Consider the following 576716-nt stretch of genomic DNA (forward strand, 5'->3'; position numbering starts at 1 on the left):
CCAGCTCCACCATTTAAGTCAAGAAAATGAAACATTCATGTGCTGTAGCTAGATATTGTCGCTGTAGCCACACAACCCATGCCTGGCGAAGGCTGAAGATGCACAACTGAATTTATATGCTGGCTGTAAAGCCTGCGTTTAAGGGACACACATTCTAACCAATCAGACTAAATAAATCAGCAGGCCCAGGTTTTATCACCGCAGATAACCCTCATTAATCCAGCAAGTTTATTCCTGAAGACAAAGGACAAAATGAATTGCTTCATTGGCGTTGCCTGAGCAGCATGCTAATGCGGGGAGGTGGAAGGCATGAATTATTCATGCCCTTGCAGCCTGAGCAGGCAGATCCTGGCTTTTCCTGTTACCATTGCAACAAGTGGCAGCTGGCCCAACAGCGCTCGGGCTATTCTGCATCCCAGGAGAGCACGGAAATGCCTTCTGGAGAGGGAAAACCTCCGTGCCCCCGCTGCACCCAAAGCAGCCGGGTGGATTTTCAGGTTAAGCCTTATGCAAAATGGACTCGGGAAGCGCAATCTTTTGTAACTCGGATGTTCTTGACCATAAACTACTCCTCTTGGAAGAAAACGGGTTGGTTTGGTAAGTTTTGTGCAACTTTTGACGTGTTCTGAACCTGCTGTAAGCTCTTTTCAGTTTACAGTAACTCTAATGCGCAGTCTTTTACCAGGCTTGCTAAAAATAGGCTGCTTTCTTTTTGCTTTTAAAATGACTTAAAGAAGCTTAAAAACGCATGCGATATCTTTATTTTTAACACTAGAAAATAATGCAAATAGTGTCTACAGAATTAACACTAAAGTTATGATGAAACCTTCTTAAATTGTCTGAAGTTTTCAAATCCTTGCAGCACATTGCTAAACCAAAAGACATTTATGATTCCAGTCTGTTTTCCTGCAATCAAAACTGAGACTAATGTAATTCAGTTTCAAACTGGAGAACCTGAAAGAGGGTGTGTTATGTTTCATGAGGGATGTTGGTTCCTTGTAAGTGTGATTTGTGGCATTGCTCTTTATTCAGGTATTTGTGATTGGGTTGGGAACAGGAACATGTCCTGCATGACATTCTTACCATGTATTAAGTATTCTGTTATATCAAAAAGAGTTGAAAAGCATTAGTAACTTATCCAGTTTTTCTGAGGATAAGAAGGAGATAGAGTCTGTATGTGAAGCACACAGCAGCGATGAGCTAAGGCTAAACTTACTGCTTCCGTATAATGTGAAAAGCATCAAAATGCTTTGCCTTTATTCATTATAGCTACCTGTACCATTTGTTTCAGCTGTTTGTCTGTGTTATTTTCCAGTAGTGATACTATTGGCATTGCCAGAGAACTCGCAGGTATTTGGCACAGTTAAAGATTGATATAAACAATCAGCTCCCCAGAGCAGAGGCCATGAATAGGAGAGTGAATAGGAAATGAATCCTCAATCAGTTTTGATTGTGGATAACAAGCTCTCCCCCTTTTTGTTTGTTTCGTTTTAATTACACAGTCCGGATTCTGCTGCTTCGACTTTGGTTTCTTTGTTTTGATCATAAAAGTGTTTTACTGGAAATCCAAAAGACAGCCAGATTTTGAAGGGATAAAAGTACAGCACAACGATATCTAGTGCTAACAGTAATTAAATGTCCTATGTTTGAAGACAGGAAACAAGAGGTAAAAATAGGGATATGTAAATAACAGGAGATATGCAAACAATGGATGTAATCCTGCACTCCTTAATCATGGGAGTAATCCTTATTCATGTAAGTAATCCCAGTGGTTTCAATAGACTCGCATCAGTAGGTGCTATAGCATAAGGCCCATATTTTTCAAGGAGATAACAGTGTCTGTCTTGCCTGGGATGTTTTTTGTAATGTGATTTTAGCAACACAGTTTTTAGTGATGTGTTTGAATGCATTAGTGATAATATTAAATTAGACTTTACCAAATGTCTATTCTGCTTCTAAAAGTATAAAAGAGGAAAATGGAAAGATGCATTAGAAGAGTACAAACCCCACGTATTTCATTAGAGATGTGCTTTGAAGCAGTATAGCTCTGCTCACCCTGTTGCTTGTGTCTGTAGATTACTTTTTGGTACACGATGTATATAAACCTTCCTCCTTTTAGGATAGGATGCCACTTGAGCAAAAAATTGTTCTGACACCTTACGTCACATAAAGTATATTTGGGTCTCCATAACAGTGATGTTGATAAATATTGTTCATTTCTCTGATTTAAATACATGGGGGTTGTGGTAATTTCCTGTGAATGTTTTTTATTGCTGCCATGGTCTCTGATCTTGCCAAATAATGCCTGCAGTTCTGCGTTGGGAATGAAAACTATATAAATGTTGTGGCTGTGTTACCTTCCTCATCAGCCCAGCTTGGTGCTTCTGAGCTTTCCCCTCCAAGACCATAGAGTGCTGCCCTGTAATCCAGGATGGGGCTTGAGAGCACCTGTGTGCCCTTCTCCAGGCACTGCATCTGTTAATGAGGGAAAACTAATTACTTAAAAGCTTTCGGTGTGATGGGGTTGATAAATAGTCATGATGGTGCTCTGCAAGCCATCAACCTGGGTTCGTGCTGGATGCCAGCAGTGGTGTATGAGTGTTACCCTGTAACCACTGCAGTCGTTGCTGTAGTAAGATGGTTCCTCTGTGGAAATATTCTCTTGTGCACCCTGAAGGGGACAAAATAGCAATAAAGTAAATAATGCCATAGATGATGGTTCCAGAGGGTGTAGGGAACTTACACTTAGGTGAAGTTGGTATTAAATACCTGTTGGCTTTTTGTTGGTTGCATTGAGATACTGAGAATGAATCAATTGTTCTTAATTAGCTTCATTACATGGCGAAGATTTTTGTGTTTTGTATTTGGAAATGACCTAGGCTATATTATTAGTGTCTATTTGCACAGAGATATCATATAAAAGCTCTTTAATACTGAGGCTACATGGCTCTTGAGGAAACTAGAGTGCTGGGGGCAACAAAATGACCAGTGCCAAGAGGCTGGAAAGGCAGACTGGCAATTGCTGCCATGGGAGGGATTGGGGTGGCCTTTGGCAGCAGTATGTCTTTCTGCTTACTCCATGCATGTTCCCAGCAGGAGTATTCAGTCTCCTCCAGGTAAATCCCTTTCTCCCCTGCCCATGGGGTCAGTTCCTAGTCCTTGAAGAACCCCAAAAGCATTGGTTGCACATTAACTTGAACTTTATACCAGCGGTTTTGAGGGTATTTTTTCTTATGTTCGCTCTCCTTTGTTGAATTACACCAAATAAGTCACATATAGCCCTATTTGTTTGAAGATCTCCTCCTGGCAGTGGGCAGAGGTCAGGGGTTTGGTTTAATTCTTACTACCTTATGTGACTTTCAGAGGTGGCTCTTCATGTAAATTTATTGAGAAATCTTTAAAACTTGGCCAAAAAATAGTGCTTTAGAATGATTCAGCTCATTTTGTATTAAAAACTGTGTGTGTGGTGATTTGGAGCAGTCTGGATTTCTCTTTGTGCATACGAATCGCGTACAGTAAGAGGTGTTTTCAGTAATCACTGCCATGTCATTCTCATGTCTCCCTATATTAGAGGATGCCCACGTCTCCTAATTTCCCACCCAAGGCAGGGGGATGCATAGTCTCCACTATTCCCCCAGGTTAGAAGCTCAGTGAAAGTCAAGGTATGGGTGTACATGCTGTGAGCAATGGTAAGAGCAGATTCTTTACAGTTTGGCAGCGTTCCCTCCTTTGTGTGAGATGTATTTTGCTGATCTTTGGAATTGGTGACATAAAGGCAGTGCATTGTGGCTGCTCTGCCTAACTGTAGACATTGCTGCAGATGACAAACTGCTGCATTACTGTGGAAGTGCACTGAGGTTTCCTATTTTAGGCTTCCATTGCAAAGCTTGTATAAACAGTGGTTATGCGAGGCTGAGATATTTGAAATGATACCAACCTGCAGTTCTAAGCCGAAGTAGTATCACAGAATCCCAGCCTGGTTTGTGTTGGAAAGGACCTTAAAGCTCCTCCAGCTCCAACCCCTGCCACGGGCAGGGACCCCTTCCACTGGAGCAGCTTGCTCCAAGCCCCTGTGTCCAACCTGGCCTTGAACACTGCCAGGGATGGGGCAGCCACAGCTTCTCTGGGCACCCTGGGCCAGCGCCTCAGCACCCTCATAATAAACAATTTCTTCCTTATATCTAATCTAAATCTACCCTTTTTCAGTTTAAAATCTTTTTTTTTTTGAAACAAAAAGCCCCATTCTTTTTATAGAAAATAAAAAGCAAGTTTTAAAGTTCAAGTACAGGAAATATTCTCACTGCTGTTTTGTTGAGGAGCCAGTGGCAGATCAAGCAGAAAGACTGGAAAAGCCAGTGTGAAGCCTTCACAGTGCACTGCTTGAGCAAGCTCCGGGAGGGTGGCCCTGGATAAGCTGAGCACTGCCTGAACATCAGGCACTGACTTCACTGGTCCCCCAGGTCAAAGCCACATAGCAAACTTCAGCTAACACAGTGTGATGTGGTCAATGCCCATGGAGGAGAGCCTGGAGCAGATGTGTCCCGTGGTCCAGCATGTCCTTGTGATGGGACTTGCCACATTTGTTGTGTGTAGGATCTTGGGGACAGCACTGACACGTGAGTGACCAGGTAAGAGTCTCCACCAGAAGGGAACCACAAGATATTGTGGATGACTTAGTCTGGTGCTTATCCTTAGCAAAAGATGAAACCAAAAAAACTACCTTAATTATATGCTTATTAGCATCACCTTGCCTATGAAGGCTAGGCTGAGAGAGCTGGGCTGGGTCAGCCTGGAGAAGAGAAGGCTCCTGAAGGGGAGACCTGAGAGCAGCTCCAGTGCCTAAAGGGGCTGCAGGAAACCTGGAGAGGGGCTTGGGACAAGGGCCTGTAGGGACAGGCCAAGGGGAATGGCTTGAACCTGCCCGAGGGGAGACTGAGATGAGCTCTTAGGCAGAAGCTCTTCCCTGTGAGGGTGCTGAGGCGCTGGCCCAGGGTGCCCAGAGAAGCTGTGGCTGCCCCATCCCTGGCAGTGTTCAAGGCCAGGTTGGACACAGGGGCTTGGAGCAAGCTGCTCCAGTGGAAGGTGTCCCTGCCAGTGGCAGGGGTTGGAGCTGGATGAGCTTTAAGGGCCCTTCCAACACTAAACCAGGCTGGGATTCTAAGATTCCAAGTGGAAAAGGTGAGCTGGTATGAATATACATATGAAGTATGACAATGGTACTGATAAAAGTGCAGCACAGATAAACTTAAAATAATATTTTTTTACTTGTTCTCTATTACTTCCACTGCTGTAAATCCTGTTCTGTGTCTGGGAGCAGCCTGGCCTGGAAGAGCAGCAGTCCTTACCCTCTCTATGGTCCTCCAACCCCAAGCCGATATCTTGCCAGTGCAGGTTTCATGAGCATTCCTCCCTCATGCAACATTGCTCTTGTTTCTGTATCTCTCCAGAAAGGCAGAGGTGAGCAAAGTCACACTCAATCATATGTGTGTGGTCACAGGCCCAAACTTGTCTCAGATTTCCATCAGTGATGTGCAACATGCGTTAATCATGTGCCTGTGATGGTGCAACACATCAGTCACACACCTAAAAATCCACCAGGAGCAACTGGAAACATTCCTTATAAGCCATGCAGAACTACATATGTTGAGCATATGGTGATGACTGCTACCTATTTTGAACATGCATAATCTTCCCTTCACTCCCTGCAAAGTACTCCCAGCTCTTGCTAAGTGTTGCATACTAGCTGTTGATGGTGTGTTACCACTAATAATTAGGGTCCTGAATGAGGCTGTAACACAAAGAACTAAAAATGTCTTTTTTACCTTTATGGAAAACTTTCCTGATGATTAAAGACCATCAGTGCAGGCCTTTTAAGGGACAGAGGACATAATGGTGCAGAATATACAATAAACAGTGACTAATTTAGCTATTAACAGTTATTGTGGCCATCCTTTGGAAGATAAAGAATGGAGTCAAGAGAATATAGATACAGTTTCCTTCATATCTGCAGTATAGCCCAGGGAAAACCTGGAAAAACTAAGTGTTTTAAAAAGCAGAAGATCATAGAATCATAGAATCAATTAGGTTGGAAAAGAACTTCAAGATCACCAAGTCAAACCTTTACCCCAGCACTACTAAATCATCTCACTAAGGGCCTTATGATGATGGAGCAGAAGGTAACTAACTGCAGACCTCATAGATGGTGTAGACAACTCTGGGACCGTGTTTCAAATCTATCTGTTTGAATTTCACTGCTTTCAGCTATTTTCATACTTATCTGGACTTCTAGCATCTCTTAGAGCTGCATACACGTAAGATAAAGTTGGGAGGTTGAGTACAGAACAACCAGGCAGGTTGGGGAGATACCTTGCGTGACTTGGCTCACAAGTCCCTGCCAAGAAGCAAAACCAAGGCAGAACCTTGCAAGGTCCTAATAGGGCTAATGAAGGCTATTTTAGAAGTTAATTAACTATTTATTTATTTCAATAATATCAGGCTTTAACAGGCAAATTCTTACAGAAACAGGGTTCCATTTGCCTTTGTAGTCAGCTTTTGTTTACAGGTCACCTTTAGGCTACATTAAACTGAAAACAATGTTTAATCAACTACTGTGTGCTGGCTGAAATGTCATTCAACCATCTTTATGCTCATATGGCTGAGTGGATGAAAATGAGACACCCATTAAGTTGAAGGCAGGTACTCACCCTCATTAATAACGTTGTGCAGCACTGCAAAAGGAGAAGGGCAGTATGCAGTGAGGTGCTGTGCTAACTTACAGATAACAGCACAAAACTTCCCAGTGCCCTTTTAAAAAGGAATGGAAGCAAAGTGATTTCATTCTCACTTTCTACATCTGGAACTGGATGGGGGCAATACAATGTGTATTGTCACACTGAGTATGATATGCAATAGAGTGCAATGTGAAGGTATCTGTCATAGAATCCTTTTTGTATAGAATAAAGTGGTTGGATGGAGATACAGAATTTAACGGCAGAAAAGCTGTATCCCAGAATGGACATAGATTGAGGGTTGCCATGGTTTCTTTTATAACAATCTTCCAGCCATAGCAATGACTCTTGCAAATAACACTGTATGGGGGTATATAGAAACATACCACACATGCAGCACCAGCCTGTGTGTAAGGACCAAGCACACCAGCGAGCATTCAGCACTTGGTGGGTGCTGAACATCACTTCAGCCATTCCCCGTCCTCTCATAAAGTTAAGTTGTCATAATGCAAACTGAGAACTGTCCTGTGTTAAACATCCTTTGCTTGGTGAAAATGTGTTTGCACACCTAAATCACCTAAACTCTTCCTGTTGTATCCTCCTCATTTTGTCATCTCATAGTTTTGCATCTCTCAATGCTGAATTTTTTAGGGCAAACGCTGTTTTCTTTGGGTTTTTTCTATTTTTTCCTTCCTTTGCCAGCGCATTGCCTTGAACAGCTCATGACCTAGTTCTGTCTTTTAATTGCTGCTGCAATATGAATTTCAATTCCAGCTGGAGTCCAGATGCATTCAGGATATGCAGCACGCGTCAGGGCCAGGGCCATTGATCTTACAGGCCAGTGATTCCAGGCCCTTAACCTTTCTGAAAAAACTCTTAAACCATCACCATACATTTCATTGTTGTCTGGTGATGGGAAATAGAGATAATAACAGTTAATCTAAATGCTAATGTGTATTTGTCTCTCACAGCTTAGTTTGTTTTACTGTTCTTTAAGCTTCGGCTAAAAATATTAATGGAGATACATGTGAGCCTTGTGCCCGCATCCTCCAGTGACCAAGTGAACCTGGCTACAGGTACTGACAAATTCTCTGCTTATAGAACTTAAGACTTTTTTCTTATTTTCATGTCCATTTTATGGATATTGGTGGCAGAAGATGAGTGGGTCAACAAGAACTGTAGGTATCATGCATTGGGTGGAGATTAGAACTTGATGAACAAGGTATTAGACTTAGCATATTCCAAAAGAGTATACTTTTTGGAGCAATGTAAGCTTTTTTCACCAAAAAAAGTCTTTCTTTACTTCTCTGCACTTTAGAATAAATACTGGCTAATATATATATATATTGGCTACAGGAAACCTGGAGAGGGGCTTTGGACAATGTGTCCTCATTCCAAGGGGAATGGCTTGAACCTGCCCGAGGGGAGACTGAGATGAGCTCTTAGGCAGAAGCTCTTCCCTGTGAGGGTGCTGAGGCGCTGGCCCAGGGTGCCCAGAGAAGCTGTGGCTGCCCCATCCCTGGCAGTGCTCAAGGCCAGGTTGGACACAGGGGCTTGGAGCAAGCTGCTCCAGTGGAAGGTGTCCCTGCCCGTGGCAGGGGTTTGAGCTGGATGAGATTTAAAGTCCCTTCCAACACAAACCAGGCTGGGATTCTATGATTCTCTATTTCCTGCTTTTTGAGCATCTCACTGATTTACACTATCAGTTGACATTCAACTGGTTTGCATAGCTAAGAGTTCCCTCTTTTGCTCCACAGAAATGTGTATTGGAGGCAAGTTATCAATATGCCTTCTAATGACTGCTGCAGAAAGAGCTTTATTTTAATCATTCTATGATTGCAATTTGTGAGACACTGGAATCCTTTGGGAGGGGAAAAAAGGCATATATAAAAACATCAGCTGTTTTAGGTTAGTTTAGCTCTTCATGCTGGGATACACTAGTTTTCAATCAGAATAGAAGTTTGGTTGTTCATATTAAGAAGACTGCAAGATGGGTTTCCACATAAGCATGTCTTATCCAAAACAGATTCAAACAAGGCATGTGTGAGCAGAGTTTTTGTTTGCATTATACCAGTTGATGTACAAAGCAGAGAAGAAGCTGATAATACTCTGGAGAGCCAGAGGAAGAGCAGAAGGCTGTTGACGTGGTTTAGTGTGAGGTGTCCCTGCCCATATCAGGGGGGTTGGAACTAGGTGATCTTAGGTCCTTTCCAATCCTAACTATTCTATGATTCTATGACACAGCCTCACACAAGCACTGGAAATGTGTCTAGGAGCAGCAACCCAAGGAAGGACAACACATGGGCACATTTGAGTTGAGTGCTTGTAAAAATGCTGGTAAGTTGGACTTGGGAGCAAAGCAGCTTCCTGGGCTGTGGCTCCAACTGGCTCCTCCATCAGCAGCCAAGGCATCATTGGGAAGGTCCATGGAGGAGGATCCTTGTCTTCATCGTTACAGTATCCTCTTTGCTGAGAGCTACTTGCCAGACTCTGGTGCTTGGTAGTCACTCTGCCAAGCAAAGATTCATGAGCACAGCTGCATTAAGTTGCTATGACAGTGATAGATTACAGCTAAGATGTATATTGCAACTTGTTCTCACAATAGACATAACATTACTGCTTTCTATCACTGATATTTGATGTATAATGCAACTATATCTAATTACTGAAGTAAAATGCATTTTCTGTCAAAGGTACAGTGAGCAGGAGGGAAAATCACCTTGGAGAAATGAATCATAGCAGGATGACTAAAACCAATCAGATAGTACAGTCTGAGGAACAGGAATTCAGTGCGTTAATCCTAAAGACCACCAAAAATCTGTGGAGCTGAGATTTCAGAATACAAACCAGCAATTCAGCTGCAAAATAAATCTCTTTAGAAGGAAACTGTCATGATATCATTTGCAAACATTTTAGAACTGCAAATTAATCTAAAGGTTATGAGTAAGATAGCAGAAAGTCATTTCTGTGCCCAAAGAAGTGTTTTTATCCTTGGGAAAAAGACCTGTTCCTTACCCAAAAAGCTGAAGTCTTTGCCTTAAAGGCAAAATTCAGCCATGGCCCAGGGAGTCATCCGTAACGCAACCATGTTTATATCATTTCCTTGATACCCAAATTCACAACATGAGATCCTTCAGTAAGGTTTCATCTTCTTTTTGCATGCTGTGTGGAGGCAGGAGAACAAGCTTCTTGGCCAGCAAATCTGCATTGGTCTCGACTTATCTTTGTGTGTTTGATGGCAATTTCTAAGCTGCAGTGCTGCCCAGAGCCAAACTCTCCTCCCTCAGCAGCATGCAGAGCCTTCCTCCAGCAGCTCAGCTATTAGCAACAGCTTTCATGTGCTTCTCCTGTGGGAAGTGTGGGCTGACTTGGTTATTGTACATGGGAGGAGGATGCAAGAAGGCGAGCCAAGCACCACTGCAGGTCTCTTTTCTCTTGCAGGTGGAAAGATAAAAGGGCTTGTAAATGGGTCTCTGAGCCCTGTTCTGTAAAACCTTTTCTTGCTTGAGGCTCATGGGGGACTGTGAGAGGGCCCCCTCTTGCTCAGATTCTGCTGCTTTCACCCTTGGGGCTGGCATAGGGTGTGATGGGACAAGACCACAGCTCCTGCAGTGCCTGCCTGGGGCAAGCTGGTGACTCCAAAACTGAATAGTTAACAGCAAACCTTTCCTTGAACAATGGGACTGCACAGGGAATGCTTGCAGGAAGCTTCCAAAGAAAGGGCTCAATGCATGGATAGGCTTCTGTCAAAGGGAAGCTTCTTGCAGGAGCTCACCCAGCTTGGGGAGCAAAAGGTTTAGAAAGAGCCAGGGAGGAGGAACCTGATGAGTAACTCGGTGAGCTGCAAGGGAACGTGTGTTTGACATGCTGGAAAATGAAGTCCTGCTCTGGGTTTGCGAGAAGCAACAAAGGGAAGAGTGAGCAAGGGGAGTTTCTTCCCATGGTGGGATTGCCTTTGCAGCCCTTCCAAGCCGATAGATAACCACGGCAGGTTACTGTGTAATGACTTGGTCTTCATCATCTGTGCTCATTTACTGTCTGGATCTTCAGTCAGCTGCTCTGCTTCTTACATTCCCCGTTATTCCTTTTGATGTTTTTAATCTCCCCCTTCATGCTCCTCAGGTAGCACCTGAGTTTTAGCTTGAATTCAAACCAGCAATACTATTTCCAGAGACAATTCATTTCTTTAATTTGTTGTTGTTCTGGTGCCTGACACTTCCTGCTCGTGCGGAGCTTTCCCTGGACTCGAGAGTCTCTCTGCAGTATGTGGATCTTGAACACAGTTTATTTTAATCAGGGCTCCCAGAATCTGGTGACACTTCAGGCCAATTTCTACAGTGAATCCGAATGCATTCAGCACAAAACCATGTGCAGCCAGTGATCAGGAGTAATTGCCAACAATTTCACACCCACAGAATCCTTGCTTGACTCTTAACATTCCTGGAGCCCCATCTTTCCCAGCACTGTTTCCAGCAAGAATCTCACAGTTGCTAGGGGATGGAATTTTTCATGCACTTACACATGAAATATTTTTAGCATGAAGTGGAGAATTTCCCATTTAATTTTCTGGTTGATATTTGCTGTATTAAAGCAGAAGGACCAAAACACAGCGAGAAGCAATCTCTAGAGGTGCGGGGGCCAGGTTTGATGCAGGTACTATCCAGGCATTTAAAATGTTACTTAAATCCAAGTCTGCTGAATTTAACTGGAGCTCTGACAATTACAGGCTGTCACAGGAGACTTCCACTTCTCCTCCTGACTCAATTACCAAGTCTCATGCCTCTCATAATATTACTATTGCTGTAAATAAAGTCAAGTTCGTTCTCCTTTTTCTTTACAAAGGAAAAAGGAAGTGGCTTCCTTCTGTCACCCAGAACTGAAATAAACCCAAGCTTCAGATGAAATCTTGGTTGAGTTTGGATTCAATGGTTTTTCAGTGAAGATGTGGTTATTAATGCACTGGATTTAAAAGATAAAGCCACTCATATTTATTGCCTAACCCAAATTCTCACTATAAGAGCACCTAGTACATAAAAGCTGAAAATAATAGGTACACCTATACAACTTGGGTCCCCTTAAAATTTTAGAGACAAGAACTGTGAGTAGACACAGTACTTTAGCATGCCACTAGATTGTCTTTAGTGCTACTGTATTTTCCATAATGCATTCTGTTCCTTATGCAGCCTAATACTTGTTTTCCTCGTTGCCTATTCTTGCATGCTGAAAAGATGTTTACATTAAGCTGTTCGTGACTCTTGGTTTTCTTCCTAAGTGATTAGTTGATTGCAGCTCAATAATGTTTGAGTAGCTCAAATTATTTCCTGCACTTCATGTTTGTAGCGCTCTGAGACTGTCTATATACAACTTCTGAATTGTGTCCAATTCTAAGGCTCATTAAGTGTGCATGTGTCAGGCTCCGCTTCCCATGTAAGTGTTTTTCTTCTCTTGCTGCTCTCCCATTCCTACTGGGGTTACGCAGCCTGACTGCAAGATGGTATCAGCAGAGGATCACCCCTGGAAAGTGCTCTCCTGTTGAAATGAAGTTCCTCTAAAGCTGGGATTCCCAAACTGAAGTGTGCACCGTAGTGCTACTAGAATATTGGATTGCTCCCAAATGCCTTTGTAGAAGTAGTACTCAACTAAGCTGCGTGAGATAAATGCCTCTATACAGGCAGTACCTCAAAAAATACTCATATCTTGTAGAGGTCCTTGCTGTACCCCTATGACTCTACCCCTCTTCCAGCTATGGTGAGCTCCCTCTCCGAAACACCTCCTTAGCTGCAAGACATCCAGGCTGATGCGTGAAGAGGTGGGTTTGGGTTTGACTTCTGGATGTTAAAGGTGGCATTGAGGATTGAGGTAGGTGAGAAGTGGTGGGAAGGTTGGGAGATGGGCAATGTTTTGGGGACCTAGGTAGGTGTGTAAGGATTTGATATGGTTTAATAGAGTGAGAAGCAATTGATGTATGTCTTGAACTTGTGCACACATGCCTCTCTGGTACACAACATGTATCTTTAATCAGTTCAACACAATGTTTAGAAACAGGTGATAATAGAATGGAAACCCCATGGAAGAGATGCAGTTTAGCAAACAAGGGTGTATTCTGTTCACAGAGCTTAGTGCCACCTATGTTGGATATACAGAAGCAAAAGAGAATGGGCTGAAGCATCTGGTTCTTATTTTTTTATGCACTTTATTAAGGTACATTTGGAGTGCAAAATGAATGAGCAGTCCCTGGAGCAAATAATTCCTTTTAGGAGCGGATTCCCTCCCCCATTCCTTTATGTGTTTCCTTTTATCCGATGAACCCTCTATTGTTTTACCTGTCCCACCGTTCAGCCTGTTCAATGGGTTTGTTCTGGGAACTGGGAAAACATACTTCTGAATCTCAGGTTTAGAGTCCATCTACTGTTTCTTTAGTCCTTTAATGACATTTAGTTATAAGTAGAGAAACTAGCTGAGGCACCTGATGTGAAGGAGTGGGCTTGAGCTGTGTATCTGAGCATGTAGGAAGAATGTGGGAGTTGAGATATGTCCTGCACATTGGCCCATCACCAGGTTTGAGCACTGTTTTCTCTGCCTCCCCAATTTGGATCATCAGCCCTCTTGATATTCTTCTCTCTAAAGTGTGAATTTCTGCTTTCGATGAGCACACCCCTGACCTGAAGCTGGAACGTGGCCTCTGTCATAGTCCCTCTCCTTGGCCGTGCAGTGAAACACAGGCTTGGAGAAGCCAGAGCAGGGCTGTAAATTTGGAGAAAGTCTTCAGCACAACACCTTGGATGGGAAACTGAGGGATGGTGGTACCTTCAAGAGGCCAAAGAGATGTTCAGAGCGATGGAGCATCTGTCCATGGAGCCAGGCTGAGAGAGCTGGGCTGGGTCAGCCTGGACAAGAGAAGGCTCCTGAAGGGGAGACCTGAGAGCAGCTCCAGTGCCTAAAGGGGCTGCAGGAAACCTGGAGAGGGGCTTGGGACAAGGGCCTGTAGGGACAGGCCAAGGGGAATGGCTTGAACCTGCCAGAGGGGAGACTGAGATGAGCTCTTAGGCAGAAGCTCTTCCCTGTGAGGGTGCTGAGGCGCTGGCCCAGGGTGCCCAGAGAAGCTGTGGCTGCCCCATCCCTGGCAGTGTTCAAGGCCAGGTTGGACACAGGGGCTTGGAGCAAGCTGCTCCAGTGGAAGGTGTCCCTGCCCGTGACAAGAGTTGGAGCTTGGTGAGCTTTAAGGTCCCTTCAACCCAAACCAGGCTGGGATCTTATGAACTGCTACATGAAAAGGAAGCTTCTCCGCAACCCATGTCTCTGCACAGACATCCAACCTCTGCTGTGCACCACCATGGACTGAAGATCCACATGCCAAAATACACGAAAACCCACAAAAAGTCAACAGAAAGAAAATGTTTTATTTGTGTAGAGATTTCAACCAGAATGCTGCTGCCTCCAGGTAGGTGCTGCTGGAGAGAGATGAAGTCTCTGTCTTTGGGCAAATAGGGCTGTCACTGATGCTTTGTATAAAGAGGGGTCATTAACTCCACAGTGCTGTTTCTGAAGATGAAAAGTCTTTTTTTCACAGTGCAGGAGTTTTTACTGTGCCCTGGCTAAAGATTACCTGAGATGTTATAAATTGATTATAAATTGAGATGTTTCACTAACTGGTTTCTTGGTTCATTAGCCAAATTGTGAGTGCGAGGGAAATGGGAAAAGCTCAGGATGCATTTCTCTTGCAATCCTTAATTTAAATGGTGAATAATAACTTTAGGTTGAACTAAACTGGGATGTGATTTGCAGTGATGGAGTTACTTTTTTACTTTGGGATCATCTGCCACCTTTAAAGCTTTGTGGGAAAATGATCCTCAGCTCTGCCTCATTCTGACAGGTGTGCCACCAAGTAAGAAAGCATAATCGTTATAGTATAATGCAATAATCACAAGTTTTAGACAGAAACACTTTGTGTTCTGTATCTACTCCTTATCTATTGCTTTAAGTAGCGAGATGACAGGATAAAGAGCAAATATCTTTAAATGTCAACTTTACTGCAGTGCATGCTGTGGATTTGGCTTTACTTCCATTATAGCCATGTAACTAACAAAAATATGATGATTCCCTCGTTTACTGTCTCTGATGCAACGCACTCGGCTTAAAATCAAAGCTTAACTCTGAGCAGCTAAAGCAACTGAATTCCTGTAATTCATCAAATAAACAGTGTAGAATTTAATCTGCTTTGTGAAATTTCTGCCATTGATTGTTACGGCATGGCTGTGGCACAGGAGGTCATTTGTGAGCACTGAATTGCTGGTTGTGTGACGGAAAAAAAAGAAGGCTAAAAGAAAGGTTAAATTAAAGAAGCTGCTAGGAGCTGTTTTTGTGAGATGAACGCATATTACCTAAATTAATGATAGCAAACCTCCAATTAGCTGGATGTTGATGCAGAATTACAGCTTTATAAGGTAAATACATGTTTTCTCAAGCTGAAGGGCTGGGTAAGTAAATGTTTAGACTGCAAGTGTAATAGAGCTCCAGGTAGATGGATATTTTCTGTATATTGGGGCACGGTGACCTCACTGCTGTTGCTGACAAATCTTTACCATAAATTTCTCATTGTTTCCTAGCAGCAATTCAAACTCTGAAGCTTAGGGTTCTCTAGGGTATCCTCCCATAACATGGGATGGGCAAAAGCCTTGAATGTGCTGCTTTGTGTTTCAATAAACAGCTTAGCTTTTATTTTAGAGCAGAGATTTCTCCCTCAGCCCAGTGCATGCTGTTCTGGCACAAACAAGTTTGACGTGGAACCTCTCAACTTGTTTCTTTTCTGTTAATTTATTGAATTCCTCTGTAATATACATCAAAGAGAACAGCAGCTATGAGCTCCCCTTTGTTGTGGTTTTTGCAATTTATATGTACTAAAATAATAGCATAATGGTGTTATTTGAACAATTTACTTCTCGGAAAGGGTAGAATTCTCAAGCAGATTGTCTTTGTGAAAGGTGAGTTAATCTCCTGCATGGCATCTCACAGTAAAACACTGCAGTTGCTCACATTCATAAATACTTCCAGTTTACCATTTAGCTGTGTATAGGAGTTATTCTCACTATGGCTTTGAATGTCATCAAAGAAAACCCTCCTAACAAACAAAATCCCACCCCAAAACCCAACAAAAAACCCACTCCAAAGCCACCTGTGCATTTTTTCTTAAGATCTTATTTTCCTAAATATTTCTAAAGCGTGACCAGCAGGTCGAAGGAGGTGATCCTGCCCCTCTGCTCTGCTCTCGTGAGACCTCACTTGGAGCATTGTGTGCAGTTCTGGTGTCCTCAACATCAAAAGGACATGGAACTGTTGGAACAAGTCCAGAGGAGGCCACGAGGATGATCAGGGGCTGGAGCACCTCCTGTATGGAGACAGGCTGAGAAAGTTGGGGCTGTTCAGCCTGGAGAAGAGAAGCTGCGTGGAGACCTCAGAGCAGCTTCCAGTGTCTGAAGGGGGCCTACAAGGATGCTGGGGAGGGACTCTTCATCAGGGACTGTAGTGACAGGACAAGGGGTGACGGGTTCAAACTGAAACAGGGGAAGTTTAGATTGGATCTAAGGAAGAAATTCTTTACTGAGAGGGTGGTGAGGCACTGGAATGGGTTGCCCAGGGAGGTTGTGAATGCTCCATCCCTGGCAGTGTTCAAGGCCAGGTTGGATGAGGCCTTGGGTGGCATGGTTTAGTGTGGGGTGTCCCTGCCCATGGCAGGGGGGTTGGAACTGGATGATCTTAAGGTCCTTTCCAACCCTGACTATTCTGTGATTCTATGACCACAATATCTTTTATAGAGGCCCTGTGATAGGAATATAGTGGCAACACTGGTTCAGAACAAAGATCAAGTTGCCTTAGGATTAATGTACATTTCAGATTAGAGGAAGCTCTTCCCTGTGAGGGTGCTGAGGTGCTGGCCCAGGGTGCCCAGAGAAGCTGTGGCTGCCCCATCCCTGGCAGTGTTCAAGGCCAGGTTGGACACAGGGGCTTGGAGCAAGCTGCTCTATTGGAAGGTGTCGCTGCTCGTGGCAGGAGTTGGAACCGGATGAGCTTTAAGGTCCCTTCAACCCTTCAATGGAATCATTCTAGGATTCTATGATCATTATCCTGATTTTGGTCATTTAGGTTCACAATTTAATTACATATTATGCAGAACAATATACCTCCTAAGATGTGTGTATCTACCTGGTAGTTTCATGTCTCCCCATACCTCTTCCTATGCGTCTTATGAAAGCTGTTTATGAACTTTTCTTGCCTATCTTCACAATATTACTTCTATTTTTACTTTTGCTGACAAGTCCCAACTTATTTAGTGTAAGTATTTTTCTAGGCCATTCAGGGAAAATGTCAGTTCTTAGTGTACTTCTGCTGTTTTAGAATGGAAATTGAGTTTAAGGGGAGTTTTGAAGTTCTGCTGTGTGTGTTTTGAGGTCTTTACCTAGTTTACTGTATATTTTCCTTGGTTCTCACTCTGCTCCTTTGTCAGCCTGGTCTTCTGTCATTTCTACGCAATTTATACTGGGGTTTCATTCATAGTGTGGAACGTTTTATCTTAATCCCATCATATGTCTGAGATGCCCGTGATCCCAATATCCTGTTTTAGAAAATAATCAGGTATCCTGGTTTATTCATTTTTACACTCTGGGTTACTCAGCACTTCTGTGCTATGCATTCTTATTCAAACTTACACAGTTAGCATTGCTTCAGTTGCTATTTTTATGCTCCATGTATAAATGCAATCTTCCTTGTCTTAGCTGTTCTTTGCTCTTAGCTTTTTTTTTTCACCGAGACACCCCTTCTCCACTTTCTCTGAAGACAAAGAGGCTTTACAGCCACCTTTCCTTCAGCTTTTAGTTTGAAAACGAGCCCAACAAACCAAATATACTAACAAAAAGCCCTAAGAAAACTCTCCCGGCTCTTAAAGCCTTAACAGTGCTGTTCCATTGTGCTGTTCTGTTCTGGTGTAGATTCTGCTTTCTCTGCAGGCATCCTCCTTAGACCCTACTAAAGCTCTCCCCTTCCCTCTGTTGGATGTTCCCCGCAGGGACTCTGTTAGGGTGGGACTGTATTTTCTGGGAGGGTTGTTCTTTTATTCCCCTGTGTCCACCTCTGTCTTTCCCAGTTTGTCTGACTATCTGAGGAAAGGGAAGTGGAAAGCTGAGCGGTGCTTCCAACACACGTCATCAAAGCCAAATACATGTTCTCAACCCGGATCACCGGCTGAGCACCAGCCCACCTTTTCTTTAATTCATTCTTCCCTTGCTTTGATCCCCGCTACTGTTTATTTTACATTTCTAGCAAGCTCCACGAGACATTTAGCAAAGGCTTTGGATATAAGATGAATTCCAAAATCCATAGCTTTTCCTCATATTGTATTTTCAAACTGAAATCCTCTCAAAAGGTCACTCAAAGGCTTGAAATACTTGAGCATTTAGGTTGTTGTTGATTTTTCTCGTGATGATTGACTAGCATCAAGCTCATCATGTTCTTCTACTAAAAACAGGGTTAGTTTTCTTTTCTTGTAAAGAAAGACCCCACTGAGCTTCTTCCATATAGCTGCTGGTGGAACTGCATTATGCACAGAGGATGTATGTGTCAGACCAAGTAGTGTAGACCCTACTGCATTAGAGAAGAGAAGTGTGTGTGAGCTGTAGCTAAAGGAAAACACTGCTCCAGTTAGAAATGCTTACAATGGCTGGTTCCTTTTCACAGAGCATAGAGGCAGCCTTTGAGTTCCAGTAGCTCTATATATCCTCAGTGGGATGCCATGGGGACATCTTTATTGTTGGTAGCTAGTTTGTATGAGGCTCTTTTTGTGAAGTGAATGGTCTTGGTCATCATGTTAATAACATGTTTGTAGTTGTTGTACAGTTGATTACGAATGTGTTGTATGGGATAATGTATTTAAGGAGGAGGCTTGGTTTGATATCCTTTCACCAAGTCTGGCTCAGATTAAGGTTATTGAGCTCAGAGTTCTATAGGCAATGCCAAACAGTGTGTAATTTCACAGACATTTTATGGTAGATTAAAACTGAATTGTCTCAGGAATGGCTAAAGATGGCTCTTTTATAAAAGAAATGAATTAAAAATATCCCTCCCCCCCCCGCCCCATATGTGCAAGGACAGATACAGAACAAAGATACTGAGATTTTTGGTTAGATGGCAACTTCTTTCAGCCTTGACCTGTCTACTTATGAGTTAGATGCCACTTTACTTAGTCTTCTTTAAGCAGCAAGAATGAGTGTGTAAACCTACATGTGTCATCTCAGCACTCTTTTCTCTCTGAGATCACTATATCACTGTTGCTCCACTTCTAGTTCATGGCCTTAAAATGCTTTTCCATTTAGCGTCCAGGCTTTAATGATCCAGCTCTGCATTGACAAAACGCAGAGTATTGAGTTATGGGAGAAAAATGTTAATATCATACAGTGAGGGGCTTTTCTTTCCCTTCTCCTTGGGAGAAGATAGATCATGTAAATGAGGCAATCATTGCTGAGAAACTAACTTAAGGTTTTTCATTTCTCCAGCACAAAGTGCCAAGTCTTTTTAAGAAAATGGAAGATGGTGAATACGTTATGGAACTCAGTAGTAAAAACACAATAGCTCTTTGTATCCTTCTCTGAAAAACTCCAAGTCTGTTTTTGTGTAATGAGTGAAAAAGTAAATGGTATATTATTTCTGCAAGAAAATTAGCTTTTATTTACTCAAGGCAATCAGTGTTTATTATAACTTATGCATTTGGAGAAACAGATTTAAGAAACCATGCTCCCTTGGATTTAGGTGTGTTTCGTTTTCTCCACATTTAAGTAAAAGCTTATCCTTAACAAAATAACTATTAAATAGTCTTTAATTCTTATTAAATGTTCTTCAGTTCTGTATAATCCTGCATCATCTTCTGTTTGGCAGCTGCACAGCAACTGTTTGCTCAGTCTTTTGATTAATTCTCTTACTGTTCCAGAGTGTAATATACCTAGTTTGTTTAGAGAAAGGGAATACGTTTCATGTTTAAAAATCCCTTTTACTGCAGTTACTGCATCTTTGCAGATCTAATTAGGTCTTAGTCCCTTCCAAATCATGTAAGTCAAAGGTCCCATCTTACTTGTCCCTAAGGCATCATTACAAAAAGTCCCCAGATGGAGTCTAGTTTCTAACTGATGACTTTACCATAAAAGGGCTAATTACTTCTAATCTTACACATTGATGAGACTGTATTTTATGTCTCTGAGCCATTGAAACTATAACTGCCAAATTATCCTCTACTGTAATATGTGGGTTATTTCCCCATTAAATAGACTGGCTTCACAAATGACAATCCCATCCTGCCAGGCTCTTGCATTTTAAACCATAATTGTTTCTGGCACACGGGTCCATCCAACGAGCCCTTGTTAATCCACATTATGATCTTGGATAAGCTGCTAGTGCCTGGCTGATTTAAGCCAGGGTGAGCAAAGCTGGGGAACCAGGATCCCAAGTCCGATGCTGCTGTATGGTGCTGTAGCCACTGCCTGGGTTTCATTTAGCCTTGCCTTGAACAGCCAGCTTTTTCTTTTTATAAGCAATAACCTCATTCAGCTCTTTAAAAGAAATGACTCAACACTTTCACCTTTGGAGAAGGAAAAAACCCTGTATCTAGAAGTCTATAATGCATGAAGGTTTTGGAAGCCTAATCTAGTATAAGCTGCCTTCAGTCAGCTCTCCTAAGCACTGAGGAAGAGAAATGAATATCTAACAAGCAGCAAATAACTACAATTGCAACTCTGATATCATGGCTATATGTGATAGAGGTCAGTAACATAAAGTTGTTCATTTCTTCATACAAAGCAGTGGCTGTTATCGTAACTTGCTGTAGGCAAAGGTATTGGAAACTCCTCATTCAAGGGAATATTGTATTTTATTACAGCATCACTTCCCACCATATAGGCTTTCTTCCCTGCTTCTTTCTGTTAGTTTGGATCCAGCTTGATGGAGCTAACTTTGGGATTGGCTCCCCAAAGAAGTTGACTCCAGGAATCCATGTATGAAGGTTTAATAATTTGGGTTCAGTGTATTCCAGATCTGAACCCAGCTTTGCCAGTGAGTAATCACTAACTGGAAGCTTTGGTAGAAAAGCAAGGGTTTGGAAGAATACATTTTGGGAAGCAAATAGTACCTTGTTGATTCAGCTCTTACTTTTTAAAGGCAAGAGAGAAAATTGGCAGTGCTTTCTGGGGGGAAAAAAAGCAAAACCAAACCACCCAAACCCAAGACAACAGCAAAACCCCAAATCCCTGACCTTAAAATTCGTGGGAAAATGGCAGTGTTATCACTATGGCTACCACAGCCAGAAACACCAACGTACACACAAGCTTGTGCTTGGTTTCAGTACTTTATTTATTAATAAAAAAGGCAACACCCACCACCTAATTGTAGCTTAATAAACTTTCCTTAAATGCTTATTTAATTATTTATTAATTATTTATTTATATATGAATCTGCATTGATAAGATCTATCAGCATTAATATTCTGGTCAAGGTGTTAATCTCAGTATTGCTCTAAGTAGTGTAGTGATTCTTCAGGGTAAAAAGATGGCCTTAAATCAATAGACTGATATTCCAAAAGGATGCATTCAGTTTAAGGTATGAGAAACATTTTTTGCCTTTTAGTTAAAATAACATGAATGACTTGCTGAAATTTTTGGTTCTTTTCTTTTAATACATCTTTGGTGACTTCAATCCCACTGAGCGTCCAAACAGTATCCTGACTTATTAGCTTATTTTATTTTGGTTTTTATATTTTAAGGTTTATGTTTAATTTAATTTTATTTAATTTTTTTTATTTCATTTTATTTATTTATTTTATTTTGCTTCATATGATTTATTTTAGTTTTTATGTATTTTATTTTTAATATTATTTTGTATTTTTATTTTACCTTAATTATTTATGTATATTGTTTATCTATTTTTTATTTTAATTTTTATTTTATTTTTGCTTTCTTTTTATGTTATTATTTTTTAAAGGCACTTTCCTGAAAGCCAGTTTTTGAATCCATTTAAAGAAGCCAAAACCTGTAGCCCAAATGAGTGTAAGGTTCAGCATGCTTTTGTCCCTGCCTTGCAGGTATCGCTGTAGTGTGTTTCTGTGTGTAGCGTCAGTACATACTTTCGTGTAGTGATTAGCAGAATATTAAGTAACGTACAAAAGAATAGCTCTAAGTTTGCTTATTCTTTCTTAGCATTATTTGACCTTAGTCTTTGGAGTGATTAAAGCAGCTCATGAATCTTGTGCTAATCTTCTAAAGTTGGCTTCAGTTGGGTTTTAATTTACAGTAAATACTTCTGTTGCTGGGCCTTTTAGTCCCAACTGTTGAATAATGCAGTACTCTGTAGGTTCAATACTTGTGTATACACATCAGTCTATCCTTCTCACTAGCCAAATTGTATGTATATGTCCCAGGAAACAAAATACAGGATCTCTAAGCTCTAACAGGAGAATAGATGTCCATGGTTTAAGATAAAATGTTACTGGCTTGTGATCCTTGTGGTGGGGCAGATGTTGGAGTGCTCTCAGCATTTATACATACCCCAGCAAAGGCCAAGCTCTTCTCCATTTTGCCTTTGGACACCAAAGTCACTCAGGCAACTTTAATGAGTGGATGCTAAAAAACATCCAAACAAATCAAAAAGCAAACAGCAAAGCAGCCCAAAACCCATCCCATCTTAAAAACCTTTGGAAGTTAACCAAAGTAACTTCAAGTAATCCGATAAATTTATCTACAAATCAATATATCATGTAATCAATAAAGACATTGTTCCCTGTGAGGGTGCTGAGGCGCTGGCCCAGGGTGCCCAGAGAAGCTGTGGCTGCCCCATCCCTGGCAGTGTTCAAGGCCAGGTTGGACACAGGGGCTTGGAGCAAGCTGCTCCAGTGGAAGGGGTCCCTGCCCGTGGCAGGGGTTGGAGCTGGAGGAGCTTTAAGGTCCCTTCCAACACAAACCAGGCTGGGATTCTGTGGTCTACCTGAGCCTATCAGTCCGAGAAAATCAGGGTATGAAAGAAGGTGTAGCTGTACTGTGAGAAAGGGGGAAGGAGGGCACATGCTATTCATAGGGGAAGTGAAATTGTTATTTCTGGAAGGAGGGACAGCATAGTTGGTGGAAACGAAGTACTTCACTGGCTTCCTGCAGCTACCTGCTGTGGTTTTGTGGCTGGGAATTTAGCCAGGGCACCTTCCTAAAACAGGGAAGCATGGGACCAGCAGTAGAGTGATAAGGAAGTGTGTACCCACAGTGTTAGTTACCTGAGGTTACCCCAGCAGTATGGGTGTGTGATGAAAAAGGGTGGAAGCTGTATTTCACAAGGATTCAGAAGCCAGGTAGAACTAGGTATTGTGTTGTGCCAATACGCATATTAACTAAGTCAGTTGATGTGACTGGCAGCAGCTCACTGGCAGAGTGTTTGTGCAAGTCCATTGCAAGGAGGTCAGGTTAATAATTACAAGCTATTCCACAAAATGCCAACTGTTTCCATGGAATTTTTCTTCGGTGCTTTAGCTTGGGTTAGAGAGGGTGTGTGTGTGGGGAGAATTATGTTGCATCATGAGAGAGATCAGCTGAGAGTCACCCTAAAAGAGAGAGTGGAGACCTCAAAATAGAGCTTGCACAAGTGCCATAGCAATGTAGATAGGCTATAGAGTTTTACATCTAAACTATAGTTCCACCTGAAACTTTCCTAAAGGAGAATTCCACTTGCGCTTGTCCTTTGCCAAAGCATCCAGGCTTGCACTATCTCTCTGCACAAGAATGAATCTCCCCCCTTCCAATGTCAAGCTCCTTGCTCTTGCCTTCAGACAGATCATCACTTGGTCACGTCCCACTCGAGCATCGCAGTCTCCAGTATGGGGTTATGAGCTCTTAGAAAATTCCTTGTTAAGCTCAAAATGCTTGGTAATGTCCTTTAAGTCATTCTGCAGCTTCTAGCTGGGGATTTAATGGTAGTTAATGTTAGTGAGAGTATCGATGATTACCCAAGAGGTTCTTGAAAGCGCATTCAGCAGCCTGTCTCCTGTAGCTGGTGGACCTGAAGAGACCTTCGGGATCAGTTCTCATCCCAAGGCACCCAGAAAAAAGACTGAAATGGAGAAGGGCCAGAATTCAGCTGGGGGAGCTGTGCTGGATGAGGAGTGCAGCTAAATTATTTAATGCACTATGTGTTGGCTCTGGATCAGAGATTGTCGAACAGAACAACTGTAGAATGAACAAAGTAGTGGTGGTAATCATCCGTAACAACTTAATTTTGCCTTTGATAGATAGGTACTTCAGCATTTTGTTATACTAAGCTGTTCAGCTATTACTTCACACTGCATTATTCCAGGTATTCTGTAGAGTAAAATCTGACTTTTCGGTGCTGTGTCTATCAGAGTAGACATATTTAAGAAGGCTACTCCAGTAATGATTTGCTATGGGACTTTAAACAGGGCTATGATTATGTCTAAGGTATGGCAATCCTGGGCTCAGGCAGTTACAGCACCATTAGGTTGGCCTCCAGCACTTTTCTTTAAGCCTCTCCATTGCCATAATCTCAGCATTAGTTTTCCATCTTGCTTTTAGAGAATGAAAACAAAAAGGTGAAATTGAAAATACAGACCAACAAGAAAAAGGTAATTTCATGAGCAGCAGAGCTAAGGAAGCCCATGGGCTGGTACCCTGAGACCTATTGTTCCTCCCTCCTCCTCGCATCTCCTTCTCCATCCCCTCTTCTATCTGCCCCCCGTGCCTCTTCACTGCTCCCAAGGACATGGAGCAGGACCTGCCATGAACGATGCACTATGGATGTCCTGAACACGTCAAACAGGGGAGACCCAGTGAACTTCCCCCTGTGGCAGGCTCTCATTTCTGCAAAGGCATTGATTTTTGCTGTAAGCTTGTCAGAGGTCTGCTATCGACCCTGCTGTCATGTTGCTTGAAATAGCCCACAGGCTCAAAAACCCCAGCTTGGACAAACAGAAAGATAGGGCATAAATCAAATCCTTCCTGGAAATCATGCTAAAAATTAGGTGCAAGTAGACAGCTCAGTGCAAGAGGGTTGTGGGCTGGTTTTTCAATGGTTTTTCGTTAATTGTTCCACATGCAGTAAATAATAATTAGGAAAAAAATCTGGACTTCTAAGCCACAGGGACAACTTCCCTGCGGGCATAGCTGTGTCATGTTATCCAGCATACTCATGCCCAAGAGAACGTGACCCTTTGTGTCTGACCCTAAATCAGTCTTGGTGACCTCATCACTGAAATGTGTAGGTATGTGAATGACTTTGTTCATAGAAGTAGCTCCTTAGGGGACAACTATTGTAAAAATAACTATTCACATATTGAAATAGTTTTCAGATTGGTCTTGCATCCAAATGTGTTGCGGGGGGTTGTGTATATTTAATGAATACAACACCGTAGAGCAAGGGATTCTTGCAGCAAGTAAAGGAAAATGTGCTTTCTTATTCATCTGTTGCAGCTCTGATGTTGCCAAATGGAATAATTTGGGATCAGAGATTTGAGTTTTGCAAAACGAATGGAATACACAAGCAGTAATGAGTTGTGGGTTGTTGCTAGGCAGCAGGATATTGCATCTCAGAGAAGCAGCCACGGGTGCTTGGTCCAGTGGGACCGACAGCTCCCAGCCCTGCTCCCCCTCATTCATGTGATATCCACAGCCAAAAGAGAGCTTGAGAACTGTAAATTTCACTCCTTGCCCACTAAAAGAAGCTGAAAGTTAAGGTTTTGAGGACTTTAACATTTAATCATCAACTCCAAGCTTCTCTGCACCCTTCATTTCTGAACTCAAAGCCTGAATGATTAAAAAAAAGCAATTACCAATTATCTTCTGTTGAATCTGGTGATAAACCCAAAATCCACCATGCCCTGTTTTATGCTCGTATTACTCCATTTTCATTTTAATCTCTAGCATGATCTGTCTTTCTCAACCTGTTGCAGTGGAATTCAAAAGGACTAATTCCAAGATCAAACAAATCACAGCCGCGTGGTAAAAGCATGCTATGAATAGAGATTTGTTTTTCAATTTCCCTTCAAAAGGCAAACTTGGGTAATATTTCACCAAGCAAAAGGTTTTACATGATAGAAATAATTGTGAAGTTCACCTGTGTGAAGAGTTGTTAGATTTGAGTCAAGGCAAGTCAATGGCAATTGAAATTAGTGGGAGATGTGTAGTAGTCTTAAATTATGCAAAATAAAACTGTTTACTTTGTGATCAAAGTAGTGACTTTGAAACTTAACATTTTAGGCTTCATGTTCATTTAAATCTTAGTTATTGTGTTTTTATCCTGTGAACACTGATGTTTTTCTCTTGGTTTTAGCCTACTTTATCCACTGTTATCAAATAGTTTCTGTTGCCTGTAATCACAGCATTAAAGTGTCGTTCCAGAAAGAAATAATATCCCAAGTATTACACAGAAATGAGTGCTCTTATTGTTCAAAAGTAACATGGAAAGTCCATATTAAATCTGGCATGCCTGGTGCTACGCTGAGTTTAGTTCCGTTGTACAAATCGCTCAGTGTCAAATTTGGCTCATGTGAACATCCTGTGTCTTTGTTTTGGAAACAGAATTGGGCTCATATAGATGTGTGTTGGAATCACTACTTTAATGTCTTAACAAAAGCATCTGTACCTGCAGCATGCATCATTTTCTGAAGCCACCACTGTATTAAGAGTATTAAAAGGGAAGAAAAAAGAATCAATAAAGCAAATATCATTGCTAAGCAAAAGCATTGTGAAAAATCCCTGCAGCAGCATATATACTGAGTCATAAAATGCATGTGTAACAGACAGAGCACCTCTTGTCCTTTCTACAGTTTCATGTCTTAAAGTTATGCTCTTACAGAAGCAGATAAATGTAAGAAATACTGAACTGCTGAGAACATACAATTACCTCTAGCTCTTATGCATAAGCAGCTTTAGGCAAATGTGGATGTTTTGTAATTACTGCCAGTTCTGAGTAACATGGGTGGAATTTTTATCTACAGAACCCATTTGTACCATCAAATTCTCTGTAAGTTGTGACCTTTACATGAATACACGTAATCACACTAAAATAACTCTTCATAAATATACTTTCTGGCTGCAGAACTGCTTTTCCTTTGTTTGCTTATGCATAGTATTTGTCATGTTTACAGTCACTGAAGAATTTTCTGGCTATCTGAAACATTCTAGTACTTTCAGAAACATACATAGTCTCTAAAATGTGAATGTCTTAATAATATGCTGTGAAAGGGCTCTGAGAGTGGTGGAGGACCCTTTCCAATAGCTCTTCTGTATGAATTGTTTCTGTTAGTTGCATCTTTATTCTTGAGAGTACATTAGCTGCTCAGTGCACAATAAGCCAAGTAATGGTACAATAGAATGAATCATAGAATCCTGGAATGGTTTGTGTTGGAAGGGACCTTAAAGCTCATCCAGCTCCAACCCCTGCCACGGGCAGGGACACCTTCCACTGGAGCAGCTTGCTCCGAGCCCCTGTGTCCAACCTGGCCTTGAACACTGCCAGGGATGGGGCAGCCACAGCTTCTCTGGGCACCCTGTGCCAGCGCCTCAGCACCCTCAGAGTCAGAATAGGTAATAATGAATCTTAGTGCAAGGATCTGAACCAGGAATAGTATTCAGAATGCATTAAAATTAGAAAGAAGTGGGACCTGAAAAAATTAAATGTGGCTTTGACTCTCCTCCTTTCTTTGTCTCTGTCTCCTGTCTGCCTCCTCCTTTGTATAAACTTCTGGCACATCGAGTGTTCATATTTAAATGTTTTATTCATCTAACCCAAAAGTCAATGCTACATATTTCTTACATAAAACAGCCTCCAACAACTGCCTCGCTCTTGGTTTGTATCTCCCGGAATACTGGTGAAGTACATGGGCACTACTGCATTGTTTTTGGCAGTGCGAAGAGATGGGTGGAAGCCATCCCACCAAAGTGGGGAGAACCATGGAGATTCATGAGCACCATTCTTTGCTCATTGGCATTGGGGCACTTGATGGCTTGCTCCTTATTTTCAGTTCTTCCTCTCGCTACCATGGGAATAGGAACCTGTGACACTTATGGAATCTCTTCTATTTCTGCAATGAAGTTACTGAAGAAAAAATATGAAAGAGAATGTTTTGACTATTTAACACCATTATCCCTCATGATCCACCCTAATTCTCCATACCTTACAGATATCCTCTCTAATACCTGGGTTTTGAGCTCCCCGTTTTATAAAGATATCAGCAGAGCTCCAACAGGCAACTCCAGTGACAGACCACGTTATTTAGAATGAAGAAATCAAACCTATGTCAGTTAAATCTTCCTGTGTGCTCCCATTTGAGTCCTTGGCCTGAGTTATGTCCACAGAGTTGGGCTTTGGCAGGTTCGGTGAGTTAGTGCTTCTAGGGACTGAGATTTGTTAGTATAAGCTTGTGCTGCCTAGAGAAACATAGGAATGTGTTCCCCCCACACCAGTGAAAACGTAAAAATAGGGAAGAAATAGAAATAACCCTGGGAGGAGGGAGAGAAATTGGAAAAGGAGCAAGTGAAGAATCTACTTAATTTTGTCTCTGTGTGATGGATATGCTGGGGGTGATTTCCCACTTTATTAAGTGAAGATAAAGAATAATAGCAATGCATAATGGAAACACTATATTTTCTGTTCTGCATGGGTTTCAAGATATAATTCCTGTGCTCTTTTTAGCCTGCTGATGAGCAACTTGCTTCTAATGGCATGGATAATGAGAGATTTATGACTTCTGGCTTTTTGATAGCAGACCAGAACTCATTTGTCCGTTCCATGGCGGATCCTGTAATCATCCCTGCAGGCAGCCAGCTACAGCTTCAAGGTGTGCAAGCAGGGCAAGATAATTCAGTTAACAAATCTCATGATGCTACTTGTAATAGAAGAAAATCCATCCTGACATCTTAAAAAAACATTTTTCCATTTTGTTTACATAAGGAAGCCTGTTCAGACTAAAATGATTTCAGGCTGTTTCGCTTACTCTCATTTGAAAACCTTCCCAGCAAGGCTGCCTTAAAACACTATTATCTTCATGCAACTGTGTTCAAGTACTTCCTTTTGTGGCAAAGCACTTGTTTGCCTTGGTTTAGCTTTTATTCACGACAAGAAAGCTTTCAAGTAAATAGTTGTCAGCTGCTTTCTTCTCCTCTAAACCTGTATTGTTGTTTGACCCCCATTGTAAGTAAGTGTATTGCGCAGGACTGAAGTACCCTGAATTTGTCATCCCCTCTTATAACAATCTTCCAGCACCTAAAGGGGGCTGACAAGAGATCGGAAGAGGGGGTTTGGACAAGGGGTGGAGGGACAGGCCAAGGGGAATGGCTTTAACCTGCCCGAGGGGAGACTGAGATGAGCTCTTAGGCAGAAGCTCTTCCCTGTGAGGGTGCTGAGGCGCTGGCACAGGGTGCCCAGAGAAGCTGTGGCTGCCCCATCCCTGGCAGTGTTCAAGGCCAGGTTGGACACAGGGGCTTGGAGCAACCTGCTCTAGTGGAAGGTGTCCCTGCCCGTGGCAGGGGCTGGGACTGGGTGGGCTTTAAGGTCTCTTCCAACCCAAACCAGTCTGGGATTCTATGATGGTTAAGTACAGTATGGTTTCTAGCTGTGTTTGAGTTATCAGGATGGCATTGTGTGCTCCTCATGTATCTCTAGTGGAAACTGCTGTTTGGTCTTACATGAAGGTTGATGTCGACTCCTGAAGGGATGATAATCAGGTCTATTTTTATGACACTGTGGGAGAGTAAATTCAACATGTGGCTGTGGGGCTGCCTTCATGCCTGTGCCCCATCTTCACTGGGATATTGGCTCTGGATTATCGTCAATACAACACCTCATCTTTACTTGAATTTAACATCATTTCTGGAGGCTCAGGATAACGTCTTTGAAGGATGTCAAGACTGTGCCAGTGCCAAGGCTTTCTGGAGATGCATCACTTTCTCCACTAATAAGTAAACACAACATTCACCAGTAGATTTCCTTTAAATCAATTTAATATCAGCAGGAACTTCAGTATAAGGTGGGATTTTCAGTATTTGTCTGTCTTTACTTTTGGTACCAGGCATGTGACCTTTAGCTTCATTGCTCAGTTTTACTTTAGATGACAATAGTCTCTGCAATTTTATGATATTCTTTCTTTATGACACATCAAGAAGATCAGAAGATGTGGATTTGGTTCTGCTGTTCGTTCTGACTTGGCTTTCATCTTAGATGTGTCTGTAATGTCCGGATGGCTTTTCTGGATGACTCACTTCAGATCTGAGGATGTGAATGATGATCTCTCCCAGCCCTTACTGAGAGGCAGTGTGGTGAATCTGTAATGATGACACTCTCATCCTAAAGGCTTCCTCAGGTATTTGGATGTAAAAAGTCACAAGATAATTTAAACAAAGCTAATGCTTTAAACAGGATAAAGTATAAATTAGTTCCTCCAAGCTGATTTTAATGACGTGGTTTACCTGCTGGTAACTTACAGTAGGAATAATGCATAGAAGGAGAAAAGGGTTTAAAAATAAGTTTTCATTGATGCCAAAGACATTGGATTAGCTGAGTGATTGCTCTGATACCTGACCCTGCAGCCAAGACATTGATGTCCTTTAGCTCCCTGGTGCCAAGTGGGGAAGTAGAGTACTGTTGGGTATTCAACAGTGCTGACCTGTGGGCTGTAGGGACCCTGGCTGCCATGGACACTGCGGGACCCAAATCGCCTCACAGGTCTCTTAGGTGGTGGTGTAAGAATCAACAGGAAAGACAGTATTTTTGGTGAAATGGAGAAGTTTCATACCAGTGTATTTATTCTGTGATGCTCTTTTGTGGTGGTGTGAGGGAAGCGCTGGAAGTTCTTGGAGCCTCCAGAGCAGTTCATTTTGAGATGATACTGATGGGTCAGAGAGGATGGCAGACCTGATCAGTCCAGGCTTGGAGTGGGTTGGAGGAGATCAGAAGTGTTGACCTGTATTTGAAATTTGTCAGCAAATGAATATGCAACTTTCATGACAAAAACTGGAGAAGAGGCCAAGGCCGGTGGTCTAAAGTAGTTCCAGCTCTGCCTTGTCACTGTGGGTGTCATCAAACAACCCGCCCGAGGGTGGCAGCCTGTATATGTCTAACAAAGACCTGAAACTACTCTGCTCTTGTGAGACCTCACTTGCAGCACTTTTACAGTTCTGGTGTCCCCAACATAAGAAGTACATGGAACTGTTGGAACAAGTCCAGAGGAGGCCACGAGGATGATCAGGGACTGGAGCACCTCCCGTATGGAGACAGGCTGAGAAAGTTGGGGCTGTTCAGCCTGGAGAAGAGAAGCTGCGTGGAGACCTCAGAGCAGCTTCCAGTGTCTGAAGGGGGCTACAAGGATGCTGGGGATGGACTCTTCATCAGGGACTGTAGTGACAGGACAAGGGGTAACGGGTTCAAACTGAAACAGGGGAAGTTTAGATTGGATCTAAGGAAGAAATTCTTTAGTGTGAGGGTGGTGAGGCACTGGAATGGGTTGCCCAGGGAGGTTGTGAATGCTCCATCCCTGGCGGTGTTCAAGGCCAGGTTGGACACAGGGGCTTGGAGCAAGCTGCTCCAGTGGAAGGTGTCCCTGCCCGTGGCAGGGGTTGGAGCTGGAGGAGCTTTAAGGTCCCTTCCAACCCAAACCAGTCTGGGATTTTGTGAAAATAGCATTATTCATGGACCATTTTAATGTGTCTCAAGTTCTGTGCAAAACCCCAGCTGGCTACAAACTGGTCTGTCCTATGCATGCCAAATAGTTGCGGTACACTATTTTTCACCAACACCCTCACCTTTGTAATCTATCTGTGTTTTAGCAAGCTGATTTACAAGTACATCTTTTCTGAATCATTATCTGAGTCGGCTGCCAGTTGGCCTGAGGCAGACATCCAGGCACTCGAGACTGGGAGAATCAATTCCAGCTGCACTCTGTAATTAGGAAAACCCTGGTCTGTAGCTGGATGTCCAGATGCTTTGCCAAGGAGCGTATCATTTGGTTCAACAAACAGGATTTGTGAGGAAAAAACTAAAGAGTGAAGACGTAATAGGACAAAGTTCATATGCCAGCAATTGCTCCTCTATTCTTCCTCCCATCTCCTCTTTGTTAAGTTGGAGAGGTGGGTCACTGTGGGAAGTGAAGGTCACGGGAGGTTAAACAAATCCTTGGGATTTCAACTTGGATAGAAATAAGTTTCTCATACTCCCCACAGGGATGGAAAGTACTCGAAACGCCATTTCTTTCATGCTTTTGCACAGAGCAAAACTGAATTTTGCATTTTGTTGTGTAACAGGAGTTACTGCGCGATGTGCTTTGTCAGCAATGAGAAACTCTTTGTCTGACACACCTCAGCTAAACCTTTATGCTCCTTGAAGTATCTTCATTTCAAACACAGGTTCAAGGTCTTTTTAAAGGTTTGTTGGTTGTTCTGTTGACATGAATTAACAAATGCGAAGCTTCCAAGAATAAATTTAATAATACCAGGAAAAATACTGGAGCTTTTGCCGCCAATGCCATTTAATCTATCTCAGCAACTAGATTAAATGACTTGCCAAAAGTCTGAGTGTTTTCCAGCAGTAGGATTCCTGTAGTAATATGAGAATGCCTTTACACAGGGTATGGTACAAAATGCAACACACAACTCCACTCTGGATTATTTAACAAATAAGAAAAACATTTCCTCCTCTTCTTCCTCCAACCTCACTTCTTCCTATCCCTCCTGCTCTGGAAACATTACTTTTTAAAGTTATACAGGGAAGAATTAACCAATCCATTCCCATTCTATGGGAAATTGGAAGGTCTTACCTATAGATTATTGCTAACCACAGGAGTTTACTTTGATAAGAACAACTTACATATTATATGTAATTTATGGTGTGGACTTTGACAACTTGTTCTTGTTTGACCCTGTAGCACTCAGTCTTTCTCTTGTGCTGAAAACACATTGAATGATATTCGTGAAAGGCCATCTGGCAAAACATGGCTGTCTGGGTCTGATTCATCTCCAGCTAGCCTTTTAGATTTCCTTGTGCACTGGTTGACATTCACAAGTTGATGTTCTCCTCTTGTAGCTTTCCAGCTCAATCTGAGGCAGCTGTGGTTTTCTTACTGTAAAGTATTCAAGGAAAATGTTGATAATTTAGTGGAAGTTGTCACTTTAATTATGTACTTTTTTTTTTACCAAACTTTTGGATTTTTTTAGGTCTTGCCTTAACTCTGTCTAAGAATTTCTTTTTTATCCTTCTCTACATGTTATTCCCTATTTAGTTGGTTTAAAAAGCAAGACAGCATATGTAACAGTCCTTAATCAGGAAGGTATTCACATGTAATTCACTAGAGCAGTGGTATATTGAAAATAACCTTCTCATAAGGCCCACTCAGCAGTTGCCCTTATTCCACTTCTGGTGGGTGCAGGTGGATTTTGTCCTTCACTGAAAGCACAGCACCTCCTCCTCACTGCATACCACATCAGGGTTAAGAGCATGCTCCAAAGGCATCTCACCCGTGTTCTGTGCTAGCAGTTACCAAGATCCAGTGCCAGATCAGGTTCATTGAATTTTCACTGCTTGCAACCACAGTTCATTTCTTTGCTAATAAAAATGTGTAGTGGGCCCTCTGCTCCAGCTATTTTCTTGGTTCTCTTTTTCCCAATGCTGTGACTAATAAGTCCAGCTGTTTTCTCTGTTTCTCAGGACTTTTCTGTTGCTCAATGACAAAAGGAAACCTCTTTTTTGTTTCATACCAGCTATGAATATATACACAGGGGCATTGACATCTTGGAGCTGTGCCACTAAAATATACTTTAGTATGCTTTATTAAAGCCGAATGTTCATCAAGCATCTTGTTAGTGTTTTGTGGTTGCTGTTCTGCAGTAGGACTCAAGGAGAGATCTCAGTGGGGAATAGACCTGATACCTTCCTCCTCCTCCACTTCTACTCCTTAGCTGCACCCAAGGAGATGAAGCCTGCTACGGTGGATATGCTTTAATGAACACTTCTTAAAGTGGAGCTGATTTATATTCCTTTGTTAATATAAGGTTACATGTAAAGTGAAATTCTGCTTAGCAAAAGATTAACTTCTGTGACAGGCTGTCTGAGTGAAAGAAAAGTTGTACAGAAGGTCTTACCAGTGGTGTGACTTGTTGCTATAAAGCAACAGCGAGTAACGTCAAGAGATTTCAGTCCAAATAGAGAATTTTTGACAATTAATTTTGGATGCTTAGTACAAAATAGAAAGTAATGTAATTTCTGGCAAAACTGTTGACAGCAGATGTAATGCTTTGCTACAATAGCCCAGACTTCGTGTTATGTGGAAATTAGCTCTGAGTAAAAAGCTGCAGACAAGCTAAAGCTCAAAGAACACAAAAGATGACAAAACCAGAGACTGGTCATAGAATCCCAGACTAGTTTGGGTTGGAAGGGAACTTAAAGATCATCCAGTTCCAATTCCCTGCCACAGGCAGGAACACCTTCCACTAGAACAGCTTGCTCCAAGTCCCATCCAATGTTATAGATATCACCGAACTAGAAAAGTTATGATGCAATAGAATTTGTGAATATGATGTATAATTAATTACTGTAGTTTCTTAAATGTGAAGGTGGCTTAGTTCAAATGAAATTAAACTTGTAAGCGTCCAGCCCATTAATGTGCTCATTTGTGCTACTAGTTCTTCAGACTACAGAAAAGTGACATTTGTTGAAATCTCCGTTTCTCATCTTCCCCAATGCTTCCACACTCATGCCTGAACCCATGGAAATCAAAAGCAGAGATATTCAAGCTCTGGATCAGCCCTGAATGCATTGTGAGATTGCCCATGGATCCTTCTCAGCAGCAGAATCCCAAGGGTGTTTCAGGTCCCTCTCTTGGGACGTAGGAGAAATAGGATCCCTCCGATAACCGCATCCCAGGACAATCAGATCATTTACAGTAGCTCTTTCCCTCCCTCTTGCACTCAGTTTAAACCCACATTTTTCTAACTCATCTCCTCCAGGACACTGAAAATAATCTTATTTCCTCTGCGTTTTCTCCCCAGGAGGGACACAAAAGCAATGGAGCACTGATGGTCAGAGGACATGCACAGGCCTTCGGCGACAGAGTGCTGCAGAGAGCAAATCAAGCTCTACCAAGGTAAAATAAATACATTATGTTTAGATAGCAGTCAGCAGAATGCATTCAGGTTTCAAAAACAATCACTGATTGCTGAGCAGTGTGTTTGGACATGGGCTTGTTTAGCTAGGCTTAGCTTAGGCAGCAGAAAAGCTAAATAAAATGAGGGCTGAATGTCATGATTCTGTGTGCTCTTGGTGAGGGGTGAAAGAAATTTCACAGGGGCTCTTTTTGGAGGAAAGCTGTTAAAAATGTCCCAGGAGAATAAATCAAGTAGTATCCAAATATCAGTACCTTCTGTCTCAGATAAAGCCTGAGGTTTTCCATTCACCACAATTACTTTGTGTAAGTGCCTATTTTTTATACAAGTTGCAGTGAAGCTTGAAAGCTCCCAGCAAGTATAGGATTAGCTGGTCAAACCCTAAAGATCCATTTCTATGCCAGAGACTGGAAAGAGGCAATAACACATATACTAAAGCAGAGAAAGGAAAAGTAAATAATTTTAAATACTGGTGCATTAGTTTGAGGCTAATCAGGAGCATTTTTTACATGCCTTTGGACTCTTGCAGGATGTCTCCATCTGTGCAGCCCTTTACAAAATAAGTAAATGTCAAATTAACTACAGAAGCATGAGAGATGCTTCCAAAATAAAGTATTTCAAGGAACATTCTTCTTTGGTGCCCTGTAGAAATCTTGGGGAAGTTAAAAGTCTTGGAAGGCATGCAAAGGTCTTAAACCTGTAGGTAGAAGTAAATGTGGTGCTGAAAAATATGAGGCAAATGTTGTTACGAACCATGAAAGAAAGAAAGAAGGAAGAAAATACTTTCCCTGGGGCTGTGAAATTATTGAATTGTCAAAAGCACAGGCAGCTGGTTTAAACAGCTGATAAAATTTACTTGGCATTTCACCTCATTAATAAACTCTTGATCTACCTTTGCCCCTTTGGGTTCCCAAATCATCGTTCCCAAGTTACAAAGGAGCCCATTTTCTGTGCTGTTTCCATGCATGCAGTACAGGAGCACAGGAATGGTTTTCCCCATGGGCTTTGGTGCAGTGTTCCACCTCTGGCACCTAGGAGGTCACAATCCTGTCACTCACAGAGTCTTTGAAGAAGAAGAAGAACATTATGTTTTGTGAAACACTTGCAAAGTGCTGGAGTTGATTATCAGATGATAGACACCCAGGCATGACCGAGATGAATTCATAACAAATAGGAGCAGCACAGCTAGCAAAAAGCACCTAAACCTCAAATGAACTTGGATGAGCTTTCATTATGAAGCTAATCCTCAGATTTTGCATGCCAATTCAATGGGGTTTTTTTTCTATTAGGATCAAGAGATCTAGGAGCACAGGGCAGGAGCAATCAAATCAGCCAATTTACAGCAGCAGTGAGATTAGGGTAGATGCTTTATTGCATGTGACTTTTGTGACCAGTGTAGATAATAATAGCAAGAGATTTTAAACTCAGGTTTCCTCTTTGTCTGATAGCTTTAATATAAGAGCATCTCCTTTGTCACGTTGAGTGAAATAACATGCATTCTATCAAGATAAATGCATACTGTCATGGTTGGAAAAATGAATCCAGGCCAGTGTCAATCAATCTTGGACACGTGTGGATTTACATCATTGATAGGTGCCACCAGGTAATCATAAGCAAGAGGGAACTAATGAACTAAAATAGTATCTGGAGCCCTTGGAGGTAACTATTTCACTTATAGGTAGTGTTTATGAAGAAGTTTTTCCATGCTTGTAACTGGTGAGGTTGTAGAGCGGTGGTGTCCCTAGTGCCTATATGTCCTCTGCACCATCTGATGGCACACATGGACCTTCAGGCTAATAAGCCATGATATATTTAAATGCATTTTAAATGCCAGCAGATGATCATGAAAGAGCAGTTGAGACCCTGAAGTTAGCAATTGCCTTTGACATGTCCACTTTTAAACAAATAGAGCAGTCACAAATCCTAACTGCGATGATGGGTTAAATATTGAAAACAATAGTATAGAATACACATTTCGCATGTTAATTTCTTTTATACCAGACTAATAAGGTTTTCATTGAATTCTTCCAGACAATTCAGAGCTGATTTCAAGAGTGTGTGGTTTTAAATGACAAAAAGTTAGTATGAATAGAAAGTCAACAAGAAATCTCGACCGCAACTGTCTGGTGTGATAGATGGTAGATGAGAAACTGTTACATACATTATGATAAATTATGTTGATAATTTGAATCTTTTCATTTGCAGGAATCTCTGTCATCGCAAAATGCAACAATCTCACCAATAGTCATTTCACAGATGATTGATGAGAATAAATCAAAAGAAAACTGGACCATTTTGCCTATGCTGTCCACGGGCCCCCAGCCCAGTGCTTATCACACGACGCAGGCTTTCGCTAAACATGGTGCAGTCAACATTAACAGAGCATTTATGGTGCTTCCCAGCAGAATAGAAATTCAGGCATCTTTGGGTAACACCACGTCTCTGTTGGAATCTCCCCTCACAGAGAAACAGCAGTGTCCAAACCAGCAGAAAGGGTTTGCCTCCATAACTATTACAGCCAGGCGTGTTGCTGCAGGCTTCAGTGACCCAGCACATGGATCTGGGGCAGTACAAGAGCCCAATGCCCTTTCCCCCACCTCAAGCAAAGTCCCTGCAGAGTCCCTCCATTGCTGGCCTCCACATGGACACACAAAGCAACATTCCTCTCCATTAAAGACTTCTGAGTCGTGCTCACAAGTCAGTAAAGAGCCACCAAAGCAGCTTTTTGGCTCTGGGAACAAGAACTGTGTGGGTCTTCAAAGCAGTGATGGGAGACAGAAAGTACCACCTTCATTCATCTCATGTGTCCACCTTCAGGTTTCTCAGTGGTGTCCAAATACCATCTATTATTTAGACAAGTCGCTCAATGTGTGCATTGACCAACCTCAAATTAAATGCCAAAAAATTCATAGATCAGCGTTATCCCTCAATATAAATTGCAGTGTGTCTAGATTAACAGCAGATGGAGTAGATGGCATAGCTAATGGAAAGCCAATTGAGGAGATATTTCAAACGAAGCTCCTAGGAGAAAACAAAACTCCACTCAGATCAAACTTGAGTGCAGACTTAACAGAATACAATGTAATTAATAAAGAGAAAACAAATGGAGGCTATTTGGGTAGTAAATACCCTGTACAAAGTGCCTTTGTCTCTGAACTTCCAGCATTTGTGGATACACCCAGAGGACCTAATAACGTAGTAACAGCAAAGGAAGATGATGGTAAGCAGTCTGACAGCTATCACACTACATTTTCTCTCCAGCTTCCTAATTCAAGTGGTGAAGCAGGTAAGTAATTCCATAAACCTCAGTCTGGTGGAGCAGAAGTTCAGGCTGGAACAGACCCACCACGGTGGTTGTATGTGAGCAGATAACAGTAATCCTCTACTGCTGCAAAGGCACAGTGAGTCAGAGCACAAGCCAGAGGTTTTCAGTTCCAGGACAACCACGAATATATTTGCCATGCTAGTGATGTGATGCAGGCTGCTCATCAGATGATACAGAAAGCTCTGCCTGTGTTTCCTGCATTAAACCTCTATTTTTAACCATTTATAGCTATATTTTTTCTCTTTGCAGCACACAAGTGCTTAGTCCCTGAAAATAATTAGGTCTTTCTTCGTATAAAAGCTGAATTTCAATGTGTGAGATTAAGAAAGAGATGGCTGCACTGAGCTTCATTTTGTGCTCCTTGCAATTAAAAACGATCTTGGTTTCTGCTTTTATTTAGAAGGCTGTTGTAATAAGCCCAGGCTTTTATAATGAATGGCTCCAGGTAAATGGCTTGCAAATCTTTAACACCTTCGTTTCAGGCATCTCCAAGCATTTTGCAAACATAAAATTCTCTTTGCAACACTGCTTCTCAGGGAAGGGAAAGATACCATGGGGATTGCTTCATGCCCAGAGTGGTACGGCTTCTGCTGCACTGGGCTGTAGCAGCTCTTTCAAAGGGCACTTGGGTAACCACAGCTGAGTTTATTGACTCTCCGGGAAGGGAGTGTGGATGGGAAGAATGTCAATGAGTGAGTCTGGTCTCTTAGCAAGAGCACTAAGGTTAAAACTTAACTCCCATGTATCCCATGATCTAGAGCTAAGCTTAATTGCAATTGCCTTGTTCTCATATGGCCTTTTTGATGTAAGGGTCAGCACATGAACATAAGCTATTTTCTCAGATTCATTTATACCTTCACCTTCCCAGTGTGTAAATGGAAAAAGAGAAAGGTGAGAAACTACATGCTGTCTTATGGGCTGGACAAGGTACAAAACCTGGGCTGCACCATCCCTTTGCACTTTACTGTTAATGCTGCGCTCTGTGCTAGAGATCAATGGGACTGCTCTTGCAGCTACCAAGGTGCAGACAGTGAGAAGGCGCTGCTTTGTTCTGAGGCTTTCTTTAAGAAATTATCTGCAGAGACAGGATTTTCCACTGAGAAACCAGCAGTGTCAGTAATTCCAGGGTCAGGCACTTAAATCAAAACTGCATGGATCTGCAGGGTGAAGAAAGCCTGAGATAAAATAAGTGTGATCCAGGTTTTCTGCTGCTGAAGGGGAGATGGTGCAGTGAGGAGCAGGAGAGAGAAGACGTTAACCAGTGCTAAAGAGCTGAGGGGAGAAATATGAAGGGGCACGGGTTGGTGAGGACCTTCCACTGACTGACACACACAAAATTAAGCGTTTCAGCTTTGGACTTCATCATGATTTCAAGTAACAATGTCCTGCTGAAGTTTCCCTAGGGAGTACTGCGTATTCAAGGCTTTGTTCAACACTCTCTAAGTTCTTTCTGCGATAAACCACAGAAACAAGGATTAGAATAATATTGAACCTTCCTTTGCGGTGGCCGTGAAAGAATCACTTTTACCAGAAGTAATTAGAAAGTGAAATAAGACAGTGCTCACAGTGGCACAGTTTTACTGAAAGAGGAAATAAGTGAGATAACCAGCTGAGAAATACTGGGGTCTGAAAAAATCACTTCCACCTTTTGTGTACACAAGAATACAGGTGTAAGTAAACATGGGAAGCGTTACCTTTTTAACTGCTTCCACCTTTTGTGTAAGCAATAATGTAGAATGTAAAGGCCTATATTTCTCTCCATCAGACCCTTTGTAATATATAAGAAGGTATTTATCAGCTTACTACAACTTTCCTGTGTGACATTTGTATGAACAGCCAGAATAATGCTTCAAAACAACAGCCTGTCTCAGCAGGAACCCCAAAGTAATGGGCTTTTGCATTGCTGTCACTCATGAAATGTGACAAATCATAAGAAAACTAGTTAAATATAAATATAGGAGACATCCATACTGCTCTTTAAAATGAAAGGCAGTTGGTATTAATTTAACGTGGGAGAAAATGATAAATGGAGTTCTATTTAGCTCCAAAAATGGGGGAGGTGAGGGAGAGAAGTGATCTCTTAGGTCCAATATTCCACTCTGGTGCGAATCTGGCACTGTCCTACAGCCTGTGTGTTTTTTTCTTGGACTAGTTTTAAATATCTAAAGATAGCTATAATGGGACACTGTGGCCTCCCTTTTGGATGTGGCACTTCTGTGTATACAGCTCAAAATTATAATGCCTGTGTTGCAAGATGCAGTTTTACCAACACAGCGAAATAACTACCCCATCAGCAAAGTCCTTTATACCATTAGAGATTCTCAATTGTTACAGGTATTTTTTCCTCCATTGTTTACCGGTTCAAATCCATTCACCTCGAGCTTTGGTTTGCTCTATCTTCATGCAATTAAATGTTTGTGAAATTAAATGTTTAAAAAGAAGGACTAGTGAGGAAGAGGCAGTGAACAACTTCTGACATGGTGTTAATAGTTTATGATAGCTATCTTACAGCTGAAGGAACCACAGAGAGCGTTTTGTCTGTCCCATTTCTGATGACCCAGAAAGTTTGAGTTTCTATTAGTTTGCAGCTGTAGGCAATAGCCTCCTGCCAGCAGAAATACAAGTGGTAATAACATCACCATGGTAGAAAAGTAAAAAGTTACTTTCAAGGCTAGACTTTTCTGTGTGAAGTCTGTAAATGTAGTTTCCAGGATGTATAGGCTGCCTTATTAGGATCTGAAGTGGAATGAGCACCCAAATACCTGTCTGCTTTACAGATACTGGGGCCAGGTTTGTGGTTTCATAGGGCCAATTGAGTCATGGCCTCTTTGAAGTGTCTTTTTTCTATTTTTTCATGTGATTTCACTAAAGTAATCATGTCTCTACTTAGAGTGTTACTTGCACTGTTCCATGGCCAAATCTTGAGACTAGGCTTTGCATGGACCTGGATAACCTGATCGAAGGTCCTGCTGTCACTAAGAGGTTGGTCCACATAATTTCCAGAGGTATGTATTTCCACAGTGTACCACATATGAAAGGATATTTTAGGAATATTAATGGCATGTAAATCCTGGGCTACGTTCATGGATGGTTGTTATAGTTATCCAAATCTCTCAGACTTGGCTTTCAAAGCCTTGTTTCATGCTACGGCATCCAAAGGATGGAATATGATTTTGTGATTTCACCATTATGGACTGTATCTTCTACAGGCTGCAATGGTTTGGGTGCTTTACTTCCATTATCTGGCAAGAATTAGGACTGTAAGTGCTGGAAAGTTTACTTTGCGTGTGAAGTCAGACTTGAACTGCAGGAGGACATAGTTGTAGGACCTACTGGCATTTTGTTGCAGTGAGTGACTAGCATTTAAATCCCTTGGACAGCTTAAGGAATGTGTGCCATTAATGTGAAATTGCCCACAGAGAGCCAAACAACCCACCTCAGAGATATGACCAAGGGTAAGCCTGGGACAAGCTCCATGAGGTCCTTTTCATGGGTGACTGATGTGCATCACACTACCTTCGGTCATGGCTTTTAACAAGCTGTCAGAACTTGCTAACGCTGCTTTTAAGTGAATGCTGCAATTTCCTTTACTGTCTGTAGCTGATGTCTCATAAATACAAGGTAAGTTAAAAATGAAAAGGTTAGTCTTCTTTCTGCTGAAGACAGTAACATATTTTATCTTAATTTCTCACCTGCCTTTTAATGAATATATTCCACATTAATATCTAGTTTCCTATCCATCTTTTACAATCTGTTACCTACTGGGCTTTATGCTGAATTATTAAAAAGGGGCAAAGAGAAGAAAATGGAACAACTTTCAATTCATTTTGACCTTTTGATTAAACAATATCATCACTTTGCTGTGAAAAATTATAAATGCCAACACCTAAATGTATCCGTTTAAGCTTAGATAATCGTAAAAGTCTTGATGCCTGAGTGCCTTCAGAAACCTCAGCTATCTTGTAAACTGAAATAACTTCTGCTAATGCTTCATCTTTTATAACATCTACACTTTTGGGTTGCTCTTTTTTTTGTTGTCATGCCCAAAACTGCTGTGCTGAGTTATTAAGGATGAACAGCTGAGGTGGAAAGAAATGTAACTCCAGTTTGGATGGTAGGTGCTGTGCTGGCTCCTGCAGCCCTATGTTGAGATACAGAGGACGTGGAGGATGCACAAGGCGGGCAGAGGGAGATGACAAAAGGTATTTTGCTAATCACACTCCTATGTAAACAACTCACCAGTATGGAAGTCAGGATTGTGAGGTATGCGTGAGTTAGCAGTGGAAGATGAATGTGACACAATGGTGATGATTACGACTGTAGGCACTAGGAACCAGCCCCAGCCCCAGGTGTCTGGGGAAGGAGCTGCACTGCTGACATCTATTCTCTTGCAGAATTCAGGAATGAACTTTCAAGAAGGGGAAGACCACATTTAAACCCGTGAACAAGACAGATCAGAGAGCTGGTATTGTCTTTGCTTATACTTTTTTCCCAGAGAGAGCAGTCGGTGATTTGAAAACGTAATTTACTTAATTAAAACAGCCCAAGACAGTGAACGGAGAAAACTGAGATGGGGTCTGGCCTTGTAGGGTTCTGAATGGCCCCAAATGATTACAGGCTCTCTTTCCTTCTTAACAAGAGTTTTATTATCAAGTGTTGAAGCCACCAGCATGATTTCTAAGGGGTAAAGCTAGACTTTCATTTGTTTCAAGAGCTATTTTAATTTTTTATGTAGTGTGTGTATATATATATACAAAAACTTGTACTGCAGTAAAATCAGAACAGCTGGTGCTGTGGGATTTCAATATGCTGCTACCTGCAATGGAAAAAAAAATGATTTTGTTTTAAATACACATTGAAAAGCTCCTGGTATGCGAGCCATTTGTATAGCAAGAAAATATTTGTAGGTTACCTTTAAACTAATATACTCATGGTTATCAGGACAGGCTAATGTAGGCAATCTTGAGACTGAAGATTACTATTACACTATTAATAGTGTTTGCTTTCAATTATTAAGCAGTATTTGAAATGTTGTGATGAATACATGTGGCCTATCTGGTGTTCTCACCTCCTATTCTGCTCATGGGAAAGTCGCCATGCAATAACCCAGAGTACAAGATTAGTGTGCGTGTTGGGGGGGGAAATATATATATATACACACACACATATACATGAACAAGATATAATTAGATGAAAGCTGTTCCTTACAATATGGAACTTATTGTATAGAAACTTGAGTAGCTACAGCTGACGCTAATTGACTCTGCAGCCTGAGAATGTGCACAGCATCACACAGTAGTGATGGTGAAGACAGGAGAAATGTGAAATATGGCACAGAAGATTTTACTTCAGCTTGCACCTGCCAAACACAAGAAGCCAAATCTTCAGCTGGTGTCAACCAATAGGAATATCTTCCTTCAGAGGAGTGACACTGATTTACATCAGCTAAGAATCTGGCCAGGGACGTTACTGACTTGGCATTATGGCCATAGCAGCTGGTGCTGACTTGTTAAGAACAAAGGACCACATGCCAAAAAGCCCATTAAAAGGAGCTCCTTTGATGTTTCACTTCATCTGGTTTAAATTTAAAATGGAGGAGGCTGTCAGTTTTCCTTAGTCTAGACATTTTGTGTCGTTGGGTCTGTGTTACACTGCAGGGTGACCTTTATGTACCATATCAGATGCTGAAAAACTGAGGACTCATTCTTTATGGATGTTGAAAACTCAGGGAGGAATTGGCAGCCCTCTGTTACAAGTGACCCTGAAAGGCTGTCCAGCTTTTAAACAGACCCAAGCCTGTGTGATGGGTAATAGGAGTTGCCTTTTCTTACCTAGGAGCTTTTTCAATTAATTATTAGAAGAAAGGGGATGCCTCCTCTTCTCTGGAAGGCCCTTTCATGTTTATGGAGTACCAAGCTCTTGAGCTTTGCTCTTTGTTTCAAGCGCCTGATGCCAGTTCCCCCATAATCTGGTGTGATGAAGGCAGGGGTGATGATGCTCATTGGGTGCAAGAGAAGAAACAATGGATCAGTGTGGAGAGGTATTTTTTCTTACCTCTTTTGTTTAGAAAACTGTGGGACCCAGAGGATTGATGTGGCTTTCTGTCCCTTGATATGGATGCATAGATACTATTGGTGGTCATAGGCAACAGATATAAGCAAGAGGGATAAATGACGCTGAAGGCTGTGTAAGCCTCTAAGCTGATTTTCAATGACAACACTGGTGATACAATGGCACTGTGATGTTATGGAGTTAGCTGTTCTTTAACAATTTCTCTGCTGTTTTGGGCAACAAGCAGCCATGGATGGTTGGGAGGGATGGTTATTTTGCTCTTGGTTTTGTTTTGTTCTTTCATGGAGGTTTTTGTTTGTTTGTTTTTGCTTGTTTAAGGGCATATAGTTTGAAGTTGAAGGATCTCCTCACCTTCAGGAATCTGCCTTTTACAGATTAAAGGCTCAGTTTTATACCAGGGGACATAGCAATGAACTTGTTAGAAATTGTTTCCCTAGGAGACAGAAGGAGGTTTTCCCTGTTCATGATGTTATGGACAACATTTTTATGAGTGAAACTCATAAATTTGAATTATTTTCCCAAAGAGGATCATATTGTCTGTTGAAGATCAAAATCAGAGTTCAGCTCTCCCTGTTTTGCTATGTGAAATTTAAGGGGTTTATTTTTCTACTGTTTTTCATCTTGTTCAGGGTGAACACTTCTATCCTGAGCTGTCAGACCTGGTAAAAATGTGAGACAATTTGAAGTGAAAGACTCTGGAGGGGGCAAGTCACTCGTTAGCACTCAGGGCAAGCAGTGGACAACTGAATACGAGAATCATTAACGATTAAGAGAAAGAGATGGGCTGTGTGGCTTCAGTGACTGCATTATGCCACTGGAGGAAAGAGCCTCATTTTCCCCTTATTCACACTTGGTTTAAAGTAGGAGCAACAGTTCTACAGTCTGAGTACTTGGCTCAGTCTTGCTGCGGTAAATTATCAGAGAGAACTGAACAAGTAGGTGTCTTGGACATGATGAGAATACCAAGTGGTTGATACCTTTCTTACCCTGCAAATCACTATTTAAATGTTCTGAATCATCCCGAACTTTTTATTTTTTTTAAAGCCACACTGCATCAGATTGCTCTTTGAGTCACTGCAATAGTGCCTGGTAGCTTCTAGCATGACATCCTTGAAATGCAGCCATGGGTGTCTGAGATTTTTAGTAAGTGAATGTTACAAAGAATGTCTCGAAAGTGAAGCTGCAAATTGCAAAGTATTTTCAATAATCACTTCCATGGTTCATAACAATACAAACAGAGATCCCCTCAGTCTAAGGACCAGTTATCTGGAAGTGTTGGGTTTGTTAAAGACACAGCTTTGGTGTCACATGGCCAAAAAGGCATGACAACAAAACCAACGATGACTTGAGGCATGAGTCTAAAACCTAAGATTGATTATCTCCAATGAGAAAATAATTATAGAATCATGGAATGGTTTGGGTTGGAAGGGACCTTAAAGCTCATCCAGTTTCCATCCCCTGCCATGGGCAGGGACACCTTCCACTAGAGCAGCTTGCTCCAAGCCCCTGTGTCCAACCTGGCCTTGAACACTGCCAGGGATAGGGCATTCACAATTACTAGGTGCTTGACCAGCCTCCAAATTATGAAAGATTTTTTTCCTTTCATTTTTTCCTTTCATCCTGTCCCAGCACATAGGAAGAGAAGGGGGAAAATGTTAGCAAAACATCCCCAAATGCTCTTGTCAACCAGCTGGAGATGGGGAACTGACTGGTGCAAAGTAGTCGAATCATGTCATGTGGGTGGATTACTTCCTGACCACTGAAATATTCTGTGGCAATAACACACTCTCATGATTCAGAGTGTAAGATGATCTCCTGCAGGTGCCAGGCAGGATCGTTTCCTTTTTGCTGGTGCAGTTATTGCAGATTACACCCTTGCTCCACCAAAGCTCTCCGCGCTCAGTCAGAGCCAGTGCATCACATCCCGTCCCGAGCAGCACGTTGCTACCCAATAGCTCCTAGAAATTATTTACCACCAAGAGAGAAGATTGGTCAATTATTTGCAAAGTGTTTTGAGACAATGAATTGGCAGCCACCACAGAGAAACTTAGTGTGAGGTGCTGTTGATTAGCTGCCTTATGGGATCGTTTGCTCTGAAGCCAAGTGTTGGACTACACTAATTTTGCTAAAAGCCTTCTGTAAACAAGCTGTTTCTTGATATCAAAAGGCTTTTCCTACTTCGGGCTGATTATATGTTGAAGATTAATAGCTCTTAGGTACACTTGATAAACTTTCTCTTTTCAATGATTACAACTTTCTACAGTCAAATATTAGCTTGTGCAAAGAGAAAGCATCTTCCTTCTGAGAACTGTGTCCACAGCTGTCAATGGCATTTAAAAAACCAAAAAGAACGAGCCAGAAATAGCACAACCTTTTTTGTTAGAGATAACTTTTTAATCTAAACTTTTAGCTTGAGTTGTTATTGATATAGCTGAGAGAATGAAGCCTTACCGCCATCAGGCAGAGCTGTTTGAAGAAGCGTTAGTATAGGTACCATGACATGTTCATCAGGAGAAAGAGCCTGGCTGATGGTCTCAGTTCAAGCTTGCAGAATTGCCTTGGCTTTGTGCCTTGAGAAATAGAATGGAGCAAATGGACAAACTGGGAATGGAGCTGAAGGTCATGTCCCAGTCTTGTGACACAGGACCCAGCCCCAGGTTTTTATTGAAAGGTAAATTCAAGACTTCTTTAAGCATTACATTTTGAATAGGGAGCATGGGCAGAGCTGCGTTACTGTCAGGAATTTTTGCAATTGGAATGGCTTCCATGGATGCTAATGCTGAAGAGCAGCTGACACTGCCTCTTGCAAAGAGCCATTTGACAAGCATCAGAAGGCAGTTAGGGACATAGGTCTTGTTGCTGGTCAGCAGAAAGGTTGGTAAAAACATCTGAGTTTTGTAGCACTCCTTGCTAGCTGCAGCTTGTGCACTGATTAAAAGTGATGCCTTCTCCTCGGAATGATCTGAACAATAAATTATCCATCCTATCTTCCATCCCTTGACAAACACTGAAATAACTAATAATATTGTCATTGTCCTCTATGCTCCCATTATTCTGTGTTACCAGGCTGTTGAGGTGATGCGATATGTTTACTTATATCTAAGATCATGTGGCTTAGCTGTGGTAATACTTGGTTCATTATAGGGATTGAGTCATCAGTCTTTGTCATTAGGAGTCTTGGTTTTGGGTTACAGATCGCTGCTTGAGGCTTGTGTGGGCTCTGTACAGCCTACATATCCCTGAGCCTAAATCTTGAAGAAGATACAGAAGGTACAGCTTGTATAGGCTAAGAAAGTTGGGGCTGTTCAGCCTGGAGAAGAGAAGCTATGTGGAGACCTCAGAGCAGCTTCCAGTGTCTGAAGGGGGCTACAAGGATGCTGGGGAGGGACTCTTCATCAGGGAGTGGAGCAATAGGACCAAGGGGTGATGGGTTAAAACTGAAAGAGGGGAGACTGAGATGAGCTCTCAGGCAGAAGCTCTTCCCTGTGAGGGTGCTGAGGCGCTGGCCCAGGGTGCCCAGAGAAGCTGTGGCTGCCCCATCCCTGGCAGTGTTCAAGGCCAGGTTGGACACAGGGGCTTGGAGCAAGCTGCTCCAGTGGAAGGGGTCCCTGCCCGTGGCAGGGGTTAGAACTGGATGAGCTTTAAGGTCTCTTCCCACTCAGACCAGTCTGGGATCCTCTGATTCTAAGGTAGAAGTTGCTTACATTTAAAGGACGTTAATTGCTGCTCCTCTCTGCTTGGGGCATAAGCAGCATCAGCTCTCAGCACGGAGGTCTGGAAGAGCTCAGCAGCCCAGACATAGGGCTTTTATTAAATGAAATTAAAAAAAATACCCTGCAGGTGGTCTATAATGTAAAACCTACCTACAGTGGTGATGTCTGATCCCATTAATGACACACAGTGAATCAACACTGTGTGTCTCCTTCCTTGGCCCCCTCTTGTCAAGCTTGCTTGGTGGTCGGGGAGGATTTGTGTTGCTGCTCATGTTAAAATGAGCTTGGGCCAATTTCAAAGCAGCGCTTTGTTATGAAGCATCAAAAGTCCACACTGAAACACTGGGAAGAAGGTTATGTGAAAGTCTGAAAAGCTGCATTATCCTGTTGTAAAGTGAAAAGAGAAGGAAAAAGCAGTAACAATGCAAAACGGTATGTTAGCCTGAATTGTGCGTCTTTCAAGGAAAGGCAAGTTTAACCTGCTGTAATGCAGGGTCACTTCCTGTTAGCAAAACCCCCTGAAGGGAGAGGGATGAACATGTAAAAAGATACTTTACAGTAAAACAATATAGTTATTTTACTCAGAGATCAAGGATTCGTTTAAAAAAAGAGCTTTTGAAAACCTACCCTTGGTTTTACAGAATAGTTTTAACTCCTCCAATATCATATGGTTTTCAGTAAGTCATTATTGAAAACTCAGACTTGTCATCCTTTTTCTTGCATGGGGCAAAAATGACTTTTCTCCAAACATAATTAAGGTTTTGCTCCTTGACTTTTTCTCCTATAAGCAGCTGAACTTTTACAACTAGGATCTGCATTCACTGAATTTTATTAATGGAATCATTCTGCTTTCTGTTTCTTTGAGTTTGGTTCTCCTGTATCTCCCAAAGCATTATACTTGCATGTCTTTGTTCATTAGTTTTAAAGTCTTTCTTCAGCTGGGATAATAGTAAAAACATACATTGCTAGTCATCCAGTTGCAATTCTAACTAATCTCAGAAGGGCATATATATTTCAAGTTTGGTGCGTGGGGATTTAGATATACGATTCCAGGTAGGATTAATGAGAGTAACAGTCCTAATTCCCCACACAGTATATTAAAAATGATCTCAAATGTACAGAGTGAAACTCTGTGATCCTACCTTTAAGTACCTTTGCCTTTTTTTCCCTATACATCATTTTCATCTGCATTCCTTAGTTAAGGTGATTGACAGCTGCTTTGAGGATGAGGGAGTTGATCTTTGGTGCCCATGTATGCTTTGCTTTGCTGTGTTTTCCTGGGAACTGGCTGTGCCTGGGTGTACCTTTTGAATGGAAAGGTTAATTCTAGAGGGAGTTAGAGCAAAGAATTCAGCAAATTGGCTCTGTTATTATTCTGATTGCCTCCGATGTTAGACAAGAACAAGGTGCACCTTTTCTTACTGCCTTAATTAACTACCAAAAAAAAAAGCCCCACCGTACTGTGAATCTAATAAGGATTAAGGTTTAATTTTAATATTAGTACAAGATCCAAAGCAGACACGTTTCATGCAGAAAGGATGTGGAGTTCTTATACCTGAATTGCATAAGGAATCTTGCTTTTTAACATTCCTTCTCAGGCAACCTTTTGTTGGCCTAAAATGTTAAGCAGTAGCCATTACATTTCCCTAATTTTAGACATCTTGTTCATGCCTTTCTTTACTTTCTCTTCTAATTCACTTCTTTATAGGGATTCCCCATACCTAATGGGCAGAATGCCACTGGTGGCATTTCTTTCACCAGGGAAGAGATGCAATACAAATGGGGTGCAGTAGAGAAAGGAAGGCTGTCTCCATTTGCCCGAAATGTAAGAAAATTCCTTGGGCTTAATTCTCAGTTCCTGAAGGCTCCTGTACTTACACTTGGAAGCCAATATCCACAAATCGCTAGTTTGGTAGTTAGGAGTAAATGGATTTCTTTTGTGCAGAATCATGTTCTAAGGTATCAAGAGATGTGACTTATAGACAAGTCTTTCACTCACTCTGGTCTCCACTGTTTTATTCTGCTATCTTGCAGCCCATTTTCACCACCCTCACGACTGATTCTGCAGTTTTGGATACTAATGCCCAGCAGCAAATAGCCTCTCCTGGGGACACCACAGTGATTGAACAATTCCACAATCTTGGTGAAGAAGTCATTTGGCTTCGCAACACACACATTTGTTGCACAGACTGTTTCTTGATATGAAGTCAAATTATCTCCTACTGTGATGTCGCCTTGGAAGAGCAGAAACTGTTTTCTCCTTTCCACCTTCTTTTCTTCCCCTCTCTGATTTCTGCTGGCCAGTAAACTATTTTAATTTAAAAGATGATTTAAAGGGATAATCTGTTTTCCATTCCATTTCTTTCTGTGGTTTAGCTCTCCTCTTTTTTTTGCCTCCTCTATCCTTCTAGTATCTTGGCTGACTTTATGAAAAGACTTCCTCCTCTGCTGCTCTGCAGTTACTTAATGCTACCTGCTGTTTTTTTCATCTTCTCCTACCGTGCTGCTTGTTTCTACCTCCTCCCACTAGGACTCTTTGATGCCCATGACCCCATTAATCTGTCCCAGTGGGCTTTTTCCCCTCTATATGTCATAAAATATTTGTAGAAACCAGTGTATAACTGCAGGTATGGGTTTGGTCAGGGATTGGAGGAGGAAATCACTGTAAATGCATGAGCTCCAACTGAGTGTATGAGCAGAACCAAGTCTATCCAGTTTGTTGAGAGTATTTGCATCAAAACTGTTTTCATCTGGGGAGAGAGCTAAGTTTTGACAAAAGATAAGGCAAATATTTGCAATGTGTGAAAAGCAAGGAGAAAAATCAATTATACCAGAGAGCAGAGGGTGTGATTGGATGCTAGCCTAGAATTTGGGAGCTCTGTGTGCACTTCTTTGCTTTGACCAGATTTTCTGTATGGCTGTGAAATTGCTTAGGATAGGGTTTATCTCAATGAATTTAATTAGAAAAGTGTTGGGGGTCTGTTTATGTCTATGCTGATCTTCATCCATCATAAGAGGATTCCCTGAGAAGTTGGCTCCTTCTCCCTGTATGGGAAGTTACAGAAAGGAACTTAAGATGTTAAAAGCTTTCTGATCTGCACGGTAAGGGAAAAATACTAGATGTTGCACCTTAATTGCCTCAGAAATACAGAAACATGAACCATTTAGGTCACTAAGGTGTGTAGGAGATCATCATTTTGTGTCAAGGAATATTTCTCATCTACTGTGAGTGGATTAAGGATTGAGAAAGTGAATCAAAAGCTTCCTGCCCAGCACTGCAGGATCTAATTTTACTTAGTGACTAGGAGATAAGTAAGTGTCTATCATGACTTTGAAGGTCCCTTCCAACCCAAACTGTTCTATGATTTAATGATGTGCCATCTCACTCTTTCTCATGGATTGAGAAACAGAGGAAAACACTTCTAACCTTCCTTTGCCTCAATGCCTAATGCCCTCAACTAGGAAATGGGAAAGAAGTGTTCGGAGAGGTGCAGCTGCTGAAAATGAGTCAGCAAAGAAAAGGGTTATATTGCCACTTTAACAGAAACATTTGTCATGAAACACCAGTCATTCATTAAAGGTCTTATATCCACAATATAGAACACGGCAGTCCCTGTCTAGTTTGAGTTAATGGTTACTTCTCCCTTCAAAACTCTGCTTAAAATGCCCCTTCCTTGAAAACTGGACACTTCTTTGTATTTATTTGACTGCGTTTTCAGTATTCCAGGGTTATCCTGGCGGTAGCGGTGGTCAGGCTGAGCCATCTTTCAAGGTGTGTACAGCACAGAGCTTCCCCAGCTAGCTCTGTTGCTTTTGACATGGCAGGGTCCTGCAGTTGTAGGTGCTGTGCAACATCCTTCTCACCAAAAATATTTTAGGAAAAAGCATGTTTTGTACAAATCAGACCCTTTTCTGCTGGTTCCTACTACGGCTTTGCACAGAGGTAGAACAGGGCACTAGAAATGCTCAAGGCAAGAGATGTTTCTGAGGAAGCCACTCAATTACAAAGAGGTTAAAACCCTGATCCTGAAACTACCTGAACCTGTTTTCATCACAGCCACCACTGAATCTGTAACTATCGTTTTGACCAGATTTAACCAATCTAAAATGTTTCTTTCAAGTGAATAAGAGACAAGACAAGACACATAGGATGCCTTTTTGTCAGAGGTATCTTGACTCCTTCCATGCTGCCCATCACAGTGTGTTTATAGTATTTAAAATGGCAGTTTATCCTCTTATTTCTTTTGTTGCAGTACAGCTGCATGGCAGGCATGGTAATATTTCTATCACACCTTTCAGATTATACCACTGAAAGCAGTTTTGCAGGAAATAGAATTACGAGGACTAGAGTGCTGAAAGAAAAATGTTCTCATGTTATAGAATTTGGGTGGTTTTCCCTCTTTTTCACAGGAACACGAATGTTGTTGGGAAGCAAGAAGAACCAATGCACCACAGGCGGGAGCAGCGCAACACACTCTGGCTCTCTTCCAGATACAGCATCCAGAAAGGCAGTTGCTGTTGCTAGTGATGGCTCACTGGGAAAGAGATATTCCTCCAAAGGCACCTCCAGATCCAAAGAGATCCAAGCACAGGGCATCCTGAAACCGAAAATCTCTGTCTCCAGAAGCTTGTGCAATATAACAGCTTCATCAAGAACCCCCCTGGAAGAAAATGTTCCTAGGGAAAACCAGCTCCTAAAAAGTAAGGTACAAATCCTACTGTGGTTGTCAGGAATATGGTTTCAATAATAAGATGAGATCAGACTCAAAGAAAAAAAAAGTGAAATAATGGAAATTCAGTCCATTTTAGTCCAGCTTTAAGTGCTGAGCATGAGTCATCTGGTGAGAGATCAATCAGCTAATCTGACTGTATACATTGCTATGGTTAATAGAAAACAAGATTAAAATGAGAACGATAGGCTTACTTTGTAAGTGGATTCAAGACAATCTTGAAAAACCATTAGAATTGCAGAGTCAGGCAGTCCCAGCTCAACCAAAAACACCAGGAATGAGCTGATTTTCACAGCCTTGTTCAGATACCTTTCACTTCTGCAGTCTTTCTCATTTTTGACACAACAGCCTGAGCTATGATCATCAACAAGGCTTCAGCATGTAAAATGTAATTTCTTGTAGTTCAGCACCAGTTGGGATGTTTTACTTCCAACATTTATTCATAGAGCTAAAATGGGGATGACATGAGCAGCTGTATTTATGCATAAGGTATTTTTGCAGGAGACAGCTGAGATATCCTGTTAGATTAGTTTGGCTTTAGTATTAATAGGTTTGTAAGAAATTTACCCCAAGATTACCTTAAAAATGCTTTTCTTCTTAGAGTTTTTTTTCTTACAGGATTTTTCTAGGCAGATAGGCAAAACTTCTTCGTTATTGACTATAAAGCTACTGAATATGACTTATTTAAATGAGAGAAGCCTATGTTCTGATTTCAGTGCTTGGAGATAAATCATGCCATTTCCCTAACTGGAAATGACTTAGTTTTACAACAGCCAAGCATCCACTGAGATCTATCAAAGATAAAGTTAATCAGCACCTCTGTAAACCTGGCTTATCAAGGAGTTTAATTTCATGTTCACAGGCTTCAATGGTTTTTTCTTTCCCCCAAAATGTTAACAAGAACAGTATTAGGGAGGAAATACAGTTCAGGCTTTTATAAGGCAAAAATACCCAACACAGATCATTTTAATATGTTTTTTAAGTACAATATAATATGTACAATATGTCATAAAGAGGAAAATATTTTAAGTTTATTGTAACCAAAAATTGAAATAAAACAGTAATGGGCTTTATTCCCAGATATTTAGTTCTAGAAATCAAATTATTTGGCAAGGAAGAAGTGCTCCAGTATGACTTTTCAAAAGAGTTCAGATGGAGCTCTTCTGAAGTTCCTTTGTTAGTCTGGATTATTCTGTCCTGTATATGAGTGGCTTGTCAGCTCTGATTTTTGCCTCTTTTGGTCCTAATTTGTGAGGGTATCGGTCACAGAGCATTAAAGTATAATTACAGCTGTAGAAAATAGTCTCTCTTTTTTCTCAATGTGAATTGACAGCTTTTATAATAATATGCTATAATGCACATTAACCTTTTGTTTATTATTTGTTTCATGGCATCTTTCCACTGGCTAATGTATATATAGAAATGATAGGAAGCAAACCGTATTATCAACAAAGATCAAAATGAGAGTACTGTTTATGAAAGTCTCATTATAGTCAAAAAGAAATGATATGTGCTTAAGGTCAATAACAATATGTTATTTCCTACAGTACGTGTAATAAATCAAAATGAACTCAAACTATAAGTCGCAACATGATGTCCTTTGCTTTCCATGATGCAACTGTGTCACAGAAGCATCTTGCTTTTGGGAAGCAAATACCAGCAAATGGAGCTAAACACTCGAATGGTTTAATTGTGCTTCGATGCAATGTCTGGCTTAATGTGAAAGATACACTGGGTGTCACAGGGCAGTGAGCAGCACCTATGATTAGATTAGATCTATTCTGCTTAATGAGGCTTATTAATAATACCTCTGTATTCTTATTTCAGATATTGCCCTCTATGTCTAATGAGGTGGAGAAACCAATAAAAAATTAACCATGCACTCTTAATGAACTTTTAAATCTCTCCAAGGCGATTATGAATTCCGTGGTTCAAGTGACAAACTGAAGGAGCGTGAGGAGGAGGACGAGCAGGAGGGAGCCAGCAGAGTAGTGCTATCCACGGCTCACTCACCAGATGCTACTCATAAGCAAAGTGATGCGCTCACCCGGCCAGAAACCGGCTCCCAGCCTGAGGAACATCCACCAGCCCCGCGGACACTGCGGGTAAGCATCCATTCATTGTTCTTAATATGGGGATTGGTTTTGTAATTATTATTTCTCCTTTTTCTTGTTTGTTATTTTTATTTTATGGATGTTGTTTATTTCCTGGGACATGGCTGAGAGAAGAATCATAGAATCATAGAACAGTTAGGGTTGGAAAGGACCTTAAGATCATCCAGTTCCAACCCCCCTGCCATGGGCAGGGACACCTTACACTAAATCATGGCACCCAAGGCTCTGTCCAACCTGGCCTTGAACATCTCCAGGGATGGAGCATTCACAATTTTCTTGGGCTACCCATTCCAGTGCCTCACCGCACTCACAGGGAAGAACTTCCTCCTTATATCTAACTTAAATCTCCCCTGTTTCAGTTTGAACCCATCACTCGTTGTCCTATCACTACAGTCCCTAACGAAGAGATCCTCTCCAGCATCCTTGTAGCACCCTTCAGATACTGGCAAGCTACTATGGGGTCTCTACGCAGCCTTCTCTTCTCCAGGCTGAACAGCCCCAACTTTCTCAGCCTCTCTTCATACAGGAGGTGCTCCAGCCCCTGATCATCCTTGTGGCCTCTTCTGGGCTTGTTCCATCTGCTCCATGTCCTTCTTATGTTGAGAATGCCAAGATTTCCTTGGTTGTCTGGTTGTAAAAGCTTCCCGTTCCAAGCCCCAGCTGCCATTGCTGCAGAGGAGCATGTTAAAAATTCAGAGATTTACAAATTTTCCAAAGACACTTTTGAAATTGTACCTCAAAACTGCCAATTTCTACGAGCAGCCACCATAGGTGTGGATAGGACCCTGGGCTGATACCAAGCCCCAGACGTGCTTTCCTGTCTCCTCCTCTGGCACATGTTAAAGACCAATCTCCACTCGTCTCTTCTGTCCTAAGACATTCCTAAATGTTGAAGCAGCCTTTGACTGGAAAGCATTTTCCTTCTGGCTCATCTGTGAATAGATCTGCATGACAATCTAAATAAACTGGAAAGCTTGTGAACTGTCATTGACAAGCTGCTTTGGCGATAGGGTGAGACAAGGAAATAGGCAAAACATCAAGAACTTGGATTTGGATAACTTATAAAATATGTAACTCAAAACATATAAACATAGAGCAATATGACATATTACATATAAAAATATATAAGTCTAAAATATGTAATTCAAATATGTGTTCTGGAAATTGGGGGTTTTTCAAAGGTTCTCCTTTGTCTGATGTGGTAATGTCACACCAAGGCAGCTTTCTGACTGTGAAAGGAAGTAAAGACAGATGGAAAGGCAGTTTGCTAACTTTTGTACAGATGAGCGATCACTTTCATTGATAATCTCTGACTGAATCCAGTTAGATGCATATCACTTTTTTCCTTCCTTTTGATTCTTTTAAATGAAGCAGTTTCCCTGTTTCATAGACGTGGTAATCTTAAAGGTCTTTTCCAACCTAATTGATTCTCTGTAGGAAGCACTAGAAATCCACAAGCCTCAGTTCATCTGTCGTTCACGAGAAAGGCTGAAGAGGCTTGAAGAAATGGTCCAGCTGAGGAAAGCCCAGCAGGGCGAAGCTCCTGCAACCAACCAAGGAACGCCTCTTCGCAAGTCTGCCCCAACATCCACTTCGAGCCGAAGAAAGCAATTCACTGTTCCTCACCCTCTCAGTGGTAAGTTGAATCGTGACCAGCAACTGGTCTGTAGCTGTCTTTGAAATCTTGCCACATTTATAGTGTTTCCATATTAATTTTGTGACACGTTCCTGTTTCACCCCGCCAATTCTCCAGCATCTGTCCTAATACTCAAAGCATAAAGTTTCCGAAGCACAGAGATGGGGCAATGGGAATAAGATGTTTTCTGTGGCCCTGGAAGGAGACCACCTTGGCGACTTTCTGCCATTGTCACATGCAGCTGTGCTCAGCATGATGCAAGTTGCTGCTAGTTGTAGAGGTGATAGCAATAAATAGCATTTCACACCTCTCACACCTTACAGAAGGAATAGTTGTAGGGAGAGAAGTGACAGGTAAAGGGATAGGTGGGATTTGGGAGTAGGATTCCCAATCCAGTCTTTCATAGCAGCTTCAGATGTGGACTTGCCTCTTGACTCACGGAACACTCAGCAGCGAGCTATCTGTGAAGGAGCGCTGGTCTGCTCAGAGCCGCGTGCAAGGCTGCTAAATCAATGCATCTAAACTGTCTGATTTCCTCATTCAGATTGATTGTGTCAGGTTATTACCTTAGTGGTAAAATTACTTAATATCCAGTGAGTCAAACAGTGCTCTCTGAGAAGCTCCCTCCCAGCTCCCAATAGCACCTCTGCAAATATTATCAAGACATAGGATGTTAAATAAATTACTTTTGGTTTTCTTTCCTTTTTTTTTTCTTTTTTCTTTAATTTTAATTGCCATCTGGCTGTTACTTAATTCAGTTGACTAAAGGAAAAAAATTGATTAGATTGATTGCCATTGCTCTTTACGCTTAGGTTTTAAATCTGTGGCTGTTTGAAGCCATGTTGTTCCTCTGAAAAGTAAATCAATTGAAAACACTAAATGAGATGGGCCACCTGGAACAAGCAGGGAAGAAAATCTTTGATATCTTCAACACTGGGAAACACCTACTTCTTTTTGCTTACTGGGGAATGAGATTGGGTGCAGGAAAGCTGGGTCTAGTCCCCATCTTGGGCTCTTCTCCTGCTTTGCATTGCGGAGTACCAATTGCTTTCGCTACAGCTGTGCTGTTTGTTGTGGTATGACAGAGACCACCTTTCATCAGATAGGAAATGGGTTTTTATAGTAAGAACTAAATAAACAGAAGTAAAAAAGCACAAAACACAAGTTGCATTTTAAAGGCTCGCTAAAATCCATTCCCCACTTCCATTATCCAGGTTAATTTACTTGGGTTGAGATCTATCAGAGCCACACTGCCCTGCAGTGCTGCGGCTCTGCACCAGCACCAGGAAGCTCTCCCAGCAGTGGCACAGGCCAGGAGTTAGTCAGATATCTTAGAAGAAGCAGCAAATATATCCCCTTCTGGCTGGCTCCAACAGTCCCTCAAACCATTCTCCAAATACATTATGAAACAAAAAAAAAAAGGTTGAACCTGTTTCTCCTGAAATTATAATTAAAGATTAATCTTTATGCTTGCTTAATGAGCAATAAAAGCATAATATTGAAATATATTAATTAATTATTCAAGTAAATTACTATTTCACTTTTTCAGCGGCTAGTCATTAGAGAGAAATTTGTCTAAAGAGAATCTTTAGTTTGTGTAACTCATCTGCCCTCATGTAATTTTCTGTTTGTGAGATCTTCATATTTTTCTAATGACAGAAGCGTCACTTTAAGCATAACTGTGATTAATATTGGAAACCCTAGACCCTGATAAAGCACAACTGCGTAGGCTGTAGTTCAGAGGGCTGTGTAGGAGTGTACCGAACGTATTTAATTTGCTCTGAGTCCTGACAGTTGGTATTTTAGGGCTTCTCCTGGTGGATGCTATTGTGCAGAAGGATTAGTATCATTAATGAGGCCCAGAGTGGAGGGTCTTGGTTTCCTATCCTCGCTCCCAAGTTTTTCTATCTGCAATTCTGATTGCAGAAGAGACACAGGCTTCTCTCCCATGCTCACCAAGGATGTGTGTGTTCTTCTGATGTCTCTGCTGATTACATCCCCATTCCACCAGGGTCGCAGCCTCTCCTTCCCTTCCTTTGTTGTCATCATTATTCTGTATTCTCTGGAAAGGCCATTTTAACATGTAAAATGTGCTTTTACAGCAATGAAGGTCTTTGTGTCATGTATTAGAAAACAAAAGGAAAATAGAAGGAAAATGCAGCTGTAGGGGTGCAAGAACAGTTCCATTTACTGAAGTGTGACTTGGACGTATAATCCCGGTGATTTAAGGATACCATTTCATATTACAACCTGAAGCAAGGCAGACTGTGGGCACAAGCAGCAGTGTCACTGCCTGCTCTGTCTCTGCATGTGGCCCATCCATGCCCCCATATTTCAGCTGGATCAGTGAGCTGACATAACAGGAGCTGATTTTTGGTTATTTTTAATTATTTTTTCTTAGCTTTTTAGTTATTATTAATTAGGTTTCCCTCTTTGAGGTTCAGATCAAATGACTGGTCCAGCTTATCAAACAGTGGTGTGATCAGATGAGTTGGCGCAGCGGAGGCAGGAGGGAAGGTGGAAGATGGTGAGGGAAGAGAGCAGCATCGCCTCCCTAGGCAACAGCCTTCCATTTTTATGGGTGTAATGAGACCATATCCTTCCCATAGAGAGCTCTCAGCCTGCTCATGTACAGCACCTATGCACGGATGACACTGAAAGCTGCCTGCTAGCCAAAGCTGGCTGAGCAAAGGACGCATGGCAGGGTTCATCCCTGATTCTTTATTTCAAAGCCAGTTCTTCAAGTGGTAAAGAGCCTGGGGTTTATGCAGGGGTCAAACTGGCCAGAAGAGGAAAAATATCATCCTACAGTGTGTCTATATGTCATGGAGTCCTGGAATGGTTTGTGTTGGAAGGGACCTTAAAGCTCATCGAGCTCCAACCCCTGCCACGGGCAGGGACACCTTCCACTGGAGCAGCTTGCTGCAAGTCCCTGTGTCCAACCTGGCCTTGAACACTGCCAGGGATGGGGCAGCCACAGCTTCTCTGGGCACCCTGGGCCAGCGCCTCAGCACCCTCACAGGGAAGAGCTTCTGCCTAAGAGCTCATCTCAGTCTCCCCTCTGGCAGGTTCAAGCCATTCCCCTTGGCCTGTCCCTACAGGCCCTTGTCCAAAGCCCCTCTCCAGGTTTCTTGTTGGCCCCTTTGGGTACTGTCCAAACACAGTAAGTCCTGAATGCCACCTCCATCTCTGGCTGTACCTGGTTGAATCAGTTGTGGTCCAGAAATGGATGACTGTGACACCAAAGCTGGGAACAGAGGCTGTAGCTGAGGCTCAATGTTGTGTTTATTGCAACCGTTATTTTCCAAGGTACAGTCCAGTTGTCCTGGGTGCTCTGGGCAAAGACCTGCCCTATGTCCTCCTTATGGTCCCACGTACATTCCTGTAGTCATCTGGAAGCTTATGCTTCTTGCAGCCACGTATAAAGACCAAAAGAGTTACTAGACCTCAGTCATCATTAGAAGTCAAGGGAACAGGGCAGTTCTGTAGACACAAGACAGTTGTTTTGCCACATCCCCATAGCCACTGGCATTTTATTTGGTGGTTCTTCTGTTTTCCTTGTTAGTCTTAAGAAATCTCTCCCAGCCATAGACTGCCCTCAGGTTTTTTGGTCTCAGGAAGCAGGCAGCTTTTCCACAGCAACACACATTGAAGCAACGCTTGAAATTAAGAACCCAAGAGAGTAAAACGATGACCTGGAAACTTGCTTAAGTATACAGCGTTGTACTGATGGCACCTCTAGGCTTCAGGGTGTGATCTTGTGGTTACCTTTTTCAGCCTGATGGTTTCCTACTTTCTTGTTTTTCCTCTTTCCTGATGTCTTTGGGATTTGTATAGGTAGAGGGCTGAGGCTCCCAGGTTCATAGGGCTCATTGCCAGGATGCCCTCATACACTTTCAGTCTTTTTCCTAAGAGAAATTTGTCTGATGAGTTTAACTTCCACTGACCCCAACACAGTGACCCCAGGGATGGATTATAAGCACTTTTGTGGCTGGGCAGAAGCAGCATGTGTCTGTGCAGCCCCGAGGTGATCACAGAGTGGGTTGCTGCAGCACACTTGCTGCAAGCACTGGCAATAACATTAGGTATTCAGTTTAGTTTTCCACTACCCAAGGCCATTCCCTGCCCATTCCCCACATGCACATCCATGCCCATGGGGGAAGGCAGCACAGGAGAGGTGGGATTGTCCCCTTGGACAATCTGCTGTTGTGGCAGATGTAAATTGGGATTAAACCACAGCCTGAGGTGTTTCCCTCTGCACTGGACAAGTTTGCAGCAATTATCTCTCTGAATTAAGCTTGTTATGTGCTTCTGGACTCAAAGCTTTTATTTCAATAAAATGGTTTTCACCCAGAAATAAGAACATTGATCTTCAGAGATTTTTCTCCATCTGAGATTATTCCGTCAGACTAAAGTGTCTTTACTGAGAACACGAAATGATTAGCTAGGATGGTTTTCCAGTGTTTTGACAGTGTTGTTACAACTTTAGTTTCTTGAAGGGAGCAAGAAATAATTGGCATTCAGCATCATTCCCATATAAATACCAACATCTGTGCAGTTCCCTTTTACCTTCTCATCCAAAACCCCCCAAGTTGTTTTAATTGTAAGCCATGGGCAGGATTTTACGAAGCCCTGAAAGGAATCTTAACAAAATGAAAGTGTTGCTCCTGCAGAAGGTTTTAGCGTCACAAGAGCACTTTGAAGGCAGAGAACCTGCGACTCTCACACTCGCTTTTGTGCTGTGTAATGTGTGCTGCTGCATTAGGAGAGTGCTAATTAGTCCAAGATAGACTACTCGGCTGCTGACTATGTCGAACAAATTAGAGATCCCACTGTGACGAACTGAATAGAAACAATGTCCAAATAACTGGATTTAAATCTCCAAAACCGTAATGTAATTACTTCAGTGACAGGACTACCAGCTGTTTATAGGCCTTTAAATCTGCATAATGAACAGCCTTGTGATCTTAGTGTACGCAAGCACTTTGAGGGCTTTAAAGGAAATTTCTCAGGCACATATGGTTTTTCATACCTTCCATTTTCCTTCTCTTCGAGAGGGTGGTGGTTCATTGGAAATGGCAATGTAAGTTGAACATTACCGTTCAACCCCTGCCATGGTGCCTGCTGTGTTTTCTCTGGATTTGTTTCCAAATCCTGTATCTTTAGTACTGTTTTGGAATCAGGTTTATACCTCCTCAGTAGTGCTTCTAAACCTCTCCAAAAAGCTTTATTGTAACTGCAAAAAGCCTGGGGGGTGAGGATTGCTGTTTGTTTGCTGCTGTTTTCAAGGAGTTGGTTTCTTAAGAAGCTCTAAGCCAGGGAGGTTTTTATTTGGGCTGTGGAGAGAGTAGGAGATGGCAATCACAGGATTTACAATAAGCGCACAGCCAGCAAATCCTGCAGTTGCTATTGTGCATCCTTGTGGTCTTCAGATGCCGTTGGTGGCTGAGGAGATGTCTGCAGCCACCAGCACATCTCTAATATGTGTGACTTTGGTTGTGCCATTTCTCAGGTTCCTTTTCCCCATCACTCACAGCTAGCAGTAGTGCCCCCGACCCTGTTGGCACCAAGTTTCTTGGTCAAGGCTGATAGCTCTGAATAAAGACCAAGCTGCAGCAAGGTAATCGAATTAGGAAGAGGAATGACCTATTTTTATGATATTATTCTTCATCACATTTATTAGAGCAGTGGCTATGAGTCAGCACAGCAGCACATTGCAGGTCACAGGCACTGGGTGACACGGTCCCTTGGGAGCCCGATGCTCAGACTTATTGTGATGACAGGGGAAGAAGTGATGGAGTGAATGGGGTGACAGCATGTCATTTCCATGCCCTCATCCTCATGAAGGGGGGAGATAGCCAGCCTCTGTGCAAGGAAGGTGGCAATAAATTGGAAAATCTTCAAATCTGAAGAGCTTTCTGCATGACGATGGCAGCATTGAAATTATGTGCCCTGTAATGGATGACTCACAATGTTCAGTCAGTTTGCCGGGGGATAATTTCATTGGAGTCTTGAAGTAGCCAAATAGGAAACTGAATTTCTGGTGATGGACATTTTAATCCAGGAGTAAAAAGTCTGATTTCACCTGTGATTAGAAATTGTAGCATAAGAAGTCAGGATTAAGAAGCTGGCGCAAATTTTACCAAGGATTAAATTAAGACTTCATAAATTTACAAGATCTGTCATACCTTCTTTAATAATTGTTATTTTCTGAAAGTATTTTGTGCTTTTCAAAGCTACATACTCTAATCAAACAAAAATTATTTAGAAAAGCCAGGTAACATGTTAAATTAATTCTTTTGCTGAATGAAATCCATGAACGTTCAGGTATCATTCGGACAGAGTGGACCAAAATCTCCTGCATGATGCCTCAAATTAGTATGAAAATAGGCTTGTTTTTTCTTTCATTCTTCAAAACAGCTTTTTCAGACATGCGAGTGATGTTTTCCATTGTTGAGACTGAAACATTAAGGAGGACCAGAAGTCTCAATAGGACAGACCTGAGCAGCTGGAAAGCCCATAAACCATCTTCTTCTCTTGGGTGAAGGACCCCTTTTGAGCTTCAGCATTTCTTTGAGATGAGCAGGAAGTCCAAATCTTCGCCATCAGACCTTTAACTAATGGATTATTGCACTTCTTAGAATCATAGAACAGTTAGGGTTGGAAAGGACCTTAAGATCATCCAGTTCCAACCCCACTGCCATGGGCAGGGACACCTCACACTAAACCATGGCACCCAAGGCTCTGTCCAACTTGGCCTTGAACACCACCAGGGATGGAGCATTCACAACTTCCTTGAGCAACCCATAATACCAAAACCTCATCTCTTGACTGCAGCTGAAGTAATTCATTGCATGAAGTCATAGACATACAATGTGTGAAAGTTTGGGCAGCACCCCTGGGTGTAGACACTACTTTATATTCCCTGGCTGAATTCCCAGTCCAGTGCTATGGGGATGCTAAGCTGAATGCCACCTTGACATTTATCTTAGCTTCAAGGCCAATTTATTTTTTAAGGGACTGTTGATTTTAAAAAGCAATGTTTAAAATAATATTTTATATCATAGAACTTCTTTGAGTGAATGGGCTTTTGGTGAATTATTTTTCAGTTCAGTAAAAAAGCAGTTTAATAAGGAACCGCCACTATCAGTCCTTTGCTTTTCAGGGACTGACGACACATCCTCAAAGGTACATTTTAGCTCCTAATAAACACTTATAATTTGCATTTATCTTAGGAGAACACGTTATGTATATTCTGACTGGCAGAGTTTAGCCTTTGACAAATTTTGCCACTCTTTTTTAAGAGTTTCTATGATTTATTGGTAAATAGGAAGTCAGGGGATGGTTCCAACACAATCATTTTATCTGTTCTCTGTCTAAACATTTGCTAACTTCCTGAGCAGGAAAGTTACTCATCCTGTCTGAGGTGCCGTTTAGCATTAGTTAACATATATTACAATGATGACCCATTTACCTTCATTTGCAAGTTGCTGAAGTAGCTTCTTTCTCCCGCTATGGAGATGTGTTGCACACACTGTTGGTGTAGACACCAGAATCCCAGTAGTTTCACAAGGTTTGAATAAAACACCAGTGAAGTGTTTCATGCCTATCTGTCAATACCTCTTTTAACTGCAGGGCATCGCTGAAAATGCTGAATGTCTGCTTTGAAATCCCATCTTTTCTAGCCTTCAGAATAGTTTTCTCCAAAAGTAGTAGAAAGCTATGAAACTTGATAAGGAACTTTGATAAAATGCAATTTAGAGTACTATCAACCTGGGGAATTGTCCGCCTTGCAGCCCACTTTGATCCTTCCTTGGTAGGGAAGAATGTTAATTCAGGTCTTTGTGATGTGTTTGGCAGGTTATTATAGCTCTGAACATGTGCTGCTCTTCCACTTTGAGGTACACTCTTCTAATATTGAATATTGTCATATTGAATACACTTCCTAATATTGAATATTATTTAAATGAATGTATGATTTTTTTTCTCGTTTATACCTGGTTTTATTTATTTTTCAGTACATTTCATAGAATCACAGAACAGTTAGGGTTTGAAAGGGCCTTAAGATCATCCAGTTCCAACTCCCTGCCATGGGCAGGGACACCTCACACTAAACCATGGCACCCAAGGCTCTGTCCAACCTGGCCTTGAACACCGCCAGGGATGGAGCATTCACAGCTTCCTTGGGCAACCCATTCCAGTGCCTCACCACCCTCTCAGTAAAGAACTTCTTCCTTATAAAATATATATATATATTACATTAATATATAATATATATATTATGTTTTTGAATTCTAATCCTAAACCCCATTGAGGATTAGCCTTACTTCTGCTTGATGCTGGCATAGGTTTTTTTTTTCTCATACATCACAACCTGAGAGTGAGCTAAGCAATACTATATGGATGTTTAGCCATAAGCATTAACCTTTTGACTCCAAGCTGCTTCACAAAGGGTACTTTTGGAACCACTGTAGAGTTCTATTTTTCTTAGAAGATTTTCCCCAGAGTTTCTTTCTAATCCTTCCCTTCAAAGCCACCTGCACTGCCACGTACCTTGTTCCAAGCAGAATCGCCAGGGTTTGATGGCCTTCAAGACCATTTCTGTGCCATCAGGAGAGGAATATTCTGCAATTAGAGCCTTATGCTCAAGTACCAATTTTAGATTGGATCTAAGGAAGAAATTCTTTAGTGTGAGGGTGGTGAGGCACTGGAATGGGTTGCCCAGGGAGGTTGTGAATGCTCCATCCCTGGCGGTGTTCAAAGCCAGGTTGGACAGAGCCTTGGGTGCCAGGGTTTAGTGTGAGGTGTCCCTGGCAGGGGTTGGAAGTGGATGATCTTAAGGTCCTTTCTAACCCTAACTATTCTATGACTCTATTGTATGATTCACCAACACAGCTTTCGGCTTCTGTGGTGCCTCCCAGCACTCACAGACAGAGGCCAGTCTTAGTGACTCACAGGAAAAATAGAGATGAGCTTGTCGTGCTGTTTACAAGATAGGTCACTGGTCTGCAGATCCCTGCCTGGGTTTTTATCCCTTGCATGTTCTGGTGGCTACACACAGAGGTCTGGAAGTGTTAATGTATCATTAACAGCTTCTATTTAGGAAAAAAACCAGGGGGGAATCCATAAAACAATTCATTTTGTACCAGAAATCCTATGCCTGAAAACTCCCTGAATAAAAATTCATCATGTTCCTATGCACTGAAAGCAGACATCACTCCCAGTGCATAGGAAATAATACAAAACCCAGGTTCTGTGCTGGCCAGTCCTGCTGTTGGGTAGTATTGCATCTCAGGAGAGATCTGCCTTGACTTACTGTGTGAGGGCTTGGTGCAGGTAACGCAGCTTCCTTCTGGGGTGTTATTTCCAATGCCTTTGGCTGCTTTTCTGTGCCCGAGTACAGGGGAACACATAGAACTGGTTGTTTTATGAGGGATCTCGTACTGAGGACCACATAGACGAAAAAAGATGCCTGGATTTGCTGTGCAGTATGAAGTCCCTCCTGCTTTTGTTTTAGCACTGCAGAGAACCCATAGGGATGGCTCTGTATAATTTCAGACTTATCCCATACCAGTTTCCAGGTTAGAGGTACATGCCTTGTGGGAAGGGATGCATCCTGCAATCCTGAGCTGTCAGAATGAGGTTTTCAACCTCAAGCAGCAAGGGGCTATGCTGAGACTTCTCTGAACTGCACTGGGATCCACACTGGTCTCAGCAAATCAATGGGCCTAATCCTTCACCAGGACCAGCTGGGTCACGGGCAATCTGCTCCCTTAAGTTTCAGACTGATTCAGGCAATAACATCCAAGTGTTTATTGCTTTCAAGTTAATCAACATGTAAATGAACATAAACCCACTAACAAACAAAAGACAAATTATGTTTTCCTAGCAAATTGGGCATGTTGCTTATGTGGACTGAAGATTTAATAAGCACAATTAAGTGTAGGCAACTGCTGAGTGGAGGATAGTTAGTCCTCAGGCAGAGGCTTCCACCCCTTCTCAGTCTGTGTTCAGAATAGGAACTGCTGCAAAGCTCCCATTTATTTCTACCTCGAGATACAATAGTGATCTTAAAGGACACGTAGTGTTTTCCTGAGCAAGGCAGTAATCTGAGTATGACTTTGCCTCTGGGTGTAGCCCTGTAAGCTGCTCGGGGCTGTTTGGTTGCTGAAACATCTCCCATAAAGATCGTTGAAACATCTTGTGTGTTAAACAGCAGGGGAAGAAACCTAGTGGGGAAGGAGCCTTTTTGGAGTAGTAGTCACTGGGTCTGCTCAGGGGCAGTTCTGGAATGAATTATTCTCTGTATTTACTTCTCTGACTGATTATTGTATTTTGCCTCTTGAGTGAGATGGCAGCAAGATGCCGATGCGGTGCCTGCTGTGATATGTACTATGTCTTGCAAAATGGAAGTGCTTAAAATTTGCATGTATATTTATCATATGTCCTGCAAAGATACTGGCAAATACCTTAAATATTCAGATTCCTGTGACTGCAGAAGGCATTATACCCCTAAGGTCAGCACCCCAGAGAAACCACATGGATGTGGTTGGGTGTAGAGAATGCTCTGGTCATCCTTGTGTTCAGAAACCAGAGTGTAAAACCAGTTCACTGACATAGAATCATAGAATGGTTTGGGTTGGAAAGGACCTTAAGATCATCCAGTTCCAACCCCCCTGCCATGGGCAGGGACACCTCACACTAAACCATGGCACCCAAGGCCTCATCCAACCTGGCCTTGAACACTGCCAAGGATGGAGCATTCACAACCTCCCTGGGCAACCCATTCCAGTGCCTCACCACCCTCACAGTAAAGAATTTCTTCCTTAGATCCAATCTAAACTTCCCCTGTTTCAGTTTGAACCCGTTACCCCTTGTCCTGTCACTACAGTCCCTGATGAAGAGTCCCTCCCCAGCATCCTTGTAGGCCCACTTCATCTGTACATCAGAATTTTCTTTCATCATCCTGGTGCACATCTAAACAACAAAGATGTGCAGGCAGCCTCCTCTCCCTACTAAACATGGTTAAACAGAATTGTCTTCATCAGGAACCAGTTCTGATTATGTATTTACTGCCTTCCCACCTTGTACAAACACTATTCCTCCCCATTCAGAAACCATTTTTGCAAGGAAGGTGTTAAAATTACCTATTCTGACACTCACCGGCTTCTAAGATCCGTAATTATTTTCCTCTATCCAGGGAAATACTGATTGGAATTATCTCAGATATCTTCGTATTTGATCAGGAAAAAGCAATATGATTTTCCTCCTCCTAAAGCTCAGCATAATTATTCACAGCCCTGCAAAACAGGTGTAAATTGAATCAGAAATAATCACACCAGGCCAGGTTCCCAACACATATTAGAATCATAGAAACAAGTAGGTTGGAAAAGAACTTTAAGATCCTCAAGTGCAACCGCTAGCAGAGGGTATGGCCACTGTGCACATGAGAACGTGGGCGAAGTAGATTACTTGATAGAGCAGAAATCATTGCTGGCTCTTGATCTGAATAAAGGGCTCACACAGCTGTATGTGACAGTCACAATCCTGCTATGGAGGTGGTTGCTACTGGTTTTATCCATCATTCCCTTTCTGCAGAGCAGCTTCAGGAGCCAATCCAGCTCCAGATAAAGTTGTTAAATATGTTCCCATTGTCCTGTAGAGATTTGGATATCCAGCCTTAAGCCGTCAAAAGCTTAACCAGAGACAGCATAATATCATGACTATATAAAGTGTGACATATAAAATTTCAGTAAACACAGATTTCTTCAATGTTAACTTTATTTTCCCTCTAGATAACCTCTTCAAACCAAAGGAAAGATTCATTCCTGAGAAGGAGATGCATATGAGATCTAAAAGGTACAAATCACTTCGGTCTTGAGTTCACTGCTAATCACTGCCATCTCACACCTAAGGCAGTGTATCTCCATGTCCTATTCATACACTGGGGGGTTGGTCTGTCACATTGCTTGCTGTGCTTTTGTGCAATTCCCATGGTTTTCTTCAACTGTATCAGTTTGATAGATTTGGGGCATCTCTGCCCTTTTCTAGTAATTTCAGACAGCATGGGGTCCCCATGATGTGAAAACTAAGTCATAGAATCATAGAATAGTTAGGGTTGGAAAGGTACTTAAGATCATCTAGTTCAAAGCCCCTCTTAGAATCATAGAACCATAGAATGGTTTGGGTTGGAAGGGATCTTGGAGATCATCCAGTTCCATCTCATGTTGGACATTCAAAAATGAAAGCAGTACAGTCACTTTGGTAGGGTTTTTATTTACCATGATTATGTCACAGAGAATGGAAGTCCAGCAAACTATTAAGAATGTGTTGCCTGGTTTAACTGCATTGTATTTCATGCCATCATTAACAGCAAGGAAAGCTGCAAATGGTTTCCATGCAGAATTCATCCTGGTTTTAAAAGTGCTCAAGATCTGTCCCATTTCTCTTCTCCAAAATACAATCTCCAGCCAACACGGGCTGCTTCAAGAACTCACTATTGCAAAATATCATGAGTTAAAATCAGAACTAAACAGGCTTTTTATGCATGCAGAGAACAGGTCCGACTTTCTTTTCAGACTCCTAGGAATTTTATCATTGATTTCAATGGATAATATCAGACCAGAAGTCACCTTTTTGAAGGCAACTTATGCTATTTATAGGATGGACAGATTATGTTCTCCTTGATGAAGAGTTCCTAATGACAGCAAAAAATGTTAACAGTCTACAGTCATATAGTGATGGTTTTCTTATATTTTAGAAAAGTAAGTCAAAAAAATTGTTTGCCATTAATTTTGTGACCTAAATACAAAAAAGTGTACAGGCCAGATTCTGGTTTGAATTATGTTGCTATAAATTGAAACCAACTCCACTGAGCTCATTAGAAGCTGGTAAAGGATGTTGCTGTTGCATTGAGATAACTTGATCCCATCTCTTTCATTTTTAGTCCAGAATTAGAAGTGGGTTTTAACAAGTCAACTTTTATATAAAAATATTATTATTAATAATTTACAATTTAAAATATTTTATAAATCTAATTCAAGTATTTGGAGATGCTCATTAATGAGAAGTATTGCACTGAAAGCAAAAGTTTCCCATAGGTAAAGCAAATGATTTGTGACTCCCAGTCCTGACATGTGGAGTTAACTTTCTAAATTCATTGCAGGATATATGACAATTTACCTGAAGTGAAAAAGAAACAAGAAGAAAAACAGAAACGGATCATCATCCAGAGTAACAAACTGCGTGTTGAGAACTTTAAAAAGGTGAGGATTTACTGGAATGCTAAGTTTTGTAACCCTTCTTTGTGGATGACTTTCTGTCAAAGAACGGCCACGTACCCAGATCAGCAAGTGCCTACGTGGAGTTCGACATGAACCAAGGGACAACTAAAGGTGAAGGAGGATGGGAGTGAGGCACTGGGAGTGAGAATCCCAGCAAGATAAGAAGGAGCTGGAATTTACTGAGTTGCTAAATTGGGGACTGTTGGCAAACTTTGAAGGTCAGGTTCTTACACCTGTGCTTAATCAATTATATGTTAGTTGTTAAGGGCCTCAAAGATACGTATCCAATCACAATGGGCCAAGTTAGTGTAAACAACTTTAAGAAATAGTATATAAAGAGTTAGTTTTCTATAATAATTGGCTTTGTCTGATCACATTGATCTCTGACTGAGTCCTTTCCACGACACTTCTTTACCTGGGAATGGGGTCCATAGAGGCAGCACCTTCCTGGGGATCCTGTGTTAATCATGTGCACACCCTGAGAGCTTTGTGTTTTTAAACCTCGTCCTTGGGTTTAGGTACTTCTTTAAACTGGAATTAACAGCTGAACCTTGTGTTGGAATAAGCATCCTAAACTCTGGGGTTTTTTAGAAATGAGTAATTAGTTAGTTGTGGTAGCAAACTGCATTAGCAAAGGTAACCCCAGCGCAGCTCTGAGGCATTCCCAGATAATCCTGCTCCATGTTGCACACAAGTATCAGTTTTCTCTTGTTTCAGTTCTCTGTTCATCTAATGACACCTTTCATGTCCAACAAGGAAAAACCGTTCGGTGTTTGGGGGTCTATTCATTAGTTTTAAGCAATGTAGGCAGCATATTTGAAGTCTAAGCATATTAAAGCCACCTCACCTACAGTATCAGTTATATCCACCTCATGTATTTTAACAAGATCTTAAGGTTGTTTTGCATTGTTTTTTCCCTAGCAATTACTGGACCAGCTCCTTCAAAGAAACACGGAGTGACAAAGGATTCTCTTGCCCATCATCCTAATTAGATCTTGAATGCCTTTGACTGCCATAAAATTCACTATTATCTCAATTACCTGGAGGTGTTGTTCTTATCTTTGGCTCTTTATATGAAGAAAGAACATTTATATTTCAATTGAAATTTTAAGGCAACTTTCAGGTAATCAAAACCAGTCTAAAAGGGACGTAGCTGTTTCAGAGCATCACCTTTTGGTCGGTTTGCCCAGAGGAAATAATGCAAATCATTTTAAATGCAAATACTGAATGACAGTGGTATTATTTATCTTAATCTTTTAAAAAGGATGCCTCTCTGTAGCCATAGACCTGGGTTTATAAGATCTGGACAATGTATTTTGCTGAAATATACTATTAATTGATTTCCTGTGAGTTAAATCCTTGAAGTAAAGAAAAATGAAAAGCATTATTTGTTATGCTTAGAAACAAGCTGGAATAGCATTCTCTCATAATCATAGAAGCAGCAGTTTCACATTAATACTTAACATACCAAAAGGGACCAATATTTTAGCTCTCTGGAGAACTCTATTCCTGTTTATGTAGTGAATCTACATAGCAAGCTTACCTGTTAAAGAGCAATACTTTAAAATTTGATTATAACAGGGTTTTGTGTTTTTCATTGTAATATATATTTTACTCCACTTCTACGATCACTAAGTATTTATAGAAATGGCATATTAAGAAGTGGTGCCAAGAAGTATGTTTGCATCAAAACTGCAGAACTAAAACCATCTGTAATGTTTCCTCCAAAAATATTTAAATCTTTATTTGTACATTTTGGAAGCAAAAACAACCAGCTTACAAACCAACGGAGTTTATTTATGGAATAAAAGATGAACATAACATTGATCCAATTGCTACGTTTTTATTTGGTACTCTTAAATATAACACAATTATTGAAACTGCTTGAGAAGCCTTTGCATGCCACAAATCCTATGGTAAAAAATATTGCCCATAAAAAACATAGCAACTGTTAACCTCTGTTGCACAAACACTCAACTGAGTGTGTTTGAATGAGGCTGGAATTTGGCCTTTGAGATCTAAGCTTTATTTTTCTAATCTAGCTCGAGATGTAAGGTCAGGTTTTTTGGAAGAAGGATGTTTGTGAGCTGGGCTTTGACCACAGCGATAGCCTCCAGCTGCGTGACCTGAGCTGGACATGGAGAACTTAGTTATATCTTGTGTTCTGACTGCTTCTGTTAGATTACTTTGTCTCTTTGTGTTTCAACTTCCTAGTTGATAAAGTAGGATTAATGATGTTAATTTTAGCTCACAGAGAAGATGTATTGAGCAAATACATTGCATTCCAGATAGATAGGTCTAAAACCTCATCAATTAGTTCAATACATTTCAAGAGGACATCTAAGGTAAGGTAATGCTCGCTGTGAGGAAGAAATTGGCATGGTTCTTCCCCGGAAAGAAGTCTTTTTAAGCAAGTAATACTGTATTGGAAACTGAAGTCAAGGCTGGAAGACAACGGCTCTGAGTAGAATTTGTACAAGGGACTGCAAGTAGGGGCATCCACCAAGCTTTTCATCTCAGCTGCTTGGTAGAGCTGCTCTCCTGTGGGTTCACTGATCCCCCTTGCTGCTCTCCAGGAAAAACATGTGGCCTGCCTTAAACAGGAGAGCCTTTCTCTGGTGGACTGCTGGATCTCCACCAGAGTGATAAATTACAGCCATAAACGCACCCACACACGGTATCCTAGACTAAATCTGAAGGATTATCTTTCAAGCTTTGGTCTGGTTATAGCTCACTACAACTAGAGACATTTCCTACAGAAGTCAGTGCCAAAATCTCCTTTGATTTCAGTAGGAACTTAACATTTCTTCCCTTTGGTTTCTTAGTCTCTATTTTCTTGACTTCAGAGAAATGCAGCTTTGGTTCATCAAGTTTGTACCCTTAAGGAGCATTATTTCCTGTACACATCCATACAGAAACACTATATACATTTCAGCCTGCTTTACTGTGTATACTTAAGCCTGCTTGTAATCTTACCCTAGAGCTACAGCGAGAGGTTTTGGAATGGAGACAAGGTGTTTGATATTCAGTATCTGTGGAGCACATAGCATGATGCTCATTGTCAGGGATGTCTCCTCATGTGGGACTGACCCCTAGTGCCACCAGGAGAAGAGAACCCCAAAGCTTTTCCCTCTTTTCCCAGTTCTCTGGCAGAGTGGAAGAGCCAGAGTCTTCCTCATTAGAAGTGAAAGAGTATTCTATGTTGAAATTGGACATTAGTCCTGCAGGATGCTCAGGACCTGAAGGGAGACAGCTTAATCTAACTGTCATCATCTATCCCTCCCACATGTCCATAGAATTTTATATGTACATAAATATATATGCATATTTGACATTCTTCTTACTGTCTGGGTGGGGATATCAAAGACAGGAGCTGATCCCCCCTTGAAATCACAACACCCAGGTCCTCCTGATAATACGAACCACGTGAGCAACAGAAATGGATGGCAGAGGCTTGATGTGATATGGTTCAGTCAGGTTTCTGTTCCTTGGCACCTGCATTGTCGTGCTGACCAAGGCAAGACACTTCTCAGCTCATCCAGTTTCCTCTTTTTTCTGCTGGCCATCCTTGGAGACAGGGTACCACGCCAGTCTGCTGCATCCTCATCTCCACTGGTTCATAAGGTACTCGAGCTTCTCAAGGACTTAAAGCCTATGCAGTATTCACAAAATCCTTTGGGTTTGTAAAAAGGTTGTTTCCAGATGTTTTTATTTTATCTAAATGTAATTTTCAAAATCTGTAGGACAAATACATGGCAATTTGAGGTGGAAATTCTCTTGTATAAATAAGCTTGGGAGTAAACCTAGTGAGCAAAATGCATGATGCAAATCACTGTCTGGGAATGTTTCATATGATTTGAAACCTTTGCTTCAGAAAACCATAAATGATCTCTTGCAAACCTAATTTCTCTTTCTGGGCCTTAGAAAAGAAGGTATCTGGTAATGTATCCAGCAAACAATTCTGACATTCATTTCAGCTCTACAATCTAGTCATTGTAATAGGAAATAGACTGTACCGGAAAATGCTGTTTCAGAAAAAAATGAGCCCTATGCAAGTAGGCATCAAGTTAATGAAGTTTAGAGTTAAGAAAAAAATAGACATAATTCCACTTTGGAGTTGCAGGCATTTCAATGTAAAGCGTACGTTTGCCACTTCATAGTACTCGACGCAGAAAACTCTCAACCTAAACTGGAGGTCACCCACACTTGTCAAACGTTGTGGTTTTTCTTCTTGTTGGATGCTGTTAGAGTTTAGGTTCTCTGGTTGTCAGCCTATACCCTGTGTCTTCAGCAGGGACACATTTTCCTGCTGGTACAGCTCTACAAGGATTAACATCTCTGGTAACATGCGTTGCCATTTGTTCCCCATATCCCTCACTGGGACACCTCTTTCACACCATGGATGTTTATGCGCCCACAGAACAGTATTTATTAATGAATGTTGGTTGAGGTGAGATGCTGAGATGGTTTGGGGGTGTTACAGCACAGAGCCTGCATAGGCTTGCCAACAAATTGACTTGGTGTTCTCCTTCCAAACAGAAAGCCTCTCAGTAGAGCTGACATTTTGCATTATCCAAAATGGAGCCCGCATGGGGAATGCAGTGGTTTAGGTGTGCAAGACGTGGTGTTTGTTTGCTTGCTGGCATCATTAATTTCATCTGACAGAAATACCTCATTAAGGATTGAAAGTCATTGCAACGTAAAGCGCTGAGGGTTACAGCATTCAGGGGATTTATTTTAAACCCAAATATTTTCCTGTGTATGTGTATGCGAGTCATTAGTTACTTCTTCGAGTTTACTCAGCTGCTCAGATAGATGAGGAGACTGTCTGGGTAAGGCTTTTTAGGAGTTTTGTTGTTGAGGATCTGGGATTGGTCATGTTAGTGCAATGCTTTCTGTGAGAGAGCTGATTTGCAAGGAAAACAACACAAAAAGCAGGGATAAAGTCCCTGGCAGCTCTCTTCTAGGAAACCATTCCCCAGTACAGCCATTCCAGTAAGAACTCCATGGCTAAAACCACCCAGCTCGCCTTGTCTGCAGAGATATTTGCCTCTTTGGCTTCAGGGACAAAAATGCCTGTGTGCCTTGATGGGTGGGTAATTGTCTGTCCAAGAGCGCTGACTGGCCACTTGTTCACTGACAGAGCACACAGCGCATAGGGTTGTCCCACAAGGTCATATTTCATTAAGGGCTATGACTTAAGCCTGTGTAGTTTATTGCTCAGTCTGCTTCGCACTGAGCTGGGTTACAGCCGGCTGGATGCCTGTGAGATGCCCTCACTGCGCTCCCCTGCTGTCCTGGCCGCAGGTCAGCACCAGGCAATGGGGGTTTGCAAAGTGCCAACCCAGGCTGAAACCGTTCCCAAGCTGATGTCTTCTGCATAAAAGGTGTCTACAAAGTGGCACGAAGTAAATGCAAGGACACCTAGGCATAAAGATTGATTGGGGTAAAAGAAGATACTGAAAATCTGGCCAATAACTGTAGGTAGAGAAGCTTGATGTGTGTAGGAAAATATTTATTAAGCTTTTATTTAAATATGACATCAGAATTGCAAAAGTCCTTGCCCAAAATCCTTCTTCAGGGAGAGGAACATGTGTTGGCTGTTGAGTGATGCACAAAGTCTGCCCATATCAATGATGTATTGGGCTCTTGAAGCGAAATTTGTCTCTCAACTGAACTACCTGGAGATGTTTTGGGAGGTTGTGACTGCAATGTCTGTTTAGCTATGACAAAACTGTTGAAAGAAGCATGTAAGTTGTCCTCGCCCATGGCAACGGGTTGGAACTGGGTGATCTTTAATATTCCTTCCAACACAAACCATTCCAGGACTCTATGATTCTATGATTTCCATACTGAAGATAAAAAGCATCCTCTTTTTAAAGTCAGGCATCTCACTTTTCATAGTTCTCCTTGGTTCCATACCAAAGCTGTAGAAGGCAGGATTACTTAATATCCACTTTAGATGACCCACAGAATAAGGTAATGAGGTGTATCATCTCCCTGTCAGCTGCAGAGTGATTAAAGAAAAGGCGGAAAAGGGAGAAGAAATGGCACAAGTGTGCTCATGATGCACACAACTATATAAAATTAGTAAATAGGCAAAGTGCAATGAAGTGCTTGAGGTTCGTGTTGCATAGATGGGAAGATGTAAAAGAGCCCCTAATTGCAGAATTATTTTTGGTTTTTAGAATTTGGTCACAGTAATGGGTTTTTACACTCCATGTTTTAAATACTTTTATCTCCTACAGTATCTTACAATGGCTAGACTTTACTTGATATGCAATATAGGAAGCTCCTTATGCTTATACGTATTACATGTAGGCTGTTCTGTGGTTCTAGACTTACTGTAGGTCTGCAATTTGCTTGAGAAATTGCCAGTAGAAGATGGCAAAGATCTGTTTGAAACCATTTTAGCTTCATTTCCTCGCTAGGGCCATCTGTTAATACACCATCTAATGGCTTTTGCAGCTCTTGCAGCTATTCTTGAAGAATGCGGAGACTTCCATTTTTATTTCATGTTTCTGTGCTTTTTTGGAACTTTTTGTTGCTTGAACTAAGCGGGGACTTTGCATCCCCTTCTGGGGTCATAGGGGGAAAGTTAATAAAGAACATGACCAAAGAGTGGCAATGAGAATGGTGTCCAGTCTGACCTGGGACTAATTTTCCTGTTACCTGATAATGGTGTCTGAAAGAAAGGTCCCTCAGCAATCACTGTGATGAGCTGTAATAAGTAATTGTGTCACTGCAGAATGAGGCAGGGAGTCTTGCATCCATCTCTGGGGCCCCAACACAGAAGGGACATGGAGCTGTTGGAGTGAGTCCAGAGGAGGCCATGGAGATGCTGCGAGGGCTGAAGCAGCTCTGCTCTGGAGCCAGGCTGAGAGAGCTGGGCTGGGGCAGCCTGGAGAAGAGAAGGCTCCTGAAGGGGAGACCTGAGAGCAGCTCCAGTGCCTAAAGGGGCTACAGGAAACCTGGAGAGGGGCTTGGGACAAGGGCCTGTAGGGACAGGCCAAGGGGAATGGCTTTAACCTGCCCGAGGGGAGACTGAGATGAGCTCTTAGGCAGAAGCTCTTCCCTGTGAGGGTGCTGAGGAGGCGCTGGCCCAGGGTGCCCAGAGAAGCTGTGGCTGCCCCATCCCTGGCAGTGTTCAAGGCCAGGTTGGACACAGGGGCTTGGAGCAAGCTGCTCCAGTGGAAGGTGTCCCTGCCCGTGGCAGGGGTTGGAGCTGGATGAGCTTTAAGGTCCCTTCCAACACAAATCAGGCTGGGATTCTATGTCTTTTGAATAATCCCCAATGACAGTGTTGTGGTCTTCACCAGCCTTGCAGTGATGTCAAGAGCAGGGAATTAGCAGTGCATTCTATATTGCTGATTTATAGAGAAATAAACCAGTGCTCGAATATTATATCCACTTTCATTCTTCGTGACTAATGTTGTTACAATGAATACCAGAGGAATTAGTAATGAATACCCACTTACTGTAAAGTGTTGCCAAATATATACTTAACTTGTAATGCTACTGGGAGCACATATATAATTTTTGTGTTTGTTGTTATGTAAAAATATAACTTTGGTCTAAATTTAATTATGTAATGTCATAAGTTAAATTGCATGAAAGATATATAATTATGGGCTGCCTGTTCAATCTAATACTATTAGCTGATGTTAAAGACCCAACATTTTACTTCTGTTTGTTTTCATTTCGAGAGGTTTCACTTGCTGGGTTTGTGACCCAAAGCAAATGTAAGTTTTTGCAATAGAATCTATCACAAGAGTCATAGAATCACAGAATAGTTAGAGTTGGAAAGGACCTTAAGATCATCCAGTTCCAACCCCCTGCCATGGGCAGGGACACCTCACACTAAACCATGGCACCCAAGGCCTCATCCAACCCGGCCTTGAACACCGCCAGGGATGGAGCATTCACAACCTCCCTGGGCAACCCATTCCAGTGCCTCAGCACCCTCTCAGTAAAGAATTTCTTCCTTAGATCCAATCTAAACTTCCCCTGTTTCAGTTTGAACCCGTTACCCCTTGTCCTGTCACTACAGTCCCTGATGAAGAGTCCCTCCCCAGCATCCTTGTAGGCCCCTTCAGATACTGGAAGCTGCTCTGAGGTCTCCACGCAGCTTCTCTTCTCCAGGCTGAACAGCCCCAACTTTCTCAGCCTGTCTCCATACAGGAGGTGCTCCAGCTCCTGAGCACCCTCATGGCCTCCTCTGGACTTGTTCCAACAGAAGCCTGTATTAAAAGCAGCTCTGTTTCACTCTTCCTTTCATGAATAATATGAGATTAAGACCTAATTGATTTTGCTCTCCTATGATGTATGCCACAGGCCTTTTTAATGATTTATTTCCAATTTCCCAATAGAGATAGTTCTTTTTCTTTAAGAACACCCTCAAAAATACGCTGTCCCCATAATACACTGTCCCAGCGCTTATGATGATGGATGTTGCATTGTTCTGTGGTTTACAGAGGGCTAGACAGGAATATTAAAAATATATGACTTCATAGTTTTTAGTCTGAGCTGAAAACTGTCCTCTGCTGAGGCATGTAAAAATCTGTGGCTTCTTTTCTTCCCTTTGTTTTCAGGGAGGCAGTGAAATTTGGAGCAGCAGATCAAAGGGCTTGTTCTCAGTGTCTGGTCTGAAGTAAAAAGAGGGCGACATTCAATGGGTTATTAGTTGTTGTATTTCAAGGGATTTTAGCACAGGAGACCTTCCTGCCATGCCCTCAGGAATGTCCTGTCTGATAGAAGGATTCCGCTGGAGAATCATCACTTTTCAGAATGAGTATTGAAGTCAGTAGCAAAGCTTAAAATGATGTTTCTTCCACTGTGGAAAAATAAGGATCTATTCAGGTGGTCTGAAAACTAAGCAGCTATTCAGGCCCTCAGGGAGAGGATACAGATGTCCAGAGCACAGGCCCAAATGACTCTGATTTGGATGTTTCAGGATTTCACTGTGGCAGGCTGTTACGCAGGAGAACCTTGGTCCTTCTTCCTACACAGCAGAATTCCCTTCTCATTATGGTAAATCGTGGTTGATGAACAGCAGAGCACCAAATGGGGAGAGACCAGCACCTTTTTATTTATTTCTTTATTTAGCAGAGTATTAATCCCTGTCAGACAGCATTAAACAAGCTGGTGTGCCACAATCCTCGGTGTGCACTGCAAGGGAGAGAGGGCATCATCAGTTACTGCAATAAGTAAGAAAATGACAGTGCCAGATTGAAATGAGGAGATTTAGGGGTGTGCATGCATATTGAAGAAGATTGTTTATCTATTTATTTATTATTTATGAGGACAAGTATTTAGTTTTGTGTTACTGAAACTGAAGAAGAGCATTTGATCACAACTCTTTGCGTGCGGCCATCCAGCCAGTTCTGTATCCACCGAGTGGTCCACCCATCAAATTGATGTCTCTCCAATTTAGAGACAAGGATGTCATGTGGGACAGTGTCGAACGCTTTGCACAAGCCCAGGTAGATAACATCAACTGCTCTGCCCCTGTCCATCAGTTCTGTAGCCCCATCATAGAAGGCCACCAAATCGGTCAGGCAGGATTTCCCCTTAGTGAAGCCATGCTGGCTGTCACCAACCACCTCCTTGTTTTTCATGTGCCTTAGCATGCCTTCCAGGAGAATCTGCTCCAAGAGTTTGCCAGGCACAGAGGTGAGACTGACTGGTCTGTAATTCCCCGGGTCATCCATTTTTCCTTTCTTAAAAATGAGGGTTATATTTCCCTTTAGTTGGTGTATTTTTCCTCTTCTGCAAGGAAGGCTGCAAAAGGAAAATATCAATGGCCCAGTTGGTGAGGGGTGAAGCCAGGACCTGAGCCTTCAATCCCTGAGGATACCGAGGCTGTTGGGTCAGGGTGCTGGGCACAACAGGAGGGTACCCAAGGTGGGCATGGTGCCGTAAGGGAGGCTCAGCTGCAGGGTGGGAGCACAGGAGGCCCAGCTGCCGGTGGCGGCTGTGCTCGTGGAGAGCCCTGTGTTTGCATGACCGAGGGTTTATGCTACAGGAAAAGAATGTAACCCGGGACTGTGTGAGGTTTGGGTCTTTTTGTGTTTTAACTGCCCAGGAATTTAGGGGGTTGCTGCTGTTGTTGTGAAGTTCCTGTACCCTTGGAGCGGTGGGTTTCTTTGTTTGCTCTTCCTTGAGCTCCTCTTGGCTTTTTCACCCTTGGCCTTGTTACAGCAGCCTGCAACAGTCTCTGTAGTTTCCCTATAAAGTAGTATATACAGCTTAATCAGCATTAAAGCTGAGCTTACTCCCCTGCTTTGTTAGAGGAAAGGAGTTGTTTTCCAAAAGGATGCTTCAGTGCAGGGGTAGGACGAGCTGGGCAGAGTAGGCAGGGTAGGAAAGTGATGAGCATGCACAGCTCTCCATCAGCCCTGCCATCCTTCTTCCAGGTAGAAATGATGCTAGCGGACAATGTTCTCCAAACACAGCTTAGTGGAAGGGACTGGCTCCCTCAGATTGTGTCTCTGACAGACTAAAACTACTGCATCTCTTTCATAAATGTATAAATAACTTCAGAGTGGATGTGTCAATTTTACTTGAATATAATGTTAGAACACTTTATCATTCAAAGTAGGGGTTGGTATCTAGAAACATTTCATTTTTGGGGTTCTGTGATCCATGATGAAAGTAATTCAGTATTATATCCTGTTGATATGCAGGGTCTGGCTGCTGCAAGGTGTTGGCTGGTTTTCTCCATGCTTGCTCTCTCAGCTGTACTGGCAAGTTCAAAGCTTCAAGGCAGAAATGTGAGATGAATTCAATATTATGATGCCTTTAGGACAGGAGGAGAAAAAGGTCATAAACAAAGCATGGAGCTACAAGGTGAGTGGAAGGGAAGGTAGTAAATGCCAGGTTGGACTGGGCTTGGAGTTACTCTAGTGGAAGGTGTCCCTGCCCATGGCAGGGGTTGGAACTGGATGAGCTTTAAGGTCCCTTCCAACCCAAACCATTCCAGGATTCTATGATTCTGTGTTTATTGACAACAGACAGTTAAGTCTGCTAACCTTGCATTGCATTTCATGGGCTTAACCACTCGGTTGAGCCTCACTCTGCTCAGCAAAGCATGCTGGAGTGCACACTTACTAAAGATAAGGAAGGTGGAAACTTGACCTGGAAATCTATAGAATGCAACATCTCTCACGTATGTGCAGTAGACAATATTTACAGCCAGTGTTTTATTTCAGTGCGCAGACCTGATGGATGCTGCTCTTAGGAGCTCGCTATCTTGGTTTGAATGTTGTGACAGAGGGCTATAGCAAAGCTCGGCAGCTAAAGGTCATGCCGTATCTATGCCTGTTAATTATAGCGGACTGTAATCTACCAGTGCAGCCACAGCTCAGCCGGATCCTGATTTTGCAGAGAGTTAATGAAGTGAGGGAGGGCTGGAGACACAAAGTCTCAGCAGCTGGCTGGGGGACAGCAGATTTCAAAGGGAAAAGCTTCTTTGTTTTGTTTTGTTTACTCTAAGAGGCAAAAACTTCAGCCTGGAGGCCCCAAACCCGTAGATCCCCGTAGCTAAGCCCAGACAAGGCTTCGTGCGTTTTGGCACACATGGGAATAAAAGGACTTGGATTTCTGGATAATGCTCAATGTATAATTACAGTGAGGTTTCCTGGATATCCAAAAGGATATCATGGCTTATCTGGGAAGATGTGAGAGCTGAGGTGGTTTCCCTGACCAGAACCTCTTATCTTGGAATAGTTCAGCTATCTGAGGTGGTTTATCTTGCTCTTCATTTAACTCAGACTGTAATGAGAAATGCAGTTCCTGCTCTGGAAGAGAAGTGTAGCAGACATAACTTTTTTTTTTTTCCTTTATCCTTTTTATCTTTTTTCTTTTTTCATTTTTCTTTTTTTTCCTTTTATTTTCCTCTTTCCCGTTTTTCCTTTTTCCTTTTTATCTTTTTTCCTTTTTTTTCCTTCCCCACTTCCCCTTTTTTTCTCTTTCTTTTACTTTCCCTTTCTTTTCTTTTCTCCTTTTTCTTATACACCATACCCTATAATGTACCATAATCCATCTAACAAGTGCCATACACCTTGTTATGGCACCTTGCACCTAATGCCACAAAAGCACCACGATATCAGCCTGAGGTTTTCAATTTAATATATATCCTCTCTACCCCCTTTCTATTTTTTCATGTTGTCTTCATCAGTCACTAATTCCTTCTCAAAACTCCTTTAACCAAAGGGAAACTAATGGAGGTTGATGTTTCCCTCAGCGCATCCTCTTCCTTTCCAGTATCTGCACTAAGCCGTATGTTATGCTTGTTTCCAGGTAAGTTATTCCACTCTGCTCTCTTCCGTACTGCTCTCTTCTGAACTGACATTTTCAGTGCCATGTGAACTAAAGCTCCTGCATGAATTACTAATTCAATAACCAGAGTCCAAGCCAACTGCCTGTATTGTCATACAGTTAAATATTAACTGTTAAAAACCCCGGGTGCTCTTTACATCCAATCGTTTTCGCATGTAAATGCAACCTGAAGGTTAAGCGCCTTCAGCTTGACCTATTCAAGTGACACGGTGACACAAGTCAAAGGCAAGTGTAGGAGTTGGAGAGAAAAGGATGCGGCAGCTATAGCCCTGCTCCATGAATGACAAGAGGTAAGGATTAATGCAGGACGCATTCCTGAGCATTTCCAATTCTCACAGTGCCCAGCTGAAAGAGGCTGTTAAATGTTTCCAAACCACTTCAAGGGGAAGCAGGGGCCATGCAGTTGAAAGACATGCCTGCAGACGGGACCTGATAAGATCGCAGAGATCCTTGTCACTTCATTCCCTGCTTTTCCCTCTAGCCACAGGTGACCCAGAGCTGCAGGGTGAGACATTTCAGGCACACATCTCAAAGCAGAGAGATGCTACAGCAGTGGGATCCGTCCTTTTCAGTTTGTAGGTGGTGGCTGGCTTGCTTTTCCTGCAGAGCAGGGGCTGAGGCACAAAGCTGAGTGCAAACCAAGCTACCAGCATATGCCGGCCTCCGTCTATAGCAGTAGAGAAGAAAGGGCAATGTGTTAGGTTTACCTCTCCCAAGAAGATTAAAGAGCAAAGTGACTGTTCAGCTGTCTATATGCTGTTGGCATTGCAGGATAGCCCTAAACTAAAGTGGAGTGCATGCTTTGGAAAGAAAACCTGCATTGAAGTAAAGGAAAACTGTAAAGTAAAGAAGATAAGGAGGACAAGAAAATGTGTGTGTGTGTGGGGATCATAACGAAGCAGTAGCAAAAGATAGGAAGGTAAAGAAAACCCCAGCAGCAGTGAGACACCTCCACATAACACCACAACAACCCCCTCATTCCTGTTCCCGTGACAATGCTAAAGAACAAAGCAGGGAAGGATGGATGGAGAGCCAGTGCCCGCGGGAATAACCTGGAGAATCGGGACTGTGCCCCCCTTTGAAGCAGCCACACAACCTGGATGCAATTTTCATTTCCTGCAGGGAAACGCGGCCTTGTTCTTTCTGAAGTGGATAAACCAAGCCTCGTAAAACTAATTGTGGGAGGTGGTTTGACACGAGGAACTGAAAGTCAAGGTTTGGACTCTCTCATGCTCAGAGCAGCGAGGCAGGGGCGCTTCAGATTAACTTCCCTTTTCCTTGGGGTGCTTTCTTTCCAAAGGCTTTTGAATCTGCGGTGATTGTACTGTTGTTCTGCAGAGCCAGAGGTAACTAATTCCTACCTGGATGTCGTTAATAGCGTATTTGGGGCTGCTTTGTGATAAACTATCAATTTATCAACTTCAAGCCCATAAAACTAGCGTGGTAAAATGCAAGTGTTCCCCTTTGGTTAAGTTCAGGGGGAGGAGGAGGAACTGATAATATCTACTTCATTCATGCTAGTGAATGACCAAGATATAATTGGCTCCACATTCATAAAAGTACTACCATTTAAGTGAAAAGCCATGTGGGATTACCAAAACTCTATTTAGAAGTCTTTAGTTCCCTCTGACTTTTTTTAATGGGGAAAATACCTTCAAAGTATAAAGATGTCTGTATGGCTCTTATGGTGGCTTTCCACATGCGAATCTTATAATTTTAGCATTATTAACCAATGTGCTGTGTATACTCGTCATGAGGCAGTAGATAGAGTTCATTAGTTTATATTTTAAGGGAGGAAATGTTGCTGACTAGAGCTGTTAGTATTGATAACGATGGGAAAATTCAGCATTTGGGTATTTAAGGCCGAATGCTGCCGAAGTGAGACTTGCAGGGTAAATGTAGGTGGAATATAAGACTCAGAGCAACTGGAGGTGAGTCCATGGGTCTAGTTTTGGGAGGAGGGGTAAGGGGAGAAAATGGCCTTTTTAACTGTGAAGAAAAGCAGCCATTAAGAGGCCTTTTTGCAAATGCTCCCAGATCCCAGCTTTTTCCCAGGGTTATTTCTGCTGAGATGACCTGACATTATCGCTGTTATACTGGGGATGTGACTGTCCGCTGGGGTGGTTTGAAGGGGCTATGGTGCAGGGCTCCAGCTTGGGAACTGCAGCTTCTTGTACCCATTGAGTTTCTGCTGATTCATTTATCCTCTGAGCTGAGGAAATGCATAGTCTGGTTCACTGTGGATAGTTCCCACCTCTGCTCCAGAACTGGACCAAATCATAGAATCACAGAATCCCAGACTGGTTTGTATTGGAAGGGACCTTAAAGCTCATCCAGTTCCAACCCCTGCCACGGGCAGGGACCCCTTCCACTGGAGCAGCTTGCTCCAAGCCCCTGTGTCCAACCTGGCTTTGAACACTGCCAGGGATGGGGCAGCCACAGCTTCTCTGGGCACCCTGTGCCAGCGCCTCAGCACCTTCCAACATTCGTTTTTTAAGTGGGATTGCATGGGTACTGTGCATGCTGACGTACAGACACATCTGAGGCCAGTTTTGCCAACTGTCTCATGGAAAACATGGGGCCAATCCACAGAATGAAGCATTGCTATCCAAACAGTGAGATTTGGGAAGAATCTTAATGAATTAAAATAAAACTGCCCAACAAAAGCCTGTGAGGATTTACAGGATTAGGTTCTTTCTTTCTACTCCTCAGCAGCATTCTGTACAACATGTGGGCACTGTGTGTGTTTTGGTGGTACTTTAAGGAATATATAATCCACATTTGGTTATTCTCCCAGACTGTCAGTAGTAATAAGTTGAATGAGGAAGACTTTAAAAAATGCATCTGGCAACTGTGGCTGTGTTGCACTTGGTATTATTATTTTCTTTTAAAAACCCACAATAAAAGTCAGAGACACCAGAAACAACTCCAAAATACGGCAGTGTTCAAGGCCAGGTTGGAGCAAGCTGCTCTAGTGGAAGGTGTCCTTGCCCGTGGCAGGGGGTTGGAACTGGATGAGCTTTAAGGTCCCTTCCAACCCAAACCAGTCTGCAATTGTATGATTCTAAACCCGATAAATACCCCCTGAGCTCTAACACACACAGATAACTTTCCAAAGGAAGCACCAGGGCTGACTGTGCTATAGTACCCTTGGCAGAGAAGCGGGGATGCTGTGAGCACCCCGGAGCCCCAAGGGAGCAGCGCTGTGCTCGGCGCTGCCCGTGCGGCGGGCGGGCGGTAGGACCCCGCGGAGGGGCGGTTGGGGCTCATTTGTTCCATGGCGAGGAGCGCAGGACGGGCTGCAGCGGTCAGCAAGGCTTTTCTTGCCAAAATAGCACAAACCAACCCCAAACTAACCCCCAAACCTCTTTAAAAAGAAAAAAAAAAACCCTTCAACTCTTCCTTTCTTTTTTTTTTTTTTTCCTCCTTCCTAAGAAAGCAGAGCCCAGCTCATCAGCAGGAGGGGTTTTGGAGTTAACTGCATGCAGGAAATCTCTCACATCCTGAGTCCCAGCTCGCTCCTCTCTGTAACTGTATATTATGGGGCTGCTCTCCAGCCCCAGCTGATGAAAGTTTGTCTCCCTCAGCCTGGGCTAAGATGTCAAAGCGCCTCCGCGCCCAGCGCTTCCCCCCCCCGGCGCGGGTGTCCGCGTTGCTGCTCAGCCTCGGCTGCCTTCTTCCAGCATCCCCCGCCGCTCAAGGTAAGCTCACCACGCAGCCCCACCGATTTCCCCTCACACACTTCCTCACCCGACGCTCCATTTTTAAGGGGACAAGCACCGCAGCGAGGATCCAGCCGCGCTGCCTGCCCTGGTTTTGAGCACCCCTCCGCGCTTCCCCCCCTTTCCTGGCCTTCGCCACGCTGCGCTCCGCGCTCCCCGGGACGCGTAAGTCCCGCTGCTCTGCGCGGCGCTTGGACTTCCAAGCCTTTCCATGGAAAACTCCGCTTTGAAGCCCCTACATCCAGCCCCCCCCCCCCCCCGAAATCGACCCTGCATCCCCCCGGGTGGGCAGAATGGTCCGGGGAACCCCCGGTGTGCTGATGTCGTGGGGATCCACAGTGTGTGTAGAGATGCGCTGCAGAGCCCTAGTGACTCCCGGTGCGCGTGTTCTTGGGGGTCCTTGCGGACCCCCAGTGTGAGGGGGTGCTGGGGACACCCGGTTTAGGGGATGCGCTGTCGGGTCCCCAAGACTCCTTGTGTAGCGAGTGCCCTGCAAGGTCCCGGGCAGTCCCGATGTGTTTGGGAGCCCTGCTGCGTCCTGGGACCCCCGCTGGGTCCTGGGACCCCCAGTGTGGCGGGTGTGTGCTGGGGACCCCCTGTATGGAGCGTGCCCCGTGGGGTCCTTGCAGACCCCCAGTGTATGAGAGGGTCCCCTGAACCCCTTGTATGGGAGTGCCCTGCAAAGTCCCGGGGACCCCCAGTGTGTGTATGGGTGCGCTGCGGGATCCCCAGGACCCCTCGGTATGGGGGATGCCCTGTGGGTTCCCGGGACCCCCCGGTGTGTGTGTGGGTCCCCATCCCATGGAGCAGTTTTTTCCCGGAGGGTCCCCATCAAACAGCCCCCCGCGGGTTGGGGCTGAATTGGAGAGGATTTTCAGAGCTCAGACGTGTTTCCAGCCGGGAAGGATTGCCTGGAAAAGCCAACTGCTGATGGTAAAAGCGTCCTCGCTGGGTAGAAGTTTGCTGGCTGCTGTGCTCATTCAGACGCAGCACAAGGCAGTGATCGGTGCAGTCAGTCTTAAAGATGTTTTGCAGCGCTGGCTCTGTGCTATCCGTGCTACAGATGGGGAATCAGCCTGGAAAAGTGACTTGTCTCTTTGTATGGCAAGTCTGGGGCTTATTCTGGAATCACTGGAGGGCCCGGGCCCTGTCCTCTTCATTAAGCAGCAGCTGACAATGCATATTTTATGAGAGGGGAAGGGAGATTCTCTTGTATAAATGCATGTAACAGCGCTGAGGAGTGCCTGTGTCCCCATGTGTTACTACAGACTCCTGTCTTGGGGCTTTCTTTTCGTTGTAATTTTAAACTTGGCAAACGTTTGCTTGTCTCCAGATTTATTCACGGCAACTTTCACAGGGACTTTGGCTCAGGATTTGCTGAGGGAAAGACAGATACTTCAGCACATTGAAGTCCTAGGGCAGACAGAGAGAGTTATTGCATTTAGTGAAGCACGTAGGACTTATGTGAATGAAGTAACAGGAGTTGAAGCTTTGCTTTGCTTTTGTGAGAGGTCTTAATTTCTCTTTGTCAACATTTGCATTTGCACCAAATCAGTGCTGGGCATGCAGGCTGCAGAAATTCTCAGGTAGATGAGGACAAATAGATCCCCTGCTTCCTAGTGGCTGTTCCCTTTGCATAGACGGAGTTTGGATTGAAGCAGGATGTGTCCATGCTCAGAGCATCAATGGCTGGACTGGATCTTGAAGCTCTTCCAACCTAGTTGATTCTATGATGCTGGGGCCAGTGGGCCCCTCTGTGTTTTGGAGGTAAGCTGGGACAAAGCGTGAACTTGACTACATTTCCACAAGAGTTTGAGTTTAGATGCCTCAAGCATTCACATATGACAGAAATGAACAGGAATATACCTTGAAGGATTTGTACCTGCAATAAAATAAGAGGGCAAATGGTAGGTGACTTAGATCTAACATACAGATGAGAGACAATAGTAGGTAGGGGTGGAAATCCTGTTACTCGTGTTTGGGGATTCCCTAAGAGCCAAGCTGAAGCTCTAAGGTTACATTCGCAGTGATGAACTAAGCTCCCTATAAAGGTTATGTTAGCTGCTCATCCTTATGGTGCCTGTCTTTAGATGTCTAAGCTTGAGCAACAGCAGTGCTTGCTGACCCTCGCAGCTCAGCTGGGTTTTGGGTTTGCTTTGCTGCATCTTCCCCACTCCTTTCCATAACATGTCTCATTTACACCTGCAGCCAGTGTGCTCGGCGAGCATCCTCTCCTTTCATTCCATGTTTTTTCTCTATGGAAGTAGAGAACAGCTTTAGCTTTGCCAGAGCGTGTGCTGCTTTCTTGGTCACAGAGGTGCTGAAAGTTCCAGCCGCGTGCTTTCAGACCCGGTGAGGCTGCCTGGTGATGAAAAGTCCTCGTCGTGCCTGGCACACATCTCCAGAAGCTTTGCAACCTCTGCCTCAGCTGGCTCTGGTGCTGCGCCTGCTCCGGGCCCGGTGTGAGGGATGTGAGGAGCTGCCAGGATATCCTAATTTTTACATAAACCCGTGCTTAGTGATTAAGGACGGAGGTTGAAGTTATGATACGACACGGCAAGAGACGTGCAGAATGTGGGACTGCCCCGGGACCAGCTCTGCTATTAAACAGACATTATCAGGTCATGAGTTAGACAACTTAAAAGTAGCTTTGCCACCCACTTGTAGCATGAGTTTCTTTTCCAGTTCTTATGGTTTTACAATTGCCCTTCTGGTTTTCAGTACTGCCAGCTCTTGGGTGCTGGCCAAAGGTCCTCATGGATAAAAAGGCAAGCTAATTGAAGTACCGGCCTTAATAAAGCAAAATTAGCTTTGCTATCCCTGTGGCGGATGATATATAGGAGGGTAAGATCTCATCTTACAGACTCAGTAGCCTTAAAATCTACATTTATATAAGCCTTTTGCAGAGTCAAAGCTTTCCTGTATGTGTGTATAGGTAAACTCCAAAGGAGTGTGTGTGGGGAAGCTCAAATCTCTTTTAGGCATTAGGTGTTAGCTGGAGGGAAAATGAAAATCCCAAAAGTGCAGTCCGAAATTCTTGACCTTCAATTAAAATAACTTTTCTGACAGCTTTTATGTTCATTACTGATGGCAGCTGCCTTGGAAATAAATGACAGAAGAAGAAAACTTCCCTTGTCTCTCCCTTTAAACCCGATGTCTCCAGCACAGTCTGCGTTTCAGAGCTCACTTTCAAATCCGGTCTTCTCTCAGTGTCCCGGTGTTTGTGGCAGATATTTATGGTCTGTGTATAATCACCTTCTTGTCCGACGATTATCCCTATCGGGTCCCCTGCAGACAGCCTGGCATGAGCTCTCACTGCCCATGGGGCTCCGCAGATCCATGCCAAAATACACCAGCTGAGGATATTATGCCCACTCTTCAAATCATGTTCGCATCGTTAACTCTCCTGCTCGCTGGGGAGCTGCCGTGTTATTCACTGGTGTTTTGGAAACATCTCCATCCAGCCCTAAAGAGCATCCTTGAACTAATGATTGACAGGCTACGTTTTGGGTGGCTTTTCATCCTGCTCACAGCGTGGAGCCTGCCCCAGTGGCACTTGTCTAATGACACGTGAGTGAGTGCAGCAGGTCAGAGCTGTGTTTATCTGTTACTTCCACTGAGGCTGTCAGCTGCTGCTGATGCTATTGATCATGGAATTCTGTTTTTAAAAGGCTGAATTCATGTAAAAGGCTTATTTGGTCCTCCAGCAGCCTGGTTCAGACCTCACATATCCTAATCCTGACAGATTTATCACTGCAGTTGCTGTGTTTCTAACATATCTCACATTGCCAGTGCAAATTGTCTGAGGAATCCAGCTGGGCTTTGCTTTGTTAGTATTCATGTGCATCCTTTTGGGCATACCTGTTTGAGCTGTAGTATTGCATGTGAATGATGAGCAGCAAGCTCCATTTGCCAGGCAAGCAGCAGGATACAGCAAGCAGAGCAGCCTGAATGTGTGGCCAAGGTGCTTTAGCATCCCAGCTTCTGCTGAAGATGCCACCAAGCCTCCTGTCCCAGAACCTGGCTTAGAGACTGCATGTTTGAGGGCTGATGAGGTGGGGTTTCGCTTGACTTTTGCTGTGAGACTTGTTGTAAACAGAGAATTGGCATTGCCAGGGTGTTTGTAATTAGGTCTGAAATACAGCTACATTTATGCATGTAGATATAGGTAGATTTAAACGAGCTCTCAGGCAGAAGCTCTTCCCTGTGAGGGTGCTGAGGCGCTGGCACAGGGTGCCCAGAGAAGCTGTGGCTGCCCCATCCCTGGCAGTGTTCAAGGCCAGGTTGGACACAGGGGCTTGGCGCAAGCTGCTCTAGTGGAAGGTGTCCCTGCCCGTGGCAGGGGTTGGAGCTGGAGGAGCTTTAAGGTCCCTTCCAACCCAAACCATTCCAGGATCTATGATAACGTCCAGGCTCTGCTACACCAGCAGGCTCTCCCCAGCTCTGTATCTTACACAGCATCCAATCCCTCTTGGGATGCCAGGCCCTTCATGTTATTCATATTGGAAGGATTTTTCATTTAATGCCCTTTTCTGATGGCATTTTTCCTCTGCACGTTCTTGTGTTTTACTCCATGCCACCTCAGATTTTGCTCATGCACATTGTACTTTCATTTCAAGTAGCTTTTCAGATTATTCCTAGGACAAAAGCACATCATCTCCAAAATGTTATAGTACTAAAGACCTAAATCACATCTGCAGAGGCTTCTCTTAGGTTCTGCTGAGTCTGCAGGGTAAGTCTATGACAAGCTAAGCCCTGTTAGAGTGTTGTAGTTGATTCTTGACAGGACAGTGCAATCCAAAAGGACAATACTGTTTGTTTCTTGCTAACACAAGGCAAATTGCTTCAATTATGTTAAATGTTTATCTTTATGATAAGAGGATCACACTAACTTAGAAGAGATAGTTTCTTATGAGATCCCTGCTCCAGGATGTTAACCCTTCTCTTTTTTAGTATCACATATGAATTTGAGACTATGTTGATATTGAGTGTGACTTGGTTATCAGTGCTTCAGAAAGTGATTTGATGAACTGCATCATCTAATCAGAAATGCTGACTCCTTTGTTAAATCACTTCATGTTGTTTCATTATTGTTTTACACACCCTATAAAAGAGTTTGCTGACTTGGAGCTAGGATGAGAAATACTTGGTTAAATCAGGGGTGGAGGATTATCCATTCACAAGGTCAACACGATGAAACCATTGATTAGATGAACACATGCTTTCTTGTCCCAAAAGTATGATCTAATAAGGCAAGAAGTGAAAGGTTTCATGGCCTTTTAGCCATGCTGGATAATACACAGCAAGGCATAAAAACGGCGTGCAGAGTTTGGCACAAAAGAGTCTTTAACTAGTTTATTTTGAGATACTCTTTAAGAGGAACTGTGTCAGTCCCTGTAAATTTAGTCTAATAGGATGTGTCATATGAATTAAGTGAAAAACCTTCTGACAATGGTGAAAGCGTGCTGTTTTCTTGCTTCTGTTTAATGTGTTCTAATTCTGAGAACAGCTGATTGAGCAAGAGGAGTAAACCTCTTGAAAAACATATTGGAATATAAACCTCCCTGAAACCTGGTGTTTATGGGGTTTTACTTTGATATAGTCATATAAATACGGTAAAAAACTTAATCTGGCCTTTGCAATGCTACATTTATTAAGGTGAGCATAGGGGCCTGACAGTGCATGGAGCTGAGCATCACCAGTATCTTTATTCAGCAGCACTGCCTGTATGCAGTGATGGTAGTGTGATGAAGATCCTGTGTTACTTCAACAATGAGAAGATGTAGGGAGGAGAACTCTTTAGTCCAGATTATTTGAGTCTTTATTCCCTTTCTGCTATTGAGAACACTGGAGTGACAGAGCTGTAGCTGAGAATGAAATGTGGCCTCTGCACCTGATAGGGAAGGATCCAGCGTCTCGCTTCTGATCCCTGCTCCTTTTTGAATTGGAGGTAATAAAACTGTATTCAGGTTAAAAACCACTCTTGCGTTTTGGCACAGATTTTAAAGTGTGAGGTAAGCATTCCAAGTGAAATAGTGTTTATTTCTTCATCTATTGCTTCTTCAGTGAGGAAACTGCACCCCACTGAAGAGACATTTTTGGTAAACTCTTGCTGTTAAGGGGAAAGTGCAGGGTTGTCGTAGAAGAGATCTTCATGCTTTAAAAAGAAGCAGCTTGTCTATTTATTTTGTGTCGGGTGTGCTCCTTGTCTCATCCTCAGCTGGGATAACCTTTCTCACCTCTATGGATCTGTCTCCTTTGTACAGCCTGGTGCTGATGTTCTGTGCTGTTCACTTGAAACCTGCTTGACAGGATCAGAGGATGTGTAGGCTAGATGAGCAAAGCTGTGCTGGTGACCGGGGAACATATCCAGCCCTGAGGAAACAATAAAAGTAAATGTTCATTACTTCTGTAGCTCATCTCCTGAAGAAGCCTGTGAAGTTCTGAACCGATCCGGTGCTTATGGTGACATCTGTTGTAAGGTTGCACACATAAACCTCTGCTCTGCTTCAAGAACATTAAGTAATTCTTAAGTTCCCCATTCATTCATGTTTCAAAAAACAGGGAGACAGACTTCAGAGACAGCTTATGTTCATATAGACTCAGGTGATTTTTGCCTTTCTGCTGTGGTGTAAGGCAAGTAGCAGGTACTCCCCATACAGGCAGCGACGCAGGATGGATATTAACTCCCCAGCCCAGTAGCATATTTGCTAGGTTTGGGAAAGAGCTACAGATCATTTCCATGCACATTTACCTAAATTAATGCTGCAATTCATTTCACCTGGATTTGAGAATGTCTGAATGAATGATGTGTGTGCATGGGATGAGCACAACTCCAGCTCCCACTCAGTAGTTTTTTTTCACTGATGATCATATACAGGAAGGAACACCTCCCAGTACAGGCTATACTAAAGACTCCTTGTACTCAGTGAGGGAGGCAAGTAAATAATTGGAGAAAAGGATTGTGCTGTACTTTGAAGAGAGGAAATTGTAAGTTGGGGAGTAATTTGCAACTTCATTTAATGGAAATCAACCTTTCTTGAGGTTTTGAGGGGGGAGGGTAATGCTGGGTCTGGATTTTTGTGTAATTGTCATAGAATGATTTAGGTTTGAAGGGATCATCCAGTTCCAACCCCTGCCACAAACAGGGACACCTTCCACTGGAGCAGCTTGCTCCAAGCCCCTGTGTCCAACCTGGCCTTGAACACTGCCAGGGATGGGGCAGCCACAGCTTCTCTGGGCACCCAGCGCCTCAGCATCCTCACAGGGAAGAGCTTCTGCCTAAGATCTCAGCTCAATCTCCCCTTTGTCAGATTAAAACCATTCCCCTCGTTCTATCACTACATGCTCTTGTCAAAAGCTTCAGTAGTGCCTATGCTGCGATGATGTTGGTTGGGTTGATGCGGAGTTAAGATGGGACATCCTTCACTATGGCATCCTGGAAATACCTGAGGGAAAGGCATTGTGCAACCCTCTGTTTTTCACCTGGTTTTAATCCTGTCCTGCTTGTTTTCACACTTTAGAAAGTCTGGGCTAATTTATGTGGTGTCCATCAGGACTTGGAACAGAAGCAAGCTTAAGACAGGATTTATAGCAAGAGGACATAGGTTCTCCTAAGCCGTTATGCCACTTATTTTTCAAAGCTGCTTTGGTTTGAACCTTGCATTTACAACTTGCCCTCTTCTATGAACTCCCAGCGCTGAGCTCTTCCACGGGGGGAACCTGGAATCCATACCCATTACCTTGTGTGTCGAAATGCCCTCTGGTTCAATGCTTCACTGCTTTAGTTCTGTCATATTTTGAAATGTTCTCTTCGAGGGAAAAAAAGGCAACTCTTTGGGCTGCTCCTGAATAGTAATTCTTCAGTCAAGCATAACAACATCACAAATGAGGCTGGGCAGCTGTTTCCCAAATACAGTATATGTATATATTCTATACACGTTATCAAGCTTGGTTTTCACTGTTTGAAATGTTCTGCAGCATCCCTGCCCCCTCCTGCAGTCAATGGCAAATGTTGTTCTCAAAACTCCACTTGTCACATTTTGTTCTCGAGAACAGGGAGGATATTGAGATATACTGGCTTCTTTCCTTGAGTGCATTTCAATATGTATTCTGTATAATGAAAGCCCAAATCCTTCTCACATTACTTATGCTTTAATCACACTGTGCTCTCCCAAGATTGCTTTAATCGCATTTGCATCAGCAGGAGTAACTCTGTATGATGAGCAATATTTCATCTGCAAACAGAGGAGACAGATCTTGGGCATGGGAAGAGGAAGGAACTGGCTGTCCTGGATTTGTTACAGTGCAGCTCTCTAGCAAGGAATGGTGTAGCATCCTGATTTGAGAAACTGATATTCAGGAATTAGAAGGAACAAAAGCTATTTTTACAGTATTCTTGAGGACCTGTCAAGTGTGATAGTTTCCTTTTAATTTTCTAGTAAATGGCTTTTTGGCATGTCTTAACTCCCGAGAAGCGCAATGCTGCCTGCTGCAGCAGACATCATCTTGTACTTCAGCCATGACACTACCCTATATGAGAACTGAAAAGTTATATAGATATTACACCAATATATAAACCATGTGTGTTAGAAAGACAAGTTCAGTTTTGAAATATTTGACTTAGCTATGCTTTTCACTTTCAATCTGTGCCAAACATGTGCTTGAATGACTGATGGAGTCATATGGTTCCCTGAATAAAGCACTTTATTGTGTGCAGACTTAGAGCCTTCCAACAGTTGTATTACAGAAGCTTGAAGATTAAGATGATCCAACTGCTTAGGGGGTATGTTCCACAATGAACATTTTATTTTCCTTCTTTCTCCCTCTCTCTGCCTTTTTCGCCTTAATATGTGTCATTAGTTTATTCAGCTGGTCACGCAGTGACACTGGCTGCAGAGCCTTTGGTGGAGAAGAACAGCGAGTTACCTTCAAATTGAAGCTTTCACTCCCATGTCCATAGTAAAATGTAGAACACATGACTTTTTCCATGGAGTTTATGGGATTTTGAGGGGGAGGGATTCAAGGGCTGCTGCTCCCTTTCTCAGATTATTTCATCAGCAGAATTAGATTCAGGAAGGGAATAGCTCATACAAGACCAAGTGATGACAGGAGATAGCACTTACAGTTATAAAACTGAAATATTAAAAAGCATGGGTTTAATGCTGTTTATTTAAAGGGGATCAGTGTGCCTCGAACTCCTATTTCTCATCTGAGTGGTCAGTGCTCGTGAAGCTTCTTAGTGTGAAAGATGAAGTAGGCATCCTGCAAAGTCACACATGGATCAGTTCAAAGTTGACAGCCCTGTCAAGCTGGAGAGGGGACATTTTTCCATTAGAAGCAGCAAGAACACAAAATTAACCTCAGAAATGCATGGAGCTGTCTTGCTGCTGCCTGTCCTCAGGCTCATCAAAGACCTTTGCTGACTTTTTGTGTTTTAAAACTGTTGTACATGAGTAGTAATTTTGCAACGTGAAGGGAAAGACACGATTTGAGCTCAAGAAGACCCATGGAATGAGTTGCTTTCTATATGTTACTTATGCTTAAATGCCTGAGGTCTTGGGTTTGGGACTAGGGGGAGGAATGAGAAAACAAGTAAAACTTTGTTTTTAGTTAGGTGGCTTGCCTTCTTCTCTAATAATTATTTTCCAGGCAGGCCATGAAAGGAGTGATTTTACTGGATTTTTTTAGTGGAGAGAATCAATGTACTGCTTAGATGTGCATGGCTTAGTTGGAAAAATAATTTACGGTTTTGAACTCATAAAACCTTTACTGCGAGAGATAAGAGTTTTATTTAATGCACAGCCGCAGTCTTGCCCAGACTTTTGTGGTTACACACAGCTGAAGGCAGACTCTGTTCTGTGCTGTCTTATTTAAAGCTGTGGAAGGGCTGTTAGTGGGATAACGGGAAGTACCTTATCTGTGTGGTGGGGTTCCTGATTTTTGTCCTTTCTCTGGAGAACGTGTCTGTGTTTTCAGCTGGTGGTTAGAGCAACATTTAAGATGAATGGTTGTCTGACTTTAAGGCAAGAGGTTGCGTGTGTGATCCTGTGCAAGTTACTGGGCTTGCTTTATCATAGAATCATAGAATGGTTTGGTTGGAAGGGACCTTTAAGATATCAAGCTCCAGCCCCCCTTTCTTTAACCATTGTGTACTGGAAATATTGTACTGGTTTATTTTGCAGCATTTTCATGTTTATCATATTATCATAATTTATATTTGGTTATATTAACAAGTGACAATTCGTTATTTTTCCTGTCTCAGTCAGAATGAGTTCTATTCTATAAAGTGTTTTCAGCAAGATTTGTGCCTGGATAGTGTTTAGCTTGGGTAATGTTTTGGCTTTTGCTGGAAGATGGAGTGAAAGAGAGGACTGGAAGCACACATCCTCACTTCTTGGCCAGATACTTGGATAGCTGACACTTCTTTATTCTCTCGGCATGACACAGTCTCAGTCCTAATGTTCACAATTTCCATTTAAAGCAACTTGATTTTTAATTTTAAATTGATGCACGAGAGCTGGATGTGATCCTCTTTGCTTAGAAGTTGTGCATTGCAATCCTATCCAACTTTATACTCTTGCCACCTGTAAATATATCAGCACCAGCAAGATAAATACCAAGAGGTGTATAAGGCTAAAGGACTATCATGGGTCCTGTCGTCTTCAGTTAGTAGATTATGCAAAATAATTCCTTTTGTTCCCCTCAGTCTTTCCACTTCCCTGCTCACCTTGGCAGCCTTTCCAATTCACCAGCTCCAGGCTGAATTAATCCTTCGTGAATGCAGGTGAGGAGAAATGCCCATAGGATTACAAAAGTGCTTCTATTGCTGAATCTCAAGAGTGACTTCAACATCTGAACTGGGAACACCTCTTTTTATGCAGCTTTCCTGGGCTGTCTTTGCTTCATGTGATATCAGTGTTATACTGAACAACATACATGGGTCTTTCTGTTGTCATTTGCCTTTGAAGACTTACCACTTTGAGCAGAAAACTTAATAGTCCTCAGGGGTACAAACCTGCATTCTGTACTGCTTGGTTTCATCCCTTTGCTCCAGCCTGCAAGTTATTGGGTTCTTCTGTAATATTCCTGTCCTCTGTGCAGACATTGTCTTCAAACCTTTGAGCATTGGATTGCAGAAGGACACTTGTACACATTGAGTGAAAGCTGCTGATACAAATACTAATACTGATCGTAATATTGACTTTTGGTGGAAACCTTCCTTTACCTGGTTGGCTAGCGATGTACTTGGTGGGTAGTCTCTACTCCTTACCCAGTACCATCCCCTTCTTATATTTCCTAAGCTCACTCCCATATTGAAGGGCAAATGCTTGGTCCTCCTCTCTGTGTGCAAGTAAGTTTGATAACTTAGGTTAAGAAGTTCTCTTTTGAGTCTGGAGATGTTAAAATAACCATCCTAAATAAGACATGGGAGAAAAGCAACTGATCAGAGGCATAAACCTCCTTCCCATCTGATGGGTGCCCCACTGGCAGTGGTGGCTCTGCTGGGATTCCTGCCCAGCTTGCTGGGGCTGGTGGCTCAGAGCTGACCCAAGGTGTCCTGGGCTATAGGGAAAGCCATCTGGCAACAGAGCCTATGGGGATGCCTCAGTGCCCTGCCACAAAACTGATTGCCAATGGTCCAGTGAGTGCTGGATGCAGCCATGAGTATAGCCTGTTCTTCACAGCTGGAAATGACCCATCCAAACAATAGATCCCACTGAGTGCGAATTAAGCTGAGGAAAGCGAGGAAGGAAATGGATAGAGTACAGGTATTTACATCCCTTACATCCCTTTTGTCTTCCACAGCATTGCCAAAGCACTGCGATACAGAGCAGTGCTGTTAGCTGTTTTCAGTTTGCAGAAAGATTACTCTTGTCTATTATTCCTTTCTATCCTTAGATTATTCCTGTGCATTGTTGTTTTGTGACAGAGGAAAAAGTAGATAGGCTGTGACTTACAGTTCTGAGCCCATGTCTAATATGAAAGGTAACACGAGGATAATATAATTTAATTTAATTTAGCTTTTTCTTTATTGTCCTGCTTTTGTTCTTTTCATAACTTGGCAGTAACTGCAGTGGATGAGACGATGGGTGTCTGGGTGCAGTGTGCTGGGAAGAAGGCTGTGGTCTGGATGGGTAATGGGCATCTCACAGCATCGCAGGGGTAGGCTTTAGTGTAAGAGCCCCTGGGTGCCTCAGGACCCTGACAAGATCAAGTCAACATGCATGGGATAAGATGTGCAGAAGGAATCACCATCGCTGGAAGTGTTCAAAACCATGCAGACGAGGCCCTTATTGACATGGTGTAACGTCACTAAGGTCTTGGGCAGTGCTGGGGAACAGTTGGACTTGATGATGTTAAAAGTCTATTCCAACCCGGCTGATTCTGTGATTCTATGGTGGGACTCCCAGAACATGCATGTCCACAACGGGAAGGATGCCCAGCCTCATGCATTGGCTTTATTATAAATCTGTGTGTTAGTAGATGGATGGTATTTATAAACCATTCCTAGTCAGACTCCTCTCTGTGTGGCATGCCAGGCGAACGCGGAGCAAACCCAGCACTACCAGGATGGCAGGGGTGTACAGTTTGGGGGAGACATTTTCTCTTCTTCCTTCCACTTCATCCCATTTTATCCAAACCCAATCAGTACTGAGAACATTCACCTTTTTATTTATCATAAGGACAAATAAATTGTACTGCCTGACTAAAAGCTTATTAATTTTATGTAAAGACAAACGTGAACTATGTCTGGGCTTCTTCAGGAAGCAGCAGCCATTAAACAAAGATGTCACATTGCAGGCTTAGGGTTTATTTTGCGCAGAGCTCGGAGAACTGAAATACAAAGCAAAAAGATGAAAACTGCTCTGAACTTCTCTGCCAAGGTTGTATGATACTGTGCAAAGAAGGAAAGTTGTAGAAGTACAGGGCAGATGAAGAATATTTAAGCCACACAAAAGCCACCGACAGATAACATCGACTCATCTCACGAGTTGTACAAAGCATCTTTTATATTGCTGGAAAAAAGAAGAATAAGGTATGCTGCATCAGCCTGTGGGCTGCTTGTGGATCAAAAGCGTTACCTTCAGTGCAGGCTGAAAATAGAAAACAGATAGACACAACTGCGAAGTTTTTCATGTGAAAAAGTGGGAGACGAGCTTGCGTCAGGAAGAACGGGACAGAATTGCACTGAAATGGGAAATAAGTAGGTGAGTAAGTAGGTGCATGTGACACAAGAGATAGGAAACCTGGCTCTAATAAAAGTTTTTGGTGATACAGATGGCCTGATTTTCATCCCCTCTCATGACACGTTATCAACATTTCAATTCTCTGATTTCAATTATTACACTATTTATACTGCTGTAACACCAAGAGTCCCTATAGAGAAGAGGCCTCATTACTAATGTCACGCAAACAAATCTAATGGTTCCAGCTTCAAAGAAATCATAATGAAAATGGGTAAAGGAGATGAAGAGTGGCAGAGAGGAAATACCAGCATGTCTGTGTGCATGAAGGACGGCAGTGCTGGGAGCTCACGGGATGTGATCAAGGTGATGGAAACCCTTCATTAGTGCAGATGTCCAGTCCTGTCCCATCGCGCTCCTTTCCTGGTGCCCCTCAGATTCTCTTTGGGAGGGGTGGGCTTATGCTTGGAGGTGGGTGGCCTGACACCAGCAGAAGAGAACTGGGAATGTGTTTTGCTCAGCCATTGTACAAGAGACTGGGTGAAATATCCATCACTGGGATAAATTCCTTGGTGTTTTGGGTTTTTTCCCTCTTCTTATGTATTTTGCATGGGTTTTTTTTCTCCTGACTTCCTCTTCCCAAGTCTCTTACGTCTGTGTCCTGTTATCCAGTCAGGCCCTTCAGATGCTGTCATCTTTCCCATCCCACATGGAGATGTGTGGGTCACTCTTCCTTGGCTGTGATCCCTTATTTTCTGCAATGTGTTCTTGGAAGCTTTGCAGTCAGGCTGCAGAATCCTATTTAAAAGATTTACCTTTTTATTTTCCTCTTACTTTTAAATTTAAAGATTGATCTAGAGTTTATCTGTCAGTAATGGTGTTTTCTTCATTTTGAAGTCTTTCAGAAATATGCATACGATGTAAATATAATAACCTTAAATCAGAAAACCACTGTTATTTGGTTTACAAAAGTAACTGTAACGTGCATGTATCACACTGAGGACAAGCAAGTGCACAACGTTAAGCATGTGCCTGAGTGCTTATCAGAATGAAGCCCTGTGACTGGGCTGCGGAGCTTTCTCTGCCCTCTGCAGAAAGCTGTGATTTCTATCAATCACACCCAATCATTTAAATAAAAACATTCAGATAAGCAGCAAAATATTTGGCCGAAGGAAAGCAACTAGACAGAATTTGATCTTGTGTTTTATAAATGCTACAGCTTCAGAAGACTTTGCAAGCCCTCAAGCTTGTCTGGTTTGTTTCCTCCCAATAAATTATCTTTTCCAATAAAGATATAACTGCTGCCTATAAACCTGTCTTGATGTCTGTCTCCAGACTATCAACACTTCTGTACAATATGCATTTTCAGTGTGCAGATAAATAAGCATGTGTGTAAGATTAAATTTGCTCATTGCAACCATACTTTGTTATGCACCACAGGCATTACTTTGCCCTGATGGAATAGGAATAAGAGGGGTGAAATTGAACCTCACTTTGTGTAGATATTGCTCTCTTTTCCCATGATATTTTTACAGCAGTTGCACTTTCTTGACCATGCCATGTAATGAGGGAATCACACACAGAATCCTGGGATGGTTTGGGTTGAAGGGCCCTTAAAGCTCATCCAGCTCCAACCCCTGCCACGGGCAGGGACACCTTCCACTAGAGCAGCTTGCTCCAAGCCCTGTCCAACCTGGCCTTGAACACTGCCAGGGATGGAGCTTCTCTGGATAAACTCTGCTAGGGCCTCACCACCCTCATAATGAATAATGCTCATGAATGCTGATCCCTTCCCCTCTCCTTTTTCTTCTGTTTTGGGAAATGTTGTGATATTAATGCTTTGCAGAATTAATAAGAAAGGCAACTTGCACACGTAGGAATACCAGGAAGACTTTGATGCTTCTTCCTATTCAGCTGCAGTTCCATGGTAAGGCTTCGTGGAAGTGATGTAGACAGTGCATTTGTGGGAAAAAAAGGATGCTCATTGGGTTAGATCTCACAAAACTTTCAGAATGCAAATCCTACAAAGTAATAGAAGAGTCTGAGTAATTTAATTCATAGAGTTCAGACTGCTTTAGTGAGCCAAGAAAAAAAAAAGATCAGGGCTAGAGCCAAGCTTTTCTCATTTCTCTGAGATATGCTTCATAAATTTCTGTTCTGTGCAGGCAGCTTCATGCCTGGTAATCAGAATAAAGAGGTTCTGTCTAGACCCTTGTAGACAGATGAGATGGTATCTCATACTCCTCCACTGGGGCAAACCCAATTGTGTGTATCCTTTGAGTATCTCCCCCAAGCCGGGAGGCCTCCTATAATGCTAGGGTGAAATCGGTGAGCTCAGCTCCCTCCTTGAAATGCCTGTACACCAATGCGTGCAGCATGGGAAATAAGCAGGAGGAGTTGGAGACCTGTGTTAAGTCAGGAGATTATGATCTGGTGGCAATTACAGAGACGTGGTGGGACAGCTCACATGACTGGAATATAGGCATGGAGGGCTATGTCCTTTTCAGGAAAGACAGGCCAGCCAGGCGGGGTGGTGGGGTTGCTCTTTATGTGCGAGAGCAGCTACAATGTACTGAGCTCTGTCCAGGAACAGGGGATGAGCGAGTTGAGAGTCTGTGGGTGAGAATTAAGGGGCAGGCTGGCAGGGGCGATACTGTTGTGGGTGTCTGTTACAGGCCACCAGATCAGGGTGAGGAAGTTGATGAGGCCTTCTACAAGCAGCTGAGAGCGGCCTCACAGTCACAGGACGTGGTCGTCGTGGGGGATTTTAACTTCCCTGATGTTTGCTGGAAGGACTACTCAGCAACCCAGCCACAGTCCAGGAGGTTCCTCCAGTGTATGGATGATAACTTCCTCATGCAAATGGTGGATGAGCCAACCAGGAGAGGAGCGCTGCTGGATCTCATCCTCACTAACAAGGAGGGTCTGGTCGAAGCAGTAAAGGTTGAGGGCTGCCTTGGTTGCAGCGACCACGAGATGGTGGAATTCAGGATCTTGTGTGGTAGGACCAGTACAATAGCAAGTAGAATTGCAACCCTGGACTTCAGCAGGGCAAACTTTGGCCTTTTCAAGCAATTGCTAGGGGAAGTCCCATGGGCAAGGCTGCTTGAAGGTAAAGGGGCCCAAGATAGTTGGTTGGCATTCAAGAATTGCTTATTCCAAGCTCAAGAGCTGAGCATCCCGACACGTAGGAAGTCAAGGAAGAGGGCCAGGAGACCTGCGTGGCTGAATAAGGAACTGCTGGGTATGCTCAAGTGGAAGAGCAGAGTTTATAGGTCATGGAAGGAGGGGCTGGCCACTCGGGAGGAATATAAGGCTGCTGCTAGAAGATGTAGGAAGGCAGCTAGGATGGCTAAGGCCTCCTTAGAATTAAATCTGGCCAGAGGGGTCAAGGACAACAGAAAGAGCTTTTTCAAATACATAGCTGATAAAACTAATACCAGAGGCAAGGTTGGCCCACTGGTGAATGGGATGGGTGCCCTGGTGACAGAAGATACAGAGATGGCAGAGTTATTGAATGCCTTCTTTGTGTCAGTCTACTCTGCCGGAGGCAGTCCTGAAGAACCCTGTACTCCTGAGACCTCAGATGAAGTCAGGTCACTGGAGCGGTTTGCCTTAGTCCATGAGGAATGGGTTAGGGACCAGTTGAGCAATCTGGACATCCATAAATCCATGGGTCCAGAGGGGATGCACCCGCGGGTGTTGAGGGAACTGGCGGAAGTCATTGCTAGACCACTCTCCATCATCTTTACCAAGTCTTGGGAAACGGGAGAGGTGCCTGAGGACTGGAGGAAAGCAAATGTCACTCCAGTCTTCAAAAAGGGCAAGAAGGAGGACCCGGGTAACTATAGACCGGTCAGCCTCACCTCCATCCCTGGGAAAGTGATGGAACACCTTATCCTTGATGCCATCTTAAGGCATGTCAAGGATAAGAGGGTTATGAGGGGCAGTCAACATGGCTTTACCAAGGGGAAGTCATGCTTGACCAACCTCCTAGCCTTTTATGAGGAAATAACATTGTGGATGGATGATGGCAGAGCGGTGGATGTGGTCTACCTTGACTTCAGCAAAGCATTTGACACAGTCTCCCACAGCATCCTCATAGCTAAATTGAGGAAGTGTGGCCTGGATGATCAGGTAGTGAGATGGACTGCGAACTGGCTGAAGGACAGAAGCCAGAGAGTTGTAGTCTATGGGGCGGAGTCCAGTTGGAGGCCTGTATCTAGTGGAGTGCCTCAAGGGTCAGTATTGGGACCAGTATTATTTAATATATTCATCAATGATTTAGATGAGGGAATTGAGTGTACTGTCAGCAAGTTTGCTGATGACACTAAGCTGGGAGGAGTGGCTGACACGCCAGAAGGCTGTGCTGCCATCCAGCGGGACCTGGACAGGCTGGAGAGTTGGGCAGGGAGAAACTTGATGAAATATAACAAGGGAAAGTGTAGAGTCCTGCATCTGGGCAGGAACAACCCCAGGTTCCAGTATAGGTTGGGGAACGACCTGTTAGAGAGTAGTGTAGGGGAGAGGGACCTGGGGGTCCTAGTGGACAGCAGGATGACCATGAGCCAACACTGTGCCCTTGTGGCCAGGAAGGCCAATGGCATCCTGGGGTGTATTAGAAGGGGGGTGGTCAGTAGGTCGAGAGAGGTCCTCCTTCCCCTCTACTCGGCCCTGGTGAGACCGCATCTGGAATATTGTGTCCAGTTCTGGGCCCCTCAGTTCAAGAAGGACAGGGACCTGCTGGAGAGAGTCCAGCGCAGGGCGACAAAGATGATTAAGGGAGTGGAGCATCTCCCTTATGAGGAAAGGCTGAGGGAGCTGGGTCTCTATAGTTTGGAAAAGAGGAGACTGCGGGGGGACCTTATTAGTGTATATAAATATATAAAGGGGGAGTGTCATGAGGATGGAGCCAGGCTCTTCTCAATGGCAAACTATGATAAGACAAGGGGTAATGGGTATAAACTGGAACACAAGAGGTTCCACTTAAACTTGAGAAGAAACTTCTTCTCAGTGAGGGTGACACTGGAACAGGCTGCCCAGGGAGGTTGTGGAGTCTCCTTCTTTGGAGACATTCAAAACCCGCCTGGACACATTCCTGTGTAACCTTATCTAGGTGTTCCTGCTCTGGCAGGGGGATTGGACTAGATGATCTCTTGAGGTCCCTTCCAATCTCTAACATACTGTGATACTGTGATACTGTGAAGGGCTGACACTGTGTCCTGCCAGATCCCTGTCGCTTGGGCTTGGGCTGTGCTGAGGGTTGGGTTCTCTACAGGAAAACCCATATAACAAGCAACTTTCCTCTTCCCAGTATACTTCATCATTTTATCTTGGCCCTTTTTTGGTATTTTAGGGAAAGTGTCGTATTTTTACAAGCATGCTGGTATATACTGAACTTGCTTTTCATTTATTGGCTTAATCATAATGACTGCATAGATGGTTTTAACTGTAACAATGACTAAATTAGGGTCATTCTGCTCAAAACATAGCTCTGGATCCTCAGAGTGTTAGGTACCAGAGGGTAAGTGAGGTTGGTGGGATGGCAAGTACTGAGTACTGCGCTGTGTGGGCAGGTTGACTTCACAACAGTTCTTTCACTCCAATATCTAGTTCAGGCCTGAGCTGCTAAAACACCACCCCACCACCTTCCCTCTTCACCTCCCAGCCCAAACGCAATGGGAGGAAGGGAGAAGAAATGTAAGACTGGCTGTCCTCTATCTTAATGGAAGATGGACTCACATTTAAGGCCCCTGCAAAGACTCAGGTCTTATCCTCAGGGAGTCCAAGTGCAGCAGAAGGCTTGGTGTGGAGGTAGGTCAAGCTTGTGTCAAACCCCACTGGTGTTTTAACTGTCCCACAGCACCTGGAAGCCATCTTTTGTCTTCTCTTTAAGATTTATTCTCAATCCCTTTTTTAGCTCTTGTCCCATGACACTGTTTCTAGGACTTTCCTTTGACGGGCACAATACCATTCGTATATTTAGTGAGAGGAAAAACACTTGATAAATGTTGCATGCAAATGGCTTTTTGACATTGTGGTATGAATTGAAGTCATCTGACTGTGTAGGAGTAGAGCATTAATTCAGAGAGAGTTTATATTCTTCTCCAGACTTTTTCCCCTCTCAATGCACTAATGACAATGCACTAATAACAATGCACTAATGACAATGTGCATCCGTGATGTTACAGGGCTGTCGGTACTTTGTGACCTCCTTGCATGTCCACGCTGAGGCTGCTAAGTAAATATTCAGTCCTTTGTTGTATACAGTTCAGGCTAGTTAAAATGGAGTACAGCCATACACTTCTGTGTTTAGCAGAGTAAGATGGTGCATTAACAAGTGTTTGGGGTTTCATCAAATACCAAAGGCTACACATGGTAAATCTGCTGTGTGTCATAAACCTGGAGCCATTCAGGAATGGGTTGTCACATCCAAGCTGTAACTCCAGCTTGTGAAGTGTGAGGACCAGCTGACCCCATCACAGGAATGGGAAGGACCTGAGGGAAAATTGGGGTCTCTGTCTGTCCTTAGGGAGCCCGTGTCAAGCAACTGCAGGGTTTGTTCATCCCAGGATGTTTAAGGCTCTGGTGACACTCGCAAGGGCACTGTCCCTCTTCCTACCACCACTTCCGCTTTGAATCTGATCCAGTGTGACTGTATCTTGGAAGAAGGATGAGGCGAAGAGGGATTGGGGAGTGGAATGATCAAGGCTAATTTCTTACCTTAATTAGGGAAACATAGTCCTGATAAAATCTTATCTCTTAAATCCCTGCTTACACTCTTAATGATGACACTGAAAAGACAGACAACCTCTGTTCCTTCCTGCTGTCATCTTCAGTGGAGAAAATGAATCCAAACTCTAGAGTGATTTTTAATGTAACACTTGAAACAGTGGTGCCTATACCTCTTCAAATGTTTTTAGTTAAGTCTTGGACCCCAATTCCTTATCTTTGCATCCTGGTATCTCTGCTCCTTACTTGCAGTCTCTATCTTCTGCTGCTATGGAAGTGCACATCTAATGAACCTCAACACTTTTCTTCCAGAATCCCAGCTGTCTTGGAAATACGTGTAGGTTTGGACATTGAGAATATGACCCCACAATGTCTTAATGCTCAGTTGTTTTCCTGAAGTATTTCCTTTTGAAATATGCTGCCAGGTCCCTTAAATGACAATGTTCATGTTGTCAGATGCTGTTCCCAACTAATATGAAGTGCTTCTCCCTGTCCTTAGGTGAGAATGTGGACAGCAAATTGGAACCCTCCAGACAGCAGATGCCAAAGGACCAGTCAAAAGATTACGAGATAACAATTCCCTTCCTTTTGAATGGAGAACAGTGGAGACCAGTAAATGGCATTTATTCAAAGGTTAGTCTTCATTTTGCCTGTTATTTTCTTCTAAGGTATATAACAATTGGAAGGCTTTAGGGGAAACTAAACACACTTACTTCATCATACTGGTTGTAAGAGTGGTTTTTGTAGAGTCTGGTGTCTAAAACTGTTACTTACTTGATTGAAGAAATTGGTTGAAATTAATACCCTTTTACTGTAAAGTGGCATTCTTATTCCTGATGGCAGAAATGGAAGCTTCAAGTGAAACAATTCATCTAACGAGGTTAACACACATTGCTTGAGATTGTATCATACAACAGCAAAATAACCCCAAAACTGAGGGATGGGCAAATATAACAAATGCATTTGTTTCACTAAATGCATTCTGACAGCAAGAAATCTAAGGAAAAGTGTAAATAATGTTGCTCTGTTGGCTGCAGCCTCAGGCATTACCTGGAGCCCCTCATGGGAAATGACCCTCAAATGCCATCCTGTGTATTGCAGGGGGGATCCGGAGTAAGTATCCCTTGAAATCAAGGAATCACAGAATGGTTTGGGTTGGAAAAGACCTTGAAGATCACCTTGTTCCAACGCCCTGCCTTCCCTCATGCTCTGCTTTCTCTCTGCCTAACAAGGGGATAATCTGTCACTGCCTCTGACTAAGCAGAGGTTGTTAACTCCTCCTGACAGGCCCTGATAAGCGTTCCTCCTTTTTTCCCCTCAGTCATTGGCAGATAATGCGGGTAGCTGCTTTTAAGAGAGAAGAGCTGTTTTCTGTCTCCTTGGTCTCCTGCTTGAAGAATGAAGACAGGTTTCTGTTGTTTAGTATCACCAAAGACGTCATGGGAATCTCTTATCCAACCTTTCTGACTCAGGTCCAGTTTCATTCCAGCTTTTTTATGTTGTTCTGTTAATTGTCAGAATGAGGAGAATAAAGATACATTTTCAAATAGGTCAAAAAGAAGAGGGGGGGATCAAAACCATCAAACACAAGCAACGCAGCCCGTTAGAAACAGCTTTCTTTACCACACTGGGAAAGTGTTTCATGGAGAAATCCTACTTGACTATTGCCACTGCTTGCGGGATGTGGTTTTGGATCGCTTTGCTGATTGACAGAAGTAGGTGTGAAAAGAGATTCCAAAACAAGGGAACTGACTTTTAAAGAACCTTATCTGGATTAAAATTTTGCTTCCTTTTACTTTTTCCCTTCCTAAATTGGGAAAGAAGGGCCAGTCCTAGTTCTGAATATCTGCAGTGATGAAAGGGATATCATTGTGGGTGTAGAATGGCTTATCCTAGAGAGATAACACAGATGGCTTGGTCCTAGATGGATGTGCAACACTATTTTTAGATAATTTAATTAGAAACAGGCATTCTCCATATAGAGCTCTTTTAGCTACTACTCACTGGAGCTTTCTGAAAGAGTTACAACAGAGTATCTTCGTGTGAGTAATGATAATGTGATTTATATCATTAATTTGTTTCCCAGAATTACTTTCAGTTTAAGATGAACATTAGAAAAGATTTGTGGTTTGGTAAAAGGTGCTGTCTCAGCACTTTTTTTCTTTGAATACTTCTTTTCCATGGAAACTGTTATAAATTAAACACACAAAAGTGCAGATCAGGCTGTGAGAAGAACAACAGCGTTAAAGCGGTAGAGGAGAAGAGTAATGAATAGCTTGTCACACAAATATTGATCAAAAGCACAAAAGTTAAATACTGTTGTAGTTGATGGTTAAATAGGACCTATTGTTCTTCCACTCATTTCAAAGTGTTCCTTTTTATTTCAATTTTATATGAAGTAAAAAAATAAAGTATGCAGTGCTGTGTACTTGTAACCAGGGAATGGTATTTCAATAGACTGTATAGTAAAATAAATAATGTGGTGGCTATAAAAATGCCAAAGTATTAAAGTTATTTGTGTTTAGATAATTGCCTTGCAATGATAGCCCCATTCTCCAGTCCTTTGATTGTAAATATTCCGGCTTAACAATTAGTCTCAGAACCCCCGCTCATCATGTAGTGCTGCATACTCTTGCTTTCCCATCTTGAAGATAAAACTCTCCTTTTATTTACTCCAGGAGCCGCTGCAATACCTATTGAAATATCTCATTTGGAGTCTGTCAGGAATTATTATTAAGCTAACGACTTCCTCTTTGAGGACCTTCTATGCAGTACACTGTGCAGAACACGAACGAGAAAGCTGAACCTATTCTCACTGTCTATTTACACCAACACACAGACCTGTTTACTGGCAGCAAGAAAATCACATTTGCTGAGAAGAAAATAATATGAAAGTTACTTGGCTATAACTTGGTTTAGCTTTAGTGCAGTTAGGGTGTACTCTTTCAAGGGCATCTAATGATTTAGGTACTTTGCAAGAATGGCACTTCAAATTAGTGGCAGGAAAAATCCAATTTTAAAATCAGACATGTAATTAAATTATATTTAAAGAATTTGGCTTCCCTAAGTATAAATGCAATGGTTTATATCTAGAGAGAACCTCTCTTTTACTGGGCAGATCAATTTTTGCCCCGCCCTAAGTCAAAGCTTTAAGTAGACCAAGGCTGGGATTTCATTGCGGTAGTATTATTACAGAAATGCTTTTGCTTCTTTCGTGTTTTAAAAGGGGCATATTCTCATGCAAACACTTTATATAGTGAAGCACACTTAAAAAAGAATATAAAGAGAAGTTAACATGTATAAATTACTATGAGTTACTATGAAGTCCATGTTTTTGCAACTGTATGATGCTGTTCGTCTAGTTAGTTTTGTTGAATTCAAAAGGTTTAGATCATTTTCAGGTTCACTTTAATAGTGCCCAGTTACATTCTTGTATTAACTGGATATAATATTCAGTTGCTAATCCTGACCATGCTGCTAAAATTAGTGGTTACTATTTTGAGGATCCAGTTGTTGCTAGTCAGGGCTACTGATGAGTAACTGTATTTGTGGGCGGGTGATGGTGAAATCAGGATCGTGAAGTGCACAACATTGCTCTCTGCTTTCAAACTGTAGATGCCCATACTCGGTGCGGATGTGATTTCCGTCTTCACTGAAATGCAGTGTGCATTACAGAATGTGCTGATAGGTCATTATACATTGTAGATCCAGCTCTCTTTCCACTCCATCCTCATTTGTTCATCCTTTTGCATTCCATGTTGATGTTTTTTTTTCTAGTACTTGGTTTCAACCCAAGAGGGTTGGGTTCTGTTTTGCTTAAATTTTTCTAAGGTTTGAAGAAAATTGTTTCATTTTTATATTATTCAAGTGCAAGAAAATTGCTCTTTTCCCTGCATGTTTCCAGTTGAATATTTTTCTTCAGACTTGGCTGGAGACGTGCAAATCAAGCCAAGTTTGATGAGAGTTGGGTAAGTGAAGTTTGAGTACACAGAACACTTTAGGGAAGATTTTTCGAAGACCATCTGTTTGGCTTCAGCTTTTATCCTCACACCCTGTTCGAGACGTACACTGGTTAATGTGTGCCAGATCCTGCATCGCAGGAGCTGTCGGTCAGGTAACATTGGTTGCGTTAAACCAGAGCCTGAAGCATGTGTCTTCTCTTGGAGAGACAAGCCCCAGGCAGGAAGCATTTCACATGGGCATTAAGGGTTTCTTGGCTCCATTTCTATGTTTAAAAGGTCATAACTGTTGGGAAACACTGCCTGCCAGAAACCATCCAGGGCAGACATATGATAGATGTAATGCTGGGAGGGATCCCAGTGTGGCATTGCACTGAGCTGACATTCATTCTCCCGAAGTGACACACTCCATTAACGAAGTTGGCTTTGGATCCAGGGTTTAGTCCAGATCTTAAAATGCATTAAGTTTCTGGGAAATGAAAAGCATTTTGTGCATATATGATATGATCAATTATGCAAGTAAACATGAGAGTCCTCAGGTTGTGGCATCTGGCACTCAGGTATGGGGCTTTTCTCTACTCTTGGCTGTGCAAGATCTATAAATGCCATTGTTGGCGCCTGGAAAGACTTGGATATAATCATGAAGCTGATCAGGTGCTTTGGAAGATTTAATCTTCTGTGGTTTCTAAAAGCACACAAGAAAGTTAGGTGCAACTTCTCCTTACTGGGTGATGCTTTGTATCTTTTGATGCTTATGCACATACTTTTGTAATTCTGATCTCTGTATCCATTTGAGTGCAATATTAAACTGCTCCATATGTAGATGTACACTCCATCAGGCTGTGATTGCTGTGTGTAAAGACAAACTTTAATGTAGCTGAACAGAGGCAGGTATTGAAGGACCTGAAGCCAGCCAACACATGGAGTTGAGTGTGGTTTCTTCACTAAGAATGTGGTGAGGCATTAGGATGGGGTGCCCAGAGAAGCTGTGGCTGCCCCATCCCTGGCAGCGTTCAAGGTCCGGTCAGACACAGGGGCTTGGAGCAAGCTGCTCCAGTGGAAGGTGTCCCTGCCCATGGCAGGGGTTGGAACTGGATGAGCTTTAAGGTCCCTTCCCAAACCATTCTGTGATTCTGTGGTTTCTGAAGCACTGCATGAGGAGCTGAAAAGCCCTGAAATACTTTAGATTGCTTTGTGTTTGCAAGTTGCCAGTCCAGGTTGCTTTCAAATGATGTGAACAATTTGGGTTTTTAACATTACATTTGGGTGATGTTTAGAGGAAAAAGCAAATTTCGCTGTATAACTTCTTAAAAATAATTAACTATGAGAAAGCAGATGCACACAATACACCTGTCAATGGATTAGAATCATAGAATCTATTAAGATAGAATCATAAATCTATTAAGGGATATAAATCTATTAAGGGATTAGACCCTTAATGCACTGGAATCACAGTGAATCTCACTTGGCCCTTTGAAAGTATTGCCGCTGCCTCTGTGTATAAAAAGTATATTGGAAAAGCAATCTCTCCCTGATATTCAGAGATTTGGACCTCTTGTTCAGCAGTGAATGATGGATGGCTTTCCACACACCAGATTTTGGATCTGTTGCTGTTGGGGTTAGAAACAAGCAGAGGAAAACAAAGATGCTCATGGTGGGCAGGGAGGATGGGAGGACCTGCAGAGGGTTCCCTGATGAAGAACAGCTATGACTGCAACACCAATGACTTTTAAATCCAAATAAATCAGAAATCTGTTTTTCCTTGGAGGAGGGGGCAATGGATTCAGAGAACATTAAAACTGCTTCACCTAATTTAAGCTTCCAAGGCCAGATTCTGAGCTATTGTTAGTTATTTTCCTTCCTTTGGCCAGGCTGGTATAAATCAGGTTTGCAAACTGAAATCTTAAAGAAGTGTTTTCAAAAGAGGAGTAAAGAAAGATGAGACAGATTTCCTTTTCTTGTAGCAATACTCTTCTTTCTTGGTGTGATGCTCTACTTTGAATATAAACTCTAGCAATGAAATGCAAAGATAAAGATGAAGGCTAGATATAAATATATCCTTAGGCCATATTTCTTCTGTTTTTTAAATGTATGCTTGTCACAACTCAGAAGATTCTGCATGTAAGTGGCAGAAGATTACCATTTTTTACTGCTTAGCATGCACTGCATCTCATTGAGCTTGCAAAGAAGTTATGGATGATGTTCATAAACAAACATCAGACTCTTGATTATCTGGATGTCATTCTGGACAATGATTACTTGAATCTCAATGTGAAATTCACTGCTCTCCATAAGGGTATCATGTGCTCTGACAGTTGTTGGTTATCCTTAAGGTTTTCTGGATTTATCAAATCCAGATATAACACTGATTCTTTTCCCCCTTTTTGCATATCTTTTTTCATTCCCTCATTGTAAGGCCCTAATTCAACACCTCCTGAAATAGGGATTTTTGCCATTGAAACAAAGAATCACTGGAGGGAACAAGAAATAACTTTAAATTTATTAAAAGGTCACAGGACTAATGCTAGAGAATCAAGAACATATTCAAAGCTGGCGGGCAGGGATGAGCGTTACCCATCTGATCTGACCTTTATGCTCTCGCACTGCTGTATTTCTCTTGCAAACTGACAGAACAGGCACAGTCTATCATAGCTCAGTCTATCATCAGGAGTTATGGTGTGCACACCAGCTTCGGTATCGTTATGAAGTTATTGGTGCACCCATTAGAAAGACCCTAATTGAACAAGATCTCATTGTTGCTTCACATTTCCCCCTCCTTTCTGTACCTTTTGATGCTCTTGTGTAACTCTAATGCTGGGTTTGATGCATGGAGTACAGCTGAGAGGACTGCTATGTCAGATAATTAATGTAGTGCTCCGTGTTTTCAAGAGCAAACCCATTCAAGTTTATTTCATAACTGGCATAGCCTTCGTGCAAGTGATAATTGTTTATATTCCCTTCAACAGAGCCTCCTGCTGTTCTTTTTCATTTGAAATAATTACCAAAGTTTAGACTTCCAGACAATTGTATTAAGGGGAATCATACAGTGCTGCTTAAACAAGTCTTTGAAGGCTGAGAGGACAGCTTTCATAGCTCTTTTACATAGCTGTTTTACATATCTTAAGAGAGAGAGAAGCATAAACAGAATTTATAGGCCTCTCCGTATTTTTATGACTCATGAGTATCAAGTGGAAGACGCAGAGCTGTGCATGCTGCTGAGGCTGTGTCATCAGCTGGGAATGTAGCGTGGCACTGACAGCCTCAGCGGAGTGAGAAACTGCACTGATCCTTGATAGAATTCTCTGGGATATCAGCTCGTTGGCCTTTCTTTAGTGACCTGAAGTCATTAATTTCATAGCCTAGTGAACAATCTGTTAGTTCTTGTGCTTTTTCTTATACCTATACTCCTGCCTCGTAGGGCTATGGCGAAGGCTGATCAGTTCAAATATCCTCTGCTATTTAGTACCTCTTCCACAATTGTTTAATTCAGAAGTAGCATAATTTTGCATGGAAGCTCTTAGGAAAGGGAGTGTGTCACCTCCTCCGGTACCCAGTTGGATTTCTGTGACTATGCTAGTAGGGCTAGGTGAACAAAAGCAGCTTAAAGCCATCCCTCTCACCTTACCTTTTGCAAGAGGAAGGTCTTCATAGAGCAAAACATATTCCCTCCTTCCCATCCAGCCCTGTACCCGTATTTAGGCAACTGATCAACCCAATAATTGCACCTATTGAATGGTTTAGAGATGTCAGTATGTATCCTGGTTCTAGGGACTTGCTGGATCTCACATAGCAGCTACAGGCTTGAGAAATTCCTGGAGCTTGGACCACCAATAAAAACTTTGTATTGGTGATTGAGTAGGGGAAATTCTTTTCTCTGTCTGCACTGAATCAGTGCCCTAGTTTCAACTAGATACACTAGTATTCATTTCCTGCCTGAAACACTTGGGCATACTGGGAAGTGTTAAGCAATTGGGATTCATCCCAGAAAATGGTCCATTTCATTTTTTGCTTAAGTGATCCAGTGTGTTAAGTTTGTAAGGTTTTGTGCTATAGTTTATGCACAGTATAAATAGCAGATATTATTGAGGGAGATTGCTATACCAATAAACAGAAAACGTAGAGTTTTATATTAACCATCCACCAGACACACCCCCCCCCTCCCTTCCCTTCCCCTTAACGTCTTGGAGCCCTCAATAGGGTGAAAGTCCCTTTCAAGAGCTTGTATCACGCTGAGCTGTTGGAAGGAATTTTGTCATACTTGGCCAGTAAAGATCACCAGTGATATAATAGTCCTGGGCGAGCTCTGTCTCCCCGTACCACCCGGCTTCCCTCTGCCAACAATTGTATATGATGGGACTCTGCAGAAGTGCTTTGTTGCATTTGCTGCCTGTGACCCACCAGCTATGAGGTAGTGTCTCAGATTTGAGCTGGAGGAACCCGTTCCTACGTTCCTCTGTAAGGTGATGTTCTTTAACATGAGCTTTCAGACTGGTATTTAGTTAAAAAAAACCCCAAACAAACAGATCATCCTTTCCATAATAAAATGGAAAAACACATTCTGATCTTAATGATGCAGTTAATGCAAGCAACACTTTAACGTGGTATTAAAATCTAAAACGAAGTTCTTGCAATTATGCAGCTGTGTGCTGGGTTTGTAAAGTGCTTGTACCGAGGCATATTCATATTGAATTAATTTAGCTTATACTTGGCTATTTCATGTCTCTTGCAACAGATCTTGCGAGCTTAAGGTATGAATTTCAGCGTTGGATTAAAATAATACTTTGCTTTCCAGCTAGGAACATGTGACCATTTTTTTACAGGCAAAAGGAGAATCTCCCTTGTTCTTATGCTTGATTCTTACCGTGATTGCCCTGAGACAAACTGAACACAATGCAATTCCTACTGCGGGCTCTCTCCCACCATGTGCTCTTGATGTATGGAGTGTTCAGCTCCTGCAAGGGGTTGTTTGAGGGCTTGCAGGTGACGAGCATGGAAACGAAGAGCTGCTGATATATGCTGTGATGAAGACCCTTATCTCAAGAAGCCAAAGTAAATTGAATTGCATTCAGTTGCAATTTTATGTTTTATACCTCAAATAGACCTCACTTACAAGGTGTATTTTAGGGCTGAAGAGGTAAATGTAGCTGGTCGATCCACTGAGTGCTATTGTTAATGAGCCCGATGCCTTTGTTGTTGAGTTATGATTCTATTTCGATATGATTTACTCAAACCCCAGCTGATTTACATCCTCCCAAGGAATATTTCTCATTTCTCAGAATGGGAATGAGAAATCATAGAGGTTATATATGCAGCATAAAGCTTGATAAGAAAAAAATAATTAGGATTGATCATAAGCCCTTAGAAAATGCAGTGGTAATATCTTGACGGTAAAAGGATTTCAGTGTTGCTATTTTTCTAGATACACAAGGACTGCCAAAAGACCTGCCACTTGATTTGAAAAGCTTGTGCAGATGATGTAAAGATGATCTGTATCATTTTGATATCATAGCAGAAAGTTTGTTTTCTGTTTCTATCGTGAGGAGATTGTGTCTTCCTTTTGAGCACTGTCTTTTCTCAAGGGCACAGTTTTCAAGTAGAATTGAGCTCCTGAAGCTTAATTTAACAAAACTACTGCAATTTATGACATTGTAGACATGGTGGAGGGGTGAAGCTTGGTGAAACAGGAGGCAAAATGCATTTGGCAGTAATTTGTGTGATGCACTTTCATTTTTATCATGCACATGCATGGTGGGGTGCTGCCAGAGTGCAGGTGTTTTACTGGGCTTGATCTCATCCCTGTCCTGCAAGGAAGTGCATGTGACATTTCTGGTCAGTGTAAGGATAAATCTGTTTGTACTGGAAGGGACCTTTAAGCTCCTTCAATTCCAACCCCTGCCACAGGCAGGGACACCTTCCACTGGAGCAGCTTGCTCCAAGCCCCTGTGTCCAACCTGGCCTTGAACACTGCCAGGGATGGGGCAGCCACAGCTTCTCTGGGCACCCTGGGCCAGCGCCTCAGCACCCTCACAGGGAAGAGCTTCTGCCTAAGAGCTCATCTCAGTCTCCCCTCTGGCAGGTTCAAGCCATTCCCCTTGGCCTGTCCCTACAGGCCCTTGTCCCAAGCCCCTCTCCAGGTTTCCTGCAGCCCCTTTAGGCACTGGAGCTGCTCTCAGATCTCCCCTTCAGGAGCCTTCTCTTCTCCAGGCTGCCCCAGCCCAGCTCTCTCAGCCTGGCTCCAGAGCAGAGCTGCTCCAGCCCTCGCAGCATCTCCATGGCCTCCTCTGCCCTCGCTCCAACAGCTCCATGTCCCTCTTGTGCTGCTGCCCCAGAGCTGGATCAGGGCTGCAGGGGGGGTCTCCCCAGAGCACAGCAGAGGGGCAGGATCCCCTCCCTGAGCTGCTGCTCACGCTCTGGGGGTGCAGCCCAGCACACGGGGGGGTTCTGGGCTCAAGCACTCACTGAAGCCGGGTCATGGGGAGCTTCTCATCAACCAAGAACCCAAGTCCTCTCCTCAAGGCTGCTCCATCCCATCTCTGCGCAGCCTGTGTTTGTGCTGGGGATTGCCACAGCTCTGACTTATCATTGACTTTTCATCCTCTGTTCCAGGTTCTAAGATGCTAATATGTTGTTTCCTCTGAAGTTTGAATCACTGTCAGGAAATGAAGTGCTCCGAGGTCCTGCCCTCATTCCTTTGCCCTTACTGTGTCTCCTGCCTTAGGATCAGCTTTATTGTGCTTCTGCTGAATGAACTTCTTCCCCCTTCCTCTTCTGGCCATCTCCTTCCACCAGGAGCTACTGGGTGGTTTCTTGGCAGGGTTCATCTCCTTGCTTTCTCCTTCATTTCCGCTGACCACATCCTTTGAGGAGCTTTTTAAGCTCTCCAGCACAAAACCAGTCTTTTGGGGATGAACCTGCCAGACCCTTCCCAGGCAGTTGTCACTGTCTGGAGTGATTTGCTTCCTGGTGTAGCAGCATTTTACATTGCGCGTTTGAAGTGAAGCCTATGGATAATTTTACCATTCAGAATAGTATTTGCGACCTGAGGCCACTGAAATGGGCACAGGAGCAAGCGTTTTCACTCCAAGCTGCTGCCTAGCTAGGGGAAGATCAGCTCTTCATAGAGATGCCTCGTTTTTGCCCGCTGGTGGATGCTGTTTTCTGGCACACTTCATTTGTATGAGTGCTGGCGATGGCAGGCTCCTTCGGGCAGCAATCTTGGATGAAATCCTACCCTGGTGTCTCTCAGAGGACATAATTTACTTTAGTTTCACCCATTCCATCATCTTCCCCTAGATGTTTAACATTAGGTACATCTTGTACTGAAACGCTGCTGAAGGAGGGTCTGCTGCAACTCCTGGCAAGTGATGATGAGACAAAAGCTCTTAGATGTGTTAATCTAAACAGCCATGGTATCCCTGCCCCAAAAAGGACCGTTTCCTTGGCAGGTCCTGAATCTGCCTTTTTCAAAGGAGAGGAGAGTTTCTGGAAGTGAATCTGTAGCGGAAAAAGCCAATAAGAGGAACTGTGTAACTTTGTCCTCAGAGCAACTTCTAGCATATTACTGTTTTAACAGTGCGCACTCCCTCCTGCCCACGCTGACATGTCAGGGTGGGTTTTTCAGCAGCACAAGACAAAGCGGGATCTCTAAATCGAGTATCTCCAACAGAAACCGCCTTTCTCTTGGTTTCAACAGACAGAAACATTGTTCAAACCAGACTTTTTTTGGCATTTACTGGCATTACTAAGAAAGAGTTGGCAAGGAAAGCTGGCAGAAGGAGATGAGTTGGATAAGCTTTAAAGATTTCTTTTTTTTTCCCTATAAAATGAATATCCAGAAGCTGTGTAAATGTATTCTTTCAGTTGAAAAAGTGCATAGAAAGACAGCATATACACATTTTTTGACTGAAATAACATCTAAGCTGGCTGTGCCCTCTGAATTCTTTTCCCTCAATTAAAAAGATGGCAGGGGGGCGGAAAAAGGAGAAAACAAAACAACACCTCAGGAAATCCCTATAATATTTATTCGGGAACAGACCAGCCTGTTACAATCATTAGTTTGCAAAGGTATTTCTGTTATAGTCAGAGGGCAAAGTGGATTTTAACCTTTTAATGCCAGGAGACGTTGTCTTTGTTAGCAAAGCAGCTATTGAGAAACGTTGAGGCATGTAAATTACTGTGAATAAGTGAGTGGCAGTTGTGAAAAACAAAACCAAGCCCCAAAAGTGCACCCTGGAGAGAGGAGTTTAAATCAATGTAAATGCCCACAATTCAACCTAAAGCACTGTATTTCATACTTTATTGAGTTTCTATTTATTATTTTAGCATTTCTGGTTGTAAAAGGCATCAATTGCAACAAAAAAAAGATATTTCAAAACATTGACCTTCTTTTTTCATTGCAAGTTTAGTGCGGAATTGCTTACTGCCATGGTATGTAGATTACAAAGGAAGAAAGGGAATAGGGCTGGACTGATTTAAACTGTGATCTGTGGGAGCCCTCCAGACCAAAGTGGTTGTTTCCCAGGATCCCCATAGGAGGGAGAGAGGAAAGGAAACCACTGCTCTACAGAGACCAAGCATCAAGAGCCTGGGAACACTGCAAGTTTCAGAGGGCAAATATAAGATATGGATAGAAACAGTTTGGTTTGGGGTTTTCTTTTTAAGATGGAAACCTAAATTGTTTGCTTTGTGTAGTCAAACATCTCCCCTTTTATTGTTTTACCCTTTTCCACCTATAAAATGGGAATAAAGTTTAATCCGAGCCATGGGGCATCAATTTGATTTTGGTGATGGCCTTTTCAGATGAGAAGTGTTATTTGTATTTGTGCTCTTGCTGTGCAGCTTTTAGGGAGGAAGGATTTGGTGCTCTAGGGGGAAGAGGGATGTCGTGTCCTTGCGGATAAGTCACGCATGTGTTGTCAGAACAAGGGAACAAGGATTTCCAAGATTCTTGTTCTCAAAGAATTAAGGAGGAGGAGGAGTGTTTGCAATGCTGTGGACAAGGATTTCCACTGTTCCAGTCTTGGAGGCAACATAAGAGCAGCTTGTAAGTGCTATGAAGAACACGATTTGAGATTTTTATAGCATATGATGAGCCATATAAATCAGTCCAAGTTTAGTGTGATCACCTTTCTGTGAGGGTGATTAACGTTAGCATGAGAACACTGCATTTTAAGCAACATTTTGAGACATAATAGTTTATTATGTGGTTTTCTTCTGTTGCATTTTTCTGCTCTCAAATAAGTAAGAAATACAAAAGAAAGTAATCATTGAGCATCCAATTCGTTTTAAAATTGAATTGATTAGTTTTAACACTCTTCCTTACACCTTTTATTAACTAATGTAAAAAGAAATCTCTATGTGTGGAGTTGAAATCAACTTTAATTGCAGCCTTCACAGAATTAGTATTTAGCAATTTCTCCGAATCTCTGAGTTTGAGATGGAGAGAATGGAGATTCCTGAGGACTCCCCACTTCATTGCTGAATTTCCCAGTAGGTGTATCTGTATCTATATTGATATAGTAGGCATATCAATATCTATAGTGCTATTCATTCATTCATTCACTCTTCACTCATTCATTCTGTATATATACATGCATACAGCTACTCTGTTTCCAACTTTGTCTCAGGATGCAGCTCTTAAATCATGGTTTGAAAATGTTTTGCAACCATATGTAAGGAAAAAAAGTGGCTGAATAAGGTTATAACAAAATTGTGCATCAAAATCAAGTCATCAAATCCAGTAGCTGGGAGGGAAGATACATACCATTGAGTGAAATTCCGATCAGTACTTCCGATGTGTTGCTAGGAAGGAATTACATTTAGAAGCAGAGAGATTATCAGCGTGTCCTTGTAACATACTTGTCAATGTCATAAACTTCATATATACTAGGTAGGGATATACATAGATAAAGCTGTTCTAGTTTTAGAGCAAGGCACTGGAAAAAACAGAAACATATTGTGTAAGAAATAAAACCATTGTTCAGACACCGAAAGTGTGGATAGTATCTGTGTCATCATTAAAGAACTTAAAAATTGAATAGATTCAGCTGCTACAGGCATTTTCACTGATGTATGTGAAATAAGTGTCTTGTGGGGCTCCCCCACTATTCTGTGTTAGAGCTGAACAATATTTCCTATAATATTAATAGTTTGGGGTGCTTGTTTTGCACAGAAATATCAACCAATTCTTACCAGCCTTTGTGACTACACAATTTAGATGAAGAGTCCAGCCTCTGCTTGAAGTCTTCAAAGGCAATGCTGGCTTCTTTTTCAAGCAAAACCTTCATCTTCCTCAGTGAAAGATGAATCAATATATCCCTGTTCAAACACAAGGCTGTATCTCACCAAGGTATATCACTTAAGCCATCACAATCAAGCCAAATGGTTTGGTAATACTTCTTTTCTGCAACCACTGTGCCATTTTACATTCTTATGTGCTATATTTCCGTATCATATGCATGTATTTTCTTGTCATAGCGGTTGGAGCTTTAAAAGTTCCTCAAAAACAGTAAAGAAATTACTTCTATGATCTGTTCTTTAGGTGTGCAGTCTGGAAGCTGACGGTCTACCGTGAGCTAGTGAGAAATTGATTCAGCATAAAATGAAGTCATAATGCAATTTGGTGCTGTCTTTACCTATCCCACAAAATCATTTCCTCTGCATCTGTCACAATGTGCAAATTTGCTTCTTCAATTTTAGGGAGCTGTTTTCTTGTTTCTTGCAATGTCACCGCCACAGCTTTGATGTATGGAATGAAAATAACTTGTCCCGTGTATTTAGCCTAAGGTAAGGTTTGTCTGTGCAAGGTGGATTTTGATCTGTGGGGTTTGATTTGCAAACTAGAATTTGATTTAGATGGGGACACACACACAGAGTTGATGTACCTTCTTTATCAAATGTATCATGAAATTTAGGCTTCTTTAAAAGCAATCTCTATGCAAAAGCAAATAACTGTTGTCTGAGGGATTAATGCAGCATCCCTCAGCTGAGGTGGTTCAGAGTCAGTTGCTCAGGAATCCCTCAGAGGACGAGCACACACATGGTATCTGTGCTCTTCCTAATTCTTTCTCCAAGTGTAAGCAATGTATTCAGTCCTGAATGTTATTTTCTTGCACATCTCGATGAGTGTCCATCTAAGCTCTTCTCTGAAACTCTTCAGTCTTTTGCTGAGCAGGACTTCTCATTTAAGCTTTGTGATACAGCTCTAAAAGTCTCCTTCCCTCATCATCTCAGGAAGTGAGCACAGTAGGAGGAACCCCTGCAGAGCCCTTCTCTATTTATATGTTGATGAGCATGGATGAAAAGTTCCAGAAAGACTATGTATACTTTTAAATGTGCTAGAAGATGCTGGCTTGCTCCTATGCTTCCAAGTCCTGCTCTAAACATAGTGTTCGCTGACACTGCGATACCACAGAGGGGTACCCATATCTGACAAACGCTTGCTATTTATAGAGACAATAATGAACCTTTCCAGAAGCCTTCCTCTATGCATTCTGCTACCTCATATGACTCAGAAGTACAAAAACCAGAAGCGTGGTGAATAATGTCATGTTTTAACAGGCAAAGTTTCACAAACTCATGTTGTTGAATTTAATTTAAATATACATCATGGTGCAGCATTGAGATTTGGGGGGATTTTTGCTGTTGGCTTGGGGTTTTTTTTAAGGGCTGTACAGGAGTCATAATTTAGAAGTTTAGGTGCATGTCTCTTTCTGTCTGGTTTCAGCTGGGACAGAGTTAATATTCATCCTAGTAGCTGGTGCGGTGCTGTGCTTGGCTTTAGTTTGAGAATAATGCTGATAAGACACTGATGTTTTAGTTGGTGCTCAATAGTGCTGACCCTGATAAAGCTCTTTTCAGTCTCATGCTCAGTAGAGGAGGGGCACAAGAAGCCACGAGGGAGCAGAAACAGGACACCTGACCCAAATTAGCCAAAGGCATATTCCACACCATAAACCATCATGCGTAGTATATAAACTGGGGGGAGTTATCTGGGAGGGACCCATTGCTGGTCAGGTTGGGCTGGGTATCAGCGGGTAGCAGCTACTGTATTAGGCATCACTTGTGTTTATTGGATTTTATTCCTCTCTGTTTCCTATTATTACTACTATAATTATTATTATATTTTAATTTTCATTATTAAACTGTTCATGTCTCAACCCATGGGTTTTACCTTTTTCTACCTCTCCCCCTCATCCACTGTGGGGAAAGGGAAAATCAGTGTGTGGTTGCACGGCACATTGCTTTTGGTAGGGGTTAAACCACCATAACCTCAATGCAACATTGGACATCTTGCTTTCTAGAAAAGAAAAGGAGGGGAAAAAGCAGCACTGAATGGCTCCAGAGCATCAGTGGGGTGCAAACCTGTTCATTTATAACCTAATGGTTGGAGTATAGCTGTGAGTATAGATGAGAAGCTGTGGGTCAGACCACTGAGGTGTTGAATCTCAAAGGAGACTGCATCCCTGGAGACTGTGTTTCACACCAGATCCTCATTGAATAATTACTGGGAAGGAGAACAGCCATTAAAACAAATGAGAGAGATAAGTCACCTGGGGAGAATATAGTAGGGTGTGTTTGGAGGTCTGAAGCTACAGTCCCCAGTGACGATAAAGAACCAGGGGAGGAAGAGGTATGATAAATCTTCCAGTAGGTAAATGGCTGCAGGGAAGTAAGAGGGAGTAATTAGTTTCTGTGTCACTTAGATATGCTCCTTGTCAAGCAGGGACAAGAAGAATGGCCTTACCAGGCAGAAGTAGGAGCTCAGTAATGAAGATAATGAGAAAAGGATGTATTTACATGCATAAAGTGAAGGGAAGCTTTGAAGTCTCTGGGTGCATTTGATTTTCTGAAAAAAACAGAGAAACAGATGCTAATGAGAGAGAGATAACTGATCCAGACATGGAGCAGGAGCCTCTGAGGCCTTATACACTGCTTTTTCTATGATTTGATGTGAAGTGGAGACTATTCTTTTGGTTCTATGAAACTTGCTTTGCAAGTATTTGCCATCTCTGCATTTCAAAGAATAAGATTTGTTTTCTGAGTTTTTAACTACCTAAAACTTCATAGGGAACACTGTTGTTTCTTTACCAGGATGAAGACTTTGCTGCCCCATAGCTTTTCTTTCTCTTCTAATTATTAGCTTTACAAAACTTAGAACCAGACTCTAAATAAAACATAGGCAACTAAAGCACTAACTATAATCCTATCTCAACGGGGCAAAGAGAAAATGTCCTAGAAAAGTTGAGCCTTCTCTTTGTTCTTTTAAGTTTTAATAATTCAAGGATGGACACTGAAATCACAAAGGTGGATCCGGATGCAATGGAGGTTGGGGTATTTATAACCTGAAGAGTTTTGGTGTAGGGAGGAAGTAGTTACGGCTCTGAAAGGACTTATGAAGTGCTGTGCTGCAGAGTTCCCATGTAATCATGGACAAATCGATCAGCTTCTCTGTGCTGTAGTTGCTCATCTGTAAATTGAGATAGTGGAGGCTGACAAGAAACCTGGAGAGGGGCTTTGGACAAGGGCCTGTAGGGACAGGACAGGGGGAATGGTTTGAACCTGCCCGAGGGGAGGCTGAGATGAGCTCTTAGGCAGAAGCTCTTCCCTGTGAGGGTGCTGAGGCGCTGGCCCAGGGTGCCCAGAGAAGCTGTGGCTGCCCCATCCCTGGCAGTGTTCAAGGCCAGGTTGGACACAGGGGCTTGGAGCAAGCTGCTCCAGTGGAAGGTGTCCCTGCCCGTGGCAGGGGTTGGAGCTGGAGGAGCTTTAAGGTCTCTTCCAACACAAACCAGGCTGGGATTCTATGATCTCTGCCTCAGAGGCACTTGGTTACAGCAGCAATAGAGGCTTTATGACCACGCATGATAGTTTAGCAAATGGCAGCAGCCAGCCAGAGGAAATCCTTTCTTTGAGGAGTTTTGGAGGTTCAAGAAGTGATGTATGAGCCATTCTGTTGAGATAGGTCTTGAAAAAATAGGTGTCCATGTGAACTGCTGACTGTGTCCTGTAGTAGCACTTTTCTTATTGCCTCTTTCCAGAGTATATGCTATAAAATATTATAAGCAAAGCTTGCAGGGAGAGATTAATCTTTGAGAGCTGGGTGCAGTCTCTTTTGTATATGTTTCTGGATTTTATGGAGAACTTGTTACACAGAAATAATCAGGCTTCACCAGAGGCCCTTCAGTGACTTTCTGGGAGTATAATGCCATAAGCAACGTTTGGGTGGCAGCAGTGGACTCGTATCTGTGTCATCTGTTACTCTGAGAGGCATCAAAGCTTCAAAAGGTTTTCAGGAAGGGGGAAGGGAAGAGAGGGTTTAACTGCAGTGGATCATAAATAGACCAAATCTGAGATGACAATTCCAACTGTTCACTATAAGCACAAAGTAATTCAAAACACATCCTGGGACACTGGGGTTGTAAAGTCCTGGTGGATCACATGGGCTGTGTTGCAGAGCTGTCTTCTTTTTAATTACCAGTGAACAGAGACATGGTGATGAGTTTGGGGTTGTTGGGGGGGGGGGATGTTTTGAAGGATCGTCTGAAGGATAACATGTTCAGTCCAGAGCTGGTTGTGAGGGGTTTTTTCTTTCCCTTCCAGTATCTTTCCTGCAGTTTTGTGTCAGTAGCTGTGAAGGAAGTTGATGGGATGCAGATCATGGCGTGTTTGGGGCAGATAATGCTGTGGTTGGCCTATTGTTAGACACTGTCAGGTGCTCAACAGATTTTTTCACTCAGTGCCCCTCACTAATACATCTCTTGTGGTTACTAACTCTTCCTGATGCTAAGAAGGAAAATAGGATTTTCCTGCTTTCCTTTTATCTTTCCCTTTTTTTTTCCTCCTACAAAGGATAGTTGGTTTGTAGTTCTAGGACTAAAAGGAAGGATCCTCTGTGTCCGAAAGTGAGAATTTTCCCTCAGAAGACAATAAATCTCCAAAGCTGATGGAAATTCAGCAGCATATGGCACACAATCCGTCTAGTGCAAATACCTAAATGCTCTGAGTATCATAGCCCATCACTGGGGACGCTGTTGTGTTTAAATTTCCATTGGGGTTTAATCCTGGGAGGGAGTTGAGGGATAAATCTCTGCAAATAAATTAAGAAACAGAAAGTTTCAGACCCTCACCAACATTTAAATCAATGTGTTGTCAGAGTTTTATTGTGTTTGAGCAAACAGACTGGCTCAGATGATCTTTATTATTGTTTCTTACCTGTGCTAATTCACTGGCTTCTGGTCTTGGGGAAGGCAAGCAAAAGCAGAGCAGGAATCATATATATAATTGAGTGATAAAAAGAGGGGGAAACATTCTAAATACATACTTGCATGAATTGTTAGCATAGAGGCAATGAAAAGCTGTCCAGAAAGACAGGTAGACAGTCTTCTCCCATGGTGGGATGCTTTGGTAGGCAGGGTTTTGCACAGGCAGATCTTGAAAAGAGGTCCAGTCGCATAAAGAGCAATTAAAATAGAGTTTGCAGCATATAACTCTACTTGCTCCTCATCTTTTAGCTGCTGGAGCGACTCCTGCTTTCTTCCATTATTCCAGAGCTACTGTCAAGTCCATTTTCCCACAGTCCCTATGGGTATTTGACTGCAGCATCCACTGGCTGACCCAAAAATACTGTGGCTCGTTCTGTCCTGCTGCCTTGGTCCGTGAGACTGAGGTTGGGTAATTGAAGCGTTTTACAAGCTTCCTGCAGAATTCCCTTTTTTAGTGTTCTCTAACCTTGTGCATTCTGTTCAGCAACAAAACAAGAGTATTTTTGTTCATTTACGCTGCTTGGTGGAGCAGCTGAAGGTGACAGCGGACTTTTCTTTATACTCCTATCGCATGTTGCAAATGCCTTTGAGATGCTTCTCTCTGCGTTATCTCAAAATGCTGTGCTATATTGATTTTTGGGGTTGGTTTTTTTTTTCCTCCAAGGGGCTGAAAATTTCAGCACTAACCCTGAAGCCAAGTGAAATAATTGATTATCTGTTTTTACCTCCTCCTCAATTATTTACCTCATGCCCTTCAATGGAGAAAGGGTGTGCTATTTCTAGATGACTTAGTGCAAAGCAGATCTTTGCTGAGCTTAAATATCAATTTATATAACCTCCCTACAGAATTATTTTTTACAGCCACAATTTTATCTAATATGTCATGAGAGATCTTGTTCGAGAAATATCGTTTTACTCTTATTGAACCTATGGGTAATAAGAAAAGGAACAGATTTTCTCTATGCTCAGCAATTGAAAATCCTTAAGCAAATTATCTAGAGGAGCAATTAGATGCATATTGGCCTTCTGTAATCTCGTTAAGTGGCCTTGGGAATGTATTTGATAAATAAAAGATACATTTTGTTTACAGGTTTTTGCATCTATGTTAATGGCAATGGCATTTTCATCTGTGTTTTGTCTTTGCCTTTGTGGCAAGAAATATGCTGATCATTAATACTTTAAATCTGTGGGTATCATTCAGAATACAACATATGTTTTTTGTTCTAGGGATTGCTGTCTTAGATAAGCTTTCTGCACTCCTTTGTGTCATTTATTTTCTAAGAGAATGTAAATGTATAGATGTGATGTCTGTCAGGAAAGTCTAATTAAGCAGAAGGATGTGAGATGCTGCCCACAGGTTTGCAGTATCATTTGCTTTAGTAGGAAATCTTCAGCTCTCTCTTTCTCTTAGGGCACATTCCAGGATGCAAAAATGATTCATGTGTCTTGGAAGTTCAGTTTTGGAAAGTCTGCAAGTTATCTAGGGTAGCCCAAGACTGGGGGGAAACTGCCCCTTCCATTAGTTTCAGGAATATTAATATCTTCAGAAGATCATCAGAGAGAAATTAGTTTGAAAGAGTGGAAATTAAATACTGACTCCTCACTTCTGGTTTGCGTTCAAGTCTTTGCGATGCAAAAGGGAACTTGAATCCAGAAGCATATCTGTGATTGCAATAACAAATTAGCAAAGAAGATTTAATCTGAGCCACATAATATGAAAAGATGTTTAGAGAGAACAAAGTCTGAGCTCAGAGATCTTGGCACAGACCTGATGCAGTGGAGCGGTGTGATTGGAGGGGAGCGGGAGAGATCTGAAAGTGAAGAACAGCCTGTGAATTAAGCCAAATAATTCAGTGATTAAAGCATTAATCCAGCCAACCCTCCAAGTTCATTCAGAGAAGCAAAACATATATCATTGCTTCTCTGGAGATTGTTGCAATGTCAAGGATTCAGTTTAGCCAGGACATTTAGACCTACCCTTGCATTAAAATAAAGTCCTTAAATTTCTCATTGTCTGAAGCTGATTGTATCTTTTTGCCTTTCAATAAGCTTCATTTAGTTGCAATTGCTCTGGCTTCAGAATCTTGAAATCAAATGAATTAATGAAAATGGAAAATCAGAACTCTTTCCTAATTAAGAACGAAGCTTTTCAAGGAATATGAAAGGATCTAATTTAGAGGAAGATGTTTGGAGAGCATGAAATGTGGCTTAAAGGAGATACATGTGCATTTAATATAACTTACTGAGCCCAGCCAGATTTGTATTGACGGGAAACAAAAAGCATCTGAAATGGTCCTTTTGTGATAGAATAATTTATGGGTTTTCTTGAAGCATTCTGAGTTGACTTTCAGTTCAGTGAAATGGGTGGCCATCTAGGCTTGCTTCCCAGTGGACACTACTGTATTTTCTGTTGTTTCTTTCCGTGCTGGTTAGCTGAACCATGGAAATATTGGGAGGCGGCTGGCTTCTGTTTTTGGTTTTGCTCTGAAATGGTTTTGTAGCCTTTCTAGATGGACCTAGAGGAACCTCCATCCTGGATCTGTCACAGTTGCAAGACGCTTTGGGGATGCAGGTGACACTGAAGGGATGTGAAAAGCAGGCAGGTGGCTCAGATAATGTCTGCAATGGGCACAGTGCATAATGGACTTAATTTGCTATTGGTCCTGGATCACAGTTCTCTTGATCTGCTGCTTCCCCAGCCTACACAAATACATGGTGCATACAGTCCCTGTGCACTATACACAGAGCTCATCTGCTTGTGACCCCCTCATTGTGCCAGACAACTCCCACTGTGGAGATACAACCTGGAGGACGTGCTATTTCTTATCATTGGCAATTTAGAAGTAATTATCATCATAAGTCTTCTCCCCTACAGTGCACAGCACGTTGTGGGCTCCCCACAACTGTATGCTGCAGTAATATAGTGCATAGACAGAGAGGTGTTTCTGAAGAGGGTCAGGTTTGCTGTTCAGCTCTGTTAAAACACAGTGGATGAGTGGGTGGTAAAATGCAGAGCTTTTAGATGGGAATGCTCACTGAAAGTAAGGCAGGACAAAAGAGTAAGGTGCACAAAGCATAATGACAGTGGGTATCTAATTGAAGTACAGTCTTTGACACAGTCCGTGCTTGACCTTGAGTTTTTGAGTACATTGGAAGAATATGATGGTGTAACCAAACTTCTGGTAAAAGGAGGTCACAGTCCCCACCGTCCTTACAAAGAGGAGGAACTTTCCTTTCAAAGCTATGCCTAGTTGTAAACCCAGATGGGATCTAACTAAACTTACATGGGACAGTCCTCAAAGAAGTTCATGTACATTTTAAATTGGCAGATATCAACAGCTGTTCATTCACATTATAATTACCCAGATTGCAAAGGACCATCTGCAACAAGTTCTGTTCAATAACTAAGACTACCCAACCGCACTGCAATTGCTTCCGAGCTGCCAGCTCTATTAAGTTTTGTTTTGTAACAATTTACTACAGAACAGACATGTTTGTTTTCTTTGCACAGCCTTCCACGAAGCATTGTTTAAGCAGCACATAATCTATTCCAACAATGAGGTACTTTTTTGCTCCCATCTGTTTGATAGCAAAATGAACAGTTGTGATTCATACGTGCAGTGTAAATACTGTATAATGACTACGGGTTTACTTTGAGCAAATTCCAGGTTATTTCGTTCCTGCGCCAGGTTTTAGTCCGTTCTTGAGTGAGGGAAAAATTACTGGTGTTGGGGCTGAACTTTTCAGGTGTTATTCATCCCTCTAACAGTGACCATCAGTATCTAGAGGTGGTAGTAAAAGGCTGCCATGAGCAGACCTGACAGTGCAACAGGTACAAGGATGAGCTGCCACGTGCTTCTTGCATCTCAAAGGCTGTGTGGTTTCTGGTTGCTTTTTCTGTCTATAAAGTCATGTGGACACTTCCTCAGGGATTACAGGGTTGTGAGGACTTCTATTTTTACATTTTGGGGTAATACAATAAGGAAAAACAATATAGGGGATGATTTATTTTTTTAACCAGACTCTTTTGGGTTTTGTTTTTTATTATTCAAAAGGCCTTTATATTTGCAGGTCTTTCAAAAAGCTAAAACCAGCACTGGTGCAATCAACTTCCTGCCCAACCTCTCTGGTGAGATCCCAGTGTGTCAGAGGACAGGCAGGGCATGGTCTTTCCAGATGTTTTGGGAATGGGTTGTGATAGCAAACTACACACCCTTCCATCAGGCTCAGATTAAAAAGAACCATTGCTATTGACCTGCTTCCAAGAGGAGGGCCTACCCTTTGTACTGATGCTCTGAGTGGAAAGTCCTGTACTCCACAAAGCTGGGTCAGTATCTGAATGACAAAATATGGTGACCTTAGACAGCTTTGTGGAGGTAGTCCTTCAAAGTCAAGGTGGGTAGCGCCTTGAACAGGGGTCTGTTTTGGATACATCCCAATAAATCATAGACTCCTGGAATGTGTTGGGTTGGAAGGGACCTTAAAGCTCATCCAGTCCCAACCCCTGCCACGGGCAGGGACACCTTCCACTGGAGCAGCTTGCTCCAAGCCCCTGTGTCCAACCTGGCCTTGAACACTGCCAGGGATGGGGCAGCCACAGCTTCTCTGGGCACCCTGTGCCAGCGCCTCAGCACCCTCACAGGGAAGAGCCTCTGCCTAAGAGCTCATCTCAGTCTCCCCTCGGGCAGGTTAAAGCCATTCCCCTTGGCCTGTCCCTACAGGCCCTTGTCCAAAGCCCCTCTCCAGGTTTCCTGCAGCCCCTTTAGGCACTGGAGCTGCTCTAAGGTCTCTCCTTCAGGAGCCTTCTCTTCTCCAGGCTGGCCCAGCCCAGCTCTCTCAGCCCGGCTCCAGAGCAGAGCTGCTCCAGCCCTTGGAGCATCTCAAACGAGAGCTGGATAAAAGCATGTGTATTTTTCATTATTTTTATTAGTTGTTCTTAATACAGAATTGAGTTCACAGTTTGGTGCAGTCATTTCCATTCAGTCAAAACCATATGTTGCTGCATTTTCCTTTCTTCCTTCCTTTTGTGATTCATGAGTCTAACGAGTCACCCTCTCCCAGATGCAGAGCAGACTCCTTGCAGGTCATCAGGCACGCAGAGAAGTGTAATAAATACACACTGAATGCTGGTTTATGTTGGTTTGCATCCATCCTGCTGCAAAGATACAGGAAGGGCTTCAATACCTTGCATTAGCTGGTTTGTGTTACAGCATGCATCTTTCTCCCAAACCACATCCTGAAACGGAAGATAGCAGAGCTTGCTCCCAACTGGCCTTTTCAGTGTTGGCAACACCCGTCCCCTTTCTCATAACTCATTCCTGTTTGTTCTCTGAATTTGTTTTTAGGGATCTTTTGAGAGATTTTTGTTTCAAAGGGTGTCCTGGAAAGAGTGTATTGATTTTTGACCTGTTTTTAACCAATATAGTTCAGCAGATAATTGAATAGTTGCTTGAAAACCCAAAGCTGCCCAATTTGCACTGCTGAGATTTAATTAAAAAGAAAGGAAAAGCACATTTACTTTTCTGTTTTTAATGTATAAAGTTGTGAACTTTCTGTTCGTCCTTGTTCAGCTAGCCAAACGCACATAAATATGTTTTAGTGCAGCTTCAGTGCCTGATAATGAAAGTAGGGTGTTAATGTTGAATTCAGTTTCCATGTCCGAATTTTTGCTGGCACCAGATAAATTCATAGCATAACAACTCGTCCTCAGAAGATGCAATTTTCTTTAAAAGCATCAGACTTCTCTTGGATTTGCTCCTGAAATATTTGATCCATAATGCTATGACATTTTGAACATGGGAATCGGGAATACCTCGCAAAAAGGATGCAGCTAAATTGTAAGCATGCTTTCCCTTTCCCAGAGTAGTCATTAGCTTTTTATTTCTGCATGGAAACCAGGAAACTGTGTGCTAGAGCTGTGTAGTTTTATTGATTTTGGTCTGGCACAATTAACTTCTCAGTTTCCTCTTTCTTGAGTGTTATTTGCTTGGATTTTTAACTCTGGGTAGGGATGCTGGGACAACGATAAGGAGTAAGGAACTGTTAATTTAAACAGGCTTTTGATTCGCAGGAGCTTCAGGAGATGTTGCCAGATAACAGCTCCGATGGCCAGAGCCTGGGACTGCCAGTGCTATAGAGGCAGCCCAAGTGTTTGGGGTGTTTCTTTTAATTTTAGTTGAAATTCTTTTTTAACTTATGAAGTCTGGTAAATTTTGGTTATTCCCAAGGGTGTCCTGTTGCTCCTATTTTATGGATGTTGCTCCATGATAGGGTTTCCTATTCCTGCAAGAGAAGGGGCAGAATTGCTGCTGCTGTTACCCCGTCACTGCTTTAGGAGCTCATGTGTGATGGTTTCTGCTGTGTCGTGTGATGGGTAACAGGTTACAAATAGCTGGCTGGCAGGAAGCAGGAAAAGAAGAAGATGGAAAAGCCTGGCTACCTCCAAGCAGTAGATTGATTTACTATACAAGGAGGAAAGAAAAAGAAGAAAAAAAAATTCAAATTAGAACTTATGCCTTCCAGATAGAAGAATCCTGCATCTATTTGTACAGTCAGAAGGAGGGAGTATGATCGCTCTGTTTCTCAAAGAATCCCTTTATTTGAAAGTTAGGAACAAACTTGGAAGTTCTTTGGTTTCTTACATTATTGGAGTGGCTGAGCCAATTTGTTAAGGGGCTGTGATTCTTTGCTATGCCATTAGAAAAAAAACCAAGTGCAAAACACCTTGTTCTCTTTGTTGCTACTCATTATATACAGCCACAGGGATACTTGCTTGTCATTTGACAGTAAGGAAAGCACAGCTGAATTCACTGCCCTCAGGAGCTTGAAAAACAGTATGAATTAAATGTTTATACTTTTCATGTCTGCATGAAACATCACTTGGGTTTGGAGGTGTTTGCACGAAACAGAGCCTCTTGGGTTTGCTTCTAAACTAAAGCCAAAAGAAAAGGAAGAAATATGTATTGATTTAAAAGCAATGCATGCCATTTATAATAGTTGTTGCTGATTGTAATTGTCTTAAATATATGTACTTTGTAGATAGCTTATATTTGTTGGATTGAATTCAAGTTGTCATGGTGAGATTCCCTAGGTGGCTTTATTTCTTATAGATTTCCCAGGTTTTCCCTCTGTCTATTAGAGATACTAGAGGAGTAATATCAGCCCAAAGATCTGATTCTTGTAAATATACCTTTTAGCTTGTGGAGGCCCTAACACAGAACATCAGCATGTGAGAAATACGGAGGGGGGTAAAGGTATTTCCTATAAATAGCAGAAAACAACAGAGAATTTATCTCTATTCTTGCTTACGCAATTTCTAATTCCTGATGTTAGCTCTTCGGAGACAAGAAAAAGCATCTAGATTTATGTGCAATGTAGCTATCTGATACACCTCAGAAGTCCTTCATTTCCAGATTTATGCTTCAAAGATAACATAAACTTATGACCCTCACTTTCTTTGTGTTGTATTTTCTGTTTTCAAGAGCATAGAGGAGCAAGTAAATGAGGTCTAATCCTTACAGTACCTGTTGGTGCTTTTTGCAGAGTTTAAGACTCTGTATTAAAAAAATACTCCCAGATTATCCCCTGATAGAGTACTTTGGCTATCACATCATGAAGACTGGTTTGATGTGTGTTAATGCTGGGGGAAACCAGGTAACCTGAAAGGCGCCAGTCTTCGTTGGTTGTCTTTGGCCAGTTGTGAGTAGGTAATTTCCGCATGAAGGGGCTATGTGATTTAATTCCATTCTAAATACATGCTGATGGTTCAGAAACGTATTCTGGTTTCTCCACATTAAGATGTCTCTTCACTGTTCCTCTTGCTGTTTTCATAAACAAACATTGATTTGCTTCTGCATCCAACTGTCTTGTATAACACTGTGTTAAGCTACCATCCACGACCAGATACATAGCTGAGTCAGGCTGGTTTTGCAGTAGCCGGTCAAAATAGATGACGCTCATCTCTTGCATCTCTATTCTTTATGCATCCTATGGGAAAACTGTGCTTTGTTGCTGTGGTCTGATACAGCGATGACAAGCTTTGTGCAAGGCTGGAGTGGTTTCCAACATCTCCTGTGTTTGTCACTGACGATGTGATTTCCTTTACTTTAAACTAAAGCCCAGGCAGCTATTAAATGTGACAGCTATGAGGTTTTGCTGCAGTTGTCTTTTTACTCCATGTTCAATGTCAGGAGCTTTGTTGCATACAATTTATTGGAGTCCTTAGTTCTCCTTATAATTACCTTTTTTCCTTACCATCTTGCCAATTTTGACTCATTTCAAGCTAGGAATGTCCTAGCACTGACCAGTTTGGACAGTTCATGTAAACTGGTGCCTGGCATGTGACAGGCACTTTGCGGCTGTAGGTCAAATTGTCTGCCCAAGCAAAGTTGACCCTATTGCAAGGCTGGCTTGAGCGAAGTTAATAGCAGCTCTGGAGGGACTGGAAACCTCTTTGTTGGATTAGATAAACCTGCCTATTTCAGTCTACCGTGCTAAGATATAAAACTTTGAAACCAGAGAAGCAAAGTCATCCTTTTTGGTTTTATTTCTTGTGCTGATCCTTACTCTTGAGTACTGGATTAGGACATCTGATACAGCAGAAAATGCATTTCTCTTTCCAAATGAATTAATGCTGCGGTTTTGAGTTTATTTACACCCTTTCCTTTGTCTCTAGATATTTCATTTTCTTTCTATTATGTAATTGCTAGAACGTATTTTAATTTAAAGTTGTATGTGCTAGTCTAACCCATGTATCTTAATCCAAGAAAATCCTTTCTCTTTTAGAGAGAAAGTTGCAAAGATACATGGATTAGGACTGTCAACTCCATCAGTTTTCTATCTCTTCAAATCTAATAAGAAATGACTTGAATATTCTATCCCAATCTCAACAGTGAGTATCAAGGGAAAAGCTCACAGCACTGCAGTGCTATCACAGTGCGTGCCAGCTCCACAGCCAAAAGGAAAAGATGATCCAGCAACGATGAAGAGTTTTTCCTAGATTACTGTGCAGGAAAGTATGCTCAGTGACAACTTCTTTGTATTCAAACTCCAGAATGGGCATCCCACCAAGGTGCACAAATCTACTCCACATGGGAAGCTACTAGTATTTCAGGCATAAAAACTGGTCTTGTGGTTGGGTTTTTTTTAGGCTATCTTACCATTATGACTATAAAGTAGACACTGAAAGTATGAGAAGTTCAAAATCTAATACAGAAAAATTTGCGTTCATGGTGTTGTGATAATACATGAGAGCTCAAAGAGAAAAGTGTTATTTGCTACTATTTAGCCACTGCTCTTGTATTGCCTTGATGCCTTTACCAGAAGGAAGGTGCCTATTTGCTCACTTCTGTGTTTAGGAAGCATGCCTTTAAAACAGTTTACACAGACGTAGACAGGAGAATGAAACCTCTTGCCATGTTCTCTTTGCAGACATAAGTTGGAGGAAACAGATAGACAGCGTAAATGAAGCCCAGAAAGAGTTGAGGTATAAGAGGTTAGTTCAGTGGGAGGGTTTTGCGGTTTCCACAATGAAATTCAGTTGTCTCAGCCAAGACACAGGTTCGTGGTAGAACCAGGTTCCCAACTAGATCTCCAGGTTCACAGGGGAGTCCTCTAGCCATCCTTTTTTTTCTCTTTGCATATGAAGGCCTGGAGATCAATGTCAGTTAAAAGGGAAAAAAACTAGAATCTTAGAATAGTTTGGGTTGGAAGGGACCTTAAAGCTCATCCAGTTCCAACCCCCTGCAACAGGCAGAGATACCTTCCACTAGCTGGTTGTCTTTTAATTGTAATTTTAATTTAATTTTAAATTAGTTTAATTAAACATAAAATAGTACTTTAAAAACCATGTCCTAGCTAAACTAATTTTTACTAGTGCATAGTAATTTTAATTCCACTGTAAGGAAGCAAGAGAACTTCTCTGACCCAGAAACAGCTACATTCTCAGCAGCTTCACATTGTTCAAATAGTGCTTTATTCATTGTCTTTATCTGCTTTATCAGACAGAATTCTTGCTTGTCCTTAACTTACTGTTTCACTAATTTCCTTCAGAATACGAAGTTTCACTTAATATGCCAATTCAAACCAACATCCCTCAGCAAGCAAACGAACAAGGAACAAGTTAATGGGTAAAAAGCTTTTCCTTTTCTGGTGATATCATTTGATGTAGATTTCGTAAGTAAATCCCCTAATTAAGAGGGGAATGTTAAGGAAGGTACTACTTCAATCATCCTCAAGTCAATTCTGTCTCTTAGGACATGAGGGAACAGTTTGTGTGTGTTGATGAGAACTTCTCTTACGCCACAAAAAACACTGCCAAAAAGAAAGCAGCAAATTGTAGTTTAAGCATGGAAAGAACTAGAAAGCATAAATCTGTGGAGAAAAGATAGAACCATATGAAATGATTCATTATGTTTTAAATAATGCCCTTCTCACAAGGTTCACTTTACATTCACATTTGATAATTTTAAAGGGATCATGTGGGAATAAGCCATGGCATCAGCATGGAAATTATTTTCTGCAGTTCTGAAGAAAGGCTTATAATGAGTGGTTCTTTCTGAAGCTGAGCAGAACAGTTTGTGCCCTCACAATATGCTTTCTCTATTATTCTGGATAGAAAATACAAAGCAGCAACCTCGTATCTGTATTCATAGTTTTGATAATATTGATTGTAAGGGGAGAGTGTTCTGGTGCTGCATGAGATTCCAAATGAGCTTTGAAGGTCTTGTAGCAGAACCGTGCAAATACTTTTGATGAAGACTCTACCACCACTGCAACAAAACTAAAGTAAAAGATCTGAGTTCATTTCACAAGTGTGTACATTAAAAAAGGAAGAAAAAAACCCCCAAAATCAAACCTAAAATGCTCTCTGAATGATATTTATTTTTCTTCCACATTAGAAATGTATCATGTTAAGTGCTTATGTGCTTCCAATCACCATACCACCTGTAATTTTTACTGTATTTATGCTTATGGCTGCCAGTCAGAATAAGAAAAAGTATCGTTTCATCTCTTCCCAGATGGCAAACAAGGAAATGAGCCATTTGTTTGAAAGGAAAATCTATGGTAAAGCAAGAATCTGAACCTGGGTCTCATGCAAAGCAGTCCAGCATCCTAACAGGACGTTACTGTGCCCCATATTAAGAAGTTGCAGCTTCAGGAATTCTCTGGGGGATGTTTTTGTCTTGTAGCAGTCTGTTTTATTCTGCAGCTGCTTTTTTAACGTTACAACTTATTGACATCAGTTGCCTGTCAAATAAGTACTGCTGTGAACTCATGAATAAACACAGTTATCATTTACATATTAACAGAGGCCCTTTAGCTGAAAAGAATCCATTAGCGCTACGGCAATATCTTAATTATTTACTGTGTTCTATTGTAATTAATTGTATTTTAGTCTCTCAAAACTCTATAGTATGTGTATCTTATGAGGTTTGGAACCAGTGCACTAATATTACAGTGGTAATCAACACTGCTTCTAAATATTCATGCCAATAAATAACTCCCATGTGTTCACCAAATGCCAAGGATAGTCTGAAGCATTTATTTGCCATTCTGGTGGGATCTAGTTTCTGCAGAGTGCACATAGATGCAGAATTTCCATAGTGCTGCTGTTGTGCATGGGGAGAGGGAAAATATCTTTTAATTTGCACAAGCAGTGGGGCAGGACACTTAGAAGAAGGCAATAGTACTTCAGTCACAATCTGTGCTTAATCATATCTGAGAGCATTGGGGAGCTGTCAGCCCTTTTTCTCCATTATAACAAAATCACTATTTTGTTTAGTCTACGACAGCCCTCTCATAAGTTCACTTTTTAATAAATATCTCCAATTTTCCGTATCATTTAAAACCCATTGCATTGCATGGGTGGGGTGCTCCGACTGTCACGCAGCCGGGGCTCCAGTAAGGCACCGCTGTAGCAACCGCATATTCAGACACATTTCTCAATAAATCAGTTAAATGCTATAACCCTGAAATGATCCTGCTTCAGATCTGCAATTGGCTGACATAAATCTTGAGGAAAACGCATTGCGTGTGCAGAGGAACAACTGAGCTACTGTTGGAATTTCAAAACAAGGAAATAGTGTCTCGCAATCCAGTAAGTTTGTTTAATGAAATGTAAGTTAAGTGTAAACAGTCTTAAAAATATATGAGTTCAGCCTTTTGGAGTAAGGGTAACTTGTATATTGTAAACTGTGCTTTCTTGTTTGAAGCAGAGTTTTAAAAGCCTGTGTAGGTGCACTGCTCCTTTCTGCAAACAAGTGCTGGAGCCTCCACTCCCTTCTGCCTCTGAGGGCGAGTGGATCACAGAATCACAGAATGCGTTGGAAGGGACCTTAAAGCTCATCCAGCTCCAACCCCTGCCACGGGCAGGGACACCTTCCACTAGAGCAGCTTGCTCCAAGCCCCTGTGTTCAACCTGGCCTTGAACACTGCCAGGACCCCAGACCTTTCTGATGCTCTTCCACAGCTTCCAAAAACTTAGTGGATTTACCTGTGGATGCTTGAGATGAAAAAGAACTTGTTCTATAATCAGGGGAACAGCAATATGAAGATCACATGCAGTCATGATGGTGCTGAAAATGCAATCCAGATGTCCTGATCCTTGCTCCATGCTGTCGTGCAACTGGGATTTCTGTGTGCTTTGCTATTGATGTCTTGTTTAGAAAATTCTCTTAAATACTTCTACACGTGCAAACGCTTTGCCTGTTGTTCTCATGGAGATAGTTGATCATACTGTTGACCTTATTTCTAATTCCTCCAACGCCAATTCTTTTATTTTAAGCTAAAACTTAATCATACCTTATGAAAAAATTAAAATATGTATTAAAATATTTAGCTGTTTATAGGGAATAGTTCAGCGTACTTGTACTTTATGTTTACTTTTTATGATGGTCTTAGTTCTACATGCAAATATTTAGCATGCTCAGCCTTAAGAGAAAAAGCATTTCTGCTGCTGCCACCCTGCTAACTGTGATCACAGTACTGCAAGTCTGCCCTTGATGCAGGAGGGCTTAGTTTTGAACATGGATAAACTGAAAATAGTCATGAAAAGCCCAGACCTGAGTACCTCATTTAATATAAATTGGAGAGGAAGATTGAGAATCAATAAGATGTTATATTTGTGTTTAATGTAGCTTTGCTGAAAGTGGTGGCTAAAGAGCCATGACACCACAAAAACTTCTCTTTTTATCTGCTTGCTCCTGGCCTGATCCTGCAATGACAACGTGTACCCAGCATTCTGGGTGCAAGAGGATGGGCTCTGGGTTTGGCCTCAAGCAACTCTGTTTTCCTTTTTCAGAATCACCCAGCAGTGCTGCAGTTTGTAATACAAGCCGAAAGCAAACATCTAGTCATCAATCTGGAGAGGAATGAGTAAGTACCCTTGTTGCATGTTCACTTTGTACTGGAGGTTCTCAGAGAAGGGTTGTAATTCTAAAATTGATGGTTTGAAAGTAACCTGGGGGCAAGCTTGTTGCTCATGGAACAGAGCCCTAACAGTGAGTTCTGTTCCAGTGAGTATTTGCACTCTGCTTATAGGGCAAGAATCTCTATGGTCGTCTGCATTTATGTGGGACTGAAAATGGGCATGTTGCCTCTTGGTGTTTCTTGTTGATCGTTATTTTTATTTGATTTGGATTTGTTCTCCTTTACTTTGGTAGGTCCTTTTATTTACAGTAATGTAGAAAATCCTACAGTCTTTGGAACTTTTTCTTGGAGGACTTATCCCTCCTCGTACTGCCTTTGACTATGGTTGCCTCCGTATGTGGCCATTGATGTCTGTTCAGGAAAGACAAGTCAAGCATTTGGGCTTAACCTCCTTTTAAACAGGAGCTCTCTGGGTTTGTTGTCAAGTGGATGGTTATGGGATGATTGTGCTGTTCACAGGACCCATAACCAAAGCTGAGCCTGAACCAGCTGTGGGCTATAGCTATTGCGTCTTCTTCCATGTGCTCTTCACAACTCCCACTCATGTCCATCAGCTTTCAGAGGGGAATACCAGGGGCTGATGTAGAGATGGTCCCACAGGCAGAAACCCTGCAGAGTTTTTACAGAGGGGTACAGAACCATACAGAAATGAAGTCACTTCTCTGGAAGTGCATGACAAATGGAACCAAAGTCATCAAAGTCTTAGTCTGCCTTCTCAAACTGCTTTTCCTCTAAGAGCATCTCAAGAATATATTGTGGGAACTCAGACCAGGACAAGTATGTGGTGCTTGTCAAAGGAAAAGCAAAGATCAACTCAGAGAAAGCTTTATGAATGTCAGCCAGGATCCTTGTGTTCTGTAGGTTTCCCTGCTGTGAAATCAAAGCAGCAGAGAGATTTTTTTACTGTAATAGAGAGACCATAGACGTAAGTGCTGCAGCTTTATAAGTTAACAGGAAGGAATGTGCACGTGAAAGCAAATGTCCAAGGGAGGCCGAGTACATGCTGCCTCAGGCCAGTGATGGACAACTTCAATGGAATTCTATGGGGCACCTCTTTAGGCCTCTGTAATAAAACAACACAGAATTCTTTTTATTTCCAGTTATTTGGATGAACCCCAACGTTACCCAGCTGTGATAAAGTCCAGTTCACTTTATTATTCATCATCAGGCCCAAATCTTGCGCTTTCTTTACATTATTTTTAATGCTCCTTTGTTGTTCATTTCCTATTCTTGGAGGGTGTATAGATCCCCCATGCATAGGTTGCTTTGTTTCAGTAATGACAGGGGTATTCAATTCCTTCAGTAAACAGGGATTTAACTTTATATTCTCTTAATCTTTGTCAATGGGTGTGTCTTCCTTCAGGAATGGGAAGTATGCAGCAATTGAGGAAACTATTTACATTCCATGTCAGCAATTAAAAGAACATAAAACTGCTAATACAGGCTGTGCTGAACATACCCAGCTCTCTTGTACCTGTAATAAAGTCAGATTTAGAAAACAGTAAGATGCAATCTCCACCTTTTTTAGAAGTAGGACATGGAAGTACAATAAATTAACTCTATGAACATCTGTCTGACTAACCAGATTTGGAGATCATAGAATCATAGAATAATTAGGGTTGGAAAGGGCCTTAAGATCATCCAGTTCCAACTCTCATGCCAAGGGCAGGGACACCTCACACTAAACCATGGCACCCAAGGCTCTGTCCAACCTGGCCTTGAACACTGCCAGGGATGGAGCATTCACAGCCTCCCTGGGCAACCCATTCCAGTGCCTCACCACCCTCACACTAAAGAATTTCTTCCTTAGGTCCAATCTAAACTTCCCCTGTTTCAGTTTGAACCCGTTACCCCTTATCCTATCACTACAGTTCCCAATGAAGAGTCCTTCCCCAGCATCCTCATAGAAAGGATGTTGAGATAAATGCGATATTTATCAGTTATTATTTTCTAGTTTACCTATCTCTGTGTCAGGGTGTCCACCTCAAGATTTGCATTCTGGAAGAGCTGTGTATGGTGTTAACAACATGAGGTTCCTCATGTTAGCAGGAGCTTCTAGGTAATAGGAGTAAAAAAGAATGCCCAGGTGAGAGGAGAGGATGCGTTTCTGCAGAGCAGAGGATGGGGAATAACAGTGAGTGGCAGCAGGATAGATTGGGTCTAAGGTCCAATCTCCAGTGGTGGACTTGAGAGGTATGAAAAGGCCATCACATACCTGGAAAAAGGATCAGTCCTTCCACGCCACAGCTCCTAGTGAGGACTGTATGTGCATATTACAAGCAGAGTGAGTATGTACGTATTACAAGCAGATGTACATACAGACCCCGTCTCCAGCCTGCTCCATCTTCCTGATGTTGGCAAGAAACATGCAACTCAAATATCTTGAAAGCATCGATGCTGAGCATTGGAGTAACCATTAAATCGGCAGAAGTGCTAAACACAAGCATCTTTTCTTGAGTAGTAAGTGACAACACATATGAAGGCCTGATAAGTGTGTTGTTATTTTACTGTAATTTCACGTAAACCATGTTATTCCTTGGAGAATGATGGGGGTGGAGGTAGATAGGACCCCTAAAACACATAATTTCTGCATTGGGTCATGCATAAAAAAACTGGATGTGATTTTCCATGGTTAGTAGAAACAGCTGCTTTGAGTAGTCTTGACATTAAACTCCATTTCTTGAAAACCTTAGAGATTTTCCAAACCTTGAGTTATATTTCGAAACATGATTCAGATGCATTAGGCAGCCCCAAGTGGGGACTGATGTGTTAAACCATCTGTTATCTATGGAAATATTTAATGTCAGTTTGGTGTTTTCTGATATTTAGACTCAGCAAGATGTGTTCACATGTACTGGGCAAGATATGGTAAGTTAGCTCTGGAAGAGTTGCTGGTACCTAACTTCACAGCTTAGGGTTTAAATTCTTTTCTATGGTTTCCAGCTGTTAGGATTACTTTTGTGTATATTCATTAAATGCTCTAGTGATTAATTTTCAGGCGTTGCACATTTGTAATTGCAAAACCAAAGTTATTTGCCGTGAACTCAATTTGTCAATTGTAGAAAGCCTGCCAGGGAGCTTCTGTTGCAAGTACATTTCTTACTATGATTTAGGTGCAAAATATGATTGCACTCTCAAGAACCTTACACTCTGTAGTACCTTAAATGTTTTAGAAACACTTGTCACATGGAGAGCTTTCCAGAACCAGCAAATCATCCATCAGCTGCAGAATAAACCACTCTTCGAAGCAGCTGACTGTACTGGTGTGTGTTGCATCAATACAACTGATCCGCTTCTGTTGTGCAAGGGACGTTAATGTAGGCATGTAGAAATGACTTAAAGTTGATTGCAGCATGTGGGTCTTGCAGGAAAGTAGGCTTACTATGGTGTAAATGACAGAAAACCCTTGCAAGATTACATCTGAGTTGGAGAGCGGAACAGTATGTGACTACTGGCCATTTTTCTGCAACTGGAAGCATTTTACAGTCTGTCAGAAATAGGTCTGTGTACAGCAAAGTCCTGAAGTGTTCAGTTAACTTTAAACATATGAGTAATCCAGGTAAAGCCAGTGGAATGGGTTTCAAAGTTAATTTCATGCTTAACTGGTTTGCTGACAAAGGTTATAATTATGAATGTCAAAGAAATATAACTTTGAACAGACGTTAAGGAGCTTTTGCTGTGCTGACTCCTGTTTATACCGGAGCCTGTGGCACATAGGGATGAAAAGAGGAGATAAGTTGAGAGCAGGTGAAGGCAAGTATGGAGGTAGGATGGCTTCACCCTAAGGACATTGGCATTGACAGCATCTCAGGTGTGTCCTGAACAGTTCCTTTTGGTGGGACTTTGCTGACCAGCTTTGCAAAGGGAGCCATGAGGGTGCCATCAGAGTGGTTGTGGCTGGCCTGCCATTGGTCTAGGGCAACATGGAAACGGAATGGACAATCTCAAGTATTTTAGAGAACTAGAGTTCAGTGTTCATTTCCCCATTACTTTTTGCTCCTTTTTGTCAGGTTTATAACACAACCTTTAACAAAGCAATATAAAAAGTGGAATATATGAGATTAGGTCACTGCCTTTTATTCCCTTAGTAAAAATTCTTCTATTTTAGCAGGAGGCAAAATCCACTGCAGGCCATACATGGTGTAAGTCTCCATCTTATCCTTTAAATCTCCTAGTATCCCAGAGATCTCCAGAAGTTCAGAGCATCTCCGACTGTGCCCCTTGCATGGTTACTACTTCTGCGTGGAGACCCAGTACCAGGGATATATTGGGATGTTATGGTTGGGTATTGAAGGTCTCTTTGCAAGCTTAACTCCAGGACAGGGGAGTTTCCAGCTGCATTCCCTTGGCCTGAAAAGCAAGCAGTAAGTGTCTTCATGCATAGTGTTAATGTGCCCTGTTCCAATGAGGGTTTGGTGTTCAGAAATCTTTTGTATTCTTTCTTGGTTAAAAGAAAAGAAGTAGCAGTTCCTTCTTCTTTGCTGCCTGACCTTCCTGAATAGGAGCACTGATTGGTGTGCAAGTGACATTCTAGCTGGATTAATTCAGTGGGGAAACAACCCATTGCTAGTGCCAAAGAAAATAGCTGACAAAATTTGGTAATGAATTGACATGCTTATATACAATCAATGGTTTGAAATACAGCTCAAGGAAACAAATCTAAGCACACAAATACCAGATAGAGGAACAGGACCTGTCAGAATATGTTTGCTATTATAATTGTGTGCTGTAACTTAGCCAAAAAGCTGTGACCCCAGACTGCTTTATCTGTGGATGCTGGAGCTGGCAGCTGTACTGCAGCGTTTCAGCATGAGCTGACAGTTGGGATTTCACTTTAACTGAAGTAAAAGTTCCACTTTAATGGAAGTAGCACTTTTTCCCTTCTGTAATAGCAACAGTCAAATGGTCTAAACCACACTGAAATGTGAAGATTCGGCAACCACAGCTGCAGTAATGTGGTATTAACCCATGGCTCTAAGAGTACTGGTATTTGCTATAGTTTTGTGGTATAAGGATGGCAAATTTAGTGTGGGCATTGAGGTACCAAGATTTGTTCTATAATTGAGTATTAGCATAGGATGGTATTAGCAATGGTAACTGAGCTTGTGCGGTTGGGGCTACGTTTCGCTGTGTCATTTTGGAGCTATGTGTTACAGTGAAAGAGATCAGCTCCACCAGGATAGAAGTTGCTGCTTTCTTGATCTGTTTTCCTCTCCTTATGTAAATGGAAAATGAAAAAGAAAAGAGCAATGAGAGGAGACGTATACATGCTGGTATAATATGCTGGAAGTGGAGAGGATAAAAACACTGGAATTTGCATTCTGGAGACCTTCTTGTGGCTGAATGTCATAATCTTTAATTTGGTCAAGCTTCTTCTCTTCCCATGCCTATAAAACAGTAATACAACGGGGCTGTGCCAGCTCCCCTGGGGAGACGAGAGGACTGTGTCCTATTCTTCAGTATGAGGGTGCTGAGGCACTGGCACAGGGTGCCCAGAGAAGCTGTGGCTGCCCCATCCCTGGCAGTGTTCAAGGCCAGGTTGGACACAGGGGCTTGGAGTAACCTGCTTTAGTGGAAGGTGTCCCTGCCCGTGTACTGCTGAACTACAGACTTCATTCCTATATGCAAAACAAATTAGTCTGATGGGTAGGACAGGTGCTGTTTTCTCTGCACAAATGTTTTGTTGAGAATAGTAGTTTCCAGAGTTGCATCAGTTGACAGCTTTGAACCAAGTGAACACAAGGTTTTGCTTGTTCAGTGTCTGTCAGTCAAAGCAACCCTCAAGCTGTATCTTCCGACTAAATATATAACAATAATGGAGAAAGAAATACACTTGCTGATGCAACAAATAAAGAAGAGCCTGCTTTAGATTTAGCTCCCTACATAATATCCTACAGCAGAAGGATGTTCTATTTGCAGGACTGTATTTAATCTCCCTTTGTACTGCAGGATGCGAGGTTTCCAGCATTTCAGTGCTCAGCAGAGGTCGGGGAGGAGGGCTGGCTGTCAGAAGCCAATGGGAATCTGTGTTCCCCTCTCCTGCAGGCAGGCTGGGATCAGCGCGATCGCAGTGATGCTGAACACACAGGCAACACGTAATCATCTAGGACGGTCAAATGAATAATTAGGGGAAAGACAGGAGAGAAAAGCAACTTTCTGGAAAGCTCAGAATCTCCCACTGGTAGCCATGTGCCAGCCCAAGTGGTGTAGCAGTGTTACATGGAAGGGGAAGTACTGAACTTGGCCTCTCATTATCCCATGCCCCATCATTACCTGGGGTGTCTGGTCTTCTTTTCACAAGACATGTAGAGGTGCCCAAAGCCAAACCCAAGGGGATTCTCCTGCTTTCAAGAAACATTTGTGGGTATTGCTTTCTGACCTCAGAAACACCAGGAGGGCTGTAAATGAGTTTTCAAGTCAAAATTGAAGCTGAACCTGCTTTTAATGGATTTTCTATTAGATATTTTCCCTTTGATGCTCAGTCCCAGGAGTCCAGCGTCTTTGAATAAGAGCAGATAGGTGACAGTGCATCCAGCATCTCTAGAATTAATATTTCTCCATCTAGTGCCATTTTGCTGGCACACAGTCGGTTCCTTGGATCTCAGGACCTCCTGAAGGCTTTGCAGGAAGAAGGACATTGCTGCCTTCATGAAATTCTATAGGGAAAGATGTCAGCCATTTAATTTGCTTACAGTGTTCACTGGTTCATGTGTTTATTTTTAGAGGGTTAGTAAATACCGAGTACACTGCAGTACAGTTCCTCAGATGAATTCTCCGTTATTTTATGTTGCACGTGGAAATGGAGTATTCCAAAGGAACAATTCAGTTCTGCTCATAATCCTTGTCTGGGAACCTGATCAGCAGCATCCCCGCCAGGCATGGGGGCTGGGCACAACACGTGCATCCCCAAAGCACAGTTACACATCTGTGAGGAGGAAGTCCATCTTATTGTTTTCCTAAAACACATGTATTTTAATACAGGGGACTATCTATATGTGAGATTGCTGCTGCTATTGGCAGCTATATGTATCGTGGCCCATTCAGGTAATCCATCCCTTCTCTGAGCTTGCATTCCTAGGACTGTGGCTGGGTGGTGGATGTAACAGAAGGGAGATAACAGCGGGAGGAGTATGACCGTGTACAGTCAACATATTTCCATGTCAGTACATACTGGAATAAATCACAACAGTGAAAAACTAAAAAGAAGATGCAAGTATTTGAGGTTCTTTTTAACCTTCTATTTTGTTGTAATACTTAAGATTCATATCCTCAAGCTTTTCTGCTCTGTTATAATTTAAAAGGAAAAAAACCCCAAACGCAACCTCTAGTAATATTGTCACAGTCATGGTTAAATCCTAAGGTTTGGCAGCTTTGCCATGCTGTGGTCATGGAGTTTAGATACATGAAGGTCCAAGGAGACTTTCTTGCCTTCCCCCCACACTCTGCCTCAAGTGATTTGTACTTCGAGGTGCTAGGGCACGGTTTGCTATTCCTGCAGCCTTAAAAGAACAAACGTTTATGTAGAACTGAGTGCAGGAATTTTTTGAAGGGGCTGAAGAGAAATCAGTCATCCTGTTCTTGTGGAGAGCTCATACCTTAGTTTCCTTTAAAAATCTCAGTCGGGAATTGAGAGCAGAGACTTTCACATAAATTCTGCTCTAACTTGGCTCTTTCCCCCTTTTTTCTTTCTTCCTTCTTTCTTTTGTTCTTTTCCTTTTCTCTTTTTTGCTCTTTTTTTGCCCTTTTCCAAAACTCCTTTGAGAGCGATTTCCAGGTGTATATAAATTTCCATAGACAAAGTAGGGCAGCCTTGAGCACTTCAAGCTTTTCTGTTCTGCTTTTCCTTTCTGTTCAGGGGTGCAGGTAAAAAGGCCAATGTGCACAGACCCCTCTCTGAAAATATTGTAGTCCTGTCTCACAAAACACAGGGAAAGAGGAGGAAGAAATGGGCACCCTGGGTCGACGGGAGGAGACTGTGATTCCTGGATATTTCTTTGGGCACGAACCGATTCAACATTACTGATGTAACGGCTTCTCCTACATTTTTTGAGAGAGGCGTATATGACTCAGGCAGCAGGCATGTCTGCAGAGCTGCTTTGCTGCAACAGCTGTTTCTCTGCATCTACTTAAGGAAGGTTTTCCTCTTTTAAACGAAAGGAAAAGGAAAAGGTAGAAAAAGAGTAAGAAAAAAGGAATTAAGAAAGAAAGAGAGAAAAAGCCAGACGCAAGGTACTTAAGGACAAGAATCTCCTCTATAGGGCTGCATTCAGAGGAGAAGCAGATACTTTGCTGGACGCTAAATGTGAGACTCTTTCCAGCAAATGTCAGTTCCTTTCCAAGTGACAGAGCAGTTTCTCAGGGCTGCAGAGGATGGCAGAAAGCACTGCTGAAGGAATAAATACCCGCTTGCAAAGCACAAGAGGTGCTCGCGCTGCCTCCAGCTCTGCAAGCCCCAGGCCAGGTTCATTCAGTTCCCCTCCACCAGTTGCCCAGCTGGGAAATAGGGTTCATCTTGTTTATTTATTTCATTTCCCTCAAGCAGAGCCTTGAGGATTAATTTGTTCACATTTTGAAGATGAAAAGCAGCATATGAGCACTAAGTATTGCAATATCGGCCAAGAGAGATGATTCAAAAAGCAGAGTCTATATGAAGAGGCTGAGTGTGGAGGAAATACATATATGGAAACATAAGCTTGGCAACAGGGCACCCTTTTTTTTTCCTCCCTCTTTGATGTCTGGCCTCAGTAATCCAGACAGATTCCTTCAAGAAATTGGTCCAATTTATTTCTGTGCTTTCATCTTCCTACCTGCTACTTGTTCATTTGAAGTAGCTATGAAAAAAGATGGAGTACCTGGCTGTGTGTAGAAGTATGCTTTTTGTATGAATAAGGTAATTTGAGTCCACTGTAATACTCCCCCTAAATGTGACTGTTCTTGGCAATTTATGCTTCCTGAGTCCTCTCAGGATGAGAGCAGAGCTTTGCCTGTTCCTTCATGTGACCCACATATTTGCACTTTCTCAGTGTTGTTCAGTCCAGTAAAAGCACACTGTCCTCTTCCTATCTGATGCTCTTTTCTAGCCCTAAAGAAAAAAAAAAAAGAGTTATATTCAGTTACAGCTCAAGTTATGGTGCAGTCTCAATGCAGTCTCTATCACATTCCATATTTTATCTGACTAGCATTCTGGTGTCCGTGTTTTGCTGGTGCTTATGGGTAGAAAGATCCTATCTTATTGCAAGTTTTCTTTAAAGGGAATGAGAGGAAGTATTCTATCTCCTATGCTCTGATCAAAATAAGTAAACTTTTGGCTTCAGAAAAGTTGCATATGACATTTAGAAATCAAGTAAAGCAAGTCTCCTAGTCAGACTTAATCAGAAATACATATATTCAGCTCACTGTGACTTCAGGGAAATGGTTCCCCATTTACATGAGAAAAGGATTTGATAGATATGAGTGTTAGTTTTATTCTGGATACTAGAAAAAAAGGGAAAAAAATGAATGGGTATTAGGAAATGGAAGTAGAGCAATTTTTGCAACTTAGTCTTGCTACATCTCTGAAGACCATGGAAATAGTAGTTTTCTTTACATTGCATACAGCCTCATATATAGCCTAGAATTTTTGCCTGCTTCCCTTAGTGACTTGTACTGATGCATTTTACAGGTCCTCCCTTTTCTCCCCAGCACTGGTCCTTGCTTGCACTTTGTGCTCTCCATCCCTTCCCCTTCCAAGTGATAGGTAAAGCAAACTCCACGTTCTCCCTGCTACCCCCCAGAATCATTTATTCTTGTTATAATTTAATACTAAGTCAGTGAATGCCTTATCAGTTTTGAAGCAGCGGTCTGGATAATTCCAAGCAGATGTCTCTTTTTCTTTAATCACAACATCAGTTATTTCTTGGTCAGTCTTGATTAGCTGATTCTTACATAATGAGAAAGTATAGCTAATGGCCACTTATATGTGGGTTGAACATGCTGAAAAGCACAGCTTAGCCCCTTGAGAACAAGAGGCTGATGAGCCAGTAAAACTCAAGCTAAATGGAATGAGTCTTCATTATGAGTCATTAGAAAAGATGACGCTTTGGCTAACAGATGAAATATCTTTGATGAAGACCAGTTGTAAAAGCACAGCTTAATGCTTAATAAATGTATTGGGGTGACTCATAAATTCAACGTAGACATTTGTTTCTTTGCAGTACGTGTCAAGTCCAGTGCAACACCATTTCCTGCATTAGATGTGTCCCCTGGCTGTGTATAGGCTTTAAAAAAGACACTTGTGCAATCACTGCATGAAGGACGACTGTATGATAACTTGGCAGAGAATTCAAAATGAAAATAAGAGTGCTCAGACCCACTGCATTTGGCTAGAAAAATAGGCAAATCTCTCCCATTACAGACTAGCTAGTGCCTGTAAGGTGTATCATAATTTGATTAGAATTGAAACTAATCTAGTTGGAGATGGGATTGGGTTGGTGGAAGCTACAATAGTTTAATTTGTTCCACGGACCCACTGTAGCTTATGGAGTTTTAGTTGGACAAATAAAAATGTAATTTATGAGGCAGCAGGGATTTTGAATGCGACACAAAAAATGAAAAATAGAATATATGTCTTATCCCTACATAAACAGTGAAAACCCCCCAAATATAAAGTAGAGAATGTTATATTATTAGCTGAGCGATAGTGTTGAGGTAGCATAAAACCCAGCAATGGCTACAACAGAAATGCTTCTGAAACAAAAGAATTTGGCTAAGAGAGAAGGAAATGTGGTAGAAAGATGTCTTGGTTTTGTTAAAGAAGTGTGTAGCTATTAGTGTCTTCTGAAGATAAAGCAATCAGAAGCGAGCAGCTACTCTGCACTTTCGGTTGCATTTGGGTTGCAGAGTAGTATGATCTTTGTTCATAGAGGAACTGCATAATCTTTAAAAGACTTCAGCACTTTGTTTTGTGGATATGAATTAATGTCTTAATGTGGATGGCAAATTAATGTCTTTCCAGACTATTGTGGGAATAATGTTCACGAAGGGCATCATGCATTTGACTTTCTTTGAACTCAGGATTTAATGATCTTAGAAAAAAAAGAGACAAAAAAACCAGTTCTGTCCAGATATTTTTATTTATTAGCACCAGTTTGATCTTTTTAATTTCAGGGGCAAAAGAATAATGGATTTTGATACAAGTTTAGAGGAGTATCCTTCAAACTAACAAGTGATGGTTCCTTGAGACATGTCACAAATGCTGCAATGTAAAGATGAGTTTATCTTGACAAAGTTTGCCCAAGCTGTTCTGCAAAAAACAGGCATTTTCCCTCAGCTTAGCAATTCCTGGCAGAAAAATACTCATCAGTGTCTAGACAACATCAAAGGGACTGCTTTATTTTTTGTTTTCCAGGGGGTGAATTCATTTGTTTCATTTCCACACCTCCTAATAATTTAATTCAGATCAATGGTGCTGTACCAAAGACTTTCAGCCCTTCTTGCTGCAGTGAGACTGATATTAGTATTGCAAGGACTTAAATCCTTGTAATAATAGTAAGAGATACACTTACATCTTAAGTTTTCTGCCAGGGCTTGTGCTGCCAGTGCATTGTCTTCTCCTTCCCACCCCAGGATGTGCCCCAAGGACAGCATCACTGCCCCACCAGTGAGCCCCAAGGTGTCGGGATCCAGCAGTGACTCACTGGGAGCAGAAGAGCCAGAAGCAAATATATACTTTTAATAAGTAATGAATTCACATGGTAGGAAAGGGCAGGGTAGAGAATGAATTGTTTAACAGATTAATGTGAATGTCTTCTATATTTTATAAACCTCTGAAGTCCCTGGTGTGCTGAGCCAGGTTTTGTTTATGTACATGGAAACATGAAATCTTTTCCAGTCCCTGTGCAAATAACACAGAATTGGACTTCATTACATTGGCTAATTTAACAAGTCCTAGGAGGCTTTTTGCTACTCGGCGATAGAGGAGGAGCCACAAACCCCAGAACTGCTGCACCAGCACAATCTCTTTGAGTGAAATAATCTTCCTTGCTTTCTAAGCTCTCCATGAAGGTTTTGCCTTGAGGCCTGAGTTTGCCATGAACAAAGGTTTGGGGTGAAACCCAAGTTTCCTCTGGGGCTACCTGAGCTGCTGAGCTACAAGCAAGAGCCCCAGTGGCAAAGTCCAGCCCAAGCGCCTGCGCAGCCTACTGTAATACTAGTTTCTCAACACATAGTTGGAAGTACCCAATTTTGGTGAAGCTGTGAGTTTTAATGAAGGGCTTAAAGATATTTTCTTTGTAATGAAAAGAATTCAGGCTCTAAACCCAGGAATTTGTTTCTGTCTCATAACTGGTAGACAATCATGTGGTGCTAAGAAGCAAGGCATTTTAAACTGCTGATATTATTGCTGCTATGCTCATTAAATAGAACTAATGCAAGCGCTGCATAAATATTTTAATAGCTTTTTACAGTATTTCTTTAGAAAATGTTTAAAGAGCCACCTAATGTCAGCCAGGGATACTTCCTATGTAAACCCTTGTTAATTCTCTTTTAATGGCTTTATTAACATTATTTAATTGAATATTGATACATTTAGCAGCCCTTTAAGCATCCTATTTTATTGAAGTTTTACACTCACATATTGATGAGTTGCACGGTGCAAGAGTACTTATTAATTGCATCTTTGTTTAATTCTATTTGAACTAGTTCAACATGAAAGATGAAATGTAGGTACAGGAGAGCTCTCTATTTTATCAACTTTATGTATTTTATATGCATAGTTTGTACCACTTAATTTAGGTTCATTTTGATTCCCAGTATGCCCAGTTAAGACGATCGCACTCTCAGAGCTGGTGGGGGGCATCTAAATATTTTACTCTGTGAAATGTTCTGTCTTTTCTCTCTTCTGTTATGAATAATTTACTGTTGGTACAGCTTTGGAAATGAATCATGTTCTGCAAAAGCATATATATATATTACTGGAGAAAGTAAGTATTACAGTGATATTAGCTTTCTCCTTGGAAACTGTCCTTAGAATATTAGAAGTCTGCAAAGAGGTGGATGCCTTGTCTTGTGTAACTTGGCTTAACAGCCAGTAGCTTTTCTTGTATACTTCTACAAGAAGCACTGGCAATCCCATACATATTTAATCATAACAGGGTTGCTCTTCTCATTTCAAATGTTCTTCTTTTACTTCTTTATATCCATTATTTTTACAAAGTTCAAGCAGGGAGAAAATCACTTTAAGAGCAAAAGGACGGTGGAAGATCATGTAGTGTGCTCAAATGGCTTTTGCCATTGCTGGATTTTGGGGTAGGCTTTCTGCATTGGGGTGAATTATGTAGGCTTTCCTAACATTTACCCACCTATTAAGACAATTGGAGGTGTAGCAGTTTTATTAAGTTAATTTTTTCATGGTTAGTTTCATTCACACAGCAGCTGAACCCATAACACCCCTCGTGCTTGAGTAGTCTTACCAGGTAGGTTTTGAATGGTCTGCCAATGTCTAAGAGTTAAAACAGAGCAGGATGTGGCCTTACCTATTTTCAGGTCAGCGGGAAAACAAAAGCTCTCATTTTTGGCAGTAGAAGTGAAAGGAGAAATTCCTAGTTTTGTTAACTTTCCTTTATAGCTCCCATTAAAAACAAGCTATGGATTTTCCACACAGGTAAGCTATGGGGAGAGCATTCACCCAGCAGCACAAAACGTATTGCAAGAGACACAGATCCTGAGATCTGAGACAGGGCCTCGAGCAAGCTGCTCTAGTGGAAGGTGTCCCTGCCCATGGCAGGGGGTTGAAACTGGATGAGCTTTAAGGTCTTTTCCAACCCAAACTATTCTATGATTCTGTGATTTTTTTCATGCTTCCTGAAGGCAGGTGATAACTGAAATCTGCCCGAACTGCAGATCCCTCAAGGTTCCAGAATTTTGCATCCCTGTTTATTTTTTGAGACATAGAATCATAGAATAGTTTGGGTTGGAAAGGACCTTAAGATCATCCAGTTCCAACCCCCCTGCCATGGGCAGGAACACCTCACACTAAACCATGGCACCCAAGGCCTCATCCAACCTGGCCTTGAACACTGCCAGGGATGGAGCATTCACAGCTTCCCTGGGCAACCCATTCCAGTGCCTCACCACCCTCACACTAAAGAATTTCTTCCTTAGATCCAATCTAAACTTCCCCTGTTTCAGTTTTAACCCATCACTCTTTGTCTTATGACTCCAGTCCCTAATGAAGAGTCCCTCCCCAGCATCCTTGTAGGCCCCCTTCAGATACTGGAAGCTGCTCTGAGGTCTCCACGCAGCTTCTCTTCTCCAGGCTGAACAGCCCCAACTTTCTCAGCCTGTCTCCATATGGGAGGTGCAGTGTAGTTTGGTGCTCGCAGTCTACAACCTAAGGCCTTCCTTACCTTAGAAATTGAATGAATTTTAAGCGTCAGCCAGATGCAATTTTCTCTTCTTTACTTTATCTAAAGGGATCACTACTGCTTGTGACAGTTGCCTTGAGCAGTACTCTGACACGCTGGAGGATTGTAAAACACGATGTAGTGCTTGTGCATTATTAGAAACGTTTGAGGAAGAATGCAAGAAAAGACTTAAGCATAGGTGACACACAAGTCAGAGTACCAGTTTTTAAGCAAATTTGTAAGATGGGAATGTGGGATATTGGCAGTTTCTGTAGCTGTGATTATAACTTCATATCAACAGCAAAATGAAACCACTGCCACCGAGGATGAGGCTCTTGGCTGACACTCACTTCTCAGAAATGCCATCCTTGGCTCACATGTGAAATGTTGGATTCACAGTGCTGTGGCACAGGGGAAAAGTGTCCTGAGGGTGAAAGAAACAATTTAAATGTCAGTGTTCGAGTACTAAAGTGTTTGGGTATTTTCGCTTTGGGGAGTGTAAATCAGATAAGGAGTAACTGAACAGAAATGCATCACCATTTGGATATAAATCCATAATCCACTTTAGACATGGGCTGGATCAGAATCCAGTTAACCCTTCTAGAGCTCTGCGCTGTTAGCAGAAATATATTTGATGTAAGTTGACTGATAAAGAATATGAGACACAGAGCAGAAACTCAGTAAATGAGACTGTCATGTCCTTTGTTTAACAGTTTAGGGGCAAATGTAGAGAAACAGTGTGGTGAAGTAGTGGCAAAAAAGGCTGAGTAAGCAACTGGACGTAGACAGAGATCAAAATAGGTGTGGGCAATTTGTTTGTAGAAGAAGGAGTAAGACTTTCACAATCATTGATGATTCAGGAGAAAAGGGGAGAAATGGAGACCCCTTTGGTAAAGATTTAGAACTGAAGTTTAAAGAGGGCAGTAGGAGAAAACCCCTTGATACTATTGAGGTGATAAAAGGGGATGGGGGAAAAAAGACCACATGAAAGAGAGCTGAAGTTAGTAGAGTGGTTGTGACTTACAGTCTGAAAGATCTGGGGCAGTGCTGACACTATAAGTGTAAAGGACCTGGGGGAATTCAGTCAGTCTGATGGGTTTGTTGGTGTCTCGAGATCACAGAGTTAGCTCACCTAGCTTCCACACAGGCACGAAATCATGCAGCGAGGTGGTTCCCAATAAGGAATGAGAGGAAACTGTGACTGCAACCTGTTTTACATAACACAACATATATGCCATATAGTGCTCTGCTCTGCGTGCTGCTTCTAGCTGTTTGCAGCAGGCTAAGGAGCACTGGAGAGGCAGATGTGTGTTTTGTGTAGGTGAGGGCAGATAAAAGAGGCTCAGGTAAGCTGTGTGCATAGGAATCTTCTATGGAAAGCCTTTCTTGTGCAGCAAAGTTATGCATTAATGGAAATGGAGTTGCTGTGGTGAGCCCTAGAAGTCAGGAGATCACGTATGCACCTAGCTGGACTGCTGAATCTTGCTTTGGTTTTCACTCCTGGAGGGATTCTGAGAGCAGAATTTATTAGAAGGGATTATTGCAATCCAGAGATAAGGCAAAATTAAGATAATACCTCAGCCCAAGCCAAGGGTGTCAAGGATGTGATTGACAGTGCAACTACTGATAGAACCAAAATACACAAATCACTTTAACCCTGGAAGTTGCACACCAGGTATAAGTTCAACTGCCCTGCTGGTTTTGGAAGAGTATGTTGGGAAACTCTCTTTTCCCTTAGGAAATTATGTCAGGAACGAAGTATAAGGAAACCAACATGACGTGATAATCCCTGACTCCAACTTGTACAGGAAGAATAGGTTAGGGCAAGAGGGCACATTACTCATTTGGGGTCATCTTAATTTGTAAAGCTGTAAGATTGTCAAGCATGAGCAATTCCTGTGTGCTCTTCATATCAGTATTTTCAGTTGCATATGTAAAAGATGTTTTCAAAGAGCTAGAAAGGAACACAAGAGGCAGCCATAGCAGAGAAAAACTTGTCACAGGTTTGATTCTTTGCGTCACAAAATTTATGTTAAAAAGAAAACTACTGGAAAATATGCCATAGCAGAGAAGTAAAATGAAACCTAATAACTAAGTGACCTGAAAATATGCTGATTCCATAAAAATGTGTAATTTTTAATTTTCTCTGGGATCTTAAAGAAACAATTTTATAGATACCAGAATTGGCTGACTGATTTTTTATTGTTGAAGCTTATACAGAAGAGGAAGCAACTCTGTTTTCTATAGGGAAATAGAAAACCTTATATTTAGAAGGGATGCAAACATAGGATTCAGAAGCACAGGATTGTCTTAAACAGAGCACAGACACAAGTCTTTGTGTCCATTAGCAAATGAACAAGGACTTGGCAATGGTATTGAATTGAACTCAAATTAGGAGCCTTCAGGCTTAGAAAGAGATTTAGGATGTGATTTAAGTATTAAAATAGCCCAGTTTGGAGCTTGGATGTATTTGTGCTTTGTATCAGCTGCGTTCATTTGGTTCAGAGGAGAATGGAAACTCGACTCAAACACGCTTGGAGAAGAGCTAATGTACTATTCAGATATTTTAGCAAAAGTCATTTCTAATTTATTTCTGTGTATTACTAATGTCATTCCATGAATCATTGCAAAAGATATGGAGATGGGAATAAGGGAAAAAAAAGTTAAATTGAAAAGTCCTAGTATTTTTCATACCTTGTCAGTTATGACATTTAATCTTAATTGTGTCTGAATTTGACTGATTCTCCAATTGCCTGAGTTTAGCAAGACTTATGGCGTTGCTAGGACACAGCTACTTCATGTGATACATCTATCATCAATGAAAGAGAAATATTTGTAAAGAGTGAGTCTTATATTTACACTCACACGTATATTTTGAGCAGTGGTGTCCTAAATGCAGAAGGACAATAACACCCTTATTCTGAAATAAAGGCATCAAATAATGGCTAAGAAATGTTTCATTTCTTAATCTCACCATGGATAAATAGGAATGAGGAGCATGCTCTACCCTTGTTCTTATTTTCTGTGATTTCTCAGTCATGGTTTATCATTTTCATGTTCTCAGTAGTGAATTTGATTTATTCTGTTCTTATTCTGTTGCATGGGAAAGGTATCCCAGTAGCATTCATTTCTGCCACTTGATTTCTTTCCTCGTTTTGAAAATGAATCATTCATTTAAGTCACAAAAACTCTGAAGGTTCCATGTTCCCTTGCAGGGTATCTCTGAATTTCTTTCTTTATTATTGTCATGGCATAGGGGAATTCACTGCATGTGTTTGTATTGACCCTGAACCATACATGTAGCATTTCTACTCTATAGTACAGGTATTAATTATATAGTGGTGACTTCCAAGGCCAACTTTTGCAACATATTTATGGAAAGGGTTGAGACTGTGATTTTTTCAGTGGGCTTGCATGAGCAACAGTGCATTCATTTTTGACTTTCTTACCTATGAAAGACCACAAGAAAATGTGTGTAATGATGTAGAATAAGACCTCTGAGGTTCTGGTTGTGTTTGATTCATGTCCCTAATGCCCACAGAAGTTCTGCAGGGGCTTGGATGTAGGATTGCTCCCTATAACTGTTAATTGGTATGACCTATTTATATCTGTGACCCAACTGTTACAGCATGTCACAGCTCTGGATGCATTTTTGGAACCAATACCTTGCCCTTGGTGACCAGACAGGTTCTTTTTTAAATCCTGCAAGACAAGTAGCATGGAAATGGACTCATTAAAACTCATCTGTTAGTTAGGAACCCAAATTATGGCCATGTTTAGGTCCCAGTATTGCAGCCTGGCTACATGAACTAGCTCAGACACATTTATTACTAACTGTTCTATGATTCTATGATTATCACTACACTTAGTAAAAACATAGGGATGGCAACATGAATACAGGAGTGGAGCTGGGAAATCCTTTGGCTTCCTTCTTTTCTGTCCTGAAAACAGGCATTTCTGGAAAGAAGTCTTTAGAACCTAATTGTTCTCCTGAGGAAATACTTTGAAGGGAAAAAATTAGCCATTCAGTAAGGAAGGAGAAGTAGATAGTGTCATTAGTATAACAAAAATGTGATAGCTGGACTAAACCGCCAGCTTAACAAATGAATCACAGTGCAGAGTATGCGGCTCCAAAATAATAATGAATTTGAACTGAGTATAGCATACGTTTTTAGCTAGGAAATACAAGAGCTATTTAGATCATGTTAAAACATTTAATTTCCTGACTTGATAGAGAATTGTATTTCAGAACCGCTAAAACTTTTTCTTGATATTAGCTTTTTTGTCAGAACTTAGTGTTTCAGCATAGCAACACAGTGCAAGGCCAAGGCCATTGTAATGTGTGATGAGAACAGTTAGGATGTCATTCATCTTCAGAGTTCATGAAAAACTGGAAGAAGTTTGAAATTCATGATAGCAGAAGACAATGGCTATTTTACTGGGGCCATTTAGGACTGTCATTTGCATGAAATTAAAGATGGTGCCTTATAAATTTATGTATGAAGTTCTGACAATCCACCTCATTTTAGAGACAAGGATTTAAAGCGTGATACTGGAATAACATTTGGTAGATATATTGCTAGATCAAAGTCTGTTGATATTAAAATGAAAAATCAGTTTTCTTTATCTTTTACAAGGGACTTTTTTTATCATCCTGGAGCAGTAATCAGAGGTTCAGCAGGATTTTAGCACGCAGGGAAAGGAAGAACACTCTTTTAGCACTCTGCTGCTTGATGTGTTTAAAAGGTTTCTCCAAATGAACACTTTTGAGGTGAGAATTCAGTGCAGGGGGAAAAAGCTCAATGTAGCAAAAGAATAGATAGACATTTCATGATGTACAGAGAAGCTCTCGTGCTTTGAGGGTGGAGTAGCATGTAGGACCGTAATACAAATTCACATGCCATGAAAAAATGTAAGCAGTAATGTTGTATGCCAGAAAAGAAGAAATGGATTATGTTCTACTAATAAAATATGCTCATGTTATCACCCTTGGCTCGCATTACTGTTTTAGCTTGGGTTTTGTATTAATTATTGAAAATAGAGGATTTGTGCTCCCCAGAAAAGTGCTTCATTATTACAAATGCAGCTGACATCTTGCAGCTGCCAGCACCCTTTTTTTAACAAATTCCATCTTCTTACTTTTTCTGTGTTTTAATGTATGCATCAGCTTGCCAAAATGACACTATATTAGAGCATTAGACAGCATGGCAGGGGCAGACAGAGAAAATAGCATAAGTCAGGCATAGCTGAAAAATAAGAGTGAAGTAGCTGTTGGATGAGATCTGTCATTGACATAAAATCAATGATCCTACACTAATGTATCTGATTTGTGTTGACTTACAGTAGCTGGTGATCTCATACAACAGGTAGCAGAAAAAGCATATTAGAGTAGATATAATGAGCTAGTGTTCATCGTCAGCTTAATGATTAATTGATATAATGTTCATTTTAGGTTAATAAATTTATAATCATGATTTCCAAAGAAGTCCATAATATCATTCATGGTCTGTAGCCATCATAGGCAATGTCATTCTGACTGAGATCTCTCAGTAGGGTGGCTTTGTATCCTGATGTGGTCAATAAAATGTGCTCTAGACAACTAGACTCACTCATATAGCAATTAGAACAATAATAAGTCATAAGATGTTTACACAATGGAACTATCTCTATAGTTACAGAATGTAACTATAATGACTGATTTCCAGAACATCTGGATGGATCTGGATAACAATATGCAACTGCAATTTATCTAGATACAAATGTAACTTATCTGGAAGCCAATGCACTTAATTGATGTTTGCTATTATATCTGGATGTTCATCTGCAGAAGTATTGTTTGAACATAATGCTGCATTTATAGTATTTTTAAATATCTATTTTGATAGTAACATAGGATTTCCTCTATAATATGGAGGGTGATGAGCAAGTACAAATGTCTCCAGATAATTTGGCTGTCTGTGTGTTTTCAGCTAGCAAATCTGCTGCAGGTAGAAGGCTATAAGATAGTGTCAATACCTTTGATCTCTTCTGCTGGCCTCCGGTGGCACAGCAGAGTTCCATGACTTCTGGGCTTCTTTTCTGAAGGCTTTTGTTTTATTATGAGATTCTTGGACTTTCTCAGCCTGAGGTGGATAGAGCTGATGTTATATGCGTCTTTCCAAGGTAAACATTTATTACTAGGTGATTCTTTCTAGTCCTATGTTTCTGTGAGTCTCTTGCAAACTATTATGTCTTTTTATCAAGCAACAGCATAATTTAGTCATTTGAGGATGGAAATGTAAAGTTTGGGGACTTAGAACATTGGGTGAACTTTTGCGGCTTATTGAATTTGAATGATATCTAAGCATATAAATGTTAGGCTCCCTGAAGGCAAAGATAGAATCCATTTTTGATGTGTAACGAGGAGCTGTGATGGGCTGAAAAGAAAATATTACTTTACCAGGTACAAATTATCCATAAGTGGTGCTACAAAAACACTGTCAATATTAACGTTTTGTTTTTTTCTGGGGGTCTTGAACTTAACTTTTCAAAATACCATTTTAGACCTCAATTTGTATTGCAAGGAAACATGCACACGAGATTTGATTAATATTCCATTGTGAATCAGTGCTAATGATGTTAACATAGGAAGATAAGTCAGAATAAACATGCAATGATTTTTGTGTTTGCGCTCATGTCCGTGCAAGTCTTGTGTAGTGCAGTGACTGATTTCTTCAGGGAAAAAATATCTTTGACCATAGTGCTGGATCAGTTCCCTGCAATCTGTCTAAGTCAAGCTCTCAATATAATTTTCAAGCATTTTTCTTTGAAGAAAACATTTGACCTAGTAAATCATCATATTTCACTGTCACGATTATCATTCCCTTGAGAATTAGCTATGTTTATCCAGTTTCAGATGTTCTGTTGTGCTGTTCCTCACTGGTAGGAAGTTGATGCTTTGGAAATGTAACTGTGGCAGGGGATTGTGTGACCTTGAAGACAAATGTGCAGTTTATGTCTACCTGTTCATTCTCTAGAGGCCTCTTGGGGTTGGTCAAGTAGATGAATTGTCCTTAGTGCAGGACCATCCCCTTCCAGGGGAAAGAGTGGGGAATGCAACCTATGCGTTTCATGATGTGTAGTAAATCAGAGCCTTGCAGGGTGTGCTGGTCCTTCTCTATGCTGTAATTAGAAGTGTGTAATTAGAGCCAGGCACTGAGATTTATGGCATAACCAAAAGGCCATGGGGATCTGCGTGTCACTGCCTGTCAGTGATGTGATGAACCAGGCCAGAATGGAAAACTTCCATGAAGGCTTTGGAAATGAGGGTCTGATCTCCATGACAGTTTTGTTATGGCTTAGGGAGATTCAGCAATTGCATGTGGTTGCCAATCTAAAGTGGTTTGGATTCCAGTGTTTTAATTTGTTCCTTTAGCTGACAAGTTTGTATAACATAGCTGTAGCTGAACTCTCGAGCAGGCAAAAAGGCATAGCGTGAAAAAGGCTTGGAGGAAGCCCCAGCTGTTTAGCAACCAGTCCGGATCATCAGCTGTGAATCCTTTCATTTGCCTACAGAGGAAATAATATCAGATTAATAAATGAAGCATTCAGGGTCTGAGCAGGGAGGTATGCAGGCTCGAATAACACACATTCGAGGCAAAGTCAAACTCCGACTGTAAATGGAGCTAAGAAACCCTCTGAGTCTGAACAGAAGAGGCTGTGTTCTAACCTGATTTGGTCAGGGAATTAAGAATTGATCCTTTTAGGGACTGACACTGAATTGTTGACACTCATATGTGTCCTCTAGAAGGTTTTACATCTACGTGAGCCTTGTTACACTGCACTCTGAAATGTCTTAATCGAAACCCCTATTAATGTTGAGCTATTTGGAGTTTTTTAAGAAAAGTTGTTGCGGTGAGATGATCTGAAAGACCGGGATAACAGCAAAGATGCTTTTGATATTCATTTGCAAGTGGCACAATTTTACTCTTATACTGTAAAGGACTTTTCTACAGATCACACAAAACCCCAGCTAAAGCAGTAAAACTGACTGCCCAGTTTTGGTCGTGGAGATTCAGAGTTATTCCTCTTTCTCTGGGGATCACAAGGAATCAGTGACAGAATATAAAGGCTGTGCATGAGATTTTCCAGTACTGACCTACTTCTTCTCTCATTAAAATCACTTTGAGTTCTACCATTGACTTTTCAGGCAGAGTCAGGCCAATATTGTGTGCTAATGAAATTGCTTTCCAAGAAGCTTCTCCAGTAGTTGTGTCCAACCGTTCCAAGCCATGGGTCACAATATGATTTCAAAAGGACTGAGGAGCCCAGCAGCGGTGTGAAACATATTTCCTGGCCCCGGGTGGCTTAAATTTGCATCTTGTAGGCTGTGGCAGGAGGGAGAAACCACACAGAGGGCCCTTTGCTGAGGAATCTGCTTGTCCCTTTGCCTTTGTGGCCTTCCTCTTCAGGTCTGGTGGAGCAAAGCATCATGTGGAGGAGCCTGGCAGGAGTATAGAGGGAGGCTGCTCCTCTGCAATTACCCCTAAATGCTATACAGGGCTTGCACAAGGCGGTTAGTCTCAGACAATTCCTTGCTTTATGATTTCTATTGTGTGAGATTTAAACGTTTAGGATGACTTATTTTGGTTTACCTGTTAATTCTTTTGTTTTGCCCCATAGTTCAGTGTTTCACTCTCAACAGCAGAGGCAGCTCTGCCAGAGGAACACAGACATAATGAAAAAGGATTTTCTTTGGGCTCAATGTATGTCTTTAAGGAGTTTCACCTGGGTCAGGTTTTTCCTCAAGTATCTAGAGGAAATGCTGAATAAGCGTAACAGCCTAAATGGATGGAAGCCCAATTTTCCTAATATTAAGGGTAAAATCAGGGCCAGGGATTTGGTTTTGGTCTAAATGAACTCCAGGATTTAGAGCTGAAACCAAAAGAAAAACAGAATTTTAAACTGTATGCTTTAAAGTTAATGAATACTTACACTGTCTGGAACGTTACACAGGAAATAAAAACTATGAGGTTTTTTGCTTTATATTTTGGGGGGATTTGGGTTTTTTTCTTGCACTATTTAGCAGCCAGGTCTATAAAAGGAAGCTGGGTGCATTCAGATAATTTGGGGTGATAAACTGTTTTATTCTAAAGGAAAAACAAAGATTATCTATCAAAAATGTTTGAGATGAGCCTGTGGAAGCCTGAGAAAGCAGCAGCAGCATGCCCTCCAGTGACAGGAGCTGCTACAGCAGCATGAGTGACAGGCTCCGGCAAGCTCTCTGGGGACTTCTCTACACAGGGAAGCTGGGAATGCTAGGATGAATTAATCAAACATATAAAGTTAACACAAACTAAGTGTATAGATATCTACATTCCACTCTCACCACCCTCCCTTCAGCAGATGCTTTCGTTCAAATGTGAAATGCCCTTAATTTGCTGTAATCTTCGTACCCTTGGACATTCATAGAATTGTTTTTGGCTTGTAGACTAAAATATACCAGGAAAAGAATGCAGTTTCCACATACAGAAGTAGCTGTCAGTTGTAATAATTTCATATACTTTGATGGATGGTCTTGCAGGAACAAGCAGCTTTGTGCTATGCGCTACACAGACTTTGATTTTGCAACTGGATTCCAGAAGGAAACCCGTTGGTTTGGGGCAGGGAGCTGTAACTGAGTGTGTTCATTTCCCTGGAATTACTTCAAGGAGACCCTGAAAGAAAATAGGCTGGGTTGCAAGAGAGGAGAAAGAACCTGGCATTTCTACCGTCCTCAGGCAAAACACTTGTGTTGGGTGGAAACCAAAAAGACCATTGAGGATGGAGGGGTCTGTGCTAAGATGCACAATGTTTGGTGGTCACTTTAGCCCTTCCAACATGACATTTGTTGATAGGGCATGAGTGTTTCTTGCATGATTTAGTTGTTCTTTTCAGCACTGAGTCTGTGTTGTCAACTTGACTGATTTTACGATGAGCATCATTATAATTGTGTTTTCATTTAGGTTTTCAGCACTTGTGTGCCCTAAGGGTATCACCAAAAAACAGGCAGTCAAAAGGTAAAGAAAGGTGTGTTTCTGTATAAATATAATGACTTCAAAACTGAATCTTGTTCTTCTGCATAGAGGGGCTATAACCACAGAGCTGACAGGTCAGAGGTGGCAATTCTTTTTGCACCCTCTTTTATTGTTGGAACTGTGGGTATTGATGCAAGGCTCCCCTGCTCTCCCTTTCTCTTTTTCTCATGGCATACAGCTGTATGCAGAGAGAGAAAACCCAGGAGAAATGGGAAATCAAGAAAGGAGCATGAAATCAAGAAAGCATGACAAAAGGCAGTGGTTTTTAAGAGAGCTGTATTTTGTTGATCGGGGTGATGTGGGCAGAGATTTATGGGGTTGCTTGAGAAGAAGCTGAATTGTCTTGTCATCTCGCACTGCTGAATAATCATATTGCACACCAGGTCTGCCTGCAACATATGAAGAGGGAAATCCTTTCTCTCCAGTGAAGTGAACTGATCATATGTGGAACAGCTGTAATTGAATTAGATCCTGATCTAATAAAATATTATTAGTAGTGACAGTACCTTACACTGTCATGGCAGCCCTTTGGAGCAGCACACAAAGTAGTTGCCAGGTGGGAATCACCAGCTTTTAAACTACTATTTCCTGCCTTTTTCCTGAGCTGCTTTTTCAGAAAGGGAAAAATACAAAGACTTTTCAGCCTACACAGACAAAAGCAGATACCTTTTGCACAAAGGGAGATATTTTGATAATAAATGGACCTTGAAAAGATCACTGTAATGCATCAACTTCTTAACTAATATTTTTAGTGCTTCAGACTGCAACAGTTTGCACGTTGTTTTCATACCTTTGTGTAATTTTGAAGAGAACTAGTTGGTTTACAGAGTAGAAGTTGTTGGGTTGCAATAGCCATGTCATTGAAGAGAAGATGCAGATGCACAAAACCACCTTGGGTTCCCACATGGTTGCAACAACAGAGTTCCCTTCACTTAAACACTTGTTAAAAAGTTAAATAATTTGACTTTAAAGTATGTTGTAGAATGTGCAGGTTCTCTTTGATATCTGGAATTGGTTTGCTTTATAATGGGAGTCTTCTATGACACAGAAATTAAGCTCAGAGATATCGAGTGAAAGCTCTTTAGGACTCTTTGTTTTGGTTTAGCACCATGGAGAAAATCATTTCACATGTAGCCCAGGTTCTTTTGATTTTGTTTTCAAAGGAATAATTAGTAGTAATAGACTAACACAAATTCTGTTAGAGCAGAAAACAAGTCAGTATTTTGCTGTTTTCCAGTCAATGGTATCATTACCATGGTTCAAGCCTATGCCTTGTGCAAATCCTGAATATGTGAATAATGTTGGTTTCAGTGCTACTTTCCACACACTCGTGTACAAGCATCTGATTAGAGAAAGCATGCCTAATATGACAAAAAAAACCTATGTGCAGTCTTCCACAACTGTGTTGATCAATTTTTGGGTTACTCTTAAGCTGTGTGTGAGGGTGTGGAAGTGGAGGCACTTGCATAGACCTGTAATAGAAATGGGTCTAAAATCTTACAGCTTTCTTGTCGGTGAACACATTTTGTTCAGGAAAAGGAATTCCACTGCGGTGGCAGTTCAGAAGCAAACCCCTTCATTTCTGTATCTGCTTTAATTTGATTCAGCCCCAGTACAGTTTTTCTCATTTTATTGCCAAAAAATAGGCAACTTTTAAAAAAGGATGCTAAAAGGAAAGCATAAAACTGTGAATAAAAATGTACCAGACATGATAGAGCTAGTAATTCCTGATTAGAAATCACTGCTACAGTTGTTCCTGCTGTAGATCAAATTTACAGCTGTAGGAAGGTGTTACATTTAGAACAGTCTCATTTGGGAATCATTATCAAACTTTGAATGCACTTTAGGGTTTTTCCTTTTGGGGTCTTTTTACCTTATTGACAATCATCATGTTGAACCAGTTCTTATTTCTGTATTTCCTGTTTACTTCTTGTTTAGTTATTAGGGCTGCAGGCTTTTAAAAGCAGATTTATTCATTACAGGAGAGGCCCACGCATAATATAGAATTCATGCTGTTTATCAAAGCCTGAAAAATAATTATGGAATTTGTGCATGAAGGAATAGAATTTACATATGTCAGTGGGATGATGTTGTTGTTTATCCACCAGAAAAAAACCTATTTAAGGACAAAAAAGTGTAGTGTTTTGCAGGACTCGCTTAGCAGAAGCCTCCTAACTTTGTATGAATACTTATGTGGATTAAACTACCAGCCTTGCCCTTCTCCAAAAGAAAGACAGAAAGACAACAAACTAAAATAAGAGCCTTTCGTGATTTTTTTCAGTGGTTTTGAGGTATTTAGTCTCCTTCTGGCTTCAGACTTACACAGGGGAAGCTCAGGTTAGATATAAGGAAGAAGTTCTTTACTGTGAAGGTGGTGAGGCGCTGACACAGGGTGCCCAGAGAAGTGCTAAATCCTCCATCCCTGACAGTGTTCAAAGCCAGGTTGGATGGAGCCTTGGGTGTTATGGTTAATGTGTGGTGTTCCTGCCCATGGCAGGGGTTGCGACTCGGTGATCTTAAGGTCCTTTCCAACCCAAACCGTTCTGTGATTCTATTATTCTGACCTGTCACATAATTAGAGACCTTTTCCAAGCAGTTTGTTCTAGTGAAGGTGCAGCTCAGTCAGTTTGTGACTGTGCTGAGCAGCTAGTCTGAGTATATTTTGTCAATCTTCAAGAGAAATTACTGGTTTGGGGTACAGGAAAAATGGAAATGCATTTGTTAGACTTCACTGAGCTTTCAGTGGAGGTTTTCGTTGTGAAGGTTGAACTACAGCTTTAATTTTATTGTCTCCATGAATCTGTCTACTGAAAGTTGCCATTTGAAGCCAAGTCATTTTTACTCGGTTACAATTGGGCCCTGCTCTATTTATATTTGTAAATATTTCAGAAACCCAGGGTGTTTCCAATTACTTAAGTCACAAATTACACAGCATGAAGCTTCAGACCGAATCCTCCTCTCCCCTCAAAGCCCCAAGCATTCCTGAACAATAAAGACAACGCAACCCCAGCCCATGTCTAGCCTTACGTGGGTGTTGGAGACATTGTTCTTCCTTTGTAAATAAGAATTTCAGTAGTGTTCATTCAGTAGGAAAAAGTAGAAACAGTGTCATGTATCCAAATGAAGCCCCTTCCCCTGCAAAGCATCACCTGAACACTTTCCATCTGAATTAAATCTTTGTAGGCTTTGCTCATGATAGACATCATCCCAAATATATCCCTAAAGGCACGCAAATAAAACACCCAAACCTCTCCCATCAAATATTGTCACCAGCAAGGGGCCTGAAAACTTCAATCCAAATGTTTTCATTTCTTTAAGACAAAATATATAGGCACAGTCTTGTAGTTGCACAACAGCTAAACTAAAACGAATGCAAAATGGTATTTTATGACTTATGTAACCTCCGGCTGTTTTAACTGAATATATGCTAGTTTATGCAATAGCAATTTGGAATGCTATAAAAATAATTACTTTTAAAATCTATACTGCACATATGCAGACGGTTAACAAACTCTGGCTCACTCACCAGATGAAAACGATATTGGGAAAATCCATGCTTTAGAGATAGTGCCATTCCATTAGAAATGTGCAAAGTATGCAAAAACATTACATCTATATTGTTTTCCAGAACAGACTGTATCTTAATGCCAGATGTTTTATTCTTTGCATATCTAGTTATAACTTAACAATTACTGTTCTTTGAGTTTGTCCAGATGAGGAAAGGAAAATGTGTATTTTAGATGCACTAACTATATGCTTGTCTGGTAGAGACAGAGGACGTTTTACCTAGTTAATCTATCTACCAACTTTCTCCTGGTTATTCATGTTGCCCATATGACATAACTCATTTTGTTTCATCCATGCTTGGGTTTAAAGCATGGTATAAGTAACACTGCAAAAACATAGCTCTTGGGCCAGTTAGGACTTCCAAGTCCACTGGAATAAATGGGAGTTTCCGTTGCCTGGAATGGCTTAGGCACTGCTTAGCTGGGTGAACCTCTCCTGCTGGCCTCACTACTCTTATTGATTTGTCTTGTAGCCTTTGTCTGAATGAAAGTTCATCAGTGATACAAAACACCGTTTAAAAATTTCCATGATTTTATAGGTCCAAACTAAGTTTTTACTGAACTGAATTTCGTAACATCTTAAATTAGTCATTTAGGCTGCACTTTTAGGGAAGATTGATATCAATGTATTCCACAAAACTATCCTTTATAGACCTCCAAAAATCCTTCCCTTTCCATGGGATCCTTGCCAAGGGGGGCAATACCATTTCACTCTACCCATGAGTAGCATCATGTGTATCAGATATTTACAGCTATCCCAAGTCACATTTTCCAGTGAAATCAAGATTCTTAAAGTCATTTGTTCAGTGAAGTCTGAATCACAAAGAGTAAATTTCCCAGTTTTCTTATTGTAAGGTAGCTTTTCCCAAAGTTTCTAAAGCACATGCATGTTCTGTAGTATACAAAGGGATTTTTATCTTGAATTAAATCAATTTCAGCTTTTATCTTTTATCCTTATTACTGAGTTGCTTAATTAGTAATTTCTGAGTGCAACCATAATAAATGTCACAGATATTATAGGAGAGTCATCACCATTCTGCACGTTAATAAAATTATACCATTTTGTTAGTTTTCCAAGTGTTCCTGTTAAGCACCAAATGCTCTTGACAGTGTTTTGCCCACAGTACTTCATAGTCAAAGGAAGTCTGTCTTTAAATAAGTATGGACTGCAATTGTAGGAGTCTTCTCAACTGCAATGCATATTCTGCATAAGTATGCATTAGGATGAGAATCTCAAATACAGTTTAACAAGCATGTGACAATAAATTAAGGAAATACGTTTTGATATGTGAGCAAAATTGGTTTCCACAAAAATACTCATCTCCTCCTAGTCACAGCTGTGACTTTTGAATATGTATTAAGCTCTGCAAGGATAGCTAAGCTAGGAATTTGGCAGTAATAGTATCTTCATAAATATACATGATATGTGAAAAAATAGTTTACAGAATTGAAAGTGAACATTGGAAAGGGGGAGCATACATACCTGGAGATAAAAATTGCAATTCATTGTCAGCATATGAAGCCTTTGCTTTTAACTTATAAATGTTATCGTGTCATTAGATTTTCTCATATATACTGCATTACTTATAATTGAATAGCATATTAACAACAGAATGGTTGTTTAAAGGAAGAGAAAGAACCTTCTACCCAGGCAGTTTGGGTTTTAGTATCTTCTCTCCAACAGAAACAACTCATCTAACATTCAAAGCGAGATCTTGGCTTTTTCTCTCAACTCACTTTACCTCAACAAACCAGATGGCAACTGTCTCGCTGAAAGAGCCAGTGAAAACAGTGTCTGCATCTGCCCACCCTCATGGTTTTCTTGCCAACAAAGGGGAAACTATTAAATTCAGGGTCTTCTATTAAACACTTGCAGCTACATTTCTAGTTTTTCCCATTTTGCATTCTGACACTTCATTGGGCCAAGTACGACAGATTTTACTTATTCTGATGTAGAGCAGGGAATGAAGTGTATTATTAACAACATGTTTCATGTGACATCTTCCAACAATAAGCAAATGTGCCTTTGACCGGTATTTGATATTTTCTTTTAAATTAGAGATCTGTTCATTTCCAAGGGGCTCATCTGTGATTTGAAGGCAGAGTTATTTTGTAAATAGATGCTTAATATATATACTTCCTGAAGCCTTCCATGGCACAGATATGAGCTTGATTTACCAATTTGCAACATTCAAGCTTTGCGATTTATGGTAGCCAGAAAACAGCTGAGATTATTTCTTAGGGGTTTTGTTACTTATGTCAGCACTGAGAACTTTTGGAATTAGCCTCATGCATTGCCTTCAGATTTCTGGGGTTTTTTTCTGCTAGTAAGAAACAGGAAGGATGGAGCATATGGAAACTGTTTTCCTATTTCTTCCTGTGACATCTATTTGGCATTAATATTGTCACATTAAGAATTTGATTATGGGCTGATGAAATGAAAAGCAAGGTAATAAATCATGTTTTCAATGAGTTTATGTACAAAGACTAGGTGTGTTTTAAGGGAAACGTTAAATTAAGACAAAACTAACAACGGTACAAGTTTCTGGTCCATGCTATGGTTAAGGGGAGATCTTTAGAAAGGAAGGATGTTGGAAGAGGGAGGGTAATGTATCAAGAAAGTAAATTAAACTATTGAGTCAGATTGTGTTTAGTAAGAGCCAGAGCTTGCACATTACTTATTTCGTACCACACGTACAGATATTTCCTTTAACTCCTTTCAATTTAACTTGCTCCGCAGTGATTTTTGCTGCAAGAGGCACATACTGCAACATGGATCAGTGGTTTTAAAATATTCCTCAAACCAGATAAGAAATACATTGTCAAAATAAGCACACTTGAAAGTCACAAGTGAACTACGAGTAACAGTGTTGCTTTCAAGGACCTATTCCTGAAAGCACCACCACTACTTTCAGTAAAGGATGGGTGAGAGGGAGAAGAGGGAAATAAGATGCTTTTGATGTTTTTAGATTACACTTGAGGTGGAAAATAGATGTGATCTGTTCAAAGAATCAGGGTGGGTTTTGTTCACATAAATTGTAGCTGTTCTACATACTTAACCTTGAAAAACTTCTGTCAAAGAAATACCATTTTGTTAAAGCATCAAGTCTCATGTTGTGCAATATCTCATTATGCTGGAATACCTTGCATTCCCAGGCAGCCAGCTGGCCCTCTGAACACCATTATCTGCTACTTGTCCATTTGAAAAGCAGTGTCCAGTTTGTTTATCCAGGAAAAAATATGGTATTTGGAGAATTCACATTAACTCTGAACAAAGTCCTCACTGGAAATTAATACATGGACAAAGTGGCCAACTGTGTTTTCAGACCACAGCATAATTTAAAGAAATATATTTGCATTTAAAAATCCCAACCAAACCAAACCAACCCCCAGGTTTTCCTGATGTATGTTTAAACATGCATCACAACAACTGGATTGATGTGTAGCAATTATAAGCAACATTTATAAGTGGTTGAGAAGGATTCCGTTAAATTCAAAGAGGAAGAATGTCCTCCTCATTTATGAAGCCCTAAGAGCTGTTGAGCTGCCTGTCTCTCTTCTTAGCTGTATGGTCAGAAGAAGGACCACAGAGATGCTCTAAGGGCTGGAGCAGCTCTGCTCTGGAGCCAGGCTGAGAGAGCTGGGCTGGGGCAGCCTGGAGAAGAGAAGGCTCCTGAAGGGGAGACCTGAGAGCAGCTCCAGTGCCTAAAGGGGCTGCAGGAAACCTGGAGAGGGGCTTGGGACAAGGCCTGTAGGGACAGGCCAAGGGGAATGGCTTGAACCTGCCAGAGGGGAGACTGAGATGAGCTCTTAGGCAGAAGCTCTTCCCTGTGAGGGTGCTGAGGCGCTGGCACAGGGTGCCCAGAGAAGCTGTGGCTGCCCCATCCCTGGCAGTGTTCAAGGCCAGGTTGGACACAGGGGCTTGGAGCAAGCTGCTCCAGTGGAAGGGGTCCCTGCCCGTGGCAGGGGTTGGAACTGGATGAGCTTTAAGCTCCCTTCCAACACAAACCAGGCTGGGATTTGATGATTCTTAAAGGTCCTGTAATTACAACTTGAACTGCTCATCAAATTGTCTCAATTTGCTGCTACTTGGGGACACTTTTCCTGATTCTCTCAATTTTGAGTCATTCTTTCACTTGGCCATTTTCTGTCGTGTTCAGAGCTTGGATGACTGATGTTGTTATGTATTCTTACACAGGCACTGCTTTCTGAGACGCTTCCTTCTTCTTTCTCAGTACTCTGTGGCTATATATCTGGCATTCATACTTGCTTAAGAATATCAAACCCACCACTGATGTGGAGATGTTTCTAGTGGATCAATATCTTTGTGTTTTGTTGCACTAATAGAGATCTTCCTTGAAGCAGCCCAATTAACAGCGTAGTCCTTTCTTTCTCATCAGATGAATTCCTTCCAAGTTTGAGTGGCTGCACATTTTATGTTTACTTCAAAGCTGTTGATCGCAGTGCAGAATAACACAGTGTCTGCTACAAGAGCCTGTGGAATTCCTCCAGGAACTGGATAAGAGCATTCTGCACTGACACTAGTTTTTTGACTTTTCTTGCTTCACTAATCCCTGTTTCATTTAGTGTGTCTTGTACATGGATCTTCAGCCAGTACACTGCACAGTGCTAGGTCAAATGCTTTACAACAATTTAAGCCATGTAATCATCTTTATAAAACCAAACATGTAATCATATCAATAAATGAAATCACGTTTGCTTGACATGACCTATTTTCCTCCAGCAATGCTGGCTTAGATTCAGTTACAAAACTTCCCTTTGCTTATAATTGTTTTATAAGTCTCAGCCTTTTAAAAATGCTAGTTCAGTGGCTTTTGTCCTGAATCCAGGTTAAGCTCTTACATTCTTGATAGAGAAAGCTGCACAAAGTGTAAACACTGCAGGCTAAATGTTATGATATAACTCCATAAAGTGGGGCAGGCTAGCTGGAAGTCACTCTCAGTTTGGTGTCTTCTGCAGCTATCTGATAAAGAGGGAAGAAAGGAAGGGCAATCAGAGCTTTGAAATAAGCCTTGATATAAAAACAAAGCACATAAAAACTTCTGTGATGCTGCGTTAAGAAATGCTCTTAAATTAATGAAGTTTGGGATATTAAACATAATGGATTTAATATAGCCCCATACCAGTTTCCCTTGCTTGTTGAGTTAGGCTCATGAACATGCTTGTTTTGATTTGCAATACAATTGTATTATCATCATTATTATTTACCTGTAGGTTTCAGCCTGCTAAATGCCTCACTAGCTCAGCATAGGGTTTTAGGGTGTACTCAGCAGATGGTCAAAGTCTGAGCCTTTTGATATCAGTGACAGAACTTCCATCAGGTATTCCCTTTTAAAATCTCAGTTTCCTAATATGTGAAGCAAATGGATGCCATTCAGGTAGGCACAATAGTGAATATGTGAGTGGAAAAAAGGCTGGAGAATAGGCAAGGAGAGTAAAATGCTAAAGTTATGAGACAGAGAGTACAATGGGAAGCTGAAGAGGTGTCTTCAGTGAGATGCAGCTAAGACGATAAGATCACAGAGTCTCCAAGTGCAAGAACTGCCAAAGTCACTTTCTATAGCATCACTGCAAATATAGAGCTGGAGAAATAACCATTAAAAATACCAGAATCCAGGTTTGGCTGCTTTGTATTGCCTTTGTATTACACATTACAAACCCCTCAAAAGCTTTGTCCTCCTGAAAAAAGGTATGACTTTAAACATGTATTAGAAGGATAGGAAAGGTGAGTTATAATTTTAATCCTTTTTAGCTGGTAATGCTGAGCTTCTCTCCAGGTTCTCCTTCACCCAACTAACTGATGTTAAAATTAATAGTTTGGGGATTATTTCTTTGAAAAATAAACGACTGCAAGATTCTTTTTTGAATACTTTATGTAAGAATAATTTTATACTTGAAAGAAGTTGTAATTGTTATCTACCTGTAACTCATCACGTGAATCTGAGCTTTGCCTTTTGGTGAAACGAGACAGAAGTACTAGATAAGAGTGTGAATGTAATAATAACCTTTTTAGATGAGTGCCTGGAAACTTCTGTAACTAAGTGAAAAATAGAGGCCATTAGGCCACATGCTGCCAGCTTTTCATCTGTGCTCGCGCTGTTTCTCCCTGTTTCCTACTGGCTAAATACCTTTTTTAAAAGGTAATGTATACTAGGCATTTTAATAGAATATCATAGCTATTGGAGGCACTCTAAAACTGCTAAAACATGAATACCTGACAGCAGAAGGCTGCAACATACACAGTTTGAAGTCTAACAAGATTATAGTAGAATTTTATTGGAAGTGTAAAGGTAGAGGTATTGATGCAATTCTAAAATGAATTAACAATAGGGAATTATATATTTTAGATACAGACAGTAGTAAATTGCTTCTGTGGGATACAATCATTAGTTAATCTATAATTACATTCATTATGGTGGATTATTATTCAGGAGTAGTTTTTGCTTTCCCATTTCTTCTGGATCTTCTCTCACATGATAATACAATTCTGTTCTCTTCCTGAATTCGTATCAGTTGAACATGTAATGGTCATCAAGTCTTTCTCTGCTGCAGAAGTGATAATGTGTTTTGTGTGGATAATTAATAGTAACCAGGTTAACCACTTGGCTAGAATTTTCCATCATGAGAACAGTATTGGATGTTGTGTAGTCAGCTCTAATTTGTCTATGGCTGTAGCCAAGATACATGTATAAATTCAAGTGTTCCTTCCCTCCTATGGCTGGACCACTTTACTATCATACCCATGATGCTGCTGCTTGCACCAGCCCATTGCCTAGTGCAGTTGTATAACCCTCAAACTATATATGCCACCTAGCACCAGACTCCACAGGGCTATGGGATATAAATGGTGAAGATCTACAATTACTGCTGTCTAGTCTTGAAGTACTGGAGCACGACAGCATAACTGTATTTCACAGATGAGGAAGCTAAGGAGTTGGACAAATGAAAAGCATTTTTGAAGGTGCTTCAGTACGGAGGAGTTGGGAGTACACCCAAGGGGTTCTCATTGCTCATTTTTCTCTTTTGTGTCACTCATTACTGACTACTCTCAAGTATTATTTCAGATGTTTCTCTTTTAGTTGAATGAAAGTATCAGATGTTCTTTTTTTCCCCTTCTTCATCACATTAAGGGTGCTTCAATGTGTGTTTCAGCGATGGTAGGTAGTTATTCTTGTAAAGGATAGAAAAGTTAAGTCTGTCCTAGCTCTTCCCAGTGTAACCAAACCTCAACTGGGGACTGAATTATGAGTTATGCTTCAAGACATACCCTTCAATTTCCTTAGCAGTCTTCCAGTAAAACAGCAAAACTCATTCACCTTCACATTGTGAGATACAATCATGGTGCAATTCCATAAATGAAAGTCTGCCAGAACCTCTTTATGCTTTAACCCTTTGACTTACTTCATTTTATAATGACGGATCAATACCGTCACAAAAGCCTTTACCTAGGATGAATGCCCTCGCAGTCTATAGCAGTTAGATGGCCTTTCTTGCCACTCTCATTTTCTTTCCTTTCTCATGTTTGCTTTGAAAATCCTGTCCTGTTAACAGCTGATGTTTTAAATCCATTTATAGTGACTCAGCACTTTACAAACCCACACAGATATCTACCCCTGTGCCTCAGTGTGATTGAAGATGGAGATATTAACATTAGAGTGCAAAGTGATAAGAAACAGTGAAATAGCTGCATGTTTGATAAGTCATAGCAGTTGGCTTAAACTGCTCATGAACATTTTGGAGGCCCCATAGAAAAGATGCTTGTATTTTGGAAACTCTAACCACTGGCACCTCAGAGTACCATTTGGACCACTTATGTAGGATAATGATCCTCCCTTGCACTGTACTGCAATTTCTATTGCTATTCTGCACTGCTTGGCTTAAGATGCTGGAGGGCCTGAATATTATGGGGATCACTGATGCTGCAGACTGCTGTGTTAGGCAGCACCTGATGTTGGCTAGGAGAAGACAGGTGAGGAGTTGCAGAAGCAACCATCAGTTTCCTTGTGCAATCTCCAGACACTCTTAAATTGCTATAAATAAACTTGGAAGATTGTAAACTGTGCTTTATCTCTGAGGCATCTGCAGTGTCTTTCATTTGCTCTACCTGCACTGAAATTTATGCAGTGAATTTTACTGGATTTCATTCTGCTTGGAGTGTAGAAGTTGCTGATATCAGAACTGTAAATATCATGATGATATCATGATTCAAGGGGACTCTTTTCTATAGTTATCCCTTCTTTTATTCTAATGAAGATTTTTGTAGTGTTTTCCAAGCTTGTATGGTAGTTGATATGTGAGGCAGATGACTATGAATACCAAGGGGAAGCAGGATCTGGCCTTGACTCCTGTGCAGCATAAAGACCATTGATGGCAGGGACACCTTCCACTAGAGCAGCTTGCTCCAAGCCCCTGTGTCCAACCTGGCCTTGAACACTGCCAGGGATGGGGCAGCCACAGCTTCTCTGGGCACCCTGGGCCAGCGCCTCAGCACCCTCACAGGGAAGAGCTTCTGCCTAAGAGCTCATCTCAGTCTCCCCTCTGATATCTTAAAGCCATTGCCCATTGACCTATCACTACATGCCATTGTAATAATAGGACAGAGTGGCACTTGTGTTACTCTGTTCTCTTGATGTTTGACTTGCTTTCATGCTCAGAGGAGCCAGCATTTTTCTGTCTGCTCCTGGATAAGAGCCACTGCAGTCCAAATTGTGCTCTCACGTCTAACAGGTACCCTGAGCGCTGCTCTGTTGTTGCTCTTTGTGTCTTACTGTGATTCCTTTGCTTGTTAAATTGGCCACATTTAAGAGTTATACTCCTGTCTGAATGTTTCAACAGTTACTGTGCACAAAGGAGATGAAGGACAATTCATTTTTCTTCCTGTTTGCTGCATGTTGGCTTTTTAGATATAGAAACGTCTTGGCAGAAATTGCCACGAACCAACCTAGACTTCTACGCTGTCAAATCCCAGTTAAGACCTGAACACTTGAGTGCTGCTTCTCTTCCGAAAGGCCTGGTTACTTCACATTTACTTTTATCAAGCAGTTTCAGAAAACCCCACTTAAGAATGCTTCAGCCATGTGCTTAAAGACTTCTCTGAAGAGAGCTGGAAGTAAGCATGTGGTCTTACTTAAATGGGTGCTGAAATCTCCGCTGGACCCTAGCCATAATTCTGCAGTTTCCTATTTAGTTTTGGTAGGCTTTACCCATTGAGAAGAGGAGGAGATGTTTTTCAAAACAGGAAAATGAAATTGTACCCCCCCATACACACATAATTGGCAGGCAAATCAAGGGAGAAAAATAGAAAACTTGAAAATACTCTTCACCGCAATTTGAATTGACTAGACTTCATTTTCATGGCAGCAGTTCACTGTTTGGATACTTGATGCATGTCTACCTCTGCACTGACAAAATCCATCTCTCCTTTGCTCTATCCTGTATGTTTCTGGATGTCTGCCTTAGACTGAATGCTGTCTTGCTGGCTTACTCCTTCCTTATTCTACCTACAGATAAACCATATTTCCTGCAATGATTGAAGTGAAATACTCTGATGAAGTCAGCTTGGGTTTTGACTCTAACAGACAGGTTTTTATCTTGTGTGTCAGAAAGCGACTGTATGACCTGTAGCATCATCTACACCAACCAAGTGTGAAATCAGCTGTGCTGAGCAGCTCGTGTATTTTAATGAGGAAATAATTTCTCTGTGGAAGCAAGGTGTTCATGCTATGGCACAGCTGCTTTTTTTAACATAAAAGAGGATTTGTCAGATTTCTCTCCTTCACTGCTACCCAGAGCTGATACCTTACAATAAACACACAGTAGCTTCAAAGCCGTGCTACAGCAAGAGTCAGGTCTTTATGAAAGAACAGGATACCTAAACTGGTGTTTGCACAGGGGAAGTGAGGGCTGAATGGTCCAATGAGAGTTGCATCTGTGAATGCAGGCTGACTTGTGATATGTTTGTTACATCTGGCAGACTGTTCTGTATTTGCAGCCCTTAGAATGAGAGTTTCCCTTCCTTCCCCATCTTGGATGTCTTTCTGTAGGCATGTTTAAATCTATACCAGTGGAAATGCATTGTTTCCTTGAGGATTTCTCTCTAAACTGTTATGTTCTTCACGTCTGTCATTCCAGAAGCAGACAATTACTTAGAAGTAGCAAAGCTTAAAATAAGCATTCCAAATTTTGCTGGTGGGTAAGAGCCTGCAGGTACTTGCTTGGTCTGGACTGCAGGACACATCTCTGTTACCTTGGCACTGATGCCGTAAGCAAAAGATTTTCTTCCTTTTGCTGGGAAGTTTTCCATAGCAATTCAGCATGCAAGTGCTGTGATTTAGCAATTTTACATGAATTTGCCTTTCAGATTAATCTTTGACATCTTGAATTTGGTAGTTCTGATATACTGATACAGAGTGAATTAGTTCTACTATTGCACTGACTGCAGCTGAGAAAATCGACTTCTGCCTTTGAGAGACCATACGAGGAATATTCTGGGAAGTAATTTGAACTGATATTGTTGGGAGGGTAATATTGCTTGACATATCTGCTATGACAGCTGAAGATATACTGAAGCATGAAATAGAAAAGGAAAAGGCAGTTGTTAGGCCAATGACAAGATGAAACCATACTACTTATGACAGCTGTTGGCAGCATGATATCAGGGTCCTCGAGCTTTCTACTGATTTGGAGTATTTGAAACTTCAAGATCATATTCATGATGTGTTTCTAGAGATCTTGTTAGGCGTAATGCTCCCTGACAGCAGCCAACTGTAATTGGCAATGGGGATTCTTCAAATACAAACAAGCATACAAAACATCGACAGATTCTTGCTGATCCTTGCGTTGGCCATTGCTTTCCTACTGGAACCATTTGAACTTCCTGCTTCAAAACCATCAAATAAAATTTTATAGAATAGAATAGAATAGAATAGAATAGAATAGTTAGGGTTGGAAAGGACCTTAAGATCATCCAGTTCCAACCCCCTGCCATGGGCAGGGACACCTCACACTAAACCATGGCACCCAAGGCCTCATCCAACCTGGCCTTGAACACCGCCAGGGATGGAGCATTCACAACCTCCCTGGGCAACCCATTCCAGTGCCTCACCACCCTCTCAGTAAAGAATTTCTTCCTTAGATCCAATCTAAACTTCCCCTGTTTCAGTTTGAACCCGTTACCCCTTATCCTGTCACTACAGTCTCTGGTGAAGAGTCCCTCCCCAGCAATACAAATGAAATAAAGCTCAGTGAGATGCAGAGAGGTATTTTGGGAAGGGGGGAAGCTTTGCCTTCTGTTTGTTGAGGTGTAGAGTCACAAGCCAAGATAATATGTTTAGAAAAGCTTCCAAGTAAGCAATATCTAAAACCCTGTTGTTACCAGCAGACTGTCCAGTGACGGTGAGGTTTCACCTCACTGGAAACTGATGTCCTCTCCAGACACACTCCTGGCTATTTTTCCGCCATCTAGGCTTTCCAGGTATTTTTGCTAAGGGTCTGCTACCTTTCCAACTTTTAACCATCAGGAAGCTGAGACAAGCCAAACAGTCTCCGGTCAGGTCTTGTTAAAATTTAAAATGCCTTTTTGGCAGCGCTCACTCTATCTTGGCGGATTTGGGTCTCTGCAGTTGCAGTTGCTTTCCTGTTTCAGTGACACTGTACTTTGAGACTCTCATCCATCAGAAAGTATAAGAAGGTTTCCTCTTAGGAGAGCAGATTTCTGGAATTCCAGTGTTGTGATGGGGTTGTTTTTTTTCTCCTTTCATAAGCTATAATCACTGTCTTGCACTGAGTTCCAAACTCAGCTTCCGTTGTTTGCTGCCTGATTTTGAAGGGCTTTTGCATTCTATTATTTGCATTATGTTTTTCATTGTTGTTCTATCTCTTTCTGCTGATCTGAATCCCCACAGCTCAGTCGGAAATAATGAGATTCTGCTGATTTTCACTAATAATGAAATGTTGCTCCCTGTGCACTTTCTAGATGTGTCCAAAATATGCCTCTGAAACCAAGCATGGACATTCGTCAGTTAATGCGCATTTTAGCAGTAAAGATTTCTATCAGACCAAGGTGAAGACATGAACTGCTGCATTGAGTCTTCCAAGGCAAAATTCCTCATGCTCAAACAAGCCAGTATCTTGGGTTGTAGACCAAAGCTCATCCCTCTTGGTGTGTTAAGATACAGAAAACAGCATGTTGCAGAAGGTCCTGTAAATTGCAAGCCATTGCACTTTCTGAAGTACAGCTGGAATAGTCATCCTCTCTGGAGCATGACAAATTGGAGCAGATCAAGGGGAAACCCAGGAACAAGCAGTTTGGCCTTAAAAGGCAGAATCAAGTAGAGGTATTTAATTAGTGGCATCTAAAAATGTTAAGTCTATGCTACTTTACCTAAAACCCATGGTGGGTACATGTGGTTTGTTACTGAAAAGAAGGGCTTGACTCCTAAGTGGAAAATTAGGACAAAATGTGAATGCAATGAAGATAGTTTTTTTAAGACAAAACACCACTTTCCATAAAAAATAATCAGGCGGTGGGGAAGAAAAGCATTTAGAGCTGTACAAGGATGCCCCAAAGTATTACTGACACCTGGAAAATGCCTACAAATCTTAAGGGAAAATGCTACATACTTCTTTGGGGGTTGTTGCTTTGATTTTCCTAGGTGTTTATCTTTATTTCTGCTTTTCTTTTGTTCCTTTTATTGCGTTAGTTAGCTGTCTGAGATGCTGGACTAACATCCCTGGGACTGATGAGCTTTGCATGCAGAACGTGTAAACCAGTTTTACTGCTTACCCCTTACCGCCATGCCCACTTCATTTACCTCAATTCTGCTCTGCCTCCTGTCTCCTAATTGCAAGAGAATAGTTGGGAATTCTTATAGGATCTCCTTCCTGCCAGACTGATAACAAAAGAGAGAGTTGGCAGGATTGAGGGGGGAAAAGGGAATGGTGCTAAATGGAGTCTGTTGTGCTATGATATCACTGTCTAATCTCAGACCAGCTCATTTTTTGCAATCTACACATCAGCCATCAGTTGCTAAGAACCTTTCCATTATTTTGGACAAGGATCTAATTAAAACCAGAGGTCTGGAGGGGAAAAGTTCAGTATCCTATTGTGCGTTACCCAAATTGTTGAATTCCCCGCTATTTTGTTAGTAGCTTGTGTCTTCTGTTTCCTCACCTAACTGAGCTGGGTTAGAGCTTTTTTTGTGTGGTATTATCTGGATCTCCCTGACAACCTGGCATCTCTTGTGTAACGGGTGCTTTCTCTTTAACCTTTGATGACAGCGCTGTTATAGGCTTGTCCGGCTTTGGGCAGCAGACAGACACAGGTCTGTGCACCTTCAGTGTGGGCTGCATTGTTTGGCATGGTACTGATAAAATTGTATCTCCTTCTTTTTGCTATGAAAGCATTGTAACCAATTCTTGTAGTGCAGCGCAATGTAACATCTCTCATCAAGTAAAATAGCCTCAGCATTTCCTTGCTAGGATTGACCTAATGGCAGAACACAGCTTGAATAAAATGAATACCCTTTATTTTAGGTAGGAAAATGAACAATACGATATAAAATATGTAATTTTTGGACATTATTTAAAGAGTATAAATCAATGATGTGCAAGAAAGCAAACGGGGGTTTGTGTCTGGAATGCAGTGGGCAGTTATACATCCAGTCTCTTGTAGTGTTCCAACAATTCTCTGAAGAACTCTTTTGGAGGGACTTACTCTAAGGCTTTTGTTGGTTTAGTTCTCTGTTGTTAAAAACAATTTCCTGCCTTAGCTGATACTATTCAACACTAAAACGTGGAGGAGCATGGTCTGGTTTGAGAATAACTCATATAAAATAAAGATAGTTTTGTGTGGTTTGGAAATAACCAGGAGAAAAAGCAACAAAAAAATTATATCCTTTCCTGTAATTAACCTTTCTTTTGATATTCCGGATGTGAAGGCTGCAAAATTTTCCTTTTGGATACTGACTTCCATTAACATCTGTCTCCACATTCCCTGCGTTTAGGCTTCTCCAGTTTGCAACGTGCTGTTCTGGGCAGAGGTTTATTGTACTACCAGTACAACCCAGTCCAAGGCTCTGCCTTCCCTTCCTGCTGTCAGGAGGAGGTGATTTTAAGGGATAGCATAATATTATAGGATAATGTAGTCTCATCTTTTCCATGCCAGAGCCTAGTTTCAAGCCTGTTAGCAAAACTTTTACCCTTATGAATTCCTCAGTGATGAGTGCTGTTCCTTTGACTGATATGCACAGGCAGGGGAACATTTCTACATCACTGCCCAAACTTTCTATAACATACTTAAATAATTTACATAAAAGCCAAATCTGCATGTGAAATATTCCCGTGAGTCAAGGGTTTATTTGCTGCGAATCCATTCTGCGAGTGGGAGGAAACCTGAACTGTCTTGGATGAAATGGCTTTTATAAAATATGGATCAATTTCCTAATATTTGTGTCAGGTTCTACTCATTAAATTTTTTTCCCTCTTTCTTACCTCAGTCTGAAAGTACCTCACCAACCCCTTGCTAGCAGTGCTTCCCATGGATCTTAATACTAAATCATTAGAGTTTCTTCTGTGCCTGTATCATTAAATAGGCTCTCTCTGATTTACCAGAATGTGGATTATAATAGGGGCATTAAAAAGGCATGTATCTGTAATTGCTTTTTAATGCCATTGCTATTTATGGGTAACTTTAGTTTCAAAGTAACCTGGAAAGTCATGTAAAAACATAAAGCATTTGATGATAAAGCTGTGCCAAGGAAAATTCATCATACATGATGGTACTTCATTGAAATACTGTTAAGGATCCTTATGCAAGTCAAACTCAGTGTTGTACTAGTTATTGCAAACTCATAGGTAAAAAACTCATATAGATGTTTTCTATGAGCATTATTAACAATTATTGTAGCAGCTCCAGGTATGACAGACATAGTCTGATAGTAGAAAAAAAGATTTAAACTGATGTTAATCCAGGGCTGTGTGAAAATGCATGTCCTGCATTCATACAGCAATCCAGCTTTTTAGATGTGAATGATGTAGCTCCCAGTGCAGAGGAAGCTGAGTTTACTCAGAACCCTCCTAATGGTTTTTACATCATTCCACATATATCAATATATCACTAAAATCTCAGCTCAGGTAGGATTGCTTTCCAGAACCCTATCGAATGGGTACTCGATTTGTCTCTTCACTCTGGGCATCTCCTAAGACAGTAACACCTACACAAAATGAAGCAATGTCTCCGCTGATGAGTGCAGTAGTAGCATATATGTGCTTTATTTAAGTGTGCAGTGTAAGATGATGTGGCATCAGGTGCATATATTTCATATAGGCAACATGTAAGTGTGACAAACATTTTCTAAAGATATTTTATGTGTCCAACCTCACCAAGTCCCTTAGAGAAGACTGATTTTCAGAGGATGGCTACCCAAGTGTCTGAAGCTGCGTATCTATCCGAAATAACCATTCATTTATAAGAATATTTTATGTAAGTGCAAATGTATATAGGGCCCCAAAGTGTACATGTGTGTGAATACATATCATTTCTGCATGTTTGACTTATGTCTATATATATGGTGTGTATATAATCCTGTGGAGCTTCATTTTCTAGCAAAGGAGTTTACATTAATTCCTAAAACCCTAAGCAACCACAGAGCTGCTTTGCAGTGTTAGAGGGGGAAACATTACAATGAAAATGAAGCATACTTTTAATTATCTGTAGTCATTCAGATGAAATCTATAATGAGCTTGATAAATGCTGATGCTCCAGGCATCAATTTTTCAGATGACACTAGAACCAAAAATATCTGGAAAGGCATTGTTAGCTTAGACTGCACAATAGTTTTGAGGTCTTGGTTAGTAGGAATAATTAAAATGACTTATGTAAGATAAGTGTCATATCTCTGTCAGCAACTAAATGTTAAATGTTATTATAAACTAATTACTTCCTTGAATTGAAAAGAAAACTGTGATTTTGTGTCTTAACTGCTAAAAGACAGTGTCTGATCCTGCTCTCACCCAAGCTCTTTACCAGTGTATTTTCAGTGCAATGAGATGCCCTCGAAGCGGGTGAGAAGCAAGTCTGCACCCCTGGGCCAGCCAAAAACCTTTCTGTAGCAAGAAGTCAGAATCTGTTTCTGAAATTAATCAATTGCTAAATAAGTAAAAGCAGAAGCGGTCGATGCTGTGGAGTTTTTCTTTGTGTTTCTGACTGCAGGCTTGTTGATGGAGTGGGGAGGAAAGATCCTTATGCCTCAGCCTTGCTGCTTCATTTCCTTCCCATGTCCTTCTACTGCAGCTCTGCCATGCTTGCAGCCTGCAGTGAGCCAGCTCACCTAGCTAAAGCCACAGGCATTGATTTGATGGTTTCCTGCAGACTTTTGCTATTGAGTTAATGTGTTTAATTGGTTCATAAAGGCTTCTGACACATGGCAGAGTCAAGGAATTAAATGCAAATGCAGTGGAAATGTGCAGCAGAGAGAGGTGAAGAAAAAACCCCCCCAAAAAAGAAGCTAAAAACCTAATTTACCCTTACCACAGTGCCCGGATTTTGCTGGCCATTCCTTCTTTCCTGCCTGAAAAACATGAACATGGAACCTGACCTGACAAACAGGGATGGTGATTTGTGTTATCTCCATTGGAGGTCCCACTGAAGTCATGAGTTGGTCACAACCAGCCTCATATATCATTTTGTGGTAGCCACAGGTTGGAGATTTAAGACAAGCACCAATGTGCTTGTGTTGCTTTTTGGTGTACTTGCTTACTAAGTGTCTCCTGTTTAGCAGTGTAATAATAAACATAAGCATGTAAGAGGTGATGAAAGGAGAGGTGTGGAGGGATAATGTCAAGAAAAGGAGAAGGAATCAAAAGATGAAGAAAAATCACTAAGGTAAAATGCAGGCAATGTAGGGAAGTAATTAATGGGTAAGAAAGAGGAAAAGAAGGAGAATATTTCAAACCCCATCTTTGCTCTCAGATGCTCTCCCTATAAACTCACTTCATGCCTCAGGCCCATGTTTTTCTTCTGCAAACACCTGAATCACCTCATCCTAATTCCAAGTCTTGTGTTGAAGCAGAATTAGTTGGAAATGAGCCATCATCCTCTGTGAGTATAGCCTAACGTTGCTTGAAAAATCACTCCAGGCTTTCCCAAGTCACTTGAAGTGCCATATGCCAGCAGCAGATGCAGAGTTTGGGATGTGCTGTCCTTTTGCAGGAGGTGAGACTGTTGGTACAGGGCAGGAGCAGCCCAGCATCTTTGAGCCTGAACAGTGGAGGATGTGCTCATTTTAGAAGTGGATTAGAAAACATGCAGGTAAATCTTTGTGCAAGAAATGATGTTTCTGGTAAAGCCAGAGAGTGACTGTATTTTTATTGGATCAGAACAGTGTTAGCAGGAGTCTGTGATCTCATGCAGCTTTGCTTGCTCAGGTGAGAATAAACCCTTACACACTTGAAAACTGCACAAACATTCATAGTCAGCCTCCAAACAAAAGCATACAGGGTACTGAGACAGTCAGTATCTTACTGGCTGGTTTTCTGTCCCATTAAAATTGTCCTAGGAATGGAAATCACAGCCTTATCCACAGGAACAAGCTTCAGAGCACACCATGCTGTAATAGCTGCCATTAGCTTTAGTGCACTGCCTGAAATCTGCAGCTGCAGTCTTGTTGTGTTACCAAATTAATTGATCTTCATGGAAGTCACTGCTTTAATTGGAAAGGAAGAGAATGAGAACACCCTTGTGAGCTCTTGTTTAATCTCAGTCTCCACTCCACATTTGTCCCTGGCTCATAAAGGATTTGGAGGCAGAGCAGGAGCAGGGGAAATGTAGCATGCTTGTCATCACGTTGAGTTATTATAGTATTGACCACTTGGAGACAGAATATAGGGCTAGGTGGACCTTTGGTCTGACAATCTGTAGCAAATCTTATGGCTTTTGCACCTAGTTAGTTTTAAATGAGGATGCATACCAGGTTGGTAGGCTTGATAATTAAACACAGATTTTGGACATAAATATTCTTCCATATCTCTGCTGTCTTTATCCAGAGTTTTAAAAGGTTAGTGAGAAGGACAGAGAGACACAGGGCAAAATGAAGGCATATCTGTAAAAGTCAGCAGTGTTCTGCAAGTGAAATGGAAGTATGGCCTGCTTAAAGCAAATGTCTCCTTATTGTGGCAAGGGGAAAAGTGAGTTTAATAAAACAAACCCACTATTTTATGTTTCAGCAAACTGGCAGAAATGGCAAGACAGCTTCATTTAAATGAAAATGCAAATACAAACCTACAGGCGCACACTCAAAAGCAAGAATAAGATACGGAGAGGATGTGATGGTTAGTTAGAGTCTAGGAATAAACCTAAGCTCAGTGACTTCGTTAATATAATAGCTTGGCTTTCTGAAAGCACTGCAGATGCTCGCGTATAACCCTCAGTAATCCACTGCACTATTCCCATGTTGTTAGTTAGATTTTAATAAGTTCTGATTTTTCATTGGAATTACTTACATTTGTCTGTGTATAAGTTTTTCCTGTTCTGACTAGTTTCCTTGGATGTTTTCAATAGAATTCTGTGCTAGCCTGAAAGCATTCAAATGAAAGTACACTCAGAGAGTTTGCCCAATCTCATCTGTTCACGTACTTCGCTATGAATGGCACATTTAATTGCATGAAGCATTTCAAATAGAATTTGACAGCTTCACAACCCAGTATCTCTTAATAAAAATATGCCATTCTAGAGGTGTTACAGGGACTATAAAGAATTTCTTTTACAAAAGGTAGTACTGTGATGTTAAAAAATAATGCATTAAAATATTATGTCTGTCACTTATGATACATGTACCTTTTAGCTTCTGAAACATCTCAATGTTTTCTAGTGAATCTTTTGAGCCATGGTTTTACAGTACTGTGTTGCCTGCACCTGTAACTCTTAATGCTGTATTCTTCATGCAAGATCAAAATGTTTAAGAAAGCCTCTAGATTATCTTGAACAAGTTTTAGTGGAAGCATAATAATAGGAAGTGTGCATTTCATCTGAAACCACAGTATTGTCATCTGAGGAGCAGATCGATGGAAGGGAAGCCAGGTTGTTTCAGAGCTGTGTTAGTCTTCAGTCTAGCCAAAGCCAATTCAGAACACTTTAGTTGTGTAAATCTGTCCGGGTTCAGCCTGCAGCATAGCGCGCACATTGCTTTTGATCTTTGCCATAGATACTTCAGAGGTGTTGTAGTAGTAGTTCAGTAGTTACTCCCAACATAATGCTTTAACTTTTGGCATGTTGCTTCAGGGTTTCACAGTCACCTCCATTATTTTAAGTTAAAACTATTTGATGTAGCTCATGCAGTAAAGTGTCTCTAGAGCAGTCAGTCTGCACAGTTTGCCTAAATGTATGGAATCGTATTTTTTCCATCAAAAATCAGTTAGCCAATAAGCACTGCCATCTCTCCATAGCTGACAGTGATTTGTGGCTGGTGTTATTCTGGAGCCTGTACTAAAGGTGTTTTTTTTCATGACATACTGCAATGCTGAACCAATAACATGATTTCTATTATTCTACTACACAGGGAACCTCAAGGAGGTAATATAAAATATTCCTCACAAGGAGCTCTCCTAGGACAGTTCTGTGAGAGAGATGGTGAAAACTGTCAAATGCTGCTCTGCTATATTGGAGTTGGCTGGTGGAAAAAAAGTCAGAACATCTTTGAGGTTAAGATGGGTAGGATGCAGTTCACAGAATGATAGAATCCCAGCCTGGTTTGTGTTGGAAGGCACCTTAAAGCTCATCCAGTCCCAACCCCTGCCACGGGCAGGGACACCTTCCACTGGAGCAGCTTGCTCCAAGCCCCTGTGTCCAACCTGGCCTTGAACACTGCCAGGGATGGGGCAGCCACAGCTTCTCTGGGCACCCTGTGCCAGCGCCTCAGCACCCTCACAGGGAAGAGCTTCTGCCTAAGAGCTCATCTCAGTCCCCCCTCTGGCAGGTTAAAGCCATTCCCACTAGGTCTGCCCTTATGTACCATTGTCAGAAGTTCTGACTTAGGTTTTCAGTGTGTGCAAGATGAGCAGTTTTAGTCAAAGCTCACAGAAGTGGTGCCATTCCCTCTCCTGATGAAGAAGTTCTGCTATGTTTCCAAGCTGTCTTGTGAACACAGAGCAAACCTTGCTAGTACTCCTTTCATTCCCACCACACATCCCATGTGAGTTGCTTCTCCCTTTAATGACCATCTGAGGTGCAGGAAACCTAAGGATGTCCCATTATCAGTGACTACCCTGAGGGGCTTGACCAAGCTTAAGCCATTTCAGAGAGAGAATTTGTTTTTACCCATTTGCTTTGTTGGATGAGTTGTTTATCATTGTCCAACATACTATCACTGCAACACTGGTTAGCACTAGCCTCTTTGTTAATGTTTTGGAATTAGAATGATAAAATAAATGATACAGCTTTGGCAAATAAATGTTTGCTATAAACATTACAATAAGTGATGGAAGCAGGGTGTGCACTGAGAGCCTGGTAACAGCATGGGAGGCCACTGACTGGCTTAATTTAATTTCTATCCTTTTCTATTGATGTTTGGGGAGGTGAGGTTTAGGGTTTGTTTTCCAGGCAGCCACAAAACAAGAAAGCTCTCAATCATGCAGTGACTGCCAGCCAAGGAGGTGGTTTTCTCTCTTAGTTGTTTAGATTTGTTTGCTTAGGCTGTTTCTTTAGTTTTCTCTATGCTGCAACCAGATGTAGTGACTAGTTCCAAAGGCAGGATGCTTGTAGGCTTCAAAAGCTGTGCTTACCTGTCTTGTCTTCCTACTCCCAGCACACCAGAGAGGAGCTATTAATAGAGAACCTATGTTCCACCACATTGTCCGGGGGTAGCTCAAAGCATGGCTTTAGCTTTGACATCATAGCGTGTGTTCATGAAAAGTTACTGTCTTTGTGACGGATATTGTTCCACTCATGCAGGGATGGGAGTAGGATTTCTGTATGGACTCCGGTAGACACAGGATTATATAAATTCCAGCAACAAACAAACTGGGTAGAAGTACAGAGACGCCTATTTCAAATGTACTGTATGATCTACTCAAATTGTCTATCGACAGACAATGTGAAACAGGCCAAAGGCTACTACCGTAAAGTCAATATTGAAACTTCAGATGCTTGGTTGATTTCCTTGCTATTATAGTTTTATTTTGCTCCCCTCTTTCCCTCAGAATTGTTGTGCTAATTAAGTTCTGTGAGTTTCCATCTCTCAGGTTCTTTAATTATGACATTGCAGTCCCTCTATGGCAGCACACTAGAGTGTGGCAGATAGGATATTATGAAGTGAAGACATTCAATGGGAAAATGTCCAAAAGCATTTCTCATCACTTAAGATAATTAAACAAGGGGAAAGAATGGGGCCTGGTTATAAAAAATATGTGGTGGTTTTCTGAGCAGGATGATGTTAGGTGCCTATGCATGGGAAAGTCATTACCCATGTTTCACTCGTTCCTTCTATTGTAATGAGAAAGAAGAATTGAAAAACACCTCTGTGAATATCACCTTTGTGGGTATCATGAGGTACTTGCACTGAGATCACCACTGCAGAGCAGCAGGCTTAACAGACTTGTTTATTCCTCTGGATATACCTGTGGAGAAATACAGCAATTGAAGAAATAGCAACTAATTCCAGTGTAAAGGTCAGAATGACCTGGCTTGGGATGCTTAAGAATTAATGGAGTACGATGAGAGAGGAGGCAGAGGTTTAGATGATGTTTTTTATCTCTGCTTATATGCCATCTTGTTTCACTCTCTTCACCTCCCCCATTTGTAGGCAAGGTTTGAAATGCATAGCCAGAGGGGTTTTAATAAGAATTTGTATAATAGAGTGAGGCAGTACTTGGATGGGGGAGAAAATGGGCACTTTATAATGTGGAAGCACAAGAAAGAGTAACAAGCATCAGTAAAGGTCAGATATCTGTCTGAGCTGCTGGGAAAGAGAAGCACCAAGGTCAGATTTCAGTCAGCTTTGCACTACCAGTGGCTTATTATGATCAATGCTCCCACAGAGCAGGTACAACAGCTGACTGTTATCATTTAAGAAGTCATAGGAATATTTAATGTTCTTCCTTAAAACACCAGTTCTTAAAGGAGTGTATCCGGACTGCGTTCTTAATCAACAGCAAAGGAAAGCAGAAAAACAAACTTAAGAGCATGAAAAGTTTATGTTCCTCTCAAAAGCTCAACAGGTTCCCAGCACCTTCTGTCTATCATAAAAAGCATCCCGGTGAACCTCCTAATCAAAGAGTGCATTGCTGGGATGCTTTACTCCAGAATAGAGATGTCCATGTGTGACCACATTTGAAACAAGATTCAAGGTGAAGTTTAGGGGCTGCATTTCCAAACCATTCCACAGGATAAAAAGTTGGAGAAACAAAGATCAGATCATACATCTCAGTGCTGTGAGTCTTGCAGTGTATATGGAGGGTACCCAAGATTCATTCCTGGGCAAGTTAGACCTCAGAATCAAATAGCTGACAAAGCACACGCTCAGATTTGAGGCTGCTTTACACCTCCAGGAGATTCAAAAGGAAACACAGCGCTGCTTTTAGAAAATTGATGAAGGTGTTTCTATTTCAGACATGGGATTTTAGCTTAGTGTCCATTACTGACTTCAGTTTATCCCATCTCAAAGTCTTAGTTAATGCTTGATGGCAGCAGCAGATCACGCCATATCCCTGGTATTGGTGGGTGGGTTTGGGTGCCTGCTCATGAGAAGAGGCCCAGGTCCCTTCTTGCTCACTCATAGCACTAACAATCAGACAGTGCTAGTAGAAGCAGAGATTTATTATTGTAAAATCTAGGGTCTATGTTGGTGGCCCTGCTTCCTGCTGAAGCAAAGGTCAAGTTTTGCGCTCCATGTCAAGCCAGAGCAATGCGTAGTCCTTCTGAGATGGGTAGCAGTGAGTCACACACCACCCAGGATGTTGAAGAAACATGTACCAGATCATCCAGACATCATATTGTTTGGTTTTAAAGCAGTGCTGTTGAGTCTCAGTTGCTGGGTGTCACTTCAGATTCACAGAGCAGCTTAGAGAAACTCGTAGATTAGTTTTGATAAATAACAATGCTGGTGTCTTCCCCCTTGTATTTGTGTTGCAGCAGGATGACCTGGAACAGGGAAGGTAAGCAAAGGAGTTTCATGCTGAAAGACATAGAAAAACAAGCCTGGGTGCTCTTAGATATTTGCTCCTTAAGCTTTTGTCTACCGGTTTCTCCTGTGTCACCAAGGAAAACCCTGGTGTCTGCTCCTGCTGTGGTGAGGCTTAGATTATTCCTGAGCAGCACTAACATGAAAAGTACACAGTTCTTGTTGGGTTTTTTTTGTAGCCTGATATTCTATACATGGCACATTAAAGCAGAATTTGATAATAAAGTGCACGTAGCTGGATGATAGATATACCAAGAAAGAAAAGCATTTTATTCCAGCTAGGACAAACTAGAAAAGGCTGAGTGTCAGGAAATGCATCGTGACAGTAACATCTGCCGGATGCAAAGTAATCTCCCTCTGAGAGTGGTGGGATTAGCATTGCTTCTGACATTTGAAGCTCGAGAAGACAGGCCTAATTTGATCTACAGTGTAGCTGGCTTCCAGGGAGGTCATCTGTATGATCCACTAGATCTTTTTCCATCTCTAACCTGTGTGACTCTGTCTTTCTGACTCTCCCCAGGTGATGAAATATCATTATAACCTTTTGAAATAATCTAGTGCTGCTTGGAGAGCAGGGACTGATTTTCTCATTTGCAAGTGAGAGGCAATGTGTGAAATCGCCATTCCTGTCACTGGATGGATTGAGTAAAAAGTTCGTTGTGTTTAAAGCAGGACATTTTCCCCCTCCCCAAACAAACTGCCTGAGACACATTGCAGCGGGCTGGGAAGGTGAGGATTACAGGTTTAAATCACGTTCACCATATTCCCTGAGGCTTAGGTTAGTGGAAGCTGTTTGACACCTGAAAATGGCTCAATAAATCTGACAGGTAAGCTTCCTACTGATTTACAAAGGATGAGGAAGTCTGCCACAGATCAGGGGGGATAAAGCTTGTCCTCTGGGCCATCAGTGCTTCTACTTGTTACTTTGACTCTAGGAAATGTAAAAGAATCCTCGGTGCTGGCACACAGTGACTAAGTACATAAGTAATTTAACTCCAGAATTGCATCTTTGGAGAATAAATGAGAAAGTTGTGGTGTTGCCTCAACTGATTTTCTTTAATCATAACCAGCAGTTGATGCAGTTCTTGATAACGTCGGCTTCCGTCTGTTCAAGGAGTGCAAAAACCTGATAATCATCTGGTACTGCTGAGCATTGTAGCTGACAACATCTGAAACTCCAGACATGGTGATGAATTGCACTATGATATATTAAGGTTATTTTGATCCCTGCTCTTCCAGAATTACATTGATCCAATTAGGTTAAGTAGCTTGCCATCTAAATTAATTTACTTTCCTCTATTAATCTTGTTTACGGTGGGTCAAAACCACAAATGTAAATCAATCTATTACATTGCATATCTTTGTGGGGTGGGGAGGGCTGTTATTAAATTACCTAATAGATACATATGTTGAATTCCTTGTTTGGGATGTTAAACGTTATTGCCATAATTAGAAAGCGGAGTGCAATTTGGTTGCTTGTTACACTTAGTTTTCATAACCTTTCAAGTAATGCCTTTGCACGACTTGCTGTCCCTGGACGCTAGCGCTGTGTGCTTGCATGGCTGTCCAGCTTTTAAGATATTAGACATGCTGAAAGTGGAGCTAACAGCTTCTTTCTCTGCCAGAGACTGTTGGACTGCCTGGCAACACGTCTTGTAGAGGTCCCCAGCCTCTACAGTGTGGAGAAAACCTTTCCTCTGGCTTGCTCCCAAACTAGCCCTAGCATTGTACATGGCAGGAAAACAGATGTCTCAGTTACTAAACTGAAGGAGTGTTAATGCAGACTCCTGAAAAGCTTTTTTCTTGCAAAGGTGGCACATGAAATTTCCATTATTTGAAATCCTACTCTGGCTTCTACATCGGGGCATCCTTTGTTTTTCTTAGGTTACTCGAACAGTGGGACTCCATCACATTGGTTCTCTTACCAATCTTTTACTACTCACCCTGAGAATTCTTACATTCAGCTGGTATTTTCATCAGGGTAGATAGCAAAATTCATCCTGATAGGGACACCGATGACAGCTACACCTGGAATATGTTTACCTGCAATTTGTTTACCTGCCCTAGAGGATTAATTCAAGTCAAACAACCTAGGTAATGTGGCAGGTCAGATTGCTGATCACAGCGCTCTCTTCTGGTATCAAAATCCACGAATCTATGAAACGTTTTCTGAATCTGTGCCTGAGGGTAGAATGAACAGAAGCAGAAAGGTCACCTTTATCATCACTGCTGTCAAACACTTTGGAAATAGCAGAGCACAAGGCAAGTATATTGCTTAATCACTTTGACCTTATGCTACATCTGTTCCCCTATCCCTTGCCTGTATTTTGTCCCATGACATAAAAAATCACTCCTATATGAAATCCCCTTTCCAGAAAGTGCAGAGCAGAACTCTGTTGGCTTTGAAAAGGATGGGATCTTGCCTTTTACAAAGGCAATTAATGCCTGCTAAGCACAGAACTTAGCAGTGTTGCTATATAAATAATAATGATAATTAAGAAAGCCGTTGCTCTTTGTGATAATGGGACCATAGGAAACATGGATACAGCACGCATTGTTTCAGGCAGGCCTTTGTAGAGGTTGCAGGCACAAGAGGTGAGACAAGTGTTGGTGTCAAGTGTGTCTCATGTCAACACGGGGTGGTTTAAGGTGTCCCTGTGGAGCTGGTTGGTGAAAATATATGGAGTATCTAAATCAACACTAGATGTTTGTTTGGCAACCACATCCCACTCTAGGTGTGGTGGTTGAGATTCAGGGCAGCTCCTGTACAAGCCACCAAACGCTGCAGTGTTTGAACATTCAGTATCTATTAATATGCTTTCATTTCCCACAAGCTGAAAAATGTAAAGTGAGAATATTCTTTATGTTGGGGCTTTGCTATCTTAATCTTTTGATGTTGAAGCTTCCTTCTTGATGTGATCTTGTTTCATTTGTTATTTTTTTTCTTCTCTCTTAAGATAGAGGCTTTTAAAGATGGGCTTTCTTTCTAATAACTCTTTGTTCAGTTTCTAGCACAACCAGGTCCTGGCTGTGACTGAGCCATTGGATATTAATGTGGTGCAAGTAAATCAGTAATGAAAATTAAATATTCAGGTTCAAGTTTTAATGTTTATATAAATTGCAAGAAATGTACAAAGACTCTGTACTACTTCCCACTAGTATATATGCAAGAGTGCAGCATTAAGCAGCTTTAAATAAAAGAAAGAGCCTGATTTGTTCAAATGAACGTCCCAAGGGTGAAACGCCTCTTTAAAGTGGAACAGAAAGAACACGGTGAAATGCTGTGCCAAAGATTTTCAATAGTCCAAACTCACCAGTTTTCTGAATATGATGGTGGCATTTATCTATGGTTTCCTCTGTATTGTGCTTCTGCATTTCACTAGAGTGTTTGTCAAAACTCAAGCACATTTGTGTTGAGCGTGGCTTAAGACCTATGTTAGGAGTAAATGTGAATATGCATTCTTCCTTCTGGCCTTGTTAAAAATGTTCTTTAGTTGAAAACTAGATCAATAGCAAGACTTTTATATATATATATATATATATATATATATATATAAAAGGCAGATGATGCTTTCCTTATCCCATGGGGTTTCTGCAGGAATGGTTTTTTCATAGTTGTCACACACATGCCCCTCTCTGGAGAGTTCTAGAAAATGGCAATTGCATTGTATCATTGCCAAAAGCAGGAGGGGAAGAAGGAAGAGTATGAGAGCAGAGTGTCTCATCACAGACATGGCCTTTTACTGTCTCCTGATGCATGATTTCAAGTTGTTCGATTTCCATTTGTGAATATCCTTTTCAGATTGTCAGAATAAATCCCGTTCTCTAACTTCTATATGCTCTTGTAGTGTTTTAGCTTGAGTTTGTTCCGTTTACTAAGAGCTAAACTAGTCACATGCTGATGAATACAGCACATTATATAGTAAACTAAGTAACAGAGAGAATATTTTACTTTTCCACAAGCCATCATTATTTAACAATGCTCCAAATGTCAGATTTAATGTAAAATATATTGAAAATGATGTGGAAGATTCAATACTGAAAAGTGCAGTCCTCATACAGAAGAGAAAGCAGTCTGGAAAGTTGTAGTCACAGTTAATGAAGGAAGTGTTCATGTACTGCAACGTCAGTATTTGGAGTTATATCTTTCCTTATTTCGCTCACAGCCAGTAAGTCATTGTATCTTTAATGCTTGGCTTTGATCGCTATCTTAAACGGAACCACTAAAGGACAAAGTCAAGGTGATGTGGCCTTAATATTACATGTGTTCTATTTTTTTCCAGGGGCCTGTTAGCCAGCAGCTTCTCAGAAACCCATTATTTGAAAGACGGCACTGACGTGGTCCTCGTACGCAATTACACGGTAAGGTTGGTGTTTCACGGGTGGATGATGCTTCATTGTTAAACCCCAAGGTTCTCCCTGCCAGGATCTGAGCTGTGGGATGAAACAGCTCCATGTGTGATCTTTTCTTATCGTTGCCTTCAGTACCTTTTTGACTGCTGTGATCCTACACATGAATTTCTAGAGGAAGACTTTAAAGGCAAGCTGTGGGGTTTTAACCAGGTGACTTTTAAAAGCCATAAGATTTATTCAGCTGCTTGGAAATATACCCATTAAAACTTTAGAATAAATGCAGACATTGCGGATCAGTTATGGAAGAAAGTCGTGGTTCAGTCAGGAAGAAAGCCCAAATATCTCATTTCCATGGTGCAGAAGCTCAGATCAGACGTTTGGAAGGCTTGGGTGTCTTTCTGCATTCAGGAGTTTGGGAGAGGGGTCTTGTTGTTTGGGTATACTTTTCAAACCAGACCATAAGACTGTTATGGATATACATGATAAATATATATGTATACATGTAAGTAGGTAAGTATGTATGTGTATATTTATGAGTATGCATATATATAAAAAGATGGGTAACATGGTCCCTGTTAAAATCAGTAGTTAAAAACTGCTTTTTATAAATAGAAACAGTTTAAAGCAGTAATTTTTTTTCCTCTGACAGTACAAATGCCTTAATTAGAAACAATGCAGCAAGTGATTTTAATTACAAAGTTTATCTTTTCTCTGCCTAAGTACAATAAAGTATTGGTTACGTTACGTTATTTATTTACTGATACTGTCAGAAGAGGCATTGTGCTTTGTGTTCCCATCCATAACAGGCTTTGCTGGTGTCAGTGAAAGGCATTATTTCTATGCATAACATCTTACTCCTGAAAAAGCATCTTCATTATAGCTCCAAGTAAAGCAATCATTTTGAAAGCTTTCAGTATTTTCTTTCTCGCTGGATGCTCATATCTTCTTCCAAATCCGTTTAGTAGTAAATAGTCATTTGTTTTAGAAACTGGAAGGCTGTATAGACTCCTAAAGGAAATAAATGAAAGAAATGAAGCACCCAAGTCTTTGACATATTAACCTATGTTAATATGAATATGTGTACAGCTAATGGTAGCTAGGCTTTCCCTTACTAAAAAATATCTGTTTTCACAATGGCAGTAAGTCACGATTAATACTGACAGTGCATTTTGCTGCCTATAAGGTAATTTTTTTGAGAGAGATCACTGAATTCATTTTTCATTAAATGCTGCAATATGGTTTCGAAAAGATAAGTCCCTGTGATTTTGTTTCTATATCTCTTCTTCACTGAGGATGTCAATATAGTCTGTAGTTGTAACCAAATCCAATTTCCTATTGGAAAGTTGCTTAGTCAAATTCTGCTTGGAGGTCGAACCAAGTCAGGTTTGTGGAGCTGCCATTTAGGGAGTTTCTAGCACATGAATCAGTGTCTACATTATTTTTCTGGTTTATAGCACTTGAAAAATCTGCAGTTGTCAAAGCTGGTGTTTATTAAATGATCTCAAGTAAGGGCAGAGTTCTGCTTTAAGTCTGACAAATCAGCCGTGGCAATTAATTGTTTTTAGGGGGTCATCCATTTTACTACTGCTTTACAGGAATAACAGAGCTTTGATAGGAGACGGGAAAAAAAAGAAATCCTGCAGTTCAGTGGAGTTACTGAGCTAGAAATCAATTTTCTACCAGTCCAATTGCAGGCCATGGTCTGATAAGTTTACATTTTCGGTATTGAACTTGGGCATCATATAGCAGGTGGGTCTGAGAGAAACTGTGAAATGGGCCACAACAGGGAGCTCAAAGTTAATAAAATGACAAGTTGTGTGGAGAGGGAAAGAAATCAGGCCCTTTGCCATAATTCACTCTTTGATAAAGAGAGCTAGACTGCAGCAGCAGGCTGCGTGGGACGAGATGTCAGCTTGCCCTCCCCGTTCCACTCACTACTGTGCTTAACAGTGGTGATACTAAACCCCAAAGAGTGCCTTCTTAAGAGCTCTGCCTTGTGCTTGAAGTGATGAGAATAAACCTACTTTATATTTGGTTTTAGCTTGTTTCACGATCACCATATAAGGGTCAGTGCTGAGGTGGTGGGCATTGTTTTTTCTCCTCTCTTATCAACTTGATGCACGTAATTGATACTCTTAAATTAAAGAGAAATAGTATACATTGAAATATACATTGAAAACTTTCATGACCCTGGCAATTGTGACTGAAGCAATCTTCTCCCCAAAATTCAGTCTATGACTTCTGCCCTTTTATTGTCACTTTATCCTTTCTAATGAGTTACTCAGTCTTTATGAGTCCTGATGATAAGAATACCCAAGACTAAAAGCCTACTATCCTGTTTCCATTGTTTCTTTCACTGAGAAAAGCTATTGAGATTTAGAAAGTCTGACATTACTGTTCTATGTTCAGTTGCTCATGTTGGAAATACAAATGCTCTAAGCCTAAGCAGTTATTTTTCATAGTTATAACCTTATTTGCAGAAAATTCATATCTGAGTTATTGCATCTCGCCCAGCATTTTCATGGCTATTGCTTTCTTTACAATATCAAGGTGGTCTTTAGAAGTTTGCTGTGTGTGAGGCTTTGTAAGTGAAAGGCATGCCCCCAAACTGAAAAGGTTAATTAATGCAGATAGGTGGATGTGGATGAACCCAGTAATAAAAAGGCACAGTGAGATGACTGTCAGGTTGAAGCATGAGTGATAACTTTCTTTTGCACTAATAAGATAGGAACCTTTTACAACAGTGTTTTCAGTTTCCAGGTGGCATTCACAGGAGTCATGAGAAAAGAAAGGCTGGACATTGACACAATCACGGCTTTCCAGCCAGCCACGTAATTGGGAATGTAATATAACCTTTAGTCAACACTAAAATTAACCTTGATTCCAGACAGATATGTGTGTGTGCTAAGAAAGTACCTCTGTTGTGGGTGCCTTTTGCAAGCAGTGGATTATTAAGGAAATACAATAACCTAGCCACAAAATGAAATTGGATTGTTGCCTCTCAAAATAGAAGACCTTCTTATACTTGGTTGTCCTTAATAACGTGCAGCCACTAGGTTGGGTAATTCAATAAAAGGTTTCCTTTCCAACTTCTTTCCGTCCCCCTTCATTTGCTCTGTGATTTTTTTCAACCTATAGGGCTGGGATTGGCCTTTTTGTACTTCTCTTTATGCATAGCTGCCTCCTATAGGCATACACAGATGCAAATGCCCTTAAATAAAAATATGTGTCTCTATAGAAAGTAGCAATGTGTCAGCCAATTTGTTAATCTGATTAATTTCATAAAATATACCATATTATAGCTTTAAACAAAATAACACAGAAAACGGTGGTCAGATGGGCAATTTAAACACCATTGACCCTCTTAAAAACATAACCCAAGAACAAATATTACAAAACAAAAAACTCCCCTGACCCTTTGGGGTTTAAAAACCGCCCAAGGTGTCCATTTAGGAACAGTCTGGAATCTTTAGTAGAGTGACTTATTAGTGAATATTATGATTTAGTGGGACAGGAAAGGTGCTGTCAGTGTTTCTGAATGCTGTAGCCTGAAAATGATAATCCCTTTTCAAGTAAGGGGGGTAAAACCAGTAAGGAAACTAGAGAGCAAAGGGTGTTCCTGACTACTGAAATGCTTTCTCTTTTCCACAATCAGGGTCACTGCTACTACCACGGCCATGTACGAGGGTACCCGGACTCCTCAGTCAGTCTCAGTACCTGCTCTGGACTCAGGTAAGCCAATACTTCAGTAATACTTGAGCTCCTTAAGAAATCATCCTTGTACCCACTGAGGTTTTGGTTTGCTTTTTAATGAATATATCAATATCGACTTTCCAATTACCCATTTTTCAGACATCCATTTTTCAACTGATGGTGCAATCTCTGTGAAAACATTTTCCCTCTAGTTACTCTGAAAACAGATAGCAGTTAGGGTGTTTTCCATGATGTCCCTTCTCTCTTGCTGCCCATCATTCTCTATGCCCCTTTATAGCAGTGTGATGCTTGGCACATTTTGGAGCTGGCAGTGCCCAGTACCCCTCCAGCCCCCTTGTCCTCAAAGCTGTGTCACCAGTGATGGCAGGACTCCTTTGCAGCTGTGAACTCATGCATGTTCCAGCAGCCTCAGCAGTAAGGGAGATTGCTTTAAAAATATGGCTGTGGAGCTCCATAAACGGCATTTGTGGCAGATATGATGCTCAGCATTAGGATTTTAGCTACTTGTTAACACAAGTGTAACAGATTTGTATTGCTGAAACCCAAACCTCTTCTGAGCTTGAGGAAGGAACAGGCTGACAACATTTTAAATGCACAATGGACACAGTTCAGGAAACAATTATCTTCCTTACTTGGACAATCAGAGACTGGTATTTACTCACAGAGCTGTTCCAAATCACAGTAATTAACTGTAAATTGGCTCTAGTGTTCTCCCTGGAAAACCCAGTTTTCCTGTCAGATTTCCAGCTGTCTCAACCTTTTCTGGAGTTAATTTCTCTACAAGCAGCACGAGTAGCTGGAATCTTTTTCCCTTGATTTTGCATTTTGTGCAATAGTGGTGTTATCAAGGCTTTAATAACAGAACTGCGGGATTGACAGCAGCAGAGAGAGCAAAGAGTTTGTTACCAAGCCCCTTATCCCTGTTCAAGGGACTCATTTGCTGTAGCAATTCCTACGTGGAGAAAGGCATTATGGCATCTTCCACAGGTTTACTGTAATTAACCCCTCGCATGGACCATGGCAGTCTGCGTTCACTAGTCATGCTCTCAGTCTGTAAAAACATAATGTGGTGCTCCCAGTATTTTAATTACAAGTACTGCATTGCTGCAAGCTTCATAGGGAATAGTTGCACCGTGTAGGAGAGGGTCTGCACTGACGTCTTGTTCCAGAGCTACCTAAGAAATTACAAACTCTCAAGAGAAATCACTCTTCTCCACATTAAAAGCATTTTCTTCCTTCTCTAATGTGCTGTTATTAACATTGTTGAGCTCTCAGAGTTGTTTCCCAGTTTTAGATAGTCAGGTATGTCAAGGCAACATATGCTGGCAGTGACATTTTGGTCTCATCTGGCACTATTGCAGAGAAATCCCCAAAGTGCGAGCTGAGAGTATTAAGTTCCTTCCCCATAGGAAAAATATAGCAGCATCTTTTTCAGACCAAAGTTTCATAAGTTTCCCTGGTAACGCATGCTTTACTCTAGCAAGAGAACAACTGAGGACGTATCTCAGTATCAGTGCCTTTAGCTGCTGTATTCTCTGCTGAGGTGTGCGAAGAGAGTGTTCATGAGTGAGACCAGTTAATGATAAGGGTGCCTGCTGACTTACTCCACAAAACGCAGTTGGCAGTCTGACGGCAAATAGCAATAACTTCCAATCACTACCTGTGCTTGGTCCAAGCCAGTGATGTCTATTTGAAAGCCATCATAATGCACTGTCAGCAGCTTGAACCATCCAGGCTTTCTCCTTAAAACTGGTTAGGAATCAAAGGTCAGGTGGTGTGAAATCCCAAGGAGCTACTCTGAAGTTCTGAGAGCATTAAGCACCTTCCAGAATCAGGCCCACAGGTCACTGTATACCTCTGCCACCAAAACATTACTGTGGCAATGCATCCCTTCAGAATTTGGGTGGAAAGATCTAATTGAAGATGTCCCTGCTCATTGCAGGAGGATTGGAATAGATGGCCTTTAAAGGTCCCTTCCAAACCAAACCATTCTATGATTCTATGATTTACTAGATGTGATCCAGTCTGAAATAATATGAGGAGAAACAGGACAGTGCAAAACTACTTCATGGCTTATTTGCTGACAATTTTACCAGTGTTACAGCTAGTTATGGATAGGGTAGGGCAGGGGAGGGTAGGGTAGGATAGGATAGGATAGGATAGGACGATGTACTTGCCCACCAACTTGATGGAGTGGGGACTCTTGTTTTCCCATGGCATGACAAAGACTGCAGGGACATAGAGACATAAGCCATCATGTGGTCATGGAGCCACATGGTGCAATCCCTGGAGCAGTGGTTTCACTTGCAGCAGACGGTGGAAAGAAAGACTGGTCTCATTCTCAGGGTCTGTTCCTGGCTTTGTGACTGTTTCTAAGTGAATTGGACAAATCTCTCTGTCTCAGTTTCTCCATCTGTGAAATGCATTTAATGCTTCTTACCTACCTCACACAGCTGTTGCATGGAGCTGAAGTTTAAGTGCCTGAAAAACATCTAAGGAAAGGAAGTGCAAGCTGTTAGCTCACTGAGATCTCAGAGCACTAATATCCTCCCACTCGTACAGACAAGCACCTTGGGCATTGTTCCAGGTGTGGATAGGTAGGGACTGTGTCTTTTCCCCCAGATTAGGAGAGTTCATTAAAAGACGTGAAACTAGTCATAAAGAATAGGTTCCACATTTGGTATGCTCTGAAGCCTGAGTGCTCAGCAGTAGTCAAAGAGGCAAAAAGGATCATCGGAATTACTGAGACAGAAATAGAGGATAAAACAAAAAAAAAACTTCATTGCCACTTTATAAACCCATAGTGTGCTCACATCTTGAATTCAGTTCTGGTTTTCCCTTCCCCACCTCCAAAAAGGAAGCATTATATCCAGAAAAAGGCACAGAGAAGGGCAAAACTTATGATCAAAGGTATGGAACAGCTTTTATCCAAGGAGAGAAAATAGACTCGGATTTGTCACTTTTGAAAGGAGATGACGGAGAAAAGGGATTATGATGAGATGAGGTTGAATGTCTTGCTGAAGAGGGGGCAATTGCTGACATTTTTCATAACCCCAAAATAAGGAGACATCAAATGAAATTATAGAGCAAAGGGAAAGTACTTTTTTATTCACCACCTAATGAGGCTGTGGAGCTCCCTGTCATCGGTGGGTGTCAATGTAAAACGTATCTGTAGATTCAAGAAAGACGAGACAATTTGGGGAGACAAGCAGGAGGGGGCCTCTCCGGGGCTGTCAAACCCAAAGATGGCCCTGATGCTCAAGCTGTCAGAGCTGGAGGTACCAATTCTGCTATGCTGCTTATGGTTTGTGTCCTGCTCCCAAGTATCTGCTTTTGGCCAGGGCTAGAGGCAAGGTGCTGAGCTGGAGCAACCTTGCTCTGACCTACTGCAATCATCAGGTTCTTACTTACAGTTCAGCCACACGGTTGATCATTTGAGAGGTGTTGTTAGCTAGTAAATACAACATGATTACTCTCTGATAAGCTACAAGAAGAATCAAGGGTTAAATCTGCAAACTAACACTGTCTAGGTTTGACTAGCTGTTTTTCAGGCAAGTAGAGGGGGTGAGATATAAAGATAAATGAGTAGACTCATCTCTCTTATACACACTCACTTATTCCAGCTATGTCACATCCTCTCAGACATAACATTCAAATGCCTCTCTTCATGTAGGATTGAAATGGCATAAATAGTTGGATTGACTCTGATAGCTGCCTAAAATGCAGGTTAGAGGAGACTATAATCACGCCATAATCTGTATCCTGCTGCTCCTCCAGGGGAGGAAGAGCTGAATGGCGGAGAGGAGACAGTAAATGCTGAATGCACGAAATGGGAACAATGGGTAATCAGGATTTCCGGCACTTCCATCTGGATAAGAAAGCCAATTAGACTGTCAAAGCCTGTGGGAAGGTGAAGGTACGATAAAGTCAAGTCGTTTCCTTCCTGTCCTCAGGAAACACCCTTCTGTTTGTCTAGCGCAGAGGCTCTTCAAGTCCTTAGCAAATAATTTTGGCCTGCAGCCACCAGACACATCTTCTGTGATGAATTTGTGTAGACTCGAATGATTTTTGCCCTGTTACTTTCTCTGAAAGTGCGGAACCTAGTAAATACACACACAAAAAAGCAGCCTGAAGAAGGGCACAATCTCTATGGTCCGGGGGCTGGCAGAGGATGCTGACATGACGATGTTCAGCTACAGTGATGCCTCTGGTGGGTGAAGTTTCTCTCAGAAATGCCTTGTTAGTCTAAGGATAGAAATCCCACAGGAAGCCTTTTGAAAACACCAAAATGCCCTTGAAAGTCCTAAGAATCCCTTAGAGTTACCCAATTTCTGGACAATAAACCCATTGACACATACAGAATGTATTCCATCGTTGTCCAGCCCCATCAGTGACTGAAAGGTGTTGTGTCCACAGAGAAAGTGACGGGGATAAGGCCCCAGAACTGATCAGACAATTGTTTTTAATGGGATTACATGGTCGTGCTACATGAGGCCGCCAACATTAGAACCATCCATTTTCCACATGGTCTGGCTGAACTCACTGTGTCCCAGACACAGTCAGCTGAAGAGGGGGGTTAAATATGACACTCCAGACATCAACTATTTAAAAAAGGAATGGAAGTAGGAAACCAGTGAGAAAAAACCCTTAAATTCCTCATGTTCCTCAAGCATGATTTCCCCACAGAAAGGGAGATTGCATTCAAAAATGAGGTTAGGAGAAAATCTCAGCTGAGGAAAGCTCTGGTTTGGATGTGTGCTTTTCCCCCATACTTTCTGAAGAGCTTTTGGTTCATATAAACGTCTCACATGGTTTGTAAGTTATCTGACCGTGAAACTACTGGAGGTTTTTGAGCTCTACATACAAAGCATTCAGCTTCTTGGATTTCATAGCTTCTGTGTTTGAGTGCTAAACAGCTCCTGGATCATGATCCCCTCTGTGATCTGAGATGAACAGCATGTCCATTCTTTGACAGTTGTGTGCACACTGTTCCTAGGTGCACAGTAATCCCCTGAGCATCACTGTTGCTGCTAGGACATGCTTGACAGATGATGTGTACCCAGCTGCTTAAGCCTGCCCTTTCTCCATTAAGTCTGTGTCTGACAGCACTTAATTTAAGAGCAAAACCCCAAACCCTAGAAACTAAAACTAAATATCTTTTTATATTGTGTAGCTTGAAAAAGCATCCTATGAGCCCTAACATGATGCGCAGCTTTAAATCAAGCTGCCTTTTATTGTTATGCCCTTTGTTGCACAGTGGTAGAAAATGTGCTCACTAAATTGGCACTGATGCCAATGTCTCTTTCCTCCTTCATTTTTCTCTGCTTTCCTTGGTCTGCCTTGTCATCCTCCCAGTTGAGTTTGCATGTGACGCTTTCTCTAATAACACAATTACTGCTTCTTGCAATCCAAATGCTGGACATGAAATTGCCTTATCGCTTTCAATTCAAGTAACTCCCTGCTTAAATTCCAGGCATCAAAGTTGCAGACCAGTATGCATTGACTCTGGACAAATCTGCCTTGCACCAAGAAATGATTCAGTGTGTGCTACAGTAGTCTCTGGGTATGACTGTATTTTAGACACTGTGCTATAGAATGTATTTTCAGCTTAATGAAAGGCACTGGCTGGAATAAAACCTATCGGACTAATGATGTGTTCGCGTGGGAACACCTCTACCAACTACTGCTTTAACCTCCCTTTGAGATGTTGCACTTTGATGATTTGGGTCAGACTTGTTATTTTAATGGAATCCTGATGTGCAGTATAGTAGGATAAAGGTATTACTCGGGTCTTGTGTGATGGTCCATCAATAGATAATTATTGTCTGTGGTTACTAAAATTTACCCCATTTTAAAGGTGGGGAACTGATGCAGAAAGAGGTGAATTTCTTGTCCAAGGCTGTAGTGGAAACAAGAGTGCTTCTGTCTCTGGAGTCCAAGCCCCATTCTCTGTATTTCCCATTTTTATAAAGTGAAAGAATGACCAAACCAGTTGGAAAATATCCAAAGATCACCCAGACCATTACAAAAACAGTCAGTACATCATCTTTTTCACTTATTCCAATAGTATTCAACTGCAACTATTAACACATACTAAAAGTGAAGTTTTCAATCATGACTACATTTTTCTTCTCCTTTTGTTTGTTTCCTTACTTACTTTCCTGGGAATTTGTTATACAAAGTCCTAGGAATGGAGAATGTATAAGAAAAATAAATTAAAATGGCCTTGTACTTTACAGATCACTTTCTGATATCATGCATGTTGAGAAACACTGTAGTGAGTAACTACAGTACCTCCATCGTGAGCATCACAAGAGCAGCTCCTCAGGGCCACAAGGCTCCAATTCTGGTATCTATTCACTACATCCATTGTAATCAGTGATACAGCTGTGGGACCAGATCCTTTACTTTTGGAGCTGTAGCATTAATTATGAAATGAAGGTCCTATAGGATTTTAGGTGGCACATGAGCATTGCAGTTATTCACAGTATCTGCGGGCAAAGGCAGACTTAATGCGAATATGTGGTGTGTAAGGATGACAGCCCTCTATAGTCAATTGATTTCTTACAAACTGAAAACATCTAGAATCCTCTTCCAGTGGTAATAGAGCTTTTTATTATTATTGTTTAGCAATGAGTATAACTTTGAGCTTCATTAAAACCAAATGTTTAATTGCATTCATGGATATCAGATTTATTGATTTACTTAACTTTCCCTATATAGTACAGCAGAATAATATATAACAGTTTCATATGATGCTGTCCTAGCCAAGTTTTACTTCAGCATCACAATTTCTCAGACAAGTATGTGGTGATGGTTTATGTTGGCTGGGCCTTTGCTTCTGCTGACAAGCTGGAAAAGAAAAATCCCATTTATATTTTGAGATTTCCTAAAGCCTGTTGATTTATGGAATATGACTGGCCTTGCATGAGGCTTTGTTTTGGGCTTTCTTTTTAAGAGAAAACAGTATCGCATTTGATTTTATTGACTATTTGAGTAGTGGGATTATTCCATCAAATTGTATTTCCTTAATTGAGAGACTCTTGGCACGTTCCATAGCAATTAATAACAAATTAATTATTTAAGTTATATTTTAATTTCTTTTTCATTGAGATGGGGAGTTCTCCCATCACAGGCCATCTCAGGTGCACATTCCCCATGTGTCTATGTGGCATGTAATGGCATACGGTGGGCAAATACCAATGAGTTGTTCATGTTTGGAGCTGATAGCAGCAATGTGGATGTGGTTTATTTGCTGCTGACCACCAGACATGGGCAGGAGTCAAACCCTGTTGAGAGGTAGAGTAAAATATTGGTTCAGACTCAAGACCACACTGCTTCCAGTTGGCTTAGAGCCTCTGAAGTGATGTCTGGACATGCTGTATGGTATAGATTTTTTTGTTCTTCCCTCTTAGTGATGAAAGGGAGAGTGCGATAGTTCTAGATAGGGTTTGATTTGTCCTTCATCTTCACTGCCCAGCTCATTTGCAAGATCTTCCTGACTTCCCAGCATCAGTATAGTTTGTGACTGGGGAAAAATACGTGTGTCATGAATTAGGTATGCGGCGACCAAAAAATGTATGCTTTGTATTACATTTTTCCCAAATATTTATAAGCTTGGGAATTCTGGTAGTCTTTTGCCTGGTAGAGGTAACAGTAGAAATCCAATGGATTTTAGTAAAAGCTGGCCTTAAAGAACAGACGCTTCTCAAGTAGTTGCAGAGTTGCTGAAATCACTTTGGGGTTCCTTGTATAATTTTTGGCTGGGGAGCTGTAGTTTAGTATGCTGTCTATTTCCCACATTGGAAAACATTGGTTTATTTAACATTAATGCTTCTGAAAAATGGAAGATTTGTGCCATCTTGTTCTTTGGAGAACATACGCTGGTTCAGGAGTGTGGAGAACCATGTTCAAAAGGAAGACACAGAGGTGGTGTAGGAGTAACAGAGGGTTCTTTGAAACACCTGAAAAAAGGGGAAGGAAAAATAAGTTGTGGATTTATTTGATTTACATCAAATTCTTAGTACGGAATGACTGGTAGGTATCTCTCATCTAATCCTGTCACACCAACGTAAGAAAGAAACCATAGTTTCTAATGAGTCACATTTTTAAGGTGCTGTGCTTGGCACTGATTGATGGTGGGGAAAATGCAATTGCAGGAAAAGAAAATGAGTCAAAAACAGAGAGCTGGCCAAGAAAATTCATATTTGATGTTCATTATCTTATTAGAGATGGTCACAAGCCAAGAGCTGATAGCCTGGAGGCAACACTCAAAGGCTAAGTGTGCATTAAAGGAAAAGTGTATTTTCCTTTATGCCGAATGTGCAGATTTTTTTGTACCTTGGGATTCCTTCATATGCAAAGGTGGAACTGTTCTTATAGGCTTATGCTGGATGGGAGTCTCAGCGCAAGTTGTATTGGCTGCCCTGGCTCTGGTGTGCTCAAGAGAAAACAAAATTAATTACTCTGGTATCTGATCATTTGTCAAAGTAACAATAAAGAAATGAGAGAGCTTTACCCAGTAAAAGGATATTACTAAGTCTCTCCCTTTCTAATGTAAATTATTTAACTCTATTTTTTTAAGTTAATGTTCTAAGCAGGATAAAGTTTAACATGAACAATAAAACCCCTCATGGATTTATGTTGTCAGCAGAGGGAGATGGTCAGGCTGGCCCATTTCAAGCTAATGACTAATGGACTTCTGCCTCCATTGCTGGTTCCAGCTGCCTCCCAAGTTAAATGATTAATTGCACAAGGGAAAGACAACAATCTTTATTTGATTGTGCTGATTACAGAGTTGCTGATTATTGGAGTAAAGGGAATGCGTTGTCCTGTTTTCCTAAATTCTTCAAGGAATAAGGCAAATTGGAAGTAGAACTGTAGGGTGTAAGGTCACTCAAATCATGCGGTGACCTGCTTGGAGGTCTCTCATATGTCATGCATGCTATAGCGTATCCTGGCTGTAGCTATAAGGATTACTGTGATAAATCAGTACTGCTTTTCCAACTGTGGTCCATAATACACAGCATGCCTGTGCGATGGGTAAATAATATATCTTACTTGATTTGCCAGGGGTACTGAGGAAGCTACAAATGAATTATCAGACCCTGATTCTTGGTTCTCGTCAGTAAAGCAGGCTCTTGCAAATGCTGTTGCACAGCCTTTAATATCATGGGGTTCCAGTCTTTTTACTCTCAGACATCTAGCTGTTCTAGCTAACAGGAAAATGGTCATCTCTTGGCTTGGCTGAATTGATGCTAATGATGTTTTATAGCAAAACTGTGCAGTCAGCTTCAAATGAAAATATCAGTTAACTGCTTAGAAGGCTGAAGACTGGAGTTTCTTCATTGCACCTTGCTAAGAATAGAAACAGCTAGGGCAGACTTTTCCTAATAATTTGACTTTTTATTTTTAAATCAGTCTTTATAGTGTCATTAACTTGCTTCTGGGTCCTTCCTCTCTCTCCTTTTTTATCTTTCTTTATCTTTCTGCAGAAGAATTGTATAGAAACACATATCAGTCTTACAATAGTTGCAGTGTCTCCCCTTTGTTGCAGAACAGATAGAAATAAAAAGAGCAGACACTTCCTGTACACCAAAAAGACACACTAATAAAAGACAGCCAGTCTCGGGCTGAAAACGATTGCTGTTTAATAGCATATATAGGCAGTATAGAGCAATTCAGAGGAGGAATTGAGGAAGAATGCCTTGGTCAATTAAAGGTTTCATGGAATTCCAGGTAAGTAGATTGTAATTATTGCTGCTGAACCTTTGCCAGTGCTTAGGGATTAATCTCTTCATAAATTAAAGACAGGGAAGAAATTTGTAGCACAGTGCACTATTCAGTGTAGCATCTAATTGCTAAATGCTTACAACACCCCGTAAGCAAATGGTTATCCCTGGGTTAGAAAGAGAAATGGGTTTTAAAGGATGACTTTCCCTGGTTACACAGTTATCCAACAAAACCTGATATGCAGCTCAATATAGGAATTATCCAGGCCCCTCCTGTGTGGTTGGCAATGTGTGCTCAGGATGCAAGTGAGCCACAGAATATGAAATTGCTTTCTCTTACAGGATTTTCTATCTGATCCCTGTCTGTAAACCTGCTTCATTCCTTATTATGCTGTGCCAGTCCTGCTGTAGAGAAGAGCAGTGTTCCCACTCTGTGGTCTTATAGTTGCAGTTATAATTACTAATTGCAGCGGTATTGTTGGAGATCATCCTACTTTATGCCGTGTAGTACCAGAAATCCTATTCCAGCATGCCTAGACCATGGACACCCAAACCACACTGCCTGTGTTTCCTGTGCTGAGCTGAAAGAGCAGCCTTATTCCAGCAGCTTCCTCAGCATGAGGAATTGGGAAGACATTCAACCTTTTGTAAACTTTGTTTTACTGTAGCAGGTCAAAACAACGGGCAGGACCCAGCACAAGAACCCAAGCAGGGCTTTTATTAGATGAATTGATGTATTAGATGTGTCTGGAGTATACATGGCGAGTGTTTTTTGATTAGGAGGCAGCACATAAAACCCAGAATTGGTTACGTGCCCTAGGTTCTTCCTCATGTCTCTTGGAGCATGGTGTATCTCTTCCTAATTCCCTCTTTCCCCCTCTTTCCTTTTTGCATACTGTAGCTCAAAGCAGTGCAACTGGAGTGCTGTCATTAATGGAAAATCTTTGAGCTCCTCAAAGAGCAGGTGTTATTGCTGTAAAAATTATTATTTTTGGTAGCAAAATGAATTAAACAGGAACCCACTGGTTAATATATCTGAGCTTCGTTCTGCTGCACCACAGTGCAACATTTAATAATCCCTTTCACTACTGCAATGCCTCTTTCGTCTGGCAGAATTGATGCTTGCATCAGCGTTTGGTTTAAAAGGTATAATGCACACTGCAGATCATAATGAATACTTTCCCTCTGTACCTTTCCTTACAAAAGCATTTCACCATGCTTTCATTCATTACTGTTTGCCATGGGTCCTCAGAAGCACACACATCGTGACTCCACTCAGCGGTGGCAATGCATCACTGTGAGAATGGAAAACACATAAAACACCAATATAATTTTGCTCTACACAACAGCACTTGAGAAGCAGCAAATTTTCTTTGAGCCTCTGCTTCTTTTAAAGTATAGTGTGCTGCAATGACAAATATACAGCTTTGATGTTTCCTGCTCCCCTCGACCATGAGGTTGTAAATCAACATTTTGCTTTTTCAGACTCCATCGTTATTAAAACTTGTTATAACTTTGTTGTAGACAAACTACGTAAACTCTTGAAAACCATGCATCTTCCTCTGTTCTGTTCTGTAACAGGGGAATTATTGTATTTGAAAACAAAAGCTACATTCTGGAGCCATTGGAAGGTGCTATAAGTGAACACAAGATCTACCGAGCAGAGAATTTGAATATAGCCCCAGGATCTTGTGGCCACCAGCTGGACATCCCTGCCATGGGAGCTGATGACAATGACACATCGCACCATTCTCAAGCTGGCAGGGTAGGTGGATGATGCGCTTTTTATGCTTCTAGTTTGCTGAGCACATCACTGGTAGCATTTCCATTTTACTGCCTGTCATAACTCTCTGTTACAAAGAGTCCCTACTGAGCAAAACATTAAACCACATAGTCAGCTTCTGTTGACATCATGTGCTAAAATGCATGCTTAAAATTAAGCATGTACTTACATGATTTGCTAAAGTTTTATTCCTTTTTCTTGATCCTGTGTGTATAGCTTACTTTTTACTTTCCTTTTGGTAATGAGATGGCACAGAAAAGTCTATGGTTTCATATTATGGTAATATATTTTGGTTCATGTATGATTATAGTTGGAATTTAAGACCCTATAAAGACACTGAGCAATGTCTGGAAATGTTCTTACCCACCAAGGTGGAAGAGAACATGAGAGCTGTGATGCTTTGCTAATATTAGATTTTGAACCTTTACATTCTAGTAGGAAAGTATCTTATGCAGACAAAACAAATTCTCACTGTATTACTTTACAGATATATTAATGTAGGGGTTTTTTATATAGGAAGAAATGCACTTAATGTGAAATGCATCTAGCTAATGGAAATTGTAGAAAATTAAATGAGGACAAGAAAATACTGTACTAAGTTCATCTGCGTATTGGATTGTAGGAAAGACTGGTTTAGGTGTTCAGAAGTTATACAATGGTACAAATCTGAGCTCAGCATTTAATGGATGTCAGATTATTGGTTTTATATTTATGTGTCCTTTTCATCAGGTTAATTGTTAAGGAAAGCAACCTACATGGCTAAATCCCTTGTTATTATTTATGTGGTGGAATTAAGTTATTTTATGTTCTGAGAATATTAAATATTACATCTAATACCTTAGCCTCTGAATATACCATTTTATGGGCTACGTGTATTTCTAAAATTGTGTTTAGATTGAAAGCAATGGAAAAATACTTTTCACAACTACATTGAAGTTTTCCTCAAATCCTTGTGACTTGACTGAATTTCACTGAAGCAATCAACGTAACACCAGGAAACTAAATACATACAACTAGCTTGATGCGATCAATGCAATTTTACTATAACCCTTACAGTTCTCACATTTTGTTGATGGCTTCAACTATGTGCCAGAATTCACCTTAAATATCTAAATAATATTTTTGTTGTGCTTCGGTGGACATAATTATAAAACCTGTCACCAGACACATCATATGGAGAGGTACAATATATACAATCAGTATGTTGGATACACTTCTAATGTATAAAACTTAAAAGTTGTCAAATGTAATGTGTGGAGTGAGTTTTCACATTTCAGTGTTGTCATCAGCTAAGTAGATCGTCAGGACATACTGAATAAAGATGACCTGCAAAGTATGGAGACATAAGGCTGCTTCAAATTATACTGGGTGACAGAAGTAAGCAGAAATATAGTCTCAGGTTCAGGGCATGATGAAAACTTTTGGTTTCTTGACAGGTCTGGGAGGAGCTTTTTGTTTGACTTGGTTTTTTTCCTGGCCCTTCACTCAACTGCCTACACACTAAGCTCTGATTGAGCAGAGCTGAAATGCGGGTCAATATCTCACAAAGTTAGACTAGCCTTTGGGTTACATTTAAATATAGATAAACGGTGGGACAAACAGTGGACTCAGCTTCCCAGATCCAAACATGAGATTTAATAGAGCAAGTCAGGTAATGTAGCGGATGTGCGCAGACACGTTTCGCCCCATTGAAGCTGGGTCTCTATAGATACTGGGTCATTTCATAACTCAGTGGACCCTCAAACTGCAGCAGTTTTTTCCAGTTGAGCTCCATTGAGATAGGATCTTACAGAAAGCAAGCCTGATGTGTAAGGTAGCCTCTACAACGTGGCATTTTCCCTAGCCACAAGAAGAAACCATTTTGGTGATGCTGGTGGACTACAGATCAAGCTGGTGAGCCATATGGGGCAAGTGGATCATAGAGAAAGAGAGGCTGAAACATTGCAGTGTGAATCTAAGCCATACCAATTCCCAATGTGCCTGTAAAAGCATTATTTGTTGTCCCTGGCCAGATTTAATTCTATCAGGACTTTAGCTTTCCTTAGCTGTATTATTGACTCTTCATTTTAATTCTGAAGGATTAACTTAGGCAATGGACTGTGCATTGATGCAGTTGGCCGCAGAAAGCAAGCTGAAAGAAGTCATAATTAGATATATATTTTAAATAAATATTGTACCCAAGGAATGCACATAGCCTTTGGGCAAATCACAGGAATAGATTTGTTGTGCAAGTCAGTCATGAGAGGCTTACATGATCATACCCTGCTAGCCAATTTCTGTGAGGCTAACTCTCTCCAGTCCAAAGAGTTTTATTCTTTGAATTTAAACTCACTGATAGAACAGAGCTTTTCTTATATCTTTGTACATGAAAATCCATTTCTCATCTGGAAGAAGATTAGAGGCACTTTAGGTGTACACCTCTGATTAGGACCACATAATATATTTCAGGTTATTTTAGACTTGTAGTGTCTGAGAGATCAGTTCCATCACAAAACAACGCTCACATGGCCATTTGCCTTATGTGGCATCTCATGTCTGACGTATTTTGCAGGGAGCTCTGTCAGAGCATTGTAGGTTCTGCTGAAGTTTTCTGAGACATGGCAGGCCCCTTTGTATTGCATCTGCTGCTGTTCCAGGAGCTGCAGGAGGGGGCATGCAGACTCTTGGTGTCCTGGTTCCCAGCCAGCATATCACCAAGCACTGCTGATGACCTGTGTGGCAGACAGGGCATGGGCATATGCACCAAGTCTGTGCACACATCATGACCCAATGGTGCTGACAGTTGTCTTCAGTAGAGCACAAGGTGGTGACAGAGAACCCCAATGCCAGGGGAAGCTGTAAGAATATCTACCTGAGCTCATCTGCCAGGCACTGTAATAAATGTAATCCCATGAAGTGTTTGTATTACTGATGTTTAGTTCATTAATTATAGCTTTTATCGCTTTCTCAGTTCATAAATACCATCCAAATAGAACTTAATTGTTTTCCAGTTACTGTAGTTTGAGAGCTGTGTGACAATATTAAAAATGAGTTTGAAAGTCAGAGTTACTAAAGGTTACATCTGTCGCTTTCCTCTAAACACAATGCTTATTGCAAAACATCTAAAATCATTAATCAGCAGATAATAAAGAGAAACACATTGGTAATATGAAGAGAACTTTGTGAAAGTTGGCTGGAAGGTGGCGTCCAGCACTGACTTAGATTAGGGGATCACAGAGTTTGCCTTGGAACAGTTTGCTTTGGAAAGCTTTAGTCATGTTTTAGCTTATAGAGCATTAGTTTACTTCAAGCCCTCATGGTCACTAGTAGGTCATACATCTGCTTAAGCTCCTTAAGTTCTGGCACCAAGATCAGATATACTGCTGAGACCTCTTTTCCAGAAACAAGGGAGGAATGATAGATACTCAGCTGCTGTAAATCACAGAACTTTTACAGGCATTAATAGGTCACTTAAATTTAGGGTAGCAGAGGAACTGTGCTATGATTAGTACTATTACGAAACTATTTCATTTTCCTCAGTGATCTTTTTGCCGCTAAGCATTATCACTCTTTTAGACCTGCATTTAGAACTGCAAGCTGTTTCATATAAATACACAGATACAAAATGAAGTGTATGCCTTCCATTTTTAGATTATTAGCTTGCTTCCTCAGACACTAACAGTTCATTCCTTTCTTTTCCTGCAGTTTCTGTTCTTGGCTTTTTCTTCCTCCATACTTTATCAGCTGACCACTTGATCTCTTCTCTGCTTCACTCAATATCCCTTTATCTCATTTTTCTTAGTAGCCACTTGGTCTACTGTGTGAACTGTTTGCTAAAAGTGATCTTATCGTTTCTTTCAATGTGCCTTGAATATGGCAAAGGTCCTTCTGCTAGAGATGATTTGCTCCAGCAAGGAAGGATAACTCAAACATTTCAACCGCAGACAGTTGAAAGGTTGAGAGACTCTACCACTTTCCTGCTTGCTGTAATATAATCTTGGGGTTGGGGGTTGTAAGTACCATGTAGACTCTATGTGTTGTAGCAGATAAAAGGAAAACTTCCATGAGGACAAGGAACACAATAACAATTCGTACACAGTGAAGTCTGAGATGTTGTGTATCTCCTATTGCAAGCTGATTCCAAAGGTCACTTACTGCAAAAACAAAATACTCTTTTCATATTTTTTTGGCAGTACAAGAGGGAGACTCTGAAGACAACAAAGTACGTGGAGCTTGTTATTGTGGCAGATAATCGTGAGGTAAGAAACTTAAAGTCAGGGGAAACATGGGTCGCTCAGTTCGGCTGCCATGGTATTGCCACTAATGTGCTTCAGACAGCAACATGATGGTTTTCAAAAGGAAAGCTCCTTCCTTAATTAGGGCTAAGCAATGGAAGGCACTACCAAAATAGGATAATACTGGTAGTTAATTGTAGAATTTTTTGCAATGCCTCATAAGGAATTTGACTCTTGAATAAGTGGGATATCTGGCAGTAGCTGAAGAAGAGGCAAATAAGAATTTACCGCTCAAGATCTCCTTGAACTAGTTAAGTCTTTATTGCCATTGCCTCTGCCCTTGGCAGGACTGACACTGTTTGGAAGACCCGGTAGGATCCTGCACTTGCTTTTATAGATGTATTTTACCATCACATCATTTACTTTCCTGATGGTTTGCAAAGACAGCTTCAAAGCGAGTAACCAGAACTGGCTGTAGGAATGTTCCAATGAGTTGAATGGCAGCCAAAGATGTAAATCCCCATTTGAGTTATTTCCCTACTTATATTGTTTTTCGGTCTTCTTGAACACAGCTAGCTAGGGAATTATAATCACTCTACAACAACAGCCAAAACAGCCAAAGAAGAGCCTTTTCTTCTCCACAAAACATCAGTCCCTGAAAGAACCCTATGTCAGACTTAAGAGATTTTAAAATCTCCTACTGAGAACCAAATTGCCATCCCATACCCTGTGTTTATTCTGAGGCAGACCATGGTCCCATGAAGCCAACAGGAGTCTGCCACTGTGTAATTCCCAAACTTCACTGACAATGCTGGCAGAGTAAGGTGGCTGTCGAGGGGGAAAATGTGACATTTGTGCTGCTAGTACATTGACCCTTTACTTTCCAAGTTTCAGAGACAAGGCAAGGATGTGGAAAAAATTAAGCAGAGGCTGATAGAAATTGCGAACTATGTTGATAAGGTAAGAACACGAGCTTGATTTCACTTCTCCCAAACTTGCCACACTTTCTGAAGAATGTTGCTGTGAAACCTCTGTTTCTTCTACTAATAGGTTAAGAAAGCTCTCATGCTCAGATCAGCAGCTTTCACTCTTTGCTACATCTCCTTGTCCACCTACCTTTATAATGAGTTAACTATGCTGCTCTCCTAATACTCCAGTATTTCAGAGCAATGCTTCTCTCCAACCAGTGAAAGAAAAAGAGCAAACTGAAATCTTTTCTATATTGAAACCCTTCAATATATTGAACTGTGAGCTTTGCTCTGTACATATATATGCGGGGTATATATATCTGTGGAAGCACTACTAAGGAGATGTAGAATTTAGCTCTAGGATTCTATTTACCTGGGAAAACAGTGAGATAATCGCATATGGAACAGCCCATAGGAAAAAGATTATTATGAGGAGGAATTTGGGTAACAAAGTCCTTTGCAGCAGCAAGAGATAGAGCAATTGTAAGGCCAACAAAGGGTCTGTGATGACACAGACTGTAAGATATGTAGCCCAAACATCACGGCAGAATTAAAAATATATAGTGCTTAAGTAAGCAGAAGTTGATGGCTGAGTAAGAGCAATAAGAAAGAGACATATAGTGGATGGTTTTGGATTTGAAGTAATTTCTTGACAATAAACAAGAAACCCTAAGGGTCCTCTACAGTGTTTTTTGAACAAATTAAAGTTTATTTTTGCTGTGCTGTACGGCCAGAAAAAATTAGGTGTCCAGCAGTGAAATTATAACCGAGGGAGCCTTAATTTAGCTGAGAACTTATCAAGTGATGCTTCAAGGGCAATAACTCGAGAAGAAGCATTCTTGATTAAAAACAAGCTGCTGAAGACACCTCCACCTCTTCTGTAATTGTCTTGCTGACTTATTACTGGAGGACAGGTGTTTATATGTTACCTGCTCAAAATTAATTTTGCATATTATAATATATTTGTGTTTCATGCTTAATTTATGCTCAGCAAATGCCAGAGTTATCCAAATGACTGTAAATGCATATAAACAAGACAGATATCTAGTACATGCTTTTTTCCGGCTGTCAGACAAATCTATTGATCAGTTCTTGAATCCTTCTTCATATTAGTCTCACATTAGAATTGTTAGCTCTGCTCCATTGCTAATGCTGCTGTGACTCCCCTATTGTAGCAACTGTGGCATTTACCAGTGGGATAATACTGTATGTAGCCCACTCTGCTAAAATCACTTGTTTTTGTGTGCAAGACTGGATGACTTTAGCTAATTTTCAGCTATGGGTTTGAACCACAACTGTAGTACTGCAGCAGAGCTGCCTCTACCTCTTGAATTGCACTGGTGCTAGTGACGGAGGACAGCTATGGAAAGAGTCATCTGTCATAGCAAGTTTGTTCAGAATTGAAGGTCATCTGAAAGTAGATGCATCTTGAAAGAAGATACCAGACTTGGGAGGCATGTAGAGAGGTAGTGTGACTCTGGATCTCTTTGAATGCCTTATGGGTATTTAGTCAGGTCAGAACTGTTTTCTGAAAGCTGTGGAATTATTTTGTCTGAGTCAGTCCTATCAGACTGCAAAAGAGACTGTTTAATCTTGTACAAGAAAGGTTCATATGCACGTTATGCTTCTGTTGAAATACTCTAATCCAATGTGGCCTAAAATATGCTTTAGAGACATGTTTATATTTTTCTTTTCTCATTAGTTCTATAGGCCACTAAATATTCGAGTAGCCCTGGTTGGAGTGGAAGTATGGAATGACATGGATAAGTGCTCTATTTCTCAAGATCCTTTCACCAGCCTCCATGAGTTCCTGGACTGGAGAAAGCTAAAACTACTACCTCGTAAACCCCATGACAATGCACAGCTGATAAGGTAGACTTCACACTGCCTTTAAAGCCAGCCGGGATTTCAGTGATTTAGGAATAACTGTAGTGAATTCTTCCCCTGTTGCTAAGCTGTTGGGAGGAACATCTGTGCTCCTGAGGGTTTGTTGTTCCCCTCTGCAAATATCAAGCATTAAAGTGCTTTGCAGAGAGCTTCAGCAGATGTTTCAGATAAATTTCCTTCCACACCTCTGCAATAGCCCTGTTACATAGCCCTTCCTGAATACAACTCATGTAGAAGAGTAGATGTGTAATAAGCTCCCAAATACTTAGGGTATGAATATACAAGCAGTTTAAGCTCATGTCAGTCCAAACTGTTACTGGAAAAGGCAGTCCTGCCTTCATCCCAAATGCTGAGCTAAGGGGGCACTATGTAAAACCTGTTACTTAGTAGGAAGACCTCAGTAAACTTTAAAACACAGTCTAAATTGGACAATTCGTTTGCATTTGTGACTTACAAAATGAAATCATACCCACCATTTACCCTGCTGTTTCCTCAATTGTTTCAATTGTTGTTTCAAGTAATTGAATTAAAACATGCTCAAAGTAAAAGCACTGTTAAAATAGTGATAGAAACATCTCTTTCTTGAATCAGGTATCAGTTTGCTCAATTAACTATTCTTTATATTATGCAGATAATTGATGACTTAGTAATTAAAAGAAGCTCTTTACTCATTACATAGGTATTTCTACATTAGCTGTTTAAGAACAGAGTCCTTCCAAACTGTCCCTCGTGAGATATTTGATTATTGTATTATATTCTAGGCTGTATATTATAGCAAGCAGCATATAAACTTTATACTGCATTAAAATAACCCTTCTTTGAGCTAGAGGCATGATTTTCATGTTTCTATTTCTGTTCCCAACTTCAGTCATGAAAAAAAAAAGGAAAGAGGGGTCCTGCTACAGCAGTAAGCGCAAAGGATGGTGATCAAATGGATCTTTCTCATAGCAGGGATGCTGTCATTGTCAGTTTGGCAAGTCGGCATGACTGATCTGTGCTTTTCATTGTTTTAAACCTGTAAACATCTGGAGCTGCCACATTTGAAATGGGATCTTTGAGACTGGCAGAAATACAGGGCTGAAAATACTAGGGAAGTATCTTGGAATTGAATGGTGAACGCTGTGATTCTTCCTCTCCTTTCCTGCCCTCCTGCAGTGGTGTATACTTCCAAGGGACTACCATTGGCATGGCACCCATAATGAGCATGTGCACTGCAGAGCAGTCTGGAGGGGTCGTCATGGTAAGTAGTAAAAGCACAGGGCTTGAAACTGGCCCAACTGGTGCGACACGTTCTCAAGTTTTATAGTACTATATTGTGTAGCAGAACGTCAGCCCCATTTGCCTCATTTTCAATCTCATTACCAGTATCTACATTCAGATTGCTTGTAAATGATAGTTTCCATAGTGAAAAAAATCAAAATATTGCATTAAAATGCAGCCTGATCTCTTTGCAGGAATCCTCTACTCTTAATTATCATTAAATCAGGTGCCGAGGTGCTGTGAAGGATGAGAACCGCAAGATGTATTTGTTATGCACTTGGGTATACCATGTTACAGGCAACATCTATCCCGAATCTTTTATTATATTGATTTTGTCCTATATTTACAAAGTCTCCTGTGCAAGTCCTTATTTTTCATCTTTGCAGTATAGTGGGTTTACATTGCCAGACAACAAGAATAAACAATGGCAGCATTTATTCTACCTGAGTCTCTCTCAAAGAGTGTTACTACTAATGCTGTTGTTAGATGCTGAGCATGATGAACATAAAAGCAAATATTTTGGCCAACTTTTGGAAGTAATTATTTTATAATTTTTTTTGTCTAATTTTGAACAGTGCTTTATGCTAAGGAGGGGAAGGAATTTGCATTAACTAAGATCTGCAATAGAGGTACTTTAAATTAGATATGGCCTCTGAGAGCTTGCAGGCCACTAACAGGCTCAGTTGGTGACCTCAGAGCTCAACTCCAGCGCAGAAAAGGCAGGGAGCCCTCAAAAACTCTTAGGTAGTCTCTGAGTTCAGCCTGCATGTGTTGAAAACCTTTGTTTCCTACAGCTTTGTTGAGACTTCCAGCACCTCAGGTGATGTGGTAGCTCTCTCCAGCGCTGCTGGACACCTCAGCTTCAGATCTCCACATGAATGAGTTAGGAGTTTACTGACAAGTGACAATTCAAATAGCAGGATAATTCCAGAGACAGTCCCTTTGAAGCTCCTGCTTTTCCTTCCTTCTTAACTCGAGTCCAAGTTGAGCTTGGTGCACAATGCATGGCCCCTTTGTGGTCTCGGACAAGCAGGCAAGCAGCCAAGCTGGGGTGATGTATCCATACATGGTAGATGTATACACTCCAGATGGGGACAATTCACAAGGTGAACAGGGAAGCTGAGGTGTAGGAGAGCTGGAAAGAGCAATTAGATCACAGAATTTGGAGAAAGCCATGCCAAAATAATAGATAAGATAAAGACTTCAGCCTCCTGGTAGCTTTAGGAGGTGAGTCTCTAATTGGTGTTTATAACAGCTTTTCATTGGGTACCTGGGTGATTGGTACAAAAGGAAAAGGAGGAAAAGAGGAAGAAAAAGCTGTAGGAGTCTCGCAGTGCACTTTCAAATCTTGACAAAGACATATATGAGGCAGGCAGCTCCGTTTTATCCATGTCATCTTCAGGCCAGTAGTCCCTGTTTTGGCTTTATCTGCAGACAGAGATGGCCATAACGACAACCTTTTTGTCCTTCTAATTTTTAGCATAAGCTTTAAAATACTCTGCAGGGTGTTTTACTGCAAAGTCAGTGCTCTTCACTCTGGTAACTGTCATTTTGCACAGAAACAAGAAAAAACAGTTCACTCCAGTAACAAAAAAACCCCAAGAATCAGCATTTCTTTAAAGTGCTCTCAAGGCTCTGCCAGAGGAGACATTGATCTGGATGTCCAGGAGAAACCCAGTGTCAGTGTACGACTCATGGGCCAGGCTGCAGCTTCAGTTATGCAGGGGAACATGATGTTTCCCAGAGATCTCACCTCAGTGAACTGAATCTTTTGAGGTGCAAGTTAGTTCAAGGCTTGTACAGCAAAACTAGGAACTTTGCCAGTTATTTAAGCCTCAAAAAGGGGCCAAATCCAAACCAAGCAAATACTCATCCCCAAAACCCATATGGGCAGCTGCCCTTTCCCCCCGCCCCAAGTCAATAAAGGCTAATTCAGGGGTATATAAAGAAGGGTTTTCTATATACCAGTATGCACAAAAGAAAGCTCTAAATTTGGAAGATACAAACATGAAAGAATAACCTGGAGGCTATAGTGCTCAAATGTCTCAACACAGCGCAACTAAATCTTTGGTCATCCTTATAACTCAGTCACCGTCTTGCCCGTCTCACCCTGAGCACTCAATGCCAAAAAGCTTGCGCACACTGAAAGAGACAATGAACAGATTGCATGACAACTAGCATTTGAATACAAAACCTGCAGTCATCCTTGTAGGATCTGATTTTCCTGATTGATTTTGCAGTGGGTCAGCTCTATTATATAACCTAAATTCCTCTAGTCATGCCTCCCTGAGAGCCTGCCCCTCTCTACTGTTCTGTAGGGCTGAATTCTCTCAGTGGTAGGTGATATCCTGTCTCCCACTGATTTTAAGAGAAACTCAAAGCAGGGAGAGCAGTATCTGAGTATGAGAAGCTTTGGTGTATCAGGAGCATTCTAGCTTAAATTAACTGTGATGGTTCCGATGTGTTGTAGAAAGGCCAAACAGAAGCTGACATTAAAGCAAGTCTTTGACACATGATTCAGTCTTTATTCTTCTTTTTAAAAGGCTACTCACTAAATTCATGGATTGAAAAGTAAAATGTTGCTGTAATGTAGTATCGCCACTCAAGGGAAGTTAGGCTAAATGAGAAGTGTGGAACTGTGGCACTTATATTTTGCTTAAATGAAATAAAAGTATGGGTTAAGAAACTTGTTCTTGCCTGCATGGGAAGCACCAGGATTGGGGCATTTGCCTGTTCTAGCTGTAGGTGATAGTATTTTATTATTTACAATTTGATCTGAATCTCAGTGGAACGGAGCAGAGTTCAGCTGAAAGCAGCTGCATATTTTGTGCAACAGCTTATAATGGCTTAACAGTAGATGGTTGCTTATTCAGTGGTTGTGAAACTGTTTGGTAATGGCTTTTACTGCTCAAGTTAACTTTAAAAGACCCTGGTGGGATAAATCAAAGTCATATTGCTATTCATTTCTTCAGTCCTTGCGATACTTAAATGGTCTCAGTATCAAATGGGACATGTCACTGTTTGTTTTGATAATCTTCATTTATGCTGTCTTCAAATAACCTCTTTTGCTGAGACATCACATTCCTTGCTTTAAAAACCCTCTCTAGAAACTGATAAAATTGCATTCCAAGGGGATCTGAGCAAGTAATGAGAACCGCATGGGCTGCAATAATTGTTTGCCTAGTCAAGACCCAAATTACATTTCAGAGCATTTATGGCTCTAGTTTTGGAGTGGACTGTGTGAATTCTTGGTTTTATTTTTAATTGCCATCTTTAGGGGTGTTCAGATATAGACATTCTCTATTCAGTTAGTAGAAGAGATACTGGCAAAGTAAAGAACTGAGCTCAGTTTGTTGAGTCTAGGTAGCCCAGTGTTTAGAGGAGTTTCTGTCTTGACCACATACCCCTAACTTCAAGGCATCACTCCAATGTGTCACTGGTAAATTATACGGAATTATTTCATTGTTTTCTCTATCTTCGGTCCTGGATTTGTTTCCAGTTGAATGAGAGGTTGTGCTCTCAATTTCATCGAATTCTCTAAATATTTCATCAATTACTATGAGTACAAACATACCGTATACCAATCTGTATGTGACTGGTATCTATATAAGACATCTCCATAGGCAATCATTGTGTGGAACTAAGTATTTCCTTGATTATTACAGCTTATTTTGCTGCACAGATTTACTCTTGTTTCTTTTACTAGGACAGGTTGTACAGCTTCTTTCAGCAAACAGACATTTTAGAATATAACTGCAAACAAACTGCCTGTCACAAGATTTGTATATTAAGAGTTTAAAATTCAGGTAAAGCTAAAAAGAGATCATTTCTTAAAGGACAAAATTCTTTTGAGTTTATTTTCCAGTGCAGAAGGAGTAGTTCTTCGTTTCAGTATGGCTGCCTTCTCTTTTTGATTTTGTTTTCTGTTTAGAAAATGATTTATTAAAGATATTAGCACAAACAGATGAAAGAAAAAGCTCTTAAATCTACCCCAAGTCATGTCTTAAGGGCTTCATTAATATATAGCTAATGTTTTAGACAATTTTACCTTTCACTTCTTTTTAGTCTGAAAGTTGGTTTAGATGATACTAGAAGAGTTATTTAAACTGAATATATTCATATATGCTTTTAGAGCAGGCAGTGGTACATAGTCATTCCATTTACTGACTGATAAATAGTGGATCATGCATTTATATTACATGTTTCTGCCTTTAGGGAAAGCTTTCCTATGAGTACAGTGGATTTTTTTCCCCCTTAAGGAAAATGATCAACGTGGAAAGGTCTCTTACTTGTGGTTAAGCCAAAACATCAGCCTGTAATGAGATCATGCAGTCAATTTCTCAGAAATAATTGTCCCAAAAATCAGCATTTCAACGAGGATTAATGTTAATATTTCAATTTGACACTTGGAGAATTTAGAATATTCATAGCTGTTAATAAAATACCATCAAAGATTTTGACTTGCTTTGTCTTTTCCTTGTAAAAAGGAGGTTTCCAAAGGTACTCGTTTTTTCTTACAAGGCTTGTGAAGTTTTGGACTTTCTGATATTAAAGAAAGGGTCTGAAGAATAATAAAGAGACCGAGTGAAATCTCTTGCTGCACTGACATGAAGGATCTTCTCACTTCTCATCACACTAATCCTTGCCCATAAATGATCACCCTTTCCACCACTCCACAGCCGGGTGACTGTTTTCTGCTACTGCCTTGTCTTGGGAGTTTGGGATATTTATTGAACAGGAGAATTTTAAGCCCTAAATAAAAAGATGGGCCAGATGTTCAAAGCTGCTCAATGGTCTCAAGTGTTTTAACGCAGACAAGGCCCTCAGTGATGTGATTTAGTGGTGGACTTGGTAGTCCTGGGGTAATGGTTGGACTTGGTGATCTTAAAGGTCTTTACCAACCTAGTTGATTCTATGATTCTGTGTGCTGGGGAATCTGGGTGGCCAGGACAGATAGGCAGTCCTGAAATTCCCACTCTGCACCTGGTATATGTGGATGAATTTTAAACTGGGTCTATTTAACAGCAGTGCAACTACAGCTGCTGAGTTGATAAAACATTCAAAGTATAAGAAATAGGACTTTAGAGGGGGAATGTGCGTTCTGAAGTGTTTTCACATGTGGATTTGACTAGTTCTTTTGGTGTTTTTAAGGATCACTCAGAAAACCCTCTAGGTGCAGCCGTCACACTGGCTCATGAACTGGGACACAACTTTGGGATGAACCATGATACATTGGAGAGGGGTTGTAACTGCAAAGCATCTACGGATAAAGGGGGTTGCATCATGAACCCCTCTACTGGGTAAGTGCGAGGGTAAACACTGGGAAGTCACAGTTGGAGTGGGAAATGTTTACTTTCATTTTGTGTTTCGGGAACATTTTAATGGTAAGGACTAAAAAGCCTTTTCAATGCCTGTCAAATCTTCTCGCAGTTATCCCCCTTGAGGTGAAACAATTAAACTTGTTATCACAGCACAGCATGTACCATTGTACCTTTCTATTTCTATGTTAGCAGCGTGAGAGGCAAAAATGCTGTAAGCAACTGGTTAATTACAAACAAGAAAAGTTCCACAGAACTGCATTGCAAGTATTGAATGAGAATTTCACCTTCTCTCATCTTGCCAACTGAGTATCAGTCATAATAGGAAGCCTCATCCAAAGCCAAGACTAAGATAAATAGGAAATAAAGTAATGCAGGAAATGCATTATTAGACTCTCTGTAAAGAATTTGTCTTGTGCAGAGAAGGTTTTTAGTTTTGCACAAACTTTTGCATTTCACCCCTTCTTATAATTATGTAGCAGTTTTAGACTGAGCAAATTAAATCTGTAAGGTCAGTGGGGTTAAGGCTGTTCGGTGGCCAGAGGGAGATCTTCCAAGAAAAGATATAAGACACCATGGAAAATAAAGCCAGTGAGCTCATGGTCATCTCCCTGGGTCCGTGCAGAACCATTACTGATGATAAAGGCTCTATGCCAACGGAGAAGCGCAGTGGTTTTGTGGACAGAAAAAGTACAGGCACCAGGGTAACTAGTTGCAGCTTGCTGCTCTGTGTTGTAAAGTGCTGGTAGAAACTGAATGATATACGAATGAATGAGTTCTCCATGTTCATATTCAGACAAGAATGGATAGGATTAAACTGAAGTAGGAGACAGTAGGTTCACCAAAGCTTTGTGATGGGAAGTGATGTGCTGGGCTGGACTGCCCGCAGAAATGTTACTGCCTGTGACTGGAAGCTGGGAAGAGCCAGTGGGACAAATATCTGTCAGCAGTGTCCTGTAGGTACAGCTGGATTTGTCTTAGGGCAAGAGGATGATCTGGATGATCTTGTGATGTCTCTTCCAGCTCCAGCATTCTCTGCATGTGCTTAAATTTCATCTGTTGCTTAAAAATCTCTTTTGGGAATCGTGATCAGCTCAACCTCTGCCTTCTGCGAGACAGCATGTTTCTGGGAAAGGAGAACAGCAATGTGGGAGAGGCCAGGGAGTGTTGGGCAGGATTTCTCCCTGCTGGTCAGCCTAACAGCAGCCTTGGCGTTTCTTCAAAGGCATGCTGTCACCCTCCTTCAAGGCAGAAAAAGGGATTCTGGCCAGAGGCCAAGCACAGCAAGTTAAGAGACAAACAAAAGAGAGTTGTGTGTGTGTGGAGGAGAATGAGAGTGACTTCTGCACTGTGGAAAAGAGAATTAACTGGGCTCTTCTGAAACAATCGGTAGTAAATATCCATATGGAATTGCTTTCTACAGCACATCAGGGCTTGGATGCACACTGAAAACCAGCTGAAATTGGAAGCAGAGCTTTGAGGTGAGGTGGTGTAAGAGCTGATAAGGAGTGGGCAGGCAGGTTTAGGCTCTGAGCTCCAGACAGATGAGACAGCTTTAGCCATCTCAGCTGAGTTACTGGTTGGGCATCCAGTTACTGCACTTCAGGAAATAAGTAGAGAAGATGCTCTTAGGACAGAAATGTCTAGACACTTCCAGAACTCAACTTGTGAGGATGTCTGTAATGTGGGATTAGACAGCTCTTCCCTGCTTCTGCCTCCTGCACCAGAGTCCCTTGGGTGTATCTGAAACTTCTTCTGCGCTGGATGTGCCAGTCATAGAATCATCATTGAATCCTAGAATGGTTTGGGTTGAAAGGGACCTTACAGATCAAAGTTGTAGCAGCTCAGCATGTTCCTCAGATACGACTCCAAGCAGCTCAGCTCACTTCATGTTGAGGTTTCTGTAGCGTCTTACAACTTAAAAGCTGTGCTTCCTTCAGCAACCCCAGCACCCCATAGGTAGAATAGTTTGGGGAGGGGGCCATCAGGTACATTTCAGCTTTGGAATCATAGAATCATAGAATAGTCAGGGTTGGAAAGGACCTTAAGATCATCCAGTTCCAACCCCCCTGCCATAGGCAGGGACACATCACACTAAACCATGGCACCCAAGGCTCTGTCCAACCTGGCCTTGAACACTGCCAGGGATGGAGCATTCACAACTTCCCTGGGCAACCCATTCCAGTGCCTCAGCACCCTCTCAGTAAAGAATTTCTTCCTTATAAAACTTGTGCCTGAGGAGGAGTTGTGGCATTCCCAGGACTGAGTTTGCTGGTTTGTTTGCACTGATTATTGACTTATAAATGGAAATTTTAACATCAGGTTCCTAGCCCCGGGCTTTACCTTCATACTGTGCTGTCGATCTACAACAAGTATTCTGGGAGAATTCTTTATGCCTGAAGCCAAACTGCATTTTACCAATTAAAAATTAATACTTTGAATATTTACCCAACAGCTGACCAATAGCAGTATTCCTCAGAGCACCACTAGTCAAGGAACTGAAGAGATTTTGGCTCTGGAAGTGCATGTCTGTTAAGGAAAGGCCAAGTGAATATTCCCTACCTGAAATGTACTCTTGCAATAGCAAAATGCACAGACATTTAGAGAGACAGCCTGCTCTTTCAGTGTATTCATTGGCACTCACTCTGTGCACTGCTAATTTCTGTTGGTTTAAGGTAAATTTAACAAGTGCAAGGAAGCAAAATCTTTTGACTGTAGCTGGTGCAAAAAGTCCAAGCCCCTGAAAAGTCCTTATCTGACATCTAATAGGAAATATCTAGGTTATAGCAGAAAGGCCTCTGTAAATGTAACTTTGGAGTCATTCGTGTGGTTGTGCAGCAAAAAGGAATGTTTTAAGGCTTTTTACTTGAAAGTGATTTCATTAATTATTGCCATTTCTTTCAGTTCTTATGTTTCATTCTTTGAAGAGGGCTTAGAAATTACTTCTTGGTAGAAAGAATCTCCAGGGATCAGTGTGGAATTTAAACTCTGTTGGTTCTATCCTTTAATTAGCTTCTTATAGGTTTTACTCTCAAAAGATGCCAGCAAGATGTATACCGCTTGTGTGTGAGCTGCAAATGCCCTAAAGATCCTCTACATTGGGAAAAGATATTTTCTAGAGCATAGAATTAAGCATATAAAACCCCCAAAATTGTGGCACTCCAGGCTTTTTAGAGATTCAAATATCTGCTATGGAAATCACATAAATTTCCCTGTAGAAGTTTGGGGATTTGCTATAAAAATAGGATCAATAAGGAAATATTTAATGCTAACACATTGTTTCCTTTTTATATCCATATGTTTTAATGATATTCCTCCAGTTCTTTCCGGTTGTTTTGACCATAGACTGCTCCAAGTGAAAAAGAAGGATATAAGGAGTCTTAAAGAGACTTGCAAATCTTTTTACTGAGATCACAGTATCCGACAACTAAGGGAGGAGGCTGAGCCAGTGAGGCCATTTCCGTATTCCACTTGTTTTCCAAGTATCACCCTAAAAGTTTCCACTCTTGGGAGTGAAAATACCCTTCCTGACAGCTAGATAAACACTGAAGAGTTCTGGTGAAACCCAAGGCTTTAGTCTAGATTTATGCCACTGCAATTAAAGCAGAATTTAGCACCAACTGCAGAGCAAAATTATGCCCATTAGCAGCGCTTGTTTGTTTAGTCACTTTGGAAATGCACTTCCTGTGTGCTCCTTTGTCAGAACTGAGCACAGGCATCTCAATGGGGGCTCGAAATTGGGTGAGTTTCCCCAAAGTAGTTGAAAGCTGAGGAGTTCATAGAGGCTTGAAATTTCTTGCCAGCCTTAAGGGAAGCAAAATCTTTGCAGTCAGTCTTTTCCTCTTTCTAAACCCAAGGGTTTATACTTCCCCTCACCCACAAGTGCGTGTCCTTGCCAATAGCATGCTTTTCTAGTTTATATATAGATGACTTACACAACTAGCTTGTCATCAGGGAAGCTGAGCATCCTGGAAACATGTTCTTCCTTCCCTCTTACAGAGAGTACTCCTTGATGCCTTTCCATCCAACACACACACACTAGTTTAGGTGTTAATGAGGGATCAGGAATCCACTCAAGTTTTACCATTCAGAAGCTGATCCTGATGTCGTTTCCATCCCTTTGCTGAGTCCCATGACTTGCTATAACGAAAGCTTCTTTCATAGAAGCGTGTTGCACTAACCAGGCTCCTTTCTTGTTGCTGAATCATCCTGGCTAACTGAGATGCCAGGCAGGCTCCTAGGATGGACCTGTTTGTTTTTACTCTCTTTGCACTTCCATAGACAGAAGCAGGTTTTTCACCATGAGAATGGAAAAGAGGATGACGAAAAGAGGGCTGCTTTGTAGTGTCTCCTCCATTCTCCTTTGCACCTGGCTGTGGGAATGGTTTCTCCAGGTCTATCCTATTGTCATCCATGTATTGTGAGAGGTAATACATTTTGTTGACCTGGAAAGGTGCATGCTTTAACCATAGCCTAAAAGCTGTCTTTACAGCTATGAATCACAGGGGGCTTTTACACACTGCTTCAGCAGACCCTACTTGCCCCATTGCACTGAAACTACACATGGAAAAGGCAACCAGCTTGGAGTTTGACCAGGATTTTTTCTGTTCCAATAGTTCCAATGCATATGCTGGTTTGCATCCCAGTGGTGGCACAAAGCTTAGAGACAGAAAGCTAGTTGGTGCCATGCAGTAATATAAACAAGGAAGCAGCATCTCTGGCAGTGTTCAAGGCCAGGTTGGACAGGGCTTGGAGGAACCTGCTCTAGTGGAAGGTGCCCCTACTCATGGCAGTGGGTTGGAACTGGATGATCTTAAGGTCCTTTCCAACCCAAACCAGTCTGGGGTTCTATCATTTATGACTTCATATGTTACAGGGACATGAGACTTGGAATGTGACTCTTTGACTTCATGATGGAGGAAATGCCTGTGTTTTGCCCATGCTGCAGAACACTCTGGGGCTCTGCTCCAACCAGGGGGCTAGGTTTTGTGTAGTGATCATAAGTGAAGAAAAAGGAGACATGGAGTTGAAATCAGTTCTTTAATCTCTCCGTTATTGATCATCACTTTGGAGGATTTTTGCCTCTCTGTGGAAAATAAGAGCTAATATTGAGTAATTGCCTTTCAGTACATAGTTTCACTTTAATTACTGAGAGGCAGGGTATGGGGGAAACAAACAATTAGGAACAAAGAAAGAGCATGTAATAAAAATCTTACCTAGAAAAATACTGGTTCATTTACTGTTAAAATTTGGAGAAGACTTTTTAACCAATCCAAAACCCACTCACTGTTGGCAGTATGTTTTTAAGTGAAATTAAAACCTTTGTGTTAGAATTAGCCAATGGGAAGCTACATATTTGTGAATGAGAATGAGGGAAAAGCACTATCTGTTAAGGATCAGCTGAGTGACAGTCACAGATTAAACTGATGGACTTGATCTAAGTACTGCTGAGGAGAAATGGGGAAGCACTAAAGATGGGAAGGACCATCAGGTGGGCTTCTTGTAGGTACCATTGAAAAAGAGCATTGGTACATACTACATTTGAATTCACTCTAGGAATAACTAGGTATTTGGCACTGAACACTGAGTACATTAGTTACAATTAAGGCTAAATGAAATATTTAAGTAGAACCATAGCCTTTTTTCCTGTGTAATAGTACCAGATCTATGAGTAGCTGAAATGTGACGCTCAGCAAGACCATGAATTGCACAGAGACATCATAAATGTGAACATTCCCCTTTGCCCCATTGCTGATGAGCTGGTCCTTGGGTTCGTTACACGAGTGGCCCACACATCCAAGGATATGCTAGGAAACATTTGGTCTTTGTTGCATGTTACAGGCCAATTCCCAACTGTTTTGAAAGTGTAATGCAGTGTGATATGGGAGAAGAAGCTGTCCTTGAAAGGCAACTTTCCCATAAGGGAGAAGCAGTTACATTTGATGCTTCCCTTTCATGCATTAACTTCAGTGGCCAGGGGGAGGTGCATTACACTTAAGCTTGGGCCACTCAGAGCATCAGTTTCTGCTGGCAAACAGAAATTGTTTGACAGCCCCCTGTGCTAGCAAGCATATTATCAGAGACATCTAAAATAGCTACTCATTTGCTTTCTCCTCTTCTCTCGTCCCCGGTTAATGCTTGTTTCACATTATTGAAGGTCTTACTTTGTTTCACTTCCTGATTTTCCTAGTGTAAACTCTCTGATTTAAACTCTTCAGTACTCTAAGGTTTCTTCAGTGTTCATACTCAGTGTAAGGGCAGGGTTAGCAGAAGGTTTAGCACTCGCATGCAGCTGCTGTTTCAGGAGTCCAACAATCAGTATGCTCCCTCTTCCCCAAGCTGCTGGGATATAAGGGTGCTTCTGGAAACACTCCCCAGAGCTACTGAGGTGTCACAACTTGGGTTAGGTATTTGTTGTCTCTGTTCAAGTTAAATGGTAGGCCACAGGCATGTGAATTATAGAATCTGGATACAGGATGCCTGTCCAAAAGCCACCTGGTATTTGTCATTATGACATTGCACCCACACCATGAAATATGGCCTTGGTCAGAGAAATTGGCCTGTGGGTTGAAACCCCAACCTGACTTGTTCTTGTGCTGCATTTTACTTAGTGGTGAACTGGAGTAGCGTTTTGTGGGGCTACATGGTAATCCAGATGATGAAAATTATCCAAGTTAAAACAAGGCTTGTGGGTGCAGAAAGTATACTGATGAGGATTATTTGGTGATCTGCCTGGCAGTTCAGGTTTACAGTTACTCAGATGTAACTGGGATGACTGTGAGCAGCCGGATTGGATCAGGGTGAGGAGATGCTCAGCAGCATCTTCTTCTGCCTTCACCACCAAAATCAGTGTCTGGGGGAACAGCACCCTATCATTAATGTGTGTTATACAGATGATGTCTTTTGATGGTACTGAAGGTCTTTTCTTCCCTCATATATCACCCATTACTGCTAATGGGATTTAGGACTACACATCAAAAGAAGGCTAGCAACAGTAATGCTGATTTTGTAATGCATAAGTATACATTTGCGTGATAGATGGGTGGCTGATGTCTCCTGGAGAACTGTTTTGCTCAATAAGCTTGGTTCTCAAAGGCTTTTGAGGGGAGCTGTGTTATTTTGTCATCTGCTTTTGTTTGATTTTGGGTTTAAAAACAACAAAATATAATCAAGTTCATTATAAACATGTAGTTAAATAAGTAAAACATAGTTAAAATCTATCAAGGACGAGGTAGGAAATCACTAACCACATGTGTCATTTATTGTATTAAGTATTAGTTTCAATCACATTTCTCCTTGAAAAGTGATCTCAAGGAAGCAGGATATAAGGTCACCTTGATTTTGGTTATTCAGATTCTGAACTGAAATGTACAGAACCAGGCTATGAAAACATACACCATACAGAGGTTTCCAGCACACTAGCTTCAGGAGGCAGCCAGGTATGCCATGAAAACAGCACCTCGGCTTTGGTACCAAAACAACTTGAAGTGAAAAACAATTATTCCAACACTTCACAAAAAAACCCATAATAATTTTAAAAGCTGAAAAAAAAAGTTAAAAATAATATAAAAAGCTAGAAACGGGGCACAGATCAGAAATACAGTGTGGGAAAGGACCTTTGAATTTACTCACTGGCTCTCTTTCCTTCTTTCTAGACATCCCACAGCATCCTGTAGCTGCAGAGCTGTTAAACATTAGCTAATCAACCCATTATTAGTTAGCACAGTATCTCCTGACCCCTCTCCGTTTGTTTGCAGCTGTGCAGACCTCACTTTGCATTTTTTGGTCTGGCAGCTTAGAGCCATTAAAGTGTGGAGTCAGCAGAACTCTCTGGAATTACCTCTGTTACAGTTTGAAGAAAATGAAATTATCTCTAAGATGTAAACAGTTTCTAATTAAACTCTGAAGCCATTTATGTTTCCCGACGAGCCTGAGCTGAGCTCTGCACAAAGACAGGCTCCTTTGTTGCCTTTCCCTTTTTTTAATAAAGCTGATATACTGATGTAATAAATTACTTGTGACAGAGCAAGGGCTGTTGTGCCAGCAGTGCGACTGCTGCTTAAAAACCTTAAGCAACATATCCCTATGCCCTAGTAATTTAGCACATTGCATTCTGGTCCTTCCTTTCGTAGGAAACAGCCTTGAGATTGCAGAACAGATTTATGTCAGTCTTTCCCTCAACTCCAAGTAGCCCCACGTCTGCAGTGCATTTGGCATTCCTTTTTGTTAATAATTTCCATACATCGCAGACACATTTAATTGTTGTGGTAAATGAGATCTGCATTGAAGAATTGGTGGTGTTGGTTGAAATACATTGCACGTTTCCCAGCCTTTTGGAGGAGTGGGTCACTGTTAATAATTAGCACACGGAGAACAGGGCGGGCCTTTAAAAGAATAGATATTGCTTTTTGTTTGAATTTAGCCTTTCACATTTCAGTAGATGTGCTGTTAGAAGTGCAAAAGTTTGGCTTTTCTGGTGTATTCCAGAGGAGAAGCTGTACAGATTTACAGTATGCATTTTCTGTAAGTGAAGCTGACAAGGGGAGAGGTTACTTCTCAAATGAAAACACATTTTATTTCGGGTGTGATTATTTATAGCAGATACTTTAGGACAAGTCGTGGTTTCTACTATGTGATGTATCCAGAATGGGTACAGTTCTACTGACTGGGATGCTGGTATGTGAGAGCTCAGCTGCGTTTTGTCTTGTCGGTATAATATCCATCGAAAATATAGCTCTGTAAGGGGTATTTTTCTCCTGCACTACTGCTATTACCATGACCCATAAGAACAAATCATATAAGGACATTTCCCTCTATCTTAGCTTTCCGTTTCATCAAAAAACCTTTTCAAATTGCAGGGATAAATCTAGTGCAGTGCCTGGAGAATTAAGCACACAATGTCCAGTTTTAATTGGTGTTAATGAATTCCAAATTCCCAGAGTATAAATGGAAACATACCTTAAAGGGCATATCCTTACAGTCACATGAATGCTCCTTTTTGAACATGTGTTGTATGCCCTGAAGCACTTTAAGGAATTGATGTTGACTTGGAAGGCTGAATCACTGTAATTAAATGATGCCTACAGCTGCATTTGCCACAGTTGTCATGGGAATCACAGAGTCTTTTGTGCCTGGGATAGATGTGCAAAATGTTTAAAATTCAGAGAGGGAAGATGTCCATTTTACCCCAGCAATTGCTTCCTGCAAAGTCATTCTTTTTCTTTTCGAATGTCAAAGCCTATTACAAAGTCCCAGACACATTTACTGTGGGATTCTTGTGGCAGAAATACAGGTAGGCTCCATTACAGCATTGAAAACTGAATGGCACAGCTTCAGTGGTGAGATTAAGGTAAGCAACCACCTCTTTTAGTGTAAAGGCACTGAAAATAAAGAGGTGAAATAACTTTTGTGTCCTAGGAAGCCTTTGTGGCTGCTTCTAACATAGCATGGAAGTTGCGTTTATCTTTGTCAGTGATGTTCTCCTGGCAGGTGACCAATACTGCATGTGAAACCCAGGCTGCCTCCAAGTTGGTAGGAAAGCTCTCATGGACTTCAATAAGGTCAAGATTCCATCAGGATACCTATGGATTCCTTTATATTTCTCAGAAGACTTTCACTCCTGTGAATGAAAAAGAAAAGGGAAGCTAGAAAGTGATTCATTGTCATTTTTGTGTTTATGAACGTTGTTTGAAAGGATTCCACTTCCATTTGTCTGAGGTGATATAGGTGATATGGAATAAACTCTTTTACTTCTCAGTGCTTATCTTGTAGCAGAAGGCGGCAAGGAGGAAATGCTGGGGGGGAATGCAGTCTGATTTCTGGCACTGTTCTGCCTCTTTTATCTTTCCTTTGGATCTTCTAAAGAAGAAAATAAAAACTGAGCCATGCTGCTTGCAAGTTAGATACTCCTGTCTCAAGCCCTGATTTATGAGGAGACCAGGTAGGACAGATGTTGAGTGAAATCAGCACAAGCCTGTGCCCCAGGAATATGTTATTTCCAGCTTTCGCAGGGCTCAGATGCTTTTCTCTAGCACCCACATTTCACTGACTGCCATTTCCACACCCTTCATTCTCTTACGGCTTGTCTTACTGCTTTCCCCAATGGGCAACTTCTTCACATGCTTTGGCCAGAGGGCCAAATCTCTTCTCCCTGGCCTGGGTTCTTCCCAGTCGGGTTTAGTCCTCCTTGGAGTCCTCTTCCTTTAACTTGCTGTTGTTTGATCTGCTCACCTGACGTTCAGGCTCATCCATCTGCTGAGGCCAAGTACCCAGAGCATAACAGGTCTTTTAAATCAAGCTGGTCACACTGATCACACTGCCTGGAAGGAATAACTGTGTGTGCTTCTTCCTTTCCTTAGGGTGCAGTATAACATGAGTTGTGTTTAGGATTACACGCAGCACTTTGAAGGGGGAAATGTCCATACATAAATACCATAGGTTGATTTTTCTGCATTACAATTTGGGTTTGAAATTCTCTTTTGTTTGGTCTGCTTCTGTTTCTGAAAACTTATTTTGCTCTTCTCCCTCACCCAAACACGTTCTCCATAAAATGATCCTCTCAAAACTGACTTCCCAGTTTATTTTTCTCCCAATCTGCTCCTGACCCATTTTAAAAAAAAGAATTTCATGGTTTTTCAAGGGAGAAAACCAGAATGTAACTGCCTAAACTGATTGTAAAATCATGTGAAGTGCCATCATAATGTAGCACTGCCTGAGCATTTCAAGCCAGGTCAAAAAGTGCCTTTTATCTAAACAGAAATCAGAAGGAAGCTGATCTTCAGCAAGGTATTTTGAACAAGAGGATGGACCATTTGTCCTTATTTGTTTGTGAGTGCTGAGGGTGTTGTGTTTGTGTGACAAATTTAAACACAGGCCATTCTGGTTGTGCTTCTTATCCACAGTTTCCTTCGTTGCTGGAAGGCACTGTGAGCCTGCTGCCCTGCTTTTCTTTAGTCTGGGACCAAACCTGACCTGGCCTTTTCATCCCTCCCTCTGCTATGCGGTGCTTTTTCACTTTTACTGTAGTCAGCATTGGATTAACCTCAAATTCTAAGTAGTAGATTGTGAAACTTGAACTCTCAGCAATCCAGCAAATTTTTATTAATGAGGTAGTGGTCTAAAAGGAAACAGAGCAAAAGATGAGCCAGAGGCAAATTCAAACTGATTATAGCTACTTCCCTTGGCTGTCTGGTTTCCAACAGGAAGAACAGTTGTCTGAGTTCAATTCCCATAGAGCTTTTGCAATGCAGATAGCTCCAGCATAGTCAGAATCCTGTCAGCATTGATAAATTGGTTCAGTATTGCTTCACCCCCAGAACACGGAAAGGAAAGTCACAAAAGGCCTCTCAACAAGAAAAAACTTCTCTGACTGTACATTTGTCAAAGTAGAAGTAACTGCTAATAATGTTTTATTTGGCAATTTTGTGACTGCAGAAATATCAAGCCATGACCGTGGATGCCGTATAAAGCCATTAAGTGTTGTTCCTTTGCAGAAAGTATTTTTTTCTGCCCTCAAGTCCCACATTCACTATTATAAATCTGCCTTTTTGAATATTTCAGGTAGTTAAATCTTCACCTTCAGTGTAATAGGAGAGGTCAAATCTCAGCTGGAGCTATGACAATCCGATCTAGACACCTGAAGCCAGATTACTTGAATGCATTCTGGGAGCCTGCACCACCCCAGGGTGATATTAAAATGAACCTAAAGCATTTGTGTGTGAAGTTTAATCATTTACTTGGAAAGATTTTCTTTTCAGTAACCCTGGAAATTTCATTGTAGCACAACAAGCCATTGCCACTGCACATCAATTAAATTAACCACTAGTGTGGTATATCCATGGTTATTTATTGGATGTGTAAAATCTGCCATGTAGTGAACATGACAAAAGCTGTAGGAGAAATCTAGGCTTGCTTTTAAATCACTGACCACGAACTCAGACAGCAAGAGCTTTGATGTCACGTAGAACTACATGTCCCGATTCCGTGCTCTACTTTATTGGTGCTCTAGGGATTAAAACTATAAAAAAGGAGCAAGAGAGTGAAAAATAGGCTAGAAAATAAGTATGAGTTGTGAGACATCTACTGCCTTTGGAAGCAAACTTCCCATTTCAATACTTTACATATATATATATATGTAACCACTCTGCATTTTTAGCTAAATCCTTCTAATACTGCAGGAAAAGGTGTGCCACATCAGTTCTGGGACTGGTACCTTGTACAAAGCTCTATCGTGCTGTTTACAAGGGCCTCCACATCTTCCAGGAAGGTTCCAAAGGAACCTCCAGTTTACCCCTTCCTCCCACTTGTCCTGGATGTTTGCCATTTGCAAAAGCTTGGGGTGGGAGACAACCTGCATATTACCTTCAGGGTCTCCCTTTATTGTGCTTGTGGGATCTACTTTAAAACTGCATTTGTGTCTTTCCCCCTCAGAAGTGCTTATAAAGGAAGACATTGATTCAATGAGAGATTAGAAAGCCTTTCCATATTATGGCACTCGCCTGATTAATTGGTATTGAAGCATGAGGTGTATGAAGTAATGTGTAATGACAGAACTTGATACACGAAGGGGGCTGTAGTATTTGAACACCTATTTCAATATCAAAAGAAACTGGATTTTGCCTCCTGCTTAATACCTAATTCTGTGAGGTTCTTTATGCTTACTCATTCATTAACATACATGCTGTGCAGAATAGCTAAAGTGTCAAAAAATGTCATCTCATAGCAAATTCAGTTTTATTCTAGCAGGCTCATATGTCTTAGGAGACCATAAGAAGCTGTTTTCAGGAGATGGAGAGCAGTAATAATGTCTAGAAGGTTAAATCCAAGGGGGATGCTTTTCAGTGGGAAAGAATTATGTCAGTTAGATCAGGAATTAGAGGAGGCTGGAGAATTGTCATAGTTCCTTGAAATCAACACCTCACTGGGCCTAGAACCATTCATGTCGCTTGAGCTTCCCCCTTCTGGAGGTTTATTCTTGTGTTACTCTCTTTACTGCTGACTTTTTTCCATGGAAAATTCACTTATACCTGAATTAATGAAAGCAACCCGATCTCTATTTTTTAAGTTACAAACCCCCTACATTTAGGGTCCTGTGTAAGACCTGGCGTGTGCCACAGAAACCTACACACTTGCGCACAAGTCATTCTGTAGAGTCTGACCAAGTGGGAGCTCAAACTTACATCTTCTGCCTCAAGTAAAAGGATCTGAGTTGCTCTCCTTGTCTAAGGTTGTGAGCCAGTGTGCAGCCAAGAATCAAGAATTATGGGTACTAAGGAGAGTAAGTATTGCTATTTGTGAATCTCCAAGGGTCCTAGGGTCAAGACAGACACAAATAGATGCTGTGATGTTCAGTTCAGACAAGGTGTCACGGAAAGTGTTGGAAATTCAGGCGCTTGACTAGTGAAATTACTGACTCAGAGGCCTGGGACTCAGCACTCCTCTTGCCTTTGAGCACCTTCATGCTCCTAAAAAGCAGCTTATACCTTAGCTATTTCTAGATATAGCCTTTCAGGCTTGTTTTTTCACACATTCTTGGGAAAAGTCCATTCCCAGTTTTCTGCACCTTTGGAAATGAGGTAGTCAACAATTGTTTCAATAAGTGAGCTCCAGAAAAACAAAATGCCCTTTTGAAATTAATATAATCTCCAATTATCATATTACCTCAGGGAGGAAGGCCTGGTGGTACTTAATAGAGCTCTTTGGGGCTGTTGTGCATTTTAATTGAGTGAATAATTGTAGAACACTTCAGGGCCTTTTGGTAAAAAGCTCTGTATAAACATTACCATAATGCTGAATAATCAGGTTGCAACATGAACTGGAATAAATGAACCCTATAAATAGATATATAATTTATATGTACATATAATACATGTGAGTATATATACCAATGTTTTAGAGAGAACAGGCAGTTATTTTATAAGGGTCCTACAGTTCTTGAATAAGGAAAAACACTGAGATTGGATAGTGATAATCATAACAACAAAAATGTTAGTTTTCAAGATACTGTGAACTTGCAGTTTATCCTCCTGTGCAGTGCATAGAGAATTGCCAGAAGCATTGAGGTGTTACAGCTTCACCGAAGCTTCTTGAGAAGCAGCAAAATATGTTAGTTTATGGTGGAGGAACAGGGAGGAGATAGATCCAAGGTACTAAACGTTTAGGTGGCTGAGGATGTAGATAGACATGGTTTGGTGGAACTAAGGGAGTTTCACTTCAGATGGCTTTCCCAAGGTATAGCTGCAATGCAGTGGTAGGGTTTGGAATAGAGCAAAGATCTCCTGTCAGTGTGCCTCCAGGCATTTTCCAGATGGAGCAATGGGAAAGGCAGTGATGGGGATCATGGCACACCAGTCTCGGTGGTGGTATTGGTGCTAGGTCTGTAGCTGATCTGTATCACCTTGCATGAATCAGTCGCCACTCTTTCTCCTGGATGCCTTCACTGTCTGATCTCTTAAGACCATAATTTTCTGGGGCAGTGACTGTTTCTGTGCTTGTACTTTCTTGTTATTCAGCCCATTAGGAAGGGGAGTGCCTCTGAAATGGAAATGATGGAGATGAACTTTCATAGTTCATACAAAAAAAAAAAAGCCTATGCTGGGTAACTCAGTGCTATCACAAAGAATTCTCTGTTCTGAAAAGGGACTTGACACAGTGATGATGCCACTTCACTTAGTTAATGAAAGGAGCCATCTAATACAGGCTAAATGCAAAACTGCTGAAAGGAAACTGGCATTTGAATGGCTTGAGTACTTGAAATATAAATGGATGGGACAAGACCAGACTCTCTTTCTAAAAGAATCAATTACCAGGCGTCCTCTTACTACTGTGAAGCTCTCATTTGCAGGAGCAGTCAAAGCTAGTTTTGCTGGGAACTGAGATATGTGGTGCTTGAGATTAAGCACATCTTTATGCACTAAGGAGACACTGAGGAATGCTGTGGATTCAAGAGGGGTAGGAAGAATCTGAAATTGTTTTCCTTGCCGTAAACCCACTGAAGAGACTGATGTAGTGCTGGGCGCAATCTGAGTTCTGTAGAGTTGTACTAGCAGCCAGGATGGTTTGACAAAATGATCCATTTAGTATTAAATCTACAGATTCAAAGAGCGTAGAAAACGTGTTGGCTACTCAGCATCCTACAAGAGGAATTAGGTTGGGCTGAAGTTTCTCTTCCCAACTGCCTAAAAATAAGTGTCTGTGAAAAAAAATATCTTGAGTGAAGGATAATGGAATGTACTGATTGCTAGTGAATGTTTTTACCTCTGGAATGTTCTCCAAAGGCCTATATGAGCTGGTAGCTGAGGGTTTTTCCAATAGGATAAGTGCCTGAGCTACCACAGAAAGCACAAATATTCCTGTTAGCATGTTACTGGAATCTTGGAGGTGGGTCAAGACTGACTTTACTGTGGAGACCCCATTACCTTTTTCCACCCAAAGGCAGTCCTTCCAGGTGAAGGTCTGAAGCCTCTGAACAGAGTAGCGCGAGAAAGCTGCCTGTATTTGTTTAGAGGGTGAGTTTCCTTCACATGACCATTGCTTCATCATTTTGCACAAGCTCCAGATTCACCGAAACATTGTGCCTAATGCTACTAACATCTGATATCTAAAGCTTCCCTTCCCATCTGCCAAGGATGTCACGCTTCTGATGAAACGGCTTTAAAATTGCAAAGACAGCCAAAATGTAACCCAAAATCAAAATGATCAAATGCGGTGGCTGTTACATGGGATTATTCTTTGTCAAAAAAGATGAAGAATGGTTGTGTGTCAGAATGTCACAGTATTAAACCTCAATTATGCTTCCAATGAAATACCAACTGGAATCAACTGATGTGGGATCTTCTCTTGCATGGTGTGGTTACCCTTCAGTTGCTCTGTTTCCACTAGTTGTGTTCATTTCTGGTTTTATTTGGGGCTTACTTAGTAAAGAAAGAGCATTTTCAGAAAATGCCATTGAATAACATGTGCTGCACTGATGTCAGCTGAGGAAATCAGCGTCAGGAGCAGGAAGAGCCAGAAGATGAATGGATTTCTTAGTTCAAAATAGGAAACAGCTTGAAGTTCCTCTGGGGGGAAACAGAAACCTCATTCATTAACAATGACATTATTTCACCTCTGGTACAGAGTAAGGAGTCTGTTCTGCCGGTAAGGGACAGACACATCTCACATTCATGCAAATGACCCTGAGCATTCACGGATGCAAAGGAACACCCTAAAATATTGACAGTTTTCACTGGTGAGCTATTCTTATGATCCGTGTGTGGCTGAGACATACGGCACAGGAAAAAATGCTTTATGTGTGCTCCTGAATTGATTTCAGTCTGTGTATGGTACGTGTGTCTCCCTGTCTCATCTCAGTGCATATCAAAGTATCTGTGTCACTGAAGTGAAAGGTCTTGCCTGGATGATGCGGTATTCGTTTATTCATACTTTGATATGAGGATCATGTCTGAACAAGCAGTCACATACTTTGTGCAGGGTTTATCAGTCAGGTATCTCTGTGTTTCTTGCTTTTTCCCGGTGTTGGACAGTAGCGAGCATCCATCCACTTGTTCATAGCCACATACACAAAATTTTTTGGGCTGGGTTTTTTCCAACCTGAATAAGAGCAGGACAACAGTTTGTGGTGTCCACTTAAGAACATCTCCAACTACTCAATATAAAATGGTCAGTAGAAGGTTTCCAAATTGCCTTTGTTTCCTGTTCCATTACTCCAAGTACCTTCCCTGCTTTCCCCTGGGGCCCAGAGCTGCAGTTAGCAGCCTGACTCCTAGCTCATGCCATTCTGAAATGTCTTTATTTATCTTAGACTCTCTCATTTTGCCTGAACATTGATATTTTCCAGAAATCAGCTTTGTAAGTGGAAATGCCTATTAACTTTCTGAGGTCATATGTCAGTGAATCACAAAACTGTTTAGTTTAACTAGACAAGCCCTACAGTGATACACGAAAATTATTCTCTTCAGAGTCATGTTTATGTTCTTTTCCGATGAGCTGGCTGCTTTGTTGCAAAGTAATCTGTAAGAGGTAATTTTGAATAGCCCCTTTCTGTAAGGTATCCATAACCTTTCTAGAAGATCCTAATTAACCCCCCCTTATGTCAGCACAGGAAGCTCTGTTGCGTTTGTGATGGTCAAACGTTTCTTTTTCTTTAATAGAAGTGATCTGTTTCTGATACCTACAGGCATCCTCATTCACAAAACAAGCTTTTCAGTTCAGGATATTAAAAACAACAGTAGATTAATCGAAGTCTGAAGTTCAGCAGTGCAGAACTTCCATCTATTATCTTGCTTGTCTGTAAAGCTTATGCCCTAATGACACGAGTGATACAAAGCATTCATACAAAGCATTCAGTGAATAAAGTCCAGTCATTATCAGGTTGGCTCCCTGTGCTGCTATTATGTTGAATTACTGCCGGACCATGGAGCAGCAGTGACCAAGGTACTGAGATTTAGGGGAGATGCTGTTTTACGATCTGTATCACTTGGTTGTGATGCAGATTCATCATAACCATGTGCACATCTCAGTGCAGAGAGGGTTTAGGACAGGAGACTGATGGCCAGATCCAGGTCACTTTATGTCATATAAGGAGTCAGTCTGAAAACATCCATTAGTAAAAATGGAATGAAGTCCTCCAACAAGGCCAGGTTGGATGGGGTTTGGAGCAACCTGCTCTAGTTATCATAGAATCATAGGATAGTTAGGGTTCCCTGCCCGTGGCAGGGGTTGGAACTGGATGAGCTTTAAGGTCCCTTCCAACCCAAACTATTTCGAGATTCTTTGAACAGAAAACCACAGATTATCTGGTGATATTCGTATTATATCAGATCATTTTGCTAACATTGCCCATGTATTTTTCAAAACAAATCAAAGCCACTCTGTGCCTGCAGAGTAGGGCCAAATCCTTCTCTCAAAATATGAATTTAAAAATGGGCGTTTTCATTTGTGTCTTTACAGTCATCCTGATTTAAAATAAGAACTGTATTTGCTTTAGTCATGTAGTTCCCAAGCTCAACTTTGATGAATTGCAGAAGCAGGCCCTTATCAAGTAACATGGTGGTTTTTCTCTTCCTTTTTTTCCTGAAAAGAGCGGGATTTTGCCATACTGCAGGGCAAGATGAATTAATTTGCCACTTGAGGCTGAATTTTCCAAGGATTAGGATGTTCTGCAGTCCTGCAAATGCAGGCATCCTCCTTGCAAGCCCAACATTTCTTTAGGCTCATGATCAAAATTAGCATTACAGCTACTTATGCAAAAGAAGGAGAAGGAATTCCAAATGTGAACACTTCCAATCCTTAACAGCAGCTACAAATTTAAGTGAAAAAAGATGGAAATTCCCTTACTCATAGTCAGAAATTATTATAAAGGTCTTTGGCTCAATTTTACAGCAAATTGTTATATCTCCATTCTATGTTGAAGGGTTAAAAAAATCAACACAAGCTTCTTGTTATTGCACAGATGTGCTAAAAGGTCACCAGAGTGACAGGAGAGAGATGTTTTCATCTGATAATACTACCTTTCTTTTTATCTTTGTGTACTTTTCTTCTAGCTATCCATTTCCCATGGTATTCAGTAGCTGCAGTAGAAAGGACCTGGAAAACAGCCTGGAAAAAGGAGTGGGAATGTGCCTGTTTAACTTGCCTGAAGTCAAGGAGTCCTTTGGTGGACAGAAGTGTGGGAATGGCTATGTGGAAGATGGAGAGGAGTGCGACTGCGGGGAGCCTGATGTAAGACACCACCTGAGAATTCCTGCTCACCTCCTGTCTGCAGGTTTTTAACAGTAAAGAACTGGTTTGGCATGTTTAGCACTATTTGGTGTGAAACAAAACTCTCCCTTTTCTGCTTCTGTCTTATCAGCTTAAACCTCAAAGTTCTCAGAAATGCAGGGATTTTCTGCTTGGCTTGCATCTGAGTTGCTAAAGTTCAGGCAGGGCTTTAGTTAATAATGTGCTCGATTCTCCACTGGAGAACAAACTCTCATGGCTTCTCTAACAGACCATCCATTGCTAACTGTCATGTTACTGGCAACAGAAATTCTTCTAAGTAATGGCTAAGAAGCAAAACTCAAGATAAATTTCATAGAATCATGAAATGGTTTGGTTTAGAAAATGCCTTAAAGCTCATCCAGTTCCAACCCGCTGCCACAGGCAGGGACACCTTCCACTGGACCAGGTTGCTCAAAGCCCCATCCAAGATACAATTGAAGGTTTGTTTCCACATGTGAGAAGCCACTCTTATATTAATATAAATACTTGTATACAACTTACTATTAGCTAAGTGGTTTTTTCCTTGCAGACAGCTTCAGTTTTTAGGTCCAAGACCTTTCCCTCCTTCACTATGAGGTTTTTCTTCGCTGTTAGCCAATAACCTTACTAACAGAAAGAATATTTACCACCTCCCCAGAAGGTTGCTACTACTTCAGAGTTTGTTCCATTTAGTTTAGTGAATGTGTCAGAAGACCACTCAGATCAGGAGGTGATAGGAAAACCTGGAAGGGGGGTCAATATCTGAGCTGACATCCTTATCCCTTTGGCATCCCATACTTATTTGTTATATTGAACTTCACTCAGTTGGCCTGAATTAAATATATCAGTAGATGAGGATTTGTTTCCTGTGATAAATATGGTTCTGCAGGCAAAATAGATCAGGGCAGTTAAAACAGCGAGATATTGCTGTATCCTTACTATGCAGAGTATTGGATTTACACAAGCCATAAGGATTTCCTGACAGTTCACTCATTCTTCAGGGTAACAAGGTTCAAGGAAGCAGGCTTATCTTGTTTAAAGTCAATAGAGTGTAAGCAGCTTGCAAATGTCTTTCTAACCTAGTTATCTTTCTCTTTTTCATTTTTGAATGCTAGTGATACCTTTTCAAGTCAAAGCCACTTAACATCAGCAAGCACTGACTTGTTTTGCCTCTTCTTTCTATGTTTTTTCTTTTTACTTATATTGGAAAACTGCAGCTTGGGCCCAATAAAAATTAATATGGAATTTACTGCAATATTCTGAGTGGTACCAGAAACCCCACAAGATTCGTTAATAATTCAATGCCCAGTCATTTATACCAGCTGAGTTTTGTCAGTAGTGTTGCAGTATTTGATGGCATAGAAAGCTGTACAGTAAGGCATGCTAGCGGTATTTTATCAGTGATCAGAATTAAATACCTTGTATCAGAACAGAAGAATTGACAATATTTTCTCCTCAAAAATGGTATCAAGTCCCATGGTGTCACTGGGATGAGAATATCACATACAGGAAAGGAAGAGAGACATGGAAGGGTCTATAAGTGAATCTCTGGCTCCATGGTACAGTCAAGGGAGCTTTGCTGCTCATTTAAATGGAGGAGATCTCTGCATGTGAACTTTCTTCTGTTGATGATATTTAGTTTGAATTCATCATCCAGGTGGGGATAAAACACTGGACAGGCAGAGTTGAAGAGAACAGAAAAGAGGGCAGAAGTGAGGTGTTTGGATGCAGCTATGCACAACTAACTCATTAGTAACATCAGTGAGGGCTGTCATGGTAGAGTGACCAGAAACAATGCCAGGCCATGAAAAAACAAAGCTAGGGTGCTGAGCAGAGCCATAAAGGAGTGACAGTTTGCAGGGTTATCTTCAGAGCCAGAAACAGCAAGAGGACAGCTGTCTGTGATCCTGTGGAGCAAGACCATGGCAAGTTGAAGAGAACATCTTCTGAGAGTATGAGGAGATAAAGGCCAAGTTAGACATGGCTTGGAGCAAGTGTCCCTGCAGGTGTCCCTGCCCATGGTAGGGGGTTAGAACTGAATGAGCTTTAGGGTCCCTTCCAACCCAAACCATTCTAGGACTCTGTGAAATATCAGTCTGAATATGTAGATGTAAGTGGTTGATAGAGGTATTTCTCCTTTAAGTAAAATTTTAGCTTTGTGTTAAGGTCTGTGCTCGTTATCAGTAGGACAGCAATGGATTTATAAGGGTAGAGGGTCATGAGTGTAGTACACATCCCACCCTTCAGTCGACTTGGGAAATGCTAATGCAGTAGGGACTGTGTGACCACCTATATCCACACTATGGTCTCATATTCATCAACCACTGGTTGTCATCTTGAGTATAACAATGGTGGCATGCCCACCACCAGACCAAGAGTGTAAGACCCAATCCAGGATGATATCAGCAATTGAGATCCACCTTCATTTTAGATCATATTGCCAAAAACGTCTGATGTGCTACAGTGTCTGTGAAAGGAGGGTTAATGGAAAGATAGAAGAAAGAGAACAGTTCCTTGGTCCCTGAGAAGTAAAAGGTGACAGATGTGGCTAATCTTATAACGGGCTGCAAGGGGGACCAGAAAAGTACAAATTGGTAAATCAGAAGTCAGACAAATTACTTCCAAATGTAATTAAGAGCTGGTGTCTGAACAGCTGTGACATGCCAGGAATGAGTCAATACAGCTTTTGTGCCAGGAAATCTTGTCTTACAATCCTAGCACAGTGCTCTGAAGGACTTAACAAGTGGATGGGTAGGACTGACACTGTTAGTGCAGCCTGTTAGGAGTTCAGAGAGGCTTCAGACCAAAGCCTCTTTAGGAGACTCAGCAGCTGTACAATGAGAGAATATGGCAAGTGCAAAAAACGGTTAAAAGGCAGGAAATACAATTGGGTATAATGCATCCATTTCACGCAGTGGAAGCTTTGCTGGGATGTATCCATGAGATGTGTCGTGGGGAGTACACAATTCAGCATATTCATAAACAGCCTGGAAAGAAGAATAGTCTTGAATTTGCTGATGATATTAGTTAGGATGGTAGAGACAAGAGCTGGCTGTGAAGAACTGCAGCAGAACCTTCTGAGACAGCTGGACTGGGCATTAAGATGACAAATGGAATTCAGTGTGGGGGGATGCACATTCCAAACATCACATATAAGATGATGGACTCTGAGCTGACTCTGACCATAGAGGAACAAGACTTCATATTGCAATAAATAGTCTCATGAAAATGTCAACTCACTGCTCAAGAGTGGTCTAAAAGGTAAATAGGCTGTTAGAAATTACTAAGAAAGAAATAGGAAAACAAAACAAAGCACCAGTAGGCCTCTATAAATCTGCACCGCGCTGAGTCTGAAACTGCATGTGCAGCTTTTTCCTACCCCTCCCTGAACTCAGGAAGGATAAAGCAGAATGAAAAAGGCTGAAAGGAAAGCAATAAGGTGGTTGAAAGTTTTGGAGGGGCTCTGGGTTGAAAAGGAAGAAAATGAAGGAAAACACAATAGAAGCTGATAGAATCGTGAGTGAAATGGAAAGTGTGAGAAAGGAGAGATTGTCCCCAACAAGAACTGTGCACGTGAAGGTAGAAAATGGCAGGTTTGAAACAAGCAGAAGGAGCTGCTCCCCAGAGTGTGTGCCAGTTCCTTTCCACTGAATGTTGCAGTTGCTAAAAGTGCCCGTGGAGCCAAGGAAAGCCAAACTAGAAAAGTATCATGTATGTGCATTCACATTCTTGTTCTTCAGCATCTTCTGCTGGCTGCTTTTGGGGACGCAAGGCTGGAAGGGCTATAGGCTGACTCAATGTGGTCTGTCTTGTGTTCTGAGAAAAAAGGGGGTGAAAACAAGGTGTACCTGGCATCATGTAGGTGATGCTGGTATTGTCATTGTGTTAGTATGTTTGAGATGCTCTGATGAGCCCAGGAGACCTGCACTAAGAAACCCACTCCCATTATTGCTGTGGTCATCAATAATAACTAATAGCAATAAGCTACAACACTTTCGGGTGGCAGCCTCCAGCCTGGAAAAGCCTTGTGAGCCTTTTGTTTGCTTTCCTGTTTATATTAAAACCATTCCTGACAATTTAATAGCCCAGGCACAAAAACCTTTTACCAAGCTCATTCCCTACAATGGGTAATAAGTGAGTGAGCTATTGGAAACTTCAGAGGCTGCAGTAACATCATTCAAAGAGCTGTTGTCTTTATCCCAGTCCGCCTGCGGAATGCCGATTGCTTTCCTAGGCTGGCTGGTATATGGCTAGATGATGGGGTGTAGAGGCTGACTGTATCAGAAGTACATTAGTCGGACTGACATTGCTTTCCTCCACTCTCAGATTGCTATTGAGGTGAATTCATAAACTGTGCTTCTGTGCAGAGGAGCGTTGCTTCTTAAACACAGCAGCTGCAAAGAAACACTTGCGTAGCCTGCTGCCTTCCAGCATGATCCAAAATAGGTGCAGGAAGTTGTTCCACTGCCTCAGAGCAGAGCAGTGAGCTTGTGTATTCAGGCAGATGTTATCTAAGAACACAGTGAAATGCTAAGAATTGTTTTGCTCTTTATTTGTGAGTGCAGTGGTAGCCTTCTCATCTAGTGGGAAAGCTTTGCAAAAGCCAATAAAGTAACAAGAGGGTGTGAACATCATTCTAACCCACTTATTTCTCCTGTGTTCCCTATATTGTTAGTGATCCCTTGTTAAGTCAAACTGACTTAACACAGCTGAAGAGCAATTTTATCTGCTGCTATTTTTGTTAGGGAGAGATGAGATTCCAGCACAGCTGATGTAACTTGTGGCTTGTGAGCATAATCTTGGAAAAACAAATCCATTATTTTCTTACTAGCTCTTTCTACTGAGAAAAAGGTTTGCAGAAGCCCACACATGCCACCATCTAATCTGTATGTGTGAAACTGGGATGTATCGGTGAGCAAGAGTGCAATCCATACCCATTTTATTTCTCAAAGCTCTGTTACTGACGTACCCTGATAAGAGATTACGTGTCATCATCTCTCTTTGTGGCAGCTACAAGTCCCCACGCAATACAGAAGTCTGGTGAGCAACTATCACAAAACAGAGAGCTGTAGTCATGATGCTCAGTAACTGCAACACAGGTCCTGAATCCTCACTGGAGGCAATGGAATCATTCCACTGATTTTTGTGGAAATAAGACACCATACCACTGTATCAGGATTGGTATCAGCATACTTGAGTTGCTTGTGGTACTTGGGATTAGATCCATAGCTAGAATAAACCAGCCTTCCTCAATGGCTGCTCTGGTTTTACTACAAGTGTTGTGCTTGTTGAAGCTAAGGACAGACAAGACTGTTTGGATCAAGCTATAGACTTTCATGCATAATTCATTATTCTATGCCTTGCTTTTCTTGGCAGAGCTATAGGCAGCCTCTTGATTTACAGCTCATTGTGACTCAAAGTTGTCTGCTCTAAATTTATCCTCCATCTAGGAATGTACAAACCGGTGCTGTAATGCAACTACCTGCACTTTGAAACCAGCAGCAGTGTGTGCACATGGACTTTGCTGTGAAGACTGCCAGGTGAACCAGCGGAAAGCTTTCTTATCTATATGGGGCGGGTAGAATTCCATGATCTTCCCAACTTCAGAGCAGTAAGCAAGGATGGAGAGCAATCAAATTGGTATCATTAAGCATTAAGACACTCGCATTTCTTGTAGGCAATTAAAACACTTCTCAAGTTGTAACAGTTACGGAAAGAGCAGATCAACAGACACTTGTAATGGTGTCTGTGCTGTTTGTAGCCACCTGTTCATGCAAAATCTCTCCTTTTCCATGAACTTTTGTATGCTTTGATTTCTTGTCATGCTTTTTATGTTGTGCTCTGGTGAGCAGTCAGTAAATGCTGGCTACTTTTTAGGAGAGGACTCTTAAAATATTAATTCTATCAACAGCGTATGTATTTTTAATGGCAGATCATCAGCTCTCATGGACTCCTAACTTACTATAAATCTAACTTGCTGCAGGCGTTTACCTTCTTGAATTCTCAGCCCATCTCTTGTATATGGGCTAATAAAGCATTCAGCTTGTTTCCATTGTGTTGGTGGCAACCATCTGCCTAAAAGCTCAGTAGCAGCAAGCTATCAAAACAGCCAGCAAATGCTTTTTAGCAAAATCAATCTTTATGTCTTTTTGCCTTTTAACCAAAGGCGATGTGGTGATGCAGTTAAAATTCAGTGCTGCTCCCAGAGCACACCCATCTTTTGTGGTTGTTGTTGATCAGTGAATGTTCAGATTGGCACGTTCCACCATTGCCTACTGGTTGCCTTCAGCTCTGAAATGATGTAGTTATCCAGGGGAATCAGGACAGGACAGGAACAGTTGCATGGACTAGTTGTATAATTAAGTTGAAGATGATCTTGATGCCCATGACAGAGTGATTTTTCCATGAGAAAATATACCTCCATCCCAGGAAGCTGAATCCAGAGTCAAGTGGGCTGGTATCCTTGTGAGCCATAACATAAGATGCAATGTTACGTGATCAGCTGGCTGCCCTGGTCACTGCAGCATTGTTACAGCCATTGAAAATGTTTCTGCTCTGACTTTTCTGGTCTTTTTTTGCTATAGAGCATCCTTTGCACTACAGCCCAAAATGTTTCTGTGCCCAGCTGTGATTGAAGGAGGCATGCTGAAAACTTTGGTTCCTATTTGAAAATGAACAAAACCCTGGGTTTACTTTCTAACCCAAGCCATATGAGCCATGTTTGCAGCTCTAACTTCTGTTCAGCCCTCCTTCCAGCCAAACCCTTCACAACACGTGCCAAATAAATGTATTTAAACAGCTGCATAACCCTTACACTGTCCTCTGTGGTCAGTTGGTGCAGAGGCAGTGGAAAAAGCTGTTTATGTGATGCATGGGTTATACCACTGCATAACTCTCATTGATTGGAAGTACAGCAGTTAAAGTTGTTCTTTGTTTTGCAGTTAAAACCAGCAGGGATTTCTTGCAGAGAGTCAAGTAATTCCTGTGACCTGCCAGAGTTCTGCACAGGAGCCAGCCCTCACTGCCCAGCTAACGTGTACCTGCATGATGGGCATGCGTGCCAAAGGGTGGATGGCTACTGCTACAATGGTATATGCCAGACCCATGAGCAGCAGTGCATCACGCTCTGGGGCCAAGGTGAGTCTGACAGCCAGGAGATTTGTTTATGAGATAGACTTGGGGGCAAAAAAACCTTGTGATTTGGAGGAGTTTTATACAGTACCAATCTGCATCTATTCTTCTCTGAAAGGCAGAACTAAATAATGAGGAAATCATTTTGCAATTCATTTTATCCTTGATTTGCAGTCATGTTCATTTCTTGCAGCAGGAGGTGGAGAGCAACAACAACCAGGTTCATTCTGCAGCACTGCAGCAAATGGCAAGGCGAACTCAGACAAATCATTTAACTTTGACTTTGATATGGCCTTATGTCATCTTGCAAAGTGCTGGATGATCTTGACAGGTTGAAACCACATCGCTTTTCTGACTTGTGTGTAAGCTTCCTTCTGCGCTCTAAATTGCTCATCTGCAAAACATGCATGTCTGTCTACATCCCAAAATAGAGTTGAGTATTTGATATTAACATAAAATTGTTGGATCATTGAGTATATTTTATTGATTGGTGTTACCTGCAAACCTGTCTTCTGACCAGCGTATGCAAACTATACACTAAGGAAAAAAGAGATTTTATTCTCCATGGTAATTTACTTTCTTTTCGCAAAACTCTGATAGCATGAGGGTTTGGGTTAGCCTAAATGGATGACATCCCAGGAAATCCGTTCACCTTTCCTGTGGCCCTCCCACTGAAATAGAATCATAGGATCATAGAATGGTTAAGGTTGGAAAGGACTTTAAGATCATCTAGCAATGCAAGTATTAATTCTGCATTTTGTTATCACATCCTGCACCACTGAGGATAAGTCATCTTTCATCTCACTTACCCCATTCTCAAATGGGAAAACCACTTTTACACCTCTCCAGAGGAGGAGCATTATTTAGAGATAGATAGATATTATTTAGATAATATCTAGATATTATTAGATATTTAGATAATATCTAGATAAATAATATTTAGATAGATAGATATTATTTAGAGATAGAGATAGATATTTAGTTCTTTTAAACTAGCTTTTTCAGCTCCCTTAGCCTCTTTCAAGTCAGTATCTCTCTGCCTTTAACTTTGTGCCGAAACATATGGATCAATATGCTGACACACAGATGCTCCCCTTGGTCAAAACCCTCATCAGAAGTCTATTGAAGAATTTATGTTTTATTTAAAAAATCATTAAAACATGTCAAGAACTAATGCCACTGATGCAGATAACAGGTTAGCTTGGTCGTGTGGGTCTAAGAAGCTGTTAGAAGAGTTCCAGTTCAAAATCAAACTCCTCATGTGGAACGAAACATGCATCTGACACACTCCTCTGAATCCCTGTTGCATCGTAGAGGTAATATGAGCTCATACAGGCATGCACAATTACAGCCTCCAGTCAGTTATACTGGGATTTCTAATCCCCTGGAGACAGAGACATTTTTTCTTGTATAAAGCAAAAATTTCCTTACGAACCAGTTTCCCATGCCATGGAAAGATGCTCAGTCAGGCTGTTAATGATTTCAGATGCTGAGATAAATTCAGCTAAAGGTCAGGGAGCTGGATTGCTGCAACTCCCTTGCCAGGTCTGTTTGCTAATGCAGCAAGTCCTCTAAACCCCCTGGGCTCCCCTAATTCTTTCTTGTCTTCTTTCTTGGGACTATTCACCATGGGCACTCATGTGTGTGGAGTCTCCAGTGGCTGAGGCTACAGAGGTCCGCTTATGAGAAAGATGATTTTGTTAAGAACAGAGTTCAAAACCACTTTAACTGGAATACGCTTATTTGTCTTGGGAATACCCAAAGATGAAGATTTTGAAAGGGAGGATGGGACATTACCAAACCTGAACTGAAAGACTTCATTTTTATCTGATTTTTGGAAACATAAATAGGAAATAATGACAGTAAAGTAAACCCACAAACAGTGTAGCAGATAGGATTCAAGCAAAAACCAAGGCCTCTATTCTGGATTTAAAGACTATGGATGTTAATATCCGCTGTTTGATCACACTTCATCTGGCTGGAGTATGAGTAGATGTGGGATGGAATGGGAACAATGCTAGTTGGGCCATGCAGTTGGAAAAATATCATGGTAGAGGTATAAGATCTTTCTTAGAATCATAGAATCATAGAATAGTTAGGGTTGGAAAGGACCTGAAGATCATCCAGTTTCAACCTCCTGCAGGGAACACCTCACGCTAAACCATGGCACCCAAGGCTCTGTCCAACCTGGCTTTGAACACTGCCAGGGATGGAGCATTCACAGCTTCCTTGGTGTCATGGTTTAAGCCCAGCCGGCAACAAGAACCACACAGCCGTTTGCTCACCCCACTCCCTCCTTCCTCCACTCACTCCCAGAGGGATGGGGAGGAGAATCAAAAGAATGTAACTCCCACGGGTTGAGATAAGAGCAGCCCAGTAACTAAGGTATAACACAAACCACTGCTGCTACACCAATAATAATAATGATAAGGGAAATAAGAAGGGAAGAGAATACAACCGCTCACCACCTGCCTACCGATACCCAGCCTCACCGAGCAGTGATCTAACCCTTCCTGGTAACTGCCTCCAGTTTATATACTGGACATGACGTGCTGTGGTATGGAATACCTCTTTGGCTAGTTTGGGTCAGGTGTCCTGTCTCCGCTTCCTCGTGGCTTCCCCTCCTCCCTGGCAGAGCATGAGACTCACAAAGTCCTTGGTCAGACTAAACATTACTGAGCAGCAACTAAAAACATCGGTGTTATCAGCGCTGTTCCCAGGCTGAAAGTCAAAACCACAGCACTGCGCCAGCTACTAAGGAGGAGAAAAATGACTGCAACTGCTGAACCCAGGACACTTGGGCAACCCATTCCAGTGCCTCACCACCCTCACAGTAACGAACTTCTTCCTTATATCCAATCTAAACTTCCCCTGTTTAAGCTTTAACCCATTATCCCTTGTCCTATCCTATCTTTCTAGCTTTGCTTGCAGAAGAAAGAGGGACTTGACACCTGAAGATATTGTCCCTGGACTTCCTATCAAAAAGATACATTTCAACCTTTTACATGTTGTTGTAATTGATTAGAATTGTTGTTAACAACGTGTGTGTGGAGTGAAGAAATGTGGGTTTTTTTAAAAAAAAAAAAATTATATTTAAAGAAAAACCAGATCACAGTCATTTACATTAATTCCTTTTTTCTTCTTTCCAGTTGGAGAAAGCCATGCAGAACAAAATACAATAACTTCTCTTAAAATAATATTCAGTATATTAAATTCCTTATCAATATCTTCTTTTGTATATCTTCCTTTATTCATCAGCCTACCGATGTCCAGTCGCCCAATGATAAACATCAATCTTCATATTTTTAAATCTAGTTAAAGAGAAATGATGAGCACTGTCAGAGCTTGTTTACTTTAGGATAAGCAATAGGAGCCTGCTTCCAGAAAGAAGTACTTGCATTTCCTGAAGGGTTTTTTTGTTACTTTCAAGAGATAAATTCAAATCAAATAGGGGAATATGTTTTGTTATTCCCTAACTGCAATAGCATGGAAAGCTTTGTGTGAAAGAAGGGAGGAGCACCTGGGGACCATCTCCAAAAATACCACAAATTCTTCTTAAAGACCACTTTCATTCAAGTCTGCTCCCAGAACTCACAAATTTCTCTCTCTCTTATCTTAATTCGTACCCTTAAAGAGCAACATGCATGAATTGCTTGTGACTTTCTTTGTTTCATATTCAGAAATACAAAATTGCACTGATCTGACCTATTGATAATAGTTGTACTATAATCAGTGCACATTTATGTAATGTCTGGGACTCCATTGGCATTTTCTGGGAGCAACTAGATACACAGATAAAGTCACTTAAGAGAGAGAAATTATTGATTACCAAAGAATAGAAGATTCTCATCTTTAGACTCATGTCATTTTCTGCATTGACAAGAAAATGACTCTTGAGGGAAGGAAAGGAGATGACTGTCAGTGCGTTTCCCTGTATTTCCCCAAGAAGATATAAACCAATGACTTTGAGTAGCCATTGATGGCCATCAACATCATAATTAGAACATACTTATATTTGTTGCACAGATATGGCCATTTGTTTAAGCAGCAATGATCTTAATTTTAATGTCAATACTTGTTACAAAGGTCTGTCACTGAGGTAGGAGCTTTGCAGTTTTTACCAGGTACAGCCCTATAGGCAAAATACATGATCTTTCCCTCTAAGTTAGCTGACCAAGCCATTGCTAACTGGTTTTTGCAAAAACACTGATTTGTCTGTGAAGATTTTAAATCAGTAAAATCAAAGTATTCTGATCATCACATATTTATGGCCAGATCTTTTCTTCTGGAGATGTGAAAGACATTCGTATCCTCAGAGACAGTCAGAGCTAGCATAATCCTTAAATGCAAAATATAACAGCTCAACCCCATCTCGGTCTTACACACACTTAACAACAGGGATCACCTGGATGAAGAGAGAGGCCATGGGGAGCTTAGGGAAAGGTTGCTTTGCACCATGAAGTGCAGTAAAATGAACTGCATGAGATGTAAAATCCAGGTGCAGATCACGTGGCAGAGAACTGTATTTTTATGCTTATAGTTATACAGTTGTTCATGGGGCTAGTTGGCATAGCCTGAGCAATAGAGCTTCAGGAGGTTGGAGGGTTTTTGCCCTCCACACCCATAAAAGCTCTATAATTCTTTTAAGTGTTGAGATAGTGTTGGGAACTGAGCTGCAATGTCTTTCTTTTCCACTGTCAGCCTGATAATGGGTGTTTCTGTGTTCCTGGAATCAGCACCATGGTCAGAAATTCCTCTCTTTTCTTTCAGGAGCCTGTGACAGTGTTTTCTCATTGCAGCAGGTCTTGCACTGATCTGCAATGACACAGCATTTCTGTATCACTTCCAAAAGTGTAAAACATCTCTTTTCTTGCAACCATAGAGGGAAAGAAATGGGCTCATCAATTTACATATTTAAAGGGGATAAAAAGTCTCCAGGCTGACAACTGCAGTGGTGAGCTTTGACCTCCTGCAGTTTCAAACAGCTGATTTAATCCCTTGAATAAGGCTTGGCATGGAAAAGCTGACAGGACCTTAATTATAGGGTCACGATACCATAATTATCAATAGCAAAGTGAAATAAACTCTGTTTATCCAGCTCAAAGCACTTAATAACCACTGGAAATCTTTCACAAATCATTTTGCTTTTGCCTATGGAGGTAGGAAAATAGAGAAAGACAGGACTTTCTGCTTCAGTTAATATGGAGCAATCACGCTAAATGGGTTTCCTCCAGAAACACATTACAATTTTCTTCCTTAAGCTTCCTTGGAAAAACCTCCTTTTAGCTTGGTAGCTCCATCTGTTCAGCTTCTTACACTCTGATACGTTTTCATCTGTAAAATAGTCCAAATATTGAGAGAAACCAGTCAGGAGAGGGAACAGCCATCTGACTCCCAAGCAGCAACGTGCTTTGGTTTGATACCAAAGACAGGAATTGAAGCTAGATGATGGTTTCCAAGCCTCAGATGATCATCGGGTACCAGGTGTTTTCATATAAACTGCTCCGAGCTGGCAGGGGGGCAATTTTTTGTACTCCATGCGATCTTTTTTCTTGTCAAGTGTTATTGGTTGGAGTTAAAACTCATTGTCTGAGCCCTGTAAGGATGCTGCAGATGTGTTCTTCCTGCAGGCTGCTTTCCATCATGCGTAGCACACTTGACTTCATAAAAAACCCAACCAAACAAAAAAGTTTCACTGGGTGAAAGAGGAAGATAAATGCTTTCAACTCCCTTAATATTTCACTGAGCCTTTTCTCTTTTGAACACCGTTTCTTAAATGAGTCTTTGGCACAGGATGTGGGCATTCATTTTGCTCTTGACAGCTTTCAGAGCCACACAACACTCAGGGGAAGGCATGTGTGTGCTCTGGGATGCTGCTGCCACATCTCCAAGGAAGCCTCCAGTCATTGCAATGATACACCATGGACTGAACTAGTCAGGGCACAAGGCTCCCAGCTAAGAAAAAACAAGACCCATAGCAATTGTGTATGATCATGGTAGATGGGGTGGGGGCTTATTCCTTTGACTAGGTAGGTCTAAGCAAGACAGATGTGGGAGGAAAAGCAATTTTACTTGGCCTCTTACTTACATCATATTTTTTCTTTCCCTTCTCTTCTAAAGTTGGCATAGTATATGCACATGTTAATGTTTGCATCAAGCTGAATAGTTAATGTGCCTGCCCTGGAAAGATGAGGAGGAATCAACATGCTGATAATGGAAATTTTACTTTTGCTTTTTGCACAGTGTCTTGTCTGGATGCTTTGGTTGATGTTTTCATTATGGTTTGTGGTTTAATGAAAAGAAGCGAAAGAATCCTGTGTGAGTCCCTTTTAAAGGTTCCAGATTTGAGAAATATTCTGAGCTCGGCAAGCTCGATAGTAATCTACCAAAGAATTTCAAGCTCTTGTCCTTCTCTCCAGGGAAACAACAGCTCATATTCTGTTCCTTCTGTGCCTGCCTTTCTGAGTTTTCCAGTTTCAGTATGTAAAAATGTTAGAAGGGGAAGAGAGTGCCATCTTAAGCCTCTTCAAGTTGTAATATTTTGTCCTTAATAGCATTAGATTGCTGTTCAGCAGTATACAGTATTAGTCTCAAGCTTCTGTCTGCGAAATGCAGATAATTAATTGAGGCTTTAGTCTCGGAGTTATTAGTGAAAAGATCCACACTACCTGGGAGTTTTACAATCATATTTGTGTTTTCTTCTCCAGGAATTTGACCCCATTTGAAAAAACCCTTACTTTTTGAAGGCTTTCAAATGAAATCTTCAGGATGGTTTAAATAAATGATGTGTTTTACCCTCAGACATGCAGTCTTGGAAGTGGCTTCATACATTTGGAAAAGTATAACATTAACTCAGATATTCTGTCTCTGATAAAGATCAGGGAACAGAGAACACTGTAGAAATGGTATATTCTCAGCCTTAAGGCTATCACATCTTTTGCTGCCAGTTCTTTTTGGTCTAGTTTGGCTAATCTATCAAAAGTACAAAATTGTATCTAGCAAGTATCTGTTCAGAGTTTTAGTCCATGTATCTCCTTACCATCTTGGGTCCTCAAAGCTAGTCTGCCTATTGGAGTAGTTGAAATAATGGCAACGATTTAATTGATTGTGCTATTTGTAATCTTCATGGAAAGAAAATATGGGGTAGTAAATGGCCCTAGCAAAGGGCCTCTTAATCTTGCAAGGAGCAGTAATTATTGGCTAGAAATAAAAGCCACGCTTCGCAATAGAACTAAGGGATTAAATTCTAATACATTCATAGTTGCAATTGGGGAAGTAAATCCTCTACCTCTTAGACATTTCAGATGAATGCATGTATCTGTCCCTAGAAGATATTATATTGTTGGTCACAATCTGGGGGAAAACGGACAGGAGATTGTCTGTATAAGACATTAGAATAGATGTTCTAACAGTACCTTTTGACTTCTATAACGCAGGGATGAGTAATCTGTCTGCACAAACATTTCCAGTATACTCCCACTGGGGAAGTTCCTTTGCCGTTAGGATATGTCTCTATCATAAAAGACTGCAGTAGATAACAACCAGATGCTGCCTGTCTTCTGAGATTCCTACTTGTATCACCATGGTAGAAACAACCCTTCTTTCAAGTCAATCTTTCAGGAGTGGATTTACTGAGGATCAAGTTGGGGATGGTTTCCCTTCCCTTCCTCAGCTTGAGCTAGCAGCTTCTTATGCTCTTTGCCATGTAATGTGGTCACATTTATGCAGACACATAACACTCCAGATTGCAACTGGATTTTTTTTTTTTTTGTGGTTTCTTGTTGTTCTGAATTGCACTGTAAAAGGCCTGTCTCGAGAAGTATGTTCTTTGGCTTCGGCTCTTGTGGGTCTCACTAGAACCACATGGACTGCTGTAAAAAGAAGGGAGTTAACTCACCAGATGGCCTGTGTCTTTCTTCACCAAACCAGATTTGGCAGGAGGGTTCACAGGAGGGATGTTATCTGGAGACATTCTGAAAGGGTTCTGCATTTTCTGTTGCTCAGCATTGCCAAGAGAGACGAACAACAGTGGAAAACCCACACATTCAGGCTCTTCAATTAGCATGCTGATCCAGCACAACTGTTTTGTTGTGCTTCATCAATATGCAGATCACATCCACCTTTCCCTAAAGCATCAGTGGAGCTCAAAGAAAATTATTAACAACACCTTCTATGAGATGAAAGCTCTGATTAGGTTTTGTTTCAGGTGCGAAACCTGCTCCTGGGATCTGCTTTGAGAGAGTCAATTCTGCTGGTGATCCTTATGGCAACTGTGGCAAAGATTCCAAGAGCTCCTTTGCCAAATGTGAACCCAGGTATGGTCTCTCCCTGCAAACATGGGAACAGATTCAAGGGTGGTGGGAAAGGGATATAATGTTTAAAATTCTTTAACTAATCTTTGGTTTCGTTTTTCTCCTTCAGAGATGCTAAATGTGGAAAAATCCAGTGTCAAGGAGGAGCAAATCGACCTGTAATTGGTACCAATGCTGTTTCCATAGAAACTAATATCCCACTTCAGGAAGGTGGCAAGATTCTGTGTCGTGGTACCCACGTGTATTTGGGTGATGATATGCCTGATCCTGCTCTTGTGCTTTCAGGAACCAAGTGTGAAGATGGAAAAGTAAGATTCTGAAATCTTGGAGTCAAGCCAGGAGAACATCACTTACCTCATGTTGCCAAGTTCTTTGTCCTAAACTGACTGGGTTTTGCTTTGGGATTTTCTTTCTTTCCACAAAAGAATTGCTCATTCTCACACTGACTCAGCATTTTACTTTCTCCTTCTGTCCGCTCTTCTGGATTACAGATTTGCAGTTGCAATACAAGTTGCTTAAGTTTAAAGCTGTCTTTCTGAGGACAGTCCCAAGCACCTGCCCAAGTAGGCTAAAGGCTTTCCATAAAATAAGTAGAGCAAAACAGTCCAGGCTTGTTAATGAATTTCTAAGGAGTTCAATGTGATCATTTTCCAGTCTATGGCATTGCAAAATTGACATTAACTTCACTTTTGGTCTCTAAATGTGTTATATCTGCTAATTCTGGCTCTCCCCCATTGTATTTTCTTGCAGGAAAAGCTATCTCTGTATGTGCTATTAGAAAGAAAGATAAACCCATTGATGTTCAGCCACCAATGGTGATTTTTGCAATCTTATTTTACAAACTTTGTGAATTTTCCGATGTGAATGTAATCCAAATTTCATATGGCTGTCTCATTCTTAGCCTTTCTTTTGTGAGAAAAGAAACTGAGAAAGATGGGAGACAGCCATGAGTTTATAGGGAGGGAGGAATGGAAAGGAGCCCAAGAACTGCTGAAATGAAGAAGGTTTCCATACCCTCAGTGGATAACTTGCAGAAAGAAAGAAAAATTGCTTTGATAATTTGTGGTAAATTCAAGTGAGCCTTTGAATTTCTGAATGCTTTTGAATTACATTGGATTATCACAGTGCACTGGGAACAGGTTTAAAATACATCACCAGTGAAACTACAGTTCTGTTACAGGAAAACAACCCTCACAACATTTCTAAGTCAATCTGTTCTAAAATATCTTTTCAAAGAAAATTCAATGCTGGGAAAGCACCCGATTATGTTTTACTAATGAGTATTTAATCTTTCTAATCTATCTAATCATACACATACACAGTATAGAATACACAGGCTAATACTTACGAAATTGTATGTTTTACTTGGAGGACATTAGTGCATTTGTATTACGGATTAAGAATATGAATTTAAATATTCTTGAGTTTTCTAAGCTGAAGATACCCAATTTGAAACGCAGCCATTTTAATGTGATCAAAATTCTGTGTGCTACTGCACTGTGAATATTTGAATTGAGAATGCTGCTGTAATCAGACCATATTCTCTACATGCTTGCATGTTGATGCCAATTCACTCTAATTTCCTTTCCATTTTTCTCCTCCCCAGGGGATAAGTGCCCTGATTAAGCATCCCTGTCGTCTCCTTCAACACTATTCCCTGCTTAATGCTAATTATCATGACTGACTTTTAGTACTACTGAATTGAACTGCATTTAAACATGACCAAAATTGTGCAATGCCTTTTTTCCCCCTTTTTTGGGGAGATGTCAGCATAGCCCGGTAACAGTTACTCTAGACCTAATTTCTTCTCTTTTCAGTTTTGTGTAAGGTACCATCTCATTGCTGACATCTTCATCAGTCGTTTGATTACTTGATGGTATTATTAGATGGTACTAATCTTGCTTTAACTCAATTTTCATCTATGTTGGCAGAGTAAAGTTTACTCCTAATAACTGGAAAACAAAACTAATTTTATTACTTTGCATGTGTTATTTTTTTAGTTTCCTATAAGATTATTTTTATACTTTAAATATGGTTGGTTTATAATTAACACCCACAAACTCTTAGCAAGTCTCAGTTTTGCTGAAAAGCAATGATGAACCCACGTATATCGGTGACATCAGCTGAATATTTGGGCTGACTTGAGTCCAGGTCTTGTACTAGCATGAAAAAGAATTGCACTATTGCTGTAAACAGAACTGTGCTAATTTACACCATGAAGCGACCTAAAACTTTCCTTGAATCATGGAATCAAATAGGTTGGAAAAGACCTTTGTCACGTTCAAAATCAGGAGGTATCATCTGCTGCTGTCAAGACATGGATGCAGCCAGATGAGGTCCATGGAGGAAGCCGGCTCAGTGCATTGCTAGTCCTGAAAAAATGAAAATTACTGGGTTTTTTAATTGGATTTAAAAATCCCCAAACCCCAGCAGCTCACCACTAGTTCCACTTCAGAGAAGCTGTGAGTGTTTATTTACACAAGCTCAGCATGTCCACAAATGTGAACTATGTCTGAAATTCAATATTGGCCTGGATGCCCATGGAGAGCAGGATCCAGCTCTCTCAGATTTGCACCTAAAGGAAGACGACACCTAATTCTGGTGTCCTTATCTCTTTGTCAATATGACATAGTCAATGCAGCATGTGTATTGGGAAATCTTTAGCTGCTGAAAGAACTGTTGATGGATGAGCAGATATACGGAGAGGGACATGATGCTTTGTGAGCACCAGCAGTTCTGTCCCTATTAAAACTTCTTTTCTCTTCTCTTGCAGATTTGCCTTAATCGCCGGTGCCAGAATACAAGCGTTTTTGGTGTACATAAATGTGCAACAAAATGCCATGGACGTGGAGTAAGCCTTATAGGAACACTTTTTTTACAATCAGTCAATAAACACTGGACAAGAAATCATTTTGTGCAATAGCTTTGGGTTCTATGATTGATTGTAATATATCAAAGTCACTGCAGTACTTTTTTATCATGTATTTCCAGTTTCAGTGTCCCTTATAGAAAATGCAAGCAATGAAATGATTTTTATTTAACAAAGAAATATTTATCAGGCAGTCATTGTCTTGTTCTGAATTAGCAATCTATCATAAATAGGAATTTTAAGTCTAAACTTCCTTCATGAAGAATTCCCATTAATATTGCAAAAAATGATAATTTTTTAATCCAATTTCTATCTGGATACAGAAAAGTTAAAATATGCATTTGGATTGAGAGTCAAAGGGAAAAGCATTTCCAAAAGTATTAAAATAAAGTAGAATCATAGGATGATTTGTGTTGGAAGGGACCTTAATGCTCATCCAGTTCCAACCCTTTGCCACAGGACACCTTCCACTACAGCAGGTTGCAAAACTCTATTGATGAATTTCATGATATGAAAGTGATGCAGGATGAAAAACTTGATGACATCAGTTAATAATATCAAAGTGTTTTCAAACCTAGTTTAGATGATGAAAATGTTAATTATGACAAGCTATGCCTTATTAACCAGGTTTTGCTGATGATCTTTTTGTTTCTGTGGAAAGCCGTGGCACCACATTGCAAGAGCCATAGGAAATTCCCTGCCCTCTCCTGAGAAGGGATTTTAATTTGACTATTAATTTTAATGTAGAACATCTTTGATACCTGTTATTTTATCATCTCTCAACTGAAAAGCACTGTCGATGATGCTGCATGTTATCACTGTGCTGGAATGAGCATCAGCTTAGACTGACATCTTTATGTCGTTACAATGGAGAACCTCCTGTGACTCCTAAGCAGCAAAAAATGACCTTGTGGAATTGAAGATGGGAACTCCTGTAGTGCTTTAATTTAAAAGATAATGCTTAACAAATTATATTTTTCATTATCTTGCTGTCTTTCAAAAGGAAATCTCTGGTTTTCATTTTACGTGACCATAGCTGGTCTAAGCTATGTGAATGATACTTTAATATCTGCAGGCACAGGCAGTGTAGCCTCTCTGAAAGCCTGCCAGCTGACCTTGCCAGAAAAATGCATATCTTCAAACTCCTGTGAACTAACCAGTGTCTTACTGAGAAATCCATTTATTAACCTATTGTGTGGTTTCTCCATGGTGCTGGTGGATCAGTGATGATCAGTGTTAGGCCACAATTAAGGACCATACTGACAACAAGCCCTAAGCCCCAGATCTTTATTTAAAGATCTATTTGAGCACCTGCGTGTGACTGTGCCGTCTTCATGCTGTGCAACATAACTTTTGGACTCCTTCAGTTCATGTATTCTGTCAATACAGCATTAGCTTTAGCCTCTGCATAAGTCATAGCCATTATTTGGGTGGTAGAAATAAAAAGCAGCCCTGTTTTTGATGGGTGTTTTGAACTGTGGTTCCTCCTGAGTGTTCCAGCTCCTTTTGCTCCATGCAGAAGGAACAGGCTGATGTTAATGATGGACTCCAGTCCATTACAGCTATCTTGTTCTGCAGGGAGCATTTAGTAAATCAGGTCTTGCTAGTTGTTCCTTTACTCAGATTAAACCCACCAGAACACTGAGGGCTGTTTCTTTATAGACCCTGCAGGTGTAGTATCAAAGGGAGGGTTTCCTCAGCCTTGATTCCAGTTTCACATGTTCTTCCGGCAACTGGAAGAACATCTTCAAGCCCGGGATCCAAGCAGTGGAAAAATCACTCTGCAACCTAGAGCAAGCCCTTGATGAATAGGAATGTTCAAGTGAGATGACAAAGCTTTACAGCCTTAGCAGAGAGAGACTCTTGTTCCTGTGAAGGCAGAAGGAACAGAAGTTAGACAGCAGATAGTGCTGCTGCTGGGGGCAAAGAGAGAGAATAAGACTTAAGAGGGGTGTCATTATCCTTATACTACCGAAGATGGTTTTGCAATTACATTGCATTGCTGCTGCAATGCAAACGAGTTCCTGCCATAATAGATAAATAATGCCACAAAGCATAAATAATGCTTTTTTAGGATCCCTCTTACTCCATGGTATGCATAGAGTTGCTCTCTGCCATCTTAATTGTGTTAATAAGCAGACACCAGAGCATCTCTTTTCTTCTGTAAGCTTTACTTCTTTCAGATGTGTCACTGATTAGGAGGCCTTGTCAGCCAGTGCTGCTCTCAGATTCAGGTTAAGCCATCTGTCTTGCTTTGCAGGTCTGCAACAACAAAAAGAACTGTCACTGCGAGGCTGACTGGGCCCCCCCCTTCTGTGACAAGCCGGGGTTTGGTGGCAGCGTGGACAGTGGACCCATTAGGCAAGCAGGTCAGTAGTACTTCATGCTTTACTTGTTGTTTCCATGACAAAGAGTGGAAATACAAAGTGTTGTCCTGTAACTGATGAGCTTGCAAGATTGGGAAATAAGGCAGTAAATCAAATGGCTTAATCCAAACACATTGGCACCAGCTTGAAAATTTAGTGTAGCAAAACCAAGGCGGAGTGCCTCAATTTTCTTGCATAACAAAAGGCACAGTGATCCTTGCAGGTTCTTTTCTCTTTGCCTTTCTTTCCTTGACTTTCCTTGCCTTTTCTTGCCTTTCTTTGCCTTTCTTTGCCTTTTCTTGCCTTTCCTTGCCTTTCCTTGTCTTTTCTAGCCTTTCTTTGCCTTTCCTTGCCTTTCTTTGCCTTTTCTTACCTTTCTTTGCCTTTCTGATGCTTTTCTTCTTTGCCTTTCTTTGCCCTTCTTTGCCTTCCTTTGCCCTTCTTTGCCTTCCTTTGCCTTTGTTTGCCCTTTTTTTTTCCAAGATACATGGTCAAGTTTAGTAGTTGACTGTAACAAGTAGGAAATGGTATTGATTTAAGCTGAGGGTGAGGAGCTAACTCCTACACTTGATATAATCCTATTGCAATGGTGGATGAACATTGCAGTACTCTTGGACTCACCTTGAGATACACGAAGCTCCAGGGTTCTCCACTGAGTGCATCAGGATAGAAATACCTTATTGCACACACAGCCTATTCCTATAGTTATGTGCCTAATGAACAGTGGATATTGCAATGATTATATGTGCAAATTTATAGCATAATCAACAATCAGAAATCTATTTTATATTGTTCTTCCAAGGAGGATCTTTTGTATTGTGGGAAATAGCAGATTTCTGACTGTGTCAGATTAAAACTACATTTTACAGATAGCTTCCACACATTTAGCAGAAGTTGCCCTCACATGCGACGGTAGTAGGAGATGTGCATTTCTATAATTTGCATTTCAATTTCCCCTTGTTCAGCCTGCAGAACATTGGCTGTAGTATCTTACTTCACCTTTGGCCAACCTCCGAAAGAATTCGTTTCTACACATTGTGAATTTTATAGGATTTGATAATCATCACATGCCAATTTTCCTCCGGAGCACTGTAACTTTAGTGACGTCCACGGGGATGTTCCTGATTTATGTCTGAGTATGTGAGAGAACAAGCAGTCTACTCACATACACATCTATAAACTAAAAACTTGCTGGAAAAAGATCTGCACGTTTTCATACAAATAATACTACTCAAAACCAAAATGGATTGCATTCTGTACATGCCAAAGCCTGCCGTGAATTGTAATTCTGGATTTATGACATCAGGGCCAATTCCATGACAAAGCTTCACATTATAATTTCACTGTTGAAAAATCCTTTTAAATACCTCCCAGTCAGTAAGATAGCAAAGAAACCGTGCTCAGGCACCGAACAAGTGAGATTACGGGTGTGTTAATGTTTTCTTTTGAGATTTGCTCTAAAGCATTATAGTCCTTTTCCAGCTTACCTGAAAGCTGAATACCTAGGGAGCTACAATATGTATCATAGTGATGTGCTGCATAGACAGTGCTAACCGGAGAAGACAAATATAGGACATCGTTGATAATTCTCGTGTTTTGTGTTTTGGAAGCAAACACTTGAATTTAAAAGAAAATTGTTTTAACAGTAGTTTAATATAGTGGGGTAGTTTCACCATGTTTCTCTAACCACAGTGCTACATTCAATAATACTGGGAATATACAAGTATGGAGATGCTGTGAGGGCTGGAGCAGCTCTGCTCTGGAGCCAGGCTGAGAGAGCTGGGCTGGGTCAGCCTGGAGAAGAGAAGGCTCCTGAAGGGGAGACCTGAGAGCAGCTCCAGTGCCTAAAGGGGCTGCAGGAAACCTGGAGAGGGGCTTGGGACAAGGGCCTGTAGGGACAGGCCCAGGGGAATGGCTTGAACCTGCCAGAGGGGAGACTGAGATGAGCTCTTAGGCAGAAGCTCTTCCCTGTGAGGGTGCTGAGGCGCTGGCCCAGGGTGCCCAGAGAAGCTGTGGCTGCCCCATCCCTGGCAGTGTTCAAGGCCAGGTTGGACACAGGGGCTTGGAGCAAGCTGCTCCAGTGGAAGGTGTCCCTGCCCGTGGCAAGGGGTTGGAACTGGATGAGCTTTAAGGTTCCTTCCGACACAAACCAGTCTGGGATTCTATGATTCCTAGAGGACACAGTTTTCTATAGCTGACACTTGGACTTTACCCAGCTGACTTAGAATAAACCTTTGTGTTTGACACTCTGTATATTTCTTACAAAGCAGCCTAAATATTTAATATGTAGAGAAGTTAATTAATTTAAATTGCATAATCTTAGCCTATTAATTTTATAAATCTTTTAGAGATGGTGAGGGAGTTATTATTCTGCAGTACTATAAGGTAAAAGCTTGGCACTCCATGCCCCATCACCCCTCATGTGTAGTTTGTTCAGTCAGTGTTGCTGACTGTTCACCACCATCTAAGTGAGCTTAGGCAAGTTGATGAGAGCCAACTGGCTGAAAATCAACCAGGATAAGACTGAGACAGTGATGATGGGTTACCAGAGCAAAGATTAAAGATGTTTCTCCTCCTCTGGGAGCATGCATCTTTTTAGGTCAACAGTACTGAAGAATCACATCCTCTCCTCCAGGCAGCGAACGTATCACATCACATAGCCATAATGATCAGAGCTGCTGCTTGCTTCTTCCTAAAAATAAGGCTTTCTTTCAGCTGCAAGTCATCTAGTCAGGGTTCATCTCACTATTGTGCCTCACTTAGGTCCCAGCAAGGTACTTAAAGCAGCTTTAAGCACTCTGAAAACTGGAACAAGTACAGAAGGCTGCAGCCTCTCTAAGCAGAGCATCCCTCTGTGAGCACACAGCACCACCACTGAAGGCTTTGCTCCAGATTCAACTTAATAGCCATCTGGGCTGGACCACAGTAGTCCAGATTTCAGACTGCTTGCCCAGCATTAAAGCAGAATAGAACCCTTCAAATCTGTTTATATGAGCTACGGTTACTGCCCACGTTTAAGGACAGAATATGTAAAAGCTTGCACTTAATAAAATCATGATCTAGGCATTTCTGTCCTCTTTTGCTCCTTCTCAGCCTTGCCTCCTTCCTACCCTGGCAGCAGGCAACCTATGAAGAAGGCACCATTCGGCATTGCTACAGCCATCATCCTCTGGGTGTCTGGATGTGGCTGACAGCCTGCACTCCTTATGGCCTCATTTGCAGGTGACAACCTAAGCAGGACCTGAGCACAGATGCAGAGAGAAGACATGGAGATGTTCACACTTGGGTGAACATCTGACTAGAATAGAATAGTTAGAGTGGAAGGAACCTACAATGTTATATGTTAACCAATTTTTCCCAAATGTGAAAGAAATAACTTTAAACCAGGCCAAAATTCAAGCATCAATCTAGAAGAAATAAGAGTTTATTAGTCTTTAGTTCATAGTTTTTTCACTTCACCTGCACTGCAGTTACAAACTCAGGCCAGGCAGCAATGTCGTGCTCCCTGTATACAACATGTTTCAGTGAAGATGGCTCTTGGTAGAAGTTAACTCCATGTGTTTCGTTGCAGATAATAAGAGTTTAACGATAGGAGTGCTGATAACCATTCTGTGCCTTATCTTTGCTGGATCAATCATGTATGTCAAAAGGAAGACTTTCATGAGATGGTTGTTTACAAGTAAAAAGACAACAATAGAGAAACTAAGGTATGATCATTTCCCCTAATTACACTCTAATAGACATTAGTCAAAAGTAGCTGTAACCATGGGTGCTCTCATCTTGATGTTCGTCACAGAACAGTGTGAACATGTTAGAGCCAACCTTAACAACAGTATTCACCAAGTGTTAACGCAGTGTTTTTCCTGGTTTAGTTTAACTTTATTGATGTCAGTAAATAATGTAGGTTTTGGTTTGACCACATATCCCTTTTCTTTTGTGATAAAAAATGAAGAAGTGAAGGAAGCATTGCCTTCATTTCCATTTGCTTGAAATAGTTTCATTACACTGCGTGGCCTTTTATCTAAACTCAGTCGAATGAGCTGAAACTTCCATATTCGAGGTCATTACTGTTTAAATGCTAGATTCATTAGAATAGTCTCTTGGGTGTTGCAAAGCTGTATTTCCCCAGATTGCAGAAGCTAATTTAACAGACTACTGGTTTCTGAAAAATCAATATTTATGTTTATTCTTGCAGGAGCACTTGACAATTTTTGCTTCCCTTGTTTACTATAAAAAGTCAGGAACTCCTTGCAAAAATCTCCTTCTGAAAAGAGGCTCCAGATTAAAAGAAATGTGATAAAGCAGAATGTTGTGTTCTCTAAATAAATGTTTGTGTCGCAGGTCTGTGAGTCCAGCAAGACCTTCCAGTTCATCTGAGCCGAATCAGCACGTTCCTACCACATTTCTCAGTAAAAATCTCATCAGGAAGCCACAGAATACAAACATGCAAAAAGTGAGTCTCTAAATAGTGTTTTTTAAAAAGAGAATCTATCTATCTATACATATTATATAGATAGGATCTCATTTAAGTAACATAACACAATTATTACATGATCTTACTATTATATAGAACTAGCAGTATGTAAAGTGAAAGAAAATATAGGTTTCAGAATACGTTTATGGCTTCCAAGCTTTAGACAGGTGAAAATATCAAGTGCAGAAAAGGATAGTTTAGTCTCCAGGACAGAGCCAGACATCTTACACCAGAACACCGCATCTGAAGGGCGAAGGATTAGTGCTTCAGTAGGACTCTGGAAGCTGTTATTTGTGTCTCTGGCTGCAGAGGTCTTGAGTGTAGATGAAAGCAGAATAGAAGAGAAAAGGGAATAACAGATTTGAAAGCAGCAATGCTTATGTTTGAAGTTGACAGCGTTTGGTTGGTGTTTTCTCATAGAGAGATGGTCCAAGAAGACCGCTGCCATATCAGATCATTGACATTAGTAACCCCATGAAGACACATGATTTGCCACCATTAAAAACGCCTCAGCGAGTCCTACCACCCCTTCCCCAGCCACCGTATCACCAAGCTGTGCCTGAAAGACCCTTGCCAGCTAACCCTTCGCTGAGGTTCACCCAGGTAACCACTGGTTTTCTTTAAGCTGCTTTTCTATTCAACATCTAGTGTGTGAATATCTCCATGTGGTGAAGAGGAATGAGATGTTTTCTCATCTTTCACATTGGCCTTTTCCCATAGTATTTACTTTATACTCTGTACAAGTTTAGAAATGTGGCGTGGATATATTGGTTTATCCCAGCCGAGGCCATGATCCTAAAATGCAGGATCCTGAACTCTCAATTCACCGCTCAAAAGACACAACAGTATAAACAAGCTCCATATTACAGGCAAAAAGGCTCATCTTGCCAGCTGCCCAAGTGGAGGTGAAACTATACAGTATATTAGCAAAGTGCCAAAAACATTGATATGGTTTAGGAAGTCAAGTTGCAGATGTTTTCTGCAAAAGCAAAAGATGTATTAGTTTGATGTGCCCCTGTTCTGCCAACGGGTGTATGAATTGAGGTTATTTCCCCAGAGCACAGATGTAAAAAACAGGCTTGTAATTACCCACACTACTTAATGTAGATGTACCTTTCATTGCAATGTTTAAACAGAGCTGGTAACCCCCTTTTTTTTGTAATAGGATGCACTTAAAGGTGATATTCAGGGTAGATTAAGCTGTCTGCGCTATTTTCTATGTTAAATTGTCTCTTTTCTTGTCATCGGTTTCTCTCCTTTGGTTGCATTCATAGCGTGACTGTGTCTAAGCAAAGGAATCAGGCACCCAGCTATTTCTGTTCCATAGACGTGCTATTCTGGATATAGTACAAGATTAAAATGAAGTGAATATCTTTATCACCAACTATCTTAAATGAGCATCACATTGATTTGGATGCACATACTGCAATTCAGTACTCAAATAGCTGTGCCTTGAGTGACTGTGCCTATCTAAACCTAGCGAGGATGCCCAAGGACAGAGCACCTTCTTCCTGCAGCAACTTTGTGAGCTACTCTGAGACACTTCCCCAGTGATTTACAGGAGGATAGCTATGAGAATCAGTTGCTGAAGTGCAGTGCTCTGAAAAGCAGTTGTAAAAATAACACAGGAAGAAAAAGGATGAGACGGTTCTGAGCTGCCATGGCAGTGTGCTTACGTATTATGACAGCATTAAAAAATGGAGCTATGGATCATTTTGTCTAAATCTGAACATGAATCATTCAGATTGGACCCAACTTCTACAAGTGTAGACAGTTTAATTGCTTTCAAAGTATTTAAGTTTTTCTTCTTCCCTCTTTCATCTTGCTGGTCACTTATTTTCCTTTGCAGGGGAACTGGAAATTCTGATTCTTTCTAAAATCAATTTTTTAAGAAAAATGAAGGAGTATTGGTTTGTGTTGGTTTTGTCTTTAGAAGAAGAAATTTCTTCTATTTCCTCTTATATAACTACTTATAAGCTTACGCTGTCTCCCACTAGCAGAAGACAGATGGAGAAGAGGCCTTCCAAGGAAAGTAACCATTTCTCATTCTGATGCTGTGTCTGTATCTGCCCCAGCCTGTCATCACGCTTCAAAGCAGCCCAATGCATGACTGCAATTCATGTTCCAAAGTGCCCTCCCCTTCAAACCCCACATAAAGTGCAAGGTGGAATACCAATCTCTAGTATCCCTAGTACTGTCATCACGAAAGACTGACAGATCTGAAACTGCCAAAAAGCTTTTCTGTTTGGCAGCTCAAATCAATTGTGGCAGTTACTCCATCAAGCAAAATACACTGGGTTTGTTGCTGCATGAAGTAGGAAGACAAACAGGGGACCAGTGCAAGGCAGCCTATTAAATAAACCAGCATGGCTTCTTCCAAAATTATGCCCATACCCTCAGTTCAAGATTGTGAGAAACAGCTACTTTTTATATCCCAGCAAACACTGTATGGGAAGGAAATCTTTTCTTCCAAAGAGTTTTGCTCCCTCAAAGCCTGGAACAAGTAAATTAACTTGAGAATAGTTTGTGGGCTAGTTTATATAGATATTACTTAATGTATTGCTTCAGCACTCTCTTGGAAGTGCATCTATCAGGTCATCAAGAGGAAGCACTTTAAAAATCATTGCTACATTCATAATATCATCCAGATGCTCGGTACTGCAGTACAGCGCTGAGGAAGAGGATCCGAAACCATTCACTGTTTCTATGGCTTCACAGCTGCTTCCTTCTGCTTCTCCCTTCTGAGAAGAATATTGAAGCACAAGCTACGTTCCTGCTGCCTCTGGGCTTAGGGCAGTGGATAGATAAGGCACAACATACTAAGCAGACTCTACGACAACTCTTTTCCTTTCTAGTGCCTGTTGAGAAAGCAACGAATGGATTATTGCTTTGCTATAAAATTTCCTTTCTGATGTAAATAGTAAAAAAACCACCACAACAAGAATAACCCAAATTAAACACAAATTATCTGTTGCCAAGTTTAATAGTTAACAATCTTTTGACTAATAAACAGCTTTTTCTTATTTCAGATGCTCTTACAAGGCAAACTTACTTAATTTATGGGGCGGATTCACAGTCAGCATAAATCAGCACAGCACCGCTGAAATAAAGGAAAGGGTGCAGGTTTATAGTAACCGTGGGTTCAGTCCATGCATTCTGATTTGATCACTTGCACTTAGTTTTGCTGGTATTCAGTTGTTGCCTCTGATGCTGTCATCATCTTATTACCAAAGTATATCCCATATTTTACAGGTCATCCTTATTACAGGAAATACAGCTTTGTGCTTTTACTTTTCCCCTTAGTAAAACTGAGCTGGGTTCACCTTCTGCTCACTCTGCCACAGTTACTGCTGTCAATATCTTGCCTCAGACTGGCTGCTGACATAGAGGGCTAACACAAATTAAGATCCCATCTAAATAGGCTGAGGAAGATATATAACCCTTCTCACCCAGTGCATCGCAGGCAAGAACCTTCTTCCAGTTGCTTATTTAAAAACCAGTGAAAAAAATTAAAGCTTCATGCACCTGATGGCTTTGTAGCTGCTCAATAGCAGAACTCTGGTTTTCTGCCTAGCACAAAAAGAGATCATGGCAATATTTAAAAGAATGCTTCCCCAAATGCAGGCACAGTAAATGCATTAAATGCTAAGTTGGTGATATAAACCTGGACAAAGAAACCCATCTATGAAATCTTTGTACTGAAGAGCTGCAGTTCTGCAGGGGTAAAAATGAGCTGGGAAGAAGGAGACATGAAGCAGAGAAACACAGCTATGGTGATGCTATGAGCTATGTTCTAGTCTTGCCAGGACATCAGAGGCTACAGGAAGTTTCCACACATTTTAACATACAAACCTATACAACACACATTTTAACATACAAACCATACAATTTGGGTTCTTCTGTGGCACAGAAAGAATATAAAAACACCATCTTGTAAAGTCAGTTTGAGGGATGGCAGTTATTTCTTCAGTTTTATTTTCCTCTGCTTCCAAGCATGTTTGCTTTCCTGGTGTTATTTTCCTGTGCTGGCATCTCCTTTCTATGAAATGTTCCTTCATTTTGCTTCATCTCAGCCATTACATGATCTCCATCTCCATGTTCATCTGAATTCCCCCTCCACTCTTTCTTTCTTTTACCCTTTCTTACCAGCTTGCCACATTAGACTTTCTGTCAAGCCACTTTGCTGCTTCCTTCTCGAGAGTATAAACTCATTCTTACAAGCTCTGGGGAACAACAAAAGAAGAAATCAGAGTTGCATTTATAATGCAATTGATGCTTCAACAAACTTCCTCTCATGGATGAGTCTTCTGGAATAAGAGGGCCTAAAGAATTAGTTTGGCTTAGGCATCGAAGATGATCTTAACGCTCAGCAGTGAGAGGATGCTCCCTCTGCAGCTGAAGAACTGTTCTAGGTCAGCACATCTGGATTAGCCATTCCAGCCAGCTTCCCCTGCAAAAAGAAGCAGGGGAAAGGCAACTGCTAGAGTTCCACTAGTACTTAGCTACAATGAACTTCTCATAAAGTCAGTCTACTATCAGGTGTTACAAGTGGTGATTAGACACAGGACATGGCAGTTCTCTCTTTTTGTTCATTCATCCATACCAGACCTTAAGCTCTTCAGACCTTTGTTTCTCTAGACTGATGAACCTGGATGCATCCCTCTTCCCAGTGGTACCTGAGCATTCTGCTGGTTGAAGAGTAAATACAAATCATACAATAACAAATAGGGACTGATCAAGCAAACAGCTGAATACTCATGTGATGAGACTAATTCATGAGATTGATGATGTAAAAGGACTTGAGGGAAAGGCCACTTCTGTGAAAGGAATACAGGTTTGGGTTGCTGTCTTTCTAATGCTGATGTTTGTGTGTTCATTACACTTCGTTTTATAACTGCTGTCACACTCAAGGTGACGATGCATATACATATAATGTAATGAACATACATTATGACTTCTAACAAAATAATTATTACAGAGGTAACTTACGTTTATATTTTACTGCAGAGGTAATTCAGTTAATTTAAAAGTATCAGTGCCTGCTGTGATCTAACTTGTTCCGAAGTGGCACATTTCACTTCAAAACACACACATGAAGATTTCATTGGGTAAGAAATATAGTGCACAAAGTAAACTTTGGTTAAGAAATCCTGATGGTAAGATTTCTCCTCATAAGAGTTTTAAGGTTCTAGTTCTGAATCGTGGGAAGTGATCATGTCTTGAAGAACTTCCTTTGCCAGTGTTTCACTAAAGTCTGACGTTGAACAGGCTAGCCCTATGAGGCAAAGCTACATGGAGTGTTTACGGGCATGCCGTTTATTTCATCATTTTCCAGGCCTGATTGTTTCAGGAATATTTGCAATTATTTTGATCTCCAAAGACAGAGCTCACAGACAAATTTCTCATAGCAGGTATCTTAACCTTGGTTTATGGTGTGATTCCTTCTGGATGGCACTCAGGCTAATTTTAATGCCGAACATGAGATCTGGCCATAACAATAAGTTGAAATAAGAAACTTCTTTCATGTTGCAATTTCTCATTCACCCAAGAACTAGTACATGTTTTGCCAGAGTGAAAAAGAAGAGGGACCTAAGAGGGACATTCTATACAGCTTGAAAATGTAGTTTGTGGTAAATTTGGACTGATTATATATGAGGTTTATTTAAGCTCCCACATTTTCTTCCTTGTCAAAATGCCTACTGACAGTCAACCTGCATTTCCTTCTTGAAAGAGCACTCCTTGGCTGTGAAAAGTAAGAAAACAAAGGGACGTTGAAAACAAATAATGAAAAGTTGTATTTTATTCCTGAGCAATTCATGCCTCTGCTTGTTTTGATTATGACTTTCAGGAGATCTTTAACTAGAACATGCTTCTAAGCTCTTCTTGTTTCTTTTTGTCAGCTTTACTGATGGCAGTTGTGGCAAACTAATACTAAAGATTAAAATAATTTAGAAAAGGCATGACTACGCAGTTCAAATAACAGAAAGATCTGATGTGAGTTTTTTGATATATTGGAGAGTATTTGTGTGCCCTGAGCAAGCCACTTAATCTATCCCAGTTCTTCATAACGGAGACAACAAATAGACATGTTACCATGTTTGCAGCGTTTCAAGGACCACACAGAAGAGACATTAGCTCATGCCTGACAGCAGATGACTTCTGTTCTTTATTAATGAATCATTTAATTGCACAGAATGAAAGCACAGCAACATTGCTAAAAACATTCCACAGATGCTACCAATTCAAACTGGACTTGAGCAGTTTGGTTTGTGGTCATCTGAATTTGCATTTTAAAGTAATTTCTACTATTTCCAGCTTTTTATATAGCTAGTTTTACAGTGTTGTAAAAAGTCAGGATAGATGGGGCTTGAAACAACCTGGTCTAGTGGAAGGTGTCCCTGCCTGCAGCAGGAGGTTGTACCTGGATGAGCTTTAAGGTCCCTTCCAATATAATCCAGTCTGGGATTCTATGATGCTCTGAACTTACTTAGCTTCCATTTCTCTCGGTTGTTGCTATGTTAATTATGCCATGTCAAATCCAAAGATTAATATGCTTTTATGTTTTATAATAGGAAAACCACAAACCAAACCCTCCTCGGAAGCCTCTACCAGCAGACCCTCTGACCAAATCACGCTACAACAGCACATGCACAGCAGTGCCTGGACACACAAAACCTCTGCCTCACGTTACTGCTGTAAGGTTAGTTCTATTTAAAACACCTTGGTTTACAGCGCTTTGCCCAATGGCAGGTCTATAATGTCTTGAGTAATCACGCTCTGCTGTAACTATTGCTGAGAGCTATGCAACAACCATTTCCTATTTGTTATAAAAACACATAGTATTGGGCTGATTCTCACTGGGAGCATATCAGCATAATTGCACTGACTTCCACAGAAGTGTGAGAATTGGTACTGCACATGAAGGTTTGACTGTAAGCATCTGACTTTATATTTCCAAAACCTGCCCAAGAAATACAATTCCTTTCAAAAGAAAGGAGTTAATAAGCAGCAATTTAAAGAGAAACAAAGCTCTCACTGAAGACTAATTTCCTACTCAGACCACCTGCAGCATTAGGCTGAGAACTGAATGCTGCTAAGTTCAACCACCAATAAAAGCAATTTTCTGTTCACACACTTCATAATGGAATGTCAATTTATATTATCTGAAAATAATACCCAAAACACTCAGAGAGCACACAAATTGTACTCTTCAAGAAAAAAGGATGCTGAAAAAAAGTAAAATGGACATGAAATAACCATGCTCAATGTTAATGGGCAAAGTGCATGGCATTTTCTCACTCAATGTTCTTTGATTTCCTAAAAAAAAAGAAGTGAACTCCTAGGAAGATAAAAGTAGTATTTTAAGTGTCAAGAATTCTGTGACTGAGACACTTAACTGCTCATATAAATTAAGACTAGGACGGAGTTTCCTAATACTTCTATTAAAAAGCCTGCAAGCGTGAACTTTGACTAAGCTCCTGGATGTCCAGAGAAGCTGTGGCTGCCCCATCCCTGGCAGTATTCAAGGCCAGGTTGGACACAGGGGCTTGGAGCAAGCTGCTCCAGTGGAAGGTGTCCCTGTCTGTGGCAGGGGTTGGAGCTGGGGGAGCTTTAAGGTCCTTTCCAACACAAACCAGGCTGGGGTTCTGTGATTTTTGAATAGGAAGAGGGAGAAACAAGAGTTTAAAGAACAACACCTGAAACACTGAGCTACCTGATCCAATGGGCCAGGCAGCAACTGAGTCTCATGACGTTTCTTGATGAGACTTGTGTATATATAGCAATGTCTGATCTTCCCCGCAGTACGAGAGTCCTATGCTACATGCCTGAAGTTATTTTGTTTTAAGTTTGTTGCCTCTAAGAGGTTTTACCCTGCCCCAAGCATGATGCTGGCACTGAGAACCAACAGAAGCTTAAATAACAGTTTGCTGTTTTCTTTCTTTCCAACAGACCTGCTCCTAAGCATCCACAAGTATCCAGGTCCAGCAACACTGCTGATGTGAAATGACTAGAAAATCTGACACCTTTATTTTAATAAGTGAAGACAGAAGTTTGCACTATCTTTAAACTCCAGCTGGAGTTCATTTTTATGACAATACTTAGGATTTTTAATGTTTAAAACAGCATTATTTTTAAGAATTCTGAGCTACTGCCTCTGGTGCTGTGCTGTGCTATGGTGCTCTGTATACTTGCTCAGGTACTTGTAAATTATTAATTTATGTTGAATATTTATTACAGTGCAGTGCACTGTAGTAGATATTTTTACCATAGCTGAGTTTTCCTAAGAAGGAAGCCTTTTTTTTGTAATATTTCATTGAACTTGAATAATTCTGCTCTATTGGTCCTATGTAGAGTTTGTAGGTTTTATCTGCTCTTTAAGGAGTGCTGATCCTCATGGATAAATCAAAGGAATAAGCAACTCAGTCTCAATGGTTTATAGCAAGCTTTTGATTAAATATGTCAGGGTAAAGAAAAAGAAACTCTTCTGGAACATGGTGAAACGCCCGATATCTGCACACAGATGTGGAACATATGTATGTAACCAAGGTACCGCTCAGTGCTAGCAGTTGTACTGTAAGTTCAGTTTTCACGTTCCTGTTTGAAATCGATGAGAAATCTGTGCTGAAAGAGGATGCATTCACTTTGGACAAGTTCTCTTTACTGAAGAAGTACTGTATATCATAAAACTGTACTTTTGTTAACTTCATTTTCCTCAACCCAATATGGTTATCACATACCAGTGCAGATATCCGGCCTCCCAGTGTCATTACCTTCTTGATTCTTTGGTGATTACATTCAACTACACTGTGTAAGGTACCATCTCACTATGATGCATAGCTGTCCTCTTTAAACTGACATGAAATTACACACAGGGGGTGGGGGGAAGCCAAGCATTACAAATTACATTTTAAGAATCAACTATTATCCTTATTTCTTTTGCCTCGTCGCTCTGCTTATCAACTGTATTTTGCATATTTACTACTGTTTTGTATTTAACTTCTAAAATATTGTTCTGGGTTCTTTAATTTTCACATCAAAATGCGTATTTTAATCCATAGACTCTGGTTATCCTAAAATATGGAGGAAGAAGTCATCTCTTTACTATGTGGTAGCATTACATTTGATCTGTACCATCTCAGTAGCACTGCTGAATACGGTTGTTTCACCTATGCTGTAATAAAAATAAGTTTCAAATATCAGTTGAAATAGAGGGAGAAGGAACTAATGCCTTATATAGGTTAGTTTCCTCATTGCTTGTAGTTTTTGTTTCTTTAAGCAAAAATAAAAGCATTGATAGAGACTTGGATCTTGTTTCAGTACATGCAATTGGTTTTCATTTTCCCAGATATTCCCTCAAAATCAAGTTGCTTGATAAACTAAATGAACCAAAATAAACCCTAGTTTACTTTGTTGCTGAATAGCAAAAGCAAATGCTTCACAAAAAGCATTTTAGTTCTTAAAGCGACTCTAGCAGCCACAACGTTGTTTCATGTATGAAGAATCACTACAACAGCAGGATGCTAACTTATCCGAGACTCAGCAATTCAGTTAAAGCCAAAATGATGCTTTTTATGTATCTCACCTGTTTTGTATTTAAAACACTAATTTCTTCCTGTCAGCTGTAGCTTTGTATCTAAAACAGCGGGGAAGAGGGAAGGAATCTCAATTTGAAGCAGATACACTATCTCAATTTGCTTGTTTGAATACTCCCATTTTTAGAATGTCACCATACTGTCTCAAAATGTTTCTGATAACTGCTGAAAATCATAAGATGAAACTGTACGCAGCGAAAGAAGGTGAAATTAAATGACTAAAAAGTTTGTGTTATCTACCTTCATCAGAAACTCTATCATCTGAATTTAATGGCAGCAGTTTAGCGTGTGTATAAACTTAAAGCTTTGAAGTAACCTTTAGGTTTAAACATAAACGTGACCCACCTATGCACTCTTACAAGTATAGAAATAGAAATACCCATGCAAGGCACATGATCCTACCCCTGTAATTGCAAGCAGCCGTCTCACCCATACTGAGTCTAGAACCATCCACACACCCAGGACCTGAGCACACCAAAGCTGGAAAGATGCTCAGGTGATGCTGAGAACCTGTTAGACATATAGGTGAGTGCCTCCTTCCAGCCAGAGAAAAAAACATACACGCACTTCTTCATGTATGAAGATGGCAGAAGCATGACAGGACACTGCTAGGTGACCTGGTCCCAGCACAGTGGAGTTTTAAGACTGAAATGCCTGGATGGTCTTACTGGTGTGCAACCCACAAGGAGTCCATTACCTGGTTGATGGACCAGAAGCTGACCAGCACCACAAGCATAAACACACAGTGCCTGGTATCACATTTGCTGCTGCTAGAGGAAGGCAAAGTCCATCCAGCCATTCGTCATGGATGAGGTGGGAGAGGCTATCAGAGGCTTCTGCAGTTGAGCAGCAGGAGCCCAGGGGCAATGGGGCATCACTAATGTGATACCTTTTGCTGCTTTTAACAATTCATCGATAGCACAATCTGGGAATAAAATACATTTAAACAAGCTGTGATTACTATGCAGAAAAGTATATATCAAATTTATTAACTATTGACACTGAAACAAGCAGCTGAAGCATATGCATCCAGTGACATGGAATGTAGTCTTACAGTGAAGAATGCATGATTAAATGCATTTATTAGCTAATGGATTTACTATCTTATGTTAGACATGGCTAAAGCTAGAGATTTTTAGCTGTTTGGGAAAAAAAAAGTCATAGTTCTCTACCTGAGACAAGGGCAAGCAAATTCAGTCTATAAAATATACGCTAACATTACTTAAACCAACAAAAGGTAGTTTCTGGCATATTACAAGCTGATTTTCTTCATAGCAAAACAGACAAGTAGATCTGAAGTAAAGAAGCATCTCTTTAGAAAATTTAAAGATGACTATTAACAAGGTTGGGTGAGAAATGCCGATTTTTTACCAAAGAGACAGTCATGAAAGTAGAAAAGGTCTTGAAGAAGAGAGGGAAGCAGTAGAGATGAACAAAACAAGTAATTCAGCATTTAATTTCCAGCAGCTTAAAGAGATTTGTAACATCCTCAGAGGGATGCCAAAAAATATGTTTGCTTGTTTGAGTTTCTTGCTTTACATCTAATTCTGCATGCAAGAGGAGAACATGCTGAAGAGGAGGCTGAGCTCCACTATTTAATGAGCACCAAGGATCCAGAAACCTGAATATTAGAGGTGAACCAGCCATGTTACAGTGTTTAACTGAGGTCTAGTATTCATATTTTCACTTTCTTGATGGAAAAAACAGTTATGTGTGTGATCCATCTCTAAGCTGGAAGATAAGGAAATAGCAGTTTTTCTCTTCATTTTTTTGTCTTGTCTTCTAACAAATTGACCAAGCACCAAGCAAACTAAAATCATAAAAAATGGAGAAGGAAATACATTTAAAAATATAAACTGAGAGCCAGAAAATCAATGTATAGAAATTATTCATATCTGCATGTGAAAGCTTACAGTCTTCCAGGAGTGCTTTATAATACTAGAAGGCAAAACCTATGGCATATTCCTTTTAACAACAACAAAAGGGAAAGAAAGCTACATTTACATAACCTAACTCATTTTTAACAGCAGTTTCTCCTCCACTTTCCAGCAGCAAAAGGACAAGTTCTCTATTCTTGTGTAATACTGACACAGGTAAGTTTGATGAAGAGTGCTTTAGAAGAGCTGCGTTACGTTACCTGCCCTGTGCCAACCTGCATTTATACAGTGCAACCCCAATCATGACTACACTTGAAGGAGAACCACAATGCTCAATATTTCAGAGAATCATCAATGTTAGAAATTAGATCCTAAAAACTACCTGACAAAACAATCTCAACAGCTAGTCGGTGTAGCTGCAGGTCTGGGTATGTTCTTCTGGAGCCCAAGGAGCACATAATTAAACAATAACCCTAAATCCTGTCTGAAAGGTATAACCTACATCCTATACCAATCTAACCCAGGGTGCTGGTGGCTGGCATTGAAGTATGGACTAATTTTTAACAAAGCATGAAGTAGAAAAGAACTTTCATACCCCTGGTGCTACTTACAGCCCACACAAGGGTGCAGCATAGGGTCGTTAGATTGGTACAGAAAACCATTTCGTTTTGGCAGTAAGTAAAGCCTAATAACTCAGAAACTTCATCAAACATAGATAGTCTGAAAGAATTTTTAGGTAATGCCCAAGTATTCTGCATGAAACTTACATATTTATATAAAAATATAGGTCAGAAACAGCTGCATAAATCAAACTCCTCTGTGTTTATCACTGGCGTGTTTTTAAAGGGCATTAGGAATGTAACAAAAATATATTAATTCAATTAATACATCCAGTGCTCACAATTCTTTTCCCTTAAAACATATTTTGGATAAATTCTGGACTATTCCTTCCTTTCCAATTATTTTCAACTTATTACCTTAAATTACTAACCTAAACTAAAGAAAAATAACAGCTCAGAAGGCAGAAGGTCCTAGATTTACTACAGCAGAGAGATTACATAAAATTCTGATATTCTCAAGCATTCACTAAGACATAACAAGCTATAGGACACTAGCTTTAATATGATTTGGATCTTTTTAGCCTTCTGAAGCTTGTTGTCATGGTTTTAAGCCCAGTCAGCAACTCAGCCACACAGCCACTCGCTCACTCCCCCCTGGAGGGATGGGGAGGAGAATGGAAAGAATGTAACTCCCACGGGTTGAGATAAGAACAGCCCAGTAACTAAGGTATAACACAAACCACTGCTGCTACACCAATAATAATAATGATAAAGGAAATAACAAGGGAAGAGAATACAACCCCTCACCACCCGCTGACCGATACCCAGCCTGACCCAAGCAGTGATCTAATCCTTCCTGGTAACTGCCCCCAGTTTATATACTGGGCATGATGTGCTGTGGTATGGAATACCTCTTTGGTTAGTTTGGGTCAGGTGTCCTGTCTCTGCTTCCTCCCGGCTTCCCCTCCTCCCTGGCAAAGCATGAGACTCACAAAGTTCTTGGTCAGAGTAAACATCACTGAGCAGCAACTAAAAACATCGGTGTTATCAGCGCTGTTCCCAGGCTGAAAGTCAAAACCACAGCACTGCACCAGCTGCTAAGAAAGAGAATAATGACTGCTGCTGCTGAACCCAGGACACTTGTGTTTCCATTTTTCCTGGCTATCCTTACCCATCACCTGAGGGAGTGCATATAGTGAGCCCAGAGATATCTCCATCTTAGCAATACCCACATAGTGCACATCTACACCTTAGTAACCCTGCAATAAGCACAACCACACATGTATTTTGCTATTCCTTTCTCTTCAAGAAAGCCTGTACAGTCTTGGCCCTTCCACATCCAGCACACTCTTTCTTCACATATTCCCTATTTGGCATTTGGGGATCTTTTTCTGCCATGCATTCCTTGTTTTTGTTGTATCCTCTTTGTGCTCTGTTGTCTTTTTGACAGACTTACGGCTCCACCAGCCAATTTTATCTAAATCCTCCAGATGAATGAGTTTCTTTTTCCCATCTTGCTTCAGCCAGGCCTGCCTTTTGAGCATTATCTTTGTTTTTCCAAGGCTTGCAGACTTGAGACATCCCCACAGCAGCACTGTGCCTGGCTCACATGGGCATGCTTGGTATTTCTGTAAGCGAGGAGAGACCCAGGTCCCTATAAGAAGCACTGCTCATTTCCTATGCCAGGCCAGAGTGTAAAGCTAAATTCCAGATTTACTACCTGAGTAATTCCCAGTGTCTCTAGTTTCTTCAGTGAAGCTTTACAACCACAGATGTCCATTGATAATCCCCAGAAGCACTATCATAAATAATAAGGAAGACAGTTAAATTGTTCATTAGAATCGATGAATTACACTTGCAATGTGCTCACATTCCAGATTTCTTTTCTCCTACAGCTTTGACTATTCCAGACTATCGAAATGCCCTGAGACCTTGTTTCTCCATTCAGGCTGCACCTGCACACCCTCTCAGCATGGACTGTGCACATTGCCCCCCATCTAGAACACACTGAAGTTTCTGAAGGCTACAACCAAAACCTGCTTTCCAATGAAAGGTCTGGTTACTGCTGGAACTTTAACTTCACTTCTGTCACCGCTTCAAGCCAATCATGACTATTAATTCCCTCTGTTCACAAAATGTTTACTATTGCAAAGCTAGTACTTTTCCCAGCACCAATTTCTAGTTCACAGATGCTTTAGGTTGTTTTCTGTGTGGATAAGGTCTCCTTGAGGGCTCAGTTACTGCTATCAGAAACTCACCCAAGTAAATGTATTCACCATCTGACTCTGTTAGAATGGGTACAGCCACAAGCACTCCACACCAAAAAGGACCAACTTTTCTATAGAAGTCTATGACATAACCAGAGTGGAAATCAAAAGTCATAACAATCTCTATTCTGAGTCACTGGAGTCTTGGAATGCTTTAAATACAGATACAGCATTGGCTCTGCAATCTTATTACTGGTGACCAGAGCTCATGTCTTCACGTGTGAAGCAACTTCAATTCTTTTCTTACAGAAGGTGCCTATTTCAAGCACTGAGGATGCAGAAATGCAACAATAAAAACTATGGTTGCAAGAAAGTTACAGAGAATGTGTTGAATTTGGTAATTTCCCAGTTGATATTCAACTCCAAGAGCAGCCCTAAGTCAGCCACAGCACAACAAGAGAATGGGCAAAAGTTTAAAGAAGAAAAGCTCTTTCCCAGTGCAATGCAGTTCCTGAAGCAGCACTATCCTGTATCTTCAAAGTCTATTGTCTTTGAGGAACAAAAAACATTACTGCCCTTTATGCTCTGGAAACAGCATGAGAAAAGTAAAGACAAATACGTCTCAGCAGTTAGTGCTATAAGGAATATTTTCCAGACTTCACCTCTCAGGACATGTTCACCCACAGCAGAGCACATCTGAAGCAATGCCTCCTGGAGAGCTACAGTTCCCAGTAAATTGCTTTTCCTTCCTTCTCATCTAAAAGCATCAAACCATAAGCATGAATAGCACGTTATACTGTACAGCATTACAAATACATCAAGTAATAAGAATTATATCATTGTGAGCACCTTAGCAATAAAATTACGAGTATAACAAATATCCAGTAGCATTGAAGCTATTAACACAGAAATTCCGGTAACCCAGTGATGGCTGAGGCAGTGATATTAGATTAGATTAGGGAGGTTTAGATGAGCATTTAGGCAGAAGCTCTTCCCTGTGAGCGTGCTGAGGCGCTGGCACAGGGTGCCCAGAGGAGTTGTGGCTGCCCCATCCCTGGCAGTGTTCAAGGCCAGGTTGGACACAGGGGCTTGGAGCAAGCTGCTCCAGTGGAAGGGGTCCCTGCCTGTGGCAGGGGTTGGAGCTGGATGAGCTCTAAGGTCCCTTCCAACCCAAATCATCCTATGCTAGAACTGAGTAACCATACGCTTAAGTTAACATTGGGAACAGTGATGTGAGCGAGGGACAGAGAATCTCATCACATCTCACAGCTCCCAAATGAGACAGCACTAGGAAGAAAAGGGATTTGCAAGGGGAGAAAAAAACCAGCCTCATCCTCAAAACACACAGGAAAGGAATACAAGGCTAAATTCTGTCACACAAGTAGACAAGTTTTGAGTGACAGCTATACCATTAGAATACCATTAGGCAAAACTTATCTAACACACACATACTCTTCTCTCACTTCTTGCTCTTTCAGCACTCTTGCAGGAACCTCTATCAACCTGATTTTTCATCTTAACCTACACTTATTTTACAGGTCACCAATTTAATTTCTCAGTGCTTTAGGTTATCCACCATTCTCAATTAAAATAACATTATCTCTATCAATCCTTATCTCTAAATCTTCAGCTTTTCATTTAGCCACCCAGCTGTCTTGATCAGAGCTTTTCAAAACCTTATCAACTGCAACCATGTTGATTAAATTATACCATCCATTTGCTGATATTTACTGAGCCATTACTAAATATGCCCAATTTTGTTTGCTAATGCACGTTTGTATCTCTCTTTGATGTGAAACCAAAACCAGGCAATCCTCCCTATCTCCTGCTCCATGGAAACCTGCAAATAAAACAAAATATCATACTTATATTAAGGTATGTACTTATTTTATTTAAAAGGTACAATTATAAGGAAGTAGTGTTCCCTATTATATCTGGCATCAACTACTAAGGAGAAAATTTCCTTACTCCCTGTTTCCTATTACGAAACTGTCATTTTCCCATTAATTAAATATAGCTAAAGAGGAGAGATCTAAATACAAAACCACTACGAGGGAAGCACCACTGTCCTAAAGACTTAGAGGTTATCCTATTTATTGTTATTGTGTTCATAGGTTTTATTCCTTCCTCCATTTTTCAGCCATTTTCACAGTTCTTTGCTCTTTTGAACCCATGCCATTGGCACCAGCCTTTCAGTCAAACAAGATGCAGTTAAACAGCAGCACTCCTTTGCCAAAAGGATTTAGAAATGTATTGGTGCGGGACTAAATGAGTGTTAAAGAATAACCTCTTCACATGTGGGACAATGCTGTCGTCCCTGCAAAATGTGTAGATGAAACACCTACATTACAGCTCTCTTCAATCATCCATTCTATAACATGACAACATCATAGAATCACAGATCATAGAATAGTTAGGGTTGGAAAGGACCTGAAGATCACCTAGATCCAACCCCTGCCTGCAGCCCAGGGCAAAGCTCTATGACCTCCCAAGAAGCACCTTGTGATCTCAGGTACTTCACCATACCCAGGTGACCAGCAAAAGTAGCTAAGGTCAGGCTGTAATACTGAAAATACAGAAGAAAAGGCAATTGACCTGCTGCAAACCCAGGACATCTCCATCACTATGAAAATGTTACTGTGGAAGCTTCTGGTAAATAAGAGGGAAAATGCACCAGTGGTAGCCTAACTCTAGAGTGTGATTGAACTGATAATACTTGACCCTGTGAAGACAAGGAATAACAATGTAAATGTATTATAAAAGCTTGATACACTCCTAAGAGCTTTCTGAAGCCTTTTGGAGGTTTGCCTCACTTCAGAGGAGGGTAAAAGAGTAGACAACAGAGCAGAAACAAGCAAGAAAATCCACACTGGAATTGCAGCTCTCCTACTGCCTTAAAAGGGATGGCATTACAATGTCTATTTTACATCAAATGTCATTCTTCTTCCTACTGAATTCCCAGTTCCAACTCTGGTGCAAGGGTATGACCCTTGTATTTCCAGATACCTGTTGGAAACTATTGAAACCTAAAGGACCTGGACTTCCAAAAGAGACAAAGCGTGGCTCTGAAAATAGGTTTCTTTCTCCTTGTGTAAATTCTTAAAGCATCCTTTTCATATTGAAAGGCGAATGTATTTAATGCTTTTATTCTCCAGAGGTTTATAACTGCATTTCTATACCACCTTTTGCTGGAGGTCAGTAGCACTAACCACTGAAATAAAACCAGCAGGTAGGTCTCTCTGATAGTTCTTCCCATGCTTCAAAACAGTCAAGTTTGTGTGCCTGGAACAGTTTTTAGAGGCTGTTTGACACCTCCATCAGCTCTCTAGTTAAGCATTTTCACCAGCACAAATGAGATCTTAAACTGTGCACCTTTTTTTCAGTGAATGTCTAGATTTGCCTTTGTCATAGGAACATGAAAGCTGGCACTGACCTCATTGAAGCCTTTAGTCTGACTCCTGCTCAAAGCAGGGCCAGCTCTGGGGTCTGACCAGGTTGGCTCAGGGATTTATCTAGTTCTGTCTTGAAAGCTTCTAAGGGTGAAGATGGGTCTCACCCTCTCTGGGCTCCCTGTTCTGCTGCTTGGCAGTCCTCATGGTGAAGAGCTTTCCAGCCAGAAACCTCCTGTGCTTGAGTTCACATCTGTCGCCGCATCATTGGTGGTCTTTAAGCATCTATAGGGTTAGACAGACTGAAGGCACTGGTGAAGTTTAAAACATTAGACTAACAAGTGCTTGCCTTGCATTTTCACTCTTATCCTTTTGCTCTTTTTGTTGAATGCTGTGCCTCCGATGATCTCAATATCATCAATTGTACTGGCCACACCAGAGGCTTTCTGATGATCCACTTCATTTAGTTTAAAACCTTTCTGGTTCTCAAAAGCTGAACCATAGTAGGAAATTAAAATTGAGGCAACAACTTAATAATTAAAATAAAATATAAAAGGAAAGGAAAAGGGAAAGGGAAAGGAAAAGAAAAATCTGTGAAAGAACCCTATAATATTTTACCACTCCAGCTAAGGAACTATCCTCTCAGAGATTATTCTTATTTTCTTAAATAATTAACACATCAGATGATTGTGTTGATTTTCAGCTGACACCCTGTGTTACTCGAGTTCTTCTCCTGTCCCTCAGTGTGGTTCCACAGCACCTCTCATGTGATACTGTATATCTATATACAGTAGTTATATATACATATACATGTATCTTAAAATTCTTAAATGCAGGACTTGACTTAAAGAGATCTTCCAATTCATCAAAAAGCAACCATATTAATTCCATGCCTTTCAAAAACTTAGCCCACACCGTTCTCAGTGTAATAAGAATTTTTCCTCTGCATAGCTCTTCCATAAACCCCACTATGTGATGTAGGAAACCTGCGTTCTTTACTGAGACAGTTATCTTTTTTCAGCTCTGTGTATTACAGTCAGACCCAAACCTGATCGGTGCTTAGTTATCTGCATTTATCCCTTGGAGGTTACAATTAACAAAATTAATGAGTCTTCAATGCAGTGCTTGGCCAAATAACATCGGTGTCAACCACATCAAAACCAAGTTCCAGTTACCTACAGATGAAGTTTTTTTTTATTCTTTTTTTCATTTCTAAATGAGAAATCATTTCTATTTATCACAGTGATTTTCCAAGCAATACTGTATATTTATTCCAATAGTAAGCAAACCAACCACTATGGAAAGTAATATGCAAAATGTCAGCTACAGTATGCTTAAATTCACATTAAAAGGCTTGTCGTCTTGGATACAGTAAAGTATGCGATTCAAAATACAATACAATACTGGTTTACCTATAATAAACCCACACCACATCAATACACTAAATATGTAGTAAAAATGTAAATAAAGGAAATTAAGCTGAAAACAGAATGTAAATGTAATCACTGTCCATCATTCTTAAACAGCTGTAGAATCACAGTCCAGCTGACACTGGAGTGCAATGGACTTGTAGAAAGAATTGTGCATGAGGCCCATGGGACAGTGTCAAAAGCATGTCATGTACTTTGCTTGAACAAGAGGGTAAATACAATTCGTAATTCAGAAACTTAGTCTAAAAACATTATCCCAATGAACAAAATTAACTATCCTGTGTTATAATACACTATACCCATAGAAGGTAGAGTTGCACAGAGATTTTAGGTAGTAAACCTTAAATACTTTGTTAGCTCAGAAAGTTTTCAAACCCTGACTCTTTGGTTGCAGATATGTGCTTTGGCAGAGATAAAAACACGACACAAAGCATTATTTTTCAATCAAAGAATCACAACACTCACTTCTTCAATGAACGCAGAAGAAATCTCACAAACTTTGGGATAATATTTGCAAGAAAACAGATACAAAACAGTGAGCCCATCAGTTCTTGAAATGCTTTAAGCAGTCCAAGAATGATGGATAAGTCATGAAAGAAACCAAGAAACACCATTCCCTCCATTCAATCTATCAAATTTCCATGCAGAACAGTGCAGCTGCATGTGGGTCATAAAGCTGCTCAGGAAAACCAGCACTCTTGACCAAAATAATGGTCAATAGCAGAAAGCATTCGACAGACATATGGATGCTCCAAAGGAAGACCTATAGAAGTTGTGCAACTGTTCCCCCGGGTAAGTAAATACGAAACACTGCAAGAACAGGCACACGGATTACTTACTAAAGAGTGTTAAACTATATCTAGGAGAAATAACTTCTGTGGATGACCAGAGCCCAGGGAAGAAAAAGCGAAGACAGTTAACACAAATCATCACAAGGAACACAGGTTTTAAGCACAGGATTGCTGGAGGCTAGCAACAATGTGATCAGCCTCCCCACTCGCATCAGTTCTGTGATTGCCAACCATCAGGGATGAATAGGTGTCAAACAATGCAGCAATCAGCACACAAGGATTTTTACGGATCTAGAGCTTAACTAAGAAACACCTGCAGAATGCCAAAAGAAGTCTTTCATGCCCTATACCACAGAGGATGGAGGTGGTGTTTGGCAGCCTAGAAATTAAAGATATAATTACCCACCTAAAGAACCCCAGACCTAAAACGATATTATTTGGATGGTACCATCTCATCTGCAGAAAAATCTGTAAATGAGGAGCAATGCATAATGCAGGTTTATTTAATTCAGAGCTACTTCCCTTTTACTTCAGCATGATGCTTTTAAGCAGTGCTTCTGCACATCCAGCCCACTGAACTCACTGACCTGAGCTATTTAACTGCAGCTTTTTAATCCTTCAGCAAAAGGGACTTAAAAACTGACCAACAGCAAATAGAAACTGGCATTTGACTATATATTGGACTTCCAATGAAAACAGCATAATACTTCTTTTGGGATAGAAGTGAAGATGAGCAGTAGGACACACAGTGCAGTGTACAGTGAGTCTGCTTTTGAATATGGAGAAACAGGTTTTCTGCAGACAGGGAGAGGTCTGACAGAAAATGGTGCCTGCTGATTGCCTGGCTGAGCTCCTGTGTTGTGTGGAAGTCTGCTAGAGTTTGGTGCAGCCAATTTTAAATAAAGATATAAATTTTGCTTGATTTCTTTCATTGCAAATCTAAGAATACATATGGGGATGAGTGAAGGGGGAAGATCACTGACGGTTAGAGCTAAGCACATAGAGACCTCCAGAAATACACAAAGAACACAAAGTTTCCTCTCTATAGATCCCATCTAAAACACATCACTTCTGCCCCACAACTTTCAGTGCTCAGAACGGAGGCAAAGGCAGGTTATCAAAGCCCTGCAGTGAACATGGCAGACACGAAGGCACAGACACAGAGTTGTGCTAGACACAGCTACAAGGCTATTCTCCCTCAGCTGCTTGAGATCAGTTCTCTAGCTGGAAATCATCACCCCCTCCAGACAGTCTGCAAGCAAACTCTAATTGGCTTCAGCCCGAGTTCAACCAGATCCAGCCATATGCACTGGATGTTCAACTAAGTGGCTTACACCAAGCAGATGAGAACCTGCATCCTATGCGCAGGGGCTAAGGGAAAGGCAACCTCCAGCCCTGGGTCTGAATGAGCACTGAATTGTTTTCATCTTCAACACATATAGCAAAATCTGGAAAATATCAGAAAACCCAAGACAAAAATTAATAATCTAAACTAATTATAAATCACAATCTCCAGATATGAAAAAGCAATGATATACAAAGCACTTTAACCTGCCAGAGGGGAGACTGAGATGAGCTCTTAGGCAGAAGCTCTTCCCTGTGAGGGTGCTGAGGCGCTGGCACAGGGTGCCCAGAGAAGCTGTGGCTGCCCCATCCCTGGCAGTGTTCAAGGCCAGGTTGGACACAGGGGCTTGGAGCAAGCTGCTCCAGTGGAAGGGGTCCCTGCCCGTGGCAGGTGTTGGAGCTGGATGAGCTTTAAGGTCCCTTCCAACCCAAACCAGGCTGGGATTCTGTGATTCTACCTTATATATTTTAATATAGATATTGATATGATTCTAGATACATACAGCAATGTTTATGTGTTATACAGTCTCTATATATCATGCAGAAAATAGATTCACACTATACCTGTCTTTTCTACTTCCATTCTTCCATCTCTTTTTCATTCAATAATGAATGCTTGAAGAGTAAGTTTTAGATAAAATTTGCAAATATAACAGCTAAGCTTGATACAAAAGAAGATACAATGATAATTGAATTTGGAAAGTACAATAACATGTCACTCATGGTATTTTACCATTATAATAGTAATTATAATGTAAATAACATTTACAGAATATTGAATAACACCATTATTAAAACATTAAAATAACATAATAATGCTATTTAACACTTCTGAATCTGTTCTGTTAGACCAGAACATTTGCTTAGCCTTCTCAAAGAATGTCAGAAGCTGCCTTGTTCTTTACTTTCTATAGGAGAACCAATCATTCATGCTACCAGCCAATGGAATTGTTCTCCATTCATTGGTTCTCCTACAGAAATTAAAGCACAAAGCACTTTTTCTAAAACATAGTGGGACATATTCATTTTAGTTGCATAGTACTGAGCTACGGCTGCTGGATGATTAATCTTCACATTTGTAATGGTTTTGGCTGGGACAGAGTTCATTTTCTTCCTAGTAGCTGGTACTGTGCTGTGTCTTGGATTTAGTGTTAGAATAATGTTGATCACACCCAGGTGGTTTTGGTAATTGCTGAGCAGCCTTACACAGTCAAGGCCTTTTCTGCTCCTCACCCCACCAGTGAGCAGACTAGGAGTGCACAAGGAGTTGGGGGACACAGCCAGGACAGTAGACCCCAGGGATATCCCACACCATATGGAGTCATGCTCAGTATATAGAGCTGGGGGAAGAAGGAAAGGGGGACATTGGAAGTGATGCCACTTGTGTCTTCCCAAGTCTCTGTTACCCATGATGGAGCCCTGCTGTCCTGGGGATGGCTGGACATGTGCCTGACCATGGGAAGCGGAAAATGGATTCCTTGCTTTGCTTCACTTCCATGTATGGCTTTTGCTTCACCTGCTAAACTGTCTTTATCTCAATCCACAAGTCTCCTCAGTTTCACCCTTCCAATTCTCTCCCTCATCCCGTTGCATTGAGCAAGCGACCACCACATGGGGCTGAATTGCCATCTGGGGTTAAAGCACAACAACATATCCTAATACAATATTCTGGTATCTTTTTGTTTCCAGCTTGCTTACTCCAACAACAGAACCCATATCACAGTTTTCAGTTAGCTACATTTCATGGTATAGCATAGAATCATAGAATAGTTAGGGTTGGAAAGGACCTTAAGGTCATCCGGTTCCAACCCCCCTGCCATGGGCAGGGACACCTCACACTAAACCATGGCACCCAAGGCTCTGTCCAACCTGGCCTTGAACACCGCCAGGGATGGAGCATTCACAACCTTCCTGGGCAACCCATTCCAGTGCCTCACCACCCTCACAGTAAAGAATTTCTTCCTTAGATCCAATCTAAACTTCCCCTGTTTCAGTTTGAACCCATCACCTCTTGTCCTGTCACTGCAGTCCCTGATGAAGAGTCCCTCCCCAGCATCCTTGTAGGCCCCCTTCAGATACTGGAAGGCTGCTCTGAGGTCTCCACGCAGCTTCTCTTCTCCAGGCTGAACAGCCCCAACTTTCTCGGCCTGTCTCCATACAGGAGGTGCTCCAGCCCCTGATCATCCTCGTGGCCTCCTCTGGACTTGTTCCAACAGTTCCATGTCCTTTTTATGTTGAGGACACCAAAACTGAACACAATGCTCCAAGTAAGTATTATTGATGTATTATCCAAAGCTGTGATAAGATCTTATATCATTAATATGACGAAATATTTCAGATACGGCCTTCATTGGAGGCTTTGAAATGGCTTCATTGTGTCTTAAAAATACCCTCCAAAGGAAATAAATAAGATCAAATGAAGCATTTGTATCCTTTTGCTCACCAATTAATTTTAACTTTTTATTTTAGTAGAGCTTATGTTTGGATTTTGCATTTTATAGTTCTTTGTGTTTTAGCTAGGAAACCCAAAGCAAATGTTTTTCAGGTAGACAGACAATACTTACATAGTCCCAGAATCATGTAGAGCATCCCCCAACAGCCACTGCATGCACCAAAAGGGGAAACAAGGAGAATGAAGGCTCAAAGAATCAAGTTGCAAATCCAAAATGTGAAGAACAAACCTAGAGACAAGGGCAAAACAAAAGATAAGAACATTACAACTGAGCACAGTGAGAAAATTACTTGCATGGAGGAGTAAAGGAGATACAGAAGGGAACAAGATAAGAGAAAAAGTACGAAAGAGCAGGAAGGAAAGAAGAAAACACTCGAACTTTTGTCAAGTTGAAGTCTTCTATTTCTCTATTTTATACTTCCCTGAAAATCTGCAACTTCACTGCAGACCTGCAAATGAGCAGTCAGAAAGAGGGAGTAGGACAAAATCACAACCCAAAAGAGAAGCTGTAAATTAAAGTATCAGAGAGCTTGTGGAACATAAATACAGCTAAATGAAGACCTGTAGAGAAGAGCTAAAAAGAAAGAATGGCTGCCCTCAGCTACTGAAGAGAAGGTGCAGAGAAGGTGAAGAGACCCCTCCCCGGGTGCACAATGAAAGGACGGATGGTAACGCTTTCACCTTGGATGATGGGAGGTTCTGACTTGAGATCAGGAAACTGTTATAACTTCATTTTTTATCACTAATATCACTTTATTTTACCATGATGTGGTAAAACACTGGAAATGGAGCACAGAGAACATGTGGGATCTCAGTCCTTCGAACGCTCCAAAACTCAACTGAACAAGGCCTTGAGCAACCTGCCATCGCTAGATCTGATCTGAGCAGAAGGCTGGACAGGGTGACCACTGTAGGTCCCTTCTAACCCACAGGAAGTGGATTCTACACAAGACCCCTTTTTCAGAGTGGGGAAATCTTCACAGTCTGGTATAATTTGTAACAAGAAATCCATCTTTTAGCTAGGGAGATTAAATATGTTTTTCCCTGGATTTCACACAAGAGATCTGACCTTTCAGAGGAAATGTGATTATTAGATGAAAATAAATGAATCTCTGAGGGTGAAGGTCATAAATTTGTCTTTGGAAATAAATCCTTCATGCATTATCTGCGCTGCTCAGTTGCAAATGTGCAGGCAGTCCAATTGCATGGTGATTTGATACCTTTATTTACAGAATTTAAGGCTGAACTGAAAGCAGTGAATAAATGATGAGTCCATTGGTGAAGACATTCGCCAATTAAGAGGCAGCAGCTGTTTGTCTCCTTTTCTTAGGGTACAATTGATTAAAATTGCATGCTTCATTTAAGCAGCATTCTCTTGCACTTTAGCAAAGGGAGAGAGAAAACTTCTTTCAAATAGAGTAGGGTTTTTTTCTGATTTATTGAACATCTTTCCAGCTGAATATAAATTAGAAACGTATTCTGGTTTATTGTGCAGAATCATAGAATCATACAATGATTTGGCTTGGAAGGGACCTTCAAAGGTCATCTACTCCAACCCCTGCGATATATAGACACTAATTTAAGAATCAGAGTTAAACTATTTTGAATGTTCATCAGAAATAAACTGTAACAAATAAAACGGTGCAACAAGTTATTTCAGGCTTAAGCTATACTTCCTTTTCTATTTAGTCTAAATGTATGTATTTACATAGATACACACACAAATGCACATACATATGGTATATATATGTATATTAGACAGTACGAACTGGCCTAGCATTAAGTATGATAGCATGAACTGGCATTAAATCTTTCTGGATGTTAGACCCAGCCGAGGACTGCTAGGAACCAGCATGGTCTAATCCAAAATGCAACCAACCCGCAGCAAAACTACTTAAAGAGATTTCTGCTTTGTGCAAATATAAAATACAAAAGTTTGATTGCAGTTAGAAAGTATCTAAAGAGGGAGCAAAAACTGATGATGACATCGCAGCTCTTCAGTGTAGTAGGCAAAGGCAGAGTAAGATGCATTGACTACAGACTGAAACTAATGAAGTATACACCAGAAACAAGGTGTACCTTCTCAATGGTGGTAATTAATCTCTGCAACACTTCACCTGCTACTATAGTGGATTGTCCATGGTTATTCCAGTTCAGCCATGAGCAAAAACATGAAAAGAAAATTCTATTGGTTAGGTTATGCCGGAGAATACATGTACTGATATGGGCAACCTGTCCGGTAATACTTTTCAATTGAAATAAAATTACTTTAAGCAATGTCTGATTACTTGAAAAGCTGCAGGTTTGTTACCAATATTTGAAGAAATAAATCTCAGCTTTGGAAGATCAGCTTCGAAACAAGTGACTCTGCTTAAGCTTACTTCACTGCATCTGTCTCTCAAACATTCCATGCAGCAATTCTTTAGACAGTATCAGTTTTAAACATCAAAAGCATCGATAAAAATCTATATTCACATTTTAGGAGATCTCTCCTTTCCTGTGGAAAAATCATCTGCAACTTGGAGCTTTAATGAAAAAGGCTCATGGTAAAATCCTAATTCCTGAACTCTCTGACCGCACCACCCAAGTCTTGGAAGGCGAACGCAGGGACTGTGAGAATGAGGACCCCAGGCCCACTGTAGGAGAGGATCTGGTTCGAGACCATCTTAAAAACCTAAACGTACACAAGTCCATGGGACCTGACGGAATCCATCCGCGGGTCCTGAAGGAGCTGACAAATGAAGTTGCTAAGCCACTGGCCATCATATTTGAAAAATCATGGCAGTCAGGTGAAGTTCCCGATGACTGGAAAAAGGGAAATATAACCCCCATTTTCAAGAAGGGGAACATGGATGACCCGGGGAATTACAGACCAGTCAGTCTCACCTCTGTGCCTGGCAAACTCTTGGAGCAGATTCTCCTGGAAGGCATGCTAAGGCACATGAAAAACAAGGAGGTGGTTGGTGACAGCCAGCATGGCTTCACTAAGGGGAAATCCTGCCTGACCAATTTGGTGGCCTTCTATGGTGGGGCTACAGAACTGATGGACAGGGGCAGAGCAGTTGACGTCATCTCCCTGGACTTGTGCAAAGCGTTCGGCACTGTCCCACATGACATCCTTGTCTCTAAATTGGAGAGACATCAATTTGATGGGTGGACCACTCGGTGGATACAGAACTGGCTGGATGGCCGCACGCAAAGAGTTGTTGTCAATGGCTCGATGTCCAGCTGAAGACCAGTAACGAGTGGTGTCCCTCAGGGATCGGTGTTGGGACCGGTCTTGTTCAACATCTTTGTCGGTGACATGGACAGGGGGATTGAGTGCGCCCTCAGCAAGTTTGCCGATGACACCAAGCTGCGTGGTTCGGTTGATACGTCGGAGGGAAGGGATGCCATCCAGAGGGACCTCGACACGCTTGTGAGGTGGGCTGATGCCAACCTGATGAAGTTTAACCATGCCAAGTGCAAGGTCCTACACCTGGGTCAGAGCAATCCCAGGCACAGCTACAGGTTGGGCAGAGAAGAGATTCAGAGCAGCCCTGCAGAGAAGGACTTGGGGGTGTTGGTCTATGAGAAAATGAACATGAGCCGGCTGCAGTGTGCGCTCGCAGCCCAGAAAGCAACCGTATCCTGGGCTGCATCAAGAGGAGCGTGACCAGCAGGTCGAAGGAGGTGATCCTGCCCCTCTGCTCTGCTCTCGTGAGACCTCACTTGGAGCATTGTGTGCAGTTCTGGTGTCCTCAACATAAAAAGGACATGGAACTGTTGGAACAAGTCCAGAGGAGGCCACGAGGATGATCAGGGACTGGAGCACCTCCCGTATGAAGACAGGCTGAGAAAGTTGGGGCTGTTCAGCCTGGAGAAGAGAAGCTGCGTGGAGACCTCAGAGCAGCTTCCAGTATCTGAAGGGGGCCTACAAGGATGCTGGGGATGGACTCTTCATCAGGGTCTGTAGTGACAGGACAAGGGGTAACGGGTTCAAACTGAAACAGGGGAAGTTTAGATTGGATCTAAGGAAGAAATTCTTTAGTGTGAGGGTGCTGAGGCACTGGAATGGGTTGCCCAGGGAGGTTGTGAATGCTCCATCCCTGGCAGTGTTCAAGGCCAGGTTGGATGAGGCCTTGGGTGCCATGGTTTAGTGTGAGGTGTCCCTGCCCATGGCAGGGTGGCTGGAACTGGATGATCTTAAGGTCCTTTCCAACCCTAACTATTCTATGATTTCGGGTATTACCTAAAAATACACAAAGCTAGAATATCTGAAGAACTTGAAAATGAGCTGCCTGATTCCAAGCAGATGTTATTCAAGCCTGAGAATGTTCATTAGGAAAACCAGTATTTATTATTTTCATCATTAATGATGAAGTTACTCTTTCTCCTGTGTGCTGAAGAACACCCTTTCTGTAGCTGGTCTCATCCCACTGGTCACTTCCAACAGCAATTTTAACAACTTCAGAAGTACGTGTTCAAGGCAAGATATCCACTGACCAGTGTCTCACACACATGGAATGTAATTTATACTCCCAATTAAAAATGCTGTTAACATCACAGGAAGGAGCATGTGTCTACACTTTCATTGATAGAATCATTTCTGGTATCATAATCTTATTCTTCCTAAATCCAGAAGGCATGAGATGGGCTTCAGAGAAAGTACAAAGTTACTTTTTCACCTGCTCACCTTGAACAATCAGAACTTGGCTAAGGAAAAAAGAGGTTAAAAAGCAAAAAAAAAGGGGGAGGTGGGGGGAAGAAAATCACTTAACATTTTATTCTTCACCTTCAAAATTGTGTTAAAGAGCACTTGAGAGACTATTGTAATTTAAACTACAGATTAACTTTAGTCCATATTAGTTAATCTGAGTATTAAAATAATGTGATTTCCTAATGTCTGCTCAGAAAACACATTTTTTCAGCATTCCTTTTTTTCCTTTTTATTTAAATCTGTCTGAGGAGTCCCTGAATTAGCCACTTCATTATCATTTAAAATCTGTACCACTTTCCAGTAGGGAACACAGAGATAACTGGCCTATAAGCCAAAGCTCCTTTAGGGCTACTGACCTTTAATCAACTTCCGTAGGGCATTCTTGGCTCACAGCCACCTACGACACGCTGTGTAGCATTTCCTCTAAAAAGAAATCTCATGTGTTCCTTCAAGTATTCCAAACATTTCAGCACGTAGCAAGTGGTCAGAGATGTTCCTACAATGTTTTCAAAACAAATGCTTTATCCCTCGCAATAAAATGTCCTCAAGCTCTGCATCACTGCTCCATGCGGCTGCATCTGTCAGATCTAGGCACCAAGGTAAAATCTATATTGGAACACACTGGTTTTATTCAATACAAGCTAAATCATAAGTTAAGACCAGAATAAAGATGCTACAACCACTGTTTTTCCAGTTAGAGCAAAGCTGTTTCAGTTTTGCTTATGTCACCAATTAAAGAGATTTAAAATTGTCCCACACAGGAAAAACTGAATTTGTAAGTGACCTTAACTGAGCCTGTGAGTTAACTGTTCTCATATGAAAAATGACATTTAGAGGCAGCAAAAGACATCAGCCCATATAAATGCTTCATCTGGACATGTAGTAAAAGCAATATATGAATGTTATACATCTTTGGACAACACCAAAGGGGAACAGTATGTTTTCATTTATAGATAAGCTACAAATCTGAATATTAAAATACTTGTATAATGTAGGAGTGGGGATTTCAGAAGAAAAGTAGATTTTATCACAAATCCAAAAGTCAAGGATTAATCAAATATTTACAACAATTCCAAAGGCCAGCATACTATACCTGCTATTAATGTAAAATTACTCCTTCAAAAGAGATGCACTTATTAGCATTTATTCTAACATTGAGATATTTTTGAATGCTGGGTATGGTCATAGGTATTTATGGAATAGAAAGAAGCCAAGTGGACAAAGCATAAAAAACCGCTAGTACTAATACAGTCTAACTCTGCCACCTAGTGACAAATTTCCCCAAATTTTCCCTTTTTCGAAGGGCATTTCTATATGTGTCACTAGAAAACATTCACCTGCAGGAAAAGGACCAAAATGCCTTTATAACCAACCCAGCAAACTCGGAGTTTTCCTACCACCACTACTTCATATTTAGTTTTGAGGCCTTGGGTGCCATGGTTTAGTGTGGGGTGTCCCTGCCCATGGTAGGGGCGTTGGAACTGGATGAGCTTAAGGTCCTTTCCAACCCTGACTACTCTATGATTCTATGATTCTATGATTCAAAGGAAATGGCAACAGAAAGACTCCGTGTTCCTCTGTGACTAAGCATATAGACAATATTGGTTTGGTACAAGCAGCTCCAGAATGGTCAAGAGCTTATTTGGGAGATAGACACCGAACACATAAACAGGATAAAAACCACACAACCCAGCCCTAGTGAAGTCAATAGAAATCATGCATGTTATCCCTCCATGGATGGACTAAATCTCTCTATATAAGAAATCACACTATGAGAGATCTAAGGAAGGAAGATGTGGCAGATTCCCAGGTATGCAATAACTTAAATTATTCAGGGTTTGCAATGTTCTCTTCTGAAGAAAAATTCCATATGTGGCAGAGTAGAATAACAGTTCTATATCTACAGTAAAAGTTATATTATTCAAGGTATTTACCAATAAATGACTTCAGCTGTTAATAATACAATGCAAAATTCTTATTTACTTTTTACTTCTGCAAAAGATACATTTATTACAGCAAATATTCAGCATTTTAATCACTCTCAGCTTTGACACGCTTTACAAACCTGAAGACAGAACCACATCAACTTTGCACTTACATATATATGACTTCATAAGTATGCAAAGCTGGATCTCTCATCTTCAACTGAATGATATAACCACTGTCCTTACATCCTCTTCTATCTGCTGCTTCTTCAGCAGCCAAAGCAACTGAATAAGTGTAGTGTCACTTCTGTAGCTGAAGGATATGACTTATTGATGGGTTTTTTTCCTAAAAATGAATAAATAGTTCAAAACATTACTTTCATAATATAGTTTGTATAAATATTTTCACATCTGAGAAAATAGATTTTGGACTTTCAGTAATGAATTATATTATCATTTCATTTAGCACTTGTACCTACAATAGGTGGAAGAACCATAAGTAATAAGGTAGAGAACCCCAAGTACACACAAAAAGTATGCACATATTTGCACCTAAGTAATAGAATCAACTGTTAAATTCACTATTTGATGGAGAACCAACATCTAAAGTTATTGCATTGAATTACTTAAAACTGTGGCACAGTTGCCAGGCTAGCACACTGAGCCTATGCATTCAGTTTTAATGCAGTCTCTGCTTCTCACTATAAATCTTTCCATACACACAGAGCTCCTCTTACCAAATTCCTTTCCAACAAATCTGATATATCACATGATTGCAGGAAGGCTTTGGGCTGCTGTCTAAAAACATGCAGCTCATGTCACAAAGCAAATAATTCTAGGAAACAAGAAAAAAAAAAAAAAACAAAACAGGAAAAAAGACCAAATAACAATTCAGAAGTTCCCTTCTATTTTTCTATTTATTTTCTTCATATATATATATATATAAATTTGGACAAAAGAAACATACTGGCATTATAATATATACTGTTAAAAAACAATGTAAATCAGCATGTAAAGAGATGCTTAATTAACCAACAACTATTCAACTTCAAATACTGAGTTTCCTGACTCTATAAAAGGAAAATCTCTATCTTTGTGATGACAGCAATAAGCAGAGATGGCTGCCCCTCTGCTGTTATAGCCTGGATGAGAAAACACATGGTGCCCCAACCCAGACAGCACTGCTTTACACACACACACACAAAGTGAGGAGAAGAAACATCTATATGCAGGGAATTCAAGTCAGGCAAGAGGCACTCAGTTAAAGCAAGCGACTTGAAAACCCAATTTGCATTTTTGTTTCTGGTTAAACTACTTCCAGTAACAACAATCTGGATATAAAAAAAGGCTTGTAGGGACAGGCCAAGGGGAATGGCTTTAACCTGCCCGAGGGGAGACTGAGATGAGCTCTTAGGCAGAAGCTCTTCCCTGGGAGGGTGCTGAGGCGCTGGCACAGGGTGCCCAGAGAAGCTGTGGCTGCCCCATCCCTGGCAGTGTTCAAGGCCAGGTTGGACACAGGGGCTTGGAGCAAGCTGCTCCAGTGGAAGGTGTCCCTGCCCGTGGCAGGGATTGGAACTGGAGGAGCTTTAAGGTTCCTTCCAACACAAACCAGGCTGGGATTCTAAGATAACTTTGAAAACGAAACGTGACTCTGGATAAGGCATTAGTATAATGAGAAAAATACATAAATGAGAAAAAAGATCTGAGTAAAAGGTGAAAAGAGACAAAAAAAATTTGGCATTATGGATCTTCAAGGCACATAAAATCCCATAAAAAGGGCAGAAAAGTGGAAGATGCATTTCCAATGCTAAAATGAGGAAAACTTTCAATTTTTCAAATTATTAGGGTGTCTGACAGTCAGGCTGGCAAGAAAGTATTTCTGGAAAAGCCAATGAGTGAAAGAGTTAAACTCTGAAAACCCCCCAGCACCCCTGGGGATCTGGGATGCCCAATACCAACACACGCAGTTTACCCTTAAAAATGTTATTTTTACAGATATTTCCTTTCATAGAGGACAAAAAGCAAACACTGAGGTGTCAGGATCATAAATATTACCTGAAATCCAGAAAAATATTGCTAGGATTCCTGAAGAAGTTTCCATTTACACAGGATGTGAATGTAATAATCTTAAGGACAATTCAGATTGCTCTTCAGTTATGCTTTAATACATTACAAGATATACTTACTGGTTTGAAACTACTATGAGAAAGCCAGTAGTGTTTTCTGTGTGAAAACAGTCAGTAGTGTTTCCATGCTACACTGTACCAAACCGGTATGAATACTGTGCTTTGTTAAGCCAATGAGTAACATTAAGTCCTGCTGCATTTAACAAAACCCACTCATCATTTATTCTCCCTTTGATTCACACTATTCTGCACTCTGCTTAAGCCTATGTCAGCTCATGGTTGACTTATGACAAAAATACCTTACAAATATATTCTGAACATGTTATTAGTCAATTATACCTCCGGGTTGCAAAACTGCTATCACTTTCGTACCACATGGTAACCATCAAAAGTGTTGGGCTTAGTAAGTAACTAGGTTCAGCATCATCCATAGAGCATAACTAACTGATTTGATGTTCTCCACCCAGGTGGTATCAATGCTTTGAGCAAGTTTTTACATCTTCTTTGTGTAAGACATCCCTTTCTCAGGGCACATTCCATTCAACATAGAATCTGAATTATTACAGTGTCTAAATTTGCTCATGTTAGAAGGACCTGAGCTTGGTGCCTGCTCTTTGATGAAATGGTTTCATTGCCTTGAAGAGAAGTTGTGTCTCATTGCAAAGTCAGGAAGCATCATCTAATCTGAAGGATAGCCCTCTAAGCTTCCTCTTCCATTACACTTTTACACACTGTGGACTACAATTTGCATAGTTTCCAGAAGCACACAATGAAGAATGGTGCATCAGCAAACACAAGCCTTCAAGACTTACCACCACCTTCATAGACGCTAAAAACCAGAAAAGGAGCAATGTTACACTAGAGGAACTGAGCTGTTCGTTCAGCTACGCTTTTCTGGCCAAAGAAGCCTTCAGAAAGAGCTGGGATCACATAACCCCTGTTTTATGGCTACATTACTGCTGTCAACCTGCCTGGGTAACTAGGTCCTACTCAAAGCAACTCAAACATTTCCTGAATGATTTTCAAATCCCACCTTACCTCTGTTGATTTTTGGAGCACAGAGAAACAGTATAAACAAATGATTTGTCAGAAGCCTATATCCCTCCCTCACTCTCACCAATAGTTTTCCTACAGTCTGGAATAGCAGAGTTTGAAGACAAAATAGTCTCACTGTTGCAGTAAAAGTTAACCTAAAACGCTTACAGCTGTTTGTGTATAAGGAACCTATTATACACACGCATACTACGTTTCTATTACCATATGCATACTACTACCATTTCCACCTCATGATCTGCCCTCACTTTAATACTTAAATCTCATTTTCTCTAAATGAAATTACTGTCTTCAATGGCAATAGTTAACAGCTGAAGTAGCTAAATCTCTGCCCACTGGTTACATTTGAGCAATAGCAAATGCAGTCCTGTATTTATTGCTATGCACAAGACAATTTTAATCACTGATCAAGAATTTGCATGTTGTTAAAAATATTTTATCTGTAAAGAATTAGAAAAAATCTTTCCATTTCTATCGAGGAAATCGCGTTTTCAACAGACAATGGAAGTCTCAGAATTTGCTCTACTTTAAACCCACTGAATAATAATAACTGCAGGAGAAATAAGTCAGTTTCAGTCCATTTGGGGCACTCTCTCTTCATTGGCTTCTGCAAGCATCATTTGGATTTTGGCCCTAAGCACAGAGCAAAGCAAGCAGGATGCAACGCTTCTGCTTCTGCTCTGGGGTCAGAAATCACACATTAAGGTGTGAGGGGCTAAGGGGAGAGGGGTCAAAGGAGGAGTGTGTGCTTTGGGGTTTTTTAACCTCAAATTTTTACATAAGTTGGGCTTCCCAACTATGAAACAGTTACTTGCACACAGATTTCAAAGGGTATGATTATAGTGCCGTGACTATTACTTCTGAAAAGCTTTTGCCCACCACCACTTAACTTGAATCACATTTGATTCAATTCATTGTCATTTCATAGAGTTATAGAATCACAGAATGGTTTGGGTTGGAAGAGACTTAAAGCTCATCCAGTTCCGACGCCCTGCCATGGACTGGGACACCTTCCACTAGACTCGGTTGCTCCAAGCCCCATCCTGTTTCATGAAACATGCATGGCTCTCCATTAAGCAGGAATGCACACACAACACAGTGTTTAGTATTAGAGATATTTTATCTGCCAGAGAAAGAAGGAAACAAACCCTCCTCCTTCATACATTGCTAGAACCAAGACTGTGTTATATTGCCCCACTTGCATAAGATTGTTCTTAATGATTTACTCAATAAAAGGCCTTGACAAGTGTAGAAATAACGAGTAGGTGAATTTGAATATTCAACAGTTCACTCAAAGCTTATGAAAATGTGTAGATCCTAAAAATAAACAAGACTATTTAATTCATCCAATTATATTCTGATGTGTAAAAGAAAATGCCACCTTTACAAAAGACACTATATTTGCCTCTCATTTTAGAGGCTCTAGTTTATTTTTATTGAAGTATATATTATTATAAGAGCTACCAGGCTTCACTACCATGACCATGTAGCCCTTCCTAACATACTGCAAAAAGGTTCTAGTGCTGCAGTTTTCTTTAGCACTATAAAAGGAAAAAGTCAAAGTTATCCTCCTGGAAGCTTCCAAAGTTAAGGTGATACAAAGGTGATATTTTCTCAGAAGAAGCAACATAGTTATTGAGAATGAAGAAAAATAATAAAGCAGGTACATGTGAAATTGTATTTGCTTTCTTCTACAGAGGTAAAAGGAAATTCAAGATCAAGAGATCACTCATTATCTAACGCTTACTTGTTTTGCTTGCATCTGAAAGCTATAACCCCTCATAAAGGGTTATTCTACCTTGAGAAAATAAGCTACATTTCCACAATTCTTTTAACCACACATAATTCTTTTAACTGAGATATATTAACAACATTTTCTGGAAGAAAATTTGGCTTGATTTATATCAATGGCAAAAATCCCATTAAATTCAAAGGCCAAACATTTAGTTCTGCATTTGCAAAAAAGCAGACATTCATATTAAATATTATCTTCATATACAACAAGAAAGACTTGATTTGGCAGAGTATAGCAATGCCAATTCATGTTGACTTCCCTAATATCTTGGCTAGAATAATGACTGTAGGGTAGAAGCCAAAGAATGAAGACTGACTACATTTATGTCTGCAACAAAGCTCCTATTGACCTGATTTGGGTTGGAAAATTATAACACCTCAGGCAAAATCAATGCAAAATGGTGGCCAAAGCGATGACATGGGATGTTCTGGGTCTCAGGTCAACAGTTACAGCATTACAACAGCTCTGTAATGAAACCCAACAGCGGCAATGACCAAATGCAGCTGAGAGGCACCGAGCCAGGGCAGTGTCACATGAAAACAATCTCCTGATGTCAAAACAAAACCAACTTTTATTTGGGAGCACATTGATCCTTGCCAGTTCCCAGTGACAGTAACTGTGTGATGGGAGGAAAACAGCCCTGTCAACTTCAGCTCAGTTCAAACAGTACTCAAAGAAAAACATTCAGCCCCCGTGAGCAAAGTCAACCCTTCGCAAAGGCCAGGTTCTCATCCTGTTGCCTCGGGTTTTATTTGCAGTACTGCCGCATTGTGTTTTGCAGGAGCACAGTATTCATTTCTCAGAAGACATTCGTAACGCGCAACACTTTCACATCTCATGCTTCATTAAATAAGTTATTAAGTTACAAGTTCCTTAAATGTCAGTAAGGATAAACAAGGAATAGGTACAAGTTACTCCTGCGGAGATTCTGGTTGGACTCTAGAAGATAACTTTTCACAATGAGAACAATCAGGCACTGGAATGATTTCCGCAGGGGGAAATGGTGGCCTCCCCAGTGTTGGACACTTCAGATTTGACTGGATAAATCTTACCTAACAAACCTAACAAAGGGTGCTGGGACGTCTAGTCTAGATCATGCTTTGCCTTAAAAAGCTGGACCAGATGATCCTAGAGATATCTTCCAACCTGGTGTTCTGTGGTTAATAAATGAAAAACTCTGGAATGTGAAACAACTCCTTAAAAGTAGTCTTAAAAAGTAGCCACATAATATATTTCCTTTTATAGTTAAGAAATAAACCAGATGAATTTATGCGTGCTTTCTCCATTCCGCACGATCTAAAGCTATAGAAATCCGTACCCACAGAGAAAGGAATAAACCTCAATGTAGAGAAAGGCAGACACTTGTGACATAAAAACACTTGGGGGGGGGGGGGTGTAATATATTTTATGGCTCAAATATAAAACCCAGCCACATCAATCAAATCCTAAGGAGGTGCTTGGAATACCTTAGAATACAGAAGATTAATTCTACGAAGAGACTTCTCATTCTCTCATCCATCAGAGCAGCAACGACCCCTCTAAATGTTTCACGCCTGCTGCCAAATGCTGCAAAGAAAACTGAAGCCATGAATTCACACAACAGCGGCTCAGGCACACTCTGCTGACACAGCAGCTCTGCTCGTCTCTGCAGTAACCTCTCCTCAGTCACAAACATCTTCTGAGTTTGAGGCAGGTCACTTGAATAACCCATATAGCTCCTTCTCAGCCCCTTTGGGTTAAATCATGGCTCCTTTTCACCAGTTGCAGAAGCCTGCTGACTGCTGGGTGACTACAGGTTTGCCTTCCACTTGATCTCTTGTCAGATGCCCATAAATCTATCACCACCACTGTTTACCGCTATCTGTAAATGTTTCACCTTGTTCATTTTCCATTATATCACACACCTTCTTCTTTCATTGCTCAACATCCCTTCCATATGCTCCATCTGACCTCCCCAAAATCCAGAAATTCTTGTTCCAAGCCATAAAAATATTTCAACCATCTCATACAATGAAAATATAATCACATCACCAGTATTTTCACAAACACAGTTCCTGACTTGTTCCAAGAGACTTTTCAGAGAGTATTTTCATCAGCTTATAAAGCAAAAGCACTCTGTGACAAACAGCCTGATGTTCATCTGTTCCCTGCACTGCTACAGCACTAGTTTTTGTTGCCGCCCCATCAGACATTCTGGCCTCTACCCAATCTTCTTGTCTGTAGTTCCTTTCATCTGGAACAAACTGTACTAATACTGTCTAGCTGACTCTTCATCTCATTTCAAATCCAAGTTCTAAATATCCTTTATTCTATTCCATGAGAATTATCTCTATTTCTTCTTGCTCCTGCTGTTCCAGCTCTGGAAAGTGTTAGGTATACAGTATTCATGAATATTACACTAATGAATTGAAAAGAGAATGCTGGTCTTGCTTTTCTAAACATCATAAAGTGAATAGAAAACAGATGAAGATATCCCATTGCATTAAAAAACACTAATAAATTAGAATAAAATTCCACTTAGGCCTCCCATCATCTATCTTATTAAGATGTCTTGGCATTTAAATAACACTTAAAGCCATTCTCTGAACCAGCTCAGCAAAAAAATTACTTGCAAAAGATATATATGGCTACTACTTTGCTTTCCATATCATCATTCAAATGAAGAGTAAAAAAACAGATCTGATGCCTGGCTGACAGTATTGTGGATAATGTCCGAACATAGCTATAATACAGATGAAATAGGCAATGGTTTTATTAAGCAAATGGTGATGATAAATATGATAATACACACGTAAAACTTGGTTTGAGCTGTCTTTTCTTTTTAATTATAAAAGTTAAGGGCATTCAGCCATTCATTGTACCAAGCCAGGCCTTTGCTGGAGATGACCTGGGGACAAAGGGTTCTACAGTAACCTTACAACCTCTTCCTTCACTCCCCATCCCCTAAAGTGACCAACAACAAAGCTGGAGAGGGGCTTTGGACAAGGGCCTGTAGGGACAGGCCAAGGGGAATGGCTTGAACCTGCCAGAGGGGAGACTGAGATGAGCTCTTAGGCAGAAGCTCTTCCCTGTGAGGGTGCTGAGGTGCTGGCACAGGGTGCCCAGAGAAGCTGTGGCTGCCCCATCCCTGGCAGTGTTCAAGGCCAGGTTGGACACGGGCTTGGAGCAAGCTGCTCTAGTGGAAGGGGTCCCTGCCTGTGGCAGGGGGTGGAGCTGGGTGAGCTTTAAGGCCCCTTCCAACCCAAACAGTCTGGGATTCTGTGATTATATCCAGAACTTGCTGGAATGACAAAACAGCTTCTGACCATTAAAGACTCCACATGAAAAGTGAGTATTTACTTGATTTGAAACTTGTAGGATTATGCTAATCTGAAACCATCCTATCATGTCATTAGCTATTAGCCCACAATTCCTGTTCTTAATAAATCTTACTGGAATTGTAAAATATTTTAATTTTGCTATTATATTCAATATTATTTAACTATGTAAATGTAAAACAATTTCATTGTGATTTTAAGTAAATTTCAATTTCAATCCACAATCAACAAACAAGAAAAAACAACAAGAGCCTTACATACTTTTCCTTCACATTCACATAGATGTGAAAATAACCAATATCAAACCCAACCAAATATTTTGCTTACACATGCACAGTTTCACCTCAAAACCCACAATGTTTTCATCTAATCCTGGGCAACCAGTGAGTTAAAACTTAATTATTTCTATTTTTATTTGGGGACTTGAAAGCCTTTGTTCTAAACCAACCTAACACTGACTGTCAGGGATTTTAAGAGCAGTAATGCAAAACTAATAGTATTGTACCAGCCAACAAAACCTTAAGTGGAAATTAAAACACAATAGGAGTGTGACTCCTCTGTGCTGCTACAGTCTTTCTATGATGGAAATTCCCTATTTTACTTTTACAGTTTGCTCAATAAACAGTAATATAGTTACAGTATAACCAAGGTTAAATGTTGTTGTCAGTAGGCTAACAGAGAAGCTGTCTTCAAATGAGAGGGCCTTTTATTTCCCATGTTTGCTGTCTGTTGGCCAGGCAGCAAGATTTCATATTCATAGCAGTATAAAAAACAACCAGAAAAGAAAAAAATCCTGCCGAGACTATTAAAGTGTCATTTTTAGTAATAGGACTCTATAAATCCTGGTGATGTTCTCACCTCCAGATTCTACTAGTGCTTGGCACTGCCTCCCCCTGCAATCTGCTGCAGCGGGTTGATGCATGCAGGTTATGTTTCAATGTTTATTATAGACAAGGAGACCTCTGTCTCCATCCCCTGCCCTACTCAGGTCTTCAAAGAGGATTTAACTTGGGTCAAAATCTAGGTATTGCCCAGTTGTCTTTCTTCCGACACCTGCCTTGGCATGCACACTGCCCTTGGGGCAGGGCCATGGTATTGAGGATGGTCCAGAGGCAGCCTGGGTTTCTTCTTGTCCCAGACATGTTTGTGACACTGGAATCCCACAACTGAGGCCACCAGCCTCAGGCCATAGGAAACCAGAGGTGGCTCAGCAAGATAATCCAGACCCAGGGAATCAACTAAACTATCTGTATGGGTAAAAGAGAAAGATGTCTGCTTTTGGAGGCTGTCTTCTGAACTGCATCAGCTCCATATAACCCTCGTTTGGTATCATTAGGAAAAACAGTTCAAACAGATTATAGAATCCTGGAATGTGTTTGGGTTGGAAAGGACCTTAAAGATCCTCCAGCTCCAACCCCTGCCACGGGCAGGGACACCTTCCACTAGAGCAGCTTGCTCCAAGCCCCTGTGTCCAACCTGGCCTTGAACACTGCCAGGGATGGGGCAGCCACAGCTTCTCTGGGCACCCTGTGCCAGCGCCTCAGCACCCTCACAGGGAAGCTCCTCACAGCGAAGCACCCTCAGAGCCCCTGGTCTAAAGGGGATGGGAGAGGAATAATTGGGTGTTTTACCAGCATACGTCTTTTTTTATGTCAAAAGGGAGAATTAGCAAACCTTCAGGACAAATGGAACTCAAGGTTAGGAACAGCCCCTCCACTTTCAGCTGCAAAGACACAGTTCCATATCCCAGTGGACATAAGCAAGTGCTGGAAGGATTTTGCATCAAACGATTTTGTCCTGGAAAATAGGATGGAAAGAGGAACTGTTCTTGACAGCATCTACTGGTTCTCATCTAACAAGAATAAACTACAATTTTGCTTTTTCAAATGTCATCTATTTCACGTGCCTATTTCATAGGCTTCATTTGCTTCATTATGAAGTAAATTTAATCTGACACCCTCTATTTAAACAACGTTCTTGGGGAAAAAAGGAAGTGATACCCTTGAATTCCCATTGCTATTGCTGCCAAAATTGGGGAAGAAAAATGGAACAGAGAAGAAAGAACTCTGCAATACCACTGATATTACAAATCTAAATTCTGTATAAATTGCCCATAAAAATCCTCCACCTCTGAAAGATTTAATAGCAAAGCTGCATAGAGCACCTATATATTAACAAGGCTTTATTAAAGATACGGAACACGTTATGCAGTATTTACTGCTTTCCTATAGCACATTATCATAAGCACTTGCACAACGACATATAATTTAAATCAATAGCGAAGTTCTCATTGATATCTTTGAAAGCAGCTTATACCCTAATTTACTAAAAGCACTCATTGGCAGTGAGTGCTTCTGTTATTTGTTGCAATTAATTAAATCCTTCTGTATTATGTTAAAACGTATAGCTCGTAAATCCTGAGGAGCCTGCTGTAACAACAGCAATTGAGAAGCCTTGTCAGAAAAAGGTGCAACACTCCAAAGGGAAGAAGAGATCTTGCTCAATAGCAAAGCCAAAGCCAAGAACAACTGCACGGCACTACAGGAGACATTCAACAGAGTGCTCAAAAGCAGGCGGAAGGACCAGGATGGACAGAGATCATGAGGTCAAAATCAAGAACTAAAGGAGGCAAGACTAGAAACTAGTAGTCTGGAAGAAAATGGCAGAGGTAAAGCAATGAGGCGTATTGAGTAGCAAAGGGCTACAGCTTAGACGTCTTAATTTACAAAGGCAATGCTCAATCACACTCCTAACCCAGTGTTTGGCTTAGTTCATTAGACTCCTCAACTGCCAGATAAGCTGCCTGCAGAGAGTTGTTGGGCTGATGCTCTAGGAAGAGGCTCAAAGTACTCAATCACATACCTGGCTGAAGATCAGGATAAAGCTTTAACACAGCCCTTTTTAGCAAAGATAAATAATGTAAATCACTTAACAACCTGTCCTGTTAAAACATTCATTAACATGGAAGGAATACCAGTTCCATAATATTTAGGTGCCAAATAGTAAACATTCTTCTTGTATTGGTAACATTTAAACTGTCTCTCTTCCATCACAGGTACCAAAAGGAAAAACAAAAGAATTGCTGTGTTATGACCATTCATATTTGTTTAATGAACCAGAAAATGCTGCTGTCCAAGTCTTAATGTTCTGAAGACAGGCCTATACTGCAACTGAGGAAAGCAGAGAGCACATACTGTTACCAAGAGTGTGAAAACCAAGTAGAACACAGGGTAATAGCAATTCACCTGTTTGTGTCATGTCATTTTAAGATGAATTTCATAGAAAAAATCCTCTGTAGGATTGCACTTTCAGTCCCCTCTTGACGTTTATGCCTTATTGAGGGATTTCAACCACATTTGAGAAAGGCAGAGACCTCAATGGTAGTGAACTTACAACAATAAATCAGGAAGGATGTAACACAGAACCAGATAAATCATTACATATTAAGGGATCCACCAAGGTCACTGGAAGGACTGTTTTCCAAGTTCAGCTTAATGTGACCTAATTCAGTGTTACGGAGCATGAAAACCAAACTCCTGTCATCTTCACAGGTATTATAGAATCCTAGAATGGTTTGGGTTGCAAGGCACCTTAAAGCTCCAGCCCCCTGCCAGAGACAGGAACACCTTCTCTAGATCAGTTTGCTCAAGCCTCATCAGGTACATCCCCACTGGTGGTTAATCCAATGTGTATTTTGCAGTACCATAAGACTAGACAATGGGCAGGTAAGCCCCCCAGTCCTTTTGCCTTTCAGAAATGCTCCTCCAGAAGATCACGTTTGGTTTTGGCCTTCAAACTGGGCAATCTGTCAGTCTTTGCTGCCAGCCACTCTAAGTGCCAAGAATCAGCCTGTTTTGTGAGCACCATGTAATTAGACTTATCTCATTTGGATTGAGATATTCAGACTGCTGAACAAAAGAGTTTCTCCTACTTCTTTTTGATGGTTTTTGATGCTGCTGTCATCAGAGAATTCATTAATAGCATTGCAGCCAATATGTTCCAAAGCTATGAAACAAGAAAAATCTGTAAGAAGAGGCAATAACTTTTATTATATTACTTAGTGCAGAAAAGGCTCGATAAAGAAAAGGCACACGAGCATTGTGCTCACAGTCTGTTCATCAAGACACGATCAGAACCATTGTTCAAGAGGATACTTGCCTCTGGAACTGAAATAAATGATGTTATTTAATACTTGTGTTACAGCACAGGTCAGTCAAGATTACGAAACTATTTTGCTACTTTTGACTCCTAAGAGTTGCAGTTACTTTACGTCAGTAGTTTTTTCTTCCCTCATCTTTCAAGGCCACTTCTGGTGCCCTTGAAGGCTTAGAATTGGCATCGCTTTGCTTGTTTTAATGTATTAAGTATAGTTGAGGTTTCTAATTGCAGCAGAAGCCGTTAAAATATTTCCAAGTAGAGCTGATAGAGGATATAAAATGACTCTTTACCACCCTGACTTTCTAAAGCACTGCAAAGAACTTCAAATGAAGAGTGGCTGCTCTCGATGGACGCTTTCACGCAGCAGTTACCTCCCGTTTTCACTGCACCCAGGAGTGAACGCCATTGTGCTGGGATTAGCTGGCCACGTTAACATCTCTGCAATCACAACAATCACTCCAGAGCCTCCTATTCAGGCAGCCAGGAGTGATAAAGGTCAGGCTCAGCGTGCTCTTTCCCAATTATTCTCCAGCCTGGCCGAGCAGTAGCAGCCAAGAGCAAACACGCTGCCCAGTGCTCATGGGCTGGCTGTAAAGGGCTGCTAGAGTGCAAAAGCTGCTCAGCTTCTCTTTAACATCTTTTGGTTTAATCATTGCTATTTTTTAAGAGTCTGGATGATTGTTTAAAATCTATTTCCTCGGGGCTTATTTTGGTTATTGAACCACTTGAAGGGTGACAAACAGACCACTAAGGAGGCAGCTGGACCCCGAGACTGAACTTTTAAACTGAAGAGCTGGGAAATGCTAATCCTAGAGCAAGCAGAAATGGATTTCCGCAGGTTTAGGGGGCCTGAATGATCAATCAGTGCACAAAGGACTCCTTCCATTACTAATGTGGCTTTGCTGGGAATAATATATGTAAGAAAAATGGAGGTTTTAAGCCTTTCTCCAGAGATCCACTGCTTCTCAGAATTACTTGACTGCAGCGATGGTGATGAAGAGGAAATACTAGTATGTGGAGAAGATTTTGAGCTTAATCCTTTTGATGGCTTGCCTTACTCTTCCCGTTATTATAAACTCCTGAAAGAAAGAGAAGAACTCCCAGTATGGAAAGAGAAACAGACTTTTCTGGAACGTTTGCTTCATAATCAAATTGTGATTGTGTCAGGAGATGCTAAGACTGGCAAGAGCTCCCAGGTCAGTACAACATATTTGGCTGGGGGTGTGTGTTTAATTATTATTAGAACATTTAATGTTGCACACTTATTATTTTACTGACATTACATATTTTGAAAACAGCAAAATCTTTTTGCCATGAATTCACTATTCACAGGTGTTGTCCTTTACTTGTATCAATATCCAGATTTATATTCTACTAGTATCTGCTTTCTGTTAGTAGTGGCCTGTTGCTACGCTGAGTACAGTGTGGTATTGCCATATAATAACATCCAGTTAAGAGTGCAGCCACGGTGTATGTACATATTGAGTTCAGGAGTTCTCAGCATAGAAACAGATGTGCAGTCATTTATAGTAATCTGAGGTATTAAGGCCAGGGAGAGAAAGTGAAATACAGAAGGTGAATAAAGATTAATGTGGACAAAACCAGATTTAAAATACAAGAGCATGCATTTAAATAACATTCTGCAAATACTCACCAACAATTGACACTGACTTTACATTTTTACCTTACAAAGCATTTTTATTTGGTTGATGATGTCTTTTGAGCTTAAGGGTAAGCTGAGCAGTGGAGAATGACATTTCTCAGGCTCTAATTGTCTGACACAGGGTCACAAACAACCCACAGAAATCTCAAACTACAACTTCTTTAGTACTAAATACTAAACTTACAAATACCGAGCCCTTTCTGAGCACTAGAGACCAAACACACTAACTACTATACTTTAAAATTCAGAACCAAATATACACATAACTTTAGAAAAATCCTCTATAAAACATTATTGCATCTACCCGTATGCGCACTATAAACTTTTGCTCTGTGTATCACATCACTTCTCAACTTGAAAACCTATCCAATACATACTTTCAAATGTAATACAGAATGTATCAGCTGAAATCCTTCCCAACTGAAATTACAGCTGTATTTCCTTCAGAGAGGCCAAGGCTAAGTGTAAAATATTCAGGACTCACTGATAAAATACTAATGCAACCTGAAATAAATCTTTCCTTCTACATTTGGCTAGGCACTATCTTGCTCATTTGGAGAATTTCATTGCCTTCTCCTTAACAATGACTAGTCATAGAATCATAAATGATTTGGATTGGAAGGGACTTTAAAGATCATCTAGTTCAATCCTCTCCCACAAGCAGAGATACCTCCTACCCTCATAGTAAAGAGTTTCTTCCTAATGTCTAAACTTCCTAAGTGTAAGCTTCCTAATTTCTACACTTGCCATTTTATCCTTTTTTTTGCCCACCATCACCCTGAACACTGAGTGGAAATTATCAACTCTACAATGCCTGTCTTGGATTCAATACATATTCTTACTTAGACAGTGTGTTTGGGTTCTGATTAATGCTATATCAGGAAAGAAATACAGTGCATTTGCAGGCAGGTCATAAGAGAAGGTGAAAAAAGTCCTTAGGGAATGAAGGATTGAACTCGGGGAGAAGTAATGGCCTTTCCCTCACTTCAGCCAAGAGCAAATGCTTTTTCAGAGGATACACACTTTACAGAACTCAGGTTAAAAGACATCACTGAAGCCAAGATCTCAATTTACTCTAAACACACAAATAGCCACTAGGACTATCAAATTCTGATGTAATAATATAGAACAACCTAAGTCTATTACCATAGCAAGCAGAGAATTCTCAAGCCTTATAAGTCCAGGTACTGTTATGAGTGGGATCAGGAGAAAACACTCTTGCAGGTAAAGCTGTAGGATAACTACTGCTGTGGGTCATCTCATATCTGCCAGAGACTTTGTGCTGGACACTGCTAGAGATCACATATGGAACTATGAGACATCCTACTTCTCACTGGGAATTCTGCATTCCTATAAAATGAATACACACCTACCCCATGCTGGGAATATTTTTTGGAGTAAAAAGGGAATAACCCTTTGTTATTGACTTTAATTTACACAAAACAAACTTTGTGTAACACTAAACTCCCTCCTAAGAAAGGATAGCCATTTAAATTGTCCTTAAACAAGTTTAACACATTGCTGGCTAATTTTTAGACATTTCTAGAAGCATAAATAACTATAGAGACATAAGTGGTATGTGGCTCATGCACCTAGGTTGTATATGTTGATTAAGTCAAGGATTTGAAACCTAATACTTTCACTACAATAATATTTATAACGTAGTTTTACTTTCTCTTGACACATGCATATTTTCTAGTGTGGATTTTCTACTGTAACGATATAAATTAGAGAGGTACTGTATACATTTCTGGGGCAGCTCAGTTTAAGTTGTCTTTGCTTAGAGAGTAATTAATCTGAAGTTACATATATTTGTTATGGCATTTGTCAGTTTGAAATCTCCTTCTTCTCAGGACACGTTTCTCATGTCAAGCACCTAAATATGATATAGCACAGGAAGATTTACTGCTGAGCCTGCTGAGAAACCCCCAATAACAACTGCATTAACAGTGCTGGATCCATCAGCAGATGCTTAAGAATGACACTGCCAGCGCTGCAAGCTCCCCAGAGGCCAATTCTGTCCCTTCTGCACTATATTCAAACCAATCTGAGTCCAGTTGAGAAATAGGAAATTCCCAGGTGAACCTCCTAGCCCATGTCACTCCAACTCTTGACTACAGAAGAAAGTCTAGGTCTTGACATGTATCAGGGCAGATCATTTCTGTTAGGTGCAGCAGTCAGGCAATGGGCGCTCAGGTTGTATTAGTTCTGTCTATTTCTTTTGCATTCAAGTCTCTGCTAAACATGTCAAATACCAGATACATCTTTTCTTATTTATTCACAGATCCCTCAGTGGTGTGCTGAGTACTGCCTCTCCGTCCGCTATCAACACGGTGTAGTTGTATGCACCCAGGTTCACAAGCAGACAGCGGTGCGGCTGGCACTGCGCGTAGCTGATGAAATGGACGTCAATGTTGGCCATGAAGTGGGGTATTTCATCCCGTTTGAAAGCTGCTGTACAACTGAAACTGTCCTGAGGTTTGTGTTTGGGTTTTAATTCAAACTAACCTGTAGCTCAGAGTTGTTTGCAGCTGACAGCACTCCAGCCCTTCGTTGCACTGCTCTACTAACGTGGTCAGGACAGATAACCTAACAACCACAGGGGAACACTGCTACGGCTGCCAAAGACCTTTGCATACAGTATGAAAACAAAATAAACTTCCAACATTGCTTTATAAAGTGGTGTATAATATTGTAAAGTGCAGATACCAAAGATCTAGTGATGAATCATAAGCTGTAAAAGGCTTGAAGGAGGTATTCTGTGCTAAATTGTAGTAGAGATTTAAGTGGGCAAGGTTATCATCTGTGCAAAACTCCATTAAGCACCTCAGTAATTCCCATACCATTCTACTTGTGTCTTCTTTATTTTCCAGGAGTCTTCATTGCCATAAGAGAACATGGGACAATCTATCACTAAGGAAAGCTGGAATTTAAAAGCAATTAAAAATCATGGCTAGAGAAGGGTATATTCAGTAACAAGAGGAAAAAAAAACATTTAGGAGGATTTTTAAGAGATAAGAAATGCACTTCACATATTAAATACAGGGAGGTGACAGCAGCAACAGAGGGATTCAGATTTTTAGCTTCTCTGAAAGACAGGAGATCTATTTTCCCTGCTTCCTTAATATGTCAGGCACAAACTCCAAGATCTAGATCCTAAACCTCTTTTCCAGCCACTGATTGCCAGTGGAGAAGAGGATACGCACCACTTCTGAAAGATCAAGTTCTGCTGCTCTTCCTTTTGTGTATCCTTTCATGAATCACTCTGTAAACCTCATCCTGCAGCACGCCTTCTTGCAGCTGCTCCTGGTACGAAAGGGAAACAAATCCTATCCTCTCACGCATCGAAACCTGGTTCAAGAATCCAAAATCCTGCTGAGCAAGAGCAAAACCAATAGAATTAAAACTGTTTCAGTATCAGAGGGAATAACAAGGATAAAGTGAGGAGAGCCTTACGATGTGAGAATGATTTGGGTTGGAAGTGACCTTAAAGCTCATCTAGTTCTAACCCCTTGCCAATGGCTGGGGCATCTTCCACTAGATCAGGTAGCTCGGATTTAAACATGTAGTTGAGACTGTGATAACATCTACAGAATAGAGTCTCTGTTCTTAGCAGATCTTTCTTGTTAGAACAGAAAGAACCAAACTGTCTCAAGATCCTGAATTAATTTCTTACAGCCACATTCGGATATTCCAAGCAAATCTGCATAGAGTTTTCTGTTTGTTTGTTACAGATACTGTACAGATGATATGCTACAAAGGGAAATGATGTCTACGCCTCTTCTGAATTATTACGGTGTTATCATCTTGGATGATGTGCATGAAAGAACCGTTGCAACAGATGCGTTACTTGCCCTCCTGAAAGATGTCTTGCTATCAAGACCAGAACTAAGGCTGGTAATACTCACTGCCCCTCACATGTCCAGCAAACTCCAACAATATTATGGCAGCATCCCCCTCATAAGAGTGGAAAGCAAACACCAAGCAGAGGTTGTCTACTCTTGCAGCATTCAGAAAGACCCCTTCCTGTCTGCACTAAGACTGCTCTTTGAGATACACCATTCAAAAGAGAAGGGAGACATTGTCATCTTTCTGGCATGTGAACAAGTAAGTTATTAACCAATTTCAATATGTCTGATTTTAATCAAGAAATTATTTACATCTGTGTTTTTGTAGGACCTATAAATATCTTGATACCAGTATGGAAGACCTCAGACACTGCCAGCAGGTTTTATCATTTCAGGCTTTTCCTACAAAGAAGTTATGGTATACATAACAGTGCGTTATCTGTACAGAATACGTTAATACAAGGAACAAGATTTTCAGTAGCCTTAAGGAAATGCTATCATCCTCCTGTATGATACAAAAAGCAGCAAAAGCAATATACAGGGAAAAGGGTACAGATGCAGGGAGTTAATATATTGCAAGCTATTCTGACATTGGGCATAAGACACTTTGTGTTATCCCTGTTCTGCAGGAAAGGACACAGGTCCGGTTTGTATAAATGTCCTTCTGCTCATGAATGTTTTTACCTCAGACGTGCCTACAAGGATTTTTCACGTGCATTCTCCCTTATGGCTGCAAACTTCCCAACCATTTGCGTGCACAACAGCAGGAGGCAAACATCACTTTGGAGGTGCTGCAGATGATCCAGGAATCTGCATGGGCTTGGCTATTCTAAATAGTGGCATCTCTGAATCCCTAAAGACAGCATTGACACTCTAAATTCACTGCTGCCAGGACTGCACAATCAGGTCCTTTATAGCTGTCAAAGCAATTTGCCCATTAAATAAACATTTTAAGACTTAAAATTATGATAAATTCATCATAATTATTATTTATTTCCTGATAGTGATCTTCAGCCTTCCACTTTGTATTATTAAATCTGCTTTAGAACAACAAATTCACTTTAGCTTCAGTAGATAATGTCTTCTCACGAGCAAAGATAAACTACCATAAACTACTCAGATACTACTGCTTTTCATTGCAAAGAGGGGGGTGGGTATGTAGCGCTTGTAATAGTGTTAATAATCAGTTGTAAACTTTAGAGACACAAATTTTACAACTGATGAACTAGTAAATTTTCTGTATCAGTTCCCCTATTTAAAATAGGGGTAATGTTAGAGAGAAAACAGAGTCTTTCACTTCAAAGAAACTGGGGGGAAAGTTTTATTTCTGCTTCAACTGATGGGCAAATCCCCCACGATACTAAAATAATAATTCTTTTCTTGCTGTTTGTTAAGAGATTAGGTAGTTTTCTCTCTCACAAAGAACAGCACACTCATTATGAACTGTTACCACACAGTTCACATCCCGTGTCCTGTGCGTTCCTGCTTAACTGTGATTTAAAGTTTCATTTTGCTAATGGCTCACTGTTCCCCAGCACTCAGCTGTCTGTTAAACTGAAAAAGGATATGAATAAACTAAAACATTAAGATTTATGCCCCATCTTGATGCCAGCCTTGCTATTCGATGCCACTGCTGTATCTTTATATGGATTTGTATAGAATCCTTTCAACCTATACCTACTATAAATGTAGTCCCACCCTCAAATAGAAACTCAATCTGGTTTTCCAATTCTGAAAGATGTCTGCTAATAAAAATGCTTTTGAAGAAAAGAATCCCTTTCAAACTGCACAAGTCTACGAATGGTTTCTCTATGCATTAAAATGAAATCATCATGAAAAAAATGAATCAGTGAATGATTTCTTTTTTTTTATCTAAAATAAATGATTTTAGATAAAAAGACTAAAATAACAAAAAAGAAACCTTCTACCATTCATATTTGACCTGTGAATTTTGTTTTAAAGGTGATGCTCCCTTATCACAGTTTAGGGATATTACTAATAATTGGGAGTGAAAAGGAAAACCAACACAAACCAAATTGTAGTCTTCACAATACTTATACCTTCTTAAATATTATAATTAAGGCAAACTAGGGATGTTTCTGTATAGTTTGATCTTTTTATGTATTGTAATTTGACTAAGGACATACTAGTAGTTTCCAAGTGACCCAAACACAGGATTCTGTCGTTTCAGCCCTTCAGGGATGGGGAGAGGAGGGATTGGAGAGGGTTGGAGCAGGGATTTGCTGTGACCTGTTCCGATTCCAGGAGCATCCGTGCTCATCACACGTTCATCAGCAGAGCAGGTCACCCCATTATAGAATCATAGAACAGTTAGGGTTGGAAAGGACCTTAAGATCATCCAGTTCCAACCCCCCTGCCATGGGCAGGGACACCTCACACTAAACCATGGCACCCAAGGCTCTGTCCAACCTGGCCTTGAACACCGCGAGGGATGGAGCATTCACAACCTTCCTGGGCAACCCATTCCAGTGCCTCAGCACCCTCTCAGTAAAGAATTTCTTCCTTAGGTCCAATCTAAACTTCCCCTGTTTCAGTTTGAACCCGTTACCCCTTGTCCTGTCATTACAGTCCCTGATGAAGAGTCCATCCCCAGCATCCTTGTAGGCCCCCTTCAGATACTGGAAGGCTTCTATGAATCCCATTGCCTTGCTGAGGTGCACTATGCACATATAGAGAGCCATTTCCCAGGGGACACTGCTATTCAGGACACCCCATGTACCTAACTTTGGCTCCAGCAGAAGATAAATCACTTTGGGCACACCAGTGTGGCACCTGAGTACCTGCTACAGCATTTAACCAGCCCTACACGCATACAAATTCGCACCAAACTCTTTGGCACTAAATCACTGATGTGGATGCATCTTATATTTCTATAGGTGTAAAATTTAGTGCCTGTTTTATCATTTCTCAGCCTTGCTACTCCTGTACTATATTGTAGCACATCTATCTTCACCTGGAGGTCGGTTTGGATATGATTAAAGCTAGAGAAGACTATTTTTTAACTTGCAGAAGGGAAAAAGACATTTCATAAACCAGTTCAACCTTCCCTGGTCTATAGCTAGAGGATACAGCCAGTAAATTGTCATACGTAGTTCTCTTCCCTTCCTTTTCTCCCTTTTATTATTAATCAGGTAAGATTTAAATATTATCATTTCATACATAGTTAAAATTAATTTTAGAATAAGCTTTGCTTTACAATTAAATACTGAAATTTGTTTTTCAGACTCATGAGGAAACTAAAAATTGATCTTTCTCCTGATTACAGGAAATAGAGAAAGCTCACCAAATGATCAGGCAGGAACAGTCCAATTTAAACCCTGACCTTGGAGAACTCATCCCAGTTCCTCTATACCCCACAAAACAAGACCTAATTCCCAAACCACATCAAGAAAAGCAGAAATCCTGCAAAAAATACAGAAGGAAAGTGCTGCTCACCACAAGCTTTGGAGAGTCTTTGATTTGGATTAAAAATGTAACCTTTGTCATCGATGTCGGTGTGGAGAGAAGGAAGGTTAGTTGAGTTAACCAGAATCAGTTTGCCAAAGATGAACTATGCATAAGGTTTGTTTCAGGGTGGGGGAAAGGGAAATGTGCAGCTTATAGATTGATTCAAATGGTTTCTAGAGGATCAAATATTTCTCTATTCTTTCATAAATCAGATTCTATCACATTTTTAACATTCAAATCAACAAAATTTAAATCACTTTAATGGGCATCTAACACAAAAAAAAACAAGCAAAAAATCACAGTTACTTCCTAAATTCAGTAAGAAAGAAAAAATTCAAGTTTCTAAACCCCAATTAACACTCCCAGCTAAAACTGCCACTCATTTGGGCACCAAACCAATGACATCTACCTTACCTTAATTTTGGCCTATCAATCCTCATTATCTCTACAGTATCTTACAGATAGAGCAAAATGCAATTGGTTCTTGGCTATCTATTGGCAGATTACCCGGTTTAGTAGGCTAACTTCATGCTTTGTTTAATAATTTAGTAATCAGTGTAGTACCACAGCTGATTTAATGCCAAGGGATGCTCACACAGGGAACCACTCCCTTTTAATGCTGTTTGTTCTCCTTCCAAACATGTACTTCCATCCAAGTACCTCAAAACACTGCAATTTATCTTGATCTTTTACAATTCATTAGAAGTATTATAAGTCTGTCCTCAGTTGTTATTTTCTACTCCATCCTAGGCAGGACTATTGCTGCTGTGAAAACAATCACACTTGCTTCTTTCATTTAGACAAAACTGATGTCCTAGAGAATGAGTAACTATGTACAAGCAAGTCAGTACATAAATTGGAAAGCTGCACTACTACAGGCTTTGTAACTGTCCTATGTGCTTTGCTAGTCAAAATAAATATTCCAGTAATGGGTGAAAGAAACAATATAACAGAGTTTCTTTATATAATCCAGAATGGAATTGCCAAAATTTAAGTTAAGTCTTCCTAAAATTTTGGATCAGGGATCATTAATCCTGATAAGCCTTGAAAGAAGTTCAGGCGAAGGCTTGGGAACTACCAGTACTTTCCATTTTCATTGCAAGAAATCAGTGTCTAACGCTGATAAATTAAAGGTTCTCCTATGGGGGTTATAAGCTAACTCAGATTCAAGTAAAGCAAAAAAACTTGTCGTATTTTGTGTGAAACAAACAAAAGACTACAAGGGTTTCAATTAGACCATGCATAACTCCACTTACTTGTGAAAAGACAGCCATCCTGGATGATGGAAATGAATCTCACTTCCATGCTAATCTGAAGCCAAAAGTAAAGTTCAGTGCTTCCAGTCTTCTGTGAATCAGAAATATGAAGCAATAGGAATAAATCAGTTTCAAGACAGTCCTGATGGACATCAAAACAGATCACCTCTATTAGTTATGCAATTTTTACACTTTAATTCAATTAAATTAATTGTGTCCTAACAGCTGAAATGTAGTCCTCTAATATTCATTCCTCAACAGGTCAAATTCACATCCAATCTGTATGGATGTGAAAGTCAGTTGAACACAGAGGGACCAGGCAAAGTTTTGTGCAGAGCAAAACCCCACACAACCCTTGTAGCTGGGATTAATCATAAATTTACCTGGAGGAAAAGAAATTTGTCCCCTGCACTGAAGTACATTTTATTTCTTTTATTAATACCCTGATTAAAGTAGACAAAGTTGATTCAGATGGCATGACCAGAAAGTTGCCTTATCTAGATGTTACATTTCTAGGAAGAATCATAGAATGTTTTGTGTGGAAAGCGACCTTAAAGCTCCTCCAGTTCCAACCCCTGCCATGGGCAGGGACACCTTCCACTAGAGCAGCTTGATCCAAGCCCCTGTGTCCAACCTGGCCTTGAACACTGCTAGGGATGGGGCAGCCACAGCTTCTCTGGACAATCTGTACCAATGTCTCACTTATGGATACCATCTGGTGGCCAGCACAATGAGTGAATCAGGCCCTCAGTTTAATAAAAATGAAGTAAAATTAGGAAAAGAATAAAATGGGGATTTTACATCTTTGATACAGTCCTCGTCTCCTGTACTGAAGTGACAGATTTCAGTATTGAGACAAAAATCTGGAGTTATGGAAAAAGACGTTATCAGAATATGGAAGAAATATATTATCTTCTTTGATGCTATACATTTTGTGCTCTGGTAAGGTACATTTCTTCAGAAAAGCACATCTATCTTTGAGTCTACTTACAGAGTTATTGAAAACTTAAGTGTCTGTCAATGGATCAAAGTGCTGACTGCTCTCATTTCCAAGCTGGTGACATAGGCACTATAAAAAGAAATGAACCTGTTACTATGCTTTCTGTAAAATGACTTAGACAAAAGTTCAGCACAGACCATTCTTATTTTTGTAGTCTTCACTTACTTATCTGATGCTTGATATCTCTTTCATTTAAAGGTGTACAATCCTAGAATCAGAGCAGACTCTGTTATAACGCAGCCTATCAGCAAAAGTCAAGCAGAGATGCATAAACAAATTCTGGGCATGTCTTCATCAGGTAGAATTATTAGCTCAAAATTTACATCTATTAGCTCAAAACTATTCATAGAATCAATGCCGTGCAAAAAACAAAATAGAGTGATTTTCCTGAAATCTCTTCCAGGAAAAATCTTCTGCTTGTATCCTGAAGAATTTACATACAAAGAAATGAAACCACATCTACCAGCCAAAATACAGGAATCAAACCTAACGAGCATGGTGCTCTTCCTGAAGAGGATGGATATAGCAGGCTTTGGACACTGCGACTTCATAAACAGGCCAGGTAATGATGCTGCACCAATTTTCCACGTTTTTATTATTACTTTTGCAGTTAAAGATTAAATTTTCCCTGTAATTCACATTACTGTTCCTTACTGAAGTACTTGTAGTAATATTGCCACTGCTTTTACCACTTACCTGCTAGAACAGTACACAATACCACAGTTGCACTTAGAAAAATGGCAGGGTGTATGAACTGTTTGCTCAGGAAAAGGCCATAAAGTATCTGAATGGAATTGGAATGAAAAAACTCAAATTTAAGAAAATCGATATTCCAAGTATCCTCTCATCGAGGTTTTGATATTATTTTCTTTGGACCAATAAAGAAAATTTGTGTCCCGTTGTACAAAGCATTGCACAGATATCTAACAAAATACCTTCCTTTAATCAAAAGTTGACAATACAAATAAACTACTGTTGTTACCTAGGAGACACATTTAGAGGAAATCAGCTTTCTTCTTATCCTCCAGCATCTCCCACCTCATATTGACAATAAGCTGTTACTTAAGGACAATATTGCTTATAACATAAACCCAAATAAACTTTCAGTGCTAGACAGGGAATAATATGCTGAATTTTGAGAGGAGAGTGTGAAGAAAGTGGTTGCTTATTTGCTTCACTTTTCTGAGTGAATATTTCAGGGCTTTTCCTGTATTAGGGTATTCTCCTCTGCTCTGACCTACCACAAAACCTAAGTACCGTTGCAAATTCTGCTGTTGATTTGAAGCCCATTAAAGTGAAGGGAATAGCACTGATTTCACTGGTTTCATGTGACCTATTGCTGCCTTCATTTATGATAATTTTCCAGTGCAAATAGGAATAATCCTTATATTATCCTCCCTTTCCTCATCTACATACACAAACTTAGAATGATCGCTTGTCTTCTACATGTTGTGCACTGCAATTAGTTAGCAATAAAGAGTTTAATTCCTGCTGTTGCGATAGATTGTAAGTGGAATTTTTAAGTAGCATTTATTCCACTTTTCCCTGTCTGCCTGTTTAGCAAAAACATGCCAAAAAGAAATGTGAAAATACATTGCCAGTCTGAGTGGTCACTAACCCATGAGTGATGAGGATCAGAGTAAATGGGCCTTGTGAGAGTCACGTCCCGTGCTGAATTTAGGAAACCTTCATGGAAAATGGTTGTGGAATACAGTTGGCTTCCACTCGAATTTATAAAGTGTGATACTAAACACAAGAAAATATATTCTAAGACATTTTATTGCTTTTACTGGATGAAGACCGCTGCTCTTTAGAATGAATTGGTGAAGTTACATTAGGAAAAGCATTTGATATTTTTGGATTTAAAGGCACAATGGAGACAGTTGGCATTCAGAGAGAACGAAATGTTAGAGGCACTTGAGGATTTCACAGATGTAGGAATTCTAAGTTTTGTCTGTATTTTTGAGATAATGCAGCTGAAGAAAGCATCTTGCTGACATGGACAAAACCGTAAAGACATTTGATGAAAGCACCAGCTTTACTTGGACGGACATCAGATATGAGAGAGTTTTTGCTAACTAGATCAAAAGGGTAAGGTCAAGGTACTGTAAAGTGTGGGGAATTATTGAAACAGTGTGAGGAAAGTTAGACAAAGTGTTTGAATAAAAACTCTCACAAACACTGTAGGGGGGCCACAGAAAGGAGATGAGAACGTACCCAATTTCCTGGTCTCCTCTCCGTCTCATGGCTCCGCACCATTAAACATTTGAAATGTCTAGTACAACTCTTCCTTTATCCCAGGATAGATCACACATGGGCTTTCTGTGCCTTGGGACTTCCTTTTTTCCACTTCCAAGCAGGCAACTTCTTTCCTACTAACACTTAAGTTCTATCCCCAGCACAGTTCTCCAGAGATGACTATAAAGCTCACACTATCAGAATACAGACAGCTTGAAGTACCTGGTGTGAAACATGTTTGAAAGAAACAGGAATGCTCGAGTAAGCAAATTTATAAGGGGAGTTAGTGATTGTATTAGACCAGCTTACAGAACTCAAAACACATTTCAAGCTTTCAAGCACATAAAACCTCCTTTTGGACTCTTCATCCTCCCGAGAGCTCTGGCCCAATGATCTCAGCCAGGGAAAGCCTAGGTTTTCTCCTTTTGTGATGAGATAGACCCAACCTGCTGCACACACTCAATGGCATAGTCGTCTCCAGCAGAAGCAGAGACTGACCCTAAAGTCACACCACAAAGGCCCTTGCTGCCCAGCTCCAAATATCTCTGGTATCCAGTTAAAGGGTAGCCCTGAAGTTTTTCTTTGCTAGTCATAAGGTCAAATAGGTGTTACACCTTTCTGAATTATGTACTGCAGAGGAGGCAAAGAGAAGAGCTTTCAGAGACGGAAAGCGTCCTCTCTCGAGCAAGAGATTTCACCTTCCCCAAAAGGCTTCATTATCTTTGCTGCAGTGAGCTTAGTTGCACAAGCCTCCTGTAACCTGAAGTGATGAAAAAGGCTGAGGAAGGGCCTCTGAGATGGTATACAGACCTAAGAGGAAGAGATGAGCAACCAAGCTCGCAGAACAAGCATGGTGGCTTTTCTGACCCTAAGAAGACTCTTGGGCAAAACAGTTCTTACTCACATTTACCACCAAGGAATACAAAGCCAATTTGCCCACTGTCAACCAAACATGGCACAAGATCAGCTGGACCAGAAGAAAAACCCCACAAACACGCAAACAAAAAGACATTGCAGGATTTCTGTGTGCTGTCATTTGACCTGGCCAAACACCCAAGTGCTGTTCAGAGCATACAGATACTAAAACATCACAAATAGCCTTTCTGTTTCTACCAGCACAGTTTGTCCTGGGCTTGCCTATTCCGTATCTCTTTGCATCCTTGGACTTCATTTCTGTTTGAGCAGAGCATGTAAACACATTGCAGCCTGTTGCACATGTCACACATCCCACAGGTTTTCCTATGCTATGCTAACCCAGTATTTAAAGTGTGGCCACAAAGAAGATGAGACTCCCTTTATGCAGGCAGTCCCATGGAAAAGACGAGGGCAGATGAGCACAAGTTACTCCTGGGGAGATTCCAACTGGACACAAGAGGAAAATTCCTCACAATGAGAACAACCAATGGTTGGACACTGTTAAGATTTGGCTGGACAAGGTGCTGGGACATCTAGTGTAGGTCGTGCTTTGCCTAGATAGGTTGGACCAGCTGATCCTTGAGATCCTTCCCAACTTGGTTTGTACGACTCTGTGCACCGTTTCTGTTCAGCAAACATTCTCAAGCTTTCTCTGTATTGAAACAGGTGGAGAATTTGGGGTTTTCTTTAAAGCGTAGGTGAATTTCTCCTAAGCAAAATACTGTCTTCACTGAGATGACAGTCACATATAGCCACGAACAAGTGAGCAAACATATCCTTTTACGCTGAAATTCATAGCAAGAATCCAAAGAGAAATGTACTTCACGGTCCGTTCCCCGCACGCGAAGGGGTGAACACACAGCAGATAAGTAAAGAAACAAAACTTACACCAGTAAAACATTTTCTTTCTGCCCAGCAACAATGTGCACGAGGGGTTTTTTCCTGATGCTCTTTGAAGTAAAAGCCTGGGTTAACTCTGACTCATTACTGCCTTATGAAAGCAACAAACATGTCAGGCTTACAGCTGCTGCATTTAATTCATGCTATAATCGAGGTGAGCAAATGCAGCAGACTTGTTCCCCTTAGAATCCATGAGCCATAGGGAAATGTATTTGGCATTGCAGTTCTGAAGCGCATTATTCGAATTCCTGTGCCACTGTCATAAGGATGTGGTTATGTTTTTATCAGTCAATCAGCCACGTCTTTACTGTGTGATATCATGGGACAAAAGAGCTCCTTTCCCCTGGATGGCAGCAGCATTGTGTGTTCTTGTAAATCACTTGAAAAGTCCTTATTTAAACCATGCAAATCACCATAAGGATGAAACCATGGAAAAATTCCGTAAGAAATCAAGGTGAAGGCAGTTTGCAGATTTACCATAAATAATTTTCAGCTTAAACTATCAGTGGATGGTCATGGGTACCGTGACGTCTGAGAGCTATGCTATTATAACCACACTGAGAACAATATCCATAATAACAACAGTTGTATAAATAGATATAGTTTCAAATGGTTTCAGCAACAAAACTTGTGTATTTGTTCATTAGAAACAGACTGTCAAAGACAGAAACTCAATGTGCTGTGTAAGATCTTCTCACCAGAGATCCCTTCATGGCAGATTTAGTATCTTAAGTTCACTTGTTGATTCTGTGATGTTTTAATTTCTGAATTTAATGCATTATATTGTATTATGTATCTCCCAATGAAAGGCTCTCTAATAGCATAGACATGGCCACGTAGTTCATAGTCTGCACTGCACTGCACTGCACAAATCATAGAATCTTAGAATAGTTAGGGTTGGAGAGGACCTTCAGATCATCCAGTTCCAACCCCCCTGCCATGGGCAGGGACACCTCACACTAAACCATGGCACCCAAGGCTCTGTCCAACCTGGCCTTGAACACTGCCAGGGATGGAGCATTCACAACCTCCCTGGGCAACCCATTCCAGTGCCTCACCACCCTAACAGTAAAGAATTTCTTCCTTAGATCCAATCTAAACTTCCCCTGTTTCAGTTTGAACCCGTTATCCCTTGTCCTGTCACTACAGTCCCTGATGAAGAGTCCCCCCTCAGCATCCTTGTAGGCCCCCTTCAACGGAAAAGCATAAAAGGAATTAGATGAGATAAGGAACAGACAGCAAATATCCCTCAGGAAGCAAAGTATGGAATGGACACCCTGACATTTAGCAGCGGTCCCATATCCATGGGACAAGGGGCACCAGGAATGGGAATCAGGGCAGTATGCATAGTGCAGTAACTGAGCACGTACCACACTCTACATAGCCAATTGGTTAGAACAGGGCACTGGTATCACAAAGGGCATCCCTAAACTGAGCAGGGGTAGCCCAGTGCTGTTAAAGCTGGACTCTCATGGCATTTACAAAGAGCAATAAAAGAAACCAAACTGATTAAAAATATTTTTTTATGTCATTTTATAATAATCTTTAAATGTCAAGGCCAGGCTGGACTGGGCTTGGAGCAAGCTGCTCTAGTGGAAGGTGTCCCTGCCCATGGCAGGGGGTTGGAACTGGATGAGGTTCCAACGCCATTCCAACACCACAACCCATTCTGTGATCCTATGATGAATGGAAAGACTACAAAGAAAAGTAATTTTCAATGATCAACGATAATTTCAAAGACTGGTTATAGAATTGGTGGCTTCAGAGCATGACAGACTCATAAAAACCCTACCTCAGAAGTTATAAGGGGGAAAAAAGAGAATCAGGATGAAATCTGCACACAGAAGCTGGTCCTTGCTGAAGAAAAACCTTTGGCACTCCATTTCTCCATATCTTCAGTTTGCTATCCAAGCAGCAATGTCAAAACACAGCAACAGAATAAGCCATTCCCCAGAACTATTCTCCCTGCAGTAATGACTTTGGCAGTTCTTCACGCTGTTAAGCCTAACAGAAGCTGGCAAACCCTGCGGTTTGCCAGGCAGTGAATGAGCTCTTTAAAGACAACATCCTTTCCCCTGACATTCATGTCAGCTTGAACTTTATAACAGTTATCTCTCTGGAAAGCAAAGATCTATCAAAGAAAAGATATTTTACAAACTCAACATTTTCACAGGGTAGGAGACCGGAACACAGGACCTGTAGACCTATTTATAGCCCAATGCAGTGGTTAAATGGACTATTACAAATCATGGAATTCATGATCTCCAATCCCTGTCTCCAATATTCACTTATTACAGAACTTTGGGCAAATCACTGAATCACTTGGTTCCTTATGCACCAAGAATAATACTTCTGTATTTATTTTATGACACCTTAAGCACCTCAATTTCAGCCATGTAGGATGTGATACTGGAAAGATTAAAGGCGCAGCTACCTGTAGAAACGTAACTGTCATGTCAAAGTTACAAGGAACTGTGAAATGAAGAATATCATTTAAAATCAGCTTTAAACTCTCAGATAAAGGATTTCAGCCCTAACTATGATATTTAGTTACATATTTGCTTTAGTAAGCCCCAGAATGACCAAGAGTAGGATGTGTATATAGAAACTGGTTGGATTCCCTGAAACAAGTCCAGAGCAGCCCAGTCTTAACCAGCCAAAGAACACAGGCAAGGGAAAGGAAATACCAGATAAGAAGATACCTTTTAAACTCCCAGGGATGTGACAGCTTCTTGTTGAAAGCATAGGACACATCTTCAAAGCTTCGTTTTAAGTCTGCACCCATAAAAGCAGCAGTCAATTCGCAAAGCCCTCTCTGGCAGCAGCAGTTGGCGTTGGCAAGGACACCTGAAAATAATGATGCTTGCTAGAAATCATTATAGGACAATACAGGTTTCTGTTATTTAAGGAAGAGCTTTTCCTACCTAAATATTTGCACTACTTTTGTTTTATCACAGTTTTGATTTAAATAGGAACGATACCATAAAGAACACTCAAATGAGCACTTGCTGTTCTTACAATGCCTTTTTATTGATCTAGTCCCTCAAAAACACAGACCCATATCTGAAAGCTCTATTTCTTTGTTACTGCTCCTTCATCTGCTCTAATCTTGCTTCACTATCTTGTCCTTTTTACCACAATAAAACACCAGGAGTCTTCTTTTTCTTTTCTTTATAACACTCACAGCAAACTAAGGAAGTAATTTGTGCTTATAAATCTCAAGGCAACCAACTCTAGGGCATAAACACGCGAATTACTGATGCTATCAGGGGATTGAAATTGGCTGCCATATAACCATCTATTTTGTAAGTTCTAGCACAAACCACTTTGTTGATCTCTGGAAATTAGCTTCCCATGATTTCCTAGTAATTACTCTGTGTCTGAATGACTGTTTTTAAGCTCCCTGTATTTTCAATCACTGATACGTATTTCCTGTCACTGACTCTTCATCAGCTGTTACTTTTAATTTCTTTAAACTCCCTCAGCATTTTCTTCTCAGATGCCTTAGTTTTGGCAAGGTCTCATCTTTGATCTCACTAAACGTCGTGTGTATGGTAACTTTCTCTCCAGACAGAAACCCCTCATGCTATTCAGGCAGAGATATAAACTCTAATAATGAAATGAAGCAGATCCACAGTTTTAATAGGAATTTACAGACTCCTGAGAGAATTTATCTGAAAACTAACAGCAAGTGTTTTAAAATTAAGTGAAGTCACAACACTAATAGATATACACACTGGAGAAGTTCTGTAGAAGCTCATATACGGGGAATTAACAAACTATCCTTTCCCTTCACATTAGTATAAGGGCCTGTAGGGACAGGACAAGGGGAATTGGTGTTGGGACCAGTCTTGTTCAACATCTTTGTCGGTGACATGGACAGGGGGATTGAGTGCGCCCTCAGCAAGTTTGCCGATGACACCAAGCTGCGTGGTTCGGTTGATACGCCGGAGGGAAGGGATGCCATCCAGAGGGACCTCGACACGCTTGTGAGGTGGGCTGATGCAACCTGATTAAGTTTAACCATGCCAAGTGCAAGGTCCTACACCTGGGTCGGAGCAATCCCAGGCACAGCTACAGGTTGGGCAGAGAAGAGATTCAGAGCAGCCCTGCGGAGAAGGACTTGGGGGTGTTGGTCCATGAGAAAATGAACATGAGCCGGCTGCAGTGTGCGCTCGCAGCCCAGAAAGCAACCGTATCCTGGGCTGCATCAAGAGGAGCGTGACCAGCAGGTCGAAGGAGGTGATCCTGCCCCTCTGCTCTGCTCTCGTGAGACCTCACTTGGAGCATTGTGTGCAGTTCTGGTGTCCTCAACATAAAAAGGACATGGAACTGTTGGAACAAGTCCAGAGGAGGCCACGAGGATGATCAGGGACTGGAGCACCTCCCATATGAAGACATGCTGAGAAAGTTGGGGCTGTTCAGCCTGGAGAAGAGAAGCTGCGTGGAGACCTCAGAGCAGCCTTCCAGTATCTGAAGGGGGCCTACAAGGATGCTGAGGAGGGACTCTTCATCAGGGACTGTAGTGACAGGACAAGGGGTAACGGGTTCAAACTGAAACAGGGGAAGTTTAGATTGGATCTAAGGAAGAAATTCTTTACTGTGAGGGTGCTGAGGCACTGGAATGGGTTGCCCAGGAAGGTTGTGAATGCTCCATCCTTGGCGGTGTTCAAGGCCAGGTTGGATGAGGCCTTGGGTGCCATGGTTTAGTGTGAGGTGTCCCTGCCCATGGCAGGGGGGTTGGAACTGGATGATCTTAAAGTCCTTTCCAACCCTAACTATTCTATGATTCTAAGATTCTATGAATGGCTTTAACCTGCCCGAGGGGAGACTGAGATGAGCTCTTAGGCAGAAGCTCTTCCCTGTGAGGGTGCTGAGGCGCTGGCACAGGGTGCCCAGAGAAGCTGTGGCTGCCCCATCCCTGGCAGTGTTCAAGGCCAGGTTGGACACAGGGGCTTGGAGCAAGCTGCTCCAGTGGAAGGGGTCCCTGCCTGTGGCAGGGGTTGGAACTGGAGGAGCTTTAAGTTCATTTCCATTCCAAACCAGTTTGGGATTCTATGAAAAGGGTTAAAACCAGCAGGTGCTTCCTTGCTTCCCATTTTACTTTTGTATTGATTTCATTATAAGTAGTCGATTACAGGGTGATGTCAATAGACTGTCAGTTCACTGCCAACAAAGTAAAAACCCAAACTCAAGATTTTCTTGCAGGAAGGCAGAGTGCCTGACACATGACGTTATGGTTAAATGTCACCTACCAGCTCCTTACAGGCTTGCTTTGCTTTTAATCTTCATGATGCTGGAGTAGCCTGCCAAGGAGAGGCTCCCTTTCATAATTAGTTCAAGCAAGAGCTTCTTCCTAGTCATACATTAATGAAGATACAAGGAGAAACACGCACCCTGCCTGGGGGTGTAGCTGTGGTTGGGGTTTGACTTTTTGTTATTAGACTTTTGGACATTAATATGCAAACTGAAGCAGTCCACAGAAGCCTGTAAGATTGCCAGTGCAGTCCTTAGTGTCCCCAGTGCTGGGTACGTTAGGCTGGGGATGAAGCCAAGCCCAGCTCTAGTGGAATTTTTTCTATCAATTTCAATACTAGAATTTAACTTGTTACCCATAAATTAGAGAGAAAATATCCAACAGTTCCTGATACTGGAATAAGGAGAAAGTTGCTGCAGTGATAGGAGAGCAGTTATGAATGTAAATGAGCTGGCACTCATTGAAAATATTGCCCATTACAATGAGAACTGGCACAGAAATCTACCTTTGGAAAGAGCTGGGAGGAAAGAGCATTCACACTTCAAGAGTTCCCAAATTTCAATCAACGTCCTCCATGCTGTAGCTACACTTTGGAGAGTGTAGGCTTGACAACTTCTACTCAGCTTTCAGGTTCACCCTGTGTAGTGCCAGGACTGCAGCTGCCATGGTTGTACATAAAGCTCTTCTATGCTTGTTTTGCCAAAAGGACCTACTTCCATCAACAGCATATTTCATGCAGACCTGCTCAAGTTCTCATTTAAGTACTGATTTGCTTAATCCTGTCCTTTCAGACATGTTATCTATACAGTGCAACTGTCAGGGTTTGTTCTTTCAGTAGAACAAAGTGTTGCTGAGAAAACACTTCAACTAATTCCTTTCAAAATCTGAAGAAAAATCATAGAATAAGGCTTAACATTCTTCTGGCACCATTTACTAAAAGAAAAAGCAGTCATTAACAGTAAAGGGCTAGGGGATACATAAGCTGATTCTGTCTGCAACTGCTTCAGATGCAGAAAAGCACAAAATAGTGGGAAAAAGATGGTAAAGGAGAAATTCAGGAAGATGCTTAATGAGAAAGAAGAGTCTTTGTCAAGTCGGCAGTCTTTAGAAAAAGCACACATGGACCGCTTTATCCTGAAAGCTCAGTGTTCAACATGTGCAGGAGAAGATCTCCCTACTCAATACTCCTGGCAGGCCTCTACTTGGGTTTATCTAACATCTAAGATACAAACCTGTCCTGGTTCAGTAGTAGCAGTCATTTTTTCTCCTCCTTAGCAGCTGGTCCAGTGCTGTGGTTTTGACTTTTGGCCTGGGAACAGCGCTGATAACACCGATGTTTTTAATTATTGCTCAGTAATGTTTCGTCTGACCAAGGACTTTGTGAGTCTCATGCTCTGCCAGGGAGGAGGGGAAGCTGGGAGGAAGCAGAGACAGGACACCTGACCCAAACTAACCAAAGAGGTATTCCATACCATAGCACGCCATGCCCAGGATGCAACTGAGAGTTACCCGAAAGGGCTGGATGGGTGGGGGAGAGTTACCAGTCGGCGGGTGGTGAGGTGTTTTATTCTCTTCCCTTGTATTTCCCTTATCATTATTTTATTGGTGGTAGCAGTAGTGATTTGTGTTATACCTTAGTTATTAAACTGTTCTTATCTCAACCCATGGGAGTTGCATTCTTTCGATTCTCCTCCACATCCCTCCAGGAGCGGGGGGAAGAAAGGGTGGGGGGGGAAGTAGACTGCGTGGTTCTAATTTATGGCCTGGGCTTAAACCACGACAAAACCCCATCACTTCGGTCTTCATTCTCCTCTGCTTTCACTGCTCAGATGCCCATCTTAAACACTAACTCATGATATCCTTCATGTTTGCCTCTGTTCAGTGCCTCTTACTCATGCTCCCTGCTTACTGTGTGACCCAAATTCATTTATTTCCTACTTTTTACCCCAATTAGTCTCTCAGCCTACCTAATTATTTTTCTATATTCACTCATTGTTTTTTCTGCCTCACTGTTCTCTCTTCTACCTACTGATCTTGTAAGAAAGTTATAACCTATAATAAGGGAAAATGGAACATTGAATTTTATGCAGTGAGAAAGTACAGCCAATTGCTAGGGAGTCATTGTCTTTTACTATGTCCCCATTTTTTTCTGATATCATGAGAAACTATGTAAAACAATAATAACTACAAAAAGGCAACCAAGTGAACTCCAAATACCTGCAAAAATGATGAGACAGCTACAAGCTCTGCAAATGGCTGTCTTCTGGTTTTAATCCTCTTTCCTAGAGCTGTTGTGTCTCCCTAGGCCCCTCTCAAATGCGACCATCCCTCTTTAAAAGGAATGAACATGGACACACAGAAATACCTGGAGAATGCCAACAGTGGGAGGAGTTTTTGACATGGGGTGCAAGTATCCAACGCTGTGTGTGGACTTTAGACAGAACCTGCTCTGACACAAAGAAGACCAACAAAGTTATTTGCAACCCTATAATTGTTACCCCTTATTTTCTTCCTCCAAAACATTCCCAAACTCCCATTCATCTCATTTATTACTTTTCATCTTGCTCGTTGTCAAATGATAGAAGCTGACTTTATCATTTTCACACAGGAAATACACAGCTGAAAAACTACAGTGAGAATTCGGCCACTCATTCCTATGTAGTCATTCTCGAGAATTTAAATGATCTTTCCTTTTCATCAGCTCCTGAAAGCCTGATGCAGGCTCTGGAAGACCTCGATTACCTTGCAGCCCTGGATAATGATGGAAACCTCTCTGAATTTGGAATTATTATGTCGGAATTTCCTCTGGATCCACAGCTGTCAAAGTCAATTCTGGCTTCGTGTGAATTTGAGTGTGTTGATGAAATGCTCACCGTTGCGGCCATGGTAACAGGTAAATCACGTCTTACTGCTCGGCTTGTGCCCCCTTCATGCAAGTGCAACCCAAAGACAAACTTCTGCTATTCACATCCTGCTTATTTCAAGTAAATTAATATCTTTGGCTGTTTAAGTCCTGACTTTAAGCATGTATGGAAAAGCAAGTAATGAATTTATATGTAGCACACCATTTCCATGCTCTGCCTGCCCCATTAGCTTCCAACCTTCTGTCAGAAAGCACAACATCCCTTCAAAATGAACCTTCTTATCTCATATTCATGTACATTTGTTACAGACTAGGGCAGCAAATTAGGGGAAGTTCTAATGATGAACAATATTGAACTGCTGACCCACAAAGAATTACTTTGTGATCTTGTTTCTTCACATCAGCTATTTTATACAAATAACATAACCTTAAGCATCCGTACCATTCCTTCCTAATGGATCCTCTGCTTTTACACTGTGAGACAAACCAGCTGGCCCCAAAGACTGCACACATGAAGTCTGGGTAGGGTTGTTAACTATAGAGCTTTTCATTAGATGTGACACAGCTTTCAAACCAACACATAAACCCCAGATACCTAAAACTTACTCATTGGGCAAATGCTGCTATTGGTATCTTAATACATCAAAGATGCACAAAATCAAAGATTTTAGGATAACTGAGAGGAGGATGACTCCAGAAATTCAAACAGAAATAACGATGATGACCTCTTGCAATCCCACCAGACAGTGCACGACAGCACAGATAGAATCCCAGACTGGTTTGTGTTGGAAGGGAGCTTAAAGCTCCTCCAGCTCCAACCCCTGCCACGGGCAGGGACACCTTCCACTGGAGCAGCTTGCTCCAAGCCCCTGTGTCCAACCTGGCCTTGAACACTGCCAGGGATGGGGCAGCCACAGCTTCTCTGGGCACCCTGGGCCAGCGCCTCAGCACCCTCACAGGGAAGAGCTTCTACCTAGTATCTAATGCCTGAGAGCTATTGACTGCTCAATATCCACTTAACCTTGCCTGTATTTTGGTATGGCATTACCTTGCTCCACCCACAGGGGACACCCTAGACCCAGAAACCAGTCTTAGGCAGCAAGGACATGAACCCACAGGGCACCAAGCTGCTTTAGCTGTCCTTATGGAACAACTTGGTTCTATGCCCAAGCTGGCTTGATTTTCAACAGTGGGCCAAAACATGTATAAAGTTTTTAAGCACATACGACAAATGTCAACGACTGAGCACAGGCACACCTCAGTTTTCATAAAGCTCAACTATCTCGAAAGACACAATTATGTTGCACAGCACCACAACACGTGTAAAAAGCACTGGGAGGCACAAATTTCAACATACAGCAGCAAATTGAGGCATTACAGCCATAGATGTAGTTTCTTTCTACATTAAAGAAACCACAAAGCTTGGATTATGGATAAATTGGATCATGCCACTATGACGCATTTTTGGCAGGAGAAAGTTGCTCACCTTCATTTGTGTTTAGGGCACAAATTAACTAAATGAGATTGAAAGGACATCCATATAAATAAGACCTTAGTGAATGCAACAGATTCAGTTCTCCATCAGCAATCCAACACTGAAGGCTAAAGAGAACCGAGGAAGAAAAATAAACAAGAATTCCAATGGAGTTAGTACTTGTGCATGCACCTATGTGCCTTAATAACCACTGGTTTGATGTTTCTCCTAAGCTCCTCATTGCTTCTTACACGCACCTCCTGGAACAGAAGAGATTGCTCTTACTTGTTGGCGAAAGTTCTCCCACCCCGCAGGAGATCACTTTACTCTTATCAATGTCTTCAACGCCTTCAAGGAAGCCAGCACAAACTCCACAAGCCAATGTAAGTGTATGCAGAGCATGCAACGTGAAGCAAGTTGTAAGCAGTTTGGAACAAACCAAAAACCTGAGCTGTCATTGTTGGCATTAAGCTCATAAGCCCTCTTTGAATGAAGCCATCTAGAATTGCTGATTTGCAGGGAGAAACCAAAGACAGAATAACAGAACAGGGTTGGGAGGGAACTTTAAACTCATCCCATTCCAACCCCTTGCCACAGGCAGGGCCACCTTCCACTAGAGCAGGTTGCTCCAAGCCCCGTCCAACCTGGCCTAACCAGTACAAATGAATACCAGTTTCAGGATTTTAACTAACTGAAAATGAGCTAGGACAGCGTACATTATCCAACAAGGATACCTAAACACTATTACAATGGTCATTTGAAGTGACATTGTACAAAACCAGAATGATGGTTCCTTCTGTAAGAGCACATAATCCAAGTTTAAGATGGAAAACACCACACACACAGTTAAGGAGGGGCTGGATTCCCCCAGCAGCCTCACAGTTCTGGTGGTTTTCTGATAGCTTTCGACCTAAAAGAAAGTTTAAAGGGCAAAAAATCAAAGTTCAGATTTACAGGAAACCAAATAGAAGCCAGGAGACAGGAGCTCTTCGCAGCATTTCCCTGCCTGCAAGCATCTTGCTCAGGTTCGTTTAGCCTAAGCCCAGTAATTAGGCAGAGGAGTGATGAATTTGCCTATACTAAGTAAAAGCTTAAAGGACAGTAGGGTTCCTTCATGTTCAGTCATGCTGAATGCTGGAGAGGTACAAGAGAACCTGTCCTTTCCCAGCATGCAGGATCATCACTAGCAGTATAGGTGTGATTCCAGTTCCATATCCTGAAAGCCTGGAAACAGAGCTGCTACTCATTTTACCCTTTACAGACCAAATAAGGGATGTTGCATAGTTTTATTCAGAAAGATATAGTTTCAAATCTGTAAACTTAAGGATATCAAGTATTGCCCCTCACTTCTCAACATCAGTGAGCCCAAGCTGTCCATACAGCTCTTGCTACCTGAACACTGACAGCTCTGACACAGCCACTCACTGTTTTGATCTATTGCACCAAAGAGCATTTCACAGAGCAGTATCTCTATGGATAGTACCCATCAGTAAGACTTTGCTTTAAGCCAAACCTCTTTTTTCCTCCACAGACTACAGCACTGAGAAATGGTGTCGTGATTATTTTCTAAGCAGCTCTGCACTGAGGATGGCAGAAATTATCAGAGCTGAACTAGTGGAGATAATGAAGAGAATTGAACTCCCCATTTCAGAACCGGACTTCGGATCCAAAGGAAATATACTCAACATTAAGAAATCTCTCTTATCTGGTTACTTTATGCACGTAAGGAAAAATGCTGTGGTTTCATCTTACTGCATTGTTATGTTATACAGAATGCTTTCAGAGAACTTAAGTTAGGTAACGAAACCTTGCTCAGCAGAAAGGATAAAAGCCATTTTTTTCCAGTGTATCAAACACTTGTGCCAATTCCAATCTTCTCTCTGGGGTTCAGCTATCACAGCATGAAGCCCACACACTTCACTGCAAGAGGAAAACTGTCAATATGCCTTTCACTCAAAGAACTATTTTACTTCAGAAACCTCTTTAACTTGTAATATTCTCTCAGGCATTAAAAGTTGTTGCTGTGAAAATACCCTGGAAAACAAGAACCAACTTAGTACGTTTAGGTACACATCATAGACAGGTTCCTTCATCTCAAAGGAGGTACACTAACTGTAACTGTATACGTAAATAAGATCGACTTATTTCCACTTTAAGACATGCTTTCCTTCACATCACTACGCTCCACCTAAATAAAATGACTCATCCAAACTACCCTACTTCAAGGGCTGCACATTGTATTTTAAAGCCTTCCAATCCTTTAAGAATACATCAGTTTCCACACAGACCCTTCAAAGCCAAGTTCAGATACTTACTGTATAAGCCTGCCCTCATTTGCTGCAGTTTCCTTTCAACTATACAGATGAACAATTTCTTTAACCCCAAGCCTCGGTTCATAGTATCCAGATATTTCTTTCCCAGAGATATTTGGGAAGAATACTGATATTTAGGTTCTCCAGTTAAAAGTATCTGAATGCAAGTTTAATTCAAGGTTTTAATACAATACGCAAACACTGATCTATGCATCTTGTACAACCAATGAAGTAATGGACAACTCCTTGCATATTTGTTTTTCAGATTGCTCGTGATGTAGATGGCTCAGGTAACTACTTAATGTTAACACACAGACAAGTGGCCCAGCTTCATCCTTTCTCATCTTATTATAACAGCAGAAGGATTCCCGAGTGGGTTTTATTCCACGAGTTTAGTATATCAGAAGACAATTCCATCCAAGTAGTCTCTGAGATATCACCTGATCTGTAAGTTAACAATGATGAAACTGATTCTTCAATCATACCTCTACCACAAAAGCTTAAGTTAAAGTCACAAAATTGGTAAAGATATGTGTTGTACATTGAGAACAATCCTTGGAGAAGTCAACTCCCTTATCTCTGTCATAAAAACTACCCAGTCAGAATCCCAGCCTGGTTTGTGTTGGAAGGGACCTTAAAGCTCACTCAGTTCCAACCCCTGCCACGGGCAGGGACACCTTCCACTGGAGCAGCTTGCTCCAAGCCCCTGTGTCCAACCTGGCCTTGAACACTGCCGGGGATGGGGCAGCCACAGCTTCTCTGGGCACCCTGGGCCAGCGCCTCAGCACCCTCACAGGGAACAGCTTCTGCCTAAGATCTAATAGCTAAGCTCTCATCACTGGAGGGGTGGAGAAATTGTTGCTTTTCACACTTTTCATATTCCCTAATGAATATATATGAGACAAATTTAATTTCATTGTGGCCACTATTGTTTTGTCACTGTGTTTAGCTTTGTTTGATGTCTGCCCTGTCATTCAGAACACTCACTGCATTAGAGCTCACAACTGTTAAAAAAGGGAAGAACTGTAATCTCACACCATCACTATTCTTTTCATGCAAACCAAAACATCATGTAAGCCAGCCTTTTGTATTTCCTAACGTGCTGATCTGTTCAGGTACTGCCATTGCAACTGTAATCAATGCATCCACTGAAAAAACACCTGGCAAGTGGCAAAAGTTTCTTAGAAGATAAAATATACAGCAAAAAAACCCATCAAGGAAGAGTTAACAGAGCAGTGTACTCATAGATTAATCTTACTGGAAATCTGTGTTCCCTGAAAACCTGTTTTCCAGCAATTCTTTCTCTCGACATATTTTATGTACCCAGCCACCTAAATCATTCCGTATCAACTGTTTATGGATTCAAGAGAAGACTACAGTCTTCCTTCTGCAAAAATCTCTTTACATCAAGAATATACATTTCACTGTCCTATCTTTTCTATTTCCAATGCTTCTAAGAAAGCCTTTTTCATCATTTTATTAAACCCAAAAAATGTTCAAATGCAGAAAAATTACCATTTAATTCCATCTGCAGCATTGAGACCTGAATGAACATCGCCTGAAGTATGGACTGAGTACATTTCCAGTCTCTCAAAACCACACACTATTACCACATCTTTCAGATTCTGTGTTTAAGTCGAAGCACTAGCTTTGTAGCATGTTGCTGAGGTCTTTTGTACAAGCCTGGAAATAGCCATTCAAACATTTCCAATTCAATTAAAAGATATTCACAATGTTTTCTCTTATTTCCTCACCAGGTTCGCGGAGCTGGTACCTCAGTATTACTTTAGCAATCTTCCTCCCAGTGAAAGCAAGGATATTCTGCAGGAGGTGATCAATCACTTGTCACCTGCTTCAGCCACGAAGGAGGAACAGAAAACTAACGATGACAAGGAAAATGAACAATTTCCCACTCCCACTGAACAAAGATGTACTATTCAGTGAATTTGGACTGAGCCATCCTATATCGGACAGATACAAATAAAAGCGGTACATGAAATATCCATCTCCATCTTAACCCATGAAATCATTTCAAACTTTTGAAATAGATGTATTTACCAGAAGAAACGTACAGAAAAAAGCTTTTTTTTCCTTAACAAAAGGAGTTGCATGTGTTATTTCATAACAAAAATATACAATTTAGTTTTGGTTAAAAACATATTGAGCAGATCTTCACGTTTTCTTGTTACGCTGTTTTTTTATTGACTGCTTAATGATGATACCAATATATCATAAGACAGAATATTTAAAAATATTAATTTCATAGATTTTTTTTATTTCTACCATCTCCTTGTCTTCTAAATGTACAGAAGAAGCATTTGAGCAGCAGCAAACCATTAACTCCACAGCACTAAAGTCACAGTTCTGCATGGCTGCTTTATAAAACCCAGTGTTTATAGGAAATCTCAGACTGAGAGATAGTCTTTCAGTTTATCCATAATGGCATGAATTCCATCAGCTGGAACTATCATAACAGTCCGCAAGGGTTTCATTGGTACATCATCAAAGGACCATCTGCCACCCAAACAAGTGTCGCTTTCCTCTTGCACAGAGTAGTTGAACTTCAGAAGGGCTTTCTAAACAACAGAAAGAAACGCATTAGGATCCAATTTTGCCAATTAGAATGAAGACAATACATCATCAAAGCAAAACAATGACCCTATTTATGCACACACTTATTACGAAGTCATTTTCTTCCCCCTCGGAAGGTCCACCAAAAAAACCTTCAAGAGAATCCACTGTTAAGTGTTTCAAACTATTTGCTTTTCACAGGATTTATATCATTTATATTAAACTCTTAAATGATTGCTATCATTATAGTTTGGTATCAGAAAAAAGACCTAAGGGGCAGAGAGAAAGCCCCTTAATTATGCTTACTCTGCCTACTTTTAGGTGGTTTTAATACAACATCTTATTCCCTATTATCACATTAAGAAATGCTGACCCTTAGAAGCTATTGTGCCAACTAGCAGGTATCCTTGACCAGTAACAGGAATTTTGGACTTTAACAGTCCTTCAGACCCAGAACATGAACAAATCACTAGCTGGGTAATTTTGAGCCTTAAGAGATCAGCCAAGAGCCAGATAAAAGGAATAGGGAGAGAGTGAACATGGAGTAAGGCCTTCCTTAAAGATGACAGCTCGGTGTGGGGAACAGGGAAGGTCTGTAGCACCAAACAGGCTCTGCTATTTTCATGGCCTACTCTAAAACTGCTCCTAAAATTCATGTTGTCTGTAAGAATATGTGATACAGTAATTCCCTCTTTCACACTGCCACTAGAAATGAAGCATTAAGGGAATGGGCACCGACATGAATCCTGAGTGGAATTTCAAAAGCTCTTGTAAAGCCTGTAGATGGCTGGAGCCACCAAAAGACATATTATAAATGGTGATGCTTCAAAGAGGTAGGTGTCCATAATGTGTATTATTTCTTTCCAGTGATACATACTGCATACAGATCTAACAGTCCTTTTTTATAAGCTTTCCCAGGCAAAATGCCTGATGGAGAAGAAAAACTTATCTAACAAATGTTTCTAGTTCTCACACAAGTCACATTAAGAAGCATGAGCTGAATTCCTAATTAGAAGAACTTATCTAACCTCTTCCCTTGCGGGGTAAGTTAAGCTCCAGTCTCCTTTTAGGTTTGCTATTTCCTACCAGTATCTCAAGGTTGTAAATTTGATTTTGGAAAAACCATCACGTTAATGGAGTGGCTTTGCTCAACAACAAACAATTTGCGCAATGGAGGCCCTAAACCTTTAATCAATTCCAGTCTGGTTATAACAGAGCTTTTCTTCTGCTCCCTCAATAATGTTTTCAGGAACAGAATAAAGCACAGGGAACTGACAAGTGCAAAGAGGCTTCTCTCTGGTTTATATGGCTCTAAGTGTTTGCCTGACTGCATTTAATACTATTTTATTGCAATCTAATTAACATTATGCATGATCAGGGAGGATATACACACCAACACTAATATAACACATAAACATTATAAAGTCCAGAGAGCACATTAATCTACTATCCTCCATAATGTTTAAAATGAATTTGTTAAAAACACTAGGAAGGCTGTTAAAAAGAAAAGCACGTTCAGTTTGAGTTTACCCATTTGAGTTGAAAATTACTGCAATTTAGACAAAAGTCTTTAAACTACCATCAAAATAACAAAACAGATGAATACAAAACAGGCCTCCAGGAACATAAGCCGTAAGGACACACGGGCATCACAGGCTTCTCCTCTTTACAAAGAGTTCAAGTTCAGTCGGTAAAGGTGCTATGGCAGGAAAACAGAAAGCAAACCCCAAACTTGATACTGCATACAGGCTACATCAGTATTCCCTACAGCTAACAAGGAATTCACCCACTTCTATTTTTCTTCTTCCCAAGAAATAAAATTACAGCCATATCATAGCCTCCACCAGAGAATGCCATCAATGATCACGCAGAGGAAGCTTTGCCATTAACCATGATGCATGTGCAAGTACTTTGTCTTGTAGGCACTGCTAGAAATGAGAAACAAGTCTCTTGACAAAGCAGCAATATTATAGAATAATATTTTTAGAGCTTCAGAAAAAAAATCAAGAACAATGAAAAACTCTGTGCATTTCAAAGTACATTTTTGATTTCATTTCCTGCATCCTCCCCTCTCCTGATCTGGCTTGGGACCAGCAGAATTGTGTAGACAGGTTGCCTTAGGAAAAAGGAAGTAATATTTTTATCTCAGTATTTCAGGACTTTTTATTAATACATTTGTCCTGAGTAGAATAGAGACAGAAAAGGAAGGTGACAGCTACTTCTTCAGAGCTTCAGAAGCCTGTATTCTGAGCATTTTTTGAAGGTAACCAGTATCCAAAAGGGAACAGATAAATCACCTTTCCACAGCAAAGAAAGTTGTGGCTGTTCAGCCTAGAGAAGAGAACCTGTGTGGAGATTTCATAGCAGCCTTCCAGTATCTGATGGGGACTAGAAGGATGCTGGAGAGTGACTATTCATCAGAGACTGTAGTGATAGGACAAGGGGTGATGGGTTTAAACTGAAACACGGGAAGTTCAGGTTAGATATAAGGAAGAAGTTCTTCCCTGTGAGGGTGGTGAGGCGCTGGCACAGGGTGCCCAGAGAAAAGGCAAATGCTCCATCCTGGCAGTGTTCAAGGCCAGGTTGGACAGTCTTGGGTGACATGGTCTAGCGTGAGGCGCCCCTGCCTGTGGCAAGGCGTTGGAACTGGATGATCTTAAGGTCCTTTCCAACCCAAACCATTCTATGATAATGACAATAACACAAATATAGAGCTTTACATCTATTCAGTTGCTTGGGGAAAGATCCCAAGAGAAATGCACTTAACTGCATTACCAAAAATAAAGCCTCAACAGCTGTTTTTTTTCTGACGCAGGCCTAACTATGTAGGGGCAAGCAAAAGAGATCTGTGTATTTAAGTATTACCATGCAGTGCAGATGCTGATGAGACTCTAACAACAGAGATCCTCCTGCATTTTTTCCAATCTTTGTTCTTCTAAGTGCTTGAAGCTGTGACACATGATTAAGTTAGAGCACCCTGGCAAGTTACTACCTGTTGTTTGAGCTGCCACTCTCAAACACTTGTGTTGTAAATCACATTAGCTTGAATCCCACTGACAAATACTCAGCTAACCTGCATTTCCTGCAATTCACACACTCGGTCTCCTCTGTTCAGCTGACACAGCAGTTTAACATGTCTTTCACATTTCTTATTATTCAGATTAAAGAAGACAACTGCACAGTTCCCCTCAAAAAAGGGATTTCAGACTTCTGTAAACTCAAAAAGCCTGAGACATGCTGCTAAATTCAATATCCAGGTTTATTACCATTTGTCCATTCTAAAAATGTGGCTATTCCATTCACAGTATTTCAACCAGTCTGACTGTTACTACATTCAATTCAATCTCTTCAGCACAGCTACATGAGTAAAGAGAGATGAAGTTTCTTAATTCTTCAAGGCCAAGACACTGGCCTCAAACCAGAGTAAAACATGATCTTTGCCCTGAAGTCTCTGCTTATTCCAGGTATTCTCTGAAATCTTCCATTATCCTTATAGCACTGGAGACTCTACCATGTAGGAACACTGCCTATGCCACACCATCCCATAGTCAGGCTCATTGTGACCTGATACAAGTAGCATATTAGTAAACTCATGCCAATATAGAGGGTCAATTTAATCATTTGGACTTATGGATGTCATACCTCTCCCTCATTCTCTAAATACAAAGGTGTTGGCCTCAATACACAAAAATAAGTTGCTTGCTCATCTCTCAACACTACTCTAAAAAGAGATGGATCTAATTAAAACAATATGTGAACATACCTTTAAAAAACCTTCCCTGAACTATAAAGCGAAACACCTGTTTTGCTGACTTGTAAAAACCAAATAACCATTTTAAATTAAAAGAATCACATATATTACCTCATGAAAGAATTCTTCCTCTGCATTTGCAAACATTAATTCCTCCTTCTGCTGGTCTCTCCCTCCCTTCTTCTTAGAACTGCTCTTTGTGGCTTCTGTAAAGGTCTTGCCGATAAGGAGATAGTAGTGGCACTTTCCACATGGTTTGTTTGCTCTCTGTGCCTCACTCAACTCCTTCCTAAAGACAAATAAATGTTTACACATACTATTTAAAAATACATCTATATACACAATTTATACCCTCAACAAGAGTGTAACCAAACCTTACAGTGCATTAGAAGGTACATCACACTGTCACTTCATGAGGAACTGTAACTGAAGAGACAGAAAATACTCTTGCCCACCCTTGTGTTAAACATGTTGCCACTGCCACACTCCGACCCCTGTAAGACAGAGGCTGAGATCTGAATCTGAGTTGTGACAAGTGCTGTACTAGCAGTAAATCTCATAGCTAAGCTTCAAACACCTCATTTCTTCCTCTGAAAACCTTCCTGATCAACCCTGTCTACATGTTTTCTTTCATTATCAGTGTGTTAATTCCTTAAAGGTCTCATTATCAGTATGCTGTAAGAAATTCTCAGTTTTAAGTTTTCCTAGACCAATAGGAAAATAATCTGCAAGACAAAGACAACATACACACAGCTATTTCTGCAGTAGAACAGCACACATTCTTAAATGATTCCCTCTATCTTAAAGAGTTTGAAAAGCCTAAAGATATAACTAATTTTAAGAAATTAACTAAAGACCTTATACGAAATGAAAATACTTGTGTTCTTGTCTTATTTATAGCTATACTATCATCTATCTTAACACAGATCTACATACATAGATTGCCGAAAAAATATGAAGAAATCATGTCAAAATAACCCCAAACTTACTGAAGCTGCTGGTGCATGGGTAGAGCAATCTGTGGTGGTACATTAATGAATCTTTCACTCAGTATAAGACCCACAGGCTTAGTACTATCATTTAGGAGCTTATTTAGCTGTTCAACTACGTGCTGTTCACAGCTCTTCTCACACCGACTTAGAATCAGCTCTTTGATTTGCTCAACACACTGTGTATCCTGAAAGAAAGACACATGTATCTTTATATACTAAAAGGTATATTTTCTTTACATTATACAACAACTATTTATACAAGGAAACTTGAATGTGAACTTCCAGGGAATATTCTACAGACCTGCTGGTGATTTCTTTAAGCAGTCTGTACAAGTTCTCTGGAATTATTTACCAACCCTGAAGATGAGGGCAAACAAAGGTTCTCAACTGACAGAAGAGCAGTGAGGAGTTACAACACCAGTATGCTCACCAGCAAAATTCAAGCTGCAAAAGATGACGGTGAAGAAATACAAGAGGCTGACAGCTCAGTTACCCTGGGCCTATGGTCAGACCTCGTTTTAACTCTCTATTCCATTCCTGGCCTTATGTTTGACCTTCAGCAACGAAAGCAAGCTATGTAATGTGCAACTTTTATGACCATAGTCCTCCATGGTGGAAAGCAAAATCCTGGTCCCGCTGCCTAGGCTTGTTATACAAGGCAGAAGAGCAAGACACAGTCTCACTTATTACCGTCTAGATGTTAATGAGGAATAACTAACCATAACATACCTTCCTTTCTGTTAAGTTTAAGCAGCTAATGAACCCAAAGACTTCATCATCATCTTCATCATCATCACTGTCTTCTTGGACTTCTGCTTGCTGTTTAATAATAGAAACAGAATGTCAATATGAGTTGTTGCTATTTCTACTCTGCAGCAAAAAATGGCTTTCTTTCCAGAAGATGCTCAGCAGATGAGAACCATCCACGTAATCTCTACAAACACACAACCTACACATTCTGGTTACAGTTATGAAAGTGCCACATCATTGAATCTGTGTACTTAGAGCCAGCTCTATAGACAGCCAGTTCATGTATCTTCTACAGCAGGATTTTTGGAAAGGCACTAAAATTTGATAGCTCATATTTAATAAGCAGCATCTTGGTACAAGGCATGGCAGTATCTTAAGCAAAACCAATTTTCTTCAGTTTCTAACATAGGGAATTAAACCTGCAAAGTCTTAAAACCCCCAGAGCAATAGGGCTTTAACAATGAAACAAAAAGCTCAACAAAACTCTGCTATGAAAAACCTCAGGAAAGAACTGGGGGTCATACAGTTGTAATGGAAGGATTGGATTAAATGCAGGTGGAAAAACTGTTGGCACAGGACAAAAACGGAATGTACAGCAATGACACCAAGCAATACGGTACAACAGCACCACTGTGAAATGGGTGTTGTTTGTCTGGGTTTGAAAGCAAAAGTTTGTCTGGCCTTCAACAGCTTCCGCAAACAAGAATAACTCAGGAGCCCTGCAGAGTGCTCCACTGCCTTAGCAGAACCTGATCAGGACTCATTTTGGAATCCTTTCCTATATCCAGAGAATTCTGTGCAAAAGGAAATGGCATGCAGGATATTTCTCATCTATACCTCTATACCTCCCAAAATCACAAGGTCCTATTTCTTATGGAGATGGCAACAAACTTCTCCATAGCACTGTTCGCATTATTATTCTACTACGCCAAAATTCAGAGGAAAAAGTGAAAAGCCTTCCACGTGTAAAAAGAAACCAGCCAAAAATAATAAATCAAATTCCTTGTTTGGCTGAAAGTAGACATGGAAAATTTCAGTTCCTAGAGAAGAATTCCTCTCAAAGCTAAAAAGGAAGAAAGCATACAAGGTACAGATCCAGGGTCCCCTTCTGAATGTCTGTTGTGTCATTTCAACATAACAAGTATAGTACTCCATTTACAAATGTAAATTCTGTCTTACCTTGATAATACTTCCAATATGATTCTGTTGTATTAATATATCAGTTAATTCAGCAGTGTTAACAGGAGCTTTTAGAAACAACTGGAAACCAGGAAACAAATATTAACAAGTTTTAGGTATTACGATACATCATGGGCTACTCACTAGAAATTAAAGTCAGCAATTTCTCTAAGTAGAAATATTCCATTCCACTTTTAATTTCCATTTAGTGATATAATACTTCAATATAACACTGTAAGTACTAAAAATCAGCTTCTTGAAGCTCCTCAACCCTCCACACGCTAGCATTTTGCATACCTGCTATCCTTTGAATTTGCTATGATCTGAATGCTTGTTGAGCAACAGAAACAGTCAAAAGAAGACTGGAAGCTGCCACATTAAGCAGACACATTACTTGTTTGTCTCTTTTTTAAGGGCTGTCATCTACAGGAAGACCTCCAAGAAGTTGATTAACATTGAACAAGGTTTTCTGAGCAGCCAGCAACACAATGAAGATGGGAAGATTAGACACACTATGGAACAATAGCCCTACAGTTCATTGGGTAAAGTTCTTGAAACTGTGGTATAGGAGACACGTGTTGACTATGACTGTAATTCAATCTTCATGAGCTGAAGCACAGTATAACTATGACACAATACAGATTATGTGAACTGATGACTTTGCATAACTCTTTAGATATTATTTATCAATGGCCATACCAACCAAGCTAACAAGAAGTCAAAGTACCTGTTGTAGTAACTTCCTTATTCCATTATAGTCATTGTCTGATATGGAATGTGCCTCAAATTCAATATTCACTTCCTGTGAAGAGGTAAAATAGAGAATATCAAACATACTTGGCAAGAAGTTATATCAAAACGAGGCTAAACTATAAGAAACCTGAAAACAAGTATTAGTCAACATCAGAAACAGAACTTATTTCCATCTTTGAGTAACCTCAGCAACAGCTGGGAGTTATTTCTTCTGTAATCTTTAGAGAGCATCTGTGAAAGTAACTTTTCAAACTAACTTACAAATTGTGTTGTGAACAAACCTTTAACACTTTGTTCCTGCAATGCGGTTCACACAATTATCCTGGCTGTAGCCACTTAAGACTTACTGTAGAGGCTTGATCCAGGCAGTTAAACTCTTGAAACTGCAGGACTGGAGTGTAATGCCTTGGCTAAAGATGAAGATTGCTGCAGATATTTAGGCAATTGCATCCAAAATGATGCTTCTGCTGCTTCCTCAAATCCTAACGGAAGTCTGCTCAGTAGGTGCATGATGAGACCCAGGCACAACAAAATCAGAATGTGAACTCCTGCTTCTCCTTCCAGAACAAATGCTGTGTGCCTACAAAACATTTGTACTGGTATTCTGTACTAACAGTACTGCCTGCCAAGGTGGCTCTGCTTACCTGGTCTTCTGAGAACATGATCCAAATTTTGCCTTAGAGCTGTCAGTTCGTATTCCACTTTCTGAAAAATCTAGACAACTGAACCTTACTTTTATCACCAGTTCAGACTCATAACTCTCTTCAATCCCATACTGAGGTCATGGTCTTTATTGTCCACTGGGAGAACAGCTTTAAAGCCCTGTTTATAATGTAGAAAACAGGTATATAGCCACCTGGGAGGGGGTAATAAAAATCAGGGGAGATGCTTAGATACTCTTCCATGGTCTAGTAAAGCAAGAACTCTCTATTGAAGCAACTGAGAGCACATGATTTATAAATGTAAGAAAACAGCTTATATCTTTGGCATACACAGCATTCACTCCTGGCATCTAGGAACTTTCCAAGTACTTTAAAATCCAAGGATCTCACTGAATGATTAAGCCAGTAAATTCTGAACAAACACAGCTTACAGTGGTTCTGAATACTGTGCAAATCATAGCCATAAAATCGATACAAACCATGGGAGCAATAGATTTGCTAATACTGGGTCTTGCTTCATGGCTTTTTCCACTACCCAAAATAATAGCTTGGTATGACAGAGTTTACAAACCCTCTATCTTTCATCTATTAAAAAAGAAAATAGGCAAATAAAGACCCATCATATATTTTGGTGTGTTCAGTCTTGCCGCTGTGTGCTTATTCTCTTCCCCAGTGTTGCATCCAAAGCAAGAGCCTGCAAAGCAAACAGTAACATGCAACAATACTCGGGTATGTACAACACATCAGTGAGCAAAACTCTGTCTCAGCAACCAGGCCCTGCTTGGTAAACATATTGCTGTCAGATTGACAACAATACCGCATGTCCCCTTCAATGATGAGAACATCTGCATAAAGAAGAGATTTTCCTTTTCCCACATGACATGGGAAGCGGTGAAGGGAAAGGCTAATATGGCAAAAATAAAAAAGGCTGAGAATTACAGAGAAACAAACGTCCTTTAAGTATACAGCTTTACAAATCTCTGAGTTTCTACAGCTATAAATGTTCAGTACATTAATACAGTTTGATGCCACCTAGTCTAGGCCATGCTTTGCCAAGAAAGGTTGGACTAGATGATCCCTGAGGTCCCTTCCAAGCTGGTATTCTGTGATTCTGTGGATATTAGCAATGCACACCTTAATGTCTTATACAAGAATTGAGAAAAACCCAATATACCTTCAGATATCCTCCCTGTGAGGGTGCTGAGGCGCTGGCACAGGGTGCCCAGAGAAGCTGTGGCTGCCCCATCCCTGGCAGTGTTCAAGGCCAGGTTGGACACAGGGGCTTGGAGCAAGCTGCTCTAGTGGAAGGGGTCCCTGCCCGTGACAGGGGTTGGAGTTGGATGAGCTTTAAGGTCCCTTCCAACACAAACTATTCCAGAATTCTATGCTATATCAAGACTTCCACACTGAAACAGATACAACAGTGCTCTAGCATCCTCAAAAGTTGGACTACTAAATTAAAATAAGCATTATACTGCAAATTTTATCCAGCACACAAACAATTGCACATGAAACACAGTCATGCACACCAGTGCAGGACACTCAGAACCCCCCTCAAAACCCATCACTGAAGACTCAAGAAACCTTGTCCACAAACACAATGAAAACCGCTGTCCCACCTACATTATGCAGGAACGCTGTGGACTTATAACAAAAAAAAAGGGGGGGGGGAGGATATTATTATTGCCATTAGCTTTAATTTCACAGTATTTACACACTAATGCAACACCTTTTATGTGCTTATAAACACCAAACAGTACACACAGTACTAACAGTGCTAGTCAGCAACTCCATAAACAAGTTAGCATCCATTTAAAGCGGCACGTTTCTAGCCCACGCTAAATGTTGTTTTCCATCATGGAACTTCGACTGATTAACACAATTACCTCTCACTTTTTATCGCGAGATAGTTTTTTACAAAGGTAGGGCTTGCTTTTTTAATCTAGTAACAAAAGCTAAGGCTTCACCTTAGAAAAGGGAAGACCATCAACTCAAAGTGAAACCCTAGTGAAAACAAGTTAGCAAAACACTGAAGTTGGAATGTACTCAGTTAAAACCCATTGATAATTCTATCATAGAATCACAGAATCCCAGCCTGGTTTGTGTTGGAAGGGACCTTAAAGCTCATCCAGTTCCAACCCCTGCCACGGGCAGGGACCCCTTCCACTGGAGCAGCTTGCTCCAAGCCCCTGTGTCCAACCTGGCCTTGAACACTGTCAGGGATGGGGCAGCCACAGCTTCTCTATTCTTTGACTCTTTTTAAGCCCTGTGAAAAATGAGAGATTGCTTTATCACCCGAACATCTTAGTAAGAAGTCACAATCAGTGTGTATCTCTTCTGGCAGGAGACTCCTCTCTCAGTGTTAGCTTCACAGCTAAGTAACACATTTTCCCGTATGTCCAAGGGAGAGCGAGCTCAGAAAACAAATTAAAATCCAATTTCTGTGAATTCTGATGCTTTTTATTCTCCTTCCCCTTATTTTTCTCCTTTCTTCCTTCCTTTCTCCTTACACAGAAAGGAAACTAGAGCAAACTCTCTGGGGTGAACGCATTACACTCAAGCTTGCCACCGCAGCACACGGAAGGGCCTAGACTAGGCTTGAGCACAGGAACCCACGGCCCCACGCAGGGCTCCGACCCACGACCGCCTCGAAAGGGGGTTACAAAGGGGAACCCCTTTCTCCGGCACCTCCCAGCCACGGTCCGCGACCACCGCCGCTTGTTTGCTCGCTTCAGCGAGCGGCTGTGGGGCAGGGCAGGGGCGGCCGTGAGGGGGGGGGGCCCTGCTCCCCCAGCTCACCTCATCGATCGTCTCCTCCTCCTCTTCCTCCTCCGAGCCCGACTCGCTGGACTCTGGCTCGGACTCCGAGCCGCTCTCCCCGGCGGGGGGCTGCGGCTGAGCCCGCCGCTTGGCCGGCGTGGCCATGTCACCGCGGCGCGCAGGCGCTCGGCACCCGGAAGGCCGCGGCGGAGGCAGGCGCCGTGCCCGCCCGGGGCGGCCCTGCTGCCGGCGCAACGCGTCCCTGAGCGCCGGGGAGAGCGCGGCCCTGCGGCCGCCCGTGGGGCCGGGCCGGAGCAGCGCGGGGTGGGTGCAGTGTCCGGCACAGCTCTGCAGGCGGGAGCTGGGGTATGTCCGCAGGGAATCCACAGGGAAAGGCTGTGGTGAACTGGGAACGGGTCTGAGGCTTCGGAAGGGTGTTTGGGGAGCGAGGGGCCGCGTTCCGTGTCTCTCATCTCCTAACCCTAACCTAGTGTTGGTGTGCCTCCGGTGTTGCAGCTCCCTGCCTGGCTAGAGCATCTGTCCTCGGTACATTAAAGCCATTCCCGTTCCCCTTGGCCTGTCCCTACAGGCCCTTGTCCCAAGCCCCTCTCCAGGTTTCCTGCAGCCCCTTTAGGCACTGGAGCTGCTCTAAGGTCTCCCCTTCAGGAGCCTTCTCTTCTCCAGGCTGCCCCAGCCCAGCTCTCTCAGCCTGTCAATCCATATTTGAGTTTTCTTCGCTGTTTGAATGCATATGGGCATGGTTTTCGTTTGAAGATGTGCTTGTCCCTCTTAGGGACGTTGTCAGCCTTCTCGCTGCCTGTTAAGATGTCATTTTGGCTCCATCCCCAGGGATGTGGCTGCAGTGGTAGGGCACACTTACTAAGAAAGTGTTGGGTATGAGGACCTAGGTATTGGAAATGGGTTTATTCTACCAGTTTTGATTTGGTCACATCTGTCACCAAATCTGTGTGAACCTTGTATGTGGAAAGGACAGAATAGTCTGGTTTGTGTAGTATTATGGCTTGTAATAAGAGACTGTTTTTTTTCAGCAGTAAAACCAAAAGCAGCCACAGAGTACTTGCAGATTAAAATACATATTATTTGTGAATGCACAAACTTAATGGATTCCCTGGGTCAAATCTGTCTTCTCTTGGACATTTGCAGCCCTTTTGTGGACTGGATAAACTCCCCAAGTCGAGTCTGTTTTGCCCATGCTGGTTTATTGAGTGATCTCTCCCTGTCATTATCCCAAGCCACCAGTCTTTCCATGTATTTTCTCTCCCCTGTCCAGGTGAGGAAGGGAGCCTATAGGAAAGTAACAAGATAATTCAGGTAAATGGGCAGTTGGTGGATTTCTGTTTATATTATTGCAGTTGTTTGCTTTGACGCTTGGTTTATTTGCATATGTGTCCTTACAGTCTTTGATTTCAGCACCAAAGTCAGCTTATAAGGAACTGAGAACGATCATTTTCCATTTAATGGCAGAGTATGTATTTTTCAGTCTTGCCTTGTTTCCTATAGATATGTAAGAGAAGGCATATGAATACTGTATATATTAGATGTATAAATGGGTGTACATGTACACACGTACATCTGTGGTTTTTAAACACTGCCCTGCGTGTGTTTTCCCTTTTGAAAAGGGTGAGACCCAAATGCATCAAGTGAAATCCCGTGATACATAACCCCTTGTGTACTTGTTATGATGAGCATAAGGTGAAAACTAGCATGAAATGACTGAACAGAGTAAGTTTTTACAGATAGGAGCTTATTAGGTTGCTGCTCCTGACTGCATTGTAGGGGTTATTAATTCTTTTACAATGGATTCTCCTTGATGACTTTCATTACAGTTTCTCCCTTAAGCAGCATTATCTAAAGGCAGCATGTTATTTGTTGGTCTTATCAGGGTGGATATTCCTGCCCAGAGAATGTACATTAACTGCTTACTCATTGTGAAGCGAGCAGTGCAACTGTTAGCAGCCCAGTTTCTTTGGAGCTGAGCTATTAGAGTCATTGTTCGGTAGAAAGCCCTCTAGATCTAATTTAGATAATTTCCATTATTGTATTTCAGAGTTCTGCTGCAATTATTTGGTAAACAATGAAGGTTCTGTTGCTGAAGGATCCCAAAGACAAAGAGTCAGGACCAGATCCCTACATTCAAGTGAGTAGACTTTAGGAAAAGTGTTTGTGTCACTTCACTGTTATCGTGCATTCAGCAAGATGGATGGATTTAACTGTATCAAGTGAAAAACATGCTTAATCGAAATGAGGAGTGTGTGTCTGAAATGATCTTTTGTAAGAAAAAATAATCAAAATGTATGTTTAAATAAGCAAAATGTATGTTTCAGTCATGCCAAGGAAGAAAGTATGCTATAAAATTTGCTGTTACTGAAAAGATATCTTAGTTACAGGGCATTCACAATGAATTCACCATTAAAGTTCTCAGCAAAGTACTGATATTAACCAATATTAATTCATTAGATTGGTTTATGTTCATATGGATAGAATTAAGAATACACAATGTTAGTAATCTTACTGGGAAGGTAATGTGAAAAAGAGGTTACCTGTTGCTGTGTTTCTTTGTGCTATTGCCTTTAGTCATGAGAGTAAGTCTTACTTGTAAGACTTAAAAGCATTTCAGGGAGGTACAGGAATATTTGCAGGACTGAGTGATCATTTGTCACTTAGGGACTTCAGACTTATATATGTAGTACCTCACTCTATGCTGTAACTATTCAGTAGCTATGAGGAGGCCTCAGGTCCACAGCTGTTTGTGTAGTATATGTTGCAATACTGAAAACTAACAAAACCAACCTCGAATCACTAGTAAAAGCAAATAAGGTGCCTTTGTATCTTGTTTTAGTAAAAAATTATACTTGTGCTTAGTCAGTTCTTTGAAAAAAACTACTGTTTGAAATCTGTTTCAAAAGTTGTAGACCTTCTTTTGACAGGAATTAGGATTATACAGATTTGAAGCCACTTTGATTCCAGTTTTGTCATTTGAATTCATATCTCTTGAAAGCTTATTTGAAAAGGTAAGTTTCAAATTATTTCAGTTGTCTTATTTTCTATGGAATTTGGTCATGGTTACCAAGATACTGTGTCTTGATCTGCTAGTGCCCTTTGTGGTAGCTCTTTCTGTGTTTCTACAAACACAGTTGTATAAAACACAATAGTGTATACAACACAAGACATTATTGTAGACAACATCAAATAGCTGCTCATACTTGTTAAAGAATTATGCTGGTCAGATAGAATTCATGTTTAGCTTGATGGACCATAGATCATCACAGGTTTTGGGGCATTTTGTCACAATAAAAGATGAGAAGACGCTAGTGACAGCTAAAGGTTACCTGAGGTTTGCCCTTACGTTGTGCTGAAATTGTGCATTGCATCTCCTAGTTACGTGCAATAAAATTGCATAATGGGTGTTCTCTTTCTGTTGGTTCTTCAGTGTATATATTTCATTTTAAAATGAGGATGGTGAGGCGCTAGAGCAACCTGCTCTAGTGGAAGGTGTGCATGCCTGTGGCAAGGGGATGGAATTGGTTGAGTTTTAAGGTCCCTTCCAACACAAACCAGTCCAAGCCCTGTCCAGCCCGGCCTTGAACACTGCCAGGGATGGAGCATTTACCACTTCTTTGGGCACCCTGTGCCAGTGCCTCACCACCCTCAGGGAAGAACTTCTTCCTTATATCTAACCTGAACTTCCTCTGTTTGGGTTTGAACCCATCACCCCTTGTTCTATCACTACAGTCCCTGATGAAAAGTCCCTTCTTATTTGCCCATTTCAGAGCTATAGAGATGCTGGGAGTGGACTCTTCATCAGGGACTGTAGTGACAGGACAAGGGGTAACGGGTTCAAACTGAAACAGGGGAAGTTTAGATTGGATCTAAGGAAGAAATTCTTTACTGAGAGGGTGGTGAGGCACTGGAATGGGTTGCCCAGGGAGGTTGTGAATGCTCCATCCCTGGCAGTGTTCAAGGCCAGGTTGGACAGAGCCTTGGGTGCCGTGGTTTAGTGTGAGGTGTCCCTGCCCATGGCAGGGGGGTTGGAACTGGATGATCTCAAGGTCCTTTCCAACCCTAGCTATTCTATGATTCTATGATTTATTGAAGCTGTTCTGTTCTTCACAAGTTTATAAAAATTGATCAACTAGATTTTTTAATTTATTTATTCATTTATTTCTTAAATTTACTGTTTTTAAGTAGCTTTCTCATCCAGAATGTTATGGAGGCCTAATTTTTACTAGTCCAAGAGCATTAGAGGCCATAAAGATGTGTTTAAAAGAGAAGAGTAAAAATGAAGGTAAGCACGTGTCTATATTCCTTGGTCTTTCTGTTTCAGTATTTTGTGAAGTTTGTAATTTTATTTCACTCACAAGTAGGTGTCACAATATACCAATATTAAAAAGCTGTGTTTCACAGTTCTTTTGGCATCATAAAGGCCTCATGCTCAATTGAGCTTTTAAGAGTTGGGTTTTCTGCCCTTATGTTGCTGTTAAAAATGAAAGGAAAGAGCTTTTGGTGCAAACCACTCATTACTGTGAGCTTTTCCAGTTGTGTTTGTCTCATGCATAAGGAATACCTTGCTGCAGTCCCTGGTTTTGCTTGCTGACTACTTTCCTCCCTGAAAGAGAAGAACATGTTCAGAAACTGGCCACTGCTCCTCTGTGCCTATATAATTCACGTGAAGTCTGACAGAAGGAGACATTCAAGGCCAGGTTGGATGAGGCCTTGGGTGGCATGGTTTAGTGTGAGGTGTCCCTGCCCATGGCAGGGGGGTTGGAACTGGATGATCTTAAGGTCCTTTCCAACCCTGACTGTTCTATGATTCTGTGATTTCTGTCTTGAATATAACATTTCTCAAGTGAATAAAGTATCAGCTAAAAAAGCAGTGAAGATACATTGAAACATAAAAGCCAACAGATTGGTTATAAGAATCCTGCAGAGTGCTAAATAGAAATTACCATACCCATGATCTATCAAATCCTTGTAAACTCTTCTAAATTCTTATGCTAAGTGATGACTTCTGGCCTTGAGTTTCTATGTACACTTAAATCGTTTTCTTATTTCATCTGCTCCATATTTGGGCTGTAGGCATATACAGTAAGGTTACGCTCATGAGTAAGCAGTAAATACAGTGAGACTGTTAGCTTGCTGGAGCATTTTCAGCAGCAGGATTTTTGGTCAGATGTATCTAGAGTTCATCCCTAATCTTGATTAGGACTTTTGGGAGCTGCTGAAATACCTATTTTAATCAATAAAATTAGGCTTTAGTTCCTATTTGGGTTCTTTCCAAAGGTACTTTGAAGAAATCCTTGTATTTTTGTTTGTATAGAATAGTTTCCTCTAATTGCTTTTTTTACTGTTGTAGTTTCTGGTTCTTCCCCCAAGAATACCGGAAAAGAACACAATGTCCTGTGCTGCACTGTTTTAAAACAAGATAGCAAAAGGCTTAATGTATCTGTTTCTGACCCATTAGGTTGTCAGGCCTAGGGATCAGGTAGCTGGAGCCCTAACTTACTGCCTGAAGGAGGGAAACCCTTTCCTAGTAATTTTGTTTTGGTCTTGGGTACATTTGATTTCTGAGTTGATAACTTGGTTTTGGTGTATGTTTAAAATATAACCTGTTTATCTTTTGTCTTCTATAGGAAAGAGTTAGCTTATAGAGAACTGTAGTGCATGGAGGTAGATTCTTACCCTTTTATTTGTTGGCATAGAATATTGTATTGGTTGTTTCTGCCTCAACCTTCAATGGCAAACCACCAGTTTGTATGCCTAAATCTCCCTTTGTACTACGTGCCTTTTTTCCTATGAGTTTTGTTGAGTTCTTAATGCCAAAATATAAATGAACATTGCAAGTTGCATGTGATCCACCATTGGGCAAGTGTACATTAAAAATGCTGCTTAACAAAAGCAGCTAAGAACTGTTTACTCAAATGAAGCTTTTAAAATCATGTTATAGACTGTTTACACACTGAAAAACCACATTAAAAATTCATTCAGTGCATCCAGATTTGCTGGAATGTAGTGGAGTATTAGTTGTTCTCATTTAGCTGTATTTGTAGGTTTAACAGAAGTCCAAATACTCATTTCACATTCATATTTTGTAGCCACATGCTTTAAATTTAATGTAATTTAATGTTTTTCAGCCTGGTCAAAATCCCTTAAACAAAAGTGGGATACCAAACCAGTGTATGTGGTAGGAAAAGCAACAGCTTCTTTAGGTAAGTTGGGGTTTATAAGTAGAAGTCTTAGATAAATCTGTCTTGTAAGTACAATTTTGTGAGTATTAGCTGCTGTTCAGGGGTGCTCAGAAAAAATACAGTGATAGGGCATGAGGTAATGGGATCAAACTGAAACAGGGGAAGTTCAGGTTAGATATAAAGAAGTTCTTCCAGTGACGGTGCTGAGGCGCTGCCACAGGGTACCCAGAGAAGTGGTAAATGCTCAATCCTTGGCAGTGTTCAAGGCCAGGCTGGACAGAGCCTTAGGCAACATGGTCTAGTGGAAGGTGTCCCTGCCCATGGCAAGGGGTTGGAACTGAAGGTCCTTTTCAACCAGAACCATTCTATGATTCTATGGTATTATAAATGGGTAGTTTTGATGACAGGTAATTGTGTACGGATCAGAACTCTACATGCTTACTTCAGCTAAGGACCCACCTTCTGGTTTCCCACTGGCTTTATTGTGATGTGGTGATAACAATTTTAAGGATTTGTCAAAAACTGACAAACCCCCCTTTGTACTTAATTTATATGTGCTTTTTTTCTCATTCACTTTGGAAATGAAATTGGATTAAAGGAATTATGATTGTATAAGGTTCAGTGCACTGGCCCTTCTTACCCTCAGTGTTCTTTTGAGTTCTTTGCCAGGCAGAAGGCAGCACTCTCCTTCCCATTCACTTCAGTGGTCGAGCTGCCTTGGTTATCTCAACACTGGTTTTCATCTGGTGCAATACACCTTTTTGATGCATAGCAAACATGCAACATAGATTGTACTTCATGAAAGCCTTTCTTGCTGTAAAATTGCATTGTAGCTTTAGCTTCCACTGAACTACACAGGGAATACCATGGAAAGACTAGGATTTGAGAACTGGGAAAATCTGGATGTTTTTCTGCTTCTACAACAAGAAATATGGATATGTTTTGGTGTGTATTTTCAGGCAGGCTGGTAATGGCGCTAGATCACCAACTAGTGACACCTAACATGCATCTTGAATCAGTCAAGTTCCAGACTAGTTTATTTCGAAGGGATTCATCTTATCCCTACTTATGTGCTTAAATAAGAGCAGATTTTCCAATCAGATTTCAGCCTTCACTAGAGAGAACAGTGATAATGCTCAGTGGGAAGCTACAACCAAACCATGCCAGGAACTGCAGCCCATGCATAGCCAGACAGTGCTTTCTGTTTCACTGCTTCAAGTACAAGAGTTTAAAAAGTCTCCCAAACAGCTTTGTTATCCCCAGAATTCCTCATTTCTACTTTTTCATGTGTTTTCCTAGAGAAAAAACACATTTTTCGTAGCATATCACTACTAATCTTTTGCATTTCAAAGAAGCGTTTGTGTTAGGATCAAGTTGTGTCTCTGTGTTTCTGTGACTGTAAATGTGAATTGCTCGCATTGATTTCAATAGTTTTCTTTGCTGCTTCTGGTTCTAGTGGAAGACATCGGCCTTACTCCACAGGGAGAAAAGTCTGGAAATGCTGAGAAATTAGCCGAATATATTTGCTCAAGTAAGTGTCTCAAATCTGCTTAAATGAACCTTATATACCTTCCATTGGTTCAGAACTTCTGTAAACAGGATTGAGCGCACACTGAAACAGAGGAGTACATACTACATATATATATGTATATATATATCTTGTGTGTAGGTCCTGTGAATTCAGCTTCTGGGAATGGGGGTGATACCTCTAAAAGATGATAAAAATACTCCGAAATACATGTACAAAGTACTAATTTACATGAAATCTTAAGACTCTGTAAATGGTTACTAATACTGTATGAGCCCGTACTCAGAGTATTCTTGTACTGAAAGATCAGAGCTGTAATGATTGGAGATTGCTGCTTAATCATAAGATTTAAATGATCATGACAAGAGGTGTGCTGGTTCTCTGGGAACTTCAGGCTGACCTCACTGCCCTTGCTTTAAACCAGTTGGTGCTGGGGATTTTTCACCATGCCATAGCTGAAAGTCAATCAGGGGGGCTCCTTTCCTCAGAATTAACGTGGTTTCAGAGGTACCTGTTTTTCAGCACCTTCAAAGCGTACATCAGTCTGCTGGGAGGAACAGTTAGCAACAGAAGTCAGCAGAATAGTCCCCAAGCCCTCTGAAACTGGCTGCTCGAATAGGCTTTGTACACAGTGAAAATCACCCTTAAGGTTCAGTGTTTCTGCAGCAACCTGATAGCTGGCAGAACTTCTTTGTACTTTATACAGCCTGGGATGCATTTTCCATGGGGAGCTCAGAATGAAATGAGTATTCAGTCTGATACATAGGGATATACTTCACTGAAGGACCTTCTGCCTCCGATTTAAAAAGGGAAACATCTAGAGGCTGATTCAGGGTCCTCTCATTGAACAGAGCTTGTGGCTTTGAAAAGCCACATCATTCAGCCAGTCAGGTAAATAGTGTGCCTTTGGCTTACCCTGCTCAGAGAACAACAGAGACAATTGCAGTTATTCTGGATGTTGGGTGAATGATTGTATCTGCTGGTTTCAAAGCTCTGCTGCTGACCACACTTTGTGAACCTGCTGAATAAGGTGCTGGGTGCTTCAGGAGTGGAAATGATGTCAAGAACCCTGACGCATTGCTTTTGGCTGTTAGGCATAATGTTTGATACAGAATCATAGAATAGTTTGGGTTGGAAGGGACCTTCAAAGCTCATCGAGTCCCAATGCTTGCAATGAGCAGGGACATCTTCAGCTATATCAGGTTGCTCAGAACCACATCCAGCCATATAAAAGAGCCTATTGGTTAGCAAGGTCTGCATAGTAGCAGAGAATTAGAAGTAAAATGTGATAGGAGCTGGCAAGTATTGTTTTTTGCAGCCAGAGTGCTCTGTAACTCATGTGCAAATAAGGTAGTTTAATTATATGGAATATTTCAGGCTAAAAGAGATAATCGTTAACACCAGATTAAATAATAAATACTAAAAATTAAATTTTCAACACAAAAATGCCATAAGTGAAAAATAAGCGAAGTATCCAACAGATACTTTAAACCAAAGAAAGGTTTTAGCTGATGTTTTAGTGCTAGAAAGTCTACTTCTGGTAGTGAATTAGTGTTTGCCAGTTTGCAGATGAAGGTTGGTTGCTTTTTAGAGAAGGAAGATGAGAAAAATACCCGTGTCTTCTGTTGTATGTGAATGTGAAAGAACCTAAGATCAGGTCTAAGGAAAGACAATCTATGTAGTACCAGGAGCAGAAAAACTCGACCTTGGTGAGCCTATGGTAGCGCAGTTACTGCATTGTAACATCTTAGTTATTTGAGTCCCTTTGCGGATCAGCCTGGCTCTTCCTCCTCCTGTGGGAGCTGCTGGGTTCACAGATCCAACACTTATGGATGTGTTTGATCCTGAGACTGTTTCCCTGCTTTGCCTGTAAGTTCCTGCAGAGTTAGGAGCTGGTGGTCACAGAGGGAGCTGGATGGGGAGCAGCACTTCATGGTGAGAGCGAAGGTTCAGTCCAGAGCCAGCAGCATTTCCTATACCCGGCATAGAAAATCATAGAATCACAGACTGGTTTGGGTTGGAAGGGACCTTAAAGCTCATCCAGTTCCAACCCCCTGCCATGGGCAGGGATGCCTAACACTAGACCATGTCACCTAAGGCTGTGTCCAACCTAGCCTTGAACACTGCCAGGATGGAGCATTTACCACTTCTTTGGGCACCCTGTGCCAGTGCCTCACCACCTTCACAGGGAAGAGCTTCTGCCTTATATCAAACCTGAACTCCCCTGTTTCAGTTTAAACCCACTGCCCCTAAATCCTAGACTGGTTTAAATCCTAGACTGGTTTGTGCCTCCCTCGGCTGCTGCTCACACTCCGGTGGTGCAGCCCAGCTCATGCAGGGGTTCTGGACTCAAGTGCACACTGAAGCCAGGTCATGGTTTATTCCCGAGTCCTTCTCCTCAGGCTGCTCTCAGAGCTGTGTGTTTTCCAGCCTTTTACAGAGCATATGCAGAGGGTGGTTTCATACCAGAACACCAGCAGCTGTTTAACACAACACTGCAACACTTCCATTATCCTTGGAAAAATGCCTGCCTTTGAACACCCTTCAGTTTTGATAAGCAGTGAACTTCAATCACTGGGGACTGCTTCTTCTTGTTACCTATAATCACACTCCATGATGTATTGGATTGCGCATATTTATACGCTTTCCATTTATCACATGGTTTATAACAACCCCTGAAGTACAGATTAAATTACATCATGTTCCCTATTATGCATAAGTTATATTTGTTTATGCATGAAATTATAAGTAAATGAAAAGCTCTACATTGTTTATACCATTAGGATTTAGTATCAAGAGTTTAAATTAAATCTGAAGTAATGATACTTCTTTTGTTATCCATCTCTTGTGCTTTGGTCCCCACTTCAGCTTAAGTGGGAAAAATAAAGGAGTTTATTCCTTAACTACCTGCATTTACTCTCTTTTCAAGGCAAATATGCTTTAGTTCTATTACAGTGTAACATTGCTGTGGGTTATGGATTAGGGGATACCACAAGGGCCAATGCTGCTTGTATTGTTCAGGCCTACTAAGGACTTCTGTGCTTCATAAACACAGGTTAGAAAGGATTAGTGTTTCCTTACAGGCATCACATTGACATTGCAATTAAGTGACATGAGTTGTGGGAGGCTTAAGCTGAAGTATTTAGGTTTTATCTTTGTATTTTAAAATCTCTTTTGCATTCTGACCCAAGTTCATTCTTCCTTCATATAATTGATTCCAAGCATCTCTTATTATAGTTATGGAATACTTGTACATGCTAAATACCTCTGTCCTCTGAATTGTGGATGCACTGCAAGTGTTCCCAGTTACCTTAGGGCTGTGTCGGTGATGAAGCACGTGGCATGTACTGCAGCGTTCAACATTTAGGGACTGCAGTGACAGGACAAGGGGTAACGGGTTCAAACTGAAACAGGGGAAGTTTAGATTGGATCTAAGGAAGAAATTCTTTACTGAGAGGGTGGTGAGGCACTGGAATGGGTTGCCCAGGGAGGCTGTGAATGCTCCATCCCTGGTGGTGTTCAAGGCCAGGTTGGACAGAGCCTTGGGTGCCATGGTTTAGTGTGAGGTGTCCCTGCCCATGGCAGGGGGGTTGGAACTGGATGATCTTAAGGTCCTTTCCAACCCTAGCTATTCTGAGATTCTATGATTTGATACCTTTAAGATGTATTAAATATATCAGGTTTACTTTTTAGTAAAGATATAAGTTAATTAAAGTTCTTGTTTGTGTGTTTACAGGAGAGAAATCCGATTCCTCAGCTCTTCTTTTTCCTTGTGGAGCCCTGAAAAGAGAAGTGCTTCCTACAGTACTTAGAGAAAAAGGTGGAACTTCCCTTGGAGCCTCATTTTAATTCATCAGTTGTGAGAAAAGCTGGATGTAAAGCTTGTGAACCCCATTTGAATGAGTAAAACTTGGATTTGCTGTTATGTTAGCTAGAAGGTAGAGGATGGGAGTGAAAACTGAGATGCTGGATTGCTGCCCCCAGCTCTGGGACTGAGCTACATGGTTATTTGCCTTGTTCCTCACTTGTGTTCTCATCTGTGGGGTGGAAGGTAGTTCATGCATGGAAGTGATGACAGATTTGCCTGGTTGCCAGCGTGCTTTGAGGTCTTTGGCTTACAGATGCTTTGGGGTATCTTGCAACTAGAAATACCTACAAATCCTCCACAGAATTTGGTTTCCTCTATATTTTTAGCCTAAAATGATACACTTAAATGTGATTTGTATGTGGAGTGTTTTATTGAAATGATAGAAATTAATGAAGCCCTGTTTAATGATGACTCTGTATCCTGATTGCAGGTATCCCTCTGGAAAGCCTCACTGTTTATCAAACAACCCAGCATGCTCATCTGCAGGAGTCTTTGAGCAGTTATTTCTCACAACAGGTATTGGACACTGATAATACCTTGCAGTATATTCCTTGTGGGAATGGCTTTAACCTGCCAGAGGGGAGACTGAGATGAGCTCTTAGGCAGAAGCTCTTCCCTGTGAGGGTGCTGAGGCGCTGGCACAGGGTGCCCAGAGAAGCTGTGGCTGCCCCATCCCTGGCAGTGTTCAAGGCCAGGTTGGACACAGGGGCTTGGAGCAAGCTGCTCCAGTGGAAGGTGTCCCTGCCCGTGGCAGGGGTTGGAACTGGATGAGCTTTAAGGTCCCTTCCAACCCAAACCAGGCTGGGATTATATGATTCAGGGAAATAACTTGCTGAGTTTCTTGCTGAACAGAATGAGAACAGCTCCAGAACACTTCAGTATATCTATCTCCAAGCACTTGTGTGACAAAGTACTTGTTTATAGTCACACGTCAATCTCGGTGTTCTGTGGTGGAACTGGGGGGTTTCTGCCGGCCCCACAGGAAACCATTTCTCTTGGCTTAATTAGCTGTGTTTTCTCATCAATAATAACACTTCCCAAGCATATAAACACAGTTGAAGTGATGTACGTGACAAAGTGTACTGGGAAGAGTGAGGAATCCATGCCAACCTGTGGTTACTTTTACTCAGGGAATTCCAGCAAGTATCGTGTTCTTCAGTCCATCCGGTGTCAAATTTTGCCTCCAGCACATTCAGAAGCTTTCAGGAGATTTTATCAATCATATCAAGGTATTGTCTCTTCAAAAGTGGTGAGATAGAACAGGGAGTAAGCCTGGGGTTGCGAATGAGAGACAGGAAAGCTGTTACACCTCTTACAAACCTTCATTTTCTCTCTTTGTGCTTATTTCTCTGCAAAAATCCCAGGTAACAGCAAATACAGATGTTACTATATAGCTGAGAGCCTTTATAAAAGAAAGAAAAAGGAATTTCACCTGGAAGTATTTTCTCCAACTAACTTACCCCATCTCCACTGATGGGTGGTTTTTAATACTGAGATTCTTCAACCTGAAATGGATAAAAGCCTTAGTAAGGTGAAATGCAGTGACAGTGCCGCAGGGGAGGGAGGATGCATACCTCAGTAACTCATCAGAGCTGATGCCATACCTAACCTTCCTGTTGTAACTGTAAATACCATCATTCCAGTTTGCTGCCATCGGTCCAACGACAGCCGAAGCCATGGAAGCAGCAGGAATCCCTGTGAGCTGCACTGCAGAGAGCCCCACTCCCCAGGACCTGGCCACTGGCATCCAGCAAGCACTTCACTTACACAACTGCTCTGTACCTAAATGAGCACAGTGTGACTCTGAAGGTGAACTGTGCTGTAGAAGGTTTGTTTGCAGACCTGTTGTTCTGCAAGGAGATGTTTTTCAGGGATATGCAACACTGTCCTTATCTGGTGTGAGAAGCTGGCACCTAAACATAGAAGATATCTAGGATTTGTCCAGCATCCCTTGAAGTATCAGTTACTCCCTTTCTCTTGTGTGTGCAGTGTAAATACTTCATGTGGTTATTCCTCGAAAGCTCTGTGTGAGAGGCTGATCTGCCTCAGAGCACAGTCAGATAAGTTCAGTGTATCACCTCAGGTAGCACCTACACACCCAGGTAAGGCTTTCATGTGTCTGTAGAATCAGTTCTACACCCTTCCTGCTCTTTTATAGATGAAAACCATACACACAATAAGGTGTTTCCTGTTGTAAAGCTTACTTGTTCATTGTTCTGCTTTTCAGATGTTGATATTAAAATGATGATTGTAGATACTCAGTGGAATAGGACCATTCTTAGGGTGAAGCTGCACCATGTGGAGCTAAAAGCAGGTCAGCTATTACCATTCCCTATCTCTCCAGTACAGAGTCCTATAAATGAGGTCTTGGTTTCTATTCCTGTAAAGGAGGAGGATTTATTAACAGCGAAATAAACTGACTTATCATAGTTAATAATGGTGTTAGAGGTGTCTGTTCTGGATGTGGTTTATGCTTGAGTTGTTTATCTGTGAAAGAGGAAATAGTAATCCAATTTAGCACCACTGCTACTGCTGAGGAATTCAGAGCAGATTTAAATCATAATAAACTTAATTATAATCCCCATGAAAGTCATTCAGTGCAGGGCCGAGGTTTGCAGACTAACAGAGAAATCCCCATTTGCTGTAAATTTCTATTAGCTTAATTCTGAGTCTGTGACCTGAATTCCCAATCAGGTGAGATGCTCCGTACCCAGAGTAAGAGTTAATCTGAGCCCAATTATGTTACTGTGAACTGAAGTCATGTCAAATTGTGTGTGTGGATTCATCAGTCAGCCTGGGCACAATAAAACAGCCATTTCTCTTTCTCAAGGAGTTCTATTTCTTAGGATGAAATAGAATCTCGGAAGTATTATGGACCTCAGAAGTATTTATGAACCTGTTAAAGCAAGTCCAGAGGAGGCCATGGAGATGCTGCGAGGGCTGGAGCAGCTCTGCTCTGGAGCCAGGCTGAGAGAGCTGGGCTGGGGCAGCCTGGAGAAGAGAAGGCTCCTGAAGGGGAGACCTTAGAGCAGCTCCAGTGCCTAAAGGGGCTGCAGGAAACCTGGAGAGGGGCTTGGGACAAGGGCCTGTAGGGACAGGCCAAGGGGAATGGCTTTAACCTGCCAGAGGGGAGACTGAGATGAGCTCTTAGGCAGAAGCTCTTCTCTGTGAGGGTGCTGAGGCGCTGGCACAGGGTGCCCAGAGAAGCTGTGGCTGCCCCATCCCTGGCAGTGTTCAAGGCCAGGTTGGACACAGGGGCTTGGAGCAAGCTGCTCCAGTGGAAGGTGTCCCTGCCCGTGGCAGGGGTTGGAGCTGGATGAGCTTTAAGGTCCCTTCCAAACCAAATCTTTAAGGCTGGGGCTCAGCCCAAATTCTGCAATTCTATAATTCTCTGAAACAATACTTCCAAAAACCAGAGCCCTCACACTCTGAGACAAGACTCACTTGCATGTTAGGCCTGATTTGGATAATTTCCACTCCCTTCTGCCTTTCCCATAGTTTTCATTCTGGTGAGCAGTTTGCTGCTCTGATGAGGGTGTTGCTGCCATCACCAGTAACCCCAAGGCAGACCCATGCAGCAGTTTGTATTTAATAAATAAATTTTATTTAAAAATATGTTCTCATTTATTCACAGTTTCAAGTCTGAAAAACAATAATACTCTTCTTAATCAATCCAAACACAGCTAAACCCACTCAACTTGCTGGAGTGAAGCCCAGTGATGGCCACTGTTTGGCAGAGTCCTGCAGCACAGCTGGAAAGGCACATGTCTGTGCAGGATAGTAACTCCTCATAGTAGTGTGTCCATATATGCAACAGAAACTTGCTTGTACAGCTCCAAGCTGACATTGGGTTAAAGTGTTTCAATCCAGCCTTGCTTACAAAGTGTATTCCATGAAACATCAACTCGGAGCAACTGAGAGATTACATTTATATGCAAGACATTGATACCACTGCAAAGCCCCTTAACTGAAAAATTAGGGAATTTCTCCAACATGAGAAGTGTTTCTGTTTCTATGCAGAACCCCAATGTGGCACTTCAAACAAAGAAACACCACTGCAGAGGGCTCATGGGATAAACAGGAATTCCTGCTTTTTCCCAAATGTACAATGTAACGACGCAGGCTCTATTACCACCTGCAATAAATAGGGATATCGCATGGGAAAAGATACAATACCACCAATCCCATGTGAAGCAAGGCACTGTCGGGCTGTTCCGCAGCATGGCAGTCACTGGATTCCTGCATTGCCAGTGCCTGAGTTCTGAGTGAGCTGCTCCAGTAAATTCAGGATCACTTCCACCCGCTCCAGCAGAGTCAGGCTTCTGTTGGCAGTTGCCCGCAGGAGAAGGGAGTAAACCTGCTTGTTGGTTTGAAGAACAGCTTCTTCTTCATTAATGCCCCTAATAACAAAACAGGTTATACAGGCTGTTAACCTGACCACAGGACTGGATTCTGCAAGTTATCAAACAGTTATTAAACAACATTGATGGCTATCCCCTGTGGAAGAACATGACTGATGTTTCCACTGGAGTCTCCCATTTCCTACCATGCCACATTTAACATCCAAGTTAAACAAGTGAGCCAAACTAGAAAAAAACCCTAAAATACTGGCACTGGTGTTATAAATAAAGCATGGTTGTATAGATATTAATCGTGTGTACATTAATTATACATCAGATTCATTGCAAATGCTTCAGGAATTACCAAGGAATGGTGAAACACATTAAATTCCTACCACTAGGCAGAAATCAGAGGGGTTTGCTTATTGGTCAGAACAGGTAGTCAATAAAAGCCACTGAGGTGCAAAGTATTTCCAGGGTAAGTTACAAGAATTCCCAGAACCAAGTATTACTTTCAGTTACTTCTTTCCCATGATGTACACAGCCAAGCTCAGTTACATGCTCATGCTTTTAACCTTTAGAGGGTAAAGACCTGATTTCATCTGGTTTCATTGCTGGTCTGCAAGTTTCACTATCAAAACATTTAGTTTTACCATGTTCCCTGCCAAAGTGCATCTGAAACCTGAAATAGCATTTGTGAGCTCAACCTCCTCCCTTTCAGCTTGTTATTAAACAGAAGGTAGATGTTTTCTTCTACAGAGCAGAATGGAGGAAACACATATGAGATGTACATGAGGTACTCTAGAAAGGTAAAGCAAAAGGCAGCTTCAAGCTGAGCCTCAATCCACTATTGTTTAAACAAGTGTAACCTTTGTAACAACAGTCCCATTTCACAGCATTCAAACTATAACACATTCCTTGTAGGGAATCTTCAATATAAAACCCTACTCGAGAGAGACAATGGGAAAGCAACAGAGGGAGAAACCCCACAAACCGAAAACCTTTCTTTGACAACACTTAGGAGGCAACAGAACTAAATCAATTTACACAGTTACTTGGGACATCTGCTGGGTTAGGTACGAATCTTACTGGAATCCTCTGCATTCCACGTATTCAGGTTGCCACCTTCTGGAAGCTCTTTAGAAAGGAAAGGAAAGCACCCAAATGCTGTGCTAAAAGACGGTGCTCAGGCAGTGCACAGCTTCCTTCGTGTCTCATGTTTCTCTATTTACCCATCTTCTCAGCAGCAAACTTCCTGTGCAGAATGATGCCATTTCGCACTTTACTGTTGGCAAAACAGCACTGGCATCAGCAGTGCTTCCATCTGAGGAACTATTAATGCAGCTTCCAACAATAACTCCCTAGAAGGATACACTAGCACTAATGGCACATTTTCATACATTAACTTTATCTAACATTAGAAATTTCTTAAAGGCCAATGAGCATCTTCCCCACATCCATCCCTCTCTATTTACAGCACTACTGCAGCACCTACCATGTATTCTGCTTGCTAAACTACACTGTCTCCAACATACTTTATTATCAAGACATGAAGAGACCAGCAGTACACAGGAGTTGCTCCCACATTAACTTTAACATGCTTTGTCACAGATGAAGACCAATGTAAGCCAACATAAGGAACTCCATATACACATACCTCATTCTCTGAACAGTTTGATGAATCAAAACCAGAGAGAAGTAAGCCAGAAAATTATGGCAGTACAAGTTATGGCTTAAAATTATGTTCAAATTATGGCTTTGTGTATGATTTACACCTATGAAGGACACAGGATTTATATCCTCTGAAGGATCAGTTGGATACCACTGAGCATGACACAGCACCAGTGACTCATAACTGTTCCATGCATTTCAGAGGGTGATTAAACTATGATTTTCCAATCATAGTTTGGAACATACAGCAATTCAAGTCTCACTTTTGCCCTCAGTCATGGATTGCTATCAGGAAAGAGGAGAAAAAAAGCTACCTAGACACATGCAGAGATGATGTTTCTTGGTCACTGCCTCAATTACAAAAGCACAAAAAACACTGACAATTCAGACAGTTGAGGTATATCTAAGCTCCTTCTCTGCACAAGAGAGGCACCTCCATAAAACAATAAATACTGCAGTTCTAGCAGGCTGAAGAATCATAGTTATGGATTTATGGATGGGAATCACATCTGCACATGCATATCATGGTTCAACTTACCCAATCTTTTTTTTGGTTGAAGTTAACAACTTAATGGATTGGAGGAGGAGGAATGACATTCTGGATTCAAAAATACTGAGCAGTTTCAACACTTCTTCTTTGTTAAGGCTGGTGGAGGAATCAGTAGGTGACGTGTTCTCAGCAGCACTTTTACCCTCACTTGTCTATAAGAGAAAACGCAAAAACCATGTCACTGAACTCACCACTTAAACCCAGTTCAGCTAAAGCCAGACAGCCCCACCTGCACGCTAGTCGATTCTTTACTGTAATGGTACCAACATCAAATTTCTGTGGCACCCTCTTTATGGGGCAGTTACACTTATATCCACACTGTGCACAACTTACACTGACTGCCTGTGTTGTATATACACATTGGAGTATTTAGTTACAAAAGCATCAGGAAAATAAGGACTTGATGATTCCATCTATTGCTCAAATTGCCAGCAAGGGATGACACACATCAGCATATACTGCAAGTCATTATTTGTTTAGGCATCAAGAACCTGATCACACTAGCTACAGATAGCCTTCCACCTTTTAATATTAAATATACTATACAGAGAGTATTCCCATTTATATTGTACACAATTTAAGTTCTTAAGGGATTAGGGATCTTTAAGGGATAATCCAGAGCTGCACAGAACCCTGTTAAGACAGTCTAGATCCATATACAAGCATGCTTGATAGGAAGCAGTGACAGGACAAGGGGTTTTAACTTGCCAGAAGGGAGACTGAGATGAGCTCTTAGGCAGAAGCTCTTCCCTGTGAGGGTGCTGAGGCGCTGGCACAGGGTGCCCAGAGAAGCTGTGGCTGCCCCATCCCTGGCAGTGTTCAAGGCCAGGTTGGACACAGGGGCTTGGAGCAAGCTGCTCTAGTGGAAAGTGACCCTGCCCGTGGCAGGGGGTTGGAACTGGATGAGCTTTAAGGTCCCTTCCAACACAAACCAGGCTGGGATTCTATGTTTTAATCCATCTCCAGATCATGCTCTTGATTAACTTTATCTACTTCCACATAAAGGCTAGAAGAGAACTGCAATAAGTTTGAACTCTGTCCACACTATTCAAGCAATCAGCTCTATTGAACAGTAACCAAGCAACTTCTTAATTGCTAAATGACCATTCTGACATGAACATCAGAGATACAAGAAGCAGGGAGTCACCTGCTTATTCCAAGCTCAAGAGCTGAGCATCCCGACACGTATGAAGTCAAGGAAGAGGGCCAGGAGACCTGCGTGGCTGAATAAGGAACTGCTGGGTATGCTCAAGTGGAAGAGCAGAGTTTATAGGTCATGGAAGGAGGGGCTGGCCACTCGGGAGGAATATAAGGCTGCTGCTAGAGGATGTAGGAAGGCAGCTAGGATGGCTAAGGCCTCCTTAGAATTAAATCTGGCCAGAGGGGTCAAGGACAACAGAAAGAGCTTTTTCAAATACATAGCTGATAAAACTAACACCAGAGGCAAGGTTGGCCCACTGGTGAATGGGATGGGTGCCCTGGTGACAGAAGATACAGAGATGGCAGAGTTATTCAATGCCTTCTTTGTCTCAGTCTACTCTGCCAGAGGCAGTCCTGAAGAACCCTGTACTCCTGAGACCTCAGATGAAGTCAGGTCACTGGAGCGGTTTGCCTTAGTCCATGAGGAATGGGTTAGGGACCAGTTGAGCAATCTGGACATCCATAAATCCATGGGTCCAGATGGGATGCACCCGTGGGTGCTGAGGGAACTGGCGGAAGTCATTGCTAGACCACTCTCCATCATCTTTACCAAGTCTTGGGAAACGGGAGAGGTGCCTGAGGACTGGAGGAAAGCAAATGTCACTCCAGTCTTCAAAAAGGGCAAGAAGGAGGACCCGGGTAACTATAGACCGGTCAGCCTCACCTCCATCCCTGGGAAAGTGATGGAACACCTTATCCTTGATGCCATCTTAAGGCATGTCAAGGATAAGAGGGTTATGAGGGGCAGTCAACATGGCTTTACCAAGGGGAAGTCATGCTTGACCAACCTCCTAGCCTTTTATGAGGAAATAACATTGTGGATGGATGATGGCAGAGCGGTGGATGTGGTCTACCTTGACTTCAGCAAAGCATTTGACACAGTCTCCCACAGCATCCTCATAGCTAAACTGAGGAAGTGTGGTCTGGATGATCAGGTAGTGAGATGGACTGCAAACTGGCTGAAGGACAGAAGCCAGAGAGTTGTAGTCTATGGGGCGGAGTCCAGTTGGAGGCCTGTATCTAGTGGAGTGCCTCAAGGGTCAGTATTGGGACCAGTATTATTTAATATATTCATCAATGATTTAGATGAGGGAATTGAGTGTACTGTCAGCAAGTTTGCTGATGACACTAAGCTGGGAGGAGTGGCTGACACGCCAGAAGGCTGTACTGCCATCCAGCGAGACCTGGACAGGCTGGAGAGTTGGGCAGGGAGAAACTTGATGAAATATAACAAGGGAAAGTGTAGAGTCCTGCATCTGGGCAGGAACAACCCCAGGTTCCAGTATAGGTTGGGGAACGACCTGTTAGAGAGTAGTGTAGGGGAGAGGGACCTGGGGGTCCTAGTGGACGGCAGGATGACCATGAGCCAACACTGTGCCCTTGTGGCCAAGAAGGCCAATGGCATCCTGGGGTGTATTAGAAGGGGGGTGGTCAGTAGGTCGAGAGAGGTCCTCCTTCCCCTCTACTCGGCCCTGGTGAGACCGCATCTGGAATATTGTGTCCAGTTCTGGGCCCCTCAGTTCAAGAAGGACAGGGACCTGCTGGAGAGAGTCCAGCGCAGGGCGACAAAGATGATTAAGGGAGTGGAGCATCTCCCTTATGAGGAGAGGCTGAGGGAGCTGGGTCTCTATAGTTTGGAGAAGAGGAGACTGCGGGGGGACCTTATTAGTGTATATAAATATATAAAGGGGGAGTGTCATGAGGATGGAGCCAGGCTCTTCTCAATGGCAAACTATGATAAGACAAGGGGTAATGGGTATAAACTGGAACACAAGAGGTTCCACTTAAACTTGAGAAGAAACTTCTTCTCAGTGAGGGTGACAGAACACTGGAACAGGCTGCCCAGGGAGGTTGTGGAGTCTCCTTCTCTGGAGACATTCAAAACCCGCCTGGACACATTCCTGAGTAATCTTATCTAGGTGTTCCTGCTCTGGCAGGGGGATTGGACTAGATGATCTTTTGAGGTCCCTTCCAATCTCTAACATACTGTGATACTGTGATACTGTGATACCTCACTCGAACTCCATTTACCTGTTCACTTTCTGCCACAAGCTCCTTTTTGATAAGCTGGAATGCACCCTTGGTTTTTGCCATTATATCCAGTGCGCCAAACAAAGTCTTTAATTTCCCAGCACTGCTGTTCTGACCTAAAAAAGAAGTAAAAATGAAGGACACAAATGGCTTATGTTAGAGATTCCAATTTTAATTCCATCCAAAGATTTCAAGCAAGTACTGTCTTAGTCTAATGAAAACCAGTAAGATAAAACTGCTTCTTCTCCCTTGAAGAAAATTATATTCTGAGGAGCAGATTACTCCTGCTCTTACATACAATGTACAAATGCAATTAAATAGGGAATGGTAGTTTGGAAAGCTGTTGTAGTAAAGCCAGAGCTAGACTTACTTGCCATCTGGAATTCTGCAAATGCCACTCTTTCCAGCTGCACACGAAGTAACTCGCAGGGCGCATCCTTCAGGAGCTGGAAGAGTCGTACTGCTTTGCTGTAATGGAGATCAGCCAGTACACGGTGTTGCTTTCTCAGATGTTCATCACCAACCTGCAAAGGAGGGGACATTGTAAATCCCAGACAGTCTGTATGTTCATGAGGTAAGCATTAGAAATAAACTTGTGTAAATTGGTAGATGAGGTGCCAACAATCATTTCCCACCTCCTTTCGTAACGATCCATCTAAATGTCTGCACTTCTCCAAAATCACCACCCTGCCATCCCTGAAGCTATTATAACTTCATAGCTACTGCTAACAAATTCACACAAACAGTAACTAAGTTAACTACAAAGAATAATATTGGGGGGTGGGAATCAGACAGCAACATGTAAGTCTACACTAAGGCTTCATTAAATTATATGAGAAGTAGAAGGCTGTCTGAAGTGTCAGAAGAGAGGCTTGGACACAAAACCAAATCAAAGAACATATTTATTATCAATGGCTTATGTTATGTGAGCACAGAACTACTTAGAATAGAGAGGACCGCAAAGCTCAGTACACTCTATAAAGGACAGACTACACTTTTAAAGGTAACATTTTTAAGGCTGAGAGAGCTGGGCTGGGTCAGCCCGGAGAAGAGAAGGCTCCTTAAGGAGAGACCTTAGAGCAGCTCCAGTGCCTAAAGGGGCTGCAGGAAACCTGGAGAGGGGCTTGGGACAAGGGCCTGCAGGGACAGGCCAAGGGCAATGGCTTTAACCTGCCAGAGGGGAGACTGAGATGAGCTCTTAGGCAGAAGCTCTTCCCTGTGAGGGTGCTGAGGCGCTGGCACAGGGTGCCCAGAGAAGCTGTGGCTGCCCCATCCCTGATAGTGTTCAAGGCCAGGTTGGTATCAATCTCCATGCACACTGGGCGCATCAACTATGGAACCCAACCAGTTTGTGCCAGTACCTGGTTTCTCAAGCAACTGTGGTACATCGAAGCAAGCCTGTGGTGGATGGTTGCAGCCCGGTACTGGCAGAGAGGCTGTCGTGCAGACACTGTATCAATGTCACAGTATTTCAAGGACTTCATCATGGCTTCACTAACTTCTTTCTCTATCTACAAAATAAAACAAAAAGATCTAGTGTGAGCACACTGAAACTAGAACAGCAGCGCGTGTAAGTCTTAAATCCCTTTGTCCTGCTTTTGTTTCATTAAGCAGAACTTTATAAACCACAAATGACTAAACATTTTATGGTTGGCAAGAAATACTTCACAGAAGTTTTCCAATCTAATAAAGGTTTAGAATTCATCCCAGTACTGATTTTGCTCATGGTTCAGTTTTCCAGGAAGACAATAGCTTATTTTTTCAGATGTTGTCACAAGCACTCTTTATTACCTGTTCCTGAGCCTTTCTAGATAATGGAGCATAATCCTGCTGCAGAGTGGCCATAGTGAAATACGTAGTAGACAGCTCCCAGTTCACAGAATCCCAGACAGCTGGATGCACATCTCTCTTACCCAATGATCTTAATGCCTTCAGGTAGTAGTCAATAGCCTACAGATGACAAAGAAGCATACGTATGGTTATTGCCTGTATTTATAGCAACTGCAAGTTAATTTCCCTTCATTCTCAAGGAAGCATCCCAAAATATCTGAGCCTTCTTCAGTATTTTATTTACACTCATTTTGGTCATAGTTTTAATCCTGACCATGCATTTCTACCTCCCTTATGTGAAGTACTGCAGTCTATCCAACATCAGGATCTCAATGTCACAGTGTTTTATATATTAGAGCAATGGAATCAAACCTCGACGACAATACTGAAGCCATTACAGCAAAGATTAGGAAAATATGAAAGCTGCAGAGGTATCCCTAGAATGCTTTATGTTGAAAGGCACCTTAGAGATCATTCAGTTTCAACCCCGTGCCATGGGCAGGGACACCTTCCACTAGCCCAGGCTGCTCCAAATCCAATCCAACATGATCTTGAGCACTTCCAGGGATGATCCCATGTTATCACATCAAGACTTACAGATACTTACAAATGTTCTACAGTAAAAGGCATATTAATGAGCCATTCAAAATTAGTCTGATGTTACCTTATTATAATAAAGAGCCTCTTCTGGAGAAAACTCTCTTTTGAAGTCCCCTTCAGCTGCACAGTGGGCCTGAGCACAAATCCGCATGAGCCTTCCCGTGTTGCAGAGCAGAAGAGCAGCGTTGGTTGCGTCATCGATCGACTCAAAGTTCTGGATTCCTTCTTCAAAGCAAGAGAAGCTTTTCTTCCAGAGCTGCTGCTCTGTCGTCGATACGGTTTTACTCACTAGGGTTAAGACACAAGGTTTATGATCCCATGCCAGTTCTTCAAAGGTACTGAGCAAACACTGCATCATGTTCTTTCTCTGGTAAATGGCTTTTTAGAATTTAAGGGTGGTAAATGATTCTGAATACCTAAATCATGGAAAGTGCTCTTAAGAAACCCTCAAATATACGAAAATTTTAATACCTATTACATTCACTGTGCTTTCAGAAGAATCATGGTAACACAACACACAAAACCCAGGGGAAATTAACAGCATAAACCAGATTTCACACCCCCCCAATAGTAATATTCAAGGTATAGTTACTTCTATGAGCTTAGAGTATGAAATAACTAAAAAGTGACTTTTACAGACAAGCGAAATTCAGTATTTGAGCTTTGAGTTCAGCTAAAGAGCAGTTCTGCAAAAACATGGCGATAATCCATGGAGATGCATCCAACATGCCATGTTGGCTGGGGCTTGAAGCAACCCGGTCTAGTGGAAGGTGTCCCTACCCATGGCAGGGGGTTGGAGCTGAATGAGCTTTAAGGTCCCTTCCAACACAAACCAGGCTGGGATTCTACGATGAAAAATGACAAAACTGGAAGTCCAACCCAAAACTGGAAGTCCAACCCAAAACTGGAAGTCCAACCCAAAACTGGAAGTCCAACCCAAAACTGGAAGTCCAACCCAAAACTGGAAGTCCAACCCAAAACTGGAAGTCCAACCCAAAACTGGAAGTCCAACCCAAAACTGGAAGTCCAACCCAAAACTGGAAGTCCAACCCAAAACTGGAAGTCCAACCCAAAACTGGAAGTCCAACCCAAAACTGGAAGTCCAACCCAAAACTGGAAGTCCAACCCAAAACTGGAAGTCCAACCCAAAACTGGAAGTCCAACCCAAAACTGGAAGTCCAACCCAAAACTGGAAGTCCAACCCAAAACTGGAAGTCCAACCCAATCCTTCAAATATGAGACTCATAGAATAGTTAGGGTTGGAAAGGACCTTAAGATCACTCAGTTCCAACCCCCCTGCCATGGGCAGGGACACCTCACACTAAACCATGGCACCTAAGGCTCTGTCCAACCTGGCCTTGAACACTGCCAGGGATGGAGCATTCACAGCTTCCCTGGGCAACCCATTCCAGTGCCTCACCATCCTCTCAGTAAATATTAATTATAATTATAAAATATTAATTGGACAAAGGTGACAGCAATCGGCTGGTGGTCTTGGCAGTCCTGGGATAATGGTTGGACTCCTTGATCCTAAAGGCCTTTTCCAACCTAGTTGATTCTATGGTATTTGGGAGACTGGAGCTGTTTACACTGAACCACCAGCATCTCATTTGTTTTAGTTTACATAACTCTTATTTGTAGACATTGGTTTTGCTTTCAAAAGCAAAAGCCCAAACATCTTACCTTAAAAGAAGCCTAGGTAACCTCTATTTCCTCAAGACAAAACCACCAAAAATAAACCAGGAGCCAAAGGTTTCCAAGGATTTCTTTACCAAAAAGTTCATAGTATGACTTTACTGAAGCTATTCTTATGTTTAAATTAAGCTTATGCTTGTTCCTGCTGGACTTAGCCAAACACATCAAGAATGCATCACACCCTCCCTTTTATAACTTGAGTTGTCTTAAGTTTTCATCATGTTTTCTGAGGGCATTCTATACGCTTCAAAAGGAATTTCTCCAAAGCTATAGATTCCCTTATTCAGTCTAGGCTCAATTAAGTACAATGTACAAGGCATAGTAACCTACTGCAGACAAATACTTAAAGTTGCATATCATCAATTACAGAGAAGTATTTACTGTACAAAGTCATTTAAATGTCTTCTTTATAATCAGACATACTCAAGATTTCTTGCAGTATTAGTGAACATGATCACTGTTGTAGCTCTGTGAAATAAGAAGGGGAACAATGAATACTTGCCCACTCTCTCGGTCTGCACTGCAGCAGCCTGGTTCATGTAAAACACTCCAATCTCATTCCTGATGTTACCCATCCTCTTTAGTACCTGTACGTGCTGCTCTGGGTTTTGGTTTTTTAAATTGCTGAAGAGTAGAATTTCATAAGCAGCTTCATAGCATTTACAGCTGACAGAGAGCTGGCATTCCAAGTCTGTGGACAAGTCTGTAGCCCAGGCAAACACTAGAAAACAAAATGCAAACCGGCATGTCAAACAGTATTTCCAAACAAACTGAAACCTGTGATAGTCTGAAGTGCTGAAAAGATGACCAAGTATAAAATCCATGCCAGAACACCTACTCAGTACCTGAACAATTACTGTCTGGAGCTATTTGACAGCTTCAGGCATGTCATGCATCTTGGCAACCTCCTTATGTATGACAGGCATGATAAGCTCTCTCTGAAGAAAGCACAACTGAAGCATAACAAACCCTCCTCCAGCAACATTACTAGTGCATGGCTTTGAGGAAGCACAATGACATTACTTCTGGCTGTCACATTAAGGCAGTTCTTGTATCAGCATCATACCTTGGCACCTGGACTCTCTATGAAGACTGTGTAGTATTTCCTGATCTTCTTTCGTCTGGTAATTATATTCTTCCAGATATGCTGCTCTGTTGTTTGCATTCTGAGCAAGCATTAGTTGGATATCTCCACAAAGGGTTAAGCACTGGCAAAGAAACACCAACACTTCAGGAAGCATGCTGGCACAGAGGCAACAATACGTATCTATTGGAAAAGAAACCCCATGAATGAGGGAAAGAAAAAGGATTAAACATCAAAAGGTTTGACACAGACTGACAATATAATTAGTTTTCATGGTATCTGTCACCATTATACTCGGTGTGTAGGCAACACATGCTCTTCCTAGAAGAACTAACCTATTTTAGAGTCATTGTTGCTCTACACAAGTTCATAGTTTCAAAAGAGCAACTCTGTTGTCCAAGATGAGCAGTGAATCTAGTAATTCCAAATGCTTATCTCAGATTTGACTAAAGGAAAACCGACTTTCTACAGATTAACATAAATAAGATACAGCCTGAAATATTAATTTCCAAAAGGTAAAGTTCAAACTCAATTCTCAAATCTTTATAAGCCTCCACCCAACCCAGGTCCTACAAACACGAAAGCAAAATAGCAGCACTACGGTACTAAGCTAATGGCATTTGCCAATGATTCTCATTATAGCAGTAATACTCTAAACAGCCTGATTTTACTTTGTTTTCCTTTGCAATACTTGAAGCTGTACTTCATTCATCTAACTCAGCTGATGAAGAAGTCTGGTATTTCTGAGAGTCAGGAATACATTTAGATGAAATAGCAAGCACCATGCATTTCCAGGGACAAACTGGAAATCACTGCAAGCTATCTGCTTGCAGTAATAGGACTTAGACCACAGAACACCATCTTGGTCTTGGCACCAGGACTCAGTCTCCCAACATCAAGTTCTTTGAAGCTTCTAACATGCACTTTGACTTTCCCAATCTATCAAAAGGGGAGCACCTTTCTACCAGGTTTTTTCTTACTACAGGCTTCCCTCCTGAGTAACAAACTAGACACTTAGTATACTTAAACACAAAGTTGTCAGACTTGTTGCTGCATGCCACTAGGATAAATCATGCACAAGAGAAGTATTTGCTATCATGAAAGGTATACATGGACAATGGTACAGGTGAGAAGTACATTCTAGGCACTTACCATGGCACTGCAATGCCAGCTTGATGTATCGTAAGGCTCTCCCATACTTCTGTAGAATCATGGCGGCATCAGACAGCACATAATAAGCCTTTGAGGATTTCAGAATGAGCTGGAGTTTCATTTTATATTGCCACGATCCAGGAATCATTCCTGACTGACTGGAATGCTTCCCCTTCTGAAATGAGCCCACTGTAACATGAACAGAGCCTCATCAGTAAATCTCATCTCCATAACATATGTCAGAGGCTGGGCACAACTTCATCACTGTACAGACAGATTGTAAATTGCCTTATTACAGCTCTGCACAAGTAGTTATGCCAACCTGTCTGCCACTACATTCTTCATCTGCAAAATGGACTCAATATTTGGAATTTTTCCATGTACTCCACCTGATAGTGGGATGCTCAAATACAGTGAGAAAAGAGATGATGCAGCTGAACTCTCATACCTTAAACAGCTTTTGAAACACAGTGCAGCTGTTATCCAGCAAAGAAGTTCAGATTTTATAAAGGACTATGGGTGTGAAAGCTTGAAAATCTTGAGTTAGGAATTCAATGTAGCAAGGGGAAAAAAAAACAATGTTTCCTTATAAACTCACAGACCTTGCGAAGAGGTAGAAGACTGATAAAGGAACCAGCTGGATCAGAAAAGTAACAACCAACTTCACAAAGATTAGGAAGGCAAAAGTAATTTGAAAAGCTCAGCAAAACAGAAGATAACTGTGCTCCTAAAGGAACTTGGTTCCTTGTAATACTAAAAAGCACATCCCTGGCCCTGGACAGAGCCTTGAGTGCCATGGTTTAGTGTGAGGTGTCCCTGCCCATGACAGGGGGGTTGGAACTTGATAATCTTAAGGTCCTTTCCAACCCTAACTCTTCTATTCTACAGAGACCTTGCACACAGAACATACATTCTCTCATCTCTGTTTAAAGACACAGTATAAATTTCTTTCACTATGCAAGAGCCAGTGATCATAGATACAGACTGTTATATATATGAAAAACACTGATTCTCACTATTTGAAATGTATAAAAGTGGATGGCTGGCAGACTGAGGGTGTATACTGACTTTGTGGAGTTACCATCCAGCATCCATCTCTGTGCAGACATGGTATAAATAACTTGACTATGTGTGTTTATGATTCTATGTTAGTCAGTTTTCTGCATAACAGGTAAAGAACCCTGGTTTAGAAAACCTCTCATACTTTAATAGCTTTTAAAACATGGGTGTGATGGCCAAGACCATTCTGTTAGGAGGCAGTAGAACAAAATAGCCATATGGCATGGTCTCCACCAAATCCTTACAATACATGCTCTATTTCTGTATGAACAGTCTCAAAGTGAGAAGGCCTTTGTGTGTGGGTTTAGCCTCCAGCACAGAAAGAGCTGGATAACCTGGTCCTTTCTACAAGGCAAGTGTCTCTTTCACACTCAAGACATCCTCAGCATAAGATTATGAAGGTTCCTTATTTGACTGCCAGAGGGGAGACTGAGATGAGCTCTCAGGCAGAAGCTCTTCCCTGTGAGGGTGCTGAGGCGCTGGCACAGGGTGCCCAGAGAAGCTGTGGCTGCCCCATCCCTGGCAGTGTTCAAGGCCAGGTTGGACACAGGGGCTTGGAGCAAGCTTTTCTAGTGGAAGGTGTCCCTGCCCATGGCAGGGGTTGGAGCTGGAGGAGCTTTAAGGTCCCTTCCAACACAAACCAGTCTGGGACTCTGTGATGCTCCAGTGGTCATGGATCCAGAAAGGCCACTGACTTTAGGTGTACCAAAGGACAGAACGTTGTTCTGACAACATCTGCACCCAGAAGTCTCTTGCTTACAGGTAGACCTACAAGGCCTGACTTGCAAGCCCATTATCTTTAGTAAGTTCTAGAACTAACTATACATTTACACTAAGATAAAGACAAATCTAATACAGCAACAACTCATGCAGTTAATGCCACAGTGCACACGTACGCTGTATGCATTTACTATTCAGAAGCAGTTCTCTTCAAGTTAGAAATTGAATTAGGACCATTTATCCTTTCTATATGTCTGTCAATACACACATGGAGCATAAGAACTCCGTAATCTGCAGCACAGAAAAACTCACCCACTGGAGAAAAAAAGTTACTTCCTTACATCAGAACTGTTTTTTTCTGTGTTGAATTCAATCCTTATGACCTAAACAAATTGCTACTTCAGGGAAGAGCTCCAGCATCAATCCAGATATCAAATAATTGTTACATTTTTTAAGCTCTGTGCAATATTTCTCTGCCACATCCCCCAGGAAACACTTGTTTCTAAACAGAAGATAACATGTGAGCATTCTCCTTGCCAGCTGGCAAGCAGCTGCAGTGTGTCATCAGTTCCACATTGTGAAGGGAGAAGACAGAGCCTAGCTGCAGGAAAGCTTGAATCAGCACATTGTTCCTGCTGATCTGAGGTGAAATTATTCTGTAGGCCTTGGCAAAAATTAGTCCACCAGCCCATGTTAACAGCACTATGCAGAATTTGTGCAAGCTGAACACAATGTAACCTTCTGATGGAGGAGTTATATGCTGTGGTCACCTAGCTGATAAAAGCTAAAAGCACACAAACACCTCCAAGTCATTGACATCCCAGAGACAATCAGAAAATTGGAAGAAAGACATGAGAACACTTAAATGAATAGCTCAAACCTGAATTTGCTCATTATTTGAGAATTTTAAAAGGGAGAGAGAATAAAGTATTGTAAAAATATGCAAGACAAATGTCTTTCAGGATTGTGCTTACAGGGCTTCACACCCTGCAGAGAGCTCTGCTGCTGTAAGAAAAGTCCTTTCTTATACCTCTGTATGGAACTCCAGAGAAAAACAAAAGAGACTTTAGTCTGAGACTTCTGGAGTTTAAGTACTTAAGCAAACAAAAGCATCTTTTATCTGCTGCTTCCTTTCACAATTATGGAGGCAAAGAAAGAAGACAAAATCCTAGTTAATACTTTATATGCAATTCAGCAGCAAGCATCATAGAAGAGAAAAACCTGCCAGAAGTGAGCTCTGCCACAAAGCTTCCAAGTCACAAACCAATAAAAACAACCCACTCAACTTGCAGAGCTCTACATACCAAACCCCAAAATACTAGGACCTTACAGAAGTCACTTGCAAACCACATCTAAATAGGGTTCAGTAAAATTGTGAGTTTACTAATAGTAGATGCTTTGATATGCAAAATATCCCAAATAAACTGCTCTCTTCATATTTAAAAGAGAACAGAGTGTTGTCTCGTTTGTGGAATACTACTTTTCCTCAGCCAATCATGTCATTAGTGACTTGAAAGGTACGTTCCTTTGACAATCAATAAGTAGTAGCAGTTTGTGTTGGCACTGGAAAGGTCTTATCTGCACCACAATACAACTTACTTTTGTCTAAAAATAACGCCATCTGTTTTTCCAGACACTCGGGACCACCACTGGTGGATTCATCTTCATATTTCAAGGGGATTGGAGTGCTGGGGTCAGCTGCAGGAAGGTCACTCTCTTTCTTAACACTGCTGTCAACAGACTTCAAGCCCTGCAAAAAGAAGTAGTAATTTAATTCACCTTGAGAGGTGAACTTGACAGGCCGTCAACAAAAGATGGATGTGGAGCTGTTGGAGCAAGTCCAGAAGGGGCCACAGAGATCCTGTGAGGGCTGGAGTAGCTCTGCTCTGGAGCTAGGTTGAGAGAGCTGGGCTGGGTCAGCTTGGAGAAGAGAAGCCTCCTTAAGGGGAGACTTTAGAGCAGCTCCAGTGCCTAAAGGAGCTACAGGAAACCTGGAGAGGGGCTTGGGACAAGGGCCTGTAGGGACAGGCCAAGGGGAATGGCTTTAACCTGCCAGAGGGGAGACTGAGATGAGCTCTTAGGCAGAAGCTCTTCTCTGTGAGGGTGCTGAGGCGCTGGCACAGGGTGCCCAGAGAAGCTGTGGCTGCCCCATCCCTGGCAGTGTTCAAGGCCAGGTTGGACACAGGGGCTTGGAGCAAGCTTTTCTAGTGGAAGGTGTCCCTGCCCATGGCAGGGGTGGGAACTCGATGAGCTTTAAGGTCCCTTCCAACACAAACCAGGCTGGGATTATATGAAAGCAATATTTAGGAAATACAGCATTCAAGAATTGGGTAGCTGGTGAAATGGCATGAGCAAATCAACAGTAAACTCACCTCCAGGACATAGTTGAGCACCAGCCTGCAGCGCTCTTCAGTGCCATGGCACACAGGAAACGCACAGCTTGGCTTCATTGAGGGACAGCAGGGAAGGAAAAGAATATGTGTTCAATACCTGAGATATTAAAATTACTGGCTAGAAGATGCAAAAGAGAGCTAGCATTAAGAGAATGTGTTAATGGAACATCTGAACTCCACACTAAAAAAGTCCCAGTGTTTCTTTCCTTTATCTCAGTGCGCAATTCACAATCTGTTCACCTCTATTTGGTCTCTCCTGTCAATCCCAAAAACAATGCAGAGAGGAGAATAGATGATTCTATTCCATAACAGTAATTACAGAAGTATCCACACGTGGTCTGCAATGCAAACCCAAGAAAATAAGCAGATCAATGCCATGCAGACATAACTTCTTCAGCAAATACAAAGTTGCACTTGCATCACCTTTGAACAATTCAATACCTTGGGCTTTTTCTGGGGGAGGGGTGGGTGCTTTTGTTTTCTACTGGGGTAAAGTAGAAGGAAAAGAAGAAAGAATATTGAACCTGATTTATTGTAAAATTCAAAGACCTCAAATTTATGAGCAGCACATGAAAGAAAGAAGAAGTTTCTTTCCCTACTGTCTCATGTCCCAGTTAACCTGAAGGCAAATCTAATTTCAGTGACAAACTTTGCTGCATGAACTGGATCTTTCAAGAGCACCTTTAAAAACCCCAGAGCTTCACTTACACGTATTCGATGAACAGACTTGTACTTCTCTGGTACTGATAACTCTCCAACAGATTTGATTATAGCCACTGCTTTATTGTCATCTGGTGGATCAGAGCTGTTACTGTAAGAACCGTTTTCATCACTGTCTGGCATTTCTTCCTCTTCCTCACTGTAACTTTCATCAGAATTTCCATTGATAGGGAAATCTGTACTGTCTTCTTTTTTAGGTTCATCCAACTGAAAAAGCTCTGACAACATATAGTTGGCAGAAGCAATAATCTTTATAAAGAAGAGAAAAATAAAATCAGTGAGTTGCATTCAAATTATTGTTTTAAGAGGCAATATAAACAGTCTTAGAATAAGGAGTAAAGAGCGCAAGCAAATTGGCGTTGGATAATGTGTATATACAGCCCATATACACACACATTGTACAAAAATATGTTTGAGCACTGAATTTTTAAGGTTATTTAAGAAACAAGTATTTGCAGACAGGATGTTGTCAACTATACACCTTACAAGGTCTTCATCTCTTGTTCTGCAAGTATAGGGCATAGAGGTTAAATCTGGAATGCAGACCACATTGCCCCATGACAGCTTCAGGGTTTTCTCCTTAAAAGAGGAATAAATGTGTAAGAGCAGCTCCTAACAATCTCATTTTCTTCTTTTCGCACCACCCTAAAATACTTCTTGTTTATTTGCACCTTTTGAGTTTTACAGATTCTCTCAAACCACAGCTGCCTTCAGAGAAGCTTTTGCTTCTCCACTTAGAATCATAGAATAGTTAGGGTGGGAAAGGACCTTAAGATTATCTACTTCCAACCCCCCTGACACGGGCAGGGACACCTCACACTAAACCATGCCACCCAAGGCCTCATCCAACCTGGCCTTGAACACCGCCAAGGATGGAGCATCCACAACCTCCCTGGGCAACCCATTCCAGTGCCTCACCACCCTCACAGTAAAGAATTTCTTCCTTATATCCAATCTAAGCATATACGGATATAAGGATGTACTTGTGTCCTAATTCAGGCAAGACAAGTAAAATCTGACACAAGATAAAAAAAGACCTTGTAGGTCACAAGATGCAAATGAGGAAAAAATCTTATGCAAGCAAAAAAAATTCAAGAGCTTCTAGTGTAGTTAACACATGCCATGTCTCCTCTTGTAAACCATTTTAAACATGTTTTTGGCATCAATATTCAGTTGAAATCAGCTTAAATCTAGAACAGACAAGTAAGTTGAGTTATACTTTGCATTAGATTTCAGGTATTTCTTTTTGAGAGGTAGAATGTGCTGCCTATAAATAGCAAACATAGAAAGTTACCATGTTAGCGCACCATAGCCTGCATTAAGCAACTTCAGCCCACTCAACTTCCAAGCCTCCTGCAGTAGCCCAGTTTACATTTTGAGTTAACACCTTGATACTTCCTTATAAAACTCTCAATTTCTCAATTTAAGACAAGGAATAGACTCTGCAAATCCCAATGAGAAAGCAGCATACTCCATTACCTTCTGCAACTAAAAACGAAGCTAACACACCCAGCAGTGGTAATACTTAAAATATCCACACCTTAACCTCATTAAACTTTAACATACTACTTGTCTTTCAGAGCACCTGGATTCCTTTTTTCTTAGGAAAGAATCAGAATCAAATACCTGGAATAAAGGAGGTCAACACAGCTCCATCTCCTTTTCATTACTTTTCTTATAGCTGCTGAAAATACAGAGCATCTTAAGGTTCCATGAGGAGATCAAGAGTTTGAGGATGTATTTCCAACTCTTTCACCTACCATCGAATAGTCTCCTGGAGACTGTCCAGCCCAACCCCCTTGCTCAAAGCAGGTTGCTCAGGACCATGTCCAATTGGGCTCCGAGTGTCTCAAAGGATGGAGACTCTATAACCTCTCTCATTGACCTGTCCCAACTTTCAACCACCTTCAGAGTAAAAGTGTTCTTATATTCACATTTAATGCTAGCTAGCTAAGATCTGCTTCAGCATTTGTACAGCTTCTAAACACAAAAGGGCCCTTTGAGAATGACAGCAAAAGAGCAAATGTAATAAGTTCCTTTTTAGAGCAGAAGACTCATGCAGCAGTGAGGGTCACTGAAGGCTAGCAATTAAAAACATATATAGGGGCTTCTTTAAGTATAAAAGACTTTTTAGGTCTATAAATAAATCTAAATCCTGTCCCTTGCAAAGGGAGGGGAATGTACCACACAAAATATTACCAGGTGACAGCATTTCTATTACATTTACACAAAGCTTCAAGAGAGAGACCATGTAATTCTTACTTGAGGATGTCTGCCATTGTCCAGAAGCTTCAGACAATTAAGTAGCAATGTTCTGATAGTGCCATAGTGTTTCTTGTTCTGGTTTTTCTTCAACATCATATTGCAAGCAACCCTGAAAATTGAACAAAACAGTAAATCCCTGGATAATTTGAGGTAGAAGGAAAAAAGCTGGAGAAGATACTACTGCAAATGTAGGTCTCCCAAACTTGATGATGGGTCTAAAAGACTTACTCAGCAAGAGTGTCATTTACATGAAGAGGAGAAAGTCTGTTTTGACTTAGTGAGACTGAGGTTTAGATGCAGAAGATTTTCATTCCATCATAGATTTTGGTCTGATTCTTAATATAATTGTATCAAGAACCAAATATTATAATAAGAAAATAACAACTCACTTGTATAGAAGAATTGCCACTGGCATTGTAAAAGGGTTTTGGTATTTGTCTTCTGTCTCTTCACAGAGCGTGGTTAAATCATAGAGCTTTACTATATCACTCCCACTTGCTGAAAGGCAAAACCATCCATTAATCGACATGACATTAATATAACTCTTTTCAAAATTATCTGAATCTACTTACCTTTAAACAACCAATACGTATGGCCTTCTTTGGTGCAATTTGATTTCAGGAAAGATAAGATATTCTGAGCAATATCTTTTATCACTTTGGTAGAAAAATTAGAGTTTTCCAAATTGGGAATATCTTCAGTCTTGATCATTTCATATTTCTGCATGGAATACATGTTAAAATTCAAGATTAGGAGGGTTTTCTGCTACATACTCCCCCCCAGAATCTATATATCAGTGTCTCTGTCAATTGCTAAAAGAAACAAAGGCTCTATTATGACAGTGTCATAATAAATTGAGTTAATTTCCATGATTTACTCTAAAGGCAAGCAAGTCTTGATTATACTACTCAATAAAAGCTTTAAAGAGGATTCATTTCTGTGACAAGCATGGTAAATGGAGAACAGAAGGATAAAAAAAAAAAGTGCTGAAGGTGCAACACCTGTTACTTCAATGAAACTTAGTCAGCCTAGTAAGCAAACACATGTTACCAGGATATGCTACAGAAAATCATGGAATGATACTGGTCTGTGTTGGAAGGGATCTTAAAGCTCATCCAGTTCCAACCCCCTAACACAGGCAGGGTCACTTTCCACTAGAGCAGGTAGCTTCAAGCCTCATCCAACCTGGCCCTGAACACTGCCAGGGATGGGGCAGCCACAGCTTCTCTGGGCACCCTGTGCCAGCGCCTCAGCACCCTCACAGGGAAGAACTTCTGCCTAAGAGCTCATCTCAATCTCCCCTCTAGCAGGTTAAAGCCATTCCCCTTGGCCTGTCCCTGCATGCCCTTGTAAGATGTCCCTCTCCAGATTTCTCTGCTGGTATGCCTGGTCTACTATAAAACAGTAAAAACAAAGGTTTAAAACCCATGCATCTATCATGGCAAGTGAATACTACAGATTTTAAGATGCAAGAAACTGATGTATTTCTACTGCTGTATTTCTTATTTTTGCCTTTGCTCATGAAGAGGGAATCTTGCACGAATGGAAGGGAGGAATAAAAACACAAAAGAATTCTGTCATTGTAAGCAGATATTGAAGCATGGATGCTTCTCATTCTGAAATAAGGGATTTTGCTGTAATCTTTTTGTCAGAACAGTAAGATTAGAAAGAGATCTGTTACAATTGGGTCAATTCTAGGAACTGAAGAATGGATTAACCTAGACATAATGCAAAGAACCAGACTCACCTGAACAATTCCATTTACATGAAAGCACATCACAAGCTCTGGTACGTTGCATATTAAGTTGTCCAACCAATAGTCGATTCCTGTTAGCACGTTTATTGGCTTGTTGTTATCCCTAAAATCAAATATTGGTGGTGTTATTTAACTCTTTATTTACTCTTCAGAAAATATTAGGCATGTTTGCTAATGGGATTTAGATTTCAGTCATTGAGAGTGGATGGATACCAAAACAAGTATTTGTGAATTGTTATGAGTTATAGCAAACAAAGCAGATGTACTGATCTCTCCAGTGGAAGATGCTCACATTCCCTCAGCAATCTGAGTTTTTGCCTACACTTATACCAGAACTTTAACAAGCTTCAGATATCACACTATTACTTAGATATTAAGTACTTAGGTTCTAAAGGAAGAGCAGTATTAACTGCAACTAATTCTAGCACAAGCCTTCCCCCAAACTTGTCACAATGCTGTCCAAAGCAAGGTGTTAATTCCTACACGTGTCTTAAAAAGATGACAAATACATCAAATGAGTTTCAATTTTTTGCTCATTCTTTGCCTACGCATAGGCAGGAACAAATACTAATAATCAAGTGATCAATATAATGTATTGGTGAACAGTAAGTCAGAATTTAGAACTACTACAGTCACAAGTTTTAAGTACTTATGCCCAACTGGCAATTACTGAAGTTCAGAACCCCTGTAGGAGTATTACTACCCTCTCATAAAAATAGCAATAGAATGATACTAACGAGTAGATCTACAGAAGTGTCTTAACACTCAATATTCACACTGAAATCAGGAAAGACTGCAAACCACCAGTGTGTTCAAATAAAAAAATACAGAGGTAGGAAAACCAGCAGAACATTTAAACTCCTAGCACTGGGACTTGCTGGGGAAAACTATGTATATTTATATATATATATATATATTACACACACATATAAAGATGTACATAGATACATATATATAAAATGCAAAGTTTGTGTAGCAGCTTACTCTTTTTTTTATAGTGCATACATCTATTTGTGGGTAGATACAGTATATATTTATAATATATAAACACAATATATATATAGATATATTTAGCAAAATGGCTGCAGAGTAAACTTATTGTAAGAAAGGCAGTGCTGGTATTCAAATTCCACAGGGAGAAAATGAAGCAAAAAACCTGCAAAAATCTAGTATCTTTATTAGGTTTAAAAAACCTCACAGCACTGGAACTGTTTCTGTTTTCCTGTATATCATCCTTTAAGCCTAAAGCATGAATTTTATTCTTCAAACTGCATGTAAAAACTAAGAGTCACTCACACAAAATGCACAGTGATAAACAGGAAGCAAATCATCAAGTCCAACAAGCCTGGCCCATTGATTTCATTAAGTTCAAACCTCACCTGAGACGCAAGCTCACAGCAGGGTATCTCCCACCTCCGAATATAGGCATATTTGATCCTACTAACATGTGGATGTCTTCAAAGGTCCACAAGATATTACGGACAAAGTCATTTTTGAGGCCCTTCATTAAGAGAAAAAAATTGGTCTATAAATCCCTATAGTAAAAAAATTGTTTTCTAGGACATTCTGTGGAATTATGAGAAAGCAAGAAGGAAAAGCAGCAAAGACAAGACAGCACATAATGAACTACGCTATGCGTTCACATTAACTTAAAAGAGAGATTGCAGATGCCACAAAAGCTACTTCTACAGGGGACTTAGTTTTTCTCTTGGTTCCAATTTAGACCAGATTGTAAAAGGCTTGATTAAATTGGGGGTTTAGTGTTTGAGCTCAAATTTCACAGATAGCATACCTGACTGTTTTCCCCGTCATTGAACAAAGTAGTCAGGTTTTGTTCTTTGGGGGCTGAGGCCACATGCCCCACTATATATGAGGGTTCAAGAGGCACACTTCCCTGTGAAAAGCACAAGGATAAGGAGTGATTCTGCTGCTGAGATAAAGTTAGGCCATTAAAAATAATCTGCACAACAGGAGCATATCAGGGAAAAGCCTTTACCTCTAGCATCTTTAAATAAATGCATATTAAACAACAAAAAGCCTCTGGTCAGTGACTAGAATGCTTCTTTTCTATAGCCAGTCCCAATTTTTTGTACTTTTATCTTCTCAGAAGCTTTGGAAAGAAATCATAAAGTTTTTATAGAAACTCTTTATTACTCCAGGGTCAGCACTGATTATCAGGCTCCAGAAGTAAAGCCCCTGTCTTATAGAATCCTAGAATGGCTTGGGTTGGAAAGGACCTTAAGATCATCTAGTTCCAACCTTCCTGCCATGTGCAGGGACACCTCACACTTTGGTGCCTTATTTATAAACTAAAGAAAATGAGGCTGTACAAATGCACAAGAGCTTCTTTATTATAGTCTGCTTTATTAGGCAATAGCTCCCCAAGAAGGTGGAAAAGAGAAGCAACCCTTTTTCTAAAAGCTTTCAAGGACTGAAATATTTCCCCACTTTAGAATTTCACCACAACACATGCAGTTACCATCTTAGCTCAATTTTATGGATAATGTAGGTTAGAGCCTTTGTAAGTTAGCTGACCAAGTCATTTGGCATACCAGTTGATAATACTGTCTAAGCATAGCTACAGCATCATTATTAAATTAGTATAGACTGAATGCAACAGATTTGCCAACTTCTCAAACACGTAATCAACTCCTGGTTTATATTTCTCAAAAAACACAGGAATTAAAAGTTTTCATAAATAAGCTTAGCCACAGGCTGAAACCCTGGATTAGGGCCTAATACTAGTTTGTTGCGTAATTACTATGAACTTTCCACTTGTGTAATCTCCTAGCAAGTATTTGTAATTGCTGCTTAGCTGTTTTGCAAACATTTTCATAGATCTTCCATTTTTCTCTTCACCTCATGAATTCAGGGCCACAACAGATTCATTTTAATGGCAGGTATAAAAAGAAAGGCCAAAACTTTAGGCTATACACACCTTCTGAATATCCTAGAATCATAGAATCAACTACACTGGAAAACAGCTTCAAGATCATCAAGTCCAACCATTACCTCAGATTTTTCTACTTGTAGGTAAAGTCACTCATGACTACTCCAAATATTTTCTTTCTCAAGACTGCACAGATAAATGTCTTTAGCATTATAGTGACAAAAAATTAACTTCTGAAATTTAGAGCTCTGAAACCCTGGCATAAGCTAAACTGCACCTACTGCCCACTTCTTCTAATGCCTTAGTTCATTTCTTCCTGCAAAGACTACTGCAGCAGCAGCTTAGATAAACCTTTCACTATAGATGTCTCTACAAAAACTAAGGTGCCATTTAAAACATTTTACACACTAACCTGGTTAGAGGCACCTGGATCTTCAGATAACGAAGAAGGCATTTCAAAAGGAGCTGGCCAGGAGGCCTCTCCTGCTTCATCACTCTCACCTGAAACAGGACCCTCCTGGTGCTGCTTCGAAGTGGAAGGAACAGGCTGTGCAGCTCCATCACCGTTAATGCTGACAAAGCACCATTAAGAAGTTTAGTTGATGACATGCAAACAGATCCACTTTAGAATTGTTCTATTTCATGCACTGCTCTTAAAGTATGACTTTATCAATACATTAAAGATAGCTGTGTTGACAAGTTGTTCATTGCTTAAACTCTCACAAAATTACAGCAGGTGCCACCATCTACCTTGTATATTTTAAGTTGTTCTTCCTCAAATGCAGAAATATTGAAATATCCAGTTAAGTCATGCTGGTTATTCTTTAATTTTACTTTAAAATACTTCAATTTCTGTTAAAACACTTACACATTATTTCCTGATCTCACCCCTCAGTTTTCTCTGAATAAGGATAAATCAGTAAATAAGACAGACCATAATAGACTTTTAACACCTACTTGAAGACAAGAAACCAGACAAAAGTAAGTTGTGCAGAATTAAAGATTTATGTAGACATGAGGTTACCTGTAATACAAAAATTTAGAGAGTATAGCCTTCTGGTACCAGTGTTCTTTACTCTTCTTTTTTCGTTGCCACTTCTGATCAATCAGCCTTTGATAAAACTCTTTCAGCCATGTCCAGTCCCCTGTCTAGGCAAGATCATAAATATGAAATTGATATCAAGAAGCATCTGCAAAGTAAACCAAGTGCCTTATTAACTTATAAATAGTCATTCAAAACAATAAAAGAAGCCCCAGAAAATAATTCCACAGCTAAAAGTCTTGAACTGGTCATGTATTAAGATGTGTTTTCTGGAATAGTTCTTACTGAAAAGTTGATTTCATTAGAAAGTCAGACACATAGTAAGAGATTGTAGAGTAACAAACGCTTATTAATAATAACATAGTACAGCAATGCTGAAGTAATTACAGGAAAGTGGAATTTTAATCACAGAATGACAGAGTGGTTTGGTGTCTCGGGTTCAGCAGTAGCAGTCATTTTTCTCCTTCTTAGTAGCTGGTGCAGTGCAGTGTTTTTGACTTTCAGCCTGGGAACAGTGCTGATGGTTTTAGTTGCTGCTCAGTAATGTTTACTCCGACCAAGGACTTTTTGAGTCTCATGCTCTGCCAGGGAGGAGAGGAAGCCAGGAGGAAGCAAAGACAGGACACCTGACCCAAACTAACCAAAGAGGTATTCTATACCACAGCACGTCATACCCAGTATATAAACTGGGGCCAGTTACCCAGAAGGGCGAGATCACTGCTTGGGTCAGGTTGGGTATTGGTCGGCAGGTGGTGAGCAGTTGTGTTTTCTTCCCTTGTTATTTCTCTTATTATTATTATTGGTGGTAGCAGTAGCAGGTTTGTGTTGTACCTTAGTTACTGGACTGTTCTTATCTCAACCCATGGGGGTTACATTCTTTCCATTCTCCTCCCCATCCCTCTGGGAGCAGGTGGAGGAAGAAAAGTGGGGGGACTCAGCGAGTTGCTGCATGGTTCTGAGTTACCAGCAGGGCTTCTGCTACGAAATCTGGGTTGGAAGGGACCTTACAGATCATTCATTTCCAACCCCCCGCCATGGGCAGGGACACCTTCCACTAGAGCAGGCTGCCCCAAGCCCTGTACAGCCTGGCCTTAAACACTACGAGTGTAGTGTTCAAGCACAAGCGTAGCTGCAGCCGCAGCTTCTCTGGGCACCCTGTGCCAGCATCTCAGCACCCTCACAGGGAAGAACTTCTGCCTAAGATCTACAATACCATCAGATACAGTTCATGCGTAAACCGAGTGCTGCAAACAAAGCACCTTTTGTATTTGCCAGTTCTTAGGCATTTTGACACATATGTGCTTTCTTGGTGGCTAGGCTATTCTTGGAATAATTCATTTTGACTTCAAAATGAATACTTCAAAAATACATAGCTCACCTGAGATGATCTCATGAAGAGTTCTTGGATGTCCAGCTCATCCAAGAGCAGCGTCCGCCCGATGCGATGTACCGCCATGCTCACGTGTGACTTGCTGTAAGGAATCTTCAGAAGCTTTTTAATGTTCTTGCAGGAGAAATGAGAACAGAGGTAATCAGTAGAACTATACCGCATTGTAAGAAAATTCTTAGAAAACTATAAGCAAAGAATACACTACTAGTACTGGAGATGCATGGACAGGCAAATAAAACCTTACAGTGTCAGTGATTTTAAAGCCATTCCACAAGAAGTTTCATTTCTTGAACTCAGAGAACATGAATGACAGCAATAAAGAGACCAAGCAGTCAGTATAAACCACATACATGGTTTAAACTTGATCTCTCTTCAGATCATCACAAGCAGGTATCACCAAAAGTGACAGAAAAATGCAAGTGGATGGTTTGGATTTTAAAAGCTTTATCATTACCACAGGAATATCAACACTTCGTCAGATATCTAGAGGAATCTAAGCCTGAATAAAAATCTGCCAAACATCAATACTAAGATAGTAACTGATGTGTACGTTTCCTCTTCTGATTAGCCTCATCTGAATTCTACAGATATAACCAGCACCAAAAGAGCTGGCAAAAATCAGAGGAAACAAGACTGAAGGGGGCTCTCTTCTAGATAAGGATAAAGGGGAAAATAAATCATCCTGAAAGCAATGATTTTCATGAAAAAAAAGTTATTTCAAATATACAAGTCAACTACATTGCAAGACTGATCTATTGCATTCACTCAACCACATATTTTAGCTGAAGATTAAGTACAGAAATCCACAGGAAAGATGATTTTATCTCTGCATGCCTTATTCAGTGATCACAACTCCCTTAAATCACAGAGCAGAAGTTAAGTGACCCATTAGGGGATCTTTTACTTCTCGTCAGAAGACAAAGATGACAGAAGCCACAGCAGTGTCTTAAAATAAGGTTTGTACAACAGCAGTTTGAATGATAGCACTTAAGTTACACTTACCTCTGAATCAGACACAACATCCACATCATTTCCAACTGAGTCAATGAAGTCATAGGCCATCCCAAAGCTATTTGGAACATATTACAAGTTAAGACAAATGTAACATTAGAGAACTGCATATTTTTAAGCTTATTAAATATCTAAAAGTGTTTTCTTTATATAAAAAAAAGTGTATATAACATTACAAGGTGTAATAACATCAAAGTTAATCAGCAAAACAATTTCAGTTTTACATTCTGCATGTTTTTCAAACTCTCTTTCAAATTGCTTAAATCCAGTTTCAAGACACTCAAAAAGGTAGCTTAAGCTTTGTGAAATGAAGAAAAACCAGCTATTTAAGTGTTAAGACAGTTAAGAGAAATTAAGTTTTAATTTTTTTTACCACTAAAAACAAGAACAGGTTTTTTTTCAAAAAGCTTCTCTTTAAGGCATTAAACACCATAAACAGTTTCATTTTAGCTGCTGTCATTTAATTTTACCCCTAATTTCTGTTTTCTAACTGGCCTACGTGTTGTAACAGACATATCCTTGTATCTTCATCCACCCTCATTAAAGGCTCTCTAAATTACAAGCTATTGAAGTTGGATTATTTAAATGTACACATTATTCTTTACAATTAAACCAGGTATTACTATAACCCAAACAAATACATGATGTGCAAGTGTCTGAAGTTATACTTTTGCTAGTAGCTTTGTAATATTGACACTTGAGACAGAGAGGTTAAACTATCAGCCTCTGTTTGACAAACACAGTATCTAAAATAAAGAGGAGAAAATCACAAAGCCTTGAGAAACATACTCCTCTGCTCAAAAATGTACATGTCCTAAAATAGATTATAAGGACTTAAACACAAACTGTTAAATTTCACTAACTAGTTGACTTGGTGTGAATCTGCTTGTTCAGCACAGGATTTAAGCCTCCTGTTTCCAAACACTCTGAACTCAATTCATCCAACTGTTGAACAAAAAACCATACTGAAAGGTAATGCTGCTTTTTGCTTCTGCCCCTTATTTCACCTTCTGTGTTCGCTCCTGATATGACTTTGAAATTTCTTTTGCCATTTGTTAGCCAGGTCTGGTTTCTAAAGATCCAGAAGGGCTATAAATTGGCTCTGTAACCCTCAAGAGGTTCAACTTTCACCTGTTATCAGAGGCAGAAGGGCTGGCTGAACCAGTCTAGATTTTGGCCAACTGGCAACAGCCAACCAGGGAAGAACATGAAGTCAGCTTGACTGTCTCAGCCAAGGTGTCAACATTCACTTGAATAATAATCAACAGCATTACCAGCATCATTAACCATCTATAAAGGAGACAAGATAATAACACACAGGCAAGAAGTAAGGATGGAAAAGTAGAGAAAGAATGGCTAAGAAGACCAAGTTGCTATGGCAAAGACTGCACTTTATACTTTCAATTACACAGGGTCCAAGTTCACTATTAGAATTATTCTTAAAAGCCTGTTAAGAGCCTACTGTTATTTACCTTGAAAAGGGTTTACTCTTCTTGTTGTTGCCAAGAATGGTTGTACCTGCTGGTCCCAGCTTAGCACTTTCACGTAACCAATTAGCAGGTGGAAGTTTCAGGTCTGTCTTCTCCTGCAGACGGGCAAATGCTGCTTGTGGTGGAGCAGAGGAGTACTTCACCACAGCACTGCTTTTCACTTCATTGCCTCCAAGGAAAAACACTGACCCCTAGTATTCAAAGAGAAATCAGAAAGTTATTTCATGGAACAATGGAATGGATTGGGTTGGAAGGGACCTTAAAGCTCATCCAATTCCAAGCCCCTGCCATGGGCAGGGACACCTTCCACTAGAGCAGCTTGCTCCAAGCCCCTGTGTCCAACCTGGCCTTGAACACTGCCAGGGATGGAGCAACCACAGCTTCCCTGGGCAGCCTGTGGCAGCACCTCAACACCCTCACAGGGAAGAACTTCTTTCTAATGTCGAATCTAAATCTACCCTAATTAAAATTTCCAGCCTTACTCTATAAGGTATTTTTAACTTAGTGAGCAAAGCCCAGTCTTACATTCACTTATAACTTTCTCCTTGATGCACTTCTGAGCATTTCAGTTACACAAATTCCAACACTTGCGTCAAGCATGTGCTCCACTTTGTAAGGCTAAAATGTTATTCAAGGCAGCTCCCACGGAAAGCAAAATTGCTCAGAAAGACTGAAACTAAAATAGAATTCCTACTAATGCCGCAAAAGCTTGCGAAAATAAGTGTTCACTAACACCAACACTAAAGCTAAACACATTTCTGCTTTAATAATCACTGAATCCCAAAATGGTTTGTGTTGGAAGGGACCTTAAAGCTCATCCAGTTCCAACCCCTGCCACGGGCAGGGACCCCTTCCACTAGAGCAGCTTGCTCCAAGCCCCTGTGTCCAACCTGGCCCTGAACACTGCCAGGGATGGGGCAGCCACAGCTTCTCTGGGCACCCTGGGCCAGTGCCTCAGCACCCTCACAGGGAAGAACTATAAATAAATACACCTTATGACTGCATATTTCTTTTCAAAACACGCAGCTGCCACACTTGTGTTGAGAGCTTTGAACTGACGCATGTTAAGGGAAAAACAGATCCACAGGACACTGTTTATGTAAATACAAAGCAGCACCCTGCACTTAAGTATAACAACAGAAACACCGCTTACAATTAAAGCTTAATCATAATTAGCACACTCCCTACTTCACTCCAGCCCTACAACAGCATTCCCTTACTCACCAAACTGGAAGGTGGATCCACACCTATAAGGCAACCTAAAACGTTACTGTGGGCTGTGTTTGCCACCTCAAGCCCCACACGGTCCGGGATGAGGTGGAGGTAACAGCAACACCGGGCAGCTCCTGGGCGGCCCGAGGGCAGCGGTGCCCCTCAGCCGCAGGACCCCCGTACCCCTGCGGCTGTGGGGCACTGCGGAAAGCACGCCGCGTCCCCCCCACCCTCACTGTCACCGCCGGTACCTGCTTGGGCTCCTCCACGTCTCCCCTTATGGGCGCGGCAGGCCCAGCCCCGCAGAACTCCTCCATGTCCTGCTCGCCTCACGCTGGCACCCACAGCGCCGCGGGCCCCTATCAGAGCCCACTACCGACGGGGGGAGGTGCGTCACCCCGGGCACAGCCGGCTCTCGCGAGGCTCCCCGAGAAGTCCCAGGAGGCGTTGGTGGGCGGGGAAAACGCGGACTGACCAATAGAAGACCGCGAGGGGTGGAGGAGGCGCGCTTTGGCCAATAGGAGAGCGCTAGGGGTGGGTCTTGCGGGAGGGGCGGGGCCGCTCCAGAGGGGGAAGGCGGTAGTGGCGAGCAATGGCGGCGGTTGGTGGGGTTTTTGGGTTCATTACTTTGGGCAGGTTGGTTATATGTTATGAGGTTCAACAAGGCAAAGTGGCGTGTTCTGCATTTGGGCCACAACAACCCCATGCAGCGCTACAGGCTTGGGGTAGAGTGACTGGAAAGCTGCCCATGGAAAAGGACCTTGGGGTTCTGATTGATGGAGCTGAACATGAGCGGCTTGTGCCCAGGCAGCCAAGAGGCCAACAGCATGCTGGCCTGTATCAGCACCGGTGTGGCAGGAGGGCAGTGATTGTGCTCCTGCGCTGAACACTGGTGAGACTGCACCTTGAATCCTGTGTTCAGCTCTGAGCCGCTCACTACAAGAGAGGTGCTGGAGCGGGGCCAGAGAAGGGCAATGGAGCTGGTGCAGGGCCTGGAGCACAGTGTGATGGGGAACGGCTGAGGGGCCTGGGGGGGGTTAGTCTGGAAAAGGCTCAGAGGGGACCTTATGGCTCTCCACAACTGCCTGACAGGAGGATGGAGCCAGGAGGGAGCTGGGCTCTGCTCCCAAGGAACAAGTGATAGCACAAGAGGTAACAGCCTCAAGCTGCACTAGGGGAGATTTAGATGGAGATGAGGAGCAATTCTTTCCCCAAAGGGTGCTCAGGCATTGGAACAGGCTGCCCAGGGCAGGGCTGCAGTCACCGTCCCTGCAAGTGTTCACACACTGTGGAGACAAGGCCTCAGTGCCATGGGTTAGTGGTGGCCTTGGCAGTGCTGGGGAACAGTTGGACTTGGTGAGTTTAAAGGTCTTTTCCAACCTGGTTGACTGTATGATTCCGCGTCCGTAAAAAATATGTTACATAACACTATGCATAAAAAATACCTGCTACATCCATTGTAGGGACTATGTGTGTAATAGGGGTGACCTCTCTTCATATATTACCATTGAGATTGTGAAGTGTCATTGGAGTGATTGTGCAGAACCAATTAATACTGAAACAGAACTCGATTTCTCCTGCACTTTAAGACAGTATTCAGTGCTTCTACCGACTTATTTCCCTACTTCTGCAGCAGGTGGACAAGAGCAGCGCTGCCCTCGGTGTTCTGGATCCTGCTGGAACACCCGAATCACTAGTGATGCAGTCAGGGAAGCGCTGACGTCACGGCCAATGCCTGACGTCACAGCGATGGGTTCCACCCCCTCTGTGAGCTCGACAACCGGTGGCACTGAAAATTGCAGGGTCGGGGCCGGGAAAGGACAGAGCAGCGGCAGTACCAGCCGGAGCCATGCACAGGGACAGGCGGGTCCATCCCAGCGCGCAGAGCACCGGCAACTGGGTGAGGGCCGGGCCGGCGCCCTGCCGCGTCCTCCCTGTTATCCCTTGAACACTGCGCTAGAGGTGGTCGTGGGTTTCAGCCAGGCACGAGGTTCACCCTTCCTAATGATGATGAAGAAAAGCTGCCCTCTGCATTCAGAGGGAGTAAAGCAAACTCTGGCAGTGGTTTTTTTCCACTCTTCAAACAGTGCTGGAGGTCTCTTATGCTTAGCCCGGGATGATTATCTTCTGGAAAAGGGAACTGAAAGGGTTTAGTCTGGAGATGAGAAGGCTCAGGGGGGACCTTATCACTCTCTACAGCTAACTGAAAGGAAGTTGTAGTGAGGTGGGAGTTGGTCTCCCAAGTAACAAGCGATAGGACAAGAGGTAACAGCCTCAAACTGCACCAGGGGAGGTTTAGGCTGGATATTAACAACAGTTCCTTCACCGAAAGGGTGCTCAGGCATTGGCACAGGCTGCCCAGAGCAGTGCTGGAGTCACCATCCCTGCAAGTGTTCACACACCATGTAGACGAGGCCTCAGTGCCATGGATTAGTGGTGGCCTTGGCAGTGCTGGGGAACAGTTGGACTTGAGTTTAAAGGTCTTTTCCAACCTGGTTGATTCTATGATTCAGTGTTTGCCTCAGTTCTTGCTCTCAGAAATGCCACAGCCCCCATCAAGGCCCTACGCTGGAACATCTCAACATCGCAGGGCACTGAGACCCATGCCTGGCACAGCCCATTCTTCCGTCTTTGAACCCATGAGCCTAATGTTTGGCTGAGCTGTTTCCTCCCCAGTTTGGTGTTTTCAAACCTACAACAGCGGGAGCAGCATAGGCAAAAGGAAGTGTTATGGCATAGATGGGTTATCACTGTATACAGTTTTCAGACGGTTCTTGGAGAAACAATATTCTTGTCTGGTTACATTGTAATGTCCTTATTGCAGCAGTCATGCTGTGTGCTTGGAAGCCCCTGATTTTTCCAGAGGCCACTAGGTGCTGCTGCAAGCCAAAGAATAAAAAATAAATGGGAAAAACGCAATTTTGGCCTCATTTCTGATCAGATCTAATTGGGGTTTTGTTGTTGTGTGGGTTTTTTGTTCTAAATGGGTCACAATTGTTGTTATTTTCTAGTTTGCTTATATTGGAGTAGACCAGAATAAACCCGAGTCAACTACAAGTTCTGCACAAAACCAGGCCCAGAACAGCAAAGCAGCTCAGTACGTTGAGGAGAAACTGCCGCTAGCACACAAGGCTCGGGAGCAGGTGAGTTGCTGTGGCAATACAACTTAAAGAGCTTCTTTTGCAAGACAGCACTTGCTAAGTTAAGTGCAGTAGTTAGTAAAGTAGTTGTAGTGGAATGGCAGACTTTGTGCCTCAGGGAGTAAAATGATGGCTGCTTGTGCTAAGGCAGAAACATATTTCATGGTTAGTTCTAATTTTGGGTACTCAAGTCCTGCTGTAGTTCTTGGTTGCCAGCGTCAGTTACTTTACTCTTTTAGTAGCTACTCTACCTGCTTGAGACATATTTATATGCCAGAATATATCATAGAATCAGTCATTAACTATCTCAGCCCAAAGCCTGTGTGTAAAGCCATATAAGACTGTTTAAGTGAAATTTGATGATCTGTTTTGAATTGAATGTTAGCAATTCCATATAGCCAGGCAAAGGATTACTTTTTTGATCATTAAAAATGCTTAAAAATGAGGAGATCGGGGACAGTTTTGGAAACAAAATACTGTATCTTACAACCCTGAGGATTTAAAGTGTTACAGTTTCATAATCACATTTTTATGTCCTTATTTTATCATCACACTGAGCTCTGCTTTACCCACCCACCTTGTGCACAGAACATTTTCTATTTCCATTTTCTATGAGCATAGCAATTATATTGAATTCATTTCACAGATTTTGCTGTACCAAAAAGCAGGAAGGACTATTTAAAAGGGAAGCTGGGGGCTACTGAGAAGGAGAAGATTATATTGTACCATGAGTGTACATTATATTGACATTACATATACCTTTCTGTGAAGCATCTGGCTTTAGCCACTCTGAAAAGGGTAACCTGGTCAGCAGGACCTTTTAGCCACACTAGTAGGACTGTTAATCTGGTTTATATCTTGCATTTACTGGCATGTCACTGTTAAAAGGAATTAGTAGAGTTTGTCTCATAAATCAAGAATTCAGATTAGTTCAGCAATGACAGTACAAAGATTTGAGCCTTTGAGGGTTAAAATGTGATGTCCCAGAAACAACCGGAGGAAGTTTGTTTCTGTGACAGTACTGATAGAGTGTTGGAAGCTCACTGCATGTGCAACTGGATGTCTGTGATCTCTGTATGAGGGGATTTGCTGCCTGTGGGGTTAGTTTCCTCAGAAACACAGCACTGTTTAAGCTTACATTACCTCCTTTTTCATATGTCCTTTTGTAAAACATTAGTTAATCTGCGGAATCCTTCCAAAAGATGATATTCAGTATTGCCACTTTGGTTTTCAGTTTTCCTGCAGCATATAGGCAGTGGCAATAAACACTATTCCTAAAACGATGATTGGTAATTGCAATCCGATATATTAGTGAGTGCCACATTTTATTGATTTAGAAGGTGCTTATTTTTAAATGCATGTATGAGAATGTGTCTGTTGAATTTACTTAACCATAGAACTACAGTCTGGGTGAATCTGGATAAGAAAACAAGTGAACGTGTGGCACATACCTAAAAAAAGGCAGAAAATCTGTTTAAGACAGCAAATGCCCTCAGATATAATTGTGCAGCTGACTCCATGCAGGCAGATTTAGTATTTGGTGATGCTGGATCAGGCCTACTGTAGCATTTAGCTTTAGAACTGATCCAGCTTCACTTTTGAAACCTATTTTGTTAGATTGCACATTGAAACTTGCTCCTCTTTTTGAAGATGAATATCATAGTTGGGAGAGGAAAAATGTATTCCACAATGGAAAAAGTAAAAGTTGCCAGAGCATTTGCAGTTAAAATCCATAAAGCTCCCGATATGAAGCAATAGAATAGTGCTTGGGAGAGAACAGAGGCAATTTAATAGTCCAGAATAGATTTCAGTGTTTCAGTTTTTAGCTATTTTAATAATATTGCAATGATATATAATCCCAAAATGGTTTGTATGGGAAGGGACCTTAAAGCTCATCCAGTTCCAACCCTCTGCCATGGGCAGGGACACCTTCCACTAGAGCAGCTTGCTCCAAGCCCCTGTGTCCAACCTGGCCTTGAACACTGCCAGGGATGGAGCAGCCACAGCTTCTCTGGGCACCCTGTGCCAGCGCCTCAGCACCCTCACAGGGAGGAACTTCTCCCTTATATCCAATCTAAATCTACCCTCTGTCAGTTCATTCAAACCCAGTTAAATTACTTTTTAAAGGGTTCTTTTGCAGTTGTCCCTATTTTCTTCTAAAACACTGGGTTCATTTTGGAAACTGTCTTAACATTATGTTAAAGAATGAGATTATAAATGAGTTATGCAATTAATACCTCCTCCACTTCCCTTGCAACAAGCAGGGTACATGATGTTCAGTACATAAATCATAGACTAATTTCAAGGTCCCTTTTGTAGTTCATTTTAATTAGCTTTAGCCTTACTGGTGAATCAAACAAGACATGCAGTATTTTGCTGCTTGCAGAATACTTTCTTTCATATTTGAGAAGTCACACTTTTATATTAATTGTGTATATATTCAAGTCAAAGGAATGCAAATCCTTCTGATGATCCTGTAAATAAAATACAGAGGGTCCACATTACCCCTATAGAATTATGTGCAGTTAAAAATGTAATATGTGAATATAGACCTCATAGGAGCCTTCCAATATCTGAAGAGGGGCCTACAAGGGTGCTGGAGAGAGACTCTTCATCAGGGACTGTAGCGATAGGACAAGGGGTGATGGGTTCAAACTGAAACAGGGGAAGCTCAGGTTAGATACAAGGAAGAAGTTCTTCCCTGTGAGGGTGCTGAGGCGCTGGTAAAGGTTGCCCAAAAAAGCTGTGGCTGCCCCATCCCTGGCAGTGTTCAAGGCCAGGCTGGACACAGGGGCTTGGAGCAAGCTGCTCTCATGGAAGGCATCCCTGCCCATGGCAGGAGTTGGAACTGGATGAGCTTTAAGGTCCCTTCCAACACAAATCATTCTATGATTCTATGATTTCTGTTAGAATATAGGCAGCAGTAATTTCGGCATCTGCCAGAATATAAGAAGTAAGACTCAAGTATACTCCAAATGAGGTGTGTGAAGGTTGATATTTATTTGCTATTGTTTCTTCTTTTCAGGCAGCAGTGAAGAACAATTTCCCATTTTCCTTTCATGACAACAAGCACTGTTTGCGGAATGTAGGAGAGTACTTTGATTTTGTAAGTACCAGCATTGAGCAAAATCCAGCAAGTTCAGATCTCTCAGCCTGTCAGAGATAAAACACAGGGTTTTTTTCTCTCCCCTGCACAAACTATAGGTTTGCTAGAAGAGAAAAATGTAAACAGCAGAGAAAACTCCATGTTTCATTAGGATTGGGATGGGACTGGCAGAGATGATCATTGAGGGTGGCAGAACTCAAGGAGAACAACCCCCCCATGTTTTGGGTATTTGACAGGCATTTCCCATGGGTGCTAGAAAATGTTTCTCATGTCTTAACATGGTTTTGTAACTGGCGATACATCCTATTAGTCTGCTAAAAGGGATTGGCTTTGTGATGAACTTTTGTAGGGGTCTCAGTTCCATTTATTTGGTTCAAGCTCTTTTTTGTCCTAAATTTAAGCAAAATCCGTAGGACACCCATGATATATCTTCAAAATGTATTATTTTCCAATCCCATCTCTATAAAATACCTGTTTAAATGTAAGTTGCAGAAGACACAACTTTGAGTAGAATTTATATTGATTTGGGCTTTTCTGTGTGTGTAACAGTTTCATGTTTTTCCACTTTTCTTAGATTGTTGACTTATCATAGAATCGTCACAGAGTGGTTTGGGTTGGAAGGGAGCTTAAAGCTCATCAAGTTCCAACCCCCTGCCATGGGCAGGGACACCTTCCACTGGAGCAGCTTGCTCCAAGCCCCATTCAACCTGGCCTTGAACACTGCCAGGGATGGGGCAGCCACAGCTTCTCTGAGCACCTTGTGCCAGTGCCTCAGCACCCTCACATGAACAACTTCTGCCCGAGAGCTCATCTCAATCTCCCCTCTGGCAGGTTAAAGCTGTTCTCCCTTGTCCTGTCACTAGCAAAAGCAATAGGGCAGTTCCCAAGATCACAAGTAGAGGAGGAAGCAGTGAATTGTGATAGTTCATCTGACTCTGGGCTCTTTTAGACCTGCATTTTTGGTATTCATTATTCAGGGAGTGACCTTCATTTCTGTGCCCTTTGTGCAATGTCTCATAACTTTAGAGATACTTATCAACCATAATTCCAAATAAATTTCCTGCAAGCTATGGAGTGTGAAAATCAGTCTGTGTCTCCCTGTGTGTGGACACACAAGGGATAGCTTTGAAGATTCAGATTGCATGGTCTGTCTCAGTTTCTTTATTGCAGTCCAGACATAAAATTATTAACCTATTTCTTTGGGTTACTCTGCAGATTAATTTAGCTGAGTAGAACTAAATAGCCTGGAGTAGATAGTGTGCTACAGAAATGCAAAGTAGAAGTGGTTTATTAGTACTAAGAGGTGGAAGGTCAACAGATTTCCCATTTAATATATATTCATCCAGGCAAGTCTGACAATCCTATTTTTAACTTGCTAAAGATGAACCCTGAGTTCTGGGAATTGCTGTGGTAACAGCTTCCTCAACTTCCCACTGGGGTAGTGACTGTTGCAAGATGAATCTGTGAAACTGTGATTGTAAATCATATGTTTTACATTAATTTGTCTTCCCATTTTTTCCTTAGGGTTTGGGCCGCAGGAAAGTGGAACCAGAGAGACGGCAGCAGAACTCCCAGAACTTCTTCCAATGGGCTCATAAGCCAGTTCCCAGCAAAGAAGATGGCTTAACCATTTATCAGACCTCATTTATTATGAAAGATAAAAGCTCTGAGAGCCCAGTTTATAGGCGGTATCCAAAACACCACACAGAAAAACAGTGCACTGAGAAACCCATTCTTGAGAAGGAAAAAAATCTGCAGCCAAACAAGTCATCTTAATTATCAAGCCACCTTTGTAGCACCGATTTATCATCATCATCGTCAGAGCCTTTACTTGAGATCTAAACTACTTCTTACTCAAATGGATGATGAAATAAACATATGTGTGAAGTGAATGTGTTGTGCAGTTGAGAGTTCATTGAAATCAACACTTGTGCTACTCTAAAGACATACATTACTATAAAAATTGTAATGAAGAGAAAAAGCATGATTGTGCATAGTTTCAGCAATACCTCTATTAGGAGAACAGAGGTAGTGATTGTACATGGGTTATTTGATAATGGTTGACCCTCATCTTGATACAAAAGCTCCTTCAACTTCTGAATCGGTGGGGCTGTACCTCAAGCAGCTGACAGCATCTGTGTTGAAAGAAGTATGTGATGGAACTGGATCCTTGAGGATTTCCACACTAGGGAGTCAAAACTGTGTTCGGAAACCTTTTCTGAAAGGTGTCATGGCTGTGAAGGCGGGTTACTGCCCATGAGAGAAACTAGATAAAAAAGAAGCTGCACATTAGACTGCTGTGCAAAATAACTGTAATGTTTGGTTATAACACAGCAGTTGTAGAAGTAAAGAAAGAAAAGATGTTGTAAACAGTGTGTGCGTTCCTGTGTGTGATCCTTACAGGGAAGAACTGCCTGAGAGCTCATCTCAGTCTCCCCTCGGGCAGGTTAAAGCCATTCCCCTTGGCCTGTCCCTACAGGCCCTTGTCCCAAGCCCCTCTCCAGCTTTCCTGCAGCCCCTTTAGGCGCTGGAGCTGCTCTAAGGTCTCCCCTTCAGGAGCCTTCTCTTCTCCAGGCTGACCCAGCCCAGCTCTCTCAGCCTGGCTCCAGAGCAGAGCTGCTCCAGCCCTTGCAGCATCTCTGTGTGACCACAGAGGCCTCTGGACTTGCTCCAACAGCTCCATGTCCCTCTTGTGTTGCTGCAGAGCTGGATCAGGGCTGCAGGGGGGATCTCCCCAGTGCAGAGAGTGTACTCTCTACACTGCTCTGGGGAGTATGTGAACACTCACGTGTGTACATGTGAGTGTTCATATGTGTGTGTCCGTCATGGCACAAGGGGTAAACCACCTCAAGCTGACAGTGGGAAGCTCCATGAAGGTTTGTGTTTGAGATGGTCTGGCTCTGAAATGAACTTATGATTTTATAGTTACATGGCCCTAAGGAAGGGAATTCAGCACCAATCCTCCAAGCACTCTGCTCCCAGAATTCTTACTGCTTTAGGATATGGAAGGCATTAGAGTCAGACCTCCAAATAACATGTTCTCCTTTTCTGGATCATTTCCATTAATATCAACGAAATAATAAACCAAAGCGTGTGTCTCAAAATATACTCGAAATAAACTTGTTGCTATGCAAAATAATGTTGACTAAAATAATTTAAGCATAAGTTTATGGGACAATTTCCTTTGTTTGCGAGATAAATGGAAAAATAAACCCTCAACCCTTAGAATTCCCTACATTGTAAGGGATGCCGTGGAAATGAGTTATGGTAACAAATGATTTCTGCCTTTCAGTGAACAGATACATCTTTTTGTGTCAGCCTGCACTGGTTGACCTTTTGTGTGCCATCCAGATAGATTACATTAGACTATATCCCCAAACATGCAGCTATTTTATTAGCACACACTGAAATAATAAACTTCTTTTGTGAAGTTTCCTCTATGACAGTTCTTGGGGGGGGGGCTGCACAATCTGTAGAAATGCAAAACATTAATGAACAATGTAAAAACAGAGGAAAAGCCAAGGAATATAGTGCTATTTAAACCAATGACTCTTTCTCAGCCTGACAGCTCCAGAGTCAGAGTTTCCAGAGCTTTAGCCAACAACTCCATCTCCAAACTGATTCAAAACTCAAGTGTGTGCCAATCACATGGTAAGTGAAGTACCCCATGCTGTTTGCCATACTCAAGAGGGCAATCTTGGACCTCCATCAGAAGGAAGAAGCACATTCCTGCTCCATTAGTAATGTTTATCTGTGGTTTAGCATTACAACTGGATATGGGGAAATAAATTGCTGTAGCTTGGTATGCCTTAAAACACCAATAGAAAGGTTTCAGATTTCCCCCCCTCCGCTTTATTTTTCCCTTCACATTTTGACTCAAACATGGATTTTTTTAAAGGAACTCTGGGTTAATACATGTTTACAACTACACTGTAATAAACACTCCAGAGAATGAACTATAGAGATCATGAAAACTGTATTTAAACTGAAATCCACTGTGCTGGGTTGAACAGAACAGGTGATTCCCACAGATCTCATGCTCTAGGTGTGGTTCCTGGGTAAATAACATGAGCTACAACACACTGGATTTTGAAATGAATACTAAACACCCCAGATCAATTCTTGGAAGTCAGAGTTTTGTGTACTTTGGATAGAAACCATCAGGTTTGTTTAATCTTGTGATAATGGCTCTGAAGAGAAGACCATATTGAGTGAAAGTATTTTTGCAATATGAGGGTTTTGCTTCTTTGGGGCTAGAAAGGAGGGGAGAAAGGCTGGTAACTCCCAAAAGGTTTACCTACTCAGTGCTCCCAGCTGGTGGATATTAGGATGAGATTGATGTAGGTGAGCTCAGCAGGGTGGGCATACTGTGGGTTAACTCAGCCAAGTACTATTGTGGAGAAGTAGAGGTTATGATCAGGGAACTGGAGCACCTCCTGTATGGAGACAGGCTGAGAAAGTTGGGGCTGTTCAGCCTGGAGAAGAGAAGCTGTGTGGAGACCTCAGAGCAGCTTCCAGTATCTGAAGGGGGCCTATAAGGATGCTGGGGAGGGACTCTTCATCAGGGACTGTAGTGACAGGACAAGGGGTAACGGGTTCAAACTGAAACAGGGGAAGTTTAGATTGGATCTAAGGAAGAAATTCTTTACTGTGAGGGTGGTGAGGCACTGGAATGGGTTGCCCAGGGAGGTTGTGAATGCTCCATCCCTGGCGGTGTTCAAGGCCAGGTTGGACAGAGCCTTGGGTGCCATGGTTTAGTGTGAGGTGTCCCTGCCCATGGCAGGAGGGTTGGAACTGGATGATCTGAAGGTCCTTTCCAACCCTAACTATTCTATGATTCTACATGGTACTGGTAAAGTTGGACTTTTCTGTGCCTTCTTGTATTAAAACCTCGAAAACCAAGTGAGTTTGTTGCAAAATTTCCTTGAACAGTGTCAACAACAATTTGAACACAGCCAAAACCTCTACTTTGAGACTTTGTACTACTATCTTGCTGAATGAGTAGGTAGTGTTGCTCTCTGGTTTAAGCCTAAGCCAACATCAATTTCAGGACTGTCTGTACAACTTTCCTAAGTGTATTCCATGTTATTTTATAAGGTGTTTCCAGGATGTTAGCTACATTCACAGAACTCAAGCAAAATTGCTTAAAACCAAAGGGCTGGGCAGATGGCTGCAAGTTCCTTTGGTTTATACAGTTGCTACTCATCAGCTGAACCCTGCAACAAGCTAAGCCTGGTGATTGATGTGGCTGAGCTGAAGAGTTTTTCCATGCTCTGGTTGAAGACTTCATGGGTAGCATCACTTCAGCTACATGGGAACATGGCCTTCTGCTGGTGTCTGCATGGTTATGTCCTCTTACTTAATGTGTGCTTGCTTTTCCTTCTGCCCTGGTTGCTGATAACTAGATCTGAGGAGATGACCTCACTCAAAGCTGCTCTCTCTTGGACCGTGTGGCCTCCTGGTAAGCTGGATATCAGCTTTTATAGCTGTTTCATTTATGAAATGTGACCTAGGAAAAGCTTTTAATAGTCATCTTGACCTCGATAGACACTATTGACGTAGTATGGTGACAGATTTGGTCTGGTACAAGTTGAAATGTTAACCTTTTGTTTACTCGGTGTCTGAAGAATCTTAAAGAGATGCTCAAAGCCTTGAAAGGGGAGGGTTGGGTGGAAGGGGGAGTTGTTGAGAGTAGCTCCGTGACTTGCTGCTCATGGAGCTAGTAATTCAATGGGAATGCAGCAGCTTGATTTCCAAGTCATCTGCTGCTGATCTAATCACTCTGTGTTCATAATCAAATCACTCCATGTAGCTGAGATGTTGCTTCTTCGTGTGTACTCTCAAGGTTAGGCTGAGTGAAGTAGCTTGATATAAACATGCTGAAGATGAGCCCTTTTCCCTCCCTGGGCTCCACAGGTATGCAGTAGCAATGCTGGTGGAGATGTGGCTACACCCAAAACTGGTGCTGATTTCTTTACACGGCTGTAGTTCACGTGTGGATACTGTTAAGCTTCTATGAAAGTTCCTGTACTAGTTTAGCTTTTCCCTGGTTGAGCAATACTGGTGTGATGGTGCTAATGTTGAACGGAAAGTATAGGCCTGTAGCTGACAGAAATGTCGATACGGTGGCCATGCTGGTTGATAAGAAATAACAGTTCTGAAATGGAGTAAAAACCTTGTGTTAGACATCTCTGTTAAATCACAGCCTGCAGGCCTTTTAAAATCAGAGAATATGAGAGAATCATTCCTTAACCTCTCCCCTGCTGCTGCTGCATTATCTAAAAAGCAGTAGGTGGCAAGTACAGAGTCCTGATCCACTCTGGAGTAGGAAAGGACTATATAGAACTGCCTCATAGAATGGTTTGGGTTGGAAAGGACCTGCCATGGGCAGGGATGCCTCACACTAGACCATGTCGCCCAAGGCTCTGTCCAGCCTGGCCTTGAACACTGCCAGGGATGGAGCATTTACCAATTCTCTAGGCAACCCATTCCAGTTCCTCAGCACCCTCACAGGGAAGAATTTCTTCCTTATATCCAACCTGAACTTCCCCTGTTTCAGTTTAAAGCCATGACCCCCTGTCCTGTCACTGCAGTCCCTGATGAAGAGTCCCTCTCCAGCATCCTTGTAGGCCCCTAGCAAAGTAATAAAATGACAAGCTGGTAAAGCATTGTATTTGGAGCATCTAACTAAAGGGAAGTCTATTCACCAGGGAAGGAATCCCGACTGACCTAAATATGGATGTTTGGCAATAGTGGGTGTGAGTGAACCATTAAAGCACCCAGTTTATAGTCTAGGCAGGCAGCTGTGTGGTGTTTATGTAAAGCGTGTTACCAGCTCACTCTCATCTGATCATGGTTTGTTATACTTCAGTATATTCACCTGAAAGGAAAATACCTCAAATTATCCTGTCTTAAATGGGGTGTACAGAAAGAAATGTAGTTCGAAATAGGTATGTTCCAACCACGTAGAATCAACGAAGTGCTGCTTGGAGGGGACTTATGGAGCACATCTAGGCCAGCTTCCTGCTCACAAGGACTATAGGATGGAGGAGTCTTGACCCCCATACTTTGCTGTACCCAGCACTTCTCTCCCTGGGCAGAGATTTGCTGGACAGTATTTAGAGCTTCATTAAAGACTTAGTTACCTGCCAGTGGAGTATTTGAAGAAACTAATGGCTGTGTATATGTTTTTAAGATCCTTTACATAATTTATCTCTCATTCCATAGAATATTGAAACTGGAAGCATGCTATTTCTGAAATGGAAACACTTCTTAAATACAAAATTAACATCCACTCTTCCTGTCTTGTTCTCCCCCCCCCCCCCAAAATAAGTCATGTTTAGACTGTCCAATGTATTCTAACACCTACAAATGACAGTGCCTACTGTGCAAAGAGACCAACAGCAGTATCAAGTATGTAAACTCTTGTGGGATCAGGCTGTATAACACTAACCAGCCATCAGGCCTCAAATGGCATTTTAGGTATGCATTAATGACCCTCAGCCCCAGACCTTCTCATCTTATTGCTTCATTCATCAATGGCCCAGTGGCACATTGGCAGTGCTCTTTCTCAAGCTGTGCCTCCCCTCAGATGGCAATCAGATGGTAGATGGCTCTATCTGCTTATGGGAAAGCCATAGCCCAATAAATAAAGGGTAATTTCTTGATTCCCCTGGGATGCAGTGATTCTTTTTAACAATGCTTCTTCAGTTGAGTTGAAATTAAAACCCAGCGTGATCAACATATTGGGTAATATTTCATGGATGGAATTAAGTACCAGGTTTAAAGACTTAAATAAAAGCACTGGTGGAGAGAAGGCAGTTGTACAGAAGCAGAATGTTTTCCATCAAAAATGGGAAAATCCTGGTGTCGTTACTGAGGTTAAATTGCATTGTCAGCTTTTAAGCATTACTGCAAAGCTTTTCTGTGCATGTGTGATGCTAATTGTCGTTCTAAATGAAGCTTGCTATCATTTGGCATAAAATTAACGTGTAATCTTAAAACTACTCGCTAACATGCAATACAGTTTGGTGCCATAGGAGGGCAGAGGTGTGGAACGGCTTTATTTTGATACGAGTTACATGAGTGCAAGAGCTGTCGCGGTGAGTTGGATTGTCAGATTTATGCGGGTATCAGTGGGCTCTCAATCATGTCAGAGAAACACAACAACTTGATTCAGCCACGACTGGAAATATGTAACTCTCACGGGTTTTATGGCTTTAAACATCTTTTCCAGTTGTTAATTTTTGATGTTTACGCATTTCAGATACTTTTTCAAGCCGCAGTTATTTTGTTTTGCCTTTGAGAATCTATAATCTGACTCCAGTTACTTACTTAATCACTGACAATATCCAGCACATTAACAAAATGGCTTCTTCAGTTTACTACTGTGATTTAATTCAACTTCTTATTTTTCTAGCATCAGGCTAATTTATGCTACAGTTTTCTTTATGCTTCAAGTTAAATTCGGACTTAAATATAAAAGAGCTTTAGCCTCTGGGAGAAATAATTTCTTAGGAAATTTGAAATTCCATTCAATCTATAGTTGCCTTTTCAAATGAGTGCAGAAATGAATGCAGCTTGCTTTGTCAGAGGAAGAAATGTGTGTGTGTGTGCACTTTCATGGCTTAGAGGACCCCTTCTTGCAGAGTAATTTGGAGGGACCCAGGTACAGTGATGGGTTCCTGCACTCTGAGCTTGTGCCAACGTCCCCACCGAGAGCCTGTTACATTCAGACAGAAGATAGCTGTGATCTCCCCAGTCTGTCCCTTTGGCTCTGTTGCTCCTGACCTGTAAGTATCACAAAAGAGAGATCCCTGCTGAGTTGTTAAGCAGAGGCTGTCCTGCAGCCTGAGCATCCTGCTTTGCTGTAATGGCTGTAGAACGGAGGCTTTCAACAGGTAATACTCTTTCTTCTGAAAATGGAGAAAAATTTCCAGCATCTTGAGCTGAAAGAGTCAGATGAGCATTTCATCTGTCTCCTGTAACGATGTCCCTGAAGTGGAAGCAGCCTTGTTAAGCAGTGGAGGCATTAAGAGGCCCAATTTCCAAGATAAATCCAGCCCTTCAGATGCAGCAATGGCTGTGTGGCAGCCTGACCCTTTCTTGCTGTTCAGCTGACCCCACTTCTTCCCACCGAGTCTCTCTCCAAACACACAGGAGCACCTGCAGAAGGGATCCTCCTCACCTCCATTCCCTTCTTTATTCTCTGGTTGCTCTTATATTTAAACTCTCTAGACTCTGATCCTGCTGCCAACGTAGATGCGTGGCAGCTGTCATGCAGGCAAGGATCCTGCTGAGATCTGTGAGTATAATTCATGTGTCAGAGCACAGGCCATCTGATGGTCTTATTTATCTTGATGTGACGGTGTCTTGTTGGGTAGGTTCAGAATAATCTCAGCCCACTGCCCAGGGCATGGTCTAAATTGTGATATCAAAGACAGGAATAGGATCTGTCACTGTTGGTGTCCTTAGTATATCACCTGTAGGAAGTCTGTCTTTACATTTTCTTTGCACTCTACAGTATCTACAGCTTTCTTTAATGAAGATTTCACCTGTTTTCCTGAGTGGTTTGACTGAAGGTTAATGTGTCAATATTGATCTCTTATAAAGATGCCAAAACTTTTATATATGCATGTTTTATATGTATAGCTGTCTAGCAGTGTGCGCTTACAGTGCAGAAACCACCCATGTCCTGGAACCACCCGTGTCATGGGCTGCAGCAAGAGCAGTGTGAGCAGCAGGTCAAAGGAGATGATCCTGCCCCCTGCTCTGCTCTGATGAGACCTCCCTTGGAGCATTGTGTGCAGTTCTGGTGTCCTCAACATAAAAAGGACATGGAACTGTTGGAGCTGTGGCTGCCCCATCCCTGGCAGTGTTCAAGGCCAGGTTGGACACAGGGGCTTGGAGCAAGCTGCTCTTGTGGAAGGTGTCCCTGCCCGTGGCAGGGGTTGGAGCTGGATGAGCTTTAAGGTCCCTTCCAACACAAACCAGGCTGTGATGCTATGATTCTATGTTTTCTTATTCCTTCTCTTCTTTTCCCCACTCCCTTTTAACTCCCCCAGTAGGATTTTTTGCAGTACATTGCTATGCACCCTGACACAAAACAATATCTTCGGCAGTAATAATAAATTAGGCGCAGTGGGAATTGAAGCTTGTTCTTTTGTCCAAGGTGATATAATAGAAGTCATTCATAATGAAGAAAAAAGTAATTGTTATGCAGCATTTTTGTATTAAACATGCCTCCCCAAATTACCCAGGGTATAAAAGAGAATGGTTTTAGAGCTTTGGTACAACCATGGCTGAGCAAAATGCATGTGAATGTCCTCTTATTTGCATAAATAGGATTTCTGATACTATACCCCATTTGTATTGTGTTCAGCTCCCTCAAGCCTTCCTTCCTCACACAACGTATCATGGTTTTATCATTAATCAAAACAAACCCCAAATCAATAAACATGCATAATCAGGAGCCTCCCATTCCAGTATGCAAATACACCACATATTGATGAAATGTTCCTGAATCTCAAATAGTTTTTGCTCTTTTTTTTTCCCTCTCAGAACTCCCTGAGCCTTTTAATTTTAATATTTTATGCATTGCAATGCAAACAGTGTAAGAATGAGTTTGGGTATTGGAGATAACAAGTGAAAAGATAAATGCTGGATGCATCTCCTCATAGTTTCTGTTTACTTTGTTGGCTTTAAAGGCAGTTTATGCCTGGTAATTACTTGACCTTTAGAGGCTCTGTCCTGCAAAGCAGTGGCTCTGCCATGCGCTTCCCAGCCAGTACCGGAGCATGGGCAGATGGTCCCTGTGCCCTGTGCCAGGGATGTTTGCTAATGAGTGACAATCACTTGTTCCTTCTGTAGAGGGCAATCAAGGCATTCCATTAGAGGGGGACAGAGATGATATTCAGCCAGGAGAAGTTTGTGTCCATGGCTAAGACGGTGATCAGTACCTGCAGCTCCACAGAGCAGGGGCACTGTTCGGGGGTACAAACTCTGCTTCTAACTGTGGTCAGACCTCAGCTCTGCTCACGCACCAACAGGCCATGCAGGTTATTGCTGATGTGTATTTGGTGCTGCCCTCAGTAGTTTTAAATACATAGAACGGTTTGTGTGGGAAGGGACCTTAAAGCTCACCCAGTTCCAACCCCCTGCCATGGGCAGGGACACCTTCCACTAGAGCAGCTTGCTCCAAGCACCATCCAACCTGGCCTTGAACACTGCCACTTTTAAGACCCTCCATCAGGGCACAGTTCAGATTCATGCTTCAAATTGCTTTAATCTGATTCCCAGTTTCTAACAAGTGAGCTGTGATGGGATAAATGTTACCAGCAGCTATAGCTTCCCTCATTTGGAAGCTGTGCATCTCCATAGTACAAAACACAGACCCACAAAACAAGCACATCAACAACCGAGGGATTAAAATAAAACTCTATGAAGGCTAAAGTTAAAGGAAAAGAAGGATGGAAAAGATCAGTGGTAGAAAAGCCAGGTTGCAATTAAGTTGAAAAAGTTCCTTGTTTGCTAGTCAAATAATAAGCTGTGTCAGAGCTGTAGAATTGGCTATTCCAGCATAATTGCATCTCTTGTGTATCTGTGGGACTCTGCTAACCACAGGCATGAACCTCTCGTGAGAGCCATCCCCTGTCAGCTGATTTATTAGCCATGCAGAAAGTTTAAAGGTGTGATCTTTATTTTATATCGTAATAAAAGAAATGTGGCAGCCATCATAGATTAGGAAGCACGATTTCAAACTGTGAGAGTCTTTTAGGCTTATTAATTTGCTGTGGATGGGTTTCACAATGGGTAGGTCTATTTGCCAAGTCATGCTGCTTTACATTTGCTTGATGCTTGTTTTCACAACCATGGAGCATTGAAAAATTCCTCTGCCTTTGGTGGGACTGGGTGCTCACCTGAAGAGAAATATGGATCCTACTTGTAGTTGAACTCCTTAAGGAGTGGAGGGGTGCACAAGAGGGATGTGGAGCTGCTGGAGCAAGTGCAGAGGAGGCCACGGAGATGCTGCGAGGGCTGGAGCAGCTCTGCTCTGGAGCCAGGCTGAGAGAGCTGGGCTGGGGCAGCCTGGAGAAGAGAAGGCTCCTGAAGGGGAGACCTGAGAGCAGCTCCAGTGCCTAAAGGGGCTGCAGGAAACCTGGAGAGGGGCTTGGGACAAGGGCCTGTAGGGACAGGCCAAGGGGAATGGCTTTAACCTGCCCGAGGGGAGACTGAGATGAGCTCTTAGGCAGAAGCTCTTCCCTGTGAGGGTGCTGAGGCGCTGGCACAGGGTGCCCAGAGAAGCTGTGGCTGCCCCATCCCTGGCAGTGTTCAAGGCCAGGTTGGACACAGGGGATGAGCTTTAAGGTCCCTTCCAACCCAAACCAGTCTGGGATTCTGTGATTCAATTTCTGTAGCCAACAAAAGGACTGCGAGCTGTTTATCTTTGTTTCAACCTTTGCTTATGCAGTCCAAGGTGGAGCTTAACCTCTAACCTTTTGCTTCCTGACTTTGGGAATTGTCCTGCATTGCTGATGGACTCTATCAAGCTTATGGTGCCTCTATCTGCTTTGTCCACTCTTACTCACTACGTTGCATATATGGATGTAATATTGAGTCTTCTATGCATTTTAACTGCAATTTGTCATTTTGGTAGGTCTGAGGTTAATGAGTGACATTTATGACCTGATGGATCTTGCACACAAGTTCTGTTTTGCATCTTTTTGTACTTAGTATTTTCAAAAAGGAAATAAAATCCACCAGCCAAACTAGGAGAAATAAACTACAAAGCTGTCCGGTTTTGGCAAGGATGGTAGAGGAAAATACAACTGAGGCCATTTCCTTATTGCTTGTGGAAGATACTGAAATAAATAAGAAACTAGACAGAATGAGAGTAGCGATGCAAGTGATTAATGGTTTTAAAGCTCTTGTTTCTTTGGCTCAAACTTTCTGCAGGAGGATGGAACATGAACATTAATCACAAGCAAGGACCTTCAGCCTGCAGAACAGTCAGCGTGGCTCCTCTTCCCATTGTTGCATTTAAAAAGGAGGGAATCAAACAGATTGCAGGAACATTGCAGAGGGTAAAAGGCTGGGGTAGAGGACAGCGTGATCTTCTCCTCCAGGTGTGAGGGCTACAAGCTTTAACGTCAGGTGTGCTCCAACACGGAGCACTGATACTCACTGGGTTTGCTCACCTCCAGCTGCAGGGCCTACCAACCACTTACATTTGGACTCCTACAGTGGTTTGTGTTTTGAAAACACTTTTCACATGAGCCTTCTGAAGGGCATCAAGGAGAATTAAATGGTCCCCTCTCTACCTGGAGAATTGACTACTGGTCCTCTCCACCTGGAGAGGTAGGATTGACTACATGGCAAAGAAAGGAGTGGAAGCAAAGAAAACTCCCTTCGCCTTTATCTCCTGCGCAAAACATTGTCATGACCTTTCTTGGGCAAGTTGTTCAAAAGTAATATCAAACAGAGGACTTTTTTCCCCATCTCCTCCTCTGTTTTGTTGCACAGTGTGGTCTGTTTTAAATAAGCTCTCCAGTGCAGTCATTTAAGGAAATGAAGATATTTCATAGCATGCTTTAGCATTTGCATTTGAAGATAGGCCACCCTGCTGTGTGATTAAACTGGAGTTTAAGCAAGCTCCAAGACTGGAGGTTCATGTGCAGTGCAGTGCTTCGCACTCGCATCGCAAAGGTTGTTGGAGGGGAAAAAAGAATGATCATATCCTTGGAAGTACATGACTAATGAGAATATATATAGCACTTCTGAGACAGCTCAAATATATAATTATTGTGAGGATTTCACAGACACATAAATATAATGATCTTCAGCTAAGTAAATTGCTACCTACCAATGAAATAAATACGGTCCCTTCAGAACTTGCAATAATTCAGTGCTGTAGGTGGTGGGAAATGATTCACCTTAGCTGTTATCTCTGGAACAGTAATACAGGAATATATCTGCCAGAACTGTTACATTTACATTGTTCTTCATATCCTGTGGAGTTTGTCAGAAGATCTGCGGTCCCCGCTGATTTCCACCCCCTTATTTTGATAAGGCTCCACGCAGCATGGCTCGACAATGCCTTGGAGCAGCTAATATTGTTTACCACAGTAGGCATCTCAGCCATAATATTTTTCCAAGAAACACTGATGTGTTTAAAGGTCAGGTTGGTAGTGATTTGACTGCTAAGCATGAATTCATTTTTCTAGGAGGAGAAGGGAGTACATGCCTTGGGATAAAGGTTAAACTGTTGTTTATGCACTCGATAGGTGGAAAACACAGGGTTTTAATACACAAATCATAATAACCTGTTCTGGTCAGTCAGGGGAACGTGGTGCTTTACAGTTACATGGAAGCTTTGAAGCCACAGGCATCTTCTGACTATCACTGGTGAAGAAAACTCACTGAAAACTGCAGAGCTTGTCTGGATGATTTGGACTTTGCAACCGGTTTAAGCTTTTTTCTGGGCACAGAAACTCCTCCAGGTCTTGGTAAAATTGAGTTTTGCTGCCTCTGATGAAGTGCCAAAGACTGGTCCCTACTGCTGTACATTACGGGGACTGAAAGGAGGGAGGAAGGGAGAGATGGACAGCCCTGTAAGCTTGGATATGCTGTCTTCGGTTGAGTGGGAGTGATGTGGTGGTGTCTGCCTTTGCCAAAAGGGAGGTCCTCCTCTCCTCTTGCAGCTTCCACCTCTCCTGTCCGTGTGCCTCTTTCCATGGCAGTGACATTGTGGTCAGTAAGTCTGGCTTAGCCACGGGTATTTAACAGGCAGCTGCACAGGACACCTGGGTTTAAAGGAAGATGTGGTGTGTTCCAATAGCTTCAGCTGGGCTGGCTGGGTTCCTCAGGAGGCCAGACCTCAGCCTGGACGTGCTCAGTTCCTGATCTCATCAGATGGAAGTGTGAGCACTCAGTACTGAGCTGTGCTCTATCTGCAGTTCCCTCTCTATCCATGGTGTTCTCCAGGCGAGGGGAAGGGGGTGGCACATCCCAAAGCCAAGAAGGAGCCTCAACAACATGAGTATAAATAGAGAGCACAGATACACATGCACATCCCTGTAGGTGTCCATCTCATTGTTCTTTCCTGGCTCCCATTTTCCAGGTACTTGTTCTTATTCACGTAATATTTTCTCCAGCCTTTAAGAAATTATGCTGCTCTCAAGAGAGATTTTAACCAACCCCAATGCTTGGGTTTTTGTGCAGAGTGTTTTCTGCTTCCATCAAAGAATGTTTTTTGCCCACAGCCTCCTTTCTTTCTTGCACTGTGCCCATGCCAGTCACCGCTCCTTTACCATCCCTCTCCCTTTCTCTTGTTGCAGCCTCTCAAAGTCTAAGTCACCTCATTTACCCATCCTGTTTATACCTTTCCTTGTCTGTCTTTCCGTAATGAGACAATCCTTAATGTCAGGTTAGGAAGAGGCGACTGGAGGCATGTGGGAGGATAACAGGCTTTTCAAAGAAATAACCATTAATAACATTAGCCACAGCTTTTGGTATATTGGGATAGGGCTTTGGGGCTGTTTAGGTGTGTAGAGGGGGTTGTGTCACACACACAGATAGTTGTCTGGTGCTGGTTTCAATACCGTATTCAGCTTCTGTCTTCACTGGGGCAATGGGATACCTCTGCACCAGACCAGCACCCGCTCTAAGGATGTATTTTAAGGACTCGGGTTCAATTATCAGCACTGACAATCTCTGCTGTTAACTTTGCCTGGTGAAAGGATCAGTTCTTTTCACTGTTTGCTTTAACTCTCATCGATTCCTTTGGGTTACAAACTCTGCGTGAAAGCCTCAAAATCCAACCAGCATTGTTCCTATTGAATTACTGTATAAATGTTTTCTAGGTTCGTTATGTTACTCTATTTCTACAGATTTTATCTCTGCAGAGGCTCCAGGCCTGGCACAGCAGCTCAGGCCACTTCTTTGATCCAATTTTCAGTGGGATGTTCTGACACCTTGACCATCTTGGCATTTGTTTTGAGAACAGATGGAGAAAACTGTCCATAATATCCCTGTTGGCCTAAAAGCAGAGATTCTCGTAGTGCCATGAGTGGCTTGCTGGCTGCCATCAATACAACACCGGATGCTGTATTTGATTAGCTTTGCTTTCACAAGAAAGACCCACTGCATTGTTTTGAGGAATGTGTTCAGTTGCAAGCTACAGAATCCCCCATGGCTGCAGGAATGGAACATTCAATTGTCAGGGATTAAAAGCCTTGCAAGGCGTTCTGTCTGCATATCACCCTGGATCCTGAAGCTCTCTCAGTTCAGAAAAGCTTCTGGATATCTTTTTTCCTTTCATCTTCAGAAGACAGATACATCCAGAAACCCCACAGGAGGTTTCTGACTTAGCAAACAGCGCTTCACTGCCTCCTGGGTTGGTATTTCGGCTCAACATTACAAACACTCGTGTCAAAGATCTTGGCTTGAATCCTGATGCGATGGTGTGATGATAAGAAGAAAAGTACTCCCAAGGCTTTCATGCCTGCCTCTTCTTTCTGCCATTCCTTCCTTACTGAAGAGTTGGAAAGCTAATGTATTCCTAAGGTGTCTTATGGGAAGATGATTTCTGTGGATGTTGTGTAAGGAAATGTCTCTACTGTTTTAAAAGGGAAACATGGCACAGAAGAGCAAAAAAAGGGTTCACTTGAGGAAAACCAGCACCGGATGGAAATGAGCACTTCCATTTCCCCCCTGCAGTATGTTTTACTTCTTCCAGCCCTGCTCTTCATGCCAACAAGTTTCCTATCCTCAGTATTAATCATTCCCCTATGCTATAACTTCCAATTGCTTTCTTAGAAAGCCAACTCTAACTTCCTGATCAGTGGTGCCTTAGCCCTTGAACACTGAGCAGTTGTGACAGCCACTTGTCAAATTAATTCCAGATATGTATTTTATAAGGGTGAGTCCATATTCCTTAAATACTTCCATAAGTATTTAAAAATGCTATCAAAAATAGATATTGTATCTAATATCTACTCGTGGTCTACTTTAAAGGAATTTGAACAATTTTACATGTGGTTGGTTTAGAAATATAATCCTCCACTTATTTCTAGAAAACAGAAACCTGAAAATTATGGGATAAATATAATTCCATTATCTAATTGTATTATAATTATGTTTTTATAATTATAAATATAATTCCAAATGTAATTGCCATGCTTGTTTCAAAGCAGAAAGAAGAAGAAAAGAAAGATTAGTCTATTAAAGAGAAGCTGGATTTCTTTTTCTTTTCAACAGTAACATGTATTCACCACAAAGTGTTAGCTTGAAATATTTATTGTATAAGATAGAGGATACAGTTTGATTTTCTGCTCACTGGTGAATTTTACATCACCTTCATCACCACAGTGTCTTTGAGTTGCCCTTTAAGTGACATAACTGACATCTGTCACAGTTTTCATGTCTCTTCTGATGGAGATTTGTTTATGCACTTCATACTTTGGATAGGTACAGTCTTGATTAGGTACTTCTCCCTCCTCCACATGTACTCACCAAGCAAATGAACCATATTCCATGTACTGAAAGTTGTCTGTGAAGTGGGTGATGAAATTTTGGATATTGAATTGCTGATCACAGCAAGTTGAGTGATGCTTCAACAGTTCTTAGGTTTCCATCTTGTTTTTACCACAGCGTTTATAATCGCTAGATGAGCTCTGTCTTTAATAGAAACACGATATAAGCATAATGGGTAAGGAAGATGTAAAAATACAATATAATGCATGGTTGTATATTTTGAGACATAGCATTGCCCTGCCACATTGAAACTGCCTTGAAAGAATCCGGGAATGGTTTGTGTTGGAAGGGACCTTAAAGCTCCTCCAGTTCCAACCCCTGCCATGGGCAGGGACACCTTCCACTGGAGCAGCTTGCTCCAAGCCCCTGTGTCCAACCCGGCCTTGAACACTGCCAGGGATGGGGCAGCCACAGCTTCTCTGGGCACCCTGTGCCAGCGCCTCAGCACCCTCACAGGGAAGAGCTTCTGCCCAAGAGCTCATCTCAGTCTCCCCTCTGGCAGATTAAAGCCATCCTCCTTTGTCCTATCAAGGGAAAGAACTAAAAACAAAGGCACTAAAAAGCCCAGTGCTTTCTCAATAATAGCACAATACAAACCTTTATTTATGAGGTGTTGCCTTGGCAAGTTTAAGTAAAAGGAAAACAAACAGATTAAAGTAAAACTAAAGCGGAAAAGAATGTGGCTCTCATTAATAGTGTGAGGGAAGGGTTGTAGACACCTTCAGATTAAAAAAGGCAATTAATATTTATTTCATATCAAAGAAGATTGCTAATTAGGACTGTGCTCTTCCCATCCCCTAGGGAAATAATCAGATGAGTGAATCTCATCTGGAAAGTTCATGTATGGCAATGAGAAGCAGCAAAGAACCTGGAGGACCCGAGGAGATGTTCAGGCTATCTCACAGACTTTGCTCTCTAATGGGGTTTAAAAGACCAAGTATTAGTGAATTTATTTTACTGGGTTTCTGGTGACACTTTCTAAAAGGCTGTGATTATATATAGCTCAGGCACTTGTCTGTGTCCTTTTATTAGCATGCATAAGAACCCTAATTGCTCAATGAGAATAGCAGATATTTCCTCTGCTGGTGGAGTTTAAGAGGTTATTCAAGCCAAACAGAGAAAATGGAAATCCTGCCCAAATGGATCCAATAGAAAGAGCAAACTATTACAGGGGAAAGTCAAGCAAGAGGAAGAAGGAAATTGAAGAGCAAACAACTGAAGATGGGAAGATAAACAAGAGATTATTCCAAATCCACCAAAACCAACAGTGGTGTAAGGGGCAAAGGCAGCGCTTGATATTGATGTGTCAGAAAATGACAGCTGAAATAGGCCAAAAACTGAAAAACAACAGACAAGCAAAACTAAATGGACTTCAATATTTGAATGTCTGAACTATTGAATGAAATTTGCAGCCTTTCCTATCTTCTGGGTTCAGTGTTGTATTGTGGGTGTTCAGGATCACAGAACCCCATGGTGGAAGGGACCTCAAGGATCATCTGGTCCAACCTTTCCAGGCAAAGCAGGACCTAGACTGGATGTGCCAGCATCCTATCCACACAGATCTCAACAGTGTCCGGTGCTGGGGAATCCACCACTTCCCTGCGAGATTATTCCAGTGGTTGGTGGTTCTCATGGTGAAAAGTTTCCTCTTGTGTCCAGTTGGAATCTCTCCAGGAATAACTTGTACCCATCACCCCTTGTCTTTTCCATGTGACTCCTTATAAAAAGCAAGTAGTAGAAATCCTTTGTACCTTTAAGTATACACCCAAGTGATTCAATAAGCCTTTGGTACAGGGGTATCCCTTGAAACGATGAGTAGGACTGATGTAAAGTTTTCTGTTAATGAAGAATTGTCCTGTTTTGACAAAATCTTGTCTGCGTGTGCACAGAAGCAGTTTGGTTTCCATTGGAAAATGTCAACTCTTGCCAGCTTTCCCAATAGCACCACCAGGTTCCTCTCCGAAAATTGGATGTTTGGGGTTTGGATGCAGAGTTCATATTTCTGCCTTTAAAAAACTGAAGAAATTCTTGGGGAAAATTCCTGTTTCCAACCAGATCTAATCATAACAGCGCTGTAAGGCATTTGGGAAAACACAGCTACTTTGAAAACCTGGTCTTTCTGTTCTAGTAGAATTACTTTCTTATGGTGAACTAGTTAGGATAATAAATTTGGACTTTCAGATGTCAATGCTAAGCTGGTGGAAGAACTTGAATTGTCAGGAGGGAGCTAATTTTTCTTCAGTTTCGTAACTACTTTTAATCTGGGGGGAAAAGATCAAAAAAGCAGAACAGCCATCAAATTCCAGAGTGACAAAAATTAGCGGAGCTGCACCCAAGGATTCAGATTGCATCTCATTCCATCTCTTCACATTCAGGATATGATGTGAACAAAAAGATGCTATAATTTGCAGATGAAACAAATGAGCTGCTTACAGGAGACTAGAGAAGTGATGGAACTTGGGGGAAATAATACATTGGTGTTTGGGCATCAGAAAAGAGATGAAGCTAGGTGTTAAAGTTGCATTGCTTGCAACTTTAGCACCAAACCTGCAAGGTACTAATGCAACTAGTTGTATTTAAATAAAGCATATTTAATAGAATCATTATAATTAACCACGGGGGTAGAACACAGTTTGTAAATTCAGTCCAGACCCTCAGGAAAAAGATCCAGAAGTCCCTGTAAGAAGATTGATGGAAAACCTTTCAGATGTGTAACTTTCAGCAGTTAAATCATAGAATCCCGGACTGGTTTGTGTTGGAAGGGATCTTAAAGCTCATCCAGTTCCAATCCCCTGCCATGGGCAGGGACACTTTCCACTAGAGCAGCTTGCTCCAAGCCCCATAATGATTAATAAACAACAATAATTAATGCTAATAAGCCAATAAGAAATAATAATGATTATTAATAAACTCAAACAAAAAGCCTTGAAAATAATTCAGGTTAAAACTGGTAAAATTAGTAAAAGAACCATGTGTTTTTCATGATATTTTCCTGCCTGGGTGTGTATTTCAACTTCTCCAACTGAATTCTGTGCTGTTTTGTAGATGCTGTTATGCGCTTGGAGGTATTTGTGTGAGGAAAGGTGAATAGCTGGACTGTTTCCTTTCATTAAAAGCCCTGTTTGCTATTTCAGATTTAACTGAAAGATAGAGGTTGTCTCCTAAAGATTAATGTTATTAGATCAGCGGTGAGATGTCTGACATGGTTTGCTGTTGTTCTTAAGGATTCATTAGACTGTGTAGTGGAGTCAAGCACGGTGGAATCCAGGTATATCTGCTTGCTAACCTTTAAGACACGAGTCTTAATGACACCGTGGCTATAGTCACTTTAGCACTTCAGCCCATTTTGCTGCGAGTTGACATTAGTAAATTATCTCCTGTTCTAAATGCAAAGTAGCTGATTTTTTCCTAAATGCATTTCTTGCCAACCACGAGATAGATTGGTCTGGTTCCATTCTTAAGAAGGGTTTTGTCCTTTGATGGTCCTTAAATTAATCCCGATAATTCCACCTGAGAGGATGGCACTTCTAGAAAGCATGCGTTGCTTGCACACATATACAAATGATCTGTGGTCTGCTCCTGTTCACCCAGGAAAGAGATTTCTACGGTTATTTAAGAACCAAGATATAAAGAGACGAATGTCATTAAAGAGCATCCTTCCTGCCTTTAAATTGAATGGTTGAGCTTCAGGTGAACTGGAAGACAGTTTGTCCTGGAAGAATGCAGGTTTGATTTCAGCAAGCTTTGAGCCCTTAAATGAGGTGATAGTGATTCATTTATAGGTACACATCATAAGGAATTTTATACACCTCCAACCCTCGTTCCTTAAGCCATCAGTCTTAATCCTTAGACTGATCCTTTAGAATGAGAGACTTAGTAACCTGGCTTACCTAGCGAAGCTGTAAGAATCAGTGTCTGGGGATCTATGTCCTATTGCCTTTGCTCCTTTACATGAGGCAGTTTTTTAGGTGCAGAACTTCAGTGGCTGTTCTGAGATTTAAAGAGAAAAACTCTGCTTGAGGAGCCGGAACAGAAACCAAGGCTGTCCCTATTGCCGGGGTCTCTCCGCAGAGAAATCTGTGACCTCAGTGTTACTTTGGAGAAAAGTGGACAGTGCATTTAACAAAAAGGAAGCAGCAGCACGAGAGCTCTTAAAGAACCAAACCTGTAAAGCACTAATGCCAGTCTGAGTGTTCCCACGTACCTGGTGTAGCCCTGCCTTCTTCTTTCCTCTATGGGCATACCCATACTACCTCTACTTCCACCACAGCAGCCTGTCCTTAAAGCAAGGCTTGTCTCTCCACCTTGTGTGCAAGGAGAGGACACTGTGTCCCCTCTCTCTTCCTTTCCAGTGACTTGAAGGAGCAAGAGTGGGTCCAGTGATGTGCAGCAGCCTAGAAGAGAGATCTTTGTGTAGCATTGATTTCATGAGGAGCCCTCTCAGCATCAAATACGACAGTGGACAATGTCTACTGCTTGAAACTGTTGTCATAACTTTTCCTTTCTTTGCTTTTCGAATAGGTGGAAGGAGGAATACACAGCGTAGAACACAACCAAAGGGCTCTCCGGTAGATGGTGCTGCTGTAAACTTTTCCATAACCCATCACAACTCATCCCTCGGGAGGTACAAAGAGGGCACAAGCTGTCTGATACGTGGATGTGTATCATAAATTTCCCAAACAGGCTTTTCCAGCTGAAAAGACTCCCTAAAATATATCTGCCTTTGGTTAACGTGGCATGATGTATTTCGAGCACCATAATTACATCTACGTATGCCGATTACTAAATAAAGCACGGCAAAAAGTTACTCAGCAATATGCAGCTCCATCATTTAAAGTCAGAAAGTCATCAGTCTCGGTGCCTTCAAGGAAACATTTAATTTACTGGACAAGAAAAAGAAAATAATCAATATAAACTATTAATAAATCTGTAATAGTGTATCAGCAAAAAGCAGGGACTATTCGTGTGCCCCTTCACTTGGTTTTGATATTGAAAATCTATAGTCTGTGGTGTACAAAATAAAGATGTAGAGGGCTTGAGCTGCGCTGATAATCCTTTTGTCTGATTTCTGTAAAGGTAATTATTTACAGCTCTGCAAATCCTGGCTAAGACAAATGGGTCAGTTAATAGCAACAGTTCAGGCTCTCTTCCCAAATGCCTTTTCTCTGTAAATTTTAACAGTAAATTTCCATCTTGGCCACACAAGTGATGAGGAGGAAAAGAGTTCCTAAGGGTTAAATTCTTAATCCTGCAGCCTTCCAGTATCTGAAGGGGTGCTATAAGGATGCTGGGGAGGGACTCTTCATCAGGGACTGTAGAGATAGGACAAGGGGTAACGGGTTCAAACTGAAACAGGGGAAGTTTAGATTGGATCTAAGGAAGAAATTCTTTACTGTGAGGGTGGTGAGGCACTGGAATGGGTTGCCCAGGGAAGTTGTGAATGCTCCATCCCTGGCGGTGTTCAAGGCCAGGCTGGACAGAGCCTTGGGTGCCATGGTTTAGTGTGAGGTGTCCCTGCCCATGGCAGGGGGGTTGGAACTGGATGATCTTAAGGTCCTTTCCAACCCTAACTATTCTATGATTCTATGATTCTATGAACCTTTCTCTTAAAATCCAATCAGTCAATGGAAGTGTTAACACTGTCTTTAGTCAGTGGAATCTTGTTCCTTCTGGAGGCCTCAGAGAATTTGGGTTTGAAACAGGGAAGTATTTATCAGTTAGAAGACGAGTAGTAGATTAATGTGTCACCTGCACCAGACTTCTGCAGTTATTGAAGATAAAGTGAGCATGATGCTGCTTTGAAATGGATACAGCTTCGGGTCTCATCATCCCTCACTGTGAGCAAACCTCCTGTCAGAACCTGAGCTGGACTTTCACCTCTGCTGAAATGCTCATTGCAGTGAGAGCAATTAAGTAAAAAGCAAAGCCACAGCACTGTTTTCACCTCTGTATTCCTGATTTAGAGTCCTGCTTTGATTCCTTTGGGAATGTATGAGTTTATATGGAATGGCACCGTGACCTGGGAGCAGAGACCTGCTCACATGGAATAACACAGGCAGAGCCAGTGCTCCAAAGAGAGCCTTGTGAGTGTGTGTTTGTTTTCCTGGTTATCTTTGAGGGGATCAGTGCAGTTTTGTGAAGTAGTTAAGGATGAATTTTGCAACTGAACTGGAACGGTTTAAGTCCATGATGCTGCCAAAAGGAGGGTCTGGGTTTTCTCCTGGTTCTCAGGCTCATGGTCCTGGTCTCTTTACCACTGACAGCTGAGCTTGAGTAATTATGCAGCCACTCAGATCAACAAGCCGATGCTGCTGGAAGCACACACATCTGAGAAAGGAAAAGGGAAGTTCAGTTTCTTTCATGGACAACTAAGGTTGAAACGCAAGCGGCTGCACACTTTACTCACAGACACCTAAGCATTAAGTAAATTGACTGGTTAACTCCAGAATGGAGTTCCCAGAAACATTACCTTTCAGGCTGTGTAGACCTGAAGATGCCCAAGTCTTTAAATCCTTCTGTTCCTTACCCATGTTTGCTGCCTGCCTGAGAATCCTCCTTAAGCTGAGCAACAGCTTTCACAAGGCCAGGTAAAGAGCTGCAACCATCACTCAAACCTGATCCCTAGAAAGATTCAGAGCAGTAGGTGGGGAAGGGTGAAGGGGCAGCAGGAGGGAAGGGACCAGAGCACTTAGAAGTAAATGTAATGTGTTGCATAGAGATGGATGTTCAATTGCTTCCTTTGAATAGTGAAATTAAAATCTCATCTCTCAAGTGAATTGAGTTATAGATGGATGGGGCAGGAGCACTGCTAATTTTTCCTGATGAAGATTCATTAGTCCAGTGAACAATAGGGGGAAGGGGAGTCCACAACCCAGTCCATAGAGCACTCGGTTTGCAGTGGGAAAAGCCTGAACCCTTACAGGGAAGAGCTTCCTCTTGATGTCTCATCTCAATCTTCCCTCTGGCAGGTTCAAGCCATTCCCTTGGCCTGTCCCTACAGGCCCTTGTCCAAAGCCCCTCTCCAGGTTTCTTGTAGCCCATTTAGGCACTGGAGCTGCTCTAAGGAATCCCCTTAAAGAACCTTCTCTTGTCCAAGCTGAACCAGTCCAGCCCTCTCAGCTTTGTCTTCTTACAACAATCTGTAGTGGTCTCATCTGACTACGAATATAGCAAGCCCTTGGACAAAATGCAAGCTGTAGTTTAACTTTCTGCTATTGTGTGTGTGAGTGTCTGCACTGGAGCTGAATTAGCCACTCACCAGGACGGCAGAGAGCTGGAAATCTGGAGTTCGAGGCAATCCCATCTGAGAAGAGCACACAAATGGTTTTGGTTCACCCTGCTGAAAGATAACTTGGCTCAGTCTGACTCCTTTAAAACCAAATGTGCTTTGGAAGCATTGCTGGAGAGGTTGAGGTCGGAGCATTGCTTGGTTTTATTTATGTGGTGTAAAGATAGGGGAGATTTTAGGAGGAATGGCAGTATGTGCATAAGGATGTTGATTACAGTGCAAACTGAACTCAGCATCTACTTCTGGAAGGTAACAATGAGTGGGACTCTTTTCCTGTAATTGTGGTTAAATAACTGCCCTGTGGCTGCATTTCTGGTGTCAAAATTAGCTAAATGTATTTTACATTGCTTTTATTGCAACTGGCAAGTGAGCAAGTCACTAATAGTAACAGAGCTGTTGTGTAATCAAAGCTAATCCTTACTCCTGGTAAGAACCGGAGTCAAAAGCCTATAATCCTCCTGTAGGCTACATTCCTCTGTAGGTTTGCTCTTAATATCTTTCAACTTATTGCTCCTTGTGAATTATTTTCTGTAGTTTTTGATTAAATTCTTGACCTAAAATTAGTATTCTTTTGATTTTAGGGTATTTTTATCATGTTCTTTGAGTCTGCCTCCTCACTGCATCGTGCTCACTGCATATGCATAGTGAGTGCCCTCCTCACTGCATAGTACTGCCTTTATAGCTCCAAAGACAATCACAGTGTTGGCAGTGCCTACCCATGTCATTGCAAGCCTGGCTCTATTTGCTGCATTGCTGACATTCCAGATTCTTAAATTCCTTTTTTACTCCTGAGCGTCTCAGCTTTGATTTAATAGAGTAAGAGGAAATAAAGTCTTTGTGGCTGTAGAGAAAGGTCTAACCATAAAAGCCTATAAAAGAGAGAAAAACAGAAGACCTTCAAATTTAGTGCAGTGTTTTTGCAGACCCGATTTAGGAGTTTCAAACAGTTCCAGCTTAATATCATAACATTTGGGTTATGGTGGGTTGTGGTTAAAAGGGACACTTGCGCATGCACACAGAGGTGTTTGCAGAGGCTTTTCCTCTTTCGCCATCACTGAACAAGTGCATTGAACTCCTCTTCACTAAACTGTTTGTTGGTGAGTGGTTCTGATACCAGTTGCTGGAGATTAATTATAAGTCTTTAGTGCCTTATGTGCTGATTTCCTGATGTACTGAATTTATTAACTCAGTAATTAATAACTAAGAGCTGTTCTGTGGCTTCTTGCACAGTTATTTCTTTGGAGTAGCTTATATCATTGTGATCCCCAACTTTAATGTATAGCTCTGGTGCCTGTATTTGACCGAGTGTAGATCCATTCTGTTTGCTAACCAGTCCCTAATACCTAAAACAGGAGAACACAGATTGCAGGCAAACCACAGCACTCACAGACTGTTTATTCACCAGCTCTGTGCATGGCTGTGTGGGAAAATTCCTCCCTGAGACCTGCTGGTGATCATCTTACGACGTGGAGCATGAGAGTGAATACTTGTCATTGTCTTGGTTTGAATGGAGCCGGCTGTATAAAAGGTGGAGGAGTCCCTCACCCTCCCTTGCCTCTATGCCTGACCCATGGATAAGGGCTCTCTAAGGGCACTCTGCCCTTTGGGGTAATAAATGCCAGGAAACAGTGAAGAACAGCACAGCAAGGCAGCCCAAGCGGGTCTCATTGCACTCTGCTGTGAGTGGATGACTGCTCTGCCATAGGTGGTGGTGCTAAAAAGGAGAATGAGCCAGAAAAAGCGTTGCCTAAAATAAAACGGAACATCATGTGTGCAAGGTTTTGCTTACTCCTTTCTCTGTCTGTGCCTCTCTGATTGACTGATCCAGGCAATATGAATAACCCAATCCTGAAGTGGCAGCACTGACCAGCAGAAGGGTCATGTAGCAGCCAAAGCAGCAGGTTGCTGTTGTGTGTCTGTGTATATGATACAACCCAGGTACCAGATCCCTGCTCCTCTGCCCCTGGAGACAGCTCTTAGAGGTTATGCTCCAAAGCACGCTGCTAAGGCTCTGCTCCGTTCTGCCCTGCTCTGAGCCCAGCGCTGCTTTAAGCTGGGAAATAGATCCCTGAACAGGAACCTTTGTGTAGGGATCACAGTTACTGCCTTCGCACTGGCTTTGCTGTTATCATTGTTTGGGCTTGGTATAACTTGTTCTGAGGGAAGGAGTCACAGCACGGTTTGTGTTGGAAGGGCCCTTAAAGCTCATCCAGCCCCAACCCCTGCCATGGGCAGGGACCCCTTCCACTGGAGCAGCTTGCTCCAAGCCCCTGTGTCCAACCTGGCCTTGAACACTGCCAGGGATGGGGCAGCCACAGCTTTTTTGTGCCTAAAGGGGCTGCAGGAAACCTGGAGAGGGGCTTGGGACAAGGGCCTGTAGGGACAGGCCAAGGGGAATGGCTTTAACCTGCCAGAGGGGAGACTGAGATGAGCTCTTAGGCAGAAGCTCTTCCCTGTGAGGGTGCTGAGGCGCTGGCACAGGGTGCCCAGAGAAGCTTTGTATTGGAATGAATTACTTTTCTCTTAAAGTATAATCTGGTGGAAGTGAGGTCAGTATCTGTTTTTCTTGCAGTTATTTTAAGTGGAAAAGAAGAATAGAAAAAAATTATTTATGAAGTTTTGAGCTTGTCTTAGAGCTTCAGGTCCCGACCTCCGATGCAGTGCCGTAATCATTCTTCAACATGTAACAATGAACACTTCATTATCACTTGCTTTATAATCTGGAAGCTCGATTACTACTATTAATTACTACCACTGAGCAACAATTTCCCTTCACTTCTTCTTCCATAGCACAATAGATGTACTAATCTCCATGCTCAAGGCAGAAATGAAGTGGAAAACTTTCCATGGGGTTTCAGAGAGGTGGTTTGGGTTTGTCTGTTCATTACAAGTGTCCTGTAATGCTGCGTATTGTTACACACTGCCTCTTCTGTTTCCCAATAAACTCTGGTAGTGAAGTGTGAAACCAGAAACGCTTGATACCCCGTGTCTTGAAGTCACAGGGAATTACAATGAAAAGCTTTATTGTCTGACAAAGAATGCTTATTGCTTGTCATCAGCAACAATAGTTTTTTTCCTTGCTTTTAGAGTATGAAAATCTCCGCCAGGACACAACCATGAATGAAGAGTGTTTCACAGAGCAAATTCTTTTTGGTTTTCCCTTTTTTTTCTCTATTTAGTAAGAGTTTTGTCTGTTTTGAAATGCAGGATTGCACTTGAATCTGTGGTTTAATCTAGAGGATTTTAATCTACAGGATGAGAGGTACGCAAACGTCGGAATAGATCTTCTAGTGAGGTTATGTGTCTCTCTCTGTGGGAGCTGGTTGGCCTCAGAAGTCATTAGGGGTCATGATCCTGTTTGGGATGAACCAAATGACCTCCAAAAGCCCTCAAAAATCAGTTAGTTTTGTGATTAAGCAGTAACTTGCCAAAGTTTGCTCCCATATGTATCTAGTATAAACCCAGCTCAAGCAGCTCCAGTCAGATAAGGATTTATACCAGGATGTTTCAGAATCAAATTAGGAAACCCTGGAAAAATCCAGTGGCAGTTCTGTCTTCTGGAACCACACGTGCTTTTTGACTCCACAGTGCTAATGAAAAAAGTAGAAGACACAGAACTATAACTACAAAGGCATCAGAGGAGAGAGGCAGTGGATGAGTCTAATGAATAGCAGAAGATGATTCAACAGGGAGAAAATGTCAATGTATATTATACATAGGAGATAAATATCTTTTTGGTATCAACAGTTTATTTTGCTGAAGTTTGTTCACTGCAAACATGTAAGGTAAAGGATCAAAAAGAGTTGGAATGCATTTCATCTCTGTTAGCATCTGATAATGAAGATTGAATTGGTGAATATTATGGTAAGATTCCATGGGGTCAGTTCACTGCCTTTTCTTTCACATACATTTGATCACAAAATCGGGATTCTGAGCAACCCCTTTAATGTGAATAGATGTATTTATTTTTAAATATTAAACTGAGTTGCACATCATAGATCTCCTTTGCAAATGGAGGTGCTTGAGACAGCAATAACATCCTCTTCCTGCTATCAAGACTTTGGCCTTGTGATCCGTCTTCAACTTGTAAGTGTCTTGCTTTCAGGTAGTGAGTGATAGGAGCTGGTATTTACTAACACTGCAGACAAGGTGAAACACTGAGATCCAGCAGAACGTGACAAAAGCTCCACCAGAGACCTCGCAGCATTTACAAAGACTTTCTGGTGCACGAGGGTGTTTTACTCTCTTCAGGCTTTCAAGAACTCACTGAAGAGTAATTTTGTATTTAAACTAAGTAGACACTTTCAACTGGCCGAACCACTTTATCTGTCAACACTGGAGCCTCCTGTCAACTGGCTAAGCCTTGCCCTCCAGTGTACTTGCAATTTCCTTTTAACCGGCACGTGTTTGAGGAAAGTCAATGGCCCATATGCTACTTCCTGCAAACTTGGTACTTCATTTAAGCCCGAAAGGGTCACTAGATCTTGTTTAGTCTTGCATGTAACACATACTCCAGGTTTTTACCTGGCTGTCTTGGGTTTGAGTGCAATTGTTTTTCATTGAGGAGGAAGAACCTGAGTTCCATTTATTAAATCAGTTTGGTTCTCATGTAGGAAGAGTGTAATCAGAGATAACCTTCATCTCCCAGTCTCTTGCTATCACAGAGAAGCAGCTATCTTGAGAGCTGGCTTTCAAGCAGGGTGGGAAAAATCAGGGGTTTTTCCTAATCAAATTTCATTGTAAGTTTTTAAGTCATTGTGAAATATGAACAAAAATAATCAGAGGAGGTTGTGTTTTGTGATCAGTGCAAATACACCTGAAATAAACCACAGATGGCTTTTTTATTAGCTAAATATTCAAAAAGCCCCAATGGACAAATATACTTATCTGAAGTGTATGGTAAAGTGATGAGAAAGTCCACAAAGCAAAGCAAAAAGAAGAGATTATTCTCCATGTAGAGGACCCACACAAATGGCAACCGTTGATAGAGAAGCAGAGTCATTGGAACCAGCAGATTCATCTGCACGTAACGAGGACGAGGCTTAACGCCTGAGGAAAAGTTTCAATGACAACAATGGGAACATTGCTGGGAAAACTGTGGAAGACCCATCTGCTGAAGACATGTCCCTGAGTCATACACAGCGATGCAGAGAACTGGGCATCCCGGTGCAATCTGGTCCTCAGCTGGGGGAAGATCTGAGCTGGAAACAGGCTGGACCTTCCTTCTCAACACCGTGATAAAGGGGAAAAGAAGAGGATACTAGAAAGAAATTCCAAATGAAAAGTCCCTGCTTGTTCAGTTGATGGAGTGAACTTTCCAGAAACTCCTACAAATTTCCAGCCTCTGAGTCTTAGGTTTGAAATATGAATTTAAAAGGGGGGGGGGAGAAGGATGTAGAAGGGGAGTGTGTCATTTCTTTTGGTATTTTGTTTCCAGCTCTATCCTTTGATCTCTGCAGCAGCGTAGTTCAGACAATCTGTAGAAATATTGCTAAACCAAGTTACTTGGTTATATTTTACTTCAGCCATTTGTCAGCATATGCCATAAAAATTTTAGCTTTCTCTCTTGATCTTTATCAGAGATTGCTGTTTCTCTTTGATGTCTCCCTCCTTATTTGACATTTGGGTCTGGTTTCCCATTTAATTATCCAACTCTCTATTGCTATTTTAGTTTAAAAGTTCACTGCAATATTTTACTCCTCCTGTTTCCCAAGTCCCTTCCTCTCTGTGCTCCAGCTGAGGCACAAGGAAATGATGAGGGTTGTCATCATGTCAGGGAGCTTTGAGCCTGAGCCCTCCTGTGAACCAAGGGGAGCAGAGACCCGATGGTCAGCAGGCTGCAAATGTGAGCTCAAATGCTGGGTTTCCTAAATCACAATTTCCAGGGGCCATTCTTTAACTAAATGGTAAACTGAGCCTGTTTCATGGAGGTTTGGAAGTCTGAAATGTGAACAGGAATGCAGTCAAAATAGCTGTAAAATCTGCCATTTAATACAGCCATGGTTCCTGCAGACCGTCTTATGAAAATACCATCCTCTGCTGGGTCAGAAAACAGAAGGAATTCCTCACATTTTGTAGCCTAGCCAAGAAGATTTGTACTCAAGAGAGACAAACTGAAGCAGGGTGGGCATTTTACCTCCCTTCCGAATTTATAGGGGTGGACTGAACTGGTGAGGAGCCGAGCCTCAGTGCAACAGTTCAGTGGACATTAGGACATCGTATGCACTTATTCCAGAAAGATATCTCATAATAGCTGGAAGCTCTTCAGGACAGCTGGTTCTTGAGGTTGTTTTGCAAGCTGTAGGCCACTGAACTAGATGGGGATGACCAAAGAGTGAATGACGACTTGATCTACTCAGTTTATTGCTGTGTAGTGTGGCCACATGAATGTGATATATGAAGAGTTCTCTTGTTGTCTAGCATGGCTGGAGAAGTGCATGTAAACTAGTGAGATAGCCATGCTACACCAATGATGTGATGAAGTCCTGCTATGCTTCTACAGGGTCAAAAAGTGGAATAGAGAATCCCAGCCTGGTTTGGGTTGGACGGGACCTTAAAGCACATCCAGGTCCAACCCCTGCCATGGGCAGGGACACCTTCCACTGGAGCAGCTTGCTCCAAGCCCCTGTGTCCAACCTGGCCTTGAACACTGCCAGGGATGGGGCAGCCACAGCTTCTCTGGGCACCCTGTGCCAGCACCTCAGCACCCTCACAGGGAAGAGCTTTTGCCTAAGAGCTCATCTCAGTCTCCCTTCTGGCAGGTTCAAGCCATTCCCCTTGGCCTCTCCCTACAGGCCCTTGTCCAAAGCCTCTCTGCATCTCTCCAATAACATCTTCCTAAGTTTCTTTTCTTTTATCATAGGGAAAAAAAGAAAGCCAAGGCATTAAGAAATTTACACTCTCAGGACAGCAGCAGAAAAACAAAGGAACTTAATCTGGGATACACAAAGAAGTGGGGAGGAGCGTGGAGTGGCTATAATGAGAAACAGTGGCATTGACATGAAAAAGATGGGACAGGCAGCGGAGTATAGATAGTAGCTAGAGTTTATTTGTAACTCTCATTTTTAGGAGGGGATGATTGACACGTGGATGGGCTGGATGAAGGTAACCTCCCTGATCTTTAACTTGCAGGTCACATGGAGAAAACTTTGTGAAAATCCTCCAACATGTAGATGTCAAATTGAGTGACAGCCGCATGTGAGGTGAATTGCATTTACTGGCTTCTTTACACGCATCACTTCACAGAAATGATGGCTGCCATTGGAACAAAAAGGCATCCTTCCTGGCTGGGGTCAACAAGCTGACAGTGCCCACCCATTAATAGAAAACACTGTCATTTCAAATCAAATGCTGGGGAGAAAACTTCAGAACTCTATTAGCCAACACAGCGGAGAGTGTCGGTGTATGCCCAGGAATGACTGGATACCATTCCAGTGTTAATGCACAGCGCAGTGTGTGGTACGATTTTCATCTGTAACAATATATATAGAATGCCATATGGCTGACAGCATGTACTACACATGTCAGGCTCTTCTGTTTTCTAGCTCTGTACATCTTATTTGCTTCTGTCTAATTATCTTGTTCTGTTGAAGGGAGGGAGAGAAAATAAGGAAAGCCAATGAGGATTCAGCTATCAAAGGCAACAGATAGTGCCAGTTGCTTAATTCCAGTGTTAATGTGGTTCTGCAGTCTTTCTTCCAAGATGCATTTGGACATCCGTTGCTGGAGATGGAATGTGGTGCTGTAATGAAGGCTCTATCTGTTGTATTTCAAACCAAAAGAAGAAAAAAAGGCAAATGAAGAGGAACAGCCCTGCTTGATATTCTCTGCTTATATTATTTAATTCGAAGCACCGCTTTTCCAGCTGGAATGTGCCCATATTGCTTCCTCTCCTTATCTCCCTGTCTGAAAGTAGTATATGGACTTTTTTTCCCAGCAGAAAAGAAATAGCACTTAGAAGAATTGCTTTAAAATTGGACCCCTGGATGTGCAACGGTCTAAGGAGCAACTCAGATGTTTAAGCCCTGAACTTTGGGGTTTTATTGAGGGATTTTATATTGTTTAAAGGTCAAAGCCCCAAGATTTATCTTCAGAGATTTAGTCCTGGCTGATGTCAGTCACTGTTACCATTGTAAAGGCCAGAGGCAGCTGCCAGTGCCCCCCACTCGCTGCACTCCCCTCTTCTTGAACAATCCATCCCCTGACAAATATCTTGTCCCGGACTGGAGGGGAAAAGCTCCCATCTGCAACATTAATGTACAGTGCAGTGTAATGGGAACCGGAGATAGAGGAGAAAAAACTGGGACTGACACCTTTGCAAACACCATGAGCGGGGCAGAACGGCTCCCTCTGCTCTGCTCCTCAGCAGTGGTTGTAGTGATGGAACGCAAGGTTGTCAGGGAGATTGGAGCATAGCCACAGAGCTGCTGAGAGGCGATGGGCTATGGAGGTGCCAGGGAGCTGCTGTGTTTTTCACCCATTGACAGAGCATGTGTGTGTACTTGCCTTATAGCATCAGGCTGCAAAATCTGTTTGATTTTGTGTATGGATTATCAGTAAATGCGAAGAATCCTAGAATTGTTTGGGATGGAAGGGACCTTAAAGCTCCTCCAGTTCCAACCCCTGCCACGGGCAGGGACCCCTTCCACTGGAGCAGCTTGCTCCAAGCCCCTGTGTCCAACCTGGCCTTGAACGCTGCCAGGGATGGGGCAGCCACAGCTTCTCTGGGCACCCTGGGCCAGCGCCTCAGCACCCTCACAGGGAAGAGCTTCTGCCTAAGAGCTCATCTCAGTCTCCCCTCGGGCAGGTTCAAGCCATTCCCCTTGTCCTGTCCCTAGGCCCTTGTCCCAAGCCCCTCTCCAGGTTTCCTGTAGCACTTTTAGGTATTGGAAAAATAAATTAATAAATTAAGTCTTTTTTCCTCCTTGGAAGATCACACTAGGCAGATTAAAAATGGAGTTCACTTTATGCCCTTAAGTCATGAACGTATTATACACAGACTAATGTTAACTCTTACTATTTAGCATCTGTCAGCCTGTCGGTGCACCAAGCCTGTTGTTTGTGTCGTTTGCTTTTTCTCACTAATTTTCTAATTCATTTCTAACTCTATTGACTTTTCAGCACGGCATTGAGCTTCATTTTGAGAGCAGCAGCTAGTAAAATTTAATGACCCAAAAATGTTACTATTTTAAGCTCATGGTGGACCCACCAATCATTTCTAACCACGGAGTTAAGGGTTTTGCTTCACAGCCCTGTAAGAACACAAAGCCTGAAGGCTGCAGCAGCCACATGTCCCCAGCCTCACTGATACCTTCCATGCCCCGCTTGAGCAGCCTAGAAATACTCAGCATATGACAGGTTACCCTTCACACATGCAATACAAACTCATTTCAATCCCAGCGCAGTAATACCTGCCCTTCTTTAAGGGCATAGCAAGGAATTTGCTAATCACAATAACAATCAAAAGACCAAGTGCAAGATCCTGCACATGGCTTGGGGCAATCCCCAGCACAAACACAAGATGTGTGAAGAATGGATGGAGCAGCTCTGAGGAGAAGGACTTGGGTTGTTGGTTGATGAGAAGCTCCCCATGGCCCGGCTTCAGTGAGCGCTTGAGCCCAGAACCCCCCCGTGTGCTGGGCTGCACCCCCAGAGCGTGAGCAGCAGCTCAGGGAGGGGATCCTGCCCCTCTGCTGTGCTCTGGGGAGACCCCCCCTGCAGCCCTGATCCAGCTCTGGGGCAGCAGCACAAGAGGGACGTGGAGCTGTTGGAGCGAGGGCAGAGGAGGCCATGGAGATGCTGCGAGGGCTGGAGCAGCTCTGCTCTGGAGCCAGGCTGAGAGAGCTGGGCTGGGGCAGCCTGGACAAGAGAAGGCTCCTGAAGGGGAGCCCTGAGAGCAGCTCCAGTGCCTAAAGGGGCTGCAGGAAACCTGGAGAGGGGCTTGGGACAAGGGCCTGTAGGGACAGGCCAAGGGGAATGGCTTTAACCTGCCCGAGGGGAGACTGAGATGAGCTCTTAGGCAGAAGCTCTTCCCTGTGAGGGTGCTGAGGCGCTGGCCCAGGGTGCCCAGAGAAGCTGTGGCTGCCCCATCCCTGGCAGTGCTCAAGGCCAGGTTGGACACAGGGGCTTGGAGCAAGCTGCTCCAGTGGAAGGTGTCCCTGCCCGTGGCAGGGGTTGGAGCTGGAGGAGCTTTAAGGTCCCTTCCAACCCAAACCAGTCTGGATTTCTACAACTCTACGGATATGGTGTTCAGAGCTGCCTCAGTGCAGTACCAGTGGTCCATGCGATTGGGATGTTCCATAAGGTGGCATTCTTTGATCACAAGGCAATTTCCCCTCAATGTTTTCAATGGCAAAAAGGTTTTTATAGTAGAAATCTCATTGAAAATTCAGGAAGCAGCCAAAGTCAACAGCACTCTGCTCTGTTGTGTGAGGATCCCTTGCCATATTTTCTCTTAAACCTAATTAAGCATGACTACCCATTTAGGATAAGAACCCCTTAATATAATTTTCCTAAAGTTTTCTTAGTTCAGCATATTATCACTTTATATCCTGACATTTTCCTCAGTGATAGGGCCATTTCTGCTAAACTTACAGCATGGTTGCAGCTGGAGTTTACTGCTCCTAGAAATGTGTGTTCTTCCTATGAGTCGCTGTGCTCTTTGTACCGATTCCAAGTACATGATATTTCATTAACACACATTTCTTCTTGTTCATATTTTTGTTGATTGTGTCAGATTCCTTCTGCACAAATTCTCTGGTAATTATGAGGAAGAAGCGTGTTCCATGCTCCCATTTTGGTGTGAAACCTGCTCCAGCAAATGGCATCTAATTCCTTTCTCCCAGCTTTAAAGAGGTTTAATTTTCACACCAGAGGTGTCTGGAGTTCCAAAATAGGGGTGTAGTGTGGTGAGGCAGAAATAGAAAACCTTTAACATGATACAATGAAGACCAAAACCCACTCTGAACAGTGTTTGCTTTCCCCACTGAATGTCTTTGGGGTGATTTGAGGCTTTCTTGAAGCTTTAGAGACAGTAGCCCCAGTGTCAGTGATGGAGAGGCTATGGCAAGAATTTTCTCTCCATCCTGCTCACTGCAAGTACTCTGGTGTCTGGCAGAGGTGAGACAAAGAGAAGGTTTCTTATGGATGGAAGGAGTCCTAGCCTTAGTTTTTAAGTAGTTGCTACAAAGCTGAGAGAGAGATTACAACAGCATTGCAATACTTTGGGGGGAAAAAGGGCCTGGGGCAGGAAAGTGGGGACAGGGTGGCCCTGGAGCCCTGGAAAAGAGGATTGAACTGTGCTCTCTATGTGTGTGCTTGCTCCAGGACACAAACAAGGTTACCTTTGCTCTACATTTCTATTTCCCCCCCCTAAATAAGGGATAATTTAGAAAAATCAAGGTATCACTCCATGTCTGAGCATCTTCCTGAATAACCACATTGTAATACACATTCTTCATTCACAGGTGTCCCTGCCCATGTCAGGGGGTTGGAACTAGAAGATCTTAAGGTCCTTTCCAACACTGACTATTCTATGATTCTATGATTCTAAGTGTTATATACAGTGAGTTAGATTCAGCCCTTCTGCCCATAGTCACGGATATTCAGCCTTCCCAAAGTGGATGGTTGACAAAACGTGGTATGAATGGACAAAACAGCTCATTTATCCATGGCAAATTACAGGATCAAGTTGTACTCTGTTTCATTAGTGCGATCCATAGTGCTTCAGTTATTTGAGCATCATTTCCTTGGCTTTCTACCAGGGCAGCTTAAGCAGTGAAGTACCCCCAGCTCTAGTGTCTGTCAGACTGATGGGGCTGAGGAGGGTTTTGGTGTTGAATAAAACCTGTTTCTGACATATTGTAAATAACACTGAGGCAGGTTCCCCTCCAGGCTCAGGCAAATGAGGCCATTGCCTGGAGCAGGAGAGCATAGATGGCCATGGCCCTTATCCACTGCCTGCTCTGTTGCAGCAAAACCCCTGGGTAGCCAGAGCAGCTTCTGCTGCTGAGCAAACCTGGATCCTGGAGGGAAAGAACAGCAGGTACAGCCCCTGGGAATAGGGTGTAAGGTGGCAAAAGTAAATCTCTTTCTTTTCCGTCCCGTGATGGAGCCAGCACACTCCCCAGGGCCTCTGCTCCCCTTCCTGTACCCCTGTTCTGTTTCAAATATGCTTTTGCCCTTTTTCCTTCTCTCTTGCTCCTCATAGGCATGGCCCAGCTCTGACAAACCTGTGCTCCTGTCTCCAAGATATGGACATTCTGTATTGCCTGTGATGGCTGTGATGCCTACACAATGTCATTTTGTGACAGTAGTATCTCAATAAACTGACCTGCAAGAATAACATCTCCAATTCCTCTCCTGGAGATTATATACATACTAGTGTAGTATAGTATAGTATAGTATAGTAGCTAAAGCTGAATGTTGCCTACCTTAATATTCCCTCCTTGTTAGCTGATCGCAGGGTTTCTCCTTCCCTTCGACCTATTGCTGTGAACAGACATTCCAGAGCATCTCTACAGAAAATGACTGTACACATTGGTGTTTGGTCCAGGGCTGGCTTCTGGGTAATAATAATCATTAATTTTAATGAAGTTAGTGGTTTGAGTTCCATTTCTGTGTTGCAGTTTTGTAAAGAACACTTATATTCTTAGGATGAAAGGTTCAGAATGAATGTGAGGTGTAATCTGTAGTGGATATGAATAGCTCACTTATTGAAAACAGTGTGAGTGATTGGCTTTGGCTGCTTGGTCATTAATTTTGGTCAGAGGCACTTACAAGAAAACAGAAAGCCTGCAGGGAAATCACTCCATGCCTTTGCATCTGCCCTTTCCATCAGAAAAGGCATTCCTGCTTCCTCTCCTTTGTGACTATGGGAGCTTCTCCATACCTGGAATGAGTTTCCATATGGGTAGATTCTATTTATATGATTGATTTGTGTGTATAAAGCATGTATAGACTTCAGTGGCTTCCTCCGCTGCTGCCACATAGCTCAGTACTGACATGGATGGGGAATGAGGAGCCCATGGGACTGCAGGTGTCCGTATCTTCTGCTTCTTGGGAGGGGAAGCTCCTTACTCCTATAAACACTGCAACTTGGTCAAGCTATTTCCCATTAAACCTCTCCAAACAAGGGAGATGCTGTTGCACAAGGTAGGAGTTGCCTGTCTCACAGGATCTGCAAACTGTGGGAGCCCATAGGAGGGAAGCAGGAGACAGCACTTGAAAGGAGTCTGCAGGGGTAGTGTTGGGTCCATCCAGTCTGGAATCCATGGTCCTTCTCTGGCATTTCATATGGAACATCCAGAAACTGGGTCCTGCCTCAGCCTTTTCTCCAGGTCCAGTGGCTCAGCCTTTCAGGAGATGTTCAATTCAGTTCTTTATATTTCACTCCTTCAGAGCCATGTGTCTGTTTTGAGACAGGAGGTGTATTTGTGCTTCTGGTTCTCTCTACCCACATTCCACTGTGTTTCTGTTCTTTCCTTTAACTTTTAATCTGCTGTTGGAGCTGCCTGCCCTATGGTAATAGTCCAGCCTTGCGTATCTGGCTACTTAGTGGGAAAGACAGTTCCCAGAGCAATGGCTGCGATAAACGCTTTTTGGCATCCAGATGTGTATCCTCTGGTTCCCCATGCTGTGCGTGTACTGTCTCTCGCATCCATGCATCAACAAGTGTGGACAGGTAGAGAGGCATCTGGGGGTGTTATTTCATTGCTGACACTGAAGAAGAGCTTTATCATAAGAAAAATACAACTCGGCTCCACCTGTGTTGTTGCAAAAGAGACCAAAGCCTGTTCTTCGCGTCAGTATCGACTGGCTTGAAAGGGGGCAACTTGCCCTTCATTTCAGCCACAGATCCATCTGGAAGCATCCCACAGAGAGACTGTGTGTATGCACTGTGCTGTTGGTTAAGCAGATGATTCCCAGACAGGTACACCAGGACAGGATGTTCATCTTCATCTGACAAACAGGGTGCCCAGAGAAACTGTGGCTGCCCCATCCCTGGCAGTGTTCAAGGCCAGGTTGGACACAAGGGCTTGGAGCAAGCTGCTCTAGTGGAAGGGGTCCCTGCCTGTGGCAGGGGTTGGAGCTGGATGAGCTTTAAGGTCCCTTCCAACACAAACCAGTCTGGGATTTTATGATTCTATGGTTAATCCTGCTCTGTGTTGGATTCCTGCATTACAGAAGATCTATGGTTCTTGGTGGTGTTTTATGCCTCATTCCTAAAACTACAGAAAACGTTTAATCCATTTTATTCCAGCTAAATGAAATTTTGATACACAATTAAGAAAAATGCCTCCCATGGCTTTTCCTGCAGCCCCAATAGCTGGATTTCCCTTCTGCTGCTGAAATTGTACAAAGGATCTACAAATTGAGAAGCTGTAACGGGGGACTTGTAGCTCTCTGAGTTACTTTATTATCCTTCCTCTATCTGTACCATATGCTAAATAGTGCTGCTAAATTTGGCTTTGATTTTTATTGTTTTACAGTCTTGTAACATTCATAATCTTGGCTACTCCTTAGGAGTGTTTGTTTGGGAGCCTTATTCATTATTGAGGCCAAATATTAAAAATAGTCTGTCAGTTCTGAGGCCTTGTTTTTTTGTGAGTTTCACTTGGGTTTTCCAGACTGGGTTTTTGTAGCAGTGCAGAGCATCCCACCTCCACTGCCAAGAGCAGAGACTTCCGAGGAGTGATCCTGTCCTGGAAAGTAGAGGATGCCTCTGCGCCGCACTGAGTGCCACGGGCACGATGGGTCTTTAATGTAGGAGATGTGAAGTGACCTCTTGTGATTGCAGGACATTGGGACACACTTTAATGAGAAATAAATCATAGAATCATCATAGAATCCCAGCCTGGTTTGGTTTGGAAGGGACCTTAAAGCTCATCCAGCTCCAAACCCTGCCACGGGCAGGGACCCCTTCCACTGGAGCAGCTTGCTCCAAGCCCCTGTGTCCAACCTGGCCTTGAACACTGCCAGGGATGGGGCAGCCACAGCTTCTCTGGGCACCCTGTGCCAGCGCCTCAGCACCCTCACAGGGAAGAGCTTCTGCCTAAGAGCTCATCTCAGTCTCCCCTCGGGCAGGTTAAAGCCATTCCCCTTGGCCTGTCCCTACAGGCCCTTGTCCCAAGCCCCTCTCCAGGTTTCCTGCAGCCCCTTTAGGCACTGGAGCTGCTCTCAGGTCTCCCCTTCAGGAGCCTTCCCTTCTCCAGGCTGTACAAAGAGGTTGCAATGTGCTTTTCTTCTCCTGCAAAGTGCCTCCTGCAATACACTGTGCAGCCGCAGCTGTGAGATGCTGCCATGTGTACTCAATCCTATAGATAAATAAATCTGAATAATGGAAGTCTCCTGTAATGACAGGAACGAGTAACCCTACAGCCGGCTTTGGGAAGCAAACTGCATTTACTTCTCACCAAGAGCTCAAAGTATGGCAGTAATCCTGGACATTAAATATATAGACTTCCACACAGCACATGTTCTTGCAGGAAAAGGACATCTACTGCAAAACTTGCATATAGCCGAGCCTTCCCATGCTGGTGATGAATATTTATGCCATGAATGTAAAGTGGAAGGTGGCATCTTCTGTGATGATGGCTAGATGCCATGACTACATTATTTAGACTACTTTATTATAAAGGGGTTACAATTTTTATTGCCTGTTGCAAAGCAGATAGGTACAGGAGATCTTCCCAAAGATCAAAGTGTGTCTCTAGGGTACCCAGTAAATTAGTGGAGATTGTAAATGAGAGCATAGTCATTGATGTCTTGAGAGCTTGGCTCAAGAGATCAGAGTATTCTTTCCCCCTTTCTGTTCATAAGTCTCTTTCTAGAATAGATTACTTTCTTTACACTTAAAAGCAATATTCATGGGCTTCATAAGAACAAGTATTTTGGTAGGACATGCTCTGATCACATTACTCCCTGTTGTATATGGTCTTATTATGGACTGATGCTTCCCTGTAATAGAGTCATGGAGACTGATGTCTGTGATGTGTGTTTGGGGAATCATATCGCTTAACTAATTTCATCATATTTTATAGCAAGCACAGCCTCTGTAGGAACTTTTTCAGCAGAATGGGAGCTCTTGGAAGCTCTGTTGTGAGCTGCAATGAGTGTATGAAGCAAAATAAAAGCAAATTAGAGAACTCTTCACAATCCTGAAAGAGGAGATTATCGCTATGGTGGGGAAAAGTAAATACAAACCAAATCATACTCTGCCAAGAACTGCAAATAAACCCCCTCAGAATAAGCATCCATTTCATGGAGGGATTTGAAGTTAACTTTTAATATCTAAGCTGAGAGAGAAGTCACAATTGTGTCTTTGTGCAGAAGATGCAGCAGAGCTCTTTTATTATAACAAATCTGGAGCCTGTATATTGTAAGAACAACCTCAATGTGAAACATTTAAAAACTTGATTTAAAAGTTTCTGTTTGTTCCTTGAAAGGGAAAGAACAAAATAATCCCAACCCGGAGTTCTCTGGACCGCTCAGCTTTAGAGAAATGCTTTGTGTGGAAACTACCACTGAGGAAGTAACCAAGGAGAATTATGCTATCAATACACACTATTCCCCAACTTAGTGAGTGAGACACCACCAAGTGACATGTACCATCGCTTGTGCAACATACTTCCTAAGCACTGAAAGCTTCATTTTGGTGAGCATCTTAACCTGTAACATCTGCTCAGAAGTGTAGCAAAAATGATGGTATTAGTTGTTACAGAAGGAAATTCCTACTCCCCATGTGAATTCCTTTGGAATTTGTTTTCCCTCTCTGGATGCGGAGGATTTAATGAGTGACAAAATACCATGTCAAGAACAGGTCTGATTATTGATGCTTTTTCATATGGAAAGTAGTGGGTTATTTGGGGAATTTCTTTGCTTGAAATGTGACTCCTATTTTCTAAGGTGATTCCAGAGGGATTAAATTATTGCCATTACAGTGCTGTGATTTTGCACCTACCCTTACAGTTTATTTACACTGAATTTTGAGACTTAATGTGATGCTTTCTTAAATGTCAGTTGGTACCAACTTTGATGACATCTTAGGCTCCTTTCTGTCCTCCTTAAACTCCAAACCCTTTAGTTTCCTCTCTGTCTTTGTTCAGGGGTCTTGATTACCCACTCTGGTTGTTACACAGTGTAGCTGTTTGCTTTATTGTTCAGATCCATCAGAGGACAAGCTAGGTTGAATGGCCAATGCAGTGTAAACATGTGTGACTAATCCGTCTGATATGGTGCCGGTTGGTGTTTAATATTCTGGGCTGAAAGATAATGTCTGAATGCTGTCAGATGGGGTGGGGAAGGGGCGAGAAGCGGCTTCCTTTGGATCTGAGGAATAATCTTGAAAGGCTATCAGGTGGTAAACTGAGATTTGACCCAGGCGTTAGAATATGTTTAACTTATGAGAGGTGATTGTGAGTCAACCTTCAGGTTTGAGGGTTCTGGATATACTTAAATAGCTAAATTACCCCTTTCATCTTTTTTGCAAGGAAGAGAAAAAGACACTTAAACATTTTAGTTTTTAAAATATGGGGAAAATATCTGTCCCTGCCTGCTGTGGTGGAAATGTGTGGGAATCCTACGTGAATCATCCAACATGACATGTTTGCTCCCTGTCACTGCATTGCTACTCTGGTTTTTAGTTCTTTCCAGGTGAGGAAACATCCCCATGAATCACAGATTGCACATGAATGTTAAGTCTTGTGGGAACAGGTGAATTGACTCAGGAAGAAAGCATTTGGCCTCAGAAATGTGAATGCTAAATGGTACTACTGTAGGGTAATAACATGCTGTGAAAACAGACGTAAAATAGTTCTTCCTTGTGAGGGTGGTGAGGCAGTGGCACAGAAATTATAATCTAAGAATAACTGGAATGAATGGGAAGTGTTCAAGACCAAGTTGGATGGGGCTTGGAGCAACCTTCTCTAGTAGAAGGTGTCCATGCCCGTGGCAGGGTTTGGAACTGAATGACTGTTGAGGTCCCTTCCAACACAAACCAGTCTGGGGTTCCATGATTCCAATAAGGAGACAGTCAGAGCAAAAACTAACATATATATCTCAATTCAGAGCTCCGTGCAGGTAGAGAGGCCGGGCTCCAGCACGTCTGCATCACCACAGCCACTGCATCACATCACGGCGGCTGATGGGCCGTGAGCTGATCCGCATCGATCCGGATGCTGCTGACACCCGCTCCCATCCCCATGGCAACCAAGAGCCCGGATACTTGTCCACATACTTTAGGAACCTCATTAAAGCAGGCAGCAGGACAGCAGCTGTGGTCTCAATGTGTTCTGCTGAGAGCCGGGGACTGGTTTTATGATGCTCAGGTGATTTTTGGCCTTCTTTAGGCCAAACTGTTGAAAATGTGGGCTGAGAGGGACAGATGGCAGCACAAATAAACATTGCCGATGTGGTTTATGTGCACACATCTTCTGCAAGGGGCAAAGCAGCCGTGTAAAGTTTTAACAACTCCAGTGATTTAGAACAAAGCATAAATAAAGGATAAAAGAGTACAGATGAGCAGAGGGGGTTTTAAAAATGTCGTTTAGAAGCTGATTTTAAGAGCAAATGGGTTGAACTTAAGGGTTGCGGTAGAGCTCATAAAATGTTGCACAGGTATAAGTAATTAAAGTTCTCTTATTTTAATATATAATCATGGAAATTCACCAAAGCAGGGCCCAGATCAGGAATTCTTACCACTGCCTTCCCTGAGAGGAAAAGTCAACAGAGTAATACCTGCTATTTCTATAGACAGAGGAGTTTCTTGTGCACCCTAAGAATGAAATGATCCAGCCACTCCCCAAGGCTGGCTCACAACTGGCTCTCCTGTGGGCTCTCCTCAGCTGGGGTCTGGTGATTCTCCCCATCTATTCTGCTCTGGGAGACCCCCCCTGCAGCCCTGATCCAGCTCTGGGGCAGCAGCACAAGAGGGACGTGGAGCTGTTGGAGCGAGGCCAGAGGAGGCCACGGAGATGCTGCGAGGGCTGGAGCAGCTCTGCTCTGGAGCCAGGCTGAGAGAGCTGGGCTGGGTCAGCCTGGACAAGAGAAGGCTCCTGAAGGGGAGACCTGAGAGCAGCTCCAGTGCCTAAAGGGGCTGCAGAAAACCTGGAGAGGGGTGGAAGGTGCCCCTGTCCATGGCAGGAGGTTGGAACTGGATAAGATGTAAAGTCCCTTCCAGCACAAACCATTCCAGGATTCTGTGATTCGATGATTATTAGTGTAAATGGGACATCATACCATGGGGAAAAGCTGAAGACTGATTTATCCCAAACCCAGTTTAAAAGCACATAGAGTGTTTTTTTCATGATAGTGATTGCAATTATTTCATGTTCTCTATAGTTTACATATTTTGACTTACGGTGTTGGGAAGCAGTAGAATCAGAATGTAATTGGTTGTTTCACGTCCTAGTGTATTGCAGAATTTTGAGTGGCTTGGGCTTTAACTTTACTGCATAAATAAAGTGGAAAAGTGGTGGCATAGAGTTCTCATTCTCCTTTTTAATGCAAATAAAATTGGTTGTGTTACTGGGGAATGATTCCCCCTGGTGAAAGATGGTCACCCAAAGGATATTCATGGTTCTGGTCATTTCCAAAAGCCCAAAGAAAGGAAGGAAAACACTGAACTGTGTAGGATGAGCATGTTACAAATCCTGAGATCTCAAAAATACCAAGAGTCTCAACAAGAGCTAAAAAATAGCAACGCTGTCATCCAGGTGCTTTAATATTCCCTGAATAGAAATGACAGATGCCTCAGACCCTAAATCGTAATTGGTAGATACTAAACAAAGAACCTCGATTAACCACTAGTAAAGCAATTAATACTGGCATCGATTCATTCTGCCCAGGTTCTTAGCCTGCAGTCCAGTCCACTTGGCTGGCCAGGACTGTCTGACCTGGTAGACACCTAAATTCCATGGATAATTCCCTACATCATTTGAAATTGCTCTGGGCCCTTCATTTTGAATGTGAAGTGTTTGTGGCCATTGATGGTCTCATATAAACCAAACATGTATTGTAGGACACTTGGACTAAATGGAAGGGTTTTGGTGGGAGGGAGATGTTGTCTGAGCTCCTCTTTGGCTGCCTTGTGAGCTGTGTGTGTCCACCTGCAACATTGGGAAGAAAGGCAGAGTCCTCTCAATCTCATTATCTCCTGGAGAGAGCATTTGCTTGTGAGGTCGATTCAATTGCCCTCAGTGCCCAGGACACAGGGTCACCTTCTTTTGTTCCTGGGCTGAAATGCAAACATAGAGCCCTACTGCTGCTAAAATGATTGATGAGCACAGTCAGAGATGAAGAGACCTTGAAGACCTGGATCCATGGTGGGGAATGGCACTGGATGTTTTCTATTGCTTCCCTCTAACCTCCAAGAGGCAGGCGTTCATCTCCTGAAAATGAAACCCACCAAGGGGTTTGTAAATCAATAAACCTCACCTCTTGCTCTAAAACTCCTTCCTTTGCAAATAGTGATGGGAACACTTGTCTGGCCACTCAAGAACACTGCTTGGAGTGGACCTGCGGTCTCATCTCAAGTATGTCCGTTCTTATGGTTAACTTTAGTGGACTGGATTGCTGTCTAGGGGCAGTTAAATTTTGTATATAGCTGTCGGGAAGAAGGAAATGCATTAGAGTGGATTGCTCTCTGGGATTCTCCAGGTTTTTCCTTTAGCTGCATTGAAGATCAAGTAGTTGTACCAGATGAACCCACCTGCCCCTGCTCCCAGTGCCGGTACCTACAACTGAGTGCACTACAGTGCCAGTAGTCAACAACTGAGATAGGTCCATCTAAGGGACCATCAGGATATCCCCCTTAGAATAATATTTTCAGACTATTTAGGAATGCAATCTGTATTAGGCATGGAGAATTGGACCCTTTCTTTTTTTGGCAGGTTTATTTCCTCATCCCCCGTCTTACTTCTTTTGTGTACTTTGAATTCAGAATAAATGCACTACTTTATATAGTCTTTGATCCAGGGCACTTAATATGCAGCTAATTTTATTCCATCCTTTGTAAAGAAAAATGATACAAACGCCTTTTTTTGACTGTGTGAATAAGATGACCAAAAGGAATCTAAATTTAATGACCAGATCTGGGTTGTCTTTCTCCCACAATAAACTCAAGGGAATCTGTCTACATTAAGTAACTAACATGCACAGAACCAGCCTTTAAATGTGGCTGGTTTACCTGAGAGAGCTGAAAGACCAGCTTAATGGCATTTAGCACAAGAGAGAGATAATGCCACTTCATATGCAGAGATTATGTGACCAGAAACGGCAAGTAACTGTGATAAAAAGAGCTTTTGGTCACCAGCACAGCCCATAAAAGCCAAAGGAAAGCAACTGGAGCATTTCTGTGGCCAGAGGACTGCACGACATTGCTGATGAGCAGCCTCTCGTGGGCCAAGTGTTGCTTTTCCAAATGCATCACAAAATGTTCCTGACACATGCTTGTCAGGATTGCTCACCTACACTTCATGGGTAATTTGTAACTGTGTAGGTGCTGACCATGCGAAAATACATTGGAGTCTTGGCTTTGGTGGGTAGAATTATGCTCTGAGTCAAAGATAAAGTACTTTAGCTGTCAATCTGTACAATGAATATCCAAAATAATATGTAAGAGAAGGGAAATCTTATTTATAATGAACAATCATTAGTTACTGACACAATTATAGTAGTGTCAGAGGCAATCCATTTCACAAGTATTTTGTAGTGATGTTTAATAACTGATAATGCCTTTATTCTTTTCCTACATTCATTTTATGGGTGCTTGCTTAACATATAAATATTTGTATTGTGCAATTAAAAGGAATTAATGGATTCTCCCCCAAAAAATTGATTTCAAATGACTCTTAGTAAAACCAATTAAACAGCGAGTAATTGTTTTGTCTCAGTAGTTTTAAATTGGCTTTTTAAATTGAGGAGCAAAATGTAACACAGTGGATTCACCTGTATTCCTGGTCAGGCACTGAAAAAACCAAACAAGAACACTTTAAACTGGTAACAAGTGAAATCCAACTCAGTGAACATTTTAGTATTTGTGGTGCCCAAAGATAGTGTCTGGATCTCACCAACTTCAAAAGTCATAAGGTTTCCGTATATATTCTCAGACTTTGTGGAAGGGTTGACTTAGATTAAGGCCAGTGACAGGCAGTAATCCCATGGGAGTCACCAGAATTACACTACACAGGAGAAAATAACCTCTCCAAGTAATCCAGACTTCACTGGCACAGGGTGCCAAGAGAAGCTGTGGTTGCCCCATCTCTGGCAGTGTTTAAGGCCAGGTTGGATGGGGCTTGGAGCAAGCTGCTCTAGTGGAAGGATTCCCTGCCCGTGGCAGGGGTTGGAGCTGGATGAGCTTTAAGGTCCCTTCAACCCAAACCAGGCTGGGATTCTGTGAGAACAGGTCATGCTGCCAGGACTTTGTCTTAGAGATGTTGCCTTCAAGGGATGTGTCCTCATCTGTAGAAAGGGATTAAAAGCAGATTCAGGTTGAATTTATTCTTTCCAGAACTTGTATGACTGGGAAGATGATGTATATTTGGTGGCTTTCAGGTGGGCACATCCTGAGGGTAAGGGGTCAGCCACTCAGCAGTGTCCCTTTCTGAGCCAACAGACTCAAATAGACTTTCAAACCCTTGTTAGCAGCATCACTTGGACTTATCTGGGTACAAATACTGGTGAATTAGGAGGTGCAAGTGTTCCTCAGGAACTGTGTCATTTCACAGAGTCATTTTCAAGCACTAACATACTTTAAATATTAATCTCTTTGCAATGAAATGTTCATTTAAAAATGATGTTTAATGAGGTCTAACGTATCCTGAGACGCTGGCAGAAGGTTTGTTCTGCAGCTGATCCTGACAAAGGAGGGTGGGTAGGTAATTAACAAAGACACTCAAACTTCCATTAGGCTTAATAAAACCTGCAAGTGAAAATGTTTTGGTGCAAACAACTGCTATTTGTGTTTCCAAACACCATTCTCTTCCCTCTGTGCATCTTTTCAAGATGCTTTATTGTGTGGGTTTCTAGTTGATACCGCTTGCAATAGATTTCTTGGAAATAGGGTTTAACCATTGAACATGAGGATGTGTGTCATTATTTTCTACAGCTAAATGCCTGAAGGTGAAGCTGAGTGAATGTAATGCATTAAGAAAGGTAATTATCAGATGCTCTTGATTGCCAAGATTCTTCCTGCTCCAACAAAAAACTGATGGTGGCATAATCTGTGTACACGAGCATCTCATTTTTCCTTTATGACTTTGATTTAGGCTTGACAGCAGCACACAGCAATGTTTCTCCCTTATTTTCCTAGTTTTCTTCTCATATTTCTCCCGTATTTCTCATCTGTTTCCTTGTTCATCCCTATAAGTCACACTCCTCCTACCAACCCCTTATCCTTTAAGCAATAATTGCATGGTCAAATGGATCGCTGCGCATTAGGGGCTAGAAGGGAAAAACTGCCAAATTTTCCCGTAACAGCTTTTTCTTCTCCTCCTCGGAAAGCTGAGGTGTAAAGTTTGTCACAGCTTTTGCAAATCTTCTTTCTCAGCAGTCGTGCATCAAAGGCTTAGAACTGCAAATGAATCGTTTTGATTACTGCTGCCCGCAGAAGATCCCCAGGGATGGGAGGTGGCAGGCTTAGCTGCTGTCCATTCCTGCGGGGCCACATCCTGCTCCCCAGGAAGTGAGGCAGTAGGAATTTTGCCGCTGACTTCCATAGGGCTGGGATTTAGCGTGAAGAGCACAGATGTTTTCCTTACAAGAAAAGGAAATAAATCAGGTTCCTGTGAGCTCATGGTCATCAACTCCCCAAATTTGGTGAATTTAACATTTTTATCCGCTGCATTAAGCCAGTGTTCAGGTGAGGGAAAAGGAGGCAATGAAGGACACCTGAGGAGACAAGAAGAAATAAAAGAAAACCAGAATCTTTCCTGGTATATTTGCATCACCAAAGGCAGAAACACCTTCTCCTTCCTCAGGTTTTTTCTTTTGTCTGATAGATTGTTGTGAGACTGACTCTGCCACCTCACTGTGATAGTCTTAGAGACAATGATAATGGTAAAACTGGTAATGATCTAGAGAAAATAGTTGAAACCAGGTAGAGTCAGTATCTTCTTCAGGGTTCTTTAATCAGTTCACAAACCCCCATGCTACAAGGAATAGAATCCCAGCCTGGTTTGGGTTGGAAGGGACCTTAAAGCTCATCCAGTTCCAACCCCTGCCACAGGCAGGGACACCTTCCACTGGAGCAGCTTGCTCCAAGCCCCTGTGTCCAACCTGGCCTTGAACACTGCCAGGGATGGGGCAGCCACAGCTTCTCTGGGCACCCTGTGCCAGCGCCTCAGCACCCTCACAAGGAAGAGCTTCTTTATATCCAACCTGAACTTCCCCTGTTTCAGTTTGAACCCATCACCCCTTGTCTTATCACTACAGTCTCTGATGAAGACTCTCTCTCCAGCATCATTGTAGCCCCCTTCAGACACTGGAAGCTGCTATGACATCTCCACGCAGCTTCTCTTCTCCAAGCTGAAGAGCTCCAAGCCTTGCTGTATTCATGCAGCAGCAACAGTGGATTTGCCAGATAACACACAGGCAAAGTTCTTGCCAAGGAGGGCATATAAACTAGTCTCTTATTTCAATTAATGCAATTATTTATGGGACTCCCCATGAAACCCTCTACCTGACAATGAACAACACCAGGAATTGTCTGAGCTCTTTGTGTTGGAAGGGCAGAATGGATCCACTGATCAATATCTCTCTCCAGTTTTATAAAATAAGTTAATAGCTATTGCTGTCAATACTTGCATGGAAGATAATTTAATAGAAGATTATTGTCATTCTATGACTTTAGAACCCACCCACCCATTCGTTAGAATTATATCCTTCTGCAAGTTGTCTGAAAAGGACTCCCTGCTGCACTGAATTCTATAGCCCTTCAGAGGGAATTCCATAGAGCTGTATTGCATATCTATAGATTTAATTCCTAGTGATTTCATACTGGAGAGACCTAATGCTCTACTTGCATCTGTTTTATTATTCCATAGTTTTCATCCTTTTCTTGTCTGTGGGCTCCAAAAAGAATTTTCACTAGATCTCATAGCTTTTCTGTATTGAATTTAAGCTCTGTGACCATAGACTTCATGGATTCGTGTGGGAACCCAAAGTTGGCAAATCCCAGTGGATCTATGGGCAAGATGTTGGGAATCACTGCTTGATTTCTGTCCTGTCTACACTGGCTGTGGAACAGAGAACGTAACCATCACTCCCTGTGTTTGTAAGTGACTGAGAATAGCTGCATTCCACGTATGGACTTGTGACACACGGCTCTAATCATCACCATTGTCATTTATTAATTTACACACGTTCACATCTGCTTTCCAACATGAAGGGCGGGCTGGAATTATCCCCTGAAGTAGGAAAACAGGAGCAGTTTTAAACCAAACGTGATATTGCTGTGGTGTGACTTTTCAGAGAAGCAGCATTAGGGGAGTGGAGGGGATGCTCAAGGAAGAAAATATCCCCGGAGTGAGCAGCTAATAAAAATATCTCAGCCATAGCACGGACATGCAGTGTATGTGTGTGTGTGTGTGTGTGTGTGTGTGTGTGTGTGTGTGTTCAGTGTCGGGTTCTCACCGGTGCTCATTGAAATGTGAGAATCAGTGGATTTATTTTTTCAGAGACCAATATTTTGACCCCGTTTTGGTATTGAAATGCAGAATAACTTGTATAATGAAGAAGTAAACCGTGTGCTGGGCTGCAGTGCCCAGAGCGTGAGCAGCAGCTCAGGGAGGGGATCCTGCCTCTTTGCTGTGCTCTGAGGAGACCCCCCCTGCAGTCCTGATCCAGCTCTGGGGCAGCAGCACAAGAGGGACGTGGAGCTGCTGGAGCGAGGCCAGAGGAGGCCATGGAGATGCTGCGAGGGCTGGAGCAGCTCTGCTCTGGAGCCAGGCTGAGAGAGCTGGGCTGGGGCAGCCTGGAGAAGAGAAGGCTCCTGAAGGGGAGACCTTAGAGCAGCTCCAGTGCCTGAAGGGGCTGCAGGAAACCTGGAGAGGGGCTTGGGACAAGGGCCTGTAGGGACAGGCCAAGGGGAATGGCTTTAACCTGCCCGAGGGGAGACTGAGATGAGCTCTTAGGCAGAAGCTCTTCCCTGTGAGGGTGCTGAGGCGCTGGCCCAGGGTGCCCAGAGAAGCTGTGGCTGCCCCATCCCTGGCAGTGTTCAAGGCCAGGTTGGACACAGGGGCTTGGAGCAAGCTGCTCCAGTGGAAGGTGTCCCTGCCTGTGGCAGGGGTTGGAACTGGATGAGCTTTAAGGTCCCTTCCAACACAAACCAGGCTGGGATTCTGTGATATTGCACATAATTTAATTTTCTTGATTTCTAGACAGTGAGTGTTCATTGTTGCATCCCTCCCTGTAAGCCAGACAAACCATGTATGAAAGCGTTTCTTGCTGGCTCTGAGAAACCATAGAGATGAAGGAGAAGAAGTTTTAAATTATCCTAATGCAAAACAATTCTTACGGCAGGGTAGACTTTGCTTTTAATGTTGTAGGAACTGTGCAAGTCCCCATGAATCAATGCTCTTGGAATCTTTTGGAAGAGGTTCAAAACTGTCGAAAAGGTCTATTCAATATTGAATACGCTTGCACTGTGAATATCAGAGAGGAAAATCCAACGTCTGCCAAGAAGAATGTAAAAAAGGACTGATAAAACAAGCAGAAATCAGTTCTTTCAGCTCCACAAGGTTTTGTTTCCTTCTTATTTTTGAACGTAAAAAGAGATAAACACAAAAGCTGCAGTTGACAGTGTCTCTGTGACAGCGCTTTTGTAGCCATTTCAGCAAAGCAGCTTTCTGGAGGACGCTGGCAGAACATATTGTAGCTTTCAAACTTCACACAGGCTGCTGAGAAATGAAATGTTTGACTGAGAAGCTGATGTGGGTTTGGCAACATTGCTTAATTGATAGCGTAAAAGGAAAGAGGATTCTGCTTCCACCATCTGCAACAGCAACGGGGACCAGCTCTTTGTCTAATAGCATCTGTAGCCTTTCTTCCACCTCTGCCTCAGCAAAATAGGTTAATTGCAAGGAAACAGTCCAGCATATGTACCTCGAAGGATCAAAGAATGTGAATTTCCTTTCAGGTTTAATTGCTAATGGGAAGCTCCTCTTTGGTCTTTCCTTGTTCCTGTTGGAAGAGAGACTGTTTATAAATCAAGTTGATGAGCACTGAGGTCTCTGCTGTGCTGAAATGGCTCTTCCAAGGCTCATGGTTGGTGTGTACCCCAGTTGAAGGACACAAGGTGCTTTAATGTATGACTTCCAGGGTTGCCTGTGCATTTATACAGCAATGTGATTGGGATTTCCTGCTTTTTACCAATTAAAAATGCTTTGCAAGCCATTCATGTCCCTCATAACAGTCCGTGTTCCTCTTAGGATGCTGTAGCAGAGCCACCTGCAGAAGCATTTGTGTGAGCCCTGGATGAGTACCTCCACACACAGTAAGGCAAGTAAATCTAGCAGCTCCAGTGCCTAAAGGGGCTGCAGGAAACCTGGAGAGGGGCTTGGGACAAGGGCCTGTAGGGACAGGCCAAGGGGAATGGCTTTAACCTGCCCGAGGGGAGACTGAGATGAGCTCTTAGGCAGAAGCTCTTCCCTGTGAGGGTGCTGAGGCGCTGGCACAGTCCAGGATTCTATGATTCTAGGATCACACTGAGCCTACTCAAATTGTACCTGCTCCTGATTGGATGCTATTATTTAACAAGTAGATCTAATCCCTGAAATCGCTGTGTGCATTTTGACAGCGTGCTCTGTCCTTCCACTTCAAGCTAGAGGATTTTCTCGTCCTTGAGCAAACACAAGTGTTACCTTGATGGATCAGAGCATGGCCTGTTTGTTCCAGCATTCTATCTCTGGCAATGGCCAACACAGGGAAAACACAAGAATATCCACACAGCCAGTTAATGGATACAGCAGACCAATTCACAACACTTCTTCTCAGTACTCATCAATCATGAGCTAAATTAAGCCCCATAACAGAAGGTTTTAAATCTCTTAGGAAAAAAACCAAACCCAACATTTATTTTCAGGTAACAAAAAAGTGATCTCTTGTGGAGTTTTCCACACTTCCCTTAACTCCTTGCTTGTTCTCCTTTTTAACATGGAAAGGGACTGATCTAACCATGATGTTCCACAACTTTAACAAAGAGTAGGCTTCCCAGTGAAAGTACTTGAGCATCTGTATGACCACATTTAGGAATAGATGGCTTGGTCATCAGATTTTGATCTGAAAGAGTTTTGCAGAAAATAAAAGCATGAAAGTTTCATGTCACCAGCATTTCAGTTTCTGTGATGCTCAGGAGGTAAACTATAGGACAGTTCCTCCTATTGTACAAATATCATCTGGGAAATGAATTCCATGTGATGAGAGTGTTTGTGGCTAAGAAAGAGTTGCCATTATCAGCTTAGTCCTCGTCTGTGTCCATCCGTCTGAGTTCCATTCCCAATCTGCATTCAGACACGTTATGTACAATTAGTAAATCATCCTTAGCAACTCCGTTTTTTTCCGTATATGTAATTTTGGCTGAATTCTGTTCAAAAAGGAGGGCAGTTCTATTGTACTGACTGAAAATATTTTTGTATTATGCTTGATATACAAAGCCTGTATTTCTAATCTCTCCTTTATTTAGTAGCAGATATCATGCTGCTTGGTTAAAGTTGTAATCTTGATAAATCTTACCCAGAAGTAGAGAACCAAGTCTTGGTCTAGAAAGGGAGTTATGGTTCAAGTAAGGAATGCACTTTATATGACAGTGGACAAATCACGAGCAGGAGGAAATGAGTGAAACGTACTGAAAATGTGTTTTCCTGATCTTTTCACCCAGCCCTGATTCCGATCCCTGAGAACAAAGCTTGTTCTCCTTGCTCCTAAGAGCAAGAGATTCCCTCATTCCCTCACAAGATTCCTTGGTGTTCTCCCACTGCTACCCTCACTCGAGCTTCAGTCCAACATCCAGTGCCTGATCTCATTTTCCTACCATTTTAACAGTCAGACCTCCTTAGAGAAGGAGCAAACTAAAAGCTGGTGAAGGCCAGGTTGGACACAGGGGCTTGGAGCAACCTGCTCTAGAGGAAGGTGTCCCTGCCCGTGGCAGGGGTTGGAGCTGGATGAGCTTTAAGGTCCCTTCCAACCCAAACCAGGCTGGGGCTCTATGATTCTATGAAGTACCTGAGCTCCAAGTCCATCAGCAATGCTGGGAACGTTGCTTCTGTCTGGGAATGTAGTGGGGTTGCAGAAGGAGAGAATCCTGACCAGAGCCATGCCACAGCTTTGGTGAGGACAACAAAGCGGGATGTATGGGCAGCCTGCAGGGAGTGTCACGTTGTACACCTCCCTCCTCTGACCTTCTCTTGTCTGTCAGTTTGTGCCCAAGTTAGATGGAAGTGGTAGATCATCATCATGCAGCTCCACCCATGACAAGCAGGGCTTTCACTTGGCCAACCCTGCAGCCCTCAGTGGAGAAGAAGATAGGACAAGAGGAACCGGCCTCAAGCTGCACCAGGGCAGGTTCAGATGGAGCTGAGGAACAATTCCTGCCCCAAAGGGTGCTCAGGCATTGGAACAGGCTGCCCAGGGCAGGGCTGCAGGCACCGTCCCTGCAAGTGTTCACACAGCGTGGAGACGAGGCCTCAGTGCCATGGGTTAGTGGTGGCCTTGGCAGTGCTGGGTAAGGACTGGATTTGATGGTCTTAAAGGTCTTTTCCAACCTGGCTGATTCTGTGATTCTATAATTCTAAGGGAGTCAGCTGGACCTGGCCAAAGCCAGAAAGACATTTCCCTTTAGGAGGATCAGCACTCATGTCAACACCAGAGTGGCAAAGTGATGTTATTTTATGTATAGCTCTTCCAGATGTAGTCCCTGCATGCTAATAAATATCTCTCCCCTTTTACACATACAAGCTACCATTCAGACTGTTCCTAAAGTATCAGAGCTGCAGTTATAACTTGCAAAACTTGATACCCTAAAAACTCTGGGAACTCTGTTGACTCTCTTTATTAGTTTATTTTTCAAGTCCTAAATAGGCAAATACATTCTTTTGGCGTGGTGTAACCCAGAGGGAGGCATTGAAATGTCCTGGCCTCAGAGGAGATAGCCTCCGCTCTTGTGGCTTGTAATGAAGAGCCTCTCATGGAAAATGCCAGGAGTGTCTGCTCATTCTGACTGTCACTTGGTTTTACTCCAGCTGCAGAACAGGAAAAAAGCAGTTTTCTTGCAGATTTTAATGTGCAAAATCACAGCAACCTGTTGTAACATGTATAGATCCGCACGAGAAATTCCAGCCATGTTTTGATATGTTGTCCTAGTGGTAATAACTTCTGTCATCGACACCCACTGCTGAGGGCAGTGATAACTTCACCAGGACAGGAATTAGATAGACTGATGTGAAGTAAATAAATCTGGGTTGTAAATCACTTCTGCATTCTCCACAACATTTTGGCTTCCTCACTGGCCTTTAGAGGTTTGGTTTCCTCCCTGTTCTTGACAAGTGTCTGTGTCTCTTCCCTATTGAACAGTTTGAGGAGGACAGCAGGTGGGAAGGCTCTGAAATCTGAGGTTAGGTTCTTAAAATGGAAATTTTAGGGGTTTATTTTCCCTTCTGAGAAGCCTAGCAAATGTTCTGAGGTTACTGGATAAGCAGGAAGGCTGGAGCAAAGGGTGCAGAGGGAGCAGAGGGTGATTCAAAGGAAAGCTTTGTGACAACTTTGAGTGTTGATTTTAACAAAGCAAAGTTTAAAGTTTTGATTTAGAACTTTTTTTGCTTTGAACAAACAGTGCTTACCGAAGTCTGCTGGCGCCACTACTCCTCTATTGTACATGTGTTACTTACTCCTTCTATACATTGGAAACAAAGCATCACCTTCCCTATCACTTCTTTCTAATAAGAGAGCCCTCTGATATAGATAAGAATAATTCACCATATTTTATATTGTCTTTTTTTCTTCTTCGGACAAGAAATTGTGCTTGAGCACTGGTTCTGAAGAAGTGGTTTGTCTGTTCCTGCTACCCAAGAGTTAGCTCATGAGCTGGAGGAAGTAGCCAAAGCACCACCAGAGGAGTCTGGAACCAGCCCAGCTATGTCAGGGGAGGGTAATGGGGGAGATGTCCACCTCCTCTAGTTATGTGCTGCAGGTCAGTGGTGACACTTCCTATGGGCACCCCTTGATACCTGATGAGATGGTGTCCAAGCAATGCACCTTTCCTAGCCAGGCTCCTCGGTCCCTGGTGCCCTCCTATAGCTTGGGAATACAGCAGTGCCTGTGCCTGCTTCGTGGGACACCCGGTGGCTCCAGCCACACTCCCTGATTTGCTTCTTAGATATCATAGGATCCCAGACTGGTTTGGGTCGGAAGGGACCTTAAAGCTCATCCAGTTCCAACCCCTGCCACGGGCAGGGACACCTTCCACTAGAGCAGCTTGCTCCAAGCCCCTGTGTCCAACCTGGCCTTGAACACTGCCAGGGATGGGGCAGCCACAGCTTCTCTGGGCACCCTGTGCCAGCGCCTCAGCACCCTCACAGGGAAGAGCTTCTGCCTAAGAGCTCATCTCAGTCTCTCCTCTGTCAGGTTAAAGCCATTCCCCTTGTTCTATCACTCCATGTCCTCATAAAAAGCCCCTCTCCAGCTTTCTTGTCTGCCCCTTTAGGTACTGGAAGCCGCTAGATTTTATGCTTCACACTTGGCTAACCCTCCCCTGGATACGAGCGTGTCGCTGTACATTTTCAAGCTCCTCATGTGGCGTGCTTTGCAGTTAGCTCATTCTTTCTGCTGGATAGAACCTCAATACATTAAAAAAAGGATTAGTATGTGCAAGCTCAAAAAAAATCAGAACACTGTAGAGCACTTAATTGGCCAACTGCCGCCAAGCACTTCAGCGCTTGCATCTTCCTGGCTACTTGTACCGTATTGTTAGAGGAGAATAAATCATTTGACACAACTAGGGTTTAGAAAAATATGTGAGAACCATTCAGGCAAGAAATCAGCTGAAATGTATGAAATTTTCCATCCGAGTGCTCTCTGCTAAGAGGAGATATTTCAGCGAGGTTCAATATTTAATCTGGCTTTAAAATAAATAGTTCACTGTATAGAATCACTCAGGGTGTGATTTTGAAAAGGCAGTGCAGTTTTAGTTTAGTTTAGGACTGAGAAAGGCTGGAACATGACAAGTAAAGTCTGGGCGAACTCGTATGTTAGAAGTAATCCTGCTGCTGCTGGGTTTGTGAAAGGCACAGGCACAGATTTGAATCTATGAAACACTTAAACTGGTAGAAATCTGGCTAACATGGAGCAGAGGCCATGCATGCTTCTGTACAGAGAGTGGCTTTCCCACCTTTGCAATAGATAACCTGGGTGAGATGTTATTCCCCATTTATACTGTTTGGTTTGCCCTAGCTAAGAGGAGGAAGCAGACCAAGGAAATGATGGACTCAAGATATGAGCCCAAGTGGCTCTTCCCATCTTCTGCTATGGCATTGCACAGTGCACACTGATGTTTGGGGCCTCTGGCCCTTGGTTGTTGCATGTTTAGAGTATGTCCTAAAAAGATGAAGTTTGGGAAAGATCAGGATGTGTATAGATTTTATGACAGACAACTTTTTGAATAGAGATTTATATATAGAAAAGAGCATGTCATATCTGAAGAAATGCATTGAAAGTGTCCAATATAGAATATTTTGCTAATTAAGTTATTAAACTATAGGGTGTTTCCAACACGTACATTCATGTCCCCAGCCATGTCTCCTTGAATCATAGAATCACAGAGTGGTTTGGATTTGAAGGGACCTCAAAGATCACCCAGCTCCAACCCCTGCCATGGGCAGGGACCCCTTCCACTGGAGCAGCTTGCTCCAAGCCCCTGTGTCCAACCTGGCCTTGAACACTGCCAGGGATGGGGCAGCCACAGCTTCTCTGGACACCCTGGGCCAGCGCCTCAGCACCCTCACAGGGAAGTCCTAATGTTGAAAGCTGCTGAGAACAGCAAACGTTTCTCTGAACGGTGCCATCTTTTGCTCTCAGGTTTTATGATCTATAGGAAAACAGTGCTGCATCCGATGTCGATACATGACCAATACAATCAAACATTAAGTGGCTCCACATGCATTCTCTTAATCGTTAGCTGTCATATTGAGCTTAAATTGGGCATTAAATTAAATTTTAAGAGAGATTAAATTGTGACCTGAGGTGTAGTAAAGTCATATAAGCACTTAAATATAAACCCTGTTGTTTATGGGGAATAAAAGAACTTGACATTGCTTTCCTTGTATAATTCAATTTCTTCTTCTTCATATAGATCAAGGAAACTTAAAAATAACTTCTGGCTGTGTTTATTCTTGCAAAGGTGGAGCAAAAGGAAAAGCTTTCAGGTCCACAAAGCTTTCCCATCACCCTCCATCTGCTTCTGCAGCACCCTTCTCCATCCCGGGTAATGATAAGAGAACCTCCTTAAGAAATCATCTGGGCACCTTGGGTTCTGTGGATCTTAGCAACAGAATTTGACTCATTCTGTCTGCATGTATAAGGGAATGTCTCTGTTCTTTGACTTCGGGGTTACAGGGGTTTTTTTTCCTGGTTTTATGATTGCTTTGGTGACTTGAGCATCAAATACAGAGTTTTGTCCATTAACAGGAGGGTTAGCAACCCTCTGGCACTAAGGATGGATGGCTGGGGTGAACACCAGGTCTATCCAGGCTGGGGTTTGGGACCTGCAGCATCTGGAGGAGTTTGTGGATCACAGCCCCCATTTCTCACTGCATTAGAAACCGAAGCGGGGTGGGCAGCCCTTGTCTCCAGAGCAGCAAGGCATTGCCAAGAAGCTAATTAGCAGCATCTTGTTTCTTTGAGAGGCTCCTTCTTCTAAATCCCTCCAAATGCCAGTGCACGTAACCTCTAATTAAAAGAAGAGGGATGCAGTCTGGCACACTGCTCCTAAACGCTTGCTGGTCTGTGCGTGAATGACCTAATCCTTGGGTTTATTTTGTTCCTGCTGGTGCTGCCATAGAATCATAGAATGGGTTGGGTTGGAAAGGACCTTAAGATCATCCAGTTCCAGCCCCCCTGCCATGCCATGTTTTCAGCAATGCTTGCTACATTCCTCCTCTGTATTTTGTTATTTCTCCATGGTTCTTAGCGTGTAGCAGTCACTGCCCAGGTGAGATTTCCAGTCGTGACCAGGAAGATGGTAATGTGCACTCACGAAAAGCATTTAGGCCTTTTTGGGTATCCTGCCCCTCAATGACCGGGGAGTGTCAAGCCTTAGCACAGAGTATAGACCTGGCACAACTTAGCTCTAAACCCAGCATGAAATTGCCGTGTGTGGGCACTGGGTCTTCTGTCCATGAGGCTTGGTTTTCCTTAATGCATGCACAAACGGGATGGTCCCAGACACAAGAACAGGAGGACTGAGTAAAGAATAGGCTGTTCTTGAGTGAAAGTGGTAGCTGATGGCTTTGTATTTTCTGTTCTTCTCAGGCTGAAAGTAGTGTTGATGTGAAGTGTTGCATAAATGATCAAAACACACAGAGAATATCAGTCCTTTAAATATTGGCAGGCAAAGAACTAGACAACCTTGGATGAGTTTGATATCGAAGCTGGAATAGGTCTTGAAGGTTTCTGTCTGCCTGTTCAGTGCTCAGCTCATTAGACCATCCTTCCTCACCACTTCAAACAGGCAGTTCTACAGTTTGCTCATTTAAAACCCTTTTGTTCCTATTGCTCCATTTCTTATTTATAAGAATGTTAAGTTAAGCTTTTGCCTTAAATTAAGTCATGCAAATCTGTGATAAACTTTCCATTTCAGCAAATATTATGAAAGAAACCTTGTTATAGAAACAATTAAAACAAAGAGCAAATGCAGACTTATTCTAGACAAAGAGCAGTCAACCTTTGCAACGGAATGCAATCGTACTCATAGAAAAATAAATGATTAAATGAGATCATTCAAAACCATACCAAACAGGGCCATCACATAAAAGCTGATATATAAAAGCTCCATGAGATCACTTCTTCAAGCCATAGACCTAAGGAGAAGATGATACAATGCCTCTCACAGCAACAACCTCCCACAAAGGGGCATGAGCTCTAGGCATGAATGACTGTAATTACAATTAATTTAGGAAAATTAGGCTGCATGTGACTCACAGATTTGAAAGTGCTTTGGGCGTTTGAAGAGGAAAGGGGATGATCCCTACTCTCGGGAGATGGCAGAAGGTTCTTGGAGTCAGGCAGTGGGATCCTCCAATGACTTCTGGCCATCAGAGCTTGACTGAGGGCTCCAACGTGAGAACCTGGCTTCAGCTTTGTGAGGTTATTCGAGATTTAGATCGTACATGTCAGCTTCTGAGCCAGATCCTGGGCTAATCTGTACTTTGTGCAAATCCATGAACTCACGGAGTTGGGAATTACAGCAAAATGGGATCAATTTATGCAGAATTAACATGGTAGTGGGTGACATGTACTTGTTCACTTCTGTTGATCATGTTTTCGTTGGATCTAAACTTGCTCCATCTTCCACTTAACTGCAATTATACACTATATCATAGAATCATAGAATAGCTAGGGTTGGAAAGGACCTTAAGATCATCCAGTTCCAACCCCCCTGCCAAGGGCAGGGACGCCTCCCGCTAAACCATGCTACGCAAGGCCCTGTCCAACCTGACCTTGAACACTGCCATATGTATTACTTTGATCTCAGTTGGTTTCTATAGACTTTGCTAAAGGTATCTTTTCTTTTCCACCTGAAGACTAAATTACATGCTGGTTTCATAGAGATTTTGAGGTTAAATGCTCCAATATTCCTACTGCTATTTCTGGGCTCAGAGTAGAGATTTCTCTGCTATTTCCTCATTGACCTAAAAGGTCAATTGAAACAACTTTGGGCTCCGTGTTATGTTTGCAAAAGATTTCTGCATTTCACCCCACTGTAGTGGCATAGTGTGAATATTTCCTTTGATGTGAGCCTTTACTCCATTCCCTCCCACCCTCTCCTTTTCCAGAATGGGGTACTGTTCCCTTTCTTTTTCTTCCACACCACGGCTGCTTATCAGGAGGTGGTTCCCTTTAGCATGTAAATAAAGCAACACTTTTTTGAGCAAGTAGCTCAGGCTGGCATTATACACCAGAACCTCTCCTCTACACAATGATGAGTTCAAGTTCTGCATTGTGCAATGGCGTTTTTCTTTCCCAGTAGGCAAGGTGATCAGTCTGCAATTAGTCCTCTCCTTCCCCAAGCTTTTGTGACTCCAGCTTTGCTGGTTTCTCATCTCCCAGGACCAAAGGCAAAGGTAACTTTTTGCATTCCATTTAATGTGACGGTCCTCCCATCATGTAGCTCTGCGTAAAATAATCCTGTCCTCCAGATGACAGCAAATGATGTGGCATTAGAGCAATATTTGGAAAGATGTGCCTAGAGTTCACTATTCTGGTCAGATGAGCAGGGAACATGCTTTTGCATTTTAATTTGGAATTCAGTGAATATTTTGAATGCCACAGCATGCCTATAACATTATTTAAAAGATCCTGTGCGCCCAGGCGTGCAATGATTGACATTGGCTGTAACTTGATGCAATGTTGCACTGTTTTAATTCCTTTTCGGGGCAGTGTTATCTTTGATCACTTCGTATTCACTGGAAAAATCCCACAATTGCAATCCCACATTATGTTTCAGTGTGGATGCCAAGTTCTCTATGGTACGTAGCTATTCAAGGCACTCTGTCCACCCTCAGGCTGCTCATTAAAGTGATGGCAGTTTCTATTTTAATGAATAAGGTAGAGTGCAAATTCCCAACTTCATTCAGAGACCTTGAATGGTAAAAAGGAGTGGGTTCTTTTTTCAGTTCCCAACTTCTTTGTTTTCTTGGAAATTGTGTAAATGTGTTCATAACCATGGGACAACTCCATGTGCATGCAAAAACCATCCAAGATACAAGATTTTAACTCATGTCCAGGGTTTATATTATTAAAACTTCATTCTGAGACCAACATCCCCCATCCAGATTTCACTTCCAGCCACAGTTACACGTCCATATTTCACGAGGTAATAGTAGGAAGATGTCTGAAAAGAGAGACTTAGTTCCCTCTTTTAATTCTCACTTATTCCCTCTCTAATTGTCAGTGCTGTGCTGCCAGAAAGCCTTCCCATACAAAAATAACATTCCCTGCTTGCAGTGACTGCCATTTTAAAGGCTGCACTTGCCCACAGTTACGCAGCAGGAGCATGAAAGGTGCTGCACGTTTTCTCTCCAACTAAAATATAACGTTTTAAGGTAAAGCACGAACTAAGTGCATGGCTGAAGTGCTGCACAAGTGTGAACAATCGGTGTTAGGGATGGAGGCAGAGCTCTTTGCTCATCTTCCTCCCTATTACCCATGTGCCATTCAAAGCTAACTGCCTGGGCACCTTCTTTTGACCACTGTTACTCCTCACTTTGCTGGGAAAAACTCCTTATTCCTGCCCATTACCCAAAGACTGGGAAGAACTGTGGCTGCCAAGTGGAGGCTTTTGAAGGTGATGCTGAGTTGCTCCCTGCAGCTGCGTTAGGAGCACATGTATTTTTGGTGTGTCCATGCTTATTTATTTTTGAGGCCAGGTTGGACACAGGGGCTTGGAGCAAGCTGCTCCAGTGGAAGGTGTCCCTGCCTGTGGCAGGCAGTTGGAAGTGGATGAGCTTTAAGGTCCTTTCCAAACCCAGAGCACTCTGGTAAAGTGCTGTTTATCGTAGAATGATAGAAATCTCATCTCAGTCTCCCCTCTGGCAGGTTAAAGCCATTCCCCTTGGCCTGTCCCTGCAGGCCCTTGTCCCGTCCCTGCAGGCCCTTGTCCCAAGCCCCTCTCCAGGTTTCCTGCAGCCCCTTTAGGCACTGGAGCTGCTCTAAGGTCTCCCCTTCAGGAGCCTTCTCTTCTCCAGGCTGCCCCAGCCCAGCTCTCTCAGCCTGGCTCCAGAGCAGAGCTGCTCCAGCCCTCGCAGCATCTCCATGGCCTCCTCTGCCCTCGCTCCAGCAGCTCCACGTCCCTCTTGTGCTGCTGCCCCAGAGCTGGATGCAGCACTGTGGGGGCAACTTTCAGCTTCCTCAAGATCAGGCAATCTCCATGCGTCTTTTCCACATGTCCAAGCCATGGGGCTGTTGGAGACCCACCAAGAGGACTCAGCCTCCATCTTTCCCTGCCCGCAGCTCCTTGGACCAGACCCATCTTTTCTGCAGTGATTCTGGCTTTAGCTGGGAGGTACAAGTTTCTTTGCTTAGTGCACAGTGATTTTTACCCAGTTGTATGCTATCGGAGAATCAAGTACAGGCACCTTTTAATTTTTTCCTTGAGGAAAACTGAAGATAGATACTGAAATTAAAAAAGACTTTGCTGTTTAATAGCATTAAATAACCACACATGGTTGCAGGAGACTAAGGAATTATCTTAATGTTATTTTCATTTGCATTTGCTCCTTCAAAATCCTCTCACTGAAATACAGAGTTAAAGGGGAGAAGCTGAAACATTTAATCATTTAATAAAAACAGCTCTTGCTATGTATCTGTTATCCTCATGGATTTTACACGCCAGAGGATCTTTGTGGTACACGAAGAATATGATCCAGAAGGGAAAAGTTCTACCTCTTTCAGCTACACTAAAACACCTTTGCTCTTTAAAAGTCTTCATCTTCTTTATCTGTGGGGGTTGGGGATCTCCAGAGGAGGAGATGACCTTGATGCCAGGGAATTCCAACCCCATCATTGTGTTGTGATAGAAACCATGTTTGTTTGGAGAATGGGATTTATAGTAGCAACTGGAAGTAGGGCAAAAGTCAGAAATGTTAAATAACTACCAAAACTATGGGTTTTTTTCTGGAAAGGTCTTTCTTCATTCAATACCTTTATGTTTGCACCAAACACCATTGCTTCTGTTTTATGTATGAATCCACAGAGAGAGGTGCACATAGATTTCAGTTTCCACTTATGACTTTTACCATTTGCCATGTATTCTATTACATAAAATGATCTTTTCTTCAGGCATAGCTTCAGTGATCTCTTTAACACTTTACAATTTGAAGTGATTAGTGAATGAAGTGAACTTGGATTTGCAACACCACATTAATGCCATTTGTACGGTTACATTTTTCTCCTGAAGTCAAAAAATGCTAATTTCTATGATTCTTTTTGTTGTGTTAGTAGAACTTATTACACTTGTGCCATGCAGAGCTGAAATCCTGGAAAGCGAGGTCTCCCTGGACTCCTTCATTGGGTAAGTCACAGAATCCCAGACTGGTTTGTGTTGGAAGGGACCTTAAAGCTCATCCAGTTCCAACACCCCTCCACTCAGTGGCCTCGAGCATTCTCAGCGCAGAGATTTAGTGTCTGGCATTTTAAATGATGACTTAATGATTTTCCATGTGCCAAAATAGTTATTGCTCCCTCTCCAAGGGCTGCATGAGCTGCAAAGGCAAACCACCCGGAGAAAAAGCAGGAGGGTTAAACAACCAACCAACACCTCAGTGCACAGAAGTTGCTCTTTCTAAGGAGCAAGCCCATAATCACAAGGACTGTGGTCTTAGCAGCTTATGACCCCAAACACACAAAAGAAGTGGATGACTGATTTAAAAAAGAGCCATTTCCCAGAATGTAATTGCACCGCAAGGGCAAATAAATACCTTCTCGCTGCTTAGATTGGTAGCGTTCCTCCCCATAACTGAAGCATCAGGAATAATTATGCTAAAAGACACTTAAGCTGGTAGAGAAAACACATATTGCATTTTATGATGCTCTTGCTGGGCTTCTTGTGTAACAGGAGAGAAATTATATTAGCACTGGTGCTACGTCAGTGTAGAACTACACCCCCGTGTTGCTCTGAACTGCATTGTGCAGCTTTCCTCACTTTTTATAGCTCTATTAATGCCTTTCAAAAACTGTGGGCTAAAGGAATATTAAAATGTCTTGGCAATGTAGCATTGCTCAATCTTTTGACGGTGGGATTACATATATACCTTGTTTCTATTTGATTTTGATTGCTTGCTTGGCCTAGATCCTCCGCAAGCATTTGGTATGACTGAATAATTTTTAGTTGTACTTTCTTGCTATGCTTTATGCTAATCTGCTGATGTTTTGCAGCTCTAGCCTTGCCAGGCGATGCTGCAGTCTACAGCCTTTCTCCTTTACTGGGTTTTTAACAGGGTATTTTATTGCCTATCATTACCATTCATTGTGGCTTTATGGACTGTGCTCGCCGCTCGTGCTTGCCCGACACCGCGGTTGCCGCTGCCTTTGTTCTGCCGCAGGGAATGGCCCCTCCAGCACAAGTTCTATATCGTCCCTTCTCCCTCCTGCCCTTCAGGAGAGCCTTGGGTGCCCCTTTGTACAGGGGCCTGCTGGAGCTCGAGGATGGGAGAGGGGCATTTCAGCTCCTCATGGTCTTTGTGATTTAAATGGAATGTTTTTTTCCCCAGTATCACTGTCTGTTCTACAGAGAAGATGTTAAATATGAAACGTATAACACACTATGCTTCACGACTTCTGATGCCTCTCAAGCTTTTATGATGTTAATGCGTATTTGAAGGAAATGGCAATTTCTCATTCAAATGGCATAATTAAATCATAGAATCCCAAACTGTTTTGAGTTGGAAGGGACCTTAAAGCTCATCCAGTCCAACCCCCTGCTAGAACTTCTTCCTCAGATCTCGTCGCAACCTCCCCTCTGGCAGGTTAAAGCCATTCCCCCTTGGCCTGTCCCTACAGGCGCTTGACCAAAGCCCCTCTCCAGGTTTCTTGTTGCCCCTGTAGGCACTGGAAGCTGCTCTAAGGTCTCCTCAGAGTCTTATATTATATGAATGCGAATATGCATGAATCTTTGTCTGACTACTCAGCGAAAGGAAAATGAATAGTTTCCTCTAGTAACACTTCAATATTTTTATGGGTGTTTTTAAAGTAAATAAATCATTCACTCTGTACCTTTGCGTAAAGTGATTTGTGTCTTTAAAATGCAGTGTACTTTTAAAGCCAGCAAATGTGTTCTACTGGGAGAGCAGGAGCAGCTTGCTGATCTGCAGTGCCTGGTAACCAAGTAGTTTGATCCCCTCTGCTGCAGAGACACACATGCAAAAAGCCTTGGCTCCCACACTGACTTCAGTGGGAGCTGAGTGCTCAGCACCTCAAAGGATTGACCCTCAAATACTTATCTGTATGAGCTTTCCATTATTCATTCGACAAATGAAACTGGTTGTAATGTAAATTACAGAATGAATCTTTCTGTGGCTTAAGATCCTGTAACTTAAACCTCCTAGGCTGCTTATCTGCCTTCTGCCACCTACCTACAGTTTATCCAGTGCACTTGGCATTCCTGATTGTTCCTTGCATATAAATTTCAATCATACCCACAGGGTACCTCTATTCTATAATAGTTTGCTTTGTGGGCAATTTAGCAAGAGAACTGTTCTGCCCAAACAGTGAGTGAGACATTTGCTGCTGGGAAAAGCAAAACCCGTGGGAAGTACCATGCATATTCCTCACATAATGCTGTAATAAGGCAATTGTATTGAAATTAAAATAGAGATTGAGAGATTTATCTCCCCTTTCAGTCACCACGGTATCATGGAGCTGGCTGGGAGCCTCTAAGCAAAGCAATCCCACGTATGCAAAACCAGGCGTCTCGGGAAGTCAGGCAGATCGGCTAACGATGGCTTGATACCTTCTACCAAAGTCATTAAAATTCTTCCTTATCTCAACAGAATAACTTTGCAACTGTAATAATCTTATTAGAGCCCAGTTGTTCTGTGTCTCTGCCAGCCAGGTCACACGCAATGCCTGCCTCTGTGATTCCGTGCCTGCCTTTCGTCCCGCTCAGTGTACAGCCCCAAGAGAGCCCTTTGTATGAGTTTCTCTGAAACACTATATAGATGCTGCTGCAGAAACTCCTCTGCCAAAAAAGAAGTGGAAAATGGTCCGTGGCTGTGCAGGCACATACACTATCAACCTCTGGAAAAACCTGTGTGGAGTGTGCCAACTGGAGACCTGAGTAACCAGGAAAGTGTAAAAGGACTCTTTGTTGTAGCAGTGCTTTCCAAGAGAGGTGGCAGTAAACTCCATCCTCCTCCTGCGCTTGTCTCATGTCTTTGGTGTAAGAGGAAAGAGGGAGCATGGGGAAGACCATGAGGTGTTAGGGAAATGAGGTCTGTGTAAGCAGGGTGAAACCAGAGTGAGACTTGAAAGCCTTGCACTCTGTGAGAAAGTGAAGGAAAGGAAAAGGGTGCCATGATGATAGAATCATAGAATTCTGGAATGGTTTGGGTTGGAAGGGACCTTAAAGCTCATCCAGCTCCAACCCCTGCCACGGGCAGGGACACCTTCCACTAGAGCAGCTTGCTCCAAGCCCCTGTGTCCAACCTGGCCTTGAACACTGCCAGGGATGGGGCAGCCACAGCTTCTCTGGGTACCCTGGGCCAGTGCCTCAGCATCCTCATAGTAAAGTAAATGATGTCAGCCAGGACCATGATTTGGAGCAGTCCTTAAAGTATCTCAGAAAGACCTGGTCTTTTCTAGTAAATCCTGAGAAGCTTTGACATTGCTGACTGCATTTACAGCTGTTTAGATTTTAATTTAAAAAACCCAACACCTGTAAGTAACAAAACAACTGCTCATGTGATGATTCACCGTCCCACTGCACCTTGTAGCAGCACAGCAGCCTCTTTGTAGAGACCACAGAGGGAACCCGCAGCAGGAACTTCTGCAGGATGCTGTAGCCAAAGAAAGCCTCACAAAAGCCTTCTTGGGAAACCAAAAGATGCATTCAGTGGTTCCTACTAGTATTAAGGAACAGCAAGAAGGATTATTCTGAAAAGCTATTGCAAGTGATTTCCTTTAATAAAGTTAAGGAGATTTCTCTCTGTAATACTCATCATGTTCCTCCTTCAGTTCATTCTATTATCATCCTCACTAGTATTTCCATGAGTCTTTCCTAACATTTATGAGACAAGTGAGTTTTGGCCTCAGATACACAGGAGAGCACTTCAGGGAGGAGAGAATGTCTGAATTAGATGTGGGGCAGCTGAAAAAATCAAAGATAGCTGATTTCAAGGTAAAGGTTGCTTTTTCCTGTCAATTTTGGAAGGGAAATTCCCCCATGGCAGGAACTGGATCATCCAGAGACTTCCAAGTTAGGACTCTTTAGAAATCAGAGATACTAGCTTTAGTAGCAGGATGAACTGAATTTGAACCAACTGCTCTTAGGTCGGTGTCCTCAAGAGAAACCTCTGGAGCATTCAGTCCATCCTGTGGGATTTCACATTGTAGAACACACTTGGAGAAAGTGCAGGTGGCTTTATGGTGTGATGGTACCACATTTGCTAGGAGAACCCTAAAGTACTATCTGTCCAAGTACATAAAAATTAATTTAACATTAATACAGATTGAGAAGATGCCTCAGAAAGTCTGTGGCATCCTTTAACCTCATCCCTTCTAGAGCCAAAAATCCTCTCAGTCTTGTTTTTCTTCAGTCACTGTATTATATTCCCAATATGTGCACAACATCTGGGGTGCTTGAGCTCAGCTAGAAGAATGCAAATCTGCAGACACAGAGGGACTTCTTTTACTGTGGCCCTTCTTTTATGAAAGACCTCTCTTCTTTGGTTTCACCTATCTACCTTCTGTAGACAAGCAGGGACATACCCTTTATCCTGACCTATCCATTTAGACCCAGATGAGTTTTGCATATATTTAAAAGAAGCTTTTTAGATCAAGCGTTAAGGGAATATCAATTGGTTATGTTTTAGCTGACATTTGCAATAATTCCTAGGCACACAAATAGGCTGAAGCCGTGATGTGAGACATCATACAACCAAGTAGTAAGACCAAGTCCTTGCCTGGAGGAGCTGATGGTCTAAAAGTGAAAGGGGAAAAAAAGAAAGTTGTATATTGCAAATGTTTACATTGGGAATTCAGAACCACAGTGAGTGATTCTTCCCTGTGAGGGTGCTGAGGCGCTGGCCCAGGGTGCCCAGAGAAGCTGTGGCTGCCCCATCCCTGGCAGTGTTCAAGGCCAGGTTGGACACAGGGGCTTGGAGCAAGCTGCTCCAGTGGAAGGTGTCCCTGCCCGTGGCAGGGGTTGGAACTGGATGAGCTTTAGGGTCCCTTCCAACCCAAACCACTCCAGGATTCTATGATTCAACGACTGATCCTGGGTGGCTCCTAGGGTTACTGGTAATCTCAATAACCAAAGTCATTACTTCAAGCTCCAGTCCGTGTTTCAGTGTTCCACGCTTGTTCATTTCTTTCTCTAACAGGCAGAAAAATCAATAGTTCTCTAACACTCCCTTTAGCCACCTTGAACCTGCTTCTGTGGAAATCAGGTAGCAAACTCCTGACTTACTTTATCTAGAACACCAGCACAGCCAACGTGCATTACAAACACAAGGTGGTGGTAACTACATCTATTTGTTCGCTGCACATCTTTTGTGTAAAACTTTTCTCTGTCTTTGTCCTGAGAGCTACAATATGCCTTAAAATCAATAAAATCAATACCTTTAAAAAGGATTTGTTGATGTTTGGACTACGTATAAAATTAGATCCTCTGATTAATACTCTAACAATGTGGCTGCATCTTTACATTACAGTACATGAAGCCCTTCCTCATGCACCTACTTAGGAATAACTGTATGTTGTAATAATAAAGACTAAAAATTACAGTGAAAAGAATAGTTATTGACTTCCAGAAATAAACAGAAAACTACTTCCATTGTGCTCCTTTTCCATATGCACTGTATTGTCATTTATTTACATCCTTCCTCATGCTGGCGGTCAGAGCACTTAACGAAGCAACAAACAATGTGGTTCGACCATGGGGTTTATGCAGCTACTGCTCTGTTGTAAAGAACAGCCCATCATAACTAGCTCCCTTGCTTAGTAGCTCTTCAGAGGAGCGGTGATGGATACGCTTTGGAGTGAGTAACCACCTCCTCCTCGAAGCGGGAGGCTGCGTGAGTTATCTCTGCAAGCTCCTAAAGTTTGATTCTCTGCTTATAAATATTGGATCTGAGGATTTGTTTGTCTTTTAATAAATAGGTATTGTTTCCAAACCTTTGCTGGCTTCAGTTTATTCCACAGATTCTCCTCAACTGTCTTCTCAGCTGTCATCAATTCAGCCCCTGATTCAGACAAGAGCTTGTCTGTGATCAATCTAAATTTTACAGTTATAGAGGTATTGTAATGTCACTCTTCTTAATAAGCTTCCAGCCCTCTAGAAGCTGAAAGAGGGTTGATTTAGATTAGATATTAGGAAAAAATTCTTCACTCTGAGAAGGTTTGGTGGGAAAGGAACTTAAAGCTCATCCATTTTCAGCCCCCTGCCACGGGCAGGGACACCTTCCACTGGAGCAGCTTGCTCCAAGCCCCTGTGTCCAACCCGGCCTTGAACACTGCCAGGGATGGGGCAGCGACAGCTTCTCTGGGCACCCTGTGCCAGCGCCTCAGCACCCTCACAGGGAAGAGCTTCTGCCTAATGTCTGTTGTTTTAATCCTAATTTGTGTTCACATCAGAAGCAAATTGACTTCAAGTTCTCCATCCTTCCCCTTGCTACTGCTGTAGATGTGCCACAACACCTGAGTAGTTTCTTCTCTGGCGTTCTTGGGCTCCGGTAGCATTTTTGGGACCGAGGACCTTTCAAGAGGCAATGCTTTGCATTCAGACTGGGTTGTCTCCACTGCTCAGGTTAATTAGATTCATGTCCCATCTTATAAACTTTTGTAACATCTTATTGCACTTCCATAGATTCACCTCTCAGTAGGCTGGTTTTAATTGCTGTGCAGTGTCTCTGAGTTTATTTATTATCAAATGTACTTCTTTGCATTTTAATTTTAGTTACGAACTTGTAGCTCCTATAAACTCAGCCTCAATGTTATTTAATTTCTGGAGTATCTTGTGTTTCTCTGGCATCTGTGTAGTAAGAGACTTCTCCCTTTTGAAATAATTATTTCCGCCCCCCTGACTTCTCAATCTTAAATAACCGTGTCAAGGTATATTACTTTTTAAAGCCTTGATAAGAAGCTGGTTTATTATTCTTCAGATGAGTAATCAAAGTCATCTGAGATTGCTGGGTGAAACAGAATGAAATAACATGATGAAACTGAGCCTTGTTGGAGAGAACAAAGCAGCTGGGAATTGGCTGCTGTATCCAAATTCACCTGTTTGGTAGGAGGAGCTGCCAGGCACAGGGATGCTGGGGCAGAGAGATGGTATCAGAGATAGGGGCGGTGTGAACCAGAACAGGGACTGTCTGGTTCATGGTGGGTATAGAGGGAAGTCAGGTAAAGAAAGGAAGGAGAAGAGGGTTGGGAAGAGTTTGGAAACTTCAGAAACGAGGGAGCTCAGTTGAGGGATGTGCTGCAAAGGCTTTCTGGGGAGTAGTAGAAGCAGAACAATGCATTGATAACCAGAAGACAAACGGGAATAGGGGGATGTGGCTGTGCTGTTCAAGGGACTGGATTCATCTGTGAGTGTGCAGCCATGGCTTGTGGCACAGCCGTATGTCAGTGGTGACAGCAGCAAAGATAGAAACCTGCTATGTTGAGAGGACATCAAGGATGGGATGAGAAAATGGGCTACAGGTGGGTGCTGGGTGAAGGCAGAGTTAGTAAACCAGGCGAATGGCTCACTGCCAGGAGAGACAGCCTCATTTCCCCTCTCTGCTCTCGGCCACAGTCATCTTGCTTATCTGGTGCTGCTTCTGCCACTCCTTGGTTCTTGTCTTGAGCCTTGACAGTGTGCTACATTATTAGGAAGAAGGCGGAGCAAGTCCAGGATGTCCCCCATTGTGCAGTGGTGGCACTGGTTGTTGGGTCAGCTCAGCATGTTGTGTACCATCACTTTGTAGCACTTACTGATGGGGGAATGTCGAGCTGTGAGGAGCGGGCGGGAGGAACTACACCAGCGTTAGCCCTTGCTGCTTACTAAACCCCCATGTAATGGGGCAAGACTAAACTGATTTATCAGTGGCTCCATTCCTACCAATGCCAAAACTGGCAATAAATCATAGAATCATAGAATCACAGACTTGTTTGTGTTGGAAGGGACCTTAAAGCTCATCCAGTTCCAACCCCCTGCCATGGGACACCTTCCACTAGAGCAGCTTGCTCCAAGCCCCGTCCAATCTGCAGTCTTAGTCCCAGCTCAGGACAGCACAGGTCCTTTTTCTGCCATGGTCCAGCTGAATACAGAGGAGGGATATACATGGATGGGTGAACTGTTAGTGGCGTGATCCTTATCAGCATGTGGGACCTGTATCAAGGGATCAGGGAGAAGAGCCGAAACCAGAATGATGTGGGTGAGTGAGCTGCAGCGGTGGATGCTGTCCCACTGAAGGGCAGAGGAGTTGGGCAGCAGGGAAGGGGATTGCTTGAGGGGCCTCCAGAAGTGGTTTGAGCTTCAGTGATTTGCTTTGCAGTCAAAGATCTGGCTTTTGTTTTGTTTCTTCCTCTCTTTTAGGAAATTAAAAGGGAAGATTCTTATCACAACTTTATAGGTGAATTATGGGACATTGTGGCCATGTGAAACACTTATTAAGATGGCTTTGAGTGTTCTCACACAATTAGAACACTGACCTAAAGCAGTCGTTCAGTTCTGAAGGAACTCAGTGTTTCTCTCAGAAGTCTGTCATATTTAATTTCATTTCCTCACGAAGACACCCCATTGAGTGTACAAAAAATAAAGAAAAAGAAAAAAGACAATTTCATTTGCTCCTGCTCTGTATGAAAATGAATTGAAAGTGTGAAAATTGAAGGTTTGCAATTAAGTTCTGTAACCTCAGGAAGAACAAATGTGTCTGTAAAGATAAACACATCTGTGTACAATCCTACAGTGGTTTATGTTGGAAGGGACCTTAAAGCTCACCCAGTTCCAACCCCTGCCACGGGCAGGGACACCTTCCACTAGAGCAGCTTGCTCCAAGCCCCTGTGTCCAACCTGGCCTTGAACACTGCCAGGGATGGGGCAGCCACAGCTTCTCTGGGCACCCTGTGCCAGCGCCTCAGCACCCTCACAGGGAAGAGCTTCTGCCTAAGAGCTCATCTCAGTCTCCCCTCTGGCAGGTTAAAGCCATTGCCCTTGGCCTGTCCCTGCAGACCATTGTCTGAAGCCCCTCTCCAGGTTTTTTGTAGCCCCTTTAGGCACTGGAGCTGCTCTACCCTGAGTGGAAAAAGTCACTTCTGTTGGTAACGTGTGTACACAAATTCAGGTATTTATTTGTGTATCTTTATACCCACACAGACTCTCACACTTCTGTGTGTTTTCACCTGAAAATTGCTCTTCAGAAGCTTGCCTTTCCCAAGAAGCCCTACACAGACCTGGTTTTTGAGATGATGTTTGCATTGCGAAGGCAGTACTTGGATGGGTCATCCCCATGTTGTCCATCCGAACCACGTCTGGAGCAAACTGCTGTTTGATTGTGTGGAATCTGAACCATGGTAAGGGTCATCTGGAGAAACATAGGCTGATGAAAGGAGAAAAGGAACCTTGGGGCATTTTCTGCTTCTCATTTGTATGCAACTGCACTGGACATCCCAGCTTGGTGGGCTCCTGATGGTGCTCTGAGGAGCAGGGTGATCCCATGTAGAGTGCTGGGCAGCACAGTTCAGACAGAGATAAGAACCAAAGCAAAGCTTTGCCTGCAGTAATCTGTTGTTTTTGCTTTTGTTCGTGGAGATGAGCAAACTCAGCCAGGTTATAGGTAGAAGCAGAAAGAAGAAAAAATCACAGTAGCAAAACTTCACCTCAGCCTACGTTTGGAGAGGTCCCTGATATTTAGTCAGCTGCTCTTCATCATGCTTATGAATAGGTATATTTGAAGGAAAATTCGTGACATAGGAAGATGACTGTTAGGGGACCATCACTCATTTAATTATCCTCCCTGTGTGTCAGTGAGGATGGGAATGCTTGGAGTATTTAACAAAACTTAGAAATACTTCGTGAGGGTTTTTTTGACTTGTTCAACACTTGTTCCCTCCTTCTTAGATGGAAACAGCACAGGAGGACTCAGAGTTCTCATGGTTTGTGTGACAATTGAACCCCTGCTCTTGTTCCATCTGGGCTTGATTAGCATTTTCTCGTTGCATTTACTTGCTCTTGCTGAAAAGCCTGAGATGAGAGTGAAGATGTTCAGGTAATGAAGTAGTTATGAAATACCCACCTCTCCTTTTGACTGCCCCAGGGAAATTTGCCAACTCACTAACCTGTACTGTTGCTGTTACCAGTGTTGTCACCTGCCCCGTGAGCTGTGGTTGGGCTGTGGGGTCCATGGTACATGGTGTGCTTTGATAACCATCAACATACATGCTACTGAGAAGCTCTTTGACGGTGTATGTGCCATATCTTCCTGTAAAGGCAAGGAATCTTCCACAAATAAAGATCTAAGGAGTAGTCCCTTGTGCTGTGCTAGGACCATTCCTGGTCACCATCTCTTGGTAACCCCCGAAGAAGGTTTAAAGGTCCAACAAGAGCAGGAGCAGAAAGCAGCAGATGGAGCTGCCTTTCTGGAGGCCATGTGGGATGCCCCTGTGTTCAGGGCTCTTACGGAGCACCATGCCCATTTGTAGTCATAGAATCATAGAATCACAGAATCCCAGCCTGGTTTGTGTTGGAAGGGACCTTAAAGCTCATCCAGCTCCAACCCCTGCCACGGGCAGGGACACCTTCCACTGGAGCAGCTTGCTCCAAGCCCCTGTGTCCAACCTGGCCTTGAACACTGCCAGGGATGGGGCAGCCACAGCTTCTCTGGGCACCCTGTGCCAGTGCCTCACCACCCTTTCAGTAAAGAATTTCTTCCTTAGATCCAATCTAAACTTCCCCTGTTTCAGTTTGAACCCATTACCTCTTGTCCTGTCACTACAGTCCCTGATGAAGAGTCCATCCCCAGCATCCTTGTAGGCCCCCTTCAGACACTGGAAGCTGCTCTGAGGTCTCCACGCAGCCTTCTCTTCTCCAGGCTGAGCATCCCCAGCTTTCTCAGCCTGAAGAAGAATCACAGATGAAGTGAGGATTCAAATCCCTTCCTGGTTCTCAGCGAGAGGAGGTTGGTGAGGAGAGGTGTGGAACCGTGCAGCTGATGCCAGCCCAGCTTGGTGTGTGTCTACAGCCATCATGGAGGCAGCCACTACATTAAGCAGGAGGAGGGGTGTCCCCTGTGTCATGCTGGAGCATGACTGGTGACCAGGCTTTGTGTAGGTTGGTCCATCCAGGGCCAATTCCTGCTTAGGGGAAGGACAGTTCCTTCAGGATGGCATTGCCCATGGCCAAGAATGACATCAGAAGCACATTAATGATCCTTGTAAGACTGGGCAGCTTGGATTTCACTGCCCTTCCCCTGTGATTGACAGCCTGCATACGTTTATGGCACTTTTCATACCTCCCTACAAACACCAAAATTATATGCTTTAGCTGAAGGACAGCCAAAACATCTGAAAGGCTCATTGTTTCCTAAGTAATATTTTCTATCCAAATTGAGCTGAATGGTTCTTGAAAACAATTGTGTATTAAACTCCAGCAAACAGACATGCTGCTTGGGCCCACGCAGGCTAATAGAAACGCCAGCCTGGCTGGATAAAAGCACAATGAAAGGTTCTATTTTGGTTCGTGTCAGTGACCTTGCGTGGCTGTTTGAGGACTGTTCAATCTCCTGCTCAGGATGTATAAAATTAATATACCTAAGGGGGAGGATGTTATTAGGAGTTAGCTCGGAAATGCTACAGGAAATGCTGCAGATAGATGGCTGAAATTACCCTGTAGACATTGTTCAAACAGAGCCGTGTTTAAAATTAAACTTACAAGAAAATCCTTTTACTGGTTAGTCCCCTACAGAAGAAGGATCTATTGATTGCATCTCCGTTTGTTACATCTTAATAAAAGAAAAGGAGTTTTAAAACTACATAAAAGAACAAGGGGGGGGAAGGAGTGTTGGAAGTGTTATTAACATATTAAAAGATAACCACAATGGATATAATAAAATACATTATTCACGAGGCATGATAGCAAAACTCAGTGAGAGTGGCTTTGCCCCTGCACGTTCTTAACATCACTGAAAAGAATTATCTCTCTTCATCTATTTTCTGCTGCCTGTGCTTTACCTCAAAAGCCATACATTATTCCCCCAATCTATTTCATTGAGCAAGGGAATTATCTATGCATGGATGCTTTAGCATGAAAGCCATCTCCCAGGAAGTACAACTTTCCCATTTATTTATTAGTATTTTTTCAACAAAACGGCTAAAGAGAAAGGTATGGGGGAGAGGGAAATAAGGATCGGTGTTTAAAACGTACCTAATGACATGCTAATGCGCCCAAATGAATATTGAAAGAACTCAAACATTGCTTTGAAATGAATTAAAACACTCTCTTTGTCCTGTAGAAATAGGAGATTAAAACCTGTACAGCAATGTTTACTATGTTTAATTTTCAATTGTCTCTTTGATGTAACAGATAGAAAGGTTTGCACCTGCAAAGGAAAAAGGCTGTGAACAGATTGCAAACAGTCTGCAAACACTTCATCAAGAATTTCAGTTGTCAGCCTCCCCAAGCACAAGGGAGCCTTGATGATATCTTTGTGTGCCTTTGACTCCTTTTGATTAATAAATGCAAACAAATCTCGCTCGGTAACCTCTGGTTGCAATCTATGCATGACAAGTAGGGACAACCTCTGGTGAAGGGATGCACTGAAGTCTGTTCCCCCTTCCTCTCCCACACAATAAATAGTTGATCTTTAATGCTTTTTGACAATTAGAGAATGAAATCTTTTGTAGTTGTGCAGGCCTGGCTACTCTTCATTATTCTGTTCTCTGCAGTGAAAGATCGCTGCCTGTTATAGCATTTGCGGTGGTTTGGGTGGATGAGCTGGGGTTTTTTGTGCTCCTTTTCTTTTCCTAATGCGACTTCATCCCATTATTGAAACTTGAAGTGCAAATACTGCTTTTTGACTGCGCAGCACTGTGAGTTTCATCAATACGATGGATTTCAGCAGGGCCCATTAGGAACTTGCGTAAAACCCAAGCATTGCTTGGCTTTGTGGGTCCACCTTGAAAATAGCACTAAAGCTGTCTTGAAATGGTAGGGAATGTATCCAGTACCTTGGGCAAGCAGCAGAATTTTACTCCTTTACATATTTACTCCTGTGTTAGGGCTGTGCTCCTGATAATAAACCCCTTACTCCTGTTTTAGCTCTGAGATAGTAGGCACAGAGGCCAATGCAAATCTATTCTATACTTACATGTGGCAAGAGCTTATCAAATGAGGCTGATGGTTTTAGAAAAGAATGAACTGCTTTATACATAGAAACAGATACACAGAGAGAGGATGCACAACTTGTTTTTATAAACTCCTAGGTCCTAAAGATGGAGTTAGGTGCTGGAAGGAATTCAGATAATGTAAGGATAAAGTAAGCTGAAAATAACCTCAGCCAAAATAGACTTTGCAAGAAAAAATAAAAGGGATACTGAGGCTTTTTAGGGGTAAGAAGACAGGAGAAGACACAAAAACTGTACAGGGGTTGGGTAGAAATTATCAGAGTATGGAAGTGTTCAAGGCCAGGTTGGACACAGGGGCTTGGAGCAAGCTGCTCCAGTGGAAGGTGTCCCTGCCCGTGGCAGGGGTTGGAACTGGATGAGCTTTAAGGTCCCTTCCAACCCAAACCAGTCTGAGATTCCGTGACCCCAAGAATCAGTGTCTTGGTTTTCAAGAGCAATGATATATGGGACAGAGGCTGAATGGTTATGGGACCAAGCTGCAAGGATTTCCCTGGTCTCAAGCAGATGCAATATTCAAGTTGCTCAGTGTGTTCTGATTAGGAAGGGTCAGTACACTTGTCTAATTGGAGATGGGGCTGTGTGTTTGGAGAACAGCACACACAACACCTGTATGTGAGAGTAGGGGGAAAACAGGGTGAATAATGTTCTCAGCAGCCAAAGCCTGATGGTCTCCTCTCAACAGCGTACAAGATTTCAGATGCTCTTTGGAGAAATATAGTAATTAAAATTTTTGATTAAATGAATGAAGTAATTTGCAAAAGAGGATATAAGTGAAAACCATAATCAGATACCACATTTTTGTCCAATGGTAGCATGTGCCACACTAACCTGATATCTTTCTTTGATAGGATAACTGATTTTCTTAACAAAGCAAATGCAACGGATGTGATCTTTCTGGACTTCAGCAAAGCATTTGATGTAGCACCACTTGGGAAATTATCAGTTAAAATGGAGGTAGTGAAGATCAGTAGAAACCCTGAAAGTCTGATAAGGAGCCAGCAACAGGTAGAAATGAAAACAGATTGCATTAACAGGGAAGTCACCACGCTAGGAGGAGGTTGCCCAGAGCATTCCCCAAGGAATGGTCTTGACACAAGATAGTCTTGACACTATCTTGTGCAATCATTCCCAGTAATGACCTTAGGGAGGAGGACCATGCTGAGTTTGCTGATAGCACAAAAGTAAAAACATCACCAGTACAAGAACTTGCTATGTTGTATACGTGGAATTTGGGACTGGAATAACAGCACAGGATAAGACTGAGTCCCTTTAAGGGCAAATGGTGATGATTTTTGTCATGAGATGAGGCTCATCGATTAAGGGCATATAGGTGAAAGAGTAAGCTGGCCATACTCAGCAATCCCAGAGGCTTCTGAGCCATGATGTGGTGCCATGATGCTGGCCTCACTGCTAGGAGTGAGATTTGAGGAGAGAATACAAAAGCCTGGATCATTTAGGCCAGCAAAATAAATGCTAAGATAGGTTCATTCACTGGTAAATGCCAAGGGAATGAACACAAATGATAGAGAAAGAGTTAATGGACAATGTTGACTCAAAGCCAAATGGATATAAAGTGACCATTAATAAACTTTCTGATCACAATTGGATTCCCAGCCTTCAGAGACCCGATGTGCCTTTCAGCAGGAGAAGCAGGAGGGAGAAATATAACCATTTATAAGATGTTGCTTTATCAGATTATTTGGTGCTAAGAGGAAATCTAACATCCTCATCCCATCCCAGTGTTCTTTTTACTCTTTCAGTGGTGGATTTCGACCCCTTCCTATGATAAGGAAGTGTTAAGGGAGTATGTAGGGAACGAATGGAAACATTCCACATGCAATGTCCCTCTGGGACATAGGTCTAAGGTGACTATTGAGAGGTGGCTGATTACAGGACTAAATCATAAAAGCAGAGAAGAGGCAGCAAGACTAATTACGTTAGGGTGGCAAAAGGAATATACACCAGTGCTTTTCCTCAACCCCACAGAACCTCTCCTGCATCCAGACCATTTGCAGGGCTGTGTTGCTGGAAGTGCAGCATCCCAAGGCAGGGCAGGTTCTGGTCCTGCACTATCACAGCACGTAGGATGCCCTCAAAACCTCCAGCTTTCTTTTCTTAATGAAAGCCTAAGTTAGGAGGAGCGGTGCTTGTAACATTTGCCAGACATTGAATAGAAGCAGTAACACATGCTGAGAGCCTTGTATATCTCACAGATGCTTAAAATAATTCCACTTTTAATAACTCAAAATGTTTTGCTACCTTCCAGGTGAGAATAGCTCTATTCCCTAGGTCTCAATAGAGATTAGAGCCTTAAATGAGATTGACATTTTCCATCAAGTAAATTTTAATTTACAAATGGGCTCCCCCAAAAAAATAGAATAATTTTCTAAAGGTGAGGCATCATCAGTGTTCCCAAGTTCCACAAACTATGCAGTGATGAGTCACTGGAAATTCAAGCATCTGAAAGCAGTTGTTTGTTTGGCAGAACTGAAAAATTAGCTGGGAAAGGTTTTCCAGATATTAGAGGTGATGAGGTGGAAGATTAGACATACACTAAGAACAACTGATAAGCATCATCCTTGCATGAGTAGATCCAGAGTCCCTTGGTCACTGTCGACTGCTCTATTACCTCAGAACAACACCAGCATCTCAGTATAGTTCTTCCTCTCTTTTCCCTGTGATATCCTCAGATGTCAAGTCAGAACATCTACAAGGGCTGTCCCATCCCTGGCAGTGTTCAAGGCCAGGTTGGACACAGGGGCTTGGAGCAAGCTGCTCTAGTGGAAAGTGTCCCTACTGGGTGAGCTTTAAGTTTCCTTCCAACCCAAACCATTCTATGATTCCATGATCTTCATGTCTACCCCTGTAGACATCTCAGGGCACTGGTTCAACAACAGCCCTTGCAGGAAGATGCTGGAAGAAGAGATTCTGGTCCATGTGTGCCAGTAGTTACGGAGAAGGGACCTGAAGATGGTGCACATCTGGATTCTGTCTGCTCAGGATGGGGTTTGTTTTCAAGCAGTTAATGTGTACAGTCCTTTATGTGCAACTCCTAATAACACCAGTTCAGTAGTGCTGGGGCAGATGTATTTATTCTCTGTGTTATTTAGTACCCAGATAACTGCTGCTGGGGCATTTAATGAGTTCTTTAAGAAAAAAACAAAATCCACTGTGAGCCACACATACCTCCAGCCTTATTTCATGCACTTAATGGACTCCAGCCTATTCTCTGGTAGTTAAAAATTTTCCATTACAATCACTCCAGCATTTTTACTGCTTTTTTTTATTTGCTCAATCATTTCACAGTCCAGTTGCTCAGTTTTGGTCAGGTGGGCTATAAAATAGTCCTGTAACAATATCAATCTCTACAGCATCTCCAGCCTCCGTCTGTAATGACTTCGCACCGTTGCTAGTTTCTCCCAAATTACTGCTTTCAAGAACTAACAAATCTTCTTTACAGACAAACACACATCCCAAACACACGCACACTTCCTTCCCAGCAGCTCTCAAAGAGCAACACGGTTTAATACCTTGTTATTTTGTCCCTACTGCAATGATTTCATTCAAATGATTTGAATTTGACTAAATGAAAACTTGCAGTGACTGAGCACAGACCTACCCTGCTCCCTACCCATGCTTTTGGGATGCTCTTAGGATTGTTGTTCCACAATCCTATTTTGTGTTTGTGTGTGCACTGTGGCTTCCAGGCACTCCTTATGGATGGTAAATCCTCTTCCCACTCCTAAAAGCTTCCCATGCATCTGCCTGAGCTTACCCATCTATGTCAAAGACATACGTAAGGAATACTGTGGCCAGGCCAACACCAGTGTTTATGAGTCAACCCAGGGCCCTTGAGCTTGGTACCAAATTCAAGCACTTTATGGAGGTCTTGTTTAGTCTGTGGTGTCAGAGCCTTTCAATGGACACAGTTTCCCATGTGTCCACATGTGAAATAAGACAGGAGATTTAATAAATGACATTAGTGAGTTGTGGTGAACTTGTGACTCTCCTGAAGCCTGTAAAGGGGGAGGAGGAGGTTCAGCATCCACAGAGGCAAGTGTGCAACCTGTGACGTAGCATGGTGCTTGCTTCTGCCCCACAGCACCATTTACACACTTTGAGGAAGGAGAATTTCAGCATCTTCCTCAAACACGCTGCAGTTCTGCTCTTGGTGAGGAGGGGCAATAGATTTAGCCTGTAAGCCTGCAGAAATGTTAAATAAAGAAAGTTACTTTGCTCCATGTCTTGCACTCAGTCACACGGCCCCATGAGCCGGACCCTGCATCACCAGCCTGTAGAGCTGGCAGCTCCCATTGGATTTGCTCATTGATTTACCTGGTGTTGTAACTCATTGGGGTTGTTAGAATATCTGGGGGGGTTACACTGCAATCTTCTTCTGCCGACCTCACCTGGCTGTTTCTGACTAACTCCTTCCCTGTCTATTGTACCAGTCAAAATCACTTTCCAGTCCTTTCCCTCAGGTAAACATTATCCCAGCTCGTGATGCATTTTGTATCTCTCCAGAAAGTAATACCTATAGAAGTCATCACTTCAGTGATTTATGTAATTAAAATATGATGGATCAAGTCATTAAAATTCACTAGCGCTGGTATATGTGTTCACAAGTACACAACTTGCCTCCAACTGCTCCTGCCCCACCATCCTGAGATGACCTTGTTTTATTACTTAAGCTTCTGCTCTGGGATCAGACAATTATGAATAGCAGAACAAACTGAAGAGCAGAATTAAAGCCAAGATCACCTGGGACATTTTTTGCTGCTTGTGTTTACTTTGTCACTTCAAAATGACAGGCTTGAAATTCCTGCACGATCTTGAGCATGTTTGGGAAATGACAGCTACCATAATTCAAATTTACTGCTGGGGTTTTTTTTTGTACTAGTAATGAAGTTGTAAATGCAGCATTTCTTTCATTACCTATTCATTAAAGATATGACATGAAAACAGATTTACCATGGAAATGGCTCTGTGAATTCTGAGTACATAATAAGAATTTCATTGTTTACACTATAGCACAGATAACTGATGGGTGTTGTTGTTGCTGGTAAAGTCTTATTTAGCCTCAGGAATGCTTGTAAGGGGAAAAAGGTTACGCAATTGGTCTTTCCCTAAGTGCCTGCAGACAAGCAAAGCTCGGTAAAATCATCAGTGCAAAAGAGTTGGATGATGAAAAGGACTGAATGTGTTTTGAGTTTTCAATCTCTGAGCAGCATTTAGGGTTGAATATTTCAGCGTTCGAAATAAGAGGTAGCCTAGTGTGGGGGTTACTAATAGTCTCATAGCAGATCTAATGCGTCCACATCTCATATAAATAAATTAGCATATGGCAAATCGAGGAATTTTTTCTACTTAAACTGAAAACAATAGGTTTTTGTAGCGTGAAAGCATCAGATTTAATAAATAACAATGTCAACAGCTTAGCAAAAAAGCTAAATGTGCTTGAAGCCTTATTTTTGTACCAGGGTTTGTAATTTCAAATGCAGTAATGAGAACAGGGAGCAGTGTCCTCTGTATGACAAGGACTGCATTTTACTGTTGTGCTGCATCTATGAGAAGGATTTGTGTTTATATCACAGAAGTAAAGAATGGTTTGGGTTGGAAGGGACCTTAAAGCTCATCCAGTTCCAAGCCTCTGCCACAGGCAGGGACACCTTCCACTAGAGCAGCTTGCTCCAAGCCCCATCCAGGACTAGCAATATCCATAAATGCCCAAATGCCATGGCAACCCTGCAACAGCTGAAGTCAGAATGTTGGTCAGCAGCACTTGTTCCAGCAAAAATGTTTTAGTCCAACTCTTTACAGCTCTACAAAACCCATGGAAAAGACTTGAGCCCCATTAGGAGTAAATGAGTCAGGACTGTCATTCACAAAACCCCGACTGCCTGTTTCTCATTTGAGAACCAGTTCATTCTAGGGAATGAGCCATAAAGAAAAGCATTATGGATAGTGTGTTATAAAATAGAGTGATAATGAGGTCTCCTTTGTTCCTTAAATAAACATTTAACTGTTCCTAGTTTTAAATACTGAAATATGTACATCTGCTCAATGATGACGAATCCGAATGTCACCGGGCATGTCCCAAGGGCTTTGATGTCCATGACAAGCTTCTTGTTGATAATAAAGGTGCTGAAGTGGGTGTTTGCTTTACATCAGTACTCCCCTGTTCAGAGTCGTTTACACTAGGCAGCATTAATCATTCCTAATCACAGTTGATTGGCAGAATAACATTAATGACATCCCTAAAGCAGCCTGCGTGTTCATCTTCCTCCATCCTTTGCAGGAGGACTGCTGCCTCTCAAATCTTCTAGCTGGTGAGAGAAGGGGTTGAGGGAAGAGACCATCCCAGGACACGTCCAGCCCTAGAAACTAGGTCTTCCCATTCCCAGCTTGTGCCAGGAGCTCCTGCTAATTCTTATTTTAGTAGAATTTGGTAAGTTTGGAGGGAAAATAAGACATGGCAGTAATCAGCCATAACAGCTTAACACAATGAGGCTGTAAAGAGCATCAGATGGGTCATGCCAATAGCAGCTAGTGCTTTCTCCCATGAGCTAGTCTGCCATAGTGCAGTGATAACAGTATTAAATCTGTCTTTATGGATGATTCGATGCTTCCAGTGTTCTGAGGGACAGCCATGGACTGCAGTTATTGCTTAGCATGAATAGTAATTTTGTAGGAAAGGATTAGAGTGTTATTGCTCATCATATCTGAAGCTGGAAGGTGACCCTGCCTGTGGCAGGGGGTTGGAACTGGATGATCTTTAAGGTCCCTTCCACCCAAACCATTCTATCATTCTAGGGTTAGATTTAGGCAGCGGGAGGAATAGATGCTACTGCCATGTTCTCCAATAACTTATAGTTGGCCTTGGAGATTACATTGCATTGCCTTTGTGGGAAAAGATAAATTGCCCCTGTTCCTGGTAAGAATTATCTTGCCCCATTCCTGGCAGTGTTCGAGGCCAGGTTGGATGGGGCTTGGAGCAACCTGCTCTAGTGGAAGGGGTCGAAACCGGATGAGCTTTAAGGTCCCTTCCAACACAAACCCATCTGGGTATCTTCACCTTCAGCTCTTAGAAGGGATACTGCTGTCCACACACTCATCTCAGTGCCTATCATACATTTCTCTTGCATGTGTTCAGCTGGCACGTAGGGATGTGCTTTTGCTTTGGCTCGACTCAGTCAAGTTCTGCAGCAGCTGATGGGCGGCCAACAGCATGTGGCACGAGAGGGAGAACAGTTTTAACATCTTGGTGTTGATTACCAAATGAAATGTAACTCAGATTATTGGAGCTGCTCAGATTAATGATCTTGATAGTATTTTAACTTTGCAGAGCATCTGCACCATATGCGATCCCACCAGTGTTTTGCGGGTTGAATCACTGCTGTGACAGAGCAAAGGAAAAGTGTTTAAATCATCTCTTCTGTTGGAAGCAGTAGGGAATGTTTTGCTTTTGATACATTTCATCAGACACAAAGAGAATAGTTAAATGGAAAAGGAAAGCTATTTGAATAATGAGCACACTGACCATCATATTAAATAGAAAGACACAGTAGGTTACACTTTGGACCTAAATTGTTTGTTTGAGTCTGATTTGTTTTAAAATGTAATTACTATTTTTCCTTTGCAATGCTGGAAACTGTTTTTACTGATTTTCTATGCAGGGTCATTTGTTTCTGATTAGACAGCAGAGCACAAAGATAAAAACGTTCTTCAGCTGCCTCCTGAATAGACCAACGTGCCATAAATCAAACCTGTAGGAGCTATCTTGGTCTGAAGAGTTTCCCTGGCTCCTGGCACCGAGTCTTCCTCTGCCTGGTGCTGCAGGGAGAGAACAAGCAGGAATTTCATCCCTCCCTAAAGCCTCTTTGAGGGTTTGATGGTCCCTGATGCTGGTGGTGTCCCATTGCTGAAGGGTGCAGAGGCATTCCTACTCCATCCAGCATCAGCTCAGTTCACATTAAGCTTTTGTGTGGGATCCACAGTAATTTTGGGAGTCTCTATATGCTTTTAATCACAGAAAACTTTCTGCAGGCTGTATAGATGAGACTGGGGGTGTATCAATAACGGAAGCATTTAATATTTATTGTATTTTGCAGTTTTGGTTCTCCAGGCTTATTTTCTACACAGCAGGGGCAATTTGCACATAATATCTTTGCTGGACTGTGACCATTTATGCTACATGAAGTTAAGCAGCTGCTATAAAGTCCTCAGAAATAGAGTTTTATGAAAGAAGTGCTGACACACTTTTAATTGGAGACTGGATGCCGCAGGAGCCCTGTGTCACAAGCCTGGGTAGTTAGTGTATCTTATTTTTGCAGCTTGCAATGTCCAAGCTATAGCGCACGAATTGGCTTTATTTTTAATGCAAATTATAGCTTATTTCCAGTTGTTGGATTGCAGGTGCCGGGAGCCTTGCTTGCTCTTAAAATTGGTATTAGTAAGTCAAAGAAATTGGTTATCTGAAGAGCAAGCAGATCCTTGCAGCAGGGGATAAACACAATTGTTTGCTGCTGGGGTGGTTTGGGTTTTGAAGACATTTATTAAGACTGCTGGCTCAAAGTGTAGTTTGCCATTTTCTGGGTGCTTGATGTCTCTCTTTCAGAGAAATTCATTAGAATAACAGAGTAACCTGGCTGACTCTGTTTGTGCAAAGCAATAGACTCTTTGGAGGTCCTAGAGGGGTAGCAAAACAAATGTGCAATGTCCTGATAGAAATAGAGATATTGATCTGAGGACTATTGCAGCCTAAAGACTACATGTTAATAGGGTGTAACGAAATCTTGTTGCTTTGGCTTCAGAGCTGTAGTGCTGTGCTGATTTACTGCGACACTGAATTATTCAGAAATCACATCTTGGGTGATACTTGGATGTTTTAGAGGATGCCATCAGCCTCGTTGTTGCTTTTTATTCTTCTCTCCCATCCAAATGTGGGGGGGTTTGTCTCTAAATATTGCATAGATGCTTGAAATAAAGCCTTTCCCTTCTGCTTTTGCCCTGTTTGACAGAAGCTGAGGTTGTGGTTCATTGATACAGTAAATCTGGCACTAAGACTCTTGCTATTGGATCCAAAATGCCACAGGCAAGTGATGCAAAGTGCTGATTCCATACAAACTGACTCTCCTAGTTCAGATTTATGTGAAAAAAAAAAAAGTTTATAGATTACACCATAAGGTTTTCTGCTGAATCAGGTGTTGTCTGTCCTCCCACTGCTGCAGTAACATTGGCATAAAACCAGCATGAACTTCATCTCATCTGCTTTGGCTCTTTCAACAGAAACATGGTCATGTTCCCACTTCGGTGCTCTGGGAAGCCCAGGACAAGAACCTCTGTCTGAAAACAAACCCGCTCTGTCACAGGGAAAAGAGGGGTGGAGGTATTTGAGGTGCCGTATCCAATGTCAGAGATAACTTATCCATGGAGAAGCCACTCCTGTGTAGCCCCTTGGGATGCGGGTGGTATCAGACGGGCTGTGACTTAAACTGTTTTGGTAATCAGCCCTTCTCATTTTGACCCTCCTTATTAATTTCTACCATCTACAATTAACCCCTACATGGATTTACTACCTGACCTGCTCACGCTGCTCATCAGCAGTCCAGTTCAGTGGCAGTGCCCCAGTTTGTCTGATCTCCTGCCTCCAGAGAGTGGTAGATTTAGCAGTCAGTGTCCTCCACTGTCCTTCACCAGTGTCCTCCTACCCTGCTCCAGTGAAATCCCTGGCTTCAGAGAGCACTTCCCAACTGCGTGGTGACTCAGGTGATGCTCTCACGTTTCCTTCTCATGGACAACTTGCTCACAGCAGAGTGCATCTCCCCAGTATTCCAAGCAACACCTCCACTGGTTTCCCTCCCTTGATTCTAGTAATGAAGTTGGGTTTATATATAGCTCTATCCATAGCTATGCCCAATTTCATGTTTTGGACATAGATCAAAGACCACCTGAAAGTTTCACAGGGAAACAGACCATCCTTTGCTGCACTTGATGTCTTCCTACCCTTCCAGCCTTGCTTTATTAGCTCAAGTGTCCTTCAGTGCTGTTTCACTAGAAATCAATCTCTCCAGCTCTGATTGGTATGTCAGATTCCCTCTGTAGGCAAGCTTGCTGAACACTTCTATTGCACTGCCCGAAGGCAAAGTGGTCCCACAAAGAACCCTCTAGACTGAGCTCAAGGTCACAGGTCCTAATAGCTTCCTTAGGATGGTTGCATACTCTGTCACAAATTCACTTGCAACCTGATTGTGCTGTGGAATTCAATCTAGCTCGGCTTTAGCACTGCTGAAAGACATTGTCCAGAGCGAACCATCACATATAAAAGACTTAAGTGCAGGTTTCTCTGGAGCTCTGGTTCTTCCCTACAGGGAGTAGATTTTAGCATCAGAAACTTTTGAAGTCAGGCACCTACCTCAGTCCTCTAAAACCAAACACACAAATTCAGTGGTTAGATGTTATCAATACAACATACAAGTAAACATTTCATCTGTGGAGTCATCCCTTTGATCCCTTTTACCACTGCAGGCAATGATGAATCCTCTGTATTTCACTTTGCTGCTTACCTACCCTTGGTCTCAGTTCAGCTGCAAATAAGAAATCCTGGTTGCTAATTACATCAAACTTGTGGGCTTCACTGAGGAACAATATGCAGGCTGCTGCTCTGTGCCATCAGCAGTGATGTGGAGGAGAGGTCCTCCCTGTACCAGCAGCTTGTGCACAGAGCATGGGGACATCCCTGTTGGGTCAATGAGAGGACTTGAAGCTGCTTTGAGTCAAACTGAAGCCTTTGCAGCAAAAGACAAAAAAAATCATAGAACCCCAGACTGGTTTGTGTTGGAAGGGACCTTAAAGCTCCTCCAGTTCCAACCCCTGCCACGGGCAGGGACCCCTTCCACTGGAGCAGCTTGCTCCAAGCCCCTGTGTCCAACCTGGCCTTGAACACTGCCAGGGATGGGGCAGCCACAGCTTCTCTGGGCACCCTGTGCCAGCACCTCAGCACCCTCACAGGGAAGAGCTTCTGCCTAAGAGCTCATCTCAGTCTCCCCTCCGGCAGGTTAAAGCCATTTCCCCTGTCCTGTCCCTACAGGCCCTTGTAAATGAACTTCCATGCAAAACCTATGCTGTGTTTGAGATATCAAAATGGCATAGCAGCCCAAACCATTCTAGAATTCTATTGTTCTAATTAAACTACTTAAGTTGGGCTTTTTATGTGATCCTTTCCATGTAGCATCATAGGCAGCAGGTCTGCTGAGACAGAGCTCACTCATGGACTGAGCAAGTTCTGGACTGGTGCTTTCATGTCTGAGATCAATGGCATATTGGGATGTTCCCCTATTAAGACTCTTTCCCCGTTTGCCTCTCTTCTAATTTAGAGGTAATTTGTTTCTTTGTCTTAGATCCCCATGTCCTATTCCACTTGTGGTTATCTCTCAATATACATAACAATGGGTTATCAATCTGGTTTATCTCCATCTTTGTTATTCCTTTTTTACGTGTAACTGCCAGATAACGGAAAATAGCTAGCATTTATCTCTGAAGGCCTTTAAGATATTATTAGTGTTTTATTATACATATAACATTATGTTCTTGTTATTTAGGGTCATTTTAAGATACAGTACACTTCACCTTTCTGTTCTGCACATCCCATGCTTTTGTGTGTGACCTTTCAACAGTAATAAAGAGAGATTTCAATAACACATGCACTTCTGCTGCATATTGTTCACCTTGAGCCACGCTCTCCCCATCTATGACATGTTAATTTTCATAGCAACCACTTTTCATACAACATAATGCAAATGAATGTGGTACAGCACCATTCCCATACCACTCTTACAAAGTTAAGTAGTTGCTATAAAGGAAATGTTGCAGTAAGAAGATTTGAGGTAGAGACAATAGAAAAGGAGAGGCTTCCAGGATTTGTTAGGTGTTGGAGTGTGCGGTAAAAGAATGCTGATGGCAAATGGCAATGTGGAAAACAAGCTGTGAACAGGGCCTTTGAATACTGGATTTTTTCTGGTTTAGTGACTAAGGTACAGGAAACACTCTATTGTTTAAGAAATCACCAAATAATTCAATATTAGACTTTTGTTAAAATTACAACAAACAGAAGCAAAGAGTTCAGATTCATCAAAGGTTTGCTCAATTTCCAACCCACTGCCACGGGCAGGGACCCCTTCCACTGGAGCAGCTTGCTCCAAGCCCCTGTGTCCAACCCGGCCTTGAACACTGCCAGGGATGGGGCAGCCACAGCTTCTCTGGGCACCCTGGGCCAGCGCCTCAGCACCCTCACAGGGAAGAGCTTCTGCCTAAGAGCTCATCTCAGTCTCCCCTCGGGCAGGTTAAAGCCATTCCCCTTGGCCTGTCCCTACAGGCCCTTGTCCCAAGCCCCTCTCCGTGTTTCTTGTAGCCCCTTTAGGCACTGGAGCTGCTCTAATGTCCTCCACTTTTGGGGTCTGTGCCCTTAGAATGAGATGTGAGTTCATTTCTTGGAATGGATAGTGAAGAGAAGCAACAAAGCTGTTTAAACTTCTGTTATCTGCTAGGAAATTGCAGTCACTGGTAGTGCAGCCATTTCCCGTTCACGTTACAGCTAGCTACTGTTGCAGCTAGATTATTTTCCTGTGTTAGATGTTTTATATATTAAGCAAAGATGCAAAATGTTTTCCAGACTGTAATTTTGCTTTTTAAGTTGGAACCTAATTTACTTTTTAAAAACCATAGATGCTTAAAAAGGGCATTGCTTGAAAAATTTAGGTTTTCATATTCCTCTAAATGAGGAGAAGAGACTAATTGCCATATTTTTTTCTAACACAGTGGAATACATTTAATAATTCTTCTGGAGTTGCCTAAATTGGGACATCTCTGGAGGCTCCAATCTTTCTTTGTCAAAGATAGAGAGAACCTGTGGTCCTGTAGGCTCCTTAGCTAAGGTACCTTTGATAGTCTGTAGTCCCCAGCCTAAGGATGGCTCAGAATAGCAGAGAAGTGACTTTTCCCTCACACATTACTGCACATCAGCCGGGGGTCACCATCGATGGAGCCACTCTCCATCTCTGTCCTTCGCAAGGCAGCATGTTGCCGTAGGCGAGTGTAAACTCTGAGAGGGCTGAGTTAACTCAAACCATGGTGTGTGTTCTGTGCACTCCGAGCATGCACACAGCCCAGTTGATGTATGGTAACTTACTCACCTGATGTAATTTGTGGTTTGTGTGCCGAAGCCTTTGTAGTCTCTAGTAATGAGGTTTTCAAAAGACAGATGCTTCCTCAGCTCCAAGGTCTCTTGGAAATGCTATGGATTTCTGATGTCTCTTTTCACAGCAGAGCTGATGTTTTCCAACGAGTTATTGTGCTGTTCCCAGATCCACTTGGCTGTGTCTGGCCTGTGTGTAGCAATCAGTCACCCTTTTATTTATGAATGACTTCCCTGATGCATTTGAAGGGATAAATCTGTGTCTTAGGAATCTGAGCTTTATAATGCTTTTATATACGCTGGGGTTTGCATGTTTAGCTGGCAAAAAAGTGTACTACTAAACACCTCTCCAGGTTTCCTGCAGCCCCTTTAGGCACTGGAGCTGCTCTCAGGTCTCTCCTTCAGGAGCCTTCTCTTCTCCAGGCTGACCCAGCCCAGCTCTCTCAGCCTGGCTCCAGAGCAGAGCTGCTCCAGCCCTCGCAGCATCTTCATCTTCATCCCTCGTCTTCATCTTTCACTGGAAACACATGAAGTTCGGGAGGCATCAGAGTTGTCTTAAATGTCCTCCTTCAGTATGCACATGCAACACCGTCCACAGATAGAAAGGGAGAGACATCCAACCCAGTATAATTAGAAACAGTTTATCTCGCTGAAATATGAAGTTACAATGGATGGTTTCCTGTGATTTATTTACTAGTGTTTTGTTTTTCACTCTATTTTTAAACTCGACCCTCTTGCTTCTGCAGTACAAAGGAAGAGTCAAACTAACTGCTTGAGTGACTGAATATATCACTTGGGATGCTTCATTCTAAAAACCTGGGTGGTTTTGTTTGCTGGTTTGTGTTTTTTTCATATTATTTACACTTCAGGGTGGAAAAATAGCAACATTACTACAGCATTAGATTAAATTTCCCCAGGTTAATGGGCTCATTGTCAGGAGTGAATAATCACAAGTGTGTTGCCAACAGAGAGACCATAAAGGCATGTTCCTTTCACAATATATTCTACTCCTTGAATATATTAATACATTTTTCCCACTCTGAAAAGAACGGAAATAGCTTTTTGTTTTTCTCTCTTCATAGCACATGCTCCTGTCATTGGCAGCACAATGAATTCCTTCAATCTGCACCAGTCAGTTTTTATCCTTCCTCCAAGACCCAGAGGCCACTGGAAAAATCTTTCACATGGCTAAACTTTGCTGAATATATTTAACCAGTAAATTATTTGTCTTCTGAACTAAAAGAACCAATACTCATTTATGCTCTAAAAATGGTTTGTTTTACTTACTTACTTTATGAGTTAAGGCTGCAATAGTAGCGAAGCCAAAGGACATTTAATTAAATTATATTTGCTTTTTCATGATCTTTTAGCTTTAGATTATAAATCATGCATCAATGAGTACTTAATTTCCTCATATAGCATTAAAAGTAATTGCTTCATAAATTTGTTTTAGTAATCCAAAGATTTGCTCAGAGTGCTGCACAAAGAAGTTGTTTCATTGATGGGAGTTCTCACTTCCCTTTCCCCTGTTGGAAGGAAGTGGGGTTTGCTCATTTGGGGTCCAGTCCCTCATGGGCAGAAGTCTTTGAATACCAGTGGGGGTTATTGCTATTAAATACTGATGTCAGACAGGTTTTTTTGGTCATTGATTTCCTTGGCACTGGAATTGAAGTCAACTTCTCTTTAAACTCCAGTCTGGCAAACAGGACCTTGTGACTGAGTCTATGATCCTGTGCAGGGCCATTAAACAGCCATTAGCTACAGATACTAATGCTTTTTCTGTCAAGTCCAGATGTGGAGACGTGCTTAGTTCCTTGTATATTAGATACTGCATTCTCAGGCTTAAGTTTCCATTTAGCTACATGGAGCTGAGAATTCTTCCTGCATCACTCACCACAGCAATATATAAAGATCCAGCTGCTGGAGAAGCTGTAGCCATCCAAACATACATATGTAGAGAACATACAATGCATCTATATGTTGGGTCCTGCTTGATTATCATAGAATTCTGGAATGGTTTGGGTTGGAAGGGACCTTAAAGCTCATCCAGTTCCAACCCCCTGCCATGGGCAGGGACACCTTCCACTAGAGCAGCTTGCTCCAAGCCCTGTCTAACTTGATTCTAACCATTTGTTATCAGGCATTGCTGGCTTTCCAAAGTGGAGGATTATTTTACTGAGTTGTAGACAGCATGCAGAAAATCAGTCTTTTATAAACCAAAATGTCACATTAGTGCAATGGTTCAAGCTATATGCCGCTCCATGAGAGCACTTTTTCAACGAATGGCTACATTTGAACTAGAAAGCTTCTGATGAATTGGTTTTTTATAAAAGGAAGAGGAACGAAATGCCAGCAGCTGCTCTACAGGAAAGGGTCAGCTTGTCCAAATTCTTAAAAGATGGACCCTCTTTCAGTTTAAAGCTATTCCCCCTTGTCCTCTCCCTACAGGCACCCTGTGCCAGCACCTCACCATCCTCACAGCGAGGAGCTCCTGCCTAAGAGCTCATCTCAGTCTCCCCTCTGGCAGGTTCAAGCCATTCCCCTTGGCCTGTCCCTACAGGCCCTTGTCCCAAGCCCCCCTCCAGCTTTCCTGCAGCCCCTTTAGGCACTGGAGCAGTTCTAAGGTCTCCCCACCTTTCAGATCAGTTTCAGTGGGATTTGCATTGCTTCTGAGGCACTGAGGTGGAAGGCAGTGAAGTGATAAGAGCCATGCAGGAGCAGAGCTCGTGAAAAGCTGCTGAGCTCCAGCATCCTCTGCTTTGCAGTGCTTCTCGGCACGGGCATGGGGAGAGCATCCCAAAAGTCAACTATGGAGTGTGAAGTGCTCCTGAGGGCTGGCTGGCAGGACCCAAACCCCATGCTCCAGCTGGATCTGGGGCGACATCTCCTTTAGACTTCATGCATCACCAATCTGTGATTTTAAATGGGGTCTGCCCAACAGACACTTTTCTCTAGCTGTACTTCCAAGAGTTGCCACAGGTATCCTTGTGCAACCATAAGTTAGGCAAGATCTCCAGGGGATTGAACAGCAATCAAGGCAAAGTAAAGGGGAAGGGAGGAGGAGGAGTAAAGGAGGAGCTGCCATGGCCATAATTCCCTTGTGCCTTCAAAAGGGTTTGCAAAGGAAGTGTTTTGTATCTTTAATGGAGATGTGGGTGGCAGGGAGGGGTCAGGAAAAGCAGCCTGGGGTTAGAAACAACTGTTATATTGGAAGAAGATCTCAACTGGAGTGCAATGGAATAATCAAGATTTATTTATAAAATATTGCTATTAAATAAACATTACAGAAACTTTCAAATATCAAGCTTATTTATAGCTTTAGGCGTGAAAACCCACATTAGAATGTTGAATCCTATGAGTTCAGCGCTGCCTGCGAGCTGACAGCACGTCAGATTATTTGCAAATATTTTCTGGAACAGTAACCTTGAAGGATGCCAGCACCATTCAGCATAACCTTATCACGAGACGGGACCCAAGCGAGGAGACGAGCACTTGAGGATACAGAGCTTTTTAGCAGCGAGCGACCCCTGACTCGCTGCCTAAAACCAGAGCTCACGCGGTACCAGCCTCAGCAAAGATGCTTTCTGGTCTCTGACATTTGCACTGGTTCTGTTCGAGGGGTTTTTTGGGAGATGATGTGAGTGATGTGTGGATGAGAAAGTGCTCTGGGCAGGAATTTGAGAGTCCATTGGTCACATTTAAGTGGGTTTATCTCCTCCAGCCTGCAGTAACCAAGCTCCTGCGAAAATTATGTAATCATTTTACCGAAGTGTTCTATAATTGACATGAAAAAGGCAAAGTAAAATAAAAATGAATTACTCGGGAAGCAGGAAGGTTCATTCATTTTAACTGCAATCTGCAAGAGGGGAAAGGGAAAGAAAAAATCCCAAAAGCAGGCTTTTTATGGAAGTTGTGGCCTCGTTGAAATTATAAGCTTTCTGCTATTTAAATGAATAATGTTCCCTAACACAGACTATTTTCTCATTTAAAAGTCTGTTGGGGTATAATTTCATCCTTTTACTGTCTGCTGTGTTTTAACTTACAGCACTCTGACAAAATATTGTATTTTCTATCCATCAGAAATTGTCGGTGTAGTTTGTGCAACAAGCGTTTGTTGCTCGGTCAGAACGCTCTGACTTTGAAAGGCCACATTCTGCATGGAGGTACATAGGGCCCTTGTGATCAGGAACTGTAGCGATAGGGCAAAGGGTAATGGGTTTAGACTTAAGCAGAGGGGCAGGACCTGGATGAGCTTTAAGGTCCTTTTCAACCCAAACCAGTCTTTGCTTCTATGATTCTATGAAGCCGGTGGCATTTAAATGCATATTTGTTCCCTGGTGATAGCCAACGGTGATGACGCCTGCTTGAGTGCAGGAGGGCAGGAGCACATAGAAGCCCAAGTCACTGCACATCATTCCTGGGGAAGATGCAGGCCAGAATGACTGTCCTTCCCACGAGGAAGGCACAGAAAGGACAGGCAGGATGAGTGATCAGCTCTAACCCACACCAGGTGGAAGAGCCGGTCTGAATGGCTGTGGTTTTGGCATCCGGATGTGTTGGAGTGGTCCTTTGGTGCAAAGTGTTTCTTCAGACCACCAAGTTTAGTCCAGTGCAGGCACCAAGCAGTTAATGTCCAAAAAGCAGTGGGACTTGCATATCCCACGTGTTCCCAGATCTTAAGTCATGGCTCCCAAACCTGGTATAAAGATAATCATAGAATCACAGAATCCCAGGCTGGTTTGTGTTGGAAGGGACTTTAAAGCTCATCCAGTTCCAACCCCTGCCACGGGCAGGGACACCTTCCACTAGAGCAGCTTGCTCCAAGCCCCATCCAACCTGGCCTTGAACACTGCCAGGGATGGGGCAAAGCCATGAGCATACCATGGGGCTCACAGTAAAATGACAAGAGCAGCAACTTGCAGCATAAGTTACCTGTGAGCTTTTGAGGGCTTCTTCATTAAGCAGAAGGACACAGCAGTGAATGATACTTAATGACAACAAAAAATGTCTTGCCTCAAAGGTGCTGTTAACCTTGACAAGTAAGTGTGAATCCTCTAATGACCAATGAAAGTGCTCACTTATTTTATGTCTGTCAGTCTGGTGTTTGGATGCTGGTGCTGGTGCACACTCTATCAATTCTTATGCCATTTCCAGTGGTGAGGCCAAGTGGTTTATGAAGTTTTACATGCTGATGGAATTAAAACTGTAGCATCTCCGTTACAGCAGGAGATGAGCTCCCAGTGGCTGTTCGTGCATTGTGGTTTGTGCAGGGCAAGAGTAGGGACCACACTGAACCTGGCAGCAGCCACTGCCTGTAGAAATCATCCTGGAGAGTCTGCAGCAGGAGCCCCATTGCTCTGAAACAGGGATTAGTGGCTGTTTCCAGGCACCTCCTCTGCTTATTCCCCATTGGGGAACACCAGCTGGGTATCTACCCACAGTTTAATAATGATGAATTCTTTATCTCACCCATAGGGGCAACTGCAACAACACAGCAGCAAGTAGAGGCTCAACGACAAATATTAGCAGGGACACCTCACACTAAACCATGTCACCCAAGGCTCTGTCCAACCTGGCTTTGAACACTGCCAGGGATGGGGCAGCCACAGCTTCTCTGGGCACCCTGGGCCAGCGCCTCAGCACCCTCACAGGGGAGAACTTCCTTATATGTAACCTGAATTTCCCCTGTTTCAGTTTGAACCCATCACCCCTTGTCCTATCGCTACAGTCCCTGATGAAGAGTCCTTCTCCCGCATCCTTGTAGCCCCCTTCAGACGCTGGAAGCTGCACTGAGGTCTCCATGCAGTTTCTCTTCTCCAGGCTGGTCTCTTGCAGACCAAGGGGAAATACCTGCTAAGAAGCCTGCAGGCTGCAGATAGCTAACCTGGTTAATGTTAGTGCTTCCAGCCCTGAACAAACCCATCCTGCCTCTCAGATCCTCTCTATGGCTTCTGCAGGGGGATCTCTGTGTGTTGAATGGACACAGTGGGTGACTTACATTGTTAGCTTAGGTTTTGTCTAATTGCTTGCATTTTGGCTTGACACAGCAGTCCTCATGCCTCTCTGGCCACGCATCCGTGTTGCTAATGCCCTTCCTGTGAGTGATCCTCCACTGCAGAGCTCCTGAGATGTGGCGAGAGGTGGGAAGGAGCTTGCCTTTCAATTGCCACAACATGTTGCTTAATGGTATTTGCTTCATTTTGGCTTGAAATCTTACTCTTCTCTTGCTTATTGTCACTACTCCCAGCAGTTTGTTTCACCTCTTATCTTGCTAACATGAAGTTTGAATAAAGCCTCTTAAGAAACAGCCCGAGGATGTGATAAATAGCAGCTGTAGGAGGCCACAGCCAAGTACTTTCAATTCTTGCCTTTTCTATTTTCTATTGTTTGTACTTAGGGATACATTTTAGACTTCACAGGCCAAATTCATCCTATTCAAATGAAGTTACCTCAGAGACACACTTGGCTCTGTTGCTTTAAAACAAACCCCAGATAATCCCAAACAGCAGGATAATTTTATGACCACTAATTACATTTGTTGCCATGCAAGCTAAGATAATGATAAGAGTAATCGTATCTCATGCTTCAAGGCATACGCTCATCACCTGTGGACATCAGGAAGGAATTTTTCTCCCCATGTACAGCACTGTTCAATTACCTAGATAGATTGTGGTGGGTTTGTTTTCTTTCTGTTTGCTTCCTCTGAAGCATCATCTATTAGCTGCAGCCGGAATAGATATACCAGATTAGATTAACCAAGAGTCTGATCCGATATGGGCGTTCCTAAATCCCCACACTGGAAAGGCAAATCAACTGGGGAAAAAAGAATATGTAATCTCTTGCAGTTTGGAAACAGACTGGTTTTGAAATGCCTGAATATCCTGCCTTTAACCAGAGTTGAGAATGCAGCAACACTGAGATTTGAGCTGCTGTGTCTGACAAAACCCAGTGCTGCAAGAATCCTGGTTTGAGGAAAACTTGGAGCGTTGCTCTTTTGACTCTGTGAGTAGCATCTGCATTCAAGCACCACTGGCTCCTATGGATTATGTTCGTGGCTACCCGTCATGTTGCATTAGAATAGCCAGCGTCAGCCAGAAAAGCAATTGAAAGGCGTTGGAAACCTGCCTCTCTGCCCACATCCAGGGAATAAGCTCTTTGATAATCCTAATAGAGAAGATCAAATTTGCCAAGAAAATAGAAGAGACTGCTTGTATTTTGCTTCATTCTCCTCAACTATCTTTCTGTTCCTCGCAAGACTTAATCAACAACTAATAAACCTCAGCTTCTCAGTGCACAACAGAGTATTGTCTTTCTAGTTCCTGCGTTGGAACTGGGATTTATCTATTATTGACTTCATCCCTTTCCTATCCTTCCCTTTTGTTTGGTCCCCATTCCCTTTTTCTCATTAGTGCTTGTTTAATTTTTATCTCTACTAAAGCAGATCTGCCATTAAATTAACAGATTGGCCTCTACCTGAAGCCAAATGAAATGTAATCTCCTGTTGACCTGCATGAAAGGTAGAAATTCCATGTCTGAGGGATTTCAACATTTGGTTTTCTTTGCTCATTTCTGGCTAAAGTCAGAAAAAATCCAGGTTTATATCTGGGAGAAAATGCTGAAAACAAAATGGTTTGGATTTGTCAAAACTTGGGCTTTTGTTTTATGTTAATAAACCAGTCAGAAGGATGCCATTTTCACTGTGAAACAGTAGTAACTTGTAATAGCACAACAAACCTACAGCTAACCTACAAGAATTATCCTACAAGAAACAAGAAGAGGGGCTTTGGACAAGGGCCTGTAGGGACAGGCCAAGGGGAATGGCTTTAACCTGCCAGAGGGGAGACTGAGATGAGCTCTTAGGCAGAAGCTGTTCCCTGTGAGGGTGCTGAGGCGCTGGCACAGGGTGCCCAGAGAAGCTGTGGCTGCCCCATCCCTGGCAGTGTTCAAGGCCAGGTTGGACACAGGGGCTTGGAGCAAGCTGCTCCAGTGGAAGGTGTCCCTGCCCGTGGCAGGGGTTGGAACTGGATGAGCTTTAAAGTCCCTTTTGACCCAAAACAGTCTGGGATTCTGTGATTCTATAATAATTCCACTGACCTGAGGTAGTGAAATGCTCCACACTGTCGTATTCAGATGCAGCTTTTGATGGTTGATGTGAAGATGAACTCCTCAAAAAATAACCAGGTCTGTCCTTTGCTATCGGTCTACTGTTCAAAACCCGTCCTGCACTGGCTCAGGGAGCAGGATGCCTCCTTCCCAATGCTGGCAGCAATTGGGGTGAATCACAAGATATGGCTATTCTTAACATTTATATACAGCTGTGTTATTAACTGTTCATAAAACTATACAGCCCTTTTAAAACATCCAGCTACAGTTATTCGATTCTCTTGCCTTGTACAATAAAAACAAGATGGGAGAGGACGTAAACCCCCTCCCCAGGAGATAGCCCTACAAATACGTATCTCACAAGGCTCCTGAGCTCCTGTGGTGCTCAGCATCACTGAGCATTGAACCAACATCCCCTGAATAAGCCCCTTTTGATTCATTCTAAGAAGAAAGGTGTCATGTAATCCAGTAGCACAGGTCAGTGTTAGCAGTAGCAGCTCATTCTCATAGCCAAGCCTGCACTGCACTAACACCAACCTGTCAGCATTCGCCTGGTTTAGTTCCAGGCAAAATGACTTGCTTGCTATCCAATCTGGCGTGCTGGCACTGCAGGAATGCAAACAGCCCTTTGTGTTCACCTGCAGCTTTATTCCCTTCATCAATAATCGCTAAACAGACAAGGGAAATTTTTCATACATTGATTCTGGAATTATATCACAGCGGTGCTGTTGTTTGAGCAAAATTGCTAAATGTTGTCTGTAACTTGGAGCAGCATAAACATTCCAGTCTGAAAATTACACATATGCCTCATCCTAACTTGAGGAATTCCAGCAGCTACTTGTGAGACAAGTCCTACTCACCATACTCCTTGCAAATTGTCCAAAAATGGTCGACCAACCTATTCCAATTCCAACAAAAGTGATGACAAAATGTGCAGGGCTGTTTGGAACATGCTGCTGCAATGCAAAATTTTCCATAGCTGAGCCTTCCAGATCCAAAAACTTACTCAAAATAAAGAGACTGCTTGAATACGTTAGCAAGACTGAGCATGGAACTATCAGTTCTATCCATGTCTCTTTAGACCCATAGTATCATAAATACCACTGTTGCCAGGGGCTTAGCCATGGGAAGAGGCCATCTATCAGTCCTACTTCTACCAGAAGTCTGCCAAGCTGATGGTAGTGGGTACTGATGGGGAGCGTCCAGCATTGTGCAGCTTGGCTCCAAGGGATAAGTCGCCTGTTTCTTTGGGGTTTTCTCCAATCTCAAAGCCATTGGAGCTCTACATAAGCTCCTTTTACATTTTGCCAAGAATTCAGATCCAAAGCCTTGTATCTGGCCCATCTCTAGTTTTTAAGAGAGCATTGCAAGTAGAGAGCACGGAGTTAGAAGAAAAAGAGAAATGATTAAGAGGACAATTAGAAAAGAAGAGTAAATATGGAGGTGGAAGAGAGGTGACACAGGAGAGAATACAGTTATTTCTGCAGCAAGAGACTAATCAGGAAGGACTTTGAGGAAGTGCAAGTTCACATGATTAGAATAACAGAAGTCAAATTCAGCAGGAGAATTTAAGCAAGATTTCTGAATAGGGATGGATGGGTGGATGGACGGGTGGATGGACGGGTGGATGGATGGATGGATGGGTGGATGGATGAGTGGATGGATGGGTGGATGGATGGATGGATGGATGGATGGATGAGTGGATGGACGGGTGGATGGATGGATGGATGGATGAGTGGATGGATGGGTGGATGGATGGATGGATGGATGAGTGGATGGATGGGTGGATGGATGGATGGATGGATGAGTGGATGGATGGGTGGATGGATGAGTGGATGGATGGGTGGATGGATGGATGGGTGGATGGGTGGATGGAAGGAAGGAAAGTAAAGAAAAGAAAGACAGTTCCTGGGCTTTGGCTTCAAAGGGCAAGGGAAAAGGGTGGATTTAGCACAAAGATGAAGAAAAAAACCAGGTGAGAGAGCCTAAGTGCAGGGGAGGTGAAGGGTTAGGACTAAGGCGACACTGAAGTTACAAGTCTGTGAATTTAGTAAAGTTACCACCTCTGACAAAGTGTTAGGAGGGAAGAACACAGCTTTGTTCCAGAGAAAACAAATCTGAGATAACAGCAAGACGTTTGGGAGGAAAAGAGAGCTGAGGGAGGGAGCTGGAGATGATAGACGAAAGAAGGAATAAATTGGGCAACACATAAAAAGGCCTTGGGCTCGGTAGCATTAAACCCTGACTTCTTGGAAGTGCTCACAATAAGTAGTGACTACATCCTTCTGGTTTTCTTAGTGACCAAGAGCTTGAGCAACCTGCTCTAGTGGAAGGTGTCCCTGCCCATGGCAGGGAGTTGGAACTGGATGAGCTTTAAGGTTCCTTCCAACACAAACCAGTCTGGGATTCTATGAAGTAAGGTTTAAGGTGTTTGCCTTGTCAAGTCCCTTTTTCAAACACCCAGAAGCCAGCAAAAAGCAGTAACACCACTGGATTGTGCAGGAAAGGCAGCTCAAGAGCAATAAACTGCAACCTATCTGCATGTGGCAGCACACAAAAACTTTACCAGTAGCTGGGAAAAGCAGCTCTTTTCCTTTTATACATGGGAAGTGGCAGGACCCAAATTGAGCCATGGCTACAGCGGCTGACATGCTAAATGGCAGTTGTTCATATTGGGTTCCTGCGGACACCCACTCATAGCACGCTCTGATGTTTAATGTTCACAAGCCATTAGATACATGTATATTTATGGTTTGATAATCAGCTGTCATTAACAGATGAGTAAACAACATAATGTTCATATTTAGGAGGAATATGCAAACTAAAGAGAAACTGCCAACTCCTAAGAACATTTATTTTCTCTGCACTTAATGGAGGGAAAGGAGGAGGAAATACTCTGTCTGTAAATTAATTATGGGATATTGGCAATGCCTCCACTGCTGTACAACTGTAATTATCTCATCTCAGTGCGTGGGACTGTAGTCATGCATCCCCAGCTATTCACATCCACAGGAGATAAGAATATACCCATCACTCTACATTTCCCAAGTTAAATGTTTTTTACTGTCTCTTTGAACTCAGAAGAGCAGAGAAATCGTGATCTTTTCAACCAAGATGATGAGGCCTTCTGCCTTCCTCCCTTTTGGAAATCAAATATGTTTCAAACTTCAGGAAGAGGTGGAAACTTCTCCCCATGGGAAACACCATGTAAGTAGAGTTGCTTGACTTGAATGGAGGTTTCATGCAGTTCTGAAGATCTCTTTTTTTTCTTACATACTTGCTGTTTCCCATCAACTATGAGCAGAGAAAACAATGAAAACACATTATCAGCCCCTCAACAGATGTCATAGAATCATAGAATCCCTGACTGGTTTATGCTGGAAGGGAGCTTAAAGCTCCTCCAGTTCCAACCCCTGCCACAGTAAGGGACACCTTCCACTAGAGCAGGTTGCTCCAAGCCCTGTCCAACCTGGACTTGAGATGAATATGTTCCTGAGATGAATGTTGTCCAATGTCGTTGTCACCCCCTGGAAATACCTTTAATGACCTCTGACAGTGCCTTGCATTCAAAGACACCCTATGAAAGACCTTATGTCTTATGGATGAGGGAAACTGAGGCACAAAGAAGGATGGGATCAGGCAAAAGAAATAGAAGAGTGAAGAAGGGTCAGGTCTGGAAAGAATGAATTTTCAACAGTGAGAGGACACTTCACTAGACATGGCTGAGAGAGTGGGAGAAATCAAAATGTGTCCAGCTACAGATGAGGCTGAAAACAAAGTCTGGTCTCCTGATTGTCATCTCCCCTCTCTCCTACCATGTGCTTGCAAAACAGGGCGCGTTTTTCTAACACATATGGATGTTTGACAAACAGCAGATAACGTGAACAGTAGTTTCCTGGATAATGTAACCAACTTTCCCCTTAGCTGATTATTCCCCTGCTTTATAAACCATTATAAAACATTATAGACCATTTTGCAATCCATTTTGTAGATGGAAACAGTTCATGTGCAGGTGCAACAACTTGTCATGTTATCACACCGGTGCCTTCAGCATGGGATAGCAGAGCCTCTCCAGCTGCTAAGCATCAGTCCCTTCAGCAGAACCCAAGTCACTAATCTGGTGCTTCCTCCTGCCCATATTCAGGCTTATTGGGGAGGATTATCTCGTTGTCCAGGGGTAATTTTCTCAGATAAATGGGTCAAAGCCTGCGCTGGCTCCCCTCCTGCAGCCCTGCTGAGTTCAATGGCTTTGCTCAGAGCACAGGCTGGTTCCTCATTTCCATCCAGATCCTTGTGCTGTGGCTGAATAACTGGAAATGGCAGGTGAAGCCGAAGGTTTTGGCTTTGCTTTTTGTGAAGAAGAGAGGAGCGCAGCAGAACAACATATGGTACGCTGCTTGGCTAAAAATGATTTAGTGGGAAACTATCGCTTCGTTCCTGTCTCTCTGCAACCGCATACACTAATGTAGTGGTGTAACTATTCATCTAATAAACTGCTAATATTTATTATTAATTGAACCATTTAATCTAACAGTGGATTAGGGGAAAGCAAATGTAGGACTTTATGACTCTGCTGATTGGTATAAATTTTAACAGGGAGCACAGGCCGTGTAATATAAATTGTGTTCCTGCTGATGATAAATACCTTGTAGCTGGAAGAAACTGTGCTCACGCAGAACTTGCTCTGGCTACCAGGAGTTGTTTTGTTCCTGTTGTTTTAGTGAACACTGTGGGACTCAGCTCCAAAAGACGAGGTCACTGTGTATCACCAGTGGTTTACAACACTAACGGCAAAGAAAGTGGTTATTAGTAATATCTGCTTAACATTAGAGGTCATCTTCCATTCAGAATAGACTCCTGAATGGATGGTACAGTGCTGCTGCCGTGATAAACTGAAGTGCAGTATCACAAACAGTAATTATCATGCACTTCTAACCAAATCCCTGTGTTGTCTGCAAATCCATCATTGCCAGGGCTATCTCCAACCCACCCACTGTTGCCAACAGCTCCAAATTCCTGGTTTCCTATAACTGGAAGCAAGCACTCACCCACATCTTATGGCAGACAAATACCTGCTTAGTGCTAAATCTTGTTTCTCAGACACTGATGCATGGGAGTTAAGGAATATTTCAGTTAGGACTGGAGGGATGCTTCAGCTCTATTAGCTTTTAAGCCTCTGCAGTCCAAAGCAATGCCTGTATCCTGCAGCGAAATTAACGGAAAAGCCCAAACTTCCTAAAGGGACGTATCTTGCTCTAAGCTCTTGGAGGACCTGAGATCTTAGTCTTTATCATCGTGACATTAAGGGCTTTAGGCACGCTATTTTTAGAGGTTTCTTTAAAATTTGATCAGTTATAATTTTCTCTTTATGGTTATAATTTTCCCTTTCAGATGAGCTCTATAGCTAATAGAATAACTCTTGGAAACATGGCAGCACCCTTTCTAAGTGTGTGTGTGGTGTATGAAAAATATTCCTCATTTAAAAATATTCTTTCAAACATTTGCAACTTAATTTTTTTAATTTCATTTATTTTTTGGTTGCACACAGGACATATGGTGATGTTATGCGGCTCACAGGCATTTGATCTTGCATAAGTTATTGCAGCAGTTCCAAAATCCACACTGAGAAAATGCTGATGCCACCTTCCAGGTCTGCTGAAAATCAAAGGCAGGTCACTATTCTTGGCTATTCCACCTTAGGTCTCCATGAGGCTTGATGCTAACAGAAAGAGTCTGGTTTGGTCTATGGGTCTTAGTGGGTCTTATGGGTCTTAGTGCCAGCAGAGACACCATGACAGCACGGAGATCATCTTCCATTTTGTGTGTCCATCCCCTAATTTGATCTCCATTTTCTACAGCTGAAAGAAACTTGCCCTGTGCTTCTGCTGTGAAGCAAGGATGCGTTAATGAAACTAGAAACTTATCTTGCCCTATTTAGGAAATCTATTTTTTTCCATCTACTTCTGGCAAGTGGGCTGGAGAAAAGCTGTTTCGTACCCTCATGGCCTCTGGAGGTCAAGGGAAGAGGGAAATGGAAGGAACAAAAAGCCGAGGGCTGAATTAGGAGGAAAGAAAGAATTGGTGGGAAAATTAAAGCAGAGTGGAAAGAAAGAAGGAGAAACCTCTCCAAGAAAGAGATGAGCTCATGGCTTGTTGACCTGTTTGATAGGAATGTGCAAGGAGTTTGGGCAGGAGTTGCTTTATAAACTTACCTTGGTTAGGAATTTTCTTGATCTCATTGCAGTATGGGCACATCACCATATGACACAGCTACACTACCTCACATTTCTCACTGACATCCCTCATTTTGTGCCCTTCCCACTCCCAAATTAGCTGAGTCTGGAAAAAAATGAATCTAAGAGAGTCCAATGGAAAAAGTGAAGGGGAAGAGTTCAGCAGAAGGACAGACCCTTAGAAAGACGATGCAGAGAGAGAACTAAAGCAGAGGAAACCCTGATACAGACAAAAAATATCAGGTTTTCAATATGGAAATCTGAAAAAGGGAAGACTCAGCAAAGTGTCCCCAGTACCAAGTAGTAGCTGTCAAGTTGTGTTTTCTGAATGATCTTCAGAAAAAGACAAAGGGATGCAACGCATTAGTGAAGGTGTCAGCATCCAATCGGCACGAATGCTTAAAGCTGCAGTGACTGCAGAACCCAGGATCTCCTCTTATCCACATTGTCCTTCTGAAAGTGAATAAAGCACAACTCAACACTCCCCAGACCCAGTGCAGAGAACATCCTTTGCTCAGACGGGGACTGAGTCCTGCCACTGAGACCAGTGCCCTGATGCAAAGGGAAATGGCTCTGAGGATGAAGTCTCTCACCTAGGAAAGTCTGAGCTGCAAACCAGCTTCAGGAACTGGCGATGAAGGGAAAATCACAGCTCTTGACTGGCCCAATGTAGTGAAGAAGCTCAGCCCTTGCTGCTAGCGATTTTGATGAATGCAGTTGTAGAATCACAGAATCAACCAGGCTGGCAAAGTTCTTTAAGCTCGTCCAGTCCAGCCATTCCCCAGCACTGCCAAGGCCACCACTAACCCATGGCACTGAGGCCTCGTCTCCATGGTGTGTGAACACTTGCAGGGCCGGCGCCTGCAGCCCTGCCCTGGGCAGCCTGTTCCAATGCCTGAGCACCCTTTGGGGCAGGAATTGCTCCTCATCTCCATCTAAACCTCGCCTGGTGCAGCTTGAGGCTGTTTGCTCTTGTCCTATCTCTTGTTCCTTGGGAGACAAGATCAACCCCCTCCTCACTACAGTCTACTTCCAGGGAGCTGTAGAGAGCAATAACATCCCCCCGAGCCTTCTCTTTTCCAGAAACGTAATTTATCAGGAATCCAGGTTAGAGCCTGCATCTCCTTCCCCAAAATTGCCAAAAGTTTCCTGACTGCCACGGAAATGCACTGGTTTACACCATGGCTCGCTCTCAACCACTTTTCTTCTTCCTTTTCTTAGTGCCGGTTGGTACATTACAGGCATTTTCTTCCAGGTTGATTCAGCTTTTGGTTATTCTCCTGCCCAGCAAGATAATGGGGTTGTAAAAATTTACTTTCTTGTTTATATCCACTCAGCAATTTTTAAGAAGTATGAAAACCCATAAGCAAGGAATCAGTGCCTGCACTTAATAGTTAAGCATAAAAGTCATCTTAAACAATATTTTTATTCCACTTTTAATGGGAGACCAGAAATACCACTACTGGGTTTTTAAGGCCCATAAGGTGTTAGTGCTCTTGTTATCTCTGACGTTCATGGTCTCTCGCACACCATTTATGCTGGGCATTATTTTTGACAATGCAGTATGGCAAATGCCTGGACTGGGATTCCTTGGAATGAATAAAAGATTTATAGTGGAAATTCTACAAGTAATATCTTGTTATAATACATTTTTGTGCTAACTGCAAGTGACAAGTGATTGCTCAAACTTGTTCCTGCAGCTACCAGGTTTTCCTCTTTAATCCTATATTAGTTCTACAGAAAAAAAGATGGAATACAGGAAGAGCTGTCTTTTAATTTATTTTATCTTGCCTCCATAAGAATATTTTCATGGTAAATTCAATATATTTTGTCCGAAATGTAAATGGAATGTTCAATATATTTTTAACTCAAGCACTGTTTAAACATTAAAATCCTCTTTCACAAATGCCATTGCGATAGAGGCTCAAGACTTTGCAGGGACTTAATAACTTACTGAGGGGAAAAGAGTCTAGTTTTGTAGTTAAGGGCTGGGTTTAGATGCTTCACTTCCTTGCTCTGCTGCAGGCTTCCCATGGGACCGGGGCTATGTTCTTGATTTCTATGTGCATCATTTCTCTGTCCACAAGCTAGACACTGTGTGTGATGAGTGCTCTGGAGTCTACGTAGCAGGGAAACAAAGGGAGATGGTATGAAAGACTAGACACAGTTAGGAGACTGCAGGTGGGTATTGAGGCAAACCATATTGGGGGTGGTGCTATCATGAAATATCATAGAATAGAAAATATCATAGAATAGTTAGGGTTGGAAAGGACCTTAAGATCATCCAGTTCCAACCCCCCTGCCATGGGCAGGGACACCTCACACTAAACCATGCCACCCAAGGCTCTGTCCAACCTGGCCTTGAACACCGCCAGGGATGGAGCATTCACAACCTCCCTGGACAACCCATTCCAGTGCCTCACCACCCTCTCAGTAAAGAATTTCTTCCTTAGATCCAATCTAAACTTCCCCTGTTTCAGTTTGAACCCGTTACCCCTTGTCCTGTCACTACAGTCCCTGATGAAGAGTCCCTCCCCAGCATCCTTGTAGGCCCCCTTCAGACACTGGAAGCTGCTCTGAGGTCTCCACGCAGCTTCTCTTCTCCAGGCTGAACAGCCCCAACTTTCTCAGCCTGTCTCCATACGGGAGGTGCTCCAGCCCCTGATCATCCTCGTGGCCTCCTCTGGACTTGTTCCAACAGTTCCATGTCCTTTTGATGTTGAGGACACCAGAACTGCACACAGTGCTCCAAGTGAGGCCTCATGAGAGCAGAGTAGAGGGGCAGGATCACCTCCTTCGACCTGCTGGTCACGCTCCTCTTGATGCAGCCCAGGATACGGTTGCTTTCTGGGCTGCGAGCGCACATTGAAGCCGGCTCATGTTCATTTTCTCCTAGACCAACACCCCCAAGTCCTTCTCTGCAGGGCTGCTCTGAATCTCTTCTCTGCCCAATAACTGGAGATCTTTTTTGTTTGTAACCTGACAACCATTTTTGGTGGTCGTGAACATAGAGCATGGGAGCTTTTGTGTATATCAGTTCATCTATTGTCTACATGAAGTTAAGAGGCACCATGTGGGCTGTGAATTAAAAAGATCTTTAAATGAAAGAGGAAAACCACAACAAAGTTTGAGACTGGTGACATGGCGATGTGTCACTGCAGATTGCAATATGTTCATATTCTCAGTGCAGAACAGAAAACGTTGTACGCAGACAGTGCAGAGATACTGCCCCAGTGTACCTAAGTGTAGCATTCCACTTGGAGTAGAGTTTACTACCAAATGTTTCCAAGGAATGTTACAAGAACCTCCTCAAGTGTCAATTAACAGCAAACTCTTCAAACTAAGTTTTCATCCCAAGTCCAAGGCTGTTGTTCATGTCCTGAAGTTTGAACATGCATCCCCTCCATTCTTCTCCCAGTCTAAACACATTATGTTATCTTTAGTCCATCTTTTCCAAACCTGCAGAGGATTTTTCTTTAGCTCCTCTATGAGAAGACAATGAGAGGAAGAAAGAAAATGGCTCTGGTCTGTGGGGAGTAAAAACAAACTGGGGGAGCGCACAAGGAGAAAGTTGCCCAGAGAAGCTGTGGCTGCCCCATCCCTGGCAGTGTTCAAGGCCAGGTTGGACACAGGGGCTTGGAGCAAGCTGCTCTAGTGGAAGGTGTCCCTGCCCATGGCAGGGGTTGGAGCTGGATGAGCTTTAAGGTTCCTTCAACACAAACCAGTCTGGGGTTCTGTGATTCTATAAGATATAAAATGGCATGAGGTGTGGTGGCTGGTCACTTGGGGAGCAGTGAGCAGCAGCTGAGTAATACCTCCCTCCACGCTCTGTAGGCTTCAACAAACCTCTCCATTCTAGGCTACAAAAACACTTTCCAATGCAATATCCAGGCCATGTTCAGGTTCTTTGCTGTGATTGCCAAAGGTGTCCATTTGGGTTCTGTTGATGGTCTATGTATGGATGGCTGCTTACCAAAAGTTGCATTGGTAACACCTGCTATGTCTGTCAGCTTTTATTGCTACCAGATGTAGTTGGATTTAAGTGGTGACACAATCAGCCTCCTAAAATGGGATCTTCTGGACACAGTAAAAACTTCTGAACCTTGGTCTATCCTTTTGATAATCATTCCTGTCTTTCTTCTGAGTTTCTCACTCTGATTTATTCCCATCCATGTCTGTTTTACCAGCACAGCTCACATCACCATTTGCTTCTATTGTATCTCCTTTTGTATGTTTCTTTTCAATATCTGATACCAAAATTTTCTTCAAGCAAAAGTATTTCAAGTCATCAGCTTTTCCTGGCTAGCCTGAGTGTATTGTATCATAACTCTGTCTTGTTCGTTACAACCAAAAGCTGGGCTCACTGGGTGTATGAATTTATTGGTTTGTAGCCAAAATCAATCTGTGCATATGTTTATCACGCTGTGACACAGTCCCTGTTTTTTTAAAGCAGTAGTTTCTCTGACAACTTGGCTCAGTGTTCTCTGGATGATATTAGTTTGCTGTAGGTAGACCTTCCTACAGCAGCGCAAATGCTTCCAGCCCACTAGAGCCAGCACTGATCCTGCTCACCATTGGTGTGTCTGTGTCTGTAGAACACTCCTGCTCTCAGGTCCCATCCTGGAACCAGATCTGCAGTTCAGGCACAGAATCAGAGGCCAGGATTTCCCAATCCCCACATTGTCTTTGCTCTCTTATTTGCATCTTGTAGGTCTGCCTTTGTGGACAACAGGAAAAGAGCAGGAGAAGCTGTGGGTGAATGTGGTTCACCTTGCTCATCAAGAAGGCTGCAGAACAGCAGGTTTTCTGAAGCAGCAAATGCCATTGTGTTGCCCTTGATCTTGATTCATCCCTTTTGGATATCTGTGGTTTTGTCAATATAGTACTTTAGGGAAAAATATCATAACCCTCCATGTGCTGGGCTGCACCCCCAGAGCGTGAGCAGCAGTCGAGGGAGGGGATTCTCCCCCTCTGCTGTGCTCTGGGGAGACCCCCCCTGCAGCCCTGATCCAGCTCTGGGGCAGCAGCACAAGAGGGACGTGGAGCTGCTGGAGCGAGGCCAGAGGAGGCCATGGAGATGCTGCGAGGGCTGGATCAGCTCTGCTCTGGAGCCAGGCTGAGAGAGCTGGGCTGGGGCAGCCTGGAGAAGAGAAGGCTCCTGAAGGGGAGACCTCAGAGCAGCTCCAGTGCCTAAAGGGGCTGCAGGAAACCTGGAGAGGGGCTTGGGACAAGGGCCTGTAGGGACAGGCCAAGGGGAATGGCTTTAACCTGCCGGAGGGGAGACTGAGATGAGCTCTTTACTGTAAGGGTGGTGAGTCACTGGAATGGGTTGCCCAAGGAAGCTGTGAACGCTCCATCCCTCACAGTGTTCAAGGCCAGGTTGGGCAGAGCCTTGGGTGCCATGGTTTAGTGTGAGGTGTCCCTGCCCATGGCAGGGGGGTTGGAAGTAGATAATCTTAAGGTCCTTTCCAACCCTAACTATTCTGTGATTCTATGATTCCTCTATGTGTTTGGCTTCAGACCAAGGCAGAAAGCACTGCTGGAAATACACATTAGCCAAAGATTGTTTAGGTCAGTTGTTCCTTCTGGTATTAAAGTTATGAATCATCTTGGCATCAAGGTGTGACCTTTCCTCTTCACACTATTGTGTCACTAAAAAGAAGGCAGAAATGGAAATAGGAAGATGATTGCAATAAATTTCTCACCACTGATATAATGTCTCGTGTGCACTAGGAGTATTGTACTCGTAAACCTCATCTTCCTTGGCACAGATCCACACTCGACTTTGTTTCTACTAACAAAATCCTTCACTTTAGTTCCAGCACAGCTTTCTCGGCATCATAAACCACCTGCTGGAATGAGTTCTCTGAAGTGACAGTGCAGAGATTTCCATCCGAACGCGACACAGGCAGTCTGAAAGCTGCGCTCCTGCAGTGCAGGGTCCCCACAGGACTGATCTTTTTGAACATCATGTTTTGATGTGTCTTGTCCAGAGCTGATGGTGAATAAAAACATCTAAAATGTCTAAAGCGTAGGTAATGCTGAGGGAATAAATGTCAGTTCTTGATCTGAATCTGCCTTGGAAACAGTTAAATTGCAGAGCAGAACCTCAGTGCCAATTATTTGCTACATTTCTAATCTCTTGCCAAAGAAAAGATTTTTTCCCTACAATAAAATCACTTGAAATCAAATTTGACACATCAGAGTCTGAAATAAACTCTATTTCAAATAAAATTATATCATTGGACCGATGTCCTTCAGAATACAGAGGAAAATTGCAGGGAGATTATGATAGGATTAGGCTATTTCCTGCGTGGAGCGATAGCACTGCAGCCTGTCAGGAGCTCTTCTCCAGGATAATGTGGCTGTTCCCCATAAAGCAGAGCTCCTGGAGGATGCCATTCCCTCTCTAACCTGCCAACTGGAGTGCTGCTAAAAACATGTTGATGTTAGGAGTTTAGCACCTTGTCTTTTAGTTTACAGAGAAGGATCTGGGGGAACTTTAAGGCAGCTCCAGTGCCTAAAGGGGCTGCAGGAAACCTGGAGAGGGGCTTGGGACAAGGGCCTGTAGGGACAGGCCAAGGGGAATGGCTTTAACCTGCCAGAGGGGAGACTGAGATGAGCTCTTAGGCAGAAGCTCTTCCCTGTGAGGGTGCTGAGGCGCTGGCACAGGGTGCCCAGAGAAGCTGTGGCTGCCCCATCCCTGGCAGTGTTCAAGGCCAGGTTGGACACAGGGGCTTGGAGCAAGCTGCTCCAGTGGAAGGTGTCCCTGCCCGTGGCAGGGGTTGGAGCTGGATGAGCTTTAAGGTCCCTTCCAACACAAACCAGTCTGGGATTCTGTGATGGTGATTGTCCTCTGGTCTTCTCTTAAACCTCACCTGCATTACAGCACTGTTGGCTTGCAGGAGGTGGAATTCCTGCAACAGAGCAGGAGGACGCTTCCCAGTGCAGCTGCATCTGCACAGCATTCCTTGCCAGGGAGCTTGCAGTGGGAGAGCGTTCCTACACGTGTCTCTCAATTATTAATGAGAATTAGACTTTCTTCTTGAAAGTGCAGAATGTGATTCATGTTGAAATGCTGAAATCCCTTTTCCATCTTTGCTCTCAAAGTGTCAATATTTTGTGATGTTTTATTTCTTGATAGCATTATACATATGGCTCACCAGTCCGGCATGATACAAATCTGGGAATTGTATCATATTTTTGATACAGAAAAAAGAACCAAAGCATGCTTACTCTAATTTCTGTTTAACTGTTAGTAGGGGGCTAATTAGTGTGAACTTTTGTAGCATGAATTCATGTAACTTGTTTAAAGAAGAAAATCTGTTTATAATATGATTCCTGTATTTTGCCTAATCATATAATTTGCAATAATTAGTTTTCAGGATTAATAAAAGTAAAAAGAAACCAAGGAGAGAATAGCTCCATATTTTAAGCATGCAGAAGGAGTTACTCTCATTTACATTTAACTTTATATCTGGTTTGCAGCTATTCCTGGGATAAAATTAACATGTAGCCATATTATTAATCTCTTTGATTTACAGGGCAGTTTGGATATATCCATATCCCTTATGGATCTTTCCTACCTTAGTTGGCAGTGCTCAAGGGCAGGTTGAATGGGGCTTGGAGCAACCTGCTCTAGTGGAAGGTACTCCTGCCTGTGACAGGGGGTTAGAACTGGATGAGGTTTAAGGTCCTTTCCATCCCAAACCATTCCAGGATTCTAGGATTTTATCTTGGCAATGACAGCTGCTGTGCCACATCACACTAAGCCCTTCTAAAAGGCCAGTGGTTTGTGTAACATCTAGCACAACATGACGGGTGAATAATAAAATCAGGGACCTTGGAGCACTAGATGCCTTTTAAGATAATCTGTTGTTTTATAACAATAAAATAGAAGCTTAGTTATATTTACCAATACGTTCACAATATGTATTTGGATCAGCTGCTCAGATAAAAAAAAATGCTGAATTCCATCTGTGTTCAATAACTGAGAGTCCAGATCCATGTTTGCTATTGATGTAGTCAATATGTTTTGTGTAATACCTAACACACAGATAATATCTCTCCCTGCCCTGTGGAATTTACTTTCTAAGCAACTGTTGTTAGTGGATTCAATATTTGCTGAATTAATTCAAACCCATTTTAGGTTTGATCAAATAATCTTCCAGCTGCCATGGATCTTTAGTGAAAATATGTCTCTTTAACATCAATATCCAAGCTTATAAGACTTGTTCGCCTGAAAGAGCTGTTAAGGTAAACGAGTGTGCCTTCAGCCAAAGTTTTCAGTATGTACAAGCCCTACCTTTCATACAGCCCAGGTTGTTATTGCAGCCATCAAAAGGTCTCATGTTGTTGTCATAGAGAGACAATGGTTCTGTGAGGAAATATATGAAACACTTATAAAGTAAGATTACCTTATTCCACTTCAATATCTGAACCACTACAAACATTTATAAATCAGGTGGAGCTGGAGGAGTCTATCATATCAGTCTATGATTTACACTACAAGGCCACTGCACATTCTGCTTCCAACACAAAGGATTCCCAGTGAAGCCAACGTGAGCTACATCTTAAACATGTAAGACCTGTCATGTCAATTCAAACCAAAGATGCTTATAGCACAGTATCTTCCTATCTTCTCTGTAGCAGTGGCCAGCAGAAGATGTTTGGTGAGAAAGAATAAGTAGAATAAGAGGCAGCAACACTGAATCATCTTTCCACCAGAATACATTCCCAGCTTCTACAGAGTTTAGGGGCTTCCAGAGCCTTATCATTAGAAATCATAGTCCAAAATCAATTATTTTCATGTCCTACAGACACAACCCTCCATCTCTTTTCCATTTCATCATTATGTTTCACTAGAGAGAGCAGAGCAACTCAGTAACAGTACTCACAGATAGAAGGTGCTATTGAACTGCAGTGCTTTCCATCCCATCTGGGGCATGTTCCGGCTGCAGGTTTGCTCCTAAGAAACGGGAGCTGCAGTCTTTGCAGGGGAGCAAGTGTTTATTGACTCCATTTCTACAAAGAAATGGAGCATAGGTGGGCATCAGCATCTGTCCCAAGCCCTGCTTGCACTTGTGAGGTTGTGTCGCTTCTCATGGCACTCACTCCACCATGTATTGATGTAGTTCAAAGCAGTGTATCAAGAGATGACTAGCATCTTTCAGATGCTTTCTTTCTCCTGTCCTGCCCTGTGTAAGCAGTGTGGTGTTTTATTTGGAAGGGTTTTGTTTCTGTCTCTAATGTACATGCTGATGAGCTGTTCTGACTGAGAAGGCAAGTTCAGAAGTGCATCTTGTACGGGTAGTAGAAGGTGCTCGGGTTTGTGATCGCTGTTATTTCCTGTGGGAGCTGGCTGTCAGAATTATCTGCCACAGCACTATGTAGTGACTTGCAAAGATATTATATACATGTGGTTGTGGATGTTACCAGCTGTGGTGGAACCTTAGGCCTTTTAGCAGAAATAGTTGGGGGAAAAATCACGGCTAAATACCGGAGTGGAATCAGAGCCAGCCTCTTATCTCCTTCCATACAAAACATTTCTGCTGAATTAGGTATAACTTCCCATCCGTTAAGCTTCATAAATTCCAGCAACAGGTTAGGAATTAGTATCCCATATTTACATATATGAAATCCAAAGCTGTGCAGAATCTGTTATCCAGCATCGTATGGGAAACAGATATTTCTTGACATCCACGACGTCATCCTCTTAGCCAGTTATACAGCCCTAGGTGATACAAGCATTTAATGGAGACAGAACAGGATGGATAGCAGAGTGCCAGTTCATATAGTAGAAGGTTCTCATGACTATATGGAGGACACCAAGCTCCTTGTGTACCAGCCTCTGCGGTGCCTGCCTCATTGCAGCAAGGAGACTGAACTCAGTAATGAATGACCAGGAGAACCTCACTTTAAGGACAGATATTTATCTTGTTAGTCATTGACTGATCAATCCTGATTCTGTTCCCACTGCACTGATTTGTATGGATTCGCACTTGCAATGGGTATACAAGGCACAAAAGATGACCAAATGTCCTCCTCTACGGGGTGACACAGCTGAGGGAAGAGGAGAAGTGGTTTTAAGAGCAAAAAGCAGGGTATCAGAGATATTTTCGTTCATCCCAACTGAAATATTTGGAGTGATCCTCAGTTCATTTCACAGGCCCAGCAGTTTGATGAAAGTGAGACAAACCAGAAGAACAGCAATGATAAAAACCACCGGTCTCGATAAGGAAATACAAGGTGCTCAAAGTCAGCTAAGTGCTTTTCTTTCCTCTGCTGCATAGCCTGACCTTTGATAGGAAGAGCAAAGCAGGAGAGGGAGAGAGCAATCGCCTGAAGGAGCAGAGATGACTAAAAGTATAGCTCCCTTGTCACACACGGTCATATTGTTGTCACGTTTCTTAAAGCCCTTGTGTTCTGGCTTGAGATTGGAAGACTCCTTGGTGAAACTGCAGTGTGCTTCTTGTAACAGAGCCAGTTTGTTAATAGAGAGATCTATGAGTGTTGACAGCCTTGCTCCATTTTCTATTGGAGAGACAGCTACATCCTAAAATCCATGCTAGCTGTCTGGCTGGCATTGAACCGGTTGAGGAGAATGATTTTGGAGCTGATGTGGAGGCAGCAGACCTGTCCTAGTCCGCGGATGCTGCTCCTGATGCTGGAGTCACCACAATGGAGCAGTGAGAGGAAGCATTTATCCCACTGAACAATTGCCTGTGTGTAACAACAGACTTCAGTATCCTGAGCTATTAATCTGCAGCCTTTCACCAGCATTAAATAACTGGGAAGGGGTCTGTGAGTGTCTGGAGAATATATAGGAGCAGTTCAAGAGTTGAGCATGCTGTCGAGGCTGCTTGTTCACTCCACATAGCAGGAGAATAGCTTCTTTAGAAACAACACCTTCCTGAGCCACTTGTTGCTAAGATAAAAAGAGAAAGAAGGAAAAGGGTGAAGCTCTTTCTGAAGCCAATTCTTGGTTTTGGATCCAACTACTTACGTGGGGACTGTACGCTATAGGTGCTATTGCAACAGCTGCCTGATTTCTACTTTTTGTCATCGATGTCCAACATACAGTAAAGGGGAAATACTTGAGGTCAGAATTTATAATACTTATTAGAGCACAAAGGAATAAGGAAAGATGAGGAAATTTCATCAGAATTATAGAATCCCAGACTGGTTTGTGTTGAAAGAGACCTTAAAGCTCATCCAGTTCCAACCCCTGCCACTGGCAGGGACACCTTCCCACTAGAGGAGCTTGCTCCAAGCCCCTGTGTCCAACCTGGCCTTGAACACTGCCAGGGATGGGGCAGCCACAGCTTCTCTGGGCACCCTGTGCCAGCGCCTCAGCACCCTCACAGGGAAGAGCTTCTGCCTAAGAGCTCATCTCAGTCTCCCCTCTGGCAGGTTCAAGCCATTCCCCTTGGCCTGTCCCTACAGGCCCTTGTCGACAGAATCTTTGCTTCCAATGTGGTGAGTCAGGACAGATCTTTACATTGACTCAGTATTGCTTTCTTCTTTGTCTTTTTTTTTCTTTTTAATAGAAAATGCAGTCCATATGCAGTCCATTGCTTTATAGAAGATCAAATGATTGGATTTTTCCATAGCTTGTGCAAACTGATGTGAAAAATCATGTGAAATATGTAATGTACTCTGAATGCTGACAACTGATATACCAGCAACAACTGGAGCCCAGTAATCTCACAGCACTTATGCAACACTCCATTGGAAATGGGTCTTTAAAACTTAGGTAAACTTAATTAAATTTCTAGAAAATTACTTATTTTTAATTAAAGTACATATACACTCTACACATTCAGAAAGCACACATTATTATGTTTTTAGATATTCATGGATGCTTTGAAAGCTTCATTATACTTGATCACATTATGGATAACCGCAGTGGACATCAGAGTGCAGGAGTTAGAGTACTGAAAATTCACTCTTTTACACTATTTTACACTATTTTACACTATTTTACACTATTAACTATTTTATAAGCCTATTGAAACATTGAAGGTCCTACAGTCAGGACAACTACTTTCAGAAGATATCATCCCCACAAAGGATGAAGAGACTTTATTGTGGTCAGACATTAGCTCTATGTAAATTTGGGTTCCTGCAAAAAGGAAAGAAGCAGCTATTCTCTGAGAAAGGGTTTTCCAATAGCAGGAAAAGCCATGGAACTCTTCTTGCGTTTGAATGTTATTGTTGATAAATGCATTCTGATGGACTACTTGGTTTCTCATTCATGGAGATATTTTGTACATTCCTTTAATGGTTGCTGATGCACAAATTGGTTTTAATATCAATAATGAACAATTTGGATGGCATTCAGATACAAGAGATGCCAGAAAAAATTGCTACACGTCAGGATTTATTGAGTACAATACAAAGAGGTTGCCAAAGAGGCTGGAGTTCCTTCAGCAGAGAAGTAAACAGATGGTCCCAGGAAAGTGAGCACATTCTTAAACACTGAATTGCATTTGGACAGAACGGAGTCACATCTGCCAAAGCTTGCTGGCCAGAAGTATGGCGGAAGGGAGCCATCAGAAACTAATGTGACATTCTTCAAGCTCTTTCACTTAATATTGATATTAGTAATCTAATAGGAATGTTCCAGAATTGCCAGGTGTCCTTTTGGATGGCCAATTTATGGGAAGGAGGCATGATTAACAGTTAGTAACTGAATACACATATGCATTGCAGTCTGAAGTGTTCCGTGCTAAATATATCCTTTGAGGTCATCCATGTCCACCTGGCCTGGAGCTAAAATGGTAGAAGTACCTCGTTTCAAATAATCTGTTTCTGATTTCTGCTACCAGAAGCCAAAAGATAATCTTGCAAATGTGTGTGTTCCTCTGAAAGACTGGGTTTGAGAGAAGATACCAGACTTGGGAGTGCCTGAGATCTTCTCAGTCTTGACACAGGGGTTTGGGATGAGGGTTCAGTAAATATAAGGTATATGTCAGGAAACATCCAGATTCTGGGGATGCTAATGTATTTGTGCTTGGCAGTACTTTGTAAATATAAACTGCAGTGTAAGGGAAAAGACTGGCTTGTTCTTCAGCTGTGTGGGAAGTCATCCAGGGGAGTACTGTATGTGAGAAAGACACAGCCTCTGGTTCAGGCAAAGTCTTCAGAGATGTAAAATGAGTTTCTAGCTTTGCAAAGGTTAAATATGCCACTAAGTCTGCTCCATGACTCAACTTCCCGTCATAATACAGGGATCATGCAGTGACAGGACAATGGGATTGGCTTTAACCTGCCAGAGGGCAGATTGAGATGAGCTCTTAGGCAGAAGCTCTTCCCTGTGAGGGTGCTGAGGCGCTGGCACAGGGTGCCCAGAGAAGCTGTGGCTGCCCCATCCCTGGCAGTGTTCAAGGCCAGGTTGGACACAGGGGCTTAGAGCAAGCTGCTCTAGTGGAAGGTGTCCCTGCCCGTGGCAGGGGTTGGAACTGGATGAGCTTTAAGGTCATCCAGTGGAAGGTCCATCTAGTAGAAGGACACTTTCCACTAGACCAGTTTGCTCCAAGCCCTGTCCAATATGGGTCCTCTACCTGCAGCCCCTACCTTAAAAAAATGCAGCATAAACTGATTGAACAAAACCTCCCACCACTATTGGGGCTGCAGGGAGGATGCTCAGATCCTCCAAGTGGGATACAGCATCTTCCTATACCAATACCAGAGCAACTCCCCTGCCAACATGAAAGGAATAAAACCTTTCAATCATGTGTGTGTATACTGGGGAAATGGATAACATTTTCTGCCTGTGTTTTGCAGAAGGTCAGATGATACGATCCTAATGGTCCCTGCTGGCTGCAAAACCTGTGAACATCCCTCTGCGCTCACTGGGATGTTGCATGTACATGTAGTGAGCCTGTTTCATCTCTGTTTTAACTCTGATGACATCAGGGACTTACACCAAGGATAAATCAGGCCTTTTCACTGTGTTTTGTGCTGTAATTCAGTTCCTTCTTTGTTTAACACTTTTGGCAGCTTAATATATCACAAGTATAAAATGTGTTTCTTTGAGGAAAGAAAATAAGCGAATATCCGTATTCCTACTTTGTCTCTTTCTTGTTACCAGTTAATCAATCACACAGAATGTTTGTGACACTTATTAAAGGGAATGAGTAGATAAAAGCACATGCCTTTCATTTATGAGACCCTGATAAGTTGGAAATACAAAGGATCTTACCAAAGGGAGTCAGTGTATACTAATGGGTAGAACAAAAAGCCGATAATGAAAAAGACATTGAATGTGGATCCTGGTTCTATTAATTCCCTTTGTGATCTTGGGTAACTAAGCTATTCCCTGCACTTCATACGTGTGACCAGCTCCAATCTGGAGGCCATGCTTCAATGGAATATCATTAGGCCAATCATTCTTTTAAGTAAAATACTTCAGTGCTGTCAGCTTTTAATTGCTATCAGCCAGAAATCCAGATTAAAATCCTGGAGCCTGGATCTGGGAAGATTATGTTTTTAGTCTGTGTTCAGATGCAGCTTCAAAAGAAAAGCAAATCCCAAATGCAGTGAATGTTGCTTATCTCTTTTTTTCCCCTCTCTCTTCAGTTCCTTGTGTGTTGGATGTGCGCAAATCTTTATTCTACCTGCCTGCACGGTATAAACTGAGCAATCTGCTCTTATTTGGAAACTCCAAGGCTCTAGATAAATAAACCCCTGGAAACACCAAGGTGAGGAGCAGAATGGATATTGATCCAACACGCAGTGCTTCTCAGAACACATTACTCCCTTTTTCTGAGAAGAGCAGGTCCCTCCAGGAGCAGGAATGCTGCCCTGTGGCTGGAGCTCCAGCACAGGCAGTAGCAGTGGGTGAGGGACGCTTGCTGCCTTGAAAGGCTGGGAGGAAAGCTGGCCCTCCAACCCCCTTGCCATGGGGTTGTCCTCGTGAGGATTATTACAGCACATCTCAGCATTAGGAACCCCATGAACCATCACAGACTAGCTGACATTTTATGTACGCTTCTTTCATATCCCAACTCCAAATATCCCTGTCCTTAGGACAGGACAAGGGGTGGTGGGTTTGAACTGAAACAGGGGAAGTTCAGGTAAGATAAAAGGAAGAAGCTCTTCCCTGTGAGGGTGCTGAGGCGCTGGCCCAGGGTGCCCAGAGAAGCTGTGGCTGCCCCATCCCTGGCAGTGTTCAAGGCCAGGTTGGACACAGGGGCTTGGAGCAAGCTGCTCTAGTGGAAGGTGTCCCTGCCCGTGGCAGGGGTTGGAGCTGGATGAGCTTTAAGGAACCTTCAACCTAAACCAGTCCACTGTTCTATGATTTGCAAGTGAACACTGATATTATTATTATTAATGAATCTGTAAATCTATCAGCTCTATGATACAACAACATAATAGCACACAGTACCTTAAATATAGTTCTTAGATGTATAAGAATATGCTGTTGTGATTTTGACTTCTTTGTATACTTTCTAAATTCCTCCCTTTTGGTAAGAACAATTATGTTATACAGTTTGGAAACTAAGGAGAAACTTGCCGTGTAAATGATAAGAAATGACTAATTTGGAGAGTTTTTTACAACAAAGAACTTCAAAATGCACTTAAAGGCCTGACTGTTAACGAATGAAAAAAGTAATTTGGATAATACCAGCAGTGCAGGAGGTATTTTTATTAGGTAAAGCAATACAAAAGTTTGGCATGGGTTCAATAATAATAAAAGAGCAACTATAAAGAGTTAATTATCTCTGATCCCTAAAGGAAGTATATCTTTCCTATCATCATTGAGGCCCTTTGTAGCATAGTGTTAGGAAAAACACAACATTTTGGCTGAGAGCCCAACACCTGGCCTGGGAATCATGTTTTACAGTGGCCAAAGATCATCAGCTTCTACTAGAGTGCTAATAATGTAGAATTGGTGCTGAAGTTACCTCATTAGGAGCACCACCAGTGAACTCCATGGCATTATTTTATGGAAAAGGAATGAAGAGGAGGCTTGGAGTTATGGTGTTTGCATCGCTTTGATCATTAAATTAAAGTGTCAGTATAGTTTCCTAACTCTTCTTTCCCAAGTCCCACTCACTGTGAAAAATGGGATATAAAACCATACAGACTCTGCAATCTGTGTTAGAAAAGGGGAAATTCGGAATGAAAAAAGCCCTGTAGAACTATTTGATAAATGCTCCCTTTTCTACCATTCACTCCAGCTGAATATCTCTAACTTTTTTGGCCATAAAACCAGATATTGGTGAAATATTTCGATCCACATGTAGCCTGTCACAGTGGGGTTGCAAGCACATCATGAGTCTACACTCCTTGGCAGCCTGGATGGTGGCAGCCTTGATAGAACAAGAGCAAATGGCTTCAAGCTGCACCAGGGGAGGTTTAGATGGAGATGAGGAACAATTCCTTCCCCAGAGGGTGCTCAGGCATTGGAACAGGCTGCCCAGGGCAGGGCTGGAGTCACCATCCTTGCAAGTGTTCACACACCGTGGAGACGAAGCCTCAGTGCCATGGGTTAGTGGTGGCCTTGGCAGTGCTGGGGTAAGGGTTGGACTGGATGAGCTTAAAGCTCTTTTCCAACCTGATTGATTCTATGATGCTTTCTGGTTGAGAGGGATTTGAAGAGAAGACTTTGTACATGCCTGTGTGCACACATGCAGGTATGTGTGAGTAAAGCAGAGGAGTTGTAAGAGAGCACATTGCACCTAGAAAATACATCTCTCAAACAACTACAGAGCAGGCAGACAAATGGGTGCGGAATCTGTCATATGTTTAAGCATTTGGAAAAAATAGACATATATGGACATTTTTTGCATGTTACAACAAATGGTTACAGATTGGGAATTTTGTTGGCTTTCCCCAGGCCAGCATGGATGAAGCGTCTCGATTGAGAATGAAAAGAGGCATATAAAGGAAAGGTTCTTCACAAAGAAATAGCCTTTTTTGTCTTCTGTTTTGTGGCTGAACAATCTCGTCTTGTTTGTATTACTTGGAGAGGGACTGGTAGGGATAAGAAAAGGGGGAATGGCTTTAACCTGCCCGAGGGGAGACTGAGATGAGCTCTTAGGCAGAAGCTCTTCCCTGTGAGGGTGCTGAGGCGCTGGCACAGGGTGCCCAGAGAAGCTGTGGCTGCCCCATCCCTGGCAGTGTTCAAGGCCAGGTTGGACACAGGGGCTTGGAGCAAGCTGCTCTAGTGGAAGGTGTCCCTGCCCGTGGCAGGGGTTGGGGCTGGATGAGCTTTAAGGTCTTTCCAACCCAAATGATTCCATGACTCTATGATAGCGATTAAGCTGTAGCCCTCTCTTAACCCTTCCCTGTGTTACAGCATCCTGTTGTGAGTGCAAAGCAGCCAAAGAAGATATTAGCAAGGATGATGATCTCAGTGAGGTTCATACGTTCCTGGTAGAGGGGGATACCCTGGCCAAGCAGTGGGGCTGAAGCAGCCTCCCTGTGCCTGGTCCTTTCCAAGTGCAGGTACAAGGAACTGCAGCAGCTCCATGGGACCATCGGCAGAATGAGTTCACCATCTGCTGCAGCTCCTGGGAGGGAATGGAGAAGGGCAGACCCCAGCAGTGAATCCAGACTGATGCTTAGGGCTGTTTGGTCCTGAATCAGGACACATCAGCTTGATCGGGGGAAAATAAAAGCCAAAAGAGCAGGCTGTTTCTTGAAAGAATATGACAAACGTGGAAAACAATTTCTGTAGTCATTTGCTTTGCTTGAAAATAAATCATTCTTTAAAAGCAAATGAATAAAACAAAACATGAATTGCAAAAGCTTTGTAAACCCGGGACAAATCCTGCCCAAACCAGAGTGAAATACTTCTGTAAGGTTTTTGTTTCACGTGCTCCTGTTCAGAAATGCAAGCCAGAAAGCTAGGCCACCCTTTATTATGCATGCCAGGCAACGAGTCCCTTCCATCCTTTAATAACTGTGTCACAACACCTTTTTCAGATGCTTGATGGCATAACGCAGAGGTTAATTGGTTATGGAAATGGCTGCTAATGTTAGAAGCATGAGGGTAATTTGTTCCCTTGAGCAGGAAGATGTGGTGACGGCACATGAGCTGTTGCATCCCCCCCAAGGCTGGTCCCCTGCTGCCTCCAGCACTGTGGCCATGGGATGCTCTCATGGCATGTGCTGGTGACCCTCCCTTCCACCCTGAGCTCCTCAGTGCGTCATGAGCAGCTCACATCCATGCTTCTCAGTACATTCCAAACCTCCTAAAAGGAGCAAGTGATTCACTCTTACATGATCCCCCATCCCCAAGGAAATCCAGGTGGCTGCATCCCTCCTACGCAAAGTCAAATAGGCAGTCCCCACATCTGGGAATGACAACACTGCTTGCATTGCCTCTGCCATTGGTATATGCTTAAGATCTGCTCTGGACTGCTTCTAAAGGCAATTTTCCCATAGGAAAAGTCCTGATGTGGATGAACAGCAGCCATGCACAATCTGGAAGGGTTTGGATGCTTTTCTTCTTTGATATTTGTATTCCCTAAAGGATGTCCTCGCTGTGTTGGTATTTTCAGGTGATCACATGTGTATTGGGCAGGCAGCTCCCAGCCTGGCTCTGCAGTGACAGTGTGCCCTGTTTTGGTGAGATCTGGTGCTGCTTAAAGCCAAACCTTGGTTTGGCTCTTTGGCTCTGGCCCAGTGCCCTGCAGTACGTGGCCCTTGGTTCCCCTTAGGGATCAAGAATCAATCCCTGCAATAGAGGTTTGCTGGCTACTGATGGCAAGCATGGCATGATACATGATGCACCAGGCAGCAGAAGAGTTTGGAGGGGCTGTCTGGGATGGTCTGGATGCATCTGTGACACCTACACCAGCAAGGTCCCCTGGGTGAATCCCCATGGGATCCATTAGAGCTGCTTCTTGAGTTAACATCATGCTGTAACACCAACTTCTTAGGGAAGGAGCACATACATTACCAAGTCTTCTCTCCCGTGTTCACCCATGATTTATAGTAGCATCCAGAGTACAGCAAGTACCAATACACTATCATCACTGTACTTCATTTTTCAAGTTCCCCTTGCTTAGGAGTAAGGGACATTACTTTGGCAAAAGAAGAGTTAATGATCCCTACAGACGTACTTATGTTTATAACATACTCATCAAAAGCTTTTAACCCAGAATAACATTTACACAAAGGCTGCAGAGCTCCATATAACTGCTAATGCTTTCAAGATTTCCCTAAATACATTTCCGGAAGCTTTTCTTATGGGAGAGAGCCCAGAGGGAATGTGTGAACTGAGGCTGGGCTGTCCCTGAGTGTGTCCTTCCCAGAGATGCTGTTGCTGGTCCAACCATGTCAGATACCCACACACCTCGGTGGGCACGGGGTTGTGGGTCTTGTGCTTCAGCCCAGTGAAAAACCTGATGGTTCCTCCCATTTCATTCACTCTTTACAAAATGAGTGAATAAAGCTCATCTTTCCTTCAGGTTACTTATTACCCACTTAATAACGTCCCACTTAAATGGCACATCCCTTAATGACAATTTGATGGCACAAGAAGGACATGGAGCTGCTTGAGTGAGTCCAGAGAGGAGGCCATGGAGATGCTGCGAGGGCTGGAGCAGCTCTGCTCTGGAGCCAGGCTGAGAGAGCTGGGCTGGGGCAGCCTGGAGAAGAGAAGGCTCCTGGAGGGGAGACCTGAGAGCAGCTCCAGTGCCTAAAGGGGCTGCAGGAAACCTGGAGAGGGGCCTGGGACAAGGGCCTGTAGGGACAGGACAAGGGGAATGGCTTTAACCTGCCCGAGGGGAGACTGAGATGAGCTCTTAGGCAGAAGCTCTTCCCTGTGAGGGTGCTGAGGCGCTGGCACAGGGTGCCCAGAGAAGCTGTGGCTGCCCCATCCCTGGCAGTGTTCAAGGCCAGGTTGGACACAGGGGCAATGAGGTGGTCCCCAATGAGGCACCGCATCCCTCCAGGGGGGAGGCATTTGGCTGAAAGCAGCAGCTACTGAGGCTGGGGGGGGAGGTTTAATTTCCAACTTCCTTGTGCTTTAGAGTGTTCTGGACATTAAATTTCAAGGCTGGATCTCTGAATCCAAAATGCAGCAAGTGCAAATGGATGTTTTAAACCCAATGGAGCCACCAGGATTTACATTAACTGGGGATCAGGCCCCCAGCGTGTGCTCTGTACCATGGTAAATTCTTACCTGGAGGCAGCAGCAGATTTATCCCTGACATGGGAACATTACCTACCTGTAGCAGCTTAATCTACACACTCCGTAACACCTTTAAGATGCTTTATAACCTTGAAAATCCCTGAGAAAAAATAATCTCCATTAGAATATACCAGCAAGGAAATGGTGCAGTGCAGCCCTACCAATTAAGACTGACCATTTCATGCATCCATCATGCAACCATTTTTATTGAGGTACTGTCTGTCTTTTTGACTGGGTTTGTTTTTATTGAAGCAAAAACCTGCCCTTTCAGACGAGCAGGCTAGTCTATCAGAGCTGACATTTAGTGGAAAACAAAGTGCAGGCATGAGAAGGTTACGAGAGCTGGCACATGCTTCTGCCCAGATTAGCCCATAACAGAACTGGACTCGTCTAGTTTTACTTTCAAAAATATCCTTCTGTCAGTAAATTTTGGCCTGCCTGTGAGCATAGTAGGAGGCCGGAGCAGCTACAGTTCTTGGCAGCTTCTAGGGAATAAGGGATTGGGATTTATTCCATTATATGCACTCCAGAATTGATGAAATAGGCTGGGGTTGGCTATTGTTTTCAGGTCAGTGGCTAAATCTATAGTGGCTTTATGGTTTTGCACCAAGGGGAGTAGGTTGGACAGGGCTTTGAGCATCCTACTCTAGTGGAAGATGTCCCTAGTTGTGGCAGGGGGTTGGAACTGGGTGATCTTTAAGGTCCCTTCCAACACAAATCATTAAAGGATTTTATGATTCTATGCTGTGCAACCTGAGGAAAGGAGCCAAGCATAGGTCCTTCTCCAGGACACAGCATCTCCCCCAGTGTTATCCCTGTTGTCCTCCACTGCCATCACCCCGTGTCTGAGATGCTCCACTGCTGCCTAGCCCAGAGCAATGTGTTAGTCAGGCATTGTAACTCAGGGCAGTGGTGAAATCACCATCCCTGAAGTGTTCACAGACTATGTAGATAAAGCCCTGAGTACAGTGGGTTAGAGGCGGCCTTCGTAGTGCTGGGGAATGGTTGGATTTGATGATCTTAAAGGTCTTTTCCACCCTGGTTGATTCTATGATCTCTGATAACCAGCAGGCTTTGAAATATGGGAGCAGAGCCTGTCCCAGCCTGTCCACTAGGTCTGGCAGGATGGGGTGTTACTGGTCACTTATTACAGCAGATTTGGCCATGAAACCATGATCGTCTCCTCACACTCCCCTTGCAGCTGCCATTGGGATTGGCAGGAACCAAAAGCTTTCTTAACTGTGGCTTTCTAATGGCCTTTTTGGACCAGTGTAGGTATTTATTATCCATGTCCAAATAACACTAAATTAATTATGCAGCCTAAACTTGTGCAGCAGATATCCAATTGCAGTCATGACATTTACTAACCACCGGGGAAGACTTTTCCTGTTGTGTGTTATTTACATCATAGGGTCAGAGATTGGCCCCCAGCCGAAGGGCAAGGCTCCTTTCTGTTCAGTACTGCCTGAAGACAAAGACTGTCCCAACCTCAGGCAAGCTGCAGGGTATCTTTGTGTGGAGAAAAAGGAGGCAAGACTCAAACTGAATGAATGGCAGGAGTGCGAGTATTGAAACCACAGAACAAGTGGGGCTTTGCAAGGGGGAACTGGGAAGAACTGGAAGTGTTCAAGGCCAGGTTGGACACAGGGGCTTGGAGCAAGCTGCTCTAGTGGAAGGTGTCCCTGCCCGTGGCAGGGGTTGGAACTGGACGAGCTTTAAGGTCCCTTCAACCCAAATCATTCCAGGATTCTATGATTCCCAGATATTGGTAGAAAGCTCTTCTATAAGTGAAGGAGTTCTAAACCCCAGGTTTTGGAGGTGTCATCACTAAGCAGTGTAGTATTTCTATGTTTGAAAGGGCTTGGAAGCAATATTCAGCTCATCAATCCCATGCAGTGTGAGCTGGTATGGGCTTTTTGCATCCGTGCCTTCCTCTCAAGGAATCGGAAAGGGCGAGTTACAGTGTAAATCCAGCTTTAGGTTTGCCCCAGAAGAACCTGCTCAGCTCAGGCAGGGAACACAGTAACTGATCAAATCCACAGAGTAATGAGTTTTAGGAAAACATTTGCTTCTCTAAAACTTAAAGCCTGGGTGTGTTTGCTTTTCATACAATTGTCATTATTTGCTGGTAAACATTAATAGCAGAGTTATTTAAGCTAAATGTTTGGAAGAAAAACCTTACCGCTGCAATTCAGTGCCTTTATCTCCCTATTCATAGACCCAACTTAAAATTCTTTACTCTTAACATCATCATCTGTTGTCATAGAAACTATTGCAATACATAAGCACTCTAAAAGACTGCAACTTCGATGGATGGCAAGGGATCAAGATGGACTGTGATGGGGGGACACTTTACACAGGTATATCTATCGACAACCATTGATGGAGAGAAGTATTCAGTCTCTCAACTAAGCAATGTGGACAACATTCATTTGAAGGCTAACAAAATCACAGAACAGCATTGATTGAACCTGTTGTTTACTTTGTGTGTTATTTTTCCTATGAGACATATAAACCAGGATGCTCTTTGTTTCCTTTTACCAAATCTGTGTAGTCCAATTCTGAACTCATTTAACTGGGGATTTGTTGTATAATTTCCTATGGAGAGTTGGGGTTTACGTTCCTCATTCCTAATGTTTGTGTTTATTTGTACCTTGCTAACAAAGAGAAAATACATCTGCTTGGTTTTCTGGGGCTCAGAAAACCAGCCCTGAGCTTAACATTTATACGCCCATATTCTTTTCAAATAACTAATGAAAATATATCCACTAAAACCAGTTAGCTTTTAATTCTACAGCAACTACACCTCCAGGAAGGCTGCAGTCCTTTAAGTCCCATACATCTGTCTCAAGCATGTACTGTTCCCAAGAAGCAGAACAGAAGGTCAGTTACAAGTTGCCAGGTTTTTTTCCCCCTTGCTATAGCTGCAAAATGCCAGAAGAGCTTCAATTTGAAGCCTGAAGAAACTGTTATTCCTGCATCATCTCAGTGGAATGCAAAGCTCAGACAGGTCCTTAGGATGTGTAAATGTCACAGAGATTTGGTTTTGGAGAGAAATCATTGACACTCCAGTGACAGCACAGCAGTATTTTGCTTCTGGTTCAGTACAAATTACAGACAACTTGACATTAGAGACCTTCAAATGCAAAAGCAGACTGAAATCCTACATGATCAACTGACTTCCCCTATTTACAAAAACACAGCTTTCATTTAGTCGTCTCTTCAGGGACAAACTGACGGAATGGAAACAGAATAAGGAGAAAAGCCAAGGAAGTTTTTGATTCACATGGTACAACCCAGTGATGGTTGAATGCAGCTTGGTTCTGCTTTTTAAAGAAGTCATATGTTGAAAGTAAGAGAAATCACAGCTCTGTTAGGAGCTGCTGTGGGTCAGAATGATGCTTTGGGCTCTACAGACAAATTAAAGAGCTCAGATGCACGGCATTGTGTGTGTATGGGGATAAGGTATGGGGTGAATGGCAAAATGACTGGAGCAATGGCTTTCAAGACCAGGTTGGAAGGGGCTTGGAGCAAGCTGCTCTAGTGGAAGGTGTCCCTGCCCGTGGCAGGAGGTTGGAACTGGATGAGCTTTAAGGTTCCTTCCACCCCAAACCGGTCTGGGATTCTATGGTTCTAATTCATAAGAATGTAGATGAGCAGCTCCCTGTAAGCCTGTGCTTAGGGACCTTGTGAATGGACCTTGTGAGCCTCCCTCTGCCATCAGAGAGGATAAAGCCCCTCCTTGGCAGCTCCCTAGCCCCTGGCAGTAAGGCAGGGGTGCCTCACACATGAGCACCCACCATGGTTTCCAGCCTTTCAGCCACGGGAGGACTTTTACATTTCAATTCCCACATTAGCAGGACCTCCTGGCTGAGGCTCGAGCAGCAGCAGCCCAAAAGACACCAAACTCCTAACTCATGATGTTACTTAGTGAAGTCAAGTCATTGCAACCGGCAGTGCCAGCCTAGCAAATCTCAGGCCAACAGAGAGACAGGGTTTATATTGCCTAATTAATTCAACTGTCATGAAATTAAACTCTCATGTACTTTGATATCTGCCTGTTTTCTCAGGTGCAGTTATATTTGAAGAGACCCCACGCCTGTTTAGCTGTGATCCCGTTCGGAAATAATTGGCGCGGGTTTGATTGATAATGTGTATTCCTCTTTAAAAGAAAACACACTATTTTTCATAATCAGAGCCTGAATGCATAATGAGTGCTCTGGTGCTGCCTTTAGCATCAGGTCTGTCAAACTGCACAGTTATTTCCATATTGATGCAAACTAAGATATTACACTCCCTCATTACATTGACATGGCACATCTTTCAACAGTCAGCTTCCAATCATACGTTCCTTGCAAACAAAATTACCTTCATTTTCTCTTTTGCTACAGAAGGAACAGGCAGTGGAAATGTGCCCTAACAAGCTAATCAACTAATTTTTAGAATATGTTTGAACCATTTAATATTCTAAAAGAAAACAAGAAAAAGTTGCTAATGGGTATGCTGGCATAAACAGAAATAAATAGACAACTGGTTGACTGAACATTAGCATACTTAAGTTTTATCGAAGTCACAGTGGAATTCATTTTGCAAGTCAAAAAAGCAAGGTCTATTTGTATCCATAAGCTGAACAACCTCATTTACTCTGTACATTCTCGAGCAGATAACCTTGGTTATGAAGGTAAGAGAAAAAGAAGGAAACTATCCTTTTATGAGCCAAATGCTTCAGGCGATAAATTGAATTTAGTGGGACCAGTGTGGAGGGCTACGGATAATAGTTTGTTGTGGTACTAATGGTCCATGCTGCTAGGAGAGAGGAGTCAGGCTTTGGGTTTTGGGCTGCGGGTTGGAGGGGATCGAGGGTATTTCCAAAGCAACATCCAGGAATGGGAAGAAGGAAGAAGCACCTTTGTGTTGCTAAATCCTACCTGCTGTTCCAAACAGGCAACCATCAGCAGGGAGAAGAGCTGGTGTTTTAAATGACCTGGTAACCAAGTCATGGCAAGCAGCCTGGGAGGGACCACAGGTAAGGAATTTTGGCTAGAGAAAACATTGCTGTAGTGAGCACCGTGCAGGGAATTTAGTGTCCGGTGGGCTGAGCCCATGGCCAGGTCCCCAGTCAGCCCATGGGAGCTTCGCAGGGACCTTATGGTTCTTCAGGCAGCACATTGATTTTCTTGCTGCAGGAGGATTGCAAACCCCATGGGAAGATCATCATCCTGCCTCACACTGTATGGTTTGTTTCCAGAAAAGAGCTGGGTTTCATTTCCTACCAATATACAGCTCTGCATTTGTTATGTGTATTAGTTTGCTTTGGCAAATGCATGGAAAAGCGAGTTATTGTGCTGCTGTTGGTTAGGCAAACTTGCAATGTCTCCTCTGGGTCTGAGTGTGGAACAAGAGACAGTCCTTCCCCATGCTAATATATGATTGCAAAGCCCTGACCTGATAAGGGCCATAGAGGTCACTGAGGCTGAACATGCCTGAGGACAGCCCTGAGCAGCACCTTCTCCTGAGACAACACAGGAGCAGCAGAGCCATCCTTACCTGAAGCAGAGACTCTCCTGTCTCTGTGCAGCTGTGTCCTCTGTATACATAACACCTTCAGACAGAGCACTGATATGTCTGTATGACAGCTTGCCTCTTCTGATAACCACACGCTGTGCAGGATGTGAACGCAGCAACTTTCAGCCCAATCTGGACCAGAAATTTGCTTCTGTACATTCAATTATCCCCAGATTTCATTAAGGTCATGTAGACATTGAAGTTTGTGAGTTGATCCTGAATGTTTCATTGTCCAAATCACAGTTGTTCCATGCAATGGTCACTGTAAGGAGTAGATTGGGTGATTTACACATCTGAAATCATAATCTGATAGCAAAACATAGTATTTCCAGCTCTATGTCTAAAATCTGGGCAGTAGGTTTTGCAGTTCTTTTCCTATAGGACATTTGAGAATCCAGCCCTGAAGACCATGAGGTCAGAGCTGCTGATTGTATTATCATCAGCCGCATTTCCTTGCATACACAGGGCAAAATACCTTCCAAAGCTGACAGTTGCATGGGAATGCCAGACTGCTCCCTGACGTGGAGTTAAACAACATACTGTGTCGCAAGAGAAACATCTGTTTGTTCTTGAGCTGAGCAGCGCCTGTCTTGGATGAGGGTCTGGAAGAGGAGGAGATGGCTCGGGACGAAAGCTTGCACTTTGGTTCTTGGGGGAAGGACTACAGCCATGCTCCTGTAGGATATTTCCACTCAGCCACCAAATATCAAGGCAGCGGCTATTGCAGCAAATATCCCAGCACCAGTGCAAGGTGACAGCCAGCAAGTGAAACTGGAAACGTTTCCAACATCCAATCATATCCTACAAGTTGAAAAGGCAGGCTAGGGAACAGATGTCCTAAGATCGTATCCATTACGGATGTTTGTTAGTCTAGAAAGCAAAAACGGGGTTCTGAGGATGAAAGTGGCTGTTGTCCCTTATCCCTTGCTGTGACTCTGGCAGCCTGCATCCCACTAAATGGATCATATGGATGTGCTAGGGAATGGCATGTAAAACCAGAGGTTGTGGGCAGCGAGCCAGGGGAGGGGACTTGGTGTGTAATGTGGTATCATGGTCTTCAAGCAGTCGGGCTGATGTGGGGCATGGAGCAGCAGCTTTCCTCCCCTGTGTCCTTCTTAAGAGGTTTTGAACACGCTCCTCAGTTTGAAGATTTAGATATAAATTTGTGCAAAGAAGTGTGATAACTCTCCCTGAAACCTGATTTGATTTTCTCCCTTCGCTCTCTTATCTGGCACGGAGGAGATTTAAGTCACACCAGATTATGAAGTGTTATCCTCTCTACTCAGCCAGAATATCTCCGGACAGTCGGGATTCCAGAGCTAAGATCCAGGTTGCCTCTGACTGCAAGTTTAAGTTCTGAAGGTACATTTTACCCGCTCGCTGGCTCAAAAGATACGAACACGGAGTCCTACACCTTGTAATTTCCTTCCATAAATAACAATTCTATGAAAGATCCCTTTAATGACATCAATTATAGGTAACTAAGTGCACTTTAAAGACTGATTTTTTTTTTTAGGGGCTTGTTTTGAAGCATCTTTGAATTCATTAGGAGTAATTTTCCCTTTATAAACTCAAAAGCACGTTTCCCATAGAAGCTAACCCCCCTGACAGGTACATTGTTCCACTTTCAGGTCTAGTTATTTACTTGCCAAAGGCACCAAGATAGAGCATGAGAAGAGCTGCACGGGTATAAAAATACATGACTTGACCTTCCTCTTTTCCACAGCCAGTGCTCATCCATGGGCTGTGCAGCCGTGGGGAGTCAATGGAAAAGGGGATGTGCCATCAAGGGCTGGCCTCTCTCCCACAGGGCTCTCCTGGAGTTGGAGGCTGCATTTAGAACATGCTGCCCACCCAGGGAAAGAGAAGCAAAAAGCAAGAGCTGAAATGACATTATTTAAAGGTTAAATGAAGTAAAGAGTGAAGGTCAAAGGTTTTGTGCTTGCTGCCTGTAATGAGCCATGTCCATTCATAGAATGAATTCTGGAATGGTTTGGGTTGGAAGGGACCTTAAAACTCATCCAGCTCCAACCTCTGCCACTGGCAGGGACACCTTCCACTAGAGCAGCTTGCTCCAAGCCCCTGTGTCCAACCTGGCCTTGAACACTGCCAGGGATGGGGCAACCACAGCTTCTCTGGGCACCCTGTGCCAGCGCCTCACCACTGAGCAGGCTTTGATACCACCTTTGTAGGCACCAGTACGTCCTTCCACACAGGTCATGTTCCCAAGAGCACCAGGACCACCTGAAAGTGCAGCAACTTGAGTTTTAACTTGTGATAGTTTTCCACACGTCTCTTGCAAACCTGTTGGTGCTGAGGCCAGAGCCATAAGACTTCTTCCTTCCTTCTTTCCCGCTTCTCCTGATAGGAGGTCCTGTACAAAGAGCTTTTTCCTTTGGTGGAGTAAAGGAAACCTTTCTCTCAAATTAGGTATGCAAAGCTTCATTCTTGGCCAAAGATCTAAACATTGACTGTTTGTGACATACTGTGAGATGTTGTTTTCTGTTGTCCCAGTTCACAGTCCCTCTGAGCAAGGAAGGGGGACAGTTTGTGCCAACTCACCCAGGCACTGCAGGAATAACTGCATTAAAACCATGAGGCTCTCAGAGCTTATGGACATCTGGATATCTGCAGCGGAAAGAGAAGGCCCTGATCATACCATTCCCTTTGCCATGTGAGCTACTGTTTCTCTTTAAGATTTCACTGACAATATAGGGAAATGCCATTCCGGCAGAGCAACATGCCTGTGAGTAGTGGATTGCTGGAGAGTATAAAAGAACAGCCAGCCAGCAGCTGATAATCTGCTTGTAAACTCCTGTATGAAAATAAAAACAATCCCATTTTACAGTAACCAGATGTTTAACAGAATATTAGTATTTACAAGTGCCTTGGGCTATGATTTTATAAAGGGCTGAAGAGGGCTTTCAGGAATGTAAAATCACCAGTGTGCAGTTCAAAGACTTCTCTAAGCTATGAAATGTGTAATATGGGGTAGATGCCTTTTGTTTGTGCCTGGTGTGTCGGGTGTGATTGATCTCCAAGTGCTCCTCCATAACTCACCTAACCAAGTTCTTCTCCTCTCAGATTTTCCCCTGTTCTTTATTATCCATAATTGGATAACTTCTCTTCAATTTTCTCCTTGGAGCACTGAAGATAAGGTTTCTGTTTAATCATCACACTTTAAGTGCTTGCAATCAGACAGGATATTGCTGCTTTTAAAATAAGACAATGACATTTAATGACTTTCATTTCTTCCTATACAAAAGATTAATTTATATGCTGGAGTCATCTTTTTCATTGGAAAATTCTACACTCTTTTTGAAATGATTCAATCTGATTAACAACTTAATTCCCCTTTTATATTTCTGATTTTGCAGCTTTCACTGCAAGCATTTGCTTGTCATCTTTTCACCGCGTCTAATTCAGCTTTTGTTTCTGAATTAGCCTGAAGTGAAGAAGCCAGGCAAGTGGTGAGGTGTGTGAGTACAGATGTGCTATCGCTGCTGGTGTGCAGCGTTAGGGAGGAGGTGGGAATCATTGAATCCCAGACTGGTTTGTGTTGGAAGGGACCTTAAAGCTCCTCCAGCTCCAACCCCTGCCACGGGCAGGGACCCCTTCCACTGGAGCAGCTTGCTCCAAGCCCCTGTGTCCAACCTGGACTTGAACACTGCCAGGGATGGGACAGCCGCAGCTGCACCCTCTATAACTCTGATTTATATTTGCTACACTTGACTTCTGTGATGTTCATAGATGCTCTCTTAGCTTCATAAAAGTCTTCATTTTTTCTTTCAAATCAAGCTGTTTCATCTCCTTAAGTCAGCAAGGTCTTCTGCAGTTGTGGGATTAGGGGTTTTCAGCGTCCAGGAAAAGGTACTTGAACAATCCGCATAATTCTGATCTGTGACACCAGTCTTTCTAATGGGCCTAACCTATCAATACCACTTTGAAGTGGGTTAGCATAAGCCACTTTGCCATGTGAGAACTTTTCAAAAGCTTTAATGGCTTTTTCTACACCTTTCTGTGTTTGTATGAGACAAATAAAGAAAGCCACTTTCTCCTATGGCAGTGGGTTGGAACGGGATGATCTTAAGGTTCTTTCCAACCCTAGCCATTCTATGATTCTATGAAATGTGTGCTTTTATTTTTCCCATTACAATCTCTCTATGTGCTTGGGTTTCCCTTCCCTATATGTATAGCTAATGCAATCAGGTTTGCATTGAGCTGGAGCTGTAATACCACATTTCCATACTCACTTTAGTGTCAAGATGTTACTTCTATACCTGCCATTCCTACCAAGTGGCACTTCATTTTCAGTTAAGTGGCATCTAGTCTTAGAATATGGCACTTTGTTTCCAGTTCATGTGTTATAAATAAAATCTTTTGGTGCCTTCTGGTGCACACAGCCCCAGTGCAACCAGCGTCCCATTTCTGCTGCTTCTGCCCTGACCCAAAAGTGGTCCCTTGTACTGCTGTGTCCAAAGGCTTGCTGGAGCTGGACCTACATGTGGTGTGCAGGCCATAGCTGGACCAGCTCTCCCTTGGATGGGAACTCCTTCCTTTCCAGTCCCAAGGGCTTGGGAAAGGTGGACTTGCATGTGCAGAGCACCATTCAGGGCTGTTAAGCAGATGCTAATGATAATTCCCATCTGAGGACTGTGAAGTATTGTAATGATGCTTTAACACAGCTCAGCAATCAAAGACTGGAGTGTAATGAAAACAGGAATACGTGTTTACCAGAGTAGAAAAGCATAGGGAGAACAGACTGGAAATGATTCTTCACTTAAGGGCACACACATGTAAATACACGTACGTGTCACTTAGCTAATCCGTGACACTTAAACCCAAACCCTGCTGCTGGGGCACGGCAGCAGTGGACGGAAGTAATGCAGCAGCCTAGATTGGATCCACTTTCCAGATTAAGATCCTAATCTTGCAAATAACTCCAGGCTGCTGAAATCCTACAGCCACGTGATGTCCTCCATGTGGTGACTTCCACACCATGCTGGGGATCAGCTCTGCCTGCCCTGTGCCTTGTTTCCACCGGGATCACGGCAATGATGAAGCAGAACACAGGGGTGCCAGGCAGGACCCAAGCATAAGGTACCAGAGATGACAAAGAGTGAAAAGCTAAACAGATTAGAGCTAAAAGAAGTCTGGCTCATGACATTTAACCCAGAGCATTGCCTGAGAGGCAGCTTTGCTGCTGTTAGTACTCTGAGCGTAGTTTTGGCATGGTAATTTCCTTTAAGAAAAAAATAAGCGTGAAGTGAATGAGAGTTGACATGACAGATTGTATCTGCTGAGCCTGTTGGCCCCAAAGAAAGTCATTTGTGCTTTAAAATTCAGGAATTATGTATGTACACAAGCGTTTCTAATGGGCACCAAAAAGCAACACGGGCCACCATCCGCACGCGCTGCATAGCAAACATGGAGGAGACTGAAGTTAAATAAAGGAGTGAGGAGGAACACGGAGTTCACCTGGGTGGAAAGAAACATCTAGAAGAGAAATCACAGAATGGGGAACAGCCATTGCCCCATCGTGAGGAAACCTGACCACAGTGAAAGAGCAAACCCAACCACAAGGTTGGTCGTCTCTGCTGGAGAAAGCCTGTGTCCTCCATGGGCATGCTGCCTGTGCAGTCAGGGAGCTCTCAGACACACGGATGCACACCCTTTATCTGGCTCAGTCTGCATCCTGACCATGCCTGAGGTGTGACTGGCTCTAGGATGGGGTTTTATTCCATTTCCAGTGGCTGATTCCTCTCTTTAATCCCAGAAGAGACCCTTGACCAGGCAGGATGGGCTGCTGGGACAGCGCCTGGTTAATGAAGTACTGCGGCACCTTTATTTCTGTGGCTGCCCTGCTCTCACTTGCACAATTATTACAAAAATCAGACAGAATGTTGCCTTGAGATATGATTTTCATAGTGAGATGGATTTTATTATAGCAGCCATACAATACCCGCTATTATCATTTTGATTATGTGCTCCTCTCATTTGCACTATTGGAACATTATCTGTGGTACATTCATTATTACTTCATAAGAAAACCGAAACTACATACTTAAGACGAATTGTAAGGAGGGATTTCTATTTCCTCAGATAGATACTTGGGCTGAGAACATTAAGTGGCAAACATTATTTGTAAAAGTTTATTTTATTTTATTTACGTAAACTCTAAAAAGAAGAAATAACATAGATATTTCTAACAGACAGAAAAGCCTGCGGCTAGCTGCAACAAATGACTGCAATTTAGAATTCATGTACTATTAAGAAGTTCTGATTAAATTGTAAGTTCCTTTGGAGGAAGAAAGTTGAATAAATGAAAGGCTGGTGCTGGCTCAGTGGGCTGCAATGGGCTGGTGGGGCAGGCGGTTCAACTGCAGCTCATGGGTTACTTCTTCCTCCTCGAACCAAGGCCTCTGATCCATCACCAACCTGACAGGAGGGAGCAGGTCAAGAAGATGTTTGTGCTTAATAGCCCAATTGGGTTTAAAACAATGGTTTTAAAGAGATGCTGGATTGCCCGTATGGCTGGTGAGCACAGAACCATGGAATCCCAGACTGGTTTAGGTTGAAGGGACCTTAAAGCTCATCCAGTTCCAACCCCTGCCACGGGCAGGGACACCTTCCACTGGAGCAGCTTGCTCCAAGCCCCTGTGTCCAACCTGGCCTTGAACACTGCCAGGGATGGGGCAGCCACAGCTTCTCTGGGCACCCTGTGCCAGCGCCTCAGCACCCTCACAGGGAAGAGCTTCTGCCTAAGAGCTCATCTCAGTCTCCCCTCTGGCAGGTTAAAGCCATTCCCCTTGGCCTGTCCCTACAGGCCCTTGTCCCAAGCCCCTCTCCAGGTTTCCTGCAGCCCCTTTAGGCACTGGAGCTGCTCTCAGGTCTCCCTTTCAGGAGCCTTCTCTTTTCCAGGCTGCCCCAGCCCAGCTCTCTCAGCCTGGCTCCAGAGCAGAGCTGCTCCAGCCCTTGCAGCACCTCTGTTACCTCCTTTCATTGCAGCCAGGAGGAGTAAAGGGAATCATTCAACCCCAGCAGGACTCCAGCCCTTATTCTCATAGCCCTGCATTACTGTTTTTAGCTTCTATTAGTTGATGACTAATTCTATTTTTACAAGCTCTTTGTTCCCAGATGAGTTTGATTCTCCAGAAACTACAAATACCATCCAGAGCTGGGCATTACACAGACAGAAACTGTGTTGGGTCACGTAGCCCACGACTTCTGCCCTAGTATGTCCGGGATCACCTGAGCACCAGTTCCACATTTGTGGTGGTCTGTAAGACAGGTAGGTGGGAAGAAACAAAAGACAAGTTCACTTCTGACCTTCCACAAACCCAGATCTTCAGTGTTGAAGTGTTACTTCATTAGGTCACTCTTCCATCCCAAGTTTCTATGTGTTTAATAGAAATAATAATAATTTAGAAAATGATACTTAAGAACCAGTAATTACAGTGCATCAAATATTTATGATTTGCAATCAACCTGAAAATCTACTTTGCTGCCTAGATGTCTCCTTTATCTACACAGCAAAGTATGATTTCTTATAATGAAGACACAAAGTACCTTTTTTAGATTGGCAATGGGTTTCACATACTAGCAGGTTCCTTGAGATGGTCCAGCTCCATCCTCAATTGGGTGTTAGCCACTCAGGCAGCTGAAACAACTGATGCCCTTTAAATACAATGAGTCCCGTTTGGCCATGGCAGCTGAGCAGCACCACAGAGTCATAGAATCACAGGAATGTTTGAGTTGGAAGGGGCCTTCCAAGGTCATCTATTCCGGTGTCCCTGCAATGAGCAGGGACATCATTAAGAACAGTATGGAATGCTTCATGAGTCAGGCATTCTTATCACTCACTGTCAAGTCAGAGGACCTGTGAAAATCTGGTTGTATTGCAGTCATGGGAAGCTTTAGACCTTGAGTAAGGTCGGGATTTGTGCCCAGGTACTTTGGGTAGAAGTGGGACAATTTGGTTTGGAAGCAAGGATGGACGTGCACCAACAGAGCTGTAAGATCTCTGTGGCTGGAGGTCCAGTCCTTCTCTCCTCCAGCAAATCCAGTCTTGACCCTCTGGGAGACCACTTGTATCCAGCTCTCTAAATCCAAATTATTTCCACCATCAATTCTGCATCCAAATTTCCCACTTGGCGATGTTGGAGTGGTGAGCCACCAGATGCAGCTGCAGTAGCCCAAGTGGAGACTTCTCCTTTGAAGGCATTAAGTAGGTTCTACAGCCCCCACTCCAAACCTGGGCATGGCACGGGACGAGTCCCCATGATGGCAGAGGTGTGTGGCCACTGGTTTGTGGCCTGGCTCTGGATTCCTGGTGCTTGGTTGGTTTCTGTCTGACCCCTAGTGCTATCCCAGTGCACCTATTCTGCAGCTCAATTATTACTTACAAGTTGGTAAACAGAAAGACAATATTGAAGCTAATCTGGAATAAGTCAGATACACTTTTTTTCACCTCTGGGGAGATTTTCAACTATAACAATGTAGCTTTGAGCTTCTGACAGATGCTAATGAATTGTTGTTTACATGTTTGATTTACTGCCTAAACAAAGATAAGACATGCTCTTGAAAACACATTGAATGCACAATCCAAACACATCCATTAAATCTGTCACAATAAACATGACAGCTTTCTTCTAACCTAACAACTGGCATGCCTCATTTCCATATTAATGAGAAAACTGGGATCAGTCTGCACAAATTGCTTCTATCTTGCAAAGGGGAAGCACTGACTGACAGTGCAGCTCTCCGTGGTGTAAATACAACTAGTAAATACCTCTGCCATTTAATGGATTTTAGTTTTATTTGCCTATTTGGTTCCATAGTTATTGATTAGTTGTCTCTCCTGAACTGCAGTGACAGATGTTGCAACTACAGGGACAGACATTAAAAGAGTTCCTATAGCTTCCTGGGTGCCCAAGGGCTCTGCTAGGCTTCGGGGTTGGCAGCTCCCAAGGGAGCTTCATTAAAGGCTGGATCTACCTTGAAGAACTTCATCAGGGACTGTTGCGATAGGGCAAGGGGTGATGGAATAAACTGAAACAGGGCATGTTTGGGTTAGATACAAGACAGAAGCTCTTCCCTGTGAGGGTGCTGAGGCGCTGGCACAGGGTGCCCAGAGAAGCTGTGGCTGCCCCATCCCTGGCAGTGTTCAAGGCCAGGTTGGACACAGGGGCTTGGAGCAAGCTGCTCTAGTGGAAGGTGTCCCTGCCCGTGGCAGGGGTTGGAACTGGATGAGCTTTAAGGTCTCTTTCCAACCCAAATCATTCCAGGATTCTATGATTCTCTGACCTCTCTCATCTCCATCACCAGGGGGTACATGTCCCAGTGCTGCCAAGCAGTCTGTTGTCCTTCAGACATGATATATTGTCCTTAAACCTCTGGAGGATGACACATTCTGCAGGTGGGAAATCAAGGCACAGAGCAAAAACTATTAAAAAAACCAGCCCTGTGCCATTTCAAATGTGAATTGGGAGCTAAATCCTTAGAGTTAGTCCTTGGATTCCTAATTCTGCAATGGTTGTACCAGACTGCACTTACCCCTGTGCCGTTAGCATGACAGTGGCATATAAAGGGCATGGAAATCTGAGCTTTAGGCGTAGTGGTGACCTATAAAAGAGTTCTTCTTGGATCCTGGAAACAATAAGGTCACACCAGCAGGGGGTTCAGCATCACCTCATTATTTTTTACATTGCAGTTTAGAATACTGAAAGCCTACTTTATGTATGTCTAATGACCTAAAATGTAGCTATCTGGTGCTTACAGCACAACAAGCTTTATGCTAGGGTCTCTCTGTGCTGATGGAGAAGGCCCAATTTCTAACCAGGGCAGACCATGCCACCTGTGTCTATCACCAGTCTTGGGAGCATTGCTCTCCACTGCCTGTGGAGCAGTTCCAGGAACCTTGTCCAAGTTTTGGAAACCTAATGGAGATAAGATGAATTGCACCTTCAATGTCACTGACTTGCAATCAGGTTTACACTCTGAAGTGCTTAAATTGCCTTCTAGAATAGCACTTAGGTTTCTAAATCACCTAGCTACTTCTGGAATACGGACTTTGAGCGTGTAGTGACTCTGCCCTATGTGGCAGTAGCACTCAAAGCCTGGTGCAGTGCAGATCTTCCTAACATAAGGTCTATGCTCAGGCTCAGCAGGGGCTGCTCAGGATCCTCAGAAGTAGATCCCAAAGTACTTTATGGACCCTAGAGACCGTATCATTACATCTGACCATATCAAGGGATCACACTGCAGTGAAACTGAACTTTTCGCAGAGCTGGAAGCCGTTGCAGTAGGTACATAGAATCATAGAATCACAGAATAGTTAGGGTTGGAAAGGACCTTAAGATCATCCAGTTCCAACCCCCCTGCCATACATGGGAAGTTGCACGCATGCAACAGGAATCACAGAATCCCAGACTGGTTTAGGTTGGGAAGGACCTTAAAGCTCATCCAGCTCCAACCCCTGCCACGGGCAGGGACACCTTCCACTGGAGCAGCTTGCTCCAAGCCCCTGTGTCCAACCTGGCCTTGAACACTGCCAGGGGTGGGGCAGCCACAGCTTCTCTGGGCACCCTGGGCCAGCGCCTCAGCACCCTCACAGGGAAGAGCTTCTGCCTAAGAGCTCATCTCAGTCTCCCCTCGGGCAGGTTAAAGCCAATCCCCCTTGTGAATCCTCAAATCCAGCCCAAAGCTGACTAGATCAGGAAGAATGGAGTAGATTTAGATTCCATATTTCCAGCAGAAGAAGCTTTCAAGCATTTGAACACCATATTTCTGACCATGATGTGTCTGCTTGAAGACACTGGAGAGCCATTTGCATAATTTGGATCCGCCTCTTAGCTGTACACTTGAGTCATAGCTTGGGCTTTGGGTTTAGGGAAGTTTCCTGTTGTCATAGTTTGCTCTAAAAAGCTGTGTGAATAGCATTAGAACAATCCAAACTGTTCTAAAGGACTCCAGGGAAATTAACACACTCTCATGCTTTTGGTTTGAAGTTAAATGGGGTTTTTTTGGTCTCAATGAGCTATTTCTTCCCTACAAAATTGTGCATGCTGCTTTAGTCTTCTGAGGCCCAAGGAACTGAAAATTTCAAAGAGTAATTCATCTCCTGAAATTTTTAGTCCTATTCCTAGATTAAAAGGGATGCATCCAGTTAGTCTGGGAAACAAGGGAAGTTTAGGTTAGATAAAAGGAAAAAGTTCTTTACTGTGAGGGTGGTGAGGCACTGGAATGGGTTGCTCAAAGATGTTGTGAATGCTCCATCCCTGGCGGTGTTCAAGGCCAGGTTGGATGAGGCCTTGGGTGCCATGGTTTAGTGTGAGGTGTCCCTGCCCATGGCAGGGGGGTTGGAACTGGATGATCTTAAGGTCCTTTCCAACCCTAACTGTTCTATGATTCTATGATTCTATATAGATTTCTCCTCCTCCTCCTCTCCAAGACTGTTATCTGACTCATGTCTCCAGACGTTAGTGGTTCTCCCCTGAAGTAGTCTTTCATCTGTTTGTGGCTGAACAGTTTGTGTGCTACCGGGGCATGGCATAATAACTGAATTTGTATGAAATAATTAACATCAAATGAAACAGGTTTCGCTGTAAATGTTCTTCCCATCCAGCATTAAGGAACTACATTCAAACAAATGAGCACATTCAGAGGAACACAGGCAAACCAAACCCAAACCCAAACAACCCCCCAGCCCCATAACTTCATCTGGTGACAAAAATCTTCATTCAAATGCAGAGCCAGATCCTCAGCCTTATTGAGGAGGAGCCCTCCCTCACAGTCAGAGGCTCTGGGGAAGTCGATGGGGTGTCTAGCAGGATAAGCTATTGCTCAACCATGCTGAGCAGAATTAGTTGCATACCACATACAAGCAATGAACTGATTTAATTTCACTGTCAATCAACAAGGAAAAAGGGCCAGCATAATGCAGAGAGTCGCTTCTCTTCAATCTGAGAAGAGCTTTGGGGGAAATATTGTAAATGTCATAATACAATATGTTAAATATAGTAGTTAAAATACTGTTCCGCAGCCAAATTCTCTTCTTAGACACACACACAACTCCCACTGGCAGGAACAGGAGCTGTGCAGGGTAACCCCAAAGGAGGAGAATCTTGCCTGGGGAGGGAAACAGGGCTGGTCAGTGTGCGTGCGCCCTCCGGATTGAGCCTCAACAGGGACCTGAGGATATGGAAATAATCAGGATGACTTTGAAGGCTAAGGAGGAATTACTTTGGGAAGGATGTCTGATCTCGTGCTCCAGGACACTGGACTAAATCCTAGGTCAAAACCAGCATTTCTGTTCCTTTACGCTAATGAACCATGGACTGAGCAAGTGCAGTAGTGAAGCCAAAAAGACCTCGGTCCTAATCCTGATTTTAACACTCCCTGTTTGTGGTTGCATGCAGATGATTTAAAGCTGCTTATCCCACACCGGGCAAAACCTTAACCATAATTGTCCTGCTAGAGGCAGCAACTGTGCAGAGGTGGGACACAAGGACTGTGCTCCCTATGTTCTGCGGTCCCTCCTTCTCATCTGGAATTACAGCAGCTGCACAGGCAGAGGTTTGCCTTAATGAACACCCCTGAGAACCACGGAGCATCAGCATGGTGAGATCTCCATCTCCAGCACTTCCAGCTACAAACAGCTTCCAATTGGTCAGGACTTGACAGACAAATGAGGCTGAGAAATAGGGCAAAGTGCTGCTGGGGGGTAGTTAATAAATGCAAATAGATAAATACAGTTTTCCGCTAGTGATGGTTCCAGATGGTAGCTTAGTCTTTGCAATTATGGGAAAACTAGGTGTTTGTAAGGAAGACGTAAACAGTGAGGAAGCAAACTGGTGATCCTGTGAGACCAGGACAAGCTGGCAGGAGAAGATGGTTTAAATACAACACTGTGGTACCTAATGTGTCATCATCTATACCTTCTATACATAGAATGGTTTGTGTTGGAAGGGACCTTAAAGCTCATCCAGCTCCAACCCCTGCCACGGGCAGGGACACCTTCCACTGGAGCAGCTTGCTCCAAGCCCCTGTGTCCAACCTGGCCTTGAACACTGCCAGGGATGGGGCAGCCACAGCTTCTCTGGGCACCCTGGGCCAGCGCCTCAGCACCCTCACAGGGAAGAGCTTCTGCTTTATATCCAATCTAAACTTCCCCTGTTTCAGTTTGAACCCATCACCCCTTGTCCTATCACTACAGTCCCTGATGAAGAGTTTCTTCCCAGCATCCTTGTAGGCCCCCTTCAGATACTGGAAGCTGCTCTGAGGTCTCCACGCAGCCTTCTCTTCTCCAGGCTGAACAGCCCCAACTTTCTCAGCCTGTCTTAACACAGGAGGTGCTCCAGCCCCTGATCATCCTCATGGCCCTCCTTACACTCTGTAAGAAGCCAGAGACCTGCTAGGGCCATATAATGAGATATTCTCCATATTTGACCATATTCTTCTAGTGACCAGCAGGAAGCTACATAAAGTAGAAGCTGCCCAGTAACTGGAGAGTAACCAGTGCATGTGGGTACTGGAGGAGGTGTAAGCCCGCTGGAGGAGCAGAGTCATTACAGCTCACTGCACTATAACTACATTTGTAAAAAGAGGGAGAAAGAGGTTTAATCCATCCTCTGAAGCTTTCCTATGTAAACGTGTCTACTCCCTTTAAAATCCACCATTTTTTCCTTAGTTTTGGTGCACCAAGGCAAATGAGTTCCACAATTTCAGTAGACTTTCTATGAAATAAAAAAGGGGGGGTTCTGGTATTTGTTTTAACTGCTCAAAAGTTTCATTTGGCTTTCACTTATTCTCAGATTGAGTAACTCACATTTGCTCCCATGACTCCTCCTCCACGCCACTCGGGCTATTGCAGATCTTTATCACGCTCCCCCTTCAATCATCTCTTTTTCTAAGCCGAAGGGGATGCAGGAGAACTGCACACCTGAATTTATACAGTGGCATAATGGTATTGTCTGCTTTAGGGGTATTTTGCTGCAGTTGTGATTGTCTAAGGATACAGGTGGAGCAGAGTTCATAGACAGACATAACACCTTTTATTACACCAGCATACAGAGCTGGGAAAATTAAATGGGCTTTCAGGCTCACATGACGGCAATACTCCAGTTGCCTTCCTGAGCTTTGAATGATGTTTCTTCAAACTATCAGCGGTGGCTGTCAGATCTCTTTTCTAAGTGGTAATAACTGAAGAAGAGCTCATCAGTGAGGACACAGAGTGAAGGCTGGGGGGATTTTCCCTTTGAGCTCCTCAGGACTGAATTCAATCTGTTTTGCCACAGAGTCATTTGGTGCTGTGAGACCCTCCACAGTTCTCGGGTGGTTTTGCCTTTGCTTTTGGCATCATTTTTCGTCACCATTTCATTATTTATCTGTTTTCTGGAGGAAATTTGTAGGCAGAGGTGAATAAAACACAGGGGTCAAATTAGTGTATGAGTTTCTTTGCCAGTGAGGTGCAGGTCTTGATGGGCTCAATAGCTATTCAGAATGAACAATCACCCCAACACAAGAGTTTTCACTGAGGCATCACTGGCTCTTTAAAATCACAGTTCAGGAGCACTTCTTTCATGCTGGGGCCTGATCATTACGGCTTCCAACTGTCAATTTGGGCTTCCTTCACTTCTAGATCCCAGTTGGGAAAGCCTTGTTAAACCCTCGGATTGCAAAGCAATTAAACATGTTTGTGACGATTTATGCTTTGGTTAGGCTTTTCATATCACACTGGTTAGGGTAAGGTGCAAGTAAGCTCTTGAAACAATGCCAGAACTAAGTCAATATTTCATTAAGACTCATTTAGGAGACAGCAGACAAAGTACTGTAATGAGGTCTCTCCACTTTTCATATTTGGGTGAGGCAGCTTCATTTTATAAATATATTTAGATATCTGGCATAGTCAGAACTGGTACAATTCCTAATGTAGGAACAGTCATAATGATAAAAGGTGTCTTTTATGGCCTACAAGAAACGTGGAGAGGGGCTTTGGACAAGGGATGTAGGGACAGGCCGAGGGGAATGGCTTGAACCTGCCAGAGGGGAGACTGAGATGAGCTCTTAGGCAGAAGCTCTTCCCTGTGAGGGTGCTGAGGCGCTGGCCCAGGGTGCCCAGAGAAGCTGTGGCTGCCCCATCCCTGGCAGTGTTCAAGGCCAGGTTGGACACAGGGGCTTGGAGCAAGCTGCTCTAGTGGAAGGGGTCCCTGCCTGTGGCAGAGCTGCACTTGGAAGGCAGTGTCTGTTGAAAGGACACTGCCTATCTATGCTGGTGGTTGGACACTTCTCCTGGAGATTCAAAAGATAACATGTTTTCTGCTTATGTGAGAGTCCACAGACATCTTTTCACCAAAATAAAGAGATTTTTCTCCAACTCGGCACCACTATAATGCACCATATGAGTGAATAGCGTGCAAGTCATTGGACAGATGAAGATATACCCACAATATGAGCTCTTCAGCTGATACCCACTGACAGGGAAGGCTTGAGCACTGCAGAAAGCCTCATGTCAAGTGAATGGATGAAGTGAAATGTAACACCAGCCCTGACAAACGGTTGGCACCAGCGCTGCTGGGGAAGATTAATGCCTCCCTTCTTCTTACCTACACCAACATGATGTTCTCTGTCACCCACGTCTAATTGTAGGAGCTGAGGTGCAGGAAATGTCACCCTCACTTAAAGGGTTGGCACATAATTGGTCTGCAATGATATGGAAACAAACAGGAGGTTAACAGATAGGTCCTTATCTTCTGCATGTGGAAGAAGGTCTGCGTGTCTGCTTCCAACGATAGCAATCACTGTGGTATGTGCTTTCCTGTGCTGGGAGGGAAACTATAAAGTGAGGTCAACATACTCGATGAGATGCTGCCAAAATATGTATTTCCTTTCTACAAACCTTTTTTGAAGTAAAGCCTCATGCTGGAGACTGTAATTAATAAACGGAATATTTATACAGTGTCACAAAATTTACCAGTCACTTTATAAACATGGATGATGCATTCTCCCTGTCCCGAAGCCCTTACAGCCTAAAAAAGGCAAGAGACAGAGAGCAGTTTAGATGAGGGAGAGAGCAGGGATTATTAATGGTGAGAAGAAAGAGGATGGGCTGCAAGGGAGGCTTTGTAAGAAGGGAAAGCTTCATCATGGAAATCGAGGTGGTTGTAAGGCGAGGATGGAAAAGCTGAAGATGTTTAGAAGGGGTAGGTACAGATGTGGGTGCACATCTGGGAGCAGAGGTTCCAGCGGCGATGCTGGTGGAGTGATGGATGATAAAGCTGTAGAGGAGCTCATGAGGGGCAGAGGGAGAGGAGGATGTGGAACAAAAGGCCTTCAGGACATGGGTTGCTATTGAGCCTCAGTCTCAGCAGAGGGGATGAGCAGAGGGGTGGAGAGCCCTGCAAGCTGGGAAAGTGCTGGACCTTTCCCAGGGGAAACAGGGGAGCTAAGGGAAAGGTGGAAATGCAGTGAGAAGGACAGAAAAGACAAGGAGTCACTGCAGAAAATGCTGAATGAATTTGTGGTGGAGAGAGGAGAACTAGGAACATAAAGCTGCAGAAAGAAGAGGAAGCGAGATAAAGGAAGGGAAGTTCAGGCAGCACAAGTTAAGAACTTTGCCATGGATTTTTTGAGACAAAGTAGGAAAATAAATAAGAATGATTGAGAAGTGAGTGGGATTAGGGGAAGTGCCTGAAGATAAGTGAGGAAAGAAGGTAGAAAGAAAAAGACAAAGGCAGGCAGCATGGGGGGAAGAATTAATTAGGGCTGGGCATCTGGAGGGGACAGCAAAGCAACCGAGGAGCCTGAGCTGCTTCTAGCATTGCAGTTTTCCTCATTTGATGGGAAGAAAGAAATGAAGATTATATTCAAATAGCTGGGTAACAAAACTGGGGCACTGCAACTACCCCCAGGCTGCCTCTGCTTCATTCAGCCCCACTTGTGCAGTGGGTGATGGCAGCACCGCGGAGGGATTGCAGTAGATACTGTAAGAGGCGATGCTGCAGCTATGTAGCGCTTGGTGAAATTGGTCCTTACCCAGAAACCACAGAGTTCAGGCAACTCAAACATGCAGGAGTTTCCAATATTCCCTCAGCAAGAAGAAGTCGATGTGTGTCTGAGTTTTAAAGTAGTGAAATGCCACAGTATTTTTAGTCTTTGTTTGATCAAAGAAGAGTGAAGCAGATAGACAAGTAAAAAATTACCCTGGAGCTGAAGTCACTGGTGAAGACTTTTATTGCGCTATCATACAAATAGGAAGGATGTTCTTTTCATCTGACATAATGAAAAATGTATACCCTTTTCAAACTCACTGGGATTAATTCTGAAGTTAGCCCCCAAAAAAACCCTCCAGACTTTGCCTAGAGCTTGATGAATTCTGATTAATTTAATAGGAAAAATCTCTTGATATCAAATACCAGCTGCTGTTCAGAAGGCGAAGGGAATATGGATTTTATTTAAACCTGTCTATTACCTACAAGTAATGATAAAGAGCAATTTTCAGACTTTTCTTATACTAATATTTGTCATTCATATTAGACTAATCAGGATGGCAGTGCTCTTGTAAGAGCTAGGAATGGGTCACTCCTGAGTAGGTTCAGCTCACAGCGCTATCCAAGTAGGAAAAATAAGATGTTTATTCCATGCGAAAACTTGTTTTCTACAGAGGGTAGATTGAGATGAGCTCTTAGGCAGAAGCTCTTCCCTGTGAGGGTGCTGAGGCGCTGGCACAGGGTGCCCAGAGAAGCTGTGGCTGCCCCATCCCTGGCAGTGTCCAAGGCCAGGTTGGACACGGGGGCTTGGAGCAAGCTGCTCCAGTGGAAGGTGTCCCTGCCCGTGGCAGGGGTTGGAACTGGATGAGCTTTAAGCTCCCTTCCAGCACAAACCAGGCTGGGATTCTGTGATTCTATGCCTGTGAAAATGCATTCCTAGCACACAGCCCTTTGTGGTTTTGAGCCTTGTGATGACCATATCTAGACTGTGTTTATAGTTTTGCCTTGTTAGTGCCCCTTTACACTTAGTAAGGAGAAGCATATGCTTTCACATCAAGATTTTTATAACACTCCATAAAGGCTTCTTTTGAGCTACCGCTTATCATAAAGCCCATTAGAAGTTAGTGGTGTCTTGAGCTGAATCTGGAAGGAAAAAGAAGACCTTCCTAATATATAGTTTAGGGATATATTACTGCATCCACAAAGTATTCCCAGATAGATGCGAAATACAGTTCCTGGCTGTGCCACCGGGTGGTATGTGATTGAGTTGAAGCCAAAGAGATCCTGGGAAAACTCTTCTGGCTCTCAAGCGAGGTACAGAGTAGAAGTCTGCATTCACTGCACTGAAGCTCTAGAGTTAATACATTTCGAGTTTATATCTGGTAATTAACTTGGTGGTAGACCACATATTCATACTTTTGAGTGTGGTCACCATTGCTCAGATACACATGATCCAGGGGCTGAATGCATTTCCTGCAGTGTGTAGATAATTACATTAATAACTTTATATCCAAGCAAATGATCAAAAGGAAAAACCCACCAGCTACAAATTGTATTCTTGTGATACTGGGACACATGGAAGCAAGGGGAAGATGAGGCAAGGTCTTAAATTTGCATCAGAAATCACAACTTTATTAGAAGTAACTTTGGCAGGCTTGATACGATTGCTCCCATGGTTTGACAAATATCAAGCAAGCAGCAGAAAGGAAATGGCCCTTTGAGCGTGGAGTCTGACACACTCAAACATGGGACCAACAACAACTTGCAAAAGACTCTGATGAAAAAAATAATAGGATTTACTTTTTGTTTTGAAGTCCAAATTGAGCAAAGAGCAGAAAACAGTGAAATGCCGTTAATGGTGAGAAGAAAGTCCTTTGTAAACAGTTGGCATACAGTCTGATACCCTGTACAGAAAGGATTCTGCTTACGGACAGTGCAGAAGCACTCAGTTGATCATCCCTTTAGAGCAACATTAGACCCTGAATCAGGAAAGACACCCACACACATCCTAAAGGGCTTTTCTGATGAGTGATGCTTTCCTGAATAGGGGCCACAAGGTTTGCCTTTCATTTAATTTAGAGCTCAAAATGGGTTGAATTGGTTCCTTTTGCCCTTTCTTTCTGTGCCCATCCCGCCTGCACACTCCTGACACAGCAGCCTGAGCCAGCAGCTTGATCCAGAGGCGAGTAAGTGGGGTCCCAAAAGCCTGGCAACAACAAACCAAATGGATGCGCAGGGACAAAAACACCTCCAGCCCCTCCTGACACCGGTTTGGATGCATTGATTTTAATCACAAGCCAAAATGAGCTTTGCCTTGGAAATCTCCCTGCACACAGAGAGACAGGGGTTTGTACATCAGAAGCCAAGATGTAGCAGATGAAAGGGCACATCCTCTTCCTTGCAAAAGGGCTTTGCAAGCAAATCAGGTGCTTATTGTTTGGTGTACTTTCATGGTAGGAATCCTGTCTTCAGGTTAGGAAGATGAAGCAAATGATGTTCTCATGTTTGCATTTCATTTGTCAGCTGGGATGTTTGAAATGTTTTCCTGCTGTGTACTCAGCATTGCTTAGAGGGAAAAAGAGAAAAAGAAATGGAAGCAGCTACGAGATGCTCCTGTACCCAGTCTGGATGTACAGATATTCAAAGTTTCTTGCCTACCTGTGCAGCACAAGCTGTGCTTTCTATGGACCTATCATGCTTGCACTTTTTTTCTGCATAAGATGCAGATCTCCTTGGTGACCATGTCTCCTTTATTAATCCTCCCAGTGTGGATGCTGTTCAAATTTGGACCAGTTTTCTATTCCAATTCTTTATATCCTCTCTCATGTTAGGTGTGCACAGCATCACTGCCAGGTGAAGAACTGCCTTCCAGCCAAAGACAGGAGCCTGAAGCAGCCTCGTCCCACTAATTCCCTACAGATTCAGTGATGCCAGTGACAGGTCAGGGCTTCTTAGCAGAAAAATGCAGTTTTCCCATCCTAAGGATGAAGGGAGAGAATCAGACCTCTCGTACTACAGGAATCATAGAATCATAGAATAGTCAGGGTTGGAAAGGACCTTAAGATCGCCCAGTTCCAACCCCTCTGTCATGGGCAGGGACACCTCCCAGTAAACCATATCACCTAAGGCTTTGTCCAACCTGGCCTTGAACACCGAATCATAGAATCCTAGAATGGTTCAGGTTGGAGGTGACCTTAAATCTCACCTACTTCCACAGAGGGACACCCTTTCTTTTGTACAGGATGAAAGGTTTGTCTGTTGAAGCTTTGTTTTTAATGAGAAGAATTTTTTCCATGTTTTTCCTGTCTCTATCTCCATCAGCAAAAGGCAATCGAGGAAGGAGACGGCTTTCTAGGATTTACCCTGCATGAACCTTTCCTGTCTGCAGTCTGTTTTACGACTAAGTCCTTATCCAAACCTCTGGGGTGGAAGTTTCCTGCAGGTGGAGGCAGAAACAATATTTGTGTATATCAAAGAGTGGGGATTTCTTATTTTCCACCAGTTTTCTTGCATAATAATAATCCCCACCACTTTGCAGGACCTTTGTTGTAAAAGACTTCTGGGATGGATTAAACTCCGTGGCGCCTCCTCTGTGATTAATCAATCTCAATAGGCGTATTGCTTTGTTCACTACAGTGCAGGAGAGATTATCCCTTAAATGTACTTGACTCTTTTGGTGCCATTCAATTACACCAAAAAGAGCCCCAACACATACACAATTATTTTGAGCTACTTCTCCAGTGAGGAGCAATTGATCTTTGAGAGTCTCTTCCTCTTCTTGTTGTGCTGATTAATAGCCCTGGAGTTAGTCCCTGAGAGGAAAACAGTTCCAAAAATAGATGACAGTTTCCATCTTTGTATTTTAATCCCTCAAGGGCTGTTTATATCCACAAGGAAGCCTGGAGGAATTTTCCCATTTCTCCCCATCTGTTTCAACCTCATCACCTCCATGACAGAGACATCCAGTTTACAGCACTGTGGAATGACATGGGAATCGTCAGCACCTCTTTGCTCCCTTATTCTGTGGAGCAGTGTCACAGAGAGGTGAATGGCTGCTGATGAATGAAGGGATGTTTTCTCCCCTAGTAGTCTCCTAAGTGCTGGGGGATATAGGACAACCTGCAACTAGGATCCAGTGCAGGTCCCTCCCATGGAAGCAGAAGGAATTTTTCCATGTTATGTAGATTTTTATTATCATAGAATCCCAGCCTGGTTTGTGTTGGAAGGGACCTTAAAGCTCATTCAGCTCCAACCCCTGCCACAGGCAGGGACACCTTCCACTAGAGCAGCTTGCTCCAACCCCTACCAACCCAAGCCAAACTCTCTCAGCCTGTCTCCATAGCAGAAGTGCTTCAGCCCTCAGAGCATCTTCATGACCTCCTCTGGACTCATTTGAGCAGGTCCATGTTTAACGCTGCTGACTTGTGATATTGATCTCATCCTCCCATTCAGGAGGAAATAACCTGAACGGTTCACAGCAGCTTGCACTGATGTAACCCATGGAGGTATTTCATGGCATCTCCAGAAGCTGGAGCATCTCCCTTACCTATTGCGGAGGAAAATCCTGGGTAAATAATAACAGAAATCCTGGGAAGAGGGAGAGGGTGGGTGGCCAAAAGGGGGAGGGAGATGCATGGAATTACAGAGTATGGCCTGGGGAACCCGCCTTCCTGCTGCAGACAAGCCCATGCAATTTCCTGCTTTTAAGCTCAGGTCTTATACCTAATTGTACATGTATAGCTGTTCTCATGGCGAGCAGATGACTCTGCTAGCCATTTTGGGATTGTGTATTGTAGTTACTCTTATCCCAGGAAATTTTCTTAACACTGTCCCATACCAAACGAAAACAGCCAGAAGGAAGGACTGTAAATCTCAGCCCTTCCCATCAACCATGGACAAATAAAATTTACTGTATAAAGCAAAGCAATGCTGGGAAAACATCCACTGGCAAAACATACAGAATTGGAACAAGCTCCTCTCCGGACTGCACACTTCCAGGGGATTAGTGCCCCAGCGCAACCAGACCTGCTCAGACCCTGGGGCTTTGAGGCTTTACCTCCATGACCACACACCACGGCAGATGTTGCGCAGCCGCTTCAATGGAACACTCAATGGAAACAGGCAGATCTCCCACTGCTGTGGTGATTAGTTTAGACCTTAGGCAGGAGTTCTTCCCTGCGAGGGTGCTGAGGCGCTGGCACAGGGTGCCCAGAGAAGCTGTGGCTGCCCCATCCCTGGCAGTGCTCAAGGCCAGGTTGGACACAGGGGCTTGGAGCAAGCTGCTCTAGTGGAAGGTGTCCCTGCCCGTGGCAGGGGTTGGAGCTGGATGAGCTTTAAGGTCCCTTCCAACACAAACCAGGCTGGGATTCTGTGGTTCCTTTGGTGCAAATGACCCCACTTCAGGTCCTGCTCATGGAGCCCTTTGCCCTACCAAGAGAGGTGCAGGGCTCTTGGCTTTCTGCAGCTCAGCCCTGGCTGTGCAAGAGCGGCTGCAGCACATTTCCCTTTAAAAGGAATAACACGGTGTCAGTTTGCAAACCAAATAATCAGCTTTTGTTACTTTTCAGGAAACGATTTTTAATATACTTTATTGAAGCAAGGGAAAAACAATTTAACTGTGAGAGCTGCTACGAACCATATTTAACCTCCGAAGTACTAAAAGGAGTGTTTTCGGGTAAGTTATGGTTTTTAATCTAAGTTAAACCATTAGGTACAGAAACACTATGGTTTTGCTATTCTAATAACTGCTGCCTTGGACTCACCCATTCTTTTTTTATCATCTTTTTTGTCTTAGCAGAGTGCTTCATTTGAGCTTCAAGCACTATTTTACATTTTATTCTTCATTTCTTTTCTACTGTACAACATTCTTAAACCCGAGCACGATTCCCCTCAGCATATCCGTAGCTTACTGCCTTTCCCAGGAGTCTTGAAATGTCTGGATAAAATTCCTGCCTTTCAGAAGTGCAGGGAAGTGGCCGCGTTTCATCTGGCCTGGATGGCATCCAGTGATCTGTTGTTAGCTGAACACTCTGATTAATATTTTACATCTACTTTCCTAGCACTTGAAATGAAGTTTCTTCCCTTCAAAGATTAATTATGGAACGATCAGTATTGAAACCATATTATTCTCATGATTCATTTGGGGAGATAATCTTGGTTAAAACATGAAGTTAATTACATGACAGCAATGGAGAGGGTTTATGATTTACACTGATTTCCCTGCCCTTCGAATAACTGTCCTTAGGTTGCAACAAAACTCTCTACAATAACAATCGCATGTGCAAGAGGCAGAAAGAACATTTTAAGAAAGAAAGCTTGGCTTTTTAGTTTCTCTGCACACAAACATCACATCGCTGTGACTTCTTCTCAATACTTCATCCATTGTCCCTTTCATGCAAAGCCCCAGGAATGTTGTACAACCATTAATTAATCAGTGTTTCTCAGCAGCCCTGTCCATAGGTCAGGTCCCAGTGCCCCGGCTGCAGCAGAGGCAGGCTGGGCACAAACAGGTTAAGACAAGGAGGGAAAGGGCAGAGACAAGATGAGCACCATGGAGATCTGTGCTGCTTCACCCAGGGCATGACCCACAGTCAGGTCACCCTTATAAGAAGTGTATTAATAACTCTTGCTTATTCCCTTACCCAGCGATCTTTGTTATTAAAAAATAGATCAGAATCACAGACTCTGTTCCCAGCAAACAATAATCCAGAGACAGCAATTGCAACAAAACTGGTTTTTAAGGGTTTTCTTGACCTTTCCAGAGAAATTAACTTTTCTTCTCACACTGATCTCTTTTCTCACTAATTTTCAAGGGGTCATCACTGCAGGAATGATGAGTCCCTATTCCACAGCAACACCAAGAGATACAGGCCAAATAAATGACAAAAAGCTGGGAGCGCAGGTTTGGCACTACAGGGCTCAGAGACCCCAATGGAGGGGTTATTTGTCAGTGTCTATTCTCAGTCTTTTTCTAGTTAATTCTTCACAGACTCAGGGAATGGTTTGTGTTGGAAGGGACCTTAAAGCTCATCCAGTTCCAACTCCTGCCACGGGCAGGGAATCCTTCCCACTAGAGGAGCTTGCTCCAAGCCCCTGTGTCCAACCTGGCCTTGAACACTGCCAGGGATGGGGCAGCCACAGCTTCTCTGGGCACCCTGGGCCAGCGCCTCAGCACCCTCACAGGGAAGAGCTTCTGCCTGAGAGCTCATCTCAGTCCCCCCTCTGGCAGGTTAAAGCTCTCACACCTTATACCAAGTCTAGCAGCATTGACTGGAAATACTAGTTTTAATACACGCTACAGGACAGGAGATAACAGCTCATCAGAGCAAACACCTTGTTGAAAAGGCAGCAGCCATTAAATGGTCCATGCAACATGGTTCTTCTCTCCTGCCTCTGTGTCCCCTTCTCAGGCTGTATAAGACTGGCACAACAGGCTCCCATAACTCATGGGTTGCTCATATACATCCCTGTGGAGGTATGGCACTTCACTAGCATGACTTCCAAGCCCTCCTCTCTCTGTGGGATGGTGGACCAGCTTCATCTTCCAAGATGTCTGTGAAGTTCCTTCCTGTCCATAGAAGAAAGCAAGCTGTTTTCCTTAGGGTATTTATTTTAGCATTTTCACCTGTCTCAGTTCTCTCCCAAACACATTTTAAGTATTCTCACTCTCTGAAAGATCTCAGATTTTCTGGATTTTGGGCCTTCCGGTGTCCTTCAAGACTCAGCTTGTTATATTGGAGTCAGTGACTATGTATCCACAATCTCAGCTGTGATAAGCTCAAGCTGTGGGATCAGTGTGCCATTAGCAGGTCTGTTCCCAGGGAGATGCTGCCAGCATTTGTTTGCCAAGCCGTGTTAGCCCCAGCAGGTTTAGTCTATAAGCAAGGTCTGCACAAAGGAGCCCATCACTGAGAAGACCTGTCCCCTCACAGGAGTAGGTGCTCTATCAAACACTAGAGCCATTAGACCTATCTCAATTGCAGACCCTCTGGCTCTTGCTGGGATGATCTCTGTCTTTACCACCATCTAAACACTCAGCGGCTTTGCTTCTCCAAGCTGTCCCCATCACCACCCACCACCTTCATTACAGGAGCCTGCACATGCCAATGGTGATTTCCTCCAGAGCTCCTAGACAAGGTGATACTTCCCTGGGAAGCATTTGCTCTGAGCTGAAAGGGTCCCTTCAGCAAGCAAGGATAACGAGAGGTGCCCCTAAAAAAATCAGTGCCCCCTAAAAGAATTGCTTCTGGCACAGGAGTTTATCTTTGGGATGTGATCAATAAACTGTGATGAAAAAACTCTCTTTGGGACTAAAACCATGAGCTCCTAAACTCCTCAGGAGGCTGTAGCACAGGGACACAACGTAAAGGAGGATAAATCAGTGCTGCTTTTGTATTTGTACTCTGTAAGTCAAACAGGCATTGTCTTACGCAGCCTTTTTCCACTGTAACTCAGCTTATGACAACGGTTTCTACCAACACCAGCCACGTGCTGGCAGACTCCCTGTCTCTTGCTTGAAGATAAAGATTACAACAGCATCTGGGTGGGGGCCTGGGATAGGAAGCAGTTCCCACAGCATCCCTGGGGATGTTGTCCGGAGCCCTGGAAGCGATGTCTGCGATGCCCAGTGGACGATGCTCCTGCTGGGATTTGCAACCGGACCACCGAGCACACCAGCATCCAGGTCTTGTGACTCAGGAAAGAGAAGAGCCCTTCTGGAGGCAGGTGGGTAACTCCACTCATGTTGGATGCAGGGCTCTGCCACCACATCAGCACATCAGGCACAGAGGGAAATGGGTCTAATTCCTTCCACTGACAGCTGGAAAACCGGAGATGCTGAAAGACTCTGCAAGGTCATGCTCAGCGATAGAGGGCTTGGTCCTGCTTCATGCTGAGCACTCTTTTCCCAAATCAGCTGAGTCCTTAAGCGTGTGAGTAGCCCTAATGAAATCAGCAGGATTGTTCCTGTGCTTAAAGTTAAATGCATGCATAAGTGTTTCAGTGGACCAAAGCCAGGATGCTTAGCATCTCATAGAATTCAGGGAGAAAATCCAAGGGGCTTTTCCCCATCCCTGAGCCCGGAGATGGCCATGGGTGCCCCGGCAGCTAAATCTCCATCACCAGATACCAGCTGCATCCCATGGCAGTGCTTCCCTCGAGCATATATGTCTGAGTGCCTTAAAAAGTTTGGGAATTCCCTGGTTAGAGGAGCTCCAGGACCCCGTTGCCTCCATGCAAGGAGTGCTTTCCCCCAGAATAAGTCACCTCATTCTCAGCAGATCCCTACCCTGGGTAGATCAGTGCTATCCCCCAGACTACACCGAAGTGAACTCCTTATGCATTGCTCATCAGTCCCGCTGTCAGATATGGTCACAGAGCAGTGTATTCCCATTTTTCCCTCCCTGACCCTCAACATCTCAATTTTCTGTCTGCCTTTGAAATCTTGGCTAATTAGGAGGTTACATGTTCCCTGTGAGACTGGCCTTTTGTGCAGAGTTTGTAATTAGAGTGACTGTGCAGCACTCTATTAATTGCAAGAATTGTGATTTTTAGATTAATGAGTTAATTGCTAATATCTGCATATGACATTCCCTCAAGATGTATTACATTACAGTAAATAAACGTTGTGTCTGCAATGGCAGACATTAAAGGAAACTGCTGTGATTAGTTTGAATACTTTAGATAGCTAAAATAATATTGACTCAAAGCACAAAAGTGGATTTTAAAGCCTTTTCCTTCCCCACAGCCCCCTTGCTTGATAACATTTATAGTTGATTGAGCTACCAGGATGCTGCTCTTCCCATTGAGGTCCTTCACTGCTTCCCCAGCCTGTCCTGACCCAGCCAAACCCTCCTCAGCATCCACATGGGCCCTTCACCAGCCCCTCCATCTCCAGTTACACTCTGTATCTCCTGACTATCCCACACACTGCATTTTGCCTTTGTTCCCTCCCAGAGGGATGCTCCAGCAGCTGCCGTCATCCCAACACACATTCCCAGCTTGCAGCACAGCAGCACGCAGGAGCCAAGCAAGAGCTGAAGCTGCACAAGTTGCAACAGGATGGAGGGAATTATCCATATTTCAACCCCCAGGCTGCTCCTGCTTAACCGTTGTGGAAAAATCCCATTGGAAATGTAACAGCCAGAGCTAGCCAAAGCCTTGGTAACAGCTGAGTGATTTTCATCAGACAAGTAGCTGTTTGCTGAAAAGTGTAATTTTGGGACAGCTGAAACTATTTGCAAATTCATCATGATTTCAGGAAGCAGCCTCGTGGAGAAGAAAAGCCCCAGATGAAAAAGTTTCAGTTTTCCAGGTTGGTATTTTCTCGATTAAGAGCCTCTTTTTGTTGTGCAAATGGAATTTGATGTAGATATTTATCTAAATGTATTAAAAACCTGCAGAGGACAGAAGGCAAAAGCCAGTTTTAGAGGAGAGGAACCCTTCTGGCTCAGAGCAGTTCTTTCCTTTTCGTCCTTTTTGTTTATTTGTTTAAACAAAACGGAGGCTCTTCCCCACAAAAATTCCCAGGATTTTAGTTCAGTCCCCAGGCTGATTTATTCACATGAGTTATTTTCTTACTTGATAATGCAGAGAAATAAAGGGAGGATGAGATAATGGCAGTAACAAGCGACTTGACTTACTTTGTGCTTGGCTCAGTATCAATACCCACTGTACTTCTCAGAGCCATAGAGGAAAGTTTATATGGAAATACGTCACTGCATTTGTGCTTCTTAAATCTCCTGTTTGCTTCTGCTGCTGGGAGTCGGCACAGCTCGAGTGCTAAGGACTGTTCCACACCAGCTCGCCCTGCACACCCTCCTCCAGGCAAACTGTGCTACCTATTGAATCCCTTGGGGACATACTAACACAGAATCTTGGAATGGTTTGTGTTGGAAGGGACCTTAAAGCTCACCAGGTTCCAACCCCTGCCACGGGCAGGGACCCCTTCCACTGGAGCAGCTTGCTCCAAGCCCCTGTGTCCAACCTGGCCTTGAACACTGCCAGGGATGGGGCAGCCACAGCTTCTCTGGGCACCCTGGGCCAGCGCCTCAGCACCCTCACAGGGAAGAGCTTCTGCCTAAGAGCTCATCTCAGTCTCCCCTCTGGCAGGTTCAAGCCATTCCCCTTGGCCTGTCCCTACATCCCTTGTCCAAAGCCCCTCTCCAGGTTTCCTGTAGACCTCCTTTAGGTATCCATCCTTTAGCATCCATCCTGTCTCTGTGCCTTTTGGAAGATATTTTTCCTGACCACAGATCCTGGTCACTGGGGATTTAACAGTGAAGGTTGAAGGCATTTCTCTGGCTGCCCTTTTCTGAAGTCTAATCAGGAAACAGGAACAGAAGAGACCAGATTTTCGCTGCCTTTCATCTTTCTCTTTAAAGGACTGGATTCCTATGGCTTGTTTATTGCTGACAGAGGGTAAAAAAAGCCTACTTAGAAACTGAGGACCAGTCTTCAGCACAAAGTTCTGTTGCTTTAATGCCATTTCTGTTAAAGCAGCAAAAATCCATGTGAGGACACAATTCCATCGCTAAAAGAGATGCACACACCAATGCAGCTTGTTCCAGTCCATGAAGTAAGACAAGCAAGATGGCACAGGTCGTGTTTACACCACTATAATTATATCAGAGTACAGCTTCCAGTATTTAACTGTTCCAGGTTATAAAAAATAATCATATCTCTAGCTGTCACTGCTATGACAGTAGTTACAACAGTAGTACTGTACTCAGGCAGACCGGCCTTTGCTTCAACACACACAATCTGGCAATGAGCAGCTTTTGTGGCAGCATGGGCTTTGTATTCACATAAGCAACCCTTCCTCCAAAGGGAATGGAGAAGAGGAAGGGTGAGGGCAGGTGGCTTTGATGGGTGGAATTCCTTCCAAATGCCCAATCGACCTCCAAGAGGATGTCGCCTCTTTAAATTCCCAGTTAGAGCTGGTGACAACCCCTACTTGTGATTGTGTGTTCCGTCTCTCCAGGTTATTTAGATTACAGCGGCAGGGACGAGGCTCATACAGCTCAAACCCCTTTATACTGTTCCAACACCATTTAGAGTCGGGCAACCTACGGGCGCTGCCTTATCTGCATTCACCTCATCTGGTCCTGAGCTGACAGCACTCTTGCCATATCTCTGATGACCAGAGAGGTTTAAGACACAATCGTATTGTCAATGAAATGCAACTTGTGCCTTCCAGGCATTTAAATCCTTGGAGTGCCTCGCTCAGGGCTGCCCTGCTTCAGTTTTATGGCAGTAACTTCCTAATTAGCAAAAAAACCTTAAAGATGGGTGCTCTGGTGAATAGGATCTTGGCTGGGGACTGCAGAAACCCAGCTTCTCCCTGACCTACCGAGGGACTTTGTGTGAAACACTTCATCTCTTTACCTTTGACTCTTTATCCTGCAGGTGCTTTGGGACTGAGGGATCTTTCCAAGGACAGTCAGTGTAAGGAGGACAAGGTCTGGTCCACCTCATCCCATCTCTTGTCTCTTAGGGTTCTATGACACATCATAGGTGTCCCAGATCCACAGGGACTAGAGCAGGTTGCTCCAAGCCCCTGTGTCCAACCTGGCCTTGAACACTGCCAGGGATGGGGCAGCCACAGCTTCTCTGGGCACCCTGTGCCAGCGCCTCAGCACCCTCACAGGGAAGAGCTTCTTCCTTATATCTAACCTAAACCTTCCCTCTCTCAGTTTAAATCCATTTCCCCTTGTCCTGTCACTACTTGCCCCTCTAAGAAGTCCCTCTCCACATATTTGTAATCCCCCTTTAGGTACTGGAAGACTGTTATATGGATGCCTCAGGGCAAACTGTGAAACAGAAAATATCCCTTCTAGCTTCCTGCAACCAGCAGTATGAGCCTTCCCTTAACCCAGAGGCAGTGTCTGGATAGCCATGAGAAGTAAGCGCTGATGGACGTGTAGCCCACGTGTTTATTTCAGCCCCATTAAACCCTCGATATAAGTTGGTTCCGCTGCATTTTGGTGGCAGGCTGTTGCACACTTCAATTTTGCACTGTAGGACTCTCAGATTGAAAATCCGATACCTAATGGTAATTCGATACATCCTTGTATTGTAAGAACTAGTGAACACTTGCTTCATGTCCGCTCCTCTGCACCCTTCAGGGTGTACATCCCCTTTGGCCAGCTCTTTTCCAGCCAGATCTCAGACGATGCCCCAGGCACAACTGTAATTCAGAGAGTGACAGCTAGAATAAGGCGGCTGTGATTTGGGTCCAGGCTACAACACAGCACAGAGGGATGCAAGCCCATGTGTTTCACTTTGACCACCACTAAAGGCCATTGCAGGCACATTGCCAGTGTCCCAGCAAATGGCAAGTTACCTGGAAAGCTCAGTTCATCCTTTCATTTCATTACCAAACTCTTTTAGACTGACATTATAATGTTAAATCTCCCAGTAACAGGCTTAAAAACCAGTGACTAACACAGTACTAGAAGCCGGCTGCTCTAGTATTCCCCATTAAGGTATTCAAGTACACTGAGAGCACAGGCAATTGAAGTGAGACGGCATTTATGGAGGCTGAACCCATGGCAGACAAGGGCGAGGGAGCAGGAAGGGCTCTGCGTGTCTTTATCTATCAGCTATTTGTTTAGAAACCCCTGGCACATAGATCAAATTGGTGCATCCAAACGCCCTTCAAACTTTAAACCAGACAGATTGATTCAAGAACCCTTCATTAAACTTTCCTGGAAAGATTAAACATCAGCCATGTGTTATATCAGCAGAACAATTCTGCTCACGTGGTAATGACATTAAGATGGTTTATGGAAGGGGTATACAAATGCGTGTGCGCTCTGTGAGGTTTTTCTCCATTCCTGTAATTCCTTGTTTAAGAATATAAAATGAATAAAACAGGCGGAAAAACCATACCCCAACAGTTCTGCATAATGATTTCACACACGGGGAAAACAAAGCCCCAAGAGGATTATCAAAAGAGAATTTTACTGTGTGTTTTCATCCTTTTGCTCATGTTTGCAAAGGGAAATGAATTGAGAATTTCCCACCGATGCTGAATTCAGCATCTGTAGTAGGGCAGAAGTAATATGTATTGCCTCTTTCTAATCATCGATTCAATTCAAGGGTTCTCAGCATGTAGCTCTTTTTCTTTCTCAACAAGAATAAATTTGCCAAGGAGGGAGAACAACCAACATATTATGTAAAATATCACCCTGGCCCTGAATTTGTGCGGCTCTGTGCAAATCAAAATCTGTATTTAATTTACTGTGAGGAAAGTAAGATATGGAGACTGTAGTTACATCACAAAACAACTGTTAGCATTACTATTGCTATTGCTGTTACTGCTATGATCAATGTTCTAGTGCATTAAGTTGGTTTATATATTGTATTAAAGCATCCCATGCGTTTTGCTGGTTGTAGGACACACTTGTAGCTGCAGTTGATGCCAGCAAAGGATTGGTGTATTCTGATTAGGCGTGCGGGTATCCCATTCGCTGCCGGCAGTCCCTCCATGACCCCATGCTTCTCTCCCCAACACAACCCCATCCCTGTATTTAAAAGGGAGATATTTAACATCATCAGGGTCTTTTCTGCCCCCCAGACCCTGCAAAATGCAGCGTCATGGTTCTGGGAGTGAAAATCTGGTGCTGTAACCTCTGCTGCACCGAAACAGTAATACATTAACACGAGGTCACAGCCTGACAAATGCTTTTAAGGCGGCCTAAGCCAGCGCTGCCATAAACCCAGCCCAGCACTCCCAGCCCTGGCTGCTCATTCCTACCCTATGGAAGATTATGTCTGATGTGCTGAAGGCAGAACCAGGTTGGGGAACAGATCCAGCTGAAAATAAGCTTTTTTTTCCCCCTTCTTCTTCCCGCAGGATTAGTGTTCAGCTGGATCCGTTCCCTGATCCACTTCACCTTGCAGCTGCACAAATGCTGGTGCTGGCAGCAGGAGGAGGCAGCGCAGGCTGGGAGTGCATGGCTGGGGCCCAGAGGAGCCAACTGGTTCTTTGGGTGCTTGCAGCAGCTGAGCACAAGGCTGCAGCGAGGATGTGCTTGGGTCTCTTTCACAATGAGGAGGAACTGAGAGAGTTTCTGCTCAGCCAGCGAATAACCTGCATCTTCCAGCTAGGAGCTCAAAGTACACCATGATGCCAAGGTAGGACATAACCCAGGATCACAGAATCATAGAACCCTGGAATGGTTTGGGCTGGAAAGGACCTTAAAGCTCACCCAGGTCCAACCCCCTGCCACGGGCAGGGACACCTTCCACTAGAGCAGCTTGCTCCAAGCTCCTATGTCCAACCTGGCCTTGAACACTGCCAGGATGTGCAAGTCCTCTTTGCCTGCAGGCAGGGCAGGCTGAAGGAAGACAATTTAGGGTCTCAGAGCACACACAACCACCCACATCCATTTGGGATCAGAGCCTGGGTGACCCAGCACCTCAGACACCAAGGCAGCATCAGTATAAGGTAACAAATGGATGCGATCTCCTGTAAGAAACCCACTTGAAATACTCCCATGGAAGTGGAGAAGCAACAATCCTGAGCAGTATTATTCCTGGCAGCCTCCCAGCTACAAGCTGCCTTGATGGCTTCTTTTTTTCTCCCTGACAAACACGATTCACTGTGCTTTTAAGTCAGTAAAAAAAGACAAATCCATTCACTCTCCTTTCTCACCCCACAGCGAACTCATGGCATACCTGAGCCCTGTTCATTTACATTAAATGCTGTTAGGGTATGAAAGCCCAGGTTTGCAGTGCAAACCTTTTAAAAGTGTAAAACATAATGTTACAGCAATTAAATACTAAAAACTAATCCTAAAACAGGAGGTGGAGAGCGGAGCTGCTGATCTAGTAGTGATCATACACTGCATTTAAGAGCAACTTTTCTCTACCAGTGCAATCCTTTGCAGTGGATGACATCCTTACAATCAGTTATACAAAAAGGGATCTAAATCACCCTCTCAATGAGCTTCCCTTTACAGGCTTGATAACAAATGTTGGATGTTTGACTTCCCACTGGCTCAGTGGTGCCTGTATACCCCTGTCAGTCTGGCGTGAGCTTGAAACTATGAGAGAAACAACCCATCTTCTAAACACTTAGTTACAGAGCAGTTCACTAAATCTATTTTGGAACAAATTCATCCCTGGTTTGCGTCAACTACAGCAGAGAAATGAAGGATGTGTTTTTCTTAATGCTTTTTAAAGTCAGGATACTAATATTATAAGGGGAGTAAAATAAACCAGTTCATTTCTTCCAGCTCCAAATTTACACTCACAAAAATCTTTAAGGAATCCTTAATGTCTTTCTTATTCTAACCCTATCATAGATAGTATAATTAAACTCTAAAATTAAGTTTCCAGGTCAACAGAACTGATAGAAAAGGAACTTTTTACTGATCTATAAAAACCATGAGCACCTTGTTAAACATAATGATTATTTTAATGAAGATCCATTATAAACCACCCAACATATCTTTTTAAAAGCATTTTAAACACAGGTAGAAAATAAATGGGGTATTGACCTCAGCGCTGGGTACGTGGTGTCACTCATACACATTTCATTTGTGATGCTCAGACGTGGTCCCTGGCTCAGAAGGATCTAGGCAGGATTCGTGTCTGCCTGTTCCTACATAGCACTGAGTAACTGAGTCGCACCAAACACTTGGAGCAGTAAAATAACTGGTCTATTCTAGTCAACAGACACTCGCTCTAAATCTGCAGAGATGCATGTGCTTAAATTTATGCACTGAGAGTCATCCAGCTGAAGTCGCTCTGACTCCTCACGCTACATAAAAGCTGTGCGGGAGCATCCTCTTTGCAGGACCAAGGCCCACATTTGCACCTGCAAATCAAACCACATTGTAAATCCTATTTATTCTCGTTTCTTTAGTTCCCTGCGAGGTCTTGAGACATTCCAGTGCAGCAGGAGGTGCTGCACCCAGGCTGTCGTGGCGGTGAAGTGGAGAGGGGAAGTGTGATGATGCTCCTGGTTGATGGAGCACCTCGTGTGACCTGCCCTCAGCCAACACGTGGGTCAGGAGATGTGATCTGAACAACACCGCTTTCACAAATCCATCCTTAAGGGAAACCAAGTTATTCACAAAAGAAGGATGTAATCCTTTACTAAAAATCATTATAAATTCATCAAATACAACCGTTTTAGACACAGGGGTTACAGACTTAGTTATATATTAGTCAGTCATAAGTGTTACTACAGACTTAGTTATATTTTACTGAGTAGTTAATTGGAGAAACCCAGACTGGTTTGTGTTGAAGGGACCTTAAAGCTCCTCCAGCTCCAACCCCTGCCACAGGCAGGGACACCTTCCACTGGAGCAGCTTGCTCCAAGCCCCTGTGTCCAACCTGGCCTTGAACACTGCCAGGGATGGGGCAGCCACAGCTTCTCTGGGCACCCTGGGCCAGCGCCTCAGCACCCTCACAGGGAAGAGCTTCTGCCTAAGAGCTCATCTCAGTCTCCCCTCGGGCAGGTTAAAGCCATTCCCCTTGGCCTGTCCCTACAGGCCCTTGTCCCAAGCCCCTCTCCAGGTTTCCTGCAGCCCCTTTAGGCACTGGAGCTGCTCTCAGGTCTCCCCTTCAGGAGCCTTCTCTTCTCCAGGCTGACCCAGCCCAGCTCTCTCAGCCTGGCTCCAGAGCAGAGCTGCTCCAGCCCTCGCAGCATCTCCATGGCCTCCTCTGGACTCTCTCCAACTGCTCATGTCCAGCTGCAGCATTGGCCAAGCCCAGTGAGCTCTGAAATGATTTATCAGCATCAGGGAAGAGCATTATTTCAGCAAGGAATAGAGGAACCTGGCTGCAGGGAAAAGGGGCTCCATGGTACCCCCTGCACCCCAAACACATGGTTCCCATATTGGAAGGCCTCATAACAAGTGCATTTGTTAAAGTTCATTTGATTCCACAAGAAAAAAAAAAGATGCTTGGTTTCAAATGGTGCCAGTCACTGTTCAGTGCTGCTACTGATAGGATACAATAAATAGAAGAGAGGCAGAGGAGCAGCTTCGTTTCACTTTGCTTTGCAAGCATCCCTCATAAACTATATTTTCAGGACTATTTCAGGATTCTTCAGGACTATTCTTCTGCACAGCCACCCCCAGTTATTCCCTAAGGAAGGGTGCCTCAGCCTTATAAAATACAGGCAGAGAAGGAGGAGATGTGGGGACTCTGCCTTTAGGTTAGAGCCTGAAAGTGGATAAAACCCAGAACTAATCGAGAGGAAAGCGGCCAGGAGAGGGATCCACCTGCCCTGACAGCAGGACCATCCTCATCCTCCAGCTCTTCTGCCTTTCCCAAGCCCCAGGATGGCTGCTCCCAAGCTCCGGGCAGCCACAACACCCTGCTCCAAGCACATTTTATACCAACCAGTGGGATAGTGGAGGAGTTAAAGCTCCCTCAAGGTCGGACAGCAGCTGAATGGAGCTTGTAAAACCTGCAGTTTGCAGTTCAAACCCGTCGCTCCAGGCCCCCCACCGAACTCACCCTGCATCTTCTTTCCTAGCATCTAATTACAAAGGCTACTTCACCCTTGATGAATGTTTGATCGCAATCCAAAGAGTTTGCAAGCAAATCCACACACCTGAGGATTGTCCTGCTAAACTAAGATGTTAACTCCAGAGCTTTCTTCTTCACAGCCTGACATTGAATTGCCTTGGCAATGAAATAATTATTTGTGCCTTTGGCCAGAATGTCCCTTTCTCTGTTTATATCACGAAATCAACATAGAGTCATAGAATCATGGAATGGTTTGGGTTGGAAGGGACCTTAACGCTCATTCAGTTCCAACCCCTGCCACGGGCAGGGACACCTTCCACTGGAGCAGCTTGCTCCAAGCCCCTGTGTCCAACCTGGCCTTGAGCACTGCCAGGGATGGGGCAGCCACAGCTTCTCTGGGCACCCTGTGCCAGCGCCTCAGCACCCTCACAGGGAAGAGCTTCTGCCTAAGAGCTCATCTCAATCTAATGTAAATCTAATCTCGGCACTTACACCATGGGGGACTGCGGGGAACTGAGGCTATGTGAGGCTTCAGCTTCTGCGGGATAGAGGTAGCTGCGCTCGGCAGCAGGTGCTGAAAGGAGAAATGATGGATGTGGTTTAAATATCCAGCGAGCGCCCAAAACGTGCTGATAAGAATCAAGATGTTTGGGATCTTCACTGTGTAATTTCAGCCACAAAGCCAAAAGCTTTCTTATTAATTTTGATGGACAATTGATATGGTTCAAGGCTTTATCAGACTAGAAAAGGAATGTGCTTTTTTGCAGGCTGATTGAGGAGCACGAGATATATATATAATGCAGAAGGCTGATGATTACACAACAAAGAGATGGGATCACCACCTGGCCACATTCTTGTGATAAGCCGATGAAGAATGTCTGTCAAAACATTAATTCCCAAATCTATTGGGGCAAGGTGGAATACACGTACAAATAAATGCACAGGGGAGAGTGCTTGCCTCAGCCAACACTCAGCCCAACACCCAGTGCCGTGATCCAACTGGCACATCCAACCAGCGGCTTGGCAGGGATGGTATCAACAAGCATGGCTCAGTGTGCCCAGTGGTCTTTATTCCATGGCCTCACCACTGCCATTCCAAACCCTACATGCATCGAGGATGATGATGATGATGGTGATATAACCAGGTGAAGCTGGCCAGGGGGTGATGGCAATGCGAAGGAGACGCTAGACCCAAGGGGTGCACTGGGTATCCCACGGGTGTCCCCTCCCTTGGTTTGACTCTCCCTCTTGCATGCCAGCAGGGGAAAAGCGGATTGCGGGGGATAAAGGCTGTGTGTGCTCTCCCCCCCCCATTCCATCCATCCATCCATCCATCCATTCATGGGCCACCATGGAGTGCAACAGGCTCCGCGCAGCCCCGTTGAGCCTCATTCCCACCCCACGGTGCCTCTTCCCAGAGGGTGTGCCCTGGGCAGGGCTCGGACCCGGTGTTCCCCCCCCCCCCGCCGTTCCTCCTCCTCCTCTTCCTCTTCCTCCTCCTCTTCCTCCTCCTCCTCCTCCTCCACCGCCCCCCCCGCCCCTTCCTCGCTGCGTCTGTTTGTACTTTAGCTGATCCACTAATCCCCCGGGAGAGCCTATTTGTAGTGAAGAGTATCTATAGGGGGCGAGGCTGGTCCATGTGGGTTTGTGTCATTGGTTTGCAAGGAGAGACCCCGCCTATTGCCAAAAAAAAAAAAAAAAAAAAAAAAAAAAGGAAAAATAATAATAAAAAAAAAAAGAATTAAAAAATTGAGGAGGAAAAAAAAAAAAAATAAAAGAAGCAGGGAACGGGAGCCCCTGCCTCCTTTTCCCAGCGTGGCGAGGGGAGCGGCCGCTCCGCCCAGCGCCGCCCGGGCACTTTCTTTCCCCCTTTTTTTTTTGGGCTTAAAAAGAGAGGGGGGAAAAAAAAAAAAGGAAAAAAAAAAAGAAGGAAAAAAAAGGGAAAAAATATAAAAAGGAAAGGGAAAAAGAGGGGAAAAAAAGGGGGGAAATCCCACCCCGGAGCCAGCCACCCTCCCCCCCAAGTTGCGCTGAGCATCCCCCCGCTGCTGCTGCTGGGGCCGCGGCGGGGTCCGCTGCCCCCCGGCCGCTCCTGGCGCGGCGGGCGGAGCAGGAGAGCGGGGAAGGAGGGAGAGGAGGGGGGGGGGGGGAAGGATTAAGTTGGTTTTTTTTCCCCTGTTGTGTGTGTGCGAGCGGTGGATCCCGGCGGATGCGGGCAGGGATGCGGCGCTGAGGAGCGGGGCGCGGGCCCCGGGAGCAGGTAACGGGGCGGCGGCGGCGGCGGGAGGACAAGGGAAGAGAAGCGAGGACATCTTTGCTTGTTTCCAAATCCATGCTGATGGAGGAGGAGAAGCGAAGGAAGAAAGAGAAGAGGGGTGGGGGGAGATGAGATGGGGGGGGGAAAAAGAGGAAGGGAAGAGGGGGGGGGTGTGGGAGGCGGCCGCGCAAGTTGCGCGGGCGCGGAGCGGCGGAGTGAAGTGGGAAATCTTTTGTTGTGCCGGGCTCCGCATTGTTTACTTAGTACCGAGCGCAGGCGACAACATCTGCCGGGGGGATTAACGCGGAGGAGGCGGCAGGAAAGTTTCGGCAACGGGAACCCCGCGGGGAGACGCGGCCGGATGCTCCGCGGTCCCCCGGACGCCGCGGATGCGGCGTCCGGGGGACCGCGGAGCATCCGGCCGCGCTCCTCTGGGCTTGTGTTTTCCTTTAGGGGGGGTTTTACTTCTCCTCCCCCCACCCCCCATATTAATATTCTTTTTCTTTCCAAAAAAACCCCCAATTTTCGAGAAAATATTATTTGTGTATTTTTAATTTTTCTCCCCCGTTTTTAAATATATCATTTTAAATTCCCTTTTATTTGCGCGGCATCGACCCATCCATCACCTCCCAACTCTCCGTGTTTACCCCGTCGGCAGGGCACTATCCCCCTTCCAGCGCCGAAAACACTGAATTCCCTTAATATTTATTGATTTTGTTGATTATTCCCCCCCCCCCCCATCTGGCTATTTTAAGCCTTCCCTTGGTATCACTAGAAAGCAAAATCAAAGGAGCTGCATTGATGTGGGGGTTTCAGCGTGTTCTGTGGTTCTTCCCCCCCTAAAAATCATATCTCAATTGAAAATATAATACTTGCTAGACTTGCTGTAAGGGAAAGAACAGCCTTTTGTCCAAGCAAGGACGTGCCCCAAGGTAAATCCTGCCCGGAGCTGAGCTCTTAGTCCTTTCCCGGGTCCCATGGCTGCGTTGGGAGGAGGAAAGCGGGAGATGGAGATCTCAAAGTAGTAGAAGTAATTTCTTCTTTCAGCTCGACTTCTGCCGCTGCCTTTGAATTGCCAGCAATGAATGTACGTAGCTCTAATTGAAGTACTTTAATCATTCACACTTGATTAAGTATACCGTGACCGGAGGAGAGGAGGACGCAGGGCTCCCCAGAACGCCAGGGATGGGATGACATTTTAATCCTGTGTTTTAAAAAACATTAGCGAAGCAGGAAAGACGAGAGCCAGGGACGGTTCGGGATAATGGACCCTTGTTTCCATACAGATGGTGGCTCAGCGCCGGGGATGAAATTGCAGCTATGGCAGATATTTAGGGAGGAATGAAAAAAAAACAAGGGGAGGAAAAGGCACGTACTTTTCAGTTTGTTTAAGCAAAGCGAAGAAAATAATGCTGGAGGAGATGCCTAGTGACAAAATGCTTTTGTTCCTGTTTCCATCAGTGCGTAAGGGCGCCGACCTGCTTTAGCATTCTTTAAAGGTCTCTTTTCCAAGGAAAATTGAAGACGGTCTCATTACAGGAGAGTGTGTTCGGAATACCATGAGCTGTTTATGAATTCCGAGGTGGCTGTTGGATCGCCGACATTTCAATTACACATCCCTTGTGTGTCCCCCCCCCCCAAAAAAATAATAACAGGAATTGTTTGTGGCGATGTGTTCTGTAATCTGTTATTACCACAAAGCTGATTTGTGCTCCAGCTCCGGAGCCGGCCAAGGGAAAAACTGAATCAAATCTCAGACAATGATCGGTGTTTCCTTCACCTCGCAAAACTTTGTGCCGCAGGGGCAGCCCCGAGCGCCGATAAACGCGCTTGTTTGGGGGCTGTCAGCTCCCATCAGGGCTTGTCTGGAAAACCTGGTGTTGGCAACGCAGGGAGGTGTTTATAGAAAGGAGCTTTTCTTCTTGGAGGGGTTTGGGAACCCACCTGTAAGTCATTACCAGGAAGCAGGACGGGATTCGCCTCCATCATTAGTAAACGCAGCACATCTGGGACTTGTGGGCAGCTGCTTGCTCCATCCCGATCTTCAGCCCTGGACAGCCAAAGGCTCTGTCCCTTTAAAAGTCCTAACCAAGTAGTTCTAAAACCGAACAGGAAAGAGTTTGGAGTGATGAAACCCTCCTGTGTCTTGAAGCGTGGATTGCAGGAGCGGTCGGGTTCCCGTTTTCCCCCTGGCATTGCAGACTGAGATGGTCCAGAGTTTTATTGTTGACTTTACAGCGTCCACACCGCAGGTGATGTTTTCTCGTGGCTGCTTTCCCCTGGATCTAAGGTAGTTTTCCTCCTAGCCCAGCCTGTGTGGGATCCCTGAGGATCGGCTCAGGAGAACGATCCCTGTGGAGCTCTTACCCCCACCTGCTTCTGAGGGGCAAAGTCCTGCCCTTTTCCACTCGTGCTTTTCCTAGATGGAAAATGTTCAAAGGAATTTGTCCATAGGGAAAGCTGTAGGTTGTCTTTAATGTTGCCGTTCCAGTACAGACTCGTCACTGGGGTCCGATGCTAATATTCCTTATACCAGGAAAAACATCAGCCTCCAAGTATGAGGTCCCAGGCATGACTTGGAAGTCGTGCACTGAAACCTTTGGCCAGGAAGTCTGATTTATTCATCGGGCTGGCTGCCATTCAAATAGAACTTCTTCAGCTCAGCTGACTCCAATGAGAATACGGACTGCAAGGAAAAAGAAACACCTTAAATCTATTGTTTCTCCAGCCTTTTGCAAAAGGTAGGTTAATTTGGGGAGGCTTGGGGGGCTGTTCGCAATGGTAGGGATTGAAGGTGGCTTCGTGTTTAAGTAGAAGAAATGGAAAAGCTGCTCTAAACACAGCACTGGCAAACTGCAAGTGTTTTGTTAAAATGCGGCTCGTAAAATCTGATAGGTGTCATGTTTACTCCTCACATCAGATCTAGCAAGTACAGCTTTCTGTGCTTTGTATTCCACTCGTAGTAAGTTAAAGAAGTGGAAAGTGGAGCCACTGGTGAGGAGCTCTTCAAACTGGGGTGATTACACCTGCACTAGGACCCCTTACCCCTGCAGTTAAGGATGTTTAGATGAGCTCTTAGGCAGAAGCTCTTCCTTGTGAGCGTGCTGAGGCGCTGGCACAGGGTGCCCAGAGAGGCTGTGGCTGCCCCATCCCTGGCAGTGTTCAAGGCCAGGTTGGACACAGGGGCTTGGAGCAAGCTGCTCTAGTGGAAGGTGTCCCTGCCCGTGGCAGGGGTTGGAGCTGGATGAGCTTTAAGGTCCCTTCAACCCAGACCAGTCTGGGATCTGATATGATATTTAGATTGGAGGTACTGACGGGAGAGATCAGGGCTCACAGGTGAATAAGGACCATTCAGGAGGGAGTGCAGGGGCGTTGCTGGGTCACCTCTTGCAGGGAATACTGAAACTTTAGAGGGGAAGTTTTAGGAAGCTGCTGCTGGTTTTGCTCTGCACTGGGATAACACCAAACATTTTAGCCAGGAATTGGTGTTTTCCCCACCAGTGGAAGATACAGCTCTAAAATGGAGCTCGTCGCACCCAGGTATGCCTGAGCCAAATCTCATTCCTTCCCCCGTGTTCCTGTGGTTTGTTTTTTTGCTCCTTCCCTTTTGCTAGAGGAAACAAATACAAGTTTTAGGTGAAAGGATGAAAAACACCATGCAGTGGTGAGGGCAAGGGGGCCAAGCCGTGTGCACCTTCTCCTTCTGCTCAGCCCCATTGTGGTGAGGAGACCGGAATCTCTGGTGGTTTAGAGTGCCAGGACCAGGTAGCACTTGCTGTGAAGTCAGCATCAGTTTTTGTTACCAGAGCCCAGAAGAATCAGTTGTTATTTAGTTTGTTCTACAGGAGTGATGATGCTTTAGGAGCCCTGGTGATTTCTTAGGAACCAGGAATTGTTTTCACAGGAATAAAAGCCTGGAGTTTGTAAATTACTTTGTGTTTCTCCTCTCTGAGGTGGTAATGCTGGAGGGATGTCACATTCGGGAACACGATGGTGAGATTACACAGAGAAAGATGAAGACTTCTTGTTCAGAAAGAGGTACTAGACCTATTGAGAAACAGCAATCCCATTTTGTCACGTTTATCTTCAATGCAAGAGGGGCCTGAGTCTAGTTTGCTCCAATCTGTACATTTGACTCCCTGCCTGAACGTGCTGTGTTGAGATGGTGAGATAGTCGCAGGCTTTGGGGTTGCTTTTGGTCTGTTGGGCTTGTTTTAGTTGGTCTGGTGAGGGGGGACAAGGTGGTGTGCATGGGAAGTTCTTGGTGGTCCTGCTGGCTGAGTTGGTGGTGGTTTTTTGTGCTGTAATGATTTATTAGTGCCTGGGTTATATGATCCATGGGGTTACTAAAAAGAAATACAGCTGGAATAGCTGGAGGGGAATAATGTGTGGTGGAACCAGAGTGCTCTGATGGAGAGGTTTGCACCTGCATGTCCCGAAATTCAGTGCTGGTGGGATGGAGTTTGCTTTGGCTGGGCTGAGGTCTGTAATTACAGGTCCTGCATGAGGAGGGGAAGCATGGTGTTTTCCTTCAAACACTAAAGCTGTGGTGCTGCAGAGGATGCCCTCAATGGTACACGTCATCACATCAGCTCCGTTCCCATCGCTGTCACTCATGGTTTTGGGCGTTTCACATATATGTTGTCTATGGAGAATTCATGCAGCTCCTCAGGGGTGGACATGCAGCCGCTGTGGGAGCCCTGCAGCAACCACAGGGAAGGCTTGGAATAGTTAGCACTGACTTGGGTGGACTCATCAACCCCTCATGGAGGTCATCAGTGCTGCTGCATTGTGGGATTGCCAACGTGGGGAATGTTTAGGGAGTTTTAATCCCATCCTGAAATCCCAGCCAGGAGCAGAGTCTGCTCTGGGCGGTGCTGGAGGCTGGTCTCTGCTCTGTGGTTGTGCCAGCATAGGATAACCCCGAGGATACCATCACCTTCCAGGGTCCCCCTGCTCCACAGTCAATGGAGCTGTAGGCATTTGCATTGCACAGTTACTTTGGATAATCCAGCCTTGTTTTTCAAATACACGGTCTTCCAGGTGGATCAGGGGAGGCATCTCGATAGGCTTCCATAAGGTCCCATCTGCTCTGGGACTTGACTGTAGAATGCAAACAAAACCCAGGTTACTCAAATACATCCGTAGTAGATTGTAGTTATTAATGACTAGCTCCTCCAGCCATATTCGGCAGCAATTTCATGTGCTCTTCAAGCCAATAAAAACCAGTGGGCCTGGTGAAAGTGACTGCCTTGCTTCCTTCTGGGCTTCTGCCTATCCCTCTTGCCAACAGAAGGGTTTATATATGATTAAAGCAGCCTGCTCAGTCATTGAATGTGGGGCTCTGCTTCACCCCCTTAGGTCCTCTCCCTAATCCCCACCAGCAGTCTGAGCAGCGATAGATGAGGAAGAACCTTTACCACCATGGTGACCAAATCAAGGTTGACCGAATCACATCCATCTTTGGACCCAGGTACCTTGGCTTTTTGCAGAGATGCTGGTAGCAACCTCTGAGCTGATTTTTCACACCAGAACCGTAGTGGTTGCTCCCATGTCCATTAACTTGTGTAATGTTGTCAAACAGTCAGCCACTGTTTCTTTGCAACATTGCATACCAATTATTACTTAAATAGACCCTGAAGCACAGCACAGAGGGAGAATGTGTGGATTAGAAACATAATATTTACAAGGAGCCAAGTCTTTAATGAGACCAGGAATAATGCAGATGGATTCTCTGTTGCTAAATATAACAGATATGGAATGGATGCTGCCTATCATTTTTCTTAGTGACCCATTCACTTTGGGAAAAGAGGAGCTTCTGTGCTGAGGAAGTTGGCAAAAAAATTGTAGGATAGTCCAAAATTAGGCTGGCTTTTGGTTATTATTGTGATAACTATTATGTCTGGCTCTGTAAGGTATAAAGGACCCTGGCTAAGAGTGTGGTTAAGCCACTTTGAGATGCTGGTGGATTTTGGGAAGAGCAGTAGGTGTGCAAGGAGGGCAAGGTCAGCCCCAAAAGAGGTAGAAGGAGATAGGAATCCTTGAGTTTCCACACAGCTGACAGACTCGTGGAGCTGACAGCATCATTGTTAGGGTAGGAAATAATCAAACCCAACAATCAATCACAGGGCTGACTCCTGCACAGACAGTGGGTGTCGCACCATGGGATGCAATGAGCACTACAGGTCCTCAGCCTGCCCTTGTGGATATTCTGGATTATATTTAGGGAACATGGTCCCTCCCTTCTCAAAACACAGTTCCCTGTCGGCCCCACTGGTGTGTCCAGGAGGTTTCCTGGCTTTCTTTTTCTGCATCATTTCTCTTACTGCATCCCACATTGCATACTTACATCTGCATACGTACCTGGTTGAGGCTTCCCCAAGGTGTGAGGTCTCTGTAGCTGACTTATTCCTGTACAGGTGATGCACTAAAACACTTTGGGCATGAGGAGCTCATAGTTTATGTTCCAGATGAAGTTTCTAATTAAAAGTTGGCCTTCTGCAGGCCCCTTGAATAACTGCATCTCAGCTTTCCTCCTTGCTTTTATCAGCATACCCTTTGGTTTTATGACGATACGTGTGTGGGGAATGGCCTTTGTTCCTGTTAGCTGGAGGGAAAACCCTGT

At 42.4% G+C, this 576716-nt stretch overlaps 7 protein-coding genes across 22 annotated transcripts; 5 read left to right on the plus strand and 2 right to left on the minus strand.

Annotated features, from left to right (window-relative positions):
* Window positions 1-284: 284 nt before the first annotated feature.
* Window positions 285-70733, plus strand: LOC308222935 ((E2-independent) E3 ubiquitin-conjugating enzyme FATS; the record flags this gene model as incomplete). The annotated part of the gene is made up of 9 exons (XM_080621478.1): window positions 285-597; window positions 34787-34881; window positions 37106-38186; window positions 52421-52711; window positions 54652-54845; window positions 56292-56490; window positions 68286-68349; window positions 69656-69755; window positions 70695-70733. The coding sequence occupies 9 exons, from the start codon at window positions 285-287 to the stop codon at window positions 70731-70733; spliced, it is 2376 nt and encodes a 791-aa protein (XP_080477604.1).
* A 14861-nt stretch (window positions 70734-85594) lies between these two features.
* On the plus strand, window positions 85595-274720 carry ADAM12 (ADAM metallopeptidase domain 12; the record flags this gene model as incomplete). 2 transcript variants are annotated; one of them, XM_080620833.1, is made up of 23 exons in its annotated part: window positions 85595-85813; window positions 106253-106386; window positions 138273-138346; window positions 193878-193956; window positions 197603-197679; window positions 208974-209157; window positions 213348-213413; window positions 214278-214349; window positions 216060-216229; window positions 217400-217484; window positions 222656-222804; window positions 241365-241542; window positions 247011-247100; window positions 248502-248697; window positions 256898-257006; window positions 257113-257311; window positions 259777-259854; window positions 262133-262241; window positions 265810-265945; window positions 266580-266691; window positions 267133-267315; window positions 273285-273412; window positions 274663-274720. In XM_080620833.1, the coding sequence occupies exons 1-23, from the start codon at window positions 85711-85713 to the stop codon at window positions 274718-274720; spliced, it is 2769 nt and encodes a 922-aa protein (XP_080476959.1). In that variant the 5' UTR covers window positions 85595-85710. The 2 variants fall into 2 exon arrangements, with proteins under 2 accessions (XP_080476959.1, XP_080476960.1); XM_080620834.1 differs by lacking the exons at window positions 216060-216229; window positions 217400-217484; window positions 222656-222804; window positions 241365-241542; window positions 247011-247100.
* Window positions 274721-310354: 35634 nt separating this feature from the next.
* Window positions 310355-338570, plus strand: DHX32 (DEAH-box helicase 32 (putative); the record flags this gene model as incomplete). Its single annotated transcript, XM_080620746.1, has 11 exons — window positions 310355-310624; window positions 313376-313569; window positions 314826-315198; window positions 318226-318471; window positions 320862-320961; window positions 321067-321225; window positions 332675-332866; window positions 334544-334693; window positions 335842-336032; window positions 336888-337069; window positions 338380-338570. 11 exons carry the CDS (start codon window positions 310355-310357, stop codon window positions 338564-338566), a joined length of 2244 nt encoding a protein of 747 aa, XP_080476872.1. The 3' UTR covers window positions 338567-338570.
* Window positions 338571-338651: 81 nt separating this feature from the next.
* Window positions 338652-350324, minus strand: BCCIP (BRCA2 and CDKN1A interacting protein). Of its 6 annotated transcripts, XM_080620750.1 has the most exons (10): window positions 350080-350217; window positions 348455-349546; window positions 347897-347974; window positions 347263-347474; window positions 346593-346667; window positions 345866-345946; window positions 344666-344755; window positions 343934-344121; window positions 343056-343233; window positions 338652-339198 (listed from the first exon to the last, which is right to left on the minus strand). In XM_080620750.1, exons 4-10 carry the CDS (start codon window positions 347278-347280, stop codon window positions 339028-339030), a joined length of 801 nt encoding a protein of 266 aa, XP_080476876.1. In that variant the 5' UTR covers window positions 347281-347474; window positions 347897-347974; window positions 348455-349546; window positions 350080-350217; the 3' UTR covers window positions 338652-339027. The 6 variants fall into 6 exon arrangements, with proteins under 6 accessions (XP_080476876.1, XP_080476877.1, XP_080476874.1 ...); XM_080620751.1 differs by lacking the exon at window positions 348455-349546 and having other exon boundaries at window positions 350080-350211; XM_080620748.1 differs by lacking the exons at window positions 347263-347474; window positions 347897-347974.
* Window positions 350261-364702, plus strand: UROS (uroporphyrinogen III synthase). Of its 6 annotated transcripts, XM_080620754.1 has the most exons (12): window positions 350296-350406; window positions 351332-351372; window positions 351459-351526; window positions 352109-352198; window positions 352989-353072; window positions 354250-354346; window positions 356193-356267; window positions 357703-357777; window positions 361511-361594; window positions 362073-362158; window positions 362773-362871; window positions 363286-364702. In XM_080620754.1, the coding sequence occupies exons 4-12, from the start codon at window positions 352136-352138 to the stop codon at window positions 363430-363432; spliced, it is 810 nt and encodes a 269-aa protein (XP_080476880.1). In that variant the 5' UTR covers window positions 350296-350406; window positions 351332-351372; window positions 351459-351526; window positions 352109-352135; the 3' UTR covers window positions 363433-364702. The 6 variants fall into 6 exon arrangements, with proteins under 6 accessions (XP_080476884.1, XP_080476881.1, XP_080476882.1 ...); XM_080620755.1 differs by lacking the exon at window positions 351332-351372 and having other exon boundaries at window positions 350271-350406; XM_080620759.1 differs by lacking the exon at window positions 356193-356267.
* Window positions 364703-365223: 521 nt separating this feature from the next.
* Window positions 365224-396170, minus strand: EDRF1 (erythroid differentiation regulatory factor 1). Of its 5 annotated transcripts, none has more exons than XM_080622061.1 (25): window positions 395995-396170; window positions 394514-394722; window positions 393033-393099; window positions 392019-392144; window positions 390623-390747; window positions 390011-390170; window positions 388501-388602; window positions 388088-388209; window positions 386700-386811; window positions 385525-385672; window positions 385342-385450; window positions 384950-385061; window positions 382676-382936; window positions 381947-382018; window positions 381174-381324; window positions 377796-377984; window positions 376626-376826; window positions 376062-376280; window positions 373929-374152; window positions 373226-373384; window positions 372796-372945; window positions 371805-371958; window positions 371435-371550; window positions 368192-368355; window positions 365224-366042 (listed from the first exon to the last, which is right to left on the minus strand). In XM_080622061.1, exons 1-25 carry the CDS (start codon window positions 396058-396060, stop codon window positions 365871-365873), a joined length of 3690 nt encoding a protein of 1229 aa, XP_080478187.1. In that variant the 5' UTR covers window positions 396061-396170; the 3' UTR covers window positions 365224-365870. The 5 variants fall into 5 exon arrangements, 4 of the variants coding, with proteins under 4 accessions (XP_080478187.1, XP_080478188.1, XP_080478189.1 ...); XM_080622062.1 differs by having other exon boundaries at window positions 373929-374148; window positions 376058-376280; XM_080622063.1 differs by lacking the exon at window positions 388501-388602.
* Window positions 396171-397530: 1360 nt separating this feature from the next.
* Window positions 397531-404176, plus strand: TEX36 (testis expressed 36). Its single transcript, XM_080621274.1, has 4 exons — window positions 397531-397643; window positions 398755-398886; window positions 401909-401989; window positions 403514-404176. Exons 1-4 carry the CDS (start codon window positions 397593-397595, stop codon window positions 403763-403765), a joined length of 516 nt encoding a protein of 171 aa, XP_080477400.1. The 5' UTR covers window positions 397531-397592; the 3' UTR covers window positions 403766-404176.
* The last annotated feature ends 172540 nt before the right edge of the window (window positions 404177-576716 follow it).

The sequence above is a fragment of the Psittacula echo genome (assembly GCF_963264785.1).
Source record: "Psittacula echo genome assembly, chromosome: 6".
NCBI classification, from domain to species: domain Eukaryota; kingdom Metazoa; phylum Chordata; class Aves; order Psittaciformes; family Psittacidae; genus Psittacula; species Psittacula echo.

Excerpts from the sequence above, each read along its gene's own strand:
- BCCIP (XM_080620747.1), bottom strand. The coding sequence starts at position 350,205 with ATGGCCACGCCGGCCAAGCGGCGGGCTCAGCCGCAGCCCCCCGCCGGG. Across the intron at positions 345,947-346,592 it reads TAAGGAAGTTACTACAACAG|TTGTTTCTAAAAGCTCCTGT; the intron begins GTACTTTGACTT and ends CCTGGTTTCCAG. Across the intron at positions 344,756-345,865 it reads ATATTGGAAGTATTATCAAG|CAAGCAGAAGTCCAAGAAGA; the intron begins GTAAGACAGAAT and ends ATTATTAAACAG.
- UROS (XM_080620758.1), top strand. The coding sequence starts at position 352,136 with ATGAAGGTTCTGTTGCTGAAGGATCCCAAAGACAAAGAGTCAGGACCA. Across the intron at positions 361,595-362,072 it reads TACAGTACTTAGAGAAAAAG|GTATCCCTCTGGAAAGCCTC; the intron begins GTGGAACTTCCC and ends TCCTGATTGCAG. Across the intron at positions 362,159-362,772 it reads GCAGTTATTTCTCACAACAG|GGAATTCCAGCAAGTATCGT; the intron begins GTATTGGACACT and ends ACTTTTACTCAG.
- EDRF1 (XM_080622061.1), bottom strand. The coding sequence starts at position 396,060 with ATGGAGGAGTTCTGCGGGGCTGGGCCTGCCGCGCCCATAAGGGGAGAC. Across the intron at positions 372,946-373,225 it reads CTAGAAAGGCTCAGGAACAG|ATAGAGAAAGAAGTTAGTGA; the intron begins GTAATAAAGAGT and ends TTTATTTTGTAG. Across the intron at positions 371,959-372,795 it reads ACAGTTGCTTGAGAAACCAG|GTTGGTGATGAACATCTGAG; the intron begins GTACTGGCACAA and ends CCTCCTTTGCAG.
- TEX36 (XM_080621274.1), top strand. The coding sequence starts at position 397,593 with ATGCACAGGGACAGGCGGGTCCATCCCAGCGCGCAGAGCACCGGCAAC. Across the intron at positions 397,644-398,754 it reads CGCAGAGCACCGGCAACTGG|TTTGCTTATATTGGAGTAGA; the intron begins GTGAGGGCCGGG and ends GTTATTTTCTAG. Across the intron at positions 398,887-401,908 it reads CACACAAGGCTCGGGAGCAG|GCAGCAGTGAAGAACAATTT; the intron begins GTGAGTTGCTGT and ends TCTTCTTTTCAG.